At 38.6% G+C, this 576,716-nt stretch overlaps 7 protein-coding genes across 14 annotated transcripts; 2 read left to right on the top strand and 5 right to left on the bottom strand.

Annotated features, from left to right (window-relative positions):
* Nucleotides 1–139,135: 139,135 nt before the first annotated feature.
* LOC114655938 (uncharacterized protein DDB_G0272718-like) lies at nt 139,136–161,121 on the bottom strand. 3 transcript variants are annotated; one of them, XR_007935529.1, is made up of 4 exons: nt 161,032–161,121; nt 149,683–149,714; nt 143,536–143,981; nt 139,136–140,268 (listed from the first exon to the last, which is right to left on the bottom strand). XR_007935529.1 is itself a non-coding variant. In XM_028807260.2 (4 exons), exons 1-3 carry the CDS (start codon nt 152,027–152,029, stop codon nt 143,551–143,553), a joined length of 501 nt encoding a protein of 166 aa, XP_028663093.1. In that variant the 5' UTR covers nt 152,030–152,044; the 3' UTR covers nt 139,136–140,268; nt 143,536–143,550. The 3 variants fall into 3 exon arrangements, 1 of the variants encoding a protein (XP_028663093.1); XM_028807260.2 differs by lacking the exon at nt 161,032–161,121 and adding an exon at nt 151,992–152,044; XR_007935530.1 differs by lacking the exon at nt 149,683–149,714 and having other exon boundaries at nt 161,032–161,089.
* A 48,876-nt stretch (nt 161,122–209,997) lies between these two features.
* Nucleotides 209,998–240,692, bottom strand: ftcd (formimidoyltransferase cyclodeaminase). Its single transcript, XM_028807259.2, has 14 exons — nt 240,526–240,692; nt 233,737–233,920; nt 230,679–230,807; nt 230,329–230,417; nt 227,874–228,053; nt 225,443–225,580; nt 223,145–223,276; nt 221,418–221,479; nt 220,560–220,686; nt 217,382–217,543; nt 217,178–217,221; nt 216,075–216,213; nt 210,977–211,072; nt 209,998–210,153 (listed from the first exon to the last, which is right to left on the bottom strand). Exons 1-14 carry the CDS (start codon nt 240,577–240,579, stop codon nt 210,070–210,072), a joined length of 1,620 nt encoding a protein of 539 aa, XP_028663092.1. The 5' UTR covers nt 240,580–240,692; the 3' UTR covers nt 209,998–210,069.
* An 8,363-nt stretch (nt 240,693–249,055) lies between these two features.
* lss (lanosterol synthase (2,3-oxidosqualene-lanosterol cyclase)) lies at nt 249,056–298,908 on the bottom strand. 3 transcript variants are annotated; one of them, XM_028807258.2, is made up of 22 exons: nt 298,800–298,908; nt 292,495–292,663; nt 288,051–288,186; nt 284,776–284,884; nt 279,743–279,864; nt 275,214–275,310; nt 274,815–274,950; nt 271,640–271,748; nt 271,276–271,394; nt 269,113–269,210; nt 268,718–268,745; nt 268,337–268,393; nt 265,674–265,745; nt 265,184–265,234; nt 262,785–262,934; nt 262,317–262,413; nt 261,397–261,502; nt 259,898–259,963; nt 259,272–259,352; nt 255,422–255,592; nt 250,642–250,720; nt 249,056–250,178 (listed from the first exon to the last, which is right to left on the bottom strand). In XM_028807258.2, the coding sequence occupies exons 1-22, from the start codon at nt 298,811–298,813 to the stop codon at nt 250,041–250,043; spliced, it is 2,205 nt and encodes a 734-aa protein (XP_028663091.1). In that variant the 5' UTR covers nt 298,814–298,908; the 3' UTR covers nt 249,056–250,040. The 3 variants fall into 3 exon arrangements, with proteins under 3 accessions (XP_028663091.1, XP_051786560.1, XP_051786561.1); XM_051930600.1 differs by lacking the exon at nt 298,800–298,908 and adding an exon at nt 293,063–293,270; XM_051930601.1 differs by lacking the exons at nt 292,495–292,663; nt 298,800–298,908 and having other exon boundaries at nt 284,823–284,884.
* Nucleotides 298,909–306,096: 7,188 nt separating this feature from the next.
* mcm3ap (minichromosome maintenance complex component 3 associated protein) lies at nt 306,097–387,630 on the bottom strand. Of its 2 annotated transcripts, none has more exons than XM_028807254.2 (29): nt 387,469–387,630; nt 385,218–386,988; nt 381,894–382,117; nt 381,352–381,433; nt 379,034–379,166; nt 378,566–378,768; nt 377,108–377,247; nt 367,170–367,367; nt 354,738–355,006; nt 352,891–353,053; nt 350,026–350,186; nt 349,527–349,768; nt 348,834–348,970; nt 348,449–348,549; nt 348,102–348,233; nt 346,883–346,996; nt 345,670–345,822; nt 345,337–345,534; nt 337,478–337,546; nt 335,276–335,410; nt 335,030–335,156; nt 333,506–333,776; nt 323,348–323,445; nt 322,679–323,069; nt 316,668–316,895; nt 315,087–315,216; nt 314,663–314,878; nt 308,598–308,739; nt 306,097–306,545 (listed from the first exon to the last, which is right to left on the bottom strand). In XM_028807254.2, the coding sequence occupies exons 2-29, from the start codon at nt 386,860–386,862 to the stop codon at nt 306,366–306,368; spliced, it is 6,282 nt and encodes a 2,093-aa protein (XP_028663087.1). In that variant the 5' UTR covers nt 386,863–386,988; nt 387,469–387,630; the 3' UTR covers nt 306,097–306,365. The 2 variants fall into 2 exon arrangements, with proteins under 2 accessions (XP_028663087.1, XP_051786550.1); XM_051930590.1 differs by lacking the exon at nt 306,097–306,545 and adding an exon at nt 306,573–306,924 and having other exon boundaries at nt 308,546–308,739.
* Nucleotides 387,631–387,723: 93 nt separating this feature from the next.
* On the top strand, nt 387,724–402,729 carry LOC114655933 (endoribonuclease YbeY). 2 transcript variants are annotated; one of them, XM_028807253.2, is made up of 5 exons: nt 387,737–387,798; nt 391,708–391,978; nt 392,441–392,572; nt 395,725–395,793; nt 399,514–402,729. In XM_028807253.2, the coding sequence occupies exons 2-5, from the start codon at nt 391,769–391,771 to the stop codon at nt 399,601–399,603; spliced, it is 501 nt and encodes a 166-aa protein (XP_028663086.2). In that variant the 5' UTR covers nt 387,737–387,798; nt 391,708–391,768; the 3' UTR covers nt 399,604–402,729. The 2 variants fall into 2 exon arrangements, with proteins under 2 accessions (XP_051786564.1, XP_028663086.2); XM_051930604.1 differs by lacking the exon at nt 399,514–402,729 and having other exon boundaries at nt 387,724–387,798; nt 392,441–392,592; nt 395,725–395,743.
* A 191-nt stretch (nt 402,730–402,920) lies between these two features.
* On the bottom strand, nt 402,921–533,349 carry usp37 (ubiquitin specific peptidase 37). Of its 2 annotated transcripts, XM_051930598.1 has the most exons (24): nt 533,133–533,349; nt 500,792–501,017; nt 487,128–487,290; nt 470,894–470,994; nt 466,312–466,418; nt 464,027–464,104; nt 454,955–455,052; nt 450,029–450,113; nt 444,360–444,515; nt 442,713–442,841; nt 442,004–442,127; nt 440,029–440,234; nt 439,822–439,939; nt 437,922–438,001; nt 434,651–434,815; nt 430,741–430,797; nt 428,110–428,245; nt 424,578–424,812; nt 422,346–422,512; nt 421,021–421,081; nt 420,662–420,771; nt 416,358–416,427; nt 415,797–415,935; nt 402,921–403,108 (listed from the first exon to the last, which is right to left on the bottom strand). In XM_051930598.1, the coding sequence occupies exons 2-24, from the start codon at nt 500,948–500,950 to the stop codon at nt 403,057–403,059; spliced, it is 2,796 nt and encodes a 931-aa protein (XP_051786558.1). In that variant the 5' UTR covers nt 500,951–501,017; nt 533,133–533,349; the 3' UTR covers nt 402,921–403,056. The 2 variants fall into 2 exon arrangements, with proteins under 2 accessions (XP_051786558.1, XP_051786559.1); XM_051930599.1 differs by lacking the exon at nt 464,027–464,104.
* Nucleotides 533,350–539,500: 6,151 nt separating this feature from the next.
* cnot9 (CCR4-NOT transcription complex subunit 9) lies at nt 539,501–563,463 on the top strand. The gene is made up of 8 exons (XM_028807250.2): nt 539,501–539,685; nt 546,902–547,081; nt 550,048–550,163; nt 550,872–550,981; nt 556,345–556,454; nt 559,239–559,337; nt 559,755–559,846; nt 562,376–563,463. Exons 1-8 carry the CDS (start codon nt 539,668–539,670, stop codon nt 562,542–562,544), a joined length of 894 nt encoding a protein of 297 aa, XP_028663083.1. The 5' UTR covers nt 539,501–539,667; the 3' UTR covers nt 562,545–563,463.
* Nucleotides 563,464–576,716: the final 13,253 nt, after the last annotated feature.

Genomic DNA, 576,716 nt, shown 5'->3' with positions numbered 1-576,716 from the left:
ATTTCTCGTAAACCTTCTAAAGCACTTCCTCACTCTTCCTTGATTTGTTGTCTTTAGGGTAGCAAAACTTAGGTGACACACCACCTTCATAAAACTCAACAGCAAGTAAACTGAAATTTTCTTTATACGCTAAAAATTCATGCTGTTAAACTCTGGTAGTATTAGTATCTGATTGATTGTTCTCCAATAGCACTTTGTTCCCAGTTTAAAAGATCACGATATTATTGACAGTTCTCTTTCATTTGAATCTCATATTAATTCGGTATGTTAGGTTTTTTATTATCATCATATAACATTTATACATTACATTCCTCCTTATCGTATGCTTTAATTGCAATAGTGACTCATGCATTCATTTTTTCAAGATTACATTTTTTAAATGCCTTTTTGTTTCATATGCCTAACAAGCTGCTAAATAGGCCTCAGTTGATTTCCGAAAGCAGCAACCAATTTATTTAGTTATACTAAAACCTACAATCATATTTCACCTGTTCTTTATAAACATTGTTGAGTGCCAGCTGAATATCAGATTCTGTTACATACAAAGCCATCAATAACTTCTGTCTCCTTGTTCAAGTTTCTTAAGAATTATATCCCTTGTTACAAAGACGCAGTAGGAGACGATAAATCTTTGGGGCACCATGAAGGTTAACCCCATATATTCAAATAAAAGTGACATCAGAGGTGTCCTGGTTGTCAATCTTCCGTTCTGCAGAGAGAGGAAGAGAAAAGGCATTAGTTCATAGCGCCTTCTGGCGTTCTGGGGGAAGATTAACTGAGCTCTTAAACTGTCCCCTGTGCGCACGCGTGTGCACCCTTCTTGCTCACTCCATTGCTTTGATCCTGGTTTTCGTATTTTCCCATCATTCAGACTTTCCACAATGGGTGGATGAGTTTCTAACTATGCTATACCCAATCTTTGGAATTCACTTTTAAGTTTCCAGACTCAATTTTATTGTTTAAAATGTTTTTTAAGCTTGTTGTTTCTACACTTTTCTATTATTCGCATGATATTTAATAGTGTTTATTATTTGGTGTATTCTTTGATAACTTATTATGGGACCTTACATGTTTTGAAAGCCACAATTAAATATGTTATTTCTGCAGACCAAATAGGGAAATTCTGCCTGATTCAACCTTGATGACGCCAATTCCAGCTCCGGCCCCAAGAAAGACTTCACTTCCTCTTCTGAACTTAATGACATCACTTCCTTTAAAGTCTTTTAAAGCCACCATCTTTGGCTTAACTGTTCAGTTCAGTCTGAAACTCCAACTTATGTGCATCAGTGCCAATTTTCATATGTTTTTGCAGCCAGGGACATTATACAGGTGGCTGCCCCAAACCATTTTGTGTGTGTCAAGGCTGGTTCTTTCACATCCATAATGCTGAAGGGTACCTGTGCTTGAATAAGCAGCCATCCATCCTTCTAACAACAGTGTCCTTTTACTTATCCAGCAGCTTCAAATGATGTATTTGTTCTTTCATTTCTTTGCTTGAAACAATACTCTAAAGTTGGCACTTTTAGACTCTGCATTTTCCTCCAGACATGCTACTGTAGTAGTGTTTCACAAATTATTTTCCACTATCTTTAATCACTACTTGCTACTTTAGAAGGGGAATGAAATTTGATCAATCTATTAGACAACTCTTTCATAACTTAGTCTTGAATCTAACCCTACAAAAAATTGGAAACCTCTCACTGGATTATTGTCTACATATGGCACAAATTTATGTTTTTAATATTTTGGCAACTGCTGTGTTTCTTGTGTTTTGAAACTCTTCACTTCTTTAATTTTTTGCTCAGTTCATACTGTACAGAACTTTCACCAAACTGCTTTATACAGTTTATAGCATGCGTGCATAATACAATAGTTATATTGTACATACGCATATTATGTTCATGTATATTTTTGTACCATATTGTTTTTCTCTTTATATCTTCAACCACTGGTGAGATAATTACATGCAGGCCTTTTGAGCCATGCTCTTCAAAGATTAGAAAGAGCACTGCAATGGGACACAATCTTAAAATAGTTTTGTTCTTGAGGTTAGTCTCAGGCTGAATGAGCACCTGAATAGATCCCAAGTACAGCAGTGCCTCAGACTTTGAACTTAACTCATTTCAGGAGACCAAATGAACTCAAAGTCCAAATCAGTTTTCCCCATTAGAAATAATGGAAACTGAATTAATCCATTCCCAGACAGATCCTAAACAGTAACCAATTTCATAAACTTAAACAGTAAATACACATAATTAAAGGTGAAAAAAACATAATTAAATGCCTTAAATAATAAATTAAAATTTGAAACTAATAAATGAAATATGTAAATACTGTATAATAAAATGAAATGTATGGCAGCATGCGTAGAAGCAGCAGTTCGGTGCTCTTTTTTTTCTGAGCTTTCTTTGTCTTTTTGTGTACAGTATGTGTTGCTGTTCATCATAATGACATAATGACATTCTCCTAACATCTACAGCCAGCACAATCTCCTAAAAATAGGACTGTGCAGCGAGCAAACTGTTACAGTTGAGTTTCTTTACTTCCATGACATCCCAGCAGACATAGCTGGGGTGCTGGTGAGGCTGTGGCCGCCTCTTCCTTGCATTTTTCTCACCAACACACAGTACACCAGCAGGACAAGACCAGAGACTCCGGTAAGAGAAAGGGGGGAGGGGATTATGTCTGTATGTCAACAACAGCTGGTGTACTTACACTAAAACTGTGCACAATAGAAGATGTTTACACTCGCTGCATAAGCGCCATCTATTGTTCCATTTTTTTTCACTGCACATACAGTTTGAACGTAGAAGCATCATTCAAACTCTGGATCATATTTCTCTTGAATTTAGCATTCAAACTCTGAAACATTCAAAGTTAGAATCGTTTGAAGTACAAGGCACCACTGTATTTTATAAAAGGAAGCTAAAGGGTAAACTTCCCCTTGGGACATATTAAATACCATCTATCTATCGATTTGAGCGGAGTCATGGCTCTGAGGCTAGGGATTTGCACTGGCAATCGAAATGTTGCCAGTTCAAATCCCATAAATGCCAAAAGTGACTCTACTTCATTGGGCCCTTGAGCGAGGCCTGCAATTGCTCCGTCCTGGGTATGACGTTAATCTGCATCCAGCCCTGCATGTAGGCCCTCTGACCTGCAGGGAAAAACATGGGGGTTGGTGGCAGAATTGGCACTCCGGCCACCATAAAAAAACCTCACACTGGTTCCATTCTATTTGAACTTGTGTGGTGCTGAGGTGTCACCTGTTGCATGGCTGCACTCTGGTCCCAATCTGGGATCCTGAGTTGGTTCGTCATGTGGTGGGTGCGGCAATGCGCTGTATCAGCTCATGCTCCTAATCTCTCTCTCTCTCTATGTACCATAGCTATTTTCAATTTGTGTTGATATGGATTTTCTTCCAAATTAGTTGTTCTTTACCATATATACCAATTCATGCTGTGCAATGTCTTAATTCACATATCCAATGTTATTTTTTAGTTTGCTATTTGACAGCATAGTGGCTCAGCAATACCTTAGGTTACTTCTGAATGACAGGATTTGAATGGAGTATCAGCACCTTGGCTGTATACATGGTGGTTCAGATCTACCTTTGCAAATATTACATTGCATTGCATTAAAAGTTGCATAGTAAGATCTGGACCACACTATACAATAAGGGTCAGATCATCTTTATTTCTTAAGGAGGTTGAGGTAAAAACAGGTAACTCTTATATGTTTTCTCCGAGTCTGTAGTGACCATTTTATTTTTCTACAATTCTAGAGTGCTGGGATAATGACTTTTACTCATATAAAGTTTATGGACTAAATAAAGCATTTAGAAAGGCAATTTCAGTCAGGCTGAACTCACTAGAGCAAGTGGTCAAACAGAAGTAATTTAGGGAGCTTCTTACTATCCTGGATAATGACTCTCCTCCCCTCTATGAGGTCTTCGCTAAGTAGAGGAGTTCATTCAATAAGAGACAACTGCATTGTTCCAAGAAGTGCTATTTGAGGATGTTTCAACCCTTTGCCATTAGGCTCTATAACGAATCACCTTTGAACGATGCTAAATTGTTCCCAGTGGACTGAATGGTATTGAGCTGGTCTTGCAGAAATCTTAACAGACAATGATACCATGTGCAATATGCTGTGCCAATGACATCCTATACTTGGAAATGGTACATGTGCCATTATAATGACTTTACACTTAGCAAATACTGTACCTATCCATCCATCCATTTTCCAACCCGCTGAATCCGAACACAGGGTCACGGGGGTCTGCTGGAGCCAATCCCAGCCAACACAGGGCACAAGGCAGGAAACAATCCTGGGCAGGGTGCCAACCCACAGACACACACAAACACACTCACACACCAAGCACACACTAGGGCCAATTTGAATCGCCAATCCACCTAACCTGCATGTCTTTGGACTGTGGGAGGAAACCAGAGTGCCCGGAGGAAACCCACGCAGACACGGGGAGAACATGCAAACTCCACGCAGGGAGGACCCGGGAATCGAACCCAGGTCCCCAGATCTCCCAACTGCGAGGCAGCAGCGCTACCCACTGCGCCACCGTGCCGCCCCATACTGTACCTACACTTTGTTAATTTACTTACAGATAATTCTTGTTGTGAGTTTATTTTTATCTTGTTAGCTTGCTTAAGATTATTATAATTCAATGGGAGCAGTCGAAAAAAGAAGTTCTATGTATATCTCTGCCTTTTTTGTTGGCTGCTGTACCCTTCCATCTCCTTCAGGATTAATAGTTTCTATCTATCTATCTATCTATCTATCTATCTATCTATCTATCTATCTATCTATCTAATATACTCGTGTTTAAGTTCTCACACAAATAAGTCGGGGCTTGATATTATAATGTTGGTCGTATAAGTCGAATGTGGAAAACTTATGCTATTGGTCCAATAGATTATGATATGCTAACACCCACCTGAGAGAGTAACCACGGAGCACACTGCCTTTTTTTTTCTACGTATTGTGCCTACGTGACCATATGGTAATACACAAACTATTCCGAAGCAACGTTTGCGCTGATTTGTGTTTTTTGTATCTCACACCCTCATACACCTTTATCGTAAGAGCATCCCTTATTTACGATGGAGCATTCGATCAGAAGAAAATATGAAGCTGGTTTTAAATTAAAAGTTGTTGAAGTAGCAAAAGAATTGGTAACTGCGCTGCTGTAACAACATTCAATGTGTCTGAGAAACTGGTGCAAGATCAGAGGGTGCAAGAAGATTAAATTAAGTGTCGCATTTTTGAATGGGAGTATAAGTCGGGATCTGATTTTATGATCAATTTTTTGGGTTTGAAGATCCGACTTATACGTGAGTATGTACGCTAATTGGTTAACTATGATTGAGTGGTCTGCAGTGGGCACTCATTTACCACTCTTAAATGAAATACAGCTTATAAAATGGATAGATGGATAGTATGCTATTATTTCCATACTATACTAATGTACTGATGTAATTGTAGTGACTTTTTATTTATTTATTTCTTATTTACAGTGATTGGAACATTTGATATTCAGTTTTGATTTTTTTTGTTAGAAATAACCTCAGTATTATGAAATGTTAAAAGAAGTATACATTTTTCTTCATTGACTTGCTGGCATTTGAAAAATGTTATAGTTGTTTCCTTAAGAGGCATTAGCTCTCTGTAAATGTGTTCTTTTGAATTGCGGCATTTTAATTAACCTGAATTTAAATAATTATAAATAAAAAAGGTATTATCCCCACCCCTCATGCAATATGACGGTTACAAGATTACACGAGAAGCATAAAGGATAATCTAGCTTTTTATTGACGGGTTCACGCGGTATTACAAACGGGAAGCTTATGACAGACATATCAAGCATGTGGGTATCTTGATCTACTCAGTCTTGCCATCTTTCGTTTGCCACGCTGAAAGGATTTTAACCAGACGGAAGACATAATCTTCCGCCCGGCCTCAGACGTAAGACATAATCTTCCGCCCGGCAGCTTCAAAGTGTGTTGGCCATAGGTCCATTCTTATATACTGGTTGCTCCATGTGCAGGATCTTGGCTCCGGATCCAAACAAGGACAGCGAAAGGACTCAACCCCCACCTTCAAAAATACAGGAATAGCACAATGCCTACCTACAGTTCTCATTCTCCCAACAAGGAAAGTGTGCTGACAGAGGACAGAAATATACTAGTCTGTCTTTAGGCTGACTATTCAATTCTCCAGTTGTCTTTTGGCTCTCTAGTCCTGTGCTTGGCTCGGCCATTCTAAATGAAGATGCTGTGCCCCTGTGTACCATACTTGGTCAGCCTGTATGAATGAGTCCATAACAGTGGGCACAGAGAACAGTGACATTAAACTTAAATAACAAAACATAGTATAACAATAGTCCATGGTGATTCAATTGGAGTCCAAGATTCAATTGGAGAGCCTGTACTTCAGAATTCAAAGCAGAGGCAAGGCACCTACTGCTAACCTTATTACGAGATAATCCTAGCACTTCATAGGTGTTACCCCATGATATACGTCATTGCAGGCACAGGCAGTGCTAAATCTACATGGTGGGTTTTGAAGCACTCCTAGAATTGCCATGTAACTGTAAAAATCTTTCAAAATGGAAGCAAAAGTTAAAATTGAAAACATCAAAATAAAGACAATTAAAATGGTGATATAAAACTTTTTATATTTGCATGCTTCTGATGAACATGCTTGTCTCTGTGTATGCTGTAAGGGAAAGCAGGATAGCAGTGCAAACTGTATTACACATCCTGGGATAAGATGTCTTTACCTGAATGCAATATCGAGCTAAACAGTTCTTGGCTGGGGATGTACTGTACTATAGAATAGTTCAAATCCTACAAGCCAAGCCACAAGTGAGCAGCAACAATATTTGTCTGAAATGCCCCAAATTCCCACAGAATCTCTTGGGCCATGTAGTTTTTGTAGAAGACTTTGCAGACTGAGGGGTGAACATGATATACTTCCTGAAATGGCACCAGAAGTACTCGTGGATGTAGCCTTATAAGGGCCTCCACATCCTCAGTCAGGCAAGCTTGGAATCGGAAAAGGAACATAAGCAAGATATCACCAGGCAAGGAGTAGGAGGAAGAGGAGGCCAGTGTATCAAGGAAGAAAGAAGGCTGGAAAGTAGAAAGGACTGCTTAAGCTTTACAGTTGGGTAGTCAGCTCAGAACAGGACCAGTAGTGTTTACTGAGGCCCAGAGTGGCATAGCTTTTGTGTCTGGTTTTCCATTTTTGTGTTTGTTTCATCCTTCCATTTTACCATTCCTTGTATTTATAATGTGTATGAGGTGTTTACAACATTTTTTTGCTTTACATAATTCTTTTGTTAAGTATTATTTCTTGTTTATCCTTCATTTAGAGGAACATGGTTCATCTTGGGTGGGTTAAATCCTTTATAGTTTTGATCTGAAAAGAGTTTATATTATGTAACAGCTTGTATTGGAATTGCTATGCATACCAAAATTATATGCAGCTGCATCCTGTACGTGTCTGCTAGTTATTGGAGGCATCCCTCTAGAACTTGCATTTTCTGACACTACTCTTATAATGCTTTATAACTTGGCACTTCAGACGCCTTAAAATCTGAGTTTGCAAATTTACTGAGAAAGAAAAACCTTTTATGTTACCTGTCTTATTTGATATTTTGACCCCTGTATTTATTCTTTTGTCTTTTGATTTTTAAATTATGTTCTGGCTTAGGCACTACCTGTATGTAATTGACCATGCTTTGAAGGATTTTTATCCTCCCGAGCTAGTTACTGGATTCTATTGGTGTCTGTTTGGGTACAAGGCGTGTGCTAAACCTCTTGTGTTTTGTCACAATGTACAATTGCAATATGCCATCTAAGTAGTGCTAAGCATTAAGTTACAAAGTGTTCTGTATAAAATTAGGATATACAGTCCTTTTCATGGAAACCTCAAACAGCAGCTACTCCACTAGCTTATTTGTGAATTGACAAAGTTCTATTGCATTCTATAGCACCTTTGTAGCAGAATAATATTTTATAGACCAATGACTTTATATACTTTGGCTATCTCAGTGCAACTACCATATATTCATCTTTTAAACAGGCAAGCAGAAAATTAACTTTTTCATATAAAAAAGGGAATTTTAAATCTCATTTTAAATGTTTCTCTCACTTTTCCCCATTGCAAGGGCTGAACAAATCCTACCGGGGCTTGCTATCCTAAAAAGATTTCACATTAACTTGAATAGTAATCTCCTCATTATATTAACCTCTTCAGACCTGGCTTAAGGTCCTAAAGAAATTGGAGATGTACCTCAGTCCCTCATCCTATAGAACCCCTGTCCACTTGGTGTGTGCTACTAAAACATAAGGTAGCTTCAGTGATTTGCAGAAACCAGGCATACCAAACACAAGAAGTTTGAAAAAAAAATATGAAGTGAACAATTCAAATCAAAGTCCATACAGCAAGCTTAGCATCAGATAGTTAATTTGGCTCTACAGCTGTTTCAGACTTTATCTTCTTAGTTCAGCTGAGGTGTTCCTTTAAGACCAGTTGAGATGCTTATGGGTATTGGGACGCTTCAGCAGATGGCTAATCTGACAGAGATTTCAAAGAAGTACATTCAGATTCTCTTATTTTTTAGAGTGCCTTGGTGGCTAATTATCCAAGAAATAGTGATAGCTGCATCAACCGAAATTGAACAACTGATAATTTCAACTGGTCTTGTTACTTGCCAGTGAAGCTACTTTTAGCTAAATTCAATAACATGTAGACTAAAAGGCCCCAAGCATTTTTTTTCGTACCTTCTTGTAAGTAAACCAACACTGGTTAGTTTATCTGAGCTTCAACTTAGGCCTCGTCCACACATTCCCAAGTATTTTTTAAAATGGGAGTTTTCCTCCTTTGTTTTTAAAAAAAAATTTCAAAAAGCTACGTTGTAAAAAAATACCCAGGGAAATGTGGACAGGGTCTTATACAATCTAAGAGATATAACACTTTTTAGTATGTGCTCTTACATTTGCATATCTCCTAGTATCCTTCAGTTTATTTGCATACTTCCCAATACCTCTTTCTCTTGAAAAACGTTTAATCACTCCTGTAAGCTAATTGTCATGTGCTCAATGAACCAAACTTTCTGTCAAAAAAGGCGCTTGCTTGGTAAACCCCAGCTGAAAAAACATACATAATCAAAAATAATATTAACTTCACCTTATGAGCTCCATAATACATTCTTGTTCACACATGTTTTTGCTCTTAAAAGCTGCTTCTTATGTAAATAATCCAATATTCCTAACACAAATTAAAAATTACGAGTCTTATTTAACAAATTTTAAAAAGCAACATTTTTTCTCCCAAAATAGCTTGTCTTAAATTTGTGCTAAATAAGCTTTCGACGTCAAAGTGAAAACGGGGGATTTTTTTTTCTTCATTTCATTGATTTTAGTAACAAATAACATTCCATACAAATAAGTCAAGTTTTACAAGACTTGGTTCAAAACAAATCAACCCCGACCCATGAGAAGGAGAGCTAGGCCAGCAGAGTAAAACTTCCAATTTCAAATAGTATATAACATCAGTTACCCACTGACTTAAAATAGGAGAGTTATGATTCTTTCAGTTGAGCAAGAGTAGTTTACGTGCCAATATTGTAGTAATGGCAATCACAGTTTGTTTGTCCTTCTCCACTTTAAGCCCATTTAGGAGTACACCAAACACAGCTGTTAATTGATTCGGAGGGATTGTGAGACCAAGGCTGTCTGAAAGGCATTTAAAGATTTTGGTCCAGAATGATGTTAATTTGACGCAGGCCCAAAACATGTGAGCCAGTGAGGCTGGAACTTGATTGCAACGTTCGCATGTTGGATCTTGCCCTGGAAACATTTTGGACATTTTTAAACAAGACGGATGTGCTTGATATATACTTTTAAGTTGAATAATTCTATGCTTTGCGCATATGGAGCTCGAGTGAATTCTCTGCATTGCTACCTTCCACTCCTTTTCTGAAATGTTGAGTGACAGATCCTTTTCCCATTGTACTCTTGGATCTTAGAAAGGGAGGGACTATAAAATGGTTTTATATAATTTGGAGATGCTGTCTGAGTCCTCAAGACTGATCAATATTTTTTCTGGCATAGAGGGAGGTAGGAGGTGAGGAAAATTGGGCAAGTTCTGTTTAACAAAGTTTCTAATTTGAAGGTAGTGAAAGAAATGTGTTGCAGGAAAGTTAAAGTTGGAGTGTAATTGTTCATTGGATGCAAAGATGTTGCCTATGTACAGATCTCTAAGTGATTTAATCCTGAATGTTTTCCAGACATTAAAAATTGTGTACGTTTGAGAGGTTGGAAAAAGGTGGTTCTCGTGTAGAGCTGCCACAGATAAAAGTATCTCTATTTTAAAATACTTCCTACAGGGGATTTCTTCTTCTGAATGAATGTAATCAAGATGAAAAGTAACAATAACACTAACTTTATAGCTTGTTTTTTACACAAAGTTCAGTTGTATTATAATAGAATATATAATAATAATTAATGTTAACAAGCTACTGGTGTCATTTTCATTTAGCATAATAGCTACTAATCAAAAAACCTAACCTAAAAATTTTTATGATGATTTTGTAACATAGCATACCATTCTCTTTGGTTCTCTTTTTCTCTTATTTCCTGGTTTTGTTCTTAAAAATAGTACCAGATCGCTTTGAATTTTTTTCATAATTGATTAGACACGGTTCACAGTTCAATAAATTTTTTCTAGCTATTGTAATGGATATGTCACCTAGGCTTCATCAACAAGTGATTGAACATAGGAAAAGTTCTAAATATAATGTATTATTATTATTATAATGATAACATCCTTCTGTCTTTGACCATCAAAGGTCATGAACAGCTAAAGAATAAACCAACTCAATAAGCTACAAATGTAGTTTTTGTTATTTTATTAATTAATATATTTATTTAATTTTAAATCAGGGAAAACTACTGGCTTTGTGCTGTGTATCATTTGCTGGGGAACTATCCCATATGCTCATGTGCGTTTAAAGAAAAGAACGGCACATTTGGTTAAATGTCCTTTCACTGACCTGTACAGTGAATGTGTCGTAGAAAGAGACAGTCAGAGCCACCTCTCCTTCTTCTTGGGCTTCATTCTGTTTAGTAAACAACAACAGAAGTGAGTGGAAGAGTTCAGAATAGTGAAAAAGTCCCCTGGCTGCAGCCATGAAGATGAGTGTTGTTGGAATGTGATCATACTGGGGGTGTGCTGCATTGGCAGGGGGTGTTTTTGCATCACCAATCATTTGCCACCTTGACCTTTGGCTGTACTGCCAGGCCTCTGATAGCATAGAAACATCACCAATTTTCAAATCAACACTTCTGTTTCTATTTGGTTCCTCTTAAACAATACTGCACAGGTACTTTTGTTACATTTATTGTGTAAGAATGTGTTGTGTAATGTTTCCTCTTAAATTTCTGTTAAAACACAAACTGTGTAGTAATCTGCCGATGCAAGGGTGAGTCATATTTTAATCAATGCATACAATAGCAAACTCATTTTATAGCTGTTCATATTGCATTATTGTCTACTTTTTCACTATAATTGTGCCAATTGTCTGAACCAACTATTACTACAGTAAGCCTTTTCCATTCTGTTTGTTCTTTCTTTGTCCTGCAGGTGTCGCTGGCACCATATTTACACTGTACAAGTCATCAAAACAGGCCTTTGGAAAAAGAAATCAGAGTGAATAGAGACAGTAGTATCAACAGTGACAGACCATCTTCCATTTCCACTAAAAATCATATACAAAGCCTGTTACTTTAGTGTGCTGCAGAATGTCCATAGTCAGCTCTACTTTGATTTTGTCAGCGTCAAATTAGTTTTTATTTTCCTTTATTCCTTTGCCAGTTGGGCTTTGCCTTACTTTCATTGCCAAAACAAAATGAGTGAAAGGCTATATTTATGTATGTGTAATTTTGTGTATATGCTTTATTGCATGGCGTTTCGTGTTTTGTTTAAACCCTGTTATGTTTGTTTACATTATTGATTGCTTGTCTACTAGTGCACTACATAAAATGTATTGATCTGAACAAAAACTATTGCCTAGATATGTATACTTCACCACAATTACTGTGATATGTGTATTTGAAATCATGTTGTTGCTACTATTACTAAAGTTAGTCAGAGCAGAAAATTACCTTGCAAATTATGTAATGCACTACACATTAACCAGAATCCATTGTAAAAATCAAAATGAGCACATCTTTTAAAAAAATACAGATGAAACCAGACAACTGACCATGAAACTGATCTTGGAGAAACGTACATTAATGAACTTTAAAACTGTGCTGCTGCCAGACTCAAGCACCACAGTGGGTAACGTCAATAGAAGTAATGTTTATTGTTGTCTATTTGATTTTTGTATTTGTTTTCATTTTGCACACCTATTCATTTGCCATGTAGTTTTTATGACATTCAGCCAGGGTTAAAACCCTGGCTCAAGTGTACTTTCTGTTTACAGTAATCCCTCGCTATATCGCGCTTCGCCTTTCGCAGCTTCACTCCATCACGGATTTTATATGTAAGCATATTTAAATATATATCGCGGATTTTTTGCTGGTTCGCGGATTTCTGCGGACAATGGGTCTTTTAATTTCTGGTACATGCTTCCTCAGTTGGTTTGCCCAGTTGATTTCATACAAGGGACGCTATTGGCAGATGGCTGAGAAGCTACCCAGCTTACTTTTCTCTTTCTCTTGCGCTGACTTTCTCTGATCCTGACGTAGGGGGACTGAGCAGGGGGGCTGTTCACACACCTAGACGATACGGACGCTCATCTAAAAATGCTGAAAGATTATCTTCACGTTGCTATCTTTTGTGCAGCTGCTTCCTGAAACGACATGCTGCACGGTGCTTCGCATACTTAAAAGCTCGAAGGGCACGTATTGATTTGTGCTTGAAAAACAAACTCTGTCTCTCTCTATCTCTCTCTCTCTCTCTCTCTTTGTCTGCTCCTGACGGAGGGGGTGTGAGCTGCCGCCTTCAACAGCTTTGTACCGGCGGTGCTTCGCATACTTAAGCCAAACAGCCCTATTGATTTGTTTGCTTTTCTCTATCTCTCTGACAGTCTGTGCTCCTGACACGCACTCCTTTGAAGAGGAAGATATGTTTGCATTCTTTTAATTGTGAGACGGAACTGTCATCTCTGTCTTGTCATGGAGCACAGTTTAAACTTTTGAAAAAGAGACAAATGTTTGTTTGCAGTGTTTGAATAACGTTCCTGTCTCTCTACAACCTCCTGTGTTTCTGCGCAAATCTGTGACCCAAGCATGACAATATAAAAATAACCATATAAACATATGGTTTCTACTTCGCGGATTTTCTTATTTCGCGGGTGGCTCTGGAACGCAACCCCCGCGATGGAGGAGGGATTACTGTATTTTACTTTTTTGAGGTCTTTTAAATTTTATTTTGCAAATATTTTTGATCTTGCCTGTGTTGCCTTGTTTGCTGCATGATTTGATTAATATTATTTAGATTTAGATTACAGTTTTACACAAAAAGGGCATACAGTGAAATGCAGCTCAGTGAGCAGCCTGTATTGTCCAATAAAATTAAACACTATACATTAAAAGTAAATATTAAATATTAAAACATGCAGATTAAAAATACTCAAGTAACTGTAATTGTATAACACATATACACATTAGTATTAAAATAAGTGTTAAATAATTATTAAATAATAAAAAAGTTAAACATAAATAACAGATACTGTTTTTACATTGTTGAGGAATGCCTGAAAAGATGGCTGTTTGTTATTTTTATCACCTGGGAAATTAAGCTCTTCCTTAGTCTTTCTGTTCTTCATTTGAGGCAACGTAGGCACCTGCCAGATGTTAACCATTTAAAATGACTGTAGAAAGCATTAGAGGAGTCCTTCATGATCCTGGCTGCATTGGTCCTGTAAGGGATGGTAGTAATATCCCCATGATGTTCTCAGTCACAACACTCACAGTGCTGTATGGTCTTTATTTAAGCTATTTCCATACCAGGCAGTGATGTATCCTGCTAATACGCTTTCAACGGCCAAATGATAGAAGGACTTCAGGACTGTTTTTGACATGCTAAATTTCTTCAATTGTCTGAGTTGTATTTCTCACCAGAATGTCTGTGTGTGTTGATCATATTAACTCACTCATGATGTTGACTATCAGGTTTTGAAACACTTCTTCTAATGAACAGATGTGTGTACAGTACTCAGTTCGTCACATATTGTCCTTCCTGCTGAAATCCATGATGAGTTGTTTTGTTTTGCTGACATTGATGGGCAGACTGTTTTCCTGACAATGAAAGTATAATTTTTTTGTTTATGAATAATGTTAGTTTTGTGTTGATCATTCTTATGATCTGGAGTCTCAGACATGAAGGGTTCTGAGGTCTCTTAAATGACACTAAAAGCAGGTCAGGACCTTCAGTGGCCAGCCCAGAAAGAGTCACCCCAGATATGGTGTTTCCTTAAGAGGCACTAGCTCTTTGGAAATATGTTCTTTTTAAATTGCGGCGTTTTAAGTAACCAGAAACTATATAGATATAATGCAAAAGGCGATATCCCTCCCATAGTGTTACGGAGGTACAAAATCACATGAGAAAAATAATATACCTTTAGCTTTCTTTACTGACGGTTTTACGCGGCATTACAGATGGGAAGCTTATGACAGACTCTATCAAGGCGGGAATCTTGATCTACGCAGTCTGCCATCTTTCGTCACCACTCTGAAAGGATTTTCCGGACGGATGACATAATCTTCTGTCCAACAGCTTCAAAGTGTCTTGGTAGCAGTCCAAGCCTTACAGTGCATCCGGAAAGTATTCACAGCGTGTCACTTTTTCCACATTTTGTTATGTTACAGCCTTATTCCAAAATGGATTAAATTCATTTTTTTCCTCAGAATTCTGCACACAACACCCCATAATGACAACGTGAAAAAAGTTTACTTGAGGTTTTTGCAAATTTATTAAAAATAAAAAAACTGAGAAATCACATGTACATAAGTATTCACAGCCTTTGCTCAATACTTTGTCGATGCACCTTTGGCAGCAATTACAGCCTCAAGTCTTGTTGAATATGATGCCACAAGCTTGGCACACCTATCCTTGGCCAGTTTTGCCCATTCCTCTTTGCAGCACCTCTCAAGCTCCATCAGGTTGGATGGGAAGCATCGGTGCACAGCCATTTTAAGATCTCTCCAGAGATGTTCAATCGGATTCAAGTCTGGGCTCTGGCTGGGCCACTCAAAGACATTCACAGAGTTGTCCTGAAGCCACTCCTTTGATATCTTGGCTGTGTGCTTAGGGTCGTTGTCCTGCTGAAAGATGAACCGTCGCCCAGTCTGAGGTCAAGAGCGCTCTGGAGCAGGTTTTCATCCAGGATGTCTCTGTACATTGTTGCAGTCATCTTTCCCTTTATCCGGACTAGTCTCCCAGTTCCTGCCGCTTAAAAACATCCCCACAGCATGATGCTGCCACCACCATGCTTCACTGTAGGGATGGTGCCAGGTTTTCGCCAAACGTGACACCTGGCATTCACACCAAAGAGTTCAATCTTTGTCTCATCAGACCAGAGAATTTTCTTTCTCATGGCCTGAGAGTCCTTCAGGTGCCTTTTGGCAAACTCCAGGCGGGCTGCCATGTGCCTTTTACTAAGGAGTGGCTTCCGTCTGGCCACTCTACCATACAGGCCTGATTGGTGGATTGCTGCAGAGATGCTTGTCCTTCTGCAAGGTTCTCCTCTCTCCACAGAGGACCTCTGGAGCTCTGACAGAGTGACCATCGGGTTCTTGGTCACCTCCCTGACTAAGGCCCTTCTCCCCCGATCGCTCAGTTTAGATGGCCGGCCAGCTCTAGGAAGAGTCCTGGTGGTTTCAAACTTCTTCCACTTACGGATGATGGAGGCCACTGTGCTCATTGGGACCTTCAAAGCAGCAGAAACTTTTCTGTAACCTTCCCCAGATTTGTGCCTCGAGACAATCCTGTCTCGGAGGTCTACAGACAATTCCTTTCTTTGACTTCATGCTTGGTTTGTGCTCTGACATGAACTGTCAACTGTGGGACATTATATAGACAGGTGTGTGCCTTTCCAAATCATGTCCAACCAACTGAATTTACCACAGGTGGACTCCAATTAAGCTGCAGAAACATCTCAAGGATGATCAGGGGAAACAGGATGCACCTGAGCTCAATTTCGAGCTTCATGGCAAAGGCTGTGTATACTTATGTACATGTGCATTCTCAATTTTTTTATTTTTAATAAATTTGCAAAAATCTCAAGTAAACCTTTTTCACTTTGTCATTATGGGGTGTTGTGTGTAGAATTCTGAGGAAAAAAATGAATTTAATCCATTTTGGAATAAGGCTGTAACATAACAAAATGTGGAAAAAGTGATGCGCTGTGAATACTTTCCGGATGCACTGTATATACTGGTTTCTCCACGTGGAGGCTCTTTCTCTGGTCTCCAAACAAGGACAGGAAAGGACTCAACTCCACCTCCAAAAATACAGGAATAACACAATGCCTACTTGCAGTTGTCTCATTCTCAAGGGAAAGAAGGAAAGAAGATTTTGTGCTGACAGAGGACAGATCTATACTATTCTGTCTTTTAGGCTGACTATACATTCCTGCAGCTATCTGGCTATCTAGTCCTATGTTTGGCTTGGCAATTCTAAATGCTGAGCCCCTGTGTACCATACTTGGTCTGCCTGTATGAATGAATCCATAACAGTGTGCACAGAGACAGTGACATTAAACTTAATATTATAACAAAGTTATCATAACATATGGTTAGCCCCCAACTTCTATCTGCAGGCTTCCTGTCTAGCCTAGTAGGCTCAACAATGGGAATCTGGCTTATAAAATTTAAAAAAAAAACTATCGAAAGAGTCCCGAAAAATGTTTGAAGTGCCCAGCATGGAAAAGAACCCATCAAAATTCTGGCTTGTAATCAAATGGAAATTAGGATTATTTATAAATGAATATCTATTTTCAGAAAAAAGGAAAAAATATAACAAAATTATTCAAACAAAAAAGAGTGGCCTAAAAGGCAGTCCAAAATAACAAGTCTGAATACACTTATACAATGAGAAGAATCCAAGAGCAAAGCAGAAATGATCAAAAAACTAGATTATCCAAATGGAAAACACAATACACACACATAAACCCAAATTAACACATGACACTCTTAAAGTTATGCTACATGTATTTTGAGTCTAGTGGGAGCAGGGCCACCTGATACTGTAGCTAAGGAACATGTCAGCTCATTGGCATAATATGGTGAGAGCCGCACTTGTTTTTGTTTTTTTGAGGCCTGTACATATTTTAGAGTTTTTTGAGTAGCAAGGTCACACCACAAATAACACCCCTTTCATTGTTCATGTTCACTGATCATTTTGAAGAGATGTAATATTTAAATGCTAACATGGCAATAAAGGGTGCTGACAAATTTCTGACAAGTTCATTCAAATCCTGACCTTGTACTTTGTTTTTTCACTTTGCTTTTGCTATTGTATGCCTGTTTGATTATGACTAAACTAAAGGAAAAGCTCAAACCCTATGTCTACAAACCAGAACACTAATCAATATATCTTGGTAGGGCCAGCTACTAAAATTATTATGAAGCCTCTCTCTGATTTCAGTTGGAATTTGACCAACTAAATAGATTAGGATCCTTGGGAACTAGAACATTTACAACCTGTGATGTCAGCTCAGGCATTTGGGACTTTGTTATAATATGTTTTAAGTTTAATGTCACTGTTTCTCTGTGCCCTCTGTTATGGACTCATTCATACAGGCAGACCAAGTATGGTACACAGGGGCTCAGCATCCGCATTTAGAATTGCTGAGCCAAGCACAGAACTAGAGAGCCAAAGACAACTGGAGAATTGAATAGTCAGCCTAAAGACAGACTAGTATATTTCTGTCTTCTGTCAGCACACTATCCTCTATCCTTGTTGGGAGAATGAGAACTGTATGTAGGCATTGTGCTATTCCTGTATTTTTGAAGGTGGAGTTTGAGTCCTTTCCTGTCCTTGTTTGGATCCAGAGAAGGAGCCTGCACATGGAGCAACCAGAATACAAGGATGGACCTACGGCCAACACACTTTGAAGCTGCTGGGCGGAAGATTATGTCTTCCGTCCGGTGAAAATCCTTTCAGCGTGGTGACGAAAGATGGCAGACTGCGTAGGTCAAGACCCCCACATTGCTTGATAGAGTCTGTCATAAGCTTCCCGTCTGTAATACCGCGTGAACCCGTCAGTAAAGTGAGCTAAATTATCCTTTATACTTCTTGTGTAATCTTGTAACTGTCATATTGCATGCTGGGGGGGGGGGATAATACCTTTTTTATTTATAATTATTTAAATTCAGGTTAATTAAAACGCCGCAATTGAAAAGAACACATTTCCAGAGAGCTAATGCCTCTTAAGGAAACAGACTTCTAGTTTGCATTGACAATTAATTGGACTAAACGAAATAGAGCAGCAGTTTGTTGTGTGAGAAAGAGATGTGCAAGGCAGTGGCTAAACTGCTGCTGTGGAAATTCATGATACCATTACTGTATTTACTGCTATCCCGCCCCAAAAATTAAATCCCATTTGCCAATTCAACCCAGACATTCATAGAGAATTTCTAAATCTATAGTTATCTAATTAAGAACCTAATTATTTTTTTACATATGTACCTGGGACTGTGTCCATAAATTTTTATTGGTACAAAAAAGTAAAACTCTGGAGTGTGCCACTGCCTTATTTGTTAATGGTCAGTCTTGTTGCTATTATTTAATGGAATGCTTCGGGAAATGTAGTGTAGTTTTTAAAGCTTGGCAAGCAATATACTTTAAAATCTAAAACAGAAATATAGTCTTAAATCTATTCATCACTGAAAGTTAAGAATAAATCACAAGGCTTTTACTGCAGTCTTTAGTTTAACTTTTTTATGATCGTTTTTTATTTTATTAAACAGATCCATATAACAGACTCTGATAAAATTTCACCCCATTCTTAACTATTGTTACACATGCGGGAATTGGAGACAACCTCTGCACTTGTTATAATTGATAATGTCACCCCGAGTCGAGGGCTGGCACTGCCACTTACTGTCTCAACCTTCCTTTCACCCACAGACCAGAAGATCAATGGCATGAGGACAATTGATGGCACTTTCACTAACCTTGAAACTGGCTCTTCCTGCCAGGACTTCTCAAATAGGGCATCACCACTATAAATCAGCAGTCACAAGTTTTATTTTTTCCAAACTTGTTTTGAAAAATCTTTCAATTTATTTTGGGTTCATCATTTGCCCCAACCTTTGATCTTTTGCATTTCCCTTCCTTCAATATCCACTAATAGATCAAAACAAAAATTCCAGTACAAGGCAAGTCTTCACTACTCTTCCAACCCATTCCAGTGCTATCAAATTGCAAATGAAATGATCCAAGAACTGAAATAATAATAATAATACATTTTATTTATATAGCACCTTTCCCATGCTCAAGGCACTTATAGAATATAAGAAAGAACGGCAGGGCCATTGGAGCCAAAATAACAACCTTACACCCATTTCCAAGAAAACAAAAGAAATTATTCTGGACTTCAGGAGACTGAACTACAGTGGTCACCATCCCATCAGCATTAATGGTGAGAGGGTGAAGACAGTCCAGAGTTTCAGATTCTTGGGAGTCCACATCAGCCAGGACCTGTCATGGACAAAAAACATGACAGCAATGGCCAAGAAAGGTCTTCAGAGGCTCCATTTTCTGAGGAGCCTGAAGAAAGCATAACTCCCATAACATCTGCTGGTTAACTTCTACAAGTGCACCATAGAGTCTGTACTCTGGCTGCACCTTTAAGAACAGGAAGACCCTCCAGTGTATCATCAAAATGGCTCAGAGAATTACTGGCACTCAGCTGCCATCGCTGGGAGGTATCTTCACTACCCAGGGCAGCAGAAAAGCAGAGATCCAACCCACCCCGGCCATAGACTTTTTACTCCTCTGCCCTCTGGCAGACACTTAGGAACTCTGCATGGCAACACTACCAGGCTGAAAAACAGCTTTTACATGCACAGTAATTACTGTACTTTTGTATAATAGAAACCACCACTGAGTGAACTAAACTTCTACATCAATCATGCATAGTCACACACTTATACATGACCCATGTAGAACTCATGACCATTACATTGACTGTAATCTTTCACTGTGACTTTATTTACTTGTGACTTCATTTATTATTTATGCTTACATGTTTACTGTTACTTTTCCTCTGTGTACATTTGGAACTGTTAATAGTAACGGTGCTTCTCATAGTTTAGTTTAGTGGCATCTATAGGCTTGCTCCAAACAATATTTCATTGTATTGTTCAGTGAAGATAAAAGTATCTTGCATCTAATAATAACCAAGAATAAGAAACTATAGAATTACAGGGCTTCAGGTGGCACTCTCCATGGATTGAGAGACTAAGCAGAAGTTCTATTATCTCTAGTAACTAAATGAATTGAAAAAAAGACAAATCCCAGTGTTAACAATCATCAGTTCAGTGGATTTCCATCTTATAACCACAATAATAGCTACAGAACCCAGTAAGAAAACCTTATTCTTACAATAATTAAAAAGAATATGAAAATCATTAGCAAGGAGAGAATGTCTTGCAATTTGCTAAACAGGAAAACAAATAGGAAACTGAAGGACCAGATTATGCCAAAACATTATGATACTCCCTGTATACATTGATAAAGACGCCAGAGACACCAAATGTAGGAAGAGCTTTTATAAGGAGTTAAAGGAAGAGGTTGGCATGAAGTTCAGAACTGATTAATGAGGTAAAAACTGTGGCAACAGGCTGACAATTACAAAAATATAAAAGTCACTGAAAAGGGTCACAAATTTAGCTCAAGTAAAACATTTCAGTAGTAACCATACTTCCGAGCAGGTAATCCACGTGAATCTAAGCATGTTTATGCCCCAGCCAGCACTTAGATGGGAGACCATCTAAGAAAAGCCTGGGTTGCTTCTGGAGAAGGTGTTGGTGAGGCCAGCAGGGGGCACTGTGGATCCCAATACTCCAGTGCAACAACCGGGACACTGTGCCATACAATTGGTGCCTTCCTTCAGATGACATAAAACCTGAATTTCTATGGTCATAAAAGATCTTTGAACATCCTTCAAAAAGAGTAGGGTGTACCCCAATGTCCTAGCTAAATTGCTCACCACGGCCTGATCATTCTGGCCCCTAATCTTCCACTGTCTCTTATTGTCTAAATATGCCTCTCACCCCTTCACCACCTAAGAAATAATGATTGGTGAGCATCATGGCACAAGAATAACTGCCGTCACACCATCCAGGAGGATGTTGCACATTGGTGCTGTTTGAAGTGGCTTCCCATTGTCTATGTAGAGCATATCAGGTGTCTAGAAAAGCGTTATATAAATGTAACTATATATTTCTAGTTAAGGTGATTTAAAGGTTGGATGTAACTGGGTAAAACTCAGTTAAATAATGAAGAAAAACTGCAAAGTAATGAAGAGAGTTTGTGAAGGAGCAAGCCTTTTTAGATGTAAGTATTTTGAGCCAAATCTGGAAATTCAACAATGTGAGAACATTGCTGAATGAATGTCTTAAAATTTTGAAAAACATTTACTCCCCAGATTGCTCGTATTTTTCAGTATTTAATATCTTACAGTTCAATATATATATTTCAAATTAATAATATTGGAAAGATTTACTATCTAGTAGTCACACTCAACTATGCCTAATGAAATAAAACAAATAAAAAAGGAGTGAGTATATTTAAATGTATCTAATAAAGAGTAGCAAAGCAGAAATTAGATGGTTAAAGACTCGAAAAGCCAACAGACCTTAAATAATTCAATATAGTTAATGCTATATACAGTAGTCTTAGCCATTATCTTAGAAACGCAAACAATATTATTAAATACCTCAGCCATCCTTCACTGTTGCTTTTCTTACATCTTACATCTGGCAAATGGTACAGGATCATTGGCACTTGCAGAGGTCGAGACAGTTTCCATCCACAAGCTCTAAACTTACTAAACAATTAATCATAAAATGAAAGTATTGTAAATTAAAACAACAATATGCATGTATGTATTAGAGGGTGTAAGCATATACATTATAAATTTTATATATAATAAAATATATATACACATGTGTGCATAGGAGACAATTTAAGAGCTCAGGTGATGGTAGTTCTCCACCAATCCACAGGGTACTGCTGTGTGATAAAGATCTCTATTTTCTTCCCTTTGCAGACCAGAAGACCAGGCTCTTGCTGACATGTAAAGAACGAAATATATCTACAAACCTCAATACCGTGTATCATATGTTGTTTATTGACTACTGAGAATTGTATAGAGTGAGGAAATATATATTTAACTCATAAAAGTGATTGTCAGTAAGACACTTGTCCTTAAGTATTGCCTATACAGAAAACAGATTTTCCTGCTAAGTCCATTGCTGTCTGCTCTCTACGCCCATGAATGCAGTCTACCCACTCTAATAACATCAAATCAAATCACATCATCAAATATGCCAATGACACTACAGTGGTTGGACTCATCTCAGAGGGGAACAAGTCTGCCTACAGAAAGGAGATCCTGAAATTGTCAGCTTGGAGCTCAGCAAATAACCTGACTTTGAACACCATGTAAACAAAGAAAATCATCTTTGAATTCAGGAAAAAAAAGTGTAGACCTCGTTCCCCTCCATATCAACAGGGATTGTGTGGAGAATGTTCCATCCTTCAAATTCTTGTGTACCCTCTGCCAACCTGTCTTGGACTGCAAACACCAAAGCAGTCATTATAAAGGCACAGCAGTGACTTCAATTCCTGAGATTGCTTAGGAAGAAAAATCTGGATCAAAAGCTGCTGCCGAACCTTTAGTGATCCTCATAGAGAGTGTGCTGACATACCGTATCGCAGTGTGGTACAGTAGCTGTACTGCAGCAGACAAGAGGGGGCTTCAACGTGTCATCAGTGCAGCTCAGAAGATTGTCGGCTGTTCTCTGCCCTCCCTACAAGACTTCTCACTGCCGCTCACATCCTGGTTTTCCCCTGTTTAAAACTATTGCCCTCTGGTAGGCTCTACAGGGCCATCAAATCAAGGTCAAACAGACTCAGGGACAGTTTCTTTCCTAGAGCCATAACTACATTGAATCTCAACATTAACTGAGCATCTCTCTCTCTTTTCCTCTATCTTTGTTTCTATCTCGTCTCTCTCCTTTTCTCTCCTCAACTCCCCTGCTCACCTTTTATTTAGATGTGCAGCAATCTACTTGATAGTAATCACAGTCTAGTGCAACATTACTCTATTTGTTCTATGTGCAATGTTTTACGTTATTAGTATTCTCTTGCGTAATATTCATATTATTGGTAATTCATTGTGCAATACCCACATGATCAGTAATATTTCTTTGTTTACCATAATACCATAGTTGTTGCTTAGCAATGCCACATTATCACCTATCACTTAGTATTTTTATATGTAGTTCTTTATAGTTACTGTAAAAATGTTTTGTTTTGTTTTATTGCATCTGAAGGACTAGCTCCTCTGTAATTTTGTTATACATGGTATAATGACAATAAAGCCTTCTAATTCTAATTTTAACTCCACGAAGTACAGATTTAGCACAATACAGTTTTCCCATAATCTCAAAGTAAGACCCAAAAAAAAAAACCACCCCCCCCCCCCCATCTGTTTTAGGTTTTGTAAGAAACATTTTTTCAATTTGGGTCTTTTACAGTTCTATGTAAACTATGTTAACACTGTAATTAGTTTACAATGAAGGATTTATTTATATAAATAGTTATATCCTAGAAAAAAGGTATGAAATTTTGAGCACACTTAATTATGTTTCAACTCTGTGGGGGCCATACTATGTGATGCCATATTATGCTTGCCATTCTCTTATAACAGTAACTATTGGCCTTAAGGAAGCTTGTATTTGCAGTTTACAATTGCTTTCATACTTAAATTCAGGCTCAGATAATCGCATTTGATATGTTTCTGCTAGGTTATCATCACACCCTGGATTTTCTAAATTTCAATGGAACAGACTTAAACCCTTATGAGGTACTTGAAACCTCAACTGGTCCAAGGGGACCTGAACCCCAATCTTTCACCTATGCATGCTTGTACTCAGTGACTTGAACTCCAAGCCAAGGGCTCGATCCTCATTATAAAACTGAGGACTTGAACCCCAATTCAGAAGTGACTTGAGCCCTCCTTTTCTCTGTTTATTCCCAGTTATATCCTAGAAAAAAAGGTAGGAAAATTTGAGCGCACTTAGATCATTTTAATTAACAATTATTCTATCAGTTAATATTAGAGGACTATGATTAGAGGAGATTTTTTTATTATATTCAATTTCAATAAATCTTTAAGGCTTCTTTTAATTATAACTTACATATGTAAACTAGTGGAAGAGTGTTAGAAGACAATACAGTGGTACCTTGAGATACAAGTTTAATTCATTCCGTGACCGAGCTCGTAAGTCAAAATGCTCGTATCTCAAATCAAGTTTTCCCCAGTGAAATTAACTAAAATGAGATTAATTCATGCCAGCCCCAAAGAACCACACCAATTTTTTGTTAAATGTTTTCAACATAAGAAAAATGTATTTATAATGAACAAATATTGTATACAAACAAAATAAAACCTAATACATAAAAGAGAATCTCAAGAAATGAACAGATGTTTGCGAAGCCGGTTAGCGTATTGTAATGTTTTTTTCTTTCACTTTTGCTTAACTTAATTTTCTTCTTCACTAGTTTTTTTCTTTTTGGCCATGCTTTCCTCACTTTCGTTTTCAAGGCGTTTCAATAGAAATCTATCCCAAGGAGCTTTGTATAGTCCTCCCTTTTAAAATGTTTCTGAAATGAGTTAGGCAAGTGTCATTAAATAGCGCCGCTGCACGATTAGTTGCAATTTTTTCAGGGTTTCTTTTCAATAAAGTCAAGTGTTAGTCCAGTGTCATTAAATAGCGCCGCTGCACGATCAGTTGCAACTTTTTCAGGGTATTTCTTTTCTTTAAAGTTCGAAACTTTTTCCCACATTGCAAACACTTCCTTTATCTCACTTTATGAGGTAACCTCCTCCACCTCTGCCTCCTCCGCGATACCGATCTCCTGCAGAACCTCCGTATGTTGCCTCGTCTGTAGTTCTGTCAACTCCTCCGTCGTCAGCTTCTCGGAATGTGCGGCGACAAGCTCTTCGATGGCTCGTATTTCGAATTTTGGCTCGTAACTCAAGGCAAAAGATCGACCTAGTGACGGCTCGTATCTCAAAAAACTCGTACGTTGGAGCACTCGTATCTCAAGGTACCACTTTATTTCAATTTCAGCTTTGAAGTACCACAAACCAATTATCAAGTTTTATAGTGCATGCTGAGGATATGGCAATAAGAGAACGAGTGAGGGCAATATTTTTGATCGAGTATAAAATCATTAGTAACTTTTATTTTATATTGTCTGTAGATGTTTAATAAAGTCCATGCTATGATGATTTGGATCTGAGTTATAATATATGGCAATTGTAAGTCAACATTAAATTGTTTTTAATAATGATAGTACTATGACTGAAGAACCGCTGCTAGTGCTGTCCCATGCAATATGGAATTCTGCAGGAATCTCTATGTATCCACAATCACTGTTGCAGATGGTTTCCATGGTCCGTAACTGAAGTGCCAACATTTTTGCAAATTTGTCCACGATCTTCTTCATCACATTTAGTGAAAAACTGATTGTGATTGTGACAATTTTTACTGTAATTACTATCCAGTTATCTATAGAATAGAGACAGCAATTCAGATTTGGATGGCAACATTTAATAATGTCCTGGCTTTTTCATTGTGAAAAGAATCTGCTAGAGGAAACTACATTCCCAGGAGCTGAAATGGTTGCCACGAAGCGAGACAAGCAGTATTTGTTTGAAAGAGGTGCAGCTCTTAAAAAATGTTTTTTCCTTCAAGCACATTGGTACACTGTTTTTAAATATAGTATGTCTGCCTCAATACTTTATAACACACTTGGCTTGGAAGATAGATGTAATTGGTATGTTTTAAGGCTTTTATTTTACATTTGGACTGGTGCCCTTTGAACCCCATTTTAAACTGCAGGAACATGTATTTTATTTTTAAAATAAACTAAGAAGAGTTTAACTTTGTAACAAAACTACATTTACCAAATTAATTTATACAGCACTATGATTGTGAACAAAAAATGTCAACTAAATTTAGTGTGGAATCAAGACTTTCCTCCAAATATCACCCTATCTTGGAAAAAAAATGTTAAAAATATAACACCTTTGCTTAGATATTTTATTTATCAACACACTCAATTTAAAATTGCACATCATTATACATAAACCCCTCCAAGCATCTTGCCATGGGCCTTTCTCATAATCCTTATTGTAAATGCTGCCCTTGTAAATCCCCTGGTATGTTTCTTCATAGGTTTTGCAGCTATACTCCTACTTATCTAAACAGGTCTTATGTCTTCTCTTCTCCTTCATCTGTTCTGGTAATTAATATTCTTTTTCCCCATTTTTATTTCTTATTGGACTTTTCTTCCTTCTGTCTCACCTCTGTCCATTAAACTTTATTAAATTCCATTTCACTGCACACAGTCTGCACAGCCTCAGGTGATTCAAATGCAAATTAATACATTATTTCTGTAAATGTATGTCATAGATTTAAGAGTAACTGTTGGTTCTTTATCCTCTTCATCACACATTTCTCTGTTCAATTGAAATTTTAGTCAATGCAGTCTTGCAAAATGATGGATATATGGTATTTGCCTTAGAAATCAAGGTGATACACGAGTGCACAAAACAAAATTTGAAAAATGTGGTAACACTTTAGTTTAGGTACTACCTACTGTATAATGTGTCTGTTAGTGACATACTGTTATATAATAAGATTTTAACAAAGACGTATTTTGGTCTCAATAACACTTACAAAGCATCAGTGAATTAGGAAATTATATATCTGGAGATCCAGGCACCACTGAGTCACCCTGGGATCACTGTCTTTATTAGCTGCCATCCACTGGAAGGCAGGCATGATCAGTGACCAGGGTGAATTCAGGACCCAAGAGGCAATATGTAAGTTTCATGATAGCTCATTTAATACTAAGGACTTCACATTCTACTACAGCATACCTGGCCTAACATTTTCCAACTCAGGATGCCCTACGCCATTGTTGCTCTGTTTTACCATGCTTCCCAGGACTGTTTCAAAGGTGTTAATATGTAGTATGAAAGGAAGAGAGAAGTAAGTGCAGTCAAAATAGGCACAGTAGTCAGGGTCTGCTATATGTCAGTTTAAAGCTAAGTATTTTCTTTGTCTGTCACTGACACTTTGTAATCCCTTAACAGGAAAGTCATCCTTAAATCTCTTAGTCCAGTCAGTGCAATGGTCAATTGTAAATAACTCCTATAATTTTTCAGTGATCATTATCAAAATAGCAGATTTTTATTCTATTGCAGTCCTGAATGGACATTTGCAAGTAACTGGCACTTGTCCAGTCTGTTGTTTCAACCCTATGGGGTCTATAGGCTATATACTATATGATGCCATATTACGCTTGTCATTATCTTATAACAGTAACTACTGGCCTTAAGGGAGCTTGTATTTACAGTTCACAATTGCTGTCATACTTAAATTCAGGCTCAGATATTTGCATTTGATATGTTTCTATTAGGTTATCATCATACCTTGATTTTCTAAGTTTCAATGAAAGGGATGTAAACCATTAATAGGTACGTGAAACCTCAACTGGTTCAAGGGGACCTGAACCCCAATCTTTCAGCTCTGCATGCCTGTACTTACTGACGTGAATCCCAAGCCAAGGGCTCAATCCTCATTATAAAACTGAGGACTTGAACTCCAGTTCGGAAGTGACTTGAGCCCTCCTTTTCTCTATTTATTCCCAGTTCTGCCAAATTTCTGTTATTGTCTTAAAAACTAAAGTGGACAAAGGCTCATAAGAGCCATCCTCAAACTTACACTAACCTGGAATTTCCTGCAAGGACAAAAGCATCGAGTCTTATCATGCAATTCACCTGATCCATGCACAGCCTCCATATCCCTTCCTTTATTACTTCTATGGAGTGGCCCAGTGCATGCAAATTTTTTTTCATGTAAACAACAAGTTCGATAACCAACAATTTTTGATTGTCAGTATTAGCAATGCATTTCTGTATATAGCACAAAAGCGCATCACATAAATGATTATTTACAGTATCACATATTTAATGTGAAATATTGAAAATTTAATTGAATGGATATAACAAAGTTTGAGTTTTTTTTACTCAAAATTTCACTGAATATTCAAAATGTTTCTCTTCTGACCTTTTCTGTCTTCCAAAAGTTATGAACTCTATGAACATTAACAGTCTGTCCAGAATTTTAAAAAAGTTTCATTCTCATCAAGTTTTACAAATGCTTGACATCTATATTATTTCTAATTTTTTTTTTTGTTAATTTTTTTTTTTCAACAAACCATTCGATTGATTGTTAAGCTTTGCGATATGAGATTTATGGCTTAAATTGAGATGGTCAGCTTTCTAGTTGCTCCATGCTTTCCCTGAGGTCCTCTTACTTTCAAACATATTTTGCAAATGACACCATCTGATTGCTAGTAGTTAAACATTTCTCCCAGAAGCATATGCTGCCCAGTGCTATGTGGTAAGTCCATTTAAAAAAAAAACATTCTGCAGTCAACCATTTTTCATCTTAGAGGGAACACATAGAGCCAAAGCAGCCCAGACTTTAACCGTGTCAGAGATTTTAACTCCTTCAGAGGGGACTTTATCCATTTTTATGATGTTTCTGTGCTTACCCGTTAATCTAGCCAGGATTTTGCGGTATGTTCTCCTCTACTGGGTATTATTGAAAGTGCTTTTGCAACTTTTTGGGATTTGTGTGCCCTGGAAGTCATAACAAAGGAGGTTTGCTCGCAGTGTAAACTGTCAATATCAGATTTACAAAGCCAGTCCAGGATGGGAATAATACCTTGTGGCATGCAGCTGGGGACCAAGCCCAGCCGGGACGCCCAGGAAGAGTGGAGGAGGGCTTGCACCTCCTCCAGACCATGAGGGGGCGACTGCCCTGGTTGTTTTGGGGGCCACAGGTACAGAGCTTGGAAGCTCAGCCCTGTAGGGACCCGTGGTCACCACCAGGGGGCGCCCCCATGCCTGAAGGTTCCTGGACCCCAGTACTTCCGCCACACCCAGAAGTGCTGGGGGGAAGACGAATGGGGACACCCGGAGTGCTTCCGGGTACGCAGCCGGCACTTCCGCCATACTGGGGTGTGTTCGTGGGAGATTGCCGGAACACACCTGGAGCACATCCAGGTGCTAATAAAAGGAGCCGCCTCCTTTCACAAGGAGGCTGGAGTCAGGAGAGAAGTTGGACAAGGTCTCAGGAGGAGACACGGAGGCGGCCTGAAGAGTGAGGCATAATGATTTGGCCTGGAATTTGGGGAGTCTGTGGGTTGTGTGGCATTTAATATTGTAAACAGACTTGTAAATAAACGTGTGTTGGGTGACGGAATGATGTCTACCTGTCTGTATCCGGGCTGTTCCCCACAACCTTTATTGACAAATATATGAGTCACTGCAGTACCATGAAGGAGATGACTGAATTACAGCTGATGATTACACTTATTAAATACAGAGTTAAAGACAGACATTTATGTGATTAGTGGGTACTTCCCCATGTCCTTGAAAGTTACTGATAAACAAACCCTTGGAGTCAGATTGCCTGCCACTCTGTCTTACACTGGTTTCTTATCAATACTTAACTTTTGTGAAGAATAAGACACAGAAGAAACCGATTAAGAGTTGGGGAACCATTCCCATGTAGTGTAAAGCACTCAGGCCATGAAAACAACACTGAGATGCCGGTCAGATGCATAGAGCTTGCACACGAGACAATGAATAGTTGAGATGAAGGTTTTATGGAGTTGGAACCGGAAATAATACAGATGCAGAGGGGAAATGAGGATGACGTGAACGGAGCGGGACGGAGGTGATGTCATCGTAAGGAGCCAGAAGTGAGGACATAAGCGAGGGGCCAGAAATGAAGTCATCAAGGTAGTTGATGCGGAAGTACGGAGGGCTTCATTGTTGGTAGGGCTTCTTTATATATTTTCGGGTTTTGAAGCTTTGTTTTTACTGGAGAAAAAGAGAGAGAGGCATTAATACGCTGTCTTCTTGCACCCCCATTCTGCGCCTTTTCGTGCTCTGTCCGGCCCATTGGCTGTCCCCTAATCGCGTGTGTGTGACACAGAGTAGTAGCACAGTACAGCACCGCAAGATTTTTTCAAAGATCAAAATAAAATCAAGTCAAGTCAAGTTGGGGAGCATGCACTGGTACAGTGCGTTGCTGCACCCATTACACAATGAAACAACTCGGGATCCTGGTTTGCAACCCCCCAGGCAGACATGTGGTCCAATCCCACCCTCTGGAAATGACCCTCTATCTGCCGCAGCCAGGTGTTACATGGGCGACCCCTTGCCCTGGTCCAGCCACTGAGGTCCCCAGCAATGAGGATCCTACGAGCCGGATCACCCTCAGGGAAACGCACCACATGGCAGTAGTTCCATAACTGATGCTCCCTCACAATGCAGGTAATGTGTGTCATTCTGGACTCCACGAGCAACTGCTCATTCGACACAAAGTCAAACCAATGGTACCCAAGGATTTTCCGGAGAGTCCAGTCTTCGTCTCAGGTCACTGATTAGCACCCATGTCTCGCAACCATATAGCAAGACAGGAAGCACCAGGACTCTAAAGACTTGGACCTTCATCCTTTTGTATAGATATCGGGAGCGCCACATACCCCTTTCCAGTGACCTCATGATACCCCATGCTCTCCCAATCCGTCTACTGACTTCATAGGAAGAGTCACCAGAGACATGAATGTCACTGCTTATATAAATGTAATGAATTATTATTATTATTATTAAAGTAAACCTCTCGACAAGGTCGACACTCCCTCTGCAAATAGACACACTGCTGATGGCTGTGCCCAAGAGGTCATTAAAGGCCTGGATCTTGGTTTTTATCCAGGACACTTGCAAGCCCAGACACTCAGACTCCTTGCTCAGTCTCTCGAGCGCCCCGATCAGAGCCTCCATTGACTCTGCGAAGATCACAGCATCGTCAGCAAAGTCAAGATCCGTGAATCTTTCTTCACCAACAGATGCCCCACAGCCGCTGGACCCCACAACCTTGCCCAACACCCAGTCCATACAAGCATTGAACAGAGTGGGAGCAAGAACACACCCCTGACGAACCCCAGAATCAACTGGGAAAAACGCAGAGGTTCTGCCTCCACTCTACACAGCACTCACTCACAGTACCAGTGTACAGGCCAGCCATGATATCCAGCAACCCCGAGGGGAACCCTTAGGATGTAACACAGGGCAGCTCGATCAACTGAGTCAAACACTTTCCGAAAATTGACAAAGTCTGCAAAGAAACTCTGCCGATATTTGCGTTTGCACTCCATGAGAACATTCAGTGCCAGGATGCGGTCGATGGTAGACTTCTTAGGCATAAAACCAGACTGTTCCAGTTGCTGGTAGGTGAGCAAGTGATCACGTATCCTACTGAGGATGACCCTAGCTAGGACCTTCCCCGGCACCGAGAGCAGTGTTATCCCCCTGTAGTTGCCGCAATCCAGGCGATCACCCCTTCCCTTTCCAGATAGGGACGACAAGTCCCGTTTTCCATTCAGTTGGGATGATGTCAGTTTCCCAAATGGAAGCAAAGATTGCTTGCAATGCCAGGAGGACAGCCTTTCCTCCAGCCTGGAAAAGAGTAAAGGTGTAGCACTGCCACATAAATTTATGTTCTGGTTTGTCTTTTGTCTTCCTATGTGAATCCTGTCTCCATCTGAGCACAACTATAGCATAAGATGGGTGGGTTGGATTATGTAAATAGGGAGGACCTTCGTGAGGTATGTGCTGTCATTTTGATTTCCAGGAGTGCCATGGAAACAGACACACTATTGAAAAAGGAGAGTGAAAAGGCAGGAAAAAAGAGGAAAAACACCCCAAGCCTTATGGCAGGGGGAAAAACGTGACCTATCTAAGGCCAGGAAAAGGATTGTTTCTTGTGGAGCACCAAAAGTTTGATACATTTTGGGGGTGGCCATCTCGAGAATCCCAATACACTGAGGGAAGTGGACTAGACAGTGAACGGGATCAGGATCAGAGCGAGCAATAAATAATCTTTTATTCTGGGATTGGCACGTCTCAGAATTGAAATATTGGGAGATATGATTATCTGATAAAAAGACTAAATTGAGTGGATGTTGTGGGATATTTTTGGGTACATGATTTTATGGTGTTTGTTTACTGTATATGCTTGGAGAGAGGGTAGGCGGTTTCAGAGACGTCTTATGTCTGGGGAGTTGGTGGTGTTGTATATAAGTAATTAATTACATTTTTTCTCTGCTCCTTTTCTCTGGATCATTTCTGTAAAATACACTTTTATTAGTGGATGTAATTTTTGGCACTGTGAAAAGGTGTCTGAAGATAGTTTGGGATTGACATGCAATCCGTAGTTAATTTATCACTATAAACTTAGTGAAGTGTAGCGGTTACAATCACTACAAGTTGCCTTCAAACTTTTCAGGAAAAAATATCTTCTGTTGTTCTACGTGTAATTTGCAATGTAATGTACCAGTTGGAGATTTCAAATGGAACCTCAGCCATTAAAAGCTAAAAATATAAATATGTAATTCTTTTTGAGCAGATCTTTAGCACTTTGCCCTAAATAACGGTCAAATTAAATTCTATTATGTATGGAAATGGACGAATTGTTCATTATTCCCTGAAGATCTAGGGCTTTATGTATAAACGGTGCATACACACAAAAATGTTGTGTACACCCGTTTCCACGCTCACATTGAGATGTATAAAAACTAAACTTGATGTAAAGCCAGGCACATTCTCACGCCAGCTTAAACCAATGCATACGCAAGTTTTTGGCTCGGTTTTGCAAACTGGTTGAACCCAGTGTCAAAGCACTGCTAGTGTTCCTGTGTGGTTTCCCTTTTTTTCAGATTCACACACATAGAGCACATAAAAGAACACAGAGAATACAAAGCTTTTAACGTGCCACTTTACTTACAATGGGATCTTAGAAACTCTAGTAAATTAAACATTGATTTTAAGATTAAGTTTATGACGTTCTACTTTAATGACAAAATAAACTACGAGATTGAAGTGGACATTTGACCTTTTTTTCACTGTGTCCCTATTTTGTTTCCTTTCTCTGTACCCTAATACACTTCCGAATAACACTCAGACAGTGGCCAACAACTTGAACATTTCTTTTTTATTCCAGGCTCTGTGTGACTTTCTGAACTTGAATTTTCCAGGTTTTTTCACATACTCTTCCATTGTCTTTTAACCGAACACTGAACGGAAAGGGTTATTTATATTGATTTGCATATTAAAATATGTGAAATTCTGGGAGGAGTTGGAGTGGGGCAGCAGGAATGTGCATGAATATTACTTTTCAAGCTAACCAGAATTTATGTATCGGAAGTGCTTGGAAGTTGGCTTACGCACGGTTTTGTGCATCTGAATTTTTTTGTGTGTATTGTGTCTTTTGTCCGTACGCCATGTTTTAGTGTGAATTCTACACACTGCACTATGCATGAGGCCCCTGGTCTATACAAATGCTTCACCAATTTAGATGCTTCCTCCATTTTTGCTCAGTCCTTCCATATACTTTTCTTCCATAAAAGATTGATTCTGTCTGTCTGAGAGCAATGGATATTGTGCTTTGTTGTTTTGGGGTTTTTTTTTTACAATTATGTATGCAGTGTAACTCATCATGTATTTTTTGACTATTAAATCTTTTTAAATTTTTGTTTCAAAACACTTTTACATATTGTTGATTTTCTTTATTACCACCATGACTGGTAACTTGCAACTGATCGGATGAGTATAATAATTTGATTCAGATCATAAAGAAATGAAAAATCACAGCAGTAATTTATTATCAAACCTCAGATGTAATGTTACTTGACACCACTCTGTTAACACTGCCAAATAAAACATGCATTCTATCCTGAATCTTGTTCCATTCTCCAACTATGTGATATTTATTTCTTTTGTTTTCCTTTTTCCCTTTGGAAATATTTCTTAATGAATGATGTTATTCCTACTGAAACTGGCAGTCATTAAATTTGGTTTCCATGACATTCATTCAAAGTGCTAAGTGTGGGGGTCTTGGCTTGTCTATAATCCCATAATTAACTCTCTGGACCTCCAAAAAATCTAAAAAAATCAATATTGTAGGGGTCTCTAAAATACATTTTAAAAACAAGTTATGGTGTTGTAAATGACTCTGTGTCTGTTACTGGGTTTGCAATAAAGGGCAGTAGCAGCTTGCAGTCAGCTCTTAACAGGGTTCAAAAAAGAGGTAAGAGGCTTTGAAAGGAAAAAGTATACATAGGAGTCGCAGATAGTTATCAGGCCTTGTTCTGGCCTCAGTGGCAGTAGAGGGTGATGGTGGATAGCAGAAAGTGCACGAGGATGCCGATACCAAAGGAGACTCTTCATTACAACGGGGCATTTCACAAACTGCATACTATTGTGATCTCTAATTTTCATAAATTTATTATGCCTTTTCTGATTATATTCCTGGCAATCTATATCTATATATCTGTAGTTTTCATATGCAAGGTGTGACCTGTACAAGATATAACAGTACCCCAAACCTCAGACACAATTGCCAAACAACAAGTTTTTATTAATCACAATATTTTTAAAGATTTTGTCCTCACATGTTCACAATCCCAAACCAAGCAATTCACAGATTCACAATCCCAAACCAAGTAATTGCCTTTTTTTTTTCTTCCTTTTCTTCTCCACTCCTCCCAGGTGAATTTTGTCCACCTCCTCCTGACTCTGACTCCCTTTGGAAAGAAGGGGAGGTCCTTTTCAACTTGAACCAATGAGTACTTCTGCGGCAACAAGATTACCACTTGGAAGTACTTCCTGGTCAGGCAGAATGTCTCTGTGACAGGAGAACCTGCCCGCAGCAGCTCCCCCTAGTGGCACCCAAGGACCCCAACAGGGCTACCCAACAAAACTCCTACTTCAATGCAGTTCTGCAGGTGGTTTCTTTGATAACTTTTCCCAGAATACACTGTAACATGCTTGTTTGTAACGTCAATGGTGTAATGATCATCTGCGGCAGTGCCAAGTCTGATGAAAACTCTTGTTTCACTGTGGTAAACACAGAATCTCAGCTCTTGTTTTTTGATTCCGATTTTTGTTTTTCATTTGGATTTTGATGTTCAGTCGTGTTGACATCCTGTTTTTATCTTTTGCCCATTCACCAACTATGATTCTGTCATTTTTCATTTTTATTTTACTGTCTCTTTTGAGTCAGAACACATACACTTATTGGCCACTTTATTATACATGTCTGCTCATTAATGCCAATATCACACTCCTCATCTTCTAAAGAGTTGGTCATATTTAGCATGCAGACATGGTCAAGTGGTTTAGTTATTGTTTAACAAAACATTAGAATCTACAAGGCATGTAATATCAACAACTTTGATTATGTAAATGCTTTCCTGTTTGAGTTTTATGTAAGTAAGTACAACCCCAAATCAGAAAAAGTTGCGATGGTATGGAAAATGCAAATAAAAAAAAAAACGCAGTGATTCTTAAATTTATTTTACCTTTAATTTCATTGCAGACAGTATGAACCAGTAAATATACCATGTTTTGTCTGGTCAGCTTCATTTCATTTATTAATACAGTGGAACCTCGGTTCACAAACGTCTCGGTACACGTACAAATCGGTTTACGACCAAAAAGTTCGCCAAACTTTTGCCTCAGTTCATGACCACACGCTCGGTATACGAACAAGCCAGTTTCCCTTTCGGTTTGTACATGTTCAGTCTCTCCCTGTGCATTTCCTGTGCAGCGAGCAAGAGAGAGAGAGAGCGAGAGAGCGCGACACACATACGAGAGAGAGACACACACACACAGGCAGCGCGAGAGAGAGCTGCGCACACACACAGGCAGTGCGAGAGAGAGCTGGATGCATAAGGTAGGAAGGCAGTTAAAGAATGCACTGAGCTTGATTTTGTTTTGTCGTAGCATGCATTGTTGCAATGTTACTTTTCTTGGTGGTTTATTAAATTACAGATTTTTCAAATGTTCATTTTTTTTCCCTGTGTTTAAAACTCATTAAAAAAAAAAGTGTTTTCTGCAAGCGGTTCGTAGAACTATTGCAGTGTTAGTTTTCTCTGTTGTTCAAGGTTTTCTCAGTGTTATTCAATGTTTTTACATTTAGTTTACTATTACGCTGTGCATTCTATAGTATTATTAACTATATGTGTGCTTAAAAACTTAAACAATATATATATTTACATACAGTTTGTACGGCCTGGAACGGATTAATTGTATTTACATACAATCCTATGAGGGAAATTACTTCGGTTCACGACCAAATCGAGTTACGACCAGAGTTTTGGAACGAATTATGGTTGTGAACCGAGGTTCCACTGTATACCTCTGTTCCTACATTTCAGGCCTGCAACACATTCCAAAAAAGTTAGGATGGTAAAGCATTCACCACTTTGTAATTTCGCCATTCCTTCTCACAACACTTAAAAGATGTTTTGGCACTGAGGGCACCAAGCAATGAAGCATTTCAGGTGTTATTTTGTCCCATTCTTCCTGTGGTGTGCAACATTACGGGGTCTTACTGTACTGCTTTACCATCCTAACTTTTTTTTGGTCAAACAAAAGAGGGCCCAGAACAGAACCTTGGGGCACACCACAGGACCGAGTAGCTGATATTAACAGAAAGTTATTAACAGAAACAGAGAAATTTCTGTGAGACTGGTAGGAAGAGAACCACTCCAGGGCTGATCCAGATACGCCTACACTTGTCCAGTGTTTCTCAATCAGGATACGATGTTCAACAGTGTCAAGCACGGCTATAAGATCCAGCACCACCTGAGCACAGAGTATTCACAGGCATCACTATGCCTAGAATGTAATTAGAAACTCTGAGAAGTGCTGTCTCATTAAAGTGCCTCCTACGGAACAACAACAACAACATTTTCATACAAAAAGTAGCTCAAAGTGCTTTACATAATGAAGAAAAGAAAAATAAAAGACAAAATAAGAAATTAAAATAAGACAACATTAGTTAACATAGAAAAGGAGTAAGGTCCGATGGCCAGGGTGGACAGAAAAAACAGAAAAAAAAACTCCAGAAAGCTGGAGAAAAAAATAAAATCTGTAGGGGTTCCAGGCCACGAGACCGCCCAGTCCCCTCTGGGCATTCTACCTAACATAAATGAAATAGTCCTCTTTGTAGTTAGCGTTCTCACGGAGTCACTTGATGCTGATGGTCATACAGACTTCTGGCTTTTAATCCATCCATCATTGTTGGAACATCATGGTGCTTTAGGTAGATTTGCGCCACCACCAAAAGGACACCGGAAAAGGAAACAGAAGAGAGAGTAGGGTGAGTACAGATTTTGAATGAATAGTTATTATAATGAAATGGATATACAGAGTATCAGGATTAAATTACAGTGAAGTTATGAGAAGGCCGTGTTAAAGTAATGTGTTTTCAACAGTTTTTAAAAGTGCTCCACTGTATTAGCCTGGCAAATTTCTACTTGCAGGCTATTCCAGATTTTAGGTGCATAATAGCAGAAGGCCGCCTCAGCACTTCTTTTAAGTTTTGTTCTTGGAATACTAAGGAGACACTCAGTTGAGGATCTGAGGTTGCGATTTGGAATATAAGGTGTCAGACATTCCGATATATAAGATGGGGCGAGATTATTTAAGGCTTTATAAACCATAAGCAGAATTTTAAAGTCAATTCTGAATGACACAGGTAACCAGTGTAGTGACATCAAAACTGGAGAAATGTGTTCGGATTTTCTTTTCCTGGTAAGGATTCTAGCAGCTGCATTCTGCACTAGTTGCAAACGATTTATGTCTTTTTTGGGTAGTCCTGAGAGGAGTGAGTTACAGTAATCTAGTCGACTGAAAACAAATGCGTGAACTAATTTCTCCGCATCTTTCAATGATATAAGAGGTCTAACTTTTGCTATGTTTCTTAAGTGAAAACATGCTGTCCTAGTAATCTGATTAATATGCGATTTAAAATTTAGATTACAGTCAACAGTTACCCCTAAGCTTTTTATCTCCATTTTGACTTTTAATCCTAATGCATCCAGTTTATTTCTAATAGCCTCATTGTAACCATTATTGCCAATCACTAAGATTTCGGTTTTCTCTTTATTTAATTTGAGAAAGTTACTATTCATCCATTCTGAGATACAAGTTAGACATTGTGTTAGTGAATCAAGAGATTCGGGGTCATCAGGTGCAATTGATAAATACAGCTGTGTGTCATCAGCATAGCTGTGGTAGCTCACGTTGTGCCCTGAGATAATCTGACCTAATGGAAGCATGTAGATTGAGAAGAGCAGCGGACCCTGGATAGAGCCTTGAGGAACACCATATAGGATATCATGTGTCTTTGAATTATAATTACCACAACTAACAAAGAATTTTCTCCCTGCCAGGTAGGATTCAAACCAATTTAAGACGCTGCCAGAGAGGCCCACCCATTGACTAAGGCGATTTCTAAGAATATTATGATCAATGGTGTCAAATGCGGCACTCAGATCTAAGAGGATGAGACCAGATAAATGGCCTCTGTCTGCATTTACCCGCAAGTCATTTACTACTTTAACGAGTGCAGTTTCTGTGCTGTGATTTGTTCTAAAACCTGACTGAAATTTATCAAGAATAGCATGTTTATTGAGGTGCTCATTTAACTGCATAATGACTGCTTTCTCTAGAATTTTACTTAAGAAAGACAGGTTAGAGATGGGTCTATAATTTTCAAGAGCAGAGGGGTCGAGATTATTTTTCTTAAGTAGGGGTTTAACTACAGCAGTCTTAAGACAGTCTGGGAAGACCCCGTATCTAATGACGAATTTACTATGTCAAGAACATTATCAATTAGCACGCCCGATACTTTTTTGAAAAAATTTGTTGGTATTGGGTCAAGGGCACAGGTGGAGGGTTTCATTTGAGAAATTATTTTATGTAAATCAGGTAAATCTATCCTAGTGAAAGAATTTAGTTTGTTTATAACGGAATACTGGGGTTTAGGAGGATCCTTAGTGTTGGGGAGATATACTATGTTATTTCTAATATCATTAATTTTTTGATTGAAAAATACAGCGATAGCCTCACAGGTTTTACTGGAAGTACTTAGGAGGCATTCCTTTGAGTTACCTGGGTTTAACAGACGGTCAATCGTCGAAAATAAGACTCTGGGATTACTAGCATTGTTATTTATAATCTTAGAGAAATAGCAGCGCCTCTCAAGACGGACTGTGTTATTGTATTCTGTTATTTTAACTTTTAATATTTCATAGTGGATAGTTAGTTTAGTCTTCCTCCATTTACGCTCAGCTCTACAGCATGTTCTCTTTAAATCAGACACTCTTTTTTAGTCTTCCATGGTATAACAATGCTACAAATTTTTTAACTGTCTTTTCAGGTGCAACTATGTCAACAGCAGCTCTCACCTTAGTATTAAATCTTTCCACCTTACTATTTACATTATCCTTGCTATTATAGTTGGCACTATAAACGGACTGATTGCTTAGAATGTTTGTAAGTTTTAAAGCTGCTGATGAGTCAAAGGAACGTTTTTTAACAATATGCTTCTCATGAGTGTTTTCTATCATTATTTCTATATTAAAAAGTAGAAGAAAATGGTCTGATAGACCCGTATCAATGACCTGCTTTATATCAACTTTTAGTCCTTTAGTAATTACTAAGTCTAACGTATGACCTGCTTTATGTGTAGGCTGATTAATGAGCTGTCTCAAATCAAAAGAGTCCAGGAGGTTCATAAATTCTTTTACTTTTTGGTCACACTGATTATCTATATGAAAATTAAAGTCGCCGACTATTAAGAGTGTGTCATAGTTCATAATTAAAATTGACATTAAGTCAGAGAATTCCTCAAAGAAAGACGCGTTGAATTTAGGAGGTCTATACACGGATAATACTAGAACGTGAGAATCTCCATGAATGACAATGGCAAGATACTCAAAGGACTTGAATTTACCAAAACTGGCATCTTTACATTTTAACCGGCTCGAGTAAATGTTTGCGAGTCCGCCACCTCTCTTTCCTTGGCGATCTGCACGAGTAAAACTGTAATCCGGAGGCGCAGATTCGATTAAAACAGCTGCACCATCTGAGCTAAGCCACATTTCACTTAGTGTAATAAAGTCTATTTTTTTATCGCTAATAAGATCATTGATAAAAAAGTCTTGTTAGTTAAAGCTCTAACATTTAATAGTGCCATACTTAATGTTTCGGAGGGGCAGAGATGAATACTATGTGCGTTACTGATATTTGGAAGCAGGACTGAAATGTGTCTAAAATATTGTGTTCTTCAAGGGCAGCTGTAAGTAGGTTGGCAACAATTTTTTCCAAGATCTTTGCCATGAAAGGTACTTTGGAAATAGGCCTATAGTTTTCAGTCAAATAATCATCAAGATTTGGCTTCTTTAGGAGAGGCTGAACAACGGCCTGTTTAAAGTAAGCAGAGACATAGCCAGAAATCAGGGAGTTGTTGATTATGGAAAGTGCACTAGTGAATTACATTTTTTAAATAAAGCAACAGGTAAAATGTCAAAAGGGCAGGGATATGGTATCATCCTATTTACCAATTCAGAGATCTCTTCGGGGGAAATAAAAAAAAGAAGCTCTCTAAAATTGTTGGTCAAGTTTGATAGTAGATAGGAGTGGGATTAGCTGAGGTAGGAGTACTTATACGAACATTACTAATCTTATTTATAAAAAATGAAAGGAAATAGGTACAACATGGAATGCAGAAGTGACAATCTTACTGATAGTATCAAATAAGATCTTTGGATTACGTCTACTATTAGTTTAGACAAATAAGCAGCTCTGGCATCCTTGACTAAAAGATCTTTTATGTAAAGACTGAGAACTTGAAGTTGACTGGATTTCCACAAACGCTCCACTTTCTGAGATTCCTGCTTTAAGACTCAAACACTATCATTGAACTAAGGAGTGGAACTTTTTGAGGGTGAAGATCTAGTTTTAATTGGAGCAATTTTGTCTAAAATAAAAAGACAATGTTCATTAAAAGAATAGACACAAAATCTATCTCATTTTGAGAAAAAAAGGTTGGGGCAGGGTGAAAAACTTCAGAAAACTTATCTATAGAAAAATGATTGAGGATGCAAACGCACAGTGCTGCCTCATGGTAAGGAGATCATAGGGTCGCATCCTAGGTCCTCCCTGCATGGAGAACGCTCTGAGTAGTAAGAAAAGTGCTATATAAATGTAATGAATTATTATTGTTATTAATCATATTCTAAGAAGGCATAGAGTCCGAGGAAAAATCCAATTGTGATCAGAAGTAACAACATTCTCAAAAACAATAGATTCAAGATTAATACCAAGGGTTAAACAAGATCCAACATATGTTTTTTATATGCGCAGGGTCACCAACATGTTGAGTGAGATGACAGGGTTCCATTAGATTGATACATTTGGAAGCAAAGTTATCAGAAGTATTATTCATATGAATATTCAAATCACAAATTGTTATTTCTTAGATGCCTTCTCCATTATTTCTTAGTGGCCTTCTCTATTATTTCTAGTACCTTTAACAACAAGATAACTGAGTTAGTTTACTAACGGGTGTGATCAACTCACAATTCTGCAAAATCCTCAGAGTTGTAAAGTGAGCCTTTTGGTTGACTGCATATGTTTTTACATGCTACAGTCTCTAAAGCTTATAGAGACTGATGCAGCAAGCAAAAAAACATCCAAAAAGCTGCAGTTATGCAGGGGACAACACATTGTTAATGAAAGAGGTGGGAGAAGAAAGCCAGAGAAATGTTACAAATATTCAAATAAGAGCTATTTACACTAGTGGTGTGCAAAATGGCATCTCCAGGTGGACCTCGAAGTGGGAGAGCTACAGCAGCAGAAACCCACACGGTGTTCCACTTCTATCAGCTAAGAACAGGACAATTAGGCTACACTGCAAATTTAATCAGTGAAAGTATAGTAGTAGGGTGTTGTATCGTGTTAGTCATAATGGATGCAATGAGAAGTCAGCTGCCTCGAAAGCTTGCATATTGTAATCTGTTCAGTTAGTCAATAAAAGGTGTCATTTTGCTTGACTTCGGAAAATCAAAAACTAGAACATTTTCACATAGTCTGAATATGGTATAAAAACTATGAATCTTGGAATCTGTCCTGACTTGGGTTAACAATACATGGCGATAGTGATAGTATTATGGTGAGGGGAATGATTTCCTGGTGCACATTTAGATAGATAGACTCCTCCTCCTGCCCACTCTTGATGCAGCCCACAATAGCAGTGTCATCAGCGAACGTTTGCATGTGGCAGGACTCCGAGTTGTGTTGGAAGTCCGATGTATATAGGCTGAACAGGATCGGAGAAAGTACAGTCCCTTGTGGCGCTCCTGTGTTGCTGACCACAATGTCAGATGTGCAGTTCCCAAGACGCACATACTGAGGTCTGTCTTTAAGATAGTCCACGATCCATGCTACCAGGTATGGATGGAGTGGTGGCTGTGAGGCTAGGGATCTGCACTGGCAAACGGAAGGTTGCCGGTTCGAATTCCGTAAATGCCAAAGGGGTCTCTGCTCTGTTGGGCCCTTCAGCAAGGCCCTTAACCTGCAATTGCTGAGCACTTTGAGTAAGTGAGAAAAGCGCTATATAAATGCTAATAATAATACTCCCATCTCTGTTAGCTTGTTTGTAAGCTTGTCCCTTATTTGGCCTCTTAATATCATTTAAAGATCATTTTAGTGCCACAGAGCTCCCAAGCACTGTTCCTTACTACATTCATCTCTTAATCAACACAGTATGTCCTTTCTCAATTCAATAATGCACCATGTCTTGAACATGACAGTTTTGTCCAATTGCTTACATAGTCCCCAGATCTTAATTCAGCAGAAAACCATTCAGACAAGGGGGATCACAACATAAATGCGTGACTGAGAAATCTGCATGAACTACAGGATGTTACTGGATTGACCAAAATCCCCAAGAAATATGACCAGCACATTTTTTAATCGAGTTTTGAAGAATTCAGTCTGTTCTGGAGGCAAAAGGGAGTTCTACCTCATACAAGATAGATATGAGGTGGACACTAAGTGTACTATATACTGTACATAGGGGAGGAAAGGCATAGTGGCTTAGACTGCTTGAGGGTTTTAGTTTCAAATTCTCCTCTTATTTACTGCTCTCTGTTTACTCTGGTTTTGCTCCCATATTCTAAAGAAGTACAGTTTGGGTTAAGAGACAACAATAAAATGTCCCATTGTTATTTTGTGAATGAGTGTGTCCTGTGATGGACTGGCACTCTGTCCAGAGTTGTTCTTTTTTTTTTCGAACTAGTGATTCACAAAACACGCAGTTTCAAAAAACACGTGATACTCACTGAAAAGAGTTTTTAAAGATTTTCTAGGGGAGGAAAACAATGAATACTGCTCCCTAAAGCCTTATCCACACATGCCAAAGCCTGTGTACTTTTCTCCAGCTCCATAACGCATATAATCTGTCACACACCAGTAACATCAGTTCTATTTCAGCCTCTTGCTCACATTGCTAGAGAGGAGTGAAGTGCATTTTTAAAAAAAATTAAATGCTGCATATTTTCTATAGAAATACACACTAGAACACACAGTTATGAATATATGCAGATCTTACTACTAAAATACACCTGGCAACACAACACAATGTGTACAAGTCACATTAAATGAGCCCAGTGATTTTTTTTTTGTACTGGAGATCTTTATTTAAATTTTAAATGACAGTGCATGTAAAATTAAAGCATGTAAGTGCTTCCAGAAAGGATTAAAGACATTTCTTCTAGTGTCGATGACACTAGTTTAGCTGGGAACTCAATTTCACACACTGTTTTCCAAAATAAAGCACAGAGTCTTGCTGCAAATTCATTGTTACATGAATCGATAGTTCTCACATTACATCCAAAGCTGTTAAGACTACCTTCCTGTGATCCAGAAGAAGGTGAGTTGACTACACCATGGTAGAACTGGGTCATTGTTATGGTTTGATTAATGTCTAGGATGATTGCTAGTTAACCTTCATCTTTCACTCACTGTGTGGCCCTGAGCAAATTATTTAAACTGTATGTGCTCTACAAAAAAATGAACACTGTAATGTGATACTGTATTATGATTCTAAGTGCTTTCTGATGAAGTCTTCCGCCAAATAAACAATAATAACAATATGTTAATATCATAAAAATTACATGACTTATGCCCCTCAAATTCTGTGGTTTAAGTTCATTGAGAAATAGCATGCTTGAGATTAGCTTTAAGCTCATCGTTAGTTAAGGAAAGATGAGGGCCTGATTCAATTACTTTCACTTTCTAGTTAATGGCCAAGGCTGACTAACACTCTCTGTTCATGAGCCTGAAGAGTAAATTCCAGGAAAGGTAGACTGCTATTGCTTGTTGGTTGGGATGTGAGAATCAGAATTTCACTGTACTATGTAAATGTGATGATTATTCTCGTACTACCAACAGTAATGCTAGAAAGAGAAGATTTACCTGGGCGTTAGATGTCTGAGACATTAATGACTGATTGTGCAATAGCTGCCTTTGATTTCTTATTTATAAAGTGTAAGAATAAACCTGTCCTGACTTGACAGGGAAACAGGATAACGAATTTCTGAATGAACCAGGAGAAGCGGGCAAAAAAATTTAAATAAACCCTAGCGACCAACACCCAGACAAGAAGCAAAAACAGGCAATGAGTCTAAAACCAGGCAAAACTAAAAGATTAAATAAACAATTAATCAAAAGGAAGAAAGAATGTATCTGCAGATCAAATAAGGTTCATGGCCAAGTCTGACCTTTCATGCCGGTTTCTGAGTATGTCATGGTCACAACCCCTGAGACTCCGCCCCTAGAAATGAGGGTCATGACCCTGACAACAGTACAGTAATCCCTCGCTATATCGCGCTTCGACTTTCGCAGCTTCACTCTATCGCGGATTTTATATGTAAGCATATTTAAATATATATCGCTGATTTTTTGCTGGTTCGCGGATTTCTGTGGACAATGGGTCTTTTAATTTCTGGTACATGCTTCCTCAGTTGGTTTGCCCAGTTGATTTCATACAAGGGACACTATTGGCAGATGGCTGAGAAGCTACCCAACCAGAGCGCTTATTACGTATTAAATAAATCTCCTCAAATATATTGTGAGCACGGGGGCTGTTTGCACCCCTAGAGGATACAGCTGCTCCTCAAAACACGCTGAAAGATTACCTTCACATTGCTGCCATCCTTGCTGGGCTTACATGTGGCTGCTTTGTCAAGCGATATGCTTCCTGCACGGTGCTTTGCATACTTAAAAGATCAAACAGCACGTATTGATTTTTGATTGTTTACTTTTCTCTCTCTCTCTCTCTTGCTCTGACATTCTCTGCTCCTGACAGAGGGGGTGTGAGCAGGGGGGCTGTTCGCACCCCTAGACAATACAGACGCTCGTCTAAAAATGCTGAAAGATTATCTTCACATTGCTCCCTTCCGGCTTTGTCAAGCGACATGCTTCCCACACGCTGCTTCGCATACTTCAAAGCTTGAAAGGCACGTATTGATTTTTGATTGTTTGTTTCTCTCTCTCTCTCTCTCTCTCTCTGACATTCTCTGCTCCTGATGGAGGGGGTGTGAGCAGAGGGGCTGTTCGCATACTGGCCTAGAGGATACAGACGCTCCTCTAAAAAATGCTGAAAGACTACCTTCACATTGCTCTCTTCCTTGCAGCTGCTTTATACGGCGGTGCTTCGCATACTTAAAAGCCAAACAGCCCTATTGATTTGTTTGCTTTTCTCTCTCTCTCTGACATTCTCTGCTCCTGATGCGCACTCCTTTGAAGAGGAAGATATGTTTGCATTCTTTTAATTGTGAGACGGAACTGTCATCTCTTTCTTGTCATGGAGCACAGTTTAAACTTTTGAAAAAGAGACAAATGTTTGTTTGCAGTGTTTGAATAAAGTTCCTGTCTCTCTACAACCTCCTGTGTTTCTGTGCAAATCTGTGATCCAAGCATGACAATATAAAAATAAGCATATAAACATATGGTTTCTACTTCGTGGATTTTCACCTTTCGCGGGGGGTTCTGGAATGCAACCCCCGTGATCGAGGAGGGATTACTGTACATCATATGGCATCTCTTAAAGGCAAAGCAACAATTATAAAGAGTTGGGGCACCCTAGTGAACCCCATATCTTCTATTGACTGACTCAAAGATGGCATTGGAGCCCGTTATCACTTTAGAGGACAGAAAGAGACAGTTTCAGGTGATCAAGACCCAGAAGTGAAGACATTGGTATTGCAACTGTCAATCGCTGCTTCTGCAGAGGGAGGAAGAGAAAAGGCATTAGGCAACAACACCAACCCCTGGTTAGGAGTGTAATTACATTTATATGAGCCATGAAGTTGTCTCCCATGTGCAAAAGGATCCCTTAAATTTAAATATAGCCTTATCTGGATAAGCATATGTTTTGTCTTGGTAGAGTAATATATATTGCTCTACTTTCCCCTATCGTATTAGTAAAATGTAGCCTTAGAATGCCTAATCTCACAGACTTACCACTGTTTATAAGGCACTATTGTATATAACTTATCCCCACCTTCCCTTCTATATCTATAACATCAGGCAATTAGATGTAGTAAAAAGACAAGCAGAAGTTAACTTACACATAAAATAATGTATTATTGATAATATTCATCTATACTAATAAAAGGCAAAGCCCTCACTCACTCACTCACTCACTCACTAATCACTAATTCTCCAATTTCCCGTGTAGGTGGAAGGCTGAAATTTGGCAGGCTCATTCCTTACAGCTTACTTACAAAAGTTAGGCAGGTTTCATTTCAAAATTCAAAGCGTAACGGTCATAACTGGAACCTCTTTTTTGTCCATATACAGTAATGGACTGCAGCTCGCTGGCCGTGGGAGGCGGGGTTGCTGGGGTTGCGTATCGCGTCATCACGCCTCACACGTAATCACGTGAACTGACTGTGAAGGAGAAAGGACGGCCTTATATGGCATTCGTTTATAAAACAGCGGACAGGCCGTGTAAAGGCAGCTTCACAAAAAAACAGATCCTTAACAAATTGTTATTGGTATATTTTCCCTCAATTTAAAAAGGTTTTCTTTTCTTCTTAATTAAAATTTAAAAGCAATACTTCACCGCTGCGAAGCCCCTCTAGCGCTGACGTCCGAGGTTCGATCCCCGTAACGGAGTGCAGTGAGTGTGTACGCCTGATGAGCCAAGAATTAGGGTGAAACACGTGTCGCGTACTCTTTGCATTATTTGACAGTAAACTATTTTCAACCATTCTATGATCTGCTTCTCACAACTGAAGGCACCGTGGCTGATATTAGCTGACTTGCTGGCTAACCATAAGCGTTACCTGGTAGGTAACCACCCATACAATCAGATTGTGATTCAGACTACGAATGCCGTGAATGTAATTACCCCGATCTACATGCTGTCAAATAAACGAACCACACACCGTGGCGCAATGTTAGGGGCTTCGCTTCTAGTGCTGACGTCCAAGGTTCGATTCCCGTAAGCGAGTGCAGTGAGTATGTACGCCTGATGAGCCAAGAATTAGGGCGAAACACGTGTCGCGTACTCTTTGCATTATTTGATAGTAAACTATTTTCAACCATTCTATGATCTGCTTCTCACAACTAAAGGCACCGTGGCTGATGTTAGCTGACTTGCTGGCCAACCATAAGCGTTACCTGGTAGGTAACCACCCATACAATCAGATTGTGATTCAGACTACGAATGCTGTGAATGTAATTACCCCGATCTACATGCTGTCAAATAAACGAACCACACGCCGTGGCGTAATGTTAGGGGCTTCGCCTCTAGCGCTGACGTCCGAGGTTCGATTCCCGTAAGCGAGTGCAGTGAGTGGTTATGCCTGATGAACCAAGAATTAGGGTGAAACACGTGTCGCGTACTCTTTGCATTATTTGACAGTAAACTATTTTCAACCATTCTATGATCTGCTTCTCACAACTGAAGGCACCGTGGCTGATGTTAGCTGACTTGCTGGCCAACCATAAGCGTTACCTGGTAGGGAACCACCCATACAATCAGATTGTGATTCAGACTATGAATGTAATTACTCCGATCTACATACTAGAGAAAACCTCAATGAAGAAGAAACAGTGTGTAAGCATACATATTAACACATGTGCAATTAAACGTGTGCATTTACGGGGTGATTTCTCAGGCTTAAAAGCTCGCCTTTTATTAAAAAGGTAAATGCAAACTGTTTTCATTCTGAAGGGCACAAACCAAGTTGGATTTCAGCCGTTAAACGCGCAAAAATGTCGGTACACCAGATAAATAAGTGCAACATATTATTAGTTGTATTGTATGCTTACAATACATATAGAAATGTGTTAATCGTTAACTAATAGTATGGGATGGTGTTTTTCGACTCGCGCCTTGATTTAAACGATTCCATGTCTTGGTGGGTTTGCGTAGCTTATTATCAATATCTTTACACCTGTTTTTAAGACTTATGGACTGAAACGGGCTTTCATGAAAAAAAGTTAGGGCTTTGCTACAGGATACACCCTCCACAAGTTAAGGAAGTAAAAATAAAGGTATATATTTCTGTTTTATTTAAACCTTTTAAGTTCGTATGCATAGCCCCATTTGGCTGTTTTAGTTTTTTTTTTTCTTTCTTCAGTAATATTTAATCTCCTTAAAGAAAACAACATATGCATTTTACTTTTTTTGTATATCTTTAGTAATATTTTAGTGTAAAAGGATAACCAGTATTTAAACCTTTTATGTTACTTTATAAAGTTATTTTACACAATGTTGAAAAATTAATAAGAAAGCTACATATTTTGGCAGCTGCTGCTTTAATTTTTAATGAAATGAAAAAAGCTCTCCAAGAGAAAACCTCAATGAAGAAGAAACAGTTTGCACTATCTAAAAAGGAGAAACCCTCATTTATAAAGGTTTGCTGCAGATGACTTAACTGAAATTAAATGAATAGTTCCTATGTGTATAATACATATTTATCTATTTGACTTATGCCTTTATTCCAGCAACTTGCAACATCTGAGGTACAATTTGTTACATTACTTTTGTTTTTTGCAGCACAGGCAGGGGAAGTGACTTCACCAGGGTCACACAGTGGTGTCAGTACCAGGATTTGGACTGACAAGCTCCGGGTTTGCTGAAATATTACTGAAGAAAGAAAAAAAATGAAAATGGGCAAATGGGGCTATGCATACAAATGAAACTTCTTCATCATATGTTGGTTGGTAAGAGAGAGATACTTCTACATCATCACAGGTTAGCAAGAGAGAGATTGTGAGGTTAAACACATACATTTATAGATGTTCTGTCCAACCCCTAGAGCCAATAGGACATCATAGTACTTAAAAGCTTCTGATCCAAGCCAATTCCAAACAGCCATACCTCAGACCAATAGGGGAATAGAACATCTTAACACATGCCCCCAAACCATATGTTAAAGTACACCTTAGCCTATTTGCGGGGGTAGAAATGACTTTAGCAAAGAAACACTCAGCAAACTGGTTTAAAACACATCCCTCAAATCCTGTCGTAAAATTCAGACCCATTCCTAAATGGGGGGGTGGGGGGGTATTGGGGGGGGGCTTGTAAACACTAAATTGCATTGCTTTGCCTCAGTTACAAATAAAGACATACAAAATATTCATCAAGTTATATGTAAAATCTCACATCACAACAGCATATAAGAAAATGGTTGGACAGTCAAATTTCCAATTGATATTTACAATTGCTTAACAAAACAGGCTTAATACTTTTTTGAAAGAGGGACATGGCAGAAATATTACTATCCTAGCCAAATTTCTAATTCATTGGTAGACATTTTATTTCTTTTCAGCCAATCTTGGAAAATCATTAAAAAGGATGGTGAATAGAAGTTTTTGGCCTATACATTTCTTTGTAAAACATCAAGAAAATAAGCCCAAGCTGATGAGGGTAAATCTGCATCAAACACGGATGACTGTAAAAAAAACAATCTGTAATTAAATCCAGATCAGCAGTTTATAAAGTAAGATGGGACTTAAAACACTAACATCAATCTTGTTTTAGAAATGTTCCACAGAGGTTCAGTTAGCAGATGGCTTTCATTAACTTTAAAGAAGTATGCTTCCAACTGCAACCATTTTGAAGCAAATAAAGTGTTTTTGGATAAGGCAAGGCAATCGTATGAGGATTTGTAAGTTGTGAGCATATTGTTAACAAATGCAAACCCATAATACCATATAAAATCTATGAAATTTGAAAAAATAAATCTGCTGAAAATACATGTTCTCTCCATAGAAACTATTGAATTTTAAACGGAACCTCCATAAAATATGCAGACTTCTTTGAGATGGGTTTGTTTCTAAATCTGGCTCTCCTGTGGGCTACCCATCACACGGAACAAAATACCTAAAACAGAGATTGTATTAAATGAAGGGCTTATTTAACACAATGGGGGTGGTATATGTGGGAGAAAATACTAAAACTGTAAGCATATTTCAAGAAGAAGATATAGTGCGCAAGTAGTCAGTACTTACTGTACATTGCCAAGAAATGGAGGGTCTGGCTCTGAACATTGGGTCAGTAAGAAGCAGGTATATCCAGACGAGCTAAAGCAGCTAAGCAAGCGAACCTCTGAACTATAAAGTGTTATGTTTAATGTATTAGGCTGTGTCAGGCTCTCTCTTTCAGCCTCAATCCCCAATACTTGAGGTTGTTTTTTTTTTTCAGCTAAACCTCCAAATGTCACTGAGGAAACATCTCTCTGGGTCATGCATCTCCATTTTACATACTCACATAGAGAGGCAGGGCACAAATCAGTAATCAGGTGCCTTTCCAGTTGAGCTAAAGCTTCATGGGGATTCATTTTAGTTCAACTAGATAACCTGCTGGCTTACTGAATCAGAAGATGTGAAACAGATGGAGATGGGGCCTTGAGTGAGTTTTTGCTGGTGACACCACTCCTTATCTCTTCAGGTTTAAATGGCCACTGTACCTCCTTGCCACTTATAAACTCCTCAACTCCTCTTAACTGACTTTTGAGGTCAGGAATGGACCACCATAAACACATTTGGCCTTTCCTGCAGAACTCCCTCTGGCAGACTCAGATCTCCATGCATCCCTGAGCCCCCATATTTATTAAGAGGGCCAGGCCCTGTTGTTACCCTCTGACCCCTGCTCTTTACTAGCAAACACAGGACTCCCCCTACGTTGCCATATCTAGGTGTGGAAAAACACTTCTGTTTTCCTGCTGGTTACCCAATCTTGTGCCCCTAAAGTAATTACTTCTGGGACACTTAAAGAACCTAGAAGACTTGTCTTCCTGTAGCAGATTCTACTCCATGTCGTGTTTATCATGGGATCTCCTTTGTAGTACTGGGCAACCCTCTAATTGGGCCTAAATTCCGGTTTATTTGTCAGATGCCAACCCACGTGATTATTTTAATATGTTCTATTTTAAATTTTACTACCTTCCCTCATTTTTCTTTCATATAATTGTGACACTCCTTTACAATTCAATTCAATTCAAAGTTTATTGTCGTTTGCACAGTAAGGAAACATGTTTCCCTGTACAATGAAATTCTTTCTTTGCTGTCCACACCAAATGCCAATGGTTAACAAACCAACATATAATGATAAACATAAATAATAAGTAGCAAATAAATAATAAGTAACAAAGGCAGCATAAAGTATAAAAAGCAGAATAGAAGTATAAAGTGTAATGTGCAGGTAGGTGTGTGATGAACAAGTCAAATACAGTTGTGTGAGGTAGATAGAATGAGGTGAACCATGGTTATAAACTCCAGTCAGTTATTTAGGAGTCTAATGGCCTTGGAGAAGAAAGAGTTCTTTAGTTTGGAAGTCCTGCATTTCATACTTCTATAGCTCCTTCCTGAGAGTAGAAGTGTGAACAGTTCGTGTTGGGGTGGGTGGGGTCCCTGAGGATCAAAGCAGTTCTCCTGCGGACTCTGCAGTTGTAGATGCTATGCAGAGAGGCCAGTAGAGTCCTGGTGATCTTCTCAGCAGTCTTTACCACTCTCTGCAGACATTTGCAGTCCATAGCAGTAGTGTTTCCGTACCACACGGTGATGCAGCTGGTCAAGATGCTCTCAACAATGCATCTGTAGAAGCTGCCGAGGATCTTAGTCGACATACCAAACTTCCTCAGACTCCTCAGAAAGTACAACCGCTGTTGAGCCCTCTTGACTAGCTGTGTGGTGTTAATTTTCCAAGTTAGGTCCTCACTGATGTAGACTCCCAGGTATTTAATGCTTCTCACCCTCTCCATTTCAAGCCCTCAGATGAACAGTGGCCGGTGAGGTCTCCTCTCCTTCCTCATGTCCACTATCATCTCCTTCGTCTTGTCTGTGTTGAGAGTGAGGTTGTTGTGAGCTTTACAATGCCAGTACCTAGTCACACCTCGAAAGAAAACTGTACTGTAAATAAAATAAGTATACAAGCAATAAGCATAGGTCTCCAGTGAGAAGGCTATAGCTGTCATCATTCTTTTTATTTTAAAAAAGTCCAGAGCACAAGGATTTTTTTCCTCTGTTTTCCTCCCACATACCAAAAACATACATGTGTGGTGTACTGGCAACTCTAAATTGTGTGTGATGGTTTTCTATGATTGAATGGTCTCTCATCCAGTGTGTGTTGTTTCTTTGTACCTGTGGTCACTGGGACATCCTCCTCGACCCTGTTCAAGTAAATAGATTTTGCTAAACTGCAGCTGTTTCACATCAGGTTCTAAAATCTACTTTTTTCCTTCATGAGGGGCTTTCTTTAGCATGCAGGACGATAATTGCCTAAGCGGTGGAATCACAGGGGAATTCCCCCACCCCTCATTCCAGATGACAATTGTATAAATAATTTGGATAAATCCCCCCCCTTTCCTTTGTCTGAAAACATTCATCTGCAATGTGGCTGGTTTTTAAAATCCCTGTAAGATACCCTTATGAGTCCTAGCATAGATAGACAATATGAAAAATGGAAATGCATAAAATTCAACATATCTTCATTTGTTTTAAGTATAAGGTTCCTTTTTTTAATTATCTTACGTGATTCATTCCGGGTCAGGGTGATTAGACTATGGATCTCACATGGAATCAAAGTGTTTGTATAGTGACAACTCTACTTGTCTGTTTCCATCCTTAAAAATTTGAACCAGCACATTTGAGGCTTGGAAGACTAGTTCATTGAAAGATACAGTATATAGGTCATCGGCAACAAGAGCATCACGAGTTCTCTAATGAGGACCTTGTTTCAGGAACTACCATGGGGAGAGCGAAAAAGGAGGAGTATACACTATGTCCAATAACGATTTCATTGATTTGGGACAAGTCCTGGCCTGACGCCGACTCGACGTTCACTTCCAGTGCTATGCCAACTCATCCTTTCCACTGCCAGATGAACAAAAAAGGAGACCACCTCAGGAAATCTAGAAGCCTGGAAGCAGTTATGAAAAGCGCATTTCCGACCATCCAACAGGGTGGTGGCAAGATGCCTCTACTTAAAAAACTCTTAAAATTCCACCCATTATTTTTATGCCTATTTTGTGTATCATGCACTATACGTTATCATGATTGGTATTCATTAATAATTTTTGTATGTTATTCTAAATCTGTTTTTCTCTTATTCCTTCTTTTTATGCAAATATACTTTTTTTTAGGGTCACATAATTCAGTAATCATTACTGTCTTCATTCTGGAATATTGGCCTGGAGGTGGGGCTCGATGGCGAGCGCCTGGTGGCCGGGCCTGCACCCATGGGGCTCGGCCGGGCACAGCCCGAAGAGGCAACGTGGGTCCCCCTTCCCATGGGCTCACCACCTATGGGAGGGGCCAAGGAGGTCGGGTGCAGTGTGAGTTGGGTGGTGGCCGAAGGCGGGGACCTTGGCGGTCCGATCCTCGGCTACAGAAACTGGCTCTTGGGACGTGGAATGTCACCTCTCTGAAGGGGAAGGAGCCTGAGCTAGTGTGCGAAGTTGAGAGGTTCCGGCTAGATATAGTCGGGCTCACCTCGACGCACAGCTTGGACTCTGGAACCAATCTCCTTGAGAGGGGCTGGACTTTCTACCACTCTGGAGTTGCCCCCGGTGAGAGGTGCCGAGCAGGTGTGGGTATACTTATTGCCCCCCAACTTGGAGCCTGTACATTGGGGTTTACCCCGGTGGACGAGAGGGTAGCCTCCCTTCGCCTTCGGGTGGGGGGACGGGTCCTAACTGTTGTTTGTGCGTATGCACCGAACAGCAGTTCGGAGTACCCACCCTTTTTGGAGTCCCTGGAGGGGGTGCTAGAGGGCATACCTTCTGGGGACTCCCTCGTTCTGCTGGGAGACTTCAATGCTCACGTGGGCAATGACAGTGAGACCTGGAAGGGCGTGATTGGGAGGAATGGCCCCCCTGATCTGAACCCGAGCGGTGTTTTGTTATTGGACTTCTGTGCTCGTCACGGATTGTCCATAACGAACACCATGTTCAAGCATAGGGGTGTTCATATGTGCACTTGGCACCAGGACACCCTAGGCCTCAGTTCGATGATCGACTTTGTGGTCGTGTCGTCGGACTTGCGGCCACATGTCTTGGACACTCAGGTGAAGAGAGGGGCGGAGCTGTCAACTGATCACCACCTGGTGGTGAGTTGGCTTCGATGGTGGGGGAGGATGCCGGTCAGGCGTGGTAGGCCCAAACGTGTTGTGAGGGTCTGCTGGGAACGTCTGGCAGAGCCCCCTGTCAGAAGTAGCTTCAACTCCCACCTCCGGCAGAACTTCGACCACATCCCGAGGGAGGTGGGGGACATTGAGTCCGAATGGGCCATGTTCCGTGCCTCTATTGTTGAGGCAGCTGACCGGAGCTGTGGCCGTAAGGTGGTCGGTGCCTGTCGTGGCGGCAATCCCCGAACCCGCTGGTGGACACCGGCGGTGAAGGATGCCGTCAAGCTGAAGAAGGAGTCCTACAGGACCCTTTTGTCCTGTGGGACCCCGGAGGCAGCTGATAGGTACCAGCAGGCCAAGCGGAATGCGGCTTTGGTGGTTGCTGCGGCAAAAACTCGGGCGTGGGAGGAGTTTGGGGAGGCCATGGAGAATGACTTTCGGACGGCTTCGAGGAGATTCTGGTCCACCATCCGGCGTCTCAGGAAGGGGAAGCAGTGCAGTGTCAACACTGTATATGGTGGGGATGGTGCGCTGCTGACCTCGACTTGGGACGTTGTGGGTCGGTGGGGGGAATACTTTGAAGACCTCCTCAATCCCATTAACATGCCTTCCAATGAGGAAGCAGAGCCTGGGGACTCAGAGGTGGGCTCCCCCATCTCTGGGACTGAGGTCACCGAGGTGGTCAAAAAACTCCTTGGTGGCAGGGCCCCGGGGGTGGATGAGATACGCCCAGAGTTCCTCAAGGCTCTGGATGTTGTAGGACTGTCTTGGCTGACACGCCTCTGCAACATCGCATGGACATCGGGGACAGTGCCTCTGGATTGGCAGACCGGGGTGGTGGTCCCCCTCTTTAAGAAGGGGGATCGGAGGGTGTGTTCCAACTACAGAGGGATCACACTCCTCAGCCTCCCTGGAAAAGTCTATTCAGGGGTCCTGGAGAGGAGGGTCCGTCGGATAGTCGAGCCTCGGATTCAGGAGGAACAGTGTGGTTTTCGTCCTGGTCGCGGAACAGTGGACCAGCTCTATACCCTTAGCAGGGTCCTGGAGGGTGCATGGGAGTTTGCCCAACCAGTCTACATGTGTTTTGTGGACTTAGAAAAGGCATTCGACCGTGTCCCTCGGGGAATCCTGTGCGGGGTACTCCGAGAGTATGGGGTACTGGCCCCCTGATAAGGGCTGTTCAGTCCCTGTACGATCAGTGCCAGAGCTTGGTCCGCATTGCCGGCAGTAAGTCGAACCCGTTTCCAGTGAGAGTTGGACTCCGCCAGGGCTGCCCTTTGTCACCGATTCTGTTCATAACTTTTATGGACAGAATTTCTAGGCGCAGCCAGGGTGTTGAGGGGGTCCGGTTTGGTGGGCTCAGGATTGGGTCACTGCTTTTTGCAGATGATGTTGTCCTGTTTGCTTCATCAGGCCGTGATCTTCAGCTCTCTCTGGATCGGTTCGCAGCCGAGTGTGAAGCGGCTGGGATGAGAATCAGCACCTCCAAATCCGAGACCATGGTCCTCAACCGGAAAAGGGTGGAGTGCCCTCTCAGGGTTGGTAGCGAGATCCTGCCCCAAGTGGAGGAGTTCAAGTATCTCGGGGTCTTGTTCACAAGTGAGGGAAGAATGGAGCGTGAGATCGACAGGCGGATCGGTGCGGCATCCGCAGTAATGCGGGCGTTGCATCGGTCTGTCGTGGTGAAAAAGGAGCTGAGCCACAAGGCGAAGCTCTCAATTTACCAGTCGATCTATGTTCCTACCCTCAGCTATGGTCATGAGCTATGGGTAGTGACCGAAAGAACGAGATCGCGAATACAAGCGGCTGAAATGAGTTTCCTCCGCAGGGTGTCTGGGCTTTCCCTTAAAGATAGGGTGAGAAGCTCAGTCATCCGGGAGGGGCTCAGAGTAGAGCCGCTGCTCCTCCGCATCGAGAGGAGTCAGATGAGGTGGCTCGGGCATCTGATCAGGATGCCTCCTGGACGCCTCCCTGGTGAGGTGTTCCAGGCACGTCCAACCGGGAGGAGGCCCCGGGGAAGACCCAGGACACGCTGGAGGGACTATGTCTCTCGACTGGCCTGGAAACGCCTTGGGATTCTCCCGGAAGAGCTAGAAGAAGTGGCCGGGGAGAGGGAAGTCTGGGCATCTCTGCTCAAGCTGCTGCCCCCGCGACCCGACCTCGGATAAGCGGGAGACAATGGATGGATGGATGGATGAATAATGATGAAATTTTTGTGTCTTGTTCCGATGCCATGCTGGTTTTCATGTGTGCCAACATTTTGATCAGTCCTTGCTACAACATTCAACTTCACCTCATCACTGTGACAGGATGAAAGGGGTGTGTGAATTTCCTGGTGATCTGCGATTATGGGTAATTCAAAAGAAATCTCTTTGTGGTTGTTGTTGGTGCTCATTAATAGTGAATGGTGTGACGGGTGGCCACAGCCATTACCTGGCCGGGATGCCAATGGAATGGAAGGACTGGGTGAGAGTGGATCGCTGAGGCAATACCTCCCCTGGGACACAGAAGGGCCGCCCTCCTGGACAGCTGTGGTACCACGGTCAGGTGCAGCCCTGTTGGGTTCCGTTGGGGGCTACCAAAGGGAACTGCAGAGCCCTATACTGGACTTCCACCACACCTGGGAGTGATTCCAGGTAATCATGATGAACCACCTGGAGCACTCCCTGGTGCTGAATAAGAGGAGCTGCCTCACTCCATTCGTGGAGTCAGAGTTGAGAGGTGAAAGAGAAAGCTTGCTGGAAAAGGAGTGGAGGCAGCAGAGAAAGAGAGAAGAAGAAAAAGAAGAAAAAAAAGAAGAACTGACTGAGCATTACTGCTGGTGCTTTTGTACTGTGCTCTGTATTGGGGAGCGGGGAAAAGCGCTGCCCTATGAGAAGTAAACGGAGTGTTTCCTTGGACTTGTGTCTCTGTGCCTGTCTGTGTCTGGGTTTGGGCAGCCACACGCCCTCGGTATTCCAAAATGGTTACCATCCAAATAATCAGATTGCGATTCAGACCTACAAATGTAATAATCTGATCTTCACTCTGTCAAGTACATGAACCACCTGCTGTGGCACAACGTCAGAGATTTTGCCTTACGTCCTGACATCCGAGGTTCAATCCCCATAAGGGGAAGCAAAAGTACGTACACCTGATGAGCCCCAAATAGGAGGAAACACGTGTCGTGTACTCTTTGTATTATTTGGCAGGTACTGTATCACATATATACAGTATATATGAACACAAGGTAATGAATTTAAAGATTAATTTGGTCTTTCATTGACTGGCCCTTTTAACCACATATGTCATTTTCTAAAAGCACCTTCTTGCTCTTTTCCATCATCACTAAAGTCATTATTTTCACCTTGGTTGGACGCCTCAATTAGACACTGGCAGGCAGCCAAACTGCGGTCATGTCTGCCACACTTGAGAGCTTGGAAATAACTTCTCATTTGAAATAGGGCATTTTTTGAATAGGAATGGGTTTACATTTAGTTTTAAGAAAACTTTTTTCATCCCTGAGGGAAATTTGTTGTTGCAAGAATGGAAAGACATCCTGTAAAATATTGTTTCACAGATACAACAAATAAGCCAAGGGAGAAGAAATTATTTTTACTATTAGAACACTCACACTTCAACTGGTCAATTATACTGATGTGGTCGATTCACCCACACGGTCTAGAAAGCATAGGCAAGTGGGCAGCGACATGCAATTCAGCACTGCCACGTGGTGAAAACATTTGGCCTTCGAGAAGTATGACGTGTCTTGCTTCCCACCACGATACAATTGAAGTATTATATAGTAAGAAAGAATAGAAATTTAAAAGGTTTGTGTTGCCTTACAATTGCAACATTTATCTGGAATATCTTAAATGAGGGGCGGCACGGTGGTGCAGTGGTAGCGCTGCTGCCTCGCAGTAAGGAGACCCGGGTTCGCTTCCCGGGTCCTCCCTGCGTGGAGTTTGCATGTTCTCCCCGTGTCTGCGTGGGTTTCCTCCGGGCGCTCCGTTTTCCTCCCACAGTCCAAAGACATGCAGTTTAGGTCGATTGGCGATTCTAAATTGGCCCTAGTGTGTGCTTGGTGTGGGGGTGTTTGTGTGTGTGTCCTGCGGTGGGTTGGCGCCCTGCCCAGGATTGGTTCCCTGCCTTGCGCCCTGTGTTGGCTGGGATTGGCTCCAGCAGACCCCTGTGACCCTGTGTTTGGATTCAGCGGGTTGGAAAATGGATGGATCTTAAATGAGGTGGCATTTTGAGAACATCCAAACCTTGCAGAACATGTGCTAGCAAGATGAAGGCGATCATTAGAAACAGCTGTGACTTTACAAAAACAGCCAGACAAATCTGAAACAAAGGATTTCTAAAAGTTGCGTGGTATTTAGCTTAAAATGTGGTAGTGGAAGAAGAGAGAGCTACAAAAATTAGTGTGTGTGCTTTTATAAAATGTAATTCTCTCACACATTATTGTTTTCTTTTAACTTTGTCTTCTAGAAGAAAATAAGCAAATGAATGTTTAGTAAGGACACATTTCTTATGTTAAAATTGTTTTAAAATGTCTAATAGCCCTATCATAATTAGCTGAAAGGTCTATTATGTGTAATATATGGTGGCATAAAATTTTTATTGGGTCCATTATTAGGCTTCACTTGCTGTTTCCTTGAACTTCCATCCATATATCCTTCTGTCTCTCTATTTATCCAGTACGGTGTTATAGTTGAGCTGGATTAAGCACAAGGCAGGAAACAACCTGTCATAGGACACACTTGAGTAGTCATCGATATTCACATATAGGACTAGTTTAGACTTACTAACACAGCATGCAAGGGAGGAATCACATGAACATGAGGGAAGGAAGTAAAACAAATGGAAACAGTATCTCAGTCAGCAATCAAGCTGGAGTTCCAAGACTAGGAGGCAGCATTACTAACCACTATCTGCACTCTCTTTTAAACTTGGATTTAGGAATTTCTAATTGATCACATTCTAATTGGACCCCATTTGTAATTTTCATAATATTAATTTGTATAAATATAAAGTTTTACTTTGCATGCTTTGCATGGACTCAAGGTTTTTCAGGAAACTCAGGAATTATGAGGTAAGACAGTTATATTTGCTAATCATGGCGCCAGTGACTTGTTGCATGTTCAGTAGCATATCCATGCAAGAATTTCATGGTACATTTAACAATAATGACCCTATAACCCTATTATTTATAACTAGTCATTTAGCCCGTTACAATAACGGGCGCTAGAACAGTAGTGCATAAACATTAGAAGTAACAGACTATATTAAATGGCAAGGGACATTGACCTCATTCTTTTTGTTGGTCGTATTTTTCTTTCTTTCAGCCTTTCTTTTGTTGATGTTTACTTGCTGAGCTGACCGTTCTTCGTGGGCTGCCACCGTGTATTGTGTGTCTTTAATTTTCTGTGACAGTAATACTGTCTTGTATGGCTCTATTCAATAAGGGCACGTAGATAATTTAGTTCAAATGGCTCTGGAATATGTGAAGAGCAACAGGTGCAGATCTTTATTTACGCGCGCCTTTATTTGCTGCGCCCAATTGAGGTCATCCTTTTGAGGCTCGCCTTTTTGTGCGCGCCCTTATTGAAGGATAACGTCTTGTACGTCCGCTGGCTTGTATGTCCGTAATATACGTCCGTACGTCCGTAATATACCTTTAATTTTCTCTGGCGGTAATACAGGCGTGCGCGGTAATATGCCTTTAATCTCCTCTGACAGTAATACTGGCTTGTATGTGGCTGTAATATGCGTCACTGTATTGTGTACCTTTAATTTCCTCTCGCAGTAATACTGGTTTGTATTTCCGTAAAACGCCTCTAACTTTCTCTGACAGTGATATCGCGCATAGCACCGTGCCCCGCGTATGCGCACTTCAACAGAAGACACCCACACACGGACACCTGGACGCACATAGGGATTTTATATATATAGATATGTAACATTTCTAAATGCCCAAATTTTCTTTGATGGGGTATAAAATTGTAAAGCAATTTTTAGCATGGTAACAGTGTTTTTTAGACTGAGGTTATGTTCTCATTAATATTTTCAATTTTTTATTTGATTGCTTTTTTAAATAAGAAAACATAAACATATCCACAATAAGGTAAAATGGCAATATGTTTTTGTTTCTTGAAATAAATCATATCCTTTGTGGCAGACGACCAGGGATCCTGCCCCAATGGGTCACCTGGAGCAGGGAAGGACCAGGAGAGGGGCAATATATTTGCCTGGTCGCAAGAGGGCAGCCCCCCTGGATTCCATCAGGGCCACAAATATGGAGCTAGGAAGCTCAACCCTGTGGGGGTCCGTGGCCACGATCCGTGGGGGTGCCTGGACGATCATGGAGCCCTGGAGGACAGCACTTCTTGCCACACCAGGAAGTGCTGCCGGAAGGAGAACCAAAGGCACCTGGAGTGCTTCCGGGTGCCAGTGCAGCACTTCCGCCACACCAGGAAGTACTGCAGGAGGTCCATCAGGGCGCACCTGGAGCACATCTGGGTGCAATATAAAAGGGGCCACCTCACTACATTCGGAGAGCCAGAGTTGGGTGGAAGAGGACGGAGCTTGAGATGGGAGGAGTAGAGGCGGCAGAAGAAAAGGAAGTCTAAAGGACTGTGAGCAGTATTGGGCTGAGTATTGTGTTGTGTTGTGTGCCCAGGAATAATATGTGTGTGCTTTTCGACATTAGCTGTCTTGGTGTCTGTCCGTGTCATGGCTGGTTCCCACAATGGCATCCCAGATGGGACTGTCTGCCTGCTAAAAGACAGGGACCCAGTATTAAATAATTTTGTGGGCAGCCCGACGCTGCAAGAAAAGAACAAGAAAGAAGGAAAGGCTGTGAGTGATTGGTGCACTGTACTTCATGAAATAAATAAAACGTGTTTTCTTTGGACATAAGCTGTCTTGATGTCTGTCCGTGTTGAGGCTGGTTCCCACACCTTAATTATAGTTTTGGTGCCTAGTTACATAGAAGGACACAGCTACATTTAGTTAACACTGGAGAAAATGCTTTTATGGCGCTGACATTGGCGCCATCGTCTTGGAACACCTTCTTCTATCTAACTAACCTTACTGAATCTGTATTGCAACACAATTGGCCATTAATGCAGGGTATGACACTTAACAAACAGCAGCCCCAGTGGATTACATTTGTCAAAAGCTATACTATTGAGAACACGGAGAGTGAGAAAAGTACATGCTAAAAGAACAAAAAGTAGCACATCCTACTCTTTTTGCATACTTTGGAGAGGTGAAGAGTGGATATGCCTACAGAACCATATGAAACTAGACAGCAAATATCATTAGGACCTTATTGAGTAAATGAATGGCTAGGACAGCGGTTCTCAAACTGTGGGGCCCAAGTAACAAAAAGGGGGGCGTGAATGTTGCCATATGTGCCGTGATTTCGCTATTCATAGGAAAATTTTAAACTTGTAGCAGTGTATCAGCAGCAAAAAATATAGGAATATATTTTATTAGGGTTTCAAAAAAACATTAGGGGGCGCCTTTAAAACTGTTATGAAAATTCAGGTCGTAAATACTTAAAGGTTGAAAAAAAGCTGGGCTAGGACTTAAGCTTCATGACTGCAGGTGACTCTGTTCAGATCTCTTCCTTTTTGTCCACTCTCCCCATTTCCACATGGGATTTTCACTAATTACTAGTACCTACAACATCTCCATGATGTGGACTGGTCACTCTGAACTGATCATCTGTGGCGTGTAAAGGTTTAGCATCCCATTCAGGTTGTTTTCTGCCTTATCTGTTTTCTTGCTAGATAAACTCTGCTTTCCATCACACCTGTAAATGAAAAAGTAGGATCAGAGAAGACCATTGTGTTTTTAAAAACAAGAGGCTGCTCTTTAATAAATCAAAATGGCACATGATCTAAATTTAAAAATCAATTGTTTCAATGGCGTGTCTTTATGCATTTCATAAAGGCCACAGTGTTAGCTGAGTGTCTGGTGATGATCCAAAATGTTGGTAGTGCAGGCCACACAAAGGCAAATCAAAACATACATCACCAAAATGAACAAACTACATCAAATCCTAAAAAGGAATTTAATTCAGACTGGTCAATGAAGAAAGTTATGGAAATCAAAAAACGTGAATTGAAAAAGCAGTGATATACTCTTATTGAAATACCAAAAAACACCACAAAAATCTTCTGCCAGTAAAGCAGTGCAGTGTGAAATTGAGTCCTTTTTAGGCATAATATTATTTGCCAGCTGGTGTTTTTGCTGACAGAGGTCAATAGAAGGGTTGAGGTTCATCAAGTGAATAAGACATGTTTTCCTGTCATCTTACGTTTTGTGCATTTCATTATTTCTTGGCTGTTATCAATCAAGACTTCAAGTGATGTAGACAAGGCTGGTCTGTGTCGTCTTTGTTTGCCACATCACCCCACTTTCAGAAAGAAAAAGTAAGAAGAAAACACGTAGCTTGTTGTGCTTCCACAGGTTATTGGCTCTTTACAAACAAATTGATTGTGGGGAGCACTTTGTGATCCTTATGCATGAATGTATGGCTCTGTTTTCACACGGTTCAAGGGGTAATTGGTTGAAATTCTGAGCCAAATACCGTCCATGTAGAATTTACACATTCAAAAATCTGCACAATACATTCATTCAGCATGGCTGCAGCTCAGTCTTGGAGGGCAACAATTGCTGCAAAATTTTGTTTTCCTTCAACTGCTTAATAATCCTTACCTTGTCCTTGTTTGTCTTCTTAGCACTTTCATTTCTTTATGTCAAGTCATTTTTATGCTGTAAAATTATTCTTTCTGAGGATATAATACAAATGATTTGTGGACTGAAGCAGATTTGTAATTCTCAGTCATTCCATTTACTCATCGATTTCATTCCAAATATTTTATTAAAACAGATACTTCATAAGGAACACACAGGTGTAAATGGGACCAGGTTAGAGGGTGAAGTCCTGCCTTATGTATTATTTGCTTCTCACTGTTAATTGACAGCTGATTAAAAAACAAAACTCATTTAAAATATTAAATGGAGCTGTATAAGACCAAAAGTGGCAATTACGGATTGAAAATCTTAGCAAGTAAATTCACTAACATTAACCATAAAATGAATTAATAATCACTTAAGTAGCAATAACTGGCTTCTAATTAAGCAATTAGGTTAGAACAAAGAACTGTAGCCTTTGCAGCCCTCCACAACCCTATTTGGACACTTCTGGATTAATCATTGACTCTAAACACGAAAAAGCTACAGCACAAGAGTGTGCTGACTAACTTTGTGGTGTTCTCTGTCACCTGCTCAGTCCACTTCTATGGCTCCAGAAAGTTCCACTGCTGTGGAAAACATCCTGCATTGTCCCAGTTCCAAAGAAGGAAGGTACCTCTTCACCTAATGACTACAGACCAGTGGCCTTTACATCCCACATCATGAATACCTTCAAGAGTCTGATCCTGGACTATATGAGATCTCTTGTGACCATCTGAACCCACTGCAGATTGTTTATCTGACCAAGACTTTAGTGGAGGATGCAGTTATCTGTCTGCTCTGCAAGGCTTATTCTCACTTTGATAACGATGGCAGAACTGTGAGGATTGTGTGTTTTGATTTCTCTAGTGCTTTCAATGCCATCCAGCCATTCCTGTTAAGGGGTAAACTGAGAGCTATGCAGGTGGATGAACCTATGGTGTCCTGGGTAATGGAATATCTGCTGGCTAGACCGCATTTTGTGAGTCTTAAGTACTGTGTTTCTGATGTGGATGTGAACAATGCTAGAGCACCACAAGGAACAGGTCTGTCTCCTTGTCTCTTCAATCTGTACACCTCAGACTATAGCTATAACACCAGGGGCCTCATGTATAACGCCGTGCGTAGAACTCACACTATAACATGGCGTAAGCACAAAAGCGGGAATGTGCATACGCACAGAAAAATCCAGATGCAGGAATCTGTACGTACGCAAACTTTCACGTTCTTCCACTACATAAATCCCGATCAGCGTGAAAAGTAACGTACGTGCACGCGCCTTCTGTCCCGCCCCAACTCCTCCCAGAATTATGCCTCTTTGAATATGCAAATCAATATAAATAGCCTTCTGTGAAAAGACAATGGGAAAAGCACGGGGGGAAATATAAGAATTTCAGCGAATACCAAGTGGAGGCAAAGGAAAAACGTTCTATTTGTTGGTTTAAACAGTGGTATAATCAACAAAAGGAAGTTGATCAAGTGACAGAGTGTCGGAGAAACTTGAAGGCTCAAGTTCACAAAGTTGCACAGTGCTGAAATAAAAAAGAAATCACATATCAAAGTCGCCGTGAAAAGGCGAGTCGTAGCCCACCGTCTGGGTTTCATATGAAAGCTTATTAGGGTACAGACAAAAAACATAGGCACACAGTGGGAAAAAAGCACAAAATGTCAACTTTAATCTCAAAATTTCCACTTTAATCACGTAGTTTATTTTGCCATTAAAGTAGAACATCATAAACTTCATCTTAAAATCATTTAATTTACTAGTTTCTCAAATCCCATTGTAACTTAAGTGGCACCTTAAATGCTTTGTTCTGTATTTGATCTTCTATGTGTTCTACATGTGTGAATCACTACCTGCTTCTTAAACAGGCTTTCTCTTTCTCCGACAGGACACATAATCCATTACATTCGTGATATTACAGCTCTCTGAATAATTAAAATACTGAGATGTATACGTGATATCTTTTTCATGATGATAAGAATGAAAGCATGTTATTAAACATGGGAACACGGTGGCGCAGTGCTTGTTCATGTCTCACGCAAGAGGCTTGCGGCACCATGCGCGACCTTCGATGAAATAATTTATTACAGAAGTACTGTCTCTTTCAAACGTACTAACCTCCAATTCCTGTCCTTACTTTTCTTTCTCCAAAAACCCAATCGCCACACAATCAGCTATATAGACGTGATTCCATCTGTAAGCTTAACACGCCGATTCTTCAAAACTTTTAAGGAACATTGAAATATCTTCGTAGTACATGTTTAATTATTATATCCGTCTATCCTTCCCCGTCAGCACCAGCAAGAATACAACGCAATGCAGGAACAATCCCTGAACTAGCTAGCGCTGCGGCACCGTGTCCTCACATGTTTAATTATTAACAATAAAGATTATTTAAATGAAGTTAAAGTTTTATCTGTATAATATAATCAACATATTTTGCTGCATTTCATCTTAAAAATGATATCGTCATCATATGTAAATACGCGCTTCATAAAGTGGCGCAGGTTGTGCAATATTATAACTGTAGTGCAAGTTTACAGTGAGGTGATTGTACTTATAAGTACAAACAGTTCTACAAGGAACACTTGGTGGACTGATTGAGTGCGTTTATAGTTCTTGGGATGAAACTTTTCCTAAACTGCGAAGTCCGTACAAGGAAGTCTCTGAAGCGTTTTGCCTTGGCTCAGGCAGCGTCTGCTTCATGCTGTGTACCAATAATTTTCTTTCCGATCAGCTGCTGCTGTGATTCCCCACTCAGATACAGTGATATAAATACTCCGAGTGGTGCAGTGAGAGTAATATGGAAAAAGATGATCTGCTGTGGCAACCCTTAATGGGAGCAGCTGAAAGAAGAAGAAGATGCAGTGAGAGTTACAACGCTAAAGCAGTTATGGTATTTGGAATACTATGGCTATTCCCTGGACCATTATATTGCTGCAGGTTAATTACAATCAGATGCATTACACTAATAAACAATATGCAGTTAGTTTCAGTGTATTTATAAAGCCGCGTCAGGAATGTGGGGCTAAGAAAGAAAGGGTGACCACACAGGAACAGTATCACTGCTTTGACACTGGGTGCCGCCAGTCTGCAAAACCGAGCGGAGAAATTGCGTATGCGAAGGTATGAGTTACCGTGTAAATGTGCGTGGCTTTACGCCAAGTTTAGGTTTTATACATCGCGATTTGAGCGTGGAAACGTTCGTACGCAACATTTCTGTGCGTTCGCACCGTTTATACATGAGGCCCCTCGTCATAAATCTTTTAAGAAATTCACAGATGATTTTATACTAATGGGTGTATTGAAAAGTGGAGAAGTTCATTTGTTGGTGCAGAAACATCAGTAGAACCAAGGAACTAGTAATGTGCTTTCATAACACCAAAAAGCCTCTGCTCACAGTCACTATTCAAGGAGTGGATGTGGAGATGGTGCACTCTTACAAGTATTTGGGCATCCACATCAATGGCAGTCTGGACTGGTCTAGTAACAGAGGAACTATATAAGAAAGGACAGAGCAAATCTCCTTTAATGTTGGTAATGACATTCTTTACATGTTATGTAACTGTGAAATCCAGTGAGATTTTCCATTCTGTGGTTTGCTGGGTTATAACACAATTTCGCGAGAAGCTCACCAAATCAACAAACTAATTGAAAGGGCAGGCTTAATTATAAGATGCACTCAACCCCCTGGAGGTATCAAAAGAGAGCATGAAAACAAAACTGAGTGACATTATGAACAATGCTGCCCATCCTCTCTCTGACACACTAACACTGAGGACTTTCAGCCAACGAATCATTCAGAAGAAGTGTGTGAAGAAAGGCAACCGGGGGTCCTTTATACCAACGGGAATACGCCTGCATAATGCCTCTCTATGACTGTTCTTTCTTTAGCCAGGTCAGAAGTTTTTTCTTTTATGTAATGCTTTTGTGTGTTTTGTTGCTGGGTACTGCACGTTCTTGGCTGTAAAGAGCTAAATTTACTCAAATGGGTAAATAAAATATCTATCTATCTATCTATCTATCTATCTATCTATCTATCTATCTATCTATCTATCTATCTATCTATCTATCTATCTATCTATCTATCTAACCTTTTCCAGTGTAAGCTAGAAAGAGGGTATTTTCCAAAGGACTGATGTCTTGTCCAGAATATATTTTTGCTTGCATCACTAGTATGATCACTGGATCCCACAAACATAAAAGAGAAGAGAGAGGCTCATTATGTAAATGAATGTGACTCCAGGCACTCTTTTTGGAATCTTTTTCTATCGTTATAGTATATGTCATCATTTCACCCTATTTACAAGCAGTAAAACTTCATTTTACTTACAAAGTTTACTTCACCTCATAATCGAAATCTATGCCAGCAGCACTGACCAATTGCTGGGGGAGAAACTAAATTTTCACTGGACACACTCAAACACACCCATTTTCTGCGCATATATGGAGTATTTTAGATTGTCCAGTTAACCCACCATAAACATTATAGGAATGTGATGAAAAAAGTTAAGTATCACTGAAAACCTACACAGACATGAGCATTACGTCACACTGACATTGACTGGACAGTAAAGTTCGGGATGCCGCCTGGGGCTGTTAACCTAAAGAACTAACCAGTGCGCCACATTTATGTGACAAGATAATTAGTTCTACATCTTGTAATCATGAGACTCGACCAGAAAAGGCTGTTCAAATTTTACAGTATTTTACTAAAGAAAGTTTGGCATCATTATAATAATTATTGCTACCACTTATTCAGGAAATGATTTATCCATAAATCAAAATACAGTATATCCAAAACATCTGAGTGCCTGGCAAGACAGTGCTGAGTTAAAAGGCAGACTGAGTTTAAAACCATTAGCTACAGTAAAATGGAAACCTTCAGTACAGCAGTAATGGTGAAGCCAGATGACAGTCTCGAAAAATATGAAAAACACAGCAACTTAAGCGCTGGCACGGATAGAACAGGCTTAAGAAATCCAGAGGTGAGCAGAATGTTAATAGGCATAAGCAGTGCCAAGGTGCTGTGCAAAGAGCCACGTCTTCAAGGACGCCTGAGCATCGACAAACTGCAAGTAGTTCAGACGATCAATAGCAGCCATTTCACAACTTAGGGGGAAAAACAAAGAAACTGTGTACATTTTTTTGTGTGTCTGGGGAAAGGCTTGTGCGTTCCAGTGCAGTCACGCACTGAATTTATTTATTTTATTGATAATTACTTCCTGAAGACAGATTTGCCCCTGAAGCCATGCTCTTCCATTCTAACAAGATTAAATTCACATATTTGAGAGGAAGTTGTCGTAATAAAACCTTGTTTCTTGCAGTTCATCAAATTCCGCCCTTGTAGTCTTTCAGGATTTTACAATCTAAACAGCTGTTAAAACAGCAGACTGTGAATATTAATTAAATTAGAAAACTATGAGGTGCGTCTTAGACAGTTTTCTGAATAATGTCCAAGCTTTGATGCCTTGGAAGTTGAGCTTATTACTTGCAGCAAGCCTTTCTGTTTATTCTGGAGGTGAATAATGGACATTTCCCTGTTACACCTGATTAGCCTTGTGATAGCAGCATGACGCCCATGGATTAAGGATAGACATTCAAATAACAGCTCTAAGGAACTGAGTTTAGTTCCATTCTCCTTACTGTCTATGTGGCATTTGCATGTTCTCCCAATGTTGAAGTGTTTTTCAGGTTCCCCAGTTTCATCTACCATTACTTGATTTACAGTGCTTATAAAAAGTATTCACCCTGTGGAGAATTTCACATTTTATTGTTATACAGTACTGAATCACAGTGGATTTAGTTTGCCTTTTTTGACACTGAGCAACTGAAAAAGACTCTTCAATGTAAAAGTAAATACAGATCTCTACAAAGGGTACTAAATTAATCACAAATATAAAACACAAAATAATTAATTACATTATGTTCAAGTTAGTATTTAGTAGATGTACCTTTAGCATCCATGACAGCCTTGAGTCTGTGTGCACAAACTATCAGCTGTGCACATCTGGACACTGCACTTTTTCCCCATTCTGCTCTGCTCAAACATGGAGGTCATAAGTGAACAGCCACAAACTCTCAACTGGATTGAGATGTGAACTGTAACCCGGCCACTCCAGGACATTAACATTATTGTTTTTAAACCATTTTTTGTGTAGCATTCATTTTATCCTTAGTTTAGTTGTCTTGTTGAGAAACAAATCTCCACAATTATCAGGAAATTTCATCCAGGGTTTCTTTGTTTTTTGCTGCTTTCGTTTTTCCCTCAACCCTCACAGGATTTTTAGGGCCTGCTGCAGAGAAGAATCCACATAGCATGATGATGCCAACACCATTCGTCATGGTAAGGATGATGTGTTTTTGATAATGTGCAGTGTTTGTATATGGCAATTAGTTGATGGGATGAGGCAGATCTTTAATTCAATCACATAGCATTTTGGGAATGACATCTTTCCTGTTTACTACGACGATTTTCCAGGAATTATCTGTTAATAATATTTCAGCAAAAAATGCACACAGTTTGGACATTTTGACCATATAAATGGATATCAGACATGTGGATTATGCAACACAAGTCACATGGAAATTTGTTCTCTTTTTTCCATGTAGGTTTTTCACACTATTTCCTGTTGTCCAGAACTGATCACCACTGCCAGCCATTGAGTTTGAATGTTCAATATGTGATTTCTCCATGAAAAGATGAGATTAAAAATCCTTCTTGGCCAGCACTACAAACTACATGGGGTAAGTAATATTTAAAAAATATCATTTTAGGATGGAGTATTCCTTTAACCCAGTGGATACCAAAGTGTGGGTCACGACCCCCCAGGAGGGTGCAATAAAGAGCTGGTGGGTGTCGCAACGGGATTTCAAAAATACAACAAAAAATGCCTTAAAAGTTAAATAGGGCGAGTGTCAATTTTTGTCGTCAGGACGGGTTGAGGGAAATCAGCTGTAAATGTAAAAAAAACTTGTTACAGTAATGGTAGACTCTCTTTGCTCGGAGAAATGTTAGACTTGTGCATGAGTAGCAAAGAACAAACAACGACAAAAATGGCAACAGCATCTGGCGAGAGAATGAAGCAAATGCGCAAAGCAATATACTCAGTTGGTGACGTTTTACATATTATTGCTGAATTGGACTCTGACTTGTCAGACTCTGATTTTGCTGCAAGTGATCTGGAGATAGATATCAAAAACAAAACTGTGGTACTGGCATCAGCTGATCGTTCCCCAGCTGATCATGGTGCTGAGCACGTTTGTGCAGCTGACACTCTTATGGCAAAGTGCACCTGGGAGACATCCACCTACAATGACAAACCAGTTTTTGTCACACTACAACTGCCACTGCTGGTTGTGATATTCATTGCTGTATAATCTATTTTTCTTTTTACTCTTGTCACTGCCAGACATAGAATGTTCCAATTATCTTTTTAAAAAAATTATCCATCTTTAACAAAATGGGTATAGCTTGTACTTGAATATTCAATATTGTGATCACCAGCACAGCGCACAGCTTGGAAATGATGCATCATCACACTATGCTGCTTATATAAATGAATCCAAATTGAAAATTCCAGAAGACTCCAGTGCCATCGAACAATGATGCAATGAATAAAAATAAACAGTACACGCTTTCCCGAACGTGGTGGAAAGTCCAGGAAACACAAACAAAGGGGTAGCAGATGGCACCAGTATTTCTATTATATGATAACTGTGTTACCGACAGCCAGCTGCTGTTGATTTACAAATGGGGTTGGGTATGGCAGTGGGGGGGTGTACACAAAATTTTTGCCCAAAAGTGGGTCGTAACTTAAAAAAGTTTGGGAACCACTGCTTTAACCAACAACCCTAAATGGACCAGTATATGTGAATCTTCCTCACGATGGGTATGAATTGTTCCCTGGCTTGCACTTGTTGCTGATCAGATAGCCCTTGACTCTCCAAAATTCTAAATTTGATATAGCAAGTTTAGGAAATGGATGGGAAGAGACTTAGAAGATCTATTAGACCACAGAAAATCTGGATTTTGGAAAGTATCTGAGAAAGGCACCGGCCTTTTTATTTAGTTGCCAGTGGAATACAGGGTGGCCTACTTATGACTGGATTTCTTCATTAAGACACGGATGTAAGTTAAGCCTTGTAAATAACAACTCATGACACTTGACCTTGGATCTTCTCATGATCATAGCACACCAAGATTTTCAATGCATCAGAAGCACAAAGCTCATAGCTGATAGCCATCTGTGTCACTTTCTCTATTACTCACAAGTCTGCACATCTGGTTTTATAGACAGTGGGCCTCTTTCCAGCATGGCCTTAAAAAATCGGGTAACCAACAGCCAAAATATGAAAATACAGCACACTGCACCGATTGCAGGAAGAGAATTCCCTGTTTTACTGAGAAGTGTTGAGTCAGAAGGGAAGGCTTTGGTTGCTGGGTAACACAACCACTTTCTCAAAAGCAAATTTTAATAACTAAAAAACCTGGGAGAATTCCAGTGGAAAATATGAACAAAACTTCCAGTGGAGAATATTATAAAAAACCTTTTTTCCAAGTCTTGTTCTTTATTCTTCAGTTTTGTGAGAACTGATTTTTTTTAAATAGAACAGTTTTCTCTTGAGTTTTAGGGCAAGGTTTTATGTGGAGGACAAAACTATATCAAATGTTTGTTTTTCTTAATAACAGAAATTTTCTCCATTTCCGTTTTTCTTTTAGACATGCCCATATTCCATAAAAAAGTTGTATTTTTTTCGACTTGCTTTCTTAGGGTGATACTCAGAACACTGGCAATATGAACTTCTGCTCATGTATCGAAAACTAGCTGAACTACTCTTAAATCTGTGACTAAAAGATTTCATACATTACAATAAATATAGAAACAAAGATTAAATTGAAACAAATGTGAGACGAGCCAGCAGACATAAACAGGATCCTGGTGGAGAAGGTTCAGCTGCTGGCTCTGGCTCTCACCCAATGCCTGAGCTGACTGCAGTCATTTTGTTATTAAATGTAAAAAGATAAATTGCAAATACACTTGCCTGTTCTGCACAGTATCTTCCATTTATTTGCACCTTTCTTTCAAGACTCTGAAAGTTTGCTATATATCTAATGTCATAGGATAGGCTCAATTCAAAGAATTATGTCCTGTTTTTCAAACAGTTAAATATTAACATTTTTTTCATGTGTGACTTTTAAAAACGAGATTACTCTTTGAGATTAATCTGGGTTTGCAGTGAAAAAAATGAAAGACAAAAATCTGCATCAGTTGGGTATCTGTGAAAGTAGTGTTTGGAGTTCACCATGAAAAGAAAAAATGTAATATATGCAAAGTAAATATACAAATATGAATACTATATATACAGTATGATAATTAAAGTCAACAACAAGTTGAAAAGGTTTGGGGATTTTCCCCGTATAATGTCGGGAATCCAAAATCGGTCAAAGTGAATTGAAAAATACATCAAACATTCGACCCCACCAGTGCTGTGAGCATCGTTTTTATACAGAGAAAATGGCTACAGGAAATGAGGTGGCAGGAAGTTAGCTGGGACTGGAAATGACGTCATCTGAGCTGGCCAGAAGTTATGTCATTATTGCGGGACCGGAAGTGATGTCATCGGGATTGGCCGGAAGTGACATCGTTACTGCGAGCCCGGAAGTGACGCCATTTTTGCTGGCCGGAAAGTGACATCATCATTGAGGGACCAGAAGTGACGTCATCTGCGGGAGTCGGAAGTGATGTTGATTCTGAAGGAGTTACTGTTGCAGAGCCATTTTCGAGTATTGGTATTGTTGATGGTGATTGTGTTTTATTATTTTTCCTCTTTGGTTCTGTAAAGGTAGAGAGATAGATATCAGTACCACAATTCAACTCCCCGTCGGACAATATATCGCTCACCTCCGGGGTTTGTTGACTGCCTCCTAAGCGCTTAGTCATATGAAAAAGTTTGGGAACCCCTCTTAATTCTTTGGATTTTTGTTTATCATTGGCTGAGCTTTCAAAGTAGCAACTTCCTTTTAATTTATGACATGCCTTATGGAAACAGCAGTATTTCAGCAGTGACATTAAGTTTATTGGATTAACAGAAAATATGCAATATGTATCATAACAAAATTAGACAGGTCCATAAATTTGGTCACTACAACAGAGATATTACATAAATACTTAGTTGAGCCTCCTTTTGCAAATATAACAGCCTCTAGACACCTCCTATAGCCTTTGATGAGTGTCTGGATTCTGGATGGAGGTATTTTTGACCATTCTTCCATACAAAATTTCTCCAGTACAGTTAAATTTGATGGCTGCCGAGCATGGACAGCCTGCTTCAAATCATTCCATAGATTTTCGATGATATTCAAGACAGGGGACTGCGACGGCCGTTCCAGAACATTGTACTTCTCCCTCTGCATGAATGCCTTTGTAGATTTCGATCTGTGTTTTGGGTCATTGTCTTGCTGGAATATCCAACCCCTGCGTAACTTCAACTTTGTGACTGATGCTTGAACATTATCCTGAAGAATTTGTTGATATTGGGTTGAATTCATCCAACCCCCAACTTTAACAAGGGCCCCAGTCCCTGAACTAGCCACACAGCCCCACAGCATGATGGAACCTCCACCAAATTTGACAGTAGGTAGCAGGTGTTTTTCTTGGAATGTGGTGTTCTTCTTCCGTGATGCAAAGCGCTTTTTGTTATGACCAAATAACTCAATTTTTGTCTCATCAGTCCAAAGCACTTTGTTCCAAAATTAATCTGGCTTGTCTAAATGAGCATTTGCATACATCAAGTGACTCAGTTTGTGGTGTGAGTGCAGAAAGGGCTTATTTCTCATCACCCTGCCAAACAGATGTTCTTTGTACAAATTGCGCTGAATTGTAGAACAATGTACAGATACACCATCTGCAGCAAGATGTTCTTGCAGATCTTTAGAGGTGATCTGTGGGTTGTCTGTAACCATTCTCACAATCTTGCACATATGCCACTCCTGTATTTTTCTTGGCCTGCCAGACCTGGGTTTAACAGCAACTGTGCCTGTGGCCTTCCACTTCCTGATTCCATTCCTTACAGTTGAAACTGACAGTTTAAACCTCTGAGATAGTTTTTTGTAGTCTTCCCCTAAACCATGATACTGAACAATCTTTGTTTTCAGATCTTTTGAGAGTTACTTTGAGGATCCCATGCTGTCACTCTTCAGAGGAGAGTCAAAGTGAAGCACAACTTGCAATTGACCACCTTAAATACCTTTTCTCATGATTGGACACACCTGTCTATGATGTTCAAGGGTTAACGAGCTAATCCAAACAATTTGGTGTTGCAAGTTATCAGTATTGAGCAATTACATGCATTCAAATCAGCAAAATTAGAAGGGGACCCAAATTTTTGCACAGCCAGTTTTTCACATTTGATTTAATTTCATGCAACTAAATACTGCTTCACTAAAAATCTTTATTCGGAAAACACCCCAGTACTCAGATGTTCCTAGGAAATGAAAGACATACCACTGTTATCTTTTTTGGTGAAAGTAGAGTAAATTATTATGCAGGCTGAGAGGGGTTCCCAAACTTTTTCATATGACTGTATATATATATATACTGTATATATATATATATATATATATATATATATATATATATATATATATATATATATATATATATATATATATATATGTATCCATCCATCCATTATCCAACCCACTATATCCTAACTACGGGGTCACGGGGGTCTGCTGGAGCCATATATATATATATATATATATATATATATATATATATATATATATATATATATATATTCACGGCATTCGTAGTCTGTGTCACAATCTGATTGTATGGGTAACGCTTGTGGTTGGCCAGCAATCTGCTAACATCCGCCACGGTGCCCTCTGTTTGTGAGGAGCAGATCATAGAATGGTTGAAAATAGTTTACTGTCAAATAAATGCAAAGAGTACACGACACGTGTTTCGCCCTCATTCTGGGCTCATCAGGTGTACACACTCCACTGCACTCCCTCTCGGGAATCGAACCTCGGACGTCAGCGGCGATGCCCCTAACGTTGCGCCACGGCGCGTGGTTCGTTTATTTGACAGCATGTAGATCGGGGTAATTACATTCACGCCATTCGTAGTCTGTGAGGGAGTGCAGTGGAGTGTGTACACCTGATGAGCCCAGAATGAGGGCGAAACACGTGTCGTGTACTCTTTGCATTTATTTGACAGTAAACTATTTTCAACCATATATATATATATATATATATATATATATATATATATATATATATATATATACAATATATATATATATATATATATATATATATATATATTTATATATATGCAAATACTTAATAAAACAGTGGAACACTGTCACATGCACGCGACTTGGTGTGTCTTTTATGAGGACTAATTTTAAGGGCACATCAGGGAGGGATTTAATTGCTGCATGGTCAATTGCATGATGTCCTCTTGTACACCTAGTTTTGAAGACAAAGATCAGGAAGAAGAGCCTTAACCACACCTCTAGCCCCACCTTTGACTCTACCCCTTCTCTTCCTCAAATATAAAAAACCCAAAAAAATATAAAGTTGCCATTCATTTTAGTAAAGCACTTCCTGAAGGCACTAAATAGTGGCCAGAGATGTTCTTTTATAAACTTTTCATTGTTTAAGTTATGAACAGTCTCGATTGACTATAAAAATAAGGACTCTTTTCGGTTCTTCAACCCATTTTTCGTGTTATAGTGATCTCTGTTTAACATCATCCAGTGCCAGCAAAATGAAGTGAGATTTGTTGTTTAGACTCCAGTTTCTGAAATTCAGCTGAACAATGTGTTATGATTAATCTTCAGAGGAGTCAACCAACTCATTGCTCTTAGCGCATTGGGCAGCGGCAGTTTTAAATTGAAAGGGATATCAAAATAATAATCTAAAGGTCATAACTGTGAAGAGGTGAATTTACTAAAGCTCAGTATGCAAACCCGAGAATCAAAATCAGAAAACAGAGTGAGACTTCGTAGCCACAAGAGGACATGTAACCAAAGCCAAACTGTAGTCAAGGAACAGAAGAAATTTTCATAACCAGAATGTTTTAGAAGAATCTCATAGTTCAGACAATCATGAAATGCATCACACATTGATGACAGCATACATTGCACACTTCCGGTGATCTTTGCTGGTAGAGACATAGTAACTGAAATGGCAGCTCCCATAAGAAAACAATACAGAAATGCAGAGAATGTAATTCATTTTTAACATCTTGAAAAGCGTGAAGCAATAAATAAATAAAATAAAAGGAACCAATCGCTTCTTTGCTATTTAAAACCTTGGTAACTGTGTTTAAATTTAAAAGACCAGGCCAGGCAAATCATGCCACTCATGAGTTTTGGTGGGAGTAGAAAATATGTTTCAGGTGTCATTTTAGGTTTTTTCCATTTCTTAGTTGAGCTCAGATTTGGAGATTACAAAAGCCATAGTTAGCAGATACTTTTATTCTCATACTCATCAAATTGTACATTGTCCTGGATTATGAGTACTGTCATCCTGTAACTCTTCAAGCATTTAAGAACTACAGTTACTTGAAGGTGATCAATCAAAAATTGTTACAATCCTGATAGGTCTGAAATAAAATGTAACTGTAGTTTGTGACCAGGAAACAAACACACAAAGGGTTTTGACACCATTGAGATCAAGCAACAGGCTATGATCGAAACCAAGAAATGAAAGACTCAAGTAAACAAAATCAGAGATGAAACCGCAATCATAGTTAAAGGTACATAGCATGAAGTCCTAACACTAAAATCTTCATGGAAGCACCTTTCAGCTTTCACTAAAACTAACAAGGAAAGTTGAAATGTTCTTTTAAGACAGAGAGATCCTTACACCGATACCAGGAGCTATACACATCTTTTATAGGTGGGATGTGATGACACAAGCTGCCATGTGTGTTACCTGACTGGCAATGGGAATAGCAGTCATAGACAATATATCTGTGGCCATGCAGGAACAGCCATAAAATGGCAGTGACCATTCAACAAACAAAACACAACATGGTGTCACCAGAATAATGATAAAAATATTAAATAGACAAAAAGTCTAAAAAAACATGAACATACCCAAATGTACTCATTAGTGATCAGCACTGAACCATGGCTTTTAAGAGAAACTTAGCCATGAAAATAAACTGCAATCCATTTGGATACTGACACAATAGTTTACTTCTGGACCCACATATGCATTTGTTGCTGTGTGAACTCCATAAATTTCCAACTTGCTCTGTAGACTCAAACTAAAGATTTGTACTGACTTGATTAAATAAACAGCTGTGCACCTTTAACTGAAGCATGAACATCACAGTCGAAGAACATACTGTTATACCATGCTCACAGTTAATCACAGATGATCACATTTAAAGCGACCTGGACTTGTGCACAGTGTGATGGTATGCCTGGGTAGCAAGAAAGTCTTCTGGACTCCAGTGTGGAAAGTTAAGGACCCAGACTAACTGCCTGAGATTAAAAAGCTCAGGAGGCACCAAAGGCAGAGATAGCGAGTGAGAGAGATGCTGCAGAAACAATCTCAAGGCTAACGGGGGCGGCACTTCATTCCAAAATAGTAAAGCTGGAAACATGCGGTCTAGATAAGGATGAGGCCAGGAAAGAATGGCAGGGGGCCAGTACTCACAGGCCTTACTGCTACAGGACAGCACATGTTTTCTAACAGGGAGGTATGGGATTGTGTTACCCATAAGAATATAAACAGTACAGATGCTTCATTGTAGCAGGGGCACTGGGAACGCACTAGAAAGATGTCTAGTCTGGTACCCCTATGGCCATCTTTGACACTGGGAGTTATTTGCAGGCTTGGCCCATAAGTGGTCTTGAGACTAGGGATGCACCGATACCACTTTTTTGAAAAACGAGTACGAGTACTTGCATTTCAGTACTCACCGATACCGAGTACTTAATAAAAACATGATTAGGTATACCCCATGTCTGGAGCATTTCCTCAAACACATGCGCTATAGCCTAGCTGGTGTGCGAGCCGCGGAATTGTTTCGCATGTAATATGGCTCATTGCGGCGTGAAACTCTCGTCTATCCACTGGGAGGTTAGGCTAATTAGTGACATGGGGCTAACACTGCTTGTTCAAATATCTGTGGTGAAACTAAACGCAGAGGAGGCTTGCAGTAGGCTGTGGATATGTTTTTTCACGGAGTCGTGTAGTTTAGGCAGCTCCGTGTCAGTCATGTAGCGGCGGCTTGGAACATCATATCTGGGCTCCAGAACATGGAGGAGACGCAGGAATCCCACATTTTCAACCTCCGAGAGTGGCTGGTCACTCAATGCAATGTACTCGATAATTGCCTGTGTTATTTTCACAGCACGTGGATTGTCTCTGGACATTTTCTCTCGTCTTGCAAGAGTTTGCTGCAGCGTGGGTTGTGTTGGTTTAGAAGCGTGGGTAAACTCTTTGTACTCGTTGTCGTGTTGGGATTTTAGGTGCTTGATTAAATTACTTGTGTTAAATGCGCTACCTTTTAAGCCTCCCCTGGAAAATTTCGCTGAGCACAATTTGCAGTCCGCCTTTGTTTTGTCGTCTTCATTCACTTTGAAATAGTTCCTAGGGTTACCACTTTTAATACAAAAAAATAAGGGACGCATACTGCAGCGGGGGCCACATCCCATATTACCCAATCAAAAGTAGGAAAGGAGGCATCTTCATAAAATGCGTGTGGGATGATTTGCATGAGACGCTGCTTTAAAAAAAATAATAAAAAAAATACGGGACAAAACCCGTCCCGTATTGATTCAAAATTTCATTCTCAAATACGGGACGATTCCGTATTTTAAAGGACGGGTGGCAACCCTACACACGGCTGACATGTCTCGCCTCGCCTTCTCCCCGCTCTGAGCTGCAGCCGTGGCCTGGGGGCGGGCACTCGGCGCCTGTGATTAACCCCTTACACGCCGCTCAAACATAGACATTTCTCAGACCGTGGTATCGGTCCCCGGTATCGGGGGACTTTTAACGAGTACGAGTACTTTAGAAAATGTGGTATCGAGGCCGATACAAGATACTGGTATCGGGATCGGTGCATCCCTACTTGAGACTAAGTTTAAATCTGTCTCAGAGAGAAACTGAGTCTGAGTTAGTAGGAAAGGGGACAGAGTGAAACAGAAACAGGGCATGATAAAGCATTAAACTTGGGAGATAGCTTGTTCTTATCACCCAGTTGGATAAGAACAAGAAAGTCTGTTTTCATCATTTTCTTTGGTACTTTAGGTTCTTCCCTGTTTGACTGTTTACATTGTGTTTATTTGGCTGATGCCTTTTACCAAGGTGACTTACAACATTTGAGATTTGCTTTTCCAATTGGAGCATAGGCAGGTGAAAAGACTTCCTCATTGTCCCCACAGTGTCAATAGTGGGATTTGAACACACAATTTCAGTCCAAAGAAGTTCAAAGCCTTAACCATTATGCTACAATATTCCTTCTATGTGTGAAGAAAATAAATGTATCTAATGTAAAATAATCAAACAAAGGCATGACAACGTTTAGGGTCCCAACCGTCAAAAAAACATAATTATTAGGGACGTTCAAAAAGTTTCCGCACTTTTCTTTAACTCTAGTTATTAAGAAGTTCAAAAACAAATTAAATAACTTTTGTACATAGTCACTTTGCGATGCAATTTTCCCAACTTTTTAATGCCATCAGCAAATAATTTTTCTGTTTCTGCGAATCAGTTCCATGGTTTTTTCTTCATTTCTCCATGTCGTTGCTGTAGCTGGACGTCCTGAGCGCTCTGCATCCGTCACACTAGTATGGCCATTTTCAAACATTTCAATCCACTCATAGATGACTCTACGAGACAGAACTTTATCCCTATACTGAGCACACATGCGGAGATGAATTTGTGCTCCCGGCATACCTTCTGCCCACAAAAAGCGTATGATTGAACACTGTTCCTCTTTGGTTCAATTTATAAGTATTGCAGCAATCTTCACCACAGGGTGACAACTCTTATACTAAACTGCAAGGGCAGCCGGCTTGCCAGACAGAACTAGTCACATGACACTCTCAGACATGACAATTTCAACTCCTCCCTCCTTCACCATTCCCAATGAAAATATAAAACTGTGGAAACTTTTTGAACGTCCCTCATAAAAACAGTTTGAAAAATAAGACATTCAAAGTAACAAAAACAGGAGGATCAATTGTCCACTGTTGATGCTTCTGTTCTGTAATGGTTTTATAGTTCAGGAACCAGATGAGGAGGATTCTGGAAGAAGTGGGAATGACGTTACTTGTTGTTGGATGGGATATCCATTGGCCTGAGGACGAGAATGTAAAGTACTCACCAGTCTCACATGTTTGTCACCATTGTTATATCTTATTATCTGCTTGGCATTACAATTGATGGTTTCCTTCCAGAATGTTAACAGATATGCAAGCCAAGCACAATAACAGTGTCAAAAGAGGAAAAAGAGAATACAAAACCAATAAATGTCATGTTTTGAATATGGAGGTGATCAAGCTAAAGGAGCTTGACTCCTGTCATTAAAAAACAAGAAAGTTGTATAGGTAGAGAAATTTAAACAACATACTCTAGAAAATTAAATGAAAGAAATGACCTGGAGCCTCATGCATAACGCCATGTGTAAAATTCACACTAAAACATGGTCTACGGACAAAAGCAGAAATGTGCGTAAAAATCCAGATGCATAAATCTGTGCGATCGCCAACTTCCACATTCTTCCGCTTCATAAATCCTGGTAAGCGTGAAAAGATAACGCACGTGCACGCGCCTGCTGCCAATCCCCGGCTGTCATATGAAAGCTTATTAGGGTACAGAGAAAAGAAAAAAAATAGGGACACAGTGGGAAAAAAGCACGAAATGTCAACTTTAATCTTAAAATTTCCACTTTAATCACGTAGTTTATTTTGCCATTAAAGTAGAACATCATAAACTTCATCTTAAAATTGTTTAATTTACTAGTTTCTCAAATAATCCCAGTTCTTGCTGATTCATGTACACAGAACAACAATCCCATGGATCCATCAAGCCAAATGTTAGCAATAGTGGTGCAGTTGTGAAGGATGGCTTTTCTTGGAACAAAGTAAGTGCTTTGAGATGAGTAATGAAATATGTGAATGGAATTTTTGCTTATCAAGTGCAATTCTTTATGGCAAAACAGAACCCTTCTGTGAAAGGGATTTTTCAAATGATAATGGTAAATGCCAGAAGACCAGGACTGTGCTGGATTATTTCCAAAAACAAGATAGCAGTAATAGTAATAGTAGTGTCACATGACAAGAATACACTGAAATCTTACTTACATATCTGACCAACATGCAACATGTTGCCACTCTCCAGTGTTGCCAGTCTCCAGTGCCATGATAAACAAGAATGTAACAAAGGTACAGCAAAATTCAGCAAGTGTTAATCGACATGAAACATGTTGCCACTTTCTGACATCTTGGTTAGTGAGTAGAACTTTCTTACCATTAAACATTTGTCTTCCATATTTGAAAAATCTCAAATCATACTTGTCATTGCTAATGCAAGTTAAGCGAACAAGACAACAAAACATCTAACATTGTAAAATACATAACGAACAATGATGCAACCTGCCTTCTGTCAATTCTTTCTATTTCCTGTTCTATAACACATTATTTCAGTTCTTCAGTTTCATTGGTTAGCTCGGTTAACCTGTTATTACTCTGTCATTGACCCATCTGATCCTGCTAACTACAAAGCTTTGTTATTTATTATAATAATAATAATAATAATGCATTTTATTTATAGGGGCACTTTACATTAGCAGTAAATCTCAAAGTGCAACATAAAAAGATTAAACAAAAGCAAGGCAAGATAAAAACACAGATTTAACAACAATAATTATAGCATTCTTGTTAATAAGCTTTCCTAAATAGAAATCTGCTGTGTTCTTAGGCTCTCTGGTAGGGCATTCCAGAGCCGTGGAGCAGCGGCTGCAAAGGCTCGGTCACCCATTGTATGAAGTTTGGTCACGGGGGGCGAAGGCGGTGGGTATTTGTAAAACGGACGTTTCTTGTAGTGGATTGTAATATAAGGAGTTCTTTAAGATATTGTGGAGCATTTCCATGAACTGGTGAGTAAACAAACAGAGTTTGTATTCGATGCGGAGATGGATAGGGAGCCAATGAAGTGGCCGAAGGACTGGTGAGATATGTTCATATTTCCGCACCCTCATCAGGATTAATTGCAGCACTATTTTGAATTTGTTGGAGCTTTTGAAGGCTCTTGTTGGGTATACCGATGACGAGTGCATTACAATAGTCCAGTCTGGATGCGACAAAGACATGAACCAGCTTTTCAGCATCACAGAGGGAGAGGTAGAGATGGAGTTTGGCTATGTTTCGGAGATGAAGGAATGCAATTTTACAAAGGTGATGGACATGTCTATCAAATGACAGATGGGAGTCTAACTTGACACCCAGATATGTAACAGAAGGGGAGAGGGTAATGGTACGGTCAGAAAAGGAAATACAATTTACAGAGGAATGAAGTTGATGGGGGGTGACAATTAAAAGAGTTTCAGTTTTGGTGCTGTTCAGCTTGAGGAAGTTCTTGGACATCCAGGCCTCAATCTCATCCAAGCAAGAGGAAAAAGTTGATGGAGGTGTAAGAGAAGTCGAATCCAGTCTCACATAGAGCTGCGTATCATTGGCATAGCAATGGAATGAAGCTCCATGCTTGCGGATGATGTGACCCAGAGGTAGCATATACTGTAGATATTAAAGAGGGTCGGCCCAAGGACTGATCCTTGTGGGACTCCACAGGTGACAGTGTGGGTATGAGATTTAGCATCCCCCAAGCCACATACTCGGTCCTGTCTGTAGGATAGGACTTGAACCACTCGAAAGCAATGCCAGAAAGTCCAATTGTATAGTGAAGATGATGAAGGAGAATATTATGATCTACCATATCCAATACAGCTGTAAGGTCCAGGAAGATAAGGAGTGATGGAGAACCCTAGTCAGCAGCCATCAGGATGTCATTGGTGACTCTGACCAGGGCTGTCTCTGTGCTGTGAGAAGTTCGGAAACCAGACTGAAATTTTTCAAACAGATTGAATTTTTTGAGGTGATCCTGAAGCTGAACCAAAACAACCTTTTCCAAAACCTTAGACAAAAATGGAAGGTTGGAGATTGGACAATAGTTTGCTATCACTTCAGGATCCAAAGAGGATTTATTTAAATGAGGTCTAATTTTTGCGGTTTTCAAGGCCAGTGGGACTAAGCCGCTCTGGAGAGAGTGATTAATGATGTCAGCAATAAGAGGGCTTATATCTGATATGTTAGCTTTTACCAGAGGAGTAGGAAAAGGGTCCAATGAACACGTTGAAGGTCGCATCCTCTGTATGATGTCCTCAACTTCTTTAACTGTGGTACAGAGGAACTGGGGAAGGCAGCCCATTGGCTTTGATGTAGAAACATCCAGCGATGGAGGGCTGGAGGCAGACAATGAGGAGCGGATGCTGTCCAGTTTAGAGGTGAAATATTTAATAAAATTATTGCACTGCTCCTCTGCGGAATTATTACAGGCATAGGTGTGAGGATTGAGTAAATGATTTATCACGGGAAAAAAGTTGTTTGGAATTTCCAGGACTGTTGTTGATTAAATTTGAATAGTATTGAGATCTGGCAGTGGTCAGTGCCCTGGAGTAGTTTTTTTGGTGTTCCCAATAAGCTAATTTGTGGACTGTTGAACTGGTTGCAACAAAACGCCGCTCGAGCGCTCGCCCAGCTGTTTTCATCTGTCGAAGCTCACTTGTAAACCACAGGGCAGATTTTACAAAAGAGACCACTCGTGATTTAACTGGGGCATGGGTCTCAAGGATGTTGTGGAGCCCATTGTTGTAATAATCGACTAATTCACTGACAGAAGAAAGGTGAGGAGCAATGGAGAAGATCTTAATGTCAGCATTTAAATCAGTCAAATTTATTTTTTTCAGGTTCCTGAAGCAGATACAGTGCTGTGGTTTAGAGTATAGTGAATTTGTTATATTTATAATTTTTATTTATAATATTTATAATTAATATTTGAATATTAGACAATCATCTTACCGGATGTGCTCCTTACCCCTGTTTCCATGCTACTTACTCACTGACACAGTCAGATCTGAAAATCATTTCACTAGAACTGCGAAAGTAGTCTTTTTCAGAACTTTCAACAATACTAAAGACTGACAGCTCCGTATCCTGGTGCATGTTAGTCAACAAATATAGAGTTTGTTCTACACACAGGCCTACTTTCTATGCCTTGCTCTAGTGCTCTCTTTTTGGACTTTGGTGTCTCTATAGAAGATCAGCCCCTGACATCACTGCTGAATGATCACATGAAAGCAGCACTTGCGGAAGTAACTAATTTTGGAAATAACTCATGAAGGAAATTTCTGTGAGGATGTGTGATATTCTCATGGACCCTACTGTATTTGTATTTCTGTATCGTAACAAAATGTGTTTATTTGATTATTTTCACAGAAGGTAAATACCGCTTTCAGTGTTTTATCTTGTATTATCCTTTCATTCTCCCAAAACTATGCAGCTAATAATATTGGTTTACTTGGAATAGCTAATGCTTTACTTTTTTGCTTCACTTTTTTCTCCTGTCTTAAGGGTGGCTAGCCCAGTGGCTGTGTTCCTGTTGCATCCAAATGGCCTAAAAGACCTAGAAAAGGCAATAAACTTCTGGTTCTGTCCAGCAAACACTCAATACATTTCATTGCCCTTTCAAATTCACCCATCTAAGATGAGCTGAAATCTAAACAAACAATAAAGACCTCAGTGTTTACGTTTGCACTGCACCAAGCAATGTATATGTCTCTGTTGCATGCCATTTGGTATAGGATTTATAAAAGCAGTGTTAATATTTGTGATGCAGCATCTGTTGGAATGACAAATGCAATGCACATGTCTCTGTTATATGTTATTTGGTATGGGATACATAAAAGCATTGTTAATGTTTATGATGTGCCATTATTAGTTATGACAAAGGAATTGCATTTTATTACTAAAAATGTTTGTATTGCACAATCTTTTGCAGTGACAGAGACATAGCAACTGGATGGACACAAAGACAGACAAACAGACACTTATCCTTTTATTAAGGTGGATGGTGCTACTGCCTTATGGCTTAGGTAGAAAGCCCAGTGGGGGCTGGGTGGTCTCATGGTCTCAGGACACCTGCAGATTTTGGTTTTTTTTTTTCTCCAATCCCTGGAGTTGTTTTTTGTTTGTTTTTTTTCTGTACTCCCAGCCATCAGACCTTACTTTATTCTTTGTTACTTAGTATTGCCTAATCTTAATTTTAGATTTTTCTTTTTTCTTTCTTCATCTTGTAAAGCACTTTGAGCTGCATAATTTGTATGAAAACGTGCAATATACGGTAAATAAATGTTGTTATTGTAGTGGTGTCTGAAACAGAGAAGTTTTGATTCATATTCACAAAAAATGTTTCTGGGCGGGAAGTTAAACTACCCCAAAGTTTTTTGGGGTAGAAAAGAAATATTATTGCTCTCTAAAGTTTCTAAAGTGGGGTTTTTTTCCACAGCTGCATAATCTCCTGCACACCTGTCATATCAATTCTTGTTTATGCCTTTTGTTCATCTCGCTGCAGTTCATGTCTCTGGTAACTCTTCCTATGAAGTCAGTAGATGGACTGGGAGAGCATGGGGAGTCATGAGGTCGCTGGAAAGGGGTGTGTGGCGCTCCCGATATCTATACAAAAGGATGAAGGTCCAAGTCTTTAGAGTCCTGGTGCTTCCTGTATTGCTATATGGTTGTGAGACATGGATGCTATCCAGTGACCAGAGATGAAGACTGGACTCCTTTGGTACTGTGTCTGTCCGGAAAATCCTTGGGTACCATTGGTTTTACTTTGTGTCGAATGAGCGGTTGCTCATGGAGTCCCGAATGAGGCACATTATCTGCATTGTGAGGGAGTGTCAGTTACGGCACTACGGTCATGTAGCGCATTTCCCCGAAGGTGATTTAGCTCATAAAATCCTCATTGCTGGGGACCCGAGTGGCTGGACTAGGCCAAGGGGTCGCCCACGTAACACCTGGCTGCGGCAGATAGAGGGTCATTTCCGAAGGGTGGGCCCGGACCGCGTCTCTGCCTGGGGGGTTGCCAACCAGGATCCCGAGTTGTTTCATCATGTAGTGGGTGCGGCAAAGCAGTGTACCAGTGCATGCTCGCCAACTTGACTTGACTTGACTTGCTGCAGTGCATTTTTATAAACTGAGGCATGCTGCACATTTTCCCTTACAAAGACATGCCATAAAGCATCATCATGCACATTACTGTGTTGTCTTTGTAGGAAAACTCACCACATGGAAAGCCACTTTGTTCTCCTCCCAACATTACCTAGCAGTCGCCCATTCCTGTTTCTTGATTCCTGCAGATGAGGGCTCACACGCTTAGTAGCACTTCAGTTTAATTTCTGTCCCTGATGCATCTTTAGAATTGTGACATTTAAGATTGTCATCATAATTGGCAAAGAGGGCATCCTCTTATAGGTTTAAAGCACAACACACATCTGATGTGTAAACAAAGTGTTCACACGTGACAAAAAAGAGTCTGAAGTTTGTTTTTTTTTTATTAGAGATTTTTATTTAAATACTAAATGACAGACAGACATATGCGTAATTAGTACATAAAAACACTTCCATACCAGGAAAAAAAACACCTTTCTTCTTGTGTCAATGGCACAGTTTTTGCAAGAATTGAGATGCCACATGCTTCGTAATTTTGTGTGAAGATTAAATTTTGCAAGAATTGTTTTGCTCATCAGTACGCATGGTTTTCATATTACTTACCTCTAGGTACAAGCGCTAATATTGCATGTCTGAATCCAGTTATAAACATAATGTACCTCCCCAGCTTGCCTGAGTAGTTTGTTTTGCATGGAGCATCATAATCATTTTCAACTCACATAAGTGAACACCACTTGGGTGCAACCTGGCATAACATAATTATAACTGGCTAGTATTGCTTCCTCTAGTAACAGCTATCACGGGTTGCAAGTACTGTTGAATGTCTCCATTGTGAGCTATGCTACATGTTCTAAACACTTGTGCGGAAGTATTATTACTTTGTGTCTACTAGAACCTTAATGACAGACCTCCATTGTCGTCCTCAGCCTATGTGAGCTTTGCCCTTTCACCTTGTGCTGTTCAAGGACCCAGTAAAACTAGAGGTTTATTTATAGAAAAAAGACTAAAATTACAGATACTTATTTCTGCCACTCAAAGAAAAAATGTTGTTACTTTGCAAAAGAATTGCGTTTTTTTGCTAAAGTATTGCATTATTATTCAAGGAGTATTATTGCGTCAATTGAGCACATCCTTAATATCACATCCTTAATGTCACACTACCCGTTACAGGACGTGCAGAGCACTCACATGCACAATGGGACTGACCGTGCCAGCAATATCTTTTTCATAATAACCCAATACTTTTGTGAAATAACACAATAATTATTAGGAAATAACCCACTACTTTTCTGTAATAAAGCAATACTTTTGACAAATAATACAATAATTACGGCACAATATCTGAATAGTTTCATGAAATAATGCAATTCTTTTGTGATACTTTTGCAAAATAATGCAATATTTTGTTTCAAGTGACAGGTCCGTATAAAACAGAAGAGATGACTTTAAAACCCACCTGCTTTTTCAGTTTCTTCAGACTTCCATGCAGCCTCTCTGCATAGCATCTGATGCAAGTTGGAAACATCCTTGGATGGTCTGCCAGTCCATTGCAACTCAAACATTTTACATATCCAGGTAAAGTTACAAATTCAATAAACGCGCACTTGTTAGGAAAAACTAATATAACCAGAGAAAACACAAGCCAGCACACAGAGACCATTCAAACACCACACAGAGCATTCGTGCCTGAGAATCAAATGGGCATCTCTTGAGGAGTGATGTTGCAATGCTAACCACTGGGCCTTTGTGCCACACATAAAATATATGAAGTTGTAAGTGAAAAGTACTTGTTTGTTGGCCCAGACTAAAGCCACGTGTGCTGAATTTGTATTGCTCACCACACAGTTATTTGTAAACGTTTGTTAATGCAAATGGTCTGTAAAAACAGCTGCAAGAAAAAGTAATTTAACAACTTATAAATTATCTGTTGTACTATGTCCTGGCTTTGGTCATTAAAGAAATATTTGTGATTCATGATCCTTGTCTGCCCTTTCTGTGGGAAAGCTACTTTTTACTTTTTGCTTGAACTAAGAAGAATGTGCTAAACATGAAAATGGTTTCTTCAGAGGGAATAGGCTTGATTCATTTCAGAACTTCAAAGATGCCTGTTTATCTGCAAAAAATGGTTACAAGATGTAAAAGTAACTATTGGTAAACAACAAAACTCTTCAAATTCAAGTTTCCAAAATCAAGAAACCAATATAAAGACAGCTGCTGCTGCTGGTGATCCCTCGAGAAATAAAGAGAATTTTCTCACGCTTCTTGCCACTTGGCCTTCATGTATTACAAGGTCACTGAATGCTGAAGCCGACCCTCGCAGCACTGAGTCAATGCAAGCCCTGGTTGGCATGCCTGCTCATCATAGAACATATTCATGCAAACATTCTCACTTACTCATACAAAGTCACTGATCAAGTTAATATTCACTCAGGAACCTTGGTAAAACCTACACTGAGGCAGATCTCATGAGCTTCTCATTTTCCAGGTGAGCATATGACATGACTCCGTGTGGCGTGAGACATCAAGGTAACCAACCTAATTAAAGGTGTGCTATGGCTACACATATTTTCTGACTTTGTTTAAAAAAAAAAAACAAGTTTGACAAACAAGAAGAGACTATTAAGTCCATCATGCTTGTTTTGTTAGCTAATAGCTAAATTGACCCAATGTCTCATCCAGGTATCTTTTAAACGTTGCAAGGTTTCTGCTTCAACTAGATAGATAGATAGATAGATAGATAGATAGATAGATAGATAGATAGATAGATAGATAGATAGATAGATAGATAGATAGATAGATAGATAGATAGATAGATAGATAGATAGATAGATAGATAGATAGATAGATAGATAGATAGATAGATAGATAGATAGATAGATAGATAGACGGATGGACAGTATGGTCTGAACACCCACCAGAATGACTAGAAGGAAAGCAACCAAAAGAAAGAAAACATCTGACCTGATGGGGTCAGTCATGGGTGGCATTACTCAGGTATATTGCTGATGGTATAAAGGAGCCACTGTAGGGTTTCTTGACACACTTCTGCTGAATAATTCATTGGCTGAAAGTCCTGAGTGTTTGTGTGTCAGAGAGAGGATGTGCAGCATTGTTCATAATGACCTTCAGTTTTATTTTCATTCTCTCCTTTACTACAACCTCCAGGGTGCATTTCATAACTGAGTCTGCTGTTTTAGTTAGCATATCAATACAATGGGCCTCTCCTGAAGTGATGTTACTGGCCCAGCACACATCAACGTAGAAAATCGCAGTTGTCATCACAGAGTTATAGAAGATGTGAAGGATGTCACTTCAGACATTAAAGAAACACAGTCTCCTAAAGAAGAAGAGCTTGTTCTGCCCTTTCTTATATAGTTCCTCTGTGTTCTGAGACCAGAATTATTGATGTGGACCCCCAAGTACCTGCATGAGTGTACCACCTCTATATCCACTCCCTGAATAGTGACTGGACCTAGAGGCTCTTTGGTGCAGCGAAAATCCATAAAGTCAAAACATGATTAGTATGTTCCAGATCCCCATGGCTCCTTGTATATCTAAGTGCATCTGGTTTCAGTCCTACATACACTTGTCCTTAAGTATGTGATTCATCTTTTCATTGAAAGAATTCTGATGGACCAGCTTTATGGATGCTTTTGAAAATTCTGAGGACCACAGATTTGTCCCTAAGCCTATCAGAGTAGTCCTGGGATGCACTTGATTGCTTTCCTCTGCGCAGTTTCTAGTGCTGTTATGTCTTTTTACTTTTTCTATCTGAAATGACTGCTGGAATGTATCTATATAATCAATAATGAGCAAAACAGCTGAGTTTTGTTTTACATTAATTTCTAGAAAATTGCCCTTAAAATCCGTTGTACAGGGTGTCCATAAAGTCTGTGTGCAATTTAAACTAGTTGTAACTTTGTAAGTATATGTGATAGAATGAATCTGTGAAAAGGATTAGAAAGAAGAAACACTTACATTTTTCTTGTTCTTGTTAATTTTCAACATGTCCACCATCATTACTAATATAAAGGGTAATACGATTCTGTAGTTCTCGGAAAACATTTTCAAGTTGATTTTCAGTAATAGCAGCAATCACATCAGTTATCCTAGCTTGCAAGTCTTCTAAAGATCGAGGTTTGGTTGAATAAACATTAGTTTTCACATGTCCCCATTAAAAAGAAATCCAATGGAATCAAATCTAGCGAATGTGGAGGCCAAGAAAATGGTCCACCTCTTCCAATCCATCTGTTATGGAATTTCTCATGTAGAAACTGTTTAACATGCAAAGCAAAGTGACAAGGTGCACCATCTTGCTGAAACACTGTATTCTCTATCAGTCCTAATTGTTAAAGTTGAGGAATAAAGTAATTTTGCAGCATTTCTAAATAGCTATCACTATTAACAACACGCCCTTCAAAAAAGAATGGCCATATGAGTCAATTTTTTCCCAAAGCACACCACACATTAACTTTGGGAGAATCTCTTTCATGTTCAACAGACTCATGTGGATTTTTAGTTTCCCAAATATGGCAAAAATAAAACTTATAAAGACAAAAAAAACTAGATACATCAAGCTTTCTAATCCTTTTTTACAAATTCTTTCTATCACATATACTTACAAAGTTACAACTATTTTAAACTGCACACGGACTTTATGGACGCCCTGTATATATGATTTTCCAATTTCAAAATGCATAACTCACTAAATGAGATTTAGGCTTTTTATACAGTTTTTTATTTCTTTTTGAGGTGGGAAGCAAGGAAAATTACTTCCAATGAGTTAGTCCACAGAGAAAAACAGTGTCTCCTTCCTCAGCAACCCTCCAAGACCTCCCCAATCATCTTCTTCTCCCTCCAAGTAGCTCCAAGTGCTCTGATCTGCCTCTTGCACTACCTGCCTACACACTTGTTGCTGGTTTTGCCTTGGATCACTCATCTGAGGTAACACCATCTGCACTCACTTTCCCCAACTCCAAGTCATGAACACTTTTTAGTGCTATGTTTTTTAATGATGACTTCATTTTGTATATCTTCAGATTTTTCATTTTATTTCTTTTGGAACATGTGTATTTTGGACCAGGCTCAGGAGTCCCTAAAGTGACACTGTCTGCTCTTGATAGTTTTTATTTTCCCTTTCTTTGTTTTCTGAATGTCTCATCCCCATCAAGTCTGCTTTCCATAAATTAAAAGGCTGTGGCCTGGTGTGCATTGGTGCGTTTTCAAATATTATTTCAAATGTAACCCTGATATGATCACTGTTTCTTAAATGATTAATAGCAGGTGCTTGGTGAGAAAACAGTCGCCACAGTTTCCTCTTCTTTATTTCCAAGAGAAGCTTATCAATCAATTTCTGGAAAGTTAAAATCCCCCATGATCCCCACATCTTCTTTATTGCACATACCTCAAAGTCTTATTTGCTTAAACAGTTTGTTTTAGTTCGAAATAACAGAATTTAATGACAAACTCCAGTCTCTTGGATCTGGTAAAGTTCCTTGGCAAGAGGAAAATTGCACCTCAAGTAATTTCTTTTGTTTTACAGGTCTGGTTTTGCCATTCACCCCTTCACATTTCAAGAAAATACTATTTTGAATATTTTTTTTGTCTGGAAAGATTGCAATAAGTGCGAAGAATAGATGTTTCTTGTTCATTAAAGGTCTGGAATAACTTTGGGTATGATGTGTGAAAGTACCCATCTTTAATATAAACTCTGATTTTATTCACTGTGAACGTGTGTAAGTATTAGTCAGAAAGTGCAAAATGAACATGATGGAATCGAAAATGAAGGATAGTGGTGCCTAGCTTTATGATTTGAAATGCACACTAACCTTCTGCATTGAACAACTGCTACAAACGTCAAGGTTACTGCTATCACACATGGGTGCTTGAGGATCATCTTCAGGGCTCAGACCAAGCAGGTAATACTACTTTGGGACACAAGGGGGCACTGTCGCTAACTGTTCTGTGTCTTCCTCCTCCAGTTCCGAGAAGATGCTGGGTGAGGGCACATGATGTATGCAAGAGAGTCCTTGCCCCTTTCAGTCCTGGTGTTATAAAAGTCAATAGACCACAGAAAGAGCCATCATTTCTTGGACCTGAGCCTATGAGAATGGAGCTCCCAATTCCTGACCTGCTCTTAGACAAGCCTCATTAAAGATATGGCCTTAAAAGGTGTAACTGGAAGCCAGAGATGGCATTTTTTGTTTTGCATTTTTATGTAGTGCCATCGTGCACTTCATTATTTGAGCACACAAATTAAATGAGGTTATCCAATTGGCTCTTCAACTATTTTCTGGGACGATATGAAGTTATTTGGATGATTACAGTACCCTACAAGCAAAGATAAACTAGCTGATATTCAGGACTGGGCTACACAAGTTACTGGGTCAATCCAAATAAATGAATGTTGGACTTTTTTGCTACAATAATATGAGATGCCATTTAGAAAGGCTGAGATAATGAAAGAGCTCACAAGTTACCTGATCAACGTTCATCCTTCAGTGTTAAACCTGAAAAGTTCCACGACAAAGAAAATATATTGTGTAGAGACAAAGAAGAGAGATTGTACTTGAGAATGATGGGATCTTTAGCTTTATGGACTTTTCTTCAGTGAAGTTTCCAAAGAGAGCTGCGTACAATAATATTAAGCTGAAACTGAACATGTCAAACATTCACAATTATCTGATCTACCTAGCTAAAGCGAAAGTGGTTGTTTCAGGTTCTGTGCTGTAAAAGAATGAAGACACAGATGAAGTGTTGGGGACCATGGTGGATTATTTTTTTTATAAGGTACATACAACCTAATGGTCCATTTGACATTACTTCAGCCCATAAAATTGTCTTCCAAGGATGTAGCTCCATCTCTTTTGAAGGCGGATACAATCCACTCCTTTGTTACATACCAGACAGGGTGCGATTTCCAGTGCTGAAGTGAAATTGATATCACAGGTCTTCCTGGTTTTTCTTCCACCAGTGTAGAGGCAAAGAGGGAAAGGTTGTTACCGACAGTGTCCCACTGCTCTCTACACCATTTGATCCCACCTGCTTACAGCCCTCAAAACACTACCTGGGCATGCATGCCTGACAGTATGCATGAATATTTAATATGACAGATAAAGATTGAGAAAATCAGTATATGAAGAAAACATTAATGGACTTATATGGAGCAGAGGCATGAACTATGAGGAAAGTGGATATAAATAGATTGGAAGCATTTGAACTGTGGCTATGAATAAGGATGAAAAGATCAGCTGGATGGATAAATTATCTAATGAAAAAGTGCTACAAAGGATTGGTGATGAAAGGAGCCTGCTTGATACAGTGAGAAGAAGGCAACCAAAACTGGATGGGACATGTACTAAGAGGAGATCGATTGTTGAAAATAGTGCTGGAGGGTAAATTGAAGAGAAAGAAATCAGGAGGAAGGCCAAGGCAAGCCATCTTATATTACCTGAAAGATGGAGGATTATGCCAAGAAATGAAAAGAATGGCAGATGACAGATTATGATGGCAGAAATGGTGATTGAAAGACCTGCCTTATGTCAGATACCTAAAGAAGAATAAGAAGAAGCGATTACTCTTATTATTATTACTATTATCATTATTATCATCAAAATTTTATCCTAACCCAGCTACTATCACACGGTGGGAATAGGATGTGCTATTCTGTTTAAAATTAGTTCCCTGAATGGAAGATGTAATATTTTCTATCTTCAGAATTTGGCAAGAATGTATTGGTGTTGTCCTTAAGTAATGCAGGGGGTTGTGTTAACCTCTCAGATACTTCATTATATTGGAAGGATGACTACATATTGGATTATCCAATTTTATAGCTTTCCAGGTGGTTTTGCAGATGCTGCTGAACTTGATGTGAATAAGTTCAAATATATTGGTTTACCTACAGTTCTGCTCCCTTCCTGGCCCTAAATGGAGGTGTCAAGGACCGCAATCTATTTGTGACAGGTGTCTGGTCACACTTACAGGTAATCTAACTTAGACACCATTAAAATATCCGACAACGCCACCCAGTTTTATTAAGAGACTGGGAACTCTTGAAATTTACTGATAATAGCACCCAGGGTTCTTTAAATTGGTTGGTGAGTAAACACACAATGAAAGACACAACAGTAATTTCAGAAAAAAGCAACAGTAAGTTCTATTACACAAGACAATATAAAGTACATCCATCCATCCATCCATTTTCCAACCCGCTGAATCCGAACACAGGGTCACGGGGGTCTGCTGGAGCCAATCCCAACCAACACAGGGCATAAGGCAGGAACCAATCCCGGGCAGGGTGCCAACCCACCACAGATATAAAGTACATTAAAAACATAAACGAACATAACAAAATCTAAACATATCAGAAACTAATTTCCTTTTTTTAAAAGGAAAACATTCAGTCCACACTCTAAAAGTGTGTTAAAAACAAGAATTGGAGGATACAACCTTTAGTGGTGCAGAGTGCAGTTTGCACACTGTGTTACCCCAACACTTAATCGTTCAACTGTGCACGGATGCACTCTGTTCACTGGACACTCGTTTCCCAACAGAAGTTGTGTCAAATTGTTGAATCCCTGTCAGTGTCTCTTCGTCGTTCCTTTTTTTGTCCACTCTGGGCTCCTTGTGTTGCTGTGACCTAGGCACGCCTCATTTCTCGTCTGTCAGCTTTGCTTGGTCCTTTCATGCGACTTCCCTCTCTCGCTGGACCCACAACTGGCGTCTCCTTGTGAAGCTGTCTCTTCCTCCCTGGAAGTAAGTGTTACCGTCTTTGTGCCTCACGTCGTGCCAGCCAGGTACCCTCGTCTGCCTACGAGCCCCTGTGCTCTGTCCGAGTGTCTTGGCAGTGTTCTCAGTGAACCGTTCCTGCTCTCCTTGTCCTTCTCCGCCCAGAAGTTTAAATCTCCTTCAGTCCCTGCCGTTGTCAGTCCTGGATAATCAGTTTAATCAATGGCACATCTAAATTTCCTGGGTTTAACATTTAATGAAAACACAAGTTAACAAAATGTATTGTTACAAAGCCATTAATGAGTACAGATCTGCTGATTAGAAACCAATATTGTCAAACATGTTAATTTCAGGTAAATACAGACATCCTCCAAGGAAGGAGCAGTTCTGTTATCACAACTTGGTATTGTTTGTAATCTTAACCAGCCAAAGTGACTCCTTTGCAATACGGCAAATACCTACATCCTGCAGACAGCCTTTTAACTTCTCACCCCCCAGTCCCAACAATGGGTGCCTAATGGAACCACCCAGTGCACAAAAAAATGTGCCCCTCTGACATCCCCCCAGACCTAACAATTGTCAGTCCCGGACAATTGATTTAATCTTCTTATTCACTGAAACGGGCTGGGGGTCTCCCCAAATTTTGCCTCCTTGATCTGTGCAAATCCACAGCTTCTCTGTCTGGAACATCACCATTTTCTCTAGAGGCTGGGTTTCTCATTGTCCAAAACCCATATATGGGAAGTCCAGGTGGAGATGGTTCGGCCATTAGGGTAGCTGATGCACTTAGTGGAGACAAACAACAAGGCTTTAAAGCATTACGGTGCACATTTTTCTCTCTACCTCCCCCTTCTGGTCTCACTTTATACACCACCCCAGAATCCCCTACCTGGCCCAGCACCACATAGAGTTCTTGGTTCCACCAACCTGTCAGCTTCCCTTGTCCTTGTCTACCTCTATTTCTCAGCCATACATTTTCTCCAGGAAGCAATGGAATAGCCTGAGCTTTCTTATGCCATGCTGTATTATGTTGTGCTGCCTTATCCATCCTCCCCTTAGCAGTTTGACCGGTATTTGGTAGATTCTGCTGATTTCCCTTCACCCATTCTTCCCTCGTGCCCCCTCTGGCAGGGACCCTCACACTATGGCAGAAGGCTGGTTGTACGTATCTGTTGAATCTATCATTTTCCCAGTGTGCCTTGGCATGTTGACACACAGCAGAGCTGTTAGACCCTGCTTCCTGCGTACTGGGGGCTGCTTGAGACAGTATAACTGGTGACTCTGGAGAATGAAAAACAGCATGCCAACAAGCAGAGATCACATTCATTCCAATCAGCAAAGGGCTTGTTTGGACATCATCTCGCACAATCACAACCCCTCTGGCAGGTAACTTCACTGTAGCCACCTCAAAATCCATTGTGGCATAGCCTGTATAGGGGATATCCAACCCATTGGCAGCTTTCAGTGTTAGAACACACGGGGCCTGCCCAACTTCTATCTTATCTGTAAAATGCTGCTTGAAAAGGCTCTCTTGCATCAGTGTAACATGGGATCCAGTGTCTAACAGTCCATTTAATGTTTTGCCCTCGATGGTGACCTGTACCACGGGACACTCGCCAATAAGAGGGGATATGGCCTTTCGGGTTTCACTGTCCAACCCTGCTATCTGGCCCACAGCTGCAGGGTTCACAAGTTCAAAAGTAGGGCGCCCACTAGAGAATGGACAGTTCCGTGCCAAATGACCTGCTTGCTGGCACTGATTACAAATGGGCCTAACTTGTGAATCCCAGGCATAACGGCTGTTAGTGCGAGGCCTCCTATCTGGCTGAGAGTGTGCTAGTGGCTGGGCAGCATCAACCTGTGGAACTGCTGGCCTCAGTTCCTTCAGTAGCTCCTGAGTCCATTCCTTCATCTGTGTTTTCAGGTCACCCAGGATCTCTGCCTTGAATGCTAGTCTCGAGTCTGCCTGTGAATGAGAGTTAGTTGCAGAGAACTCACCAATAGTTCCGCAAGTTGCTTCCCTGTGTCCCGTATAATTACATTCCCCTTCCAGCAGCAGAGTTGATGCACTTCCCCAAAAGTTTTATATGGATTGTGGCACACAAATGTCCGTAGTGCTTGTCGCAGTCCACAGTCATGGAGGCCCAACATCAGCTGATCTCGCAGCTGTATATCGGAGGGGGCTTGGGCTGCACTACGCTGTTGTAACCTGCAATGAAGTTCCCTCAATCTAAGAACAAAAGCCCTCAAAGGTTCATTAGTTCTTTGTAGACAACTGTAGAACTGGGACATCAGAGTAGCTAATGCCAAAATTTATGTGACAGGTGTCTAAGTTGGATCAGCCAGATAGGAGGTCTCGCACTAACAGCCGTTATGCCTGGGATTCACAAGGTAGCCCCTCTGACATATTCACATTCCCAAATGTAATACTTTAATTTTATCTTCAGCAGAGATAATAATCCCTTGATTATATCCTTCTATAAAATAATAATTGGCTGAGATGATCATTTACAGTACATGATGGTGTGTCTCTGTGTAGACATGGAAGAAAGGGATATCTGCACAGTTAACTGCACATACTGGTCTTGCCAGGAATTAAAGACGTCCCACTTGAAAGTTCTTTTTTGTGTGAAGATGCCTGTAATTTTACAGTTACATCAGTGTGGAGCTGTTACCTTCAAGTTGTGACTTCATTGGGTGGTAAATGTTATCAAGTAAGCAACTGACTGCTGAAAAAACGGTTAACACGGAAAGGCATTTTGGAATGAAATATTTCACTTGGTTTGAAAGGAGTTTGTGAAGATATTTGACTTCTTATATAAATATCTGTAACAATGTGATCTACACCGTAATACAGCAAATGGTTGATAATACCCATTCAGGTATGAAGTATTTACAGCCTCGCCTTAATAACATTAGTTAGGATTTGCATGTGCAGTCTAATCTTGAACTGGCTTGACAGGACCGGTTTTCTGAAACAGGTTCTTTTTTCATGAGTACATCATTTATAAGTTGGAGGAAGCAAATGAACAGCGTTACCATAGATTTCTTATTCATATTTAACCCCTTACAGTTAAATCCAGTCAATTTCTTTTTTGCCAGTACTAAGCAACCCTAAAGCTATCTCAGTATCTCACAAATATACGAAATGCATAAAAGAAAGCAAAACCACCTAACTAAAATGCACTTCTCTTCATTTTTATAATGATCATTCTTTCAATTTGTAATCATTTTAGGTAATATGCAGCAATTCTGTGGCTACCAGGGCTTGAATTTTATTTCTCTGCTCAGTTTCAGAAAGCCATTTTACATTTGTCAGACAGCAAGCCTGCTTAGCCTTTTCCAACGTAACATTAGGGTGTCCCAAGTCATATCTGCCACCTGGATTAACTAAAAAGTCAACACTTTGTCTTTATTGGAAAGCAATACATAAGACAGGTACAAGTATTGAGAAGACACAAGTCCTTCTTTCCCAGTATTACTCAAGCACTCTCCTGCTCAGTTCCTCCCATATATTTCCTTTTAGGAAACTTTCTTCCAATTTGCCCCCCAATCAAACCAAACTTCCAGTAGCTACTCTCAGGTCCAGGGCCATCCACAGAGCACTAGGATCTCCTGATCACAGCAGCCTCTGGAGAACCCATGACAGCTCTGTACCTGTGAGCTGAGTTAAATGGTGTACATGTCCTATTACTGTGTTGCCCGCAGTGGGAATCACCTGTACTAAGCACTAGTCCATGAAATGATAGACATACTGTAAATCCCCTTTCTGAGATCATCTTTTTCATTATAGTGTTCCTCACCCAGGCCCAGAATCAGAGTGTACTTCCTCATACTAGATCAGGTGAAAATTATCAGACTACAGTAGGTGTGTAGCGAGGCTGAGAGGCATAAAATGCTCCTTCACAGTTAGAAGCCTGATTGGCCTCTCTACCCGAGGGCATTCTCCTTTAGCTCCAGGAGATATAGGTGTTCTTCTCTATTCCAGAGGCTCAGAGTTTGATTCCCACTGCAGCACACAGGTATGAGCACAACTGGTGCCATGACTTGGATTCACTCAGAGACAGAAAGAATAGTGAGGCGGAGAGGGAGATAGCCTGCTGCTCACTGGTTGAAGCCCAATTGGCCACTTCAGTTAGGGAGGTCACTGGTGGCTCAGCTGGGTTACAAGAGTGTCTTACAGTATAATAGTGCAAGTCCTGAATGGAGACAGGCAATAGAGAAGGGGCATCGCTATGAGTGAATTCCTCAGCAGAAACAAGAACAATAAAAAAAAACAAGATTACCTGTAGACAACATGAACACAGACAGGACATGACAATTCCACCCAGACATTGGCCAAAAATTAAATCCATCTATGGAGCTGTGAGGTAACAGCATTAATCACTGGACTAAAAAGTAAAAAAAAAATAGTCTAAGCTACATTAACTTGAGTGAATCAAATCAGTAGTGCGGCATGATTTGGTAAACTGAATTAGAAGTTAAAGTGCCTCAAACTAGCACAATATTTATTACTAGCTGTGCTACCCAGCTAAGACAGTTTGAAATCTAAAGTAATCCACGTAGACCTCAGCATTAACGTTTGCAGTGCTCCATGTCTCTGTTACATGACATTTGGTATGGGACTCATAAAAGCATTGTTGTTTGTGATGCACCATCTGTTAGAATGACAGCTGCCATGCCTTTTATTACTAAAAATGTTTGTGATGTGTCGTCTGTTAGAATGACAGCTGCAAAGCATTTCTTTACTAAACATGTTTGTGATGCACCATCTTTTGGAATAACAAAGACATACAGTAGCAACTGGACAGACACACACACACTTACTGTATCTTTTATTATGCTGGATAGGTTAATAAAGAAGACAAGAAATTGTGATTCTGCTGTTATGTTTTTCTAGTTTCCTTCCCTCCCAGCAGATATCAATATCAATACTTTTTTAATGTAACCTCAATTTGATTTTATTAGGATGCATTTGTTTGCAGTTGTGTTCAGGGCGTCACTCTGTTGTATCATATTTTTTTTAAGACATTTTCCTCACTTTAGAAGAATGAAATGCACATTAAATACCTAATAATAATAAACTATGCTTCCTGCTTTTCAGCATTCTCGTGACTTTTGTTAGACGTGATGTTACATAATGTTAGTCAGTGGCTGTTTTAGAATGCAAGCTACAAACTCAAAAGCACATTACTTTGAAGTTCTCAAATGGGTGTTAAGGATTTCTTATAAGATTTCCTATACATTTTTCACATCGTCTGTTTTCACTTTGTGGTGGGCTAAGCCCTTTCTTGTAATCTGGTTTGGACTGACAGGCCATAAATTCCAGTATTCCTGTTCTTTTGTTCACTGTAGCAGCACTGTAGTCACATGATCAGAGATTGATGTCACAAAAACAAAAAACTGTCTGTGCCATATCTTCAGTCTGTGGCTCTCATTTTAGCGTGCAAGTTTAGATTAAAGTGTAGTCACCTTTGATAGACCCTTGGAAAAGATTTTGTACTGCAGAAAAATCAGGGCAGTCCACGGGCGTACACGATTAACTACTTAGTGAGCTTTGGCTGCCATTGGCAGAAAATTAAAGAGTCTGCAAGTCAATCTGGTTTAACGAACATCCCAATCAGGCAGCCGCAGAACATTCACATCATGATTACATTTACTGTATCTATTTAATGTGTAACATTTTGTTCTTTTAAATTTCACTTTTCTTTTGGCTTTGTTTCTTTCTTACAGTTTAGACTTGACTAGGTAATAACATGCTTTGTCTGTGATTTTGCATTTTAATTGCATTGATGCTCAAAATACTATGGGGCTTGGTTATTAGAGCCTCCATCTTATATAAGGCTGAGCTCCTTCCTATAAACTTTTTGTTTAGCTTGAGTAAGCTTGATCCAGTAACAGTTTTTGCTCCTGTCTGTTTATTTCCTGTAATCCATTCCTATTGCATGCTGTTTTTGGTGAAACTAGGCAGCACTTTTCCATTACTTCAAGTAATTGTGTAGCAGGGATTACATTTACAGGAGGTAAATGTTTGAAATGGTCCCTGCAGTAAAACGGTTAAACATTCATCTAAAAATGAGCTTGCTTTTGAATGCAGCAGGAGGGGCAGCACTTTCCATGGGTTTAGAAAGCACACAGCATGCAGCGCTGCTCACAGCCAAGTGAATAAATTCAAAACTGAAAATTTGAAACAGTCTCGTCTGGTATTCGTCAACCACAGTATACAGTTTTAAAATCAGGGAAGCACTGTTTTTTAATTTTCGACAAATTCACTCTCATTAACTGTGTAATAATATTTAAGAATGATTACTAATAATCAGTATGTTTCTATGAAACTAATATCTCCTGGGTAACTGGGAAAGAAGATCTTTGGCAGAATAGAGCTCACATGCTCTGTCTTTTCTACAAGCTTGATGGCCCTCTTTCCTCTTGACAGCCATGACTTGAGGTTCCTGAATGTATTTGTTTTATCATGGGATGGCTTTTGGGGATACCTTTCCTTAAAACATGAATCTCCTTGGATTAAATGCACAGATTCTTTTACTGTCGACTGTACGTTAAACCTCTTTCACTACTCATGTTTGTCTACTCATACCAACCTTTAGGGATGTACAGGTTACAGTTGCAATGCACTCACACCCAAGATTGTAGTCTACTAGCTTCAGACTTCACCCAGGTGTGACTGTCACTGTAGCTTACTTCTTACGTCCTTGATCAACCTATCTGAGAGGAGAACTCATTTTCCCAACACTTGTTGGAACAAGTAGAACAAAATGTGCAAGAAGAAAAGTAGGACAAATAAGTTTTAATGTATTATGACTAGTGCCATAAATCAAAAGCAAATGGATATGTGGCTTTCCATAGCAGTACAACCTAGATCATCCTGTAGTTCTGCAAGCAGACAAACATCAGCACGACATTCAAAATATATGTGTGCATTCCAGGTGGCCCATAACCTTAGTAGTCTTAGGTCAGGTCATCATCTGTGGTCAGCTTCTTCTGGTCAGTTCTCTCTATAGCCAGATCATGATTGTTTTTTAATGTCCTCTTATTACTGAGGCTCATAAATCTCAACCTCATCCCCCAAGCTTTCTTCATAGAGTGAAAAGGACTACTCATGAAATGTGAAATTTCCTGTCTCTGATATTCAGAGCTCCACACTTCTGACATCTCTGATGGGATATCGAGGCCATCAGAAGTGACAGCTTGTGTTCAAAACCACATTAGGTCTATTCCTAATTGGAAATTCTAATCATAAAATCCATTCTAATAGAATCTATCTTTTCATTTTTTTTTTCTAAAACTAAACGTTTTAAAATAATATGACATCCGTTTTTACAGTATATGTTTCTTGGCTTTTTATTCCTTTGCTTGATATTAAAGAAATGATTTGTAAATCCTACCCTAATCCCTCTGGAACAAATCTTGTTTAATACATATCATTTGTACATGCCTTGGCTGCATGTTAGCTATAATTACTAGGGAGTAAACTTTTTTTTGGTTTTGCAAGGTGTAACAGTTGATTAAAATAATGTACCTCAGATGTAATTCCCAGTTTCTCATTCATTGCCTCTTGACACATGCTTATCGAGCCATTCATATCATCAGCAGTAATTTTGGCTGCCTGTCTGTTAAGGTGCTGAAGATTATTTAGATTTTAATTTGTCAAGCCACTAAATGATAGAGCTGACTGGACAAGGTGGAGATGACAGAGCAATTTCACTCATTTATGCCACCATTTTGTGCTGCATTATGTTAAATGGTCCTGTTAATTTGTGAAATCACGTCTTGCTCCATATGCAGAGTGAGTTTAACCATAAGAACACGAAACAGAAGCCAGGTAGGTCGTTCATCTCCTTGTTTTGTGGCTGTGAACACTGTAGATTAACTGACAAACTGTTAATAAGCTGATCTGCATAATGGGATCCTCTTTGTTCTCCTTATCTGCTCTACAGTGAATAAACAGCGCAATGCAAATAAAACCGGAGAGAACAGAAATTGAGTGCCAATGAGTGCACAGTGGGCACTAGCTTCAAAAACGTAATATTTCTAGCATGGAAGGTAATGGTCATACTCGGCTTGTTAAATGTGAATTATGTGTGAGAACACGTTGAATATTTAGCTAATAGTCATATTTTCTCTAAAGTACAGCTAATATAATTTGTCATTTTTGGTTTTCCTTTCCCCTTGAAGAAAGTTGCTTTCATAATTCAACCTTGCATAGGAATCCATATTCCACTGCTTACATCAATGCAATGCTTCATTTATATATTAAAGTGTCAAATAATGTTAAATAATGAGCAGATATGGTTTGATTCCATTTATGCTAAGTAGTTTTGAACCACTTTGGTTTCCTGTATGTTTAAACAAAATTGTGTCTTTATGTGTAATCATTTAGTAATCTATAAAGTCTGTATCTGTATCTGGCAGGCAGTGTGGTGTAGTGGTTAAGGCTTTGGACTTCCCACCCTGGGGTTCTGGATTCAGATCCTTCTACTGACACTGTGTGACCATGACCAAGTCAATTCACCTGCTTGTGCCCTTCACTTGGAAAAATACAAAACCGATTGTATCTGTCAATTGTTATAAGTGTTCTTGGATAAAAGTGCAAGCCAAATGATTAGAAATAATTTACCTGTGAACTTGCACAAAAATATACTGAATTGAATATTAAATCAGTATCTCCTTTGTAGCTTTGATCTGCTGTAATGTCCTGACTTTTTTTAATAATTTTATTAATTTTTATTGAAATCACACAAAATTCCATACAAATAGATCAATTTTACAAGTATAGGATTGAAAACAAATCAACCCCACCCCTGAGAAAGAGCATGGGCAGCAGAAAAAAACTTAAAGCTAGTAAAAATAAGTAAATAGATAAATGAATAAGTGAATATAGATAAACAGAGAAGAAAAAGAAGCTTATTCTAAAATGTTGATTAGATCCTGCCAGGTTTTGAAAAATTTTTGCACAGATCCTCTAAGTGAGAATTTGATTTTTTCCAATTTCAAATAATATAAAACATCAGTTACCCACTGACATTAAAAGGGGAGAGTTAGGATTCTTCCAGTTTAGCAAAATAAGTGTAGTAAAGGCAATCACAGTTTGTTTGTCCTTCTCCACTTTAAGCCCATCTAGGAGTACACCAAACACAACTGTTAATGGGTTAGGAGGGATTGTGACACCAAAGCTGTCTGATAGGCATTTAAAAATTTTGGTCCAGAGTGATGTTAATTTGGTGCAGGCCCAAAACATGTGACCCAGTAAGGCTGGAACTTGATTGCAGCATTCGCAGGTTGGATCTTGCTCTGGAAACATTTTGGACAATTTTAAATGAGACAGATGTGCTCGATATATAATTTTTAGTTGAATAATTCTTTGCTTTGCGCATATGGAGCTCGAGTGAATTCTCTGCATTGCTACCTTCCAGTCATTTTCTAAGATGTTGAGTGAGAGATCCTTTTCCCAGTTACTATGGGATCTTTGAAAGGGAGGGACTGTAAAATGGTTTTATATATTGCAGAAATGTTGTCTGAGTCCTTGAAACTGAGCAATTTTTTTTCCGGCATAGAGGTAGGCGGGAGGTGAGGAAAATTGGGTAGGTTCTGTTTAACAAAGTTTCCAGTTTGAAGATAGTGAAAGAAATGTGTTGCTGGAAAGTTAAATTTAGAATGTAATTGTTCACAGGATGCAAATACGCTGTCTACGTACAGATCTCTGAGTGATTTAATCCCAAATGTTTTCCAGACATTAAAAACTGCATATTTTTGCTATTGTTGAAAAAGGTGGTTCTCGTGCTGTGGTGCCACCGATAAAAGATTCTCTATTTTAAAATGCTTCCTACATTGGTTCCATATTCTGAGTGAGTGAAGCACAATTGGGTTGTTAGTATATTGGCGATAACTTGCATTTATTGGGGCGCAAAGCAAGGAATATAAAGAAGTACTGCAGGATTTTATTTCTATTGCGGACCAAGCCTGTATATATTCATCTGTTTGTGTCCATGTCCAGGTTTTTATAGTTTTTATGCTTGCTGCCCAGTAATAAAACTGAAAGTTAGGTAGAGCCATGCCACCTTCTGCCTTATGTCTTTTTAGGGTCGCTCTTTGGATACGTGGATGTTTTGGATTCCAAAAAAATAAGGTTATGGTTGAACCTAATTTCTTAAAAAACGATTTATTGATGTATATTGGAATGTTTTGAAATAAAAAGAGAAGCTTAGGGAGGATATTCATCTTAATAATATTAATTCTGACTTTTCAAGTTAACGGCAATAGAGGATGTGGGTAAAGCTGAACTAAATTTCAAAACCAGGTAGAGCTGTAGGGCCTACTGCCCAGAAAAATGTGTGTGCATTGAGACGGAAACAAGAACTGAAATGGAATGACATTGAGACAGGTCAAAATAAACCTGGAAGTGCACTCCTTCCCATTAAGTCTCCTTCAACTTCTGATCACTCACGTAACCCCCAAAAAATTCAGCAGTCACTATGTGATGCTAACTCCCATGGGAACCAGCTATTATTACCTTGCCAACAAAGCAGCTTTACATATTTAGAGGATGAATGATATTTGCAAAATATACACACACCCAGGGGACATCCGACAACAGGGGTGGTGGAAGCAAAGTTGCATTTTTGTGCCCTCAGCAAACACCCAGAGGAAGGTTGTCTTTTTTGATTGTTTATTGCAAAGATGGCTATTGCTTTTTGCAGCAATTGCAGCATGACACAGTGGTGTGATGTGGGCAGGGCTGGATAAACCATTAAGCAAAATAAGGAATGTGATTAGGGCATCAAGGAAAGGGGGTCACCACAGAAATTTTCCATTGCTAAAATTACAATGGATTGTATGGTGCAAAACTACAGATGGATCCTCAAAAAGGGAGCTGCCACATTAAATGAAAAAATAATATTCATATAGTATATATACAATAATAAAATAGTTTTTTTTTAAATAGTACAGGTTGACAGATGAGATTAGACAGGAGTCAACTTGGACTATGATGTTTGCTAATGACATTGTGATCTGTAGTGATAGTAGGGAGCAGGTTGAGGAGACCCTGGAGAGGTGGAAATGCTCTAAAGAGGAGAGGAATGAAGGTCAGTAGGAACAAGACAGAATACATGTGTGTAAATGAGAGGGAGGTCAGTGGAATGGTGAGGATGCAGGGAGTAGAGTTGGAGAAGGTGGATGAGTTTAAATACTTGAGATCAACAGTACAGAGTAATGGGGATTGTGGAAGAGAGGTGAAAAAAGAGTGCAGTCAGGGTGGAATGGGTGGAGAAGAGTGTCAGGAGTAATTTGTGACAGACGGGTATCAGCAAGAGTAAAAGGGAAAGTCTACAGGACAGTAGTGAGACCAGCTATGTTATATGGGTTGGAGACAGTGGCACTGACCAGAAAGCAGGAGACAGAGCTGGAGGTGGCAGAGTTAAAGATGCTAAGATTTGCATTGGGTGTGACGAGGAAGGACAGGATTAGAAATGAGTACATTAGAGGGTCAGCTCAAGTTGGATGGTTGGCAGACAAAGTCAGAGAGGCGAGATTGTGTTGGTTTGGACATGTGCAGAGGAGAGATGCTGAGTATATTGGGAGAAGGATGTTAAGGATAGAGCTGCCAGGGAAGAGGAAAAGAGGAAGGCCTAAGAGAAGGTTTATGGATGTGGTGAGAGAGGACATGCATGTGATGGGAGTGACAGAGCAAGATGTAGAGGACAGTAAGATATGGAAAAAGATGATCCACTGTGGCAACCCATAACGGGAGAAGCCAAAAGAAGAAGAAGAACAAGATATCTTCTTATATAATACACTACTGTGGCTGTCCGTTTGTCTGTCCAGGATTTTAAATCACCTGTAGCTCGTAAACCGTTTGAACTATTGACCTGAAATTTGGTACACATATACTACGTAATGTCTACTATCTACTTTCAGTGTGATGATTGACCTCAAAGGTTATTCCTCTTTTAATTTTTATTTTATTTTATTGTAGAATCATCTTTAGGCCACAGCCAGCAGGGTGACTGTGCAGCGTATGTGTACGGGCACTGTTCTCATCCCTACCATCTTCGCCGTCACTTCCCCTAACTCTTCATATCTTATATCATTCTTGAGGCAGATTGAAGACTTAAGTTCCATCTTTAGTGAAAAATTAAGGAAAACATACTAAGTAATTGCAACACAAACACTGACTTAATCAGTTTTAAAACGAAACAATGCCGACGAAAGAAGAGAAGAAGTGGGCCACTAGAGTGGAGCAGCAAGCACATCAACCTCTGAGCAAAAGAATGCTAAACATACAGAGAAAGAGTATGAAACTATGAATGTTCAAGTCAAGTGTAACCCCTGTTTTAAAAAAACCTGGCTCACATCCCTTACAGCTAAAATTTTATCGCCCAATTTCTAATCTTCCATTTATGACTAAGATCTTAGAAAAAGTTGTTGCTGCTCAACTCAATGATTATTTAAATTTGTATAACTTGCTTGAGCCTTTTCAGTCTGGATTCAGAGCCCTACATAGCACTGAAACAGCTTGACTTAAGGTTGCCAATTACTTACTTATAAACGCAGATTCTGGGATGGCTGCTATTTTAGTTCTTCTTGACTTAAGCTCAGTGTTTGATACAGTTAACCATAACATTTTACTGTCCCGACTTTCAGCTATTTGTATCTCTGGTGCTGCTCTTTCTTGGTTCACATCATTACCTCAGTGATTGCCAGTATTACGTCTTCATTAGGGAATACAAATCTGCCACTACTTCACTCACACAAGGTATCCCTCAAGGGTCAGTTCTCAGTCCAATCCTCTTTAACATCTGTATGCACCCATTAGGTGAGATTATTCGTTGGTATGGTCTAAGCTTCCACTGCTATGCCGATGACACTCAACTTTATGTAAGTGTTGATGCATCTGCAACATTTTCACATGTTGCGCTAACTGACTGCATTCAGGAAATCAATCATTGGATGACAGATCATTTTTTACAACTCAATCCTGATAAAACAGAAATCTTATTAGTTGGTATCAAATCTGTCCTCTCTACCCTTCGTGGGCTAAAAATTGACATTGATGGTATCTGGGTTCAACCCTCAGCATCAGTCCATAACTTGGGTGTCATCTTTGATCAGCTTCTTACTTTTCAACCACACATTAGCTCAATAGTACAGACAGCTTTTTTCGTCTTCGCAACTTTGCTCATCTGCATTCTTTCCTAAGTGTGAAAGATACTGAAACACTCATTCACACTTTCATCACTACCCATCTGGACTATTGCAATGCTTTGTTTTATGGCCTCCCGATTAAATATATCAATAGATTACAGTATGTTCAGAATTCTGCTGCTCGTTTACTTACACACACTAAAAAATCTGCTCACATCACTCTTGTCCTCTATGATTTACAGTACATTGGTTACCGGTTTCTTCAAGAATCAAATATAAAATTATTCTTCTCACCTTTTAAAGCCCTTCACGGTTTAGCCCCTCGTTATCTGTTGGAGCTGCTGCTTCCTTACACTCCTGCCCGTGCATTACGATCATCGGACACTAAGTTACTCACTGTACCTAAATACAGTTTAGTAACTACGGGTGGCAGAGCTTTCAGAGTGATAGCCCTTAAAATTTGGAATTCTCTCCCTCTCAGCCTTTGCGAGAAAAAATCTATTATTAATTTCAAACTTCTGTTAAAAACACATCTTTTCAATTATTCTTTTTCTTTTATGTAATTTCTACTGTCTTGCGTATTGAATTGTCGCTACATAAATAAAACTTATTATTATTATTCGCTGCACGTGCAGTGTGCCATTACTGGTGCAATAATAAAAGAGTAATAATAGAGGTTAATGATAGATACAACAAAAACAGAATCTGGTATTTGCCACATGATCCACCAAGGCTCACATGATCGTTCTTGTCTTGGTCATGTGGGCTGTCCCATTCAGCTGTCCACTGAGAGTGCAGCTCATACAGGTGCTGGTCATAAAATTAGAATATCATGACAAAGTTGATTTATTTCAGTAATTCCATTCAAAAAGTGAAACTTGTATATTAGATTCATTCATTACACACAGACTGATGTATTTCAAATGTTTATTTCTTTTAATGTTGATGATTATAACTGACAACTAATGAAAGTCCCAAATTCAGTTATCTCGGTAAATTAGAATATCAATTAAGACTAATGCAAAAAAAGGATTTTTAGAAATTTTGGCCAACTGAAAGGTATGAACATGAAAAGTATGAGCATGTATAGCACTCAATATTTAGTTGGGGCTCCTTTGGCCTGGATTACTGCAGCAATGGCATGGAGTCGATCAGTCTGTGGCACTGCTCAGGTGTTATGAGAGCCTATGTTGCTCTGATAGTGGCCTTCAACTCTTCTGAATTGTTGGATCTGGCGTATTGCATCTTCCTCTTCACAATACCCCATAGATTTTCTATGGAGTTAAGGTCAGGCGAGTTTGCTTGCCAATCAAGAACAGGGATACCATGGTCCTTAAACCAGGTACTGGTAGCTTTGGCACTGTGTGCAGGTGCCAGGTCCTGTTGGAAAATGAAATCTGCATCTCCATAAAGTTCGTCAGCAGCAGGAAGCATGAAGTGTTCTAAAACTTCCTGGTAGACGGCTGCGTTGACCTTGGACCTCAGAAAACACAATGGACCAACACCAGCAGATGACATGGCACCCCAAACCATCACTGACTGTGGAAACTTTACACTGGACCTCACGCAACGTGGATTCTGTGCCTCTCCTCTCTTCCTCCAGACTCTGGGATCTTGATTTCCAAAGGAAATGCAAAATTTATTTTCATCAGAGAACATAACTTTGGACCACTCAGCAGCAGTCCAGTCCATTTTGTCTTTAGCCCAGGCGAGACGCTTTTGACGCTGTCTCTTGTTCAAGAGTGGCTTGACACAAGGAATGCGACAGCTGAAACCCATGTCCTGCATACGTCTGTGTGTGGTGGTTCTTGAAGCACTGACTCCAGCTGCAGTCCACTCTTTGTGAATCTCCCCCACATTTGTGAATGGGTTTTGCTTCACAATCCTCTCCAGGGTGCGGTTATCCCTATTGCTTGTACACTTTTTTCTACCACATCTTGTCCTTCCCTTCGCCTCTCTATTAATGTGCTTGGACACAGAGCTCTGTGAACAGCCAGCCTCTTTAGCAATGACCTTTTGTGTCTTGCCCTCCTTGTGCAAGGTGTCAATGGTCGTCTTTTGGATAACTGTCAAGTCAGCAGTCTTCCCCATGATTGTGTAGCCTACAGAACTAGACTGAGAGACCATTTAAAGGCTTTTGCAGGTGTTTTGAGTTAATTAGCTGATTAGAGTGTGGCACCAGGTGTCTTCAATATTGAACCTTTTCACAATATTCTAATTTTCCGAGATACTGAATTTGGGACTTTCATTAGTTGTCAGTTATAATCATCAAAATTAAAAGAAATAAACATTTGATTAAACATCAGTCTGTGTGTAATGAATGAATCTAATATACAAGTTTCACTTTTTGAATGGAATTACTGAAATAAATCAACTTTGTTATGATATTCTAATTTTATGACCAGAACCTGTATATATGGGGGGGGAGGTGGGGGGGCACCAAAATCTTTTATGTGCTTAGGGCCCCTAAAGGTCTTAATCCAGGCCTGGACATGGGACAATATTGACAGGTGTCATGGGGATCCTGTCTTGATTGTCTGCCAACAAAATTAAAAAACAAAAAAAACTCAAATGGATTATTTTCAAAAGTAAGTGTTAAGCGACAGAGTGGTGGCTCTGAGACTAAGGATCTGCACAAGCAATCCGAAGGTTGCTGGTTTGAATCCTGTAAAACACCAGAAGTGACTCTACTCTATTGGGCCCTTGAGCAAGGCCCTTAACCTGCAATTGCATCGTCCTGGGTATGATGTTAATCTGCATCTGTCCCTGCAAGCAGGTGCTCCACTTTACAGAGGGTTGGTGGCAGTATTGGCACTCCAGCTGCCGTAAAAAAACTTCACACTGTTCAGTGTGGTGCTGACGTGTCACCCACTGAACTGTTTCCCAGTCCAGGTGGTGCGTTGTATGGTGGGTGCGTCAATGCTCTACCTGAACATGCCTCCAACCTTCTTCTACTTCTCTAAAGTGTTAAGGTGATCTGGTTTTCTTCTTAATGCCTCTTCAGATCTACTGTTGAGTAAACTTGAGATTACCACTACAAACTAGAATACAAAATTATAAGCAAGTTTGGCTGTGCAGTTTAAGATAAACGATTAACATACAATATGAATACATGTGGATGATGAGTTTTTTGGTGATGGCTTTTCTTTGTATGTATTATTAACTTTTATTCAGTTTCCCATTACTACTGTTTTTCAATATTGTTACAGTATCAATGTATAATTTATTGGAAGTGGGTGCATGAAATGGAAGTAACGAAAATATTTTAGGCTTGAATGTACTTGTCCTCATTTATTTTTGTCCAGAAACTTGAATGACAACCGCCACTGTCCTTAAATAGTCAATGGGAAATGATGCCAAGCGTATGTGGCTGCAATTCTGCTTCATCACTACTGTAAAACCAGCTGTGACCACTAGAAAGAAACATAAATAGGTGCATGTAATCATCATAAACAAAACAAAAAATAATTATCATAATGTCAAAACAAAGTTTAAACCAAAAGTATTCCCAAGTGTTCGGAAATGTTACATTGAAACCACTAAAAAATAAAACAATGTTATTTGGGCTGCAGTTTATTCTGCCAAACACATTACAAAACAAAAGAAAATCCACAGAATTTTCATACTTAAAACTATCTAGATGGCTTTACTGTCAACTAAAAGTAAGCAGCAGAGTAAACTGAAAATGGAGACTAAACCATTATTTGTATTTACAACTTTACCACAGAGACAACAAAATCATTTATTATGCAATAAGACTTTTTACTTTGTAAAGCTTGGAGAAAATGTAGCCTCAGAGTTAACAGTTTTAATATAACAGCAAAATCTAAACATGCAAAACTTGCAAAAGTTATGTAATAATAAGCTCCTAGGCGCATCTAAAACAATTCTGTTTGGGCAATCTGTGCATTTGTTTTGCAGACAAATCTGGCTGCAATGGAATAGTCATAGCTATGCCCTGACTGAATGTTGTGCAAATTTTTTGGACAGCTCAGTAATTACAGTAATAATAACATTTTAACTGTTTTCTTCCTCTTCATCTTTTCCCACTTTGATGTTGTGTCGATGTGCCTCATCAACCTTTTTCTTCAGATCTTCTTTTACTTTATCCATGCGCCTGTACTTCAGCCTCCTTTGCTTTCTCTTCCCCTGGACTTCCATTCCCATCACTCTTTTGCCCACACATATTCATTACCTCTCCTTATCACATGTCCATACCACTTCAATCCAATCAGCTTAATAATAACATTATTAGCAAGTGCTTCCATTCCAATACATTTCTCATTTTGGAGTCTGAGAAGATGGTGATGCTAGATCTGTCAATGATAGCTCAATTGACTTGTGACTATACATTGAAGTTGTGGAAACTGAACCTCCTCTTAGCAGTAGTGTAGTGTCTAATTACAAGTGTGTGCTGGGACTCTTTCTACCTTTTTAATATACAGTGTGACCAGTAGATGGCACTGCAGCACCCCATCCTCCAGACACAACTGCACAGACACATGTCTGTTTAAATAAAAAGTTTATTAGTACAAGTACCTTTCCAAAAGGCTTTCAGTAGTGGCATAAACACAACACAATTATTCTCTTATTTCTCCTTCCACTCCTCCAGGCAAGGTCTGTCCTCTTCCACACCTCAGTGAGGTCAAGCGGATTCTTCATTCTTGGACTTGGGATTATTTTCAGTGCTAGGGCAGAGCCCATTGGAAGCACTTCTAGGCCAATCAGAAGTCCCACAAAGTAGAGATCATTAATCCCATCAACTACCCCTGGTGGCCCCCATAGAAGCCAACATGGCTGCCGCACTGGATTACAGGTCCAGTATGCAGTGTGGGTGTTCGTGTGGGAATCCTGACCCAGGGATGTTGCCATCTAGTATATCGAAGAACCCTGTCAGGACTACAGGCTATCTTCCCCTGTCCTTCCATCTCACTGGTCTCCTGGAGGGATATTGTTCTTCATTCCAACCCTGCCAGGATGCCAGCATGATCACTTCAGCTATGGCATATTCTGTCAACTTCCTGGCTAAGGGTAAGACAGAGAAAGCCCTGCCACTCTTTTTTCCTATTTGCCACCTGGGCCTTCTGACTATTGAAACAATAATACCCTAATTGTCAATCCTGTGAGAACAGCGCTCCTTTGTAGTGAAGTCAGCGTAAAATGTTTGTGCAGGTTTGTGTAACTGTCAGCTTGAGCAGCATGCTGGTTAACTACCCTACATGGTATAGACGTCTGCTCTTAATATCATACACACTTTAGAATTCAACATTATTATATGTAAGTACCAAGGTGTTTCATGCTTCCTGTCATAAAATTGTAAAAAAAATACCTTTAGAAACTAAAATGCAAATCCTAAAGAGATTACATGCTGAGGAAAAGAAATCATTGGGGTTAGCACCCAGCCATGAAAGATTGCTGGAGCAGAGCATTTAGGAGGGATGCAGAAAGACGCCACTTACCTCCATGTACTTTGGAGGCATTTCTCCTCTGCTAAACTTCTTTGGTCTGGTGAGTTTCCTTAAGGCTTGCATCTGCGCATGTAGTTGAGAAAAGTGAGGTAGATAGTGTTGCCTCTGACCCCAAGATAGTTGTGTGAGGTGGAGCCAGTAATGTGAATGTGCAGGCAGTGGAAGAGACAGATGACAGTGCATGGAGCTGCATGGACAGAGTCATGTTGGCATTGGAGATGCAGTCAAGGAAGGAGATGGAAGTTTCGGCCGTGAAAAAACAATGCACCTGAACAGCCCCGCCAAGGATGTTACAATATGTATTAATATCCTTCCTATGCTATGTCTACATCTGATAACAATGTTCTTATAACAAACTAAAGTCTGGGAATGCATCTACTTTGTTAACTGAAGTATTGGTGTAAAACAGAATTTTAAATATTCATAATTTCCCATTAGCTACTGACACAGCTTTACTTACACAAATTTTCAGATTGAATTTATTTTATTTACATAGCACAGTATCACAAGCCTCTGCATCAATATACAATACAAGTCAATACATTAAACAAAAATAATGATCTTTTTACTGGCCATTAAATGGAAAAGTAAACAGCATTGAACATTCTTTTCTCACACACTGCATCTTTCCACCCCATCCCAACATGCACTATGTGTTTCATTTTACTGAGTTATTGACACTTACCTGCCTCAGCTAGCTGGGGTGTCTTCAGTCCCCATCTTGTGCTCTTTTGGTGACAGCTAATGTACTTTGGTCAGGTATTCATTCTTTTCAGGCTTCGTGATTAAAATTAATTGTGTTGTCTTTTTGTACTTTTTTTGCACTTTTGTCTTTTTAAATTTATACTGTATATACTCACATATAAGTTGGGTCTTGAAACCTGAAAAATCGATCATAAAATCAGACCCAGACTTATATGCCCATTCAAAAATGCGACACAGTTTCTCAGACACCTCGAATTTTGTTGCAGCAGCTCAGTCACCAATTTCTTTCGCCACTTCAACAACGTTTAATTTAAAACCAGTTTCATATTTTCTTCTGATCGAATGCTTCATCGTAGATAAGGGATGCTCTTATGATAAAGTTGTATGAGGGTGTGAGATACAAAAAACACAAATCAGTGCAAATGCTGTTTTGGAATAGTTCGGGTATTACCATGTGGTCACGTAGGCACAATACAAAAAGACAGTGTGCTGCGTGGTTACTCGCTCAGGTGGGCGTTAGCATATCATAATCTCTTGGACCAATAGCGTGAGTTTTCCGCATTTGACTTATACGACGACCAACATTATAAAATACCAGAAATTATATGGTAAAATCAAGTCCCGACTTATCCACGGGAGAACTTAAACACGAGTATATACAGTATTTTGATGCTTAGGACTTAAAATTTCAGATTGTATTTTGGCTCCAGTAATTACTTCTTTACTTCCTTGGTTTATGTTTTGCTCCATACATTTACTCCTATTACTTATTATATTTAATTATTATTTTGTTTATTAATTATTCTTTTAATGATTGAAAATTGGTTTTGTTTGTTGACTTTCATATATTGAATTATTGAATGATCTAGTTAAATCATAAAAAAATTAAAATATTACTTAAGTGGTGATAGGGTTTGACAATTTTGCCCAACCCATTTGAGCTAAAACATTACACAAGAAAACCAAAGCTAGTTTAAATTGACATTCCCAGCTTATGAGTTTGAAGGCAATAGCATATCCATATTACTAACCGAGAATGCTAAACCGGATGATGGACGCAGGCACATCCGGCAATGGGCCGTAGCTGCAAAAAGACGTACTGCGCAGGTGCAAAAAGAGTCCGCGAGAGTCGGCTGAGGAGCCGAGAAAGGCAGACAAAAGAGGGCGAGAGAGGCGGACAAGACCACAGAAAACAGGGGTGAGCACAGGAGAAATTGAGAAATGAGGCGCAAAGAGCACCGAAAAAAGGAAAAGGCACATAAAAAAGTATTCAAACGCAAGTAAAGCACGAAACACATTGCACACGAAACTAGACCCAAAAAAAAAAAAAAAAAAAAAGAGGCCCGCGCACAACAGCAAGGCACCCCCCCCCCCCCCCCCCCCCCCCCCCCCTACAGGCACCGGACGGGACACACACCAAGAGGGGGATTCAACAAGCCCATGGAACACAAAAAAAAGAACACAAAACCACCCCACAGACCCTACAAGCAAGGGACGGGACACACACAAAGAGGGGGATTCAACAAGACACAGGAACACAAAAAGAAAGAAGACGCTCGCGCAACAACAATCCTCAACCCCCCCCCCCCCCCACACACACACACACATCCATAAGAAGTGACACCCAAAGCCACATATTCTAAAGTGAACATCAACACCTTCACACTAGGCAGCATAGGTGTCGGCATTGGTGGATCTCCTTACAATAAAGCACTATTAACCGTTCAACTGCAGAAAAGGCTCCATATTAACAGTGAGTGCAATACTCCTTATTACTTATCCATATTTCTAAAAGAAAAAATGTCTCGACTCCAAAAACGCAAAGCTCAACTAAAGCTTCTAACTAACGATGTACCTAAAAGTAAAAACTTTATGAACTGCCTTAGATCCTACAATAGTTCATTTGCTTTTGCATATACCGGAGTAAATATCAGGCCACCAAAAGGCAATGGACCATACTGCTTTCGCATATGTGCACAAATACTGCATCGCATTGGAACAGTGCACCCTGAAACAAATCAACAACGCAAATATGCACAAATCTACATCCTAGATCCACATTACGCAAACTATCAATCAAAGTGCTGCATCACAACAGGCACAGATTCAAAACGAAACACCTCCCGTCTCAGACATACGTTAATGGCAGCGAAGGCTACAACGGGCTTCTCACACAGCACAGGCAAATCGATTACAGCTCCAAAACAACACGTCCCAAATACTACACATGCAACAACGCGCCTCTCAAACGGCACAAGCAAAACATACACCAGGAAAATTCATTCGGATTAATGAATGTCATTTGCAATCATTGTCATTCAGTTCACTTCCCTGAAGAAACAACTGGCAATACAAGTAATACATTTAGACGTTGTTGTCAAAAGGGTCAAATTAGACTGCCTTCTTTACATTCATATCCTGAATATCTACAGAAGCTTCTAACTGACGATGTACCTGAAAGTGAAATCTTTATCAACTACATTAGATCCTACAAATCGGTATCCACTATGAACATTAACGGTGGCACTGCACGTGACATCCGTCTTGAAAAAATGTTGTTTATTGATGAATGTTCAATGGCATGAAGTCACTTACTCAACACCATTCATAAACTTCTACAAACGTTTATGAATAATAATATTCCATTTGGAGGAAAGGTACTTTTATGAGGAGGAGATTTTAGACAGTGATTAGCTATTCTTCCAGATGCCATGCACTCAGCTATTGTTCAGTGCACCTTAAAATACGCAGACAATTGGCATTGCTTTCAAAAGATACAGTTAGTAAAAAAGATGCGATGTCCAGAACCAGATCATAACAATTGCTTATTACAACTGAGAGATGGTACACTCACCAATACAGATGGACTTCAGCCACATATTATTACAATTCCTCAAGCCTTAATCTGCGACGACTTAGTTACAGAGACATTTGGAACAGCAATCTCATTAGACCAAATGCCCCTTTTAACACAACGCACTATATTATGTCCAAAAAATATTAATGTGGAAAACATTAATACCCAAGTCATTCCATTACTTCCTGGAGAGACACAACTCTTTCTAAGCTCTGACAAACTTGACTCTGATCACAACAATAACCATCTTAAATGACCTTACAAGTTCTGAGCTGGAATTACCTTTTACACTTAAACGGCGTGTACAAAGAAATTTTCAAATAAACCTTTACACTGTGCCACACACTTTATTGTTTGCTTTCTATTTGCATCATCTACACCTTCACACTATTCTATATCTCATTCATACATCGCGCTCTTTGTCATTCCCAACACCAGGGGTTGGCGAGCGAAGCGAGCAGGGGGCGGAGCCCCCTAGTAATGTTTCAAAAGAGTTAACACAACTAATGGGAGTCACAAAGCAAAATCAAAACATCAATTTGTTGTTGCCAGGTCTGCTGTTTTGTCCTGATCAGCATGCCTGTCTTTTGTGTTGGTGACTTCTCAGAGTGCTTGGCAACAGCAGTGATGCCACTCACACATAGATCATGGCTTTTATTAGATGGTTTGTTGAATTTGATAGTTGGATGTTCTGGACATTGACTTTCATTCCATTTAGGTAAGCCTTCATCTTTCTAAAAGCACCTTGTTCTGTAGTTTCCAGTCTGCCTAGATGTATCCTTTGCACTCTCGGGATCACTGCTAATGTGGCACCTAGGAGTGCATGCTTGCCACCTGTGGCTTTCTCTGGGTCTGGCAGAATGTTTCAGTTCCCGCCTGACAGCTTGTGTGCTTGTTATGCAACATCATGTTACTAAGCACCGGGATGTTGGTGTCAACAAATCTGATAAGCAACTAGTGGCCCAGGATTACTAACATTAGCGTATTACATTTGATTCTGGTTGTGCTTCATAATAGCAGAGGAAGTAAAAAGTAGGCCTATAAATGAAAACAAGGCCTTTTCTCCAGTACATGATCTGTAGATGGCTATTCTGAGCAAAGCTTATCACTCCATTAATTCCTCTTAACTCAGTACAAGGGCATAGGAAGTTACAGCTTATCTATTGGGTAAAATGGAAGACATCATGCGTAGCAAAGCCTCATCAATAGCTGTCCTACAGTTTTCAATTTTGTGGCTGGGTTACAACTCCAAAACTCACAACCATCCATTCAAAGATTTCGAGTAAAGTGTTTTTGTTCAATGCAAGTGCTTCTCATATACAGTTAGGTCCATAAATATTTGGACAGAGACAACTTTTTTCGAATTTTGGTTCTGTACATTACCACAATGAATTTTAAATGAAACAACTCAGATGCAGTTGAAGTGCAGACTTTCAGCTTTAATTCAGTGGGTTGAACAAAACAATTGCATAAAAATGTGAGGCAACTAAAGCATTTTTTAACACAATCCCTTCATTTCAGTGGCTCAAACGTAATTGGACAAATTAAATAACTGGAAATAAAATTTTCATTTCTAATAATTGGTTGAAAACCCTTTGCTGGCAATGACAGCCTGAAGTCTTGAACTCATGGACATCACCAGTTGCTGGGTTTCCTCCTTTTTAATGCTCTGCCAGGCCTTTACTGCAGCGGCTTTCAGTTGCTGTTTGTTTGTGGGCCTTTCTGTCCGAAGTTTAGTCTTCAACAAGTGAAATGCATGCTCAATTGGGTTAAGATCAGGTGACTGACTTGGCCATTATAGAATTTTCCACTTTTTTGCTTTAATAAACTCCTGGGTTGCTTTGTCTGTATGTTTTGGGTCATTGTCTCTCTGTATCATGAAACGCCGCCCAATCAATTTGACTGCATTTAGCTGGATTTGAGCAGACAGTATGTCTCTGAACACCTCAGAATTCATTTGGCTGCTTCTGTCCTGTGTCACATCATCAATAAACACTAGTGTCCCAGTGCCACTGGCAGCCATGCACACCCTAGCCATCACACTGCCTCCACCGTGTTTTACAGATGATGTGGTATGCTTTGTATAATGAGCTGTTCCACACCTTCTCCATACTTTTTTCTTGCCATCATTCTGGTAGAGGTTGATCTTGGTTTCATCTGTCCAAAGAATGTTTTTCCAGAACTGTGCTGTAGCCTTTCTATTCTTGAGGCTTATGAGTGGCTTGTACCTTGCAGTGCACCCTCTGTATTTACTTTCATGCAGCCTTCTTTTTATGGTAGACTTGGATATCGATACGCCTACCCCCTGGACAGTGTTGTTCACTTGGTTGGCTGTTGTGAAGGGGTTTCTCTTCACCATGGAAATGATTCTGCGATCATCCACCACTGTTGTCTTCTGTGGACGTCCAGGTCTTTTTGCATTGCTGAGTTCACCAGTGCTTGCTTTCTTTCTCAGGATGTACCAAACTGTAGATTTTGCCACTCGTAATATTGTAGCAATTTCTCGGAATGGGTTTTTTCAGTTATTGCAGCTTAAGGATGGCTTCTTTCACCTGCATGGAGAGCTCCTTTGACCGCATGTTGTCTGTTCACAGCAAAATCTTCCACATGCAAGCACCACACCTCAGATCAACTCCAGGCCTTTTATCTGCTTAATTGATAATGACATAACGACGGACTTGCCCACACCTGCACATGAAATAGCCTTTGAGTCAATTGTCCAATTACTTTTGCGCCCCTGAAATGAAGGGATTGTGTTAAAAAAATGCTTTAGTTGCCTCACATTTTTATGCAATCGTTTTGTTCAACCCACTGAATTAAAGCTGAAAGTCTGCACTTCAACTGCATCTGAGTTGTTTCATTTAAAATTCATTGTGGTAATGTACAGAACCAAAATTCGAAAAAAGTTGTCTCTGTCCAAATATTTATGGGCTTAACTGTACCTCCTCCACTCCTAAAAACAATGGTTCTGTAATGGCACTATATGTTTTTTTACTTGGTTGTGTGGGTTCTCATAGAACTATTGCTTGACAAATTTAGTTCTGGAAAGGGTTCTTTGCATATGAAGTTGGTTGTTTGTGCTTGAAAAACTTCCTAATATGAAGAAAAAAAAAAGAAAAACAACAAAATCTTTAATGTTTGGTAAGCTACCTAGCAGGACACTGACAGATTAAGAAAACCTGAACTTGGCCTGTGTTATTGCATGCAGGAAGAGTCAGGACTCACTGGTATTTTACAAATCTGTTACCATCTATTCATGGTTATTTATTATATGGAGCCTGTCCCAAATCTAAATAAATAAAGTGTCTTTCTGGAACCTTCGTGTGGATGGGTCTTTTGATAATCAAAAATAACATTACTCTGAAGAAGAAGCACTCTGGCCTCTTTATTTTTAAGAGAGTACTCACACATCCCACACCAGATGAGTTTAGTGTTGCCTGGTAAAGCAAAGGTAATGAGGTAGAAAATCAGAATGCCAGGAGAAAACCAAACTAAATTGAGTTGGGGAGCTCAGTTCCACCGTAGCCGTAGTGGGAGTCTAACTTCTTTCAAGTTATAAAGCCATCCATCATGACACAATGTCGTACAAACACCAAAGCAGAAACCTGAATTCCTACATCATATTTCAAAGGCCCGGTGCATTGTCATTTAATAATAAAGACTTCCTCATATGCTGTAGCTTATATCCTTCACACAAAGGGTGGCGTGACGGCTCTGTGCCTAAGGATCTGCACTGGTATCTGGAAGGTTTCCCATTCAAATCACCTTTACTGCCAGAAGGGATCCTACTTTGTTGGGCCCTTGAGCAAGGCCGTTAAACTTGAATATTACTCCAGGGCACCGTACAATGGCTAAGCCCATGCTCTGACCCCCAAAGGTCATGCAAAATGACAAATTCCCCTCAGAGAATGTATAAAAAATCTAAAATGTTTTCTCCTTCCAGCAGATAAAAAACTTTTAACTAAGAAAAAATGAGAGCGAGAGATTAGGTAATGTAATAGGTTTAAATTATTTCAGTGCTCCAGTGTTTCATGGTCAGATTTTCATCTTCCTTATACTTCACCCCCAAATTACATTTTTTTATATGTTACTTAAACCATGTAGTTTGTGGATGAACTTACGAGTGAGGGGGCCATTGTTCAGGCCCATTTAGGTGTTCAGAGGGAACCACAGAAAAAGTTACAGGTAATGTCAAAGCGTTGGAGCCACCAAGACTTGAATAACTACTACACAAGGACAACAAGCAGTGTCAAATGGCATCTGAGATTGTGAGTGATACTCAAAATAGAAAGTCAGACTACATGATGTCAAAGCTTAGAATTGTACTTGACAGCCATTAAAGCACAGTGTGGCTGGTCTATTCCAGCTGTCTGCTTTGACAGACATAGAGCAAGAGGGTGGAAAAAATATTTCAAAACATTATTTATGCACCTATTTATTTTCACAATGTCTAGTATTTCCAGCTGTTAAGGTGAAACTATGAAAAAAAAAATAAGAAGAAATAAGTTAAAATAAAATTAAAACACACCAGCTGCATTTGTCTGGTTTCCAAAATGTCCACATTTTCTGCTTTCTCATGGGGTTTAGTCAAACAGTGCGACTCAACACGAATGCAAATAATCCCATAGTTCAGGTGTCTTTGCTTTAAAAGTTTTAGTAAAAATTCACAACAAAACAGTTTACGCAAAAATAAAGAGAAAAAAAATGATAATACAAAAGGAAAGTTCTTATAGAAGATGTTTCTGGTCAAGTGTTGAATATCTTCTTTGAGTTTCTGTTGTAAGTTCTCACAGTCACGTGTTCATACATCAGTGATACATGAGCATTCGGAAAACTGTATGCTGTCGTTACCCTAATGAAAAAAGGTAAACCGAACAGTTCTGTTTCTTACAGAACTAGGGGGCTCCGCCACCTGCTCGCTTCGCTCGCCAACCCCTGGTGTTGGGAATGACAAAGAGCGTGATGTATGAATGAGATATAGAATAGTGTGAAGGTGTAGATGATGCAATAGAAAGCAAACAATAAAGTGTGTGGCACAGTGTAAAGGTTTATTGGAAAATTTCTTTGTACACGCCGTTTAAGTGTAAAAGGTAATTCCAGGTCAGAACTTGTAAGGTCAATGAAGATGGTCATTATCGTGATCAGAGTCAACTTTGTCAGAGCTTAGAAAGAGTTGTGTCTCTCCAGGAAGTAATGGAATGACTTGGGTATTTATGTTTTCCACATTAATATTTTTTGGACATAATATAGTGCGTTGTGTTAAAAGGGGCATTTGGTCTAATGAGATTGCTGTTCCAAATCTGTCTGTAACTAAGTCGTCGCAGATAAAGGCTTGAGGAATTGTAATAATATGTGGCTGAAGTCCATCTGTATTGGTGAGTGTACCATCTCTCAGTTGTAATAAGCAATTGTTATGATCTGGTTCTGGACATCGTATCTTTTTTACTAACTGTATCTTTTGAAAGCAATGCCAATTGTCTGCGTATTTTAAGGTGCACTGAACAATAGCTGAGTGCATGGCATCTGGAAGAATAGCTAATCACTATTTAAAATCTCCTCCTAATAAAAGTACCTTTCCTCCAAATCGAATATTATTATTCATAAACGTTTGTAGAAGTTTATGAATGGTGTTGAGTAAGTGACTTCATGCCATTGTACATTCATCAATGAACAACATTTTTTGAAGACGGATGTCACGTGCAGTGCCACCGTTAATGTTCATAGTGGATACCGATTTGTAGGATCTAATGCAGTTGATAAAGATTTCACTTTCAGGTACATCGTCAGTTAGAATCTTCTGTAGATATTCAGTATATGAATGTAAAGAAGGCAGTCTAATTTGACCCTTTTGACAACAACGTCTAAATGTATTACTTGTATTGCCAGTTGTTTCTTCAGGGAAGTGAACTGAATGACAATGATTGCAAAAGACATTCATTAATCGGAATGAATTTTTCCGGGGTATGTTTTGCTTGTGCCGTTTGAGAGGCGCGTTGTTGCATGTGTAGTATTTGGGACGTGTTGTTTTGGAGCTGTAATCGATTTGCCTGTGCTGTGTGAGACGCCCGTTGTAGCCTTCCTTGCCGTTAACGTATGTCTGAGACGGGAGGTGTTTCGTTTTGAATCCGTGCCTGTTGCGATGCAGCACTTTGATTGATAGTTTGCGTCATGTGGATCCAGGATGTAGATTTGTGCATATTTGCGTTGTTGATTTGTTTCAGGGTGCACTGTTCCAATGCGATGCAGTATTTGTGCACATATGGGAAAGCAGTATGGGCCATTGCCTTTTGGTGGCCTGATATTTACTAAAAGCAAATGAACTATTGTAGGATCTAACGCAGTTCATAAAGTTTTTACTTTTAGGTACATCGTTAGTTAGAAGCTGTAGTTGAGCTTTGCGTTTTTGGAGTCGAGACATTTTTTCTTTTAGAAATATGGATAAGTAATAAGAAGTATTGCACTCACTGTTAATATGGAGCCTTTTCTGCGGTTGAACGGTTAATAGTGCCTTATGGTAATTAGATCCACCTATGCTGCATAGCCGTCTATTTTGTTGTTTCTTTCATGTTCGTGTGTTTGTTCCTGTTATCCTTTCCTTTTCGTTTTGTACCCGTGACCATGTATTCATGACTTGTTTCAATATGTTTCCTTTTCTGCAGTTGAACGGTTAATAGTGCTTTATTGTAAGGAGATCCACCAATGCTGACACCTATGCTGTCTAGTGTGAAGGTGCTGACGTTCACTTTAGAATATGTGGCTTTGGGTGTGACTTCTTATGGATGTGGGGGGGGGGGGGGGGGGGTTGTTGAGGATTGTTGTTGCGCGAGCGTCTTCTTTCTTTTTGTGTTCCTGTGTCTTGTTGAATCCCCCTCTTTGTGTGTGTCCCGTCCCTCGCTTGTAGGGTCTGTGGGGTGGTTTTGTGTTCTTTTTTTTGTGTTCCATGGGCTTGTTGAATCCCCCTCTTGGTGTGTGTCCCGTCCGGTGCCTGTAGGGGGGGGGGGGTGCCTTGCTGTTGTGTGCGAGCCTTTTTTTTTTTTTTTTTTCGGGTCTAGTTTCGTGTGCAATGTGTTTCGTGCTTTTCCTGCGTTTGACTTTGCGCCTCATTTCTCCTTTTTGTATGTGCTCACTCCTTTTTTCTGTGGTCTTGTCCGCCACTCACGGCCCCTCATCCGCCTTTGTCGCCCTCTTTTCTCCGCCTTTCTCCGACTCTCGCGGACTCTTTTTGCGCCTGCGCCTCTCGCGCCCCTCATCCGCCTCTCTCGCCCTCTTTTGTCCGCCTTTCTCGGCTCCTCAGCCGACTCTCGTGGACTCTTTTTGCGCCTGCGCAGTACGTCTTTTTGCAGCTACGGCCCATGGCCGGATGTTCCTGCGTCCATCATCCGGTTTAGCATTCTCGGTTAGTAATATGGATAATAATATGGATATGCTTCCGTAGTTTCTAGCTAACTACAGACTGACTAAAATTCTATTACTGAAGTTCCGATAAAGCTGAGGAAAAAGGAAGTTCCATTACAAGTTAGCCTTAGGGGCTAAACTGAATCATCCATTATATATGTAGCTAGGAGAAACTCACATTAATCTAAACAAACCTTCATGTGCATTTTTATCATTACCTTTAAACATTCTAAGATTGGCTTTTACACACACTATCAGGTTTAGTTGTTCAGCAGTGTGCAGACTCTGGGCATTTTTATCAAACTACCAATATACTACATGTTGCTCAGTAAAATCACGGCTGACTCGGTAATTGCATGAGCTCCAGTTTGTTTGTATCACTTCATTGTCAAACGTTCTTTTTTAACAACAACAACAATCTGCTCAGGTATGTAAAGTGTGGAGAACAATTCAAATTTCAAAAAGTATTCCAGATTACTGTGCAATTATGACAACAAGTAAGTTGAAATGTTTTTTACTTGTAATCCATACTCAAGATGGTCCATAAGGCATTTTGTATAAAGATCTTGATGATCAGTACATTTCAACGTCACCCTTTTGAATTATTATATACTGTACAATAAGTGCAAAGAAAGCCAATAGCTTGTCACAACTGATGTCAGACCACAACAGCACTCTGTCGGGGGGTGTCAGAGGAGTTTTTAGAACATTAGAACATTCTAGACAAGAACAGGTCATTCAGCCCAACAAAGCTCACCAGTACTATCCACTTATTTCTTCTAAAATAACATCAAGTCGAGTTTTGAAATTCCCTAAAGTCTTACTGTCTACCACACTACTTGGTAGCTTATTCCAAGTGTCTATCGTTCTTTGTGTAAAGAAAAATTTCCTAATGTTTGTATGAAATTTACCCTTAACAAGTTTCCAACTGTGTCCCTGTGTTCTTGATGAACTCATTTTAAAATAACAGTCTGATCCACTGTACTAATTCACTTCATAATTTTAAACACTTCAATCATGTGACCTCTTAATCTTCTTTTGCTTAAACGGTATAGGCTCAGCTCTTTTAATCTTTCTTCATAATTCAACCCCTATAGCCCTGGAATCAGCCTAGTTGGACTTCTATGGACCTTTTCTAGCGCTGCTGTGTCCTTTTTGTGGCCTGGAGACCAAAACTGCACACAGTACTCAAGATGAGGCCTCACCAGTGCATAATAAAGCTTGAGCATAACCTCCTTGGACTTGTACTCCACACATCGTGCTATGAAACCTAACATTCTATTTGCCTTCTTAATGGCTTCTGAACGCTGTCTGGAAGTTAATAGCGTAGAGACTGCTACGACTCCTAAATCCTTCTCATAAGATATACCCTCTGTTTTCCGACTGCCCATTGTGTATGCAAACCTAACATTTTTACTCCCTATATATAATACCTTACATTTACTGCCACAAATCTGCCAATCCATCTATCTTGGTATCATCTGCAAACTTAACCAGCTTGTAACTTATATTCCTATCTAAATCATTTATATACTGTATATTAAAAATAACAGCGGTCCTAGCACTGACCCCTGTGAAACACCACTCTTAACATCAGCCAATTCTGATGAGGTTCCTCGCACCATCACCCTCTGCTTTCTGTGTCTGGGCCAATTCTGCACCAATCTAAAAACATAACCCTGAACTCCCACTTCTTTTAGTTTGATGCCCAACCTGTCATGTGGAAGGAACCTTATCAAATGCTTTCTGAAAGTCAACAATAATAAGATCATATGCTCCACTTTGATCATATCCTTTGGTTGCCTCCTCATAGACTTCTAGCATGTTAGTAAAACACAACCTCCCTCTTCTGAACCCATGCTGACTGTTCCTAATAACTCCTATCCTTTCTGTGTATGTCTGTTGAGCTCAGTCACAGTTGCAGCTAACATGTCGTCACTTGAAATTCTGAAAGGATCGTCTGTACATAATAAATCTGTCTTTATCTCTGGAGTGCAGTGAAAGTTACCCAAAGCTCTTGTTACACCACACATTTTCATAAGTGGTATCAGAGTTTACAGTTAATGCAAAGTCATCACTTTTATATGCTTCACTATCTCTAGAACTTGAATCGATAATGCTATCACTGGTCATTGCAGAAGAACTGTCACTCCTCTAACACAATTAATTGCTTTCTTCTTCACACACTTTCCATTCCAGCTGCCCACATTCATCTCTCCTGTTGTGGCAAATGCTGTTGAACAGCCACTCAGCATCACCACCTGCAGTTCACTTGAGACATGTAACCTCAAAAGTGACGAGGTGCATGTGGCTATTGATGGACGGGTTATCTCAGGGATAACAATAAATGGGTTAAAGAGGACTGGATCAATGAGTCTAGTGGCAGGGATATTTCTTCACAAAACAAAGAATCATTATTGTTTAATATATCTTGATTAATTTCAGGGTCCCTGTAGCCTGCAGGACCCCAGGCTATAGCTCATGTTAGTCCATGTAAAAGTCTGATTGTGTCTGTAATAAAGCCCAAAATATTTAATGTCATGTTTTCATTCAGAATAGAGATAACAAAGTTTCTGATAGAGTATGAGTCTAAGATAACAGCAAAAAATATCAAAAGGTCTCACATTGCTGGTATCACATAACCCACGTTCAGTCGTATGCTTGCAACATCCGAAACATGCATATTTTTTTACAAAAATATTGTTAGATAAACCACTTCTGAAAAATGCTCTTGTGAATATAAATATACTTCTGCCATCCATCTTTTTGCTGCTCCATGGCAGGATGGCACTGAAGAGGATACTTTCACGGGACTGGTATGAGCACGGTTTGTCATATTTAAGGCATTGAGGCATTATTTTGGGGTTGCTTCAGGTACATTTTGGTTTTATGGTTTGCTATTAAGTACAGTCATGTGCTGATTTATGGCTCCATTTGGGACCTGCCATTTTGGCCAGTTACAAAGACTACAGGTCATTGCAGTGGAGGCTATGTGGGTTTGGTGTTGGTTTCCAGTAGGTGTACTTTAACTGCTGTGATGGTGTAGCACAAACTGATCTTCAAATCTCAGCAGCCACACACCAGCTTTCTGTAAGGGTGGTTTCTCAACCACTGGGTCACGGCACCTGTGGGTCGTGGGTTGTTGTTGTTGTTCATGAGTGGGTCATGGTGGGTCACCAAACTTTGTGTTTCTGAACTACTGGGTTGCAACCTGAGTTGCTGCCGGAAGGTCACGTTTTGCCATTGTTGGTTCATAAGTGAATTACAGAGGGTTACGAATGGGTCACAGAGGGTCGCCTAAGCTATCAGTAGATCTGCAGTGTATGTTGCCACATTTCTAAGTAAGTTTGTTTAATCAAGGGGGTGGTTTCATGTAGCTGCTAGTGGGTCGTTGATGAATTTAAAAAGGTGATGAAGGACAAATGCATAAGAATTAACCACAAGAAGCAGTGATGATCAAAGCAAACCTTAAAAGGTCCTCCAAGAGTCAGAAAACATATAAGACCCCATGAAATAATAATAATAATCACTGGTCAACAAGCATTTTGCTACTGGGATTCTTTCATCTGTACTTCAACAAATTTCACTTGCTGACTCCAAATCTGAAAACCGTTTTCGTCCAGCACGTCCCATTTTTTAGTTATGATGTTCCAGGTCTTGGACAACTAGGGTGACTGGACAGTAGGGGCAATGCATTTCAGCATTTAAGAAATAAGTTTGGTCTCGAAAAAAGTGAAGCCAAAATTAAGGAAGGTGTTTTTGTTAGCCCTGAAATACGTGAACTGATGCTTGATGATGAGTTCAAAAGGAAACTGAAGCCAACTGAATCAGCACCCTCATTTGCACAGGCTGTCCAGAATTTTCTTGACAATCACAGAGCAGAGAATTATACTGAGCTTGTGGAGTATATGCTGAAAGTATATTAGCTTACGGGAGCCAGAATGTCACTGAAGATGCATTTTTTACATTCTCATCTCGACTTTTTTTCACCAAATCTAAGCGATGTCAGAGATGAGCATGGGGAAAGATTTCATCAAGATATAAAGGTGATGGAAAACTGATATCGGGGAAATTCACTCCGAGCATGATGGGTGACTACTGTTGGTTCTTGCAAAGAGAGACAGATGTGCAGTACAAATGCAAAAGCGAGTGCCTCCAACATTTTTGAGCACACTGACCTCATTTATATATTGAGGTAAATTGACATAAATATGCTTTAACGTGTCTCTGGTATCGTCTTCTGGTTTGTTTTCAGAATAAACACATCAAAACAATTTTGGTGGGACACAGTCCAAACTCCAGATATCGTGTTGATATATAATATTGATATTCAAAATTGTCAAAATTTCAAAAACCTGACGTGCTAGCTTAATTCCGATTTCATATATGAAATCAATGTAAAAAACTTAATAAAGAGAAGCTCTGAAGTTCCCCGAAGCAAACAAAAAATATTTTTTTTTGTAGACCAGTGTAATAACAATAATAGAAGATTTTATTACAACAGCTGGTTTTGGTAATTTCTAGAACATTGTTACCCTATTGTTTTCCTATGACTCTCAGCTGTAATTACGATTTGCCTCAACTCGGTTGGCCATAAATCGGTACATTACTGTAATTTGTTACACGTTAAGTAAATTTATTACTGAATACCCTTCACATTTTTCGGTCATCCCCATGTTGTTGTTATTGTTATAATATGGCTAGGGTTATAACTTACATTTTATTTAGTTCTTTCTGGGTTTTCCCTTAGCCCAAAAGAAAACCTTGTCTCCTTTTCAGTTTTTATTTTCACTGATAAATCCATTCTTTACATTTGCTTTTTGTTTACAGGCTTAGTTTAAAAGTTGCTTATTTTTCATGTCTTTTTACACATCATTTTTTTGGTAATGGGCACCTCCATTTTGTGAGGTTTGCATTGCTCACAGCTGTAGTAATCTTCCCATGATGTACTGTAATTGTGAGACAATGATATGATCTATGGCACAGTATATAAAGGTTATCTTATGCGACTACAATTCATCTGAAATTGGATAAAATGAATGATTCTTGCAACACTCTTTGTGATCCTTGGCACTTCAAATTTAGTGCTGAACTTTCCACTTTTATTTTTGGTCAGCATTCTTGTTTTGTCGACTCTTTTTTAGTCTACTGGGTTTGACTTTTGCTTTGTTTTTTGATTGGATTCTTTCTCCTGGTCCTCACTCATCATTTTTAGCGACTGCACTTTCGCAATCAGTACAGCTAGGTTTGGTATAGCAGAAGTCACGTCAGATGATATTAGCAGCACAACAGTTTAAAGGTTGGTCAACATCTTAAAGTTCCTGGTTTACAAGTTTGTGAATATTTCAAACTTTCTCTGCCATGTCAAGAGTTCTGGAGGTTCATGAGAGAGAAAGGAGTACCAGAGAAATATGTGACGATTGTCCAGGATATGTATGAGAGAATGAGGACTCAGGTTAACAGCTGTGTTGGGGTAGCTGACAATATCCCAGTTAGAGTGGGTCTGCACCAGGGATCTTCTTTAAGTCCTTGCCTCTTTGATTTGGTTATGGGCGTATTGAATCATGGGATAAAAGACCCCTTGGTGCATGTTTTTTGTTGATGACACTGTGTTGTGTGACACCAGAAAGAAGGCTATGGAAGATAGTGGGTTGAAGATAAATAGGACGAAGACAGAATATATGAGGTTTAATGATGACCAGGATTCAGAAGTTCACCTGCAGAGAGAGCTCTTGAAAAGAGTGGAAAAATTTAAATATGTAGGATCAGTGGTAGTCCAAGATGGAAAATTAGATGCTGAGATACCACATAGAGTGAAGTGTGGATACAACAATGGAAGAAGGTATCAGGAGTATTGTGTGATTGAAGAATTAAGGCAAAGGTTAAAGGTAAGGTTTTACATCAATGGTAAGACCAGCAATGATGTATGAGACATGGCCAGTAAAAGGAACACAGGAGAAGAATTTAGATGTGGCAGAAATGAGAAGGTTGAGATGGATGTTCAGAGTTACAGAAAATGACAGAATAAGAAATAAGACCATCCGAGGTACAACAAGAGTGGGAGAGATATCTAAGAAAGCACAGGAAAGTAGGTTGAAGTGGTTTGGACACGTGATGTGGAGACACAATGAATACATGGGCAATGGAGTGAGGGAAATGGAAATGCAAGGGAAGAGAAAGTGAAGGAGGCCAAGGCAGAAGTGGATGGATAAAGTAAAAGAAGATCTGAAGGAAAAGGGTCTGACTGAGGAGGAGGTGGAGGACCGAGCTGTTTAGAGAAGGTTGATCAAGCCTATCAACCCCTCATGGAAGTAGGAAAATATGAAATGGAGGAAGAAGAAATATATCCCCTAATAAAATCAAGATGGCATCTGCTTCAGATTTTCTAGTATGTGTGTCAGCTGTCTGAAAGACAATCATCCACAATCTTCAATAAATGAATTAAATAAACTTTTTAAATCTTTCCATATTAGTATAATAATAATCATGGAACTAAAGTTTACTTGTGTAAGTCACCTTGTAATTTATGCTGTAATCCAGTTACTAATGATGTTCAGTTTTACATTTTTACGCAGTATAATTTTCACAACCTGTGCCATAAAGTAGGATTGCACCACAATCCCCCCCACCCCACCCACCAAGCTGATCTTCAACGAAATCTTAATATTAGATAAAAGAGACTCTGAATGAGTCAATCATGCAACATTTTGAAACATGCTTAATGTATTTTTAAAGGAAAGTTATCTAATACCCACTGCAAAATTGGAAAACAGAAAGTATTAGCCCAAGGTCTTTCAGCAGTTCTAACGACATGAAGGCATTTCCTGTAGTTAGTCATCAGTCCGCAACAGCGTTGTCAAAACAATTTTGAACCATTCCTTCTTGCAGAAACTTTTAGTTCTTTTCAAGCACAAACTGCTTATTTCTGGTTTTGCCACAGCCTCTCAGTCAGGATTAGGTCTGGACGCTGACTAGATCAATTCAGACACATTTTTGTCATCTTTTCCAATGTTGACTTTCTTCTGTGTTCTGGATATTTTCTTTCAGCACGACCAGCTGCACTACAGATGGCCTGACAATTTCTTGAAGAATCTGGCAATATGGAACTAATGTCACGGTTCCTTCAAAGATGGCAAGCCATTCTGGCCCTATTGCAGTAAAGTATTCCTACATTTACATTTATTTATTTGGCCAGCGCCTTTATCCAAAGCGACGTAACAACATTTGAGATACAATTGGTTACATTTCTTTTCTCTTTCCAGTTGGAGCACAGGCAGGTGGAGTGACTTGCTCAAGGTCACAGTCAGGAGTCGAACCCACAACCTTAAGGTTTGAAGTCTGCCACACTTTCTAAACCATGATACTGCCATAGCCATGCTTGATCACTTTTAATTTATGTGTCCAAAGACCCTAGAGGATCATCAAGGGATAGATTAGCCAACTTAATGTGATTTAATCAGTACAGCCACTCTCGAGTGTCTGAAAAACTTGTACAATCTCTCTCTTCAGACAATGCACTTCTGATTTCAGTTTTTGTGGTGCCAATCAGTATGGCTGTGGAACTCCTTGTGAAAGACATCAGCAGAAGAGATTTCCATGAGGATTTCCTAAGAACCAAAGTTTTTGTACTGGGTAAGGGTCACCTAAATCTATTCTGATGGTTAACAAATAATTCCTAACATTCTGGGCACCCAGCTATTCAGTTCCAACCCCACTTCATGCAGTTCAGAGTTTTGGCCCAGAGTATTAAGGTTAAAATCATTGACTCCTAGTTATGTCTGAAGACAACAAGCAGTGAAGTCTCTGCATTCCGGATAAGTGGGGCACTGAGCCCCATCTCCCAGCAGGTGAAGCTTTTGTAGTAAACACCTCAATATGATTAGATATACTGTTAGATAACGTATTATTAAATGTTAACAGCAAACACAGTGTACTCCCAATAATCATCCATCCATCAATCCTTTATCCAACCCGCTATATCCTAACTACAGGGTCACGGGGGTCTGCTGGAGCCAATCCCAGCCAACACAGGGCGCAAGGCAGGGAACAAACCCCGGGCAGGGCACCAGCCCACCGCAGGGCACATGCACACACACACACGCCAAGCACACACTAGGGACAATCTAGGATCGCCAATCCACCTAACCTGCATGTCTTTGGACTGTGGGAGGAAACTGGAGCACCCGGAGGAAACCCACGCAGACACGGGGAGAACATGCAAACTCCACGCAGGGAGGACCCGGGAAGTGAACCCGGGTCTCCTAACTGCGAGGCAGCAGCGCTACCCACTGCGCCACTATGCCGCCCCCCAATAATCACATTTTTCCAATTTTCCACAATGCAATATGTCTCTGTTATAAAAAAAAATCTTGGAAGGAGACAAGGACAACGTCCTGCGAGACATCACAGTGAGACAAAAGGACAGCTGCTGTACAGGCTTTTAAATGTTCGAAGCGCTGCGCAACATGCAGATCATGCAGCACGGCAGTAGCAGCAGCAGCAGCAGCAAGCCAGCAGCTGATCCAACCGCATCTCCTTAGCGTGCGTTCAGCCCCCCTCTTCACAACGCGAGTGGCAGAGACGTGAAGTGGCTAGCGCGTATCGCCCCCATTTGGGGGTAGGGGTTGGGCGAGCAAAGCAAGCAGAGGGCAAAGCCCCCTAGTCTTACCTTGAAAAATATTTATTCCTTGTGCCTGGTGCCACTATTATGTTTTATGAATTGCTCGGCCAGGCCCCTCAGCCTAAGGTTCTCGGAATACAAGGTCTGCTGCTGCTCAGATCTTTCCTGATTCCTTCCATGCAGCACCAATGACTTTATTTTCTGCAGTGACCCCTGACTATAATATTCTTGTTGCTGGCCCCACCTTACAAAGCTCACTTGAGGTCTGATACAGCACAATCTTCATCACTTTCTGACAACCGCTCTCTCCCAGGTCCAGAATATTAGACTAGAATGTACTTGTCCAAAACACCACTGAACATGAGCGGCAAGTGAAGAATTGCAGAACGTGTCAACCAGTCTAGAAAACAGCTATGTTGTCCCTCTCATTGACTGATTGTCAGGCTTTTTGAATCTTTATAATTTCTTCAAAATTATTGATACTTTCTTCTAGGGGTTTTAGAGATCAATAAATCTCATGATTATATTTTTTGCATTGATATGTTTATAATAATGTGTAAAATAAATAACTTTTTTATTGTTTTTCTTATAGGCACTGCCTTTAAGTTCTTTAATGACAACTGCTATGGCGTTGCCTGATTAGGTTGCCTGATGAAATGTGCACCATGTGACATCACTGGGACTAAGGTATGAAGACCACCCCATGAACTTCCTGGTTGTCCAAGACTGGATTCTCCTAAAAGACTTTTGAGTTCATTCTTTGTTGTTACTGAATTCCAGTTTGCAAATATTTTTGCACCGTCTTTTGACTGTGATTTACAATTTGCAGCTGGTTGCATGTTCCTTTTTATATTTGGTTACCCAATTTTCCCATACTGTTCTCTGATTATGTTTCTTCGTAGAGACTCTGAACAATTTTTGTTTAATTTTTTGTTCTTCTGATTCTGATCCTTGCCTTGAAATGTTTGATTTACCGCTATTTTCATATTCCAGTTCCACAAAATGTTGGCTGCTATCTCATGCAGTCAGTACATATAATGAATATGGATTTCAGTCAATTGTCTGTTGGAAAATGCAGGTGCTGAGGCAATCTCAAATGCAAGACAATAGTTTCACAATAAGTCCATATGTATTGTGAATGTTCATGTTTTTTAATCTTTACCTCAGAGGTGTCAAATCTGGTTTGTTAAAGCTTTTGCCTTCTGTCCAAGACACAAAAATGATCTTTAATATAATGCAAAGGAAAACATACTGGCATAATAGACTTGATTCACATTGTCATTAAAAACATTACAAATTCTCATTGTTCTTTTATTCTTCTTTTTGATTCGCATCATATGAATATCAGTCATTATAAAGTCTTGCTAGGAGCACTTTGAAGCAGGATGAGCCCTGAAAAACAATCTAAACCAGGAGAAGGAAACACTGAGAGGGATAGGGCAAAATCTTTTCTAAGGGCTGGGCAGAACTCTGAATATGAGGAAGAATCAAATAGCAAAACTGAACGGGCAAACTTTGAGAAGAAGTTTAAAGAAGAAAAAGAATTGGAAAGATATTTTTTTAAAGAAGTCCATTGGGAGGTAAGATATTCTAAGATATGTGTGTCACTATCTTATATACGGTGCATCCGGAAAGTATTCACAGCGCATCACTTTTTCCACATTTTGTTATGTTACAGCCTTATTCCAAAATGGATTAAATTCATTTTTTTCCTCAGAATTCTACACACAACACCCCATAATGACAATGTGAAAAAAGTTAGAGATTTTTTCAAATGTATTAAAAATAAAAAAATTGAGAAAGCACATGTATATAAGTATTCACAGCCTTTGCCATGAAGCTCAAAATTGATCTCAGGTGCATCCTGTTTCCCCTGATCATCCTTGAGATGTTTCTGCAGCTTAATTGGAGTCCACCTGTGGTAAATTCAGTTGATTGGACATGATTTGGAAAGGCACACACCTGTCTATATAAGGTCCCACAGTTGACAGTTCATGTCAGAGCACAAATCAAGCATGAAGTCAAAGGAATTGTCTGTAGACCTCCAAGACAGGATTGTCTCGAGGCACAAATCTGGGGAAGGTTACAGAAAAATTTCTGCTGCTTTGAAGGTCCCAATGAGCACAATGGCCTCCATCATCCGTAAGTGGAAGAAGTTCAAAACCACCAGGACTCTTCCTAGAGCTGGCCGGCCAACTAAACTGAGCAATCGGGGGAGAAGGGCCTTAGTCAGGGAGGTGACCAAGAACCCGATGGTCACTCTGTCTGAGCTCCAGAGGTCCTCTGTGGAGAGAGGAGAACCTTCCAGAAGGACAATCATCTCTGCAGCAATCCACCAATCAGGCCTGTATGGTAGAGTGGCCAGACGGAAGCCACTCCTTAGTAAAAGGCACATGGCAGCCCACCTGGAGTTTGCCAAAAGGCACCTGAAGGACTCTCAGACCATGAGAAATAAAATTCTCTGGTCTGATGAGACAAAGATTGAACTCTTTGGTGTGAATGCCAGGTGTCACGTTTGGAGGAAACCAGGCACTGATCATCACCAGGCCAATACCATCCCTACAGTGAAGCATGGTGGGACTGGGAGACTAGTCAGGATAAAGGGAAAGATGACTGCAGCAATGTACAGAGACATCCTGGATGAAAACCTGCTCCAGAGCGATCTTGACCTCAGACTGGGGTGACGGTTCATCTTTCAGCAGGACAATGACCCTAAGCACACAGCCAAGATATCAAAGGAGTGGCTTCAGGACAACTCTGTGAATGTCCTTGAGTGGCCCAGCCAGAGCCCAGACTTGAATCCGATTGAACATCTCTGCAGAGATCTTAAAATGGCTGTGCACCGACGCTTCCCATCCAACCTGATGGAGCTTGAGAGGTGCTGCAAAGAGGAATGGGCAAAACTGGCCAAGGATAGGTGTGCCAAGCTTGTGGCATCATATTCAAAAAAGACTTGAGGCTGTAATTGCTGCCAAAGGTGCATCGACAAAGCATTGAGCAAAGGCTGTGAATACTTAAGTACAGTTTTTTTATTTTTAATAAATTTGCAAAACCCTCAAGTAAACTTTTTTCACATTGTCATTATGGGGTGTTGTGTGTAGAATTCTGAGGAAAAAAATGAAATGAATCCATTTTGGAATAAGGCTGTAACATAACAAAATGTGAAAAGAGTGATGCGCTGTGAATACTTTCCGGATGCACTGTATGTGGGTCATGATTGTAGCATGACTTATATGTCATGTGATTGGTAAGAGTATAGTAACAGTAAACAATATGGTGCCAACCATGAAAAACTAGCACAAAATGGCAACACCTAGAAAACAAGATTTCAACAAAAATATGAAAATTCACAATAATGATTAAAAGCATACAAAAACACACATGATAAACAAGAATAGGTCACAGCAGAAACAATGAACATGATGAGTAACATATAATAATCAAAAAATTGACTTGTATGTTGAAGGCTATTTCATTGTCACTGTGCCTAATACTGAGACACACTCAGACGTGTAATAACCATTTTTGGATGGTGGTCATGACAGGGAAATTCACCAATTAACAAAGGGGAAAGCTACAAACTAAGACATGGACACGGAAATTACAGCCAACTGACCATTAGATCACCAGACATATTCTACTACCAACCTTCAGCAGTGTCACATCCAGTGGAGATGTGTTCTTCTGCTCACACAACGGGAAATCCGAATATGTTATCTGGTCACTGGTTGAGGAGCGCACTTCTTCAAGAATGTCTTAATCTCTGGCCCAATTCCCACACTAGGTCATGGGTATGGCCATTTTAGCAGGCTTCGCAGTCTGCATGAATGGCTTCTGAGACAAAGCAAAAGGATGAACTTTGGTTTTACTGATAATTTTAACCTTTTCTGGGAATGTACCATGTTCTTTGAGAATAACTGGATTCATCCAAACACTCTTGGATCGTTTATGCTGTCTAATAACATCCTCCACTTTACAGTAGTCAGCACACATGTATGACTACTCACAAAAAGCATACAGTATGTGCGTCCTTAACAATTTCCCCATCCTAACTTCCCCACAGTTATGCGCAGAAGATTTATTCTATTCCTGTTTTAATTAGAAATAAACTCAACAAGCCCTCTGCTACATGATTCCACAGTCCCTTTCACCTATTTCCTCAGCTTGCCCTACTGCTGATGTGCCGCCGTCTGTCAATATGGCCTTGATTAACACTTGTTCTATTGTGAAAAAATCATTTGTGCTCAATGGTCTAATTTTGTCCGATGGGTTAGATTTTTTTACTTCTGACTGAAACATAGTTGAGGAATATGGAACTTGCCTTCCTTATTTGTGCACTGAGAATTTGCACAATTTTCAAATTTCCGTTACTTTTTGATTTACCCTCGTAATTAAAATATAGCTGGTCCTTAAAAAACTAATAGATTTATGTCATATATGCCTTAATAGCATCAATACCTCCAATGAAACCTCCAATGAAACCTGTGATCATTTCATTTATGCTGTCAGACATACGAATTCACTTTTTTTGTTCTTTTTATTCTGGTAAACAGAAAATTTATATAATGTTTGTCTGTAGAGAGAACCTCCACCTGTATTTTGGCTTCTTCTCTTAATCAGTAAAGACTAAAGCCTAAGCAAGAGCATTTCACGTCATCTACCACTGTAGGCATTTCAATAGCTTTAACAAGCTGATTAAAATGTTTCTTTCCCTAACAAGGTAAACCACCAACCTTCTAGTTTTATTTTGCTCGTGTTTCCTTATGGATGATCGGAACAATCTTGAGTAGTATTGATCATATAAATTTGCCAACGCTTTTTATTGCCTCATAGTGTTCGCTGGTGGTATCATTCATCAAATATTTTCCTGCAAATTCGCTGTGTGACTGGCTTAGACAAATATTTTTCCCCAGCCTCCTATGATGTTTTTAATTTATAATAAATTTGCAAACCTTTCAGAAAATGTCTTCAATTTGTCATTATGGATTATTGTGTGTAAATTGTTGAGCAAAAATGTCAAATTTATCCATTTAAAATTAAATCTACGACACAGTAAAGGGTGCAGAAAGTGAAGGGGTCTGAATACTTTCTAAATCCACTGTACGTCAAAGGCATTGCAATGGCCAGTGGTGGCCACCATCATTTATTTGCATTTTTAGGAGCTGACTGTTTTCTGTGGAACTCAAGGTCCAAATTTGAGAAAGACTGTCAACAATGTCGGTGGTGTGTAACAATATAGCAAAGCTTTTAGAACTAAGAACAACGAGTCAGAGACTGAGGTGATGTTCATAATCAGAACGTTTACTGAAAAGTAGTGATGCAAGAGAAAACACGCAAACACTTCATAATGGCTACACTTCCACATTTTAAATGTAATGCACCTACTAGTGAAGGTTGTAGTTAGTGCTCCTTACACCGGGCATTCTCTGTGTGAATTTTGCTCGTCCTCCTCTCGTCTGCCTGGATTTTCCTCTCACATCACCAAAGACGTGGGTTACGCTAATTGCTGATTGTCCCTTTGGGATTGAGCTCCATGATGGACTGGCATCTCATCCAGGGTTGCTGCTGCTCTGATAGTCTCTGGCTACCTACCTGTCAGCCTATACTGGATTGAGCAGGTCTGACAAGGTGAGGTGATGGTTTGTGTTGTTTCTGTTCCTCCAGGCCAAGTGAGGCAGTAATGATTTAGGATGGCACCAGAACAAAAGACATTAAACAAAAGATCCAAAATACACAATCTTCACAATGAAAACATTTGTTTGCACAAGATTCATTTGCCAAGAACTAACGAAATTCCTGTTGAACTCTTGGCGTTTTTCTCCACAAACTTGGATAATTAAGAAGTACACAGTGTGACCTTGTAATGTCTTGATGGTGTTGTCACTCAACACGCACTTATGGTTAATTTCACTAGCAATACGCTCCATAAAATGATGTCAAAAAAGATGGAAAATTAGTTCAACTGTGTAAAATGAAAAAATTTTAAGAGAATTGAAATTTATGTGTTCCAAAACCTTATATGAGCATGAAAGGCTTAAAACAGGAAAGCCAAAAAAAAGTTTAAATTGAAATCAGCTCATAATTCCTATTGACCAAAGCTCTGCAATGAGAGAAGCCGTGAATCATGTATTAGACGCATTTCAAACGGCACTGAAAAAAATATAGACATTTTACTATAAATAAACAGTTAATTGATTTTTAATAAGACATATAGGAAATCATATATATTACTGCATGTTCAAAAGAACATCAGAAAGTTTTAAATGACACAAGACTGTTACATTGTCTTGAATTTTCCCCTTAAGAAAGACCCATTTGACGCTCATCTTCATCTTTCCCCAGCATTCCACAGGAGCCTCTGGCTGCCATCACACCACATCTTCTTAATCAGAATCACTGCCTGAGCTGGAATGCTGAAAACACAGGAAGCATCACATGGTCATCTCCATTTATCTTTTTTTTATTGGAAAAAACACTTCTTGAAAACTGCAAGCACTGAAGGAAAGCTGTGTGACTATCTTATTTAAAGAAATTCAGAGAAAAATTAAAACAGTGGATTGAACAAAATTTTGATGTGCATACTCATGGGAATGGCTGGATAGAAAACGCAGGACCTAAAATCAGGGTTTGAGATCATTTGGAAAGCAAGTTCACCTCAAATGCCATTCCTGGAAACAAAAAGATGTCTGCCTACAAGTAACTGACACTGTACAGCAGAGAAATAAACACCATAAAGCAAGTGACCATTCTTCATATGAGGAACAATCAAAAAGTAAAGACATCAGGTAACTTTAAGCAGATGAACATAACCGTTCTATCAATTCTCCAGGTAAATAACCTTCTTGTACCGCTCCACTAACTTCTTCATTCCTTTTCAGCTGCACCTGAACTCAGGTCTGCACTGTTTCCATAACCTCACCATTAGAGATGAACCTACGACCACATAGAACCACTTCAAGTAGACCCAAGATATGACAGTAGCAAGGAGGATGTGAAAGATCATAAAACCGCAGCTGTTGCATTACCTCCACTGTTGCCGCTACTGCATGGGGATGTGCATTGCCATGGAGCAGCAGGACTGTTTTTGACAGCAGACAATGTAATCCATCGGTCGTCTCTGATGAAGGCATTCTCTGTGTGAGCTTGTGTGTGCAATGTTGATGGTTGACCAGATCAAGTTTTATAGGCTACACTTGTTCTTGGCACTTTGAACTTTTCTACCCATCCATAACCTTTTCATTGAGTCATGCTGTTTTCACTTCTTTACTGAGCCAACATCCTTCCGTGAATTTCGGAAGGTTTCATATTCCTCTACCCAAGGAAATCTCACTATGGCGCATTGTTCAACAATGGTGCAGTCCCAAAGCGTATCGTCCATGTTCATTTGATCTTGGCTTCAACTAGACTGATGGCAGAGCACTGCGTTATGCATTTTCAAACTATCCATATGCCATTGTGAACATGTTGCATTACATTATCTTCTACGGTATTACAACCATATAATTTTCAAATTGCCTATATGTTTTGATTTACCCTGATTTCATTAACCATACTTTACTTTTTCAACCATTAAATTTCCACACATAATAATTTTTGCTGTATTTTGTGTGTTTCAAAATGATTTTGTCATCTAAAGCTCCTTTACACCCAGTCCCCACAAATAAAACTTTGGGGCAAATAAATGGAGGTATTTGCATGGGCGGCACCCCCTCAGTCACACATCCTCACTTTTCACTTACTCTGGATGTGAACTTGTGCTACTGGTGACATTTGGGAGCTTGTTGGAGATTCACTCAGGCGAAGATGGAATATATGTAGTGAGAAGTTTGAGTGTAGCAAGTCTGAAATGAAGAAAGCACACTGTGAAAAGAGAACATCCTCTCAGTCAGAAGAATAGCTGTCCTCTCAAATGATGGCTAAGACAGCTGGACTCTACAATCTGAATCCAGGAGCCCAAGTTTATGTCTCGTTAGTTTCAAGCGAGGACATTCAACTGAATTAGGTCCAAATTTCTTTGGTCCTGGACTGGAGATAAAGAGGACAGCCAGAGTTGGAGACCATGGGAAGGACCACAGCTAAGACACAATGGGTTGCAGAAGAGAACTGGGGTATCCTTGGGTTTTACCAAAAAATCTAGTGCCTGGCATCCTCCATGATTGTATGTCATTGTGCCTGTCAGCATTTCAGCAATTTCAAGAGTAACTACTAGAGAGGCTGTACAATACGGCAGAAAAAAATAAGCAGTGGTGTATAAAGTAGCATAAGGCTAAATTCAAAGTAAGATAAGACAAATACATTTCTTCATCCTTGATATCATTTGTGTATAGGAGATGTTATATTGCTACTTAGACCTTACTGGAAATGGCTCCTGTAAGTTTTTCTTTTCATCATTTACTCTTTTTAGCTCTGTTTTACTTTACAGGTATTTTATTTGTAATATCTTTATGCTGCACTAATACAATTCATTCACTGATTATTTTAGTGATTAAAAAATACATTGTTTTGTATGTTTGCTGGCACAGGCCTTGGCTTCCTGCGGCATAATTTGCAATAACGGAGTTGAGGATGCAAGTGCTGAACGTATACGTGAATAGTATGCTATTTTTGTAGTCTAAATGATATTTAAAATATGTTTTTTGCATCCCTTTGTAGGGAACGTCATACTGTAGATGGCACCACCGCCATACAAGTCCAGCATTCTAGGTTTGGACCTCATGTCTAGACATGGTCTATGTAGAGTTTAAACATCTTCCTCAAACTTGAATCAGTTTTCTGCTTTTTATCCGCATCACTAAAGACTCAAATGTCAGATTAACTGGTAGCTCTCAATGAGTGGGAGTGCAGGGGTTTGTGAGGGGGCCTTTCAGAGGACTGATGTTTGAGTAGGAGCATGGGGGTGAATGAGAAGGCCTTGTAGTGGACTGACAGCTTACCCAAGGTGGCTTACTTTCCCCATGATCCTCAATTGTATTAAGAGGGTTTGAGATGCCTGTATGTATGAATGTATGTATGTAGAATTTCATGATTACTTTTTCCATGCATTTTCTTCAATCTGTTCCTTTTCCTGTACTGTAATTTTCCAGCAGTCCTAATCAATGTGATAATTTGGAATATTACTTTAGGTAAAATTTGAATAGATGAAAATGTATATTTTAAATTACTAAAATTACTAGTCGTTCACATTTTCAGTACATGAAAATTAACATTTGAAATTTTATTTGCCACTGCAGTGAAAGTAAAATATTTTATAATGTTCTACACTTTTATATTTGAAGTATTTCAGCTTCTACTACTGCTATACTAGTATTGACTTAGTAATATTACATGAATTATGACATTATTTGTTTCTAAAATGATTCAAAATCAGGATAAAAACTGATAATTGCATTTGACCAATAGGATGTGGTCTAATTAAATCAATGTCATGCCTATACAGGCCCTTACATCTTTACTTCTTAACTTTTTTCTTGGTGAAGAATACTTGGCGGCAGGAGGAAACATCCATGAGACATCCAAAAATACATAAAAAGATACCACTGGGATTTATAGGCAAGCTCTAAACAAACTAGAACTATTATTTTAATTATTCTAAACTATAAATTAGGCAAGAAAAGATATTTATCTCAAATTGTTTAAATGGACCACAGCAATACAAAACATAAAAAATGATGTATACATACATGATGCCTGTGATGTCAGTGATGCCCATGGTGCCCATGATGTCCATGATGCCCATGATGCCCGTGATGCCCATGATGCCCGTGATGCCCATGGTGCCCATGATGCCCATGGTGCCCAGGGTGTGTAAGTTGATGAAGAAGACCATGAAGACCATGATGACCTTTACCATGATGTTCCGTGTGGCAGCAGTTTCCAGGCGTACAACCTGGCTGAACACAGCCATGATGGTGGTGGCCACCAGATATAGGAGGACAAGGCTGAGGGTAGCCCCCAGGTCCAACAGGGTATGGCTGAGGATAGGCTCCAGGGCCAGGGGGGTATGGTTGGAAATATCCTCCAGGGCCAACGGGGCCTAGCTGAGGATAACCTCCAGGACCGGGAGGGCCTGGCTGAGGGTACCCTCCAGGGGGGCATGAAGATGGATATCCAGACTGCATTGGCACTCCTAAAAACAAGATAAAAGGTGATTAATAGCACCAGCACTTCAGAAAAAGTATCCCACCTGGAACAAATCATGTCCAGGCCTGGCCATTACTGGATGGGAGCCCATCTAGGAAAAGCTTGGCTTGCTGCTGAAAGAGGTGTTATTGAGGTGCCATCAGGAGGCACCCTGTGGTCTGTTTGTGGATCCCAGTGGCCCAGTACAGTGATGGGGACACTGTTCTATAAAAATGGTGCCATCCTTCATATGAGACATAAAACTGAAGTCCTGACTCCCTCAGCATCTTTCAAAAAGAGTAGATGTTCCACGATGTCCTGGCTAAATTGCCCACCTAGGCCTGCCCCCCCAATCATCCCCTGTCTCTAAATGTCTATTTCTCTCTCCACTTCAACACCTAATAGCTAAAGTGTGGTGAGAGAACCAGAGCAAAAACAGGTGCCATCGCATCATCCAGGTGAGTGCTACACATTGGTGGTGGTTGAAGTGGCTCACCTCTGTCTATGTGAAGCACTTTGACTATGTTAGAAAAGCACTGTGATTAATTATTACAATTATTAAATCTTGACTGATGTTAAACAAAATAATATAAATGTATGATATAGGATTCTCCTAATGCCCTTTGGAGTTTGGTGGTTGGTTCTTTGCAATTTTTCTAGTGCTGTTTTGATTTTTGGATTTTTTGACCTTTTTGCTCTGTCTGCTGACTCTGATTTCTGCATTGTGTTTTTGGGACTCGTTCACTGTGGATTAACTTTTAGGCAACTCCTTTTTTATTGCCTTTTTGTGCTCTGGAGCTTTGTGTATTTCTGAGCATTTTTCTGTTAAGAATAAATCTTTTATTTTATAAAAATTCTACATGGTCCTCTATGTTACTAGCCAGGTTTTTTGATGGGATTTCCCTCTCTAGTGGGCATTTTTTGGAACTCTTCAGCGGCATAACACCTGAACCCAAGGGTGCTACAGTATATTGCAATGTCCTGGTGATACTGGAATCTGGAAGTCAGATATACAACCATATTATGTTGTGAGCAGTGGTAATAAAAGGATAATAAAATATCAATTAATAAAAAAGAAAAATCTACTAACACTTGGAGGGCAAGGACTACCTTTATGTTAACACCAGGAGGGTCATGACAATTATAAGCATATCCTTTTTGTGATAAAATCTCCATACAAGGGTCATCCCTCAAATTAATCTCACAAAGTATCCAATTACTGCTTTCTTCAGCATAAAATTATTTGGATTGGATTCAGAGACAAAACTGAATTGTGGATTTACAAAGTCTTAAGAACAACCCTAAGCACACTATTTTGAGCTGAAACATACGAAGAGAGTGCCATAAAAATGGGTAAAATCTTGCATCTCATACTTATAGTTTGTTTCTTTTCTAGCCAAGGATTTGTTTATAAACGAAGCAGAAGTGCAGGATGTGCGTTCACTAACAGGACTCCAGCTCAGGAGGAACATCAGGGTCCTCTGAGAAGACAGCCTGCTTGGAAGGGATCAGGCATTTCTGTCCAGCTGGATGTTTAAGTCATTAACCCGTTAAGATGAAGGAAGTTATTAATGATCTGAAAAGGTTGCAGCAGCCAAGCCTGGAGGAGGAGCAATGCTGTGATTCTTGGAGATTCGCATGAGAAGTAACAATGGAGAACTCGGGCCCCCAGGGGTGTTCTCTAATATGTGTGTTCATCTGCTGCAGTCCTGCTTAGTGGGTCACCAGATTAGGGAACAGGAGACTTGCCTGAGAAGGTGGGATTCTTCAAATTAAAAGATGATGTCTGGGACGTCACATTCAAAAAGTGGATGAAAAAATGCTAATTAATGCAAACAGAACACCTCAAGGCTGCAAGTTAGTGTATGTGGGCAGTAGACAGGAGCAGGAGGTTTAGTCATAGAAACATTAGAATGGAAAGGACACCTGACGCGAGTGACTTTGACCAGAGCAGCTTTAAAACAGATGCTCTTCAGGGACTGTAAGCAGTATAGCCTCTAAAATTTACAAGCACTTACAGAATGAAACAAAAATATTCAGGAAATTGCAACTGTGGGCAGAAGAGGTCAGAGAAGAGGGCATTCAGCCATTTAGGAGGGGGAGGCTGAAGTTCTGCTGCCTCAAATTCATTTCATCTTTTTTGTAATAAAGTTTGGCAAAGTTGAATACTTTTCTTAGAAGTGTCTGATTAATATGCTGAACCACTTGGGCACAACGTATCTCAACTGTATTACAATTTTTGGTTGAATATATGAGATTGCGTGAGATTGCTGGTGTTATGGTCCGCTAGGGTTGATGCCATGGCTTATGTTTATTAGTTTATTCAATTTTGAATGTTATGTTACTAGTTCTGTTTTTAATTTTGCTCTGTATGAAGTTTATTTATTTAACCAGCCTTGCTACCTGTTCAAAAACAGGTAACAGAAAATTTTTTAAATATTTGCTGTCTCTTGCCCTACGTTTACCTTCAGTGCCTTTCCTCTGTATTCACGCCTTCTTCTCTGACACTCCCTCTCTCAAGTGCATTCCCATAAATCCTTCTTCTCTGACTTGTGGGACTGAGCCCATGATGGATAATAGAAAAGATGGATAACAGAACAGCTACTTTAAAAATTATATATAGTAGATCAGTTTAGGGAATAGTTGTATTTATTTACAAAACAAAACTATATTAACAAAATTAATTAAATCAGATAATATTGTAACCAGCAGCCTAATAAACAAATACAACTCAGAGGTACTTGAGTTTTCTGTGTTTTACTTGGAGTCTTCATTATGTAACAAATGGTGCCCTGTCTTATCTGCGTTAAAGAGCACACCTCCAAAACAAAAAAAACAGACCTTTCCCTACCAGTTAATTCATCTCCTGCCACTTACGTTCAATTTATTTCTCTATAACACAAACACTCCTGCTTATTGTCTCCTGACTCCCTAACTCAAAACTTCCTTTCATGTCACCTTCCTTTTCGTACTAACTTCTCCTGTCACTTATCTCCTAAGCCCCTTACAGCGCAGAAGCCCTTCACACAGTCCCATCACATACAGCATTCATTCCTCTCTTTCTGCTCCCGCACAGCGCATCACAAAACAGAAGAACATTAACATTAATCGACAAGTTTTTCAATTTCGTCTGCATCATGCTATATATCGGTCACTGTTGTTCTTCCTATTCCATAAATTGAAGCAATACTTGAAGCACTTTTGTCGTTTCATTCATGTTTAATAATTTCAGTTATTTTTGTGGCAATTCCAAAACCACACACCAGGTTTATTGGCCATTACAATGTACAGTAGATTAATTATAACAAAAGTGAAAAGCTATTCTGTTAAAACTGATGGTATGTAACAGACACTGTGATTTCAAAATGCAGCATGACACATGGTGCTAGGGAAGTACACTACGCTATTGCAGGAGGGAGAGTTGATCCAACGTACATAGCTCACAGTGTACCACACAGCAGCAGTAGTACAGTAATAGGTAGGCGCTGGCATGCACAATGGGTTTTTTTTGGGCCTAACGGTTAACGGAAACTGACAATTAATCCATTAAAACCAAGCAGGTTTGATTCTGTCTTCAGTTACAGAGGTGGGTTCTGTGTGCATGAGAGCTGACAAGCAATGAATACTCATCTGGAAGTACCATTCACATAATGCATTGGTGAGCAACAAGGAACACAGGTGTTTTGGATGTCACAAATAGAAGAGAAGCTCGTCTGTCTGATGTCTCATGTTTTACATATCACAATAGAAAGGAAAAAGAAAACCAAGGACAGCAATTGTGGCCGTAACTGTCACCCCTTCATGCACAACCGGCTCATTCAGACAGCACAGAACAAGGGGCAATCAAGACTGGAAGGTTGGCACTCAGTCAGTAAATTTGACAAAGGCAGTTATTTTCAGTCATTTTGATTGACATGGTCCAGAGACAAGATCAGCAACTGCAATTAGGAAGTCTGACATCCCCTATGACTAGAAGTTGCGTAATGTGACATCAGCTTAAGCAAAAAAATTTAAAATGTAAATGCGTCTAGACTCCCTACGTTGTAGTTTAGCCAGAATTTAATTTAATCTTCTTTCATATTTATTTTGCCAATTGTAAATTATGTTGCATATTTTGGTATTGGAAATATGTTTGGTCCTCTTGTGCCTTATGCTTTGAATATTATTTTGATAATTAATTTTTTAATAAGTGTGTACAGGCTGTGTAACCCTAAATGGAAATGCCTGAGACCACAAGGATTTGGGATTTTGGAATATCTGCATATACATTATGAGATACAGTATGTTGGGGACACACATTCTCAAGTAGGGAAATGCAGCCAAACCAGCAAAATGATAATTCAGAACAATTCATATCACTAAGCTGTTATTATAATGTCTATTGATGTGACAAACATATTATACCTCAAATGTGATGAATATGGTGCACAGACTGTATTACAGTTCCCTTTAAGAGGGCCAATACTGCGTAATTGCACTGAAGAATGTTTCTCACTTTTCAGGGAACAGGCCGACAGGTCAGAAATATATCACCTAGCCTTCACACCTTCATGTTCATTGTGCTGGGAGTCATTAATTTACCAACAAGGCACTACATTCAGTTTCCATATGATGTGGGTGTACATAAAACATAACAATGTTTTTGCCAACATAAAAGGTCATTTGCAGCAGGGTTGCAGCAGCCTGAGGTGAGACTTGCTTTTGGTTTCCAAATGAGGGGAGTACTCGTCTGGTTTTGGATATTTTGAAGCCTTCAACCTTTTCACAGTGGTTTTTGAGGATCTTAGAATTATTTAACACAGTGCTTCAGATGACTGGAATAAACGCGTAAGTTTCTCTGGCTGTAAGGTAGAAGGAAGAGTTTACTTGTGTGTCCCACAGATTGCATCCAGTACAGCATCATCCTCAACTTATTGCAGCTCAAGTCCATAAGCCATCTGAATAACTCTTTTTACTTCTGTGCACATCACTATTGTGCTGACTTTACTCAGTTTGCTCTGACAGAGCAAAGAAGCAGTTCAGTTTTGGCCACCATGCACCACAGTTACATCTAGGACTGCAATATGAGTTATTTTTTCAATTGCTTCATCATTATGTTCTCTGTCCAGCAACTATGAAATGTGTGTGTGTGTGGGTGTGTGTGGGTGGGTGTGTGGGTCCATACAGTTCAGAAGGGAATGCATTCAGACATTTGAAGGTGGTGAAAGACTTTTATTTTGAAATATTGAGATTTGTGGACAAAGTCCAGGAAAAAACGTTTTCAACTTCATCCATCTGGATTCTGAAAAAAGTTCTTAGTTGCGCTGTTAGTATAAAAATGATTATAAAAAATAAAAAGGCCAGATCAAAAATGCTGCCATTCAGCTGGGCCAGCCTTACTGTTTCAATGGTCTTTCCTGTCTCTGCAACTGCCATTTTGGACTTTGCACATTCTCTAATCATTTGTCTTTGCTTTTTCTGCATATATCAGCTTTCTCTCACAGTAACATTTCTCCAATTTCTCCCAGTACGAGTGACCATGCTGGATATTAGATTCTCATCCATTCCAATGCCAGTTCTGCCCTGCTCCTGATGACGACATGAGAAGCTCAGGCTGCCTCCATCTCCACATTGGGGTAAGTGGAGATAAAACATGAACAGATAGATGGCTGTTTTTCCCACACTTACATGAACAGAATTTCTCCCCTGATATTCAAAGGGTCACTTACCTGAATAGAGGTCACAGGTTGTGAAAGGAACTCTGCAACAAGAAAAAAATAAATAAATAAATACATTTTCCAGATTTTTGTTCCACATTAAACATACTGAAATATTAAAGTGAAATCAAGAGACTAAAAGTTGGAGTTCTAACATCTACTATTAGAACATGTTATCAGTTATCATATCTCACAGAGAAGGTGTATTGATGAAAAATAGGACAGAGCTTTGGTTTTGAATCCCTGCTTGTTTTAAGTTTTCTCTCCTGGCCATCTACTTTGAAAGTTGGTAGCCTTTCCTGATGTAATGTTAACAAAAAGTAGAACTAAAGTTCTACAAACAATCATAAAACATGACATTCCCAAACCCAGTTTAATATTATATATTTAATATTAAATATACTGAAATGTCAATCAGTCAGTCATTTTCCAACCCACTATATCCTAACACAAGGTCACGGGGTTTGCTGGAGCCAATCCCAGCCAGCACAGGGCGCAAGGCAGGAACAAACCCTGGGCAGGACGCCAGCCCACGCAGGGCACACGCACACACCAACACACCAAGCACACACTAGGGACAATTTAGGATCGCCAATGCACCTAACCTGCATGTCTTTGGACTGAGTAATGGAGCTCTTAAATTAGCTTACGTTGCAAGCAGATCGCTTCTGAGCAAGATGGCACAGGTTTGCCCCCAGCCACCATTGGTTACCACAGCAGAAATCTTTGAAATAAGATACTTCATTGTGTGAGTCCATGACAATTCACTTGGTGGTGAGTATGGGATTTGCAGTATGAATAGGTGGAATAGTGATGCTGTACAGAAAACATGGCAGCTGATACAGAGAGAGATCAACTGAGCTCACCAAATATGAGGTTTGAATATACCGGGTGGCGCACAAAAAACCAAACCATCTCCAACTCCAATGTCAATGTACGTTTCTTAGCCCATGCACGAAATGAAAGATATGCAATACAAAAATCCAATTGCAGTTAATTCAGCCAATAAGTTTTTCCTTGTTGTCGTCCTTCAGTTCTTGAACACAAGTCATTCAGTACGGCTTCATTTGTAGCGAGTGCAACACACGTTGACAAGACCTGTGTGAAACATTCGCTTGTTGTGCCAATTTACGTGTCGATTTCCTAGGGCTTCTGGCCATCCGTTCCTGAATATCTGCTACAACCACAGGTATACAAACGGACAGGGCCTGATTCTTTTTGCAGTTTGCAACTGACCCAGTCTTACGCCATTTCTTCACTAATTTATGAATACTGCTGGTAGGTTTATGCCATGAAACTTCTGTGTGAAAATGTCCCGTGTCTCTATCTAAGATAGATAGATAGATAGATAGATAGATAGATAGATAGATAGATAGATAGATAGATAGATAGATAGATAGATAGATAGATAGATAGATAGATAGATAGATAGATAGATAGATAGATAGATAGATAGATAGATAGATAGATAGATAGATAGATAGATAGAAACTTTATTAATCCCATTAAAGAGTAATAAAAATGTAGGTAAAAACAGACAATAACTTTGAATAATGTTAACGTTTAACCCCCCCGGGTTGAAATTGAAGAGTCGCATAGTTTGGGGGAGGAATGCTCTCCTCAATCTGTCAGTGGAGCAGGACAGTAACAGCAGTCTGTCGCTGAAGCTGCTCTTCTGTCTGGAGATGATACTGTTTAGTGGATGTAGTGGATTCTCCATAATTGATAGGAGCCTGCTGAGCGGCCGTCGCTCTGCCACGGGTGTCAAACTGTCCAGCTCCATGCGTACAATAGAGCCTGCTTTCCTCACCAGTTTGTCCAGGCGTGAGGCGTCCTTCTTCTTAATGCTGCCTCCCCAGCACACCACCGCATAGAAGAGGGCACTCGCCACAACCGTCAGATAGAACATCTGCAGCATCTTATTGCAGATGTTGAAGGATGCCAGTCTTCTAAGGAATTATAGCTGGCTCTGTCCTCTCTTGCACAGAGAATCAGTATTGGCAGTCCAGTCCAATTTATCATCCAGCTGCACTCCCAGGTATTTATAGGTCTGTACCCTCTGCACACAGTCACCTCTGATAATCACGGGGTCCAGGAGGGGCCTGGGCCTCCTAAAATCCACCACCAGCTCCTTGGTTTTGCTGGTGTTCAGGTGTAGGTGGTTTGAGTCGCACCATTTAACAAAGTCCTGGATGAGGTTCCTATATTCCTCCTCAAGCCCACTCCTGATGCAGCCCACGATAGCAGTGTCATCAGCGAACTTTTGCATGTGGCAGGACTCCGAGTTATATTATTATATAAAAAAAACAGAAGACACATACCCCTCGACTATTCCAATCCTCTGTTGCAGAGAATACATCTTCCGGATCTCTTTCACGCATGTCTGTACCCACTGGCTGACAGCTTCCTAACTAATGCACAGTTGGGGCTGCTGACCAAGTTGCAACGAGGCTCCGCGATTGCGATGGCACCTGCTTGTATAATAGTTCAAGCCAGCTGGTCAGAGACGGTTCGGTTTTTTCGTGTGCCACCCTGTACAATGAGAGGTTTAAAAGTTAAAAGTACACCTTATGAGAAGGATTTAAGAGTCATAGTGAACTAGACACTATCAACTAACTGCCAGACAGTGTTCAGAAGCCATTAAGAAGGCTAACTGAATGTTAGGTTATATATTAAGTACAAGTCCTAGGAGATTATGCTAAAGCATCATAATGCACTGGCGAGGCCTTATCTGGAGTATTGTGTACAGTTTGGTTCTCCAGGCTACAAAACAGACATAACAGCAATGGAAAAAATACAGAGAAGAGCAACTAGGTTGATTCCAAAACTGAAGCGGATGAGTTATGAGGAAAGATTTGAAGAGCGGAGCGTTTTCAGTTTAAGCAATTGAAGATTAAGAGGAGACATGATTGAAGTGTTTACAATTATGAAGGGAATTAGTCTAGTGGATTGAGACTGTTAAAATGAGTTCATCAAGAACAGAGAGACACACTTGGAAACTTGCTAAGGGTAAATTCTGCACAGACAGGATGCTTTTCTTTACACAGAGAATCATAGACACTTGGAATAAGTTACTAAGTAGTGCAATAAATGGTAGGACTTTAGGGACTTTCAAAACTCGACTTGGTGATTTTTAGAAGAATTAAGTGGATAGGACTGGCGAAACTTTGATGAGCTGAATGTCCTGTTCTTGTCTAGATTGTTCTAATGTGCTAATGTCACCAGGAAGAGCTCTGCTCATAGTGTTCAGAAGAAGTCTCTGATTAATGGAGCTTTCCATTTAACTCACACTGCAAGGAGATCACTTCTGAACAAGGTGGTGCAGGTTTGTGGGTGGCCACCAGTGGTTACCACACTATAGACTTTCAAACTGAGATGTTTCCTTTTGTGAGTCAGTGGTCATTCAGACAGCATTCTGGCCCTTCTCCTCTAGTCATGAAAGGAAGCAGAAGAAAGTCATCCATCTCTTAGAGGAAGTAACTTGCAGTTTCAAAATTTAAGTCTGTAGATTGTCTTTTTGGAAGGTGGAGCTCTGGTGTGCTTCCTTGTATGGATGAGAAGAAACGTGAGATGGCAGTTATCCTGAAACTGATGCAGCACTTTGATACCCTGTGTTTCCTTATACTGCCTGAATAAAGATGGTATTGGCACACTTTTGACCAGACTGGGTCTTATAAGAATGGGTCTTATAAGAGTGTCTTGTAAGAGTGTCTTATAAGAATGAGCTGGTGGATACCTTCTGAGGCTAATAAAAGTTCAAGGGCACTCACTGTGAATGATTCAACAAGAAAGAGCAATTATAAAGATACTGAAATGTAAAAACCAATGACATAACTTTGATTATTGGGTTTAAAGGAGATCTGTAATGAAACTTTATACATTTATGGACTGACAGTAGTTTAGCCATAAGCTTAACCTTTTTTTAAAATGGTTAATGATTTCAACAGTCAGACATAGACTGTATCCAAACTGATTTTTTCTCAAGGGAAAAGTGTTATGAGTAAGTGTGTTAACAATTTTTTATACACTTAATAGTTATTTACAATTCTGGGTTTTCTGAGGCACAAAATATGAATTTTGCATTTATTTGCATAATGGAATTTTCTTTCAGTTATTCAAAACCATCCTGCATCAGTTTGCCAACATTTTAGTATCGTACTCGTCATGAAACAACAATTGCTATGAACTATAGTCCTGGAAATTACGTGGGTGAAGTCATCAGCGTAATGCAATAATTGTAACACGAATGAAATTGATTGATTGCTCCTTTCCCGAATGAACAAAAACAGTCACTGTATTGTCCTCAGCGTGTCAGGATAATCCAGAACCCCAGAGTTCTTACAGAAATGGTGAAACCATTAAATATCCAGCGTTGAAAGCAGCAAGCAGTTAGAAAAATGCATGATCATTCGTAACAGCGTTTCCCTTTGTTTTTTTTTAATGAAGCATGTCCATATTGTAATGGCTCTCTCCTCATCTCCCTTCTCCTCTTGTTTAAATAAAAATAACCCGGCAGAAGTTGTTGTACTGACAGGAAAAATCCCACAAAGGGTCATGGTTCCACTGCGTCATCCTTCCCCCTTGTTTCCAGGGAAAAAACATTCAAACAGACACAAACAGACTATTTATAAACAGGACAACGCTATACAAGATGCGACTCAGCACAAACAGAATTAAGATGCACATTTTCATTTAGCGCTTCTAAAATTTTTATAATGTCTTTTTTTTTACGTCTTTATGAAACATATATAAATCGGGGATTAGTACAGAGTACCAAAACCAAAAACAAACCAAAAATTAAAATATTGGAGGAATAGTTTTATTTAAGCTTTATTACTTTTATCACAGCGCCATTTCTCTTTTTCAGCAGGCACCACCATGTTAGAAGTTCAGAACAATTGTGACAAGAACCGGCCATTCACCTTGTGTCATCGTTAAAGTTTCAGCAAGGTCTTAATAAAAACGGGGTCTGCAGTGTGTGAAATACCTTGCAATCAGAAGGTGGCATTAGTGCTCCTTTGTTAGCAGAACACTGAAATCTTACACCACTTCATGCCAGCCAGGTGAGACTGTTCACAATGTTACAGGACATTGTTAGATTTATGTCTTGATTTCAATACTCAGCTTTATATATAATATAAATATCTACAAACAGTAATAAAACATGACATTTCCAAACCCAATTTAATACAATTTAGCTTTGAAGTGGGTCCATACCGGCAGCCTTCCCTGCAAGGCACTATCATTTTTGGATGGAGTGGCAGCCATTACAAGGCTCCCTCAAGCACACCCTCATACAGAGTCAGTTTAGAGTCAGGGGTGTGTCCCAGAAAGCTGGATAAGTGTGTCCAGTTAAAAAAAACTTTAAATAAATTGGGCTTTGTGGAAATCAGGATAATTCTGTCCTAGAAAACCTAAATTGTTTAAACCTGCATTTCTGGGACCGATTAAGATAGACGTACATGATTTGTGAGGCCAAAATGCAGACAAATTGCTAATCCTGGTTTTTGGAACAGAATCAGCATTTGCCTGTTCCAGAAAGAAAGATTTGAACAAAATCCAAATCTGTTATTCGGGCAACCAATGCCCTGAAACTAACTTACAAATAGCAGGTGTAAAAATGGAGGATTAACTCTTTGAGGGTGCAATAATTAAGCAGCAGTGTCCAATCATAAGATCAAAAGTCCCTAAATGTCCTGTCAGAAATTCTGATCCCAGCTGCATTATTTAACAAGCCCAATGCCACTTCCTAAACAAACAATCAATGTAGAAGCACAACCTTCACCAAATTCTGCCAAGAAAAAAAAAGTAAACAGACCCCAATCAGACATTCTGGCATGTCCAGAGGAGGGTCTGCATGAATGTCACCATTTTACATCTGAGGCTTTACTATACATGAACAACCTTCTAAAACCTGACATGTTCATTGTTACGCATCATGGCTGACATTGATACAAATGGTGGACATTTCCTGTATTTTTTATTTTTTTGGCAAAGGGCAGTTTTCTTCATACCACTAGAGATGCCACACATAATGACAAAGCAGTGCTTAACTTTGAAGCGGTATCAGCTCACATATACACAAAGGTTGTTTTCCTGAGACAAAAATAAATAGCCACCATCAAAGAGTCACGTGTAGGACAATCCAATTTAAATAACTGACATTTTTGAGCAATAATAACTGATAATAGACTGGCACACCTCTGTGGAGTCCCTCACCTTTTAAAGACTCCTCCTCAGAGGATACTTGACCAAATATGCTTATTAACTCAGTTTCAGTTCAGGGTTCTATAACGGATTAAGGCAACAATATGATTTTTGCATTGCATTGTAGTTCATTTGGCTGATGGCTTTTACGAGTGAAGTGCAGGTATTTACATAGATGAAATACTTGGTACAAATATCAATGTGTCCTCTTATCCATTCTTAAAATAATACGACATGTCACACACACAAATGTTGTAAAAATGGTGAGGCCAAATATCCGAGGTCTCACGTCTGAACAGTGTAAGTTACCACAAAAAAAGTGGGCACTGTGAGTCTTCTGTTGTAGATTTGTACATGGCAGTAATTGAACTTTGGTTTCTTTCGTCATGTAATTACCCAACATAAAAGGGTTTAGTGCAGGCAGGATAATGTTTGACATCTCTCATAGTAATGACCAGAACAACTCAATGTATACTGAACAATTAATATCATGGATCCTGCACTTTTTGCTATTACTGATACATGTATTGCAAAAATGGAATATAGTACTTACTGGAGTGCATATAACTTTCAAGTAAAGCAATACCGCCTGGGGTACATTTTGCACAATTTGATAATTTACCACTCAAAGTTTACACAGATTTCACTGATTAACTGTTTTACACATTCATTCTTTCAGTGATATTCCTCCACACCATTGTCCTTTCCTTTTTTGCTGCATTTCTCCTCTGTTGTCAGATCTGCAGATAATCTTCACACACTGTCACCAGCACCTCTTGTTCTGCTGACGTGAAGGTTGTTACCTCTGTTTTTAAGACTTGTATATCAGTTAATCAACTCATAAGGGCTTGTAAAGTTTGCTGTGACCACCCATTAACCCGGATCAATGTATCCAGGATTGTGAAAGTTTATTTAGGTCTGGTGTTCCAGAACCAGCTAATGTGAAATCACGCTAAAGCAAACTGAAATTCATTCAGAAATCAGGGATTATAAAAATCGCTCTTTCTGAAGTAGACCTCAGGAGTTAGAATAGACACTGGTGTAGGATGTGAGAGGAAACACCAACACAGTTCTGGATGAACATCACATAGACCGCAACCAGATGCAGGACTCAAAAGTGATAGAAAGATAGATCTGTGAGGAAGCAGTGCTGCCCAAAGTGCCACCTACCACTCTACTAACACTATCATTTACAATTATCCAGCCATCAATCCAAGCTGTTTATTGCTTTACAAGTCCACAGGGAGAAGAGCCTCATGTGTGCCTCATTCCTGGATCCCACTTTTTCACCCTGCTTTCAGTACACTATTGTGTGGAACCAAAGGGGCAGGGGGCCTGACTGAATTGTAGGCCCACTGCTGCAAAAGATCCCAGTCTGCCTTAGTCAGCTTCAGCCTCGCTCAAAGGTGGTTTTTAATTAGGTTAGAGTAGATTAGATAAACTTTATTATTACCATGGGGAAGTTCAGAATTGTTTGGTTATTCCTGGTTTTGAACTTCACTTCTCTTTTTCTTTGTGTTTGTAATTGTATTCCCAGTATTCAGTTGATAACACATTATTATTCCATTTATATTTTGATTTTGACCTTTTCTTTTTAGGTTCAGCACTTTGGCTTTGTTTCTCATTTTTCTTTGTAAATTGAGTTTCCTGTTTTGTTTATTTCTGCTTTTCACCAATTAGTCAGCCAGTCAGTCAGTCAGTCAGTCATTATCCATCCTGCTATATCCTAACACAGGGTCACAGGGGTCTGCTGGAGCCAATCCCAGCCAGCACAGGGCACAAGGCAGGAAATAAACCCCAGGCAAGGCACCAGCCCACCGCAGGGTACACACACACACACACACACACCAAGCACACACTAGGGACAATTTAGAATTGCCAATGCACCAAACCTGCATGTCTTTGGACTGTGGGAGGAAACCGGAGCACCGGAGGAAACCCACACAGACACGAGGAGAACATGCAAACTCCACGCAGGGAGGACCTGGGAAGCAAACCCGGGTCTCCTACCTGCGAGGCTTTTCACCAATGAATTTTTTGCTTAATCACTATTTATAATTATTTATTGTCTTTCCCTGCATATTGTTTTTTTATAATTAAAATTCATTATTATTAATCATAATCATAAAAATAATCATAATAATAAATTTTATTTGTATAGCATCTCTCCAAGCTCAATTTTATTAAATAATTGATTGGTTATTTAACCCTTTGTCAAATTACATTATTTAGTGTGATTCAGGTGATGGGGTGATTTGTACTTCTCTCTTAGGGAGGAGCATGGTCACAGTGATGGAGAGCAGGATCTCATCCAGCCAGCATCATGTACAAGACAGCACACTGAACCTGAACTCATTGACAGGCGCTTTATAAAAATGAATTAAAGAAACAAATGAGTGTCTAGCTGCATTGTTACAGGTGGGCAGGAGTTTGGAAGGAGGAGGACATGGAGAGGTGGGCAGGTGAACAGAAAACTATGGCCAAATGAAAACATACATCAAACAAGGACCTTAACATGAAACCAGGCAACACCACGTAAAAGGCAGGAGAAACGTCATGGCTGAAAACAACCAAAATACAAAAGAGTCTGAGGGCAAGGAAAGAAAAAAAGGGCTGTGTCAAACTCTCACCCTGGTGGGCCTCTTTCTTAATTAGTAACCAATTGCTGCTGCTATTGGAAAAAAAAAACATCTTTTACCTTAATTTTAATTTGTTTTCTTTTTAACATTCTGACACCTGATTTGTTTTTTACTTTAATTAGTGGCCAAATAATAAAAAGTTGCAAAGCAAGCTAACAAATAAGCAGCTACCTTAATACCATTTGCACCCATGTGTCCATCACACAACATCTGTCTCAAAACATTAGGAAAAAATAAAGTCAGGGTTTGAGAAGTAAGAAATATTGATCTGCTCAGGTTCACTGAATATGTGATGGTCAACTCAGAGAAAAGGAAAAAAAATCCACAGTTTTAGAAATGTCTGGTGGGGCAGAATGAGAGCATTAACAAGCCATAGAAATAAATATGTAAACAGAGAGAGTTGGCATCTAAGGAAGGAATTGGTTGGAGAGGAAATGTTAGTCCACCAAGAAGTGAGGTTGCAACCCCTACGTTAACTGGTCCCCTGTTGGCTCACACTGCTGCTCATTATTCTCTGACTATTGGTTAAGGGAAATAAAAAATAAAGTAATAGTTCTGAATCTTCAAAAGCACAACTCCAGGAGTGCATCCAAGAATGTTTCCTACCCAGGCAGTGGAGTCACAGCATTTGACACCCAAATGACTAACAAATCCAGCAACATTCTTTTGGTTTAAGAGTGAACCATGTACTTGACGACATCAGTGGAAATTAAGGGGAAGTGCATTTAAGACTGAAGCCATCAAGCACTTGTTTATGCAAAGAGTTGTGGGGCTGTGGAACAAACTACTAAAACATGGAGTTGAAACAGAAACTTTGACAACCTTTAAGAAGAATCTGGATGAGATATTGGAAAACCTTAGTTGTTAGCTAAACAAACGGACTTGATGGACTGAATGGTCTCCTCTCGTTTGTCAAATTTCTTATGTTCTTATAAATATACCACCAAAGGGGACCCCTAACCTGATGAAACACTTGACTTCCCACAGGCTGAAATTACCAAGGGGAACCCCTGACCCGGCTCGATTAAATGAATTAGCATCAATGGGCTTAATTCACTATTTTGGTGGATCTATGAAATGACTGTGTCTCTGCAGGCATGAACTCAACAAGGAGGACAGTGCTTGATGCAATGGTCGAGTCTCAGGGTGCCATTAATATTAGGAATTACCGCACTGCATTAAATGTCTTGGATGTCCACACTCTGCATTGTTTGAAATATGATCAAGCCTCTGTTAAGGAGCTCTGTTTATCAAGTCAGCCAGGAGCCTGTGGGGATCTTAATCCAACCATGGTTACTGCACTAGGTGGCACCAAACCTGACAGCTTCTGTCCCCTGGGTCCAAGTGGTCCCATCAGACTTTTCATGACAAAAACAAATGTAATTTATTACCTAAATGCAGGACTCAAAACCTTACACTCAAATCATTTATCATTATTGCATTACTATTATAAGGAGGGAATTGTTTCTGTGCCAGAGTGAATATTAGAACTGACTAGGTAAAGAAAAACAAAATGGTGGCATCTTTGAGTCAGATAGAAATAAACAGAAAAGATCCCTGGAAGCTTCAAGTACAAAACGACCACATATCAGGAAGAAGATGAGCCTGGTGGCTTATAATTTTACCAGCATCCTAACATCCTAGAAACATCCTGGAGAACACACCCCTGGAGGTCCATCCAAAGCCCCAGATAAGGAACAAAAGCCAGCAAGTAATTAAAAAACTGCTTCATGGTTTCAAAATGGCCGTGAAGTGTCCTCCTGAAAGCAGCTTAAAGTTTAAACACACAACTGCAACACGCAGCAGCATAGCAGTAAAACTCTAATTTCTGATGTCACTTTTTCCAACACAGGGTCTCACCAAGCTGCTGCATCTCTGTACCTTCAGGCACAAGGATGGGATACCACTCTGTCTTGCCACACACATACACCAACTTGGGCAAACTCATGTTTTTGTTCACTTAAGGCACAGCTGCTGGGAAATTTGGGTAGAAAACCACAGAAAGGCCAAGCAGAAGCAAAACTTCATGCAAAGTCCACACAGACAGTGAGCTCACTGCCTGGAGCTTTCAGACTGCATTACTAACTATAATGGCACCTTCGTCCTCTAATAGGCTTTTCCCCTTATTGTATTGTACAGCCAGATCAAAATGAAGTGCAGATACCTTTGTTCAATACAATCTTTTGTTTCATTTATCATAACCTAACTAAACTAACTAAAACACTGAGGGGTAATTCTGAGCCCAGCTGTACCCATGTCCAGGGGAAGACATATCAGATTTAGAAGAGATCTTAAGTAATGCCATAAATGACACAGTACACAAAAGCAGTTAGCCATATTGGGAGGAGCCTAGTAGCAAATTTTACATAACAGGTCTGAAAATACAAATCAATAGAATTCTAATGTAAATTTCATTTCATTTCAGTAAATCAGCTGCAAAGTGAACAGACTCTACCATTAGCCCAAGAAGGTGGCTCTTTAATCTTTGGTGAAGCACCAGTAGCTGTTTGCTTACCTGCAGCGGTGTGCTCTCCTGTTTCAAACTGCGCTAACACAAACTCGTGATGTTGTTTTTTTTAACTTTTCTGTTGCTCGGCACCTTTGTGAGCCTCCCTTTGTGAGGCCACCAATGAGATATCAGCAGGAAGTTGGATGAGCGTGACAGAGAACAACAGGTCAACATAACCTAAGGGAAGCTGCAGCAGGGCACGCCTAGGTGAGCTATGTGGACAGGCAGCTTTAAAGCATTTCACTAATATAAGTCACTCAGGGCAGGTTTTCTGGAAATTCTTGAAATACTTGCTCTTAAAACAGCTGCTTATGCTCAGTGCATTAGCACATTTTATGCCAATTTTTTAACCTTTATGTTTTTTTAAGTCATGGTGGCCACCTTCTCAGATGTCTCATATTTCACAACAGTTATCTAAAACTGATTACAACATTAACAAAAGTTTACATGCCTTACATACATAACATTGTCAAATGGGCTTAATCTAATTATGTGTGGGGGCTGAGTGGAGAACAGGGTGCAAGGCAGGAAACAGCCCTGAACGGGTGGCACATCCATTGCTGGGATCACTCATGTCAATACAGGACTGGTTTGGAATTAACGTGGGAGAAAATGGGAGTACTCAGTTAAAGAAAGGAAGTGCTGTGAATGTATTGTATTGTAAATGTTTTTCATGTCCTTTTTTAAATCTTTTTTGACCCCAAATGGCTTTAAACCAAGGATTGGCGTTTCCCTTGCCCAGGAAAGGGTACCCGGGGCCCCACACTGGAGCCAGGCCCGAGGCAGGGGCTTGCTGGCAAGAGCCTGGTGGCTGGACCTTCGATTACGGGGCCCAGCCGGGCTCAGCCCAAAGGAGTAATGTGGTTCTGCTCTCTTGTGGGCCCACCATCTGCAAGAGATGCCATAGGAGTCGGATGCAATGCGAAATGGGTGGTGGCCAAAAGTGGGAACTCTGGCGTTCCGACCCTCAGTTGCCAAAACTGGCTCTTGGGACATGGAATGTTACCTCTCTGGTGGGGAAGGAGCCCGAACTGGTGTGTGAGGTTGACAGGTACCAGCTAGATATATTTGGGCTCACCTCTACGCAAAGTCTGGGCTCTGGAACCATTCCTCTTGAGAGAGGCTGGACTTTGTTCCACTCTGGAGTTGCGGTGAGTGAAAGGGGATGGGCAGGGTTGGATTTGCTTATGGCCTCCCGGGTCAAGGCCTGTACGTTGGGGTTCTCCCCATTGGACAAGAGGGTTGCTTCCCTGCGCCTTCGAATTGGGGGAAGGACTCTGACTGTTGTTTGCACTTATGCGCCGAACCACAGTTCAGAGTACCCAGCCTTCTTGGAGTCTCTGGAAGAAGCACTGTGAGGTGCAGCTCCTGGGGACTATTGTCCTGCTGGGAGACTTAAACGCTCACATTGGCAACAACAGTGAAACCTGGAGAAGTGTGATTGGGAGGAAAGGCCTCCCTGATCTAAACTTGAGTGGTGTTCAGTTGTTGGACTTCTGTGCACTTGGCGCCAGGATACCCAAGGTCGCAGCTTGATGATCGACTTTGTAATCGTGTCATCTGATCTGCGACCTTGTGTCTTGGACACGCGGATGAAGAGAGGGGCTGAGCTGTCAACTGATCACCACCTGGTGGTAAGTTGGATCAGATGGCAGGAGAGGCTGCTGGACAGACCAGGCAGACCCAAACATATAATGAGGGTCTGCTGGGAATGTCTGGTGGAGGAACCGATCAGAAAGATCTTTAACTGCCACCTCCGGCAGAACTTCAACCTTATTCCGAGGGAGGCGAAGGACATTGAGTCTGAATGAGCCATGTTCCGAGCCTCCATTGTTGAAGCAGCAGAACGGAGCTGTGGCCGCAAGGTTGTCGGTGTCTCTCATGGTGGCAATCTACGAACCCGGTGCTGGACACCTAAGGTTTGTGAAGCCGTCAAGTTGAAGAAAGAGTCCTACTGGGTGTGGTTGACCAGTCCAGAGGCAGCTGAGGGGTACCGGCGGGCCAAGCGTGTGGCAGCGTCGGCTGTTGCTGATGCAAAAACCCGGGTATGGGAGGAGTTTGGGGAAGCCATGGAAAATGACTTTCGGTCGGCACCGAGAAGGTTCTGGCAAACCGTCAGGCGCCTCAGGAGGAGAAAGTGGTGCTCCACCAACACTGTGTATAGTGGAGATGGGGCCCTGCTGACTTCAACTACAGACATTATTGACCAGTGGAAGGAATACTTTGAGGATCTTCTCGATCCCACCAGCATGTTTTCCTTAGTTTAGGCAGAGCTGGAGGACTCCGGGGAGGCCCGTCCATATCAGGGGCCAAGGTCGCTGAGGTAGTTAAAAATCTCCATGGTGGTGGGATTGGCAAACCGGGGTGGTGGTCCCCCTTTTTAAGAAGGGTGACTGGAGGATGTGCTCCAACTGTAGGGGGATCACACTCTTCAGCCTCCCCAGTAAGGTCTATTCAGGGGTGCTGGAGAAGAGAGTTCGGTCGATGGTTGAATCTCGGATTCAAGAGGAACAATGCAGATTCTGTCCCAGCTGTGGAACATTGGACCAGCTCTACACCCTGGCCAGGATCCTGGAGGGGGCATGGGAGTTTGCCCAACCAGTCCACATGTGTTTTGTGGATTTGGAGAAGGCATTCAACCATGTCTCTCAAAGCATCCTGTGGGATGTGCTCAGAGAGTACAGGGTACAAGGCTCGTTGTTACGAGCCATTCAGTCCCTTTACAGGAGGGGCAGGAGCTTGGTCCACATTGCCGGTAATAAGTTGGACACGTTTCCTGTTGAGGTTGGACTGCCCTTTGTCATCGATTCTGTTCATAAGTTTTATGGACAGAATTTCTAGGCGCAGCCAAGGAGAGGAGGGGGTCTAGTTCAGTGACCTCAGAATCTCGTCTCTGCTATTTGCGGATGACGTGGTTCTGTTGGCTTTATCGAACAGTGACCTCCGGCTCTCATTGGAGAAGTTCGCAGCCGAGTGCGAAGTGGCAGGGATGAGAGTCAGCACCTCTAAATCCGAGGCCATGGTTCTCAGCCAGAAAAGGGTGGAATGCTGTCTTCGGGTTGGGAATACATTACTGCCTCAAGTGGAGGAATTCAAGTATCTCAGGGGCTTGTTCACGAGTGAGGGAAGAATGGAGCGGGAGGTCGAAAGACGGATTGGTGTGGCATCCACAGTAATACGGGCTCTGCAACGGTCCGTCATGGTGAAGAGAGAGCTGAGCCAAAAGGTGAGGCTTTCGATTTACCAGTCAATCTACGTTCCTACCCTCACCTATGGCCATGAGCTTTGGGTAGTGACCGAAAGAGCAAGATCGCGGATACAAGCGGCGGAGTTTTCTCCACAGGATGGATGGACTTTCCCTTAGAGATAGGGTGAGGAGTTCAGTTATCCGGGAGAGACTCGGAGTAGAGTCGCTGCTTCTCTGCATTGAGAGGAGTCAGTTGAGATGGTTTGAGCATCTGGTCAGGATGCTCCCTGGATGCCTCCCTGGGGGGGGGGGGGGGGTGTTCCAGGAATGTCCCACAGGAAGAAGGCCACGGGGCAGACCCAGGACACGCTGGAGGGATTATATCTCCCGGCTGGCCTGGGAACACCTCAGGGTCCTCCCAGAGGAGATGGAGGAGGTGGCTGGGAAGAGAGAGGTCTGGGCTTCCCTGCTTAGGCTGCTGCCCCCGCGACCTGACCTCGGATAAGTGGTGGATAATGGATGGATGGATGGATTTTTAATCTTTACTTTAGTCTGTAGCAAAGTAAGATATTCTAAGATATGTGTATCATCATCTTATATAGGTGGGCCATGAGTGTAGCATGACTTGTATGTCACGTGATCAGTAAGGGCATAGTAACACTAAACAGTGTGGTGCCAGCCATGAAAAACAAGTACAAAATGGCAGCACCCAGAAAACAAGATGTCACCAAAAATGTGAAAATCCAAAATAATGATTACAAGCATACAAAGTAGACATGATTGACAAGAATACGTCACAACAGAAATAATGAGCATGATAAGTAACACATAATAATTTAAAAAATTACTGGTGTTGAAGGGTATTTCATTGTCACAGTTCCTTAGACCAAGGCACACCCACACATGTAATACTCAGGGCTTCATGTTTAGATGGTTGTCAAGTCAGGGAAGTTCACCAGTTCATCAAGGGGAAAGCAACACACTAAGACATGGACAGGGAAATTAGAGCAAACTGACCATTAGATCACCAGACATATTCTGCTACCAACCTTCACCAATGTCACATCCAGTGGAGACACATGTTCTTCTATTCACACAACCAAAGATCCCAATAGGTCATCTGGGGTCTCATGTATAAACGGTGCGTACCCACAAAAATGTTGCGTGCACCCATTTCCACACTCACATCCTGATGTATAAAAACTAAACTTGCTGTAAAGCCACGCACATTTTCATGCCAGCTCAATCCATGGCGTACGTAAGTTCTCTGCTCGGTTTTGCAAACTGGCGGCACCCAGCGTCAAAGCAGTGCTTTTGTTCCAGTGTGGTTTTCCTTTCTTTTTTAGATCCACATCCCTGACGTAGCTTTATCAAATACACTGAAATTAACCAAATATTGTTTATTAGTTTAAGGCATCTGATTGTAATTAACCTGTAACAATATAATGGTCCACGAAATGGCCAAACTATTCCAAATACCATAGCTGTATTTATCCCACTGTATCTGAGTTTGGAATCACAGCTCTACAACAGCTGATCGAAAAGAGAATTATCGGTATACAGCATCAAGCACACACTGCCTCAGCTATGCATGCAGTCTCTTTGAACTTTCCCATCTGGCAAATGCTTCAGAGCCTTTCCTTTACGGACCTCGTGGTTCAGAAACAATTTCATCCCAAGAACTATAAATGCACTCAATCAGTCCATCAAGTGCTCTTTGTAGAACTGTTTTTACTTATACAGTAAGTACAATCACCTCACTGTAAACTTGCACTACAATTATAATATTGCACAACCTGAGCCACTTTATAAAGCGCAGATTTACATATGATGACGACTGGCTTCTAAGTTGATTTAGATTTCCAAGCGCTATCTTCTTGAAGCTCTTGATATTATTTTTAAGATGAAATGCAGCAAAGCATGTTTATTACATTATACAGATAACATTTTAACATTATTTGTAACATAATCTGTATTGTTAATAATTAAACATGTGAGGACACGTTGGACAGCGGTAGTGACGAGCTGGCGCCCCGTTCAGGGATTGTTCCTGCCTCGCGCTGTATGCTTGCTGGGGCTGGTGCGAACCTGGATGGATAGATAGTTTATAAGAATCGGCATTCTCAGCTTACAGATGGCTTAACATCTGTTACAGAGCTGATTGTGTGGCGATTAGTTACTTGGAGAAAGAAAAAGAAGGACAGGAATTGGGGCTTAGTACGTTTGAAAGAGACAGTACTGCTGCAATAAATTATTTCATCGAAGGTTGTGCACAGTGCAGCAAGCATCTTGCGTGAGGCATGAACAATCACTGCACCACCGTGTTCCGTTGTTTAATACATGCTTTAATTCATATCATTATGAAAATGATATCAAGTGTAGTATTGAAATTGTTCAGCGAGCTGTGATATAATGAATGTAATGTATTCTGTGTCCTGTCGGAGTAAGAGAAAGCCCGTTTAAGAAGCACATAGTGATTCACACACATAGAGCACATAGAAGAACACATACAAAACAAAGCATTTAATGTGCTACTTTAGTTACAATGGGATTTGAGAAAGTAGTCAATTAAACAATTTTATGATGAAGTTTATGACATCCTACTTTAATGACAAAATAAGCTACGTGATTAAAGTGAAATTTTGAGATTAAAGTTGACATTTCGAGCTTTTTTCCCACTGTGTCCTTATAAGCTTCCATATGATACTCAAACGGTGGGCTATGACTCACCTTTTTACAGCGACTTTGACATCTGACAACTTCTTTTTTATTTCAGGCACTGTGCGACTTTGTGAATTTGAGCTTTCGAGTTTCTCAGTCACTCTATGTCACTCGATCAACTTCCTTTTGTTATTTATACCATTGTTTAAACCAACAAATAGTACGTTTTTCCTTGCCTCCACTTGGTATTCGGTGAAATTCTTCTAGTTTCCCTCGTGCTTTTGCCATTGTCTTTTCACAGAATGCTGAACTTAAGGGCTATTTATATTGATTTGCATATTCAAATAGGCATAATTCTGGGAGGAGTTGGGGGGGGACAGCAGGCGTGTGCACATATGTTACTTTTCACGCTGACCAGGATTTTTGGAGCGGAAGAAAGTGGAAGTTGGCGTACTCACAGATTTATGCATCTGGATTTTGTTGTGCGTACACACATTTCCGCTTTTGTCTGTACTATTTGCTTTAGTGTGAATTCTACACACAGCGTTATGCATGAGGCCCCTGGTCACTGGTTGAGGAGGGCACTTCTACCAGAATGTCTTAATCTCTGGCCTAATTCCCACACTAGGTCACAGGTATGGCCATTTTAGTTGGGTTCTCAGTCTGCACAAATGGCTTCTGAGACAAAGCAAAGGGATGAACTTTTGTTTTATTGATAATTTTAACCTTTTCTGGGAACACACTACGTTATTTAAGAATGATGGTATTCATTCAAGCACTCTTGGACCGTGCATGCTGTCTCATAACATCCTCCTTTTCACACTAGTCAGTACATATTCATGACTATTCACAAAAACCATATGTACTCACTGGTGACCTAGTTCATTAAATATATTCCTAGAAATTCACCATGTGGCTAGCTTAGAAAAACATTTTCTTTACATAGTATTGCCTCCTATGATGCTTTGTGAGGCCTAGCGTGACATCACAGAGCTGTAGCAGCTGAACGTAGAACTTTAACACATGTGTACCGTAAGCACACTTCACCTCACATTTAATACCGCTTCCCAATCTGCTTTGTGCATGTGTAATGTCACATCCTATGCACCCTGCATGTATTTAAAAAAATTTGCAGTACTTTCATTTCAGGGATACTTTAACTGACCAAAATGAGAATAGAATATTACTGCCACCAAATATATAATACTGATTCTTGTACCCTCACTAGCTCGCCACCATGTCACTTGACTAATTTTGTATGCTGACCAAATGCATGTAAAATTACTTCACTGGAGCTTATTTAGAATTATGACTTATAGGGCCTTTAGGCTGACCTCTTGGAACACCTCTGGGGTCAGGAATGTCCTCTGGAACCAATACGGCTGTCCTCTTGATGCATTTAGCTGTCCTTGCAATTTATACATGAAGGGTCTGGCAGCCTACATAAAAGAGATATCCCATAGTATAAGGAGCCTCCCTGCTGCCATCTACTGGGCTGGGGGGCTTCAGCTCTGATAAGCAATAACCACTACTGTCTTTCCATTATTTTATCATCACAAGTACACCTACTTCAGGTTATTCTTGTGTATTTTTCAGGAGAACCAATGTCCACTAAAACAGCATCTTCCTTATGTGAGTACTGCCACACACTTCAACATTGCCAGTGTTCTTCCTGATGAGGCCTCTTGTCCTTTATACTCTGAAATAAGCCACAGCCTAAGTCTCAGATGGGCCAAACTTCACAGCTTTCAATGATGCCCATTTAGTCTCCGAAGGTGGAAGTAGAGTCCTGTGGCAAAGCCTTACTGTAAGTGTGATCCTCCTAAATGTTTTAATCATTGCTCTTCTTCAACGACTTCCTGACAAAACATTGGAGATAATCATAATGAACAAAATGCAAAAAAAAATAGAAAAGGTTGCTCAGCATGGCACTCAGTTTGACAGCATCACCTGTAAAATGACTTCAACACAATGTCAGTAGCGGAGAGTGGTCTATGTGCCAACATCACAAATGATACACTTGTTGCAGTATCTCATCTTATCTTCATTTAAATTTCCATTATTTCCAAATGATCTAGTTTTATTTTCATTTTTTTAGCTTCCCATGATTAGTTTTGATGTGTTTTCCTACCCATTGTGACTTTTTCTGGGTTCCAGAATCCTCATAAAAGCAATGTCACATCTTTTTGCCTGCTATGGGTGTCACCATGTGTAGTCTGATTGTTTTTACAGCTGCCATGTGAGGACACCTATGTTTGTGTGGAGTGTGGCATCCCACTCTCTGGTTGTCCAACATTGTGGATTCTCCCAAACTCTATTGTGCACGTTTTTTTATTATTTTGAACTTCTGCTTAGCAATTCTCTATCTTGTTTTCTGACTTCAATTTAAGGTTAACATTTCGCTTGTGGTTATACGTTTACTGAGTTACTAGTAGCAAAATTCAGCTTGTTTATTATCTACATTTTATTTCCCTTATTTCAAATTTATTGACACATTATCCACTGCATGTAATACAAAAATGCCTAAAATATTTCAAAATATATAATTTACAAATGACTGAAAAGCATAACCCTGTACGCGTGGTGACAACTAGCAGTATTAAAGGCTGTCTTCCACTCATCCAAAGGAAATGAGGGCTTCAGAGTTTGGGACAATCCACAAAGTGGGGCTACCAGGAAGGGCATGATGCTGACGCAAATGCTGACCTTTATTCCATCGCAATGGTGGCATGACAAAACATGTTATTCATAATGTCAACCATTGGCATGGAAAGAAAGGCCACTTAGGAGTCATGGAATGGAACAACAAATGAATGTAAATAAGAAACTAAAGAAAGGCATATATACAATAAGTCTTGCAGAGGGCAGAGAAACCTCCACTAATGACAGCAACACGAGAGCGGCTAAACTGTGAAAACTGAAAATATTTGTTATAATCTCGTTTGCTATGAATTTTTTTTTCTCAGCTTGATATGATTTCTTTTCATGCATTTTTTTACCCATTGGGTTTTTTTGGGGGGCTGAGAATCTATTTTTATTTTAGATCTTATTCTGAAGGTGCTAAGGTAATTTCACATCTTTTTGTGGCGCAATTTGGTTTTCTATGTGTGCCATCATGTTGTGTCCTGATTGTTTAAAGTTGGTCTACATTCACTATGGCAGCAAGAACTTCATAACCACGTTTTAAAGCTCTGGATATTCAGTATGTAAAGTTAACCAAACATCATCCAGGGGATTGTGTTGATATTCACTTTTGAAGTCTCCATTCGAGGTAATCACTATTAAGTTCTCTTGCTGATTTAGTAGGAGGTGAGGAGCAGGGACGCTGGTGCAACAATTGAAAGAATTGTGAGTCCACACCATTGCAGGGTCCATCGTAGGAGAGCGCATGCAGTGTGTAACTGCACAGCTAGATGTGTGAGATGCTTTTTGATGTCCTGATTGACACAGTCTGCCAGGTCAAGTCAGTTTACAGACAACAATTCCTTCAGGAAGATTCTTTTCTACACATCAAGACTAAACTTTTTTAATCATTCACCTTAATTATACCATGCGCATCAGATATATTACTGGGTAAGCCCTGATCATGAAATAGGACCTTATATACTCACGTATAAGTCGGGTCATGAAACCATCCGTCCATCCATTATCCAACCCGCTATATCGTAACTACAGCGTCACGGGGGTCTGCTGGAGCCAATCCCAGCCAACACAGGGCGCCAGCCCACCGCAGGGGACACACACACACACACATACACACACGGGACAATTTAGGATCGCCAATGTACCTAACCTGCATGTCTTTGGACTGTGGGAGGAAACCGGAGCATCCGGAGGAAACGCACACAGACACGGGGAGAACATGCAAACTCCACACAGGGAGGACCCGGGAAGTGAACCCGGGTCTCCTAACTGCGAGGCAGCAGCGCTACCCACTGCGCCACCATGCTGCCCTGTCATGCCCGTTCAAAAATGTAACACTTATTTATTTATTTTACATCTTCTTGCCTCCTCCAATCTTGCACAAGTTTCTAAGACACATTGACTTCTGTTGCTGCAGCACAGTGACCAATTTCTCTTGTCACTTCAATGACTTTTAATTCAAAACCAGATTCATATTTTCTTCTGATCGAACACTCCATTGTAGATAAGGGATGTTCTTACGATAAAGGTGTATGAGGGTGTGAGATACAAAAAACACAAATCAGTGCAAACGTCATTTTGGAATAGTTCGGGTATTACCGTGTGATCATGTAGGCACAAAACATAGAAAAAAAAGGCAGTGTGCTCCGTGGTTACTCTCTCAGGTGGGCGTCAGCATATCATAATCTCTTGGACCAATAGCTTGAGTTTTCCACATTCGGCTTATACGATAAAATACCAGAAATTATGCGGTAAAATCAAGTCCCGACTTATCCACACGAGAACTTATCCGCAAGTATATGCAGTAAGTGGTGTGCACCAGATTGTTTCCCAGGAAAACAAAAATTACACCACGTCTCCTCAGGGTCTCCCTAGAAGGCCAATATTTAAGTAATCTAAGCAAGAAAAAAATGTCAACAAGTTAGCCTGACTGAGGGAGTCAATCGGTGTCATGTAAACAGTCTGAAAGAGGAGAATGGATGATCATAAAGGTATCCTTATGTTGTGGGTGTTTTGTTTCTAGGTGTCTCCTTAGTGGCGGTTTCATATCTTTATTGGAAAGCATCTTGCTGCTCTCCACACACTGTGTGGCGAGGATTGTCACTGCTACTGATACAAGTGAAGCCCAGCTCAATGTATTTGTCATCATATTTATGCCTCTACGTCACAGGCTGCTTTCTGGCTAGGTCGCTGGTTTTGATGATCTTTGCTGCTGTGAAATGTTGACGCAAACCAATGGGAAGCTCTCCTCAGTCCCATGTGAACCACTGGTTTCAGCTTCTGCATCAAGTTTGCTTCGCTACAGGATTTAGCTTTTGCCTACTTTAACCACCAATCCATTGTGTTTCTAAACTAGCATTTTTTTGTTTTTATTCTTTTTGCTAAACTACGCAGCTTAGTTTTAGAGCAACTTTAACACAACTTTAGTATGCCAAATGTTTTATCCTTGGAATGTTTGAAGGAAGACCAAGGTTTTGAGTATTTGCAGTTTACATTACACGCTACACACAGTAGAGGGAGTATGCACAGTGCAGCTCAACGTGTCAAAATGAGTGACAAAGGAGAGAATGGGTTTTATTTTGTAAAAGTAACCATAAAATTAACAACATTTCACATACCATTGGAGAGTCTTTACATACCCCTGGTGGAGAGGAGTGAGGAGTGTTCTGCAAGAACAAAGTAGTCTATACTGTTGTATTGTACTTCTGAGGTGAAAATGATGGATTGTCCTTCTAGCTCTATGAAGAGGATTACTTGTGTTTTGTTTTGTGTATTATATTGTATTTATCCCATTTTTGATACTTATTGCACACCCCAGCCTACCTGGAAGGGGGTCTCATTTTTTTCAGAAATGTTTTCTTGTTTTCATATTGAAGTCAGGGCTAGGGGGCTGCAGTGTTGTGCAAGTTCACACCTCACAAGGACTGGCTCAAAGTTCAATTCACACAGATTAAAATGAATAAATTCACGTTCATAGTTCACCATGTCAATTTTGAACAAGTTCATATTCAGTTCATTTTGTATTTTTTAAGGAGTGAGAATAAATGACCCATGAGTTTATTTTTTTCAATTTTGAATGCCTTATATTAGGCTATTACAGTGTTCTTGAATAAAATACAATAATTATGTAATTTTTTTATTTAAATACACTTTATTGAGTTATACCCAGCAACAAACACGTATAACCATATATGCTAATATCCATCCATTCCATCCATTTTCCAACCCACTGAATCCGAACACAGGGTCACGGGGGTCAATCCCAGCCAACACAGGGCAGGAACCAATCCCGGGCAGGGTGCCAACCAACCACAGGACACACACAAACACACCCACACACTAGGGCCAATTTAGAATCGCCAATCCACCTAACTTGCATGTCTCTGGACTGTGGGAGGAAACCGGAGCGCCCGGAGGAAACCCACGCAGACACGGGGAGAACATGCAAACTCCACGCAGGGAGGACCCGGGAAGCAAACCCAGGTCCCCAGGTCTCCCAACTGCGAGGCAGCAGCGCTACCCACTGCGCCACCATGCCGCCCTGCTAATATCCTCCCAGTCAAAAAAGAAATTAAATAGATGCAAGTGTATATATATATAAATTACCGGTCTAATTCCAACCATGTGGCACAAATGGTGACTGTGAAACCAGCATGTAGGTAAACTAACCTGTTACACTGCCGGTCAAAATTCACGTCACATATTGCATGTCCAATGGGGAAAAATATAAAGTGGCCTCGCGAAGTACAAAGTTTTCCTAAAAGTGAGAGCGGAGCTTCACCGCGTGCTTATGTCAGCAGGGGGTGCAGCTTAAGAACAAGCAGGGAGACACAGACTGTGCCTATTGGATTTTACGTTATTTTTTCCAAATACAAATAAATGGCAAAAAAATGTATACAAAATAAATATTCGTAACAATATATTATTTGTGCTTATCTGAATAACATATTATTCGGCTCCACCCCTACATTACAGTGTAAGGCAAAATGTTTAATCTGGACCTAAACTACATCCAGAATGTCATATAAAACTGAACTAGCTCACATTCAAGTTCTTCACTTGCAAATATGTTACCTTAAGTTCACCGTTCTTGGAAAAATGAATGCACTCTTTTTGAACTAGCTCATGCACAACACTGGGGGGGACTGTTAAAAAATGGGACCTTTTAAAGCCCATTGAGGCATTCCTTGTGTGATTTTGGGCTATACAAGAAATAAATAAATTGTTGTTGTTGTGCTACGTGTACAACACTTTGGGAACCACTGGTTTAGGGCATCTATAAGGCCGTTTTACAGCCTAATCCAATAAGCACTTCCTTCCTTCCTTTAATTGAGTATTCCCATTATCTCCCACATCTCAAATTTCACGTTAATTCCAAAGCAGCACTGTATTGACATGAGTGGTCCCAACAATGGACTCGCCACCTGTTCAGGGCGTTTCCTGCCTTACACCCAATTCTTCACTCAGCCCCCCAACATAATTGGATTAAACCCATTTGACAATGTTACATACAGTATATATGGCATGTAAACTTTTGGTAATATTGTGACCAGTTTTAGATAACTCTTCTGAAATGCGTGACATCTGGGAAGGCAGGCACCTCGTCTAAAAAACAAAAAGATTTAAAAATTGGCATAAAATGAGCTAATGCACTGAGCATACATGTAGAACAGTGACTATGTTCTGTTGTTTATGTACCTTGACAGCCACTGTACTTAAGGATGTAGGAGGGTGCTAGTAAGTAAGGTTTGGATGTGTGTACAGACTGACTTGGTTTTTTTTGGGGGGGGGGGGGGGGCATACAATACAATTACTTTCAAAAAGTTCTGCAAATTAACACAGACTCATAATGAATTTTATCCAAAGAAGACAGAGGATCAAACTGAGACTGTAGCAGACCCTGGCAACAGTGATGAAACATATATGTTTGATTGTCTTTCTGTGGTCAGCGAAACAATTGACACAGTGGATTCCCACTTGTCAGTAAAGAATGAAATATTTTGCACTGTATAAATTAATGGGAAAACTGCCTAGTAGAGCTTGTAGACCCCAGTAGAGCTTAAAGTAGACCCCAATAGAGCTTAAAGTAGACACTGGATCCAAATGTAATGTCATGTCAGCAAAAACTTATGCAAAAATAAAAGCTGGACAGAACCTTGACTCCACAAGGAGTACAAAGCTATTTGCTTACGGTGGCAAAGAAATTCAGACAGCTGGCACTGTAATTCTTTCTTGCCATTCTACTGATAACACCTATGATTTACAATTCTCAGTAGTCAGAAGAAATGTAAAATCATAACTAGACTTAGAAGACAACCTAAGAATGGGATTGATTTTGCTCAATAAAGAAGTTCACCATCTAAATACAAATGAAAATGATGGTTCTTCACAACATATCTTTAAAGAATATGCCAACATCTTCAAAGATGAAACTAGCAACTTCCAGTTACGTATTCGATGAAGCTGAACTAAGCCCAGTTGTTAGACCTGCACGTAAGATCCGGTAGCAATGCAAAGTTAAGTAAAAGCAGAATTAGACAGGATGGTGAATTTAGATGTTCTTACTCCTGTGGTATAGCCTACTGAATGGGTGACATTTATGGTCGTAGCCCACAAGAAAAGCTCAGATGACATTCGGAGATATGTTGATCCCAGAGACTTAAATAAAGCTCACAGTAGAGGAGATAGAAGCAATAATGCCAAATTCGACTGTTTTCTCAGATTTAGATGCCAAGAACTCCCTTTTGGCAAATCTTGCTGGATTACAGATCTTCATTATTAACAACATTCAGTACACCATTTGTGAGATTCAGGTTTTTGAGCATGCCATTTGGGATCAGTTCCTCCAGTGAGATATTCCAGTATGCCATGGAACAACTATTTGCTGGAAATCCTTGTGCCATTATAGTGGATGACATTATTGTTGGATGCAATGGAGAAAAGGAACATAACAGAAATCTCAGGAAAGTCCAAGACCATGCATGTGAGGTCAAACTCAACCTAAATCCTTTAAAATGTAAATTTAAACTCATGCATGAAATAGGGAGGAGGGTGCTTAATGGAGTGCAGTAAAGTCAGTAACAGGAATGGCACAGAATTGCAAGATTCCAAAGAGTTCTATGCCTGGCATATTACTGACTTAGCACTTACTGTACCTAAAACAAAGAAGTGCACTTAACCACCAAATGTTATTATCTTTCTTTCATGTTATTTGTTGGAGTGGAGCTGACATGAAAGGGCTATCAATTCACCATACAGTAATTGTACTGTAAAAAATAAATTAAATACTACTAAGATTTGGCTTATTAGGTCAGGTGTAACTGTTGTTATCCAGAAATATTTACTTTATTTTTTGTGTTTAAGGTATTTACGAGAAAAGAAGACACTAAAACATTCTGAATTACTCAGGTCCTCAAAACAGTTTGATGGTGCTTCATACTGTGGTTGGATGAGAGCAACAACAAGCCATGGAATTAATTAACAAATTAAATTAACAACAAAAATTGGGAGTAGTCTCCCCTAGACTTTCTTGTATACTCAGATATTAAAATGGATATTTGAGGAGTAAACCACAAGACAATGATTATAGTTTTATATTCTGTACAACCTTCACGAACAAATCAAATCAAATTAATAATATATTGAACAATTATTATAAAAGTAAAATTGAATAAATCGGACATGGCAGCTGCATGAATAAAAGGTAAAGTACCACTTCAGGTTAACGGAAAAGTTGATAGAAATCTATGTTTGGTACCTAATACTTGTATGCAAAATTTGGTTGACCTAAGTGAAATGTACTCAAGTTGTCATGTTTACATACACACATAGACAGACAGACACACAGAAATAATTCCAAAAATGGTATTTTCAGACTCAGGGAGGGTTAGGGTTAGGGTTAGCTGGTCATCCGTTGGCTCACTTCACATCTCATTTTTAGTTGACTGCCATTTAAGGAAAAAAGAAGCAATTAATAGGGTTGAGTCTTAAAACAAGCAAAGGCAATTAAAATGAAATGAAAACAAGGCAACTAATAGCCAGAATTGGCTACTGATTAGGAAAGTGGCAGGAAGGGAAACCTGCAGCCACTGCAGCCACTGCAGCCCTCCAGCGTTGGAGTTGGACACCCCGGTGCAGGAATTGTGAAAGACATTTGTGACGAGCCAAGGTCCAACATAATTCAATCAGAAGGAGTAGACTGCAACAGAAATCACAGACACAGAGTCAAAGCCACAACAGCCTGTGTGTACTAGTGATTCCTGCTCCTTGATTAATTCAACTCCAAGGAAACAGACCATCTGAAATACAAAATGATGCTTGAGTACCGAATAAACTTCTAAAGACAGTTCCTGTTTCTAATTCAAATCAAAATCTATATCTGACATGGGCAGGAAGAGTCTGCAAACCTAATCCTAAATATATACAGTGAACTGGACCTGACATTTGACAGGCAATGTTGAACTGTTGATATACTGTAATGTTTAATTCTTGAATGTGTTTAAAGAAAATTTTAAAGCAAACTTGTTCATGTATTTTGAAATAAGGAGCAAAGCTAAAGAGGAAGGATGTAGAACAGAGACTGTGATCTGTTGTATATGTACCTTGACAGCCACTGTAATTAAGGGTATGAGGGGCACCGGTATTAAGTAGAGTTAGGATGTATGTATGTGCAGATTGATACGTTTTTGGTGTACAATAAACTTCTCATAACTTTCAATAACCGTAACCACTCATCATGCAACAATAAGCATTTTGTAGATGTTTTCAGAGCAAGTATTTCAAACATTTCTAGAAAACCTGTCCTGAGTGACTAATCTTGGCGAAACGCTTTAAAGCTGCCCGTCCACATAGCTCACCTAGGCGTGCCCTGCTGTAGCTCCCTTAGGTTATGTTGATCTGTTGTTCTCTGTCGGGTTCATTCAACTTCCTGCTGATATCTCATTGGTGGCCTGACAAAAGGAGGATCACAAAGGTTCAGAGTTAAAGAAAAGTAAAAAAAAAACAACATCACGAGTTTGTGTTAGCGCAGTTTGAAACAGGAGAGCACACCGCTGCAGGTAAGCAAACAGCTTCACCAAAGATTAAAAAGCCATCATCTTGGACTAATGACAGAGTCTGGCTGGCATAGCCGGTTCAGTTTGCACCTGATTTACTGAAATGAAATGAAATTTACATTAGTCTTCTATTTAGTTGTATTTTCAGACTTGTTATGTAAAATTTGCTGCTAAGCTCCTTCCAATATGGCTAACTGCTTTTTGTGTATTGTATTATGTATGGCATTACTTAATATCTCTTCTAAATCTGACATGTCTTTAAATGGACAGCTGGGTACAGACTTACCCCTCGGTGTTTTAGTTAGGTTATGATAAATGAAGCAAAGGATTGTATTGAGTAAAAGTATCTGCACTTCATTTTGATCTGACTGTACAGTACAGTAAGGGGAAAAGCCTATTAGAGGACGAAGGTGCCATTGTGGTTAGAAATGCAGTCTGACAGCTCCAGGCAACAAGCTCACTTTGCATGAAGTTCTGCTTCTGCTTGGCCTTTCTGTGGTTTCCTACCCAAATTCCCCAGCAGCTGTGCCTCAGGTGAACAAAAACGTGAGTTTGCCCAAGTTGGTATATGTGTGTGGCAAGACAGACTGGTATCCCATCCTTGTGTCTGAAGGTTCAGAGACGCAGCAGCTCGGTGACATCAGAAATTAAAGAGTGTGGTATGCTGCTGCTGCATGTTGTAGTTGTGTGTTTAACGTCCTCTAAAAATTAAAGCTGCTTTCACGAGGACACTTCATGCACACTTTGTGACCATAAAGCAGTTTTCAAATCACTTGCTGGCTTTTGTTCCTTGTTTTGGGCTTTGGGTGGATCTCTAGAGGTGTGTGCTCCAGGATGTCTCTACTGAACTGGGCTGTGAATGCTTCCTGCTTTGCTTTCAAAATATCCTGAGGCTGTTCTTGTCAGTAAATTGGCTACTGTGGCATTCTTTATTGGCTGTCAGACCATCTAACCTGTTACAGGACTGACCCTAGATCATAAGGAGCTGCGGCAGAAATCAGGATGTTGGCAAGATTAGAATCTATCATCTTTTCCATAACACTGGCTTGGATCCACTCCCAGAGCTGTGCTTTTTAAGATTCAGAACTATTAGTTTATTCTTTTTTTCCTTAAACCAATAGTCAAAGGATAATGAGTTGTAGTGTGAGACAACAGAGGACCAGTTAACTTTGGGGTTGCAACCTCACTTCCTGGTGGGTCACCATTTCCTCTCCAACCAATTCTTTCCTTAGATGGCAATTCTCAGTGTTAATGAAACACTTTACATATTTATATCTACGGCATATTAATGCTCTCATTCTGCCCCACCAGACATTTTTAAAACCGTGGATTTTCTTTCATCCAAGACGACCATCAACATGTTTAGGGGACCTGAGCAGATCAATATTTCTCACTTCTCAGATCCTGACTTTATTGTTTTCTAATGTTTTGAGGCAGATGTTGAGTAATTGACATATGGATGCAAATGACATTAAGTTAGCTGGTTATCTGTTAGCATCTTTCTATTGTTTGGCTGCTAATTTAGAAAAAAACAAATAAGGTGTCTGAATGTTACAAAGAAAGCCAGTGAAAGCAAAAGATATTTATTCCAATAGCAGCAGCAGCAGCAATCGGTCTGAGTTTGGCACCCTCTTTTTTTCTTTCTTTGCACCTAAACTCTTGTATTTTGATTGTTTTCAGCTAAGAAGTTTCTCCTGCCTTTTGCGTGGTGTTGCCTGTTTCATGTTAAGATCTTTGTTTGATTTATGTTTTCATTTGGCCATAGTTTTCTGTTCACCTACCCACATTTCCATGTCCTCGTCCTTCTCAACTCCTGCCCACCTGTAACAATGCAGCTAGACACTCGTTTGTTTCTTTAATTCATTTTTATAAAGCGCCTGTCAATGAGTTCAGGTTCAGAGTGCTGTCTTGCACATGATGCTGGCTGCTCTCCATCGTTGTGATTCCCCCACCAAGAGAAAAGTAAAAACCATAAAAATCGCCCCAAACCTGAATCACACTAAATAATTTAATTTACCAAATGGTTAAATCGATAATTAGTTATTTAATAATATTGAGTATGGAGATGTGCTATATAAATAAAATGTTTTATAATAATTATTATTATTCATTTGAATATTATTATTATTACTATTATTAATGAACTAGACAAAGAGCCCGTTTCGACAACATAAGATGAAATGGGCACGAGTGGAATAGTAATAAGTATAAGCACCACAAACCTGATATAGGTGTATTGAATGAATGCATAATCAGGTCTCGAGCTGTAGTCGAAATCGCCTTTCAAAATTTTTGCGACCATAAATCCGCCGCCTGCCGCGATGTTGGGGTTGGATGTCGGTCGAAGTTGCCTTTCTCTTTGAATTTTTGCGACCGTAAATCTGCTGCCTGCCGCAATGTCGGTCTCGTAAGGTAAAGAAGGCGACTGTGCATTCGGCTTCGGACGGATGTGAGTGAATGAGTGAGTGAGTGAGTAGGCTGGCGAATTATATATAAGATGTTTAATTATAAAAAACAACATGCAGGGTAAGACAATGTTCTTCTTCTTCTTTTGGTTGTTCCCATTAGGGGTTGCCACAGCGGATCATCTTCTTCCATATCTTTCTGTCCTCTGCATCTTGCACCTGCATGTCCTCTCTCACTACATCCATAAACCTTCTCTTAGGCCTTCCTTGTTTCCTCTTACCTGGCAGCTCTATTCTTAACATCCTTCTCCCAATATACTCAGCATCTCTCCTCTGCACATGTTCAAACCAACGCAATCTCGCCTCTCTGACTTTGTCTCCCAACCGTCCAACTTGATAAATACAGTAATTATGAATAATGATTAAGCAAAAAGTTAAATGATGAAAAGTAGAAATAAACAAAACAGAAGACTCGATTTAACCAAACTTAAAAGAGAAATAAAGTCCTGAACTTAAAGAGAAAAGGTCAAAATCAAAGTATAATGAAATAACAAGGGGATATCCACTGTATGCTGAGAATGCAATTACAAACACAAAAGCAAAAGAGAAGTGAAGTTCAAAATCTGGAATAACTAAACAATTCTGAATCTCCCCATGATATTAATAAAGTTTATCTAATCTACTCTAACCTAATTACAAACTGTCTTTGAGTTGAGGCTGAAGCTGATTAAGGCAGACTATCAAGATCCTGAGGCAAACCGGGATCTTTTGTACCAGTAGGCCTACAATTCAGTCAGGCACCCTGCCCCTTTGGTTCCACGCAACAGTGTATTGAAAGCAGGGTGAAAAAGTGGGATCCAGGAATGAGGCACACATGAGACTCTTCCACCTGTGAGCCTGTAATGCAATAGAAAGCTTGGATTGATGGCTGGATAAGTGTAAAGGGACAGGGTTAGTAGAGTGGTGGGTGGCACTGAAGGCAGCGCTGCTACCTCACAGATCTATCTTTCTGTCCTGTTTGAGTCCCGCGTCTGGTTGTTGTCTATGTGGCATTTACACAGGTCTGTGTTGGCGTTTCCTCTCACATCCTACACAAATGTGCATTCTGACTCCTGGGGTCTGCTTCAGAAAGAGAGATTATATAAGCTGGTTTGCTTTAGCGCAGGTTCACACCCGCAAATTAGCTAGTTCTAGAACACCAGACCTGAATGAGCTCACTTCTGGATACATTGATCCTGGTTAATGGCTGTTCACAGCAAAATTTACAAGCCCTTACAAGTTGAGCGCTGAACAACCGATCAACCACGGAATACAAGTCTTAGAAACTGCCGGAACAACCTTCACGCCAGCAAAACAAGAGGTGCTGGCAGTAGTGTGTGAAGATTATTGGCACATCCGACAACAGAGGAGAAACGCAGCAACAAAGGAAAGGGCAATGGCAATGAGGAATATCACTGAAAGAATGAATGTATAAAACAGTTAATCAGTGAAAAAACAGTGAAAACAATTGTCGAATTGTGCAAAATGTACCTCAGGCAATATTACTTTACTTGAAATGCTATATGTCCTCCAGTAAGTATTAAATTCCATTTTTACAATATCAGTGATAGCAAGCAAAAAGTGTAGGACCCATAACTTTACGTTTCAGAATATTCTGAGTTGTTCTAGTCATTACTGTGAGAGATGTTGAATATTATCCTGCCTGCACTGAAACCTGTATTGTCCATTAATGACATGACAAAAGAAACCAAATTTGTGAATTTCCCCTTGGGATTAATAAAGTATCTATCTATCTATCTATCTATCTATCTATCTATCTATCTATCTATCTATCTATCTATCTATCTATCTATCTATCTATCTATCTATCTATCTATCTATCTATCTATCTATCTATCACAGAAGACTCATAGTGCCCACTCTTTTAGTGGTAACTTACCCTGTTCAGGGTATCGGATATTTGGCCTTAACATTTTTTCAGTAATTGTGTGTGTGTTATCTCATATTATTTTAAGAATGGATAAGAGAACATGTTGATGTTTGTACCAAGTATTTCATATACATACATATCTGCACTGCACTTGTAAAGCCATCAGCCAACTGAACTACAATGCATTGTTGAAGTCAAATTTTTGCCTTATTCCATTACAGAACCCTGAATCGCAACTGTGTTAATAAGCATATTAGGTCAAGTATCCTCTGAGGAGGAGAGTCTTGAGAGGTGGATCAGTGTCACTTAAAGGCCATGATGTGTGACATTGAACATGTCATGTTTTAGGAGGTTGCTCCATATATATTAAAGTCTCAGATGTAAAATGGTGACACTCATGCAGACCCTCCTAGGGTGCTTGTATGTCATTTGTTCATTCAGGAAGCAGCACGATATTCTTATCTTTTCATCAGATTTTTTGGCTTCTTAAATAGTGCAGCTGGGATCAGAATTTCTGACAGGTCATCTACAAACTTTTGATGTTATAATTGGATACTCTGCTCCTAACTTATTGTGACCTAAAAGTGTTACTTCTTCACATTACACTTGCTAGTTGCAGGTTAGTTTCAGGGCATTGGTTGCCCCAATAACTGAGCTGGATTTTGTCAAATCTTTCTTTCTGAAACAAGCAAACCCTGATCCCATTTCAAAAAGTAGCATTAGCAAGTTATCTACATCTTTGGCCTCACAAATCACATAATTCTGTCTTAGTCAGTCCCAGAAATGCAGGTTGTCTGGAGTGGAATTAGCCCAGTTTCCATGAATCCCAAGTTTAACTTGATTTCACAACTTGTCCTGCTTTCTCGGACACACCCCTGATTCTATACTGACTCCATATGAGGGTGTGCTTGTGATGACTACCCACTTTATCCAAAGATAGTTAGGGCCTTGCAAGGAATGCTGCCCGCATGGACTCTGACCCACTTCAAAGCTAAATTGTATTAAACTGAGTTTGGGAATGTCATGTTTTATGATTGTTTGTAGAACTTTAGTTCTACTTTTTGTTATTCCTTACATCAGGAAAGGCTACCAACTTTCAAGGCAGATGGCCAGGAGAGAAAACATAAAACAAGCAGGGATTCAAAACCAAAGCTCTGTCCTATCTTTAATATGTACACCTTCTCTGTGAGATATGATAACTGATAACATGTTCTAATAGTAGATGTTAGAACTCCAACTTTTAGTCTCTTGATTTGACTTTAATACTAAAACATTTCATTAATGTGTTACAAAAATATGGAAATGTATTTATTTATTTATTTGTTTGTTTGTTTTTTGCAGTTTCTTTTCACAACCTGTGACCCCTGTTCAGGTAAGTGACCCCTTGAATATCAGGAGAGAAGTTCTGTTCATGTGAGTGTGGGAAAACAGCCATCCATCTGTTCACCTTCATTTACCCCAATGCAGTGCTGGAGGCAGGCAGAGCTTTATATGTCATCATCAGTAGCAGGGTAGAACTGGCTTTGGAATGGATGAGAATCTAATATCCAGCATGGTCACTCATACTGGGAGAAACTGGATATGCCAGGTGGTAAATGTTAATGTGAGAGAAAGCTGCAGAGAAAACAAACACAAGTGAGGAGAGAATGTGCAAAGTCCAAAACAGAAATTGCAGCGATACACTGAAACGATCAGTTTGGCCTAGCTGAACAGCAGCATTTTTAAACTGATCTTTTTAATTTTTATAATCATTTTTATACTATCAGCACATCTGAAAGCTTTTTTCAGAATCCAGATGGATGAAGTTGAAAAAGTTTTCTCCTGGGTGATGTCCTTTCAAAATAAAATTCTTTCACCAGCTTCATATGATTGAATGCATTCCCTTCTTAACTGTATGGGCCCACACACACACACATTTCATAGTTTCCGGACAGAGAACATAATGATCAAGCAATTGAAAAAATAACTCATATTGCAGTAGATGTAGCTTTGGTGCATGGTGGCCAAAACTGAACTGCTTCTTAGCTCAATCGGAGCAAACTCAGTAAATTCAGCACAATAGTGATGCACACAGATGTAAAAAGAGGCATTCAGATGGCTTACGGACTTGAGCTGCAATGACTTGAGGATGATGGCGTCCTGAATGCAATCTATTGGACACACAAGGAAACTCTTCTTTCTACTTTAGAGCCAGAGAAACTTATACATTTACTCCAGTCATCTGAAGCACTGTGTTAAATAATTATCCTCAAAAATCACCATGAAAAGGTTGAAGGCCTCAAAATATCCCAAAGTATATCAGTACACCCCTCATCTGGAAACCAAAAAGCAAGTCTCACCCCAGGCAGCCAAGCAGCTGATTCAAAATGTGGGCTTCAGCTTGTACAGGTCTAAAATTCATAAATCTCACAATATATTCATAGTACTAGGGTGTTGTACCGTGTTAGCCATTATGAATGTAGAGAAAAGCCAAGCAAAATGACACCTTTTATTGGCTAACTAGAAAGATTACAATATGCAAGCTTTCGAGGCAACTCAGGCCCCTTCTTCAGATGTACATCTTGCCTGAAGAAGGGGCCTGAGTTGCCTCGAAAGCTTGCAAATTGTAATCTTTCTAGTTAGCCAATAAAAGGTGTCATTTTGCTTGGCTTTTCTCTACAATATATTCAAAAATTCCCTCTAGGAGGGAGGAAGACTGTAACACCCTGACATAATGCCACCTATTGCCCTTTTTTCACTGCTGAGCAGATGCGAACAATGTATGTGCAAATTCTGAGAGGATTTATTCTTTATAAGTAGGATAGGTCTTGTCCCCCATGATGCACTGAGTGCCGAGAAGCTACCACATATGATTGACAAACAACGTTGGTGTCCCTTGTGAAGGAGTGAGTGCCATGAAGCACCATCACTCGATCAACTATCGGGGAGGGACCCTGTGAAGCACCACAAGTGTAAGATGTCATACCAGGGGTTTCTTTTATAAAACTTTTCTTGGATTTGAGTGTGAAACTATGAGTATGCCAAAACACAGGAAAATACATACAGCAAAAAAATCTGACTTCATAAAACATGGCGTATGCTCATTTACCTTTATTAGTGCACATTTTGAGAACCAAAAAAATATTCACATGAGAATAACAGATATCTTAGTAGATGAAAATGTACTGGGATATCCATTAAATATTTAAAGTTTGGATGATTCACCAGAAGAGGAATGATAAAGTCTTTTGGGTTGGAAGGATTTCCTGTGACGTTCAGTGGAGCACTTTATGCTTGTCAGTCTACTGCTGAAAGAGCTCCTCTGTCCAACCGCAACACTATGAAGTTGGGTGATTAGCATTTTCAATAATAGACTGAAGTCTAGACAACATTCTCCAATCTGCCAGTTTCTCTTCTACCACAGAGCCAGACTTCTGAATTAGTTTCTTTAGCCTCTTAATGTCTGCCACTTTCGCCATAGAGAAAAAAAATGGCACAGGCAACCACACACTTCTAAAACGTCCGCAGCATAGTGTTGCATTGCAGACCCTAAAAGATCTGGGTTTTTGTAGGAAATACAGCATACTTTGGCCCTTCTTGTATATGGCCAGTGAGTTCTTGGACCAGTCTAGCTTACTGTTCATACTGTATACACTTCCAGATACTTGTATTTGTGAATGATCACTACAACCACACCCCTAAAAGACAGGGGAGTAACTGGAGATTGTGATTTTCTTAAATCCACCACCAGTTCTTTAGTTTCGGTACTGTTGTCCTGCAGTTGATTCACCTCACACCAGCAAACAAAACTGCCCACTACCTGCCTATATTCCATCTCGTCATCATGCCTGATACTTCCCACTACTGCAGAGTCATCAGAGAATTTCTGCAGATGGCAGCCCTCTATGTTGTAAATAATATCTGTAGTGTACAAAGCGAAAAGGAAGGGTGACAGAACTGTCCCGTGTGGAGCACCAGTGCTACACAGCATACTGACAGACACCCAGCCCTGTAGCCGCACATACTGTGGCCTTCCTGTCAGATAATTCATGATCCACGAAACTAAGGGAGCATCCACCTGCCTTGCACACTGCTTACTCCCCAGTCTGGCTGACTTGATGTTGTTAAAGGCGCAGGAGAAATTAAAGAACATAATCCTAAGAGTTCCTAAAAAAAAAAGGGAAGTACAAAATGGCAAGACAGGAAAAAAGAAAAAATAGGATTTGTTGAAAAGGCAAACCTTAAGCAAGCAAAATGAAACCAGATTTTAATAAACCAAACCTTATATCACTCCCAGGGGTGAAAAGCCAGAGATTCAAAGAATACAAGCAGCACAAATCAAAAACAGGAATCGAAATCCAAAGTGCACGGCCGAGGCTTCAGTACATCTGGATAACTGGCTGCATAATCTGAGGGCCTACCTGTTAGGAGGGACACCTTTTATGAATTTTTTTTTGTCTCCCACTCAACATACAATTAATTTTCTTCTTCTAGTTAGATTTTTCAGACACAAGAAATTCAACGGAGCACTTTATTTTGTGATCAGTGGATTTCTTGGAAGAGTTTATAAATTATGTACTTCCATTTTTGCCACCATCCTGGGGATAGTTGTGTGGTCATTGCCACTGCAATCTTTTCCATGATGCAACAACAGGTGACAACATCGAACTGACCATATAAAGATCACTGCATGCACTCATAGCTTATCTGAGATTGATTTAAATAGCGGTTTTGCAATTCTTATTATTTTGCAAATGGCAAAACAAACTAGCTTTGTACTTTTGACTTTGATTTTTGTTTAGCCATTGACTCTATTTCTCATTTCCAGTATGAACCCCTACCTGTTATTGACCCTGACTCCTGCTCATGAACTTTCTTTACTGAGTAGCTTTTTTGTTAGTACACTGCCTCCCTGGGCTCCATATAGAGGAGACAGGGCAGATAACAAAGAAAGCTAAGACATATAAATTTAACATAATCCAAAAACTAACAAATTATTTAAAAATAACACCATGTATACTGTGTAATAAAACACTAACGTCTGTGTGTCCAGTCACCCTGAGCAATCTGATTGGTCAATTTGGCTTTGGTGATGTGACGAAAGAGGAAATACGAGTGTGAAATGCATGAGGTGCACTAAATGCACATGCTGACAGAGTCACCTTCAAAGAAAGCAAGTATAAATCCAGACAGAAGGGGAGAATGGCGCCTCAAAACTAATGAGAAAACCTGAGAACACATTCTAGAAAGGGAGCGCTGGAGAAGAAACGTTCACACACAGTTGCAAACACCAATCAAAAGTACAGAAAGTAAACAGGACAAGAAACAGCAAATATTTTTACTTTTTATATTACCTGTCTTCAAAAAGGTAGCATGGCTAGTTAAATAAATAAACTTCATACAGAGCAAAACCAAAAACAGAACTAATAACATAATATTCAAAATTAAATAAACATAAGCCATGGTATCAACCCTAGCGGAACACAACACCAGCAATCTCACACAATCTCTTACATTCAACCAACAACTGTAATAGTCAAGATACTGTACATTGTGCCCAAGTGGTTCAACATATTAATCAGCCACTTCTCAAAAAATATTCAACTTATTTAAAAACATCTACTTGCCAAAATATATTACAAAATGGCCAAACGCTCTCTTCTCTGACCTCTTTTGTCCACTGAGTTGAACTTTACTGAATATTTGTTGTTCATTCTGCAAGTGCTTGTAAATTTTAGAGGCTATACTGCTTACAGTCCCTGAAGAGCGTCTGTTTTAAAGCTGCCGGAACCATCTCATCCACACTCATCAACAACCACACAACAGTCAAAGTCGGTCACGTCAGGCGTCCTTTGCTTACTAATGTTTCTATGACTAAACCTCCTGCTCTTGTCTGCTGCCCACATACACTAACTTGCAGCCTTGAGGTGTTCTGTTTGTATTTATTAGCATTTGTTTTATCCACTTTTTGAATGTGACGCCCCAGACATCATCTTTTATTTTGAAGAATCCCACCTTCTCAGGCAAGTCTCCTGTTCCCTAATCTGGTGACCCACTAAGCAGGACTGCAGCAGATCAACACACATGTTAGAGAACACCCCTAGGGTGCGAGTCCTCCATTGTTACTTCTCATTTGACTCTCCAAGAATCATAGCATTGCTCCTCCTCCAGGCTTGGCAGCTGCAACCTTTTCAGATCATTAATAACCTCCTTCATCTTTAACGACTTAAACATCCAGCTGGACAGAAATGCCTGATCCCTTCCGAGCAGGACGTCTTCTCAGAGGACCCTGATATCCCGCCTGAGCTGGAGTCCTGTCAGTGAACGCACATCCTGCACTTCTGCTTCCTTTACATACAAATCCTTGGCTAGAAAAGAAACAAATGTTGAGTATGAGTTGCCAAACTTTAGCAATGTTTATGGCACCATCTTCATGTGATTCAGCTCAAAACAGTGCACTTAGGGTTTTAAAAATTGTTCTAAAGCCCTTATACATCCACAATTCAGTTTTTTTTTTAATAGTTTCATTCAGTCTTTAAATCCAATCCAAATAATTTTGTGCTGAACAAAGCAGTAATTGGATACTTTGTGAGGTTAATTTCAGGATGATCCTTATATGGAGATTTTATCACAAAATGTGGATTGTTCCTTTTTGGCAGAAGGAAAGGATATGCTTATAATTGCCATGACCCACCAGACATTAACATAAAGGTAGTCATTTTCCTGCAAGAACTGGTAGATTTTTCATTTTTAAGAAGAAATTATTAGTTATCCTAGTTCACTAAACAAAGTTATTTGTCAAAAAAATAAAGCTAACTTCTATCAACACCAAGCCATCCAACGCATTCAGAAGGAAGTCTGAGGTCAGTGACATGTCAAGGTACAAAAGCTAAACGGACCTAAATTGGTATTCCTTTACAGAGATGTTAGCCTCAGTTATTTTCCCAAATGCCGACCAGTCCACCATTACAACCTTCAAAACTTTAATTTGAATAAAAAGGAGTGAAATAAGATGTTTTTAATTTTACCTTATGTGTCTATTCTTCTAAATTCTTCTTTAAAATGAGGTCAAAGAGTACCTAGCATTAGCATGCATTTTAGGTGACCTAATTCTGATTTGATAGGATCTGACCATGTTACAAACCAGGTGCAAAGGCATGGGCCATATTGGGAGGGAGGTAGTATTGCTGTGGACTCGCACCATGAAGCAGCCATTACACTTCACCCGTCTGCAGTGTAAATCCCATCCTCATCGTCAAGTGAATTGCAGTCAACTCACAAAACAAAGGATCTTAGCTCAAAAATTTACACTGTGTTGACCTGCCAGTGGTCAGTCATGAAATCACAACCTCTGGCTCAGAATCCATCTCCTTGCAGCAAGAGATAAAAGGAGTGTTCCATTAGTCCAGCTGCACAGAGACTGCTTCTGAACGCTGTAAGTGGAGAGCTTCCTGGTGATGTCAACTGATCTCACTGTCTCGCAGTCAGCCTCCACCTTTCCTGCATGGCGTTGACACCACAGTGAGCTGGTGAGCTTAACATACATTACAGGAAAATTAATGGAAGGAATTGTTAAGGATAAGACTGAGATGCACATGGCAACTACTGGAGTTTTACTGAACAGTCAGCATGGGCTCAGAAGAGGGAGGTCGTGTTTTCTCTCTATTATAATAAAAAATCCTGGGACGAGACGTGACTTTTTAGTCTGGGACAAGATATGACTTTTTCTAAGAGAGATACTTTCATGTCCCACGAGACAAGACTTTGTGCCAAAAGATTTAACCATGCCTGGGGCCTGAAATAAAAGACAAAGAGTAGATGACAAAGTAGAATGTCATAAAGAATTCAAAAACTTTTGCGCGATACACATGCAGAGCAGGTTAGAGATAATTAAAATACTAAAATTTGAAAGTCTCAAAAAAATAATAGTAAAGATCGCATTAGCGCAAACACGGAAATTATTACTCGGTAAAATTTCGGAACTGTGAAAAGAGATCGAATATATTGTTCAGATTTAAACTTGTAGATCGTCTAATTCGTATTCCCATCAGGGAAAGTAGTGTTTCTTCCCAATGAAGAGGCGTATCCGTGAGAATTAAAAGATTTATTGTTTGGTGAAAGTGAAATCCACATACCTGCGCGTCAGAGACGTAAAGTGGCTGGCACATAGCATAGGCCAGTGGGGTTGGCGAGCGAAGTGAGCAGGGGGCAAAGCCCCCTAGTACTAACATACTGGAATTCTATAAGAAGGCAAGAAAAGGATTTGATCAAAGTGGAGCATATGATCTTATTTATCTGGACTTTCAGAAAGCATTTGATAAGGAGCCACATGAGAGGTTGGGCATCAAATTAAAAGAAGTGGGAGTTCAGGGTGATGTTTTTAGATGGGTGCAGAATTGGCTCAGACACAGGAAGCAGAGGGTGATGGTGTGAGGAACCTCATCAGAACTGGCCGATGTTAAGAGTGGTGTTCCACAGGGGTCAGTGCTAGGGCCGCTGCTATTTTTAATATATATAAATGATTTAGATAGGAATATAAGTAACAAGTTGGTTAAGTTTGTAGATGATACCAAGATAGGTGGATTGGCAGATGATTTGGATTCTGTTAAATCATTACAGAAGGACTTGTACAGCATACAGTTTTGGTCAGATTTGTGGCAGATGAAATTTAATGTCAGTAAATGTAAAGTATTACACATAGGAAGTAAAAATGTTAGGTTTGAATACTCAATGGGCAGTCGTAAAATCGAGAGTACACCTTATGAGAAGGATTTAGGAGTCATAGTGGACTCTAAGCTATCGACTTCCTGACAGTTTTCAGAAGCCATTAAGAAGGCTAACAGAATGTTAGGCTATATACCACGATGTGTGGAGTACAAGTCCAAGGAGGTTATGCTCAACCTTTATAATGCACTGGTGAGGCCTCATCTGGAGAACTGTGTGCAGTTTTGGTATCCAGGCCACAAAAAGGACATAGCAGCGCTAGAAAATGTCCAGAGAAGAGCGACTAGGCTGATTCCAGGGTTAGAGGGGTTGAACTATGAGGAAAGATTAAAAGAGCTGACTCTATACAGTTTAAGCAAAAGAAGATTAAGAGGTGACATGATTGAAGTGTTTAAAATTATGAAGGGAATTAGTACAGTGGATCAAGACTGTTACTTTAAAATGAGTTCATCAAGAACAGGGGGTCACAGTTAGAAACTTGTTAAGGGTAAATTTCACACAAACATTAGGAAGTTTTTCTTTACACAAAGAATGATAGACACTTGGAATAAGCTACCAAGTAGTGTGGTAGACAGTAAGACGTTGGGGACTTTCAAAACTCAACTTGATGTTATTTTAGAAAAATTAAGTGGATAGGACTGGCAAGCTTTGTTGGGCTGAATGGCCTGTTCTCGTCTAGAGTGTTCTAATGTTCTAATGCACAGAGGTGCTCAGAAATTAATAGCAGCCACATATAACACATGTAAAGTATGTTTTCTGTTTGTCTACAATACCAATCTACTGTAGATGATTGCAAGGAAGGTAACATCAGATTGCTATCTGAACCTGATGCTGACACTGGAGATCCAACTAAATTATATTCAGAGACAAAACCCATGAGCAATGAAGTGTAAAGATAACCAAACTTTCTCTCTGTTTGCATTAATCAAAGATTTAAGAGAATGCTGGAGCAGGTGACATCAGTCCTGTGTGTTATTAACATGGACATCATGCATCATACAATTTGACAACCTTCTTTAGGGTGGCTGAAAGGCACTTCTAAGTAGGAGTTTTGTAAGGGTGCTTTTTTTGCCTATTTCTTTTGAATTTGTGTTTGCTTTGCGATTTGTGGTTTGTAGAGTTATCGACATTAAACCCTTGCTTGCCTCTTTCATCAGGCTTCAACCTGTTCCCATTTGTACCCACAATTTCCTGATCAGCCATAGGTGTTATCATGGTAGTCACGACATCCACTGCCCAATCCTGTACACTTGAGGTAGCCTCACTCTTCTCTGTTCATAGGCAAAGAACACCTGAATAATATGATTTTCGTAGAAATTACAGCCTAAAAGGGTTAACCGCCATTTAAATTGATACATTGGAGAACCAGCATTTTGATTCTGGCTTTTTGCCTAGCAAGCTGGGAATGGTGATGTTCAGTTACAGATGATTTTCACAAACTCTGTGATACACGTCCACTTAATTCCAGCAAAACTCCAGTTTTTCACTTGCAATAATTCTGCTTGTGGACCACTTCCTAGATTTGCTTTTTTTTAAAGATTCCAAATACATCCATAGTAAGGGCTGGGCAACATTAACTTAAATTGATATTGTGATTATTTCGACTCAGAATGCTACATTTGATATTTCTTGATATGTTCTCAATACACCTTAAAGATTGAAGATCACCACCATATAGACATGCATACTGTATACTGCATACACATTTTCTATACAGAGTACATAACCTGGTATATTATCTCACAATAATGAAGGGAAATATTAGCGAATGACAGTTTTTTTTACTCTTATAAAATAATAACGATTTCATAAATAGCTGCACCTCAAAGAAACAACTCTAACAACATGTTTTTTCCAACCATTTTTGTTCGTTATCTCCATTACTTATATTTGAGTTTCCACTGTATGTATTGCATCAGTGTCTGCCAGTCAGTACGCATAAGGCCTTTCTCTCTGAATGTTTTACATAAATAAAGACAAAGCTCCTGATTCATTGCTGTGCTAGACACTGATCATAGCACATGTAGAAATGTATCTTATACTGTTTTATGCTTTACGTGATTTGTAATGGTATGTACAGTAGAACACTGATTACTCCAAGGTAACGTGCACCGATGGTTGAAAACTCAGCACAGAGAATGTGGTGGCTGACAGCGAGAGAGAGAGATCAGCTGACATAACCGCTCACAATGGTCAGACATGGGTCTCTGCATGGCTGATGGATGGACCTCTTCATTAGGCTCATGCTGCAAAGCGCTTGCCTCTGAGCCAAAGAACGCGCGTTCACTATTCTGACCAGCAGTTCACCACAGCACTTTGAAAAGTGTTCACATAAAAATCCTGAAAGAGCGACACAGTAGAGCATGTGTACACATTTAATGCTGGTGACACACTGACAATAGCAGAGCGGGGGGTGACTGAGTAACACCCACATTCCCAGAGTCTCCAGTTCCTCAACCGCTCACTCGGTATAGTCGAGGGTTAAAAGTATAGGATTTACATGCTCGGTACAGTATGCATATTTATAGGAAGAGCAGCATATTACACTTACAGGTTCGCCTCAAATAATGCAGAACCTCCGTAAATCAGGGTGCAAATAATTGGGGTTCTATTCTGCCTCCTTTAATGCATGTGGGTATTTATTTTGTAATAATTACCAGCATCCTAAATCCTGTATTTGCAGCCTAGCAACTTGTATTTTGCAGACAGTGTTCCAGATTCAGTTTCTTGAATCCTTATTCCTCTACAGTATAGACAGGAACTTTAGAAGGTTGGTGTAAGGGAAGAATCTGAAATTCTGTGGAGGGTCGTAGAAATGGAGTAAAGCTTTACTTTTACCTTCAATTCGCAAAGAAGAATGAAGTGACATTATTAGTGTTACTATACAATCACACAGTTTTATTGTTGTATTAATTGACCAGTAGTGGCGCAGTGCATGATTACGTTCAGTGAATACACTTGACTTGAGCATTCCTAGTTCTCATCCATTTAGTATTCGTTTGCTCAGAGGTTGATGCTCTTGCTGCTTCCTGAGCAGCTCTTCTTTTCTCCACCCTAGCAGCCCGCTTCTTCTCTTCTTTCGTTGGCATCTTTTCACATTAAAACTGATTAAGTCCGTGTTTGTGTTGCAATTACTTAGTATGTTTTCTTTCATTTTTCAATTAAGCTGGCACTTAAGTCTTCAATCTGCCTCAAGAATAATTTAGGATATGAAGAGGTAGGGGAAGTGACGGCAAAGGTGGTAGGGATGAGAACAGTGCCTCACCCTGCTGGCCGCTGCCGAGATTTGGTCCTAAAATAAAATAAAATTAAAATAAAAAGTGGAATAACCTTGGAGGTCAGTCATCACCCTGAAAACGGATAGTAGACGTCACATAGTATATGTGTACTAAATTTCAGGTCAATAGGTGAAGCGGTTTGCGAGCTACCGGTGATTTAAAATCCTGGACAGACAAACTGACAGCCATGGTATCCATCCATCCATTATCCAACCCTCTATATCCTAACTACAGGGTCACGGGGGTCTGCTGGAGCCAATCACAGCCACTGTAGCATATTATAAATAAAGATATTGTATTATCCTATTATTACCACTGCTCACTATGTAATATGGCTGTATATCTGACTTCCAGTAATCTCAACAGAGTTCCAGTATCACCAGGACAATGTAATATAACGGCCCTTGGGTCTGGGTGATATGCCCCTTGAGAGTTGCGAAGCATGTAAGTCCTGTTCCAACAGTTCCAAAAAATGCTCACAAGAGAGGGAAATCCAATCAAAAAAACCCTCAGCTGTCACGTAGAATCTTAATAAAATAAAAGATTTATTCTTAACAGAAAAATTCTTTGAAATACATGAAGCTCCATAGAGCACAAATAAGGGAACAAAAAAGAAGCTGCCTAACTGTCAATCCACAGTGAATGAGTCCCAAAAAACACAACGCCGAAATCAGAAACAGTAGACAGAGCCACCAAACTCCAAAGGGCATTAGGAGAATCCTGTATCCTACAATTATACTATTTTGTTTAACATCAGTCAAGATTCAATAATTGTAATAATTAATTGCAGTGCTTTTCTAACATACCCAAAGTGCCTTACATAGACAGAGGTGAGACACTTCAACCACCACCACAGCAGCTGTTTCCTCCGGTTCTCTCACCACACTTTAGCATTAGGTGGTGAAGTACTGGCCAGACCCAAACATGCTTAGTTCCAGGTGGGTTACTTGCTCTGAAGTGCTGGTGGTATGGCTGCTGCTGCTAATAATCATCTTTTATCTTGTTTTTAGGAGTGCCAATGCAGTCTGGATATCCACCATCATGCCCCCCTGGAGGGTACCCTCAACCAGGCCCTCCTGGCCCTGGAGGGTACCCTCAGCCAGGATCGCTCGGTCCTGGAGGGTACCCTCAGCCATATCCCCTTGGACCTGGAGGTTACCCTCAGCCTTGTCCTCCAACATCTGGTGGCCACCACCAGCATGGCTGTGTTCAGCCAGGTGGTATGCCTGGAACCTGTGGTCCTAAGGAACATCATGGGCAACATGAGCATCATGGTCATCATGGGCATCATGAGCATCATGGGCATCATGAGCATCATGGTCATCATGGGCATCATGAGCATCATGGGCACCATGAGCATCATGGGCATCATGGGCATCATGAGCATCATGGGCATCATGGGCATCACTGACATCATGGACATTATGTATGTATATATCAATTTTATGTTTTTCATTTCTGTGGTTCATTTAAACAATTTGAGATTAATAGGATATCTTTTCTAAATATTTCAAGGCCTAATTTATTATTTTAGAAAAATTAAAATAATCATTCTAATTTGTTTAGAGCTTTCCTATAAATTACAGTTGCATCTTTTTATGTTTGTTTGTATGTCTCATGGATGTTTCCTGCTGCCTCCAAGTATCCTTCACCAAGAAAAACGTTAAGAAGTAAAGATGTAAGGGTCTGTATAGGCATGACATTGATTTAATTAGACCACGTGCTATTGGTCAAATGCAATTTTCAGTTTTTAATCCTAATTTTGAACAATTTTAGAAACAAATAATGTCATAATTCATGTTATCCAATATTACTCAATCAATACTAGTATAGCAACAGTGGAAGCTGAAATACTTAAAAATATAAAAGTGTGGAATATTTAAAAAATATTTTATTTTCACTGCAGGGGCAAATAGAATTTCAAATGTGAATTTTCATGCATTGGACAAGGAACTTGGAATTTTAGTAATGGAAAATATACATATTCAACTATTCAAATTTTACCTAAAATAATATTCCCAATTATCACATTGAGTAGAGCTGCTGGAAAATTACAGTAAAGGAAAAGGAACACATTGAAGGAAAAACAGAGAAAAAGTAATCATGAAGTAATCATGAAGTTCTACCTACACATTTTATATATGTAGGTGTGTATATACAGTATTTACACACACACATTTATACATCTCAAACCTTTGTAAGAATGCTAGGGGTCGCTGTCGCCCCGTTAAACTCAACAGACACGCAGACACAGGGTAAAAGCACTAAGAAGATATTTAATCTTTTTCTTCACTATAGTGCCTCCAAAGCACCACATCTACCACAACACACAACGAATAAACACAATAATTTTCCTCCTCTCCTCCCAACAGTTCTTTATATAGTCCTTGACCCGGAAGTGCTTCCACTCTTCCGTCCCTGTGACTTGCCAGCACTTCCGGGTCAGATAGAGAATCCCAAGTCTTTAATCAGCCCGGAAGTACTATGGGGCTTCCATCCTCATTGACTTCCAAGCACTTCCAGGCTGCAAGGGAAGCATGACTCCCCAGGTCCTTTCACAGCTCCTCCTGGCGGTACCCATGGTACCCAACAGGGCTGAGAAACCAGACTCCAAGTACCAGAATGCCCTGCGGGAATCCGTTGCACCACTACACTCCAGGGGAGCTGCCATCTAGCGTCTTCCCCCATCCTTCCATCACAAGGGCGTCCTGGCCAGGTTGAGCTGCTGGCCGTCCGCCACACCTTCTTGATACAACTGAGGGTGATGGGGGAAGTAAGCCGTCAGTCCACTGTGAGGCCCCCTCATTCACCGCCATGCTCCTATTCAAACATCAGTCCTCTGAAAGGCCCCCTCACAGACCCCTGCACTCCCACTCATTAAGAGCTACCAGTTAATCTGTCACTTTGAGTCTTTAGGGATGTGGATAAAAAGCGGAAAACTGATTCAAGTGTGAGGAGAGCTCCACATAGGCAACGTCTGGACAGGAGGACCAAACAAGAGTACTGAACTTGTATGGCAGTGGCGCCAACTACAGTAAGACTTTTCCTAGAATACATCTCCTCAAAGGGATGCTCAAAAAGTACTTTACAAATAACCTGAATTACAAGAATGCATACAATTCACGTATACGTTCAGTACGTGCTTCCTCAACTCTGGTAATTCCACGTAAGGGCTATTGGAGGCCAGAGTCTGTGCCAGCAAACGTACAAAACAATATATTTTTAATCACTAAAATAAAAAGGGAATTAATTGTAATAGTACATCATAAACATATCACAAATAAAATACCTGTAAAGTAAAGCAGAGCTAAAAAGAGTAAATGATGAAAAGAAAGACTTACAGGAGCCATTTCCAGTAAGGTCTAAGTAGCAATATAACATCTCCTAAACACAAATGTATTTGATTTTATCTTTGAATTCCGCCTTATGCTACTTTATACACCACTGCTGTTCCAGAAATGCTTATTTTTTTCTGATGTATTGTACAGCCACTCTAGTAATTACAATTGAAATTGCTGAAATGCCAACAGGCGCAATTAATAGAGGATGCCAGGCACTAGATTTTTCAGTAAAACCCAAGGATACCCCAATTCTCTTCTACTGCAACCCATTGTGTCTTAGCTGTGGTCCTTCCCATAGTCTCCAACTCTGGCTGTCCTCTTTATCTCCAGTCCAGGACCAAAGAAATTTGCCGCTGATTCAGTTGAATGTCCTCGCTTGAAACTACAAGACATAAATTCAGGCTCCAGCTGTCTTAGCCATCATTTGAGAGGACGGCTATTCTTCTGACTGAGAGGATGCTCTCTTTTCGCAGTGTGCTTTCTTCATTTCGGGCTTGCTACACTCAGACCTCTCACTACATATATTCCATCTTCGCCTGAGTGAATCCCCATTGATTGAGGGGGTGCCGCCCAAGCAAACACTTCCATTTATTTTCCCCAAAGCTATTTGGGGGCACTGGGTGTAAAGGAGCAAAAATCATTTTGAATAACACAAAGTACAGAAAAAAATGATTTTGTATACAAATGTAATGGTATGAAAAGTAAAATACAGTTAATGAAATGAGAGTAAATCAAACTGTAAAGGGATTATGAAAATTATATGGTAATTGCAACAGATAGAAGATGACGTAATACAACCCGCAATGGCTTATGGTGTAGTTCAACGATGCACAGTGTTAGATTAGTTGAAGCCAAGGTCAAATGAACATGGATGCTCTGCTACAGGATTGCACCATTGTTGAACAATGCACCGTGGGGTGTGAAACCTTCTGAACGTCACCAAAGGATGTTGGCTCAGTACAGAAGTGAAAACAGCATGACTCAATTAAAAGGTTTTGGATGGGTAGAAAAGTGCAAAGTGGCAAGAACAAGTGTAACTGACGAAGCTCGATCTGGTCGACTATCAGCATTGAACACACAAGCCCACATCGACATGGCGAATGCCTTCATCAGAGAAGACCGACGGATTACGTTGTCTGCTGTCCATGACAACGCACATCCCCATGCTGCGGCCATAATGGTGGAGGGCAATGCAACACCTGTGGTTTAAACATCTTCCACATCCCCCTTACACTCCTGATCTAACACCATGCAACTGCCTTCATCAGTGAACATCAACAGATGTTGATGATGCACATTTGGATATCAGCTATGGATCTGCATGTGTCATAGTGCATGATGACTTGGGGTACCATAAAGTTTGCACAAGATGGATACCCAAACAACTTATTGCTCTGCACAATGCGTGTGGAGGTTATGATCCAAAACTGTCTTGTTGCTCCATGACAACTCACGTCCCCACTCACTGCAATAGCTGTGGTTTGAAGATCTTCCACACCCTCCTTACAGCGTGATCAAACACCATGTGACTGTCGCATCTTGGGTCTACTTGAAGAGACTCTATATGGTCGCAGGTTCATCTCTAATGGTGAGGTTATGGAAACAGTGCAGACCTGAGTTCAGGAGCAGCTGAAAAGGAATGAAGAAGTTAGTGGAATGGTACGAGAAGGGCATTGACCTGGAGAAGTGATAGAACGGTTATGTTCATCTGCTTAAAGTTACCTGTTGTCTTTACTTTTTGATTCTTCCTCGTATGAAGAATGGTCACTTGCTTTATGGTGTTTATTTCTCTGCTGTACAGTGTCAGTTACTTGTAGGCAGACATCTTTTTGTTTCCAGGAATGGCATTTGGGGTGAACTTGCTTTCCAATTGATCTCAAACCCTGATTTTAGGTCCTGCGTTTTATATCCAGCCATTCCCATGAGTCTGCACATCAAAGCTTTGTTATGTACATTGTTTTAATTATTCTCTGATTATTTTTTTTAATAAGATAGTCACATGGCTTTTCCTTCCGTTCTTGCATATTGCAGGAAGTGGTGTTTTCACATAAAAAAAGATAAATTGAGATGACCATGTGATGCCTCCTGTGTTTTCAGCATTCCAGCTCAGGCAGTGATTCTGATTAAGAAGATGTGGTGTGATGGCAGCCAGAGGCTCCTGTGGAATGCTGGGGAAAGATGAAGATGAGCGTCAAATGGGTCTTTCTTAAGGGGAAAATTCAAGACAATGTAACAAAGAGTTTTGTGTCATTTAAAACTTTCTGATGTTCTTTTCAACTCACAGTGATATAGAAGATCACCTATATGTCTTATTAAAAATCAATTAACTGTTTATTTATAGTAAAATGTCTTTATTTTTTCAGTACCGTTTGAAATGCGTCTAATACATGATTCACGGCTTCTCTCACTGCAGAGCTTTGGTCAATAGGAATTATGAGTTGATTTCAATTTAAACTTTCTTTTTGGCTTTCCTGTTTTAAGCCTTTCATGCTCATATGAGGTTTTGAAACACGTAAATTTAAATTCTCTTACTGTTTTTTTCTATTTGGAGTTCATTTTACACAGTTGAACTATTTTTGCATCCTTTTTCGAAGCCATTTTCTGGAGTGTATTGCTAAGAAAGCAAAACAGAAGTGAGAACACCATCAAGACAGTAAAGAGGTCACGCTGTGCACTTCCTAATCATATGAGTTTACAGAGAAAAACGCCAAGAGTTCAGCATGCGTTCCTTTAGTTAGTGTTCTTGGCAAATAAATATCGTGCAAAAAATGTAGGTTTCATTTTGAAGATTGTGTATTTTGGTTAACGTCTTATGTTCTGGTGCCTTCCCAACTCATTTACTTGGTATGGAGGAACAGAAACAACACAAACCATCACCTCACCTTGTCAGACCTGCTCAATCCAGTATAGGCTGACAGGTAGGTAGCTAGAGACTATCAGAGCAGCAGCAACCCTGGATGAGATGCCAGTCCATCATGGAGCTCAATCTCAAAGGGACAATCAGCAATTAGCGTAACCCACGTCTTTGGTGATGTGAGAGGAAAACCCAGGCAGACGAGAGGAGGACGAGCAAAATTCACACAGAGAATGCCCAGTGTAAGGAACACTAACTACAACCTTCACTGATAGATGCGTTACATTTAAAATGTTACAGTGCAGACATTATGACGTGCTTGCGTGTTTTTTCTCGCATCACTGCTTTTCAGTAATGTAAAGTACTGATTATAAACATCACATCGGTCTCTGACTTGTTCTTAGTTCTAAAAGCTTTGCTATATTGTTACACACTAGAAACACACCGCCCGGCATTGTTGACAGTCTTTTTCAAATTTGGACCTTGAGTTCCACAGAAAACAGTCAGCTCCTAAAAATGCAAACAAATGATGATGGCCACCATTGGCCATTGCAATGCCTTTAACATACAGTGGATTTAGAAAGTATTCAGACCTCTTCACTTTCTGCACACTTTACTACATCCTAGATTTAATTTTAAATGGATAAATTTGCTAATTTTGTCCAACAATCTACACGCAATAACCCATAGCCTCAGAGTGAAGACATGTTCTCAGAAAGGTTTGCAAATTTACAAAAAATTAAAAACTGAAATCTCTAATTCATTCAAGTATTCAGACCCTTCATTCAATACTTTGCAGAAGCCCCACTGACAGCACGTTTGGCACATCTGGATTTCAGCGGTTTGCCCCATTCTTCCTGGCAGATCCTCTCAAGCTTCATTAGACTGAATAGAAAATGCCTGTAAACTGCCATCTTCAGGTCTCACCACAGATGTTTTATGGGGTTCAACTCAGAAGATTGTCCTGAAACCACTCCAGTGTTATCTTGGCTGGATGCTTCAGGTCATTGACATGCTAAATGGTGAACCATCACCCCAGTCTGGATTTCGGAGCAAATTTTCTTTGAGGACATTGCTGTAATTGGCTACTTTCATCCTCTCCTCATTTTAGACCAGACTTCCTGTCCCTTCCACTGAGAAGCACCTCCATGCCTCACTATAGGGATGGTCTTAGGTAGGTGATGAACAGATCCTGGATTTAATCTGGCATAGTAAATGGAGCTTTGCCCAAAACATTCAATTTCTGCCTCATCAGTCCAGAGAATCTTTGTCTTCATGCGAGTCCAAACAGGCTGTCATATACCTTTTACTTAAGAGTGGCTTCCATTTAGCACGATTGATGGTGTGCTGCTGAGACTGTTCATAGAGTTCCTTGGACTTCATGAATTGGTTTTTGTCCTGACATGCAGTGTGAATTGTGGGACCTCATGTACACAGATGTGCACCTTTCTAAATGATGTCCATTCAATTCATTTTGCCACAGGTGGACTCTGATCAAGTTCTAGACCCATGACAAGGATGAATAAAGCAAACAGGATGCACCTCATCACAAAGCAGACGGACACAACACAACTTATGAATACTTAGATGAAAGAGAGATCTCAGTTTTTGATAAATTTGCAGAACTTTCTGAAAACCTGATGTCACTTTGTCGTTATTGGTTATTGAGTGCAGATTGATGGGCAAACATGGCAAATGTACCCATTTAAAATGAAATCTACAACATAATAAAGTGTGCAGAAAGTACAGGGGTCTGAATACTTTTCTGAATAGAAAGCATATTTTTATGAACTGTGTTGCACCGATTTTTGCCTCTTAGGCCTTTCATCATCTTTGTGCAGTTTTTTCATACTTGCACCCTGGAGGAAGGAGAACTGGCTGCCAGATCTGTGGATTATGGTAATATACAGTAGAAGCGTTTATCGATAAAGAGGTGCTGACATCACCACGTCCCATGAAAGGAGCTGCAGCAGCTCAATCGACACCTCCAGATGAATGTGCTTTCATTTAGTGCAAAAGACGTTCTTTCCAAGAGCAAATTCTATGGAAACACTAATCACAGCATTGAGGACTACCGCTGTAGACTGTACCTCTGTGAGCGAGGCTTTTCTGCACTAAAATCAAAGTACAGACATAGTCTCCATGATGGAAAAACGTGCCAAAGTGGAGCTGAAGGTATAGATGACACTAAAGTTAGGCATCACTAAGGACAGTACTAATCCCTGCTGTGATACCACATCTTCACACAGCCTTGGCACTGCCCACTTCCCACAGCACTGATTGCCAAGGCCGAAGATGGACGAGGGCGAGTGAGTAAACTTGTGCAACATTTACTAGTCAACAGTTTATTCAAAACATGGAGGAAATAAAGTGTATTCTCAAAAGTGCAAACAGGGCACTAAATACATTTATAAATAAATAAATAATCCATAAAATCCTTCCATCATTCTAATAAAGTGCTCTTGGGTATTTAAAATCTATTAAGAAATTAAATAAAATAATCATAAATGGTCTTCTTTCCTACTTTTTCCCGTCTGGCTAGGATGTTGGATATCTCTGGGTCCACGGTTCTTGAGGCTTATCCTCTTATTAGCTGTGAACCACCCAATCTGTCTGAGATATTACAGGTGGTGAACCAGCTGAGGGTAGGGAAGGCTGTAGGGATCTGAGGTATCAGGGGTGAACTTCTCCAGGCTGGTGGTAAGGCTGTCCTCCAGGTGGTGCAATAAACTACAGGGGGATAACACTGCTCTCGGTACCAGCTAAGGTCCCAGCTAGGGTCGTCCTCGATAGGATCCATGATCACTTGCTCAGCTACATGCGACCGGATCAGTCTGGTTTTATGCCTAAGAAGTCTACCATCGAACGCATCCTGGTGCTGAGGGTTCTCATGGAGTGCAAACGCGAATATCAGCAGAGTTTCTTTGCAGCCTTTATCGATTTTCGTAAAGCATTTGACTCAGTTGCCCTGTGGGACTTCACGGGCTCCCCTCAAGGTTGCTGGATATTATGGCTGGCCTGTACACTGGTATTGTAAGTGCTGTGCAGAGTGGAGGCAGAACCTCTGCATTGTTTCCCAGTTGATTCTGGGATTTATGCCTACATGGACAGGGTGTTGGGCAAGGTCGTGGGGTCCAGTGGCTGTGGGGCATCTGTTGGCGAAAAAAGATTCACTGATCGTGACTTTGGCAATGATGCTGTGATCTTTGTGGAGTCTTTTGAGGCTCTTGACCTTCTTGAAAGGTTTACTTATCTCAGCAGTGACATTTATGTCTCTGGCGACTCTTCCTATGAAGTCAGTGGAGGGATTGGGAGAGCATGTGGGGTCATTAGGTCACTGGAAAGGGGTGTGTGGTGCTCCTGATATCTATCCAAAATTATGAAGGTCCAAGTCTTTAGAGTCCTGGTGCTTCCTGTTTTGCTATATGGTTGTGAGACATTGATGCTATCCAGTGACCTGAGACAAAGACTGGACTCCTTCAGTACTGTGTCTCTTCAGAGAATCCTTGGGTACTGCTGGTTTGACTTTGTGTTGAATGAGCGGTTGCTCATGGAGTCCCGAATGAGGCACATTACCTGCATTGTGAGGAAGCGTCAGTTACAGCACTACGGCCATGTGGTGTGATTCCCCGAGAGTGATCCAGCTAATAAGATCCTCATTGTTGGGGACCCAAGTGGCTGGACCAGGCCAAGGGGTCGCCCATGTCTGGCTGCAGCAGATAGAGGGTCATTTCTGGATGGTGGGACTGTACCACGTGTCTACCTGGGGGGTTGCCAACAGGGATCCCGAGCTGTTTTATCAAGTTGTGGGTGTGGCAATGTGCTGTACCAGTGCATGCTCCCCAACATGACCTGACCCATTTCTTTTCAAGACCCCAGGGCATCCCATGGAGGCAGCCCACTACATTCCCATCACTCTGCCACCTCAGTCTATACCCTCAGACAAGGAGCTGCCTCTTCTGTCAGTCACCACAACTCCTAGGGCTCCGCCGTATTGAGACCCCATCCCTTCTTCAGCCCTCATGGCCTCTCTACCTCTCAACAGCTCCACATCTCAGCTCGTCAGCTGTCGAGAGAGCATCCACTGTTCAGAGCTCCTCTAGCCCTCGGGCCTGCTCTTCTTATTCTAATCAGCAGTCCATATTCTGCCCTCCTTGTTTATATTTTTCAAAATAACTTCCATTAAAAAGAATTGGCAGAGGAAAACCACACACGTTTAGCATCTCCCGTGGATGCTGCTAGTACCGTGGTCTATTTTTTGCCTTACATGGAGCATCATAAAATTTCCAGAGTGTGGTGGACAAATAGTCCCAATAATGCTTAAAGTGAAGCAGTCACAAGTTTGTTTGGTTTGTATTCAAAAACTGGGATGATGCGGTGACATCAAATGCCATGCCACTGTGAGTCTCTCTCCACAACTACGTAACAGGTTAACTCGTATAAATATAAACAAAAGAGAACTTCAGAAGAAAGTGAAATCAAAATATTATTGGAATGACATAATAAAAAAGTGATACAATCAATATGAAGTTATTTAAAAATAGAAAAATAATTCCTAATAAGAAAAAGAGTTATAACCCCTGGATGGTATTAATTACCGACAACCAAGTAGACGACCTACGCCATCAAGGAGGAACGCTCCTTCCATTCCAGTCTCTAAATTAAGTGTGTCAGTGCATTAACCTCAAGAGATATTCGGTCCTTCCAGAAATAAGTGTAAGGCATACAGTATGGTGTTAATGTAAGGCAGGGCAAAACGCTGGGGTATAATATTGCTGCCTACATAAATGAGCCTGGCCAAGGCCCAAGAAGCAGCTGCACACTGTCCTGGGCTTAGTGGAATATTGTCAGAGGTTGTGCCGCAGCATTAAAACAAACTTAAATTAGAAGAAGCCACCAAATACTGTGGCATAGTCAGACATCCTGTGACTTAAAAGGTCCTAACCATTTCACCTTTATTATTGATGCCTAATTTTTCCTCTTGATTTTCCGGACTTTAGTCTGACACAGGACTAGGATTAAGCCAAGGACAGGAACACCCTGAAACGTATCTAAGCAGGGAGAAATGCAGAGAAAAGCCCTGGCTATTATATGGTTGGTTACGCAGTTATCATATTACCTCTTGGTAATTTACCATGCTGCAATACTACAAACGAAAATACATGTACAACCAGGATGGCTGTCTTAAACACAAAATAAGCAGAAGCTTAACAGAAGAATACAACTGCCAAACCACTCAGAAGTTACTCTCCATACCTTGCACTGTCGGGTACAGTCCTCTCCTTTCCCCTACTCCCATACTCAAACAACCGTCTTTTCTATCAAAACCCCACCCATAAACCCAGAGGGTTCATCACAACAGGACAACTCAGAAGCAGGCAAATGAAGTAGACTTTCCAAAAGTGCCTAAAGGCAGCAAAGTACAAATGAGTTTGGAAAGCAGTGAATTTAGAGTAGACCGTAACAAAGATTTCAAACGTGCAGGCATCCCACAATCCTTATGGGTGTCGATTTGCTTGGGACACTAGGGAAAGGAGTAGAGCTCTTCATGCCCAAGAAATCTGGTTAACATTATGTGTAAAGAACAACAAATGTCTAGGTATTTAAGTACAGAATTTCTTATACAGTAATGTCAAGCAAAATGACACATTTTATTGGCTAACTGAACAGATACGGCACTGGAAAACGTTTAAGTTATATGGAAAAACTCATGAAAAACTTCAGAAGACTTTGTTAGACAGTTGTGTTATCCAAAGATCTTGACTATATACTGTGAACCCTCGTTTATCACGGTTAATCCATTCCAGACTCTACCGCGATAAATTAATTTTCGCAAAGTAGGATTCTTTATTTATAAATAGAATATTTTCACAGTTAGAGTATAGAAAACCTGTTTACAACCTTCTAAATACGTTTTTTAACATTATTAGAGCCCTCTAGACATGAAATAACACCCTTTAGTCACCATTACACTTGTATTACCCAATATATTAGACAAAATAAGAGAAAATAAGACATATTATCTATCTATCTATCTATCTATTAGACGTTACAAATATCATATTATTATTATTGTACTGTACATTTAATTACACACACACAGTTGTTACACACAACCACTAACCTATGAAGGCACAACCTCAGTAGGAGAGTCTTCAGGTGGTGCAGTATCTTCAGCAGGTGCGTCGTTGTCTTCTTCCACTGAAGGAGTACTAGGAGTAGGCAGTGGGTGTCCGGGTGCGCGGCTGAAGAACATCGTGATAGGCAGTTGCTGGCGCTGTCTTTTCATATGCATGAGTAGGCTTTTGTAGGGTATTGCCATCTTTGATCATATATAAGAGTTTCAACCTTCACCTGGATGGTAAGCATCTTCCTCCGGCACTTAGTTTCATCGTCAGAAGGCTTTGAAAAAGCAGCACGTTTAGAAGCCATCGTGGGGCTTAGATAAAAGTTATCAGAAAGCGCATGCATAGTGACGTAAGCGTGTATGAGAAAAAATCGTGATAGAGTGAAGCCGCGAAAGTCGAACCGTGATATAGTGAGGGATCACTGTACATTGTTCTCCTCTCTTGCTACATTAATCTTAGCGTGGAGAGATCTATTAATATTTTATATCTAAGACGTCTCACTTTAAGGTTTTCCAATGTTGTATCTGTCCTGGTGTCTATATAAACACAGGGAACTCCAGTTTCTGTATTACATCTTGCCTGAAGAAGGGGCCCGAGTTGCCTCGAAAGCTTGCATATTGTTATCTGTTCAGTTAGACAATAAAAGGTGTCATTGTGCTTGACTTCTCATTACATCCATAATTGCTAATACAGTACAACACTCTGGCATTACTTATACAGTAATGGCTAATTATAGCAGCTCAAAACTGGCAGATTTAACTTCTGTTTAACTTGTACTTCTGCTTATTCTGCTGAGCACAGGAAGATCATGTGGACCACACTGTGTCTCTAGAATATCAGATAGCATGACAGGAAAGTTCCGCTAGTGATTCCATTTTTAGGATTATGGATCTGGTTTAATTTTTTCGCATTAGGAGGTGGGGTTTCAAATGTGCAGCATTCATTCTCCTGTTCATCCTATTAGGATGCCTTTCTCTTTTTCTCCCATTCTTGCCTTACTCTATCCTCTCTATCAGTCTGCGCTTTAAGCATTAGCACATGAAAGGGACTAGGAAGGGGCTTGTGAAATGCTGCTGATTATTTCTGATTGTTTGTTTTTAGATCTTTGCCCTCATTTCAACTTGTGCAAAAATAACGAATAAATTAAGAAGGCATCTGAACAGTGGTCTGGGGTGAACTAGATAAGATCTGCTCATGTAATGCAGAATGGACCAGTTCTAAGTTTACACACACATTTGTTCACCTCCAATTACAGCAAATGCAAAGAAGTGAGTGAGATGTGTAAAGGAGGGCGATACAAATATTTGTTATAACAACAGTGTCCCACAGGGATATTTAATATATACTGTAAAAATAATCTGTATAGGAATACAAGTAAAAAGCTGGATATGTTTGCAGATATCGAACTCGGACTGGCAGATAATTTGAAATCCATTAAATCATTAAAGAACTTGGACAGCATACAGTCTTGGGCAGATTTGTGGGAGAAGAAATTTGATGTAAGGAAATGTAAAATACTTCATGTAGGAAGTAAAAATGTTAGGTCTGAATACATATAAAGTGTACGTTTTATTTTTAGACCTCCCAATGAGAAGGATTTAGGAGTTACAGTGGACTCTATGTTATCAACTGCCAGGCAGTGTTCACAGGCCATCAAGATGTTAAACAGAATGTTCGGTTATATAGCACGATGTGTGGAGTACAAGTCCAAGGAGGTTATGCTCAACCTTCATAAATACGCTGGTGAGGCCTCATCTTGAGTACTGTCTGCAGTTTTGGTCTCCAGGCTACAAAAAGGACATAGCAGCACTAGAAAAGGTCCAGAGAAGAGCGACTAGGCTGATTCCAAGCCTACAGGGGATGAATTATGAGGAAAGATTAAAAGAGCTGAGCCTTTACAGTTTAAGCAAAAGAAGATTAAGAGGAGACATGACATAAAGTGTTTAAAATTATAAAAGGAATTAGTACAGTGGATCAAAACTGCTAATTTATAATGAGTTCATCAAGAACACGGGGACACAGTTGGAAACTTGTTAATGGTAGATTTCACAAAAAACATTAGGAAGTTTTTCTTTCCACAGAGAACCACAGACATTTGGAATAAGCTACCAAGTAGTGTGGTAGACAGTAGGACTTCAGGGATGTTCAAAACTAAACGATGTTATTTTGGAAGACTTAAAGGGATGGGACTGGTGAACTGGATGGCCTGTTCTTGTCTACACTGTTCTTTTGAGAAAGAACACAGTGTCTCCCCAAATGTAAAAAAATGCACACAAAATCAATACTATTTTAAAGCGAGATTCAATGAGGACACTCCCACAAATTCATTTTGACCCCAAACATAAATTTAAGAAAGGATAGAAATTTTGGCAAAAGTGTGCAATATTCTCCACACCTTGAGCTGGAATGACACTCTTGCACACCACCAAATCAGAGGCAGCAGGATCTGCAAATGAATGCGGCAGGTTTGACTGTGGTCACCTTAAGTCACTAAAATATGAAAGCATCAATTCATTTTCATTTATGGAGTAATGTCAGAATACTGAAATAACATGAAACAGCTCTGGGACACCCACAGTCTATACTCCAGTATCTCAGTCTCAACCATATTGTTTTTCTTCGCTTTAATTGCTCACTGTTTGACTATAACTTCTTTTTCTCCTTGCTTAAGTTAACAATCTCAGGTTCAGGCACATTTCATTATTTTTTTAAAGCTCTCTTTATGCACATCAGCACATGCAAAATGTGGAGCACCAGCAAGGAAATGCTCCACACCCTGTTTGACCGGGCCTGTCAGACGTCACCTTGTAATAATAACATCTGCACAATTCAGTGAAGTGAAGTATTTTATAGCAATTTGACAAGGACACTGTAGTATATTTAAAAAAAAATTCTCTATAAAGTGTACTGTAATTGGTGGAACAGAGGGGCTAACTATATTTTCAATTTCCTAAACAGTTTTCATTGTCAAATTGGCTAATTTTTTACATTGGTTTTAGTAAAATCACTAAAGGGAGTCAGCTAGGAAAACACCCAATTCCAAAGCATGGCACCAAGCCCACCCCTTCTCGTCTTCACATTATTTAACACCCTAAACTGTTCATTCTGGACTTGCAAGTGATGAAGGTACAACAATGTGACCAATGAACCAGCAGTACTTCTTTATCCCTCGAGCAACCTTCCATAAATAAGTGCACCGTAGCTGGAGAACATTGTGTCTCACTTGCGTTTCATTTAACAGAGTGCAGATATAAAGTTTTATAATATTACTAGCTGTGTAAGCCTGTGCTGTAAAAAGCCTGGGCTCCTAGAAACTATTGAAATCGTCAGGGAAAAAAAAAAAAAAAAAAATTGAAATACAGAGTCAGTGGTTTCGTTTCGTGGATGTGCTCGGCCCCCCTATCTATTAGCAGCTAAGCGAGTTTCTCTCTCTGCAGAGGTTTTGTTTTGCTGATGTGCTCACCTCGCTTGTGTATGAGCAGCTAAGCGAGTTTTTCTCACCAGTTTCACTTTAGCGATGGAGTCACTTTAACTTGTGGCCGCCTTGCTGGATCTTTGAGCTTCATGCTGTAGCCTTGCACTTCTGAGGCGGATAGACCGACACACACACTTCCACGCATAGGCATTTATAAAGAAGATTATTGGAAGTCTGAAAGTGCCCCGAGTATGTATTCAGAGAAGAGTATCATATAAAAACCGACTGAATTCACATTTTCATTATACACATGAACCTTCGATGCTGAAGGCACAATCCTTATTTTAATCTTAGAGTCAACAATTTCATATGAATTTCAAAGCTTTATTAAACAGATGTGTTGAAATTCTGAAAACATCAACGCCATCCCATTTCAGGCTGCACCTCACACTCTCTTGTCTGCTGCTTCCAGAACAGCTGAGGAATTTTCTGTTGCCTTCTTCAGAAAAGTAGAGGCCCTTTGTCGTGTCTACGGCGGGGAGGAAAAAATTCTAACTATGACAAAGAAAACAGCACCAACGGTGTAACTACTCACTCTTAATATAAACTGAAATCAAATCAAATATTTAAAGGCAATAGCCATTGCTAGGAAAAGTGTAGATTTTAAATCTGCTGTAACACATCAAAAAGACTTTTGTGAATCTGAAGAAAGGCAAAACATAATTATTAAATTTATTAAGTTTATAAGCAGTAAATACCAACATCCAGCCTTCCAACTGGCTTGAGAGAAATTCCGATTTTCTGTTCACCTGCGTCAGCTTCATTCTTTATAGAGCAACAAGGCCCCAAATTTTTCCTGGCTTTGGACAATGTCTTGTCCAGTATTGGGTATGAACCTTCTTCTGAACATTAGCTAATCATTTATCTGTTCCCTTAATTAAAAAGACTCATGCACTGTCAAATATTGGGCTACAACTCCTTTTGCATCATGCTAGAATCTCAACCCATTACTTCAGCTTTCTCTCACACAGGTAAGCACAGTAAAAAAGTCACTATCCATTATTACTGCAGGTACTCCTGCCTACATAGACATGTAGGAATGGACTCACTGCCAGTGTACACGCATGCGTTTTCTCACTAGAACCCAAATTAGGCCTTTACCACATCTTTTACAACCCTTGAGCCAGTTTTGCATGGAGATCCTCTGGTGGGATAGGAAACGGTCTGTAGAACACAGTTCGGCACAGATTTCCATCAAACTTACTACATGACAAATGGGCTTTCTGTAAAACAGCAAACAGCTACCCTGGTCTATTCAAAGGCCTTAGACACTAAGTCAACAGTACATTTACCTCCGTTTTGAAAGATTCATCCTTTATATCTTTGAGGTTGATGACAACATTGTAGTAGGCTCCAAACACGGCAGTTTCAAGGGCCTTGGCTGCCACCTGAAAAGAAAAAAACAAAAAAAAGTAGGCTAAACCCCTGTTGGTCAGGGCCCTTCAATGTTTAAGTTGTAGTGGTGCTACATGATTAATGTCGTCGCAAATGTATTTTGTGCTGAGTCCCGTCTTTCATTGTGTTGTCCTGTTTACATGGTCTGTGTCTGTGTATATAAATATCCTTCTCCCTTTTGTTTCCAGGGGAACACTGTGGAACTATGGTCCCTCATGATAATTGGTCCTGTCAATCCCATCACCTGCATCTGATCATTCACTATTTAAATGGAAGGACAGAAAGAAAAAAAAAAATCCCATTCTACTAGACCGTCAATTCGCTACAAAGACAGAAGAAAGCAACGATCCAAATCATTTGTCTACCTGCCACTTTCAACACCCGACAACAACAGCTTTGCACCGCAAAACCCCGGCGGTCTGGGTTACTCCACGTACCAAGGATAAGCATAGTGAGACTTTCTTGTTGTTTGGGAGAGGAGCAAGCCATCATTTTCATTTGTGTAATCCCCGTAGGACTATTTTTCCAGCTGAACCAAGTTCACAAACATTATCCATTAAATCTTCTGGAATTTTATATGCGTTTCATACTCTCTATTTGTCTTATTGAGTTTGTGTTCAGTGTGGGGTGAAGCGAGGGTTTGTATTGTATATTAACTTTGTGCTGCACCTTTTCTTTTTATTATTACTTTCCGCCAGACACTTCTGGGGTTGATTGGGGTAAGATTTAAATTTATATTATATATATAATATTATATATATATATATATATATATATATATATATATACACACACACACACACACACACACACACACTGTATATTAATTTATTTATTTATTTGTTAATTTCTTTAATAAATTCACTATTATTTTATATATGGTTTGTTTTTTTGGCTTATTTTTGATAGTCGATTGGAGGAAGTTTATTTGGAAGAAGTACGGCTTGTCGGTTCTAACGTCCTCAACTTGCCAGGCCAGGGGTCTTGGTGGTGTAGCTGCCAGTTTTGGCGAGTGAGTTGGCCATTACACAGTAATCTTCTGACGGGCCAGGACAACCTAATCCTCAAATTGGACAACCCATCAGTGATGTTACACCTTTATTTACAAACCTACAAATTCAAAATATCACAAAGGCTAAACCATAAAACTTTTATTATTTAAATTAATGTCACGTATACAGCTAAAAACAGTACAGTTAGTGTTAACTGCTTTTAAAAGAAGAGCATAAGAAACTAGAGGATATATCTTAAGAGAACAGAACATAGGACTCAAGAGACTGTTGAGTCTGGTCTCCTTTGCTTCTACTTATTTCTTCACAAGGTAATTTTAGTTTCATTAGTCATGTACTACAATTATTGATAGCCATGCAGACAGTTGTACTGACATGCCATCCAACACATGTAGGGTCTACACAGATGGACTTTGGTTCTCCTAGAACTATGACTAAACAGATAACCAAATTTAAATACAGCAAACCTTTTAAAATCCTTTAAATCGCAGCTCAGTATCACCAAGCCATCAAAACTCTTTCTGGCCCACTCTGAATGTAACCTTTAGAAGAGGAGGAGTTGGATCAGCATTTTTTTGACAAAATAAGAAATCTGAATTGCAAAATTTCCTACAGACACTAGCAGTGCAGATTCTATGAACATAACACCGATAAGATCCTCAGCATCAAGTGACTCCGTGAAAAACCCGAACTACAAAGAGGACTATTTCATTTATGTTAGGTAGAATGCCCAGAGGGGACTGGGCGGTCTCGTGGCCTGGAACCCCTACAGATTTTATTTTTTTCTCCAACTTTCTGGAGTTTTTTTTTTGTTTTTTCTGTCCACCCTGGCCAATCGGACCTTACTCCTTTCTATGTTAATTAATGTCTTTTATTTTTCTTCTCTTCATTATGTAAAGCACTTTGAGCTACTTTTTGTATGAAAATGTGCTATATAAATAAATGTTGTTGTTGTTGTTGTTGTTAACAGCACTAATCAGTGTTTTCTTTCTAAAATATAAATGAGAGAAACAGTGCACCAGTACAGCAACTACAACTTACTTTAACATTTTTCATCTAATGAAGGAAACGCTACAGCTATTTTATTAAAGTAGTGTGGTGTCAAAGGGTGCACTTAAATCTGTTACACATGCCTGAAGAATTATGTTGAGCTCTCTGCACTCTTTGTCTGGTTTGGCTCACACTTATCAAACTGATTTTAAAACGTGCAGAAATGAAATGCTAGTACTCTCCCATTGTGTTCTTAAGTTAGATGCGATCTCCTTTAGGGTTCAGTACTCTAACCATTTGAGTTTTTACTTCACAAGTAGCCACTGGGAGATTATGCTTTGTAACTTTATACTCTACTATGACCTTCTTTTAGGCTAAATTACAAGTCTCATATTGTGTCTTTAATTCAATCAACAAGATAAAAAAAAAAAAAATAAAAAATCTGTTGAGTGCGATGTATTTGTCTTTCAAGCTTAATAAAAACACACACACACACACACACACACACACTTGCTGATAACTGTTGGAAGTTGTTCCCAGAGTTTTGAGGGACTGTGGAGACCAAATAGTTGCTGTGTATGCGGACATCTTCAACCTGTCATTATCCCAGGCAGTAGTCCCCTGTATTTTTAAATCTTCCACCATTTTACCAGTCCCCAAAAGATCGGACACATCTACTCTAAAGGAACTTCAGGCCAGTGGCACTCACACCAGTCGCTATGAAATGTCTAGGAAAACTGGTTCTCACGCACATCAATCATATGGTCCCGGACACTGTTGACCCCCTCCAGCTTCCCTACCGCCCCAATCGATCAGTGGATGATGCGGTAGCAATAGCCCTACATCACATCCTGCAACACCTGAAAAGTAGCACATATGCCAGGATGCTTTTCCTGGACTACAGTTCTGCTTTCAATACTATTCGCCCGGGAAAACTGATCAAGAAGCTGACAGACCTCGGCGTCCCAACTCCCACCTGCAACTGGATCCTGGACTTCTTGACAGATAGACCACAGGTGGTGAGAATGGGAGGACGGGTGTCTGCTGAGCTCACAGTTAGCACAGGATCCCCACAGGGCTGTTGCCTTAGCCCCAAACTTTTCTCTCTGTACACTTATGACTGTCTCCACCCAGGACAACACCATCGTCATAAAATACGCGGATGATACAACCATCTTGGGGCTCATCGGGGGTGGGAACGGGTCAGGGCACAGGACCATGGTAAACAACATTCTTGTTTACGGAGAGGAGAATGACCTCATCCTCAACATAGATAAGACCAACAAAATAATATTGGACTTCAGGAAGAATCCTCCCCCTCTACAGCCTCTTATCATCAAAGGGACTGAGGTGGACAGCAGGTTACATCAGACCTGAGCTGGACTCTTAACACCACAGCCACAGTGAAAAAAGCCCAGCAAAGGCTATATTTTATTCGGCTGCTCAGGAAAGCCGGCCTGAACCATCGCCCTCTCACCCAGGCCTACAGAGGACTGATAGAGAGCATTCTCACCACAGGCATCACTGTCTGGTATGGGAACACCACACAGGCAGAAAGGAAGGCTTTGCAAAGAGTCATAAAAACTGCGGAGAGGACCATAGGGACAAAACTTAATTCCATGGACTTTATGTACGCACATCGTTGTCGGAAAAGAGCAGAGGGAATCATCAGGGACTCGCTCCATCCAGTTCACGCTCTGCTCAGACACAAAAACTGTACGTACAATCTGAGACACAGCAGAGCGGACAGCATCATCACTCACAGAACAAAGTTTTTCAATAGCTTTTTCCCCCGCTACAGTCAGACTGATGGCAAAACAAAATTATTGAATATGTGTAATAACCTCACTTCACTTATGTAAATGACGAGTGAAAAATGTGCAGTATTTTAACTGAGCAATACCTACAATATATTGTATTTTTTTTGTGAGTAGATATTACCACCTTTCTGTATAGTGTTGGTATAATCAACATTATTTATTATTTTGTTTTACCGTTTTTCTTTATCTTTTTTTTTTTTTTTTTTTAAATGTTTTACTATGACTCAGACAGAGCTCTGCACAAGAATTCCAATGTCCTTTAACTGTAGGTTTTATGCACAAATGGCAAATAAAAGAACCTTGAAATAATACAGACAGCATCAAGGTCCTCACACTTTGACTCACAGCACAGAATCAGACATTCTTTGTTAGCTGGAGTTTGTTTTCCTCTTCCTCATTGCCAAATCTAAACTATAATGTTAATTCATCTACTTAGTGACACCTTCTCCCAAGCCTTCTCTTTGCTCATTTCTTTAGAGTGCATTATCTTTATCAGCTTGTCCAATAAGAAAAAGTATTCAGTCAGGATTACATTCTGAGAGTACATGAGGCATCATGTCAGCTACTTGACTTTGTACCCTGATATATATATATATATATATATATAATTTTTTTTTTTACTACTCTGTGCTTATGTTTATCTTATAATGCTGACAGCTTAACAGTCATTCCCGGGTCTACTTGGGTTGGCCAAAATTGCTAAGAGGGCTTAATATTCACATGCAAGAACTCATATTGCTGTATTTTAAAATAAATAAATAAATAAAAGCAACCTCATCATTCTAAATCTTGCATTCTGCAGCCTAAAGTATAAACAGTAACTATTTGCTACATGGCCTAAAACCATAGCAGATGTACAGATATAAACACAGGCAAGTACAAATGGAATATTTCATAAACCTAAAAAGTCATGCATTTATCTTCAAACTCACTTTGTCCATTTCAGAGTTTTGGGCTACCAGAGTCTAACAGAAATCTCATGCCCAAGCCAGGAGCCAGCTGTACACACAATGCCAGTACAGTGTAGGGCACACCCATAAAACACTCATACAAAGCCTTGGCTTTTTAAACAAACCTATTTAACGTCTGTGTCAGTCTTTAAACATTTGCTGTAGAGCTTCAAATGGTGTGCCTTGCTTATGTAATCCTGTCCCATTCTCATTTTGGAATCTTACCTGGAGATCAGATTTACAGGCCACATTTCCATACAGAACCAGCTCCATCAGTACTGGCCATAATGTAGTAACCTTCTCAGCAAGAGATAAAGGAACACCTACAGCCATCTTCAAGCCTGACTCCATTGCAGCTTCCCGCCTTTAAAGTACGGAGGGGAAGAAAATATAAAGATTACACCTTACACTGCACTGTTTAGATCCATAACACTTCAAATGTTCAAAAAAAAAAAAATACCATGAACAGTAGCGATAGTTGACAAAATATTTGAAATTTGAATAATCCCAAATGAAAGCCGTCAATCACAAGAAAACAGATTCTCTTAAAATGACTGGACCTTACAAGTCATATGGAAAGATGGTACATCTAACACTAGTGGGCACGGCTCTGCCTCTCTCCTCCAGGATAACACAGCTGTGCTCCAAATGTTAAATTTCCTGATCTTTTTAAAAATGCAGTAAGTAGATATTAGTTCTGAGTGGATACTGAACTTCAAAGCAGCGATGAAATAACTATAGGATTTTAGAAGCCATAGGAATCATAATCCTGACCAAAAAGAAGCATAAACAGAGACATTTAGGCAAGAACAGGCATTTCAGGCCCGCATATAGAACCGATTCCTCTTCACCTAACATTTCACTTAAATCTACAATTCTGTGTTGTGAGGGGTGCACATTCTAATATTTGCAGGACATTTACCTTTAACCAGCTCAGGTAAAACTGTATTTTAAAGTTAAAGCGGACACCCACTTGACTGTTCAAAAAATCTAAATAAAGTGACGTGAATACCTGCAATGTTCCATCATGGCTTACATTCTGCAATTCTGAAATTAGTCTAGTAACTGTTTCTTGGACTTGTTCTAGTGATGTAATGTTCTTCTTGTATGGAGACAATATGCCCGCTTTTTAGGGCTTTTTGATCCCTCTGAGCATTTATAAGTAACCACTGTAAAATAGCTTTCCTAAGTAGATTTTGCCTATTTATCTTTCCTTTAAAAATAGCTTAAAATAGAATTTAGGGACTGTCCAAAGCCAAAACAAACCCTGCATATTACTACAGAAACAGAAGGAAGAGATTACAGAACATTTTTGCATACAATAGTACCTTTCTTTCTCTTGAGGCGTGTTTTTAGGTAATTTAAGTGCAGCCTGAAAAACATTAAAATATATCTCAGGTTTCATTCATCATACTGTGCAAACTCATACAAATTCAGTGCATGGTCTTCCTTTCTTATATTAATAACCCCTGTATTTAAAAAAAATAAAAAAAGACCACACAACAAAACAATACAAACCTAACCAAACCTACCATGTAACTGTTGAAGGCATTGGAGTCCGCATCCACCATAGAGATGAGCTCATTCATGGTCTGATGAAAGGGCAGTATCAACTTCCTCATGATATCATCCAGGTCTTCAAACTGACGTTTTCCATAGGTCATTAGGCCAACCATGGAGCCAAGAGCAGCTCCCTAAAGACAATTTTGAAACCTTCTCAGAACCATTACACGTTAAAAGACTTTAGGCCACACAAATCCTAAAACACAACAACATTAACCAATTTTGGAATGGTCAGTGCACAAAAAGCAACTGACAAATTGTGCAACCAGTTTACTGGACTGCAGCTAATGTTGATCAGTTCATTTAACTAAATATAAAAGGCGAAAATCTTAATTCACATTGTGAAATGATGAGTATTTTCTTTAAATATGTTGCAACTGAAACTTGCAAAGATCAAGACTGGCACAAATGTGGCAAAGGTAATCCATAAATTTTAAAGAATTTCTCAAAATTATTTTTACTATTTGTGCATTCACTAGCGGAACTTAATTGCATTTTTTTTAAATCAGCACAAATACAATAAACCATTGAAGTTATTGAGGTGTGAAGCTACATTTCAGCAATTTTTCTTTTCCCAGTATACACGCCAAAACCGTATGCTATTGATAAAAGCACAATTGAACATAGCCAGTGACAAAGTCTAAAACAATACGTATATGGTACTTTCTCAACAATTTAATTAAATCACCAAGTCATTTATTTTTGCACCACACAAAAAAGACCAAAAAAAAAAAAAAAAACTGAAATTCAGAACCCCATGAAACAAAAATGTTAAAAAAAAACAAAAAAAACAAAACACAACAACAATGTACAGAAGTTGCTGAAAGAAGAATGATTTCAATCTTGCCAAAATATTGCTCATGAAAAATATGTATGTTAATTTGCAATTGCAAGCATTTATAAAGCAGCATGGTAAACAGAGCAGAATCAAGTCAAAAATGATAGATTGTCAAACTTCATGAAAAATCAAAGAAGTGTTTGAGACATTTATCACATTGTTATTGGAGCCGTTCTAACTGGTGCATCTATATCCTGAAGATAAAGTTCACATCATCCGACAAATATTGTCACCATGACAAAAAAATCCCTTTCCTCAGAATAAGATACTGCATCTGCAGAGAACTCCCACAGAGAGACTGTTCACTCATTTTGTATACCATTCTTATTTTTCAGCAGATATTTAAATAGTGCAGAGCATTTCATCAGGGGGGTAAACAAAAAAAATATCGTACTGTACAGCAGGCCAGAGTTTGCATCCTGGGTCCCTTCTGTGTGCAGTTTGCATGTTCTCCCTATGTCCGAGTGGGTTTCCTCCCACAGTCCCTGGCACCCTGACCAGGGTTTGCTTCCTGCTTTGCACCCTATGCTAGCTGGGATTGGCTCCAGCATCCCCCTGCAATCCTGTTCAGGACTAAGCGGTTTAGAAAATGACGGACTTAAAATGCATGGCACCCTCAACCTTTAGGTAAAAGGGTGAATTCCATTAAAATCACTCAAAAGAATATCCAGTATTTAGCTAGTTTAAAGAGAGGTAGTGTCACACAAAGTAGGCATATTAATCTGATCATTACCAATTGACTTGATTCCATCCTGGGACTGAGGCCCTGCTATCACAGAGGTACTAAGAGAGCAACCACTGGCTAAAGCCAGAAAGACCAAGCCAGCCCAGGGCTTGGGTATGATATTTCTCAAGCCACAAGAAATTTGCTATGCTAAAGCAATTTAGAATGGTGGAGAAGAGGATTGTCCAAGGCTGGCAGTACACTTGCATGACGTTCAGTCAAAGGGTATGTGAAGCTGAATGACTGCAGTGTTCTGCATCTCTTCACCTAGGGGATGTCATATTACACAACATGGACAGCAGAAGAAGATGACAGATTACACCGGTGCCTCAAATTTCCAAAGTGTTATTGTGCTGCTGCATTTCAACAGCCAATTGATGTGCTACCCATCACCACCAGCGGGTGTATGAATACCGTATTTTCCAAATACTGTTAAACACAGTCCAGGCTTTTTCCTTTTTCAATTCTGTAGTACAACAAAAACAAGACAGACAAGCCTCTGTTCTGCTTTTGCAGCCCAAAACACCAATTGTTTTCTCCAAAACATCTTGCCACTGCAGAGCAGTTTATTTTTCATATCAGAGTTTATGACAGCGAGATGTTGGCCAAGTATGTTTCTAGAAGTTATACAACAGACCAGGATTTGCTTGCATCCACTGCGGTCAGTTGCATCATTGAATACTAATGCCATTAGAGTGTCAACAGTATGACAGTTGTTTATGGAGAAACAGTGCTTACTGGGGACTATGAAGTTAAAGTGAAAAAGAATACCATTATCTGCCAAGCATGATGCAGAACACACAAGTGGAAGTGACCATGAGAATCATCAAGGTGTCAGTACAGAAGGGCAGTATTTCAACTGTTGTACAGTACATTGGTGATGATGCAGGATCAAAACTGGATAAAGCTGTCCATTTACTGTTCTGTCACACACATCTGCTGGCTCACATCTGGTTGATGAACAAGACGACCAGATCAGAAGTACAAGTGACTGAAATGTGAACACCTACAACAGTTCCTGGACTCACTCTCCATGATAAGAAAAGGACTCTGGCAACCCAGGAGTATATAAAAAGAAAAGTCGTAGCTCAACCAAACTCAGATGAGCCAGCGGAGGCAGCCTACACATCTAGTGAGATTTTCCCCAGATAATATCCTGGGGCAGACCCAGGACTCACTAAAAATGGAATATATGGCCTGGAAATTCTCTAGGGGGAGCTGGACAAAGAATTCAGGTCTGGTCTTCTTGGCATATTGAGACAGTGAACCTCACAGGAAAGATGGCTGGAAAGCAACCAAACAGCAACATCAGGAATTTCTTAATCATTAGAGCAGGAATGCTCATTATGGTTTAAAAATGTCGGTCACAACAAGATGCACAACTCATTAAATCAGGAGGCTATCAGCAGGGCTTTATTTTAAGCAGGTCTGGTTTCAAGTGTGAAAAACACATGGATGTATGGCACCAATTAAAGGTTGATGGGCAGCTAGAGGAGAATATGTCATGTACTAACTTGAAACAAAAGTCTTACCTTTAAAATGAATACAGAAGTTTACAGTATGACAGGCTGCTGCTCAAACTTACCATAGCAGCAATTGCAGCAGATACGGACCCTCCACCTGGTGCAGCAGTCCTTGCTCCAACACTCCTAACGAACTGTCTAAGAGGCATAGAGACCAAGCCTCCATCATCAACATTTTCAACCATATACCTGCAGAAAAACAAAAAAAAAAAGACAGTTATGAATCAGCCATGTTTGGGTCAGATGGGTTCTTTTCAGAAAAGCAAGAAAGTTGGTACAAATCTGACATACTGCATTAGTTTGATCAAACAAATTACAGCAACTATTATATAAGGAGCAGAATAATAGGCAGTTTGTTAAATAAAAAATGCAAGAATTAGGCACAATCCATGAGAGAATAGATCTAATAAAGACTTTGCTTATTGTTCACAGCTATCACAGCAGTGGCTTATTAATCCATATGATAACATTTAAAGTACGGCAAGTTTATGGCAACCTTCAACATAATGAGATTGCGCTTACCACACACACACACACACACACACAGCTGTGCAATCTCTACATTGTATTTTTTAAAATATAGTGCACACTATATATTACACAATTGAAGTTAATTTTGGCTTTGTCAGTGAAATAAGAACACTTAAAACATTGCACAAAGGACTAAGATTCTCAAAATATGCATATTATTGCAACTGGAAGCTCACATTCAAGTTTTTGATTTTTTTTAAATCAAATTTTCTTGAAGCCAAAGTACATTGCATTGAATTCTCCTCCTCCAGTTTTTGAAATTCTTAGAGTAGCCATTTCGTAGTTTCAGTGAGAGAGAGCCAAGTTACTTTTACTGTTAACATGAACACAGAGTGACCTCTAGTGCACAGTAAGGATATTGACAAGGGGGGGGAAAAAAAAATTCTCACTCTATAATTCTCTCTTTGACAACAAAAGGAGTAAGCGAGTCAAGTCCCAATCTGTTGATAACCTAAAAGTAAACAAAAAGAGAAATTCATGTAAAAGTCATTTAAATAAAGCAGTGTGCAGTGCTCCCTAGGGAGGTTTTATTTATAATTAAGACAACAGTAATTCAAGTGTATATAGAACCCTGGAAGAAATAAGCCGTTTGTATTCTGGTACTTTACTACTTTAGGGGGGAGAAATTATACAATTTAACTGAACTTCCAAAACAGCTGAAAAACAAAGCTGGCAGCATTACATAAAACTCAACTTTAGTTTGAAGGTATTCAAGTCCAAAATGTTTTAGCATCCATCTAATATATAAGAAGAGTTCACCACTACAAAAAAAAAAAAAAAAAAAAGGGTTTCCAAACCATTTATAGACAAATGAGTACACGATTAATTCAAAGCACTCTTCTCCCAGTATTATAACAACATTTGTGTTATCTACTGACTGAATGGTTGCACTTTGGATGACTCACTGGGAATTTATTCTCCTGCCACTGCAAGAAATAAACAGTAGTAAATAATATTGTGCAGCATGTTTGAAATCCAACACTGACAACTTTAGCTTTGGACATAAATGCAAAAAAGAAAACTTCTATATACAGGAAACCATAAATCCTTGAGAATATTTCAAAGTGTATGTTTAGAAATTAAATCTTCTCATCCTGTGTAAAAGGTTATAACTCTTACAAAGTACTCTAATAAGACCAAAAAAAAAATAAGGGTAGGGACTGAATGTTAAATTAAATGAACTTCACCAGATGAAGTTCTTTACAATATGCCTTTAAAAAAAAGATAGAAAGGGTTAACTTTCCTTGAGGAAATTTGTATCTTTTTACACATCTGCTTTCCCACCCAAATTCCCAATCAGTTACTCCTATATTAAGCTATGAAGTCTAAATAAAAAATAAAAAACAAACAAAAAAAAACATTAAGCTACAGGCATTGAAAACTGATTAAGGTTTTCTACTACCAAGTTTTGCTTCCATATAGACAGATAGAACTTTATTTTCCTCCATGGGAAATTTGGCAATATAAACTTTGTTCCAAGAGTAGTGTTTTATTCCATACTCTTGTGCATTGCCCGTCTACACCATCCAAATAGAAGACCACTGACCTCTGCAATTAGGCAGAAAAAGTCCTTTTCGTAATTGACAGTTTTCATCAACTTTTAGAAGGCTAAATTCAATTCCAAACTTACTAGGCTAAAATTACACGTCTTACTGTAGAGGTCTGTTCTTCATTTCAAATAGTTATGCTAAGGTCAACAAGAACATTTCTATTTCCCCGAAGGTGATGTGGAAAAGCCAGACTGTGCTGCCATGGAGGGGGAGTCAGAGTGGTACTATCTGCAGTGGCTTTACCTGGCAATCACGCCAATAATCAATAATGACCCAACACTGGATGCAACAAGACTGAACAGGCAAGCCAGGGTAGACCTTACAACTAAACTAAACAGATGCTTATTAACATTGGTCTCCGTCTCCTGGGTATGAATTGCTACTTCTTCATAAAAACAATAAAGACATTGTGAATGTTCATGGCTACAAAAGAACAGAGAAGACATACAGTGAAAGTAGCACAAGTCATTAAGTAAAAGCTTTTTGACACAATTACTCATCAGAATGAAAATATGCAAAGGTACCCCAAACCTTTCAGTAAAGGAATCACACAAGCCCATTCTTACCAGTCGCACTTTATGCTCCTCTTCCAAAAGGAACAATTCCTCCTTCTGGATATAAAACTCTGCAGTTTCCAGAACAGCCTTAAGAGGTATTAGTCCTACAATCTGAGATCCCACTACAGGCAGACTTAACTCCTAACAACAACAAAAAAAAAAAATAAAATCTAAAAAACCATGGCCACTGAGCAAAGGACAGGAACTACAAGGATAGACTTCACAATCAACATAATACATAGATGAAGTATTTAGCTCCTAGTTACAGTATCTGGGGGTATTTTGTCTACCAAAATAAAACCTGGTCAAACTTCGCTTCAGGAAGATCCAGCACCCAGGTCTCCTTACAGTTCAATTTGCCTATTGAATGACCAAGAATCCCAACACTACATGTAAAGACTCAAATGAATTGCACTTTTTTTAATATAACACAATTACACTTCAGAATCGCTACATTGAAATAGAGAGCGGACTGAAATTGGTTCTATCAAAACAGCCAGTATATTGTGAAAGATTTTCATCTTGCACTAGTTTGTGCCTTATGGCAGATGCTACTGGGATACGCTTCATCTCCCTGCAACCCAAATTAGAAAGACTGATATAAAGAAATGGAGAAAAAAAAAAAAAAAAAAAAGTATCTGGCATATTATGGCAAGTACTACTACAAATGAAAAATAGTCAAAAGCTAGCAATGAGCAAAATGAAAGTGCTTTAGTTAATCACCACATGCAAGACATATGGAATAGAATTTGTGCCAAATTAAAAAGACAATTACAAAATAATTAACATCAATAAGTGCCAATATAGGACCTTTATATGACATTTTTATTATATTGAGAGAAAAACAAACATTAATAATAATTCTTTACATTAATAGAATGCTTTTCTCACTACTCAAAGCATTTCAGTGAGTGGGGAGCTACTTCAGCCACCGCTAATGTGAAGTATTCACCTGGACGATGCGACAGCAGCCATTTTTGCGACAGTGCGCTCACCACACGTTAGCTGTTAGGTAGAAAATTGGCAAGACAAATAGCCATTTAGAAACGGAGGAAGATTAGGGGGCCCGAACAACTAGGCTATGGTAGGCAATTTAGCCTGGACATCGAGCCCAGGGATATTTTATGACCAGAGTGAGAACTTTGTGTTGTAAAATCTGAATGAGATGTAAACCCGATGTTCCCAACTCTGCACTTGGGCAATGGGATCCACATTCAGAGCACATGGTAAGTGCACCCTGCTGTCTTCACCAACACCTATTCCAACAGCAACCCAAACCTTTCCTAGACATTCCCCCATCAAAGTACTGGCCATTCTGAAGTGCATGTGGTATGGCTGCTCAAACTACATATCTGCCAGTGCCAGCACTATTTCAGAATGTTTCTTTTATGGATGGCTTTGAAAGCTACCAAAACAGGATAAACAGGCTGAACCCATTCCTTCTGGCTTATTTGCTGTTGGTAATCATTTGCCCAAATCTAGACCGTAGGCTAACAAAATACTTAACACACTACTTTTCTTGCATTTATAATGGCAAAAATATGGAGGCAGTAAGGGTTAAAATAGTTATACAGGTGATATACTTTAATTCCATAATATATTGAAAATGCCCAGACAGGCAAGAAAATGTTGAAGTGGTCATTAGTAGTTAAAGACTGATTGAGCACTGTGTCTTTACAGAAGGCGAGGAAACCAGAGAGGCAGGCATTGATGTTGGGTGTCCACTGTTGTTTGAGTCTGAATTTATGATCGGCCAACAGTCTTTTTTAACTTGATTGACAGGTCATTAAACCTCCAAGAAAAGGAGACATTCTAAAGTAAATAGTGCAGGCATTACAGTATAAACCATTCAAAAAAAATGCGGCTCACAAAAGCTCAAAACCCTCAATAATTAATTGAAATTGTATAGTTAACGTTACATCATTTGGTTTCAGTATTTCATATTATTAATGGGTTTTATCAAGTATGCTTTTTTCACTAGTCAATAGCACACATTGCACTATTTCATGTATTTTAGGATTGACATTTTTATTAGCCACAAATAATCTGCCATAGGTATTCAAGTGAATTTAAGCGGCTCACTTTAGTAGGCGTATAAATTTAAATGTAGACAGGTCTACGATTTTTCAAAATTAATATTCAATTACAAAAAAAAGCTAGCAATGATTTTTAATATTAAAAGAATAAAAACTCTGAACAAGGTTCACACAGTTTAAGAAGAAACACTAGCAATGTGTTATAGATGGAAAGGAGACAGTACAGTCAGTTATTTGTTGGCCCCTGTAATATTTGACTCCAGATACATACTTTAGCAGTTTGGCAGATTTCCTCATACACAGAATGCAAAGGGGTCTCTTCAAAGTCAAGCAAGTTAGTGGACACCTGAGCAAGGTTTGCTTCATCCAGATACCAGCCCATGCCTTGCACTTTCTTCAGACGACCAGGCTAAAAGAAACAAAAAGAGCCATCAGTATTTACTACTCTTCCATATTAGTAACTGCTTGAAGTTCAGTCCGACATAGCAACTGAATAAGCACATGCATGGTGTTAATAACTAAGTACAGTACATACAGTAGTATTGTAAGCAAGTATAAAACAGAAACAGAGGCTTCACCATGAACACAGATTAGTATTTTATGGAACACTTTAATATAAAAGTAATTAAAAGAAAGCAACATCTTTATTGAAAAAAATATACCATTGTGTACCAAAAATGAAAACAGCAGTTGGGAACCGTGTACTGTATAAAACACATTGTTTCCCAGCACATGCAAGGTCAACAAGTGCATACAACTTGTTTTATGGAGATTTAATTTTACAAGACATAAATCATTCATATTGAAATTGGGGATAATGCTTTTTTTCCTGCCTCCATCCTTAAGTCCTTGGGACTTTTTGCACTTGATTTCAATGTAAACAAATGTAAAGTGATCCAAAGAAAAAAATGTTTCTTTAAAATAAAATAAATAAATAAAGGATTCATCTAATCTCCCAGAACCATCAACCAAAAAGTGCAATGATGCCATTATACCGCAACTATCGCAATATCACTTTCAATTAAGAAAAACATTTGAGATTTCCAAAAGGGAAGGTGAAAAAAAAAAAAAACCACACAACTTGATCTCCAATACCTCTAATACTATGGTGATCACCAAAGAGTGTTATTAGCATAGGATTTTCTTCAAGTAATGTATCAGCAATGCAATATTCCGGTTTGGGATGTGGTTTCTTACTTGTTTTATTCGTCTTTGTAGGAGGATGTTCCTAAACTTTAGCTGTGTACAATATTTCCCATAAGAGCTCTGAATTTGCCTGGTATGAGGGACTATGTTACATGTACAATTCTGATACTTTAAACTGTCACTGAAAGAACCATAATGAATATGTAGACCTCTCATGACAGAGTGCTGTAAGTGTCGGTGAATTGTGAACTTGAGGTTCTCTACCACCACTACAACTAGGCCATCAACATATTAAAAATTACAATTTCACCTCCAATTATTTTATTTAGGAGCATTTAGTGGCAGGTTATTTGGTTAGCACTTTCCTGTACACAAACTTCTCTAAATTTGAGTGGAATCTTAAGAATGGCATCAGCATAGTTGACACTTTTCAGAGAAGGTACATGTGAAAAGCATGTGTCCACATACAATGAAAACAGCAGGTAGTCATTTGAGTGGCTTGTATCTATCCATCATCCAACCCGCTATATCCTAACACAGGGTCATGGGGGTCTGCTGGAGCCAATCCCAGCCAACACAGGGCACAAGGCAGGAACAAACCCCGGGCAGGGCACCAGCCCGCTGCAGGGCACAAGCACACACTAAGAACAATTCAGGATCGCCAATGCACCAAACCTGCATGTGTTTGGACTGTGGGAGGAAACCCACACAGACACAGGGAGAACATGCAAACTCCACGCAGGGAGGACCCGGGAAGCGAACCACTGCCCTTTGACTCGTATCCACCTGCATTATGTCAGATGCATCCGACAGTAACATGGACTGTCACTGACGTTTAACTGAAATGATTCTTAATGTCTTATATTTTACCGCATTAAACTTCCATCACCTCCACCATTGAAAGCTCCATTTACTAGACCCAAATCCCCTCCCTCTGTCTCATGAATTGAGGTTACTTTATTTTATAAAAAGACTTTTTTTTTTATAAAAAAGTCTTGTAAAAGATGCCCTTGGAAACGGAGTCAGGGGATGACAAAAACGCAATAATCCAAACTTCCTTGAGACTCTGGCTCCATTGGCTCCATTACAGACAGCACTGTGATTTCATCATTATTCTCTTAACCACAATTGATATTTCCTACTTCACTGAATTATCCAACATTTAACTACCAGCATTTGTATGACACAGACCCTTGGAGTATTGTAAGGAAATTGTCACATCATTAAAAAGAGCTCGGTGGGAAAAACAATTGGTTGCCAAAAAAAAAAATCCTCTTAGTTAAAAATTTTATTGTAATATTATTTCCATTTAAAAAAACGGCTATTACACTAAACACACTTCAATCAACATCCTTAAAAGGATCTGTTCAAAAAGCATAAGGTTTGGAGTAGGATTATTTTTGTAAACCGTCTCTCTCTCCAAAGAGTAACAACTTCCTCCGCAGTGTGTTAAAACATGAATTAAAATTACACACCATAAGACCTCTAGGAAATTTGCTTCTCATTCCTCCTGCATTCGTTTTTAATACCAACAATAAAAACTTCCTGCGCAGTACCTGATCTTTCCCTCGTCCTTGTTCCCGGATGTCCAATGCAATACGGTGAGCCTGTTCTTTTGTGCTCAGTAGGTTCACATTGTAAGCGATGAGAAACTTGCGGGCACCAGTCACCGTAGCGCCCCATGTAGGCACAAAGCTTGCTGGTCCAAACTCTGGAGCCCACTCGGACTTCTGAAGCTAAGATAATAAATAAATAAATAAAAATAACTTACAAATGCACACTGGAGCATTAAAAAGTCATTACTTCAATTTCACACACACACACACACACACACACACACACACACACACAGGCCTTGAAGTTACAGTTCTGTTCATTTTCTGAAGAAGCATCGGACATTACACATTGTTTTTTCTTTATTGCATTGCAATTTGTATAGTATTATTTTAACAAGGTCAATACTGCCATCTAATGAAAAATGAAGACATGACTAATTCATTAATATGCTAAACTTATATGGACAACAAACTTCAAATTCTATAAAAAAAAAAAAAAAAAAAATGCTGAGTAACAATAAAACTCGCCAGATTTAACAAACATTCAAGACTATTCAAATAAGCAAGCTCTTGCCTAAATTAATCTTGAACACCAACATTTTGTAGAACTCTGTATGACATACGCATGAGAAAGAATGGATCAACAATATAAAGCACAGCATACTTGAATAATACCCTCCAGTCCCTGGAAGTCTTACACAAATAGAGGCAGACATGTTCAATGGGGAGAAGCAAATCATACTACTGACAAACAACATCCCTGTCTGGATTCATTTTGTAAATCAGAATTTATATTAATTCACAAACTGAAGCATATCTCACACATACACACACTTTGTTCTATAAAAATGTTTTGTGTATCAACATGTAGTATGACCACAGGAAGCTTGGTTGCAGCTAGGGTACGGTATATACATTAGTCTGACCACGTGACCTACCTGACAGGCAAGGTCTGCCGTTAGCAAATCCATTTGAACTTGTGAAATAGAATGAAGCACTTTCTCTGTTCTGTTAAAGTCTGGTTAGCAACTCCACACTGGTGTTCAGTAGGGAAATGTGTCTGAGGGGCAAATTCATCATCACCACCACTATCATCAGTTTAACAGCAATTTTCTAGGTTTACTGTGGTCCTGGGCATCATTTGGGGTGTGCAAGCTAAATACTAATCCCTCATATAATGTAGTTCTTATTATGATTATTTGTATTAACTGTAAACTTTTATTCAACTCAGTTTCCCTGGAAAATCTTTTTTTCAATTTGACTTTACTGGAACTCTCAGTAGATAGGATCAATGTGGCTTCTGGCGCCTACAATGACAACTTATCATTTCAGACAATTTAAGTGTGCTCGGATGTCCTCGCTGCCGTCCCATCCCCAAAATTACACCTTTATTATGATAGTGCAGTGTGGCTCCTCACCTGTTGGTCCACTCAAGCTCATCCTTTACCCTTTAAGATTTCTGATGTTCAGAGGGCTGGTCTGGGGCATTTTATTAAATATACAATTTGATTTTGGTTCTTTTGATGTGTTTTGCCCCTTTAATAAAATGCATAAAGATATCATTAAAAAAAAAAAAAAATTAAAAAAAAAAAAAAAAACCACACAGTTTTCCCTTTCAAAGAGATACCACACAAGACAGTATAGATAGTACTTGCATTTTTATTATTATTTGTATTATTATACTTTTTACACTTTGGACTTTGTATTAGTATTTTGTATATCATACAGTAGAAAGATGAGATTTAAGAAAAATAATTTTTCAAGCCAAAAACTGAAAGCTTTTAAAAAGTTTTTCAGAAAAGAAATGCAACGCTAAGTAGGTTAATCATTATGACTGATCCTCTAGTTATTCATAATTTAAATGAAATACTGGTTAAACCCAACCTTTCTTCAACTTAGGTTAATCTTTAATATTTAAATGGGACTCCAGCAAGAAGGCTAAATCTAAGATAAATGAACTAATACATTTTCCTTCTTTTCAATTTGCAATTGAGTCCATTGACATTCCAGCTAATAAAAGTTTAACGAATGATTATTCAGCCTCTGTTAGTACACTTTGTTAGCAACACAGAAGTTTTTTTTTTTAGTCTGAGATATGGAGTTATCCCAAGAAACTCTTGCTTTGTCATATTTCCATGTAGCCACTGAAAAAAGTTTCAGTCTCTGAACTGTGCTTCCACCAATTTTAAAATAACTCTGTACACAAGAAAAATGCCCACCTCATTTCCCTCCCACCCATCTTAACTTACCCTTACAAACATAACTAGGCTCCAATAAACATCAGAGTCCTCTGTGCTATTACACAATGGGGCACACCAGAAACAAACAGGTGTGGCCCCTCCTAACAATCTAATAAATGAAAAGCAATAGTACATAGTACAGCTAAAATGCCAGCAGCTGAATATAATGAATAGGGTAAATTGTCTTAGCAGTTCATCTATACGGTAAAATGTACCTTCTCAGGAAGAGCCTCATACTCTCCTGCACGAATGGCAGGTAAAGTTCTTCTGCTCTCTTTGACAGCAGCTTCTCCATAAAGGTATACTGCGGAAGTAGATAAAATTTTAGCAATGCCAACATAGCACTCCTTGACCTTTTTTGTTCAGCCTGCTGGCTGTCAATATCAAGGAATTACATAAAAAAAAAAAAAAAAAAAAAAAAAAAGAGAACAAGGTTTGGCTACAATTTATCTTAATTGATCCAAGTCAGTTCTCCATTTAGAAAATTCAGTCATGAAGACTATAAATCACCATTTGCTAATAGAATAGGGATTCCACCCAGGAAACAATGTTTACATTTACTTACCAGGGACTCCCATCTCCTCAGCCAGCCGCTGTCCAAATTGGTTAGCACAAGTCACACATTCTTCCATAGTAACATTCCGCACAGGAACAAAAGGACACACGTCCATCGCACCCATACGAGGATGTTCACCTAACAGTTGGGAGAAGGAAGAAGAAAGTCAAGGTAGTACTGCACACACATACCTAGAGATTGTGCTGGCCTTTAAACTTAAAAACAACATGTTAAATAATTTTTTTTTTTTTTTTTTTTAAAAAAACAAAACACGTAAAAAGCAGTTTACTTACTCATTTACCATGTACTTTCACAGTAGAAAAAACTCACTATTTGAAAAGGAAACAAAATTAAATGAACACAAACTGATCTTGAGCTGCTTAAGCTAAAAAACGCAGATGAATGGCTTTAATGAGAATATTAAGGTTAGATTCACGTAGCGTTCTTAGCATTGTGTTTACCCCCAGGCAAATGGGTCAAAAAAACTTTTTTTTTGTTAAAAAAAAAATATTTAAAAAGTGTGTAATAGAAACATGTAAATACTCAAATGTCAACATAATCCCAGTAAGAAGGGTCTGCCAAGTGTACTTTGTTGTACAGATCCCATTTTTTCCATGGGATATGTTTTGACACAGTCACTGTTGTCCAGCCCAGGTGTGTTTCTTTGCACACATTTATTTTTTTCTTGTTGCTTGCGCATAAGGGGGTAGAATGTCAGTACCTGACCCTCTTGACCAACACCCATTGTGTTACTGTAGGCTACCACAGTGCAAGGCTTAGTGACTTCCACATTCCTCCTGATATGAATGGCAGTTACTGCGTTATGAAAAATTAGGGAGTTAACCGGTTTCTTGTCCTTCTACCTTTTTTGCAATCAATTTGCCTTTTTGCCACAAACATACTTGCACTCCACTGCAGCATTACGTGACTGAAGTCACCTGGCATATCAGGGCAGTTCAGAAGTACCAGTTTTACTATCCAGTTCAATGTCTGATGACCAATTCACATTATCATCACTAGCACTTGATTTAACTAATGGTTAAGTTTCAGTTTGTTCTAAAACATGCTTTATAGCTTCTCATTTACAGGACATTGGCTTGTTTGTTGGCGGTTCCACCCTGCTCATGAATATTGAGGACTTACCTTAGAGTAGAAAAATGCATAAAAATATTGAGTTATTCAGGTTTAAAACTGTAAAGCAGTTTACACATCACCCTACGACTAACTCAAACTGTAATACCATTAAAGTCTGAGCCTGTACTATGCTAAGAGTTAACACCAAGGAAGGAGGTTGAAAAGAAATACACCAGGAAATACTTCTCACAATTTAGTGTGTTGTGCAGTTTATTAGGTGACTGGCATGTAACTAAATAGAGACTAGATCTAAGTCAGAGGTGTTCAACTCCGGTACTGGTGGGCCAGGTTTTCATTCTAACCATCTTCTTAATTAGTGAGCCCTTTTTGCTGCTGATTAACTTGTTTTGCCTTAGTTTTAATTGACGTGACTCAGTTGTTTCTTTATCCTTAATGAGCAGTCAAACAATGAGACACAAAACAAGCCACCACATGAGCAGCTAACCTGAAAATAAAGAAAGGTGAAGGTCTCGGTCATGCTGGACTGCTCAGGTCACCAAAACATTTTCATGGTGGTCTTAGAAAAAAAACAGAAAATCAACAGTCTGCTGTGGCAGAATGACAGCAGCAACAAGTCATGATATTCAATAACGGCTTTAATTAACAGCAAGAATTGGCTTCTCATTAAGAAACTGGTTGGAGTGAAACTGGCTGGAGTTTGACAATCCAAATTTAGCTGGTCATCTGTTGGCTCATTTCACATCTCATTTCTGTTTGGCTGCCATTTAATGAAAAAAAATCAATTCAGAGGACTGAATCCTTAAAAACAGGGCTATAAAAATGAAGGGAAAAGGAGTTAACTAGCAATGAATAGTACTCGCTGATTAGGAAAAGGGTTCGAATGAAAACCTGCAGCCACTGAGGCACACCAGGACCAGAATTGGACACCCCTGATCTAAATGAAATTCTGAAATTTGATATAAATGGACATAAATCTATGTAAAAAAATAAGATCAGTGAACTTATCACTGCAAAACACTGCGCTGTTTAATGTAAAAAGCTGATAAAAATGGAAAACCCATCATAAATAAAGGAGAATGCTACAGTTCAAAATTTGGCAAGAACATTATAATTAATCTGCATATTGAAATAAACAACAAGTTGAGGATTAGAACACTGTGGTCAATAATAGTAGCACTACATGAAACAAAAATTGACTAATATGCAATAACAACTTAAAAATTCGGTTAGAAAATTACATGCAATAAATTCTGACTTTGACACTTTTTCAAACAACAACAAAGCTTCACAGGTACAGTGCAGCTCTGTTATTTAAAGAAATTAATGTTTGAAAATGTAAACATTCACTGAATTAGAGTACAGATCGTGTGCTAGTCATGAAAAAGCAGCCTGTACCCCAACTTTAACTACATGGAACTTCTGGTCCCATTTCTGCAGGCACTTCAGTTTATTGGAAGTATATCATTCGGATGGTGTTATTTGGTTGACCTTTGTCCAATGTGACATATTTGTGATACATCACAAATGTTTACAGGTATTTATTTATTTCTACAAGTGGAACAAAGGCATGTTGAGTATCTTGGTCTGGAGTCACACTGGAATCAAACTGGCCACCTTGCAGTTAAAGGCTCAGTACCTTAGCCATACATCACATTTTATTAAAGAAAAAGAGGACTGTAAAAGTTCCATTCTTTTACGGCTGTTAGTTCAACCATATATTAACAATATATTCATTTGATATTTCCAGCCATTTTAATTGCACTGTCATCTTATAGAGATTTGGTTGCAGGGGATGTCAGGGTCTCAAATAAGATTGAAAACAGTATTTGGTTAAAAGCTTTATTTTTCCTTTTTAATTTTCATCCATTTTTCATTAATGTTCTAAAATCAGATCACTCACTATTCTTTTACATTGTACAAAACACTGTTGAGTACTGGACTTATTATACAAGTTTGTTTGCTTATGTTTTACCTTTGTGTCTTGTCATATCAATCAGCCGGAAAGCAAGTCTGGCAGCATTTAATGCCCCCTCAATCACAGCCTCAGGGGGGCCTACAAATGTGTAAACAGTGCGATTAGTAGATGGTCCGGGGTCCACATCCAAAAGACGGCATCCTTCTGTGTCAGAAATAGCACCGGCAATTGCATCAATAACCTGTAGTGAGGAAAATAACTTCCATTTTATACTTTTTCAATTTTAAGGTGCCCTATAAACATGAAACTATAATATGTATGCACACAGCAAAATCACCAGTGTTGGGAAAACATTTAGGGCATAATATGGATGAAGACAAAATTTACATTAGTTCAGTTTGAAGAGTTACATTAAGACTAAGTTAATTTAGAACTAGCAATTTTGCTATGTAGGTTCACATGTTACCATTATAAAAATTGCACCTTTCATACATTTGTACTCATATTTCCTTTTTTGTTTCTGCCATCTTTAAATCCAAGGAGCCAGCTCCCTTACTTGCACCAGTCAACTGTATTTTCCCCTTTTCTAGAATGGGTGTTATTTGACCTGGGCAGACTGTAGCACCATCACAAATCACTAGATGGCAGTAGGTGTACAGGCCAATTTACAAAACACCCACATAATCTCTAATTTGCTTTATCTGTATTTCTAACATAAATTGGTATGTTGTTTAAAACTGTATTGAAAAACACACATTCTGGGATATAAGCAATAATCTAACATCCATTAGTGCCATTTTAACTACAGTAAGTTTTTTTGAAATGCACAGTTCCAAAGCATATCTACAATGTACATTACACTGTCACTTGTAACGGGATGCAAAAAATTGTGTTTTTTAAAACCTTAAAAATTTCCAGGGCGCTGAACACATGCTGTGCACAAGTTTACCCAAACAATTATAAAAAGTCAGCAGTTGTTAACCTGTACTGTAAGAGATTGCTCAATTTGCATGGCTACTGGTCAAAGTTCATTGCAGCTATGGTACTTGGTTATTCATAGCTGCTGCATTCTGGAAGCTATGCACTCAGATTTTGCACAGGGAATTCACCATTACTAAACTTTATCACAAAAAAATTGTTGCACGACTTTTCTAAAGAAAAAAAAAAGACAAATACAAGAACTTCATCTCTTTCCTCTCCTGAAGCCATTTGATCCAACAAAGAGTTGTGAGGACACAAAGATCAGATGGATGCCCAGCAAAACCAACACTGGTTGAAAGTGCCAATCCAGCACAGGACTGTTAGGTTAACTGGAGGAGATTATAAATTAGCCCTGCAGTGATCTGGCACTCTGCCCAGGGTTGATTCCCATCTTGTACCCAGTGCAGACCTGGACCTTAATGAGCTTGTATTGGATTAATTATGGTGGCTAAGGCATTAGGCTGTAAACCCTTAAGATGACACTTCAGTCCTCATTGCATAACTATGTGTCAATTAAATGTACAACTCTGGTAGGTTCATGGGAGAGTGGGCACACATTAGGCATGAAGATGCACATTGTAGAATTAATATGAAATAAATGACTAAAAGCATAAACACCTCTTTCAAGGTGCAAAAGGTATGCAAAGGTAATCATTTTAGTTGCGCCTACATTCCCTTGGAAGTGTTTTAGAGGACAAACCCTTATTTACTGAATTCAATTATATAATCAGAATTTCAGACTTCATAAGGAAACAACTTGAAAAGCAATGGGCACAAAGAAAGAGCCAGCCTTAAATGGGGCAGCAGCCCATTGCTAGATAACACCACATTTATATAGCACTTGTCCTCTGTTCAAAGCACTTCATAGATATTAAAAATTAACAAAAAGAGAAACACTGGAAAAGAGATCAACTTCGCAACATTTGATACAAAATAAAGATAAATACAGGAAACAAATCTTTGAATTAGAACAACAGACAAATCACAGAAAAATACTACAGGAAAAACCTGAACAAATAATTTGTGATACAAATGCCAAGAGAATGGCGATGTATTACATGGATTAACATGCAAGTAAGAATTTCAGTGTACGGTGTCTGTACAATCCAAGGCAGACTCCGGTCTTGTGTAGCATAAAGCAGTTCAGAAAGACAGCAAAGCAAATCAGAGGTGTAGATTGATTAAATAAATTAATTAATGCCAAGACCTCATATGTTGCTTTTTTCCAAAATGTTAATTTTTTTTTTTTTTAAATAACTTCTGAGTAGAAGTAAACCAACTATACAGGTATGCAAGTCTTACAGTTAGGTGATACTGTGTTATGCAAATGATCGGCCACCTCTAAGCAAACTACATATTTTGTTGATTTTGGACGTTAAGTATTAATATGCAACCCCTGCAAAAGTTAGACATTCACATCTTTCATCAACTTTTATAGGAGAGTTATATTTTATTCCACAAACTTAAACATAGCAAAAAAGCTTGGGCACCCCTCTCAATTAGTATTTAGTGAATCCAAACAGGGCGGCGCAGTGGTAGCACTGCTGCCTCGTAGTTAGGAGAGCCTGGGTTCACTTCCTGGGTCCTCCCTGCGTGGAGTTTATATGTTCTCCCCGTGTCTGCGTGGGTTTCCTCTGGGCACTCCGGTTTCCTCCCACAGTCCAAAGACATGCCGGTTAGGTGGATTGGCGATTCTAAATTGTTTGTGTGTGTCCTGCGGTGGGTTGACACCCTGCCCGGGATTGGTTCCTGCCTTGTGCCCTGTATTGGCTGGGATTGGCTCCAGCAGACCCCCCGTGACCCTGTGTTCGGATTCAGCAGGTTGGACAATGGATGGATGGATGAATCCAAACAAGATCCACCGAACACTCCCATGACCCCTTTAGTAAATATTACAGCTTGCAAATGCTTTTTGTAGGAGTCTTTCTACTCTAGAGATGGAAATTCTTGCCCATTCTTCCTTGCAAATTACCCCATGTTCAGAGATATCTTGCATTTACAGCATGCTTCAGATTTACCCACAGATTTTCAATGTTCAGGTCTGGAGACTGCTAAGGCCATTCCAAAAGCTTTCAAATTTCAGCTTCGCCTACCATGCTATTTTACATTTAGAAAGATTATGCCATTAAGAATCCCACAATCAGGAATGTGATCACTGTATCTAGTCATGTTCTTACTTATTCATGCCATGGTCATGGGAAGCAAACCAATCCTGAATAGAAGGGCAGGCCATTACAGGGCACAGTCATACATGTTTGCACAGCAGGCCATTGAAACAAGGAATCCAGAGAACATTTTTGAGAGTCAGAGGAAACAAAACCAACAGAGAGAGAAGTCTTTAAGATAGACCACGCATGTCTCCCACTGGCTAGGTGTGCCACTCTGGAGCCATGAAAGAGCACCAACATGCTCCAACCTTAACACTTGGGAAGTGTCATTTATTTTGTATAGCAGACTTTGCTCTGGGCTTTAATTCGAGGATTGAAGGATTTTATTTCAGCGCATTTACATTGCGAATGTCTAAAGCACTTCACAACAGGAGCATATGAACAAATACTAACAGACAAAAGTCGGCATAAAATAAAATGACATAAAATGTAACAAGATATAAAAAATATGTAATTAATAAAAACATCTAAGAGGATTTAAAAACTTAACTAAAAAAGCATTAAGTCTGTATTTGAACATGTCTAAACATATAGAATTACTACATGCCTCATGTCCAGCAGCATTGTACGTTAACGTCGTCGCCATATTTGTGAGTGGCACTGCTGTGGAGTGAAGTAATGGATAAAGATGCCTCACGCATGTGCTGCTTGGGCTTGTACAAACTGCTGTACGCTCCTAACCAGATCACAGGGATTACATTTCATAGGTAAGGCTGAACAATTGTTTTGGTTATATTTGGCCATTAGAAAATCCTGTTTTATACTCTTAACTTTAGCTACGCCAGGCTAAGATAGCAAAGCTATGCATTTATGTGCTCAAGTGAGCCTCCAAACAACGTTTTGGATAAGCTTATTTAGTCACTAACTATGTAGATTGTTGTTAGCTGTTAACATTTCTCAAACTTTGAAAGTTTCCCAAAGACATCCACCTCAGGAAGCAGTGGGAGGTAGCCCTTAGACGGGATTTTGAGAAAGCTGTCCTGTGATGTGTGCCGTACTAGTTTGGTAACAGATGCTGCACCGGCATCATGTGATCAAAGATACCACTTGTTCACATTAAAAAAAACAAAGGAGGTTTGATGATTCCTTCTGAAGGTACAGTCAAGGTGGTCAAAGTAGCTGAGCGTGTTATCCGACAGTCGACATTAGGGCAAGCTGTCAGTGCATCTTTGATCAATCAGTTTGTTCGGGCGGAGATTGGTTCAGATGATGTGTTTTTTCTCAAGGAGCTCATTGAGGAAACACAGTTTGAAATTGACAACCATCATTTTATGCTCATGTTTTTAGTTGTGTCTGTCTTCCACAAACTAAGGCTGCGCCATATTGCCAGACTGAATACTCTCAAATTACAGAGTGGCAACACACGGAAAAGGCTATGCAAGACAGTTCTGTTTCATGGATTTTAGATCCTATACTGTATATATTTAAGTAACCACATTGTGCGTGTGTGCGTGTGTGTATGAAAGAGAGATTGAGAGAAGAATGAGTGAAATGTTTTCAGAAATTATTAAGCCAATTTGTATACAATAAAATTGTTTACTTTTGTCATTGAGTGTATCATTTCACTGTTAAAAGAAAGACAAACAAAGATAACTGGCAGTAACGGTGCAAAATTCACAATTGGTATGCCAGTTTGAAAAGATAAGTTTTGAGGGTAGTTTTAGTAGTAGTTTATTTATATAGCGCCCTTCAGACAAAAGGTTACAGAGCGCTGAACAGCAAATACAGTACAAATACAAAAGTTATAACAAAAACAATAAATAAACAAACTGGGACTATTCAGCACTGATTAAAAGCTTGTTTAAAAAGAAATTAATCTTTTAAAAAACAGCTAAAAACAACAGATTTCTTATATACAGTATAGTTTTAAAATGTGTTATTGAATCGAGCCGACGTTTATGAGAGGGAAGAGAATTCCAGAGTTGAGGAGGACTATGAGAGACGCTCGAGCTCCCATTGCACAGAGTTTACAGTTATCTATACGTGAGGTGACTCGGGCATTAACCAACTCCTCAGTACTGTGTTGCATAAGAACAGGACAAAGTCTAGAAATGTTTCGGAGATGGAAGAAGGCAGTCCGAGAAATGTTACTTATATGGGAGGAATTAATAATAATAATCATAATAATATTATTATATTGTCATTATTAGTGTATAAATGGATATAAATAATTGCATTTAAACGATTCGTCAAAATCTGTTGTATGTAAACGATACTGTTTTAAACGTTATTGTTTTTTCATCAGAAAACCCGGTTTCCACGTTTACCTTTATTAGTTTAAATGGCACTTTTGCCACTCGCAATATGGCGTACGTGCTGACGTATCGTGTCGACTGCGCAACACAGTGACTGCGGCGTCTATCTATATATGTCTATGTCTAAGCACTGCAGCTGCCTAATGCCGATTGGAAGTGAATTCCAAAGCATAGGAGCCTAACAGCTGAAAGCTCGGGCCTCAAAGGGTCTGGACCTGGAATTAGGAACCACAAGAGGATGAGTGGAGGCGGAGCGAAGAGCGCTGTTTGGCAGAAACCGGATTATCAAAATGGAGATGTGAAGGGAATTTTAGTGTTGGTTAAACTCGACACGCATTTCAATTGGAAGCGGTTTCAATTGGCATAAAACCGTGGTTATGTTTGAACGCGTCAAAAGGCGCACGGCTGAATTCTGCACCATTTAAAGATTATATACGTTTCTAGCAGATCTACTATATAAAGCATTACAATAATCAAAGCAAGAAAGGATAAAGGCATTAATTAGAATTTTAGCAGCAGCGAAACTAAGATACAGTATAGACGAATTCGAGCGATATTCCTTAAATGAAAGCATGCAGACTTGCAAGTGGCTTTTTATTTGCACGATAAAACAGTTCGCACGGAACAGCTAAAGCTGATTTTTTGTCAAATAGGGTCTTTGCGTATCTATTCGATTGTATACATAATTTTGTCCACATTTAAATGTAGATAATTTAATCTCATCCATGGGCGAATTATGTTGAAACTCTTAAAAGTTTTGCATAACAGGTGAAAGCATCCTTATTCATATAGTCATATAAATCTAAACGTCATCGGCATAAATACGGAATGGTAAACCTGCATTACGAATAATATTCCTAAAAGGTATATATAGGATTCAAATGTGGTCCTACTAGTGGTCCTTGATGTACTCCACAGCGAAAAGGTACAGTTGCAGATTTAAAACTATTTATTGCAATATACTGACCACGATTTGACAAACAAGAGGCAAACCGTTTCAGGGCGCTGCCTGATGTTCTTAGACAAGATGCCAAGCGACGTAGCAAAAATTTGATGATTAACGGTATCGGATGCTGCGGAAAAATTCGGCAATAGCTGAACAGAACAAGGTCAGGTATCACAATTCAGCATCCGAACGTTCGTTCTCTTCATTGTATTGCTCACGATTCTACCTCTCTCAAGAGCTAGCTGCATGTTAATATTGACGGAATTGCTACAATTTGCCAGAACCGATTTAGAGTAAATATCTGTCTGAACCATCAACTTTAAACATTTTTATTATTACTTTACGGCACTACATGCCAGTCTCTGTATAACGAAAATGAGCTTCTAGTCCAGCAAGCCAGTGCGCATGTCTGTGACCGAGCGCCCCAAGCAGTAGGCGCGGGGTTCGATAACAGGCGGACCCGAGACCACCGTGTGTGTTTCCAAGCCACACTCACCTCCTTACACCGTCCTTCGGAAAAGTTCGGGACGCACTCCACTAACTTCGACATGCTGCCTCGACGCGCTCACTGGCTCTGCTGCACAGAAAGGTGAGATGAAAGCGCACCCCTTGCCGAAGCGGGCTTAACAAGAAGGAGGTCGCACGGCCCGCACCTGCGGCTAATAATTAGCGAGGCAGTCGCATTGCGCGAAAGCGGGCGGGCCACGTGGGAGTCCGAGAGGGTCCGCATGCTCGTTTATTTTGCCAAGGAATGGCATGGTGCTGAAACTTAACCGGGTAGTGTCAGGGCACAAGGCACAAAGCGATGTTGGACGTGTCACCAGTTGCAGGGCACGCAAACTCGCAGGCAGACCGGGCCAATTCCGAACCCCATATTCGGCGTATATGAAATCCAAGCCAACGTGATGAAACCGTGCAAACTGAACGCAGAGAGCGACCAAGCGGGGATTCCGGACAGTGAAGCTGCAACAAAATCCTCACATTTTGATGGCAGAATGCACGAATGTATACCGTATCTTATTAACCTTTGATACATTCTTTGCGTTGATTCCTGTCATGATTTGAAAACATTTGTGATGTCACATGCAGAACCGATTTTGGTCATAGTCAGTGGACATTACACGTTCTCCCAGTGTGCATATGAGGTTTTCACTGACATCCCAAAGATGTATTACTTTAATTAATTGGTGACTCAACGTTGAGTCTCAGTGGCTTTGTGCAGGAACTGCTCAGTCCATGGACTGGTGCCCTGTCCAGGGTTGGCATCTCTGTTCCCTTGTCTTGAATTGAATTCAGTGTACAGTATCTGAAATGGTGGCTTATATCAGCGTGTATCCAGGTAATTGTAGTTGTATTCTTTAATTCTTATGGTTAAGTTCTTACATGTATATCTGACCAGCACCTCACCACTCTCCGTTGCCATGTTAAACAATAATGTAATAAAATCCAAACATTCTTTTTAATTAATGGAAAACACAAATATGTTTAACTCATGTTCTCTTTATTCTTGTTTCTATGCTTTCATTACCTAAAACCTTGTGAGAAAGACTGAATAAAATTCCAGTAACCTTTCTTGCTTCGCAACAGACAAAATGCACATCTCAGTAGGCTCAAAAATCAAATATGACATTCCCAGTTTTTAATATTCATGTTTTTTCCATGTTTCATAGTAGGCACTGATCTTGTACAAACCTGCAGTAGGATAGCTTCACTCTGTGTCTTGTTAAAATTTTCTTTCTTTTAAAAATGTTCTATTCTTTTCAGGATTGGAGTTCTTTGATTCTAACACTGTTGCAGGGAAGTAAATGAATTCATAATGTTTATTATTTGGATGACTCCTAATTAGCCTACATAGATTATGTACTGTAGATCAAAGAATATCTAAGTCAGTTGAACTTGCCTGAACGATTTTAACAAGCTTCCCTCTGTCCTATCCTATCCATATGAAGCTGTTTGTTCCCTGCGTTATTTTCACTCTGTTAGTCTTTTATGGCATTACAATAACACTAACTCTGTAGATGACATGTATAGTAACTAATTCATCTCATTAAAGTAGGCATAAGATGAACCTTCTCTACATGAACTAGTTTCTTAAAAAGTACTCATTTATTGTCTTTTACAGTCATTTCTAAAAAGTATAGAACTACTTTATACTCCTAATATCAGCAAAGGACATGGACAGAGATTAAGTGAAAGTGCACTCAAAAAGCCTGGAAGCACTTTTTACACAGGATCATGGGACTCTGGAACAGACTGCCAACTCACAGAGATGGGGCACTGATTTTGACAAGTTATAGTTATAGTATAGTAGACAGTATAGATGAGAGATTTGGAAAATTTAGCCATTAGCTAATAAAAGCAAACTTTATGGACTGAACCATTGTTTCATTTGTAGATATTTCTGTTGTATGTTTGTCATTTTAAGAAATGCATGCACTCTAGGACGCAGGATTATTGAAAAATGGGATTGATCTATTAATATCGGAAAAACTATTGGCTCGGTGGCACAGTAATCCAGGGGATGTACAGTTCTATAAAAGAAATACTAACTCAGTCATCTCCATCCAGAATCTCACACCAAAACTTTCATAACTGCTCAAGTTCCCTGTTTCAAGATAGATTTTATTTTTAGGAAACATCCATTTATATTTTTAATCTACCAGGCCTAGTGACAGTGATAGTTTGCTAGTGGCATGTTACAGTGCACCCAGAAAGTATTCACAGCGTATCACTTTTTCCACATTTTGTTATGTTACAGCCTTATTCCAAAATGGATTAAATTCATTTTTTCCTCAGAATTCTACACACAACACCCCATAATGACAATGTGAAAAAAGTTTGAGGTTTTTGCAAAATTATTAAAAATAAGAAAACTGAGAAATCACATGACATAAGTATTCACAGCCTTTGCTCAATACTTTGTCGATGCACCTTTGGCAGCAATTACAGCCTCAAGTCTTTTTGAATATGATGCCACAAGCTTGGCACACCTATCCTTGGCCAGTTTCGCCCATTCCTCTTTGCAGCACCCCTCAAGCTCCATTAGGTTGGATGGGAAGCGTCGGTGCACAGCCATTTTAAGATCTCTACAGAGATGTTCAATCGGATTCAAGTCTAGGCTCTGGCTGGGCCACTCAAGGACATTCACAGAGTTGTCCTGAAGCCACTCCTTTGATATCTTGGCTGTGTGCTTAGGGTCGTTGTCCTGCTGAAAGATGAACCGTCGCCCCAGTCTGAGGTCAAGAGCGCTCTGGAGCAGGTTTTCATTAAGGATGTCTCTGTACATTGCTGCAGTTATTTTTCCCTTTATCCTGACTAGTCTCCCAGTTCCTGCCACTGAAAAACATCCCCACAGCATGATGCTGCCACCACCGTGCTTCACTGTAGGGATGGTATTGGCCTGGTGATGAGCAGTGCCTGGTTTCCTCCAACGTGACGCCTGGCATTCACACCAGAGAGTTCAATCTTTGTCTCATCAGACCAGAGAATTTTCTCTCTCATGGTCTGAGAGTCCTTCAGGTGCCTTTTGGCAAACTCCAGGCGGGCTGTTATGTGCCTTTTACTAAGGAGTGGCTTCCGTCTGGCCACCCTACCATACAGGCCTGATTGGTGGATTGCTGCAGAGATGGTTGTCCTTCTGGAAGGTTCTCCTCTCTCCACAGAGGACCTCTGGAGCTCTGACAGAGTGACCATGGGGTTCTTGGTCACCTCCCTGACTAAGGCCCTTCTCCCCCAATCGCTCAGTTTAGATGGCCGGCCAGCTCTAGGAAGAGTCCTGGTGGTTTCGAACTTCTTACACTTACGGATGATGGAGGCCACTGTGCTCATTGGGACCTTCAAAGCAGCAGAAATTTTTCTGTAACCTTCCCCAGATTTGTGCCTCGAGACAATCCTGTCTCGGAGGTCTACAGACAACTCCTTTGACTTCATGCTTGGTTTGTGCTCTGACATGAACTGTCAACTGTGGGACCTTATATAGACAGGTGTGTGCCTTTCCAAATCATGTCCAGTCAACTGAATTTACCACAGGTGGACTCCAATTAAGCTACAGAAACATCTCAGGGATGATCAGGGGAAACAGGATGCACCTGAGCTCAATTTTGATCTTCATGGTAAAGGCTGTGAATACTTATGTATATGTGCTTTCTCAATTTTTGTATTTTTAATAAATTTGCAAAAACCTCAAGTAAACTTTTGTCACGTTGTCATTATGGGGTGTTGTGTGTAGAAATCTGAGGAAAAAAAATGAATTTAATCCATTTTGTAATAAGGCTGTAACATAACAAAATGTGGAATAAGTGATGCGCACTGTAAATGAGAGGATTAGGAATATTTGGTCTCTGGAGTCACAGTTTATAGTCTAAAGTATTTCTATTCACTTTGCCATTTATCAAAAGATAAATTGCACCTTGAAATGAGCGTGGCTCATGACTGATGTATACCTTGTCAGTGTGGTACATTATGCTGTATACGATTATCTGTTTTTTAGCAGTCCATGGTGAGGTACTGCGGTGGGTTGGCACCCTGCCCGGGATTGGTTCCTGCCTTGTGCCCTGTGTTGGCTGGGATTGGCTCCAGCAGACCCCCGTGACCCTGTGTTCGGATTCAGCAGGTTGGAAAATGGATGGATGGATGGTGAGGTATATTTTGGAACACCCCAGAGACTGAAGAGTTAAACTTGACAGAAATGATGACTGTTTTTCAAAGTAAGCATTGTACTTTGAACCTTGTGAGCACTACAAATGTCAAAGAGGTTAAACACAGCCCCCCAGACTTCGGACACATCCCACCGCCTATTTAGTTTAGTTACTCTTTTTTTTTTTGTTGACTGCCAATTTAATGTTTAATTTCTTAAGAGATTATACTACATGACATTCACTGAACTCCGTTGTTTTGGTTAATTTATAATGTTTGTTAAATGGATCTAAAACAAGTATGTGGCAGTTGCAAAAAAAGTAAAAAAAAAATACAATAAGAGCGGTGAAGCAAGTTCTTAACATGAGGCATAAACAGTTAAGCTGTGTTTCTTTGGTTAAATTATTTTTTGCTGTGTCTACAATAGCAGCAACACATATGCTATGATGAAACATACCAAACAAATTAAGATATGCGCCCATTGCAAAATTCTGTGGTGATACAGTTTACTATATAGACTGCTTACCAATTATACTTTTTCATGTTTAACTACACGTTACTGTCCCAGATTTACCTGACAAGAGGTCCTGTGTAAACTTTGAGTGGTGGCACACAGAGGTTACAACCAATGCAAGGTGAAAATCCTGGTTGATTTAGAACAGCAGAAGCAGGCTGCATCTTTACCGCATATTAGGTAACAGCAAAATAGCATCATGAATTGAAAAGTGAAATAAGTACACAAATTTGCAGCATAGGTTTCTTCCATAAGCAATGATCCTACTTCAGAAATCTTTAGAAGTGCAAATTATATAAGCATATGACATGTTATCCTGTAAATAAAAATAGCAGTTAGAGCCTAGTTCTATTTCTTCCTCCAGTGCTTTGAGTGCAGAGGTTGTGTGTTCTCATAGCAATGTCAAAAGACTTGCCAGAAGGCCAACAGGATACTTCCGTGTGTTTTGCTGTGGAGTGATAACCCCTCCAGGACTGCTCTCATCCCACTGACAGACCACAAAGAAGTGACCATTCAGTCCTTCATTACCAGTTCAGATTTGTGTTATTAAATCCAGGCTACTGCAAAGCCTCTGAAATCCTATTTGAACATCTCTGCATGGGAGACACATCTAAAGTAACCAATACAGTCACTCTGTCTTGTTTCACAGCTGAAGTTAAATGGTTTCAATTCTGCTCTACCTTTACTAATGTTAAGTTCACCTGCGATTCTTGTTTTGATTAAATAAGTTTCAACAGCAGTGTATTACTTGTATAAGCACAGCTTTGGTAATGTTATTGTAATATCAAACCAATATTGTAACCAAACACCAAGATGAGAATCTGTGGTGAGTAAAACATTTCAGTTTAGTCCTCTGTCATGTTTGGATATTTATTTTAGAACATAAAGTTTGCATGTTCTCCCCGTGTCTGCGTGGGTTTCCTCCGGGTACTCCGGTTTCATCCCACAGTCCAAAGACATGCAGGTTAGGTGCATTGGCAATTCTAAATTGTCCCTAGTGTGTGCTTGGTGTGTGTGTGCCCTGTGGTGGACTGGCGCCCTGCCTGGGGTTTATTTCCTGCCTTGCACCTTGCGTTGGCTGGGATTGGCTCCAGCAGACCCCTTTGACCATGTAGTTAGGATATAGCGGGTTGGATAATGGATGGATGGCTGGAAATAAGTGAAATGCAAACACAGCTGAGCACTCTGCCCAAGTGTCTTATAGGTAAAAAATATATTTACTTCTATTTCTATGGGAAGTAAAGAAGATTATTAATATTCTGTGTGTCACCATGGTTTTTTGTATTTATTAAGCTTTGAACCTATATAAATAGCCTGCTTATTAATTATTCTTTCATAAGCAATATTCACTGATCAGCCACAGCATTAAAACCACGGACAGGAGACAGGAATAACATTGATTATCGCATTACAAGGGGTGGATATATTGGGCAGCAAGTGAACAGTCAGTTCTTGAAGGTGATGTGTTGGAAGAAGGAAAAGTGGGTAGATGTAAGGATCTGAGTGACTTTGGCACCAGCCAAATTGTGATGCCTAGACAACTGGGTCAGAGCATCTCCAAAACAGCAGGTTTTGTGGGGGTTCTACTGGTATGCAGTGGTTAGTACCTACTAGAAATGGTCCAAGGAAGGACAACCAGCGAACTGACCATGGGGTCGTGGGCACCCAAGCCTCGTTGATGTGCATGGGGAGCAAAGGCTAGCCTGTCTGGTCCGATCCAATAGAAGTGCTACTTGTAGCACAAGTTGATGAAAAACTTAATTCTGCCCATGAGAGAAAGGTGTCAGAACATACAGTGCATCACAGTTTGATATATGGGGCTGTATAGCAGCAGACCAGTCAGAGTGCCCAAGCTAACCCTTTTCCACCACAGAAAGTGCTTACAATGAACACATAAGCATCTGAACTGGACCATGGAGCAATAATAAATGGTGGCCTGGTCTGATGAATCAGGTTTTCTTTTAGATCATGTGGACAGCCTGGTGCATTTGTGTCATTTACCTGGGGAAGAAATGGCAGCAGAATGAACTATGGGAAGAAGTGAAGCCAGCGGAGGCAATGTGATGTTCTAGGCAGTGTTCTGCTGGGAAACCTTGGGTCCTGGCATTCAAGTGGCTGTTGCTTTGACACATGCTACCTACCTAAAAATTGTTGCAGACTATGTACATCCCTTCATAGAAATGGTGTTCCCCGATTGCAGCAGCCTCTTTTAGAAGGATAATGGTGCCTGCCTACCTGAAAAAATAGTTTGGGAATGGTTTAAGGAACATGACATGGCAGTCAACATGTTGACTTAGCCTCCAAATTTCCCAGATCTTAATTTGATTGAGCATCTACGTGATGTGCTGGAACAACAAGTCCAATCCATGGAGGCTATACCTTGCAACTTGCATGACTAAAAGGTCTGCTGCCAATATCTTAGTGCCAGACACCACAAGACACCTTCAGAGGTTTTTTGGCGTCCATACCTCGTGGGGTCAAAGCTGTTCTGGCAGCATAAGGAGAACCTAACCGATATTAGGCAGGTGGTTTTAATGTTTTGGCTGACTGGTGTATGTATATGTGTACATACTAATATACTTGCATACACACACACAAGTTGTGTTACCTGGCTTCACATAAATATTGTAAGACAAATGGCCTCATATAATGTACCTTTGGTTAATCCCGTGTATCAGACGTTCTATGTAACTAACTAAGTGCTTTTCTGTATACAATATTTGTATATTTTTTACCAAAGGTTAATATCATTGACAGGCAGTGTGGTGTAGTGGTTAAGGGCCTAGGATTTCAAACCCTGAGGCTGTGGGTTCAAATCCTGCTACTTGCACTGTGTGGCCATATGCAAATCACTTTACCTGCCTGTGGTCCAATTGGAAAAACAAAAGAAATGTAACCAAGTGTACCTCAAATGTTGCAAGCCTCCTTTGATAAATGCGTCAGTCAAATAATTAGTACAGTACAACCCTGATTATCCAAGATAATAAGGACCGATGCTATAGCTATAGACTCATGAGTGGCCACCATGGTGGCAACCCTGTGCAGAGAAAGTGGAGGCTGACACAGAAAGAGGTCTGTGGAAGAGTACCACACCCACTGGTCAGAGACAGCTCTGTGTGGTTGATGGATGGACCTCTACATTTAGCTTTAGTTTATTATGCTGACAGGTGACCACTAGCCATAGACTTTGTTCCAATATATTACCACATATATTACCACAGTGTATTTAATCTCTTATATTTTGAGCATCTGCCTGGTTAGTAAGCACTTTGGGAGCCACTGTCATGTGATGTCTTCAGGTTGCCATGGTCACATCACAAGACAGCAAATCAGAAGTGGGGATAAGACAGGAGGCTAAAGACATTTTAAAGTTCTAAATACTGTAGGCCTATGTTAAGATTTATGAGCTGGGCAAACATTTTTAGTCATTCATGTAATTTTTTTAATAAAACATACAAAGAGATTAATACATTAAACTTGAAGCTCTCAATTCCTTAGTTTTGTTATATTTATTAGACAATATGAACAAAAATTTCTATTAATACTATTAATGAAATAAATTATTTTTTCTTAAATATTTTTGCTGAATTAAACTTCTAGTAGAAATTCACAGTGCTTCTTATGCTGAATTGTAATAAAACATTTACTATTGTTTTCTTCTTTTTAAGAACTATTAGTGAAGCATATTCACCCTTTATTGTATCGGACCTTTTTACACACATGTATTATTAAAAAATATTTTGGGTTGTCAGATCCTTTGATTTTAGAAGTTACTCCAATATATTAAATTTCTATATTTGAACATTTGCTTGATAGTAAATGAATATTCAAAGACCTGATAAAATTCAAAACAAAAGGAAAATAGAAATTTGTGCAATAACATGAAAAACATGGTTTGTTACTGTTCAGTAACTAAAACAGTATTCATATTTTATGCTCAAGAAAATTGTAAAGCAAAACTATAAAAAGACTGGAGTCATACATTTTACAAGTTAACTGTACCTTATACTTTCCAGATAGTTTTCAGTCCTAGAAACTTTTAAATAACGTGAATTGTTTAGTGGAGAAATAGACAATATGAGACACTAGGACAATGTGCAAAAGCATATGCCTCCCCCCTTGAAGTTTATTTGTCCAATATTAAACAAAATTTGAAGAAATAATAACATTAGTTTATAATTTGTGACCCAAAAACTGAGATACAAACTGATTTTGCGCTGAGTCATTAGGATGAAATTTAGCTTAGCTTTGTGTCTTTTTTTAAAGCCTGTGCTTCTTGCATTATTTTATCTCTTTTTAGTCCACTTTGGTCTTTTCTTCTTCTTAATAATTAAATGCCCCATGTTTCTGTCAAAGTATTTCCTGTTTCTTTTGTTTTTCTCTGTAAAGCATGTGCTGTGGTTACTAGCTGTTTAAGATAACAGATTTCATCCAGTAATTATTACAATTTCTTCAGCTTCTAGGTTTCCTGTATATTGTGTTCAGTTTGACACTGATTTGTGAGTGAAATGCTGGGAGTCGTCATCTTCTTAGAAATGCACAAGGCTAAGCAGCAAAAATAAAAGTTCTTTTGACATATAAAGCAGTCTTATCATCTTTCTCCTTTCAACTTCTTCTTCTTCTTCCGGAATATTTAAGATATTAGCAGCTCTGAATGATCAAGTTAATGATGGGTATTGTATGGCAGTATTAATACAAAGTGGTCATACAATTCAGAGAGATTTGTTTAAAAAATAAACTTGTAATTCTTGTAAAATATAACTGATTCTTCAGATTTCATTAACGTATATGAAATTGTACAAGTATTTTTTATGTATAATACATATCTGATAAGGTTGAAATCCATATAGTAGTCTCCGAAGTCACACTTTGCATTTTCCAGCCAAAGAGCTGGAAGGATAGTGCTGAGCAAAACGTCCTAGAGTCCAGATGGGAAACACATTGCGATAGGAGGTGTAGCTGATAGCACAACTCTTGTTGAATACACCAGCAATATTCTCCTGCAGAAAGGTAAAGTAAATAAGCAAAATGATTTTAAAATTATCTTTAGTATCTTAAATGTGTGTCTACTGAGTTAATTTTTTTCTCGAATTTTATTTATTTTAGAAGTGAACTGAATCACAAAAGAACTGAATTTATCTGTGGGAGAAAGTGTGCTTGAGCTCCAAGACGTCTGCCAAGATCATAGAAATACTGCAGGTGTATACAGGGTCCTAAGGTCAAGCAACAGATCTAGACACCTGATTTAACTTTCTATCTCTTAAGGGTTAAAACCATATGCCTACTAAGAAACATTGGTGCACATGCCTGTGCTATACTACAGTTCAGTAACAACCTACTTTTTTTGCCTACAAAATTCCTAAAAGGTCAATTTTGTATCAGATTAAGAATAGCAAAAGCCTTGTTTTACATAAGGAGAATAACAATAACAGTGGTGTAATACTTCAAATAAATGTTGTATACCTGAGGCCAGTCACCATTAGGTTGTTGTCTTTTTATCAAAAGTTGTATTCCTTGCTCTATTACACGAACATAAGGGTATCTGAAGAAAACATAAATGTTAAAAACAGCAGTTTAATACAATATGCAGATTCATTGTATTGAATGTAGATAAAGATTTCTAGTAATAAAGTATTACAATATTAAACTGTGTACTCTCTCTGTTTGATATAGCTACTACATGCTTCCTCACTGACGCTTATACGCATGGTTTTCTACAAAATCCCATGCACTCACTACCCACTAAAACAACCAGAAAGTCAATTGGGGCCAGGACTACTACTTGGTGTATAAATTTTTTTTTCAGTTCCATATAAATGATGATATATCATCATAAATTTCCTTGTAATTCTCATGGTAACAACATGCAGACCTCCCCATTCATAGCATCTTTCCCCAGATGGTTCTGTAAAATATCTGAGCAGTCCTAGAATAATTATGAAATATATTCCTTCTAATATATCCTCAGTCTGCCTCTTGGCAGAAGAATTATTTGTACTCAAAGGTTCTTCTGTGCTACCAAACCCTTCACAGTGTCATGGAAAGTGATCCCAGTAACCATGCATGGAACACTCATTTTGGCCACATGTACTCATGTTCTCATCTTTCAGTCATTACCCAAACCTCAAGACCACAAGTCAGGCGAAAAACTGTAAATCCACCACAGCTATTATTATACTAGTCAAAGACTAGCCTCCAAGTACACCACTAAAGTTCAGTGCAACATTTGTAAAATAGCTGCACCAATTTGGGTCACCTCTACCACACTTGTGAGTCCAGAGATTCCTCTAATTGAGCAAATACTCAAACTATACCTGAAGGTATCAGGATAGCACCATGACCTCATATCTCATCCACCCCTTGTTGTAACTGGAGTATTTTCCTAACATTATGTTATGAATATGTAAATTATAAGATTATTGTCATGAATATTTTCTGGCCATAAGAATTATGAAATGTATGTTTTGTTTGTTATTCTCATTACTTTTTCAGTTTCTTTTTTTTCTTTTTCTATATGATTGACTTATTTTTACAGTTGTTTTCATGTTGGCAGCTTGGTCTGTCCAAATCTTGCCTGTTTTAGCTAATAAGGGTTCAAAACTGGAGCAGAGGAGAACCATAAGGGAAGTTTTGACAAGCTCCAGATTAGTGTTGGATCGGTAGTAAAATTTTGACTTTGGTATTAATACCAGCTTTCAGACCTCAATACCAATACCAAAATGGTTCTGAAGCAATTAACTCATAACCATAAACATTTCCTGTCTTACTTCAGCCTCCATGGTGTGCTGTACCATCACGCTGCATTATGCACCACTTCCCTCTTGATAGCATAGAGTGTGCATCAAAGCATTAGGATGGTGGCTGGGGTTTCCCCTTTAAGTCTCAGTCCCACTGATGCAATGGCCTTTCCTCATGAGGTCTTAATCATGTTGAAGCATGTGGTTTCATAAAGTCTCCAGCCTGTCTAAGCATGTTTTTCCTATGCTAATCCACCGAGTGTGGAGGGGAGGGGGTTGTGTAAAATATGGACATTTACTTCTGTTGCCAAAAATCTCGACATGCTGGTAGCATATTGTTTTTAAATTTTGAGTTTTTCTGTACTTTTCCCAGTACCAGTACCCACACAACCCTATTCCAGATTTCATAAAGCATATTCTTCTTTCTTTCAGGAATGAATAGAGATGGTCAGCATTTGAAAAAATGGGATGTGTCTGAACTCTGACAGGTCCTATGAAATATGCATGTGTGGCAAATGATTTTACTTTATCCATACTGTGAGTTTTAAAAAGTAAAACTGATCTAAAAGACTGGCAATTCATGTGGCTACTTTTCATCTTACTGAGAAAACACACACACACATATATATATATATATATATATATATATATATATATATATATATATATATATATATAAACAGTGTATATATATATATATATATAGATATATATATATATATAGATATATATATATATATATATATATAGATATATATATATATATATATATATATACAGTGTATATGTATATATATATATAGAGATATATATATATATAAATGCCAGCACACAATGTTTTAGATATCTAGTTTCCCCATCATTCTGAATCCTCAGAAAGAACCATCTTCCCAAAAATCTGCTCCTTGCATTTTATCACTGTTCCATCGAGAGTGTGCTCACGTACGGACTGTGTGTGTGGTAAGGCAGCTGCACTTTCTCAGAAAGGAAAGCACTCCACAGGGTCGTCAGGACAGTGGAGAGAACAATTGGTTGTACCATCCCCACTCTGGAACAAATCTACACCTCCCAATGCCACAAAAAAGCAATAGACATTTCACAGGATTCATCAAATCCCGGTCATTGACTCTTCCAGCTTTTGCCATCGGGCAAGAGATACAGAGCAATGAAAACCAGGACAAACCGCCTTAAAAACAGCTTTTATCCAAAAGCAATCATGGCTCTGAACTCAGAATAAAACTGCTCCATATCATTCTCCCAATGTGCAATATAGACCCTAAGTCAACCAGTGCAATTTGTACATTTAACCAGTGCAATTTGTACATTTAACCAGTGCAATTTGTACATTTAACCAGTGCAATTTGTACATTTTGTTAAGTACTTTTATTACTATTCGGTTTGTTATTATTTTCTCTCTTCTTGTCTGTTTAACTCTTATGCATCACACTGAGTCGACTGCACCTTCAATTTCGTTGTTCCTTTGTAAAATTGACAATGACAGTAAAGATCTATCTATCTATCTAAACTTAAAAATTATTAGCTCTAATATTGGTTGTCTAAGTTATCGAACTGTCTCATTGTCTGCACCTGGTTATTTTTCACTGCAAAGATTCTATCTTGGCACCGTTTTCAAATATTGAAAGACAGAGTAGGTACTGCCTATTCTGCTAGGCTTCTTAGTGACAGACGAGGCCTTTTAAGACAGCAGACTTAACAGAGAAGCAGACATTCAGCTTCAACTTCCCCCAACCTACATTCCAGAAAGTGCCTGAGCTCTTCATAGCAGTACCAACCTGTACGTCATATGATAACAAAGGTGTAAATCAGATTTGAACTGACAGCTTTGCATAGGCCCAGAAAGCGCCAAATAGACACCAAGCCCAAAGAGCTATAATTCAACAGTGACAATTCTAATGGACAATATAATGTGCCTGAGAGAACTGGAAGTGACCTTAATCCAATCACGAGAGAGTACATACACCTTTATTCAAAAACTAGCTGAAATCTACTGTCTGGGGGAAGGCTCTGCTCTCACACTCCAAAATGAACTCTTGCATTCTCTGAAACCTGTCTCCTCTCTGAAGCCCAAAAGCTGATGAGAAGCTCCGTCTCTTTGGGAGCTGAAAGCTGACAATCGTTTCTCTTTGTGGACTTGAAAGCGGAGACCCACTCTGCCAAGCCAAGTCCTCTGCCTATGCACTGAAAAGTAAACATTACTTCAAGAAGGGAACGTCAGCTTCTAAACCATTGTGCCAGAAAAAGTCATTCTTACCCCTATGAAGTTGCAGGGGACACAGCAAAAAGCCTAGCTAAGAAAAGCGCACAACACCACAAAGAACATGTTGCAAAGATGAAAAGTGCACTCCAACACAGGAAGAAATATCCAGTTAAACCCAGAGCAGCAAAAACAGCAACAACTCCACACAACAACACACATCATCCTTAAAGAATTTGTATTGTAACAATGTTTATTTATCTATGCCATGATAAACTAGAACTCTAAATAGAAAGTAAACAGCCAGCCTTTTCTCTATTTTCCATCCTGACTCATATGTACAGTACATGTAGTTATCATATTATAATCCTTGTGTTCATCAATAAACTGTATTATTTTGCTTCTTAAAACAAGTGTGCTTCAGTTACATTGATATAAGTCTAATGGCCAAAGTCCGCATCCTAAAACAGAAAGGGAAGTAAATAAAGCAGGGACCTTACCAAATTATTTAATTAACTACCAGTATTGTCAAAGACAAAACTGATAATTAACAAATTTTAATCTCTCCATATTTGTACAATATGTGTAGGTGATTCAATCAGATAAAATATAACTGCAAAATTTTTAAATAATTATTGTAAAGTGTTCAGGAAATTTCTTCTGCATTTTTCTTATTAGAATTTTTATTATTAATATCTTCATTATTCTAATAATGCTATCTTTGCTACAGGTTTTTATGCATTGGGCATTTAGTTATCTGGAAAATCCATCCATTTCACTGGCTTTTCTATACCAATCACCTGTTAAAACTGTAGGATAAAAGCAACAAATACATGCTTACCGAGAATAGTCTTAGGAGCTTTAGTAAGTGCCTTAGAGTTTCATTTCACAAAAAAGGTTCTGTTTTGTATGTCCACAAATGTAGGCAGAATGGTTAAGTGCTGCTGACTTTAGAGCGGTGTGTTCAGTTTTCAGCCTGGTCACAGCAGAAGTGGAGTTCCAGATTTTTCTATTGTCTCTGTGGGTCTCCTCGACCTGCTCCAGTTTGTTCTCAAGTCATTAACACACTCATGTTAGCTTAACTGGCAGGTCTAAATTTTCCCAGTGTGAATGAACATGGATGTACGCATGGGTACCTTAAAACAGCCTAGCTTCCCATGTAAGACCGAATCATGCATTGCCGCCTATACTGTTGGACTCCAGCTCTCAAAAACTATGTGCCAGATAAAGAGGTTAAGAAAATGGATGAATAAATGTCAGAAAATATTTTCATGCGCAGACATGTTCTTACCTGACGGCCATTAGCCCCAGAAGTGCCCAACAGGTATTGTGTATCTGAGACTGGTCACTTTGAATATATTTTCTCTGTTCACAAGATTCAAAGTCTTCCCCCCATCCACCATCCTCCATTTGTTTAGATAGCAGGAAATCACATGCAGCCGTGACTTCCTGACAGGCAGAACTTAAAGTACCAACAAAAAGTAAAAGTCAGTCTACAGAAAATACTATCAAGCACTTTTCATATTTGCATTATTACATACAGAAGGGTTTAAGATAGGGCTGCACGATTAATCTTTTTTTTCTCATGATAACAATATTTATGACCCACGATCAGTTAATAAATATCGTCGCGATTTTACAGTATAAAGACCAAACTGTTTTTTATGGGCTGAGTTTACGGATTGGACTGCGTCACTATGACGTTACTGCGTCTAGATTGCAAGCGCTTTCTGAAGCAGTAGAAGTCAATAGCAGTCAGAATAAACCTATGATGGCGGAGCAACGTGAGGAAGGTGCAGAAGTGCGATTGTTAGTTCCTAAAAAGGGGTCATACTCAGTTGTCTGGAACTATTTCGGTTTCGAGGAATGTGATGTTGATCAGGTACGAGTCTTGTGCAAACTTTGCTCCTGTTCCGTCCAAACGTCCCAAGGTAACACAACAAACCTCATCAACCACCTTAAAAGCCACCACAAAGTACACTATCAAGAATTTCAACGACTGAAGGCACAAACAGCAACAACAAAAAATTACCAGCCATCCACAACACAGACAACAATATCAGGGACATTGTTCAACGCAATACCATATCTGCCTAGCTAGCAAAGACACCGGGAAATAACAGAGGCGATCACGTACCATATAGCCAAGGATATGTGTCCAATAACCACCGTGAGCAGTGAGGGGTTTAAAAAAAATGATCGCAACACTTGATAAAAGATATAGCATTCCCTCACGCAACCATTTTTCCAATGTTGCGCTGCCCTCGCTGTATGCGAAATGCCGAAAAGAAATAGAAAGAGAAATTCTCAGGCTCAGCCTTGAATATTTTTGCTGCCACGACCGACTTATGGTCAAGCAGAACTGCGGAACCGTATTTGAGCTTGACAGTTCATTTTATTGACAGCGAGTTTGAGATGAAAAGCAAGCTTTTGCAAACTTCGTTTTTCCCACAAGACCATACAGCGGAGTTTATTGCAGTGGGCCTCAAAGAAGCGATGTCCGCTTGGGGCTTGGTGGAAGAAAGACTTGTGTGCATCACAACGGACAACGCAGCTAATATGTATGTTTTTTTTCCCAGATATATTGAAACAATTTGACAATTTAAAAATATTAATTGTTGTTGTTGTTTTAGTGATATTATAATCAGGGGTGCACATAACTGGTACGCAAGTACACATGCGTGGCAAAAACGATGAACGCGTAACGTCATTTTGTTACTACAGCGCTTTCGCGTACAAAACAGAAGAGCTCTTGACTGTGACCGTTTTTTGACAGCGTGCGATTAAAATTTCACCTTCACCATTTGTTTTATGTCCTTTCGGTTTAGGTACTGCTTTTATGTTCGAAAAGTGTTTCTTCCTCTGACTCAGGACCCTATTCTGCACCGGCGGAAAGCACCATACAAAGTGGTTTCGTTTTGACATAAAATAATTTTGCGTGTTTTCCGCTTGTGGCAGTGGAAATTTTTAAATGAGGCGCAGCTGTGCGCATTTTCGGCTACTTTAAGACAGCCAAATGACAGTGCGCTCTTCACCAACAGTCTTTAGTCAGTGACGTTATTTATTAAACGATATTTAAGCGCCACGCACTCACGTGATATTAGATACGTACTCAAATGGCATTTTATTTTATTTTATTTCGGTTTTATCACAAAAGAACAACGGATTCTTTCATAATGAAACGCAATACATTTGTTTAATGCATATTACACTCAAGACGCAACCTTGTGTTCTGTCAAGTTGCACAATGACGATAAAAACCACAAAACCTTAAGGGAGCGATCTGCACTTATTAAGACCTCGCTGCGGAGTGCATACCAAACACCAGCTCCTGCAACTCACCTGAGGAACACACTCAAAAAGTTATGTGCACCCCTGATTATAATGACACATTATAATGACAATGAGTCATATGTCTACAGTATAATAATCATCATTTTTATTCTGCTAATATATCAAATTAGATACATTTAAAAGTTAAAAAATATTTGATTAGTCAAATACTATTATGTTAATGTTTGTGAACCCAGATGAGTTTAGAATAAGTGAGTGTTTATTATTTATTAATAAATGTTTGATAATTGTCTTATGTAGGTGTATATAATTAGTTTTTTTTTTATTTCTGATCAAAAGTTGCATAAACAACAAGAGTCTTCCTGTGTCTTATTGTTTTTTTTTTTTGATCATGTTTATTTCCTGAAGAGAATGCCATGAAGGATCCAAGAATTGACTGGGCTGTGGGGCTCTGTAAAAAGTTGGTGAGCTCCTTCTCTTACAGCTGGAAGCGTAAGAGAGAGTTTTTAGCTGCACAAAAGGAGATGAAACTCCCAGAGCACTCACTGAAAACAGAGTGTCCAACAAGGTGGGGATCACATCAGGCCATGATAGAGAGAATCATCGAGCAGCAAAAGGCCATTGCACATGTCCTGTCCTCTGACAAGAAGTCTTGTCATCTTATCCCAACATGGCAGGACATGGATGTACTAGAGGCAATCAACAAATCCTTGCACCCTCTAGTTAATTTTACAGATGCACTGTCTGGCGAGAAGTACGTCAGCGTGTCATTTGTTAAGCCAGTTCTTCATCTTTTCAACGCATCAATCTTGAAAGTTAAGGATGATGATACTGACCTGTCAAGAGCAATCAAGTCTAAAATTTTGGAGTACCTAAACGAAAAATACAGCGACCCAGACATCCAAGCTCTATTGGACATGGCATCTACGGTGGATTCACGATTTAAGATGAGATACACGGCTGAGGACAACAAAACAATTCAATCCAGACTCAAAGCTGAGATGCAGACTTTGGCAATGATGATAATAAAAATGAGCTGCACTGAGATCTATATTAGTGTTTTGAGTCTCAATTAGTTAAAGTTGTTCTAAATGCCTTTTTCTGTGTTTAGGTGCCACCCCAAGAAACAACACAAGAGACCAGCGAGGAGGATGCTGAAGCTGGATGTGCCCCAAAGAAAAAGATGACTTTAGGAAGCTACTTTAAAACTGCTGAACAAGCCTTGCCACCTAACAACCAGAAATCCAGTGTAGCCTGTGAGCTGGAATATTACTTGCAGTCAAGCTACCTGGATAGTGAGGGGGACCCATTAAAATGGTGGAAAGAACATGAAAAGATCTACCCAAGGCTTTCAAAAGTGGCAAAAAAATACTTGTGCATACCAGCCACAAGCTCTCCTTCAGAGAGGGCTTTTAGTTCCGGAGGAAATGTAGTTACTTGCTTGCGGTCTTCCCTAAAGCCCGATCAAGTTGACAGGCTTGTGTTCTTAGCCAAAAATCTGTAACATGTTGTAAAAATGTTTTATTCTTATTTGATTTTATTACAAGTTGATGTAAAAGAGGCAGTTTAATTTTATTTATTTACCACAGCTAAGAAAAACTCTCCATTCTAAACATGTTTGGTTTGTTTATTTTTCTTTATTTATGGCTGTAAAGTGCAATAAGAATACACAAGTGAATAAAAGTTCATTACCAAAGGAATAATCGTCATTATTAATCGTGATAAAAAGTTTGAGCAAAATAATCGTGATAATCATTTTTTCTGTTATCGTGCAGCCCTAGTTTAAGAACTTAAAACCAATAGGACGTGCCCATTCCACCCATTGTAGTCAGAGTATATGTACTTACCCATTCTGATAGATGTGACCCATGCAAGCAAATGCTTCTAGACCAAACCAGGTTCCATATGTAAAGCATACTCCCCAACTCCTATAAAATAAAATTAAAAAAACAAAAATGTTCTAAGAGAGTATTTCTTATTTTTTTCTGAAGAATAATAAAGACAAACAACTTCACTTAAGTCCAAGTGAAGTTCAAGAAATCAAAAGCTTAACCACTTCTGCAATATCCAAGCATCTAGACATGCTTCTTAAATGTTGCTTCTGTTCCTATTATAGCCAGATGAAGTGTTTTCAGATTTTATGCTTAACTTGTGTTGATCTAATAAAAGTTCAAACCTACAAAGCACTGGTAAAGACCTCACAGTTGGATGGACTTCCAATAAAAAAAAAAGATTCTTTTATAGGAATTTGTTAGAAATGTTCAAAATTAAATTTCAGTTAATCCCAATGAATGAATCATATTTTTTATGTTACAAATTAGCTATTATGTTTCATTACATTAGTCAACCTGTGACCTATAATAGGTGAGACAATAAAAATAGATTGAGGTGTACTATAATCAGTTTTATGAAATAGCCACATGCACACTGGATTAACTCGTACCCCACCAATGGATATTAATAGTTTTGTTACCCTTCCCACGAGCCATCATTTTTCTGTGAGTTTCTGCAGTACTCCAGACCCCTTTGCAATGTGCTCCTGTTACAAAAAAGACATCTTATTAGAGTCTGCCCTAATTATTCGAGTACCAACTCATAAACCTGCCCCTAAGAGTCTTCAGTACCAGTTTTCCTTTTCATACATTTAATAACAACAGGCCAAATATTGGCATCATTAAGCCAGAATCCAAAAGTCATACATTTTAATTGTTTTAGAAACTCCACAATTATGTATGTTCACCTGAACACAAAGCTCTAATTTGTTTCGATTTCACTGTACTCTAAAACAAAACTGTTGCATGCAGATTAAAAGGACACTAAATCAGTAGGGATGCACTGTTACTTAGAACCTGACCTCATTTTTGATATTTGGCACTCAAATAAAATAAAAACCCCTGCAGATGACTGAACAAAATCTACTGAAATTAATTTAAATGTAACAAGAGGCCAGAACATTTATGAAATCAAAAACATAATGGTAATGACGAAAATTGTTCACATATTATTTGACAAGGTTTTAAGAACTGAGTGGAAAGGGGTTATAGTATTTTTGCTTGTTAAAGTAAACCTTTTTCAAAGCATTATACCTTTTATTTAGATGTAGTGATAATAAGTGATTCAAATACCATTCGAATTGTGAGCCGAAACTTCAAAAAGGTCAAAGCCTGTCATTTAAACCAAAGATCACTTCTTAACTAAGTCTCAACAGACACAATCACAAAAAGCTTACTGCAGTTGTTACTATGACTTTGGGAGTCTTTCTGTCACTATCTAGCATACCACCTTATAAAGGCTGCATGACCAGCTCAGACAACAGAAGATGATCTGAGCAATAAAAAGGAAAGAAAGTGAACAGCATGTCTATGGAGACAAACACCAAACAGGGTTTTTGCTTAATTTTGTTCAGTTTTTAACATTAAGCAACTTTTTAACTGTGGATTTAACTTAAAAATTACACATCAGTTTTTAGAACAATTAAATAGTGTTTCAGTGAACAGTATAAGAAATTCAAAAAGTAAGAGAATACAAAGAAAAAATGGAAAAGTTTCAGAATGAAAGAAAACAAAGGTGTAAAACAGTAATTATGCCCTTTTATTTGTTTTTAACTCACTTTTTCTATCATACACTACATATACACAGTATTTATGTGCTTGTAGGTAAACATCTCATATTTGAAAGTTGAGAAGAATCAATATTCTGTAAAACTATAACAAACCCATAGCAGTGTAATGACTTAAATACTTTTTATTACTTTCAGTATTTCTGTTAAAAGTATGCACTTTAATGATATAAAAATTATTTCAATACTTTGCATTCTTATGACTTTGGAAGTCAAACAAGCACATAGGCAAAGCAACATATAATAAAATATCAAAGCCTTCACAGTGCATGTTTATGATAAAACAGTACTTCTGATCTTCTGCTGCAAATAATTCAAATTCTGCTGCAGAATTCTGCTGAAATTTGACTTACTTGATTTCTTGTGTTCTGTGTTGAGGTAACTTCTCTTGAAAGTGCCGGAGAGCTTGCACCACTGCAGACGTGCATTCTACATATGTGTAGTCTATCATGATGTTACCTGCCGCACACACCAACATTAAAAAGTTAGTTTCTGTTTTGAAGTACTGGCCTGTACAGCAGATTTTATTTTGTGTTGAACAGCTGAAGTCTTGATTATGGAACCAGTTCTTTATTTGGCTTTAAAATAAAAGCCAAGTATTTTGTGGACATTTTCAGAATAATTTCAGTGGCCTTTATCTACATGGCAGTGATGTTTGACTTTTTAGTGGCAAAGTTAGGAATGACCTAACAGCAATTGCAGCTTTCTTCTAAATAAAAAGCACACACATTCATCTTTGTATCCTCATTGCGTGTCACATGCCACACTATTGACATTGTGCATTTGTAGTTTAATTTTATGAAAGTGATCAGGTACGGTTCAAACCTACTGCAATTTACTTAAACACTTGATTTGTTCAAAATAAAAATATGTTTTGTACATGACATATTTATGCACATTGAAAAGCCAAATATTATACTTTTGTGGTAGAAAATAACGAGAAGTAAAAAGTAACAAAGAGAACAAAAATTATTTGACTGTGAAGTAAAACGGGCAACGCAGGATGCAGTTTTATTTAATGCTATTGAAGTGATTTACTAATGCTGGTATTAAAATGCTGTACATTATTGCAGATTTTCTGGAAAAGCAATTAAACAATGTAATAAACTACAGTAGGGTGACAGCAAAATCCTCATACAAGACATCTAGAAAATGGTGAAATAAAATTAGTGTTCAGTTTGGACTGGAAATGGCACAGACTCCTCAATCTGTCCCAAGAGACTACAAATGGTGGGGGAAAAGGAGCTAGACATCTTGTGCAAGATTAACTTACCAAACACTTCTGATGGATTTAAAAGCTCCAATAGTCTGCCACCCCGTTTAGTCTCATAAGTAGCAAAACCACCATCAGAGTTTCTCATGCTTAGCAGCTGTTTGGTGAAAGGTAAAAATATTTTAAAAGGTGACCATTTACTGATAAAATTATTATCATTGACTGATTTAACATAATTATTTCAGAAAAACTAAAAAACTAATGAGTTTATAAATGTCTAATGAGAAGTATTCTATAAAAAAGCAACAAATCATAAAAAGTTGCCAGAAAATACAAAGCAGTGAGATTCAACTATGGCGGAAAAAAGGAGAAAACAGAAAAAAAAAATGGAAAAGACAAACGTAAGATGAAGAGAGAGCTGAAAGGAAGCCTGGCAGGAGAGGCAAAGGGGAAAGTTTAAAGCAAAATTATACCTGTTTCTAAATATTATGTATTTTATTTCAGTATTTTGTATTCTTTATTCCTTACCACATTGACAGCATCATACAACCGTTCCTGGGAAATGTGGTTTGTGATGAAAGGGCATTTTTCCTGAAGCAGCATCACAGATTTCAGCCCTTCAGCTGTGCAGTCAGCAACAATCCACCCACAGTCCCGGGTGCTAAAGGGAAAGCCTCCCTGTAATAAAGGGAATCATGAGGAACAGCTCTGACAGTCGTACTGCCTACATATAAAGTTTTCATTGGAAAAGCTCCTCTTTATATTTAAAAGAAAGCCTTCATGTCTTTCTTTTTCATTGCTTTGCTTCCAGTGTAATTTGGTAACAGTGTTCACTTTCTTTTACTTTCTCTGCAAATCAGATAGAGGATCCTTATTCGTCCCCAAGGGGAAATTAAAACTTTACAGGAGCTTAAAAAATATAAATGTTATAACAAACAACATACCCCCAAACACAAATAAGAACACCTGGTTTGGATGATTTAAAGATGTAATAGTTACAGAATGTTTAAATGGCAAAACTGGAAATTACAGGGTAAGCAAACTATTGGAGTATTTATCCGTTGTGACATATCATTGATATAACTAGGATAGGTATCAGGAATTTTGGGGTGGGTTTGGACTATTTTCTTTTTTATGATATCTATAGATAAAGAAATCTATGTGGCAGTGGTAAAATTGCCAGTGCACTATCCATGGGAATACAGAAGGAATATGTTTTGTACTTGTATAACCACATACATTCTACATTCCAAAAGATGTCATACCACAAATTCCTATACCAAGTATTCTGTCCATAATTAAAATGAATGTTTAGGTTTATTTCCTTTTCACTGAGTTATCTTAAAGAGAATAATGGATAAACATGCAGTTTCCAAGCATTACCAGTAAGTGCTCCAACCGTACTACGAAATGTAATGTTTTATCAACTTCAGCTGACCACAGCGATTGAGGATGAATTACACGGGATGTAGAATTCTCCACACACACAAGCTTATGCCACCAAAGAGAAGGATGGAAAGCAAGAGACCTCAGCTAAAACTGTCAGCTGATTCAACAGCAGTGTTCACAGGCTCCTGATAAGACTATCTGTTCCTATCCTGCTCGGGCAAAGTTCTTGTCTGCATCATCTATGCTCCATGAGCAAAAGAAAATGTACGGTAATGTTCTTAAAATAGGGCGGCACGGTGGTGCAGTGGTAGCGCTGCTGCCTCGCAATAAGGAGACCCGGGTTTGCTTCCCGGGTCCTCCCTGCGTGGAGTTTGCATGTTCTCCCCGTGTCTGCTCCGGTTTCCTCCCACAGTCCAAAGACATGCAGGTTAGATTGATTGGCGATTCTAAATTGACCCTAGTGTGTGCTTGGTGTGTATGTGTGTCCTGCGGTGGGTTGGCGCTCTGCCCGGGATTGGTTCCCTGCCTTGTGCCCTGTGTTGGCTGGGATTGGCTCCAGCAGACCCCTGTGATCCTGTGTTCAGTTTCGGCGGGTTGGAAAATGGATGGACGGATGTTCTTAAAATAAAAAACAAGGGGATATAAATCCTCTGTGGATGGTTTCACTCCTACGGTTAGTCAGCATGGAACTGTGATACATATTTAAGAACTGTTCGACATATTTTGCCTGTGTATGAAAATAATAAAGTGTTCTAATCTGTAATTATTGGTTGACTGAGCTACTACAAACAAGTGCTTTTTTCAAGTCCTCACTCAGACCTAAATTCACATAATGCACTGAATACGTGGGTTACATAAATTGCCTTTTAGTGATATTAATTCATCTTTAATGTAAATTAAACAGAATAGAAATGATACACTGTAATACAAAGTTAAATTGCATTACTTAAAATATGTAAAGATTAGCAGATTTATTGTGCAGGATAATACTGCATTGTGAGGTCCCTGGTAGTTCTTATCACTACTAAAAACAGTTAAGTTTATCAGCTTTCAATGAACTGGCCAATACAAGTTTGAGTGTTTTAATTTGAATATTTTTTCTTTAAAAAAATTATATATTGGGTGTTATTCGATGTTTTAGGATTGTTTCTTGATATAAGTAATTTAGATAGGTACTTTTAGTTACATGCCCTATTTAAAAAAATATTATTAGATCTTTTGAAAATTCTTATTTGTTCATTGGCCCAGTTAACTAAATTTGAGGCGTTATTTATTTTAAGCATTGCATTACAATTAATATATTCACATCTATAATATCTACAGTGCTGCATCTTATTCAGTTAAACTGATTAATAAGTTACAAGTCTAGGCCTCAGACCATTATATAATACCCTGACAGATGACTAGTTAATATGGAAGTTGAAAAAATAAATCATTAATAACACATTGAAATCAGTCTGTTTAAAATTGCACAGTTAAACACTTTATATCAAAATGAAATGCACCATGGAACAGTTTAGCAAGTGCAGACTGCTTACCTTATTCATTTGACGATAATACTTTACATAGTTTGGTGGATTTTCAGGTATCTAACAAAAAAAAAAAAAAAAAAAAAAAAAAAAAAAAGAAATGTATACTCTGGGAAGTGCTACATGACACCTAAAAGATTTGTTATTATTTTTGGTAAATAAAACTGCCTTCTTTTATCTATTTATAATGGTTAGCTAAGCTAGAATACAAACAATCTTTGGAGCTCTTTGGAAATGTTTGCTATGTTCTCTCTCAAGTGGATGTTTCTGGGCATTGCTGCCTTGGTTGTGCCCTTGCTGTCTAAAATATATGGAGTCGATTTTATATAAAAGGTGCAACAACACAATGCCAATTGTATTATAAACATTAAGATGAACTACACTTAAAAAAAGAAAAACATCTAAGCTAGAGTTGTGGGATGAAGTGTGTCAGTAAGAAAATGTAAACTGAAAGACTGAGCCTATGAACAGTATAGCTATAAACCTCTTTAAAATTTACCTGGGAAATTCTTAAAAACTCATGGGCATGTTTGAGAGTATCTACAAATTCAGATTTGTCCTGAGCTCCTGCCTGAAAGGGAAAAATGGACCAGTTATTACAGTTTAACTTGTAAAACGTCACAATTATCCATCTATTCACCCTTCATGTTTGCCTCCTCCTAGTCACAGTCACAAGCAAATGGAATCTGTTGTAGCAGCAAAGGACAAAACAATGGGTGATACTGTATGTCAGGGCAGCTTAGCATCGACACAGTCATGCCTACACCACACTGATTTAGCATTTCCAGTTAACTTGGTACTGTGTCTAGAATGAAATCAGAAGTCCAGAGGAAACACAGGAACAACATGAAAACTCCATACAAAGGACACTCAAGCTGTATCCTGATGGTAATGCCATTTTTTTCACTTTACAAACTTTCACTAATAATTCTTCATGACAGTTTTATTTTACTTGCTGGACAAAAATGACATATTTAAACTTAAACATTTACTAGTGTAATTTCCCAGTGTTTGTAATTATGAAGGCAACAAAAATGATAAATAAAATGACTATTAATTTTGTTTTCTACTCACAAATGATTAAATAACAAAGATCAGTAACTCAATCCTGGTAGGACATGTTGGAAGACTTGCTTGGCATAGGCTTTCACATTTTAATTTTGTATGGGTAATTTTTCTATTTCATATAGTAATTACACAACTGTAATTTTTAAATCAGCAACTATTTTTAAAGAAAAATATGAGATATGTAAACAATAAATTCCATGGATGTGTAAATTGTAATCTTTTTGTACAGCATAAAACACGATACCTGATTTACTGTGAGGAAAAAAAAGAGGTTTTAAATGAATAGGAATCTCCAAAGACGAACCTCGCAAACAAGTTTTGGGGACAAAAATGTGTTCAAAAGAATAAAGCGCAATTGAGCCCCAACTAAAATCAACATAAATTTACAGAACAAAGTTTTGTTACTCAATTTACTTAAAGACTAGGATTGTAAACATACCAGGTTCCCAGCTTTAATAATTGATTGGTGATGATGTCATGCATCGCACTGACATTGATCACATGACAACAGGCAACCATACTAACCAATACAACAATATGGTCAATTGCATACAGGAAAAAAGAAAAGCACAAAAGAACAGCAACAAAGATTCTGAAGATTATATCAGAATGACATCACCATCATAATGTGAAAAATGTACAAATAATGTAGAACTAAAGTAATGTTTGTGTAAACACTGTACAAACTACATTGCTTTATTTTGCACTTTACTAGTTAAGGAAGACTATGAACTAGTTTAATGCAGTGAATGCATTAATGCAGCCGGTTATACTTCCTGAGAAGGGTGGCATCCTTCAACATCTGCAATAAGATGCTGCAGATGTTCTATCAGACGGTTGTGGCGAGCGCCCTCTTCTACGTGGTGGTGTGCTAGGGAGGCAGCATTAAGAAGAAAGACACCTCACGCCTGGACAAACTGGTGAGGAAGGCAGGCTCTATTGTTGGCATGGAGCTGGACAGTGTGACATCCGTGGCAGAGGGACGGGTGCTCAGCAGGCTCCTATCAATTATGGAGAATCCACTGCATCCACTAAACAGTGTCATCTCCAGATAGAAGAGCTGCTTCAGCGACAGACTGCTGTCACTGTCCTGCTCCACTGACAGACTGAGAAGATCGTTCCTCCCCCAAACTATGCGACTTTTCAATTCCACCCGGGGTTGGGGGTAAACGTTAACATTATACAAAGTTATTGTCTGTTTTTACCTGCATTGTTATCAATCTTTAATTTAATATTGTTTTTTGTATCAGTATGCTGCTGCTGGAGTATGTGAATTTCCCCCTGGGATTAATAAAGTATTTATCTATCTATCTGAAATGCTAGCGTAGAAGGCACTCCGAACTACAGCAGTATGAATCTGAAACTCTGTTTTAATGTTTTACGTGTTCTTTCTTTTAAGATAGAATTTTGATTATCCTCTGCCAAGTTTTTCTAGCATGTCTGCATAGAGTAAAACTAACCATGGTAAACCAGTAACTACAAAAGATCTACACAGTGTTACTTTTGAAAGGTACATTTAAGTATAGTAACATAAAATAATTCCAAATACATTAATTAAATTGTGCAACACTGGAAACCACCATTAAAAAGATAAGGAAATATGAAATCACTAAGGCAATACAGAGATCAGGATGACCAATGAAGGAAAAAGCTAAATAGTAGGGCTACCATAAGGCTAACTTCAACCTTAATGGTGCAGCAGAAATGTATATTAGAGGTCAGTCATAATTGGTCCTGATTTAGGCCTTTACCCTACACTCTGTCTAACGACCACTGAAAGAAGCCAACCCAAAGACAGGATGAATACCAACTTCAGATGGAAGGCGTCCCAGCTGAATATCTTCCTGACACTGAAGCACTGATAGGTGGTAACACTACTTACTGTAAAACACATATCTTCCAAAAGAAAAAAACTATGGTAAAGAAAATTAAAGTTGCCCTTATTTAGTGTCACATTTTCCTAGCAGACCTTTTATTTTATTATCACATCCTTTCATAACATCTTTTTTCGTAGATTTAATTTTGCACTTCACATTATACATAAATCAAATTTAGCCAGAGTTACTAATTGCAGATAATATGGGTCCCAAGTACCTCAAGAAAAGCTTGTACAGCAAAGGCGGTATCCCAGAGCTGAGAGCCATTGGTTCCCTGTAAAATACAATAAAATAAAAACTAAAGTACATCCATTTAATTTCTGTACCCAGTAATACTGCACTTGGCAAGGGGGTGGGGAGGAGTACTGAGTTACTTGCAGATGACCTTTACTGCTAAAAAGAAAACTTTAAGAATGGCCAACAGTTTGAGGCATACTAAACTCTCAGTCCTCTGTCGCCAACTTCATTAAATGTAAGCAGCAGTGGAAGATGACAGGATTCATGATGGACATTGTACTCCTTTTATTTAGAAAGTTAAACCTGTAACCCCAGTGCACAATGATGCCATTTACACTGTTTAGGGAGTGTGATAGCTCACCTGCATTTTCATGCCATCAAGGCCCATCCTGTTAAAGAGCCATTAAAAATAAAACATGGTTAAGGGCTGCATTTTAAAGATAACATAATACTCAAAAACATTAAAACACAGCCAGAAGCTTAAAGAGAGAAATTCAACAAGTGTGTGAACACTAGGAGCTACCAGTAACTATGAAAGACATCTATAAATTAGATCATATGCATCATTTTTATATCACAATATACAGCACTTAGGACTTAATAAATGGCAGTATGTAAACTTTACTACATCCTATTACTAAACTGTAACATTTTCTTTTTTTTTTTTTTTTTTTAACAAGAACTACATTTACATCCCTAAACTCACTCACTACTGAATAAATACACTTGAAAAAGAAAAAGATGTGGGACACTTACCACAGATAGTCAGAGATTGTAGAGACGTGCTCCTGAAATATAGGAGATGTGGGACCATCTGCATACCAGCGTACTAACATGTTAATTGTTTTGGAAACCTATAGAATAGAAAATTAGATTATTTCAAGTCAAACATTAAAATTATGTCACTAGACTGGTGCAGAACGAAGTTTGAGTTTCCTATCAAAATTTGTTTGGAGAGGTAAGCATAGCCCTGAAAGATATAAACAGTTTCCCTATAGATATATTGTAAATTCAAGTAATACTCGAGTAATAAGAGCTTAAAAAACTAATTACATCAGCATAAATGTGAAAATTTTAGAAATGTTTATGAACCTAGACTTCAGGTTGCTAACCTTTGTTTTCATCTTTATGGAATGATATTATCTTCATGTGTAGATTGTTACATTTCTCGGAATAGTACAGACATAGCCCTAGCAAGAAACAAAATGAACCCCCCTGCAGAAAGACTGCCTAGCTGTATACATCTGAGATCCAGAAAACTGACCTGGGCATCAATATTCGCACATTACTGTATATCTGAAAATATAAATCAGCAATGGAAAATAATACCTTAAATGTTAGGCTATAGGTTGTAATCAGTTCAGTGCATCTGACCTAAGTACAGTTCAAGCTCCGCCCTCAAGATGAATCTTACAGGCTTGTTTACTTGAGTCTGACCATCACATCCTTTAAGGTGGTAATGATGTGTGGTGCAGCTCAAGACAAGGAGTTTTGGCTATAAAGTAAAATTTGGAGCAGTGATGTCTTTTGTGTCTAATAAGGATTCCACCATAAATGTAAGTGAGGGGGGGGTCTCAGTTTTTGCTAAACTTGCTAATTTTCTTGTTCGTCATACATGTGTCCTGCAGTATGCTTGGCTGAACTTCTTCAGCTGACATTACAAGCAGTAATACATAATAGACATAACTAGTTAATTCAGAGCTGGGAGAAAAGATTTGTAAATTAGATGCCCGAGGGTAAACCCAAAAAACAGACTGGTACGGATTGTTTAAATTATTTGGCCATCTCTAAATCTGTTTCATGCCCCCACTGTATTCAGTAAATTGACACAATCAGCAGCAGCAATGGTACCATTCTGGCCAAAGAATACATTTGGTTACAACTAGAATAGTCTTGCAGAGCCAGACATATAGTATATATGGGTGGAGACAACCATAAGAGAATGTCTAAACCAATCCAACAATTCAATTTAGATGATACTGATTTTGAACTTCAAAGATTAGAGGTGTTCTCGCTAATTTGATCATCCAGAGAGCAAGCTTCTGTTTACGATGAACCCTTTACAGTTGAATAATCTCCTAAAAAGAACGGTGCTAAATGTAAAAATGTGTGTTTCCTGTGTGAGGACAGCAAATTATATATATATATATATATATATATATATATATATATATATATATATATATATATATATATATATATATATATATTTAACAGTCAGATGTAGTTATAAATAAAACTAAATATGTATCTATCATTTCATTAACCGCATAGATCACAGATCACTTATAATCACTTTTAATATAGAAAAACTGTAAATTCTTTTAGCATGTGCTACTAAGAGATTAAATTTTACTCTGGTTGAATGTAGAGAAAAGCCAAGCAAAATGACACCTTTTATTGGCTAACTAGAAAGATTACAATATGCAAGCTTTTGAGGCAACTCAGGCCCCTTCTTCAGGCAAGATGTAACATCCTGCCTGAAGAAGGGGCCTGAGTTGCCTCGAAAGCTTGCATATTGTAATCTTTCTAGTTAGCCAATAAAAGGTGTCATTTTGCTTGGCTTTTCTCTACATTCATAATGGCTAACATGGTACAACACCCTAGTACTACTCTGGTTGAACTAAGACAACATTTCAGGTTACCTCTGGCACTAAGCTAGCCTATCCCACATTAACACCTACTTCCATCAGCGCAGAAATACTGCAAAGGTTGCTAAATAATTGATTTCAAGCAGACTTCATCACTGTAATTCTTCACTGTCACATTTTTCAAATTGTTGAATTAGTGCCGTACAGTCAATTCAAAATATACCAGCAAGAATCATAACTTAAACTAGGGAGTATAAATCTGTTACTCCAGTTGAGACACTTAAAACTCGATGGATACAAGTGTATAAATCAGCCTTGTTTTCCTTACCGGCCCAATGCTGATGCATTTGGTGAATCTGTCGTCAGCCTTGATATGCTCATAAAGTTCATCAATAGCCTTTTTCCTTAGGGATGTGCTGTGATATTTCTCATATATGTTGAGAATGACTGCATAAACATATTAAAAGCCATTTAAAGTATTTTCTTGTTAAGTTCAAGACACAATTCCTTTATTTTACACTTACTGATCAGCAAAATTCTACTAATTTGAGAATCGAGCAGGGTGAAAAAATTGTGCCAGCAAATCAAGTTCTTTGCAGCTTCTAGCATAGCATTACAAACTGCATTCACAAGTGTTCTTTTTTTTTTTTTTTTTTTTTAAACTACAATGTAAATAATTATAAATAGCTTACTGTACGCCAATGACAGCAGTCCACTGTGAGGAGTATATATGTCACAAGGAGCAATATTATTTCTCTGTGATGGCCAATCGATGGTTGAGTAGTCTTGGACATACAGCTCCTGAAAAGAGAGAAGTCATGAAATCACTGCTGGTGATACACAGACAGATGCAGCCATCACAAACTTCACTCATCAGAATTATTTTTCCTTTAATAAACATGACAAGAAATAATTGTATGAAAAAGGTGTAAGAAATGCACAGAATGCAAGTTGCTCACATGGCAGATATGAAAGAATCATAGTTCGATTCAACAACCTGCATGAAGCTGGAGATAAGGGTAATGGTCATGAACTGTAGCATGGATAGTCTGAGACCACCAATAACAGTAAAGTATTGTGAGGTTTATTAATATTTAATATTTTGGAAATTGTTAAATGTCATTTAAGAACTAATTGGAGACTTAAAAAAAAAATAGTTCTCTTTAAATAGGTCATGGTGAACGCCCTAAAAGTTTTAGGAATGCTATTCCTTTTTGCCAAGTGCTGCTTTGGATGTAATAGGGGGTTTGGGGACATTCATCAATCTATTAGCAACCAGTTTTACAAGGACATTCTATGAACCACCCCAGCTAGGAAGGTCATAAAATGGCTATCTAGAATAGAAATAGAATGGAGTCTGAAACAAGACGTGGTATGAAGCAGGTAGTCAGCTTCTGGATTATGGCTGTTTAGGACTGGATCAACCAAGGGAGTTGTCTTTTTTGTCCAAGAAGGTAAATCAAAGAATATAAAGACATCCTGAAGACAGCCAACAAGAAAAATCGAGTATAACTACAAGTGTATTTGCTACATGAAACTACACATCTACCATTATCATGTTGTATGGCATGGGTTGCCAACACCCACATTTGCACTTTTTTTAATATCTTGGGTATATCACCTATAATACATAATAACTATAAGCGTAACTCTTTATCCTGCTTGTTCTTTTACTGTAATCGCCTGAAGTTACAGATGTAAGTAGATGGGAAGAAGTTCTGAAGTACAGTACCTGACAGTGCGGTAAGTGTATGGGATTTGAGACATTTTCTTAAAGTCTACATAATAAAATGAAGATACCACAACACAATATTGTCTCTAAAACTAATTACTGTTGCATTTTCTTTGGAATTAGCCCTTTGCTGGCATCATAAATATATTAGTACACACTTTTAGTTAGATTTTTTTAAATCAGTAGAGACAGAAACTCTGTCCTGGCAGGTGACTACAAACCATGAATAGCTCTAACTTTACTGAAATGCAAAATTACACTACTGATTGATTAGTTTTGCTGCACATAATTTGTACCTGCTTTTAAACTGCTCATAACAGACACGATGTTTTATTTTGTTCATTTCAAACTTAATGGCTCAGCTAGCAGCTCCGCATTTACATTTATCCTCCTTCATAAAGTGGCACTTTACACAATATTTCAATGCCTCAATATTTGCCTCAAGTTAGCAGTGTTTAGGATTGCTCGAGTGCATCATACTTGGAGTCTGATGTATTCCTGCTGTCCCTAATGGTCCAAGGACATGGTTTTAGGTCAGGAGTGTCAAACTCCAGGCCTGGAGGGCCGCAGTGGCTGCAGGTTTTTTATTCTAACCCTTTTCCTATTAGTCTGCAAGGTTTCAATGCTAATTAACTTCTTTTCCCTTCATTTTTTATAGCCCTGTTTTTAAGGATTCAGTCCTCTGAATTGATTATTTTCTTCATTAAGTGAGCGGCAAACAGAAATAAGATGTGAAACGAGCCGACAGATGACCAGCTAAATTGGAACGTCAAACTCCAACCAATTTCACTCCAACCAGTTTCTTAATGAGAAGCCAATTCATGCTGTTAAATAAACCCATTATTTAATTACAATGCTTGTTGCTGCTGTCATTCTGCCACAGTAGACATTTCCAAAACTGTTGATTTTGTGTTTTTTTTTTCTTTCTAATAATATCATCAAAAGGTTGACTTGAGAGATCAACCTTACTGAGACCTTCACCTTTCTTTATTTTCAGATATTATGTGACGGGCAGAGGTGAGCTGGTCATGTGGCAGTTTGTTTTGTGTCTCATTATTGCTTGGCTGCTAATTAAGGAAAAAGAAACAACTAAGAGGCCTGAGTCAAGTTAATTAAGACTAATTCAAAATAAGTTCATCAGAAGCAAAAACAGGTCACTAATTAAGAAGATGGTTAGAATCAAAACCTGCAGCCACTGCAGACTTCCAGGTCCAGAGTTCAATACCCGTTTTAAGTGACAGCTCCACGCTGGTCCACTCTGAGCTGTGTTTGCTCATCCAAGTGACTATGCTATTGTATGTGATGGATTTAGCTGTGTTGTCTGTATAGGCCCCAGCAGATCTTTAGATTTAATCAACCCAAGAAGACAAAATTAGTGCACAAATAAATACATTAAGTGACTGAATAATGATTTAACTGATAAAGTTACCATATCAGCAACAGTCTTGACCAGGCACACATGTGCAGGATGTGTTATGAATGATCACCGTGGATATTACTGTGCTCCTTTGCCACATTTCACATTATTCAAGTAGTTACAGGACTATAACTATAATTACTGCAACAATCACTAGTGTAGCTGTTTTTGCTGTGAAATGTTAAAAGGGAAAACCCATGTCCATAATCATATTTATTATAAATTCTCAACTATCAACAGCCTAGCCCCATTTTAGAAATAAAACACTACAAAGAGTCGCACCAAGGCCCTTCCTTACACATACCATCATAGTCATAGCTTCACTCTGAATTTCAAACTTTAAACACATTAAACCAACTCCAGTTTCCATATTGTCACAAGTGGTCTGCAGAGGATCCCTTTTCTCTTACACTTCATACCATCCTGGCTTACCTGGATCATAAAAGCTCCTTTTTCAGAGCCCTGGTTATAGACATATAACACATAAATGTTATAGATAAATTAAATGTTATAGCATTTAACACATTGTTGTACTATCAAAGCTGGTCACCAAGCCCCTGAATTTGAGATTTTGTACCACCCTCTGTAACTGGATTTTGGACTTACTAATTGTCCCCCAGTGATAACTTCATTGTACTTTACACAAATGTCAGTAAACTTGGACTTGAATAATAGCACTGTGAATATGGATAACGTGTATGCTGCGATAAAACTGTACCTGTCTTAAGCTAAGGATAAGCTCATCCTCTTCAGCTGTAAGTCGTACAGCATAGCAGTAACTCATGGGAAGGTAGACCTGCCTGCAGTGGCACCATAGGGTTGAGGGATGTGCTGGCATCCAGGGAGGGACCAGCCTAAATACAACAGTTCAGATTGTAAACTGGGTTGAGGTCACACAATAATGTAGTGTTTCACACAGCTCACAATCTGCATATCCACAATTTGTACTGTGATTATTCTCTGCAACTCTTCAGGCTAGTACTAGTAATAATAATAATAATACATTTTTATTTGTAGGCGCCTTTCTAAACACTCAAGGACACCGAACAATAGATAAAATCACGTAATCACGTGAGGCTTGTATTAAATGAAAATGTATCTATTTTCTCAAACATACCACATTTCTGGGAAAAGAGTGTTCATTCCATCCCAACTATAAACATTCAGGATTGCCAGCCAAAATTTACCCCATGAAGGAATTCCGACAGCTCCTCCTAGGAAACAAAGCAGGATAAATATTACAAAATTACACTTCCTGGGAAATAGCACCACCTTAAAGTCATCAAATTAAAAAAATGCATTAATCAATTAACTTTTTACACACACAAAATTGGAAGAAACTGGAGAAACAAAACACAGCTCCGACCCCCAAATTCCTAATTCTGTGAGAGACTGCAAATTAGTTCTCGCTATAAAGGACTCCAATTTCTGATGTGAGATATAGCAGTGGACCAAATTTTTATATTTGTTTTAGAAGATCCATTGATTCTCATCCCAGAAACTTCAAGAAACACATGTTAATTAATGAAGGATCTTCAAAGACTTGAGAATAAAGAATCAGACTCTCCTTGACAAGAAGCAAGGGACAATTTGGCAGGTTTAGAGCCAAAAGAACAGATGTTCTGCGGAGAGTGGGGAAGAAAGGTCGAGTGAAAGATAAATAGGAGTGAAAAGAGGTAATTGTAGCCAAACTTCAGAAAATAGACACAAGATACACAAGACCAGTGCTGCAAACAGAAAGACAGCTTCAAAGCATAATTTAAACTGATAATGACAAAGCATGGATTAATGATCAAGAACAGAAAGTTCATAAAATAGACTGCTTCATTTTAAATTAAAAGATTATGTGATTTGAGATTATTTTTAGCTTTTATTTTTTTTTTTGTTTATTTGTTTTTTGTTATCAATATTTTACTAATTGGATAGCAAATACAAGTCAGAGTATATCAAATACAACCATGAAAACATTACAAAATAAAAATTAATCCAGCAGCACCGACCATACCTCCCCAAACAGCAGAAGTTTGGATGGATGAGACAAGGCACAGCTGCACATAGAAAAAAAAATAAGTGGTCATTATGTAAAACTCCCATTTAGGCGACGCTGGTCAAATTGCATATATGATGGTCAATTTATAAATTCTGAGCCAGTCAAACCATTGATTTTACCAACTAAAAGCTCAAGGAACAGAAGTAAAAGGATAGACAGTCATGAGATTTCCTAACTTTGTAGTGATTGCACCCAAACTGGACAGTCTCCAATGAAAAGACAAAGAGAAAAAAAGATCCAAAAGAAGGAAAACCTCAGGAGTAAATTAGATATTATAGGAGTGAACAGAAGAATGAAACTATGACACGGCTTGCCAAAAAAGCTGAAACTTTAGGACATTCCCAGTACTTATGTAAAAAAGTACCAGAGGGTTTGAGATGAGCAAAGAGAAAAAAACAGGATCATTAGAAAGGCCCACAGCAAACTATTTACGGGGAATGATATACAGGTGATGCACAGATTTGAACTATGTGTGCTGATGATTGGGAATTCTGGAGGTAAAAGTGGTATTCTTTAAAAATAGCCCCAATCCAGAGGAACAGAGAGTGACAGATCACATTCCAAACTGACTGTACAGACATTAACTTGAAGACAGCCTTATGGAAAAAAGGCACAAGTAGCAGAGATAACTTCTTCTCATTCTCTGTCCGCTGGAGAAAAACTAAGAGGATGTGTGAAGAACAGAAAAAAGAAAAGAATGGCACAAGACCTCATAACTGACTGGAGTTGGAGATAAAAATGAAGATGATGGAATAGAAAATGTGGACCTCAGCAACCGAAAAGTTCTGAGCTCTGACCTATAAAAAATATCAGCAAGGATGACAATGCCACTCTCTGTCCAGACTGGGAACTGGATACAATTACCTCTTATATGGAGAATGAGGTTATCAGAAATGCATATTTGGGGAGGGGCCTACATATTTAACTGCTCTGCACCAAACTAAGAAATGAATGGACCTAATTTTAAGGGATGGTTGTTTTATATTTACGGAAGGAATGGGAATTGAAAAGCTGGACAGGGAAGCTTCCAGGACACACCAGCCAGCTCCAAATGGATCTCAAGATGAATGCCCAGTGGCTTAATTCCAAATCAGGTAGGGCAACCGTACCAGCAGACCTGTCATGCCTCAAGATGAAGTGTGATGGATGGTCTTTGCCTTCCCACAGGAATCAAGAATAGAGATATTTAACTTCTCCCTGATATTTTATGGGGGGGAGGAAGGGGAGCATAGCACTAATGAAATAAAACCGAAAAACAATATTCATTTTAATAAGAGCCAGCCTAGAATGGAAGGAGAGGACGCATTTGAGACCAGGAGGCTAAAAAGTCTTTAGCACTCTTAAAAATGCGTTAGAATTGATAAGAGGAAGAGATTTTGATCCCTAGATGCTTGATGCTGTTTGCAAAAGGGATAGCAAGAGAGGAAAATGATTCAGTACCAGGATGCTTGACAGAAAGAAGTGCAGACTTAGTTTTTATACCCAGAAAGAACTGAACACGCAGATAATATGAAGAAGGTCAGAGGGGCCGTTTCCAATAAACAACAAAATGGCATCAGCATAGAGAGAGATGTTGTGGAGGGTATTGTGTACAGTAATGGGAGAAATGAACTCCTAAGTTACAAGTGGCAACTGCTAGAGGCTTCAGAGACAAATCAAACAGGAGGGGAGAAAGTAGACAACCCTGTCTGGCACCTTTAAAAATCTGAAAGTGTTGAGATATTATCGAAATAGTAATAACAGAGAAGATGAATAAAGCATTTTAATCATATTAATGTAACATGTGCCAAAACCAATCTGATGGAAAACTTGACATAGAAATTTCCCATTCATACAGTCAAATGCCTTTTTGCCATTTCGAGAAAGCAGAGCAGAAGTCTGTGGAAGATAAAAGGCAGCATCAATAATGTGCAGGGGATGCCTTACATTGCCTGCCCCTTGACAAAAGTGAATGAAGCCTTTCTTATTTGGGTGAATTAATTTGGGGATTACAAGTTCAAGGTGTTTTGCCAGAAGCTTAAGCAACAAGTTTGCATCTGAATTCATCAGAGAAAGTGGGCAATACCTTGAACAATCATTGGGCACTTCGTCTTGTTTATGCAATAAGATGATCATAGCTATGATATAGTTCAGGGGGTTAGTTTAGATAAAAAGAAATCAATTTCATTTGGGGATGGACTGGAGTGTTCAGAAAATAAATTTGGGTTATTAGTGAGATGCCTGGCTTTAATCTGAATGGATGATTATGTTGGCAAATGAATCATACTTATGTAGACTAAGAGCCAGCAACTGACAAAGCCTAGCTCTGATAATATAGTGCCTGGCTCACATGTCCTCTGCAAAAGTATGAAGTTTAGTTCTGTCCTCAAATTATAAATCAAAAGTTCATAAATAGGATCAATCACACAAGGTCAGGTACCCTCAAGCGCAGCGAGATGAGACTCCAGGTCTGTAGTCTTTTTCGCAGAATTTTGCAAGAAAAATCACAAATTGCCCCTTTGATTGCCAACAAGATAAAAGCAGGGTCCGCCACAGAGACAGAATTGATTTTAATAAACTCTTCCAGAAGGGAAGATCATTTCTGACAAAATACAGGATCACAAAGCAGGGATGAGTTAAATCACTGGCGAGCTGCAAAGGATGGTAAAGGAGAATTAAAGTTTGGTCAAGGCACATTTGTGGTCTGTAAGAGATGTTGAGGCCAGCCATGTGTTAGAAAAAGATGAGGCAAGTGAGAAAGAAAGAAAAATAGTCTTGTCTTGAGTGAGAGTAATGAAAGACAGAGTAAAATGAGAATTCTGTCAAATTTAAGTTGGATACAGATTTACAAAGTGAGTGGGTGAAATGAGGGTATGTGAAGTAGTGGAGGGAGCAGTTTATCTAATAATGAATAAGCTCATATCTGTCAAAGCTTAAGAGTTGTTTAGTTACAGATGGAAAAAAGGCTGAAAAGGAGAGGAACTACAGCTAGCCCAAAGAGCAATTTTCCTTCCACCACTTTTTATCTCAACATAGCAAAATAAACCCTTTCCATTTTAATTGGGAGGATGCATCACAAGAGGGTGGCCATCCCACTTTTTTGAACTGGAAAATATAGCTTTAGTTTTTAACATTTTTACTACAGTAAATTCCAGGAACAGAATATTTCTTTCCACACCAAATCCATGTCCCCATTGTATCCCATAGGAACTGGTACCTGCTATAAAAGTAGAGGTATTCATGCATTATAGGTTTTGTTCCATATTTAAACGTAATACCTTTATTTTCTGGTGAAAATAAAAAAAATAATTGTCCCTTTATTAGTCTGGGACATATTTTTTGGGAATATATGTGAGAATTACTTTCATCTTTCTCCTAGAATCCCCCCCCACCATCCAATATCTTACCACCGATGATGATGAGACTACACTATTGTTATATTCCAAGGCACTAGTGTGAATTGCAACAACCAAAGACACTTCTAGCTGAATAATACAGCACACTGTAACCTTTTATTGATTTATTGTAAATTACTCATGCTGACCGATACCGACATACTGTAACAAGAATTAAGTTTATTTTCAATATATATACAGTAGATAAACTTAACATTATACCTTTCTTGTGAAGATTGGATCTGGCACGTATAAGGTCAGGATCATCAGGCTCAACTCCTAAAATCCTCAGAGCAGTGTAATTTAAGGCTGTGCCAAACACTGTGGACTTGTCTTCAATATGCCTATAGACAACAAAAAGAAAACAAGCAAACTGTGTTACTCAAATGTAGTAATCATATTGTTGATTTTTGGGTCTGATCTGGGACACAAACTGTAAACTGTTTTTTGACCTGTATAAATAAAGTGCCTTCCATAATATTTGGGACAAAGACACATTTTTAATGTCCCAAATTTATCTATTTATTTGAGATTACTTACATTACTGATCTATTTTTGAAATACAAAAATGCATCTATTTAAAAAAAAATATCTTTCCACAAAAAATAAATTATCCTTGCATTAATTTTCATTAGTATTAGTTAATTTAAAATAGGACTGAGGTTAGGCTAATATTTAAAAACTGAATGTGCGCAGCCACACATTTAATCCATAAACATCAAATCTTTTGTTTTTGACAGTAACAGATAGAGAAAGAGAATTTCATGTATTTTCTAAGTGGTGAAGGACATGGCTCCTGTAAAAACAAGAGATCTTCTTTCACTTTACTCTTGTGCCTTTACAGTTAAGGCCCATGATATGACTAAAGAAATGAAGTTCCATTTTCAGGTTCATGTACTTTTAAATGTAACCTGAAAATCCCTCCTGATCACTTCATTTGAGCCTACAGTATGTCTTAAGATGGTTGTAAACCTACACTACTGCACAATACTGAAACTCAATTTGTCATTTATATTTCCTCTGCATGATGGAACTCTTTTAGATCAACTGTTACTTTTTCAAAATGAACAGTTATGGGCCATAATCATATGGTTTGAAATGTCAACTAACTTGACTTTGTCTATATTGTTTTGCAATTTTATCCATTATTCAATTGCTTTGTTACTTTATTTCAATTAAATCTTGATAAATTGTTGGCTGCTCAGAGGAGGGTTCTCAAAGAAAGATCAGGTCACACTGAATCACAATCAACTATCAGCAGAAATAAATCCTGCCTTTTGTGCTAAAGAATATTACATTTACTCACTGAGCACCTCCTAGACACGTGATTTCTGTATTAAATGGAAGTTGTGTTAGTCATTATTGTTGCCATCTGGTACACAACATATACAAAAAGACCCTAACCCCTCCCTAGCCTCCAGCCTGCATTCTGGGGGACTGAGCACTATACTGGATATTTGTGAGACTTCTTATGTTTTAAAAAATAAGTTTGCCATTTTTCAAGTCAAAAGTTATTTCTTCACATTGCGGTATATATTCGTTTCCACATGAAACTACCTTGTAAAGTGAAGAATATTTTATAAATTTTGAAAAATACCTAGCCCATTCTTGTCTTTTATAATGGAACCAAGGGGTCCCTTTGTAAAGTCTTAAAACTTACCAAATATGTCCACTTGGAAGTAGCAAAGGACGTGCCTTCTGCATTTTTGAGGCATGCTTGTGACAGCAAAAGTAAACTGAAAATAATACAATTTATCACAGATTTTTAGCACTATTTTCTCAAGGTAAGGACATGTTTCTTACTCATTTGTCTTCTTGCAGTGGCCGTCATGGGTGGAGTTATGACAGTGTCCCAAGGGGAGCGATGGACGCATAGTGAAAAGAGCAAATATGAGTTTCATTGTACTTTGTACACATAGCAATAGATTTGAATTGCATTGTATTTTTAATAAAAGCCTTAGATTTTTGAAAGAGCCCAGCTACCTTTTCTTTGGCGAAAAGCATGAAAAAAAAAATACATAAATAAAAAAATAAAAAAGGCAGAGGGTGCCATGGAGCAGAATAAAGTGCCGCAAACCAAGTGTTGATTATTTTTTTTAATGCATAATGATATGGTAATAAAAAATATTTGCCATAATGTTTTGATTGAGTAAATTCACTGACCTTGATGCTAATCAATCTGTAAATTTATTATTATTAGTATTATTATTATTATTAATAATTAATGTATTATTGTTAAATGCATGCAGACTCCATGTAGAGCCTGGCATTCAGCAATGGCAGCTCACTCTGCCTATGTTAAAGCATCAGTACAGAACTTCTAAACTTCAGTCTGATTAAACTTAGTGGAACTGCCATTGCTAAAGTGGCCAAAGTGTGTGGGTGTTCACCTGTGATGGACTGGAACTCTATACATGCTGGGTTCGGTTCCAGCTGTCCCATGATCCTGCCCTGGATAAGCAGTTTGGGAAGACAGATAGATGGATTATTTTATATGAATATTATATGACCTACAGCAGAGAAAAATATATGAACAGATTAATGTATGGAAGATAATGAGAAAAACAGTTAACAGTAATAGGGTGGCAACATGATGCAGTGGTAGGGCCTGCTGTCTCACGATTTAGGAGACCTTGGTTTGCATGTTCTCCTCAGGTGCTCTGGTTTCCTCCCACAGTACAAACACATGCAGGTTAGCTGGATCGTTATTGCTAAAGTGGCCCGTGTTTGTGTGTGAGTGCATGTGTGTGCGATGGAATGGTAACCTGTCCAGAGATTGTTCCTGCCTTGCATCCAGTGCTTTCTGGCATAGTCTCACAGCTATGACCCTGCCATGGATAAGCAGATTAGGAAGACAAATGGATACCTATAAAGTCTGTTCAGTTCTTATGACTTGATTGGGTGCTACACGTGTGCTCACTATTTTCTTTCACCGAAACACAGGTGTGTAGGAACAATCTAGAAGCAGCAGGCAATATTTTGTGAACTAGAGAAGCATCCATACAGGGAATGAATATAAGCAATCATAAGTGTGCCTTTTATAGTTATTATTGTCTAGTTCTCTGTAGAACAAAAAGAGCAATTAACATCTGGGCATAAACATTTAATATCAATAACAGTACTTTGCTGGGACTTTTGAAGGTGAATCCATGACCGTGGGACTGTAGGGTGCCCAGAGGAAGATGAACAGGATAGTTAGAAAGCTTAAATGCACAATTGTTCTCCTTTTAGGATAGCCAAACCTCACAACAATGGTTTGCTTTTTCTACTTCTTAAAGCAACATGGGATTGCACACATATTGCAAAACAGTGTATCTAAGACACAGATCAATACTCAATAACATTTTTGACTTGAGAAATGGATGTATTCAGTAAGTTTTATGGCTTTTCTTTATAATGGGACCCATAAGCTCCATTATAAAACACCAGAGCAGACTGGTTATTTTTTTTAAATGTATAAAATATGCTTTACATTAGAACGCAATTTCATTTGGCAAACTATGATATGCAGTGATACAGAAGATTTAACTTTGACATGAAAAATACCAAACTTATCCTTTAAGAGAAAAACTCTTTTCACAATTTTAGTAATCCACATTTATTGGTAATGTTCCCATTATGCTTAAGTAAGTGGATGAATTACTTAGAATCAGACAGCATGTGAAATAATGCCATCATAATCAGTAGTTCTCATTAATGCTCCATTGTTGGTTCACACTAAAACATTACTCTGGGACTATGAAATAAACAACAAATTAAGTATGTAGAATGCTAACATTTAAGAAGATTAATGCTATCTTAAGCAGATTAATCACATACATAGATACACAACCGATACACAAAAGTCAAGCTACTACCTTGTACTTCTGACCAACAGCACAGAGAGCGGCCACATTTTATGACACATACACACTTAGACGCTATATGTCAACTACTAAAATAGCTATTTCATTTTGTGGAATAAAGCGATATGTGCTGTGAAGCAATTTTCCACAGAAGCACCTTGCCATTAACAGGCACTGTAGCTTCAGCTAGTTATGGACAGAGGAGACAGGGTTGTGTGTCATGTTATCTACAATCTCACTCTTCTGCATCTCAAAAACCAAGATAAGACCTTATGGCCACCTGGGACTCCTTTTTCTCCTTTCCTCTGGAAGGCTTCTCTCTCTTTCTCAAATCCTCTCAAGGCTTATCAAAAGATGTTCCTCCTTGCCAGATGGACTGCAGCCACTCAAGCATCTGGCACTGACCAGCTCATAGACAGCTGCCTGCTAGGTGCTAGAATGACCTTCTCATAAAGCAGCATTAAGTGACTTGTAAACCGTAACATTTTAAAAATGTTTTTTCAGGGTACCCAACTCAACCCCCCATAACTACAAATTTAATTATGAGGCTTCCAGAAGAATGAAGGGATTAATTAGGTGGTCCCCGACAAAGGACTGTAATTTGCATCCTGGAATCTGATGGAAACGTGTAAAGCAGCTAAAGGATATGAGATTACAGTCATTTCAGGTGTTGTTTAGATTGCATTCCTCTACCTGTTATCAGCCTTGGATTTTGGTGCCACTGAGCCAATTTGGCCTAAATTTTACTTATTTTCTCCTTTGTATTTTTTGTATTATATTGCTTTGTTCATGATAGCACTGAGACCATTGGGGCGCGGGCTGGAGGGAGCTGATCTGAGCTTGAGTTTCTTTGCTATGGCCATCTTCTATACAGTAATGACTTCCATTGTCAGTCATGTATTTGTGTGGAGTTGAACTCATGACGTCATTATGCAAATAGTATTTAAGATGGTGATATGGTAGGGCCAAACATCCATGCTTTGAATTCAAAATAAAATAAAAAACCAAAAACTTTTGTTATCATTTAGATAAAGAATATTAGGTAGCCAGGAACCTTGCTCTGTACTTTTTTGTGTGATGTGTTAAAATTATAAAGCCATTATTTTGACCCTTTGTGATTCCTCAGACTACTCTTTGGTTTCCTGGCATTTTTCTCTCCTGTTCTGTTCTTAATAAGCTTTTCCATTAGACATGCAACATTACCTTCATTTCTCTTCAGAACTGCTTAATTAAATAGCCTCATTGTATTTACACTTAAGTATTCAACTCTTAATTTTTTTGTAGTTTTGTATTAGTGGAACATAATGCCGTCAAAATATTCAACTAAATATAATCAACTGTGAAATGTAACCGCTGAGAAAGAATAACATTTAACAGTACTATTGTATTGGTTCACTGTTCCATGCTTACAGGCCCCAGCCTCCATCCGGGAGTTGGACAGAGCGCAGATAGCGCACCATCTCGGCCTTCCAGGCTTCAGGCAGTGGAATCTTCGCAACATGGCAGGTAATCAGTAGACCTGTAAAGCATGATGTAAAGTAATTATCTACAAAATGGCAGAAAACACATCAAGAATGCAACTGACTAGAACATAGATTTACTCTCTGTGGGTTAAATGTTGTGATTTTATGCTATTTATATTAAAAAACACAGTATGTTCCTAATATTTACTTAAAGATATTTCCCAAAGCCTAATGGAAGAAAGCATTCAACAACTCCCGATTGCATAATTGCGAGTTACTGCCTCATATATTAAAATGGCTTTTTTTGTTAATATAACAACAAAAATACATTAATGGTAGTTAAAAGTTCCAAATATTGTACATATCTTTATTAGTATTATAAAAATAAAAAATTGAATATGTTAAATGTGTCTAAACATAGAACTCAATACACCGATGAATTACAACACAATAAATGCACAAATGTTGCAGCAAATTCAGTGATGAAGAAAGGTGCTGTATACAGTCTGTTATAATTTAATAAGAAGCTTACTTTTAAAAATCTCTGGATGGATGGATGCCCTTAACTCATTCATTTTACAGTCACATACCACTAGGTGTCATAAGTAAAGGCGTAAAGATAAAAGTAGTGTTAACAATGATATATAGGAGAAAATAATGCAAGCCCCAGCAGGGCAAGTGTACCACACATAAATGAGGGTGTACATTCATTAAATTTGCATTATTTTGAACACATACAGTAGTACATACAATCAGTGCCTAAAATTTCAACATGCTTCTCAAGCCTTAATAAGAGAATAGCAGTGGTCACTGATGTCAAAAGGTGTGCTTATGTCAAGAAACTGAAATGCAGCATTTCCTACAGCAGAAGATATTACAACACTTTACAGTAAACAGCAAGTGTTAAGGTTATCCAGGGTACTGTATATTCATCAGAGTAAAACAAATGTTAAAAAGTTTAAACAGATGGAGTGCATAAAACTGAAAAGTAGTAGCACAAGCATTAATGGCTTGCATGCACAAACTATAAGTGATAGCATGTTGGTGTGCATGAAAAGGGTAGGTATAAGTACCAAACAGGGGATTTAATTTTTTTTCCTATTTGTTTTGTTGGGCGTGTTGCATTTGTCTTACAATTTATCCAGTACTGTGCAAAAGTTTTAGGCAGGTGTGAAAAAATGCTGTAAACAAAGAATGCTTTCAAAAATGGAAATGTTAATCATTTATTTTCATCAATCAACAAAATGCAGTGAATGAACAAAAGAGAAATCTAAATCAAATCAATATTTGGTGTTACCACCCTTAGCCTTCAAAACAGCATCAATTCTTCTAGGTACACTTGCACACAGTTTTTGAAGGAACTCGGCTGGTAGGTTGTTCCAAACATCTTGGAGAACTAACCACAGATCTGTGGATGTAGGCTTCCTCACATCCTTCTGTCTCTTCATGTAATCCCGGACACACTCGATGATGTTGAGATCAGGGCTCTGTGGGGGCCATACCATCACTTCCAGGACTTCTTGTTCTTCTTTACACTGAAGATAGTTCTTGATGACTTTGGCTGTATGTTTGGGGTCATTGTCCTGCTGCAGAATAAATTTGGGGCCAATCATACGCCTCCCTGATGGTATTGCATGATGGATAAGTATCTGCCTGTATTTCTCAGCATTGAGAACACCATTAATCCTGACCAAATCTCCAACTCCATTTGCAGAAATGCAGCCCCAAACGTTCAAGGAACCTCCACCATGCTTCACTGTTGCCTGCAGACACTCATTATTGTACCGCTCTCCAGCCCTTCGATGAACAAACTGCCTTCTGCTACAGCCAAATATTTCAAATTTTGACTCATCAATCCAGAGCACGTGCTGCCATTTTTCTGCAACCCAGTTCCTATGTTTTTGTGCATACTTGAGTCGCTTGGCCTTGTTTACACGTCGGAGGTATGGCTTTTTGGCTGCAACTCTTCCATGAAGACCACTTCTGGCCAGACGTCTCCGGACAGTAGATGGGTGTACCTGGGTTCCACTGGTTTCTGCCAGTTCTGAGCTGATGGCACTGCTGGACATCTTTCGATTTCGAAGGGTAATAGGCTTCATGTGTCTTTCATCTGCTGCACTAAGTTTCCTTGGCTAATCACTGCGTCTACGATCCTCAACGTTGCCCGTTTCTTTGTGCTTCTTCAAAAGAGCTTGAACAGCACATCTTGAAACCCCAGTCTGCTTTGAAATCTTTGTCTGGGAGAGACCTTGCTGATACAGTATAACTACCTTGTGTCTTGTTGCTGTGCTCAATCTTGCCATGACATGAAACTGTCTTCCACAACCTCACCTTGGTAGCAGAGTTTGGCTGTTCCTCACCCAGTTTTAAGCCTCCTACACAGCTGTTCATGTTTCAGTTAATGACTGTGTTTCAACCTACGTGTGATATTGATGATCATTTGCACCTGTTTGGTATAATTGGTTGATCATACACCTGACTATAATCCTACAAAATCCCTGACTTTGTGCAAGTGTACCTATAAGACTTGATGCTGGTTTGAAGGCAAAAGGTAGTAACACCAAATATTGATTTGATTTACATTTTTCTTTTGTTCGCTCACTTTGCATTTTGTAAATTGATAACAATAAACAATCATTATTTATATTTCTGAAAGCATTCTTTGTTTACAGCATTTTTTCACACCTGCCTAAAACCTTTGCACAGTACTGTACCTACGTAAAAAGTTTGTTCAAGTCTTTTGTGAACCATTTTGAAAGGAACACAAGGAATGATTTAAAAGTACACCGCAGCTCACACATTTGTCTTTAGTTTCTAAGGCACGGAGGACATGACCCAGAAGAAAGTCTATGGACCAGTCTCAAACCCTCTACCAACTTCACGTCTTTCAGTGTCCAGGCTGAATAGCCCAGAAAATCCAACAAAAAGCCATGAGTTGAGATCTATCCCTGGAGACGGCAAAGAAGTATGACTTGACTAATCAACACTTCAATTTTTTCATTAATTTCTTTTCCCTTGTCAAAAAGTAACGTACAGAGAGTCTGTTGTGGATTAAACACCACTTTTTATGCCTTCTAAAGTGGTCTTTAACGTTGTACATTATATATTTTGTATTTACAAGTTATGTAAAAACTTTGAACTACTACATGCAAGATATTTGTGGCTTCCTGTATTTATTATCACAAAAAATCAAGTTAGTTTATAATACAGTCTTGTCGTTACCTGGAAGTAAAAACAGTGGACCTCCGTAGTCACCAGTCCAGTGTCCATCTTCGGCTTGTATGATACTGTAAAACATCATGCCATTGAAGGCTGCTTCTTGTGCGTTACTAGCAGGTTGATAATTTGGAAATTTCTTCTAAAAATGAACAACATGGGATTTATAAAGTAAAAGGAAAACTGTTCAAGCAGTCTACCCATTAGAAATCTACTCTACCCAAAATGTGCTAACCTGATTTCTCTCACAGTTTTATTGCTTGTTTAACCCAATTTAATTTTCCAGTGCCTTACAGTGTAAAAATATTTAACTGAATAACAGGACACTGTTTTATAAATTATCTGTACTTAAAACTTAGTAGGAAAATGTGCAAATATATTACTAAGTAAATGGTAACACTTTATATATTTACCTTCATTGCTAAACCTTTACAGTAGGTGAATAGTTTTAACTTTACATTAGGTACTATAAAGAAGACCTACAACTAACGAATAAATGATTTATAAGGATGTAAAGAAGCTTTATGTAATGCTTTAATGACTTATTAATGAATGTTATTATGAAGTGCTACACCACTGTACCACACTAACTTGAATAAGTGGTCTATTCAGGAGCTCTTTGACAGAACTATTAGCTAGAAGCTATTTTTGCACTCTAATGATGATGATGATGATGATAGCTAAAAAAACAAGAATTCTTTCAGAAGAACAAGGCTGGAATATATAGTGTGCAATCTATAAAGAGTACAAGCGGAACTCTACGTGCATCTGGGCATCTTCATTGAAAAGGCCATCAAGACCTATGACACATGGATTTTACGAACACCTGATATGTGAATAAAGTCAAATGTGACCCTATGCTAATGCCAGCAATACTGTAGTATGTAATAAGTCTCTTTACGAACATCGGACAAGCTGAAGATAAGCACTCATAAAAATAGCAGTCATTAATATTCAAATAACTTTTTTTTATTATACTGTAATTTATATTATTGGTCTAAAATGTCTTATGTTAACTTTCTGCTTCATTAATAATTTTTGAGCACAGTGTGAGATTACAGTAAATGAAAAATGCAATCACATATCATTATAGGTGTCCTAAAAGCACTTTTTGCAACCTTGTGATAGTTACCAGGGAAACCAGTGAAATAGATCAATTACATTTATAAACAGCTTTTCTAGCTACTCAAAACACTTAAATGATAACTTCCACTTTATTTGGAACTAACTGTGTTACCTAGCCTCACCCTAAGTAAATTCCCTAAGACAAAGGCCCTTGGTTACAGTGGCGTTGATTAATCGGATGTATCAGAAGTGCTACGTAACAGAGTACTTTTCACTATATGATATGTGATATTTGTTTAACAGGGGCTAATACTAATTCACTGGGTTCCTTACTCTTGAACATGCTATGTATAATTGCACATTACTGAAATATTCCCGCCATAGATCAATTCCTACTTTTCTGCTGACCAACTTTGTCTTTTGTTGATGGTCACTACATATTACAGTTTTTACAGGAAACTGCAATCTTTTAAATTCAATCAGGTAATCAGTGTAATAATGTGAATTTTGGGTGAAAATATAATTTCACCTGTAGCACAATTTTTGAAAATAGCAGCTTCAGATCATGTTGCATTCAAATGTGACTGGAGTCTTGTACCATTAAAAAGTTTTGGAGGGTTTACATCAATAGCATTATACACTGAATTGTGGTTTACTTTATCTTACTACTTACACCACTGACATTTATAGGCTACCTATTTAAGTGGCCCATGAAATGAACTGAACGTTATTATTTCTTTTCACCTTTTCTTATCTATACAGTACTTATATGTTGAATTATGACCATCTCCTCTATGTTAAGTCCCTTTTAGTAAGCTGTGCAAACTTTTAAACAGACCAAGGCAGGCCGTCGCTCCTGGCTTGTGTTGCACATTGGGCTTGAAGAGGGCTGGTGTGCTGTACCAGCAGTTGCCGGTTTCAGATTTTCAAACCAGAGCGTAGCAGCACACCTCAGTCTTACCTCCAAAAGGGACATCTTAGTTCTCAGCATTACTACATGTATTTTACAACCAAGGCCTGCCTGTCCCCCATTCTTCAGAGTATTTGTACAATATATAAGTAAATTTAACAACCCTGGGGTCAAACAGGGCCCCATTCAAATGTGTATGTATTTTAGATAGTATTACAATGAGTAAGAAGAAGCTGCCAGAATAGAGAATACTGTGTGTACCCAGGAACGCAACTTGCTAACGACTTCTTCCTTGAGCTTTGCTGACCTTTTGTCCATCCACCTTGCTTCTAGTAGTGACCTTCACTTGCATAAAGTGCCAACCATTATTTCTGCAAGTACAGAATCTTTGATTACAGCCTCACCTTGGTCACTGGCGCGGTTATGCTGGTGGCATTCATTTGTATGAAGTGCAAGCCTCATTTTTCCACATGATCACTTCTCAGTGCTGAGCTGAAAAAAGGATGTGGTGCCCAAGAATAGCCCCCTCACTGACAAATATTGTCAAACAAAAAAAAAACGTGTGTTGGCTCATTTTCTCTTTTCAATAACATCACTAAATTTCAATCAAATCAATCAAAGTCGTTCTGAAGTTTTAGGGTATTTTGTTTTTCTGTTTTTACCTCTGAATATTGATATATCAAGATGTCCCTTCTTAGTGAGTACTTACTGGCCTAGATGTGCCATCCTGCCAAATTTTTCAAAAGCTTGTCAACTAAAAAGGAAAGAGTGGTTTTGTTGATGGGTGAATGAATGAGTCTGTTAACTTTGACCTCTTTTTATATATACAGTAATCCCTCCTCCATCGCGGGGGTTGCGTTCCAGAGCCACCCGCGAAATAGGAAAATCCGCGAAGTAGAAACCATATGTTTATATGGTTATTTTTAGAATGTCATGCTTGGGTCACAGATTTGCGCAGAAACACAGGAGGTTGTAGAGAGACAGGAACGTTATTCAAACACTGCAAACAAACATTTGTCTCTTTTTCAAAAGTTTAAACTGTGCTCCATGACAAGACAGAGATGACAGTTCTGTCTCACAATTAAAAGAATGCAAACATATCTTCCTTTTCAAAGGAGTGCAAAGCAAGCAGTCAAAAAAAAAATCAATAGGGCTTTGTGGCTTTTAAGTATGCGAAGCACCGCCGGTACAAAGCTGTTGAAGGCGGCAGCTCACACCCCCTCTGTCAGGAGCAGGAAGAGACAGAGAGAGAGAGAGATAGAGAGAGATAGCGAGAGACAGATAAAAAAAATCAATACGTGCCCTTTGAGCTTTTAAGTATGAGAAGCTCCGTGCAGCATGTCCTTCAGGAAGCAGCTGCACACAGCCCCCCTGCTCACACACCCCTACGTCAGCGCAAGAGAGAGAGAGAGAGAGAGAAAGTAAGCTGGGTAGCTTCTCAGCCATCTGCCAATAGCGTCCCTTGTATGAAATCAACTGGGCAAACCAACTGAGGAAGCATGTACCAGAAATTAAAAGACCTATTGTCCGCAGAAACCCGCGAAGCAGCGAAAAATCCGCGATATATATTTAAATATGCTTACATATAAAATCCGCGATGGAGTGAAGCCGCGAAAGGCGAAGCGCGATATAGCGAGGGATCACTGTACACATATATTATCCATTTTCTTGCCTCACTTCTCCAGAGAAGGGTGCTGGGGCAGCTGGAGCCTATCAAAGCGATCATTGAACTGGGAAGATGAGCTTACCTGCATGAACTTACTGTGAATCATATTTCCCTAAACATAAGAAATTTGACAAACAAGAGACCATTCAATCCATCAAGCTCATTTGTTTAAATCCCAGGACAGGGCGTTAGTGAATTGCATTGTAAACACACACACACAAGGGGCCGATTTAGCAATGCCAGTTTCTCTAACTTGCAGGTCTTTGGACAGTAGAAGGAATCCAGAGCACCTGGATGAAACACCCACATGGACACTGAGTGAACATGCAAACTCCATGCAGGGTGCACCCAGGATGTGAACCCTGGTCAACATAACAGTGCTACCACTTACACCACCATGACACCCTTTAAGGGCTTTCATCATTTGAATTATTTTAGAGATATACATCACCCCAGCATTTAGGACATCTGCCTCACATATCCAGAAGCCTGCATTTGATTTCCTGCACAAGTCTAAGTAGCCTTTGAGTGCTCTCGCTGACTCCAAAATAGAAGATGTGGGGATGTAAAGGAATGAATTATTATTTGTAATAAAAGGTAGAAAATAAATGTACACATTTTTCCAATTTCTGAGATGATTATCATACATGTTTAAGTATATTACTTCTCCAAAATCATATCGATAGTGAAAAGGTTTTGCTATAACTCTGAAATACCAAGATGCATTTCTTCTTTAAAGTATACAAACTGCACAAAACAGGTCATGTAAACAATAACCAGAATAGTGGCCTGGCTGGGTGAATACTTACATTATCGCTTCCCAAGCAGTGCACTTCCAACAAAGTCTGTTCTCGCTGTGCAGAGGCCCGGTCATCTTCAAAGGTCCAGCACTGTCTCCCTTCCACATTGGAAAGCCTCCAGTGCCTCAGGTCTGTAGCTGGCTTGGTTTTATAGGGGCCACCTCGCCTTCTTAAATAACTGTGGATTATTAATAACATAGTGAGTGCCCAAAGACAACACTAGCATGAGGGCCTCCAAATGTGATTGAGAGGTACCAACTGGCCAAGTAGGCAGCGGCCACAGCAGCAGACAAAGAGTGAAAGTCCATGTGTGTGAAGTGCTGTGACTAAGGAACAAATAATGGCAGTCTTATTTTTACAGAGAATGGAACAGGAGATGAAAAATAAACATAAACCAGAAACAGGTCTGATCACAAATAAAGAAATCTGGGAAATGCCGGAGAACAATATGGTAAACAATGATAAAGATTAAAAAAAAAAGATTCCTGATTACCAAAAAAGGTCTTTAAAGCTAATTTCCAATTACAAAGAGTTTTGAATTCATCAACAAACTTGCATACAGCTACTAGTACATCACCGTCTTGTATACCAGCAGTGAATGATTTAACATGTCCCCTCTTCTGGTCATCAATGGATAGTAATGAGAGCCAGAACAAACTCAAAATGCTGGTGCCCAAATTAAAACGACAATGTACAAAATGATGCTGTGAAAAGAAGTATGATGATACAAACTACAGCCTTTTCCATATAGCAAGATAAACAAAACATTAGCCTGAAAATGGAAATAACACATCCATCCATACAAACTCGCTTATCCAGATCAGGGTCATGAAAATCTGGAGCCTATGCCAATAAGCATCAAACAGAAATAATTGCTGGAGGGTGCCAGCCCATCATAGGGTGAACACACACACAAGAGGCCAAACCATATAACCTGCATTTCTTTGGACTACACGAGGAAACCAGATCACCCAGAACAAACCCACATGGACGTGAGGAGAACATGAAAACTAAGTTAAAAAAATAAGCTCAATAATGTTGCTAACTACCACTTTATTAAGAATTATCCATTCATTTTCTTAACTAGGGATTGTGGGACAGCTGCAACTTGTTTACCATCACCAATCCACCTAACTTGCATGTCTTTTGACTGTGATAGGAAACTGAAGCTCCCACAGGAAATCCACATAAACACAAGGAGAACATGCAATCTGCACACAGTGATGCCCAGTACCCACCACATATTTCACAACAGTCTAACCAGGGAGTATCTAGTAGTTGTACCAAGGATAAACCAGGTGAGTGAGAAAGAGACACACACATCAGACAAAACGATACAAATATAAACAACTCATTACAAACAAGCGGACTTCAACAAAATCTCAATAGTATTAAATGTTGAAGTTAAGTGGAAATAAAAAATCACATAAGCATGTCCATTAACTCGCTGTTCCCATATGCTTGAATAAATATGACAGGGAATAAAAGAAAAAAATCCCACAAACAGACAAAAACACAAAAACTCCTGTCCTTTTCCCTCCACACTTCTTTTGGCTGCTCAAAAGGAACCAAGGGTTTCCTAAAAAATAAAATCACAACACTCGCTTTATCAGGCTGCTCAAGGGACCCGAGAACTTCTTCAAACAAAGGAAAAATGAATCACACAAAACTAATAAGCCAGCTCACCTCATTCTCCTCACTTCTCAGTGCTCAAGGGGATATCCTTGTTCAGGCTGCTCAGGAGTACCGTGATGAACACGCTCCAATAACGACAGACTCAATGCAACTCACCAAAGACCGTCTCTGATGTCCATCTTCCCGTGCTCCCAGAATCCCTTTCTCTAATCCCCCGTCCAGCCCCCTCCAATTATTTAACACGCTTTCACATACAGTAGTCGGCTCTATGTGCCATAACCCAGAAAGAAGCCTTCAAATTAGTGGTCCCCACTCCAATCTCGACTACTCTCCGGTAAGTGCCTGTGTCTCTCTGTGTTGATTCCTTTACTCATACTGAAACAGCTTTACTAACTTTTCCTCACAGCTCAGTACCTCATGTCGGGATGCCTCCTCTTGTTCAGGTTTGGAAGACTAATGTAGCACTCGAAGAGCTCACCCTGCACTGCCCTGCCATTTCCTTCACTGGGACTCTCATCAGCACCACCTTCAGCTCCTCAAGGTAAGCAACTCATAAAGCCATTTAAACAAAAAGAAAACTCTATAAATACTTGCACACAACACAAGTAAACTCTATCTCCATACCACAACTCACCAAACACAGGGGGACAACCTGGAACTTCAACCTCAGTCTTTTGCAAGGCACAGCACTACCACCATGCCACTGTGCCACCTGGACTTTACGCAAGGAAAAAAAAAAACAATGTATGTAGAGTTTGGTGGCAGAATAACTTATTGCCGGTCTGAAAGAGATAAACGTTGAGATCAACTGATACATCTGACAGGTAAAGGGAGCAATTTAACCTGATTGATATGCCCTCCTCAAGGAGGCTGTGCTGAAAGAACTGTTTGAAACTTGGGCTGTAGTAAAGATGTCACCTGTAACATACCACAATGTAATTTTCAAACCTGCTTAATCCTGAGCAGGGTTGCGGGAGGCTGCAGTCTATCCCAGCAAGCATAGGGCACAAAGCCTTGGACAGTTCGCCAGTCCAATGCATGACAAACACACACAAAAAGGGCCAATTTAGTATCACTATTTCACCTAACCTGCAGGTCTTTGGACTGTGTGAGAAAGCTGGAGCCCCCTGAAAGAAAGCAAGTATGGGGAGAACATGCAAACTCCACACAGGAAGGACATCTTGTAAATGGGGGGTATGCAAACACACCTCAAATCCCGCCCAGTTGTGACCCTGAAATAACACTAAACAGACTATGCTAATCAGCCTCATACATATGCAATCAGGAAATCGCACAACTTCATTGTCCGGTAGAGAAGCCTCTCATCTGCTGCATCGAGACACTGGCACCCACATTTGAGGAGTCAATGTCAATTTATTTATATAGCACATTTAAAACAACATAGTAATGCTGTGGCCAAAGTGCTTTACAATAATAGAATAAAAGAAAAACAAAACAAATTAACATAAAACATAAATAGAAATAAAATATATGAACATAAAATAAAATACATAATAAATAGAAGTAATATTATATACAGTAATCCCTCGCTACTTCGCGGTTCACTTTTCGCGGATTCACAACTTCGCGGATTTTATATGTAAGCATATCTAAATATATAACGCGGATTTTTCGCTGCTTCGCGGGTTTGTGCGGACAATGCGTCTTTTTACTTCTGGTACTTGCTATCTCAGTTGGTTTGCCCAGTTGATTTCATACAAGAGATGCTATTGGCGGATGGCTGAGAAGCTACCCAATCAGAGCACGCAGTTAAGTTCCTGTGTGCTGCTGATTGGCTCAGCGACGGAGTGTTGCATTAACCAGGAAGTCTCATCTCACTCATTCAGCATTAACGTGCTACTGATTCAGGGGCCGTGTCCAAGCACCAACAGAAGATGCAAATGATTGCAGAAAAGGTAAATGTTTTGGATATGTTGAAGGAAGGGAACAGCTACACCATTACAGCATCAATGAGTCCACGATTCTTTTTATTTAAAAAGGAGGAAAAGCATATAAGATTTACGGCCGCAGTATCCTTTAACCAGGGCGCAAAACGAGTTGCAAGTGGACGTGATAAGGCAGTAGTCTGGATGGAATCTGCTTTAGGAATCTTTGCAACAAGGTCGACGACGTCATGACCGCCTACAAGCTGCTACGTGTACTTCGCTATACAGTAAGTGTAAACTTATCTACCGATTTCATATTGCTTAGCAGTTGTCCCTGTTATTAACAGAGTAAAGGGTGGGTTGTAAACAATACAGGGAGGGTTTAAAAACGTCCAAATACACGTTAAATAATTAAATAAATATGGTGTCCCTACTTCGCGGAAATTCAGTTATCGCGGTCGGCCTTGGAACCTATCTCCCGCGATAAGTGAGGGATTACTGTAATCACAAAGAGGAAACCATCAGTATTACTGAAAGTCATGGAATGCAAGTGAATAGAAATGAGTCTTTAATCTTGTTTTGAACAGTTCAATTGTAGACGACTCCTTTATGTGATGCGGTAAAGCGTTCCACAGGCGAGGCGCAGCAGCTGCAAAAGCCCTGTCCCCCTTGGTTTTACACTTGGTACGAGGGACAACCAGAGACAGCTGACCAGAAGATCTAAGCACTCTAGATGGCTGATGTAAAACACACAGTTCAGATAAATAGGCAGGAGCAAGCCCATGTAAAGATTTAAAAACTAGCAGCAAGGTTTTAAAATCAATTCGAAAACTGACAGGCAGCCAGTGTAAAGAAGCTAATATTGGAGAAACAGAGTCATACTTTCTTGCCCCAACCAGAAAACGAGCGGCAGCATTTTGGACCAGCTGTAACCTATGTATCAGGGATTTGTTAATCCCAGAATACAGCGAGTTGCAGTAATCGAGGCAAGTCCTACAGTGGGCTCTACAGCTCAGGACACCAGAAGAATGTGTGGTATGGTGGCACCTCTTCTTCGTGCTGTGGGAATCAGGGAATTGTGAGGCACCAACTTCTAAACAGGTAGCCACTCTCAACAGGTATATTTAATGAAACAATTGCTGTTACAGTGAATAGTATAGGCCATATGAAAAACTGAAGGTTATGTTACCAACTGGCCAGCCATCACATACAGCACCATCAGCAAATCATCTGCCAAAATACTAATTTTCCTCAAAATAAAATAATTGGGAGTTGACCCAGGCCACTGAGGCATAATGTATGTCTCTCATCTTGGCATCCTTTGTACATTAAAGGAATGTGCACATCATTCTCACATATGCAAATATGACCATTTGCATAGTCTTCAAGTGAAGCCAACAAGCCTTGTTGTGTAAAACCATTAAGGCTATGAAAACGCAGTAGGACATCAGATTCAGAGCTTTCTGTAAGCTGGGAGTGAATCACACCTTGGTTTTTACTTAATCCAATAATTGCACTGGTTCCTAATCTTCAGAAGTAACAAAAGGCAGTCAATATAAATTAAGGAAAAACCCAAGTAAGTCCTTCAGTGCAAATACACAGCATTGGCCCTCTTTAAAGTCAATTAAAACAGAGGGTATACATAGCTGCTTTTCCTGCATTCCCTGCTTCAAGGGTGTTGTCGTACACAGGTCAGATCTGCCATAAACATACACAACTTCTCCCATCAATTTTTTCTTTAATAAATCCTAACTTCTGCGTGAAACGTTTTATAAATCTCAACAGTGGTTCTTGAGCAGTATAATACAAATAGCAATTCTGAAAAAAAAAAAAAAAGTGCTTTTACCAGAACTGAGTTACTAAGCTGGACAGAGGTGGCTTATACCTGAATCTGAAATCTCGGTAATACTTTCATATTAATTGACAAATAGAAAATATATTTTATATATATATATATATATCTTCATCTTCCTGGGAAGTATTTTTGAGAAAAATGTGATTCCAGTAAAACATTTTATATTCTCTTACTGTCTAAATGTGATGGTCATGCCAAGTGAAGAAAAACAAAAACAAAAAGTAAGTCACCATGAAAAATGGAAAAGTTAAACTGTTTCTAGATGTAAGACAGAATAGTCTTCTTAACGTCCATTTAATTTCTCATACTGGAATAACTATCATATTTTTCTTCGGACACAGCAGTATTATCACGTTATAATTACGTATTTGCGAGAGGGTCATCCCAAAAATGACAGGACCTCAGGTCTCAAGGCTGAATTTAACTCGTGATGTTTTTTACAGACCTTCTACATCACCTATAAAATGCCACATCTAATAAGAGGACCGCAACGTTATTGCATGCGACCTGTATAAAGCCTTTGACTAACGCATCTTTACAAGCCACCGAACGAAAACGTATCACACGAATAGCGCTATATAAAAAGAAAACAATGCCGAAAACTGAAAAGAATGCTTTCTGGATGAAGATTATAAGTCTTTACCTAAGTACATCACCTACAACTATAAAGAGGTGTTAACTAAGCATACCTCCTAATATTAATATCAGTCAATTACAATGGTTCTGCTTAATTAGAATGTGGAATGAACGCGTGTAAACAAAACACCTGCAAAGCAGCTACATGTCAGAAAAGGTAGGGTGGTTTAACATCAATCAATATGCGTCTTCAGCAGACATTCTTAACACTTTCAAGTCCAGAAAAATACATACATTATATATGCAAGTGAACAATATTATTCAACCAATTATCCAAGAAGAACAACAAAAAAGATACTCACGTTCCTTCTGTCATTTTACAAATTCAGTTGAAATGGAAGAGTAAGGCTGCTACCCACAGTCGAAGAAGAAAATTTGTTTAGCGCGCCAGAAATCCCGCCCCCTTTTTTCTGGGGCACTTGGGAAATGTAGTTCATAATAATGTCGTACAGGCAAGCTCGCCCTCCCAGTCAATGTTAACAATACTGTCGTACCAAAATGCAACACGCAAGGGGTGGCTATAGAAAGACATGAGCCCACAAGCGCTGAACCAATGGTTTTACAGCGCACCACGAGAACGTCAAGTCAGTGATTTTCATCGACAGACGCGATTGGCCAGCAGTCAATTGGGCGGTTACGCACGTGGCTGATAAACATGTCCACCTACTCTGGCAGTAGAAAACGTATGAATGTTTCATGCGAGGAACGTTACGTTTGTTTGTTTGAAATTATCTCAACGAATAAAGTAATTTTGGGTTGCTTGACTACTTGCTCAAACGTGTATTAAAAAGGAAATGTTTAAAAAACGGCACACGTGGTGCAATACCCCTGTCACGGGAAGGAATCAAGCAACCCCTTTTCATTCCTAATTCCGCGTTCAAAGTGAATGAAAACACCATCCACGGATCTGCCAGTTAAAGCCGTGTCGGTTGAGAATAAACATTGTCGGGGTGGAGACAGCAACGGTCCGTAATCACTTTCAAAAAGTGGGCAACTTGAGCAGGGAGAATGGACAGATACCTTCCAATCTATTTACACCACCAAAATCTGCCTGTCTGTGCACACTGCTCTCCATAATATTTAGTGCCTGATGTGGATCTTATAATATTATTGCCAGACGTCCGGCAAAAGGAGGATGGGTCTCATGTCCTCTGTCCGATAGGCATTGCTAAAAACCTGGAAAATGTCCAGCTTTTGCATCATTCTATTAAAGAAGGTTGAGGACAGCACTACATGGTTTAGCACCAACACTTCATTTTCCCAATGAGAATGAATAATCCGTCAATCAGCACGCGCCCACTGGGATTTAGATCTGGCCACTTCAGAACCCTCCAGTATTTTGTCTTAAACCATTTGTGGGTGCTTTTTGACGTATGCTTTAAGTGATTGTCCTGCTAAAAGACACATGACCTTTGATTGTGACCCCACTTTCCGACACTGAGCCCTAGAGTACGCTTCAAAACTCTTCGGTAATCTTCAGATTTCATGATGCCATACGCACAGTCAAGGTATCCAGTGCTAGAAGCAACAAGGCAACCCCAAAATATCTGTGAACCCCCACGTTTAGCTGGAGGTACCATGTTCTTTTCTTTGAAGGGCCCACTTTATTTTCTGTAAAAAGGGCAAAAAGCTCTGTTTTGGTCTCATCTGTCCACAGGATGTTCTCCTAGAAGGATGCTGGTTTCTTCAGGTACGTTTCCTCCTCTCTGTATTTTTTAAGTCTCTGTATCAGCAGTGGAGTTTCCTACCATAGCGTTCCATTTCATTCAGATGTGTGACAAACAGCGCGTGTTGACGCTATTGTAGCCTGTGTCTGCAAGTCAGTTGGAATCTGTTTGGAAGTTGATTGAGTTTCTTTATCCACCATGCAAACAATCCTTCATTACAATCTTCCATCAGTTTTTATTTTCTGTCCATGTCAAGGGAGGTTAGCTAAAGTGCCATGGGCTATAGACTTCTTACAGCGCTGTGCACAGTGGAACATTTAAGATGTCTCTCGGGATGGGCTTGTAACCTAGAGATATTCCATGCTTTTCCACAATTTTGGTTCTCAGATCCTCAGACAATTCTTTGCTCTTTTCTCGATGTTCAGTGTGGTACACACAGGAACAAAGATTGACTCAATGTTTCTCCATTTAAGCTGGTTGCAAGTGGGATTTCTATATTGCCAGCACCCGATACCTTCCATAGGTAAGTTTAAATACAAATTAAAGAAACATCACATGATTGGAACCCAGTTATTTCATACAATTCTAAAATGGTGCCAATAATTTGGTCCAGTCAATTTCTGGAGGTCAGTGTGAAATGAGATCACATTCGACTTTTTTCCTTTTCTTTTTTTTTGTGTTCCAATGCAACAAAAGAAATAAACATGTGAAACATTTGTAATTGCAACAGTTTTCTGGAAGAAGTGCAGGGGTCCCAATAGTTTTGGCCTTTCTATGTACCTTGCTGTTTGTCTTTTGTATTTTTAAATTTGTAGGAGAATGCTGACTCTTCCTTTACTGAAAAACACTATGTTGTGCAAGTATGAACTGAACTAAACAAGAGGGAAAAAAGGAAGAAAAGAAAAACCTTGGATGCCTGTCTCTGTTCTAAATGCAAACTCCTCTTATTCAGAATTTATACCCACTGTTTGATAACAGTGATGGATAAGTTTTGGAATCAGACATTGACAGCGGCAGGCGATTTTAGAATGACTTTTGATCCAGGGTAAGTGTTAATTGTGACCTCCACAGACAGAAAAAAAATGGCAGTGATGATACAGTGAAGCTCCACTTTCCACCGTAATAAAAGGATAAGTATCTGTGTTTGCATCTGGTTGCTATTTCTGTTCAATTCCAACATATGTCACATCTCAAATGTATTGAATTTGTCATTCCACTAGATGGAACATCCCAAACATTAACACTACTGTACTTACAGGAATCCAAAACCAATCCAATACAGCATGAAAACACAGATTAATCCTGCCTTGTATCAACAGTTCAGGCTGCTGCTGGTGGTGTAATAGTGTTGGGGATATTTTCTTGAGGCCCTTAGTACCAAATGAGCACCGTTTAAATGCCTCAGCCTGCCCGAGTATTGTTGCTGACCATCTCCATCTGTCTATGACTGCAGTGTTACCCATGTTTTGATGGCTACTTCCAGCAGGATAATGTGTCATGACACATAGTACAGATCATCTCAAACTGGTTTCTTGAATATGACAATAAGTTCACTGTACTCAAATGGCCTCCACAGTCACCAGATCTCAATCCAATAGAGCATCTTTGGGATGTGGTGGAAGGGGAGATTCGCATCATGGATGTGCAGTCAATAAATCTACACAAACTGTGTGGTGCTGTCACAACAATGTGGACCAAAATCCCTGAGGAATGTTTTGAACATCTTGTTGAATTTATACCACGAAGAATTACAGCACGTGTGAAGGCACAAGTGGGTGAAACCCAGTACTAGCAAGGTGTACCTAATAAAGTGCCCGGGTAGTGTGTGTTGGCTAAAGAATGAAGGAAAAAACAAAGCAGAAGAGGAGATGTGGGAAACCAGTTTGGTTAAATATTGATGAATTTTGAAACTATTTAAAATTTTAGGCTTCTGTTTACAATTATCTTCCCTTGTTTAATTCTGTTCAATTAATATGTATGAGAGACAAGTTTAAATGTCACCAAATTTCAGCATTTATACTTAAATATCTTCACAAAGCTTGATAATTTCAATCTCGACATAACTTTTCAAAGGTTTCCACACATGTATTAGAAGAAAAGGGAAAAAAAAGAACCCTTACCTGTCCGCAGATGATTTTTTCTTTTTTTTTTTTTATTTGACTATTTGGTGTTAAAATCCATCCATAAAGAAAAAACAACATTTTCCAAATTATCCAAATCTGTACGATAAAGCAGTCCTTCTATGCTTCTGCTTGTACTGTAGAACAGAATACTTTCATTAAATGTCCTTTGGTTTGTACAAGATAAATTGTAGTGAACCCCAACTTCTTGCAGGTGCCAAGGATGCCAACAGATTTTTGTAGTGTTGATGCTTATAAAATGAGGAAAATATAGAATTAGTCCCAACACTTGAACCCCACGATATTTTCCATCTCAATACTAAATACAGTAATCCCTCACTATATCGCGCTTCGACTTTCGCGGCTTCACTTTATCGCGGATTTTATATGTAAGCATATTTAAATATATATCGCAGATTTTTTGCTGGTTCGCGGATTTCTGCGGACAATGGGTCTTTTAATTTCTGGTACATGCTTCCTCAGTTGGTTTGCCCAGTTGATTTCATACAGGGGACGCTATTGGCAGATGGCTGAGAAGCTACCCAACCAGAGCGTGTATTACGTATTAAATAAAACTCCTCAAATATATTGTGAGCACGGGGGCTCTTCGCACCCCTAGAGGATACGGCCGCTCCTCAAAAAACGCTGAAAGATTACCTTCACATTGCTCTCTTCTTTGCTGGGCTTACATATGGCTGCTTTATCAAGCGATATGCTTCCTGCACGGTGCTTCGCATACTTAAAAGATCAAACAGCACGTATTGATTTTTGATTTTTACTTTTCTCTCTCTCTCGCTCTGACATTCTCTGCTTCCGACGGAGGGGGTGTGAGCAGGGGGGCTGTTCGCACACCTAGACGATACGGACACTCATCTAAAAATGCTGAAAGATTACCTTCACGTTGCTCCCTTCTGTGCAGCTGCTTCATGAAGCGACATGCTGCACGGTGCTTCGCATACTTAAAAGCTTGAAGGGCACATATTGATTTTTGATTGTTTGTTTTTATCTGTCTCTCTCTCTCTGACATTCTGTGCTCCTGACGGAGGGGGTGTGAGCTGCTGCCTTTCTTGCAACTGCTTTGTGCCGCGCGGTGCTTCGCATACTTAAAAGCCAAACAGCCCTATTGATTTGTTTGCTTTCCTCTCTCTTTCTGACATTCTCTGCTCCTGATGCGCACTCCTTTGAAGAGGAAGATATGTTTGCATTCTCTTAATTGTGAGACGGAACTGTCATCTCTGTCTTGTCATGGAGCACAGTTTAAACTTTTGAAAAAGAGACAAATGTTTGTTTGCAGTGTTTGAATAACGTTCCTGTCTCTCTACAACCTCCTGTGTTTCTGTGCAAATCTGTGACCCAAGCATGACAATATAAAAATAACCATATAAACATATGGTTTCTACTTCGCGGATTTTCACCTTTCGCGGGGGGTTCTGGAACGCAACCCCCGCGATTGAGGAGGGATTACTATATTAACAAAACACACCAGAAAAATAAATATATTAACCACCAATTAAGCATATAACTATTTACAAACACAGCAAAGAAAGTAAACAACAAACACATAAAATGAACGCCACAAATAATCATCCCCCCGCCAGATGACATAAGTATACGGTCCTGTAAAGTCTTTCCTGTAAGAGATGGGTGTGGATCCTGAAGTGCAAACAACAGTTAACAGAAGGAAACATGGTGGGGAATAACAATCTTTTCTGAACTGCTTCCCGGAAAAATGGATAAAGAACATAATCCTACCATCAGAGTTCAGAAGGTGAATGATCTTCTGAGGTAAACCTCTTCCACAAATAGCAAATGCACACAGGAATGGGGAAAAAAATACCCACCTCCATTCCCTACACCCAATGGTCATGCAAAATCCTCCGCTGTTGTAAATATCAGGTTCATAAAGGGTTTATGGGTGATGCCGATGATCCAGCTAATGGAAAATGGACAGGTCAAAAAATTCTCGCCACAGCCTTCTCATCTGGTTTTATACATACAGTGCTTACAACTACACACTAAAATTCCCATAAGCCCCTCTGCATCCATGCAAACTTGTTTAAAGACACAGACCACATACTTATATTTTAGTATCAATACTTGTGGCATAGATACAACAATCACCAAACAGGACATACTAAACAAAAAGGAACAAACCCAAAACGCTACAATATAGCATAGTGCGAATATATACAAATAGATTAAATGTTTACGCAAACGTGCTACTGACTTTTAAACAAATTCATTAAACTCGCCACACAAATTAGATGTCATTCATTTATTTGAAATACCAGCTCCTTCAAATCATGTTGCAAACCTTGACTATTCCTAGAATGAACAGAAAGCAAACCTTTTGTTTGCCTGTTTGACTCTGGGAGCTACATATCATACTTACTGTAATTTAACAGTCCTATAGCCAGTTTTTTCGAATTTAGCCAGTTTCTAAATTTAACATTTATGAATGATGTTGTTGAATAGAAAAAAAAAACTCTTACCTAAACAAGTGTGATTTTGCGAGTGATCCAAATCCGATAGGAGTGTTTACATTTATCTATCCTAACTGATTAAAAACAAGATGACCTCTAAAGGTAGATGCTGGTTGCTGCACTACTCCACATCATTTCTCTGCAGTATGTCTGCGAATTTGTCAGCTAATGATAGCAAGGAACAGAAAGACGACAACCTGTAGCTGCTGCTTTGAATGCAGTTATGACTTATGTATCTGCATGTACAAATCTGTGAACACAAGAGATGAACCTGAGCTGGGATAAGTGAGATCTGGAGGCTTTGGATACAAAACACTGGATATGAAATGAGATTTCATGTGATTTATTGTTAAATTACATTTCTCTACAAAAATCAAACTGAGCTGCAGTGTGAACATTGGCATATTTTGTTTTTGGTCAAATGCAAAGTTCTGCGTGATGAAAAGTGCTGCATTTGGGCTTGAGGCTCAAATACAAAATTAACAAAACAATGAATATTCACAGCTTTATCGCACTTTTTATTGTGAATAATTATTTTTCTTATTGTTATGTAATTTCTGTTATATTTGTTTCTGAATTACTACATATGTATTGTGCCTTTAAATGTTTCTCTATTCTGTGTGTTCTGCAGGGTTCCATCCTAATGTCACTGCTGCTGGGACCTCCACCTGGCTATAGACGAAGCCTGAGAGAAGATCTCGGCAGCAGATTATTGAGTTTGCAATGGGAGTCGTGAGAACTGCTTTTTTGGATTTACAGTATTTGTTGTAGTTTAAGTTTGCTTATGTCCTTGGATTTGCCTGCAATTCAGTGTATGTTTGCTTCAGATTTCCTTTTAAGGCAACTTCTTTTTTGCTCTTTGAGCATTTCATATCCTATGATCCCAATTTTTATCCTTATGTCAATAAATATCTTCAAAGATTATTTGTTGGGACTTGTGTCCCTGAACCATTGGTATTAATGGTTCCTCTCCCTCAACAGATATTTTTGTCTATTATAAAGTTTTAATGCCAGCTTCCCATTTTTAGGCCTCTTGGGCCACAACCTGCAGGTAGCTGTTGGGAGGCTGGGTGACTTAACATGAGCCTTCTCAAGCTGGTGAAGGTCCTTACACCATCTTTCACCTTGTCTGTGTCACCATTTCATAACCCTACTGTTTTTCTGATGTATTATATGCAAGCAGTTTACTATTTAACAAACACTGGACAGTTAATGTTAACTGTTTTGTAATGTGATTTGTAGTTTTGTTGCACCAGTGATATTTTGCTTTTCCTAAATTGTACTTAATTTTAACCATCTGGTAATAAAATATACAATCTGACTTACGATTTTGAAGTTTTTTTTTATTTAAAGTCATTATACAACAGAAAAAAAAATATATATATACACATTTATTTAATTTTTGCTTTCAGTCTGGTTCATCACTCCTCAAACTGTTGATATGTTTGCTCTTTGAAGTTCACTCAATTAGAGTCCCAGAAATAGTCGTTTTTTTAAGTCCAAAAGACTACAACAACACAACAATCTATGAAAATATCAGTAGAAAAATACCAGCACTGCTTTTCTTTATTTTTCTTAATAACAAGACAGTTCAATCCTCAGATATTCACTATATCTAAAAGATTAGACAGATGAATCCGAAAGGCCTCATCTTCTTCTTGGCTGGCTTTTATACGTCTTTTCAGCTCTTCCAACCGACTATCAATGGAAACTGGAGCCGTAGCCAGCAAGCCAGAACTCTCGGTGTTCAAAGCTTTCGGTGCACCACTAGGGCTCTCCTGGAAACAAATTGTCAGTTAAATACTGTATATGTGCCTTTCAAGCAAATGTTGGGTCTGAAACACTACAAGAGAATTTCTCTAGATCTTATTTGATATGGCTCCCATTTCTACCTTTTTTCATAAAACATAGGAGAATTAAAATAATATTTGCATCAGCTTAATTGTTGCCTTTATAATAAGGATCCACATTTTTACTCTAGTTAACTGTACTTTAATTATGCAAGAAAAGAAGATTTTTAGTATTTATAAACAGACATTTCTGAAACTGTAAAGGGTAAAACACATCAGGCCACTGTGAAACATCTAGCAAGCTGACACACTGAAATACAAATACTGTATATTGATTAGTCATATTCCTAAGACATGTTTAGACTAACTATATACAGTGGTGTGAAAAACTATTTGCCCCCTTCCTGATTTCTTATTCTTTTGCATGTTTGTCACACAAAATGTTTCTGATCATCAAACACATTTAACCATTAGTCAAATATAACACAAGTAAACACAAAATGCAGTTTTTAAATGATGGTTTTTATTATTTAGGGAGAAAAAAAAATCCAAACCTACATGGCCCTGTGTGAAAAAGTAATTGCCCCCTTGTTAAAAAATAACCTAACTGTGGTGTATCACACCTGAGTTCAATTTCCGTAGCCACCCCCAGGCCTGATTACTGCCACACCTGTTTCAATCAAGAAATCACTTAAATAGGAGCTGCCTGACACAGAGAAGTAGACCAAAAGCACCTCAAAAGCTAGACATCATGCCAAGATCCAAAGAAATTCAGGAACAAATGAGAACAGAAGTAATTGAGATCTATCAGTCTGGTAAAGGTTATAAAGCCATTTCTAAAGCTTTGGGACTCCAGCGAACCACAGTGAGAGCCATTATCCACAAATGGCAAAAACATGGAACAGTGGTGAACCTTCCCAGGAGTGGCCGGCCGACCAAAATTACCCCAAGAGCGCAGAGACGACTCATCCGAGAGGTCACAAAAGACCCCAGGACAACGTCTAAAGAACTGCAGGCCTCACTTGCCTCAATTAAGGTCAGTGTTCACGACTCCACCATAAGAAAGAGACTGGGCAAAAACGGCCTGCATGGCAGATTTCCAAGATGCAAACCACTGTTAAGCAAAAAGAACATTAGGGCTCGTCTCAATTTTGCTAAGAAACATCTCAATGATTGCCAAGACTTTTGGGAAAATACCTTGTGGACTGATGAGACAAAAGTTGAACTTTTTGGAAGGCAAATGTCCCGTTACATCTGGCGTAAAAGGAACACAGCATTTCAGAAAAAGAACATCATACCAACAGTAAAATATGGTGATGGTAGTGTGATGGTCTGGGGTTGTTTTGCTGCTTCAGGACCTGGAAGGCTTGCTGTGATAGATGGAACCATGAATTCTAATGTCTACCAAAAAATCCTGAAGGAGAATGTCCGGCCATCTGTTCGTCAACTCAAGCTGAAGCGATCTTGGGTGCTGCAACAGGACAATGACCCAAAACACACCAGCAAATCCACCTCTGAATGGCTGAAGAAAAACAAAATGAAGACTTTGGAGTGGCCTAGTCAAAGTCCTGACCTGAATCCAATTGAGATGCTATGGCATGACCTTAAAAAGGCGGTTCATGCTAGAAAACCCTCAAATAAAGCTGAATTACAACAATTTTGCAAAGATGAGTGGGCCAAAATTCCTCCAGAGCGCTGTAATAGACTCATTGCAAGTTATCGCAAACGCTTGATTGCAGTTATTGCTGCTAAGGGTGGCCCAACCAGTTATTAGGTTCAGGGGGCAATTACTTTTTCACACAGGGCCATGTAGGTTTGGATTTTTTTTCCCCTCTAAATAATAAAAACCACCATTTACAAACTGCATTTTGTGTTTACTTGTGTTATATTTGACTAATGGTTAAATGTGTTTGATGATCAGAAACATTTTGTGTGACAAACATGCAAAAGAATAAGAAATCAGGAAGGGGGCAAATAGTTTTTCACACCACTGTATTTTCCACTGTTTCTGACTACTGTATGCTTTTTACATCCTCTTACCTTTGTCACAAGTGGTCCGGGTGATGGACTGGAAAACTGAATCATTTCTGGTGTAGTTATGAGGCTATGAGGAATATAGAGAGGCATAGGAAAAGAATCCACAGGGTCCACCTCCTGTAGTTTATGCAAATATTCCTCAAACCTTCAAAATAAAATCATGTTGACTGGTTAATAAAAGTCTTCTTAAATGATATATTGTATACAATTGTTTCTCTTAGGAAATTGCTCAATTTTACATGGTGAGAAGTGAATCACCATCACCATTATTGTCTTTCTTCAGCAGCACCCTCTCCATCTCACCATGTCTAAAACCTAACTTACTTGATACATACTGTAGTCATCTGGACTACACCAAAGCGGTTTTGTCACTTCCACCATTAGAACACATTTAAGTCAGTTTAGTAATTTAATAAGTGGAAGAAACCCTGCTAGACAAATCTGCCAGCTAGTTGCATGCTTACATGGATGTATGGATCAGCAGGCAGGTAGATAGTGTCCTCTAATACAAATTCATTCTTTTTCATTGTGCAGCCTGGGACGTCATACTGCATATATTCAGACATAGTCCATTTTAATGCCATAAAATTAAGAAAATCTAGTAATCCTCATTTGTATTGAAAATGACAGCTCGTCTAATTGTATCAGATTTGCCAAATACCTTTCGTCCTAATATGCTAGCAGTGCTGTCTGCATGGACTTGGCATCTTCTTCAACTGTCTATATGGAATCTGCGCCAGCTACTATAGGTATCATCTAAAAATCTGAAGACATGTATATTAGGCCAACTGGCGGTTCAAAATGAGCTTAGTGAGTGGGCCCAACAATTAACTGGCATTCCATCTACTACCATCCAGTGATGCTATCTGCTTTGCATTCAATGCTGCAGGGTGGACCACAGCAGTCCTGAGACTGAATAACATGGGCTCAGAAAATGAAGGAATGCATTGGCATTAGCGATGATTATATTAGATTACTTTAATAAGAATTGTTGTTATTGTTTACATCCCTCCTTGGGCGGACGTGGAGATAGCAGATGACATCATCCATTCTGCTGTTGCTAAACTGCAAACGCAGCACCCCGAAGGTCTTGTGCTAATCGCTGGAGACTTCAACCATGTAACGCTGGACAAAACATTGCCTGCCTTCTCCCAGTATGTGGACTGCAACACCCGGGGAAATAGGACTATTAACCTACTGTATGCAAATGTTAAAGAAGCATACAGCTCCACCCCGCTGCCTGCGCTTGGGAAAGCAGATCATAACCTGGTTCTGCTTCAGCCTCACTACAAACCAAGAGTGAGGGAGCTACCTACAACCACGCGCTCATTCAGGAAGTGGTCCCCTGAGGCAGAGCAGGCTCTGAGAGACTGCTTTGGAACTACTGACTGGGATATCCTGCAGGGATCTTATAGTGAGAACATTGAGGAGGTTGTTGACTGCACTACTGACTACATCAACTTCTGTATGGACATTGTAGTTCCGGTAAGAACAGTACGCTGCTATGCTAACCACAAGCCATGGATTACAAGTGACATCAAGGGGCCTTTTGAACCAGAAGAAAAGGGCTTTTAAAGGCGGTGATCAGCATGAGCTTAAGCGCGTGCAGAAGGAACTCCGAGTCCAGCTCAGGGCGGCAAAGGAGCAGTACAGGAGAAAGCTGGAGCAGAAGTTGCAGAATAACAGCATGAAGGCAGTGTGGGATGGGATGAAGATCATCACTGGCTGCAGCTCGAAGCGGGGTGCCACTATCGAGAGAGATGTGGAGAGAGCAAACCAGATGAACAACTTCTTTAACAGGTTTGACCACGCTAACCCACTCTCACCTCAGAGTACTGCACCCTCCACCCATCCTTCTGCTGATACCAGCATAGGACAGAGTTTCCCCCAACCCACAATTACAGCAGTCCAAGTAAGCAGAGAGCTGAGGAGACTTTGTGCCAGCAAAGCAGCGGGTCCAGATGGAGTATCGCCACGACTGCTGAAGGCCTGTGCGTTGGGAGCTGGGGAGTCTTATACAGCGCATCTTCAACCTGAGCCTGGAACAGGGGAGAGTCCCGAGGCTTTGGAAAACATCTTGTATCACCCCAGTCCCAAAAGGTATCACGTCCTAGTGAGCTGAATGACTTCTGGCCTGTCTCTCTGACGTCGCATGTGATGAAAACCATGGAGCGGCTGCTGCTTCACCACCTGAGGCCACAAGTCCGCCACGCCCTCGACCCTCTGCAGTTCACATACCAGGAGAAGGTGGGAGCAGAGGATGCCATCATCTATATGCTACACCGATCCCTCTCCCACTTGGACAGAGGCAGTGGTGCTGTAAGAATTATGTTTCTGGACTTCTCTAGTACCTTCAACACCATCCAACCTCCTTAGGGACAAGCGGACAGAGATGGGAGTAGATTCATACCTGGTGGCATGGATTGTGGACTATCTTAAAGACAGACCTCAGTATGTGCGTCTCGGGAACTGCAGGTCTGACATTGTGGTCAGCAACAAAGGAGCGCCGCAGGGGACTGTACTTTCTCCGGTCCTGTTCAGCCTATATACATCGGACTTCCAATACAACTCGGAGTCCTGCCACGTGCAAAAGTTTGCTGATGACACTGCTATTGTGAGCTGCATCAGGTGTGGGCAGGAGGAGGAGTATAGGAACCTCATCAAGGACTTTGTTAAAATGGTGCGACTCAAACCACCTACACCTGAACACCAGCAAAACCAAGGAGCTGGTGGTGGATTTTAGGAGGCCCAGGCCCCTCAAGGACCCCGTGATCATCAGAGGTGACTGTGTGCAGACCTATAAATACCTGGGAGTGCAGCTAGATGATAAATTGGACTGGACTGCCAATACTGATGCTCTTTGTAAGAAAGGACAGAGCCGACTATACGCGGTGGTGTGCTGGGGAGGCAGCATAAAGTAGAGGAACGCCTCACACCTGGACAAACTGGTGAGGAAGGCAGGCTCTATAGTAGGCACAGAGATGGACAGCTTGACATCCATGGCAGAGCGACGGGCACTGAGCCGGCTCCTGTCAATCATGGAGAATCCACTGCATCTACTGAACAGTATCATCTCCAGACAGAGGAGCAGCTTCAGCGACAGACTGCTGTCACTTTCCTGCTCCACTGACAGACTGAGGAGATCGTTCCTCCCCCACACTATGCGACTCTTCAATTCCACCCGGGGGGGTAAACGTTAACATTATACAAAGTTATTGTCTGTCTGTATACCTGCATTGTTATCACTCTTTAATATTTTCTTTATCAGTATGCTGCTGCTGGAGTATGTGAATTTCCCCTTGGGATTAATAAAGTATCTATCTATCTATCTATCTATCTAAGAAAGATCACAGCTTTAAGGCTGCAGATCACGGAATAGGCTTCCAGATCTGATAGTAATGGAATTGAGGATAATACCTCGATTGCCATTGCAGGGTCAGAAAATCAAAGCATAGAAATGGCAAGTATATTCTCCAATACAAGCCCTGGCTCCATTACAGTATAAATCCACCAAAAAAAAAAATACAGTGACGTTCTCTTTAGTATTCTCAGATGACATGAACCTTAGTTATGTTCTTCATATTTTAACTATTTATATAAATTTCTGCTTAGGTTGGGTTTGCTTTTCCAAAATAATTCAACACCTTCAATTTTTCTCTACATTCAATAACAGGTATAACATTACACTCAAAGGTAATACACTTACAGGTATAAGCACACAAACAGATTCTATAACTTAAGCATAATCTCTCTTTAGCTTTAGTTCAGATATAGTTTTTGATCAGTGCCGACTATAGATTTAGTTCAGTGCAGACTAATTCAGCATTCTATTAGCCTTTTTGGTCTTTTCTATACACTGAAGATGGGCATTAAGGCATACTTGTTAATTCCAAACTTCCATTGTTTAATTAGATATAAAATTTTTGCTTCTCTAACTGGGACTGTTAGGCTTCATCTTCCCTGTGACCCTGCCCTGGAAAGGCAGGTTTAGAAAATGCATGGATTTTTGATTCTTATGTGTAAAATACTACAGTGCATTTATTTACATTAATCTTCACTTTCACATAGTAACCCAAAGGTATGGTATAAGGGGAGAAGATTAAATATGTAGGTAAGTAAGTGTAATTTCCACAGGTCTCACTGTTAGAATTTTGCTCACTGGTAGTTTTGATTAACTATTTGTCTAATTTAGTATCATCTGCAAATGTAACCATATCTTTTTTAAGTGCAAATCTTTATATTAAATTACCCATCCTAAAACTGACCACTGTGAAACACAATTTCTAATAAATTTAGAAAATCACTATATTTGTGATTTTTTTTATTTAAAGCAATAATACACATAGTCACACAATGCTCTGAATCCTTGCATTGTGTAGTTTATATGAGTGTAAATCAAAAAAAGTAAAGATAATTTGGAAATTATGCGGTCACTGCAATGAATAGAAGCTGACGCAATACAACATGTTCATGATGGCTTATACTGTAGGTAGTTTGAACACGCATAGAGCAGCATCTTGCTATTAGTCACATTTAAAGCAAGGTCAAATGACCATGGATGTGTTGTTGCAGGATTGCACCATTGTTGGACTATGGGCCATAGTGAGATTTCTTTAGGCAGAGGGAGTGAAATCTGCTGAAATGCACTGAAGGATGTTTGCTTGTACAGATCAGCAAGTTGTTTGGGTGCCCATCTTGTGTAAACTTTACAGTACTATCATGGCATGTGCAGATCCATAGTTGATATCCAAATATGCAGCAAGAGCAGACAAAGTAATCAGTCGGTCTTCTCTGATGAAGGAATTTCCATGTTGATGTGAGACTTATGTGTGCGATATTCATGGTCAAACAGATCAAGCTTTATTGGTTATACTTGTTCTTCCCACTTCAAACATTTCTACCCATTCAAAAAACTTTTTGTTCAGCCATTCTGTTTCCACATCTGTATGCAGCTTACATGCTTCAGTGAATTTCCGCAGGTTTTGCTCCGTCTGTCAAAGAAATCTCGCTACAGCATGTTGTTTAACAATAGAGCAGTGGAGCGTCCATGTTCCTTGAATTTGGCTAGACTAATGGCAGAGTGCTGCACTGGGCATGTTCGAACTACCCATAAGCCATTGAGAACATGTTGTATTAAACTAGTTTCCATCCACTGCGGTCATTGCACATTTTTTCAAATTGCCTCTACTTTTCATTTACCCTGGTATTATGCAGTGCCTTATGAAGATGTTCAGACCTTTGACAAGCTCTCAAATTTTATTGAACAAATCCTACATTAAAACTTTAAATTATTTTATTTAATGTAACATTGTGATATTTAACAAAAAACCTTAGAAAAAAAGGTTATAAATATTATGTTTGCATACATTTTCAGTCCCCACACTTCAACATTTTCTAGAACCACCTTTTGCAGCATTAACAGCTGCGAGTGTTTTGGGATTATATTGGTCAAGGATCTAAACACTTTTGCAAAGCACTGTAACTTGAGGAAAAGCCTAATAGATCTTATTATACACTCTCCAGCAACTGAAAGTGATAGTGTGTAAACACACCGTGTAGCAAGTCATCAGGGTGCCAATGTGGTCTGGGTTTTGTTATTCGACTTGATTAGTGTCACAGTACCACCAACTTTTCTGCCCTATACCTTAACCGCTAGACCATACTTCCTAGATTCATAACAAAATATAAGTGTGTGGCCCATTTCCTTTCACCACAGATAAAATGTAAAGAGAGATATTCTGCACACTTCATTAAAAAAAAATCATTAGCTTTTTATTTTCATTGTATGAATGCCAAGCATCTATGTTAGCTAAGTGTCTATGTGCTGAATCATAAACCTATTTCTTTTCTCCGTCCTCTAAAATTGTGAAGATAATTATTATAAAAATGTTAACGGGAATTTTGAAGGAACTACTTGAGGGGAAAACTTGTGAAATACATCTTTACAGTCTCTCTAAATTATATAGGACAAACATTGCCAATTGCCATTTTTCTTTAGAGCAGGAAAACATGTTTGAAGCTGCTCATTAAAATGGTTATGAACAAGTCAGCTCAAAGTGAATGCTCACCTCTGACTCTTGATTTTCTCATCTTCCAACATGCAAAGCAGCTTGTCTTTGTCAAAAAGTGTCTCCTGAGCCGAAAAGTCATGAGGCAGTCCTTCTGTGGAGGACAATCTGCTGCTGTCTTCTAAATGGACGGAGGACTGGGAACAACTTTCAGAGTTTCTTAAATGCTCATTTGAGAATTGGTTTGCCGATGATAATGTGGAACGGTGTGTTGCTCTGGAAATGGTGAGTGGAAAATATAAAAATGTGAAAAAAATAACCACATAGAACACATTAGAAATTAAAGAGAGAAAAATATATAACTTTATAATGTAATACTTCACAAAAATGTTTCCAGGTTATTTCAAAAACAAGATCCACATTTTAAAATTCCTCTCCTAATTACTGAGCTACAAAATTATTGGTTTATAAAACTGCCACTTACTCTGTAGATATTTGTAATGCTTCCCTGTGTGTTTTTAAGATAGCAGATTCCCAGATGCAAGGGGGGGTATACTTATGTAAATCTTCCTTGATATAATACACCATGATCTGTCCATCTTCAGATACAGCCTCTATGACATCAAGACAAAAATGGTAACCACACTTTCATCAACCATCCTGGATGCATTATTTAGGGTGAAAATAAGTGTGCTCCTTTAATGCACTGTCCAGTTTGGTTACAAATCATTTTCAAGGAAATGAACACACATTTGCAATACACTTTGATTAAGACATCTTGAGGCTTAAAATGAAAACATTTTGCCAAAAATATAAAATTAAAAACTGTATAACCTTCTAGATAAAAGAAAAAAAAGTGGACATTCACTGACTGACCATTCAATTATATACACCTAAACTTTTCTTTAGTGATAGTGTTGCATTTGAATACAATGCTACAATAAGGGGCAGAACCAAAAACTGAAAACTAAATATTTAAGTGGCTTGAAAATGACACGGTAGTGGGTGCCAAACAGGCCTGCATATTGGGAACTACACCCCTTTGTTTCCATCCATAATTTTTTCATGAGTTAACCAGGAATAGGCCAGTACTAGAAAAGCATCGAGCCAGCAAATCTGTAGGTAAGGAGAAGACAATTGATATAATGGGTCAACAGTAACTGACACAACTTATGCAGAGTGTCAGGCAGCCTACAGTTAGACAACCCATTATTACACATAAAATGATTCTAAAAATGACATATCAGAACCTACACTTCTTGTCATGGATGGGTTATGGCAGCTAAAGACTCAAGTGATTTCCAATCCAGTATTATCATTGTGTAACAAAAATGTGTGGCTGCTGTGGGCTAAGGAAATCAATACCAGAGGTATAGAACAACCTTATCAGTTTGATGAATCTGTACTAAAAAAAGAATAAGATCTGGCAAACCCAAGTCCTTGGCTCTATAGATCACAGTGCAGGCTAGTGGTGATGGTCTATTTGGCAAAATCAAAGACCCTTGATAGAAGTGTGGAAACATTTGAAAGAAACAGACAATATAAACACTGTTGCTGATCACGGCATACCTCCTCAATGTAGAAGTGTACCTATACATAAATATGCTTTCTCTGCATAATAGCTTTATGCCACAAAAACAGGAAAATCCTGTAAGGGCTTTAGAAAAATTTTAGCAAATCCAGACAATGGTAGCGGCCCTCACAAATCAGGAGACCTCTATCCAATCAAACATTTAAGTGATGAAAGTTAGCTATTCTAAATAGATATCCACACCAAACTAACCACTATGGGACAAACTAAAGTCAACACTGGCTAGTATGCCTGTGCTTGATTTCAAAGACCTTCTTACATAGTGTTCCGAGGACAAAACACTCACCTCCCATTAGGTAAGTATTATCTAATAAAATGACCATCCTGTGACAACAGTGGTTAAAAACGTGCAGCTATTTGGCAACTTAAGAAAAACTTTTTTTTACATTAAATACATCATGATTTTATAGCTGGTATGTACATGATTTAAAACCTCTGCTCTGCAGCAAAACAAGCAGTATCTTAATTCAATACCTTGGTTAACAGGTAAACCAGGAGATTTCCAGTCACTTAAGCAGTGGTCTATGCAAAGAAGAATGAAATCATCCCAAGGGGCCTGATCAGGTAGCTGCATCTCTGATCCTGTCTCCAGCATACACAGATTATGATGAAGATGCTTCACCTTTGACAGTAGTACTGCCTGTGTCTCTGTGCATGTAGGAATCTGTGATGCATACTGTAAGAACTGTGAAAGCAAGGAATCTGAAATAAAATCAAACAATCACTCATGTTATTCAGAGGAAGAATGGAGATCATTCTTTTTTTAATTTATCATTCACATTTGATTTACTCCTTTGTTCATTCACTTTTCTTTGTAGATATATTATTCTAGCTGCTGTTGCAGGAAGCGAGAACTTATCTTTGTAGTAAGTGAGATATGAGAGGAAGCTATAATAAACACTGCATGGCAAAAACACAAACAAAACTATATGTACACATCATGGATTAGAAACCGTTTAACTTTTAAGTCTTTTTCAATGTGTCAGAAAGCATCATAGGAAATACCTTAATAAACAGAGTGTTCATAAAAATTCCACAAAGAAGGCATTCCAGCCCAGATATGAACCTGAAATTCGAACTGTCTCGCTGCATCAATCTACATCAGCTTTTTAAGTGGGCATATGTTTGAAGGTCACTGGGCTGAGTCATCTGGAGAGGTACCATATAAGAAATCAAAGGAATCTCTTGAAAGTTTAAAGAACCATGTTCAATCACTTAACATTATCAAAAAGATAATGCATTTTATTGGAGTATAGCAATCAGAATTTTAGCAGAAAGTAACATATATATATATTCATCCAGATACCTAGTGGCAGTCAAGGTGCTGTTGTCTAGCCTGTAGAGGTCTGTGCATCCCTCCATAGATATGCCTTCTCAGACCATCACTGACCCACCACTAAACCGGTCATGCTGAACGATGTTACAGGCAGCATAATGTTCTAAATGGCTTCTCCAGACTCTTTCACGTCTGTCACATGTGCTCATGTGCACAGGGCAAATGCCAATAGAGCTCCACGGTGCCGGACAGTAAGCACAGGGCCAACTAGAGGACGTTGGGCCCTCAGGCCACCCTCATGAAGTCTATTTCACCAGTGGCATGCTGCAGGTCATTTTTTGGGGCTCTGGCAGTGCTCATCCTGTTCATCCTTGCCCAAAGGAGCAGATACTGATCCTGCTTATGGGTTAAGGACATACTTCCAATAGTGACACTGACCGCAGCCAAATGCAAAACTACTGAAAAACAGTCAGAAAAGATGAGGAGGGAAAAATGTCAGTGGCCTCCACCTGTTAAACCATTCCTGTTTTGGGAGTCGTCTCATTGTTGCCCCTCTTGTGCACCTGTCGTTAATTTCATTAACACCAAAGCAGCTGAAACTGATTAACAACCCCCTCTGCTACTTAACTGACTAGATCAACATCCCAGAAGTTTCACTGACTTGATGCTATACTCTGATTAAAAAGTGTTCCTTTAATTTTTTTTGTGCAGTATACAGTATTATATTATACAGTAATATATATATCTCTTCTGGTTCGTCCTGCTTCCTCTTCAAAATTAGTCCCTCCCACACGCAGCCGACACAGCATTTCTCGATTGCTATTCGTCATCTTCCAAACCCTTCCCCACGTTGCCTGCGGCTCCTCTTCAAAACTGGTCCCGCACACATGCAGCCGACACGACATTTCTCAATTCCTATTCCTGCTCTTCCAAACCCTTCTCCACGCTGCCTGAGGCCTCCCATACACCCCTACGCCGCTTTTCTCGATTCCTATTCCTCCTTCGGACTACCGTGTTCCCCGCTCCTCTCTCATGACCCCATTGGTGTCACGTCACCGCCCTATATCTAGCCTGACCGCGTGACCTTTCACTTCAGCCATGTGTGCGCCTGGGAGTCTTTTCCGCAGCCTGCTACAGGAAGGTACTCTGTCGACCATTACCATTGGTTTCGCTCCTTGCTATTCGTTTCGTTCCTTCCTATTTTCGTTATACTGCGATGGTTGCTTCCTAAGCTTTTGTTATAAAATAAATGATAGTATCCCTAATTTCCGCCAAATGCTGCCTGTTATCTTCTGCAGTTCTCGAGCCCTCACCGTTGCCTCTTCCATCAACAAACACAGGCTGTGGAACAAAATGAAAGTCCTAAAACTCACAAAAAATATGACAGTTCACAAAAGTGAAACTCAATTTGTTCAATGGCTTCTTCAAGTTCGGGAAAGTAAAACTAGAGACACGGCAGAACTACCTTCTCAATGTTTACCACAACAACAAGACCCAGTTGCTCAACTTTACGGTGATATTCATTTCTGGACTGTGACTCCCCAAGAACTTGCTACAAGACCAATACTGAAAGTCACAAACAGCGATTCTCTACATATTAACAACAAAGTTCTTGATCTTATACAGGGTGAAAAAATGACCTTCAAGAGTGTAGATAGAGTAGTCAGTGACAATCCTAATGATCAACTAACGTACCCACAGGAGTTTTTACACACCTTCACACCAACTAGCATGCCTCCCCATATCCTTCATCTGAAGGTGGGAGCTGTAGTTATGCTCTTCCGAAATATTATGCGATCAAAAGGTCTCTGCAACTGAGCAAGACTCATCGTTACCCGAATACATACAAATATTAAGTGCAAACTGATCGCTATCCAAAATTCTCAAGCAATCTTCATTCCCTGAATCTCTCTCCTTCCTTCCGACACCAATCTCCCTTTTAAATTTAAATACACAATTCCCACTCAGACTCACCTTCTCCATGACTATCAACAACCCCCAAGGACAAACGTATTCAAAGATTTGCATCAATCTACAACAACCAGTCTCCAGCCACGGTCAGTTGTACATGGCTTTTTCTAGGGTTAGATCTTTCGACTCATTATCTGTTGTCTCCACCAAAACACCTATTCACAACTCCGTCTTTCAAAAAGTATTTATTTCTTCTTGATTACTGAATTCCTTTCTCACCGTTTTCCGTTCCTATTCTTACACCGCCGTATGCTACAGTGGGCATCGGCTAGTATATTATATATATATATATATATATATATATATATATATATATATATATATATATATATATATATATATATATAGTTGAAATAGTTTACTGTCAAATAAATGCAAAGAGTACGCGACACGTGTTTCGCCCTTATTCTGGGCTCCACTGCACTCCCTCTCGGGAATCGAACCTCGGACGTCAGCGCCAGAGGCGATGCCCCTAACGTTGCGCCACGGCGTGTGGTTCGTTTATTTGACAACATGTAGATGAGCCCAGAATAAGGGCGAAACACGTGTCGCGTACTCTTTGCATTTATTTGACAGTAAACTATTTCAACCATTCTATGATCTGCTCCTCACAAACTGAGGGCACCGTGGCGGATGTTAGCAGATTGCTGGCCAACCACAAGCGTTACCTGGTAGGTAACCACCCATACAATCAGATTGTGACACAGACTACGAATGCCGTGAATATATATATATAGCTTTGCAGTTATTTCCACCTTTCCAGTATAATTTAACTTTGAACACAATTTAATATATTTTACATTTTCTATGGATGAATATCTAGAAAAAAATAAAAACTGAGACAACCTCAGTAAAAGTTGCCATTTTCGCTGGACTTGTGAAGCTTTACAACATGATATTAATGTGGATTTTACTTCAAAAACAATTAGAAACAATTGTGTAACAAAACAACCCCAATTTCAGGTGTTTATGTCAACAATAATTACAGAATATTTTTTAAAAATTGAGCAGGTTGAAAAAGAACTAAATGTTGATGTTTGCTCTTCAAAGGTAGATGGTATCAAAAATCTGTTCCCCCTTTATTGAATGCTCATTTTATGACAAACAAAAATGATCACATTCAATTTTTGTCTAGGGCAAGTAACAAGCAAACAAATAACCCACCTGTGACAAGATCTGTGCTTTGCAAATAGCAAAGACACAAACTCAGCTATTACTGAAGGCTGATTTAAGTTTTAACAGTTTTACAGTTTAGCATGGCTTTTGGCACTAACTGGACACTCTGCATTTCCTGCTCCTTGATAAAAAGGACTACTTTGGTATTGCTTTAGTAACTTTCTCCTATCATTTCCACTGTGCTCAATTCATACTTTTCAATTGCTGCCAATACATAACCATATCGTCTCTTTCTAATTACGTTTCTGTTTTTGGCCATTAGGAAAAATTAAACTATTAAAAGATGTCAAACAAGGAAAAATGTAGACATCTCACATTACTGACTTTGATTTACACAAAGCCATTAGCACTTCTTATTTCTCACAGTGCTGGAACAATTTCTTAATGTCCAATTAAACCCAGTGACTCAACTAAAAGAGGGGTACATGAAAGAGAGAAATGAGACCTGGAGTGAGGTCATGTATGCAACAGTTCTGCTTTCAACATGTCAGTATTTGGCAAAGGCTGATTTGATAAATGAGCGACAAAATTGGCTGGCAATTTCCTTTCTTTCAATTTCCTTTTTATCAGTTAGATCATGCTATACATTTAAGAAATTAATTTGTTCTACTATATAAGCTCAGATCACTAATGTGTGTAACTTACAGTATTTCCAACCAGTTGCCTCTACACATCACCATTATGTACAAACCTGACAAAAAATGCTAAAAAAATTAGAAAAGTTTACTATAGACGTGTGACTGACCACAGTTTGTGCAGCTTAAGGACTGTATACGACACATGTTCATGAGAAGCACAGGGGTGCTGCACATGGAACTGTACGGCTTCCTTACCCTGTACACCTTAGACTCTAGATACAATATTGAATCATGTCATCAGCAGAAAGTTTTCGATGATACAGCTTCAGTTGGTAAGAAAAATTAATACAGGGCACTAGTGAAGGACTTTGAATTGTGCAAACTGAATCACTTGCAACTCCACATCAACAAGACATAGAACAGAATCAGAGTTCTGAAGATGTGAAGGTGGTGAGGAAATACAGTAGAAGTACCTCAGGGTACATATGAATAACATGCCTTAGTGGAGGTCCAACACAGAAGATGTACAAAAGAAGGTCATATTCCTCTTCATTCTCTTAGGACGTTGAAGTTATTTGGTGTATGTAGGCTACTCTTAAATGTTTTCAAGCAGTCTATAGTGCCCATTGTAATTTTCTAAGCAGTAGTGTGGAAATAGCATTAGTGCAAGCAATGCCAACAATCTAAATAAAGTGATTAAAAAGTCAAACTTGGGAGTCTGGCTGGACTCGCTGGAGGAAGTGGTAGAAGAGAGGTCACTCAGGAAGCTACTAAGTATCCAGAACATGACCTGCTGTGTGAGGTCTTGGCAAAACAGAGGAACACATATAGTAACAGTCTTCCAAAACTATGTTGCTCCAGGAAGCACTACCTTCAGCCATCAGGCTCTATAATAAGTCACCCCACAACTGAGCTGGTATTCTTCCCAGTGTGTTGGAATGATACTGAGCTGGTCTATCAGACATCTTAATAGAGAAAATGACACTATAATGTTAATGGCTGACATGCTGTACTGTGAAATTGTAACTGTTCAATTATAATCATGTTACGCTTAGTAAATAAGTACATATACTTTGTTACAAATTTGTATTGATATTTCTTGTTATATGTGGATTTGTACCTTGTTAATATACTAAAGATTATGATACTTTTCTTTATATGTACATTTTGGCCTTTATATGTCTGCTGCTGAAACACTATGCTTTCCTTTTGGATTATTACGTTTTCTATCTATATCTTTTTGTATCTTAAATGCTAAAATGGACTCCTAATTCAGATATAACATTATTAACATATTACATCTAAGATAATTTGACTGCGCTGGTCTCCTGTCCAATATTCAATACAGTCCTCTTAAAAACAATGTTAATTATAAACTTGTGGATTTGAACAACATACATCTGGGTAACTGTTACAAAGACCCAGTGATTAATCTATATTTTGTTAATCACAAAAAGGGGTTTAAAAAATTAAATTACTGCTACCTTGTGCTCTTGAGTATTTCATCTCAGGCAGCTGAAGGTTAAGCACTGCTTTCTTAAGCCAGACAAGATGCTCTGATGTGTTCCAATCCTTATGTGGTAATACTGAAGGAGATGCTAGAGTGGTAAATTCCTTTGCAGGCCAGGAAATCTCAGACAGCTGCTCACAAGAAATCAGTTCTGCCAGGAAATGAACTACACTGTTATACAGTTCAATAATGGAAACAGGGTCCTGGGAGTGAAGTCCCAACGACTTTCTTATAGTCTTGTCATGATAAAATCTTTTGCCAAATTCTCTACAAAAACCATCTTCAATGAAATGCATCAGGGTCTGAGACTGAAGCTGTATAGTAGGAGGGCACTGAGAAGCCAACCACTTTACTGAACTGCATACCTGGAAAAATCATAAGGGTGAAATTAAAAAAGAAACATACCACACACCCACTCATGTTACCATCTACTATATGGATTTACCAATGTAAGTATTCTACTTCTCATTCATATTAATTTTCCTTCAATATGTGCATATTACAAGAACATTTGTTATGATATACATTTCACAGGTGTGTAACAAATTAAAAAAAATGTGTCCTAAAGAAATCTACTTAAAAAATATGTATACATATACATAAATATACACATATATATTATATATATATGTATTTATTTTACCATTTTTGAACCTCGGAGATCATTTGTTGATTCTGGGATGTAAACAAAGATGTAGTCGGAAATTAGCTGTGCATCCACCATATCTTGAAGCATCAAACCTTAAAAAAATAATAATAGATATATATAATAACTGCATTAAATCAATTAAATAATCTTAAAGTGGAAATTTCAAAATTTCACAAAGAGGCCTCAAAAAATAAACTTCTCAAGAAATACTGCATAAGATATGAGTGCAACCTGAAGACCTTTAATCTCAGAACTGTTGCCACACATAGCAAAAAATGAATTATACTAGCATCTACTGGTACAGTCATGGACGAAATTATTGGCACTCCTGGAATTTTCCCAGAAAATGCACCATTTCTCCCAGAAAATTGTTGCAATTACAAATGTTTTGGTATACATATGTTTATTTCCTTTATGTGCATTGAAACAACACAAAAAACTGATAAAAAAAAGCCAAATATGACATAATTTCACACAAAACTCAAAAACCGGACTGGACAAAATTATTGGCACCCTCAACTTAATATTTGGTTGCACGCCCTTTGGAAAAAATAACTGAAATCAAGCGCTTCCTATAACCATCAACAAGCTTGTTACACCTCTCAACCGGAATTTCCAACCAGCAATTCCCTGTGCTTAAAACTCATTAAAAAAAAGTGTTTATAGCGATCGGTTTGTAAGGCTTTAGCGTGAACTCCTGCAATGTTACTTCTCTTGGTTGTTTATGGTTAGTTTTTGTATAAATTACAGATTTTTCAAATGTTCATTTTTTTCCCTGTGCTTAAAACTCATTAAAAAAAGTGTTTACAGAGAGCGGTTCATAAGGCTGTAGCGTGAACTCTTGCAATGTTAGTTTTCTCTGTTCAAGGTTTTCTCAGTGTTATTCAATGTTTTTACATTTAGTTTACTATTACATTGTGCATTCTATGGTATAATTAACTACTTTTGTGCTTAAAAATCTTTTAAAAAAATATATTTACATACAGCTCGTAGGTCCAGAACGGATTAATTGTATTTACATACAATCCTATAGGGGAAATTACTTCAGGTCACGACCAAATCAGGTTGCGACCGAGTTTTGGAACGAATTACGGTCGTGACCAGAGGTTCCACTGTACCTGGTTAGAGGAAAAAGTGAAATGGCTCAAAGCAAATAATAGCACAGAATGGAACCAGCCACATTAGGACCTTAACAGAATCCAAGGAGCCTATTTGGCTGGTACAGCTGAGAGGAAAATTGACATCATGACAGCAATAGTCCTCAACTCGACCAGTGTGTGCTTCAGCAAACAGGAGAAGAAAGGATTAAGCAGAACAACTGGAAGACAACCAAACGAGAAAGAGAGATCTTGCATCTGAAAAAGGAAGACTCTAAATAAGCGTTTTAAAAGTGCAAGTGCTGATGAAAAGGAGGGCATTAAATATCTGATTAGTGGACTTTGAGATTAACTGTGTAGACCAGGGGTGGGCAAAGTCATTCCTAGAGGGCCGCAGTGGCTGCAGATTTTTGTTCCAACCCCATTGCTTAATAAGAAGCACTTATTGCTCTAGAAACACTTCTGCTTCATTTTAGTTATCTCCCTCATTAAGATTTTGAACCCTTATTGCTTATTTAAATCTTAAACAGCTGCATTCTTGGTTTTTAATTGCTCCTTATTAACAATAAAATGCAAATGACAAAAGAAACCAGCAGTTATCCATTTTGCTTGTTACCCTTTACACATGTGTGTATTTATCGTGCACTATTTGGTTTAATTAAATACTTGGAAGGAAAGAGAAGAGAAAAAAGTGAAGGATTGAGAATTACCCATCCGTTTTACACTTCAAAGTATTTGGATGATATCCTTAGAATGGACAAAAAAATCTAGAATATGAGAATGACTTGACATAGCAGAGTTAAAGCACTAACAAGCCATGAAATGTAATTATTGGCAAGGATTGTTTTCTAATTAAGCAACTGGGTTGGAACAAAAACCCGTGGCCACTGCGGCCCTCCAGGAATGACTTTACCCACCACTGGTGTAGACAGAAAAAGGCAGAATGGTCTCAAAAACGGAGAAAAGAAAAGGCGGCCAGGTGGGCTCAAATAATAAAGGATATACACAGGTTTACTAAAACACTGCTGGAGGAAGCAAGATCTGGGAGACTGACCAACCCTAAGGTAGTAGTGGAGGAATTCCTCAGAGAAAGCCACAGTGACACCCCTTTAAGGATCAGGTTTTAAGTATACATCCAGAGGTTAGAGGAATTGAAATGCCAGATGACGAGCTTGACACCAGGGAACTAACTTGTAGAGAAATCTAGGACACTGAACAGAATGTCCAATCAGTATGTATCCCGGGACCAAGCAATGTAACCTATAAAGTGTATAGCAGGTGCCCGATGCTACTCCGCAGGCTATGGAAACTGCTGTGGAGGGTACGGATGAAAAGGATTATCACAGAGTCATGGAAAATATCTAACAGCTGTTTCAAACCAAAGGAAAAGGACTCCTCTGGGATTTACCACTTTTGGACAATCTCACTACTGAGCGTCACTTCTTCTCTGTCCTGGCTAAAAGATCAACTATCTAGTAAAGAACAAATATGTTCATACATCAGTCCAGAAGGGGGGCATTCCAAGCTTTTTGGGGTGTTTGGAATACAGAGGTGTCTTCAACTAGCTGACTCAGGATAACAGTTGTCTGGCTCGATTTAACCAACAGAATTTAATCAATTATCCAAAACCTATTCAGGGTATTCTTGGAGTGCTGTCATATCCCTTACCACATCAGAAGAATGATTTAGGAGAAATTAAATTACAGTCCAGGACAGCTCATTTGTCAACTCAGTGGCAGAATCTGGAGAAGTAAACCATTACTGGCTGTACTGTTTCTCCCATCTCATTCTTCATGGGAATTAGTCTGCTCACAATAGCTAAAGTGAAAAAAATCCTGAGGGCTGAAAACAGAGTATGGCATCTGTCAACCTCCAACCTGAGGCCTTATGGATGACTGGACTATAATGACTGCATCCCATGTACAAGCAAGGTGGATTCTGAAGGCACTTGGAAATGTGGCAACAAAGGGCACAAATAAAGTTCAAGCCCAGAAAGTCAAAAAGCAGGATTTTCAGAAACGGGAAAGTGACCAGCAAGTTCCAGCTCCAAATCCAAACATTAACATGCACATCCATAGATATACACATACATACAGACCCTAACCACATAAGTGGCGTATGAATGATGCATGCATTGCCCATCACTCAGAGCACTCTAAGAGACTTACTTATCATTGGCATAAACAATGCACAATGTCTTAGATACATCACAGACCTAAATATTGCTTTGGTCTCCAAGAATATATTTAAACATGCAAAGGCCCAACATCCTAGGCTAGAGGCCAATTATCAACCAATGACATCTTATTTTACCATACTGTTCCTACTATTGGATGGAACTCCCCTCCTCAGACGGATAAACCTCACAGATTGGAGCATGCAGCAAACTCTCTTAATATTTCCTTTATTACTTCAATCAGTCAATATAAAGACAAAGTATAGACATGTAAAAGCAACATGGCATTTAATAAAGATTAATAGTAGAAGAAAGTATAAAAGAAAATAATGATAGCAAATTCTGGTGGCTCTGAGGTTAGGGATCTGTACTGGCAATCGGAAAACGCCAGAATTGACTACACTCCATTGGGCCCCTGAGCAAGGCCCTTAACGTGCAATTGCTTCGTCCTGGGTATGACGTTAACCTGCATCCAGCCCTGCAAGTAGGACCTCCAACTTGCAGGGAAAACCTGGGGGTTGGTGTCAGGATTGGCTCTCTAGCCACTGTATAAAAAAAAACAAAAAAAAAAACTGTTCAGTGTGGTGTTGAGGTGTCACCTGTTGCACAGCTGCACTTGGATCTCAATCTAGGTGGTTTGCCATGTGGTGGGTGTGGCAACACGCTGTAATGAGCGCATGCTCCCAACCTCTATTATATAAAAAGCATACAAAGAATGTCAAGGATTGGAAGTTTGTCCTGGAGAGGCTTTTGATCTAATAATCTGTGTTATTCATGAAATGCTTTAGCCGACGATCAGATAAAATGGTTGCTCGTCTCACAGTATCTTTTTCTGACATTGCCTTCGCCTTCTTCTGCTTTCGTCCCTCGGAGAAGCCATATTTATTTTAAAATTCCACGTGAGGCTTCAGAGACATGTGTTATTATACAAACTTGATTGGATGGCTGTCAATACTGTATAATGGATGCCCTCGCTCAAACTCTTGATCTTTTTAGTACCTCCGCACTCCGTGTTCAATACGGCCAAGGCATCACAGCCATTTCCTGAGCTTCTGCTTCATTTACACAGATGTTTTAAAGTGATTGATTACTGTTGCAACATAGGAAGAGAAGATGCTTTGATGTCCTTGTACAATTCAAGAAAAGATGATGCTTTTATGTTACTTGCTGTGCGAGTGTCTGGTATTTCAGTTCGTCTTGTTTGAGCAAAAAATAAAATATAAGCATCTATATTTTAAAATACTACACCATCAATTGGGGAAAACCCAATAAAATGCATAGGGAAGTCATACTATGACTATCTCACTGATAAAAGAAACATATCCATGACAGAGAAACAGGAAGATGAATCGCTGAGAAATACTAATGGTTCAGGTTTACCAAGAAAGTTAAAAGCATGGCTCTTCCAACATGGTCTGCTACCTAGGCTCATATGGCTGCTAATGATTAACAAAGTGCCTATGATATCAGTGGAAGGAGTCGTGAGGCAAGTGAGCAAACAACTCTGCAGGTGGCTTGGAATTCTACTAAGCTTCACATCAGTAGGGCTATATACCTTAGATATGGTCAGTTAAAACTACCCATACCATCAGTGACGAGGGAGTTCAAGGTGGCAAAGTGCACGGCCATGATGATGTTCTGAGATTCGAATGATGAACTGGCTAGAGGTGCTGGTGCCACCATATGATCTGGATGTAACTGGGCAACTGAGAAAGCAGGCAGAAAGCAGGCTTAAGTTCAAGGATATCATTTGGAATCCATGCACAAGCAGACAAGGACTTGAAACCAACCATTCCCATAATGGGTGAAAGCATATCTAAAATAGAAGAAAGATCTGATCTAAGCTGATACAAAGATTACAAAGCATTACTTTCCTGCTCTGATCAATGTATGCCACCATTCCAACACCAGGAAACCTGCATAGATGGGGAGTGAGAGACGACCCACCATGCAAGTTATGTTGAAGGTGAGGAGGTTGGTGTACCTAGTGATAGGATGCAAGAGTGCTCTTATCCAGGAAAGATACAGATGACAAAATGATAAGGTCCACAGAGCACTGGCAGACACCTGAAAGCAGTAGAGAACGAAAAAGATAGGAGAAGCTACCACTTTCCAAGAAAACCCAAGAACAGCCTCCTGCAGAATTGCATAATCAAGGAATATGAGGGTGGTTGTGGGTATGAAATTATTTTTCCCACAGGTCATCTAGACAATGTGGTTATATGGTCTGAGGAGGCAAAGAGGATCTCCCATAACTGTCTTATGGGAAGACAGCTGCCAAAAGGTCTCAGAAAAGAAAGCCACCAAGTACCAAGATCTGTTCCAAAAATGCAGGGACTAACAGTGGCAGGTCTGGTTGTTCTCCGTCAAGGTTGGCTTCAGGGGTTTCCTGGCATATTCTGGGCAGGAAAATGCTCACAGTTCTAGGTCTAATGGGAAGAGAGAGGAGGACAGGTATTTGCAGGATGGGTGAAGCAGCAGAAAGAGCCTCTTGTTTGCTTTGGGACAGGCAAGTGGAGTTGAGCTGGAAGTCAGGAGAAGATGAGCAGTGTCTGGCCATCACTGCTGACCTGCCAACTGGAAGATATGTTGGTTAAAAGGTTGAAATGTCAGAGGGAAGTCATCGGATGACAGCATCTTCTGGTAGAAATCTTCAGCCTTGAGTGAGTAACTGACAGTCACAGCATGCACATGTATTTAATAATTAAAAGGTAACTAAAACTGTACTGTTATTACTTACAGAAAAATAAGTAAGGCTACTATAAATGACAACCATCCAATTGCCTTGTTCTAGAATTTAGATTTTTTTTTTAATTACAGTAATCCCTCCTCCATCGCGGGGGTTGCGTTCCAGAGCCACCCGCGAAATAAGAAAATCCGCGAAGTAGAAACCATATGTTTATATGGTTATTTTTATATTGTCATGCTTGAGTCACAGATTTGCGCAGAAACACAGGAGGTTGTAGAGAGACAGGAACATTATTCAAACACTGCAAACAAACATTTGTCTCTTTTTCAAAAGTTTAAACTGTGCTCCATGACAAGACAGAGATGACAGTTCCGTCTCACAATTAAAAGAATGCAAACATATCTTCCTCTTCAAAGGAAACAGAGAGGAAAGCAAACAAATCAATAGGGCTGTTTGGCTTTTAAGTATGCGAAGCACCGCCGGCACAAAGCTGTTGAAGGCGGCAGCTCACACCCCCCTCCGTCAGGAGCAGGGAGGGAGAGAGAGAGAGACAGAGAAAAACAAAGTCAAAAATCAATACGTGCCCTTTGAGCTTTTAAGTATGCGAAGCACCGTGCAGCATGTCGCTTCACGAAGCAGCTGCACACAGAAGGTAACAACGTGAAAATAATCTTTCAGCATTTTTAGACGAGCGTCCCTATCGTCTAGGTGTGCGAACAGCCCCCCTGATCACACCCCCTACGTCAGGATCAGAGAAAGTCAGCGCGAGAGAGAGAGAGAGAGAAAGTAAGTTGGGTAGCTTCTCAGCCATCTGCCAATAGCGTTCCTTGTATGAAATCAACTGGGCAAACCAACTGAGGAAGCATGTACCAGAAATTAAAAGACCCATTGTCCTCAGAAATCCGCGAACCAGCAAAAAATCCGCGATATATATTTAAATATGCTTACATATAAAATCCGCGATAGAGTGAAGCCGTGAAAGGCGAAGCGCGATATAGCGAGGGATCACTGTATTGTGTTATTTGGCTGATCCCTTTAACCAAAGAAACTTGCAACATTAGGATACAGTTATTATTTCTTTATTCATTTACTGAACACACCTGTATGGATGGATGGATGGATGGATAGATGGATGGATGGATGGATGGATGGATGGATGGATGGATGGATGGATGGATAGGCTGATTAAGTCACTTATTCAAGGGTACATAATGAGTTAGAGGTAAACTAAACCTTTGTATTTAATGTTCCTGCTTTAGCCACCATACCACACAGCATTAATCCATTCTTTGATCTTTTAAATTTTACATAATCTACAAAAGTGCACCCTTTACTATCATTTATAATTTTACTAGCAAAATACCCGCGCTTCGCAGCGGAGAAGTAGTGTGTTAAAGAGGTTATGAAAAAGTAAAGGAAACATTTTAAAAATAACGTAACATGATTGTCAATGTAATTGTGTTGTCATTGTTATGAGTGTTGCTGTCATATATATATACATATACACAGATACACACACATATACAGATATATTATATATATATATACACATATATATATATATACACACACATATATATATATACACACACACATATATATATACACACACACATATATATATATATATATATATATATATATATATATATATATATATATATATATATATATATATATATATATATACATACATACATATACACACATAGATGCACTTACAATAACATAGAAATCAATATAAACAACATTAACATCATTATCATATGAGAATATGAAGTAATATATAAGAAGCACATTTCATATAAATATAAATAATGAAACAGTAAAATCTTCTTGTATAATTTGCTACCGTGGCTTTTCATTGGTCTGTCCAGGATTTTAAATCACCTGTAGCTTGCAAACTGTTTCACCTATTGACTTGAAATCTGGTACACATATAATACGTCACGTCTGCTATCCGCTTTATGGGTGATGATTGTATTACTGTTTTTATGTTTATTTTATTTTAGAATCAACTCCTATCTGCGCACACCAGGGCGGCCGTGGGCAGATGCGTATGGTGTATTCACTCCATGTTATCGTGCATTGCGCTGTCACTGGTATTTTGATAAAAGAATTTGAACAATATATAAGAAGCGTATAAATTATTAAACAGTAAAACATTAACATTTAAGAAGTAAAGTTACATTGAGTACTACTGCAGTGCCTTCGGGTATACCTCATTTTTTCTTTGCCCATTACATGCTTAAATGTATACATTTTTTGGTGTACCTACCCGAGAACACGCGACATATAACCGACCGTGGGAGAAGCATGGATTTTAAAGAAGCGTTGAGTTCATCTGCTGGTCTCCCTCGTGGAATAACTGGTAATGTTTCACTAAAATCTACAGCGAGTAAAACGACATTACCTCCTTTTTTTTTTGTACGATCTCTGAGATGTTGCTTTTTTCGGTTCAAGGCTTCATAAGCTCTTTTATGTTCCATGGTGTACTTAATAAGTACTAATTATCCCAAACCATCATCTTTGAATGTTGCAAGACTTTCGCCTTGTATGTAGATCGGGGTAATTACATTCATTGCATTCCTAGTCTGAATCACAATCTGATTGTATGGGTGGTTACCTGGCACTGTAGGGTTGCCACCCGTCCTTTAAAATACGGAATCGTGCCGCGTTTGACAATGAAATTGCGCGTCCCGTTTTGAATCAATACTGGACGGGATTTATCCCGTATTTTTTTAATCATTTTTTTTTAAAGCAGAGTCTCATGCAAATCATCCCACACGCATTTTATGAAGATGCCTCCTTTCCTACTTTTGATTGGGTAATACTTGATGTCATCGTTAGTTTGATTGGTGTTTTTAACTGTCCAGTGAGGAGGGCGTGTCTTTTAAGTACAGTCTGCAAAGTGTTGGCACTGAGATGTGGCGTCAGCGCCATACTTGAAGCCCCTAACGTTGCGGTCAGCAAGTCGGCTAACATCCGCCATGTGCCGTCTTTCAGTTGCGAGAAGCAGATCATAGAATGGTTGAAACTGTTGCCCCTAACGTTGCGCCACGGCGTGTGGTTCGTTTATACCTCGTGTCTTCTCATTAAACTTTTATCTCGCGAATATGTTATTGCAATCCGCAGCGGGAGCGTTTCTATAAACTTTATTTAAACTTACGTTTTACACCGTGGTTTGTTTCCCTTATGAACATGCTTGTATGCTTAACTTGCTCCGTTCTCAATTGTTTAATTAATTTTTTGCTCTTCGCTGTTTGCGGCTGTTCCTCCATTTCCCCCTACTTCGTTCTTTTATCTCGCGAATATGTTATTGCAATCCTTAACGGGAGCGTTTCAATAAACTGATTGAAAATAGTTTTGCATTTACCTTTTTAGTAAAAGGCGAGCTTTTAAGCCTGAGAAATCACCCCGTAAATGCACACGTTTAATTGGACATGTGTTAATATGTATGGTTACACAGTATTAAAAGACAGTGAACAACGTCAGTTACCTTTGTTCCCGCGTTTGATAAAAGGTGAGCTTTTAAGCCTGAGAAATCACCCCGTAAATGCACACGTTTAATTGCACATGTGTTAATATGTATGCTTACACAGTATTAAAAGACAGTCAAAAATTAACGTCATTTACCTTCGTTCCCGCGTGCGACTCGTGCTGTAAATCTCTTCCTTGTTTTTAGTTCACGTGATTACGTAGGAGGCGTGATGACGCAATACGTGACTCCGCCTCCTCCATTACAGTGTATGGACAAAAAATATGTTCCAGTTATGACCATTACGCTTTGAATTTCGAAATGAAACCTGCCTAACTTTTGTAAGTAAGCTGTAAGGAATGAGCCTGCCAAATTTCAGCCTTCTACCTACACGGGAAGTTGGAGAATTAGTGATGAGTGAGTCAGTGAGTGAGTGAGTCAGTCAGTGAGGGCTTTGCCTTTTATTAGTATAGATTACAAGCTTGTTTTGCATTAGATTGCTATTACTTGCTTCCACAATTTTATTAAGCCTAGAAATATTTAAAAGCAAAGTTCTTGGAAACAGAAAAAAAGACAAAAACACACCTCAGACACTTGTGCTATGTGTGGTATATTTGTATATAAAAAACAGTTAAGAGATGGGATAATGTAAACTACATTCTGCTAAGCAAAAGTAGAGATCAATGCAAATTTAACAAAGTGTGTTCCATACCTTCTTTCAGTAGTTCATCACTGTCTACTCCTTCACCATCCTGAGGAACCATGACTACTAAAGGCAATGCTGGCTGGAAAGGTTTGGCCTGAAGAACCTGCTTGAGTTGAAGCAAAGCAGAAAGCCAATAGACATCATCTTCCTCCTCTGTATGATTTGACTCTATGCTCTGTAAACTAGGCAATAACATTAGAATGGCACTGGTTCCAAGAAGTTCCTTCTGACTCTCTACTTCATTGAGTGTAGAATCACTCAGCGGCCCATGGATGCTCTGTAATAAAGTATTATTACATAAAATAAATATGGTGTCAGTAGTTCAACCCCAGCAAATCATTTTAGAGATTTTAAATTGAAACATTGCAAAGAAAAAATAATTCTAAATATTACAAAAAAGAAAATATTTTCTTTAGCAAAGCACAAATTGGTCACAATCGTTGTTCTAAATATATCCAAATATGTGACAGAAAACACACTGTCAACATCATGTAGGAAAAGATAAGGAAGCAAAAAATGCCTTCTACTGCATATATAAAAAACAAAACACCGGCAAATAACATTAGTATAAAGTGCTTTAAATCTCCTGAATGAAGGAACAGAAAGAAAATTGACCAAGTATTGATAATTTATACAACTATATACAAATATATACAATCAATGTAAGTTATTGTTTTTTTAATACAATAAAAAAGGAACATTTTAAAAATGTAACAATTTTTTCAATAATCCAGCATTTAACACCTTCACATTAAGAGTTTTCTAAATAGTTTCCTGCTGTACTGTATGTAAAATATAAAGAAAACAGTAAATGCAGTAGACAACTCAAAATATGTATTTCATTGAAGTGCTATTAATTGAAATGGGCAATAATCATCAATTATGCATTTTGAGGTCATCATGCTTTTCTAAATTCCACCACTTCCTCTAAAGTGTGCATATTCAACCGGTGATTAAATGAGTGTTTAGTCTGTGAACTCTGTTTCTCCTCTCACACTTCTAAGGCTGGGTTAATTGCTCACATTAAAAAGGCCCAGCGTGTATATGTGCCCTGTGGTGAACTACACTGGTGTTTTGTGCCTAATGGTGCCAGAATAAGGACTAGAATGCTTTTAACTCTAAAAGAGGACGAAAAGCATCAGGAAACAAGTAGATTGATCACTGCAAGAGAACTTTTGTTTCAGTAAATTTCAGACTGAAATACAAGATTCATGGTTCTGTTTCTTACTTAGGACATGTTTTGGTTATTTCAGTATACCTGAAGGTAAACATAACTTAATTAAATGTAACCTATTTAGTGGCATAATAGGAATTCATAAATTTTGAATGGAAAAAAATCAATAACTTAAGTATTCTAAATGGTAATTAAAAGTGCATTAAATGAATACATTCAGTACTAATTCACAAATGTTGCTGGTGTTTTGACATATTTTGCAATCTTTCCCACAATTTTGATTTATAATAATGTCACATAAAGGGTTTAATTTACATGCAGAATATAATGGAAACTGCAAGTTCAACATGGCTTACCTTAATACAAATATGGACCTTAGAATTACTACACAATGACAGTGTCTGGATTTCATCTTCATGTTTTTCATAATAATTTTGCTTGTCCCCACTGCTAAATTTTGACTTTAGCCAGTCACTTAAAATTCTGTTAAAAAATAAAAATGTGACTTATTACAATAGAAATAAAGTTAATACTTTAGACAAAATAAGTTTAGGCCAATTATGTTAATATTTATTTCTTTTAATAAAAATATAATTTCCAACCTATTGGTAATATTCTTTTGGCAGTCCTCAATACTGGGTAACAGGATGATAGCCTTCCAGAAGATCAGCTCCTGGTAATCTAACATACTGCCAACAATCAGTGCTGGAAGGTCTAAAGGTGTCCATGAAGCCTCACTAATATGGACAAAAATGTGGTGAACCAAACAAAACAAAAAACACAAACATATATAAACATGCCAACAATAAGCAATGTACCAATACATGATTACATTTTGTTTTTAATGTGCTCCTAAGTTAATAAGCCATAATATTTTAAAGTTATAAAAAAAATCTAGAATTGTGATTTGAAGACTAACCAAAAAGGTGCCAGTTTCCTATTTACATCCAAGGAAAATAAAGTAATATTACCCTAATACTAATATTTTCAAATTTTCCAAATCCCCGAATTAAATATGCAGAAGCCAAAAAATGCCTGTGCACAGGAATTGGTATAAAAGATACTGAACTATACATACATACAGTACATACATGCATACACTCAAGACTGGTCAAAAGTTTTAGAACACCTCAGATTTTTCCAGTTATTCTTCAAATTTAATCAGCTGAAATGCAATGAACACGTGATAGGCACCTCACAGCACAACAGCTTCAAAGCACAGCTTAACAGCGGTCGAAAAAAGCAAGTCTCCGTTTCTACTTTGAAGAGGGGACTGTCCAGTTCGCAGTAGTCCACAACTGGTACTTCAAGGCCCTATTTTGTCATTTAAGGGATGGCTTTCTTACTGCCACTCACCCTGTCAAACCTGCGGTAGAAACTGAGACTTGATTTTTTCAACCACTGTTAAGCTGTGCTTGAAGCTGTTGTGCTGTGAGGCGCCTATCACACAAGCTGGTGACCCTCAGAAACTTGCTTTCTGATTGAGCTGTAACTTTGGGTCTGCCAGATCTCTTCCAATCAGGGTTTCCAATTGCCTTTGGATTGTATAGGACACCATATCCACTGACACTATGATTTTTTTTTTCCTGCAATTCTCTAAATGAAAGGCCTACACTTCTAAGGGTAATAAATCCTCTGTCTCATTTAACACTAGAATTACCAAAGCCTACGAAAAACTCATAAATCCGGCCCACCTTAAATCCGTTCGCACCTCACCATAAGCGTCTTTTGTCCTGTAAATGTGCCGATAAAGACAAGCAGCCTGCTATTCCATCCCCCAACCACTGCAAAACGTGCACAAAGTTGCACATGCCTTGATTATCTGGGAGTAAAGTGCTGGAGTTTTAGAGTGGAAATAATAGATCGTTATTTAGAACACATGCATTTCATGTGTGTTCTGTTTCTACAATAATCTGTGTAAACACATTGTTAAAATAGAAACATTTTTCATATTTTAGTAATAAATGACAAAATGTAGGCATAAACTATATAATGTGTGACGCCTGAAGTCCAAAGATCAAAGAGCTGGGAGAACTTAGTGCATGTTCTGCGGCAGTGGGGGGGGATGGAATAGCAGGCTGCTTGCTGCTTGTCTTTATCGGCACATTTACAGGACAAAAGACGCTGACGGAGAGGTGCAAACGGATTTAAGGTGGGCCGGATTTACAAGTTTTTTCGTAGGCTTTGGTAATTCTAGTGTTAATTTGTTAATTGCACCTTTCTTGCCATTATCACTGGAATTTACAACTTTCTACAGTATAATATTGTCCAAGTAGTAACATAGTCTGCTCCAACTTTACTTCAAGAGAGTTTTTAAGTAATTAACAGAAGCTGGGACACCTGTGCAAATTGTTTGCTTCAAATTGCAAGGTTTCATTTACTTTAATTGCTGCAGAACATCTGTAGGTTGTAACCTATTAGTTGTTCCCTAAAGAACGCCTATTTGTAATATTCTAAAATTTCCTTTTTTCAATTTTTACTAACCTAAACTTTACATTTTGATTTTTAAAACTGGAAAAACTGAGGTGTTCTAAAAATTTTGACCAATAGTGTACATACTTTAAAGACCCCACAAACCTACCCACAAGCACAAGTTGGACAGTATGACAGCATCACAAATCACACTTTGGCTTTAACTGAAACCTTAGCTCTGCTTAATTTAACTCATACATGAATCAGTAAGCAACAAGCTATTGTAAGGGGTTCACTTACAATGTTAACTACAAAATTTCTTTGACTTTGTTAAATTGAAAAGTTTTATACATTAAGACATTTTATAAAATATTCCCAGGTGTAACACATACCTTACTAACTCCTGGTAATAATGTAGAACTCTCATTTGATGAGCGGATTTCTCTCTCAACTGCATTAACCTTTGTCAAAACAGATAAGAATCTGTGGTTACATCTTTTACACAAGAATGATCTGTTAAATATTATCCATTACAGATTTAAGCACTCTTCAGATGATGCATCATATTTAGGATAAAACAGAGACTTAAAGCAGATCAAGTAAAATGGTGTAGATAATATGGTATGACACTGGATTAGCCTACAATTGAACAAATATGTAAATAAGCTACTAACACATTTGTTATTTGCAGGGTGTTAGGACAGACTGGCATTACCCATTTTGGCTTAGCAAGCTGCTGCCAGATACTCTTATTGCAAGCTCAAAAGATTCAGTTTGGCTGACTGGGCATCCTTTTGGAATACAGCCACTGTAGCATTAGATAACATAAGATAATTAAAACCAGACCATTTAACAGCCAGGGACATTTCTCTCGGTGCAAACTGCATACTCAAGTTCTGAACAAAGAACCACAAATCAAGAATGAGTGACACTGATGGACAGAACTTTGCACTAATGGTCAATCAAGAGGATGGGCTTATGTACATTCAAGGGGACAATGACGTCTATGTAACATCTTAAATAACTGTTCTTTCTCTTAAATGTATAGCTCAACCTGGCCAGTTTTGGCTGCCCATATCCAGTACATATATCTGATAGGGTGTGGCCACAACAGAGGTTGATGCAATCCCTTTTACTCAAAAAGGACAACTGTGCTGGACTGGAAGAGTAGAACACTTGTCTTTACTGGAGTTTGGCCAAAATTGACAATATTCCAACTTTCCTGATTTATGCCAAGCGAATAGCAAAAGAAAGAGACCATACATAAATTCTGTGTGTTCCATCTTGCTGGATCATCAACAGACTGATCACCAGTTGCCCTGAAGATGTAATTGTATTAGCAACCGAAGATGTTGTGTTAAACCCTTGTAGAGAAACTGAAGTAACACCCGAAACCAAAATAAAAACAAAAGAAAGAAGGCACATTTAAGAGTCCTGCATTTGTCTGAAGAAAGTTGACCAAGAAACAAACAAGCACCTTATAAGTATGACTTTAATTTCAACAACTATTAATTGCAATTTAATTGAATAAAGCCAGCTAATGCGTTAAGATATTCGTGTAACTGTAACTAAGGATAATAACCTTGTAAAATATAACTTCTAGCAAGGTGTTAGTCATTTCTTCCTAATTCCAGTGAGAAAGTGCAGAACAGTACCTCACACATTCTCACACACAGAAAAAGAGAGAGAGAGAGACAGATCTCCGAATGGGAATTGGTGGTGAGCCATTGCAAAGTCTAGCTGCTGTGAGCAAATGAATGCCATTTGCAGACAACAGAAGCTTTGTAACCAGCCAAAGAACTTACTCATCTTAAACACAAGAACTGAAAAAAATCAAAGTTCATAAGTTATGTGCCTTTTCCTATGGGAGTGAATAAAATTCAACTAAGCTTTTGTAATTTTATGTTTTGCATGCTTTGTTATTGTCTTTCATCAGTATGTATCTATACATATACACTTGCATATATCCATCTTCTTTTAGCCTTATGTTATAAATAAACAATATCATTATTAATAATAATAATTCATTACATTTATATAGCACTTCTCAGTACTCAAAGCGCTATCCACACAGGGAGGAACCAGGAAGCGAACCCACAATCTTCCACAGTCTCCTTACTGCAAAGCAGCAGCACTACCACTGCGCCACCTGTTGTTTATTTCAATAAGCATGTCTGGGTTATTTGTGAAAGCAATTCTTCATAAACACTGCAAACCACAGAGAAAGTGAACGTGTTAGTGTTAATGTAGACTTTCACCAATTTTTTGTTCAGAAATTATAAAAATCTCGTGCATTTCAGAGAGAAGCTGAAACAGAAATTCTATACCGCTTTTCCTCAATTAATTTGCTCTCCCTGGGGTGGACAAGTTAAAAATCACTCTCTCTTAACTACAATAGTAAACTAGTTTGAATGAATGTGCTGATTAAATAAATAAATATAAAGGCATAGACAAACACACATTGAAATATTTGCAGATGATAATGTTCTGTTGGCCTCATCAGATTGCGATCTTGGATGCATGAGCTTAAACTCTGCTTCTGTAAAGACTGCAATACAGATTCAAAATTCAGGTGCCATATGTTGAAAGAAAGCCAGCTCTATGAAAAGTCAATATTAAATATACCTGTTCTTTTGCTAGAAACCATGTGACAAAATTGAAAACCTTATGAAATAAAATGTTGTGGTTTAATAAGACTAAAGTTGAGCATGAGTAACAGAAACATGGATAACTTGGTTCAGTCAGTTATTTCCATTTAGACAGGGCATTAAGATTAATTTTTCTGCTTGGAAATGACCCAAAGTACTTAATACAAATGAATAAATATTTTCTTTTTAGGGGTTAGGGAAGTTACAGGTTAAGAAAGAAAGGTTAGTATTCGGGGAAAGCAAAGCCAGCACCCATCTGTGGTATGACCCGAGAATTACTGCTAACCAACATTTCCCATTTAAATCAGGAATTGATGCAGCTAATTTACATTGAAAAAAAGTTGAAATTCCAAAATCAAAAACATGCAAATCTATATCGACATACTGCTATTATTCTATTTGTGTAATTTTGTCATTTCTGCTAAAGGGATATATAAAAAGTACTGATTTGGAAAAGCAAATAATTTTATATATGAAAAATATGACTGACCTAGGAGCAGAGAGATCTTTAAGAGGATGAGAAGTTTCTCAAGCTTATTAAATGTGTAGACCACAACTTATCAGACCCCTGGAGGTTTCTTAACCCAAACTCAAGAACATATTCGTTCTACTCACCAGTGCATCATAGCTACTCAAGAATTGATTATTTTTTTTATAGATAATAATTTCCTGCCTATGATTAAATCGTGCAAATACGACACCATTGTTATCTCCAACCATGCCCCTCTAGTCTTGGAGCTAAAATCATTAAGCCCCTCACACTCACCTCGTAGATGGCGTCTTAACCCTCTTCTATTAGCAGAATTTATATCCAAACAAATCCGCTTCTTCCTAGAGACAAACACGCCCACAGAGGTTTCTGCAGGAACACTCTGGGAAACTCTAAAGGCCTTCTTAAGAGGACAGATTATTTCATATCTTTCCCACAGAAATAAATTAGAAACCAAGAAAGTGTCAGAGCTAAGAAGCGAAATTGCTAGAATAGATGAAGAACAAGCCAGACGTCCAAGTGAAGCTCTTCACAGGAAAAGGCAGGCCCTGCATAGAGAACTCAACATCTTAACAACTAAAGAAACTGAACAACTTATTTATAAGTCAAGACATCATTACTATGAACACGGAGAAAAAGCTAATAAGCTTTTAGCTCAACAAATTCACAAACAAGAAGTTTGCAATGCAATACCAGTAATCACCAACAGAAAAAACACTGTGCCTGCAGTTTTAACAGCACTCACAGAATTTCAAAAGATATCTGGTCTCAGAATTAATCTGAATAAAAGTATACTCTTTCCAGTGAATTCACAAGCATATAATATTAGATTGGACACCCTACTTTTTACCATAGCAGATCAGTTTAACCCTTTAACCGCCAACTCCCTAAATATTCCCCAAGCCAGGCGAAATCTGAACAATTTTTGTTTTTTTACTTTTTTACATTTTTTTTACATTTTTTACATTTATTCAAGCAGTATTGACCACTAAATGTTGTGCAAGTTGCCAGTGTATACACGAAATCTATAAATGTAACCTGAATTCTCAGCTAAGCAAAACATCTTGATACCAAACCGTGCCCTTTTCAATGGTAAAAACTGTCGAAACTGTAAGCGGCCCTTCCACGACAATAAACTTTCATCAACTGCAACTGACGGTCCTGGCATGTAGGGCAACTGAAATGCTTCAAATAAATGATCAATCAAAGGACGTAGCTTGAACAAGTGGTTGCGGTTTGGATCTTTCTTATCTGGCTCGTTTCTGTTGTCATTCAAATGAAAGAATTTCAGCAGCAAAGAGAATCGGTTACGTGTCATGACAGCTGCAAAAATAGGTGTTGCATACATAGGATCTGTAGACCAGTACATCTCAATATCTGGTTTTCTGATTATTCCCATCAACATCAAAATCCCAATGAATTTTTTCATTTCGTTTTCATCAGTGTCAAACCAAGCACGAACACGGGAATGTGGAGGTAAATTGGGATTTTTCTCAATAAACTGTGCTGCATACAGATTTGTCTGATGAACAAAATGTCTGATCAAATCAGGTGACACAAACAGCTCATAAAACTGCTCAGCAGTGTAATTGTTTACATCAACAATAAAGCCACACGTTCCCTGAAACGAATGCAGAAAAGGTAGTTCACCACGGGCAGCAGCCCAGCTGAGATGCTGGGGATACACCCACTCAGCGCCGTCATCCGATGCGTCTTCATTCACAATATCATGCAGCGCACGTTGCTGCTCATCACTGTCACTAAAATCTTCTTCAGAACTGCTACAATCATGATCAGAACTGTCCAAAATCGCCTACAAAGCCTCACTTGAAGTCAGTTTACGTTTCGCCATATTCACAGCTGTTACATGCGAATCACGTCACATGACCGGCCAAAACAACCACAGACTTGTCGAAATACAACGTAGTAATAATACCCACGCCAAGTAGTAGTTATACTACTTGCCAGGCATTCATATAACCACAGGCAAATGTGCCGGATAATTCCGGCAGTATGGCGTTAGCATTAAAACAGCGCTGCCGGATATATCCGGCAGAGGGCGGTGAAGGGGTTAAATACCTAGGGGTAAATATCACAAGTAAACATAAAGCTCTTTATCAACAAAATTTTGCCGTCTGTATGGAAAAAATTAAGCAAGACTTGCATAGATGGTCAACCCTTCATCTCACTCTAGCCGGAAGAATTAACGTTGTTAAGATGAATATCCTTCCTAAACTTCTCTTTTTATTTCAAAACATTCCAATATATATCAATAAATCATTTTTTAAGCAATTAGATTCAACAATAACCTCATTCATTTGGAACTCAAAACACCCACGTATCTGCAGAGCGACCCTACAAAGACCTCAGGCAGAAGGTGGCATGGCTTTAGCTAATTTTCAGTTTTATTACTGGGCAGCAAACATACAAGCCATAAAAACCTGGACACAAAAAAATGAACATACACAGGCTTGGTTCGCAATAGAAATAAAATCCTGTAGTACTTCTTTATACTCCCTGCTCTGCGCTCCAATAAATGCAAGTTATCGCAAATATACTAATAACCCAATTGTGCTTTACTCACTCAGAATATGGAACCAACTTAGAAAGCATTTTAAGATGGAAAATCTTTTATCCGTGGCACCTCTGCAAGAGAATCACCTCTTTCAACCCTCGCAAACATATCTAGTTTTTAATACCTGGAAAAGTTTTGGGATTAAAATGCTCAGAGATCTTTATACAGACAACATATTTGCATCTTTTGAACAATTACGTTCCAAATTCAACCTCCCAGCTACACATTTCTTTCATTATCTTCAAATTAGAAATTTTGTTAAACAGAAACTGCCCAATTTTCCTCACCTCGTACCCTCCACCATGCTGGAAAAAATACTGCTCAATTTCAAGGAATTAAACACCATTTCCGCATTACAGTAATCCCTCACCTATCGCGGGGGTTACGTTCCAGAGCCCCCCGCGATAGGTGAAAATCCGCGAAGTAGCGACCTATATTTATTTTATTATTTATACATATTTTAAGGCTTTATAAACCCTTCCCACACTCTTATAAACCTTTCTCACTCTCTTGTTAACCTTTCCCACGCTCATATAAACACTTCCTATGCTCTTAAACACTTTCTACATTCTTAAACACCTCAGACCAACACTGCACACTGCACGCAGCGATCAGACGTCAATGTGTCTGCACTCGCTTTGTGAAGGGGGGCAGCTGAACTCACGCTGAGCAGAAATGGACTTTGTGCTGCTTCTGCCAAAATGCCTGCTTGTCGCTCTGCGCGAGGAGTGTGTGTGTGTGTGTGTGTGTGTGTGTGTGGGTGTGTGAGAGCTGAACACACCTTCGCTCAAACCCCCCCTCCCCGGAAGCGCAGTACGCTCCTGCCACTTCGCATTGTCAAGGGGGTGGGGAGCTGAATGAACGCTAAGGAGAAGTGGACTTTGTGCTGGCTTTGTGCTGCTTGTCGCTCTGCGTGTCAATAATTTAAAAGCCTGTACATCACCAATTTTCCTGTCTAACTGTCTTGTCTTGCGTGAAGTTAAAATGTTTTATAATAGTGAGATGTTACTCATATCCTTAGCCCGACATCCACATATCATATGTGTTAACAAAGTGTGTTTTATAAGTTTACATGTGTTTAAAGCATGTGGGATGGGTATTTTAAGGCTTAAACTATAAAAATGTTTATTTATATGGTCTTTCTATATCGCGTATTTTCTCCTGTTGCTGATGGGTCTGGAACATAACTTCCGCGATAGGCGGGCAATCACTTGTATTTAAAAACCCGCGAAGTCGTGAATCCGCGAAAAGTGAACCGCGAAGTAGCGAGGGATTACTGTATATAAAATCTTATTAGAGTCCCTACCTTTCAAAGACCCAAGAGGACAATGGGAAGAAGATCTCTTAATCAATATATCAGAAAAGGAGTGGAAGGTAGCAAAGCAGAGAATTCACTCGAGCTCCATATGCGCAAAGCATAGAATTATTCAACTAAAAATTATATATCGAGCTCATCTGTCTTGCTTAAAACTGTCCAAAATGTTTCCAAGGCAAGATCTAACCTGTGAACGCTGCAACCAAGCTCCTGCCTCACTGGGTCACATGTTTTGGGTCTGCACCAAACTAACATCATTTTGGACCAAAATTTTTAAGTGCCTTTCAGACAGCCTTGGGGTCATAATCCCTCCTAACCCATTAACAGCTGTGTTCGGTGTTCTTCCAGACGGACTTGAAGTGGAGAAGGACAAGCAAACTGTGATTGCATTCACTACACTTTTGGCACGCAGACTTATTTTGTTAAATTGGAAGAATCCTAACTCTCCTCTGATAAGTTAGCGGAAAACCGATGTTTTATATTATTTGAAATTGGAAAAAATCAAATTCTCAGTTAGAGGATCTGTACAATAAAATTAATAAATAAAATTTAAAAAAAAAATGTGTAGCCACTGTAGGGTATGTCCCAGAACACATTTAGTAGGATGGATTGGGGTGGGGGTGGGGATGGGGTTTGACTTGGTTTTCATGGGGAGGCAAATGCACAATTAAAATACAACTTGTAGCATTTTTGACTTGCCTGAAAGTGCATTTGCAACAGACTATAATTAACAAAACTTCATCTGACACAACACAATGCTGCAGATTTGCACTGTTACTTAATCTCAAAGTTAAGCTAAGGATGTACGTTTAAAACATTTACAAGATAGCACCTGTTGACACTCAGGCTCACACACATATAGAAAACCCAACACAGACCACTGAATATACCATTCAGTGCCACGGAAAATCATGAAACAATTGTTTGTAAATAAAAAGAAAATGAACACTTCTATTAAAATTCAACAATGTCACTTCAATAGCAGCTACCCATAGCATGCAGTTAACAAGGCTACTAATATATGCCTTTAATACACTATCAATTTAATATTTAACAATCAACTCACTTCACCACAAAGTAAAACTGTGTCAAGGCTGATATATGATATTCTTACTTTAAAACATGCATATACAAAGAGAAGTTAAAATATTACACACAAAAAACAAACAGTTAAACAATGTAATGAGAATACAATACATCACAAAAACATTGCAGCACAGTACCTTGTACAGGATACTGAGATATTCCCTGCATTCCCCAGGTTTATCAAGCCCTTAGCAAGGGATTCAGCTGTAGAAGGAAACTGAGCACTTGGAGAGAATGCCTTCAGTTTGTTTCTGGGGTCAACACAGCAGGGAGCAGCTGGAAATCCCCTCATCTGCCTCTTGAGCTGTCTCCTAACTGCTACTACATCTCTCCACCTATTGAAAAAGCATTTGTGTTATTGAAATACATCTATTTCAGTTGAGAAAATATTAGCAGAATATTTAGCAAAAACAGCATCCATAAGGCAAGTGTAAGTTTTACGAGAGAAACAGTATGAATGGTGAGTTTACCTCTTCATATACATGCGAACACACTGCACCTTTTTCTGCAGCGTCTCTTTGGCGAGTTGGTGTATTTCCTTGCTTAAAGTTTCTTCAATCAAGCCAGAGCAGACTTCTTCTGTGCAACGAGAAATGCATGCAGCCTTTTCCTGTTTGGCTTGACTAGAGAGAGGGGGGGAAAAAAAAAAAAAAAACACACACTACTGTATATTTATACTTATTAAAAAATCCTTGCTGCACAAAAGTAGTTTACAACAGCAGCATTTACATAAGGTTAAATACAGGCAGCCCAGGGAAATCTGCGCTGTATAACATGGTTATCGAAAAAATACTGACATAGCATTGGCCAAAACTTAGCAACACACACCACATAAAAAGTGAATGGTATTCACACCTATGAAATGAATACAACTAATAAATTATTTTGGTACACTGTATTAATCCCTCAAGGGAAATTCATCTTTTTGTATCCATGCTTATTCACTTTTAAGCAATTTTAACTCTCATTTAGGTTTACTAAAGCAGCTCATGAAATACACTACAGATCTTAAAAGAGAATGTCAAGTTGTATAATCACACTGAGATAACAGAATAATACGTTTCTCATAATATGGAATGAAAACAATTTCAGATAGTTAAGGTTTTCACCAGAAAGCCCTTGGGAGAAAAAGTTGAATTAAGCAACTGATAATCCAGAGGTACTAATCCACAGTTTAACTCATCTCTAAAGGTCAGAAATTATTTATATGACTTAATTGTTAAAAAACACAAAAACAAAAAAAAAACAAAAAGTTGAGCAGCACACATCCAATAAAGGAAAAACCTGTATGCAAAAGGGCACCTTAACAGGAATATCTCCTAAAAAAAAAAAAAAAAACAACTGAAAACTAGTTATATTAAAAACCCTGACAGGGTATCAGGGATGGAACAAAAATGAAGTCTGGCTCACCTGAACTTCACCAAAACACAAGCACATGAAAACTATTTTTTGCATTAAGTATTCCAACAGAACAAACAAACAAAGCATGGCCTGTTTCTTTTTATTGCATTAACTTTTAAACCCTCTATTAAGATCAGATAGAGAGATACTAATTTTACAAATTCTTTCCAAGAAAACAAAAATGTATTTATAATTTCGTCACGAGGAAGGGGCAGTTTCAAATAAGTTCACAGTACTAGCACATGTTGTCTCTTAACTGTGAAATAAAATAACAAGACTAACCTGATTTCTGAAGCTGCTATCTCTTTGATGCTCTGCATTAAAACATCTTCTGTGAGTTCAGCGCAGAGAGCCTGGCTAAACAGAGTAATGAAAAGCTCCTTCTCTTGCTTTAATCTGAAAACAACACAGAGAAATGCATCTTAATCATTTTTGATGCTGGTTTTATATAAAATATGTGGCAAATCTACTCTCTGGTTTTAATGTCTCTTTCAGTGAATTAGTACAAAAGAAGAAAATGTGTTTTCCATTTCTGGGTTAATAACTTTGAGCATAACAGTGATATTTTTCACTGAATCAGTAACACTTACTTACTCCTAAGTTACAATATAATTAAAATGTTCAGCAAAGTTTGAACAATACTATATATATAGGTTTACAATTGTTCATATGGAAAAAGACATGTAGGTTATGATTATTACAACAATAGCTTTATTAACTTTATTATGGAATGTCACAATACCACAGTGCACTTAGGTGCAATCTGAAATTGCTGGCCTTCATTATTTACACATTCCTGTAGTCTACTTGCTACATTCAAGCACACTTTACTAATAATAAGACAAATAATACAATAATTAATTAATAAATAATACAAAAACTGTTTTTCGTACTCATAACTTTAAACCTACATTTGCCAATGCCTGTATGTATATGTATGTGATAAATAAATATATCTATCTATATACAGTATCTATCTCTATATCTATCTATACAGAAATATATAGAAACAGATATATATCTCAAATCTGGAGAAATATATCAGGTGAGTTTCACGACTAGGCTAAATGCAGTTAATTTAACATTATTCAAGTAAAATTTTCAAAATTCACTAAAAAATTTTTATAGTACATAGCATCTTCAGACAGAGCACCACTACAATCGTACAAAAACAACTTTGAACAGCAACAACAAAGATTAAGGATATTAAAAGAGTCTCATTCGTGTATTTATTAGTAGTGCTGCTAGCTAGCACACACGACAATTGATTCCATTTAGTGAAATCAATAAGCCAGTTTTTTGTGTGAGTAACTGATTTAGTTGGAGTGTAAAGGATAAGAATCCATAAAAAACATTCAAGAAAAAAATTAAAAATGTAGTAATTTAAGACATATTATCCCCTTTGTAATGACAGGGCTTTACATTTACATTGAATTAAATGTATTTGTTACTAACTACTACAATTTTTGTTTGCTATGTATAAAAGAAATTAAAAGATAACCTTGCTTCTTCAATCCGACGCTTCTCTTCTGCAATTCTTTGTTTTTCTTCATTTATTTCTTCAGTTGAAGTCAGAAGAACTAACTGATCCACAACATCACTTACTAAATCACATAGCGTAGTTTCTGAAGCTCTGAATATAAGAACAAGTCTTAACTTGAGATGGTTGTGTGCAAATGTTACACTAAGACACAAACAACATCATCAGTTTCTACAATAATAAATTTTCAAAGGAAGACAATAACCAAGTAGTTTTGGCAGATGTTGAAGGAAAATAAATAAGAAAATAACAGTCAAATTAAATATTAATATAAGAATACTATATAAAATGCAGACACCGATACTTACTTAAGTGCAGCTCTCGCATACTCAACCACTTGATTGGACAGCTCCATGCATTCTGCTTTAACAACATCATCTACAAGACTTAAAACCACATCTGCTATATCCTGCAAAAAGAATGGTAAATTCAGTTGAAGAAAGTGGTGGTGGTAAGCATATTTATAGCTTCATTTTTACTTCTGACAAAACAAGTGATAATAGGTCAGTCTCTTACTGTGGCAATTCCACAAAAATTTTTAATAGCAACAAATGCGTTACTATTTTGATTTATGTTGATTATTCCTAAAGCTACCTGGAACAATCAATATCAGCAACTTTAGTGAAAATCTCCAACTACTGAATATGAGTCTAATGAGTTTACTGTTTATATGTAACCATTTAGCAGCTTTACCTGATCAGTGTATATAGGCTGGGGTTTAGCAGCTGGCAGAGAAGATAATGTAGGCTGAATATCAGACTGTACAACTGACCGTATCAAAGAGTTTGAAGGAGTACATAACACAGGCATTGGCTCTGGTTTTATTATCGCTACAAGATAAAAGGAAACCCAATGTGACAGTTAGAAATCATAAGGCATCAGATTACTACAAAAATGAGTAAATAATGCATTAAATAAAGCGAAAACTAAGAAACAACCTGTATGACAATTGTGTGATTTTCCTATGACAGCTCTTCAAATTACAAAAATGTGTAGAATCAATAAATATATCTCAAAAGCGAGGAAATAGTAAAAGAAATATACCAGTTTTAATATTCAGGAATACATGAACTGTCACACTATTTATGTACAAAAAAAAAAGTGTGTCAATTTTGTAAACAAATTCTAAAAAAAGCATCTTATACGATAAATGCATTACTAATGTATCAATTCAATGCCAGATAGAAAACTCATGCAGAGAAACTGAAGATCTTTAATATTCAAAACAAGATTAAGGAAATAGAGGTAAAACTAATAGAAGGAAATAATTTGATACTTTATAGACAATCTATATATTACATGCACCTAATTAAAGCGTGTAATAGGTCAAATGTAAACACAGCCAGTCAGAACATGTCAAAACAGCAACTGAAAAGTACTACACACCTGTTGCTTCAAATGGAGCTTTCACAACAGACGTAGACGGCTTAGTGGTTACCATGTCTCCTATGTATTTATTCCTGGCATCAAAGCTGGACATTGGTGTATGCTTTGGGGCAGTTGGTAAGTGGCCACCATTTACCACCTCTCCAATCAACATGGTCCTCTTTTGCAAAATATCTGCCGATTTCTTGGAATGCATAGGAACTTCAGGCTCCTGGTAACCAAGTCGGCTTAACTCCACCATCCTACAGCAAGATTAAACCTTGCTATTACTAAACTAATAAAAAGTTTACTAAACAAAGGGCAGATAACAAAAATTATGACCACCATCAGCAAAGTAAAACTTTCCTACTACATTGCAAAAAATAACCAGCCATCTACTAGAATGTTCTTATTTACAATTCTCCATATAATAATGTGTCTTTACTAAAAATGTATTCTTCTCCCATCCATTCATTATCAATTATGAAAAGAAGCTTTATGATAAGTAGTTTCCACTCACCCATCAGTCGCTACCAGCCCATGCTGTACAACAAACTCAGTTGCTTCATCTGCATCTTGAAACATCAGCATTTGAATAAGGCCATCAATTGGAAACGCTGTTGACCTCTGGGGGCTTACAGTATATGCAATGTTTAGGGCTTTCAAAGCACTCTGCCGCACCTAATAAGAGAGTTTTATAGGTCAGTTCTCGTAAGCATTATTCTCTAGGTTTGCTATTGTACTTATTGGTCTAATATGATGATGTGTCTACAGTCCTAAACATTACTGGCACTCTTGCTTTTAAGTATGTCATAACAATATCCCCAGGAAGAAAAAAAAAAAAAAAACAGCTTTGGTCTGCATTCATTTGTTTGATACAGACCAGTACATGATCAAACAGTAACAATTTAAAAAGAAAATGTGTAGAAATTGTATAAAAACTAAAAAATTGTAATGAAACAATCATTTGCACCATTTTAAATAGTTTTCATCAATTTGATTGGAAGAACTAAGTTCTCATTCCAATGAAATTAGAGTAACATACAAAAATTGCCAGCATTCCATGTTCCTTACTGACAATGACGAAAACAAGAGAGCTGTCTGAGGTCATCAAAAAAAACAATTATCACCAAAAATAAAAATGTAAAATGCTATAAAAGGATATTCCTGCTTCCACCATTTATTAAGAAGTAGAATACTGCTCATGAAAAACTCACAGGACTTGGTATGAAGAAGAAAATTGATCAAAGTCTGCAAAGGTTCAGATAAACTGTTAAATGAACACCACATAATACAAAGAGCTTAAAGCTGTGCTGAAGTAAAAGTTTTAACATACACTATTTACTAAATCTTAGAAAACCTGTGTTGACAATGGCCAAGGAGGACCCCTATGTTGAAAGGCAAACGTGAAAAGACACAACTGATGCTTGTCCAAATCTACTGGTAAAAGGAATATTGCAAACATTTAAGGGCCAGAAAAACTGAAGAGTAGGAAAAATTAGCAGCAGAAAAGGTGCACAAAATACTTGAGACTGCAATCATTTCCAAGGCTTGTGTAATCACGTATTAGGGAACGATAAGATCTCATTTTAATTTTCTTCTGTGGAAAAAAAGCAAATTAATCAGATATCTTTTTTGTTGTAAAACTTTGGACATACTATTAAGGTACTCCAAAAATTAGTAAATTTTCAAATATTACTGAAGATATTTTACATGATATACCCAAATAGAAGGATGCTAAATATAACTGACTAATATCAAAGTAACTGAGATAAGTAATGATTTATGCATTTTAAGTGTTTTATTTTAAAATACTGCACAACGGCATAAGCACTGGCTAGAGTGTTAACCCCCTTTAATGGGAAGCTTGTCTTTAGAAGCAATGTTCCACATTATGCTGCTCCATACTTCCCGCGAATACCACACGCAACTGGAGTACTAAGTGAAAAATGGAAAATTTGTACATAGCATAAATAAATCTACAAATAAAAAAAACTAGCATGAAATTAGCTTATTGTTACATTGTTGCTGACAAAAACTGTTTAAGTAATTTTGTTTGTAGTTTTAAATTGTTGGAAGAAACAAAATTGTACTCGCATGTCAATTAGATAATATTCTAGCAAAATTCAACCATTTTTATCAACAGAAAAAAAAACCCACCAGGAAGTGACTACTGAAAAAAGGACCCCCATTAAATCCACTTGCATTTCTTTAAATGTTACATTATTTACTATAAGATACTTGTAAAATCAAAACTAGTCTTTACAGTTCTAAAAGAAAAAAGATGTCCACAAATGCATTACATATTTAAGGAAATGATACATGTAACAGAAGAAGAAATAGATACAAAAAAAAAAATCTCATATTAAAAAGTCGATCACATTGCTCATTAGTTCACTCAACAACAGAACCTGTATCAATGAAATTCATGATACCCTCACACATATAATAGGTTAAATACTAAAAAAACTAAATAGGTTAGTATAATACTTTGTTTTAGCAGGATGTTGTATGTTAAATACTGAAAAGTCTGGAGGGGTTTGTGAAAACCATAGGAAATATTTTTTAAAAAGCCATAACAAAATTTATGCAATTTTTTCAAAAAAAATTCTTTAATCCTTTGTTATAGATGTTGAAGGTTGTTTCTACTTAATGGACTGAAACTGTTTTTTTACAGATTTTTTTGAGGACTGTAAGCCTATGAATGAAAACCCATATATGTTATAAATTTAAGACATCTACTGATATAAATTGTAAACCTTTGCTTATTTTACCCCCAGATGATCCAGAATTTTGCCAGGACCAATAAAAGAATATTGTTAGATATGTACTGGTCTAGTGAACTTGATTACAGTATATCTGCTGCTACTGTGTTATTATTTAAAAATTCTTTAAAACAAATTAATTACCACAATGCTAAGCATTTTTGCTGCTGTCATAACTCCTCAAGGAAATACTACCACTTACTGAATAAACAGGTTTATTTACTTTTACATGTGAGCTGCCTTTCAATTAGCTATCATTTTTAACTGCACGTAACAATTTATTCAAAAAATATTTTGCGAATATCACCATTTCTTTTAGAAAATAAGGTCTGATGTTAATTAAAGAATGATTCCAAAATAAAAATGAAACACTAAAATGAAGTACATTACAGATTCTCAAACTTTCAAGCAGCACTGTATAAAAAATAATGTTACCAGTAAGTTGAGCCTTTCTGCAACTAATGTCTAATACGACAGCTTTAGGTTGTTGAGATATACAAGAAGTAAAATTACATCAAAAATACTTTGTCATACTGCCATCCAAAGCTCTGATCAAGGAGAAATAATCAACATATCTGAGCACTACAAAATATACACCAAAGTGGCTGCATATCACTCACCTGTTTGAAATATCTATGCAGAATGCAGCTGCTAAGATAAGAAGCACGTCTGACAAGTTTGAAGAATCTCACAAAATTGTTGCTATTCAAAGCAGCAAACACCTGGACAGCATATTTAACCTCTGGAGAATTTCTTATTTCTGCACGAAACTGTTGCACCTCTCTTCAAAAAAAAACAAATAAAATAAATAAATAAAAAATAAATAAAATAAATAAAAAAAAAATCATTTTAAATTAGATATAGCAGTACATAGTTCAATGAAGTGAAAGTAACACTATTCATGAATCCTTGGGCAAGTAATTCATTTAACAAATACAACAGTTTTACACTTTCAACTTTAAGACATAGTTTCTATTAGAAAGAGAAGACAACTGGAGATACAAATGACCCCAGCAGGGAGTTAATGTTGCCCCATACACCCTAGAATTTGGGGTTAAGCCTCAAGTGGAGGAATGATGAAGGATTAGATTAGAGTGAAACAGTGAGAAGGGTAAAGCTTAGTGCTACTTCTGTAGGCAAGTGGATGAATCATCCCACCTGACAGACAAGGAGCAGCATTAGTTTAAATAATGACGAACCTAGAGTTTTGTTGTTTTGTTGATCTTCACACATTAATTCCGCTACATTGTTTAACTTGTTTATATATTTTTACAGATGCAAAAAAATACATAAGGAAGTAAACATATAGTGAAATGGAGAAAAGGAGTGGTCTCAGTAAGTGAGCAGTTGGGCTAAATATAATAGGAACTTTATGGACATGGTTAAAATTCATACTGTAAACAAAGATTACCAAATGGAAAAAAACTACTCACAGCAGTTGAATATATTCATATGGGGGCATAGTCTCAAAGAGATGAGAGAATAAATGAAAACACTTCCCTAAAAGTAGTACCATAAATTTAACATATACAGTGGAACCTCGGTTCACGACCATAATTCATTCCAAAACTCTGGCCGTAAACCGATTTGGTCGTGAACAGAAGCAATTACCCCCATAGGATTGTATGTAAATACAATTAATCTGTTCCAGACCATACGAACTGTATGTAAATATATATTTTTTTTTTTAAGTTTTTAAGCACAATGAAAGTTAATTAAACCACAGAATGCACAGCGAATAGTAAACTAAATGTAAAAACATTGAATAACACTAAGAAAACCTTGAACAACAGAGAAAACTAACACTGCAATAGTTCGCGCTATAGCGATACCAACCGCTGGCTAAAAACACTTTTTGTTTTTTGTTTTTTTTAAAGCACAGGGAAAAAAAATGAACATTTGAAAAAATCTGTAATTTAATAAACCATCAAGAAAAGTAACATTGCAACAATGCACGCTCCCTGTAAATAGAAGTGAAAACAAAATCAAGCCCAGTGCATTCTTTAAGCTGTCTTCCTACCTTATGTGTCTCTCTCTTGGGCTGCCCGTGTGTGTGCGCGGCTCTCTCTCTCTCGCGCTGCCTGTGTGTGTGTCGCGCTGTCTTGCTCTCTCTCTTGCTCGCTGCACAGGAAATGCACAGGGAGAGACTGAACATGTACAAACCGAAACGGAAACTGGCTTCTTCGTATACAGAGTGTGTGGTCGTGAACCGAGGCAAAAGTTTGGTGAACTTTTTGGTCGTAAACCAATTTGTATGTGCACCGAGACGTTCGTGAACCGAGGTTCCACTGTACTGTATTTATGGTTTCTATTATTTACCATATTGAGAATGGGCTTACTATATACAGGTGCATTATAAAGAAAATCTGTTCTAGAAAACCAGGCTTAAAAAAGGGTACAAATAAAGTCATCAACAGTAAAATTTACAATTGCTAAAAAAAGAGGTAGAATAGAGATAAGGGCACACCTGAGTATATCCCCTTCATTAAGTTTGACCAGAATCATATATTGCCGGAACTCTGGTTCTCCTTGACAATGAATGCCCTTATTTGCTAAATCTTGATACATTTCCTTCAGGCTTTGCAAGCATTTAGTCATATTTTCATTGTTGATCTTTGCATCAAATGACATCATAGGCTCTTCACATAGATGATGAGCACAATGAATATGAAAGCGTGCACATTTTTCAATTAATGACACAGTGAGAGGGTCACAAAGGTGCTGCTGAGTAATATCCTAAAGTATGTAAAAAAGAAAAAAAAAATGTAAATACAAATTGTAATTATTTTATTAATTCATATTAGACTCCACTGTATCTAGTCATTTAAACATGAATGACAAGATCGGTCAGACATTAACATTTAGATGCTTCCTTTCCCTGTAGGAGTTTTCTTACAGTACTATTTTTTCTAGTTTATTATGATAAAGAATATAAACTCTGCCATTGCTATGTATTAAAATTAAAAAATACAGAATCACATGACACTTACAAGCATATACCTGAGCACCTCCATCCCATCTAAAATTTATACTTTTAAATACTAGAGGTCTTGATTAATTCCCTGTATAAAGACTAAGGACTATAATTCTTAAAAGAAAAAAAATCATTCAATATACAGCACTGATGCACTGGTCTCTAAAAATGTGAACCGTTGAATTCCTCAGTGTCAAAGATATTATGCAGATACTGAGAGTATTCATTATGCTCCACAGGATTATTTCAATGTTGTTTTTTGTTAGATTCTTTGCCACATCAGTTCAGACACTATATAAAGAAGAATGTCTTTCAGTTTTTATCCAAAAGACCAGTATGGCTATTTTCTATATGAAAGCATCTTTTCCTCTTAGAGAGAAATATAAAGATTGTATATACCATCTAACTTTACTACTACAAACTCTAATTGCGATTGCAGATTTGGTATTATTTTGCCTTTATAGTGTTTTATTTATCTTCTTTTGTGCTCTTTGAAACGTAACTTTGTACATTTACAAATAAAACAGTGGAAATTTTACTTCAATATAGCACTCCATGCACAAAGCAAACAGAAAATGCCTCCTCTTAACTCTAAACTACTGTTTTACTTGAAGCTAAAAAAAATATGTATGCTGGTATGTAATTTCATAATAATTATGTTGTTAGATTTAAGCATAGCATTTGACACCCCTGACCACTTTATTTTATTACGCAGGCTGAAAAATTGCATTGGGCTCACAGGCATTGTGCTTGCCTGATTTAGTTCTTATTTATCAAATCGATTCCAGTATGTACAGAAATGTGCTGACAGTACTCCATCATTATATTCAGAAGTTAAATATGGTGTATGACAGGGTACAGTATTGGGACTTGTACTGTTTTCACTTTACATGCTCTTATTTGGATCTATTATTAGAAAACATAACTTTGTATATTATCTGCATATGAGTGAAAACTAATTACAGGGAGTCGTCGACTTACAACCCATGCATCCAAATGTGGTTATAAGCTGATGACTACCTGTATACCTTTTTTTTTTTTTAAGATCAAATGACACCCTTAATTAATTGTCAGTGAGTTAAAGGAGTGGATGGATAAGAACTACTTGGAATACAGAAAAAGCACAAATGTTAGTTTTTAGAGGGAATGATGCTGACTGCACCAACAGTCTGTCACTTTTTAACTCTGTTTGGAATCACCATTAATTGAATCAGCATGCATCTTATTATCTTACATCTTGTTATCTTAGACACTAGTGTGTAATTAGGAACACACATTGCAAAACTATCCAAAACATGTTTTTTCCATCTTAAAAATGTTGGAAGATTAAGACATTTTCTATATATGAAGGATACTAGTAGGAATGATTACTGCAAATCTCCTGATGTATTTCGAAAGTATACAGCCAATGGTTAAATGGCGATTGCAAAGAGCAAAAGTGATAAGGGGCATCTTTGTCAAGTACCATGTTCTAGTTTGAAGTTATCTGAAATAATTAAGTTAATACAAACTGAGGCTTCTGGACTAGTATAAAGTAGATTGATCCATGCACATATGTTTGGGCAGAACCCAAATTTGTGCAATGTGGTGAATAGATAGTCCCATTCAAACATATCAAATGCTTTTTCTACATCTAAAGATAATAAGATCTCAAGTGTTATATATAATGGCCGTCTATATTTTATTAAACAAACGTCGAAGTTTAGAAGTATCCATCTTTAATAAATCCAGTTTGGTCTTATGATATTACCGAAGGAAGCACGGTCTCAAACCTTCTGGCTTGAACTTTGGAGAGTATCTTAACATCGTAATTCAGAAGAGAGATTGGTCTGTATGATGCACATTGTAGTAGGTCCTTATACTTCTTAGGAAAGATGGTAATTAATGATTGGTGAAAAGTCTGAGGTAGAATTTTTTGTCTATAGCTTCTATAAACATTGCTAATAATAGTGCAGCTAATTTATTTGAGAATTTTATTTGTAGAATTCCACTGAGTAGCCATCAGAGCCAGCTGCTTCCCACTTTGAAGTGAGTTTATATAGCATCTAGTAATTCTGAAAGAGTCAGCGGTTTGTCTAGTTCCATAGCATTAAGAGTATCTAGCTGTGGTACCGCTAGTGAATCAAGAAACTCATTAGATTGTGTTTCATCTTCTTTAAACTGAGAGGAATTTAAGGACATGTAGTACTCTCTAAATGTGTCAGTTACATTTTTATGGTCAATAATTTTATCTGTGTGTTGTTAATTGCTGTTATTTCATTATGGACTTCCTGCGTATGGATTTGTTGGGCTAAGATCTTATTGGCCTTTTCTCCACGTTCATAATAATGTTAAATTTAAAGATAAGCTGTTCTGTTCTTTAGTAGTCAAGAGATTAAATTGTGATTGCAAAACCTGTCTTTTCTTATAGAGTGCCTCATTTGGTGACCTGGCATATTCTAGATCTATTCTGGTAATTTCACTGATTAACTCAGATGTCTTCTTGGTTTACTGTTTATTTTTGTGAGAAAGATATGAAATAATCTGTCCTCTTATAATGCCTTCAGTGTTTCCCAGAGTATACCTGCTGAGACCTTTGAAGATGCATTTGTCTCAAGAAAATAATCAATTTCCCTGGATGATGAATTCTATGAAGAATCCCACCCCACCACTCTTAAGTAAGTGGGAATCAAATGTTCTGTACTACTTGAAATTGGGAAAAAAATTCTCACTTGGAGGATCTATTCAATTTTTTTTTTTTTATATATAAATATGGCAGAATCTAAATCAAAAACATTTTAGAATAAGCTTCCATTTCAAGGAGAAGTACACTCTTCTTTTCTTGCTCCTTATATTGAGTAGCTTCAGCTGCTGGCTCCTCCCTCTCTCTCTTGGGTGGGGGTCAAGTTTTGCTTTGATTTGTTAAATTTGAGTTGGCTGCATGGAATGTTATTCCTTTATAATTAAGATCAATAAAAATATATATAAAAAAAAGGAATGACAATTGTAATGTGTTATTCACTGGCTGTTCTAATTGTTCTTTATGCAGCTTTCATTTAATTCAAGCATATCCTGACTAGAGCTGCCGATTAGCTGTGTGTACTGCATTTCTATTTGTTAGTCCTTTGTCAGAAATATAAGTATAGTAACACACCGCTTAACGCTGCCCTGTTTAACACTGTTTCGGTATTACGCATTTTTTTTCGAATTCTAATTTTTCATTGATTCACTTTGTAGTCTCATAAAAGCGCAGTTTTCATTTTCACCATAATCGCATGACTTGATTAGATACTCGCATGCAGTCTCATGGTGCATTTGATATCAGTGCAGCACAGTACATTACGTATGCCTGCTGCGTCACTGTTCATTTATGATTGGTCATCAACGTAATTGTATAAGGATATAAATACAACATTTTATTTTACTGTGAAAAAATAATTATCCCTTTTTAGTTTTAAAATGAGTGCTGCAAAGAAAAAAAGTGACAAGAAAAAGCATTTCACTAGAAACTAAAATGCAGGTGCTCAGACAATTAGATGCAGGTGAACGCAAAATTAGAGAAATTAGTGTTTCTGAAGATAAGGAACAAAAAGAACTTAACGGATTTTCTTAAAAAAAAGTTTAGCCACTATTACAGAAATTATGGATCAGTTTATACCAAACAATCCAAATTTTGCTAGAAGTTCAAAGGCAAGAGAAAGTGTCATTGATGCGATGTCTTGCTATCGATAATTGCTTGCTGAACGACAGAGACAAGGCAAATGACGTTAGATGACTTCTTCACCAAAAAAAAAAAAAGTGTTAACCTTCCTCATCACAAACATTAATTATGTATTTACTCGAATATTTTTGATTTTCATGAATAATTTATGACTAAAAATCGATATTTGAGCAATAAAAAATTCTATAATGTAAAAAAATGTAGTATTCCTATTACAAAATAAAACAAAAAAAAAAAAAAAACTTTTTATTCTCTGTCCTGTTTCGCCTATCCCCATTATTTACGTGTTAAGATGACCTTGTTTAATGCTGTTAATGCTGTTTCACTTAGCACTGGGATTTCTTGGAACGTATCCGCAGGGTCTTACTGTAATAAAATTATATATATATATATATATATTCTATAATAATAAAAGGCAAAGCCCTCACTGACTGATTCACTCACTCACTGACTGACTGACTCACTCATCACTAATTGTCCAACTTCCCGTGTAGGTGGAAGGCTGAAATTTGGCAGGCTCATTCCTTACAGCTTACTTACAAAAGTTAGGCAGGTTTCATTTCAAAATTATACGCGTAATGGTCATAACTGGAACCTCTTTTTTGTCCATATACTGTAATGGAAGGCAGCAAGATGGCCATAGGAGACTGAGTTGCGTGTCGCGTCATCACGCCTCCCACGTTATCACGTGAACTGACTGTGAACTCAGTACGTAGAAAAGAAGGAGGAGCCCCAAAGAGCGCTGAAGAAAACATTCATTATACAATTGACAAGGCAGCGAAACAATAAGAAGCGAGTGAGTGACGCATACAAGCATAAGACATGACTGTGAACTCAGTACGTAGAAAAGAAGGAGGAGCCCCAAAGAGCGCTGAAGAAAACATTCATTATACAATTGACAAGGCAGCGAAACAATAAGAAGCGAGTGAGTGACGCATACAAGCATCTTCATAAGACACGAGGTATAAAAAAAGCACGGTGTAAACCGTAAGTCTAAATTAACTTTATAGAAACGCTCCCGCTGCCGTTTGCAATACCATATTCGCAAGATACAAGTTTAATGAGAAGACACGAGGTATAAAAAAGCACGGTGTAAACCGTAACCTTAAATTTAATTTATAGAAACGCTCCCGCTGCCGTTTGCAATGCCATATTCGCGAGATACAAGTTTAATGAGAAGACACGAGGTATAAACGACAGTTTGCATCACTTTGTAACAGAGTTAAAATTGCTGTAGCGAGAAACTTTTAACTGCCGGGTCTTAGCTAACATTAAATAAACCCGTGGACATCGCAACATCACACAAGAGAGCGGCTCACGTGAAGTGACTGAACGCAGCAGGAGTGATCACTTCCATGAATCAAACCTGTTCAAAAAACACATTACACAATTGATAAGGTAGGAAAAGAATATGAAACAAAGCACGGTATAAACCGTAACTTTAAATTAAGTTTATAGAAACGCTGCCGTTTGCCATACCATATTCGCCCCTGCGAAGCGCGGTGATTTTGCTATATATATTAAACTATTTCAACCATTGTATAATCTGCTTCTCGCAACTGAAAGAGGGCACCGTGGCAGAAGTTAGCCGACTTGCTCACCAACCACAAGCGTTACCTGGTAGGTAACCACCCATACAATCAGATTGTGAATCAGACTACGAATGCCTGCAATGTAATTACCCCGATCTACATGCTGTCAAATGAACGAACCACACGCCGTGGCACAACGTTAGGGGCTTCGCCTCTACGTTCGAGGATCGATTCCCGTAAGGGAGTGCAGTGACTGTGTACTCCTGATGAGCCCACAATTACGGCGAAACACGTGTCGCATACTATGCATCTTCAAAGCACGGTGTAAACAGTAAGTTTAAATTGAGTTTATAGAAACGCTCCCGCTGCCGTTTGCAATACCATATTAGATGACTTTGTAACAGAGTTAAAATTGCTGGAGCGATAAATTTTTAACTGCCAGGTCATGTCGCGTGTTCTTGGGTAGGTACACCAAAAAATGTATACATTTATGCATGTAATGGGCAAACAAAAAATGTACTATACCCGAAAGCACTACAGTAGTACTAGATGTATCTTTACTTCTTAAATGTTAATGTTTTACTGTTTAATAATTTATACGCTTCTTATATGTTATTCAGATTCTTTTATCAAAATACCAGTAACCGCGCACTGCACGATAACGTGGAGTGAATACACTTGACATGACCATTCATAGTATTTATCCTCTTTCTCTGTACGTTTACCATTCGTTTGCTCAGAGGTTGATGCGCTTGCTGCTTAATGAGCAGCTCTTCACCCTAGCGTCTCGCTGCTTCTCTTCTTTCGTCGGCATCTTTTCCCGTTAAAACTGATTTTTTTTAAAACTTAGTATGTTTTCTTTAATTTTTCAGTTAAGCTGGCACTTAAGTCTTCAATCTGCCTCAAGAATGATTAGTGAAGGTGGTAGAGAATGAAAACGTCAGCCGTACGCATCCGCCACGCACGCACTGGTGCGCGCAGCTGTGAGTTGATTCTACAATAAAATAAAATAAAGATAAAAAGAGTAATAACTTGTAGCACCGCTATTCAATTACACTTGCCTAACGCCTCTCCTAAGGGGAAATACTGTGGGATCTGGGCATCCATCAAAGCAGCAATCACAAGCCCGATTAGAAAGCGGGAAGCTGTGATTTGTCGTCTCCCTCCCATGTAACAATCACAGCCCGTGTTGCAACGCACTATGTATGTATATATGTGTGTATATGTATGTGTGTGTATATATATATATATATATATATATATATATATATATATATATATATGTTCATATGTGTGGGAAAGCGAATAGTAGACGTGACGTAGTATATGTGTACCAAATTTCAAGTCAATAGGTGAAACGGTTTGCGAGCTACAGCTGATTTAAAATCCTGGACAGACAAACGAATAGCCACGGTAGCGTATTATAGAAGAACATTTTACTGTTTAATAATTTATATTTATATGCAATGTGCTTCTTATATATTACTTCATATTCTCATATGATAATGATGTTAATGTTGTTTATATTGATTTCTATGTTATTGTAAGTGCTCTTTATTTGTGGAAAAATAAATTTGGCAATTAAACTTATTTTATACATTTCATTTTTTTCTCTTGCACTCAGTGAGCGAATCCACTGGGTAATCAGCTATATATATATATATATATATATATATATATATATATATAGATATATATATATAGATATAGATATAGATAGATAGATAGATATAGATAGATGTGTATGTATGTAGATATACAAATATGTATATGTATATATATGTATATATGTGTATATATGTAGATATACAAATATGTATATGTATATATGTATATATGTGTATATATATGTAGATATACAAATATGTATATGTATATATGTATATATGTGTATATATATGTAGATATACAAATATGTATATGTATATATGTGTATATATATGTAGATATATACATATATACATATACATATTTGTATATCTACATATATATACACATATATACATATATACATATACATATTTGTATATGTGTATATATATGTAGATATACAAATATGTATATGTATATATGTGTATATATATGTAGATATACAAATATGTATATGTATATATGTGTGTATATATGTAGATATACAAATATGTATATATATGTGTGTATGTATGTATGTGTGTATATATATGTTGATATATGTATATATATGTGGATGTGTATATGTATATATATATGTATATATGTTTATGTATATATATGTTTACATAACCTCTTTAACACACTACTTCTCTGCTGCGAAGCGCGGGTATTTTGCTAGTCTCGGATAAAGGAGCACTGGAATCACTGGATGGAAAGATTCTCCCATCAAATTGGACAGCCCAGCACAGACTCCACCACAGAATACCCAGGAATGAAGGTAGCCCACTAGTTGAACAAGGTCTACATGACTGTGGCTGTGTCTGACTTTGTTATCGACTTCTGCTTTTACAATTTTAATCTCCTCTGTTGTCAACTGGCCATAGTTCTTCAGTTAATTCATGGACAGATTATTTCCATTTATATTTAATCAGTTTCTACCTTGTTTCCCATGTGTTTTAACAAATCTGTATGTTTGTCTGTACTAGTTCTGTAATTATTTAGTACAATCTATACTTGTACTATTATTGTGAATTGTTCACAGCACCCTACGCCTACACTAGTGAAGAGCACTATACAAAAATAAGTTGCAATTGTAATTGAATGCTTGTGTCTTACATTTGTTTGACATTGAATGGGTGCTGCTCATAAACATTGTACAGGTGCTGGTCATAAAATTAGAATATCATGACAAAGTTGATTTATTTCAGTACAGTGATCCCTCGCTATATCGCGCTTCGCCTTTCGCGGCTTCACTCTATCGCGGATTTTAATTTATGGTACATGCTTCCTCAGTTGGTTTGCCCAGTTGATTTCATACAAGGGACGCTATTGGCAGATGGCTAAGAAGCTACCCAACTTACTTTTCTCAATCTCTCTCTTGCGCTGACTTTCTCTGATCCTGACGTAGGGGGTGTGAGCAGGGGGGCTGTTCACACACCTAGACGATACGGACGCTCGTCTAAAAATGCTGAAAGATTATCTTCACGTTGCTACCTTCTGTGTGCAGCTGCTTCCTGAAGCGACATGCTGCACGGTGCTTCGCATACTTAAAAGCTCAAAGGGCACGTATTGATTTTTGACTTTGTTTTTCTCTGTCTCTCTCTCTCTGCTCCTGACGGAGGGGGTGTGAGCTGCCGCCTTCAACAGCTTTGTACCGGCGGTGCTTCGCATACTTAAAAGCCAAACAGCCCTATTGATTTGTTTGCTTTCCTCTCTTGCCTGAAAAAGGGACCTGAGTTGCCTCGAAAGCTTGCATATTGTAATCTTTTTAGTTAGCCAATAAAAGGTGTCATTTTGCTTGGCTTTTCTCTACTCTCTGTTTCTGACAGTCTGTGCTCCTGACGCGCACTCCTTTGAAGAGGAAGATATGTTTGCATTCTTTTAATTGTGAGACTGAACTGTCATCTCTGTCTTGTCATGGAGCACAGTTTAAACTTTTGAAAAAGAGACAAATGTTTGTTTGCAGTGTTTGAATAACGTTCCTGTCTCTCTACAACCTCCTGTGTTTCTGCGCAAATCTGTGACCCAAGCATGACAATATAAAAATAAACCATATAAACATATGGTTTCTACTTCGCGGATTTTCTTATTTCGCGGGTGGCTCTGGAACGCAACCCCCGCGATGGAGGAGGGATTACTGTAATTCCATTCAAAAAGTGAAACTTGTATATTAGATTCATTCATTACACACAGACGTGTGTATTTCAAATGTTTATTTCTTTTAATGTTTATTTCTTTTAATGTTGATTATAACTGACAACTAATGAAAGTCCCAAATTCAGTATCTCGGAAAATTAGAATATTGTGAAAAGGTTCAATATTGAAGACACCTGGTGCCACACTCTAATCAGCTAATTAACTCAAAACACCTGAAAAAGCCTTTAAATGGTCTCTCAGTCTAGTTCTGTAGGCTACACAATCATGGAGAAGACTGCTGACTTGACAGTTGCCCAAAAGATGACCATTGACACCTTGCACAAGGAGGGCAAGACACAAAAGGTCATTGCTAAAGAGGCTGGCTGTTCACAGAGCTCTGTGTCCAAGAACATTAATAGAGAGGCGAAGGGAAGGACAAGATGTGGTAGAAAAAAGTGTACAAGCAATAGGGATAACCGCACCCTGGAGAGGATTGTGAAACAAAACCCATTCAAAAATGTGGGGGAGATTCACAAAGAGTGGACTGCAGCTGGAGTCAGTGCTTCAAGAACCACCACGTACAGACGTATGCAAGACATGGGTTTCAGCTGTCGCATTCCTTGTGTCAAGCCACTCTTGAACAAGAGACAGCGTCAGAAGCGTCTCACCTGGGCTAAAGACAAAATGGACTGGACTGCTGCTGAGTGGTCCAAAGTTATGTTCTCTGATGAAAATAAATTTTGCATTTCCTTTGGAAATCAAGATCCCAGAGTCTGGAGGAAGAGAGGAGAGGCACAGAATCCACGTTGCGTGAGGTCCAGTGTAAAGTTTCCACAGTCAGTGATGGTTTGGGGTGCCATGTCATCTGCTGGTGTTGGTCCATTTTGTTTTCTGAGGTCCAAGGTCAACGTAGCCGTCTACCAGGAAGTTTTAGAGCACTTCATGCTTCCTGCTGCTGACGAACTTTATGGAGATGCAGATTTCATTTTCCAACAGGACCTGGCACCTGCACACAGTGCCAAAGCTACCAGTACCTGATTTAAGGACCATGGTATCCCTGTTCTTGATTGGCAAGCAAACTCGCCTGACCTTAACCCCATAGAAAATCTATGGGGTATTGTGAACAGGAAGATACCATACGCCAGACCCAACAATTCAGAAGAGCTGAAGGCCACTATCAGAGCAACGTGGGCTCTCATAACACCTGAGCAGTGCCACAGACTGATCAGCTCCATGCCAAGCCGCATTGCTGCAGTAATCCAGGCCAAAGGAGCCCCAACTAAATACTGAGTGCTGTAAATGCTCATACTTTTCATGTTTATACCTTTCAGTTGGCCAACATTTCTAAAAATCCTTTTTTTGCATTGGTCTTAATTGATATTCTAATTTACCGAGATAACTGAATTTGGGACTTTCATTAGTTGTCAGTTATAATCATCAACATTAAAAGAAATAAACATTTGAAATACATCAGTCTGTGTGTAATGAATGAATCTAATATACAAGTTTCACTTTTTGAATGGAATTACTGAAATAAATCAACTTTGTCATGATATTCTAATTTTATGACCAGCACCTGTATATCATTTTTGCAGGTAATCAAAGTGTTATGCTCAACTTTGTAAAGTCACAAGCACCACAATAATGCAAAGTGATAAGCTTCAATTTCCCATTGTGTGAATGTTGTCTTCACAACTTTTTTCTTTGTTGTTGGATTCCTGTATGGTAGACTAATGCTACAATATAATTTGAATTTGTATTTTACTTGAGAACATGTCACAGCACTCTGCACATGTACTCCATGAACAGTAGTATACAAAAATAAACTGAAGTGAATTTAATGTTTTTGGGATTTGGGAGGAACCTCAGTACCCTGAAAGAATCCATGGAGATAAGTCAGAAAATGCCTTCATGTTATGTCTTTGTTAAACTCCACATACAGAGTGGATGCCCGAGTACGAGTAAGGCAGCGGTATTAAACAAAGTGTCATCATACATTTCTGGAGCTCTCTACAGCAAGTTTAAAATTAAGTCCTCTTTCACCACTGCTAAACATGACAATTAATTCTTAATATGCCCACCATGCCACCAAGTTTTTTGTTGTTTTTGGCTTAGTGGGTGAATGGTATTAATCTTAATGTTATTTATTTTTTAATTGCTCAAATTCATTGTTTAATTCAGGGAAGGTGATGGAACAGTTTACTTTTGTGATTCTTTAAGATAAAAAGTGAATACTGTAAACTGCTTTTGTTACCTTAGGCTTAATGGAGAAGTAAGAGATAAATGTAATTCTAAGTGCGTTCTTATAGCTTGTATTATGTACTGGTCACGAAAAACTAGCATATTGTGTGCGTCTCTCTAAAAGAAATTGGAACTAAGAATAGTGTCACATGTCTTAGTAGTTCTTGCAGCTCTAGATTTCCAAGTCAATATTTCAAGGTTGGGCAGTATCTTAGGAGAGTTTGTACATTTACCCCATATCTGTAGTAGCTTTCTGGTCATATCCCAAAGATGTGTATATAGGGTAACAGGTGACTCTAAATTGAGAGTAAGTGTATCTCCCTGCATGATTATAGCTCTGCTCCCAATGCTGCTAAGATAGACTTCATCCGTTTCCAACTGTGGGGAGATGGATACATTTTAACAATGGGTTTTATCATGTTAATTTAAGTTATAGGTCTCTCTTGTTTATTACTCATGATCTTTTTTAAGAATAAAGCAACCATTTTCCCTTTTCCATCTTGCATATTCTTTTTCTCACACTAAGCAGGCTGATTCAACCAGGTGTAAACCTGTAATACTTGGAAAAGCAATGTAATAATACAATCAGATCATGGTTTATAATATTCATTAAGAATCACCAACAACCAAAACTCAACAGGTCTAGTGGATTTGAAAACACAGCAATGAATAAAAAGCTATTACCTTTCTAATGCCACGGGTCCTATTCCACACAAAGTCATACCAGTCTCTGTAGTTTCCCTCCCCTTGGTCCATGATTCGAGTCACTAGGTAGTCCATTGTCATGCTCAGAACAGCCGGAGGTCGCAATTCATGGGAGAGTGGCTCCTCTTGATCAGCAGAAGACCTGCTATATTCCTTAACTGCAGCAGCATGATCTACCTGTATTAAGTTTGAAGAGGAAAAAAAAAAAGTCATAACACACCAACCATCTTCTTCTTTCGGCTGCTCCTGTTAGGGGTTGCCACAGTGGATCATCCAAAATTGCTGTCCGCATATCAATTCGGCAAAATTTTACACTGGATGCCCTTCCTGACGTAACCCTCCCCATTTATCCGGTGTTAAATAATGGCTTACTTCCCACTCTGAAATAATTTCATGTTACACATGATGCATTAAGTGAATCATGGAAATAGCGTAATATCACAGAAAGACAAAACAGTATTGTGGAAATACAAAATGGTTTGTAATTTTTTTTTTTTAATGCATAAACCTCACTAACAATGTGTAAACATATGTCCTCTATTACACCATACTTTTCATTGTAATTAATGTACCTTGAGGAAGCTTTCATTCACAAATGTTAGTAGGGAAAAAGTGACAAATCACAAAATTTGCCAAGAATTACAAAAAAAATAAATATAAATAAACAAAATAATCTAAACAAGCTTCCTGCTCTATTTTCACATCTACACCAGATGTGAAGTATTCATTTATATTTTTCAAATGAATGAATGTTATTTTGTGGGCCCTGTCCTATAGCCATATTTATTATGTCTAGTAACTGTAAAAAAAAAAAAAAAAAAAAAAAAAGACATACTGAAATTCAGAATCATGCATGAATATTCCATTTAGTGAGAGACACTGTACTAAATATATAAAAGTCAATGTGTGTATGTATGTATGTATGTATGTATGCATGCATGTTCCAGCATCACGTCCGAATGGCTGGACCGATTTTCATGAATCTTGGTACACGTTTCACAATGGTCGACTAAAAATACTGTAGGGTGAAATCAGCCCTAACCCACCCCCTTCTGGGTAGGGTGGGGGGTGATCTTGCGGTCTTGTATGCATGTTATCATCCAGTTGACACTCAGAACGACCACTGGAGGGCATAATGGAGGTGACGGCCAGCATTCTTTATGTTTGAGCACCACCGCACCCCTGTTGCTTTTTAAATTAAATAGAGTTCTACACGTGCAAGTGTGTGTGTGTCTGTCCGGCCCGGAAGTAAAGGTACAGTCAGGGTAAGGACTCCAGCTCCGAGGATACGCAAGCGAGGCCAGCACACTGGCAAAAGGAAACCTCCTAAGAAAGACAGTCGCTTAGCTGCTAACACACAAACGATGCGAGCACGTCAGCAAAACGAATCTTCATAGCAGAGAGATGCCCAGAGTAGTTCTGATGATTTCAATACTTTCTAGGATCGGCTTACACAGTTAGTATATAGTAGGCGACTGCCAGCATTCTTTATGTTTGAGCACCACAGCGCCCCTGTTGCTTTTCAAATTAAATAGAGTTGGCTAGTTCCGAACATCAACTGGATGATAACATACATACAAGACCGAAAGACAAGGACATTAGTGAGTCTTATTGTTTGTTAATTTATTTTTATTTTTAGTTGTGTTTTTTTAAATTATGTTTTTCTCAAAAAAAAAAAAAAAAAAAAAACTATTTTTCCACCAAGGCAACGCTGGGTATTTCAGCTAGTATATTTATTATATATACAGTACTGTGCAAAAGTTTTAGGCAGGTGTGAAAAAATGCTGTAAACAAAGAATGCTTTCAAAAATGGAAGTGTTAATCATTTATTTTCATCAATCAACAAAATGCAGTAAATGAACAAAAGAGAAATCTAAATCAAATCAATATTTGGTGTGACCACCCTTAGCCTTCAAAACAGCATCAATTCTTCTAGGTACATTTGCACACAGTTTTTGAAGGAACTCGGCTGGTAGGTTGTTCCAAACATCTTGGAGAACTAATCACAGATCTTCTGTCTCTTCATGTAATCCCAGACACACTCGATGATGTTGAGATCAGGGCTCTGTGGGGGCCATACCATCACTTCCAGGACTTCTTGTTCTTCTTTACGCTGAAGATAGTTCTTAATGATTTTGGCTGTATGTTTGGGGTCGTTGTCCTGCTGCAGAATAAATTTGGGGCCAATCATACGCCTCCCTGATGGTATTGCATGATGGAGAAGTATCTGCCTGTATTTCTCAGCATTGAGAACACCATTAATCCTGACCAAATCTCCAACTCCATTTGCAGAAATGCAGCCCCAAACGTTCAAGGAACCTCCAGCATGCTTCACTGTTGCCTGCAGACACTCATTATTGTACCGCTATCCAGCCCTTCGATGAACAAACTGCCTTCTGCTACAGCCAAATATTTTAAATTTTGACTCATCAGTCCAGAGCACCTGCTGCATTTTTCTGCAACCCAGTTCCTATGTGTTCGTGCATACTTGAGTCGCTTGGCCTTGTTTCCACGTCGGAGGTATGGCTTTTTGGCTGCAACTCTTCCATAAAGACCACTTCTGGCCAGACTTCTCCAGACAGTAGATGGGTATACCTGGGTCCCACTGGTTTCTGCCAGTTCTGAGCTGATGGCACTGCTGGACATCTTTCGATTTCGAAGGGTAATAAGCTTGATGTGTCCTTCATCTGCTGCACTATGTTTCCTTGGCCGACCACTGCGTCTACGATCCTCAACGTTGCCCGTTTCTTTGTGCTTCTTCAAAAGAGCTTGAACAGCACTTCTTGAAACCCCAGTCTGCTTTGAAATCTTTGTCTGGGAGAGACCTTGCTGATGCAGTATAACTACCTTGTGTCTTGTTGCTGTGCTCAATCTTGCCATGACATGAAACTGTCTTCCACAACCTCACCTTGGTAGCAGAGTTTGGCTGTTTCTCACCCAGTTTTAAGCCTCCTACACAGCTGTTTCTGTTTCAGTTAATGACTGTGTTTCAACCTACATGTGACATTGATGATCATTAGCACCTGTTTGGTAGAATTGGTTGATCATACACCTGACTATAATCCTACAAAATCCCTGACTTTGTTCAAGTGTACCTATAAGAATTGATGCTGATTTGAAGGCAAAAGGTAGTAATACCAAATATTGCTTTGATTTAGATTTTTCTTTTGTTCGCTCACTTTGCATTTTGTATATTGATAACAATAAACAATCATTATTTATATTTCTGAAAGCATTCTTTGTTTACAGCATTTTTTCACACCTGCCTAAAACTTTTGCACAGTACTGTATATTATATATATATATATATATATATATATATATATATATATATATATATATATATATATATATATATATATATATACACATATATATACACACTTATATACTGCGGTGGGTTGGCACCCTGCCCGGGATTGGTTCCCTGCCTTGTGCCCTGTGTTGGCTGGGATTGGCTCCAGCAGACCCCCGTGACCCTGTGTTCGGATTCAGCGGGTTAGAAAATGGATGGATGGATGGATATATATATATATATATATTATATATATATACACACACACAGTGCATCTGTTAAGTATTCACAGCGCATCACTTTTTCCACATTTTGTTATGTTACAGCCTTATTCCAAAATAGATTAAATTCATTTTTTTTCCTCAGAATTCTACACACAACACCCCATAATGACAACATGAAAAATGATTACTTGAGATTTTTGCAAATTTATTAAAAATAAAAAAACTGAGAAAGCACATGTACATAAGTATTCACAGCCTTTGCCATGAAGCTCAATATTGAGCTCAGGTGCATCCTGTTTCCCCTGATCATCCTTGAGATGTTTCTGCAGCTTAATTGGAGTCCACCTGTGGTAAATTCAGTTGATTGGACATGATTTGGAAAGGCACACACCTGTCTATAGAAGGTCCCACAGTTGACAGTTCATGTCAGAGCACAAACCAAGCATGAAGTCAAAGGAATTGTCTGTAGACCTACGACAGGATTGTCTTGAGGCACAAATCTGGGGAAGGTTACAGAAAAATTTCTGCTGCTTTGAAGGTCCCAATGAGCACAGTGGCCTCCATCATCCGTAAGTGTAAGAAGTTCAAAACCACCAGGACTCTTCCTAGAGCTGGCCGGCCATCTAAACTGAGCGATAGGGGGAGAAGGGCCTTAGTCAGGGAGGGGACCAAGAACCTGATGGTCACTCTGTCAGAGCTCCAAAGGTCCTCTGTGGAGAGAGGAGAACCTTCCAGAAGGACAACCATCTCTGCAGCAATCCACCAATCAGGCCTGTATGGTAGAGTGGCCAGACGGAAGCCACTCCTTAGTAAAAGGCACATGGCAGCCTGTCTGGAGTTTGCCAAAAGGCACCTGAAGGACTCTCAGACCATGAGAAAGAAAATTCTCTGGTCTGATGAGATAAAGATTGAACTCTTTGGTGTGAATGCCAGGCGTCACGTTTGGAGGAAACCAGGCACCGCTAATCACCAGGCCTATACCATACCTACAGTGAAGCATGGTGGTGGCAGCATCATGCTGTGGGGATGTTTTTCAACGGCAGGAACTGGGAGACTAGTCAGGATAAAGGGAAAGATGACTGCAGCAATGTACAGAGACATTCTGGATGAAAACCTGCTCCAGAACGCTCTTGACCTCAGACTGGGGCGACGGTTCATCTTTCAGCAGGACAACGACCCTAAGCACACAGCCAAGATATCAAAGGAGTGGCTTCAGGACAACTCTGTGAATGTCCTTGAGTGGCCCAGCCAGAGCCCAGACTTGAATCTGGTTGAACATCTCTGGAGAGATCTTAAAATGGCTGTGCACCGACGCTTCCCATCCAACCTGATGGAGCTTGAGAGGTGCTGCAAAGAGGAATGGATGAAACTGGCCAAGGATTGGTGTGCCAAGCTTGTGGCATCATATTCAAAAAGACTTGAGGCTGTAATTGCTGCCAAAGGTGCATCGACAAAGTATTGAGCAAAGGCTGTGAATACTTATGTCATGTGATTTCTCAGTTTATTTTTAATAAATTTGCAAAAATCTCAAGTAAACTTTTTTCACGTTGTCATTATGGGGTGTTGTGTGTAGAATTCTGAGGAAAAAATGAATTTACAGTAATCCCTCACCTATCGCGGGGGTTACGTTCCAGAGCCCCCCGCGATAGGTGAAAATCCGCGAAGTAGCGACCTATATTTATTTTATTATTTATACATATTTTAAGGCTTTATAAACCCTTCCCACACTCTTATAAACCTTTCTCACTCTCTTGTTAACCTTTCCCACTCTCTTATAAACACTTCCTATGCTCTTAAACACTTTCTACATTCTTAAACACCGCAAACCAACACTGCACACTGCACGCAGCGATCAGACGTCAATGTGTCTGCACTTGCTTTGTGAAGGGGGGCAGCTGAACTCACGCTGAGCAGAAATGGACTTTGTGCTGCTTCTGCCAAAATGCCTGCTTGTCGCTCTGCGCGTTCGGAAGGAGGAGGAGTGTGTGTGTGGTTTTGTGAGGGCTGAACGCAAGTTCGCTCAAACCCGCCTCCCCGGAGGCGCAGTTCGCATTGTCAAGGGGGTGGGGAGCTGAATGAAGGCTAAGGAGAAGTGGACTTTGTGCTGCTTGTCGCTCTGCCTGTCAATAATTTAAAAGCCTGTACATCACCAATTTTCCTGTCTCACTATCTTGTCTTGCGTGAAGTTAAAATGTTTTATAATAGTGAGATGTTACTCATACCCTTAGCCCGACATCCACATATCATATGTGTTAACAAAGTGTGTTTTATAAGTTTACATGTGTTTAAAGCATGTGGGATGGGTATTTTAAGGCTTAAACTATAAAAATGTTTATTTATATGGTCTTTCTATATCGCGGATTTTCTCCTGTTGCTGATGGGTCTGGAACATAACTTCCGCGATAGGCGGGCAATCACTTGTATTTAAAAACCCGCGAAGTCGTGAATCCGCGAAAAGTGAACCGCGAAGTAGCGAGGGATTACTGTAATCCATTCTGGAATAAGGCTGTAACATAACAAAATGTGGAAAAAGTGATGCGCTGTGAATACCTTCCGGATGCACTGTAGACTATATATATATATATATTATATACACATATATATATATATATATATATATATATATATATACACACATATATACATACACATACAAGGGGGCTTCGCCCCCTACTCGCTTCGCTCACTTACCCCCGGCGTTTTGAACCCGTGTCCGCTGGGCAGCCAGGTGTGAGGATGACGCACGTTTAATATGGAGCGCTCGCCCGTGTCACTGTGGGGCCCTCCACTGGTAATACGGAGTCCCGTCCGTACCATTTATGACGTTTTACTTTGCTTTCCACTCTGTCTTTCATTTAAGACCTTGCTTTATTCTGTTTTTGTTATAATGACACCTGGTCCATGGCGATTTTATTTTCCCTTTTTCGAGTAATAATTTTCATTTGTTTGCGATACTGTGATGTTTATCGCACTGTTAATAATGCATCACTGTAATGTGGTTCACCTATGCCGTATAGTTTGGACGTGTGAGGATGACGTATGTTTAATACGGAGTGTTCGCCCGTGTCACTGTGGGTCTCTCCAGTGTTAATACGAAGCTCTTTCCGAACTATTATGCGGTGCATTGTGGAGCCCTGCGGAGTCTGTAGTGTTTCCAGTTTCACTTCGTATATCGTCTAGTCGAGCTCTTTCTTTTTGGAGGAGTCTCTGCCTGGTTTGCATCATTTCAGACGCACGTTGTCGGCACTTGCGTTCATTAATTATATCCAGGAAGTCGCGTGTTTGTATCTCGGTCACTCGAGCTGTGTCGTGTTGAACCCGTGCCTGCTTTGCTTATGCAGTTTGAGACGCGCGTTGTAGGTGTCCACGTTCATTAGTTCTACGCATTAGTGCCACTCACAATATGGCGGCGACGCCTACGCCTTCTGTATTATGTCGGTTCTTACCATGCTGTGCAGGTGCCTTTGGCTTTTGTACTTCACTGCGCGTTCTGACGGCTGATGTAGGCGCCTGAACCTTCAGGGTCTGCCTCCGCTGTGTGTTGTGGACGTTTAACTGTCGTTGTTTCTTCTTTTATATTCTGTATCTCGGTCTGCATGTGTTTAGTGCCCAGGTTTGTTTGTAGCTGTTGCATTCCAGTTTTCATCATCTATAACCCGCTGTTCATGTGTTCGTCCCCGTTGTTTAATCCCTTTATGAAGTTTTACTTCGTTTAACTACTCTCATGTTTTATTTCTGAGGGCTTTGTTTTGTAACCTGCTCTCTATGTGTTTGTCCCTGTTCTTTAACCTCTTTATGACGTTTTACTTTGTTTCCTACTGTGACGGTTCGTAGTCTCTCCCGTTTTGCTCTGGTGCGGGGGCTTTGTGTGGTGTCTGCGCACGCGCGTAGTCTCTCCTGTTTCACTGGGGGGGTGCTTTGTTTCTTTAATCCCTTTATGGGGCTTTGTTCTGTAACCTGCTCTTCATGTGTTTGTCCCTGTTCTTTATCCTCTTTATGACGTTGTATTTTGTTTCCCACTCTGACAGTTCGTAGTTTCTCCCGTTTTGCTCTGGTGCGGGGGGGGGGGGGGGGGGGGGGGGGGTGGGGGGGGGAGGGGGGGGCTGGTGGCTTTGTGTGGCGCTTAGTAATATGGATATATATGGTTGAAATAGTTTACTGTCAAATAATGCAAAGAGTACGCCACACGTGTTTCGCCCTAACACGTGTCACGTACTCTTTGCATTATTTGACAGTAAACTATTTCAACCATTCTATGATCTGCTTCTCGCAACTGAAATGAGGGCACCGTGGCGGATGTTAGCTGACTTGCTGACCAACCACAAGTGTTACCTGGTAGGTAACTACCCATACAATCAGATTGTGACACAGACTACGAATGCAATGAATATGAATATGAATATATATATATATACATATATATATATATATATATATATATATTATAGTCAACGTGTGTATGTATGTTCCAGCATCATTTCCGAACGGCTGGAGCAATGTTCATGAAATTTGGTACACAAGTCTCTCATTGGTCGACTTAAAATACTGTAGGGTGAAATCAACCCTAACCCACCCCTTCTGGGTAGGGTGAGGGGTAATCTTGCAGTCTTGTATGCATGTTATCATCCATTTGACACTCAGAATGACCACCAGAGGGCGAACTGGAGGTGATTACCACCATTCTTTATGTCTGAGCACCACCGCGCCCCTATTGCTTTTCAAATTAAATAGAATTGGCCAGTTCCAAGCATCAACTGGATGATAACGTACATACAAGACCACAAGACAAGCACATTAGTGAGTCTTCATTGTTTGTTAATTTATTTTTGTTTAAGTTGTGTTTTTTTAATTATATTTTTCTCAAACAATAAAAAAAACACTTATTCCTCCCAGGCAATGCTGGGTGTTTCAGCAAGTTGTACTAAATAAATAAAAAGCTAAAGGTAAAAGTACAGAATCTGTTACATAACCAGGTATTTGATAATTTTTTAAGATGTAAAGTACTGAGTAAATGCATTTTCTGGAGTAATGTATGAATACAATATTTAAATATGAGTAGCTAGCACAACCTCCAGCTTTCAGTGATAATGGGTTAATATCAGACAGGAATCTGATCTGTACTGCTATTGAGTCTTTGGAACTTTCATCAACACCAAAGCTCCACTGACACAAGTGAAGAGAATTTAGCAATAGGCAATAACGTGCTTGCGTTTCCATTTCTTGAGCTGGACAAAATATCTTGGTTTTGAATATGACCATGTACAACTTGTTTCTACAAACCTTTGTATGTGTAAAGACACAATAGCATTAAAATTAAACTAAATACTATTTTTCTGCAATGCTCCAGTGCCTCATCCTCCTGTCGTGAAACACTGTTCAATACAAAAGAAATAAAAACACAAGATAGGTTCACACTATTCATAATTCTATAGCTGATGAGGCCCATTCTGCAGTATAAATCATAAAAAAAAAAAAAAAAAAAAAAAAAATCAGATTTTTAAGTCATGTCCTTGCACTTGCTGAAATATTCTGAAAGTCATGCAGAGTCTGTCAAAACAATTTTAACTGTAAAATCTTTTTGATTAAATTAAATGAACAACTTTATTCTATTAAAAAAAGAATGACAGGGGAAATCTGCCATCCCTTCTCCAAAAATTTTAGTCTGACAAACATAAAATTCTAGATAAGAACAAATTTTCAGTTTATCAATTTAAGGCCTGGAGACAGCTTTAGTTATTTTTTTTCAAAACTTCTGCTGAAGGCTCTAGCACAATATTTAAGCATTTCTGCATAAACCTCTTAAACACTAACTTGAATATTTTTTATCTGCAGATATTATATACTTTTGCATGCTTCCTCGTGTATATGCACAAATGTATACATACAAATTAACTATATAGATTGAATATTTACTTTGCTGGGCATACCTATCAAGTAAAAAGATGATCACATAAAGGAGCTTGAATTTTTCAGGGTATAGACTAACTTTGTGACTACCTAAATTTAACAGCACAATCTGCTTAAATGTCAATATAGTGGATGCCTAAGTTGAACTTAATATAGCATCTCTCAGTATACTTTACATACACAATGTCAGCATTCATACTGTAGGAATGATGCAGACACTTTCAGATATGGAAATATTTAAATACTATGTAAGGGCTAAATTAAACTCATCTTATAAATGATATTTTCCTACTTCAATTCCATGTTTAAGAAAGCAAAGGAACATTAAATTTAAAATAACTTTTTTTTTATTTTTAAAAAATTATGCATTGCAGCTATTTCCTGTTTGGACTACATTTTACAATTTTGAAAGATTTTCACTTTACAAATCTTAAACACTGAATAAACATTGGTAAATCACTGTAAGGAAACAAAAATGCAAAACGTCTTACTTTCTCTGTGCCAGGAAGTACTTCAAAAATGCTCAACTGATTCCTAGTTTCTCTCATATAGCGCTCTTTCTCGGGACACATGTCAGGGCATGTCCCCACAAAGACCTTTGACAAGTCTAGCTCTGTTCTCGTCAATCTGCCTATAATGAAATTGACAGATAAAAAAAAATGAAGACAATATTTTAAATAATGGCATGATGAATTGGGCAAACTGCACCAAGTCTTAGCACACATCCTTAAACAATAGCGCACAGGTAATTAGTAGGACTTGTCACACACGTGTACATGGGAGGCAGCTAAAGGGCCTGAAAGAGTAATTCCATGCCAGACCAGGGGGTGGTGGAGTGCACAAACTCTTTCTCTCACTTCTCTGCAGACCAGTTACAGGAAATCCCGCCTGGCCCCGATGATGTCACTTCCTCTGCTCGCCCTTAAAGCCACCATCTTTGTGCTATCGAGTCAGTTCTGTTGTGGACTCCAGTCTGTAAACTTCCGTACATTATTAATATCCATTTTGCAGCCAGGAACAATATACAGGTGGCTGCCCCAAACCTATTTGTGGCTCTTTTTGTCTTGTATACAACAGACTGTATGAAGTTAATTATTAAACTGTACATGAGAACTGATCCTATTAAGCGACATTATTTGCTGTGATTGTTTCTGGTGGTAATAAGTTACCATTGAATTCTGAAGTGCACTCAAAACACTGGTAGTCTGTCAGTATGAGAAAGAAGTGACACAAACAGTATGGTTTATATATGGTATTGTTATTCTTTTCAGAAAGCTAAACAAATAGTAATAAGTCCTAGAAACTTTAGGTCCAAGACACAGATAACTGTTACATGTTTAAGCTAATGCATGTATGTACACAGCAGGCTATCAAAAGCAAAATCAGAAAACAGTAATGATTGCATTTTATTTATCAAAAGATAAGACTGATTAAAACGGTGTACAGCAAAGGTGTTAAAAAATGACCAACACTCAGGATGAGAGAAGTCATCGCCTCCTGCAATTATTCTTCCAAAGTTACATTGGCCTTACATTATTCAAAATGTCAGACAAAATCAAAATGGATCTGAAACACGTGTCTCTTTATGCAACCACGACTGACTTGAGTAGAACTAGGACTATGGAAGCATGCCATAACATAATGGTTCATTATATTCTTAAGGAATATACATTTGTGCTCATACCCTGGCAGAATTTGTGAAATATTGTTCATTGTTTGGAAAATATAAGTAATCATGCAGAAAGCTTTCCTTTTAAGTAGAGCGTGTGCACAGGGAAAGTAATATATTATTACAGAATTGTGTGTGTCCTTTTTAAAATCATAATGATAACTGAAATCACCCAAATGGGCCTGATCAGAGTTTACATACCATTGAATGTTGGGGCAGAATCCCCTTCCCTCTCAAGAAGATGTATTTGAATTTTATTTCTAAGATAAAATAATCTTACCTTGCCGCATTATCTTGTCTCTTTGCTCCAGCAGCTGGTATCTGTCTTCAGAAGTCTCTGCTACTTTGCCAAACAAAACACTCACAGAGGCTGGTAATGTGCCTGCAACACGGTCCAAACCCTGATCCTCTGCACCTGAATCATGCCGAGGCTCAGACTCAAATAGCAAAGACTTGGTAACAGAAGATTTTTTAATTGGAGATCTACGTAAGAAAGTTTTAAAAAAAAAAATTATACAAATAAATTTGTATACAGTATATGGTAATTTCTATTCCATTTAATTTCTATTCTATGCTCTCTATTATAATGTGAAATACCATTACTGTAGTGTATTTTTCCCAGAAGAAACTAACAATTTAGGCATCAGTAGATATTTGCTGCTCTAAGTGGAAATTGACATGAATATTAACAAATCGGACATATAAATAGAGGTTTATTGTATCAAGTGTTAACATCTACAGTTGTTACCCTTTATTGACACCACTACTGCTTGCTGCAGAGGTCCACACATGCACTTTCCGAACAGGAGAACTCTGGAAGGACCCTCTTCTATCATCAACCTGCTCTGTCCTTGGTGCCTGTTCCAAATTAACTTTAGGACCTGATGTAAATAATAAATGTCAGATGAAGATTATTTAAAGCAAAACACAAAAAATACAGCACATGTATCAAGTATAACAGTATCTATAAATATATATTTTACTGACCCAAGTTACAGAATAGAAGAATTGCTTCAAGCAATAAATGACTTAAAGAACTTTAAATTAGTACAGACAACAAGTTCAAAATTTAATATATCAAAGTAAAAAAGTTTTGCCTTATTTTAAAAAAGGTCATGCGTTCTTCCATGTTGGACAAAATGGTTAAGGTGCTGGACTGTAAATCTCAATGCTCTAAGAAAGAACCCTACCACAGACTTTATTCAAGTTCTTGAGCAAGTCTCTGTAGCAGTCAGGGCTTCAAATGTACCATGCATTTGTTATTCATATTTTGCCTAAATACAATCACTGAATAGTTAAAAAATGAAAAAGGTCACCACCTTCCACTGAATCATTGTCCACTCCTTTCCCTGGGTTTTAGTCAGGTTTATATTTTTACTCACTTATATTGTATTAGTTAGGTAAAATCATGACAAGTACAATCTTTTACTTAAAAACAGAAAATATCTTTCCATCATACTTAGTGTCAACAAGATCAATAATTTACATTTGAAGTTTTCTGAAACACTTCACAACTACTATGACATTCTACTTACTGCTCCATGTTTTTTCCATTGATTTATTAAATTAAGTGAATTTACATTTCATATGGTTTATATAATGTGCACGAGCTATCAGGTAAAACACAATGAAATCCTTGAATTATTTGAATATTTAGAATAGTTTTAAAATATTTCTCAATATGCTTGCATAAAACAAAATGTGCCATTACATCTCTCATAAAAGTAGCATTACAGTGATCCCTCGCTATATCGCGCTTCGCCTTTCGCGGCTTTACTCTATCGCGGATTTTTTATGTAAGCATATTTAAATATATATCGCGGATTTTTTGCTGGTTCGCGGATTTCTGCGGACCCATTTCTGGTACATGCTTCCTCAGTTGGTTTGCCCAGTTGATTTCATACAAGGGACGCTATTGGCAGATGGCTGAGAAGCTACCCAGCTTACTTTTCTCTCTCTCTCTCTCTCTTGCGCTGACTTTTTCTGATCCTGACGTAGGGGGATTGAGCAGGGGGGCTGTTCGCACACCTAGACGATACGGACGCTTGTCTAAAAATGCTGAAAGATTATCTTCACGTTGGCGATCTTCTGTGCAGCTGCTTCGTGAAGGCGACATGCTGCACGGTGCTTCGCATACTTAAAAGCACGAAGGGCACGTATTGATTTTTTTATCTGTCTCTCTCTCTCTCTCTGCTCCTGACGGAGGGGGTGTGAGCTGCCACCTTCAACAGCTTTGTGCCGCGGTGCTTCGCATACTTAAAAGCCAAACAGCACTATTGATTTGTTTGCTCCTTTGAAGAGGAAGATATGTTTGCATTCTTTTAATTGTGAGACTGAACTGTCATCTCTGTCTTGTCATGGAGCACAGTTTAAACTTTTGAAAAAGAGACAAATGTTTGTTTGCAGTGTTTGAATAACGTTCCTGTCTCTCTACAACCTCCTGTGTTTCTGCGCAAATCTGTGACCCAAGCATGACAATATAAAAATAACCATATAAACATATGGTTTCTACTTCGCGGATTTTCTTATTTCGCGGGTTGCTCTGGAACGCAACCCCCGCGATGGAGGAGGGATTACTGTATATCAAAGGAAAATAACCCAAATTTACATATATACTAAAGAAGAAGCTGTAAAATAATAACTATCATAGATAAAGTGATACTAACAGTCCAAGGTGGAGTTTAAAATCAGTTCTCAGCAGTTGGACAGGGGGTGATAGAGGCTCCGGCTTTTTCTGAAGCTATTTTTCAAATCTGTTTTTTGTGGGATTGGGTCAATCTATTGCACATAACCAGAAGGTGCCGGATCAAACAAGGAATATCTAGCAGGTTGAGTCTGGTAATGCTACTACTACTCGCCATCTACTTCAGTCAGCTAACACGTCATCTGTTGTGTCATGAAAACTGAAGGTGTCTTTAATGTAAACCTAATGTGTCTGTTCTTCTCAGGACCAATAATCTAAATAATGTTCATATCCAATTATATAGTACTATATATACACATTTTAAAATAATTGTAAAATTCAAAACCTGTTATTAAAATAGTACTGATAAAAGCCATTCTTACTTAATTTCTTCTTATGCCAAAATATAGCAATTTCTTGTCTGTGGAAAGATTTTCCTTTCTTCTTAGCTTTAGATGCAGAAGCCTAAACATAAGGAAAAAAAGTATAACAACTGTGAAAAGGCCACATTTGTGTATATATAACATATGTTAGATAATGACCATGAGAGTTTCCCCTTTTATCTTTCAGGTTTCTAATTTATTTAGCATTTCAGCATATCACAACACCAAGTCAAATTGTTTACAAGATTCTAATATATCACACTATTGCTTTTTTGTTTAGAAACTGAAGCATATCAGGTATTTTCAAGAAGGTGAAGCAGATAAAGATTAAAGTAAAAATTAAGAAACAAAGCTGATGTTTTAAAGTGACCAGGGAAATACATAGATTTTCGATTTACTGTGGTACACCTTTGATAAACTGTTCTAAGATGCACTAGAAAAGGTGCTAACTACTAATGAATTTAAGAAAATTTAACAACAAGACTACAAATTAATGCACAAGAGATACAATACCATATAATATAAAAACTAGCAATACTTACATGGTCATGGAAATGAACAATAGCCAAGTTTTTTTGAGGTCTGCAGTAAATCTTCTGCACTCTGCCAAAGCGACTGAAATGCTTTTCTATTATTTCTCTTTTATTTAAGTTTGACGGGATATTTTTACATGCAATTGATGTAAATTCACTGGAAGACAGACCTCCTAGGCTGTCAGTGCTCTGTGAGCGGCAAACACGTCGAGAAGGAGTCTTGCTGTCTGATGCTGAGAAAAAAAAAAACCATTAACTATCAACCACCACTTGTTTAACCTTTTATCTGGTAATCTATAATCTTAAAAACATAGAAAAAAGTATTATGAGATTCATCTACATCTATGTAGCTCATAGCAACACAAGGTCACCTGCAAAGAAACAAATGATAAATACAAGTAGTATTGTTATCGTGGAATTTTCTTGTATTACATGAATAAAATAAACTAAATTTTAATAACCTGAATCAACAGCAGTCTAACTAGTTCAGCAAAATCTAATCTATTAAACTCCTACATCAACCTTACACGCTAAAAATCTGTTACCTGGAATTCACTTAGAACAGCTGTAATGGTACTAAAATCTATTCTTTATTCAAGCATCATCATTCTGAGGAGCCAGTGAGGAACACAATGTAGGTGTTATAATATTATTCAACTAAAGTGATTTTGAACTCATATTTGCCACACTAGAAATATATTTGAACATTAACAGTTAAAATCATTAAATTCTTCAAAAAATGCCCCAAACCATAATTCACCAGAAGGATGCCATCTTTGCACTGTGCATTTTTTCCATTGAGAGATGATATCCAGTGTCACAGACAGCTGGGGTTCTGACTTAGCTGGGACGCCTTTAAGGACCGGAAAGTGGCCTTTATATCTTCCGGGTCACGAGGGGACAACCACCCAGGGTTAGGAGAGGACCACGGGAAAGGAACAAGGAGATTCCAACCCATTGGAACACGTGGCCACCGCCAGGGGGCACCTTAAGCCTCAGGGAACCCGGAAAACAATTACTTCCACAACACCCGGGAAAATGGAGGAAGACCCTTCCAGGGACGCCCGGAGTGCTGCCGGGGCAAAGGGCAGCACTTCCGCCACGCCAGGAAGTGCTGCTGGAAGGACGTCATCGGACACCTGGAGCACATCCAGGTGGGAATAAAAGGGGCCGCCTTCCTACAATCGGGGAGCTGGAGTCGGGAGTAGGAGCAGGACAAAGCTCCCGTGAGGAGAGGAAAGGCGGCCACGGACTGTGAAAAGAAGCCCAAAATAGAGGTGATTGGTGCTGGTAGCACTGTGTGTTGTGCGGGACTGTGTTATTTGTGCATAAAATAAACGTGTGATTTTATAAAGATGTGGTTTCCAAATGGTGATGTCCGGGCAAGTCTCACACCATCTAGCGGAGAATGTTAGCACTATGTACCTTTAACGAAATGACAGTGAAAAAACAATATCAGGTCAACTGCCCTAATACAGAAGGTAGAATTCACACGTTCATGTGTGTAGGGCACTGCGACAAGAAAGCAGGTATTAATTTATTCTGAATTTAGGAGCAATAGCTCACTTTGCATTTACCAGTTCTTTATGACTTGCATCATCAAATGCACACTTTTTTCGGTTTACATAAAAAATGTGGTATTGTTTCAGATTAGGGATGCACCGATACCGAAACGGGTATCTGGTATCGGCCTCGATACCACATTTTCTAAAGTACTCGTTAAAAGTCCCCCGATACCGGGGACCGATACCACGGTCTGAGAAATGTCTATGTTTGAGCGGCGTGTAAGGGGTTAATCACAGGCGCCGAGTGCCCGCCCCCAGGCCCCGGCTGCAGCTCAGAGCGGGGAGAAGGCGAGGCGAGACATGTCAGCCGTGTGGAACTACTGTATTTCAAAGTGAATGAAGACGACAAAACAAAGGCGGACTGCAAATTGTGCTCAGCGAAATTGTCCAGAGGAGGCTCAAAAGGTAGCGCATTTAACACAAGTAATTTAATCAAGCACCTAAAATCCCAACACGACAACGAGTACAAAGAGTTTACCCACGCTTCTAAACCAACACAACCCACGCTGCAGCAAACTCTTGCAAGACGAGAGAAAATGTCCAGAGACAATCCACGTGCTGTGAAAATAACACAGGCAATTATCGAGTACATTGCATTGAGTGACCAGCCACTCTCGGAGGTAGAAAATGTGGGATTCCTGCGTCTCCTCCATGTTCTGGAGCCCAGATATGATGTCCCAAGCCGCCGCTACATGACTGACACGGAGCTGCCTAAACTACACGACTCCGTGAAAAAACATATCCACAGCCTACTGCAAGCCTCCTCTGCGTTTAGTTTCACCACGGATATTTGGACAAGCAGTGTTAGCCCCGTGTCGCTAATTAGCCTAACCTCCCAGTGGATAGACGAGAGTTTCTTGTTTTTTTTGTTAAATTATATGACTAAAGCTGTTACCTGTAAATTTAAATCATGTTTTTATTAAGTACTCGGTATCGGCGAGTACTGAAATGCAAGTACTCGTACTCGTTTTACAAAAAAGTGGTATCGGTGCATCCCTATTTCAGATTACAAGCTTAAGTGTTACTACTCCAAATCATTTCTTTTTGCTATCTAATTGGTTAAGATGATATGGGGCCATGGAACATTTCAATCAAACAGATGAAAAATATATTCTGGTGGGTACCTAATTGTTATTCTCAGACTGTTAATGGAATGAGAGTTTAAGAATCATAAATGTAGACAGAGACTTTGTGTCCCCTTTAAATCTACATAAAGAGAATGTACAAACTGCTCAGCCAAGAAGTTGTGAAAATATTCTTTAAAATGCCATCTTGTTTTTTACGTTTTCTTTGCCACTCATCTGATGTACAGCCTGCCAAGTGTATTTACCCTGCTTTTTGGGTTTCACACAGATGATTTTTGCTCGCTGCTCACCACAATCCACAGTAGTGACAGCCCCATTCAGGTGAGATATTTATAGCAAATGTCCTCACCCATTACTAGCAGTGGAATTTAAGGTTCTTTAACATGGTAGTGATTAGAACACTGACTGGCTGCTTTATGCGGTATGTCGGTTTTCCCAGGTTTTGAAAAACATAAAACCACACCAAAAGCCTGAGATGCAAATTAAAAAGGAAAAAAATCCATTCAATTAGGAAGACGTACCAGCTTTCAATCAAAGCAAATGCTAAAACTTATTTAAACTCAAGCACCTAATATACTAATAGATGAAAGATAGGGAAAAAGTAATTTATGCAAACCAAATAATATATTTTGCATTGCAAAAGTAAAAATAACCATGCCCAAGCCAGTAAAAGTTAAACTTACAGTCATCAGAGTGCTCCTTTGGCTTCTCAGCAGCTCCTCTGGGAAGTGGAGCAGAAGGCCTATGAGGGGACCGTGTCAAGTGCACTGCTTGAGAGGTTTTCTCCGTCTCTCCCCGTTCCTGGTGTCGCACCTCAGCTTTTTTTGGGTCATGATGGCTCGAGGCTTTCAGCAAGCCACTAAGAGCATTGCGAAAAAGACCTCCAGTTGGGCCTTGCAATTTCACAAGCGATCGTTTTGGAGGAAGTTGTGTTCCACTGCTAGCTCCTTTACTGCCATCTTCTTGATCATCCTGCATCTGGTGTGGCCCTCGATCATCAAACTCATCTTTTCTTTTAAGACCCTTTGAGACACCGTAGGAAACTCCTTGTGCTTGACTGTCATCAGGCTTCACAAGTTCGTCAGTCTGTTTATTTTTTGAACTAAATGATGCTGAGCTCATTGGTTGGTTCACTCCAGTCCCAGACACAGCAAAGGCAGATTTAGGAGTCAATGCTGTGTCTGTGTTTTTGTCAGAAAAGCTAAAGCTGGGTAAACTACCTACACTGGTGGCAGCTTGTGAAAGAGTCATACTACTGTTGTTTGTAGATGGGGTTACAGAATTTGAAAAATTAAACTGCAAGTCTCTACCACTTTCCTGTGAAACACTAGTAACTCCACTACTACCAGATGATGAAAACACTGGTGGAGGAAAGCTAAACTTTGATACCTCTCCTGAAGTTGCAGCTGAAAGAGAAAAAACAGAATTGTTACTGGTACTGCTGCTACCACTAGTGGAAGGCTGATTTGAGCCAAAAGGGGCACTTTGCTGCTGTTGACTGGAAGTACCTGGGCTTGCAAAAATAGGTCTAAAGCTAAACTCTGACTTGCCAAAGCCATGGGGTGGTGCATCTATACCACCAAAGCCTGAAGATGATGCTGAAAAAATGCTTGCACTGGAAGGAGGAGGAAGTGAGAAAGTAACAATCTTGGTGGCTGGAGTTTTCACTTCACTGGCAGATGTTGCCAAAGGCAGAGTAAAGGAAGGGGTGGGTTGACCAAAACTTGGTGTATCTGATTTTGTGAACCCCATATTTTGGCTTGAACCTGTTGATGTAGAAGATGAGTTTTGGAAAAGAGGTAGGGAGATCCCAGAAGGATTAGAGAAAGCAGATGGCTGCTGGCCCAAGCCCTGGGTTTGTCCAAATGCTGGGCTTTGACCCATCATATTTGACTGAGAGTATGCAGGAGGTGGGCCAAAGCCAACAGCTGCTTGTCCCAGTCCAGACGACTGCCCAAATGAAAAAGATTGTGTGTAAGGAGGTGGCTGTCCTGTCCCAGAAGCCTGACTGGATACTTGTGAAAGTGCAGGACTTTGGTTTGAACCCAAGCCTTGGCCAAAAGCTGAACCTTGCCCAAGCACTTGAGATTGCCCAAAGGGAGAAGACTGACCAAAACGCAATGGCTGCCCTAAAGATCCAAATGCTCCCGATTGACTAAAAGCAGATTGCTGCCCAAAAGCAGATGTTTGCCCAAATAAAGGATTCTGTCCAGTGTTCCCAAAACCTTGCTGTCCAAAAGGTGACTGGGAACCAAATATTCCACTAGGCACATTACTCTGGAAGGGGCTTTGTTGCTGTTGACTGCCAAAAGGATTATTTGTATTCATGGTGAAGGGAAAAAAAAATCACTGCCTACTAAAATAATGACGTATTCACAGCAACCTCAGCGAGTTACTTTAATTAAAATGACACTGCGCCATGAGACACCCGATTGATCTTCTTTAGTAGGGTACCTGCAAAGAAGAATAAAAAAATGTTTTTAATCATCTGACTGCCCATAAAAGTAAAGCAGAATATGCTTTTCAAATACCCTCTGGATGTGTTCTCCACAAACCTGAATGTTACAACGTATGGTGTCTCGTTATTTTGAATGTACGGGGTATTCTAATTAAGCCGAGTGAAGTCTCAAAATAAACCTGATAAAGGTAAAGGAGAAGGAGTGTGACCTGGGATCAACTGCCTTCTCCGACAGAGTGTAGTTCCATTTCTGGAAAGGCTCGGACCCTCGACGACTGCAGATTCGGAAAATGGATAAAGCGAGAGTACTCAGTTCTGATCATTCCAACCAGGTGAACGTAAGAAAGCTTTTGCTGTTAAACTAAAAAGCGACTCGTTTCCCCATATTATAAATAATACTAACCACACTAAAGAAAAATGAACACGAATAAAAGGTATTATCCCTCATCTCAGTACTATCACTTTTAAAGAATTACCTCATGAATATAAATAGGACGAAAAAAAAAACTATGCAGGACAGCTAAAACGCTCTCACATAATTTCCGAGTATTTTCCGTATTTGTTCTCCTCTGCTGGCTTATCCGATACCGATTTCGGTTTATAAATAGAAAACGTTTCAAACCCAAACAGCAAATGTCTGCAAGTCTTCCTCCTCCGCCTCCGGTGCAGCCAATTGCAAGCAAAAAGCCAATACACTAAACCGGAAGCACAGTGAACGTCGAGTGTCACTAAATATATTGTTCGGGTGTTTACCTCTTTCGACAAAAACACTGGCCCGACCGTTCGGTATGCTACATCTCGCCAAGGTAAGAACGTTAATGTACATTTACGAATGTTTTTTCGGAAGACATTTAACAATCAACAAAAATCTGAATTATCGTAAGCCGTCCTAGGTCGGTACGTTAATAAGAAATGCAATGATCTATTTTATGAGGTATAAGTATATAATAAACAAGAAAGGTTGCGCCAATTAAACATAGCATTATGCTCGTAATCACAGACCTTAAAATAATCTAAAACGAAACTCTGCGTGCTTATGTTTGAAACGTGTCATTTCTAACCTCATTAGTGTTGTACTATGAGGGCCAGGGCCACTGGTAAAGAATCGGATATTAAAAATGTTATCACATTGGTGATCAGCAACCTTACAATAGCCTAAAACAACATTCCACGTGCTTGTATTACTAATTCCCATGTTTGTGAATAGGGTTAACTTTAACCCCTGGCGTGCACAACTTCCAAGTCCTTCTGATCATTTTTACTGAAGACATCTATTGGTTTACTCTTTGTCATAAAGGGGTAATTTCCATCAAAATATGGGCCAAAGATGGCCTAAAATGTTGTTTTTCGGGTATTAGAGGGCAAAAAATAGGAAGGAACCCCGAAAAGCTTGAAGTCTTGCATAACAAAACATCAAACTGACTCGAACAACATATCACACGGGGGCTGGGTTGGGAATCATACCGGTGAGTATCTGCTTAAAAAAACTGAAGTGATTTCAAAGCATTCAGAAGTAATTTTTATGAACACAAAAAGTTTCTGTAGTCATTGTTGATTAAAAGGCTACCTTGTCACCTGAGCTGTGAATGCATGTGTTGTTCTATCAAGATTTGTCAATGAGTGAGTTTCATTTGTTTATATTTGGATGCCGTATAATAACACCGCAGCATTAGCTCAGCCTCATTAACAGTTATACAGTAAAACCTGCTAATGTGACCACCCGTGTAAGGTGACCACTTTTCCTTGGTCCCTTCAGAAATAGTGTGTTTTATATGGCAAAATGTTTGTACATAGTGACCTCCTCTCCTTGATCCCTAGGAAGAAAATCATCTTGGCTATAGTGACCAGATAAAAAAAAAAAAATATTTTGGGAAAACATAAAAATGTGGTCCCTTTATTCTCTGTAGGTGTAATAAATCATGTTAGAGCTTCTGGAAGGGATAGGCCTATTCCAGCAGTTTCCTGAAAGCCTAACTCTCCACCCCTCTTCTTACTTTCGTTTATTCATGGAATTCTTGTCAACACATGACTCTGTTGCTTCTGTGGATTACTCTTTTCTTTCAGATTTCTTTGAATCTCCCTCTTTGCGCAACTGAATTTTGTAACCATCTCCTCAGATTTAAAACGAGACAGTTCTGTGCTTCACCTCAAAATGTCTAAGAGAGTATAAAGAGCTTAGTCTGCGCCAGAAGTGCGAATTGTTACGCTTTTTGGACTTCCCTGCTGCAAGCTTCCTAGAATGTGGCACACCAGGACCATATTTTTCCTGGATAATGTCATCAGAGGCTTCTACAATTTGATTTTGTTTGAATGTTTATTTAAAAAAAAAAATTCAAATTGATTTTTTTTTTTGCGGCTAATATTTAATGTTTTTAATAATTAACATTACAACCAGTCACATACATATTGTATTCATTCTACATAAGATTTGTTCAATACAGTTTCTTGAAATTTTTCACTGCAAAAATGGAAAATTCCCATTTTTTCTTCAGTATTAGTACTTTTTTTGTTTTTCCTTGTTAGTAGTAAATAATGTTTTCATGCTTCCCTTTGAATTTTTATTCCGTAGAGCACAGGTGTCGGACTCCGGGCCTGGAGGGCCGCAGTGGCTGTAGGTTTTCATTCTAACCATCTTCTTCATTAGTGAGCAGTTTTTACTGCTAATTAACTTCTTTTGCTTAAGTTTTAATTAACTTGACTCAGACCCCTTAGTTGTCTCTTTTTCCTTAATTAGTAACCAAACAATAAGGAGACACAAAACAAGCCACCACATGACCAGCTCACCTGTGCCCATCACACAATATCTGAAATTAAAGAAAGATGAAGGTCTCAGTAAGGTTGGTCTCTCAGGTCACCAAAACATTTTGACATTGGTGTCCTTAGAAACAACAGAAAAATCGACAAATTTGGAAATGTCTGCTGTGGCAGAATGAGAGCAGCAACAAGCCATTGAATTAAATAACGGGCGTAATTAACAGCAAGAATCGGTTTCTCATTAAGAGACTGTTTGGAGTGAAATTGGTTGGAGTTTGAAATCTGAAATCTTGAAATGAAATTAGCTGGTCATCTGTTGGCTCGTTTCACATCTCATTTCTATTTGGCTGCCATTTAATGAAGAAAGGAATAAATACAGAGGACTGAATCCTTAAAAACAGGGCTATTGAAATGAAGGGAAAAGGAGTTAATTAGCAGTGAAAATGGGTCACTGATTAGGAAAAGGGTCAGAATGAAAACCTGTAGCCACTGCGGCCCTCCAGGCCCGGAGTTTGACACGCCTGCCGTAGAATCTTGATTTTTTCTTCCATATGTCCTTCTTTGGTTAAAGTGACCATTTTAGGTCGGTCCCTTGAGTGGTCACTATAAGCAGGTTTTACTGTATTTGGAGAACAAAACCATTAAGCAGTGTTACATGGGTGCCCAGTTCAACTGATCCTGTTAGGTTCCTTATGTCATATCTGTCATTTTGTGTATTGTTTGGATTTACGTTTTCATATATGGAGAAAATAGCAAACAGCCGTTAGGAAAAGAACCAGTTAGAAGAATGAAGCCTTGTAGATACGAATGAAAAGACTTTTGTAATTGTACACATCAATTAATACATTATTAAGTTGAATACTCTAACAACCCAAGGTACGGTAGAGGAAGGATTGACACAGAGACCCAAGCAGCTGTTTATTGGTCCTTGAAAGGACCTTTTATTGTCCCTTTAAGAAGGGACCCTAATCATTTGCTGCTGCTAGCCCCTGGAGATTGGCTGTAGTAATTATTAAATCTGTTCCAGAAAACTTCCAATGAGCCTGTGCCATTGAAACAGCCAACCTTCAACCTTGTCCATCTTATGTGGGTCAGGTTCCCTCTTGCTTGCTTGTGGGATTCAAACTCCAGCAAATTACATGTTATCCAGGGCTTCCACCAGATCTTTGTCTACTGACGCCATCTTGCCTCCATTGCATGCATTGCTGAAATCTGTTAAGTCTCCCATCAGCATAGGTTCAAGGTCTGTGACCGGAGTGCATGGAGAAATCAAGCTGGCCAGTGTTCATTCAGAGATCATCCTCCATCATGGGTTGTTGGGTGATTTAATCCCACAACTGCCACCAATACAACAACTCTACATACAGCGTAGAAAGGACTGACACACAGACACAAGCAGGTGTTTAATGTCTCTTTAAGAAAGGTCCTAATCAACTCCTACTACTAGCCCCGGAAGCTGCTGCTTTTTATATTCAAGGGGTATCACTGTCCTTGCAAGCCTTCACACCCACAGCAGCCATATTCCTTCCTTAAATGGGTCTGACCTGCTGCAGTGTTCATCAGGCCTCCTTTTATGCTCCTGCAGCATTGCATGATTCCAGCCTCTTGCCTGCCCCTGCATCTCACAGGTCAAGGAACTATATTATGAAATGTGCATTAGAACATATTTTTAGCTAAAGTAGCATTTTTAGTTGAAATAGAGTGTTATGACATTGTATTTCATGGTTGTTGCCTGTGATCTGAAGACTAGGATGGAGAATTCCAACTTAAAATTTAAATTGATATTTCAGATTAGAAATAAGAGTTTAGAGTTCAGGCTTGTTTTGTTGCTACCAACACTGTAGTCTTTTGTATTTCTTTTATACTGTGTTTTAGTTGTTTGTACATAATAGACAATTCTCCTTAAACTAAACTTTACCATTTTTATGTAGCAAAGAATAACTTACTTTTTTCTGTTTAAGAATTTGAAACTGTTGAGTCCTCCGTGACATCATCTAAAGGAATGTAGAACGACTGAATACAATGAGTATTGCTCTGCGCAACCTCCAGAGAGTGGTGCCCTTACGCAGGGCCAGGCTGAGGAAGGATGTGGAAACTCTTCGGCAGATTATGGGAATCCAAAAATTTGATTTGGGTTTCATTTGTGTAGACAACCAAAGGATAAAACACATTAACAAGAAATATAGGCATATGTCCATTCCCACAGATGTGCTGTCTTTTCCCTTTTATGAGGTATGTTTATAGCATTTTTTTTTAAATCACACCAAGAACTTTTTTACTCTGATTTTCAAAAGATCATCACAGAAACTACAACTATGAATCTCTAGCTTGATTGATTTGCTACTAGCTAAGTTGTCTCAATATCACATTCAGTGACATGGTGGAAGTGACTTTCCAACAAATTAATTTTCTAGCTTCTCAGTTGAAAATGTATTGTTTGTTCACTTAAAGTAGTAATCTAACAGTATCTAATTGCCATGCTATGTCGCTGGGAAGGCTTTTTTATGGTAGTTTCAAAATATAGGGTCCTTGTGACTTAACAGAATGAGAGTGAAAGGAAAAATATTCTATATGAACAGGTTATATCAAAAGCAGCCATGAAAGTACAATCAAAATGTATTTTATTGATAACATGAACCAAAGTAAAGACTTGAAAGCTTGTACTACAATGCATTAATTTTTATGTGTTTGGAGGATCTTAAGGCAGGAGACCTTCCAAATGCTACCCATCAGGATGAATGTAACCTGGGAGACATATTCTTAGGAGTGGAATTCATCTATAGGCAATGCCAAGTGCAGACTGAAGACTTTTATGAAACTCTGACAGTGAGTATTTTTCCCCTCCGGTCATTTTATTTATTTCTTAATGTACTGTATTTAGTATATTTATTACCACTTATATGGTTTGTTATGAATATACAAATTTGGAAATTTTAGTAATGTCATCTAACAGAATAAGGCAATTTTCTATGCATTGCTTTTAGGGTACTGAGAAACCATAAGCACATATCTGAGGGGACAAATATCCTGTGTCTCCCACAAACACAGTGTGGTGTTATGGGTCCACAGCTCTTCCAACAAAGACCGTTTTGTTTTAAATAAATAATCGCCGCGCTCGCAGCTTAGTGAGGGGGCGTGGTAACTGTAGCGAGCCGCAGGGCGATCTGCGGTGTGGGCGTTTCTCACCTAAGTGCACAGGTGAGAGACTGCCCACATCCGTGATCGTTCCTGTGGCTAATGGGCTGCAGCTGCCATGTCCTCTCCGCCTATATAGAGAAGCACAAGCCAGTTAAAGGGGAAGAAAAAGGAAAAGAAGTAGAAGAGAAAAGGAAAGAAACGGAGGTTGCAGGAGGAGGCAGGAAGCAGTAGAGAGAGAGAGAGAAAGTAAGTCGGTGCGGGAGAGCAAGCGAGTGCAGGCGAGTGCAGCAGCTGTACAGGTAGCTTGGGTGTTAGGCCGACACCCGAGGAGTAGCAGTAGTGGTTGCTCCCACAGAGTTGATTTTGAAGGGCGGGAGTGACCGGAAGATAGATGACTCTCCACATAAGGCCGCAGACGGCAGCGGGAGTTAAGACTTGGGGTGTGTATTCCCCAGTGTGGGCGCCCCGGTCGCTGAGGAACCCAAGTCGCTGTCTGGAAGAGCCTACCAGAGCCAGGGGTCGGTGAGGCGATCCAAACAGCTGAAGCAGGCAGAGAGAAGGTCAGCTGCATGTAGGGCGACTCTCCGGTAGAACAGCCCAGATGGGTGTAGCAGGGGAGCCGCCAGGCTAAACGGAAGACATCGGGCTCTTTGATTTTAACACATTGCTTCCTGTGCTATTTTACCTCGTGGTTTTTTAGAAGAGTTTTTTCTATTGGTTTTAACCTCCATTTCACAACTGTTTTATGGATTATTTATTTATTGAATGAACTGCACAGCACTTTACTTTGAACACTGTTTTGGATTTGTTGTAAATAAAAGCACTTAGCACTTTTAAACCATCCCCTTGCTCATTGGTATTGCCTCACTGTCTAGCTCATCGGTGACATTACCGACGGTGTTGGGTTCAAGGGCTCCCTAACAGCCGATGGCAGCATGGAGCAGAACCCGCGTCGTCACACACAGACAAAAATGAAAACAACAAGGATAACCATGTTGAAAACAATATTTGCAGTAACGTATTGAAAATACATAATTTCTAAAGAATATTACACGGAGGCTTTGTTTATTGGAATGTAACATAACAGATGCTCTAATTAAATTGTTTTAATAATATAGCAATTCAAGTTTAGATATCATGCGTAAATGAAATCGATTAGCTTTTAACATTCGCAAAAGTAGTTAAAACCCAAAAAGCAAAGGATGTGCAGGCCCAGATAATTAACCAGCAAAACTTTTTATTAAGGAAGAGAAGGAAAAAAGGGGGCAGTGGTGGAGACTTGTTAAATTACTTCTGTGTTCGTCAAAGCCAGACAGCAAAAGCTACTACCTAAAACATTACACCAAGCACCAATCTATGTTTTCCCAAGAAAAATATACTGTTTACAATGCATATCCTTGACATCAATTTCACTACTAAATGCTGCTTCTAAAATTCTGAGCAAAGTTCTAATGAATTTGAAATAGTGATTCCTTCTAATATTTCATATGATCAAACCTCCTTTTTAAACATGCTGTACTATCCCTGCCACCCCTCACTTAGTAGGAGGTAACTAGTTGGCATATCTCACACCCTATCTTCCTTTACCATTCTTTCTTGGGCAGAGCCTTGCAGATTATAGGCCTTTGGAACTTAATAGGGCTTTCAAGTGGGCACCCCACCCCATTTGGTGTTTTGTCAACTAGCCTTTAACAGCGGAACCAGCGTCCTGGTACCACCTCTTCCATCCTTCAGGTCTAACTGTTGCTCAGCTCTGCCCTTTCTTTCCTCCACCACCCTGGTTGCACCAATGTTTACTCCTGTTAAGCTACAGCCACCTGGATGTTGTTTCTTCCAGCCTTGAGATGTCTGCCATAAACTTTTTATGACTTGGACCTCTGATTCCAAGGATCCCCAACACTCCTACACCTAACCTCTATTGGGAGGTTCCAGACTCTCCATCCCATCAGCTGGCTCTCCTGGAAAATGGACTGGTATTTCCCAAGCTCTGACTTGTTAGTCTCATCGATCATTTCCTTCCAGGATACTGTTAACTCCACCAGGGCAGCCTGCTTTGTTGCTCTTTGCAAAATGATTAGATTGGGCCAGGGACATTTCCTGGCAATCCCTACTTAGAATTTTAGTCCTTTCATAATCATTTGCAGATCCTTGTAACTCCAGCCTCCTTACTTGCTTTCTCCCCTAGCCTTAGAAAATGGATGAAGTGGGGGCCCTCGTCTCCTCTCCTTACCCTGACCCTTGGTCTGTTGGGCCAAAACCTGGTCATTGCATAATCTATACCTTCTGTCCACCAAACTTGCTTGGCATGATGACAAAACGCGGTCCAGATTGGCTAGTCTCCACCTGTGAAAGTTTCTTGGCATTGGTATTACATTTATAAACCGAGAACAGTAAGAAACTGACACTGTGCCCCTTCATATTCCAAATGTCCTTGCAGTTCAGAAACTTCCCCCACGCACTGTCCCACCATGTCCAGCATTCCTGTTGTCTCTTGGCTACAGGTATGATTTATCTGTCCTCCACCATACCATGCTATAATGCTCTTTTGGGTTTGCATTCTTCCGGCTAGCTTTAGTAGTGCAACTAGACCAAGACTTCATATGGTTGGTGGCAGATAAAGCCTTTGAAAGATGTATTCATTTACTGCCCTATGTAAAGAGAGGTTTGGTTCAATAGATCTGCATAAATATTATAATATTCTTGCCCAAAAATGTGTTTATTTAAATAACACACTTTTTTGTACATAAAGAGAACAAGTTGCTTTCAACATGTTTGGCTTTGTGGTCTAAGCGGTTTATTTTGATACAAATACATGCTCTGTTTTGTTCACACTTTCACAGGTAGTAGCAGCTCATGGAATTTGCCACCTACTGGGATACAGACATAGAACAGAGCAAGAATGGAAACAGGTATAGTAATAAAAAAAAAGCTAGTTAACAATTACCTACAGTGACTTCCTTCTTGAATACAGCAAATTAGAATTTAATGGCATATAATTGCCTAATCTTCATCTTTGTTTTTTTTCTGGCCCACACTAAAAAGTACAGTGATCCCTCGCTATATCGCGCTTCGCCTTTCGCGGCTTCACTCTATCGCGGATTTTATATATAAGCATATTTAAATATATATCGCGGATTTTTTGCTGGTTCGCGGATTTCTGAGGACAATGGGTCTTTTAATTTCTGGTACATGCTTCCTCAGTTGGTTTGCCCGGTTGATTTCATACAAGGGATGCTATTGGCAGATGGCGGAGAAGCTACCCAACTTACTTTCTCTCTCTCTCTCTCTTGCGCTGACTTTCTCTGATCCTGACGTAGGGGGTGTGAGCAGGGGGGCTGTTCGCACACCTAGACGCTCGTCTAAAAATGCTGAAAGATTATCTTCACGTTGCTACCTTCTGTGTGCAGCTGCTTCCTGAAGCGACATGCTGCACGGTGCTTCGCATACTTAAAAGCTCAAAGGGCACGTATTGATTTTTGACTCTCTTTTTCTCTCTCCCTGCTCCTGACGGAGGGGGTGTGAGCTGCCGCCTTCAACAGCTTTGTACCGGCGGTGCTTCGCATACTTAAAAGCCAAACAGCCCTATTGATTTTGTTTGCTTTCCTCTCTGTTTCCTTTGAAGAGAAGATATGTTTGCATCCTTTTAATTGTGAGACAGAACTGTCATCTCTGTCTTGTCATGGAGCACAGTTTAAACTTTTGAAAAAGAGACAAATGTTTGTTTGCAGTGTTTGAATAACGTTCCTGTCTCTCTACAACCTCCTGTGTTTCTGCGCAAATCTGTGACCCAAGCATGACAATATAAAAATAACCATATAAACATATGGTTTCTACTTCGCGGATTTTCTTATTTCGCGGGTGGCTCTGGAACGCAACCCCCGCGATGGAGGAGGGATTACTGTACAATCAAAATTTTCTGCATTGTGCACACTCCAAAGTACAGGATTAAGTTAGCATATAATCATCAGCCATTTAATTATTTTTTCAGGTTTACCCAGTTGCCCCCAGAATAATTTCCCCTACTTTGCACAGTTCTGGGCATCCTTTTGTCATGTTCACAAACACTTTTAACCATGTCATCTTCAGCCTCATCCTTGGCCTTAATCCCCTTTGCCTCTACATCCAATCATCCTACTCCTTTCCATCCATGCCTTTCTTTTATCTTAGCGTTAATAATCCATTCATTCCACACATCCACCTGATAATTCTCAGTTTTTTGCTTCTTGTTTAAAATTCATTGGTTATGTCTCGCTTTTGTATAGCACACTACTTCCCATGAAGCTTTCAAAAATTTTTCACTTCAAAGGAAAAGATTCAAACTTTCACTGCTAAAGGAGTGACAGTGCCTATAATTTTTTCCCCATACACCTCTAATTCTTGCTATTACCACCAAGCCTACATGTGGCTGTGCTCAACATGTCAACTAGGGTAGTAGAACATCACTATGTTTTTCTCTCTCACTTGGACAGAGGCAGTGGTGCTGTAAGAATTATGTTTCTAGACTTCTCTAGCGCCTTCAACACAATCCAACCTCTGCTATCGTGGGCTGTATCAGGAATGGGCTGGAGGAGGAGTATAGGGACCTAATCAATGACTTTGTTAAATGGTGCGACTCAAACCACCTACACCTGAACACCAGCAAAACCAAGGAGCTGGTGGTGGATTTTAGGAGGCCCAGACCCCTCATAGACCCAGTGATCATCAAAGGTGACTGTGTGCAGATGGTGCAGACCTATAAATATCTGGTAGTGCAGCTGGATGATAAATTAGACTGGACTGCCAATACTGATGCGCTGTGCAAGAAAGGACAGAGCCGGTTATATTTCCTTAGAAGGCTGGCTTCCTTCAACATCTGCAATAAGATGCTGCAGATGTTCTATCAAACAGTTGTGGCGAGCGCCCTCTTCTACGCAGTGGTGTGCTGGGGAGGCACCATTAAGAGGAAAGACTCCTCACGCCTGGACAAACTAGTGAGGAAGGCAGGCTCTATTGTTGGCATGGAGCTGGACAGTTTAACATCTGTGGCAGAGCGAAGGGCACTCAGCAGGCTCCTATCAATTATGGAAAATCCACTGCATCCACTAAATAGTATCATCTCCAGACAGAAGAGCAGCTTCAGCGACAGACTGCTGTCACTGTCCTGCTCCACAGACAGATTGAGGAGATCGTTCCTCCCCAAACTATGCGACTCTTTAATTCCACCCGGGGGGGGTAAACGTTAATATTTAACATTATACATAGTTATTGTCTGTTTTTTCACCTGCATTATTATCATTCTTTAATTTAATATTATTTATTGTATCAGTATGCTGCTGCTGAAGAATGTGAATTTCCCATTGGGATTAATAAAGTATCTATCTATCTAAAACAACTCTACTGACAATATCTTAATTTACTCTTACTGCATAAGCATTTTCCATCCCTCTTGCAGACTTTCTACAAAGGTCACAGTCAACACCTGTAGCCCAGCCTTTACACTATACCTCTTATGCATATTCCTCCAAAAACCTGTGCTTTAGACCACATTTTTTCCCCCACAAACACCTCTATGTACAGCACACACTGCATGGTCATGCCCCTTTGCATCCAATCCAAGTCTTTACTGCATTTACTTTGTGGGCTTTCATTTCCAGGATCTTTTTCAATTCTGCTTCAATTTTCAGCATCAACACGTGATAACTGGTGTACAAGATCATTGCAACCCTTCACAAACTTCTCTGGTCACTGCCTTCAACACCATTACAAAAAAAGCATCAGATTCAAGATTACTTGATCACTTGAAAATTTTTTCACTGTCCCCATGTGCCATCCTGACCATTGTATGTTTCTTCATATATCAACATCACGCTATCCATTTGACTATAAACGTTTTTTGATAGCTACTTGTTAGGAGTCACTCGGTCAGTCCTCTAACTGTTGTCTGTCTCACTTTCTCGTCATCCTTTCAGAAATGCAAACACAAACCACTGGAATCTGGGACATCATGTCTATTGATTCAACCAAGGAAGATCGGTTGACGAGTTGTAGATCTTGCTGTCTTAAGCTGAGGGAACTTTCCTGCACAAAGGCTCTTTTCATCCTGGCTGCACACTTCACTCGTTACATCATCAATCCACCTTTGGCGAAACCATGTCAAATACATGTAATTTTTTTCCTCCATTTGCCTGACAGAAAATACTGAAAGCTAACTTCCACCAGTCCCATGATTGTTTTGTCTAGCACTTATTTAACAACCCTCAATACCTTCTCAAAGCTTAGGTATTATAAACATGACAGTCTTGCACATATTTAGTGCAGTTCATGGTTTCATAGTTCGCACAGGGTTAAGACAAGAAACCACCCTGGAATGAACCTTAACACTTAAAAGTGTTGTAATTTAGAATCACCCTTTGGAATAACTTGTTTTTCTCCAGGCACACTGATTTTCATCCCATGCAGATACAAAGACCTTGCAAATTCTATGCAGACAACACCCAGGCTCAAGGTATGAACCCTGGATGTGGGATCTGTGAGGCCACCATGCTAACCTGTATAAATGTTCCTGCTTTTGCCATTTTTGAGAACGGAGGTTTACTTTTTATAACGTATCTTATTTCTTGCATATCACTATTCTTTTCCTTTTAAAACAGATGTTCCAGAAGGAGAGCCAAGTCCTTGAAGAGTACAACAGATGTACCGGACTCAAACTCCAGCCACTTACAAAAAATCATTTTTCTTAACTTGAACCCAGGAGAAAACAATGAATGTTTTAATATTCAGCTGAACTTTTCACTAAAAAAGGGAACACAATCTGTTTGTTGTTGTAAAGATATGCTTTATGTGAAAAAGGAGCTTCCTTAATGCTTGCAAATTTGACACACTTCAAACACACAAAATATCTAAAATTATTTTCACAATTTAATGCAGTGCGATACATTAGTACTGAAGTAGTGCTTTGAATTTCATGAGATGTTAAAGGTCAGGTTACAATGGACTTTTGAAAAAAATGCAGAGTAATTGCCAAATATTAGCTATATTGGGTTGAGCTAATCCCCAGGAAGTCCAACCACCTCTCATATCCTACACACACACACACACACACACAATGTTAGGTTACATGCCGTACATTTGTGTTTAAAAATGTACTGAGGTATTGCAAGGAAAACATTAATAGTGGAATGACTAACTGGCACCCTGCCCGGGGTTTGTTTACTGCCTTGCACCCTGTGTTGGCTGGGATTGGCTCCAGCAGACCCCCGTGCCCCTGTAGTTAGGATATAGCGGGTTGGATAATGGATGGATGACTAATTGTCATTGACTTGAATTGGGGAGGGAGCTGGGGACCATGGACGCTATTGGAGGATTTTGCACATTTGGTTGTGGTTCTTTCAACAGCAAACATTTTCCATTTTTCTAAACAAAATGTAAATAGGTATATTTAAATCATTTTTACAAAACAATCCAGTCTTTAAAAGCACAAAAACATGTTAAAATTTACCAATAAAACTGTATTACAAATTGTTTTAGATTAAATGAATGGGCTTAAATACCACCTGCATTTTCTCCTTTCACAGGAAGTTCTGTAAATATTTACGTTTGTAAAAAAATAAAAAATTCTATAGTAGTAGGAAATTAGTTAGGGTGCTTCATATATAAAACGTTCCTTGGATTGCATACTAACATTTTGCTTATGCTCTCAAAGGCAAAAATGGCATATGCACAAAAAAATGGTTTTATAAAACCGTATGTATGTAACATGCCATGCCAAGTTCCTTTGTAAATCTCAAATCAACTTAGAACTATGCAAGCCACCTTGCAACAACATTAATCAGACACATTTAGGAATCACATTTTACTTGTATATTAACTGAGTGAAGGTGCTTTCTGTTTATATCATTTACAAAAGCAGGTTCATTCATTGATTGTACAATTTATCATAATATCTGTGCATTGATTACAATAGAAAATACAATTGCTTCAAATTGTCTTTTAATCTTGGCTTGCTCACCCTGACCATGAGGAGACTAGATATAGCTGGGTAGCATCTTAATTTTACCATTCCATACAGATGATGCAACACAGCTGGGGGATGGCTGCAAGATACCCTGCCAGTTAGTGGCCACTTCATGCTGAAAAGCTTTTATCGCCAAATACCCTACAGCTGTTAAAACCTGTGATGGAACAGGGATTACATGATTTCTGCATGTCAGTCTCTTGTAATGTAGGCACAATTCAACACACAACTCGGACTCTAGGAAGTCTAAATTGTCTTATAACCCAGTCATAATTATATGCCAAAAAAATTACTGTGATCCCTGAAGACTCGAGTCTTTGTATAGCTTGCCATTGGCAATATATTTGTGAATTTCCCCTTGGGATTAATTATCTATCTATCTATATCCTCCAAAATAGACAACAATGCCATTGCCAGCTATGTCATATAACACCGTGCACACATTTTTCATAAACAAATCAGATAAGCCATACACTAATGCAATTAACATTAAGCTTATTCATTAGGAGTTATTACCAACACTGAAGACAGGTGTACTGAGAGAGCATGTTAATTAACCGTGATATAATTAGTTCAGTAACATTGTGATGTGATGACTCTCACGTCATTGAAATAAAACAAGATTTTCAGTCCACTTCATTGTCCTGCCGCCTAGGGTCGCTAAGATGCCATCATTGTGGAAATTTGTCCTAACATTAAGCCAATTTTCACACTAACTTTTTGTTATAAATCTCAGCCTTTGCATAAGAAAAGGCTGGCACACATTTCCAACTCTGACCTCCTTTTACACATGAGGCCCCAGATGTTTTGCATTATTATTTGATTGGTTTTGTGAATATTCTGTCAAGTACACTAACAAAATCAAATTAGTTTATGTATGTCAGTAGCAAAAACAAATAACCTTTTTAAAATTAAAAAAATAATGTTTCACTTTATCTTTTATTCTTACATTAATCTCAAGTATATTTTGCTTATTATACACATTTCCTGAGAGATTATATTTCAAATGTATTATTTACTAGGCTGGATAACTGTTTCAAGTTTAAAAAATTCCAGTATAAGATGGTATTTCCAATACTTAATCAGAATGGTGACAGCCGTACTTCATCTAAAAGCTCTTAGGAGAGCATTTCTAAAGGAAAATGTGCTAGCAAAAGCCGGCAAATAAGGGAGAACCCATCCTTCAAACAGCTTCAGAAAGGATTTGAGCTGACACTTGACTGTTCTTACTAATTAATAATGTCTGAGGCTAGGAAGGACTGAATTCAAATTAAACCTTTGATTCCTCTGACCTACATCTGTACTTGGTTACAACCATTTTCAGAAGATAAGCATTTCTAAGTGTTAAAATTTGTAATATACCTTACATAGATGGAACTTTATTTGTCTGTAGGGTAAATTTGGCAATGCTGTCTAACTGTTGTTACTGAGAAGATGTAAAGTGGAAATAATTTTAAAGAAAAAAAATTATGAAATAGATAAATGGAAACTATAAAATTTGAGTCATAACAATGGCTGCACTTTAATAAAATCCAGTTTTGTCTGATATTCTTAACAACAGGAATTGTTAAAGTTACATATGTACAAACCTACAAGATTGTTTAGTAAACTCTAGAAGCAAGCTCATACTTTTATTTAATCCCACCAACCCAGGGCAACTATTTACACACCAACTTTTTAAAGCATACTGAATTGATGATATATGTTGATGCTATAAATTGCAACAACATTGCTGAAAAGTTACAACTGTAGCACACCATTCCCCTTTTAACGGAAAAAGGGACATCAATAAATATAACCTCTTTATTAAGAACAGGGAGAGCAAAACACACACACACATAAAACCACACACTCTCAATGCATTTAAATTGCCTGGAGTTTTTAATCCAGGATTAAACACAGAAAAATAATTGCAAAATACAATCTTGTGGAAATTACCACTTTTATAGTACATTAACAGAACTAGATATACAGCTGCACGAGAGACTGGTTATTAGCAAAGATTTTAAACCAAAGCTGTTTGAAGATGATCACTTTACTGTAAAAAAAAAAAAAAAAAAAAACCTCTCCGGGAGTCAAAGGGAGAATAATTATCAGTAGTTCTCTTAAACATATTCATATTAGTTCATATTCAGCAACCAAATAAGCATTTTTGTAGGACGTCTTTTGACCTTCATCTCTATCTTCCACTTGAAATCTTCTCTGCCTCTAGCAGCTCCTCAAATATATCTCTGAAAAATAAATTTGAAGAAAAATTGTTACAGCAACTTCCTCTTTATTACCATATAATTATATAATGTGTAACATAGTAAGTGTTAGTTTTCAAATGTTAAGAAAGCCAAGTTCTATAATTACAAAAATTTAGTATGAGGTGAGATATCAGACCAGATCTGAGAAATAGACTGATAAATTCAATCACTACATATACATGAGACACAGATAACACTGAAGGCTTTCTGACTTTTAAATATAAATTATAATACAAAATAAAAGGTTATATTTACATACTGCATAAATAAAATCACAGTTCCAATTTTTCTGTTTAGATATAATCTTCTCTTGACTCTAACACTTATATTTGCATATAAACTATTCATATTTCCCTCATTTACACGATCAGCATTTTAAAATTACTAGTCTGTGTAAATGAGTAACAGCCTAGGTATGTAACATTACAGTAATATTTGGTTTAAACATACAGTAGAGAAATGCTTTAACAATTAAGTTGTTACTAAATCTTTTGCTGATTTTGAAAAAACTAAAATGTTGCACATTTTTCTACACCTCAGCTTATGCCTATTAAGGTTTTGAAAGAAGGCAGTTATTTATAGTAAAGAAGAAAGATATTTTGAAGTAAGGTAGGTTATACTCAATAATCATAGTGACGTATTGCATGCTGATCAGCACATTCAAGAATTTCACTGTAGAAGTGACAATAATGACTTGATAAACCAATAATGTCATGCAACACTTAATCACTTAATCAACCAATAAACCAAATGTAAATAATGGGTTAAATTAGACTAAACACACCTAAGCTTAAATGCTGCCAGCCCAATCTAAACATCACTTGAATAGCAATGTGAGGTTGGCTAAAAGATCTCAACAAGCAGCACACCATGTGCAATCTAAAGAAATTCTAGAAAACCTGAGAAAGAAAGTTACTGACACATACAAGTCGGAAATGGGTTACAAAGCAATATCTAAAACCCTGGGCAGCTAGTGAACCACCGTGAAAGCCGTGTTCTCCAAAGGGAGAAAATTTGGAACAGTGATCAATCTGCCCAGGAGTTACTGGCCTAGCAAAATTACTCTTTAAGAGTACACAGAAAACTCATGCAGGAAATCACAGATGAATCTAGATGAACATCTAAGGAACTGCAGGCTTCTCTCAGCTCAGTTAATGCCACCATTAGAAAGACACTTGGCAAAAATGGTATCCTTGGGAGAGTTGCAAGGTGAAAAACACTGCTAAACAAGAGGAGCATAAAGGCTTGTCTACCATTTGCCAAAAAAAAAAAAAAAAAACACCTCACTTACCCTCAAAACATTTAGGATAATGTTCTGTGGACTGAAGAGTCAAAAGTGTAAGTTTCTGGAACGCATGGGCCCTGTTACATATGGCATAAAGATAATACAGCTTTCCAAAATAAGAACATCACGCCCATAGTCAAATATGGTGATGGTGTGATGATGCTTTCCTGCTTCAGGAATGGACAACTTGCCATCACTGAAGGAAGCATAAATTCACATCTCTACCAGAAAGTACTGAAGGACAATATCCGGTCATTAGTCCGTGATCTGAAGCTCAAGTGCAATTGGGTTATGCAGCAGGACAATGATCCAAAGCACAAGTGCAAGTCCACTTTGGAATGCTGGAAAAAAAAATTAAGGCTTTGGAGTGAATCGCACTGAGATTTTGATGCGGCATCTTAAATTGGCAGCTCATAGTTGAAAACCATCCAGTGTGGCTGAATTAAAATAATTCTGTTGAGAAGAGTGGGAAAAAATTCTTCCACAACAATGACAAAGACTGATCTACTGTTTCCAGAAGCATTTGATTGCAGATTTTGCTGCTAATGTTAGCACAACCAAGTTACTTCGTCACATAGATGACTAAGTTGCTGATTAACTTTTTTCCTTCAATTCATCAAATGACTTTAAAAACTGTATTCTGTTTACTCAGGTTGTCTGTTATGTTCATTTTTTTGGAGATCAGAACCAATTAAGTGTTAAGAATATGCAAAAACTAGCCAACCCGCGGCGTAACATACGCCAGATAATTATGTATTGATGGGTGAACACTTCCTGAACGACACAGTTGTCCAAATGGGGTGGGTTTGTGGATACCACTGTGAGTGAATGAAAAGATGGACCTCTGGAGAGAGCAACATACAATTGTCCGTGACTGAAATCGAGATCGTCTGTGACGATAGAAGCCATGCTGGTGAAAGTTACTTTGTCGGTAGGGATAAGTTTCAGCACTTGCGTTTTGCGGCATTTTGCGGATAAAAGGCAAATTATCCGTGACAAACAAACTGTTTTACACACTGCATACCAACCCGCGGCATAGTATACACTGCATAATCACGACGCTTTTTTAATGTTTTTTAAGCAGAGGGAAAAAAATGAACATTTTCAAAATCCATAACGCTGCTTTCAGTAAGTACAATGCACACGCGTTTAATTTGTCGACCAGTTTTTGCCAACCGTCTTTTCTGGTTTGGGCTGCTTTTGCAGTGTTACCGCTTGTGCATATTAAATCTTGAAATCCTTCAAGTAACTAATTAACTAACTAACACCCACCCACCCACACACACACACAGCTTGTGTGAAAAAAATGCACCCGTACTTTCATAATTTTGTTGCAGCCTATCAAAGACTTGCTGATCATGTTTTCTAGACTCAATATACATTGGCTTTTCACTCAGCGCGGGGGGGCACATTCATCTCGGATTATTACATCCAGCTAGTCTGCTAGACTAATCTGCTACACGGCTGCGTTCGAAAAACCGACTTATCCCAGATGAGTTTCACCGGCATTAATGATTAGGAATCTGGTTGGAACAAAACCCTGCAGCCACAGGGGTTCACCAGGACCGAGTTTGGGAAACACTGCTGAACACAGACGAAACCGACTCAGGTGAGGAGTTGGGGCGGGCAAAGTAGTTGCAGCTATTGATTATTCAGTGTTGTTTGCCTGGGTGTCTGATCTGCTCAATGGGATCAGAAATAAAAGGAAAACAATGTGAAGGCAATGTCACAGGTGATCCTGTGGTATAGCGGGTCCACAGCTCCCCTTCAAAAGGCCATTTTTAAATAAATAATCATCGCACTCACAGCGTAGCGAGGGGCGTGGAAGTGTGGCTGAAACGGTTTCCGGGTGGAGTTGTGTTGCGGGCATTTCTCCCCTGTGCAGTGTGCGAGCGAGTGAGGAGAGAGAGAAAGCCGGTACGTTACAAGTGAGCGAGAGCAGGCTCGAAGGCGATGTCACAGGTGTTCCTGTGGTATAGTGGGTCCATAGCTTCCCTTCAAAAGGCCATTTTTAAATATGTCTGATCTGCTCGAACAGGATCAGAAATAAAAGGAAAACAATGTGAATACAATGTGTCAGGTGTTCCTGTAGTATAGCGGGTCTACAGCTCCCCTTCAAAAGGCCATTTTTAAATAAATAATCACCGCGCTCACAGCGTAGCGAGGGGTGTGGAAGTGTGGCTGAAGCAGTTTCCGGGTGGAGTCGTGCTGCGGGCGTTTCTCCCCTGTGCAGTGTGCGAGCGAATGAGGAGAGAGAGAAAGCCAGTACGTTAAGAGTGAGCGAGAGCAGGCTCGAAGGCAATGTGTTCCTGTGGTATAGCGGGTCCATAGCTCCCCTTCAAAAGGCCATTTTTAATCAGACGATTGACAGTAGTGGAGTCAGGCACAGAGAAGGTCAGCTGCTGAGAGAGCGTCTCGACTGTTGCAGGGCCTGCATCGGTGAAGCAGGTGAGATGCTAATGAAAAAGAGGCACAGGGCTTACTGGTTTTTAAAGACTGCTTCCTTCATTGTGTTTTAACCTCAGTTTTAAAGTATTGTTTTAAGGATCCCATGCGATACCCCTCGCAAACTGTTTTAGACGCCGCATACAGTGATTCACATCCGCGAGAAACATGCCTCTATGAACAGTCAACGTGGCTCAGAGGTGCATGTGGACTCTAGCACAGACGAACATAAATGACGCCATATTTTCCAAGTCGTCGCGTCCGAGTTGGTGGGTGTGGCTCTGCGAGTTGTCGTCATATCCAATGGTCTTATGGTTGGTGGGCGTGGCTCCGTCCTGCGTGTGCCATGGGTGTCTTACTTGTCGGCGGCTTAGTGAATTATATATATAGATGGAGGACATCAGGAAGTTAACAGCTACTTTGTTATGGCACTATAATTACTCTATAATATCTAACCTAAAAGAATATTTAACCACTCACCCATGCTACACACCACCATCAAAAAATCCTTCACTTTGTTCCTTTTACAAAATAATGCTGACATTTTTACTACTATGATAAATTTGTCTCTGGAGCTTCCAAACATGAGCTTTTCAAGCTTTTTTCTCTACCTAGTTTCCATAATCTTCAACTGGCTTCTCATTACATGCTTCTCCTGCTTGACTTTATTAAACAACTAGTCATTAAGCCCGTTACAATAACGGGCGCTTGAACAGTAGTGCATAAACATTAGTAGGAACAGTCTATATTAAATGGCAAGGTACCTTGACTTCATTCTGTTTGTTGGTCGTATTTTTCTTTGTCTTTCAGCCTTTCTTTTGTTGATGTTTAGTTGCTGAGCTGACTGTTCTTCGTGGGCTGCCGCCGTGTATTGTGTGTCTTTAATTTACTGTGACAGTAATACTGTCTTGTACGTCCATAATGTACCTTTAATTTTCTCTGGCGGTAATACAGGCGTGCGCGTCGGTAATATGCCTTTAATTTTCTCTGACAGTAATACTGGCTTGTATGTGGCTGTAATATGCGTCACTGTATTGTGTACCTTTAATTTCCTTTCGCAGTAATACTGGTTTGTATTTCCGCAAAATGGCTGTAATTTTCTCTGACAGTAATATCGCACGGTGACACGCGCATGCGCACTTCACCAGAAGACACACACACACGGACACCTGGACGCACACAGGGATTTTATTAAAGAGGATGACTGTCAACTGTAGAGACAAGAAGGGAAGCAGCCTTCATTTAAAGTGACTGCTTATTTTCTCATCTATATTGTCACGGATGAGCAGGGACACTGCCCGGCCGGGACGCCTGGATAGTCCCCAAGTTGGACAATACTTCTCCTCGGCCACGGGAGGGCAGCCGCCCGGGCCTAATTTGGGGCCACAGGAATGGAGCCAGGATACTCACCACTGTGAGAAGACGTGGCCACTGCCAGGGGGCGCCCGGACAGTTAGGGAGTCCTGGATGGCAGCACTTCCGCCACACCAGGAAGTGCTGCCGGAAGTAATCCCAAAGGCACCCGGTGTACTTCCAGGTGCTCTCCTGACACTTCCGCCACACCAGGAAGGGATGTCATAGGGAGCACCTGGGGCTCATCCGGGTCGTAATAAAAGGGGCCGCCTCCCTCCACTAAGAGAGCCAGAGTTGGGAGGAAGAAGACAAAGCTTGTGAGGAGGGCAAGAGGAGGTCGAAGGTGAAAGAGAAGAAGAAGAAGAAGAAGAGACAGAGAAGAAAAGAAGAAGAGAGAAAGAGAGAGAAGGTTGAAGGTGAGAAGAGAAGAAAAGAGAAAGAGAAGAAGAAAGGGTTGGTGAAGGAAGGCATTGTGGTGCTGTAGGAAAATAAAGAAGTGTGTTTTGGACATTCTGGTGTCTGTCTGTCTGTGTCTGGGGGTATGCTTTCCACAATGGCGCCCAACGTGGGGCCCTCCTCCTGCTAAAAGGAGGGGACCCCGTTTTCAAAAAAAAAAAAAAAAAAAAAAAATTTTTGTGGAGGCTGCCCGCACAGCGGACGAAGACACACGTTTATTGTGGCACGCAGTCCTGCGCCAACGTCCCAGAAAACGCTCGCCAAAGACCACGCTTGACGGACGTTTAGCAGTATGGGGAAGAAGAAGGGCAAACGCGCCCCTAAGATAGCGACGCCTCTGCCCAACGGCGTCTTTCCGGACGCATGGGTTAACAGCTCAGCAGAAGAGGCCACCCAGCAGCAGTATGCTCAAGAAGACGGGAACCGGGAGGTAAGTCTCGCGTGTGACGGCGATACGCTTGGCGGGGCTTACCCTGTTGTCTCCTGGTCTTGCTTTTTAGCAGGAGACTGCCCGAATCCGCGTCTGTGGCCGAAGCACGCTAACCCCTGGAGTGATGGCGAGACGGAGACGGAAGACGAGGAAGAATCGCTACTGGTTGCAGAAGGGCTGCGGGGCGGAAGCTGCCCGGAAGACTCTTCCCCAATCGAGTCCGCTCATAGGATGGAGGGAGCGTCGAAAGACCGGAAGTTCCTCCCAGCGACAAGCACAGGATTGGACGGGGTCTGTTGTATACCCGCCGGTGAAGACTTGAAGGCGGGACCAACGAACGTCAATCCTGAAACGCTCAAAGACCCAACGGAGCATGCGCAGGGGCTCCACGGCTCCCAGCCGGTAGGTGAGTACAGAGAAGGCATGAATTCACCGCCGGCTGATGTTAGTGAATTGTTGTTGGCTGTATGGGACTTGGAGAAAGTCTTTCGTCCTATACAGCCTCTTCTACAGATGCTGAGTGAGGTAAAGGGCGTAATTAAGACACTGGAAGAGACTGCGGACGCGCCCCTGAGAACCGTACTGAGATGGTTGAGGCGGCGCGACGTGGGATTCTCCTGCCAGTCCGATGTCGGGGTACAGGTAAGTGATACTGGTACCAAATATAATAATGGAAACCCTAGCGAAAAGGACCCGGATGTAACGGAAGGGATCCAAGTAGCAAGGGTTCCGACAGTAGATCAGGGGACGAGTACTGAGCCTGCAGTACGAGCAGAGATGCGGGGGCGGTGCCGGCTTGTTTGTGTCGGTACCCAGACCACCCCGCGCAAGGAAACTGCGGCGCTCATAACCCGTTCGAGAGGTGTGCAAACAGCACAGGGTCCCTCTTTGTCCCATAAGGGGATCCAGGCTGTTACAGCACCCCAGAGGAACGGGAGGCCCCGGAGGAAAACGGAAGGGTCTCCCAGGGCGAAACAAGACCACGAGAGCTCGCGTGCGGTGAGAGAGCTCTCTCCAAGGCAGTGGAGAGTTGCCCCAAGCCAAGCTGAAGAGATACAGGCACGGGCGTTCCCGTCCTGTTTTCAGGCCTGGAGGGCACCGGAAAGACAAGGGGTGCGCCGGTGTTACATCTGCCATGGAGTCGGGCATCTGTGGAGACGTTGTCCCTATGCCTTGAGCAGAGATGCCGTTAGGCGGCGTCGGGACGACGTCTCCGCGTCTGTTTCTTATTTTACAGGTCTGGACCGTGGAAGATGGTATTCCAGGACCCCGCCTTGGGACATTTCTATCCCTCGCGGGACGGGCCGCTTTGCCAGATGGGCTTCAGCTGGTGAGGGGGCACTGTCACGGATGAGCAGGGACACTGCCCGGCCGGGACGCCTGGATAGTCCCCAAGTTGGACAATACTTCTCCTCGGCCACGGGAGGGCAGCCGCCCGGGCCTAATTTGGGGCCACAGGAATGGAGCCAGGATACTCACCACTGTGAGAAGACGTGGCCACTGCCAGGGGGGCGCCCGGACAGTTAGGGAGTCCTGGATGGCAGCACTTCCGCCACACCAGGAAGTGCTGCCGGAAGTAATCCCAAAGGCACCCGGTGTACTTCCAGGTGCTCTCCTGACACTTCCGCCACACCAGGAAGGGATGTCATGGGGAGCACCTGGGGCTCATCCGGGTCGTAATAAAAGGGGCCGCCTCCCTCCACTAAGAGAGCCAGAGTTGGGAGGAAGAAGACAAAGCTTGTGAGGAGGGCGAGAGGAGGTCGAAGGTGAAAGAGAAGAAGAAGAAGAGACAGAGAAGAAAAGAAGAAGAGAGAAAGAGAGAGAAGGTTGAAGGTGAGAAGAGAAGAAAAGAGAAAGAGAAGAAGAAAGGGTTGGTGAAGGAAGGCATTGTGGTGCTGTAGGAAAATAAAGAAGTGTGTTTTGGACATTCTGGTGTCTGTCTGTCTGTGTCTGGGGGTATGCTTTCCACAATATTAAATGAAAATGGTATTATCTTCAAGGTCTTCAGTGTTAAAGTATACGCCAAACAATACTTCACGTTGTAGTATGCTACAGGACAATACATTTTTAGCCTCCTGATGACTTTCTGATCATGGCTCAGACACTAACTAGTTGTAGTGCCACAGAAAGTAGCAAATTGTGTCGTGATATGAAGATAAGCTTCAGCTCTTGTTATTATTTAAAAAAAAAAGTTGTTTATCACAATATAGTCTTAATTGCTTTGTGATGTTCTACATTGCTTATATAATAGTTCATAAATTAATTTAGTTCACAGTAAGGTTGTATGCTAAAACTGCTCATGAGAATCTTGAGTAATTACTTCACAAATGTAATCGACTTTTTTATCCGATATAAATGGTTAGCTACAGTAGATGTGTACTTGTTAAGTTAATGCCACTGCACCAAAGGACAGCTAGGCATGCTAGTCACAGATAACGTTCCTCTGTGTCAGTATAAAGATTGCAAAGCAATAACAATTTGAACTATGTGACAAAATGCCATGAAGCTAATATTGATTAACACTAGAATTACCAAAGCCTACGAAAAAATTCATAAACCCGTCCCACCTTAAATCCCTTCGCACTTCTCCATCAGCGTCTTTTGTCTTGTAAATGTGTCGACCAACACAAGCAGCAATCAGCCTGCTATACCATCCCCCTACCACCACCGCAGAAAGGGCTCAAGCCTTGATTATCTGAGAGTGAAATGCTGGAGTTTTAGAGGGGAAGTAGATAGTTATTTGGAACACATGCATTTCATGTGTGTTCCGTGTCTACAACAAAAAACAAACGTTTTTCATGTTTTAGCAATAAATGACAAAATGTCGACATGAACTGTATAATGTGTGAAGGCTGAAGTCCAAATATCAAATAAGCACTTTCATTAATGGTACAAGGATAATACGACAGCTTCCGTGATGCAGCAGTAAAAACTGCTGACTTGTAATCAAGAGGCCGCGGGTTTGATCCTGGGTGCCATACAAATTTACCATTTTGAGAAGTGAGCTGCTCTGATTGTTTGTTAATATTATACAATAAAAACATATTTGATTTGAGTCTGTAACAGCCAGTGTCCTTGAGTACAAAAGAAACACCACCATGCACCAAAATGTGGAGATTGGGCAAGATCGGGGGTAAAAAAAAAACCACGGTCACTGATTACAACTGCAAGAAGGTATGCAAATGAATAAGAATAATGTTGCATCAGTGCCACAATGTTTTCCGAAATGTACTATACAAATATACCTATGTCTCTGTTTTTTTTGTCAGTGCGGCTTTGACATCATGGACCATAAGGTGCATACTAATTCAGTGTGAGCAGGAACACTCAATAAAACTGGAATAAAAAAAAAATTCAAGTGACAATGAGATACGAAGAAGTCATGATACACCAGCATTTGTATGTCAGCTTTTATCCCTCCCGATCAGACAATTTCCAGTTCCATTGTCTCAAAACACCACTCACATCTATTGTTATTCCCAGTTTCAAATAAAAAATAACAGCATCAGGTCTCAGTGGGGTATGGGGGGGCTGTATCGTGATCGTGACTGAGAGAATAAGAGTGAAAAAGAAAACACTAACTTTTACAAGTACTATAAATTTACACCAGCTGTTACAGACTCTAATCAAATGTATGTTTTTATTGTATAATATTAATAATAAGTGCGGATCCAGGATCAATCCGGCGGCCTTTTAATTACAAATCAGCAGTTCTTACCGCTGCACCACGGAAGCTGACATATTGCACTTGCGCCTTTTGTGAAAGTGTTTATTTGTATTTGGCCTTCAGCTTTTACACATTATACAGTTCATGTCAACATTTTGTTATTTCTGTTTTAATGATGTGTTTACATAGATTGTTGTAGACACGGAACACACATGAAATGCATGTGTTCCAAATAACGATCTATTATTTCCACTCTAAAACTTCAGCACTTCACTCCAAGATAATCAAGGCTTGAGTTGGGAGAACCTCTTGCCCTTTCTGTGGCAGTTGGGGGGATGGTATAGCAGGCTGCTTGCTGCTTGTGTTGGTCGACACATTTACAACAGTGGTCCCCAACCTTTTTGACAGCAAGGACCACTTTATTAGATGCAAATTTTTCCACGGACTGGTCGGGGGGGGCAGTTTTATACACAATTTACATAACATTTCTATTATTATTAAGTTATTAAGCAGTTGGCATACGTTTACAACCCGAGATTTTTCTTCTTTTTTTGCATATAACAAAGACATATGCTTTGCATTTGCCATTCCAACAGATTGCACATCACAAACATTAACACTGTTATCGTTTTTATCGTGTCTGCCGTTTCTATAGGAGGGTGACAATGAGTTAAATTCCAATGGATGTTTTTCAAATGTTGACAAGCAATAAGCAAAAGGTATCACTGAAAACCACAGAAAACAAAAACATCAAAAAAAAAAAAATAAAAAAAACAGTACGAGGAAAGTTCGAAGAAAGAATTTTTTTTTTTTTTACAATATTTCTGTTTGGGGATCGTTGTGTAAATGTGTACAACTGAGCTGCGACCACAGATCTAACTGCTCTGTGGATGATTCATTCAAGCATTTCAAGGTCACTTCGTTGTAATGAAAGCATCTGCTGAATGTACTTCGTAGTAACGAGTTTTCTATAGTCTCGTGTCATATGGGGAAACTGTCGGGACCATAAAAATACTTTGTTGTAATACTCCCTCACCTTGGTCTCTCTCCTCTCTCTGTGCCGCTGCAAAGCCCCGCCCGCCAAGCGTTCCAAAAAGTCTGAGTGAGTCTCCGTTGCCGGCAGTTCTCTCGCGGCCCGGCTCTCAGACGGCTGCAGCCCGGTAGTGGGTCGCGGACCGGTGGTTGGGGACCCCTGATTTACAAGACAAAAGACGCTGATGGAGAGGTGCAAAGGGATTTAAGGTGGGCCAGGTTTACGAGTTTTTTCGTCTGCTTTGGTAATTCTAGTGTAAAACAGCCAGCAATCAGGACAACTATCATATTGATTAACAGACAGCTTGGCTCCAACTACTGATATGACTGCTGTGTATTGATTTAAACAAGGGGTGTCCAACTCCAATCCTGGAGGGCCACAGTGGCTGCAGGTTTCCCTTCCTACTGCTTTCTTAATCAGTAGCCAATTTGTGCTATTAATTGCCGCCTTTTCATTTCATTTTAATTGCCAATCCTCTGAATTGCTTCTTTTTTCCTTAAATGGCAGCCAAATAAAAACGAGACATGAAGTGAGTTAATGGATAGCCAGCTAAGTTAGGGGCCTCAAACTCTAGCCAAATTCACTCCAACCAGTTTCTTAATTAGAAGATGATCCTTATTGTTAATTTAATTTGACGCTTAATTCCATGGCTTCTTGTTGCTCTCAGTTGACCACAGCAGGAAGCACCATCAAACTGTTTTGTGGGCCCGAGTAGCTCAACACTACTGAGACCTTCACATTTTGTTATTTTCTGGTATTGTATGATGGACACAGATTAGCTGGTCATTTGTTGGATTTTTTTGTATTTCGTTATTTTTTTGTCTTGTAATTAACAAATAAAAAAACAGTTCGAGTCTTAAATAGTAAGTCAATTAAAATGAAGGGAAAAATAATTAAAAAATAGCAAGTCAATTAAAATTGAGGGAAAACTAAATTACCAGCAAAAACAGGTCACTAATTAAGAAAATGGTTAGAATGAAAACATGCAGCCGCTGCGTCCTTCCAGGATTAGAGTTGGACACTGCCGATTTAAACCACTATCTGTACAGATTTGAACCCTGTATTTTTTTAGAATCCTAAAAAAACATATTGCTAAACATATATTTTTGGAATTTATAAGTTTGGGGTAATTAATATCAGAATTGACAAATCAGCCTGTTTTTAAGATTATTGATTATTCATGTATTCATTGTTAAATCTACATGAAATAAGCCCTTTTAAGCTCTGGGATGCTTTCTGCAAAGAGGAAGAACAGCAGAGGAGAGAAGATGGTCACCCAGACAAAACATCTGCATTCCCAAAGATAAGGTAAGGTAAAGTCCTCTGTAGACTGAACAAAAATCTGAAGTAGCTATGCAACCAGACTTGGGGATTCATCATCATCATCATCTCTATCCTTGTAGAAGTATCTTTAAATAGCACTACTTTAATACATTTCCTACTTTTTGCTACTATTGGTTTTACTGTGTCTTATTAATTTGCCTTTACAGTAATATTAACTTAGTATCTGACTGGTCAGGGTATATTGTGTAAGAGGCCCTTGTGTGGGTGACTTGCTTATACTGAGCTAGTAAGTATCTTTGGTTGAAGCAGCTGTCCTTGCACGCAAGGCACTATAAAGCAGCAATATTAAAGTACAGGTAAAATTTAAATGATAATACATTGACATTCTTGATTTCAATAATTTAAATTATATAAAATTTACCACATCTTTTGATTTATTGGTGCTATAGACTCACCCACACATTTTAATAACATATTTTCACCATTTCCATTGAATTCTATGGAATTTTATAGTCTACTGGTTTAAAAAAACATATCCACACCATGTTTGAAACAAAAACAGAACTAATGTCACCAGAATTCATTTTTCAAAAGGCAAATCTTACTTCTGCATGTAGAGAAAATATAGCCACTTTTGTCTCTGTCCCTTGGAAACATGTTTGAAACAAAAACACAACTTGTGCCAAAAGAATTCATTTTTCCAAAGTCAAATCTTACTTGTGCATGTAGAAGAAAATGTAGCCGCTTCTGTCTCTGTCCCTTTGAACAGAAGATACTTGGGTTTTTGTTACATCTAGATCATTATATGTCAGCCAACTTTGCTTCTTTATATCATAAACATCACTGATGTAATGACCTAAAAGAAAGAAACTGTTTCTTAATAGCATAATACAATGAAGCAGTAATTCCAAAGAAACCCAGAAAATTTAGTTTTACTAATGAAGATTTCAAAAAAGTTTGACCATGTACCCCCAATCCTATTGGAAAAAGTAACATTTGTTGAAAGTTTTTTGTTTGTTTATTCTATCCATCTGTTTATGAGGAAAATGAAGAAATAATGCATCTTTATATGAAAGGTGGGTTTTCCTAGACTTAATTACTTAACTGCACTCTAAATCTGTAATTCTTACTATGCTTACACCCCTTCTAAATGGATTTGGCATATAAAGATTTAGTGGTACTATTTCTTGTTATGGCATTTTAATAATAGTTTGCCTGTCTCTATAAGCTGACTTGATAAACTATACTTAGATCTGCCAAGTTTATCACTTTTCTTACCAGAAGAAGAACTGCTTCCAATGTGACTGACCACACTGACAAGTCTGAAGGAATTTGGCAAGTCTCCAGTCTTTTTTTTTTTTTTTTAACATAAAAGAGAGAGAGAGAGAGAATGCCACATCAGTATACTGTTTAATGTGTATGTTGAAAATTACTGACAATTCTAAAAATATCAATTTTTACTTTAACAACTACAGACACAAATTATTTTAAGAAGAGTGAACAGTTATTCTTGAAAAAATAACTACAGTGATCGTAACCAGTTTTACAACCTAAATTTGTAATTTTTAATAAAAATTGAAAACATCTCCAAATCCTTCTTTATCAAATGCATATCAGAGTCACAGCTGAGTCAACAGGAATGCTTATACTATTCACACTATACCGGATCAAGAATACCAGCTAATGAATGAAGTTGCAGTAATCTTAATAAGCCAAGCTGTTTCCACTACTTTAAGACAGCTGCAAAGCCAGACCTTGATATAATCAGTGATACATTAATAGTCTAGTTACTAGTAGTGTTTCGTATCTCGTTAAATAAAACACATGTAGACTCAAGAACATTTATTCTACATTTAAACACATTCAAACAAATACACTTTTCTAAAATTAAACAAGCTACTTTCAATTATTAGTTCAAGTGAAATCCCTTAAATAACTTTTCTTCAATAATAGTTTTTGATGCACCACTATCTGTTAAACGTCTAGGCATTGCTGCTATATGCACAATTTTTCTGGTATTAGCCATGTGAGATGTTAACTCCTTTAGAACTGTCAGTAGATTTTAACTCACTTTAGAAAGAATGGATGGATAGATAGATACTTTATTAATCCCAAGGGGAAATTCACAAAAAAAAAGAACACAAGACAAGTACTTGAACAGACGAGTCTCGGCGTGTAAAAATCCATGCCCACGTTGTAAAAGTAAGTGTGTCCAGGGAACGAATCCACATAAAATAAAGTGATAGGAGTGATCAATAAAAAAAGAAAAATAAAAGTTGAAAAGTAAAGTCGTACACGGAGCTGCTGAAAAGGCTGCCACTCTCGGCGGCGCCTGAGTCATACAGACACACAGTTGTGAAGCACTTTTATAAGATTGAAAATCCATCCATCCATTATCCAACCTACTATATCCTAACTACAGGGTCACGGGGGCCTGCTGGAGCCAATCCCAGCCAACACAGGGCACAAGGCAGGAAACAAGCCCCGGGCAGGGTGCCAGCCCACCGCAGGGCACACACACACCCATACACCAAGCACACACTAGGGATAATTTAGGATCACCAATGCACCTAACCTGCATATCTTTGGACTGTGGGAGGAAACCGGAGCACCGGGAGGAAACCCACGCAGACACGGGGAGAACATGCAAACTCCACGCAGGGAGGACCCAGGAAGTGAACCCTGGTCTCCTAACTGCACAGCAGCAGCGCTACCACTGCTCCAACGTGCTGCTAAGATTGAAAATACCACAGTAAATCCAATGCTTATAAATTTGCCCCAGTTGGGGTTTTTGAATAAAGTGACTCAAGGCTAGTTTTGATTGCTATCCAGTACATCTTTCTTTGAATATTTAGTGTCACAAGGTAAAATAATCAAATTTGGCACTCTCCACACTCTAAGTTCCTGAGAAATCCCTTACCTACATCACAGTGAACCTCATTCAACAAACTGTAACTAAAGACAAACGTGTATAACATATTTAGCTATATTTAGTTATGGAAAGGAGTGAATACTTATGTTTAATAGCACTGCCAGGACTTTGAATTACATTTCATATTGTATACTTAGCATGTATTTTACGCTATAGTTCAGTTTTAAACAAAATAAACACCAAAATCTACATTACTCTTTTGAGTCAATCTTAATAAACATGACAGAATATCACTTAAAACAGGTTTGAACTGTGTTCTCTGCAGGTCTGTAGTCAAAATTACTTAAATCTACAACATCAATATAACCACGAAAGCAGCAGAGCAATGTACAGGTTAGCCAACTGAATTGGACTTGCTAGTTCTAAACAAGCAAACATAGTATTCATCAGATTTAGTGACAGCACTGTTTTTTTTTTGTTCTTTGTTTCGCCTTATACAATTTCTTGTATTAGGAATTTGTTAGTTTTCTCATACCCCTTGGGGTCACAGCGCAGGGTCAGCCATTGTACAGCGCCCCTGGGGCAATTACAGGTTAAGGGTCTTGCTCAAGGGCCCAGCAGAGTAGGATCTCTTTTGGCAGTGACGGGGATTCGAACTGGATTTTTTATCTGCCAGAAAACGCTATCACAGTAGGTGGACATTAAATAGAGAAGGGGACAAAGTCAACATATAACCTTAAAAATGTATATTTATAAATATGACATCAATTATTTTTCTTTCTGATTTAAAAATGCATTAAGGAACAACAATAAATCACATCAATGTAAAACAGAGCATTATCATCATATCATGATTACAAAACGTATATACTGTACCTGTTAATATTAAGGAAACAACTAAAACTTGTTTAAATATTAATTCTTGTAAACATCTGTATGTTAACTGTTACATTAGATGAGTACTAAAATGGCAAAGTTCAAATACTCAGGCAAATTGCTAAGAATCTCATATATATTTCTCTTTTGGTTCATCCTGCTTCCTCTTCAAAACTGGTCCCGCCCACATGCAGCCAACACAGCATTTCTCGATTCCTATTCCTGCTCTTCCAAACCCTTCTCCACGCTGCCTGAGGCCTCCCATAAACCCCCACGCCGCTTTTCTCGACTCCTATTCTTCCTTCGAACTACCGCGTTCCCCGCTCCTCTCTCATGACCCCATTGGTGTCATGTCACTGCCCTATATCTAGCCTGACCTTTCACTTCAGCCATGTGTGCGCCTGGGAGTCTTTTCTGTAGCCTGCTACAGGAAGGTACTCTGTCGACCATTGGCATTGGTTTTGCTCCTTCCTATTTTCGTTATACTGCGACGGTTGTTTCATAAACCTTCGTTATAAAATGAATGACAGTATCCCTAATTTCCGCCAAATACTGCCCGTTATCTTCCGCGGTTCTCGAGCCCTCACCGTTGCCTCTTCCATCAACAAACACAGGCTGTGGAACAAAATGAAAGTCACAAAAAATATGACAGCTCTCGAAAGTGAAACTCAATTTGTTCAATGGCTTTTTCAAGTTGGGGAAGGTAAAACTAGAGACACGGCAGAACTACCTTCTCAATGTTTACCACAACAAGACCCAGTTGCTCAACTTTACGGTGATATTAATTTCTCGACTGTGACTCCCCAAGAACTTGCTGCAAGACCAATACTGAGTGTCACAAATGACGATTCTCTACATATTAACAACAAAGTTCTTAATCTTATACAGGGTGAAAGAGTGACCTTCAAGAGTGTAGATACAGTAGTTAGCGACAATCCTAATGATCAACTAACATACTCACAGGAGTTTTTACATACCCTCTCACCAACTGCCATGCCTCCCCATATCCTTCATCTGAAGATGGGAGCTGTAGTTATGCTCCTCCGAAATATTATGCCATCAAAAGGTTTTTGCAACGGAGCAAGACTCATTGTTACCCGAATACATACAAATATTATTTAGTGCAAACTGATCGCTATCCAAAATTCTGAAACAATCTTCATTCCCAGAATCTCTCTCCTTTCTTCCAACACCAATCTCCCTTTTAAATTTAGACACACAATTCCCACTCAGACTCACCTTCTCCATGACTATCGACAAGTCCGAAGGACAAACATTTGCAAAGATTTGCGTTAATCTACAACAACCAGTCTTCAGCCACGGTCAGTTGTACATGTTTTTTTCTAGGGTTACATCTTTCTACTTATCTGTCGTCTCCACCAAAACACCTATTCACATCTCCGTCTTTCAAGAAGTATTTATTTCTTCTTGATTTCTGAATTCCTTTCTCACCATGATCCGTTCCTATTCTTACACTGCCGTATGCTACGGCGGGCGTCGGCTAGTATCTTTTAATACACATTTTTAATCAAGCTTCTAAAAATGCCAGAACTGTATTTTAAAGCATCTTATATTTTTAAAACCAGTCAAATGCCCAATTAACAAAGATTTTAATTTTGGATATAGGAAGAAACTTAATTTTACCACAACTATCTTCATCATTCTATGACTTTTCAGGAATCGATAACGGGATTCAAGAATTAGCTGTTATTTGCTTACATAAGAATAAACTAACTAGTATGCTCCGTATGTCAGCAGACACTATGATGCCATTCAAAGGAGGCTACCAAAGCAGGAAAAATAATCTAAATAGATACTTAAAGCTTGAACAAACCTCAGCATTTCTCTTCAGCTCTTCCGCTTCAGCCACAGTATAGTCCATATCCAGGATATCCTCATTCCCAGAGTCTTCATCTGAACATTCATGCATGGAATTGTTAAATTCTGCAAATTCAAAGACCCACAATGCAAAGATTTACATATTGCAAATTTACTACAAATTCTGATCCTCTAATTTTCAGCCTTAAGTTCAGAAAAGTCTATCAATTTGTGTATTCAGCTTAATTGGATTGTCAACTTTTCGATTTTATACAGCTATAACTAAGAAAAGCAAAAACAGGGAAAAAAATCAGAAGTTATATTATTTGTATACTTATTTTGTTCCTGCGCAATTTTATACCAAGGCCTTGTTACCTTGAAGGCTCAACTCAGTGGCTCGAATTAAATCATCTTCTTCTTTCATTTCCCGTGCTTCCTTCAAAGAGAAAGAAGACAGGAATTAATTCAATCAGAAAAAAAGCATTCTAAATTGTAAGAAATACAGTTCAAGCATATATCTTTCCAATTTATTTTCTTTATAAATGAGAAAAACTCATCATTTTTACATACCCTAATGAAAACTGCAGACAACACCAAATATCACTCTTTTCAGTTTAAATGAAGTTATGCCAAAATTATATAATAATATTTTATTACCACTTATTTTGGACTTGAGTTTAATGTAGATGAAAGAAAGTAAGTAAAAAAAAAAACCAAAAAAAACAAAATGACTAATAACAATCACATAATTATTGGCCTAAGCTAATGGACAAGCCTAAAATTTAACTGCAAGAATCAACTCAAGAATTTTCATTACTTTTTGCTTTAAGAATATGTTACTCTCCATTCACTATGTAGATGGTGAGGCTGGGAGTATGTGCCGACACAACACGCTGCTGCACCCTCCATACAACAAACCACCTCAGTATCCCAAATTAGGACCCGAGTGCAGCCATGCAATAGGCGACACCTCAGCTTATCTATTATACAACACTAAGATTTGTGTGTGTCCAGACTCTCTGATCAATCTGATTGGTCAGTTTTGCTTTAGTGACGTGACCGAAAGAGTAAGTGCGACTGTGGGACGCACAATTAGGAGAAAAAGGCGTACAAGGCACACAAAGCATCACCTTCACAGACACAAAACCAGACAGAAGGTGAGAAAGGCACCTCGAAAAGAATGACACTGTCTGAGAAGCAGGCTTTACAGATACATGCTCGAGAGAGGAAGTGCTAGTGAAAAGACATTTACACACATTTAAATACAAAGGAAAGGCACTGAAGGTACACATAAAATAAGATATAATATTTTAAAAATGTTTGTTGGTACCTTTCAAAGGTTCAGGTAATATGGCTAATTATTATAAACGAGCACACTCTAAAAAAGTTGGTATATAAAATAAAAGATATCGATTAATTACATCATGCATCCTATATATATAGCATTAGGAGATAACATGGAATTTCTAAATAAAATTACAGAAAAATAAATAGGAAAACAGTTAATTAAAGCCTCTGTAGGAGATAAAGGACTGTGAAAAGACCATCAGAATTTTGCACATAGCATTTTATTAATTTGTTTATTTTTAATACACTGGGCAACATTTTATGATCTACTGCACATCGTACACGGAGTATTTATCAACAACTGGGCAAAATTAAAGTTACAGCAGTCAACCACCAAAAGAAAGGTTCCTTACTTGATCCTGCAAGCTTTGGGCTAATGCTTGCTGCAATTCCTGTTCCTCCCGATCTTGTTCAAGGTTGTATTGCTGCACCCAGTCAAATTCTCCCTGGGCTTCCTCAGGAGTCTGGTTCTCTTTGTTTTCATCTAAATCTTTCGCAAGGTTGATCAAGTTTGAAACTTCTACAAAGAAAAATTCATAAATACTTCTTAAGTTCAGCTTAAAAGTATATATTAACAAATATGTAACTGCCATTAACTCCTTGAGTAATATTTTCAAGTTTCAGGTGCAATTTCCATCTAAGAATTCCAGCACAAATTAGTTAAATACATTCTTTAACAGTTGTAAATATTTAAATAGTAACTATAAGCATCCCAAATGAAAAGACACCATGCCCAAGATTATCTCATTGTGGTGCTGTGGCAGTACTGTATTGTGTTGCATGCATTTAGAAAATTACATTAAAGACCTGTTAGTCTGCCCTACACCATTTATTAAATTACCAGTACTAATGCAATTAGTTATGTACAAACGAGAAAAAAATATTTGTTGCTGCCAGTTTACATCAGCCTTGTGGACCTCCTATATGTTAATAAAAGTACTTTTAAATTAACACCAAAGCAATTTACTGGTTTGTAAAGAGCTTTCTTCTAGTTCCAAAGATCAACATAACAAATGTACATCTCAGGAGAGCTGATAGAAGATGCAGAGCATAAGCATGTGTCTGTTTATCGTTCTTATGTGGGACCTGCTTCTTCTTTCCTTGGCCCTCTGTCTCTGTGACATCAGCATCAAATATATACTTGACAGATAATTTTACAATCTACTTACCATTAATACTAAGAAACAAAATGATTAATAATAATAAAAAATACATTTTATTTATTTGTAGGCTCCTTTCTAAACAATCAATGACACTGAACAATAAATAAACACAGATTATAAACAAAACTAAAATACAAAAATTAAAATCAGACAGAGCAATTGTATTCAAAGAGAAAAAGCAGTCAAACAAATTGAGTTTTAAGTTTTGATTTGAAAAGTGAAAATGATTCAATATTTGTAAGCTCAGATGGTAGTGAGTTCCAGAACTGGGCACACTGAGAGCATCACCTTCTTAGTGGTAAGACGGACAAAGGGGACAGTCAAGTGGATGGAAGATGAGGATCTAAGGGTACAGGAGGGAATGGCAACATGGAGGAGGTCAGACAGATATGAAAGGGCAAGGTTGTGGATAGCCTTAAAAGTTAACAGAATTTTGAATTGAATGTGGAACTTAACTGGAAGCCAATGAAGCTGCTGCAAAACAGGAGTGATATGGTGAACAGAGGGGGTTCTAGTAATGATGTAGGCAGCTGAATTCTGGACCAGTTGAAGCTTATAAAGAGATATGCGAGAAAGGCCAAAGAAAAGGGAATTGCAATAATCCAGACGTGAAGTGACAAGGCTATGAACATGGATAGCAGTGGTGTGGGGTGTGAGGGAGGGGCAAATACAATTAATGTTGCGCAAGTGGAAATATGCAGACTGGGAGATGTTATTGATGTGGGACTGAAAGGATAAAGTACTGTCAAGGATGACACCCTGACTGTTAACCTGTGGGAAAGGGGAGACAGAGGAATTATCAATAACAAAGGAAAAATGACCAGTTTTGGATAATGTTGATTTTGTACCAATGAGGAGAACCTCAGTTTTGTTACTATTTAATTTAAGAAAATTTGAAGAAAACCAGGATTTGATTTCTGCTATGCAATCAATAAGTGAGGGGGGTGGAAAGGAAGCAGTAGGTTTGCTAGTGAGATCGAGCTGGGTGTCATCAACATAACAGTGGAAGCCAATGTCATATTTACAAAAGATATTACCGAGGGGAAGGAGGTAAATAATGAAAAGGAGGGGCCCCAGGACAAAGCCCTGGGGCACACCTGAAGTAACAGCGGTGGGTTGGGATGTGAAAGTTTTTAGCTGAACAAACTGAGTGCAGCCTGCGAGGTAGGATCTGAACCAATCTAGTGGAGTGTGGGTAATGCCAATCGAAGATAATCTATTGAAAAGAATAGTGTGACAAATAGTGTCAAAGGCTGCACTCAGATCAAGGAGGATGAGAATTGTAATTAAATTAATTTCTAGTATGTAGACATCTATGCCATTTTTGCACATCCCACAGAAAAACTCTAAAAAAAAATTAAATAACAAAAGGAAACCTTAAAATATCTAGCATGAGTCACACAAAAGGAAGATAAATTGTACCTTCAGCTGTGGGCCCATCTGTATCAAATGAATCCCCTTGTTTCAAGAAATCATTTCCATCTACATCTCCAAATCCTGTGTCAGGGCTGCTAGTTGGCTCACCCACTCCAAGTCCTGATGTAGTAGATGGAACATTTTCCTGTTGGCTCATCTCAAGTACAGCCGCAAGCATCTCCTCATCATTTATTCCTTCATAACTAGTCTCACTGTTTTCAATTGTAATACTTTGTTGAGACTGCCAAAGCAACACAATTTAGAAAACCTATTAAATTAACCATTATGTTCTGCACTACTAAAATAAAGCTCTGAGTTACACAAGCTAGTGTAATCCTGAAAAGGTATTAACAGTCTATTTTCCACAAAAGGAAATGTTTAAGTAGTAAGTACCAGAGATGTATTGCAACAAGACTAAATGGAACTTTATGACTTAGTAAGTGGCATGTTTGCTTTTTAGCAGCAGGGACTGGCAATCTGGTCAAGACTGATATGAAGATGAATGCTGCACAATACTGAGAAATCCTGAAGGAAAACCTGCTGTCCTCTGTTAAAAAGCATACAATGGGGAATAACTCTGTCCTTCATGTGGACAAATGACCCAAACCATATTGCCAGGGAAACAATGGACACTAAATGAAGAAAACAGATGTCCTTGAGTGGTCCAGTCTGAGTAATGACCTTAATACTAATAATACATTTTATTTATATAGCGCCTTTCCCATGCTCAAGGCATTTCACAGAACTCTTCAAATATCTGTAACAGCACTTAAATATTGGTGTTCTCCATAATTCCCCAACTAACCTGGCAAAGTTTGGCTAATTTTTCAAACAACATTAACAAAGACTTTTCCATCCAAAAAGTTGACCTTTGTAACATCTCCTTGTGGAAGTTCAATCAAGTACTGTGTGGTTTTGGGGAATGGTGATAAATACTGCTGACATTTTATTTTTTGTAATTAAAATTTTTAACGGTTTAAAATCTTTTTATACTAATGTTTGGAACAAAATATATGTTTCCTTGTTTTACTCCCCTTCTGCACAGAGGGGATAATCAAATATTGTCATTTCTACATGGTGTGACTGAAATGTATGCAAGTACCCTAAAATATATTCTGTAATGCGCACTTTAATCATGTCTGAAACTGTCCTTAGCGGGTACTACTGTGATCAACACCACCTGTTTTATCTTATAGTAAGAGCAGTTCATCTGAAGATGAAACAAGCGAAGATTCCAAGCAAGTATAAAAGTAATGTGGAAAGGACTCAGAACTGGACTGGATCCATAAATGTGGAATGGTCAATCGCTTTAAAATCTGCTGGATGAATATGTACATATCATGGCAAGTCACATAGAATTCAGTTACTGTGGCTTTTGTTTATTGCAGAAAACCAATTTAAACTTATTATATCAGATGCTATATTAATACTGGATTGGTTTCATCTGACACAATCAGATGGAGTGGAAGAGGCAAAAGTGGAACTAGAAATGACCGAGTAATGGTTTAAAACAAGTACTTACAATTAAAACAAAAATGTATTATCCAATCACTGAAATGCTAACTGAATTCATCCAAGTAACTGCCTAAGGAGACAAGTCACATCATCCTGGTTAATGTTTATTAACTTTTTATTCTATGAACCCATCACCAGGAACAAAACCTAGACTTAAAGCAAGTTTGAGAAGGAAGTTTATGACCTAATTACCATTGTATCCTTTATTTCTTGTTTGTCTGAAATTGGAGAGGATTCCTACATGGACGAACAAAGCATGTGCTGGACTAGATGACTGAGCTATGGCTAAACAGGACTGGTCATAAAATCAAGAGAATTGCACTGCTCCACGACACCCCATTGGTGTATGAGGTGTTACAGGAAACCAAAGGACTGACATTAAGTTTGGTCTCTCTCTCTCTGCCGTTTTCCATCCTCGGGAGAGGTTATAGCTCAGTTTCTCTGTTTATAGCACAGATTTGGGAAATTTTGTTCAGGTCTATGAAATAAGGAGTCTAAAAGGGAAAATAAGCTTACACTAGGACTGTACCTTTTCAAAAAATCTTCCAGCATTGGATACAGCGATTCTTCAATTTATGATTTAACATTCTAGGCACCAAATGAGCATAAATGTTTCTCATACTTAATCTGACTCAAAACTAATCCCTATAGTGTCTGCTATATCATGTACTATTACTCTTTGATTTCCAATTAGTATTTGAACCAAAGAGGCAACCCAGCCTCATCTCAGGTCACCTTAGAGAGACCTCCATCCATGATGAAATTTTGCAGCTGTTCTGTTGACTATGTACAAGTTGACAAGACAGTAATGAATCACTATTTTCTAGCATTAGAAATTTAGCAATAGCACAATACTTGATTTTTTAGTTTTTAGCCACTTGTAATACGACTTTTGATACAAATAATTTCATATTTAAGCACTAATGCAAATACTTGACCTTTCCAAAATAATGTTATTTTTACACACATTAATTATGTAGGACAAAGTAAGCATTGTCCTTTTTGCTATGCCTTAGGGGTACACAAAGCTTGTTATGGTTACAGATTTAGAAGACCTCGAGCTGCACAAAACCATCAACTTAGATTCCCAAGCTACATTCCAAAAAGTGGCTGAACTCTTCATACTAGGACCTGGCTGTACTTCAACTGATACCAAAGGTGTAACTCTGAGTTGACCCGACATCTTTGCTGAGGCACTTTCTTTAGTAAAAGAGCGCGAGAAGACAACCAGGATGGACAGAATAACTCAGCTATTAGAAGACCTATGAGTCTGTAACTGAAAGTGACTTTAATATAACCAAGAGAAGGTTTTACCTTCCTTTATAAACTAGCTGCACCCTACAGGATTTGCAGAGAATGGCAAGTTAAGAGAAGTTCAGTAATTCTCTCAGGACACACACTCTGAAATCCCGGATGGGTTCTGAGAGAGCTTGGGGATTTTTCTCAGGGGCACTCTGTTCACATTCTCCAAAATGACATTCAAAATCCTTCTTTTAAAAATTAACAACCTGTGAGCGGCTTTCTCCCTGAACAGCTGGAAAGGTGATCCAACTTCTCTTTTGTGGACATGAAAGCAGAGATCCAGTGTGCCAATCAAAGCACTGAGCTCTTTCTGCTGAGGAGCAGCCATTACTTCAAGAAGGGAACATCATAAAACTAATTATCAGTGCCAAGATAAATTAGAACCCAAAATAACCAGTAAACAGCCACCCTGTGTTATATGTTTGTCTGTCTAGTCCATCTGCGTCCAGTCTTACATGCAATTATCATACCTCTGATATCCTTGTTTATTAAAAAATTCTAGTATTTTGTTCCTTAAAATGAACATGCCTCAGTTATTTTGATAGATACATTTAAAGGTCAGACAACTGCTTCCTACAACAGAGAAATGTAAATAAAGTAGGAGGCTTACCAAAGTAATGATTAATTACCAGTATTGCCAGAGGTAAAACTGAGGATTAATTAATCAACATAAAATTCACTCAGTTCCTACATTTATTAACCACAAGGAAAATACACACACCTTTTCTAATCTGTCTTCCTCTGGTAAAGATTCACTGCGACGATGGCTACGGCAAGCAGCTTTTCTAGTCACTTCTTCATCACTATCAGAGTCAAAAATGACAAAACCAGGGCTCATCTGTTTCATACTGTATTTCCTGAAAAGGAATAAAACATCTAAGAACACATCAAGACTTTATTGTGTTGTAGTTTTTATTTTAAATTGATAAATTTTCCATTTTTGTCCATTAATGGACACTCAAAATTACCAAAAGTTGAACTCAACATTGACAATAGTGAGCCTATAAAAATAAAGACACCACATCTACACAAATGAGTTTGAGTTATTTTCCTTTTTTGTGACCTGAAGTAATATGTAACTTGAATTATTTTTCTATTTCTTCTGATCTGGATTCACATGTAACTGTACAATTTTTGTTAATTAAAAATATAGAAAATTTAAACTCTCTAAATTATATTCCTTATTTAATCATACAACTGTTCTTATATTAAAAATAATTTAAAAGACATTTAGTGTACATAAGAAAAACTAAGGCATATAATACCACACACAGGAAAAAAGTGTAATATATTACAGGTGGGGTGGGAGCTAAGGAATCTCACTTTTTAAGAACTCGGTAGTTATCAATTTAAGACTAAAGAAAATGAAGGTACAGTGGAACCTCGGTTCACGACCATAATTCGTTCCAAAACTCTGGTCATAAACCGATTTGGTTGTGAACCGAAGCAATTTCCCCCATAGGATTGTATGTAAATACAATTAATCCGTTCCAGACCATATGAACTGTATGTAAATACATATATATTTTTTTTTAAGTTTTTAAGCACAATAATAGTTAATCAAACCATAGAATGCACAGCGTAATCGTAAACTAAATGTAAAAACATTGAATAACACTGAGAAAACCTTGAACAACAGAGAAAACTAACACTGCAATATTTCGCACTATAGCGCTACCAACCACTGGCTAAAAACACTTTTTTTTAAGCACAGGGGGAAAAAAATGAACATTTGAAAAAATCCGTAATTTAATAAACCACCAAGAAAAGTAACATTACAACAATGCACGCTACGAACCGATTGCTGTAAACAGAAGTGAAAACAAAATCAAGCCCAGTGCATTCTTTAACTGCCTTCCTACCTTATGCGTCCAGCTCTCTCTCTCGCGCTGCCTGTGTGTGTGCGTCTCTCTCTCTCTCTCTCGCTGCCTGTGTGCGTGTGTCTCTCTCTCGTGCTGCCTGTGTGCGTGCGTCTCTCTCGCGCTGCCTGTGTGTGTGCGTGTGTGTGTGTGTCTCTCTCGTGTGTGTGTGTCGCGCTCTCTCGCTCTTGCTCGCTGCACAGGGAGAGACTGAACATGTACAAACTGAAAGGGAAACTGGCTTGTTCGTAAACCAAGTGTGTGGTTGTAAACTGAGGCAAAAGTTTGGCAAACTTTTTGGTCATAAACCGATTTGTACGTGTACCGAGACGTTCGTGAACCGAGGTTCCACTGTACTTCAAAATATTTCAATTCCCTGATGGCTCAAAGGACAATTGTTGAAACTTGTAAACTTACAACAGGTAATTTTAAATATCGCAGTAGTACAACATCTTTGGTTTAACACTTAAGAGCAAGAAATGCACGATATCGTGGTTACAAACTGTTAGACTAAAAAAATTTGTGACAGACTACAATCTATGGATGTACAACCTGACTTATGTCCATGAATTAAACAAAATATAAAGCATTAACTACCAATATTTATTGCACAATGGATTTTATTAGACTGTAGACGTCTAAAAATAACTTAAGATACAGGGCTGAGAGATATCACTCACTTTGGTCTGACAATTCTTACACATTACCTTTACATAGTGCAATAGTGTCAAATATCAAGGATTTATATGAAAGGCACAAATCTTCACAGTTTGAGCAGCCAAGTTAAACAGCAGTCATATTCACTGGGGACTACTAGACACTGTTGTTTAACCAAGGTAGTTCAATAATAATTAATCAAAATTACACTCACTGGCCACTTTATTAGGTACACCTGTTCCATTGCTTGTTAACACAAAAATGTCTGATCAGCCAATCACATGGCAGCAACTCAATACATTTAGGCATGTAGACATGGTCACAACAACCTGCTGATATTCAAACCAAGCATCAGAATGAGGAAAAAATGTGTTTTAAGTGACTTTGAATGTGGCATGGTTGTTGATGCAAGATGGACTGGTCAGAATATTTCAGACACTGTTGATCTACTGAGATTTTCATGCACAACTATCTCCAGGGTTTACAGAGACAAATATGAAAAAGAGCAATTAGTCAGGTCATTGGGGAAACACCCTACTCTTTTCAAAAGATGCCCAAACATCTTTTATGGCCACAGCCAGTCTGGACCTCTGATTTATGTCTCATCCAAAGGATATTATCAATGTTTACAGCACAGTGACCCTGTCATTGCACTGGGGCATTGGGATCAATTAAAATAAGACATTAATATTTATATAATATTTAGGCAATAAAACTGAAGTTTTTGCAATATATAAAATTCTTAGAATGTACCGCATAGGACAACGTATTTGAACAATGTAAACAAAACTAATTATATAATTAAATACATATAATTACTAGTGATAAGTACTTACCGAATTTGGTTAAATGCATTAGAATTCAGGGCTTGTGACGTTTTCAGTGTTCGATACCTAGAAAAAAGGAGAAATTACACAGAAGAAATTGATTGCTATTGCTGCATATGTTTGTAGTGCAGTTTTTATTTGTTATATGAAATCTGAAAAATGTAGTACAATCATTAGTCTTCAACTAATGAAAAATTATCATGGTTATGGGATATATCATTGTATTTGCATACTTCTGCTGGCTCAGTTTCGTAGGTTATTAATGGGTAGTTCTATTATGATTCTTCTATTTATAGGGACCATTTTAATCAACTGTAGTAATTCCAAAATATACAGTGCATCACTTTTTCCACGTTTTGTTATGTTACAGCCTTATTCCAAAATGGATTAAATTATTTTTTTTCCTCAGAATTCTACACACAACACCCCATAATGACAACACGAAAAAAGTTTACTTGAGATTTTTGCAAATTTATTAAAAATAAAAAAACTGAGAAAGCACATGTACATAAGTATTCACAGCCTTTGCCATGAAGCTCAAAATTGAGCCCCGGTGCATCCTGTTTCCCCTGATCATCCTTGAGATGTTTCTACAGCTTAAATTCAGTTGATTGGACATGATTTGGAAAGGCACACACCTGTCTATATAAGGTCCCACAGTTGACAGTTCATGTCAGCCAAGCATGAAGTCAAAGGAATTGTCTGTAGACCTCCAAGACAGGATTGTCTCAAGGCACATATCTGGGGAAGGTTACAGAAAAATTTCTGCTGCTTTGAAGGTCCCAATGAGCACAGTGGCCTCCATCTTCCGTAAGTGGAAGAAGTTCGAAACCACCAGGATTCTTCCTAGAGCTGGCTGGCCATCTAAACTGAGCGATCGGGGGAGAAGGGCCTTAGTCAGGGAGGTGACCAAGAACCCGATGGTCACTCTGTCAGTGCTCCAGAAGTCCTCTGTGGAGAGAGGAGAACCTTCCAGAAGGACAACCATCTGTGCAGCAATCCACCAATCAGGCCTGTATGGCAAAGTGGCCAGACGGAAGCCACTCCTTAGTAAAAGGCACATGGCAGCCCGCCTGGAGTTTGCCAAAAGGTACCTGAAGGACTCTCAGACCATGAGAAAGAAAATTCTCTGGTCTGATGAGACAAAGATTGAACTCTTTGGTGTGAATGCCAGGCGTCACGTTTGGAGAAAACCAGGCACCGCTCATCACCAGGCCAATACCATCCCTACAGTGAAGCATGGTGGTGGCAGCATCATGCTGTGGGGATGTTTTTCAGCAGCAGGGACTGGGAGACTAGTCAGGATAAAGGGAAAGATGACTGCATCAATGTACAGACACATCCTGGATGAAAACCCGCTCCAGAGTGCTCCTGACCTCAGACTGGGACGACAGTTCATCTTTCAGCAGGACAACGACACTAAGCACACAGCCAAGATATCAAAGGAGTGGCTTCAGGACAACTCTGTGAATGTCCTTGTGTGGCCCAGCCACAGCCCAGACTTGAATCCGATTGAACATCTCTGGAGAGATCTTAAAATGGCTGTGCACCGACGCTTCCCATCCAACCTGATGGAGCTTGAGAGGTGCTGCAAAGAGGAATGGGTGAAACTGGCCAAGGATAGGTGTGCCAAGCTTATGGCATCATATTCAACAAGATTTGAGGCTGTAATTGCTGCAAAAGGTCCATCGACAAAGTATTGAGCAAAGGCTGTGAATACTTATGTACATGTGATTTCTCAGTTTTTTTATTTTTAATAAATTTGCAAAAACCTCAAGTAAACTTTTTTCACATTGTCATTATGGGGTGTTGTGTGTAGAATTCTGAGGAAAAAAATGAATTTAATCCATTTTGGAATAAGGCTGTAACATAACAAAAGGTGGAAAAAGTGATACGCTGTGAATACTTTCCGGATCCACCGTATGTTTTGTGCAAAATAATAAATTAAGAACTATATGCATATATTGCACATAATTTTGAACTTCCTTAGATTTAGATCCAAGCGTCACTCAGGTTGTAAAAACAGTTCTAAAAGCGTTAGTCCCGAGTGTCACCTGGGCAACTGTATAAATGTGTCTCATGTAAGCGTTACACATGAGGATTACTCTGGCTATAAAAGTTCCAACAGCATTAGTGCTGAGCAATGCTCAGGAAATAATATAGGCATGTCTTGTGTAAGCGACAGGCCTGAGTGCTACCCCAGCAACGGTGCAGACATGTCTTCGCCCAGCCTCATAATAGTGTCTCGTAAGAAACATTTCTCAGCAACCCAGGTTTTGCATCCTCTTCATAGCAACATGAGCAGTGATTACAAAGTGAATCTCTCTTCATGCAGTGGAAGTGAAACAGACAGTGAAATCGAAAGCAATTCTGATGAATGTGAAAGTGACATTCGTGTCAATCACACATGTTCAGCGTATGCTGTTCAAAAGAAAATCCGCAAGGAACCACGCTACTATTGTTATGACTGTGACAATGGATTGTGTATTTCACTGTGCTTCAAGATATACCACACAAATTAAACATTTTAACAGTATATACAGTATTATCATTTTTATTGTTCATTTTATTATTTGTATCATTATTATACCTTCTACACTTCTGACTTTGTAGTTTTAGTGTTGTGCCCGTTTTACAGTAGAAAGAGGAGATTTAACAAATATGTCATTTTTCAAGCCAAAACATGCAATGCTTTTTATATGTTTTCCTGAGAAAAATGCTAAGAAGGTTAAGAAACAGAATCTTGGAAAAAGTGTACTGTATAAACTATACAGTAAAAAATGTAACAAGACGGACAATAAAAAAGTAGGTATTTAAAAAGCTATTCTCAATTCATCTGGTTCCCCATTGAACAAAAACAAGCAGGCTTAACTAGAATATTGACTTTCATAACTTTTGTGAACATGAAGAAAAATTATATAAGAAGAATCCAAAGAAAATGTACATCTATATTGAGAAAATACTGCCTCATTAGAGGCTATCAAACCAAGCTCTACATGTCAGAAGGACAAGTAACAAAGGAGGTTTCCCAATGTATGATAAAACTATGGTAACAACGACACACAAAAATTTTCCCCGGGATATACCGCAAACATTTTATCTAAATGTGTTTCAACCTTGTTAAGTACTGCAAAATCAAGATAACCAGGACAATAGTAAAGCTATCTGACAGACTGATTAAAGACCAAAAAGATCTTAGGTTTAGAATAAAGCAAAAGTTTACTTTATGTTTATCCTTTAGTATTTTTCATTTAAATATATTTTCACAATCTTGTTAAGTATTTATTTGTCCTAATAACTATTATTGTTAAACATATGAATTGAAAAAATAAATGACATGTGATTTACAGCATCATTCAACAACATCCCTTTAGAGAAAACAGAAGTTTTTATAATAAATTTAGTACATTGAATCTGGTATAATTGCAAATATTTGCACAGGCGAGGTTGGTATATGGACAATGGGCATACCAAATCAATTAAAAATCATGCTGTATATATGACAGATGTAAAAGGCATAGTTAAACAAACATTAAATCTAACAGCAAAAAAAATGTAAAAAAAAGGTAAATGACAACAATAAAAAGGTTGCAATGCCTAAATACAGATCTAAGCTTAACCACCATTTTTGTCAGCTGTAGCAGCTTAGAAAAAGTGTAACTATTGCATATTTTTTAAATGAAATAACACTGTCCAATGAAAAAATAAAAATAAAAAAACTGCACCTATGTAGAATACAGAAACTTCATAAGCATTTCTTCTGTGAAATTTAAATGTTTCCAAATAGATCCTGCAATCATAATGTAAGTACAGGGTAAAAATAAATTCTGTATTTTGCAGCTCAAATCAGAAAGCAGAAGGATGCATTTTGAGCCAACAGTGAAAGTGTAATATGTCAGGTTCCCAAACAAAGACTTACACTGCATTTTGTGCACTCCATCCAATACCAAGAGGAGGTCTAGTAGATTCTGTACAGTGCGAGAGTAAGGTCAGGTACTTAGGAATAAGGACTTGTTGACCTAACTTGCTATTAAGCGAAAGGTGCGCATTGTAACTATATCGCTTTAAATGAAGAATGAGAATTCTGGAAAAAAGAGAAAGGGAAAAATATTGGCTAAATGTAAAAACCACCATATCAATTAACTTTATAACTCTTAGCTGTAACATTTACCACATAACTTCAAATTAAAACCAATAAAAAGATAATGCAGAATATACATTATTACTTATAAAAATATAATGCCCAACATTACTTAAGTTAAAAATACAACTTATTTTGCATTAAGTCTGCATCATCAATTTTAATTTCATATAAATCTGATGTTTAAAACAAGATCCTCACATAAATGAGACTACTACTGAGAAAAAGATAGTGACAAATACAAACTCCATAGACAAAGAAGCAAATGTTAAAACTCCATCTTCATTCTCAGCCGTACATTGAGCTTTGTTAAAAACTATGTCTGACGGCAAATGTACAAAAAATTGTTCACTTTCTGTATTCACTCAAGTATAAATCTCTGAATGTAATAAAAACTAAGAAAGGTTAATTTAATTTGATAACGAAGTGAAAAGGTATTTGTTTCCTGTCTGATTTTATGCAATAATACCAACTGCATTTTTAGTTATTTTTTTCTACATTCTTTTATTTTTTTCCTTATATTTTCCTATGTTGTCTTTATCAGTTATATTACTACTGTGAAAAAGGCGCTATATAGGCGCCCAACCCGACACAGACTGGACACGGAGGCACACGTAAAATAAACAAAAACATTTATTTTTTCTTCGCCTGTGGGAGCACGTCTTCCCCGTGTCCCACAGGCAGTACACAGTCCCAAGCACAAACACCAAATAAAAGGCAAAATAAAGCACTCTTTTTCTTCCTCCACCATTCCTCACAGGCAACCTCGTCCTCCTCCCGATTCTGGCTCCCGGAGTGGTGGCTGCTGGCCCCTTTTATAGTGCTCCAGGTTCTTGATTGCAGAGTTCTGTCTACACTTCCAGGTCTGATGAATACACTGCCCATACGGGCTCAGGAGTCCCAGCTGCAGCACCCCCTGGTGGTGCCGGCGGGACCCAACAGGGCTGCCCCCAACTCCAATTCCCATGGAGCCCTGCGGGAAACCGAGGCACCGCTCCAACCTGGGGGGCAGCCATCTAGCGTCCAGGGGGAGTTATTGCACCGTCCATGGCTGCTCCCCCTGAATATAGAGTGCAGGGGCGTCCCGGCCTGGCATAGACCCCAGCCGCCTGCCACACTACATTAACAGAAAAAACTGAAAGAAAAAAATCCTTCAAGTTTGGTTCTTCTTTAACTTTTTTTGTAATAAAACATGCAAACTTCAAATATCAAAAGGTTATTGCTTCCTTAACCCAACTGATAAGATATTCAGGGTCAACTTTTTGAACTCTCTGCTTAATAATATTTGAGTTGTATGTCAACCCAAGCCAATATCAAGCCAACTAATTTTGGGCCTTACTATAAGCTAAAAGCTAGCTCAGATTGCTTTACAAGATGTCATAGAGAAAGTTGCAAGAAAAAAAAAACGAGATTAGCTAAGACTATGGACTAATGGATAAGCAACAAAGAAGAAGTAAATAAATCTATACAATCTTATCAAACATAGATATCTAATTAGTTAAAGGGTCGCATTCTTGTATACAATATCATAATGCAAGACTTTAAAGACGAGTCCAGTGATAAGGTCAGTTGGCCATGAGTAAAAAAACAAACATATCAGGACATCATATTTATTAAACAAAAAAAAAAACAACATCTGGTCCTTACCAGGTTCTAAAATTATTTAAATCTATCCTCAGGTATAAAACAACACAAAACAGATTCCACTGTTGCATTATTTATTTAACAAAAATAAAAACAAAATGAAGAAGCCATGTGTGAAAAACTAAGGACACCCCATGATTCAATAGCTTGCAGAACAACCTTTAGCAGCAATAACTTGAAATAATCATTTTCTGTATGACTTTATCAGTCTCTCACATTGTTGTGGGGGGAATTTTGGCCCACTCTTCTTTACAATGTTGCTTCAGTTCATTGAGGTTTGCGGACATTTGTTTATGCACAGCTCTCATAAAGTCCTGTCAGAGCATTTCAATCAGGTTGAGGTCTGAACTTTGACTGGGCTATTGCAACACCTTGATTCTTTTCCTTTTCAGCCATTGTGTTGTAGATTTGCTGGTGTGCTTGGGATCAATGTCCTGTTGCATAACCCGATTTCAGCCAAGCTGTAGTTGTCATGCTAACTGCGGCTTGTACACTCTGAGATATAGCTGTTGTTTTTTTTGCTATTTCTCTGAGCACTGCACAGTCTGACCTTGGGGTGACTGGGACGCTCACTCCTGGGAAGATTGTCAACTGCCTTAAATGTTTTCTACTTGTTAATTTTTCTCACTGTAGAATAATGGACTTCAAATAGTTTGGAAATTGCCTTTCAAACCTTCCCAGATTAATGGGCAGCAACAATTGTTTCACCAAGATAATTGCGGATGTCTTTCCTCCTCTGCATTTTTATAACACACAACTGAATACTCCAGACCAGCAAACTGCCAATAAATCTGCTTTTCTAGAGGTGGTCACACTTGCACTTCATTAATAGATCATCAGCATTTGATTAGCAGCACCTGGCTGCTACTTACCCCTTTTAATTTGTAAAGGGGTTCTTGATTATTCACACGCTGCTTCTGCATTTTGGCTTAGTTTTTGTTAAATAAATAATGACACAGTGTAATATGCCATCTCGAGTTGTATTTACCTAACTAAGACCTGCTGAGGACCAGATGCTTTTTTTTTTTTTATTATGTCCTGATACGCAAAACCGAAGAACTGTAAGAAGGTGTACCTTTTTTCATACGACTGTAAATAGCATATAACAATACAACAGAAGTATGGAGTTCAACAGATTGTAAAGTCAGTATGCTATGTTAATATATTTGTGAACAAGTACAGTATTGAAAATTGTTAGTTTTGGACCTTGAAGACCTAGGCAGTTTAACAGTTGGAAGATAGAGGCCAGGGTGTTACATAATCTTTACAACTTTATATTTCAGACCAACTGAAAAACTAGTTACAGTCTGAAATCATGAATTTCACATAGTCTTAAGAAGTGACCTTGTTCTGACCAGCAAAACAACTCAAATATTTTACCATAAAACTCAAGAGAATTATATACCTGGGAAGTTTGCTGAACTTATGAGAAACAGATGCAGATTTTCCACTGCATTTTTCACATGAATACTCAATCTCCTCCATCTAAAGACAAAAAATAGTAAAAAAAGATGACTCTTGGTGTTGTGAGGGTAGTTTATAAAGTGGATTATAGATCCTAATATCCATACCATCTTTCAGATACTGAGGCTCACTAGTGACATGACATTTATTTATTCTTATTAGCCTATGAGTGGTACAAACAAGTGAGATACAGTAATCCCTCCTCGATCGCGGAGGTTGCATTCCAGAACACCCCGCGAAAGGTGAAAATCCGCGAAGTAGAAACCATATGTTTATATGGTTATTTTTATATTGTCATGCTTGGGTCACAGATTTGCACAGAAACACAGGAGGTTGTAGAGAGACAGGAACTTTATTCAAACACTGCAAACAAACATTTGTCTCTTTTTCAAAAGTTTAAACTGTGCTCCATGACAAGACAGATGACAGTTCCGTCTCACAATTAAAAGAATGCAAACATATCTTCCTCTTCAAAGGAGTGCGCATCAGGAGCAGAGAATGTCACAGAGAGAGAGAAAAGAGCAAACAAAAATCAATAGGGCTCTTTGGCTTTTAAGTATGCGAGTTGCAAGGAAGGCAGCAGCTCACACCCCCTCCGTCAGGAGCAGAGAGTGTCAGAGAGAGAGACAAAGAAAAACAATCAAAAATCAATACGTGCCCTTCGAGCTTTTAAGTATGCGAAGCACCGTGGGGGAAGCATGTCACTTCACAAAGCTGCTGCACAGAAGGGAGCAACGTGAAAGTAATCTTTCAGCATTTTTAGACGAGCGTCCGTATCATCTAGGTGTGCGAACAGCCCCCCTGCTCACACACCCTCCATCAGGAGCAGAGAATGTCAGAGCAAGAGAGAGAGAGAGGGAGGAAAGCAAACAATCAAAAATCAATACGTGCTGTTTGATCTTTTAAGTATGCGAAGCACCATGCAGGAAGCATATCGCTTGACAAAGCAGCCACATTTAAGCCCAGCAAAGAAGACAGCAATGTGACGGTAATCTTTCAGTGTTTTTTTGAGGAGCGGCCGTATCCTCTAGGGGTGCGAACAGGCCCCCGTGCTCACAATATATTTGAGGAGTTTTATTTAATAGGTAATACGTGCTCTGGTTGGGTAGCTTCTCAGCCATCTGCCAATAGCGTCCCTTGTATGAAATCAACTGGGCAAACCAACTGAGGAAGCATGAACCAGAAATTAAAAGACCCATTGTCCGCAGAAATCTGTGAACCAGCAAAAAATATATATATATCAATATATATAGCATATTTAAATATGCTTACATATAAAATCCGCGATAGAGTGAATCCGCGAAAGTCGATATAGCGAGGGATTACTGTACTATTGTTCCCAGTATGACTCACAATCTACCGGTGATGACAGATTTCCTGCTGTCCCACTAACCGAGTTGTTTTAAATATTTGAAACAATGGCAAAACTATATAATCTCCATCTTTCTTTTGTGACCCAGTTGTGGAGTTCACAATTAATCCTACATGCCACATGACTGCTAGGTGTTACTATAAATTACCCAAAGCTGTTATTGAGTAAAAACTTGTATCAGCTTTGTCCACCTTGTTGTCCAATATTAACATGTATCATGTGCAACAAAGTGCAAGTAAACAAGCACCAAATTGAATGTGGCAGCACAGGATTATTATTTTAACACTAATTTAATAAGAAAGTATTCTTAACAACAAGCACCAAGTACAGTAAAGGAAACTCATTACTTCTAATGATAATCGGCCCACTCACTGCATGACAGACGCACTTTTGCATTTATTAGTGAACCATCCCCCAACACCCTCCCCTTAGCCTATGACAAATGCCACACAAATAAATGGATACACACCCTAAAAAAAAGGTCAAGGGAATCCTGAATGGATCTCAGTGGAAGAGTTTGTTTTCGACGAGGCAGATCAATTGACAAATCATTAAATTGTTCCCTCTTTGTAACAGTTTCTCCACAGCTAAAATTAGAAGAAGAAAAAAGGTTACAAAAGAAGTTTCTAAAGACCAACAAAAAAGATCTCTAACAGTTATCAGAAGCATTTCTTACACTTTGCAGGTAATGTTGTGCTGGACCTCAAATTCCACATTGGCAACAACAGGGCAAGTATAAATTCGTGATGCAGCCACTTCTTCTCCTGGTCGACCCATTTGTACTTCTTCCAAAGGCTGGAAATCACTTTTACAGCTTTTATTGACTTTTTCAACATCTTCCTTGAGCTGATCTAAGCACTGACTTAGGAATTCATGAGCATCCTACAAAATATTTTAAAAATTACTTGGAGTTTTAAGATTAAGGTAAGAATTAAAACATATAGGTACTGACTACTCTAGCCTCTCTACTTCTTAAGTGGTATGTATGTTTTTAAATAATCTAGAACTGTGATAGCAACCAAGGGTAGTCAGCACATACAGTATACCGTGGTACCTTGGTATAAGTCTGCTTTGGAATAAGTCCAACTTGGTATAAGTTCTGTTTGGACGCGAAAAATTTTGCTTGGTATACAACCTTTGTTTGGAATACAACTCGCATGCTAGAACACTGCGTGCTACCCTTGTTTACCTCTCTCGAGACAAAGCCAAGACTGCCTGTGGTATTGCGGGTCCGCGGCTCCAAAAAAAAGGGCCAGGTTTTAAATCCGTATAGCCGTGTCATTCTCCGTGGGCGTGATTGCATGACCGTGGAGAGTTAATGAGGCAGTTGGAGCGAGTCGCACCTGCACGTGTGGGTGCGATCATTCTGAATTGCTTCATTGGCTTCCTGCGGCATGTGATTAAGGCGCTGCGCCCACGGAGGCAAGGGTGGATGTATATATACGGTTTGGCACCAGGAACGGGGGAGATAGATGGATCGAGGAAAAGAGTAAGATAAAGGAGGTTAAAAGACGGGAAAGAGCAGTCTTAGCAGGCACTCGACTCTTCTCAGCAAGGTAAAGTGAAGTTAAATTTTCATTTATTTCATCTAATTGCTTTTATATTTATGTATTTTAGTATTAAGCAGTGTTTAAATAATTTTATTCAACCCCATCAATGTATAATATGCCAATAACAATAGGATTTTTTTTCATGGGAACTGATTAATCATTTTCCCTTTATTTCTCATGGGAAAAATTCACTTGGTATAAGTCCTGTTTGGTATAAATCCAAGGATCTGGAACGGATTAAGGACGTATACCGAGGTACCACTGTATTTGACTTCGTCCTGCACCTGCCAGTTGCTTGCCAGGGGAAAAAAAAAAAAACACACGGTATTGACAGTTTTGAGGAGTGAGGACATCAGCCCATCACCCCCAAATTTCTTGCTTAAATAAGTCCCCTAAAGCTAAAGTCAGATGGCCAGATAACAAAAAATATTTATCCAAGTAGGCATAACACATTCTGTCATCAATTGTTGTTATGTAATTATTCAATAGTCTTCTTCACCCAGTGCCAGTTAAATTATATTGGTAAACCAAATCTTGCATGCCACAGGGTCTTTTAAACTTAGTAAGTTAATATTTAGTATTGTCTTACTAAGACAATATTTACTTGCTACACTCCAATAATCAAAAAAATCTAGGAAGGTAACTTTTGCTTTACACACCTTTAAGAAAAAAAAGGAAAACAAAAAGTGGTTAGACTGAAAGTCAATCCATTTCCATTCACTTTTTGGTTGCAGTTTCCTAAGTCTATCTTGACTGTGCAGGGCAGGAATCAACCCAGACAGGGCCCCAGATACTCACAGGACGACTGTACAAACACCCACATTCATTTTCTTCCAAAAATCAATCTGCCTGCACTCCAAAAAAAAATGACAAAGCCAGTAAAAAAAAAAAAACAAAAAAAAAAACAATCTATTTGGGAGTAAATATCGATTTTCATAGCTTTTACTGAAGCAAAAATACAAAAACATCCATCACAAAGCATAAAAATTAAAATAGCACTGGGACATTTCTGTAAAAGACAATAATAGGCTCCTCTCATGACAAAAAGACTAAAGGCAGAGTTTTCAAATGCATGATGGCATTTCAGCAAACTATACTTACATTTTGCATGTAGCCAGAAAATCTCTCAGCTGTAGTGGAAATTGCACTTTTTACTTTCTTTAAGAGCTCCTTCTTAACGTCTGGGCTACATAAATCTTTTTTGGCAAGGAGGTGAGAAAAACGCCTGCCAAAATGAACATTTATTAAATAAGCAGTTCATCAGGTACTCAAATCAAGAATTCACAAAAAGTTCAAGATGTAAGCTATTTGCTTTCCTGTTCTATCAAATTTAGAAGGTAGTGTTTCCCAGGGCACATTTTTGATCTGTGTTATTTTAATTTATTAGGATGCAATTTTATTATTAAGTCTGCCTGCCAACTTCAGATAAAAGGCGTAGGCAAGGTAGAGGTGCATAAAGTACTAGTTTGTAAAAGTGACTTAGAAAGAAGTACATGAGTTCAGTTGTTCATTTTATCAAACTATTTTGATGACCATATACATAAGCATAAACCTAAAAAATTATGTATAATAAATACAGTATCTTAGCAAGATACAGTAAATGTAGTTTTTGAAGTTAGTTACAACTTTAGCAGTAAACATTAAAATGATGAGTTCAACACACTACGTAAATATCTTACATGTGGTACAAAGTTAAGTAGCTTTAAAAGTTTACAAATAAAACCATAACTTTCACACACAAGAAGGCAAATGTCAGACCTCCTCTCCTGCGAAGCTTAAAGAAATATCAATAACATCAGCACATTAGTACCTGAGTAGTGAATTTGGTGGAACCCTTTTCCATGGAATCCCTTTTAGTAAGTCATTTGAAAATGACTGGAGACAAAAAAGGGATTGTAGAATTGCATTCATGTAGCATGTATTCCCCAAATTAGAAAACCTATATGCAAAGAAAAAATGCTTGAACACTTAAATGCTGCATTTTACATAATTAATCATGACACACATATTGGATACACACAAGAATGAGGTTAAGCGATGCATCTTGCTCATGATTTTCAATATGTGCGAAATTTTCTCAGCAGTATTGAATTTTTGGTTTCTTTTTAATGTTTGGCACGGTTCAGTTTAGATCTCAATATTTTCCCTACATACATCACTATTATATTGTACAAGAACAAAGGATTTACTTTCTCCTTATACTGAATGAAGTACTCAAACCTACTAATTTAAAACAACTTATATTATCCTTAAATATCTAGAAACAAACTTACAATACTACAAACTAAAGATCCTAACATTGTAACCTTTAGCTAATCTACTTAAAACACAGTTATCTTTCACAGATCTAAGGCACTCTCTCATAAATACAAACTATGTACAGTGGAACCTCGGTTCACGACCATAATTCGTTCCAAAACTCTGGTCGTAAACCGAGTTGGTCGTGAACCGAAGCAATTTCTCCCATAGGATTGTATGTAAATACAATTAATCCGTTCCAGACTGTACGAACTGTATGTAAATATATATATTTTTTAGTTTTTAAGCACAAATATAGTTAATTATACCATAGAATGCACAGCGTAATGGTAAACTAAATGTAAAAACATTGAATAACACTGAGAAAACCTTGAACAACAGAGAAAACTAACACTGCAATAGTTCGCGCTATAGTGCTAGGAACTGCTCGCTAAAAACACTTTTTTTAATGAGTTTTAAGCACAGGGGAAAAAATGAACATTTGAAAAATCCGTAATTTAATAAACGACCAAGAAAAGTAACATTGCAACAATGCAGGATACGAACCGATCACTGTAAAAAGAAATGAAAACAAAAACAAGCCTTCTCTACCTTATGCGTCCCTCGCTCACTCTCTCTCGCGCCTGTGTGTGTGTGTGTGCGTGCGTCTCTCTTTTGCGAGCCTGGAGCACCTGTGTGTGTGTCTCCCTAGCACGCTCCTGTGTGTGTGCGCGCCTCTCTCCCGCGCCTGTGTGTGTGTGTGCGTGCGTCTCTCTTTTGCGAGCCTGGAGCGCCTGTGTGTGTGCGCACCTCTCTCATGTGTGTGTGTGTGTGTGTGTCACGCTCTCTCGCTCTCTCTCTTGCTCGCTGCACAGAAAATGCACAGGGAGAGACTGAACATGTACAAACCGAAAGGGAACCTGGCTTGTTCGTATACCGAGTGTGTGGTCGTGAACCGAGGCAAAAGTTTGGCAAACTTTTTGGTCGTAAACCGAGTTGTACGTGTACCGAGACGTTCGTGAACCGAGGTTCCACTGTATTCTTCTTGAGATTTTGAGGGGTGGAGGGGCACAAATTTTAAATTTAAATTAGCATGGCTTTGGAGAAGAAATATCAGAGACAACAAAATCTCAGTACAGTATTTGTTATGCAGACTATTTATGGGGTCTAAATATTTTATATGGCACTGCATACTCAAATAAATAAATAAAAATCTTACCCTTGAAGCTGAGGCTGGGACTGCACAAGAGAAGAATTTTTTGGTTTGGTCCATCCTGTGTAATCATGACTTAATTTCACTTTTTTAAATGGAACAGACTGGGTCACGAAACCCAAACTCCTTTTAGTTGACTGAACCTGACTTCCATTAACAGACCTTCCAAAACAAAAAAAAAAAAAAAAAAAAGGATAATTTGTTCTATAAACATGAAAGTATTAGTGATACTTAGACAACTTATTGTACAGAATAAAAATATGCAAAAATTCCACAACTAAACCGAATTCACAGCATATGTAAAAAGAAAAGTTAAAGAGAATATGTTGATGCAAAAGAAAGCACCTCAAAACAACAAATTAAACATTCCACATTCTGTTATACCGCTATATGGTTCACACAGAACCTGTGCTGCTGGAGTACATATTCCAGACTTACTGTACATGTTCCCTAATGTTCTGTCCATGACTCTACACTTGGTGAGAAAGTATAATGCAGTTTTTCATTTAGAAGAGTTTATTTACTCATTTAGTAAATCATTCTTTAAAACATGGTGTACAAACTGAGAGCTTGGCAGGAATGTGCAAGAAAAGTGCCTTTTTTTTAATTTTTATTTTACTTACTTTAATTTGTCAATTAATTTATGTAATTATTTTAATTTTAATATACAAAATACATCATATAAAGTAATTTAGTCTTTGTTTGGCCCCAGGTGTTCAATAATTTAACTTGTGGTTTGTTATTTGAAAAGCTTTTTGAGTTGATAAATATATACTGGCATATATCATCTTGGTGCATTCATTTATCCCATAATTTGCTTTTAGTTTTGAAGCTGCAATGCAAAATTGTAATTTCCATACTTGCATATTGCAGCAGTTTAAAATCACGTTTTCACAAAATGATTTTTTGATTAAATTGTGCAGATTTTCCAATCAAATATATGTTTGCTTAAGAAACTTCAAGGGCACATTAAAATTATGTTTAAAATTTCAATTTATTCCTCAAGTGTTAACTAGTTTTCCCTTTAAACACATTTTCTAATTTGAAACTTCTACAACAATGCTAGTTGTGATTCACATGTGATGTGTTACATCTGTGTTATTTCTAATTGCTATTAATTATAAAGGCATGTTGTTGTGTTTCCTCATTTGTCAAGCAATGATGGATTTTGCATTTTTACTTGCAAGATGAAATGCATTCTTGCTTCTTTTTTAAAGCACCCTATGATGATGTGCTGTATGAAGGGTGTTACTGTATATAAAATTAACATGGACTATATGTGTTTTTTTCTAACCTGATTGAAAATTTTGTCAAATCAGCTGTACTTGTGTATGAATTTTAACTACTAACAATGTGTTTTTTCTTTTGGTTTATCTAAAAGCAGTCTGTCATTCTAGATGCAGTACACATGTTGAGAACAACTCAAGCTCCTTTTTGGTTTGATTTCCTGCACTTATAAACACCTTTTCATTTTTATCCCCACATGTCCCCAAACCTAGTCCAATCATATATTTTTTCAGATTTACTTACTCCTCTTATTGATGCATTGTTCACTATTCCAGGGTGCTATGCAGGTAGCAGCTTTTTACAGAAGCTCAGTGTCCTCCAATTGTTTTGCTTTTTTGTTTTTGAAGTTATTTTACTAGTTATATTGCCCTTTGTAATGTTTGGGACAAAGACAAAATTTTCCTTTATTTACCCCCTCTGCTCCACAGTTTAAACTTACAAATCAAACAATTCAGACATGATTAAACTGCAAATTGCAGACTTTAAGGGTATTTGCATACATTTCAGTCACATCATGTAGAAATGATAACACATTTTCTATATGGTCCGCCCATTTCAGGGCACCATAAAGTTTGGGACAGAGATGGCAGCTATAATAGAGCAGTCATATTTATTACTTTGTATATTCCTTGCATGCAATGACTGCTTGAAGTCTATGATTCATAGACATCACAAGGTGCTGAAGACCTTCCCTGGTGATGCTCTGCCAAGCCTCTTCAGGTCCAGCTTGCTTCACATCTAGCCCCCTCCGGTTGTCTCTTCAGAGTATGGAAGGCAAGCGCGACTGGATTTAAATCGCATGACTACTGTCTTGGCCATTCAAGAAATTTTCCATTTTTTTAGTGTTGAAAAATTCCTGTTTTGCCTTAGAAGTACGTTTGGGACCACGATTTTGTTGTAGGATGAAGCACCATCCAATGAACTTGAAGGCATTTACTGGAACTTGAGCAGATGTTTCTATGTACCTCAGAATTCTTTGTGTGACAGCCATCAGCACTTATTTCATCAATGAAGATAAGCGTGCCAGTACCTGCGGCAGCCATACATACCCAAAGCCATAACAGCCCTACCACCATGTTTAACAGATGAGATGGTATGCACTGGATCTTGGGCAGTTCCTTTCTGCCTCTACACTATGCTCTTGCCATCGCTTCGATACAGGTTCATCTTTGTCTCGTCTGTCCACAACAACTTTTTCCAGAATTCTGCAGGCTCTTTTAAATGCTTTTTCACAAACTGGCCATCCTGTTTTTGTGGATAATTATACGTTTGCATTTTTCAGCGTGGACTCTATATTTCTGTTCATGAAGTCTTCTCCAGATAGTAGTCTCTCACATATACACATCTGCCTCCTGAAAACTGTTTTAGATCTGTCAAACAGGCATTTGGGGCTTTTTCTTTACCATAATGAGGATTCATCTCTCATCAGCAGTGGAGGTCTTCCTTGGCCTACCAGTCCTTTTGTGATGAGTGAACTCACCAGGGTGTTCTTTCTTCTTAATGATATTCCAGGTAGTTGATTTAGGTAATCCTAAAATTTTACTAATGTCTCCGATGGTTTCATTCTTGTTTTTCAGACTCATTATGCTTTCTTTGACTTTCATTGGCACAGCTTTTTGTCCTCATATTGAACAATAGCAACTACAAACTCCAAAGGGTAGAGGCAAGCCTAGGTACCTTATGGTTGCACTAATGAAGCAATATAAAAACCTGTGACACCAATTGTCCCAAACATTACGGTGCCTTGAAATAAGGGGACAATATATTAAAAAGTGCTGTCATTTCTACATGGTGTGACTGCAATGTACATTTTAATCACATCTTAATTGTTTGATTTATAGTTTTAAACTGTGGAGCAGAAGGGGGAAAATGTGTCTTTGTCCCAAACATTATGGAGGGCACTGCATTAGTATTTATTTTTTGGATTAAATTTGATGCGGCTTCTGGCTTGTCACTGAAAGTAGCCACCAAAAATCAAATAGATTTTAAATTTACAAATGATCTGATGTTGCCATCATAGTGCTGGTTCACCTCAACTGGATTTCATGCAAGTTCTAACTTGAGAAAAGTCACAGGGAGCACAAAGAAAAACCTGAGAGCTATCCTTCATCTTCAATATCTTAAAACACTAGGGGGCTGTGTTCCCTGCTCGATTCTCTCGCCCACCCCCGGCAGGCACTATTCTCTAGCCATTTTGCAGCTCTGCCGCTCGTGTATGGGGAAGAGGATGTAAAATTTAAACAGATTGTCATTTTCATGTGTTACATATGCATAATAGAGCTAACTATTTTACATTACAGCGAGTAATTACCCATAGTAAAAAATAGTAAAATGTAATAAATTGAAAGAAAATTGTTTCATGTTGCGTTGCGTTACATGTTTTTGTTCTGTTTGGCTTTGAAATTAACACGCAAATACAATATTTGGAATTAAATTTTGTTCAATATCGCATTGAATTTTGATTTTGAGTTTGGACAATGCAACGTATTACTGCCCATGAGTGAATATCGTTTCTTTCTCTCTATTAAATAAACCGACTTTTTCGAATGTTTGTCTCTGTGATTTGTTAATTGTCAAAAGCTATTCTAACTGGAAACTGTAAATTTTTTAATACGAATGGCATATCAAGATCTCCTTTGGTATCTAATGTTTTCGGTGGACTACACTACTATATTGCCTTTCTTGTTGCCCGTTAAAAATTTACATGTCAGAATTGTTTGACCAATTTTGAATACAATTAATCTTGGCCTATTGCATAACCCATCATTCATACATAAATTATGCAACAACATTATAATACATCCTTCTTTCAACAGTAATTCGGCCAGTGGAAGACTGGACAGTGTTAACGTTTGTAGATATTTTATGGGATATTGTAAGCTGATGTTTTCATCATCCACACCATCACCACCAACTTTTTCAGCATAGTCTATTGATACGCATTTAACCAATTTGCCCTGTAACCAATCGATAATTTTCACATTAATTCGTTTGACTTCATCATTTCTCTGTGCTAGGATTGACCCTGTACTCATTTCTTCTGTTGATAACCCTTCGGGGAAACATTCTTCAATAAGATTTGGACATAATAAGTCTTCTTTTATTGGGAACTTAAAGTTAGGAATACTTAAATTTATAAGAGCTGAGAGCGCAAGAACTGTATCTGACAAAAGCATTCACACGACTGAGACGTGAGAGAACCGTGGCCATGGGCCATTAACCGGAAATGGTTGAGAGGCAATTTGAATCTCTTGGCAGTAGTCTCATCTTGTCTCAAGATTTTCTTTTACAATAGACAGATAAGATACACTGAAAAAAGAATGTGTTAAATAGTATCATAATCAGCTGCTAGCATTGTGATCCCAACAGGCTAAGCAGTTCCTCCTGCCAAAGGAGCTATTTACCCAAAGATGGAAGGGACAAAGAGCTGGAGCGAGAATAAAAGCTAGGCGGATTCAGAACTGGTCTGCCATACATTATAATGGGTAATGCTGGATTGCTCCCAAATAAGATGAATGAAAGGTCTGTTCTGACAGCAGGTTACAGCATAGTTGGGTACTATGGCATTTTGTGCATTATGCTTAATCCTGATACACCTGACCCTATTTTATTGGTGATTCAAGCAGACAGAGATCCAATGCAGTGTAGAAAAATGGTAGGGGTTTGTCTGTCTGTCTCTCTTTATCCTATGGTCCCACATTCCAGATGCATCATTTTAAATTTAGCTTAATTTGTGCTCATATTGTCCTTGTGAAAAAATAACTTCCCACAGCCTTCATTATTAATACATACTACATTATTAATACCCATGTGCTTTCCACGCCTGGTGTCTGTAAGCCTTGCAATATATTTCAAGTGTTATTCTCACAAGGGCTTGTACAACAATGAAAAACTCCTATGACAGAAGTATTTCAGTCAGCCAGAAGTACAGAAAAGACAAATTAATGAGTTCACCTCCCATGCACATTTACCATTATCAGACTGGTATGCTGCATTTCCAGGACAACAATCTCAAATGTGCTTTATCTAAGTCAGGACTATGGGATGCCAGAATTTATCATGGCAGGAACCAGCACCAGGGATGGGTGCCAGTTCATGGTAGGGATTACTCATGCAGACCCCCATATTTGCTCTTTACAACAAGACCAAAATTTAAATCACCACTCAACTTAACATTAACATCTTTAAGAATTTGTTAGGAAAACCCAGATAGACAAAGTAAAAACATGCAAAACCAACATGATTAACTACTTGTAGCAGACTTTGAACCAAAGACACTCGATCCATTATACACAACACAACTTGTGCTGATCTACATTATTCTAGTTAACATATTTGATACCAACTAAAGCAAAGTAAACATAATATAATTCAGTAGCTATTATTACCGTTCTAACATGGAATTGCCCTGACAGTAGTCCTTTGAAATCACTCTGCTGCTATAAAAAGATGAAGTTTGCAATGGCATTGCTCCTAAAACAAAAATGGAAAAATGTTAACAAACTGAATTAAAGTTCAATTAGCAGAAATTTACTTAGGTACATAATTTCATATTAGTACAGCAAAGCGTTCATGCAATAATTACAAAGAATAATTTAAGTAAAAGGAACTTCCCTTAGGTGTGGCGGAGTGATGGAAAAGAGAAATAAAACAAAAAACAAAAGCAACACAGATCAGATCAGACAATAGTGTCCTTGATGCTATAAAGCAAAATGAGGTTCCTGGTGTTTATTAGAAAATGGTAGAGCTGGACTAGGCTCCAATGGACTATTCCCACAACTGACATAACTACTTTAAAATCTGTACAAATTAACCCCACTGCAGCCTGTAAATTATGTAAATGTAATAAATTCCATGATAATAAACATTTATTGATTATTTAAAAACTTGCACAGCAATCATGAAATTACAGTACTACCTATTTTAACAATTATACCAAAACTTTCCCATAACAATGTGGTAAATGGCTAGAACATCTTATTTTAAACATACAAAATACACACAGCTATAGGATACACAAGAAATATTTCAAACTTTTTATTTTCATTATTTAACAAATTTTAAAAATGGCAGTCGTGGATTCACAAAAATATCCTTTTGAAAACTTTTAGCATTTTTACATGTTCCTGCTTGGTACTGATTTATTTTTATACATCTTTCCTATATGATGAAATAAAACAATTGAAAAATCATAGACATGCATATTTCTTTTTTATAATAATTGTCTGAACTTGCTGGCATAGGCTTCAGCTGCCCTGTGTCCCAGCTCTGGATAAGCAGGTTAGGAACATGGATGGTTACCATCATTATTTCTGCATCTACAGCAGAGAAAAATACATGAAGAGATTAATCTAAGTATTTCTCCTGCATTGATGCGGGGTCTGCTTTCTGGCCCATTGCTTTCCAATTGTTCCAATCCAGGGCACATTCAGAGCAGTGTTGACTTTGCACATATCATTCCCCAACTAATCAATTCAGGAGTTCTTTGGACACCCACTTAGCCTTTTTCCTCGTGGGCTAGGAAGCAAGGCTGTCTTTGTCATAGACTGATCTTCACTGCAGATTAAGTGTTCGTATCATCTGAAGCATGCCATTCTATTTTAATAATGTAATTGACTGTATATGTATGTGTACTTTTCTACTTTTATTTTTCTATTTTTATTTATTGATCACTCCTACCACTTTTTTGTGAATTTCCCATTGGGATTAATAAAGTATCTATCTATCTATCTATCTATCTATCTATCTATCTATCTATCTATCTATCTATCTATCTAATGGATGAATGATATTGAGGACAGCAATTAATAAGGTGGAACAGTGGTAGCGTTTCTTTCTCACAGTGATTGAGACTGTGGTTCAAGTGTTAATGAAGTTTGCATCTTCTCCCCCAGTTGCTCCAATTTCCTCAAACGGTAAAAAAAAACACATGCACATTAGGTGGATTGGCATTTCTGAAGTGGCCCATGTTTATATGTGTGATTGTCCTGTGATGAATTGGCACCCTCATCCAGAGATTGTTCCTGCCTTACATCACATGATTGCTTGGATAGGCTGCAGTTATCCTGCAACACTGCCTTGGATAATTTGGCAAAGATGATGGGTGGATGGATAGATGCCTATCTGTACAATTTGTGTCACTTGATTACATACTCTGCGGTGGGTCAGTGCCCTGCCCGGGATATGTTCCTGCCTTGCGCTCTGTGTTGGCTGGGATTGGCTCCAGCAGAACCCCATGACCCTGTGTTAGGATATAGCAGGTTGGACAATGACTGACTGACTGATTGACTGCATACTACATGCCTGCTCAATATTCTTTCTCACTGAAGCACACGTGTGAAATATCAAACTAGCGGCAGTAGACAATCTTAATGACATAAAGAAATAAGCTTTCATCAATTGAAAGAATAAAAGAGATCATAAGTGTGCATTTTACAATTATGACTCTCTAATTGTCTACAGATATCAATTCACATCTGCAAATCAACATTCAATAATGTCAATAATGGCCACTTGAAGACTAATCTTACAAGGAGAATCCTGGGGCCAAATACTTCCTCCACATTCAGCGAACTACAGCAAAGACAGTCACCCTGGGATAGATATATAGCTAAGTGACATGCACAGCTGGTCTCTTTTGAAAAAGGCTAAATCTCACAGTGAAAGTTTTCTTTCTGCTTTTTTACCTTCTCAAAAAAGCATGTTTTGCAATATGCATGTAATCTCCAGACACAGATCAATACTCAGCAATGTATTTGGTAAGTTTTAAGTCGTTTACATTCACAACATACTGTTTCGCCCCACTGTATGGTGCAAGCACAGAAAAGGTATTTTTAAAGTTTTAAAAAAAAAAAAAAAAGTTTCACTTTATTATGCAATTTTTTGTGTCAAATGAATATACTGTATGCCATGATTGTGAAGAAATAACTGACTTGAAAAATATACCAAACTTATCCTTTAATAAACCTTAGTGGTTGATTATGTGTCAGATATCATAGCTTTTAGTGTACAATAATGTTAATTAAAACCAGTTTAACATTATTTTCACACTGAAACAGAGTACAGTAAAATATGTAGATGTGCGTGTTAAGAAAAAAAAAACAGTACCGTGGGATAAAATGACTGTACTTTAAAAATCTATTCAATCAATCATCACAGTTTCACTGTCTTTTAAGACTATATCTTTTACAATTTCACTATCTGCACCAATAACGACGACAAAGAAAATATGTGCATTCTCCTCACATTCTTGAGCAATTAATATAAACAGTAGCCTATAGAACAAGCAGTATATTGTACTTCTTTCTGGCTAAACAAATGGTGCTTTTTTTTTTTAATTAACATTGTAAGTGTACATTTGAACAAACACTTCAGTGCAAATGGTTGACTATTAAGAATAAATAACTAAATAAAATACCTTTACAAGTTGTAACTTCTAATAAAAAAATGAATGAATCATATCAAAACAGAATACTGTACAGGCATTTTATAAAACAAATGACATGACGCATGTTCCATCCCACAATGACTGGCATAGAGTATTAACTTAGTTTGGCTTGAATGAGAATCAGTCTGTAATGGCATAGTTCCCAGCTATATGAACATACATTCAGATGGAGTACAGGTTGTGAAAGCATCCTTTTTTTTTTTTCTTTTTTTTGAAACTTTTATTGAGAGCATAGAAGGACTATTTCTGTTTGTCTTCCACCCAAGATGGGAGTCCACTGTCGTATTCAGTAACCACTCCTGTAAATATTTCAGAGTTTCATTTCTTGTAAAAACTCTCATTGGTAGTGCAGTTGAAATCTGGGGTGCTCTTCTCTTCATGAGCAAACTGAGAAAAAAATCATTTATGAGAACAGCGAATTGCGAGAGCAGGTGCGGCTGATGCGACTTACTCATCTTTGTTTTGTGTAAAATAATTTCCCTTTTCCATGCAACCCTTTTTTAATATTCTTAACTAAGGTCACTAACGGAGCACTGCCTCAATCCACCCCCCTCTGTAGTTGCACCAAAAATACTGCAACTGTAACAAAGGACACAAGCTACTAATCACAAGAATGTTATCTAATGATATTGATTTTCAAACATTTAGAAGTTTACAGAGCAGAGAATGAGCAAAAAGTCTTTGATTCTCCCAACATAGCATTGGCAGTGCCTATTGGATGTATAGTGCTGTATGTAATATTTAGCAGTCATGTGTTACTTATACTCCGCCTTATTTTTTAAATTAACATTTTAATTACTGGTAAACGATGTGCTGACTCACACATAACTGGTATTAATTATAAGTTAGGAACCACAAGCAACCATCATTCAATATCCACGAGAGATGCTCTGACCAAGAATAGTTCTGTTGTTTCAGGACAGAATGTTGTAATAATATTTATGTACTGCACAGCAAAGTAGGCATCTGCACTCTTTATCACATGCTGCAAACAATATGAATTTTTCAGTTAAATTTTAGCTTGCGATTTTTGCAACGAGAAAGCAAGAACTCCACAACATTTTGCCTGGCAACCCTAAATAACCATTTCAGCAGTTTTAATCATCAATCCTTACAGATAAACAGGTCTTTGTTTTGAATGAATTGTAATGTTCATTTATGAGTCTCTTATATTTTGCCTTATTACATTTTAATGAGGAAATGGATATGGAAATAGAAATAGTAGATTATACTTTGTTTATGATTTATGAGTCTAAGACTTCAAAATAGAAGTACAAAAGAACAGTGAGTATTTCTTTATAAGGGACAGAAGTTTAAATTAAAAAAAAAAAAAAAAGTTTTAGCAAATACAATTACAAAAAGCAATCTGAAAACAACAAAGGCCTGTACACTTTCAGTGTAAAAACAAGGTGGTGAAAAGGGCCAGTCAATCAGCCTATGATAAGCAAAAAATTTGTATAGTTAAAAGCACCACCTTTTATCACTTACAATCATGAAAATCCAAGCCAACCCCTAAAATATTTTGAACATCTCTCAAAATTATTTAGATATCATTTGAATATTTAATTACTAAATACTATAGAAAAAAAATGACCTTATTTTATATGACAACAAAGTTTCATGATGAATCTTGGTTTATGATCTTTGCAATGCATTAATACATACACTGAAAAGTTTACCAAACAATTTCTCTACTTAGAAGGAAATAAACTGTTACAAGAAGAAGACTATTAGAAATAGTAAAAAAGTAAAACATTAACATAGTGTTCAATAATATGAAATACATGAAGCAAAGTAATTAAAATGTAGTGATATAAAACTATTAGAACAGGTATACATCAGCTTCATAAATATATCAATTGCAAACCTGATATCCTGTTTTCCTCAGCCTGTTTCAAGTTTTGTTGTTTTTCTTTACAACTTGCAAGAAACTTGCGTGAAGAATCTGACGTGGTCTTGTTGTTACTGCAGAAACAATATACTTCAACATTAACGGACTAATAAAAATCACTAATAACAAAGATAATAAATACAATGTAAGCACCATAAAACAAGATGCTTTGGCTTCAGAAAGGCAAGCATATCTCACATATAATTGAGAAAATTAACATAAAACAACTATACATAATTTTACAGTAACATGAAAAAGAATCAGTAAAACAACACCAGCATCTACGGCTTTGAGATATGACATGCAATTAAAATAAGCTGCATCTTGCATGCCAGAAAAGAATTAGTACAAATGGCATCACTGATGTTTTTCACACAGACAACTGTCCAAAAAGCAATTCTTTTTAAATACACTTGCTGTCAACTCATCGTACATTTAAAACTGGGTTTGAAGATACAATAGTTTCTAGAATTTTTATTTGTGTGTACTGCAAAAAACACTAAACATTATTTTCATTTTTTTATTACTTCATACTTTTATCCGCAATACTACACTGGAAAATGGATTCCTACTACTGTTACTTCATACATTTTGAAAAGGTAGAATACATATATCAAATGAAAGGTAAGTTACTGGCCACGTTATCCTGATATTACAGAACATGAAAATTAAAAACATACTATTTACTGTATCTCATATATTACCTTGAATACAAACTTTAAAAAAAACTATTAAAAAAATGGAGAAAAAATAGCTAAGAACTGTGAGTACCTTATATTTTGGTGCTCCTGTTGGTGCATTTGTGATGAATTTTTAAAAATATTTGTAAGTTTCAGAGTTGCCGAAACACATGCCTCCAAAATTTAATATCTCCATTACTTAGTAAAAAGCTACTGGGGCAACTGAAAAAACAACAGGACAAAACCTGTCATATCAAAAAAACTTTTAATTCAAGTTTTAATCGCCCAATTCCAATTCAGGTCTGCTTTTCAATAAGAATAAACAAAGCTCAAAGCTTATAATTGTGCCATTTCAAAAAGGGAAATAAAAATATTAATTTCAGCTATACTCTGGCATTATCAGTCTCTAACAGCAATAAATAAATGTATACGTAAAACTGCTTTGTGCAGAAAAATTAGGGAAAACATTAGTAGCAGAACAGGTGTCACTGGAAGATAAGTAATGTGAATGGAGCACAGCTCACTAACATAAAACACATAAAAATTGCTTGATTGCTCAAAAACGTTATACAGAAAAATAGACCTGCAAATTGTGGACAACAGATTTGCTGTGTGGGATCCTGCCATGCTTTATATTTCTCAGTGAGCTTTCATAATTTTCATGCAAGAGTTGAATTTGAATCCTGGTCCAATGTGAACCTAGCATGTGTCTGAGTCTCATATCCTTCTGAGCTTATGCTTAAAAATGGACGCTGTTATGTTATTATTCACTATGATAAATGTATTTCTTGTTATTTTATATAACCGCTTAAGAGAAAATGTTATATTTATGGCATAACCGTTCTTCTATAGTACTAAGTGTCCTGTTTTTATACCCTTCTGGATCATAAAAAAAATTTTTTAGACCATTGTTCTTTTAAACCATGAGAAACAGGATGAACGTGGAGAAACTCACACGTCTCCTAAAATAAGAATAAAAATAATACATTTAAAATGTCACATACATCCTAAGCAAACAGGACTATCAAGCAAATTGTGGTAATTTAAGGTATCAATATTTGCCATGTCCCATTAGCAACTAGGTGTAACCAATCATGTTAAAAGTTTTTTGATTATGAAATGAATTGTTTTTTTTTTTGTTTTGTTTTTTTTGAGTATTAACCTAATCAATGGATTGTATAAATATAGCGCAGACAACACTTTTTTCTTTGGAACACTTACTAATATGACAATTTGTATGCCTCTTGCAAGATTTAGATAAAGAATAATGATTGACGCTTTCTCCTGCCTGTGTTTAATTGCTTAAAATCGGGTCGTTCCAGTGGGGTGCGTCTGTATTTAAAATTTTTTTCCACAGTCACTATTAGTCACTAACTCTAGACCTTTCATTAAAAAAATGTAAATGTAAAAATGACCTTTTATCTTCTACTCCCCTTCTAAAATGTAGCTATTGTATGTAAATACACTGGCCAATTATGCTTTGGTGTCATCATACGGAATTTCAGAAGACCTTGGTGGAGTGGATATGGAAAAAAAATTCATAAAGCACCAAATTGGATTATATATACAGCTCAAGAGAAAATGCAGCTACTATGGCATCATTTTAGTGAGTGGCATTATCAGTTGTAATGATGCTCCAATCGATTGGCCACCAAGCTACTGTATATTGACTGATTTTTCTCCAAAAAGACTCAATGATCTGAAATCTGGTAGATCGCAAAAAACATAGCACTGCTTTTCTAAGCTTTATGGTTATTTAGGTATAGTGCTCCTTTACGCAAGGTATTACAGTAACTGAGTGAGGGCCTGTCTCTTGCTATAGACTTCCTGCAAACAGACAGCAGGGAACAGCAAGACTTTAATAGAGAGAGAGAGACCAGAACATTTAACTCTATTAAAGAAAGCAGAGTAATAAACTGAGAAAAAGAAATCGGAAGAATCATCCTGTGCAATTAGACAAACATTAATAAAAGCTACTTTAATTCAAAACTTTTACATTTGTTCTTAAACTAAAACAAAAACAGCTTGTCTGAGTTTGGACAGTAAGCAAGCGTGTGTTAAATACAGAAGCTTACATTTTCAATTAAAAAAGAGATACAGAACAATTTGAAATTTTTGCTTAGGGTTTTCAGCTTCATAGCAAAATATTTATTTTTAACTTGTAAACTTGTTAAACAAGTTAGTTAGTATTGTATCTTCCTGATAAACAACTTATGAACATTTGATAGATTTGTAAAGGTTTACACTGTGTGTCTATTATTTGTTAGTGTGTATTGTGTGAGAATCTAGAGGTAACAGTAAAGTATTTTGGTTTTCAATGCACACTGAAATATATAATCATTTGTTTTAGAATGGTCATGAAGAGGCTGTTGAAATGGTCAAGTAAACAAGCATAATGTTCTGGAGGGATGGTTCAAGAAACTGGCTGATGTGTTCTATCAATGTACCTAGTAAGACTTGCTAGTTGGAATATATAAAATTTTCATAACAGAATAAAAGTTGAATTCAAGAGATACTGAAGAACAAGGATATAATGGAGAAAGACTTATTTTAGGCTGGCTGTGCTCTATGCTAAAGCACCTCAAGTCTTTTAACCAATGAGAGTATGAGTAAGTAGTAAGTAAGTAAAATTTATTTATAAAGCGCTTTTCTCAGATAGGTGTCACGAAGTGCTGTACAATAAAATAAAAGAACAAAGAAGTTATAATAAAAACAAAGTAAATATATACTACCCAAAAGATAGTGTAAAAAGGTAAGTATTAAGGTAAGATAAGTCTTACCTTAAATAAGTCTTTAAACTGTTCAACCGACTGCACCAATCTGAGTGCAAGAGAAAGACTGTTCCACAGTCAGGGAGCAACAGATTGAAATGTTTAATCCTCACACGCCTTCAGCCTGGAGTGGGGTACAGAAAAAAGGCCCTGTTGGCTGGATCTCAGGGTTTGACTAGTGGTGTAACGATGCAGGAGATCCACAATGTATTGAGGAGCCTGACCATGTAGGACTCTATAAGTAAGAAGTTTATATTGTATCCTGAATTCTACTGGAAGCCAATGTAAAGAGAATAAGAAAGGAATAATATAAATCCACTTATGGGAGGGTGTTAAAAGCCTGGCAGCTGTGTTTAGAACAGTCTGAAGGTGAGATTTGCTAGACAGTTATAAAGAGAAGAGGTATAAAGAGACAGGAATAAAGGGAAATCAAATTGTGATGAGATAAAAGCATGAATAAGCATTTTGGCCTTAGACATAACAGTCCTTAACTCTTTTAGGGCTAATTTTTTTTTTGTTTCTTTTCTCCCAGGGCTGAATATTTTTCCAAAAACTAACATTTTTTAAAAAAGAACACAAAGCAATTGTTTAACATATCAAATCAACAATATTTACTTTTGACAAATGTTACTGTATTGCATGTTGTATGAGCCTGAATTCTCTATGTGTTGTTTTGATGCCTATTTTTCAATTGTCTGTTGCTGCATTTTCTCACATATATTGTTAGTGTGTACTGTAGAGAGACAAGTCACCCATTTGCCATCGTGCCATGCCACTGCCACCAAGTTTTCTGCCTGCATGAAAACCGTATTGTCACCTCTTTTCATCTTCTGAAACTTTATGAACTTTATGTATGGCATTATAGCCTGGCTCACCCCATGGGATTTGCTTCTGTTTATTACAGAAGTGAATAAAACTTTGCAGCAGCACGTACCTAAGCCACCAGGGGACAAAACACGTTTGGACCAATGCTCCCTGAAGTTATCTCACCAGTTCTGTCCCATCTCTATTTGTAATGCCACAGCGCACTTCATCTCGTCTTTCGTTGTGGGTTTCCACTTTGAATAACGAGAATGCGATGCAAAGGCAGCCCGCGATTCAAAAAAAATCTCTGCCTACCTGTTTGTCTCGTCTGACAGTAGCTGAAAAGCAGCATCAGGAGAGAGCAGCCTGAAGTACAGTAGCTGGTGATCTGTCGTGTCCAAAAACAAGCCATGCCGTCTTGTAAACTCCGGTAGCCATATCGGCTCTCAACGGATCAATGTATGTGTATTTATCCCATGCGAACCTTGCCGTACATGCATCGGCTGCGCGAAGGCACTCAACTGGCAGCAGATCCGCTCGCGCGGCATCGGCTGGTGTCTGATCAGCTGATGCCTGCTTCCAACTCTCTTGCTCGATCTCCTGATCACTGCCAATAAAGTCCGATTCTGAAAAATCAAGAGTCCGACTCCGCGATAATGCGCAAAACAACGTCTGCCAAGTGTTTTCTTTTCTGCACTTGCTTCGCTGCCTTTTCACATGTCGGTGCCATCTTGCCATTGTTTACATTTCGCAACTCACGCACACGCAATGTTTATTTGCCGAGTCAACGAGTCTAGCATTCCTCCAAGCACAGAGGGAATGCCTGTGACGTGACAGTGAGATTTGTCGCCATTAACAGCTGATTGTCGCCCTTTATCCCTGGATGTCGACTTTTGTCGACATTCGCCTTCAACCCCTCCTGTCGACAAAAGTCGACATCCGCCCTAAAAGAGCTACTTTGGATAAGATTCTCAAATGAAAAAAGCAGGAGCAACTAACGGACCTCACATGGACATCAAAATTCAAGGGTTTATTAAAAACAACACCTAAGTTGCGTAGGGAGACCCGATAGAAGATAGAAAGTGGCTAATTTGCTTTGTATAGGTCAGGAGGGGCAAAAACTAGAAGCTAAAAGCCAGACAATTAATCTCCGTCAGACAATCAACAAGAAAAGCAAACTTGTATAGATGTTGGCTCTCAAAAGAACAGTAGAGCTGGATGTCATCGGCATAGAAATGATAAGAAACATCCTTAAAAGAACTGATAATATGAAACAACTGTAGCATATTTAATGAATGAATAAAGTATAGGTCCAAGGACAGAACCCTGAGGAACCACACAAGACAGCAAAGCACTGACTGACGTGAACTCGCCCACATGAACTGAAAAACTCCTATCAGCTAAATAGGATGAAAACCAGGCTAAAGCTGAACCAATGATACCTACAGAATGTGACAACTTCTCTAAAAGGATCTTATTTCTGGTAAACAATATCAGAAGCTGAACCAAGATCAAGCATTACCAGTACAGAGCACTTACTAATGGCTGCAGATGCTGGTAAGTCATTTGAAACTTTCAGTAGGGCTGTCTCTGTGGAATGATTCTTTTAAAGACCCGATTGAAAAGGGTCCAAGATCTTATTTGTCTCAAGAAAGGCAGCCAGTATGACAGGTAAACATTAATTAAGCACTGTTATGCAAATTCAGCTGTTTATAAGACAGACCTCTACGCTTACTTTTTTGATCATTCTATAACAGACTACTGTGATGACTACTGATGAATGCTCCATCTTCAGCATTTGCTGATGAGATAATTAAAGATGCAATGAATGGGTTTCCTTCTGCCTGGTTTCTGACTCAAACTTGTTTAATCAAACTTCATCTTTACTTAAAATGTTGATTTCCTCCACAGTTTCACACAGCATAAGTTATAGTAAGAAAGCAGTACTGCATAATTAGCAATACAGAAAAAAAGCTGTAGTGCAATTTATGATTTAAAATGATTAAAACCTTTAAGTGCATGTATATTTACATTTAAGCACTGTTTAACTGAATTAAAAGAATTGATGTGTGAGAATATATATTTTTTTTAGACAAATGTTGAAAACTACTTGTTTTAAACTAAATTTGTTTCAGATAAGTACATTACAGTGGAAATTAAACATCATGACAGTGTGTAATTACTGAAAGCACTTTATTTTCTTTACTTCCACATGTATTCTGTACATATTTTATTAGTTAAAAATGTATGTATTTTAAGGACATTTTATTTATTTTACTATTTCGAGGTTCACTGAACAATATGCCTACAGAATTTAATTTGTTAACAAAAAGTGAACACCTGTGGACTATAGTTTAATTATAAAAATACCACAATTAACACTTTAATATATAAAAATTGATTCTATTTTTCTGGTAATGCAAGAGCTTAGTGTAAAGGTTTTTCAAAGAGATAAAGAAAAAAAAAATCTGAATTGGTATCAGCCAATCCAGTAACACGATATCAGTGAACAGTTTTTAACATGAGCTTGATTTCTCAGTTTTTAATAAATAATTGCAGTTGTTTAGGTTAATAGCTGTTTCTTACATATATTTTAATTAGGTTTCTTGCCTTAAATAAAAAAATCAATAAGTTTCAATTAATGCAAATTTTTCTCAGATTTTTAGACAGTATGGTATATAAGTGTCTGTGCAAAAAAGTAACACCTAATTTTTATGTGGATTCAGAACTAAAATCCAGGCTTGTAGAACTAAGAATTGTTAATAAACTCTACCTAATTATAAAATGATAAGTAAAATACTACTTCCCAAAACACATACCCAATAATAGTAAGGAAATATGTAATTTTCACTCATCCCTTCTCTCATCTCTCTAATGTAGTTAATTATACTACTGAAGTAAGTATTCCTGAATGAGCTGTGCCTCAAAATCTTCTATCTAGAAAGCAAAATATAAGTGATGAATTGGAGCACCTTACACTGGCAAACTGTAACCAAGCAGTCCATTCATCCATTATCTAACCCGCTATATCCGAACTACAGGGTCACGGGGGTCTGCTGGAGCCCATCCCAGCCAACGCAGGCAGGAAACAAACCCCAGGCAGGGCGCCAGCCCACCGCAGGGCACTCACACACACACACCCAGCACACACTAGGGACAATTTATGATCGCCAATGCACCTAACCTGCATGTCTTTGGACTGTGGGAGGAAACCAGAGCCCCCAGAGGAAACCCACGCAGACACATGAAGAACATGCAAACTCCACGCAGGGAGGTCCCGGGAAGCGAACCCTGGTCTCCTAACTGCGAAGCAGCAGCGCTTCCGCTGCGCCACCATGCCGCCCATAACAAAGCAGTATTGATTAAAATATTAGTTTGATAAACAAACAGTAGTATAAACAATGCACATGTAACAATATAATGAACACTACTACACTAAACATAATATACAGATCTAACATGGCACTAAACATACCGTACTGTAGGTGTGACCAAAATTACATGGCATGAACAGTCAGAACCAAAGTTCTGCCCATACTCTGCAAGCTTTTCAAAGCTCCAAAATTGTATTTCCTTTGAAAATGTTCTACTGGACATTTTCTGTACGTACTTGTAGTGAATTAGGAAACAAATGCCTTATATAAAAAAGATGCCAACCAATTAGTGACCATAGTGACTTAGTGTTCTAACCATTCACTTTTCCTCCTAAAAAGTAGGCCAGTGCACTTCCAGAAAGAAAAGTACTTTAAACTTCCAAAGCACTCGTTTGATAGAACCTAAACAAAAATATACTTCCTGAGCTGTCACCAAAAAAAAGTCAGTATATGGCTGGGAACATTGAGATTCACATTAAATTTAGCAACACAAAGTAAATGCTAGCCTTACTGACAAAAATAGTTAATCACAAACCTTACATTTTTTAAATGTCACATTGTACTTTTTAGGATTCATTTTAATAAGTAGTTACAATTAGCAACATTTTATTTATTTGTTAATTATGAGAGCTACCATAAGGTGAGGTATTTGTTTAGATGTAAATTTGTAGTTGCACAAATTAAAATAAATACATGTGCAATTTTAAAATTAAAATACATTTAAAAGGGATGTACATGGCGGAGAAAGATTAGCCACAACAACTTCTAATAATAATGCCCAATGGACAAAACCAGTGTAACTCTCAACCATCTGTACCATTATGCCCTAAGCTGCTTGAATAAGCTCTGGTCTATCATATTAAGTGAGTTTTATAATGAACAGATGGGGAAACCCATGTGCAACAAGTATAAACAGGTTGATAGGGTCATTACAGTGAAATTATTTGCACATACTAAACATGAAACAAGTCACTCCTATCCAGAATCACAATTAATAGGTATAATTAGTTGGTGGTTTGGGGGTTATGTATCTGTTGTGATTTTTCATCAGTAGCTGTGAGGTTAAAAGTATACATTTACAAAAGAACCTTTAAGAATGTAATCAATGTGGTATTTTTTTTTAACAAGCAACAATCACACAGGTCTTAAAATGGACTGGAGACCTATTTTATGACCTGCAACCGAGTGTCACTGAGATAGGCTCCAGCCCTCAATGATTCTGAATTGAGAATGAATGTATGTATATATGTATAATGATTTTATTCATATTTACGAACAATTTACAGCATAATAATAATAATAATAATGCATTTTACTTATAGGGGCACTTTACATACAGCATAAGTCTTAAGCCTACTTAGAACCTTTTAAAAAAACAACAAAAGACCAATGTGACCAAAAAAAGCAAAGAACTCAGACCTTGAAGAATCATTTTCCTTGGGGTAATCCTCATTCAGTTCACCATCAGGAGGCCGCATGCGTTTTCTTTTTTCAGTCCTGAAGATTGCCAAAATAAATTAACATTTTTTTTTTTTTTTACTATAAATCATTTGTACCTGTCTCTCTATACCCCAAACTTTATTGTTTATGTCCTTAACCATGGCAAAAAATAAACCTCCAATACCGGGAGATGGGGGAATCAAAAGTGTAACTTAAATTACTAACTTTCCAAAGCTCATCAAAATGAAATCGAATGAAAGTGAGACTCAACATCCTTTGCACAATAACAACATTGTTTCTTTTATTTAAATTGCCTTCATAACAACAAATGACTTCTCTTGCAAGAACAGTATGATCTTTTTATATATATTTTTTTTAATTTTCAATGAAATTAGAGTACAATTTGCTTATTCAAAGAAAAAAAAACTTGTAATCAAACGGTGGCTTACTTTAGCTGTCAATGTAATTACCTTCAAAACAGTATGCCACAGCACTGTGAGATTTTCAGGGTGTCATTTCTTATTCACAGATGACTTTCAAGGACAGAATATTCCTATTTTTAGGTTCACATTATCAGCATTAAAACTGGCAAATCTGCTGTCCAAGAAGACAGGAGTAAAGAAGCCAGAAAGGGCATGGCTGTTTAAACACCTTCTATCAAAAATGTCTGAAAACTGATTTAAACTTCACGTAGGGAATAATTTCAGACTTTCCCTGCATATATAAGCTGACACAATCAGAGAGAAAAGAAGAGGCACAATTCATGCCATGTATTTCTTCTTCAGACCAGTTGGGGAATTTTTAGAAGATAACAATTTGGCAAAAATCATAATGATAGGTAAAGCATGCAATATACAGTCACATATCTGGGTGCCACCATGGCTGAAACATATAATGTTAACAATACAGTATTTTATATAAACTGGGGCACTTTTATTAAATGTTTCATAAATGTTACAACTAAATACACTGAATGCAGAAATGTAATGATCAGTGAATGGTTCATCAACATTTAGCAGACACTTTCATATAGTGTGATTAAAAAAATATCAATATAAAGTACATACAAAAAAATTGAGTGTTTGGCAGCTGATAAAGTTCAACGAAACTGTAGATTTAGCAGAGGAGTAGAAAGACTGAACAGACAATATTCTTTATGAAGAGGTAAATGTTTAATAAATGCTTGTTAAATGGATTAAAATACATCTTTCAAGATATAACACATGAACTTTGGCTAAAGTTATGTAATCTGAGAGATGACTAAATAGAGCACAACAAATGAAAATAACACTGACCACCAAAAAAAAAATATATATATATATATACACACACACACACACTGTTTAAGGTTGTCTGTGGATTTGTCGGCTCATGAAGGTAAGGGTAGAAAAAAAAAAGAAATATTAGTAGCTGAGTACAATAGCCATGGGCATCTCTCTTGTGGACATCAGAGAGGTACTAGGACTACTAGCTAAGGTTTTGATGGTATAACAATTTCAGAATACTCAAGTGCTTATGTAAATATTTCCCTGGTCATATTCAAACTTCCCCCTCAGAAAAATAAAGAAATTGTGACTAACTGGATGGCAATGGGTAGAAAGTACCACAAACTGTCCAAACCTATTGGTGTTGGCAATTTAACAGTGTGTATGATTGTCCACTCACCATGCAAGAACGTGCACTAAAATTGCACTAACAGGCTGTCTGAAGGAGGTGACCTCAATTACATCCTAGAAATTTGAAACATTTTACATATTTCTACAGAGTGCAGTTGCCACTGATGGTAGTCATATTCCTATCACTACTTCACATAACCACCTCCACCAGAGCATACCACTGCTTTGGATATAAACCATTTGGATAGTATTTCAGCTTAATAAACAAAAAGTTGAGATTCAAGCATACAGATGCGTGTGTATATCAGATTTAGTATAAGATACTAAAATGGTCAGTTTTATCCCATACAGACATATTTCATGTGTTTATAATATATTTTACATAATATTAATTTAATCTCCAATTTTTGACTTATGTGAAAGCCATCAAGTTAAAGTGTCTCATTTTTCCATTATACAGGAATAGCCCAGAACACAAACTTTCAAAGAATTAGGGTGTGTTGCAAATAAACCCTAGGACAATAAATTATTTTAGTTTTACATCATGCTTTTTGAAAAATAAACAAAACATTTACATATAATGTTCAGTGAATTAATACAATCTAAAAAAGACTGCAGACTGTAGAACAAACCTGAACACCATAATACCTGTTTTCAGATAGGCCTGTCCGGACTGGAGTGCTTGATCCCCGATTAGGGCTTGTCAGATGCTTCCTCAGCGAAGTCTCATCTAAGCTTAATCTCCTAGGAGGAGTCTTAAAATATGAAATAAAAATTATAATAATAAAACAAATAGGAATAATTATTTTATGAAAAAAACTACAAAAAAGCCAAAAAAGAAATGGTGACATTAACATGATAATCCTTATGCAGTCTTAAAATTAACAAAAACTTGCAAAAACTGGGATGGGATTGGGGTTGGGAGAGACAGATGCATTTAAAATCATATTAAGTAACATTAAGCAAGTGAAGTTAACTTTGCTCTTAGAAAGTTAGGATAATTAAAATCAAAGCAATATATAGAGGCATTTAACCTCAGACAAGCTAATCTTTGACAAAATTGCTTATGCTCCATAAGTAATGCCATGCTCAGGAAGGATTCCTTTTTCTTAAAAATTGAGAGACATTACAAGTTCATAGGGTTATCATTGTCACATGTACAGAGAAAGACAGCCAACAAGTTTCATTTTCCAGCACCATGATTAATTAGTATAACAACCTTGTATCAAAACTTCCTAAATGAAGTGCTTCCTTGCATAATTATCTATACTGCCATGAAACAAGTCATTATGTTTGACCATTAGCCACAAGTCACTCAATGCATTAACTAGTTCTTTAATAAACAAGTTATTCACAGAAACCTGGTTTCTAAAATGTCATGAAAACCTTTATTTTGGTTAGAGAAACCAGGTTAATGGTCTCCGAGAAACCTGGTTAAAAGATATAGGTTTCCCTGCGAGTAATCCAATTATTTGGCCATGTAAAGCCTTAACTGAGTTAAGGATTCTGTAGTCTGTGCATGTCCATTGCACACTGTTAGCCTAATTAGTTTTGAACACTCTTCCATTCCAACAGTCACAACTGGCAAATGCTCAGGCAATCACATTATTCCTTCTCCTGGCTGAAATAATCTGTCTACATATTCAAGAAATTGATCAATTTATGCTGAAGAGTTGAACATGTGGTGCTAAGGTCAGCAGCACAATTTCGTAAGCAAAAGGGTAACGCGTAAAAGGTAATGTGCGTTAAGTAGTACAAGTACTTTTTAAAGTAACAAGTAACTCAATGCAATACTTATTTTATTAAAGTAAAAATTCCTGTTATATTATCATCACAGCAGCACCGGGTGTAATGCAGGAAGGACATGTACCGGTGTGCCACTCCTATGCAGAGCACAATCGCATAGCTAAGCTGAAGAGTACCCTACCCAGTAAAATGAGATATTAATGAAGTGCCAATTTAGTTTTAATGGAGTTATTTGCTACAGGTATGTTGAAACAGTGTGATTGGGTGACATAGTGACAAGTGTTCATATTGTGAATCAACAGGGGCTCAGGTCTAGAATGTGAAAAGGGGATGAATGTTATTTACCTCAGACCATATGAAGGATTAAACATTTTATAAAACAAGTGAAAATTATCACAAGCTTCATGCTTGTTTCTCAGTTCACAGTGGCAAATGATGGCATTTAAATTGAAAAGAGAGTTAATGATGTTGGATAGTTTTGCCAAATGACAACTCCAGAAACATAATTGTGCATGTAAATGCATATTTTTAAGAAACCTGATTTCTGGCCTTCTTTCTACTAAAAGAGGCTTGATTAAATGTATGGATTAAGCCTGCATTTATTTGGATAGTAATATTAACCAGATATCACACTACTGCTAATTGCATGCAAACTACTTTGGGTTATTTAAAGTACTCATTAAGGTCTGATAAACTGCATATACCAATTGCTTTAATAAGTATAAGGCATGTTTAACATAGAACTTAAATGCTAGGTTCTAACCAAGTCTGAAAGTGAACTGGGATGGTACCAACATTGAGGTTGCTTGAAATGGTTTGAGAATTATACAAACAACTTGGAACAGCAGAGGTACAAGCAACATAAACTTGAAAGTCACCCTCTGAGTTTAAATATAATACTAATTAATATACAATTTGAGATCTCAACAACTATGGTTGTGGTTATCAGGCCTCCACACCCCTAAACACAGTAAAGAGCATCACTATACTTAAGGTACAAAATCTGCCTCTACTTTACTGAAGACTTCAGAATTGAATGCTCAGTTTTTAGATTATTGTTTGATTCTTAACTTTTATTATTTTGTATTTATGAACAATGAATACATTTACAGTGAGAAATTATTGTTTACACTATCCATACAGCCTGAGTATCCCTTATCCAAAAAGCCTTGGACCAGAAGTATTTTCAGATTTTGGAATATTTGAATATACATAATGAGATGAGTTACTGGTGAAAAGACCCACATTGGCAAATAAGGTCAGGTGTGGAATTTTCTACTTCTGGCATCACGTTGGCATTCAAAAAGTTTCAAAATTTGGAGCTCTCCGGATGTAGGAATTTCAGATTAAGAATACCCAACCTGTATTAACAAATTGGAAGAATTTATACTTTTTTATTTTTAAACAAAACAAAACCTGTTAAAGTAGTGACTATAAAATGTCACATTATAAGCAAGTTTGTGTGTTTGAATGTGGTATTTGATGAACTGGTGTCCTATCCAGTGCCATGTACCATCTTGCATGTTATGCTGCTGGAGCAGGAATCAGCTCCTGCCACTTAGAGCTGAATAAGTGGTTGTCAAAAAAGTAAAGCAGTTTTTGCACAGATGTTGCAAATAAAAACATATTGATGTGTAAGTTATACATGTCAAATATTAAAACATTACAAAAACTGTGACAAGAACAGGCCATTCAGCCCAATATCTCGCTACTGAGACTTGCACACTTTTGCTCCTTTCAGTTCTGTTCATTATTCAAGTCTGCTGACCTCTGTACTGGCCAGTGCCAAAAACAAATGTGTTTTCACCCGCTTAAACCAATACATGTGCCACTTCACAGCTGAAGCACTATGCTTTGCCTGAAAGCAGTGCTTGAAATGAAACCAAATTACTGGCTGTACTCTGTTTAGCCAGCATCATCTTCGTCTTACCAATTCATTACTATGTGTCAGGGGACTCATTATGTAAACAGCAAGAAACTACGGACATTCTAATTCTGCGAGCACCAGAGCAGCGTGGTGCAACAAATATACCTGTGCTCTTCCTATTTAAACTTTTTTTCCCCTCAATTACATCACACTCCTGCTAAACTAACTAATCATGGGACTCTCATAAGCCCCCACAAGTTTGCCACTTTGAGGAAATTTTCACAAATGTTTGGAGCCAATTCATGATATTTATTTACCTTGAGGATGTGTCCAGTCAATCGTTGATGCATAAGATCGTCAATCATCAGCTCAGCCCTATCTTTAATCCCTGCAAGGATTAAACCCTTGCCATCCTGTAGTTTATAACCGACCTCAAACAAGGAGTACCCGAGATGCACTTACATATTCCGAGGTGCAAAAACAGTAGGTGTCCTTTTCACTACAGCAAATGCTCATAGAAACAATCAAAACTCAGTGTCATGCACTTGTATTAATCACAGTCAAATAGCTATGATACACAAAAATGAATAAAGGAAAAAAAAGAAAAATAAGGACAATAAAAATATTTACATCTGTGCCTTTATTAGGCTATGCAGTGCAGTAAAAATAAAAGGTTTTCCTCTTCCAAAGAATATTAAAAGCAGTCCAGGAAATTCTTTCCAAAAAAAAAAAAAAAAAAAAAAAGGTTTCTCTCCCACCCACTTCCTAGTGGCTTTCTTAACTACTCTCAAGCCTCTTCTTTCCATGCTGGCAACCCTTTAAGAAATTCAGTAATTCACTGCAGCTGCAAAAACACTGTCATGGTATAAATTTTTAAATTTACTGTGTAAAAATGTACGAAGTTTCCTAAAAATTTCAGCTTCAATGATCAATGACACTTGAATACACAAATCTACTCAAAATGTACACCATATACATAGTGAGTATAGTGATATATATAATATATGAGTGTATCATTGTAATCAGATGCCTGGAAAAAAAAACTACAAAATACGCAAATTACAAGTTCTTCAGCGAGAACTTCAAAATATATAATAAATTGGAGCTTAAAATGAGCCAAGCATTCTGCATGAAGTGACTGTAATATGTTCAAGGAGCCACTTCTTTGAATTTAAGTTTTAAACGACAGTTTCAATTAATAAAACAAATGTCTCAAGTAGCCCACATTTTTAATGATCCTTCCAATCTTAAATATACAAAACTTGGCATTAAGTGCAACCTATAGTTTGAGTCAGGTAGCACATTTGTTTAATAAACATAAAGGAAGACCATAGTAGTTTAAATATAGGATAGCCCCAATCTACTACATACATCCCAGATAAATAATCACATGAACAAATTAAAAGAAGAAAACACTTTCCTTCTATTAATCATTTTATAAATCTTATGTTCTAAAACCATGACAATCATCAGTAAATTAAATGAATTTAACAAATACAGCACAACAGTAATAAAACTTGTGTATGTGCTAATTCCATATTTTGATATATTCAATAGTGAAATAAAGTGAAAAAAACAAATGAAAACATCATATTTCAAATTTTATACAATTCATACCTGTCGTTCAATACTTTGTATCTGTTGACTAGATTCATTCTGTATAGCTCGGTTTCCAAGCACACCTCCGAAGCTTACAGACCCCTGGGATTGTTTCAATGCTAAATTAAAATAAGATTTAAAAGTAGTAAGCACAAAGAAGTATATTTTAAATCATATTTGATCATTTTATATAGGCTTTATTTATTGAATGTCGAAAAAGCATGTACATTTGTTTTTTTTAACTCAACATTTTCTTCCTTTTGGTGGGTTTAAATATACAAGCTAACATGATCTAAAACCCTGAACATAGAACAAATTGAATTAACTGCTGATTTTATTTAGTCCAACATTTAAGCTCTTCTGAACGCTTAAGGTTACTCATTATTAAGGAAGCCTAACTGAAGCAAAAACACTACAGTGTAAGACTAAAAACAGGAAAATCTGTATCATAATTTTGAAATTATCTGCATGTTTGTAACAGCCTGAAAATTGAGAAATGAAGTTTTCAGATCCCACCACAAAGTTTTGTATTACTCAAGTCAGATCTATGTATCTTTATGGGATTTTTCAGCTTGCCAACTACTTTACTCTTATTATACATTTTTTGAATAAACTTTTCATTTTTATTATATAAATTATATTGTCATTAAAAAGGACAGATCGATATTCAATTAGAAATAGCAGTCAATCCATTTCAAGATGCAGGTTGCCCTAAGCATGAAAGTTATGTGAATTTTCCGATCCACTGGTGGATCAATAAACTATAACAATGCTTCTCCAGGCTACCAAGATAAACACACTTGGTCATTCTTCATATAGAAGTGAACTTTAATTGACAAACCTATAAATCTTTTTTTCTGGTGATCAAGATTTTTTAGTGAAATAACCATAACTATCATGACAGAAAAGTACATGATATTATGACAATAAATCACCAACCCTATGGTGCCCAAATCCTCCCATGAGATCCCAGAGACACCTTGCCATTTATGAACAGGAATAGCACTGGAGTGAAAAACACAGCGATGTTGGGTTGAGGGGACCAAAATCAACATGGACAAGCTGCACAGAGGACTATCAATTTCAATTAAAAGTGCTGGACACATCATTAATCCATACCACAGATAATTCCAACAAGATTTACAAAAAAAAAAGCCTTTCTGAAACGCAATTGTGTTGAGAGAATAACCGTTAGTGCAAAGAAAAAAGTGAAGTGAGAAAGAGATTTTTTTTAAGACAGAACAGATGAGAAAAAACTTTACACTAGAAAACTACAACTGTGGGGCAGTCCCAGAACATGTGCAGGAAGGTACATAGGGACTTAGAGGAACAAAGAGGATAGGTGCATTTCTCCTACACCCTGCCCAGTCTGCACAGTTGAAAATGAAAACAGGAAAATAAGGACCCATCATGTACTTTGTTTGGTTTTCTTATCTACTCATTCAGCAAATAAATAATAAATATAAATATGCACAGCCAGAAGGATAAACATGCAACTGAACCCCTGACATCCAGCAACTAATCAGATAACAAGATAGTGGCAGGGCTGTTATCCCACAAATTATATTAAAAATATAACATACAATAAGAAAAAGAAAGAAAAAACACAATGTGAACATATACACAAACCATCTGCACACTTCAAACCATCTACATACAAAAAAAACAAGTTAAAGTAACTTATTAAGCCAGTGTATAGTTTCTATGAGTGCTTCTGCCTTCAAGCACAGTGGATCATGGGAATAAAAAAGGTGGAAAGCACCCACACTATTTTTAGTTAAACTATTAAAAAGATTCTGATAATGTTCCAGGCTCACAAGAGAAGTTACAGTAAGTAGATTTTCATCAATATCTTGCTTGGCCTGATTCGAGTCATCAAAGGTGAAGCTCCTTGAAGCGCAAGACAAATGAAAGACAAGGTGAATAAAGTAGTAATGGTTGTGGCCCAGCTGTGTGACCACTCCAAACAGCAGGCTACATTGCCTTCCTTGAGGCTGCTAATGAGTTTGAATAGTCGGCAAATGGGTATTACACGGTAACCTTCATTTTAAAGGTTTAAAATTCCTTGCTTGTTGATGGACCATTTGCCAATCATTATAATTCAAGAGCTGTAATAACAGCAGCCTTAGGTGAGACGTATGCTGGCACAAGTCAATTATTTGAGTTGGGCCAGATAAAGGAGGAAAGGCTGCAAAAACTCAACTGCCTTGCCACTTTACAAATTCTGCTTTATTCAAATGACACACATGGGGAGGCACCTGTTTCGTTCCTCCAGTTCACCGAGTTTTGCAGTTAGGGCTCATTTATACTTCACGCTCAGAACGCATATACGTCCGCATCATGGCCGCCATGCGTTCTGAGCGTTCATTTGATGCGTCCTCTGAGCAGGTCCTCAGACATTAACGCGACGTGTGCACGAGTTACAGTACCAGCAAAAAGTCGGGGGGCGCAGTGTGCTAAAAGTTGGAATGTGTCGTCAGAGTCTCTGTTTACTATCTACATGTGACAGAAAGCCGCTTTGCAGATCCTACGAGATCGGTGTGCACGCTTCAATGTTTGATAAATGGTTCGATGTGGTGAAGCAAAATGCCGACATACAGATGCATTCAAGCGTCGCATATTCCCAATCGTAATGACACGATACGTTTTAAAATTCTCACATACCGTCTTCTGTGCCATCTTTTTTTCAAGGGCTTCCTCTGCTCCTGACAGCAGCGAATTGCCAGCAATAGATTGCCACACTGAGCACATTAAATGTATGATATTCCAACTCTCTGCACATTTAGAATCCTTAGATTTATACTTGATATCACTTTCATGATGAAAAGCATTAAAGTATGTATATTACATTTTACAGATAAATCAGTAATTTCATTTAAATAATGAATACTGTTAATAATTACACACATGGGGTGACACAGTGGTGGAGCATTACCGCTGCTGTCTTGCAGGGAGTCATGTCGCTGATATTCCCTGCCTGGAGTTTACACGTTTTCCTGCTGGGTTTCCTCAGTGTGCTCCAGTTTCCTTCCAAAGATATGCAGATTTGGGGATTTGGTGCCGCTAAAATGACGCTAGTGTATGTGTGTGCTTGTATTCACCTAGCTATGAGCCGAGGCATCATCCAGGGATTGTTTCTCACTCATGCCCAATGCTTGCTGGAATGGACACATCCCTGGATTTAATCAATAAACATCCTTTTCAGAGATATTGCGGTAAGGTGTCATCGGACTTTAATGGGTGTTCTAGGCAATTCACAACACAGAGAAGCCGAACATGTTCTCACCGTGATAATATCTCGCACTGCCACCTGGCGGATTCCTCCAGATTTACGTAAAGTACGCACGCAAGTATAAACACTTCAACACTTGCGTAGCAGGAGCGTCCGCTGCAGCATGCGTCGCGTGAAGTATATCTCCGGCCGAAGACACACAACCTGAACCTCCAATGATCAGATCTGTTTAACTCTGATGGTCCAGGATATTTATAAATTTGCAGACTTCTTGTGAAAGTTTTACCTGCTCAGCTTTCAATGCTGCCTATTCCCTCTGAAGACTGCCAACCACTGCTTTAAATCTTTGTTGAAGAAAGGCCACATTGCAGTGAGCTGTTCATATACAAATTACTTTATAGTTTCACATAAGTCCGCTATCATTGTTGCATTGACTTATGTAGATTATGCAGACTTTGCATGGAATACTTTCTTTACTGACTAACAGGTTCACGCTGTGATTTTGCAGGATCCAATTAACATGTTCAGAGTGTGGGGAAGCTACAGATTACTTTGTAATAACAGTAATGTAGTATGAGACGCTCTGGTAGAAGACAATGGGTGCGTGGGGGGTACAGATGGCATAGAGAAGCAACTACATCAGTACTCCATACTGTATCTTATTTATACACTAAAAACAGTACACACAGGATTGTACAGTTACTGAAAAAATGTTTCAGCTAAATATTCAGAAATATTAAAAATTATAATACCATTTTAGTCTGCAATGCTATGAAAATAACCTGACCCCTTGCTAATACCCTCTGTTTCTGCACATTTTACACACTGAATGACCTCACACCTTTAGACAGGGTAGGTTTCAGGGTATAGGAGGCTAAATTCTACAAAGGCAAAAAAAAAAAAAAAAAACCAACAAGCACAATAGTACTAAAAATAGTACAAGGAAAATAAAATGTTTAACCTAATTAAATTGTGGGTGCAGCAACTCACTGTATTAGTGGATGTTCCCAACCCCCATTATTCAACTTAATAAATGTTGGTAAATAAACACTTATTCTAAATGTAATCCCTGCAACATACTCCAAAAAAGTCAAGAGTGTGTTTAACATTCAATAATCATTTGAGAACTTTAGATACAAATTGTTGGAAGTGGGATTCCCCCAAATCTATCTTGAGCTTTAGCCCAAAGAAATCACTGGCATTTTAGGATGTATAACCTCTGCTTTGCATAATATATTTTTAACTTCCTCTTGTAGATGCTACAACAGACCATGTTTACCGACAACAATTACTCCTGAACCTTATGCATTTACATTCATTACAGGCAAATGTCCTTTTTTTTGTGGTGCTTTGAGGTCTTGAAAATCATGGGTATTCAGTAGTGGTTTGTGACCTTGACATTTATGCACACTGATTTTTCCCAGATTCTATGACTCTTTTAATCATGTTATGAACTGCAGACAGTGAGATCTCTAAATTCATTGAAATCATACATTGAGAAATGTAGTTTCTAAACTGTTCAACTGTTTGTGCATGCAGTTTATTACAAAGAGACGCACCTCGATCCATCCTTGCTTGTAAATGAGTCTTTCAGGGATGCTCCTTTTATACCCAATAATGACAGCATAACATGTTACTTAAAACATTATTTACCTGTTGCAGGTTGCAAATAGGGTTTCATTTATTTAATTTTTTTAATACATTCCACAGGTAAATAAGTTTCTTTTCCCACTTTTGTGGAACACATTCAACATCAAAATTGGAATTAGCTTATATTTATAGATTTATTTAAATTTTACATGGTATATATCTTGTCTTTGAATTATTTTCAGTATTAGTAAAAGAGCATTTACAAATCATGGATTTCGATTTTAATTTGTAATGTATATACTGTCCCAACTTTTTTGGAAATGGGTGGTATCCATATTGCTAACCGAGAATGGTAAACCGGAAGGCACGGACCCAGGTATACGGCGATGGACGCAGGAGACAAAGTGCGCAGGCGCCTACAGCACACAGAAAAGAGGATTCTGCACTGCACCCCAGAGTCAAACGGAAGACACTATGGGGTCCACAAATGTCCACAAAGATAGTACGGAAGGCGTGAGAAAGTACGAAAGGCGCATGCGCCTACAACGCACTTCTGAACTAAATGTCCACACTACACAACATGGTCCGGATAATAAGAATAAACAAACTCTCCGTATTAAACGTTCGGCATCCTCACACATCCAAACCATATAGCATATATGAATCACATTACAGTGATGCATTATTAATAGTACAACTACAGAAAACGCTCCGCATTAACAGTAAGTGCAATTATTCATATTACTAACGGTAGACAACGGATAACTAATGGAGTCACAGTCACGGCTCCAAAACGATCCAGCTCAACTAACGGAGCTACAAAAACGAACCCGCATAGATAAAATCATTAAACTTGGGTGCCTACAACGCGCGTCTGAAACCTTCGAAGCAAAACTGTCTCGGCTCCAAAACCAAACAGCTCGACTAACGGAGCTACAAACACGAGCCCGCATGGACAAATACAATGAACATAGACGCCTACAACGCGCATCTGAAACTGCAGAAGCAAAGCAGGCACGGGTTCAAAACGAAACACCACAACTGACGGAGATACACACACGAGCCCGCCTGGATAAAAACAATGAACGCAGGCGCCTACAACGCGCTTCTCAAACAACGCAACCAAAGAAGTCATGGCTCCAAAACGAAACATCTCAACTGACAGACATACACAAACGAGCCTGCCTGAATACAATTAATGAACGCAGGCGCCTACAACGTGACTCTCAAACAGAAGAGGCAATACATAAACGGCAAAGAAAGGAACAACAAACAGCCGCTAAACAAATCCGCCAATTAGCTGACAACGCATTCTGTAATGAGTCCACTATTAATGAACATTCATTAGGATTAATGAATATCATTTGCTGTCATTGTCATTCACTTAACTTCCCTGAAGAAACAACTGGCACTACAACTAATGAGTTTGCACGTTGTTGTCAAAAGGATCAGGTTAGACTGCCTCCTTTAGATAACTTTCCTGAATATCTACGGAAGCTTCTAACTAACAATGTACCCGAAAGTAAAAACTTTATGGACTGCATTGGATCCTACAATAGTTCATTTCCTTTTGCATCTACCGGGGTAAATATCAGGCCACCAGCTGGCAATGGCAGACCCTTCCTGAAAACAAGCAATACACAGAGCTGATAATGAGAAACGTCGCTGAAGTCATAAACAGTCACCCATTAGCTAAGTCTACAAAAGTACTTACAGGATCACATTCTAACAATACTGTTTTGATTCCTACAGTTGACGTTCCAAGTTCTTACCTGGAATTACCTTTTACACTTAAACGACGCCAATTTCCCATTAAACCTGCATTTGCCATGACGATCAACAAATCCTAAGGACAAACCATGGACAGAGTTGGCATATACCTCTCTGAGCCTGTACTTGGACATGGACAACTTTATGTGGCCTTCTCAAGAGTTCGGCGTTCATCTGACATTAAAGTTAAAAGTTGTGGATACTCCATACCAAGGAAAACTCATTCAAGGACAACACACCATCTTTACTACAAATGTTGTGCATAAAGAAATATTCCAATATATCTATCTAATGTACCATGCTATGGGTTCTTTACTTCCTTTGTTCGTCATCTACACCTTTACACTCCAATATATCTCATACATACATCAATGTATTTCGGGTTACCCAACACCAGGGGTTGGCGAGCGAAGCGAGCAGGGGGCGAAGCCCCCTAGTACTTAATAATCCATAACAAAGTGAAAACATGCTTTCAGAATGTTTTGCAAATTTATTAAAAAATCAAAACCTGAAATCTCATTTATAGAAGACGCATTTAAAACGTTTGCCTTGAAACTCCAGTTTGTGGTCAGATGTATCCCATTTGCTTTAATTATCTTAGAGACGTGTATAGAATCTGACTGGAATGCACCTGTTGCAAACTGAATAGATTGGACATATTTTAGAAAGACACACACCCGATTATATGATTTACCACAATTCACGCAGCACGTCAGGACAAAAACCAAGTTGTGAAGTTCTAGGAACTCTGTACAACACCATGATCAAGCTGTAGTAAGGCACCGATCAGAGTAAAGAAATTAAACCATTTCTAAAGGGTTGAGGGCTCTCAGTAGCACAGAGGTCTCAATAATTTTGAAATGGAAGAAATTTGGAACCAACAGGACTTTTCTGTCCAGCCAAAATGACTAACCAGGCAAGAAAGGCTTTGGATAATGAGGTTGCCAAGAACCTAATGCTCACTCTAACAGAGCTTCATTTCATGGATGTTCACCTAGCTGGTGTTCTGCTTACTTTTTAAAATGTTTGAAACTTTGTTTATTCATTCGTATAGATATGTGATGGCCAAAAATAAATTTAAAAATTTACCACTCTGCTGTTTCCTGGTAGCTCATTTCAACAATAGTGGTCCTTACTATTCTTGGCATTTGGAAGCTTTTGCAAGATGCCACCACAGTTCTTAGCATTTGTAAGCCTTTGCAAGATGTCAAACACCTCATGATATAATAAAGAAATTTAAATGATTAGTATGACTGTTTCTCAGGGTAAAGTGGGGAGTTCTTTACACTTATATGTTCTGGAATCAATCATGCTCTTTACTCTATAGCAGGAATGCAACAATACCATTTTTCTCAGACTAAGTACAACTACTGAGACTTATTTTTTAGTATATGTCGATACCATTGTAGTGAGGCTGGAAGATAGTGTTACTTTATGTCCATCAACTGTCAACTTCACTAATTTGGAATAAAATAATTCAAAATTGAACAAATAACTCAAAGTAGGGTACATTACAAAGATTAGTTTATAATATTATTTTTGAAATTGCTCAAATTTCAGAAAAAAAATTAAAAATCACATACAATTAATGTATGTAAACCAAACCAACATTATTTCAAGTCTTTTAACATGAGATGCAATGGTACAACACAGGAATTTGGCTAAACACAACAAGAAAATTTATCTTGCTGGTATCCCATTTTTTAAGATAGATGCTCAGTGGCATTAAGTTATACAGGTCAAAAATCACTGGCTAACACCTGCCACTGGACAGGTGTACGATTCTTTTGGAAAAATTAAGTGGAAGATTCCTTTTGATGAACAGGAGTATCTCTGCATGTTCAGGTGTAAGCTTGTTTCTGGTATCATTAACAATATGTGACAGTGTACAAAATAATCTCTCACTCCCTACACTACTGCATGGGGCTGAAAGGTATTTTATTGACATCTGAGACAAAGTGAGGAACAACACTTTGTTAACTGACAAGTACTTAAGTGCTCTGTCTGAACAAGAAACTGTGGTCTCTCCCAGGTATGTTTCAGGTTGTATGGCAGCAGCTACTGGAACATAGTGCATTGATGCCTCTGCATGTTCATCAATGATCGCATTAAACATACGCTTTATACTACTACTACTACTACTACTACTACTACTACTACTACTACTACTACTACTACTACTACTACTACTACTACTACTACTACTACTACCCTGATCCTTCTAGGGATTTTTTGGAAGGCGGTTCTGCATCATCCTATCCAATTGCCTCTAGGCCCCACAATTCCGGCTTGGCTAATAGATATTTGAAAAGAACTGATCCTTCTGTTTTTGCAGCCTGAAGGGGGCACACAAGATCCCCAAACTCGATACAGCCAGACACACTCACAAGTTCAGCAACACACACAGGCTTTTAATTTTGCTCTGAGAAATGCTTCCCAAGCATTTCCTACCACCAAAGCACAGTACAATAAGCATTCAAAGCACACAGCCCTTGCCTTCTCTACTCTTTCTATCTGCCTCCACTACTCCCAGCAAGCATTGTCTTCCTCCTCCCAACTCAGGCTCCAGGAATGAAGGCAGCAAGCTTGTTTAATGCTGCACCCGGGAGTACTTCCTATGTTCTGAAAGCATGGTCTGAAAGCACTTCTTGGTGAGGTGGAAGCCTGACTAAGTAAGGTTCCCCAAAACTGCAGCACATCCTTGCAGCACCCTTGCAATTCAACAGGGCTGTGTCAACAAACTCAAAGTCCCAGTGTGCCCTAAGTGAAGCCGGGGTGTTGTAACAACCTAGGGGGGTGTCATCTAGCGATCCAAGGGAGACAATCTCTGTGCACGCTCTCTCCCTCAGTCCTTCCATCACCAAAGCCAGGTAAAGGTACCAGCCCAACCACTACAGTCTACAAGAGGAAACATTTTATTATATGCATGCCAGTTTTACATCAAATCAATACACAATTATTTATACTTAAAAGATATTTTGTGTAAGTAATTGAAGAGATGGTTCCAAAATGCTACATATTTATTTTAAGAAATTTTGGAAAGTAAGGATTTTTTTAATTAGCCACCCTAGGGAAGTAATTAACAATAAATTCTTCAAATTTATGTACACAGTCATATTTATGACACAAATTTGTGAAAATCAATTGCTAACACATGCCATTTCAAAAGACTATCTATCTATATATCTATCTGAGTTAGAATAACATATTCCATTAAACAACGTTTAATACTGTGCAAATGGAACATTAAAATAATGAATTGGCATAGAAATGTTACCTTTCTTAGACAAAAGCCAAAAATAAACATTTCTCCAGTAAAACAAATCAATTTGAAAGCAGAGTTGTCAATATTGATGCAGACACACAAACCAATAAAACCAACATGCAAATTTTATATTCGGTGTGTGTTTGCAGTGTTATACAGTAAACAGCAAAACTTCACAGAGTATAATACCTTACATTATGAAGCAATGACTAAGAACAGCACAGATTCAATTCCGTCATGTTTCGTCAGAAAATAGATGCATCAGATACTGCGTTTTGCCAAAAAAAAAAAAAAACACTCTTCATGTCTATAAAAAAACATTTACTTGTAATATGAACCACCAAGTACATATATTATGTGACCTTTGAGTGTTTCGTTACATTGATTAAAACACAAAGTGACAACCAGGCATTTCTCATGTCTGAAACAAACTAATTACATAAAGCTTAGAAAGTAAACAAATGTTTCCAAATAAATAAAATACGTGAAAAATAGGTGGTGTAATTTAGATAGTACATTTTGTTTTTTGTTTTTTTTTTATTTAAAAGTAAGCCATCTCAGCATTTACCTTTTAGTTTCCCCATTAAACAGTGTCCACAAACAGTGTTTAACATCCGCATACACTACTTTTAACTGAAGTGCATCTCATAGCCTATTAAATGCAGATATCTTGAATCGAGTAGAATAGAGATGCTGATTGCCCTCTATGCGAGAGTATGCTAAGGCAGAATGCTTAAAATGGCCAACTATTTTATCCCCAACTGTCAAAACATCTGCAACACTTCACTGTGCAAAGAGTGTATGAGCAAATCAGGAAAAGCTTGGGACTGCAGCATCATCAATGCCTTTAATCATATGTTTTTGTGATTGTCATGGACCACAACATGCACACAACTTTTTGGGAATGGCCCAAATGCCAAACATTTACTGAAATGCATAACCAATTGCGTGGTCTGTAATGGGAACCTCCAACTGCTTTGAATACAGCATAACCCACTGGAGAGCGCCGTGCAGTTAAGCTGAGGATAGAAAATGGACAAACACTGCTGCTCCAAATGTCAGTGACGAAGCGGACAGCTAACAGCCATGCTTTTTAACAAACTTGTGCATTCTTGGTAAGACGATCTCTGCGATGTGAGCATGAGTTAGAATGTTGTACTTGGGTTCTAACACATTCAGAAGGTGCCGAAATGCCACATTATGAACCACCGACAGTGGTTGAGACCAAGCACATACTGAGCGAGCACTTCTGTTTTTGTCACTGCCCATGGGTTATCGTTTCACTTTTTTTTTTTTTTTTTTTTTTACTCTGCTGTGCTCATTGTTATGGTGGTGGTCATTGTTAATTATAAAATAACTTCCACATCACAGACATTTTGTGTTCTCTTTTTTGTCTCCTTAAGGTTCACACAATCACGCATACTTGTTAATAGTATCTGTTACAGGCATCAGAGCATTTTTATGAGTACGAGTACAGGTACAGGAGAACTTTATCAGACCAAAACCCGTTATCAGTATTGGCTTTGTTGCATCCCTACTTTATAGCCGTTTAAAAACTGATACCGATTTTCACTAACTATGGGATTTTCTTTTTTTAGTAGCACAAAAACACATTCTGTAGAGACCTTGTTACAATAAAATAAAAAATAAAAAAATTCTGAAAACAGTTACTTCTTCATGGGTTCTCGCACCTCCAAATTTGAGAAAATTCTAATTTTTGCGGTCCTGTATCGCTGAAGGGGCAAGATGCAAAAATCTTATTTTTTGTGTGTGTAACACTACGTATGTGATAGTAGTCCACCCAAAAAAAAGTGGTTATTGTGTTCAGCCTACATTTTGAGATATAGGGCATGATAGTTCAGAGAAAACATAAATTTTTCGTAAATATAAACAGGTATAATCCCATCCATCCATCCATCCATTCTCTTCCGCTTATCCGAGGTCGGGTCGCGGGGGCAGCAGCTTGAGCAGAGATGCCCAGACTTCCCTCTCCCCGGCCACTTCTTCTAGCTCTTCCGGGAGAATCCCGAGGCGTTCCCAGGCCAGCCGGGAGACATAGTCCCTCCAGCGTGTCCTGGGTCTTCCCCCGGGGCCTCCTCCCGGTTGGACGTGCCCGGAACACCTCCCCAGGGAGGCGTCCAGGAGGCATCCTGATCAGATGCCCGAGCCACCTCATCTGACTCCTCTCGATGTGGAGGAGCAGCGGCTCTACTCTGAGCCCCTCCCGGAAGACTGAGCTTCTCACCCTATCTTTAAGGGAGAGCCCAGACACCCTGCGGAGGAAACTCATTTCAGCTGCTTGTATTCGCGATCTCGTTCTTTCGGTCACTACCCATAGCTCATGACCATAGGTGAGGGTAGGAACATAGATTGACCGGTAAATTGAGAGCTTTGCCTTATGGCTCAGCTCCATTTTCACCACGACAGACCGATGCAGGGCCCGCATCACTGCGGACGCTGCACCGATCCGCCTGTCGATCTCACGCTCCATTCTTCCCTCACTCGTGAACAAGACCCCGAGATACTTGAACTCCTCCACTTGAGGCAGGATCTCGCTCCCAACCCTGAGAGGGCACTCCACCCTTCTCCGGCTGAGGACCATGGTCTCGGATTTGGAGGTGCTGATTCCCATCCCAGCCGCTTCACACTCAGCTGCGAACCGATCCAGAGAGAGCTGAAGATCACGGCCTGATGAAGCAAACAGGACAACATCATCTGCAAAAAGCAGTGACCCAATCCTGAGTCCACCAAGCCAGACCCCCTCAACACCCTGGCTGCGCCTAGAAATTCTATCCATAAAAGTTATGAACAGAATCGGTGACAAAGGGCAGCCCTGGCGGAGTCCAACTCTCACTGGAAACGGGTTCGACTTACTGCCGGCAATGCGGACCAAGCTCTGACACCGGTTGTACAGGGACCGAACAGCCCTTATCAGGGGGTCTGGTACTCCATACTCCCGGAGCACCCCCCACAGGATCCCCCGAGGAACACGGTCGAACGCCTTTTCCAAGTCCACAAAACACATGTAGACTGGTTGGGCGAACTCCCATGCACCCTCCAGGACTCTGCTAAGGGTGTAGAGCTGGTCCACTGTTCCGCGACCAGGACGAAAACCACACTGTTCCTCCTGAATCCGAGGTTCGACTATCCGACGGACCCTCCTCTCCAGAACCCCGGAATAGACTTTTCCAGGGAGGCTGAGGAGTGTGATCCCTCTGTAGTTGGAACACACCCTCCGGTCCCCCTTCTTAAAGAGGGGGACCACCACCCCGGTCTGCCAATCCAGAGGCACTGTCCCTGATGTCCATGCGATGTTGTAGAGACGTGTCAACCAAGACAGCCCTACAACATCCAGAGCCTTGAGGAACTCCGGGCGTATCTCATCCACCCCCGGGGCCCTGCCACCAAGGAGTTTTTTGATCACCTCGGTGACCTCAGTCCCAGAGATGGGGAAGCCCACCTCTGAGTCCCCAGGCTCTGCTTCCTCATTGGAAGGCATGTTATTGGGATTGAGGAGGTCTTCGAAGTACTCCCCCCACCGACTCACAACGTCCCAAGTCGAGGTCAGCAGCGCACCATCACCACCATATACAGTGTTGACACTGCACTGCTTCCCCCTCCTGAGACGCCGGACGGTGGACCAGAATCTCCTCGAAGCCGTCCGAAAGTCGTTCTCCATGGCCTCCCCAAACTCCTCCCATGCCCGAGTTTTTGCCTCAGCAACCACCGAAGCTGCATTCCGCTTGGCCTGCCGGTACCTATCAGCTGCCTCCAGAGTCCCACAGGACAAAAGGGACCGGTAGGACTCCTTCTTCAGCTTGACGGCATCCCTCACCGCCGGTGTCCACCAACGGGTTCGGGGATTGCCGCCACGACAGGCACCGACCACCTTACGGCCACAGCTCCGGTCAGCCGCCTCAACAATAGAAATTAAATTCATGAGACCATAAAAATATTTCGTTATAACGGAAATTTCTTTATAACAAATATGGGAAAAATAGGTATTCAGCGATCTGCCATCTTTTTCAGCTGCAGCACAAGGACAGCTCCTTAGCTGCTCTGCTGTGCCTGGTAAACAGTAAACCAAGAGCAAAACAGTTGGTTGTCCTCTGTAGGATCAGGCTTACCACGTAACATGCTTTTCACACAATGTTTACAACATTCAACACCAGGTTCTCACCTGCTCTTCCTCGCACTCACCTGGTCTGTCACAGCAGTGATTCCAAGCTGCTGGTGTTCTTGTAATCTGAAGATGGGAGCTAAAACAGGACGACTGCCCATGTGTCATGGCTCCTATCAAGTGTGCTTGAGTACTGAAGTAACAGCTCCTATTTTGAATGAAGTCTTGCGACTGTACCTGCCTTCTCTATACAGTAATAAAGTGCTTATATTTTCCTTGGAAACCTGGACTCACGTTACTGTCTTTCATGCAAGTCTGTGACCCAAGTTTGACGATACCTGTATAAAAAAACAGCACTTCTTAAACTGCAAAAATTTTATTTGAAAATGAGACGTTAGAGGAAACTTTTTTTTTTTTTAAAATGGAAATACAGGTATGAATACTAAATGAAAATCTGACACTAGATATAACTTTTTTTCCAGCATAAACTGACGCCATTTCTCACTTTTTTGTTTATCACAAAGAAAACTTTGAGAAGCGCTATGAAACTTGAACAGTACAGTACACACAACACAACTATCAGAATTCAGCTATACCTATATCATGCCATGCCTACACCGGAGACAGAAAACTTTACAACAGACTGTTACTTTCTTATGGCCTAACAAGAAAGATGCAGCCTGTTGCAAGGTTCCCATGACTCAGCAAAACTATAGGCATGGCATTAAGTATTTCTCGCATCGCAATATTATCCTCGGTGGTCATTTTTGGTCAAAGTAATGTTCGTTATACTGAAATTTTCATTTCATTAAAATGAAATCCGTTAAACACTGTTGTATGAATGTTTGTCCAGGTCAACAAAAAGTATCTGTTATTCTGAAAATGTAATTACTTCAGTATTATCTATAACGGGATTTGACCTGTACTAATATTTAAAACAGTTTTAATATAAATTTTTCATATATACTCATCACTGCTTAAAAAAAATAACAATATTATCCATAAAATACACCAAGAAAACAAACTTTGTTTATATGCCTTACAATGTCAAAGTATTTGGACTGATGAGGGAAGAGAAGGGACATATCATTCTTAAAATTTTTATCTATTTTGTATACTTTGCGAGCAACTGAAATACACAACTCGAAAGGTGACAATATCAAAAGGATTTTGCTGTGTGAGATCCAAGAAGAATTTCTTTCACCATTTGATGGTACGAAGGATGTGGTAGGAGCAGGAGGATTATAAAACCATGTCTCTTGTGCCCTGTGCATGTCCAACACACTAGTTAGAACCACAGATGCAGGCAACATTATCCTTTTGTTTTGGAGTCAGAACAGATGGTATGGATTTCACCCCATGCTTTTTTTTTTTTATTTTATTTTTTTAAATAAATTTTGGCCATCACTCACCACACAAATGAATAAACAAAGTTTAACATTTTTTTTTAAACTTTACCCCCAACAAAAATGGGTAAATCTTATATAGAAAGCCCATGCTCACAATGTTGTTATTGGTTGCTGAGTGTATACTGTTGGGCAAAAATGGCAAATTTACCATTTAAAATTAAATCTAGCACAATGAGATGTGCAGAAAGTGAATGGGTCTGAATACTTTCTGAATCCACTGTACATTCTTGAATTTCTTTAGTAAAATTGAACAAATTATAATGGTTTCACATTCATTACATTCTGGCATGATGTAAATACAAGTGCAAAATCTGCAAAGCATTAGATTCCTGCAACAATGAACTTTGTTACTAGAATTTTTTTTTTTTTTAAAAAAACTTACCTCCTCAAAATATTGAATTGCCAATAATACTTATTTTCTACTTTGGTTAATAAAGCACAACAATATCGGCTATCAAATGTACATTCCCATATGTTATCAGCTGAAGTTTTTTGGTAATGAAAAACAAGCAAATCTAATTAGACTTAAATGATGGGCCCTTTCAATTTAAATCTCAATTTATTTAGCCAGCAATATATACCAAATTCTGCACTGGCAAAATCAAAAGCCAAAAATATACCGAAAGTGCTAGGACTGACTGGACAACACCTCAGTATTTTCTCTTCAACAATCATCACCACTGAAATGCAATCTTCTCTTCTTGATTAGATACAATGGGAAGTGCTTCTAGATGGAGAATCTTGAGTCAAAACCTAATAAGCCTATCCAGGGAGTTAGTAAACTTTGAACAAATTACATGAAATAAAATGAAAGCAATTCACAAGAAAAACTCAGTTTTCTAATCCATGTTTAAAGTTAAACCAACCTGTTTGTTTGCCCATTCTTAGCTTCTCCAAATAGTCCTTGAACTTCTGAGCCATCACCAAAGGTGCTTTATCTATGAAAATGTTTGCATCTTTTAGGATTACCTGAAGTCGGCATTGATGCTGTTTTGGACCCAAATTCACTTTCTTTACATTTTGGTTCAGCTGGTGAAAAAGGGGGGAAAATGGTTGATGAGGTTTAAACTCTCTCTATGCAATTTATTTCAAACAGTTTAGTTTCTTTTTATTCTCTATTATTTTTATTCTATTTTATTCTTTATTATTAGTAGCAGACAGAAACACTTTTTTTTAGTAAAATGAAACCATTTACAGCTGTTTCACATTCATTATATTATTACAAACAATGTTAATACAAGTACACAAACTGTAATTCACTAAAATCTAAGAACAAGCTTTGATAACAAAAAAAAATTACCTAATCTATTTAAAATGTTGAACTTTAAATAAGTATGCTTGTAATAATTTTCTACTCTGGTTTCCATAAGAAAGAAATTTAAGATCACCTATCAAGGATACATTTTTTAAGTTGACAAAGGAATATCAACGAAATAATAAAAAAATACACAAAAACTACCACCATATTGTGTGGTTCATTTATCCTTTTGATGGTCGACCTATTTAAAAATTATATTGGTGCCACCTTACCGGTACAGCAAGGTATGAGTTACTTGTTTTATGTGTGGGCTTTCCTTCCACATCCCTTAAGACAAGCTAGTTTCAAATTGAACCTGTGTGAGTGTAAATTAATTGTGCAATGGACTGGTACACACTCCAGTGCAGTTTCCTACCTCCCTGACCCTGAAATAAATCAAGCAGGAGTGCAATTCTCAAAGACTATCAATCTTTGCAAATAACAAACAAGATAATGTTTACATAGGTAAAGAATGAGTGAGTTTTACAAGCATTTCCCGAAACCCTTCATTATTCAGCATTTAACAAACAAGTTCAAAGTATTTCTTTGTTGGGCTCATCTACGTCAGAAAAGCAGTCCAGTATTTTACAATGTACAGTATTTTAGTTGTCAACTTTGTATTATATTGTTACACCAGATGTGTAAATGTAAAAAGAAAAAAAATAAAACAGAGAATTCAATTAACACACAAAAAGCACAAAATAAAGAAATACAAATTTTGTATTAAAAGGTAAAATTTATTTAGCTTATTAGTCGAAAAATGAATGAAAAGGGCTCAAAACATGACATGGTCTCCTTGCAAAAAAGAAAATGCAGCAATTAGATAAAAAAAAGAAAAGAAACATTTCACAAAAGAGAAGTTAAAACAACTTATACAGGAGACAGCAAAAATTGAGAAGTGTTGGTTTTCCAAGGCTTGTACAGGACTTGTACAGGCACCAGAATCATATCTTTCACATTCCTAGAGTACACTCTGCAACAGTGCGTATATTTTTGTGTGTGGCATTATACCTCCCCTCATAGACGGTTTGGCGATTCAACAATGGCATTCACAAAAAGGATACCCACTGTAATCAGCCATCAGCAAACACACCATCCCTTGCCATATGACACACTACACAGTTGGACCAGATATGATCGTCATGTGTACTCCCAGTCTGACCACGGACTTCTTGTTGCTAATCTTAAGATTCATCTTAGGTTCAGTAGGCTACCACCTACAGTAGAACCTCTGGTCACGAACGTTACCGGACACGTACAAATCAGGTTAGGATCAAAAAGTTTGCATCTGTTCATGACCACACGCTCTGGTGGCGAACAAAAACACTGGTGGCCAGTTTCCCTACGTGCGTTCATATGTGCCAATGATTTCCCATTCTCTTTTGTTTGCGTATACACAGCCTAACAAAGCAGCTGATGTTACAAAAGGAGTTATAATGTTAACCAAGCAGAGGCCTCAAGAGCTGGAAGAGGTGGAAAAACTGTTGCTAGTGTGGTTGAACGAGAAGCAACTTGCAGGGGATAGCCTAAGCGAGGTGATCATATGCGCGAAAGCCAGGAAGATTCATGGCGATTTGCTGAAAAAAAAAAAATCCTTCTTTGAGTGGCGAAGGTAAGGAATTTAAAGCCAGTAGAGGATGGTTTGAAAAGTTTCGCAAGAGAAGCGGCGTTTAATTTTTTTTCCCTCTGCTTAAAACTCATAAAAAAAGCTTACAGCAAGCGGTTCGTAAGGGTCTAGCGCGAACTCTTACAATGTTAGCTTTCTCTGTTGTTCAAGGTTTTCTCAGTGTTATTCAATGTTTTTACATTTAGTTTACTATTACACTGTTCATTCTATGGTACAATTAACTATTTTTGTGCTTAAAAAAATATATATATTGTGGAGGATTGCCGGCTTTCCAGTCCGGCCCTCACCCCCAGGCCGCTAGGAGGAGCCCTCCGGACAGCATATTGGTGCCCCGAGTTCCAGCAGGGCCTCATGGACTTTGTAGTTTCTATACACAGCCCTCCTGGATACCTTGGGGGCCGCCAGGAGTCGCTGTGAAGGGGCTAGTGGACTCTTGTATGCCCTATAACCCGGGAGTGCATGTCAGTCACGTGACTCGAGGAAGTGACGTGCTCCCGGGATGAAGAGGAGGACTGTTTGCCCTGACCCGGAAGGAAATGGACTTGTGGGTTGTGCTTAGAACCACTTCCGGGTCAGGAGCTATAAAAGGACTAAGGAAAGCCCAGAACGTTGAGCTGAGCTGGGAGGTAGGAGGGCGAAGTGTCTGGGAGTGGAGAGAGTATTGTTTATTGAATAGTGTATTGTAGTTAATGAGTGTGGTGAGGAAAGTGCTTGGTGCACTGTATTATAATAAAAAGAATTATTATTATACTTTCACCTGGTCATCAGAGTGGTACCTGAGGGTTCGAGAGGTGGACAAGCGCTATATCTGCTACAATATTTACATATAGTTCGTACGGTCTGGAACGGATTAATTGTATTTACATACAATCTTATGGGGAAATTACATTCGGGTCACGACCAAATCGGGTTGCGTCCAGAGGTACCACTGTACTAGGAAAATGAGGCTGGACCTGGCCGCACTCCAAGATCAGGCTGTTTCTAACGAGTTTGCATGCATTTTGTGTGAGGGACTTACAGGCTTGGGTGCAACTGCTGATCCTAATGTGACATGGCTTTCGTGACAAGACCCTCAAGGTTGCTAAGGGTGGTGTTGGAGTTACCAGTATTCCTAGAAGGTGTTGTTTCATCTCGCAGGACACCCAGGATAATCATCTAGAGTAGTCACACAGCTTGATGGCAACTCTGGTCTGTACCTGGAACTGAGAAGGATGGCTACAAGGGCTCTGAGGCAGATAGGGAGGCGTTTGTTAGAGGAATATGTGAGCAAGTGACACACCATCTTTGGTCCAGTAACCCACATCCTGCTTTACAGAGGAATCAAAGCATTATGCACATCCAAATCTATTCCTCAGAGAGTCACAGTCAAGGCGGCTGATGGAACGGTTCTTATGGATGACACTGCAGTTGTGATCCACTGAGCTGGCTACTTTGAGCAGCTGATCCTGCATATAGGAAGTTGGATATCTCTGGGTCCTCGGTTCTTCAGGCTGATCCTCCAATTGGCTGTGAACCACCCAGTCTGACTGAGATTGCACAGGTGGTGAACCAGCTGAGGTTGGGTAAGGCTGCAGGCATCCGTGGTATCCATGGTGAAGTTGTCCAGGCTGGTGGTAAGCCTGTCCTCCAGGCATTGCAAGCAATGTTTGTTTCCATTTGCGAGACAGGCATCATCTAAAGTGAGTGGAACACGGAAGTTGTCGTTCCTATCTGGAATGGATGGATGGATGGATGGATGGATGGATGGATGGATGGATGGATGGATGGATGGATGGATGGATAGTATAGTCTATCTATCTCCATCAACTGTCAACTTCAATGTTAATATCAAATATCGTGTGAATCCTAATTTGGAATAAAGTAATTAAAAATTCAACAACTAACTCAAAGTAGGGGACATTGCACAGAATAGATGACAGCATTTTTAAAAGTGTCAGATTGCTTTCGATGAACAAAAGTATTTCAACATGTTGAGCTGTAAGCTTTTGGTTTCATTAACAATATGCGACAGTGCACTACAGTAAATAGTCTCATTCTCTACACTAGTTCATGGAAATATTTCCTTGACATCTGACCCATACTTAAGTGGTTTTTCTGAACAAAATCTATGGTATCTCCCAGGCATATTTCCAGCTATACGGCAGCAGCTACTGGAAAACAGCTTATTGATGCTGTTGCATGTTTATCTACAATCACATTAAACATGCACTCCAACTTACTACTCGGTTGGTCCTTCCAGGGACTTTTGGCACACAGTGCCGCATAATCCTATCCAGCTGCCTCTAGGCCTCACAATTCCTGAAGCTCCAGCAATACCATCTCTTTGGCCTCCATTTTTATACCAAGGTTTGAAAAGAACCAATCCTTATATCTATAACATGAAACATGTTTTTTCTCATGATATGCATGACCATTTTATACCCAATCAATGCACAATTTTTGATACTTAAAAAGGTAGTGCTGGGAGGTATACCAGTTCATACCGAAAATTGTTTTTTATTTTTGTTATGATATGGATTTTTCTTATACCGCAACATCGGTTTAAATAACCTAAGCCATGTTCAGAACGTGGCGCAGCAGGAAACTGTTTAAGTGGGGGACCTTTTTCACTGCTACACCACTAAACACGCATGCAACGGAGAACATTCTGAAACTGAAGCTGTAGCAGACAATAAAGTTGAACATGATGACACAAAAAGAACTTCTGCCGAAAAAAGGAGCCGTGTTTGTTGTCTGGAGATACTTTGGTTTTAAAAGGTCGGATGTGGACCAAACAATTATTTACTGCAAATGCTGTCACGCTAAAGTTGCAACACAAGCAATTTCCTGCACCACCTTAGCCGCAAACATGCTTTGGAGTACCAGTGCTTTGGACACAGGCTTCACACAGCCATAAGTATGTAATAGTTATTAAAATAATAAACTATTTTAAGTAATGGTAGTAAAAACATACCATACTAATAAGAAATGTACAATGAATGTGTGTATAATCAGTTTTCTGTTATCCCTATTATCAGTCAGCACAGGTAGTCCCCTACTTATGATGGTTCAACTTAGATTTTTCGAACTTACGATGTCAAAAGCAAGATAATTTATATAAAATTGTGTAAAATATAAATTTTCAAGTTGGCACGGCAACCAAATGTTTCTGTGGGCCGAGCGATGCAGTACGCTACGTTGCCGGAAACTCCCACGTTGTGAGATGCCTCAGTCTAGCTAGCGATTGACAGAGATCAGTGATCTTGTTGTTACAGCACTTTTCGATATGCTTTTGCTACAAGAAAAGTTAGCTTTGTTGATTTAACCTAGATTCCCTGTGCTTACGTGAGTAGCGAAGAGCAAACAGCTTCTAAAATGGCATGTGGAATGATACCAAAATGAATGCTCAAAGCAAAATAATCCATGGTTGACATTTTTGCGTATTATCGCTGAATCGGACTCTGACTTGTCGGTCTCCGATATTGATGCAAGTGATCTGGAGATGAAGATCAAAAACGAAAGTGAGGTACCGGGAACAGCTGATCAGTCCCCAGTTGATCATGGTGCTAAACACATTCCTGTAGCTGATGCACCCATGGCAACGTTCGCCTGGGATGACAGACACGATGACACAAGGTACAAACCATATTGCGTCTCACTGCAATGGTCACCCCTCCATACCTGTCTCACAAAGACAGCCAGGTAGCCAGCCCACCGTGCATTCCTGCTGTCCTAGCTTGAAAGAAGGCCTATATTAATGCAATTTGCCTTAATGATGGTTCAGTTGGTAAAGATGCCTTCACCAAGTTGCACTTGTTTTATTTTATTTTTATTTGGTGAATACTATGTAATGTACCTGGGCATGAAGCCTTGAAGTAATAGTATTATTACTGGAAGTTGCACTATTATTTATTTTACTGTTATTATTTACTAGTTTAAATATTATGCAGATTAAATGATGGTAAAGTTGTTTAAAAAGTCACTTTAACGTGTCAGTGGACAGAGATTGTTAACATTAACAGAAAGTGTAGTTGGTTTACAAAAATATTTACTATTTATTCCTTTTCTAAGACATGTTCAGTACAATACAAATTTTGACAAGCACCTCTGGATATTTTACCAAGTCTAAATGCCTTTTTGGATGGTTGAAAATATGTTGTCAAAATGATAGTTTAAGTTGTTTGCAAAATTTGTTCAATAAAAAGGTTCTATATTTTGACTGCAACTATCATGCAATGTGATTCCTTCTCTTCATTAGTGCCACCCTCTTGAAAACTATCATTTTATGAGGCCATGCAAACCTGTATTAATACTTGTGTGCACATTAAAATGTTTTTTGTACAATGTACAATTCTCATGACAGTGGAATAGGTTCTTCTTAGCCAGACTACTGCAGTAAGTGCAGTGGAAAATGTGGTTAACATCCACTCATGCATGGGAAAAAAAATACCGTTGAATACCATGAAACCGGTATAATTTTGAAAAACACTGTGATATAGAATTTTGGTCATACCACCCAGCACTACTTTAAGGCATGTTATCTATCTATCTATGTGATTGAAGACATTGTTCCAAGATGCATTTTAAGAAAGTTTGTCAATTAAGGATTTTTTTTTAAAATTAGCCATCCTAGAGATAGATCTCTATATCTCTCTATATATCAATATAAATGAAGACACACAAACCAATAAAAGTAACACAGTACACATTATGCAGCAACAATGAAGCAAAGCGCGGAGTCTATTCTTTTGGATTCCATCAGAAAACAGATGCATCAGAAACCATGTTTTGCAAAGAAACATACTCTTCATGTCTATTAAAAAAACAAGATTATAATACTGTAATATGATCACCCAAAATGTATATTAAGTGACCCGTAAGCTCTTCATTTCACTGAAAGTTACAACCAGGAGTTTATCGAGTCTGAAACAAACTCTTCAATTACAAAAAGCTAAGAAAGTTAGAGTATGTTTCCAAATTAATAAAATATATGAAAAATATGTAGTTTAGTTTAAATATTGAAGGTAATTTTTTCTTCAAATTTTAAGTAAGTCAACTTAGCATTTACCATTTAGTTTCCCTGTTTAAAATAGAGTATGTGACCTAGAAAAACCAAACAGTGGTACATCCACACATGCTGCTTTTAACTGAAGTGCATCACATACCCTGTTAAATGGACATACCTTGGATCGAGCAAAGGGCCGATGCTTAATGTCACCTAAGTGGAAGCACACTAAAGCGGAATGCTTAAAATACCCAACTACTGGATTATTTTACACCAGACTGCCACAGCATCTTCACTGTACAAAAATGCTCTCTGCCACTGACAGCTGGAGTATATGAGCAACACAATAAAGGCTTGGGACTCCAGAGTAATCAATGCCTTTTAACATATTTTTGCCATTGTTGAGGACCACAATGGGCATACAATATTTAGGGAATGGCCCAAGTGCCAAGCATTTACTGAAATGCATCTGCTATTGCTTGGACTGTATGGGAGCCTTGAAACTGCTTTGCATGCCACATAATCCACTGGAGAGTAAAATTCTCATCTATTCACTGGGTAGTTAAGCGGATGATAGACGTGCTTTTTAACAAATTTGTGCATTTTGGTAAGACAATCTCTGTGACGTGGGCATGACTTGGAATGTTGAGTTCTATCACATTCAGGAGGCACTGAAATCCCACGTTATCAACTACTGACAGTGTTTGACTGTCTATAATACGCTGATTGATGATGCGAACCACCAGAAGCAATTTCGCCGTGCTCATTCTTTACATTTATTTTTGAGATGTTTAATTAGGTTACTCATGTGTATTAACTAGTTTTCATACCTCTTGTTGATATTTTAGCAGAGCATTGTTTACAGTCTGCTATCAGCTTTGGTTTGATTAATTAATTATAAAGGATTTTCACACTGTATTTTGTGTTCAGTTTTTTTCTTCTCCTTAACGTTTACATAATCATGTTAATAGTATTGGTTATAGGCATAGGTGTATTTTTACAAGTACAAGTACATGAGCATTGTACATGACCAAAACCAGTTGTATTCCTACTCTTAATCTAACAAGTCTATTGTTTATTAAGCAGTGAGGGCAAATTCTACTTTATCTGTTCTTTATCTAATTAAAAAAGTGAATTTGTGTACTAAACACAAGATTGCTCACAGTCCTCACTCCGCTTTAATAAAAAAAATAATGAAAACATCCCAACTCATTCTCTTATAACTTCTGCCAAAGAAGCGCCTCTCTTTCCTTAAACTCAGGAAGGCTTTTAGCCCTACTTGACTTTATTACCCTTCTCTCAGTTTACCTCTCTGTCAAGTTGCTAATGTAACCTGTGTGTGTGTGTGCGAGACCATCAATTATGTTGTCTGTTTTATTCTCAGAATTTACTGTCTTAATCTTCTTTTTTTATTTATCTGGTTTGTACAATACTATATACTGTATATTCCGCCGTTCTTTATTTATTCTGTAAGTGCCTTGAGCATGGGAAAGGCGCTATATAAATAAAATGTATTATTATTTATTATTAACTCTGCCGTTTCTCTCCATGTAAATAATGACTCCTCAGATGACCTTTTTCACTTTAAAACTCCACTTCTTTAATGTAAATGCCAATATTCCTGCCTTCTTTCCTAAAGTCTGTCTATTGTCTCTAGTCTTTACAGGAAGATGCAGCAAAATGACACCTGCAATTCTTCAAGTACCATAATACTTTGCATAAAGGAGAACAACAACTAAATTATCATAGAGCTTATAAAAGTAGGTTCTGGGGGGAAAAAAAAAAGTTTTTTTGAGATCAGCTAATTTTATCACTCCCTGATCAAGTCACTTGGTGTTTTAAAAAAAAAAAAAAATCTGCCAATACTATCGTTCTCACTTTACCAATTAGTATGACTGTTGTTTGGCAAACAGTATCCACGGAATCAAAATGACAAAACAATGAGCAAAAGTACAAGTGCAAAAAGATAAGAAACAATTACGCTTTAACATTTCTACAATAAATTTAGAAAGGCGCATTGAATTCCACAGGGCTTCAATAGCTTTATAATAACCCATTCTGACTTGTCTTTATATATCACTTTATACACACACAGAAAATCCCATTTTCCATAGCTTTGCTTTTAAGTTTGAAGGCTGCTGTTCACACTTGCATTCACTCTTGTTAAACAAATTGCTCATGAGTAGTGATAAGTGAACACAGCAGAGTTCATTTTGCTGTGAGTTCGTCAAAATCGTGGAAATGTTCCGAAACTTCAATGGAGAAGAAGGAAACAAACTAATTTTGAGTGGGCTTTAATTGTGCAATAATCTTTTAAGCATCTCGGAAGGTTAGGAAATAGTATCTAAACTATGCTAGATTAATTATTATGGCTAAAATGTGACTTGGGCTGAGAGGTAACCGCACCAAAAAAAACTCAAGAGTTCCAATCTTCAGGGCGCACACACTGGCCATGCCACAAAGAAGCAACAGGAAACTGGCTCATTGCACTGTTTGAAGCTGAAGGTCCACACAGTTGGATTCACTTTTTTATTACTTACAGCACTCTATGTAAGTTTGAAGATAAGCATTTGGCACTATTTGAGTGTCTGTTTTTTAAACTGAAATGCACGTTGTTATTTGGTCCGATTATTTTTTTTAAATGCCCAGTCTCTCAACTTTTGTAAAAAAAAAAAAAAAAAAAAGGCATAGAGACTTGCTTCTACCAGTTGCTTTATAAGAGAACTAGCCAACCCGTGGCGTAGCATACGCCACATAATTATTTATTGATGGGTGAACACTTCCTGAATGACACAGTTGTCCAAATGGGGTGGGTTTGAGGATACGACTGAGTGAATGAAAAGATGCAACTCTGAAGAGAGCAACATACAATTGTCCGTGACTGAAAACTGGGTTTGGCAGATACAGGCATATCGTTTTGAAAGTTTGTCCCTGTGCCTTATTAATTGTCATTGCAAAGGCCAATCTAACATGAAATTGTCTGCGTGTAAAAGTAAAAGGCAAATTTGAATCTGATGGGGTCAGTGATATCCAGGGAATAAGGACAGTTTGTGAGGTAGGAGCTGCGATAGTTTTACACTCCAGTACATTGCGGTGAATGCTGGTAACAGTCAGTCTAGTGCCATCACAGAGACTTCTCGCTGGCATGAGATTTCTGAGAAGCATAATGACTGAAACAATTTTAATTTTGAATTTATGCGGAGGCATGCCAGTGGGAGTAAGACTGTTAAGAAATTCTTCAGGGAATGAAACTTGTCAACGCTGGTGAAAGTTACTTCATCGGTAGGGATAAGTTTCAGTACTTGTTCATTAAGGTGTAGCGAGTCTTCGTTGGTGATGCTTAATATAGCTTGCGTACTGATTTGTTCCGGAGTCACAGTTGAGAAGTCGATGTCGCCATATAGTTGTTGAATGGGATCAGAAATAAAAGGAAAACAATGTGAAGGTAATGGATGTGGGAGGAGTGTTAGAGTTGGTGGGCGGGGCTCTGTCGTGCTATCCCATGACGCGGGAGGAGGGTTAGAGTTGGCGGGCGGGGCTCTGTTGTGCATATCCCATGGTCTCTGTCTTGCGTGCCATGGTCGGCTGCTTAGTGAATTGTTGGTGGGTGGGGCTCTGTGAGATGGCGGGCATGACTCTGTCTTGCTTGTCATGGACTTAGTGAATTTTATTTATATATATATATATATATATTGCCCTGAACAATTAAGGCAACTGGCTGTGCTTTCTCCAATAAGGCAATGAAAAGTCTTCTGCAATAAAAACAGCCCTCACATTAATCCGGAGTAAACAGAACACTGTTTTCTTTGCAAATGAGTGTTTCCAAGCAGCTTTGCTGTCTCTGAATTTAGTTGAACTTTTCAAATGAATCAGAATTTCATCATACGCATCAAAGAAATCTTCTTATATTATACATTCTTACAAAGCAGAGATGTTTTACTTGTACACAGAGCTCACACCCTTTGCTTATTATGTTCTCCTTATGGACCCTAATATTTGCTAAAATCAACCTCTGCAGGCTGCAAAGGCTGTATGTTTTTTTGTTTTTAAAGCATTAAGAGAAGCGGCGGTGGAGCTGCAGAGGTAGAACTCTCTCAGTTGTCTTCCTTACTGTAATGGTGCTGCAACCAGCAAATGGCCACAAACTAAGGAAAAAAATTATTTCACTCAATAAGTTCCAATATTCAAGGCTCTCATTGGCGAAGACATGCAGTACTTATTTGAAGTCATGCTTCACATAACACATTTGTTTCTGATCTGTACAGATGGTTTGCACTTTTATCCATCAAGAAGGTAGAAATGTCTTGTAAGTAGTACGGTACAGCACTCTATTAGCCAGGGAAAGTGCTATGAAGAAGCTGTCTGTTGTTACGGTTCTGCCTTTGTCCAGAAATGGCTCCATAAGCTTTATGACCACAGTCTCAGAAAGTCTTCATTCCGTGGGATGACTGGGATCTTTTTGTAAATAAAGAGTGGGATTGCACATGTAGTTTTTCTCCAAATCTGCTGCAATCCAAAACTTTATGCCAAATTTGTCAGGCTTGGTTGGGATGTATTGCAAGAAAGGACAACAGACCATGGTTGGAAATAGTTGCTCATCAACAGTGATATGTTGACATGGGTTGTAACTCAAAACACAGTTCTGAACAAAACATTGCCAGATGGCAGAAATGAAAGCAAATCTGTTGCTTTTCAAACGGTCTGCACAGGTGTCTTTGTTGTCAAAGAGCAAATACCGATGATAGCCTGATAGCAGTCACGGGGCATCATATCTTTGATTGCCAGTAGAACAAATAGTTCTGAGTGGGCATCAACCACAACCTGTAGTCATTGCTGCTCGTGAAAAGAATGGAGATAAACGGCATCAACTCAGAGAAGGAGAGGCAAGTTTGTTGTACCACGTGAACGTCACTGACAGAATAAAACTGAAAAATAAAAAATAAAGTGCTAACTTTTACACCGGGTGTTACAGACTCAAATCAAATGTATGTTTTTATTATCAAGTCAAGGTGGGTAGCATGCAATGGTACAGTGCGTTGCTGCACCCACTACACAATGAAACAACTCTGGATCCTGGTTTGCAACCCCCCAGGCAGACAGGCGGTCCCAGTCCCACCCTCCAGAAATGACCCTCTATCTGCCGCAGCCAGGTGTTACGTGGGAAACCCCGTGGCCTGGTCCAGCCACTCGGGTCCCCAACAATGAGGATCTTACAAGCCGGATCACCCTCGGGGAAACGCGCTACATGGCCATAGTGCCGTAACTGACACCCCCTCACAATGCAAGTAATGTGCCTCATTCAGGACTCCATGGGCAACCGCTCATTCAACACAAAGTCAAACCAACGGTACCCAAGGATTTTCCGGAGAGATACAATACCAAAGCAGTCCAGTCTTCATCTCAGGTCACTGGTGACCTGACCCGTTTTTATTATATTATAGTAATAAAAATAGCAGCTCACTACTCAAAATGAAGAGCACCTGGACTTGAACATGCAACAGTTCATACCTCAGCACCATCAAGAAGACGTATCAACTTTCTGTCGAACTGACATTTGAGCTTGGGTTTTAAACTCATTGAGAGCAACATGTAAATTGAATGATTTTTCTTCTTTGGTTATATTCTTGAATAAAAGTGCATGTGTTTATTTCATATTTGGACTGAAGTCTTCATACATTATATACTTCACCTCATTATTACTAAAACATGGAAAAGGTTTCTGTTTTAGGTATGTGTTCAGCATTTCTTGTCATCCTACATTTACCCATATTGATGTAGACAAGGAACACACATGAAATGTATGTATTCCAAATAACGATACTGTATATTATTTACCCTATACAACTCCAGGCACCTCACACCCAGATAAAGAGACTTGAGCTGGGAGAACTTCAGCTGCATTGGTGGGGGATGGGATAGCAGGCTGCTTCTACTGACTGACACATTTGCAAAACAAAGAGGCTGATGGAGAGGTGCAAAGGAATTTAAAGTGGCCCAGGATTACGACTTTTTTCATAGGCTTCAGGGATTCTAGTGTTAAAGCCAGCAATAACAAGCACAACTCTTTTTTCCATCACCACAATCTTAATTACTCTGCTGGGACATTGTAGTGTCCAAAAACTGTTATCCACTGACTAGGAGACTATACACACTGATCAAATGAGCCAAAAGTAGTATGAATGTGTTTTGGTTACTAATCGTGTCCATGTGTGGGCCTATATATAAACCCACATGCTCAGTCCCATAAGGCAAACTTAAAACTGAAAATTAACCAAACAAGAGAATTTAAAATGAATAATAAGAAGGCAACTTTTTCAATTTAAACATTAAAGTCAAATTTTAGTAAAGGAAAAATCTAAAAATAAATAAATAAAAACCCAACAACCTCTATGTGACTAAGGCTTCTAATTTATTAAACATTTATATAAGTTTGCAAAAATGAAAAACACTAAGTCTTCAAAAGTAAGAAAAATGTTAATGTTTATTTTTTTTGTTATACTGTTTTTTGTTAAATTTGAAAAATTATATAAAAATAAGACTACTCTTCCCATCCTTTTGGTCTACCTCCCTGGACTGCCACAAAGGATGAATGTTTGTATAATCAACTTGAAAGTGATTTTACCTGAAAAGTCTTTGGTAGACCTCCACTAGTGAACCACACCAACAGACTGACTTTGTTTTCTTTTTCATTGATCTCAAATCCGCCTTCCCTCCATTTTGTAGTTCCCAGCTGTAAGCTAGATATCCTTACACTGCCAGACAGTTTCAGGACTGATGCCATAGCCTAAGCTGATGGGAAAATCCAGTCAAAGTTTGACAAGGCACACTTGTGACAAACTTTTATAGCTCTATAAAAAGGAGAAAGAAAATAAAAAGAATGAACTCAAAGATGTCCCCAGAATGTACACTATTTTCATTCATTACCTGTAGATCATTGCAGTATAATTCACATGATTAGAAATAATGCAGTTTACAGCTGAAACACAAAAATAATACTATAACTGCATTAGGCACAGTTTGTGATTAAATATAGTGTTAACCTTAAACTTTTTAAAAACAGAGAAAACCTGCTGGTAAAATAAGAAAATCCTAATTCACACTAACATTAAAAGTATAAAATTGTTTAATCTTTTCTCTTAAAAATATACAGCATAGATAACAGAGCTTGAATATAAGCATGAGATTGCAGGAATCATAGCTATTATTTAAAAATTCTGTATGGTTTATCTTAGCTGTGTTTTCAAGGTAATAAAGCTTTTATCATCACCATTTTTATCCCATTACGGAATTAATCAAGAAATGTAAAAAAAACACCACACAATTTGTGTATGCTTTGACACTGCAATGATCCAAACAATTAATCACCTGTGTCAATTGTTTCAACTTGTAGTGTTGTGCATTTGAACAAAAAAGATCAAAAATTGACTATTCTCCTCAGCATTTCTAATATAACATTATTTATCTCATTACAATGAATAAGGTTGCAGTAGTTTATCAAATCATCTGTCCACTGGCTTATTCGGTTTAGTTATGCAGGGAATGAGGCATATCCTAGGTACACTGGGCATTAGGGCTCAAATGATTTGGGGAAAGTAACTGATTTTTTCTGACTGATATTGTAATTAAGATTTGATTTGCGATATAACTTTTTAAAGTTTCAGTTCAATATTGATTGTGTAAGATACATGTAAAACATGATAGGGTATTACCATGAGATACCATCAAAATATTAACTGCTTTATATTTTAACGGAAGGATGGCGTTTTTATTAAATTCTTTAATTGGCATAGAACAAAGAAATAGTTATCATAAAATTTGTGGCTTGTGGCTCAGAAGTAGAATCTAAATATTGCACAATCAATACAATATCATTTAATGATATCCAGGATTTAGCTTATAAATTGACAAACCACACAATAATTATCAAAAAAGTGATAACTAAATATTATAATAAAAACAGAATATAAATGTCACACAAAATATCTAAATACTGCACATTCAAATAAATGCTGGTTATCTGCAGATAACCAGCATTTACCTTTTGAACTCCCCCCACCCCCACAAAGGCTGCCACCATAGAATACACCACAGAACAAATAAAATTTCTAAATTACTGCAAACAGAATCCTTACATAATACTTGTTTCCCTGACATCTCCTCTTCTTCTTAACACTTACTACAGTCTTTACAGATTTTTTGTCAAGAACTCCAGCATGTCATCTTTTGCTGGTTTGAGACATGAACGGCAACATGTGACTACACTGCCTCCGGCATTAAACAGTCTCTCTGATAGTAAACATGGGACAGGAAAGTACAGGAATTCGTAAGCTAGTTTGTTCAGCATTGAAAAGTTAACAAATTAGCTATAAAATAAGGTTTGAATATTAAAGATAAATATTCAAATATATTCAAAGTTAGATTAACAATGCTGGATTACATTAATGTCGTACTTGCTTTACCATACTTTACTATTATGGTAATGGCCACAGCAGCGGCAGAGCAAGAACAAACACCAAATAAAAAAAAATCCTACCAGTAGTCATGTAACTGTTGTTTAAAAATAAGAGCCATCAAAATCCCAACCAGCTACACCACTACTGACAGCTAAATGTTTAAGTTTAAACCACACAGGCTGTTTGGCATGAAAGCCAAACCTTACCCTTCACCCCAATCGCTCAACTCTTCCTACAGACGTGTCCTATATCCTCCCAAAAAGTACAGTACTTTTTTCTGGGCTCCACCACAACCACTCTTCATTCTTCACATCTGTCCATGTACCAACAAGACATGTTGCAGTACGTTTGTAGCACAGGACACCAGCTAGGCTCTACAAACCTATACCCAAGTTGCAAATGTGTAGGTCTGACCTCGTATGGCACAAACGTACAATGGAGATGCACAAACATTTAAACAGGAAACATACTATTACAGGTTCTGTGCTGAAGAAAGACTTGCCGTCATCCCAGTAAGTTGAATGTTACTTCGGTGTTATGTGATAAAGATACATAACACAGTGTTTGCTAGGCTAGACATAATGACATGACTTTCAGTTTGTAGTGAGAAATAATTCAAGGCATAGTTCAACCCCCTATAATGCGAATAAAACACTAGAATATACGCCAAAGTTTTATGATAGGAGACTAAAACTTGTTCAGCCTCCTACAATGCGAATAAAACACTAGCATATATGACAAAGTCTTATGACGGGCGACTAAAAATTATGTGTCATTACCCAATAACTAATATAACTCTACGATTTTTCACTTGCCATATTTGTTTTTTTTGGATGTGGTCACTCCATTACACGTGGCATTACATGCTTGCATGCATGCATGTGTAACGTTAGCATGTATGTATTTACAACAATTGTTGCAAAAAAATGTTAAGTACCTGTCAGAGCAGAAAACCTTTTTTCAGTCTCATATGCAAAGGAAATCAAAAACTCAGCGACAGCACAGCAGTGAATCCTGCACATCAACCGCAACTAAAAGGCATATTGCTCATTCAGAGTAAAAAGGCAGAAGCAAGGTAGAAAAGAAAAAGTTCCAGACTAGTTGGTTATCAGAACTCAAATGACTTTTATACAATATGAAGGAAAACAATAAATTGTTGCTGCAACAAGCCTAGTGTAGTCAGTAAAACAGATTTTGTCTCAGGATCCCACAGTTTTAAAACGTGAAAATCTAAGAGCACAGTCACTGTCAAACTATTAAAGTCATGATCTTGCAACAGATTCTTCAGTGGTGGAATATTTACATTATACTTTCTTTGCCAGTAAACCTTTTTTTTCATGAAACTGAGGAAGAAAAAAAAAAAAAAAAAAAACCTAAATTACATGTTTAATTTTGAAGTGTGTTCACTGTGATTCTGAATACTTAAGCCAAATTATGAGTTTACTCAATTTATTAAAAACTATTGTTTTTAAGGAAAGAGCGTGAGTTCATAGCACAACCAAAGTCACAAGTGCTACTGTTTTATTTCAATTTATGATTATTTATTTTTAATGTGGTAGGATATAAATGTTGTATAAAAACCCGGTCGAGCAGCAGAAATGGCAATATTTTAAGAATTATGATTCATGCTGAAGCAGCAGGGTACATTTCATTCACAAAAAAAGCTGGCTGGAACCTATGGACTCGCCCAGAAATGCACGATAGGCATGATATTAAGGCAGGGTACTTTTTCTCCTTTACAGCAGTAGCAATATTTTAATAAAGGTGCCCTGAATATTTTCAATTTAATTTCATTGTTTTAGGCATTATGTCAAACCAGCAGCAAGGTAAGACTGAGACCTGCTGCGTGACATGGCATGTTACCTAACATGAGGCTCATTAAAGTGTGGATTTTAAAGCACCATAATAAAAGTAAAATCAAAATTATGACTTATTTTTCATTTGCTTTAACAAGAAGGTTATAAGAGCACACAACAGTTAGAGATCTTCCATTTAAAAGCCAATGGATTGACTGTAAAATGATACTTTTACATTACTGTAGAATGTTTAGAAAACCTGCTCGGAGTACAGTTGGGGCAGACCCGCCACCCAGACAAGGCTAGGAGGCATTTTGTTTTTATGTGGGCAGGAATTAGCGGATATGATAAAAAATGAATGAATGGCCCTAGTGGTCTAATTGGACAGGGATACACAGTCTGACTTAAGCATTTAAGAGCACAGCAGTTGAGCAGAAAGAAAGGCATCCTCTTTAATAAAATCCCTGTGTGCGTCCATGTGTCCGTGTGTTTGTCTTCTGGTGAAGTGCGCATGCGCGGGGGGCGGTGCCACGCTTGCCGCCTGACGCGTCACACAAGACAGAGTGGGCGGGACCTATAAAATATCGCGCGGCCAATCCAATCGGATTTCGGTAAATGAGGTAACACCTAAAACATAAGGCACGAAAAATCCAATCGGGTACTGAGACGCGGAGACCAGCTTCCCCAAAGAGGTGGGATTAGTGTTTGTTGTTGTGCAAGTGTTCACTCAGAGGATGTCAGATTTGCGATTAAGAAACTTGGCCCAGTAAGTGTAAAGTATCAGTCGCTGGAGGGGTTTTCCTAAATATACGAATGTTCATGATATTACAATAGGATGACTTTTAAAAGTAGATTTATTTTCGCGCACATAAAATAATCAGCTTAAAATACTTGCTGGGGAACTGCACAGTACTTTCTGGAGAGACGCCACAGCCAGCTAAAATAAAGAGGCAGGATAGGAAATCTTCAAACGGAAACAACTTATTAATCAACAGCCACAGAGGAGAGGATAAATGTAATATTAATTATACTTACTGTATTGTCATATACGTTTCTATTTTATTTTTATTATTACTTTAATTAAAGTTCTTGCAAAAATATTTTTGACAAAAAAAAAATTAAGACAAGAAACAGAATGAGGTTAAGGTCCCATGCCATTTAATATAGACTGTTCCTACTAATGTTTGTGCACTACTGTTCTAGTGCCCGTTATTGTAATGGGCTTAATGTCTAGTCTAGATATGTTTTACTAATGAAAAAACAAGGAAACCATTCAAAATTACAAAAAATGACTGATTGTGGAGCTGAATTGCAAAAACAGATCTGCAAAATACTGCACCTTTGTATCTGGAGTAACTCGATGCCAAAATTAATCTATACTAATAAAAGGCAAAGCCCTCACTGACTGACTCACTGACTGACTGACTCACTCACTCACTCATCACTAATTCTCCAACTTCCCGTGTAGGTAAAAGGCTGAAATTTGGCAGGCTCATTCCTTACAGCTTACTTACAAAAGTTAGGCAGGTTTCATTTCGAAATTCTACGCGTAATGGTCATAACTGGAACCTGTTTTTTGTCCATATACTCTAATGGAGGAGGCGGAGTCACGTATCGCGTCATCACGCCTCCTACGTAATCACGTGAACTAAAAACAAAGAAGAGATTTACAGCACGAGTCAAACGCGGGAACGAAGGTAAATGACATTAATTGTTGAGTGTCTTTTAATACCGTGTAAGCATACATATTAACACGTGCAATTAAACGTGTGCATTTACGGGGTGATTTCTCAGGCTTAAAAGCTCGCCTTTTATCAAACGCGGGGAACAAAGGTAAATGACGTTGTTGAGTGTCTTTTAATATTGTGTAAGCATACATATTAACACATGTGCAATTAAACGTGTGCATTTACGAGGTGATTTCTCAGGCTTAAAAGCTCGCCTTTTATTAAAAAGGTAAATGCTAACTGTTTTCATTCTGAAGGGCACAAACCACGTTAGATTTCAGCCGTTAAATGCGCAAAAATGTCGTACACCAGATAAATAAGCACAACATATTATCAGTTGTACTGTATGCTTACAATACATATAGAAATGTGTTAATCGTTAACTAATATTATGGGATGGTGTTTTTCGACTCGCGCCTTGATTTAAACGATTGCATGTCTTGGTGGGTTTGCGTAGCTTATTGTCAATATCTTTACAGCTCTTTTTAAGACTTAATTTAAAAAGGTTTTCTTTTCTTCTTAATAAAAATTTAAAAGCAGTACTTCGCCGGTGCGAAGCACTCACTTCACTCCCTTACGGGAATCTAACCTCGGACGTCAGCGCTAGAGGCGAAGCCCCTAAAATTGCGCCACGGCGTGTGGTTCGTTTATTTGACAGCATGTAGATCGGAGAAATTACATTCACGGCATTCGTAGTCTGATTCACAATCTGATTGTATGGGTGGTTACCTACCAGGTAACGCTTATGGTTAGCCAGCAAGTCAGCTCGAAGTGATCACTCGAGTAAAGGCAGCTTCACAAAAAAACAGATCCTTAACAAATTGTTATTAGTATATTTTCTCTCAATTTAAAAAGGTTTTCTTTTCTTCTTAATAAAAATTTAAAAGCAGTACTTCGCCGGTGCGAAGCGCGGGGATTTGAGCGACTGACACATACAGACATATTCATGAGTGCAAGTACTTCGGAAAGAAAGCACCGTGTAAACCTAAAGTTTAAATTAAGTTCATAGACCTACAAAAGGTTGCCATTGATTTCAGGCAAGATTGCTTTTCTCCTGTACAACTATACGTTGCATTCTCAAGAGTGTGCTTGCACGACTTGGTCATATTACAACCGGAGTGCTGAACTGACAACGTGCTATACAAACAGAACTATAACAATCGTAAAAAAAGAAAAAAAAAAAAGCGAAGAACCCTTGCATTTAATAAAAAGGCTCCTTCCTTGGCGTTCGTTTATAAAACAGCGGAAAAGCTGTGTTAAGGCTGCTTCACAAAAAAAACTGATCCTTAATATAGATATATATATATATAGATGTAGATATATGTATGTAAGCTTATAAGTACTGCCTTACTTCTCTTTAAGAAAGGAAGATGTAATGATACTTGATTTAAACGATTCCATGTCTTGGTGGGTTTGCGTAGCTTATTGTCAATATCTTTACACCTGTTTTTAAGACTTATTGACTGAAACGGGCTTTCACGAAAAAAGTTAGGGCTTCGCTACAGGATACACCCTCCACAAGTTAAGGAAGTAAAAATAAAAGTATATTTTTCTGTTTTATTTAAACCTTTTAAGTTCGTATGCATAGCCCCATTTGGCTGTTTTAGTTTTTTTTTTTTTCTTTCTTCAGTAATATTTAATCTCCTTAAAGAAAAAGAACATATGTATTTTACTTTTTTTGTATCTCTTTAGTAATATTTTAGTGTAAAAGGATAACCAGTATTTAAACCTTTTATATTACTTTATAAAGTTATTTTACACAATGTTGAAAAATTAATAAGAAAGCTACATATTTTGGCAGCTGCTGCTTTAATTTTCAATGAAATGAAAAAAGCTCTCCAAGAGAAAAACCTCAATGAAGAAGAAAGTTTGCACTATCTAAAAAGGAGAAACCCTCATTTATAAAGGTTTGCTGCAGATGACTTAACTGAAAATAAATGAATAGTTCCTATGTGTATAATACATATTTACCTATTTTACTTATGCCTTTATTCCAGCAACTTGCAACATCTGAGGTACAATTTGTTACATTACTTTTGTTTTTTGCAGCACAGGCAGGTGAAGGGACTTCCTCAGGGTCACACAATGGTGTCAGTACCAGGATTTGAACTGACAAGCTCTGGGTTTGCTGAAATATTACTGAAGAAAGAAAAAACACGAAAACAGGCAAATAGGGCTATGCATACAAATGTCCATCCATCCATTATCCAACCCGCTATATCCTAAATACAGGAGCCAATCCCTGCCAACACAGGCCACAAGGCAGGAAACAACCCCCGGGCAAGGTGCCAGCCCACCGCAGGGCGCACACACCCACACACCATGGACAATTTAGAATCGCCAATGCACCTAACCTGCATGTCTTTGGACTGTGGCCTCTTTAACACACTACTTCTCCACTGCGAAGCGCGGGTATTTTGCTAGTGTAAAATAAACAACAATTAGAATAAAACAAACAACCATTCATACACAATTAAATGACAGCCTTTGCCTCTGAATAAGACAAAAGCTTTTTTTTTTTTTTTTAAAGTCAATTTGAACTCACCCAAATAGCAACATTTGATCTGACAGCCATATTGGTCAGAGATGCTGCATAACATATACAGTATCCTAAATCGCAGACTTTGCAATTTGCTAATTGCATTGTTTCATATCAGGCTTTAAATCATTCAGCCCTACTGGTATATCCATCAAGAAGTTACCTATCACTTAAGTAAACTAGTATTGGCATCCGTAAAATCAATATACAATGTGACGCTTGAATTTTAATGTGTGGCAGATAACGAAATCCATATTGTAGGTTTATAATCTTGGAAGTACTTCACCATAGTGTTTCTAAAGAATTATATATCATGAACTACCCTGTTTATTCTAGCATATGCACATTCTATAAATAAGTTTTATAAATAAAACTACTGCTTAAAATATTTTATTCTTTTTCTAGCTGCTCCCGTTAGGTGTCACCACAGTGGATCATCTGTTTCCATATCTTCCTGTCCTCTGCAACTTGCTCTGTCACACACACCACCTGCGTCTCCTCCCTCACCAAATCCATAAATTTCCTCTTAGGCCTTCCTCATTTCCTCTTGCCTGGCAGCTCCATCCCTAACATCCTTCTCCCAATATATCCAGCATATATCCTCTGTATATGTCCAAATGAATGCAATGTTGCCTCTCTGGCTTTGTCTCCAAACCGTTCAACCTGAGCTAACCCTCTAATGTACTAATCCTGTCCATCCTTGTCACACCCAATGCAAATCTTAACATCTTTATCTCTGCCACCTGTGGCTCTGTCACTTGTCTTTTTGTCAGTGCCACCAACCTATATAACATAGCTGGTCTCACTACCATCTTTAAGACATTCCCTATCACTCTTGCTGGTACCCATCTGACAAATCACTCCCGACAATCTTCTCCAACCACTTCACTCTGCCTGTATGCTCTTCTTCACCCCTCTTCCACACTCCTCACTACTCTGTGTACTGTTGATCCCAAGTATTTAACTCTTTTAGGGCGGATGTCGACTTTTGTCGACAGAAGGGGTTGAAGGCGAATGTCGACAAAAGTCGACATCCAGGGATAGGGGGCGACAACCAGCTGTTAATGGCGACAAATCTCACGGTCACGTCACAGGCATTCCCTCTGTGCTTGGAGGAATGCTAGACTCGTTGACTCGGCAACTAAACCTTGCGTGTGCATGAGTTGCGAAATGTAAACAATGGCAAGATGGCATCGACATGTGAAAAGGGAGCGAAGCAAGTGCAGAAAAGAAAACACTCGGCAGACAATGTTTTGCGCATTATCGCGGAGTCGGACTCTTGATTTTTCAGAATTGGATTTTATTGGCAGTGATCAGGAGATCGAGCAAGAGAGTGAGAAGCAGGCATCAGCTGATCAGACACCAGCCGATGCCGCGCCAGCGGATCTGCTGCCAGTTGAGTGCCTTCGCGCAGCCGATGCATTTACGGCAAGGTTCGCATGGGATAAATACACAGACATTGATCCATTGAGAGCCGATCTGGCTACCGGAGTTTACAAGACGGCATGGCTTGCTGTTGGACACGACAGATCACCAGCTGCTGTACTTCAGGCTGCTCTCTCCTGATGCTGCTTTTCAGCTACTGTCAGACGAGACAGACATGTAGGCAGAGATTTTTTTTGAATCGCGGGCTGCGTTTGCATCGCATTCTCGTTTTTCAAAGTGGAAACCCACAACGAAAGACGAGGTGAAGCGCGCTGTGACATTACAAATAGAGATGGGACAGAACTGGTGATATAACTTCAGGGAGCATTGGTCCAAACGTGTTTTGTCCCCTGGTGGCTTAGGTACGTGCTGCTGCAAAGTTTTGTTCACTTCTGTAATAAACAGAAGCAAATCCCATGGGGTGAGCCAGGCTATAATGCCATACATAAAGTTTCAGAAGATGAAAAGAGGTGACAATACGGTTTTCATGCAGGCAGAAAACTTGGTGGCAGTGGCATGGCACAATGGCAAATGGGTGACTTGTCTCTCTACAGTACACACTAACAATATATGTGAGAAAGTGCAGCAACAGACAATTGAAAAATAGGCACCAAAGCAACACATGTTGTAAGGAGTGCAATGTGGCAATGACTCAAATTGGCTGCTCTGAGCGAGATCAGACTTTGCTGTGTAAAATGTATGTGATATGTATGTGAAATCATAGAGTATGCAGGCTCATACAACATGCAAGACAGTAACATTTGTCAAAAGTAAATATTTTTTGTTGATTTGATATGTTAAACAATTGCTTTGTGTTCTTTTTTAAAAAATGTTAGTTTTTGGAAAAATATTCAGCCCTGGGAGAAAACAAACAAAAAAAAAAATTAGCCCTAAAAGAGTTAAACTCATCCACCTTTGCCAACTCTACTCCCTGTATCCTCATCATTCCTCTGACCTTCCTCTCAGTCATATGTATAGTCTGTCTTGGTCCTGCGGACCTTCATTGCTCTCCTCTCTAGCAGGGACATGTGGTTAGGGGAGGCAGGTGATCTACAGCCTCACCCGTCATCAAGAAAAGTGTTTAAAAAAAAATAATAATAATAATGATAACATAAATGTGTCCACTGGTCTGGGCTATAAATTTGTTTTCTGTACGATTCCAAAAATTTTGATCATTTTTATAGTCAGAATCACTGAATTGCCATTTTTCCTTTTCAAACACGGTAGAAACCCGAAGTGCGGCAGCAACGAGAAGCGAGAGCCTCACCTCAGACTGCACTATCCCTCACACAATGGGTTGATACATGCAATTGGTGCTTTCCTGTTGCTGTCTCTTTGTATGTTACCAATATAATGTTTGCAGACACATTTATTGTACACCCTGACTTTCCACAGTATGGTTAAGATCTTTAATGAATGTGTGACATATTTAGTCTTGCTAATCAGACATAAAACCGCAGTGAAAAGGCACAAGGTGAGGCAGACAGTACCGTGCCACTCCAAAGGGGGCAGCTGTGAGCCAAACAGGTGCTTGCTGCTGCTGTTCTTCTACGCAGAGGCTCTAGGCGCCAATAAGTAAATCGATATTAGAAAGTCAAGTGCACTGCAGCTAGTGCTGGGTGGTATGACCAAAATTCTATATCACAGTATTTTTCAAAATTATACTGGTTTCCGGAATTCAACGGTATTTTTTTTCCCCATGCATGAGTGGATGTTAACCACATTTTCCACTGCAATTACTGGCTAAGAATAACCTATTCCACTGTCATGAGAATTGCACATTGTACAAAAAAAAAACATTTTTATGCGCACACAAGTATTAATACAGGTTTGGATGACCCATAAAGTGATAGTTTTCAAGGGGGTGGCACTAATGAAGAGAAGGAATCACATTGCATAAAGTCAAAATATAGAACCTTTTTATTGAACACTGTTTGCAAACAATTTAAACAAACATTTTGACAACATATTTTCAACCATCCAAAGAGGCATTTAGACTTAGTAAAATATCCAGAGGTGCTTGTCAAAAGTTGTATTGCACTGAACATGTCTTAGAAAAGGAATAGTAAATATTTTTTGTAAACCAAATACACTTTGTTAATGTTAACAATCTCTGTCCACTGACACGTTAAAGTGACTTTTTAAACAACTTTACCATCATTAAACTGCATAATATTTAAACTAATAAATAATAATAAAAAAATAGTATTATTACTGGAAGTTGCACTATTATTACTTCCAAGACTTCAAGCCCAGGTGCATTACACAGTATTCATCAAATTAAAATAAAATAAAACAAGTGCAACTTGGTGATGACATCTTTACTAACTGAACCATCATTAAGGCAAACTGCATTAATATGGACCTTGCTTCAAGCTAAGCTATATACATAAATAATAAAACTGCAACTTGCATTTATAATGCTATTTGTGGTATAGCCCTACAGAAGCGTATTAGGGCCACGGTAAAGAAAAAAAAAATACGGACACTGTGAAGAAAAAAAAAAAAATGTTGAGATTAAAGTCGACATTTCCACTTTATTCTCGTAGTTTATTTTGTCATTAAAGTAGAATGTCGTAAACTAAACTTCATCCTAAAATCAATGTTTAATTCACTAGATTTTCTCAAACCCCGTCATAAGTTAATGTAGCACATTTAACACAAAGCATTTAGTGTTCCCTACGTGTTACGCACTTCTTAAACTAACTTCCTCTTGCATTAAGAGGCCGCGATCGCCGCACAGAATCCATTCACTTCATGATATCCCTGCTCTCTGAAAATGTAGAATGCTAAGATAATTTTTCATGATGAAATGCATTAAAGCAGGTATTAAACATGCGCAGTAGTGCTGTTCCCTCGCAGTAAGGGGTCCCCAGGTGTACGTTAAGTGTAAAGAACTTTATGGCAGGTGTGACGAGGCTCCAAAAAACTGGATGTATGAATGGGTATCACACAGGTTTAACTTAAATATTGTGTAAATATTGGGTTTGTGATCTGGTGGTCGAAGACACGAACACAGAATTCAATGGATGTTCTTCTGAGTGGGCTTTCTTTACTGCATGCGTGCTGTCTCTTTCTGACGTATTAAACCCCCAGTTCCTATCCTTCCTTTTTCTTTCTCCACATAACCAATCGCCACACGATAAATGTCCTTGTTAAATTAAAACTAGTTATAAACTTAGACCACACAGTGTCCAGAACTTTAAAAAAAAATCTTCGTTATACATGTTTAATTATGCCGTCCATTCAGGGTTGCACCCATCCCAGCAAGCACTGTGTGCAAGGCAGGAGGAAATCCTGAACGTGGCGCCAGCACATCACAGGGTGAATACGAGCAACACATACACTAGCAGGGTTAATATAGGATAACAAAACCCGCCATCCTACATGACTTTGAAAGGAAACTGAAGCACGCCGAGTAAACCCACCAGAAAAACATGCAAATTCAAAGCAGGGAACACCCAGGACCCCATTGCTGCAAGGCAGCAATGCAACCTCCACGCCACCGTGTCCCCACATAATTAATACATGATTTAATGCATTTCATCATGAAAATTATATCAAGTATTTATCTTAGCATTCTAAATGTTCAGGGATCAGGAATATCATGAAATTAATGTATTCTGTTAGCTGCCAGCGCCTCCTCTTAGTGCAAGAGGAAGTCAGTTTAAGAAGCAGTAGCGATTAACATGGCTCCGGGAACACTTAAAGCATTTAATGTGCTACATAACTTATACCGGGTTTGACAAAATCTAGTAAATTAAATATTAATTTTAAGATGAAGTTTAGGTTACGATGTTCTACTTTAATAACAAATTACGAGAATAAAGTCAACATGTCAACTTTAATCTAGACAAACGGCAAGAATAAAGTAGAAATGTCGACTTTATTCTCGTCATAAGCGTCGAGATTAAAGTGGAAACGTCGAGAATAAAGTCAACATGTTGTCACACTATTACACAGTACCCAGGTACATTACACAGTATTGAAAAAAATAAAACAAGTACAACTTGGCTTGCAGTATTATCCAGTAGTATAGAAACAGTATTTACACATTTGAACATAATGGTCCACATCTGACCTATTAAATCTAAAGCATCTCCAGACAACACATGTGACTCGTTTCTCCAGCAAAAGTTGTGTGTCACCATGTTCAACTTTATCGTCTGCTACAGCTTCAGTTTTGGAATGTTCTCTGTCCATTTTCACCGCGTAATGCATGTACTCCACTGTATGCTTGTTTAGATAGATAGATACTTTATTAATCCCAAGGGGAAATTCACCTACTCCACTAGCAGCATACTGATAAAGAAAACATTAAATTAAAGAGTGATAACAATGCAGGTATACAGACAGTCAATAACTTTGAATAATGTTAACGTTTACCCCACCCAGGTGGAATTGAAGAGTCGCATAGTGTGGGGGAGGAACGATCTCCTCAGTCTGTCAGTGGAGCAGGACAGTGACAACAGTCTGTTGCTGAAGCTGCTCCTCTGTCTGGAGATGACACTGTTTAGTGGATGCAGTGGATTCTCCATTATTGACAGAAGCCTGCTCAGTGCCCGTCCCTCTGCCACGGATGTCAAACTGTCCAGCTCCGTGCCTACAATAGTGCCTGCCTTCCTCACCAGTTTGTCCAGGTGTGAGGCGTCTCTCTTCTTTATGCTGCCTTCCCAGCACACCACCCGCGTAGAAGAGGGCGCTCGCCACAACCGTCTGATAGAACATCTGCAGCATCTTATTGCAGATGTTGAAGGACGCCAACCTTCTAAGGAAGTATAGTCGGCTCTGTCCTTTCTTACACAGAGCATCAGTATTGGCAGTCCAGTCCAATTTATCATACAGCTGCACTCCCAGGTATTTATACGTCTGCACCCTCTGCACACAGTCACCTCTGCTGATCACGGGGTCCAGGAGGGGCCTGGGCCTCCTAAAATCCACTACCAGCTCCTTGGTTTTGCTGGTGTTCAGGTGTAGGTGGCTTGAGTCGCACCATTTAACAAAGTCCTTGATTAGATCCCTATACTCTTCTTGCCCACTCCTGATGTAGCCTACGATAGCAGTGTCATCAGCAAACTTTTGCACGTGGCAGGACTCCGAGTTGTATTGGAAGTCCGATGTATATAGGCTGAACAGGACCGGAGAAAGTACAGTCCCCTGCGACGCTCCTGTGTTGCTGACCACAATGTCAGACCTGCAGTTCCCGAGACACACATACTGAGGTCTGTCTTTAAGATAGTTTAGCGGTGTAGCAGTGAAAAAGTGCCCTCGCGCAACACTTCCAACTAACACATGTACTCCATTAAACTGTTTCCCGCTGCTCCACGTTCCGAATGTTGTTTAGGCAATTTAAACCGGTGTTGTGGTATTAGAAAAATCCATATCATAACAAAAATATAAAACGGTTTTCGGTATGAACAGGTATACCGCCCAGCACTAACTGCAGCGGTCCATTTATTTTTATTCCAACTGACTTCCAAAACGGAAGATTAAGATTTTTAAAACTAAAGGAAAATAAGGAGGACTTTTACAAGAAAGTGACGGAGAATTTCGTGGGGAAGGATACGTTCGTGGACTTCATTTACAAATATAGGTAAGACCATAAACGGTTTTCAACTTTATAAAAAGATGGAATCAGACTAAGAATAAAACAATCCAATATTTAAAAACTAAATTTTGACCTTAAATAAAATATTCTTTTGTTTTTCTTGTTATCCTTTTGTTGAACAGTCTGTATTAAAATTGATTAAAGCATCAGAATTAAAAGCTTTTAAAAACAACTAAATATTTCAATTAAGGTCAAAACTGAAATCCATTTTTTGTACACTACTCAATACTTCCATAATTCATACTCATTCAATACAAATGGAATTGCAACTGCAAATTTAGAACACATGGAGGGTGCAGAGCAAATGCGCTCTCTCCCAGAGCTAAAAATGTAACATTCTTTCTTAGCCAAATATGTACCTTACAAATATTTCTTAGCCAAATATGTATGTGTAAAGAATGCTGATGAGATATGAAACATAACCAGCAGTCAATGTGCATGCTGCCAGTTGAATAGTTAATAAGCTACTCTTTTGGGTTCATATACAGTGGAACCTCGAGATACGATCACCTCTGTATACGAGAAATTCAAAATACGAGGAAAGTATGAGTGAAAAATTCAGATCTAAATACGAGCATTGGCTCGCGTAACGAGCCAGGCTGTGGGTATAGCTCGCGACTTAGCAAGGGGGCGTGGTAGCAGTTGCGAGCCGCGATCTGCGGTGTCTGCGTTTCTCACTTAAGTGCACAGGTGGGAAACTGCCCACATCCATGATTGTTCCTGTGGCTGATGGGCTGCAGCTGCCATGTCCTCCCCGCATATATAGAGAAGCGCGAGAAAAAGTAAAAGGAGAAAAAGTAAAAGGAGAGAGAGAGAGAGAGCGTCCAGGCAGGCGGGCAAGTGAGTGCAGGCTCGCGTGTAGCTGAACAGTGAGCTGAACAGGCGAGCCAAACAGCTGAAGCAGGACGGTGTAGACAAGGTCAGCTGCATTAAGAGTGTCTCGCCTGTTGCAGAGCCTGCAGATTGTCATCTGTTTTTTAAAGACGGCATCCTTTTGACGTTTTAACCTCGTGTTAAAGGATTGTTATTCTTGTGTATTTTAAACCTCCACTTCACAACTGTTTTAAGGATTATTTATTTAAAGATTTATTGAATGCTCTACTGCACTTTGGACACCTGTTTTGATTCTTTTAATAATCAGTTATATTATTTACCAGTGTTATTTATTAAAGGTAGACTACAGTATATATAATTTATCAGTGTTATTTGTTAGGAAAATTGATTTTTATGTTAATATATTTGGGGTGCAGAACGGATTAACTGGATTTCCATTATTTTCAATGGGGAAGTTTGTTCTAGATACGAGAAATTCGCTATACAAGCTCAGTGCTGGAATGAATTAAACTCGTATCTAGAGGTTCCACTGTATTAGTAAATCAGACTCTGAAGTAGTCAGTGCATCACCAGCCATGAACCTCACCGCATGTCACTGCTCTCTAGACCATATCTCTACCTCTCTAGGGTCTCCTCAACTTCCGCCCTACTCTCGTTACAGATAACAATGTCATATGCAAACATCATAGTCCACGGGGACTCCTGTCTAATCTCCTCTCTCAACCTGTTCATCACCATTGCAAATAAGAAGGGGCTCAGAACTGATCCCCGAAGTAATCCCACCTTCACTCTGAACGCATCCACTACTCCTACCGCAGTTCTCACCACTGTCACACTTCCCTTGTACCTATTATGTACCACTCACATATTTTTGTGCCACTTCCATCTTCCTCATATAATACCACAACTCCTCTCTAGGCACCCTATCATATGCTTTCTCTAGGTCCACAAAGACACAATGCAACTCTTTTTGGGCTTCTCTATACTTCAACAATACTCTCAGAGCAAACCTCACCTCTATAGTACTCTATCCCAACATGAAACCCATACTGCTAATCATCACCTATTTTCTTAACCTAGATTCCACAACTCTTTCCCATACAGTTATGTTGTGACTGATAAGTTTATACCTCTGTAGTTGCTACAGTTCTGCACATCACCCTTATTCTTAAAAATCAGTACCAGTACACTTCTCAACTCCTCAGGCATCCCTTTATTTTCCACAACTGCATTAAACAATCTGGTTAAAAACTCCACTGCCATCTCAACTAAACACATCAATGCTTCTATAGGTACAGCAGTCACCCGGACAAACAACCTTAACATTCTTCATTCTCTTCATACCATAAAACTACTGCTTACAATCCATATTAAAAATAAAAATGAAAACATTACAGGTATATATGTACTGCTGGGATTAGTAAATAATTCTGGATATTTCCATTTAAACTCTTTAAAGCTGTTTTCGTAACAACATTCTTTTAAAATCTGGTTTATCAGTGAAACAATCAGGTTTGTAATATTTGCTATTGTAACATTTATATTTGCATCATGAGCTGGTTAGAAAATATTACTAAACGGTAATATTTTAAGGTTTAGTCAAATTAATTCAAATGTCAAGAACCTCACTGCACTTTTTTTCCTACATCTGTTTCTCCATTTTTTATATATATATATATATATATATATATATATATATATATATATTATATATATATAAAAAAAACAACACAGCTGTCCCAACTTCCTGTGTGAAATCAAACTCGTCTGTGTTACATTAATCCTTTATTTTAGAACTGTAAAACAGCCTTTGTTTTGTAGTTTTCAAGAGTTCCAATGTGTTCCAAACATTGTTATTTCTTATACCTGCGTACAAATACAGTACAAACGTTAAATTTTATTTTGATTTTAACAAATGAAGCAACTCAGGTCATTGCTGGTGAAGACAAGCCAAATAGTCACTTCATCTGAATGTTGCCCGAATATTTTCTAGCTACAACTGTTGCCTGTGCTGGCAGTCCTCTCACATGTCGCAGTCCTATATGTTGTATAGCAGGGGTCCCCAACCACTGGTCCGCGACCCACTACCGGGCCGCAGCCGTCTGACAGCCGGGCCATGAGAGAACTGCCGGCAACGGAGACTCACTCAGACTTTTCAGAACGCTTGGCGGGCTTTGCAGCGGCGCAGAGAGAGGAGAGAGACCGAGGTGAGAGACTATTACAACCAAGTATTTTTATGGTCCCGACAGTTTCCCCATATGACGCGAGTCTATAGAAATCGCGTTACTACGAAGTACATTCAGCAGATGCTTTCATTACAACGAAGTGACCTTGAAATGCTTGAACGAATCATCTACAGAGCAGTTAGATCTGTCCTCACAGCTCAGTTGTGCACGTTTGCACAACGATCCCCAAACAGAAACATTGTAAAAAAAATCTCTTTCTTCGAACTTTCCTCGTACTGTTTTTTTTTTTTTTTTTTTGCTGTTTTTGTTTTCTGTGGTTTTCAGTGATACCTTTTGCTTATTGCTTGTCAACATTTGAAAAACATCCATTGGAATTTAACTCATTGTCACCCTCCTATAGAAACGGCAGACACGTAAAAAAGATAGCAGTGTTAATGTTTGTGATGCGCAATCTGTTGGAATGGCAAATGCAAAGCAAATGTCTTTGTTATATGCAAAAAAAGAAGAAAAATTTCGGGTTGCAAACGTATGCGAACTGCTTAATAACTTAATAATAGAAATGTTATGTAAATTGTGTATAAAACTGCAGCCCCCCCCCACCCGGTCCATGGAAAAATTTGCATCTAATAAAGTGGTCCTTGCTGTCAAAAAGGTTGGGGACCACTGTTGTAGAGGACGGCCAGGGTCCATGCCCGGCCAGGACGTCCCTTCTACTTGTATTCCGGGGGAGCAGCCACGGACTCCTCAATACCTCCCCCGGGACGCTTGGTGGCAGCCTCCCTGGTAAATGATGATGCCTCAGTTTCCCACAGGGTTTCATGGGAGATGGAGTTCTTCCCAACCATGTGGGGACCTGGGATGGCCGCCAGGGGGCGAGGCGGAGATAGTTAAGCCCAGCTGGTGTAATCATTGGGCCCACACGGTAGTGCAATTGGGAACAGGTGAGCAAGCACCAGGAGCACTCCTGGGAGGGCCATAAAAGAAGCTAGCAACCACCACTCAGGGCCAGAATTGGGAGGAAGTGGACGAGGTGCCCGAGGGGAGTGGTGGTGCCAACGGAAGGATTGCTGTCTTGAGAAAGAGGTACTTTGGGACTGTGTTATACCTGTGGGGTTCACGGGGAAGACGTGCCCCACAGGTGAAGAAAAAGATTTATTTGTGTTTATTGCATTAAGTGCTTGTGGGACTGTGTTGGGCCTGTGGGACACAGGGAAGACGTACCCCACGGCTGAAGAGAAAATAAAATGATTTGTGTTCAATTTATACGTGCCTCAGTATGAATCTGTGCCGGGTCGGACGATTATATAGCACCTTATTCACAATGTGTAATTGGGGATGCATGCAAGCTTCAACCCAGCAGGACCCTAAACTGTACACATCATTTAAACATAATGGACAGATGCTTGGACTGATGGACATCTGTAGAAGTGCTCACTGTAATCACCATTTAAAAGCAATTAAACTTGTTACCTTTTCATCTCCTCTTCCAAATACATGACAAGTTTAACAATTGCACCTCATTTGACTGGTAATGTAATTTCGCTCTGAAAGCACACCCAAATCCGTTTCTGAATTAATTCCGTAATTGGATAAAAGTTTTTATAGCACAAGACCTGTGTGTGTTTTTTTTTTTTTTTTTTTTTAAATAACAATTACGAGTTGCCCACTTAAATTTTCTTGCACAAACACAAAAGCATTTCCAGACATGACCTCTGCAGATTTTCTTTTTGACATGTGTCGATGCAGTACTGTATCATAAATACCATTGTATATGTAGTTTCTCACACTTTTTTATGTATTATTGTGCCTTCCAGAGTAACTTGTCTATTTACAGTAAAACATAAGTGCAGTACCAACTTTCTTGGTACCAACGATAAAGTAAAAAAGCTGGCACTGTTACATTTTTCAGAACTTTACACTGAATCAGTACCTAAAATATCAGTTCTTGTGACATTGCTATTCCTATCCACATGCAACAATCAAGTTGGATCACATTAAAAGACGAAACAGTATATAAAAAGTAAAACCAGTCAAGACATTTACAAAAGAGTGGACAGCCCTGTCACCACTGCAGCATATTAAAAAAAGAGAGTAGAGTAGCAGCCGCATGTGTTGAGCTACATCTCATTCATGAAACTATCATGTATTTGGCACCATACTAAAATACTAAAGTTTTTTTTTTTATGAAAGAATGTTATGTCACCATCTTTTCTAGTTTTCTTATTAGGAAGTCAGTTTCCTTTCTAGCTACAGTTTAGTTAATGCAGTGTACAGTATTACACAGAGAAACTTAAGACAACGGAGGCAAATAATGATAGAAAGTAAATTATTTTTGGACAAAAATTATATATGAAACACAAGTTATAAATATTGATCCTTGTGTCTGTAATTCAAAAAAAAATTGTAGATTGACTCCAAACATTAGCACTTTGAGGAAATTTCTGCAAAACTGCAGTCATCATTTTTTATTTTTTTATTTTATTTTTTTAAATCTTGCACGCTTTACAAAAAAAAAAAGATGCCAAGCACTCATTAGGCATTTTTGCACTCAGTCCATTTACTCTGTCCCGAATCCAGGAATGATTTGTTACTTTGTTTCAGTTTCCAGTTATTTCAATTGGGCTTCACCACTGCAAACTTTCAAAACAAACTACACATCAACAAATACCCTGTGGCCACGTCATGAACTTCTTTCATCAGGCACAAACATTTTTTCAGGGAAATATCATGGGGAGCCAACAACAAATGTGTTTGTGCACCACTGCATTTTTCTATTTGTTTCATTTACCAGACACAGCTGTTTAAGCAAAATGCCTATTACCGAACAAGTGGAAGACTTACAAATTATGCGCCAATACATTTGGTACAAAAAGGACACATTTGAAATAGGCAAGTTGTGATGATGCAGGTTCTGCTCCACGCTCCCATCTTGCATCCAGGAGCCCTTGAACCCGACACCGTCAGTAATGTCAACGATGAGCTTGGCAGTGAGGCATAACAAATGGAGCAAGGGGATGGCGTAAGCAAGTGCCAAGTGCTTTTATTAAGAACAACAACAAAACAAATGTTCAAAATAAATAACTGCAGTGTCTCAAATATCCATAAAGAAATAATTCATAAAAACGAGTGATGAGTGAAGGTTAAAATAAACACAACAGAAAAAATCTTTAAAAAAACAACGAGGTTAAAACAACTGCTGGAAGCTGTCCTTTTTTTTTTTAAAAAAAAAAGCCTGATGCCTTCTCCATTCAACGGGCAGCTCCCCTGCTTCTCCCATACGGGCCCTGCAACAGAGGAGTCACCGTATTAGTTACTATTAATTACTTCTGTCCGGTTGCCTTCTGTCCCCTGGCTCCGTACAGCTACCTTACCAGACCGAGACTTGGGTTCCCCAACGGTCAGGGCACTCACACTGAGGCTCACCCTCCCAAGTCTCCTCGACTCCCGTTGCCTTCCGCGGGGAGTCATCCATACTGCTGGTCACTCCAGCTCCTAGAAACCGTTCAGCTGGAGCGACTACTTCCAACTGCCCCTCCTCTAGTGTCGGCCACACACTGCTCGTGAGGGGCTCTCCATTACAGCTGCCTGCATTTACCAGCAAACCTGCTCTCTTGCTCGCTCCTGCACCGGCTTTCAATGCCTCCACCCTTCTTCTTCCCTTAACCCCCATCCATTTCTTTCCTGTTACTTTTTTCCTCCCTACTACCTGCCTCATGCTTCTATATATTACGGGGACGTGGATCAGCTGTGGCAATCAGCAGCTCCCGGGAACAATTACGGATGCGGACGACTCCTCACCTGTGCACTTAAGTGAGAATTGCCCGCATCACGAATTCCCCCGAGAACCACTCGGCCGCACACCACCACGCTCCCTCACTAAGCCACAAGTGCGGCGATTATTTATTTTAAAAACTGGCCCTTTTGACATGAGCTGTGGACCCACTATACCACACAAGAGCACAAAATAAAGTCAGATCTTCTGATGGCGTGCGCTTCAGTTTTATGACAATAGACATAGCAGGCAAGTTTCATTTAAATTAATGATGATCCGTATTTACTTTCCAGTAGCTACCATATGAACATAACCTCCATTTAGTTTACCTCAAATCATATGTCTACTGTCTTACTTCTTGCATATATTTGTTAATGAAATTAATTTCGTATTGTTTGATTAACATTTACAACATATGTCAAAGTAAGTGTTCGCATTGAGAGGATGGCCCACCTCATCTGCGCACATCACTTAGTGCAAGATTAGGGAGTTTGCTTGTCAGTTTCATAGGGTACTGCTGCTTGTTTCTTCCCACATCTGTTATGTGTTTTGACTGAGCCAATCGCAAGTGAATTTACAATATTGCTGGCTAATATTGTGTGTGTGAGAAGCATTTCGCCTGATCAGGCCCTTGGTTTACTCTGACTGGTAATTGCATTATTTATTTTACACAAATTTTGTTATGTTTTTATTTGTACTTTTTTATTGTTCTAATACTTCTTAACCCTCAGCTCATTATGCTATGAATCAGACTCCCAATTACCAACAGCAGAGGCTTAGCATAACTACCACAGCATACACAATTTCACCCATAATGCACATTATTTAAAGTAGTTAGGTTCTGTGTCTCATTGGCACCAAGACCACCTTGTTTTAGTCTGTCCTGGCCTACCTACGCGAACCAGACTTTCTTCAGGCACCAAAGTTTTTACAAAAAAAAAGTTCAAACTAACTTGTTGTAAAAATGTCTATATTCACAGTAGGAACAATGTAAATTAAAAACATTATACGCAGCACATAGGTATAGTAGATAATTATTTGCAATTCATAAGCATCTCTCCCCTATCCCAATCACCAACTGCGGATATTTTGTAATAACGATGATGTGAGCTTTTAATACATCACACAGCCCTAGTATGCAATGATAACACAATCTTAAATGTATTACTAAATATGTAGTGCAATATATCTTTGCTTTAGTTCCTTAACAACTGACGTTTTCCTGGAACATGATACATTTAGTATATCTTTAATCTTTTTTATCCACCTTACTTTAACAAGACAGACATTTAATAGTGGTTGCAGGTTATTGAGGGATTTTTAAGCCCTTCACGTTTGTCTCCTGGTTGGATTTGGGTCATCCTAATTACAAGACAGGGATGTTACTTTAGAGGTAAAGCAGACTTAAATTTTCCTTTTGGGGCTCACACACTCTTTTACAGCAGTCAGTTGTTACACTTTTTTAAGTTGCTTTATCCTCCTAAAGGAAAGCCAAGAAGTGCAGTAACTACACCGATTACTAACGCTGGACAACGGCAAAATAAATCAAAGATCATTAAAAAATCATCCAGTCCGAATTATTTACACACTAGACATACTGATCTTTTGTATTTTTCCTCCTCCTAGATATCTTTTTGGTCTTTGGGTCCAGAAGACATAAATTCATTGTCTGCCTCTCAATTTAATATAAACTGGGGCAAAGCAAGTGTATTTGTGTTGCACAATTAATTGTATTTAAAAAAAATAATTTGAACCTGTGCAATTACTAAATTTAAAATAGCTGTAATTGTCTACTAGTATTATACACATCTTGCCATCATTCACCAGAGCACATTTGTATGGAGTTTTGCTTCCAGTCCACTGAACATGAACTATGCACATGTGGCACTCAATCAGTCCCCACTGCCATTTGTTTTGGACTAGTGGACTACTGGTGGGTATGCTTTTGGGACCAAAAAATAAGCTAATGTGTAGTTTATCCTGCCAGTATTAGTACAACAGAGCAAAGTCCAACTTGGTGCCAAAAAAGAAAAAAAAAAAACATTTCTGTCATTTGGGAAAACTTTGAATTCTACCTCAGAGACATTAATAGGACAATTATCAATCAAATGGACAGTGCACAACGTGCAAAGCTGAAGTTGCTACGAGGCATAAACCAAACTAATTTATACGAGAATCACAGACAACACATAGAACTGTATAATAACCGCACTACAAAAAAAGTAATATTGCCAAAGCCAAAACCCCAGCTGAACCAAAGCAAGCAACATCTGTGCATTTGCTAGTGGTATATTTACTGCACAGTGCTTACACATTATTATTATCATTATTAATCATCATGTACTTATTAATCTAGAAGGGCTTCTTTGCCTGTTTATTAGATGATTCTTTAAAAGATGATGCAAACTGAGAGTGCAGCGGAAATGCGCAACAAAACACTGGTCTACTTTTTTTATTTTACTTCTTTAATAAGCTAATTCATTTATGCATTTACCATAGAAAGTAATTTCGTTCTTGTCTGGTCCTGGGTATTCAATAATTTAAGAAGCTGTTTGTTATTTGAAAATTTTTTTAGTTGACATACACAGAAAAATAAAAATAAAAAAAAGCATTTTTGGTGGAAGATAAACAGAGTGTGCAGATCCAATTTGAGAAGTTGGCAGCACATGGTACAAGTCAAGTGCTGGGGTAGGAGTAGTCAAGAAGTAACATACAGGATTAAACTAAACAGGGTCCTATCACCCCCTCTATAGATTTAGTAAAAATAGAATAACCATATCCTTAATACTTTTATTTTACAAATAGTGTCAAGCCAACAGCCTTCCAAGGACACGTATTGGTTGAGGTAGCTAAATGACACTAAAAATGCTTTTTAAATGCTTTTTAAAAACTGATTGTCCTTTGATTACTATAAAAACATAAAAATCAGAAATATGGCACTTATTTCTTCAGAAACCAGCTTTTGTTTGCTGCAATGTGGAAGACTGTCATCCTGACACCAGTTTGACAGACTCTCTACTTCATTCAGGTAAACCTGCTCATTGTTTTTAGATATCAGACCTACCTCAGCTGTGCAATCAGCAAACTTAACAAGAATGTTAGAGCAGCTGTGCAGTCATACATGTAGAGGAGTACAGCAGTGGACACAGGACACAGCCCTGTGGAGTGACTGTTTTGAGAGTGTGGGATGATGAGGTTTGGCCACCAACTCAAACTATCTGGAGACTGCCTGTCAGGAAGTTAAAAATCCACCTGCACAATGAAGTGTACAGCTGAAGGTCCCCGAGTTTGGTGATGAGATTTGAGGGGTTTATATTGCTAAATGAAGAAATATGGTCTATAAATATCAATTGCATATTCTTTTGCTGACCAGGTGGGCCAGTGCTGTATGAAGGATCATGTGATAGTATTCTCTGTGGATATACTAGAGCGATATGCGAATCATAATGGATCCAGTTCTTTTGGCAGAGAAGAGCATGTGATTTTTGACTAGCCTCTCAAAGCACTTCGTTGCTACAGGCATTTGTTGCAACAGGACAATACTCTTTCAGGCAGGTACTGTAACAACGCCGGACCTTTTTGAGCTCACTGGTATGATACACTGGGTTAAGGAGATATTAAATATTTCCACGAACAGTAGACCAAGCTGATCCTCATAAATCTTGAGAACATGTCCTAGAATCCTGCCGGGACACGCTGCTTTCCTGGGTTCACTTTCTTACAAGCTCTCCTCACGTCAAGTTCTAACAAAATGAGTGCTGTTTCCTCACTGTGCAGTTCTCTCACCGTAGACGTGTCGGACCGCTGGCTGCCGTTAGCAGGATTCACATCAAAGCACACGCAGAAATTATTAAGCTCGTGTGCCAGAGAGGTGTCAGCACTCACTATGCTGGGAGTAGTTGCTTTCTAGTCCATTACTGTCCACAGACAGATCGGACTGTTTAAGTAGCCCTTTCACTTTCTCCCCATATTGCTGCTTTAGCAGCTTTCACTGAAATCTTTAAATTGGAAGAGGTGACTTTGTAATTGTCCATATTTGCAGACACAAGCCCTGAGTTATACGCAGCATTGCAAGTGTTTAGTTCATCACAAATGGTTTTGTCCACCAAAGGTTTCTGGTTTGGGTCAGTCCTGATAATGACTTTTAGTGCAACTTCATTTGTGAGAAATCCAATATAACTAGTTGCAGCTTCTGTAAACACAGAGCTGCGCCTAAACATTTTCCCGTCAGGAACACTCAGCACATCCTAAAGAATGGCCTCTGATTGGTCTGTCCAATGCTCAACTTCATGCATGACTGGAGCTTCCTGCCTTAACCATTGTTTGTATCTGGGCATTTGGGGGATAATTAAAAAAAAAAAAAAAAACAACAAATGGTGGTATGGTTAGATTACCTTTTTGAGAGTTGCCTGGTTGAAATCACCAGCCACATTGATGGCAGCATCCAGATTATCATTCTGGTGGAGACTAAGGGTTTCATCAAATGTCAGCTTTTGTCTTGGAATAAGAATATTTTCGTTATACATTTGAATTATATCTGAATAATGACATTTAACCAAACAGCTCAAGAACACACCAATATCTAGGACAGAATCACCAAACACGTCATTGATGTTCCCATATATATCAGTGTAAAACAAAATTGACAAAATATATTGTTTCAAACAGCAACATTGTTTCTAAGTCTATCACAGGGGTTCCCAACTCTGGTGCTGGAGGGCCCCAGTAGCTGCAGGTTGTTATTCTAACCCTTTTTTTTAATTAGTGCACTGTGTTTGCTGCTAATTAATTTCTTTTGAATTCATTTTAATAGACTTGTTTTTTTTAACTATTTGTTCCCCTGAATTTCTTCATTATTCCTCTGAACTGCTTCATTTCTTTCATTAAATGGCATCCATCCAAACAAATGAAATGTGAAGTGAGTGAGCCAACTGAAGACCAATCATGTCAAGGCATCAAACACTAACCAATTCCATTCCAACCAGTTGCTTAATTAGGCGCGGATTGTTATTGTTATGTAAACCCGATCTTTAATTCCATGGCTTGTTGCTGCTCTCATTGTGTAATAGTAGACATTTCTGAAATTGTCGATTTTCTCATTTCTATGAGCACGGTTAAAATGTTTTGGGGCTCTGAATATATCAACATTCCTGAAACCTTCATCTTTCTTTATGTTCAGATATTGTATGATTGACAGAGTTTGCTGGTCATGTTTTGATTCATTTTGTATGTCATTATTGTTTGGATCGTAATAACAGAAAAAGAAAAATTAGAGACTGAGTCTTCAAGAGCAAGTTAAATAAAGTTAATTCAAAAGAAGTTAATTAGGAGCAGAAACAAGTCACTTATTAAAAAAGGGTTAGAATGAAAACCTGTAGCTACTGGGGCTCTCCAGGACCGGAGTTGGGGACCCCTGCTCTATAATGTTTAGCCTTGCATCAACAGGTGAATAGACATCCATCTGTATTTTAATGACGACTTGTGTGACTTTTTTTAACACGACAATATACACAACACTTAGAATATATAGCTTAATATTAACAGTTGAATGCAAAAACAGTTACTTTCAACGTTCACTTATTTATGGCTGACAGTGAAAAATTACAGTTGCTCAAAAGACCCAAAATGGATAAGAAAACATGAACTGAAATAATTTCAATTGATTTTTCCATAGCAGTTATTAAAAAACAGTTAAAAATGTGAATGTTTTCATATAACCTAACCTGTGACACTATGGCAAGCAGTCATTTGTAAAAGTACAAATTCAATTTGTACAAAGAAATTAAATTAGCATGGTGGTGATGTGGTGTAATAACCAATTCTTCATAACTGTACCTTTCCAGTACTGTATGTGATGCTTTTTCATAAGTATTTGAACTAGTACATTTCTTGTGTTTTTCCTTGCCGTTTTATATGTTGTTGGGACATTACAAGATGAAGTACCTGACCACTAATTTCCATTAAAGAATGCTGAAATGCTCATGAAAGTGGTGGCACAATAGTTAAATCAAATGTAAAATGCTGAACATATTGGCGTGCCTTTCTCTACTCATGTTTCACATAAGCAACCTTATGAGGTTGTGTTTTCCAAAGACTTACAAACTTATGTACAAAATGATTAACAAGCAACTGAAAGAAAACATGCATATACGTTTGCAACGAATTAAATAATGTTTCCTTTGTAATTTGTTTTTTCAATATTTGATTTCATTTGTGATTTTTTCCCCTCAATTCAATGGGTTCCTAATAGGCACAATCAGTAACAAATACATTCCTTTGCTGAATTTTGATTTGCCTTCTCTGGCTGTACATCTGACCTTGGCAGGTGAAATTTAACTGTAGGTAGTGTGACATTCTTGAAGGGTTCACACTAGTACAAGAAGAATTCAGACATGTGTTAAACCTTCCAATATCCTCAACACATATCTCTGGTGCGAAAGGAAAAGCTAGGTCCTCACAGAATCACTTCAAAAGCAGAACATGAAAATTTCACACCACCACCAACAACCAGGCAATAGGACTTGAACCCAGTATACAGCACTAGCTATTGTGTCAATATTATGTATGGTCCATAACAAAATATGATGTACTATACAAAAAAACTGAATAAATGAACACAGAATTAAAACCTTGCATAATTAGTGAATTAAACAGATAATTTTTAAGTACATGAATCAGAGTATGTAATTAATGCTTGCTAAGAATTCAAGCAAATATACAACAATCATGAAACTGTGCATTTTAAGAACATTCATTTGCTGCCAACTAGATCAATTTGTCACCGTCTCCAAATTAAGTTTTCCTTTTTTGGTACATATTGGAAATAAAGATGTTAAACAAAAACTTGTGAATCAACCCGTTTCTTACATACATTGACATGATAGCATAGTGGTTAGTAGTGGTGCTGCTGCTGCACAACTGCACAAGACTAGGTTGAATCCAGTCCCAGGCTGGCTGCCTAGCCGCTAAGCACATACATCAGTTTATTGGTAACTCTAAACATGAGTGTATTGTAGGTCCCCAAAGCTGCCAGTACATACTAAAGTTTCCAATGACAAAGGGTTTGAATCAATGCTTTTCACATACACTAACTATGCAGACAGCTAGAAGCTGTTTCATAGTAACAGCATGGCCGATTACATTATTTGTTTATTACATTTACATATTTATTAATCTTTTGTAAAAAGCTAACATGTCCCTTTAGAAAGCAGAAAAAACATTACTAACTAATGATTATAAGTATCCATCTATTATCCAACCTGCTATCTCCTAACTGCAGGTTTGCGGGGTTCTGCTGGAGCCAATCCCAGCCAACACAGGGCGCAAGGCAGGAAGCAGACCCCAGGCAGGGGCTGGCCCACCGCAGATGAGTATAAGTATTTAACTCACAAAATACCAATGACTGTATTTTGTATTAATCATGCTGCAGAGAACTATATGATTTTATACTTCTATATGATTTGATCTGCATTTAGGTAGGAAAGTAATTATGTTTATGCACAGAATATGAGACTGATTTAATTCTTCTATGTGAAAGTGCTAACCTCTTGATATTAACAGAACACCCTGTGATATTATGAATCAATGCGATTGTTTTCTTCACTCTTGCTTAAAAATATAAGACAAAATTGTCATTTATGAATTCATAAATAAGGACTATTAAACTAATCAAAGAAATATAATTTAATGAAGATATTAAAGTTCTATGAATGTAATCTCTTTATAACTAATGCAATGAACTTTAAGAAAACTGCTTAAAATGGGTTTGTGTGTGTACTGGGAAGGTCACAGTCTTTAGACAATGTAGGCGCCTGGTACTGCTTTGTTTTTCTGTACTCCTATGTCATAAATTAAGATGTAACCCTAATCTATGTATGACCTCAAAATTAACTGTTATGTTTTTTTTCTGTTCTCTCTTTGGCTAATGAACAAGCTAGGTGATAAAAGGGTGAACAGTTTTTTCTTTTTCCAGTCTGCCCAGAACTCAAATCAGTTAGCTGAGCTGGGGGGGTTGGTGGGGGTGGTGCTGGGCAGTCTCACAATCTAACTCACCAAGAATAAAGAATAAAGAAATTGCTTTTAATTTTAAATTGGTGTTTATCTCGCCATTTCCCCGACTTCAGCGCTCACACCCCCTTGGGACAAATAAATTAATTAATACTATTAATCTATTAAGGCCCATCCAAAAAAACTCCATCCTATTACTTATGATATGCATTACAGTCGAAAGTAACTTTGCAGAAATTGCCAAATTTTTCATGAAATTATTTTAAAAAACTAAAAATCTAAAACTTTCATGATCAAATTTACATCACTTTTAATCATGAAAAGTCAAACAGAAAAATGTAAATAATTCAACATAATCCTATATTACTTACAATTATGAATACAGTAATCCCTCGCTATATCGCGCTTTGCCTTTCGCGGCTTCACTCCATCGCGGATTTTATATGTAAGCATATTTAAATATATATCGTGGATTTTTCGTTGCTTCGCGGGTTTCTGCGGACAATGGGTCTTTTAATTTCTGGTACATGCTTCCTCAGTTGGTTTGCCCAGTTGATTTCATACAAGGGACGCTATTGGCAGATGGCTGAGAAGCTACCCAGCTTACATTTCTCTTTCTCTTGCGCGGACTTTCTCTGATCCTGACGTAGGGGGATTGAGCAGGGGGGCTGTTCGCACACCTAGACGATACGGACGCTTGTCTAAAAATGCTGAAAGATTATCTTCACGTTGGCTACCTTCTGTGCAGCTGCTTCCTGAAACGACATGCTGCACGGAGCTTCGCATACTTAAAAGCTCGAAGGGCACGTATTGATTTTTGATTGAAAAACAAACTCTGTCTCACTTTGTCTGCTCCTGACGGAGGGGGTGTGAGCCGCCGCCTTCAACAGCTTTGTGCCGCGGTGCTTCACATACTTAAAAGAAAAACAGCCCTATTGATCTGTTTGCTTTTCTCTCTATCTCTGTGACAGTCACTGCTCCTGACAAGCACTCCTTTGAAGAGGAAGATATGTTTGCATTCTTTTAATTGTGAGACGGAACTGTCATCTCTGTCTTGTCATGGAGCACAGTTTAAACTTTTGAAAAAGAGACAAATGTTTGTTTGCAGTGTTTGAATAAAGTTCATGTCCCTCTACAACCTCCTGTGTTTCTGCGCAAATCTGTGACCCAAGCATGACAATATAAAAATAACCATATAAATATATGGTTTCTACTTCGCAGATTTTCTTATTTCACGGGTGGCTCTGGAACGCAACCCCCGCGATGGAGGAGGGATTACTGTACACAATTTCTTCTTTTTCCATTCAGTTTTGAAGAAAATGAATTCATAGTCTGTATATGTTGCCCATACAAACACCCAAAACTATGCAGCAAAAAGGAAACATTTCAATAACTAAACACTGCACAGCACTTATAGCTTAGTAATGAAATTATTAATACATGGATGATATGAACTTTGATCTAATGTATTTAATCTAAACTCGTAATTTGTTTTAATATTTCACTTTTGTTTCATATCATTTTCCTGCAAGACCTGTAACGTGTTTTTTTTAGAATGTCCTATGCTTGCTGGTATAGACTCCAAATACCCAGCAACCCTGTTCAGGATAAAGTGCCTTTATTGGGCACTCTTGTGCAAGCTCCAAAAGCTTATTTTACCACAAAATATTTTTAATATTTGACAGTACACAAATTTAACTTACCTATCTGGAAGGTAATGACAATCTTGTCACACACACATGCAGTAGCTTAGTTTTTATATGGCCTTCTACATGTAATGCTTATGAATGTTTGTAACCATGCCACATCAAAAGTTTTTAAACTGTAGACTCTGTTCGGTAACCGCGATAATGATTTACACGTTTTCATTTTAAGAAAACAGATTTTTTACATTTTTCAATACCTACATTAACATTGTTTTCTATTTATGGCAACCGGTTTACAGCTACAGCATTAGTTCAGAAAGAAACACCATAAAAAAGATGCAGATGTTCTTTGAAAATGTATTCGCTATGCATTTATGTCTGGGATGCTATTAAGCACACCATGCAACCATGTAACACATAAACGAGGAACTAAAATCCCAACGTAACAATGTATGTGCACTTACACGTAAACAGAATCTCTTACCTAACACGTGCAACATTTATTTGCAAGAATCGGTTATTGATCCCGACAGTTAAATTTTGGAACCTTATCCCTAAAGTTATATGGGTATCTCCATCTTCGGCTTTTGTGTACGAACCAGATTTACTTTAAAACAGCTTCGGGCCAGGACACGCAGAAGTCAGGCGCTGAAAACGATTCTTCGTAAGAGTTGCACAAGAAATGTGACGATTTGAAAAGGGTTTTCTTACAAAGTTAAATGCATGCAATATATCTTCCAATTATTTCTGAAACGTTAGCACCATCACGTACTATATATGAAGAACGTCTACCACTGTCTTATGTAAACAGCATTATTATACTTACCGTAACTAAAGAACCTACTGAACACTACTGTAACCAATAATGTTTTTTAACATAAATGACTTGTTGCGACTCCCGTCAGTCTGGCACTGCCAGCGAACAAATACGTAACCATGCTTTAAAAAATAAATAAAAAAAACAACTTACCTTAAACTCTGCTTAGCATGCCCGGTCTCCTCAATTACATACACCTTTCTGTTATCATAGATACTTCTCCAGAATAACAAAAAATAAATGTCCGGTCTTACAATCCCATCGGTTTAATGTTGTTTCTACTATTGATACAGCGAATGCTCCCAGTAACACCATATGATGGCGGGAATGTGACCAAACGTGGAAGCGGTGGCGCAAGCCGCGCTTGCATTATCGCGAGATTCCGATGCGAACACACGTGTCTGTCTGGTCGTTTCTGCTGATAGGTTTGCTGATCCTAAAAAGCGTGCGTGCTTGCGTAAATGTTTATGTCTAGAACGGCGCACATTTGTAGTTAAGAGCCACGCCTCCAATATTTTTTGTGTAAAAAAAACAAAATCGCTGACACAGGAAATGTCCGATCTTGCAGTTTGCACCTTTGCATTCGCTATCAAACTTGGAAAGCGTTTCTAAAAGTAGAAGAATACTTAACATTCTCAATCGGCATAATCCAATTCAGGGATGTGCAGCACCAGATAACAAAGCAGGACCCACGTCAAATTTTGACACTCCAGTTAAATCACTTTGGGGATGTGGTTGCGAAAACTCATACAAACCCAGACAAAACGTACACACAGAGCGCGTCAGGTGCGGATTCGATCCCAGGAAAACAGATCGTGCGTCAGCAGCGCTAACCTCAAAACCACCCGTTCATACATAAGGCAAAAATCCTACAAATAGCTTGTTATCTCACTGTGACAAATTTTAATTCTTCCATTGGTCATAATATGAGGAAAATTCTTGTTTTTAATCAAAACCTTAGTTTAACATTTGATTATAATATGCTTTGGACTGTGTTCATCTTAAAAAATGTCAAGTCAAGTTGGGGAGCATGCACTGGTACAGTGCATTGCCGCACCTACTACTCAATAAAAACAACTCAGGATCCTAGTTGGCAACCCCCCAGGAAGACGCGTGGTCCAGTCCCACCCTCCAGAAATGACCCTCTATCTGCTGCAGCCAGGTGTTACGTGGGACCCCAACAATGAGGGTCTTACAAGCCGGATCACCCTTGGGGAAACGCGCCATATGGCCGTAGTGCGGTAACTAACGCTCCCTCACAATCAAGGTAATGTGCCTCATTCAGGATTCCATGAGCAACTATTCATTGGACACAAAGTCAAACCAACAGTACCCAAGGATTTTCCGGAGAGACACAGTACCAAAGGAGTCCAGCCTTCATCTCAGGTCACTGGATAGCGTCCATGTCTTGCAACCATATAGCAAGACAGGAAGCACCAAGACTCTAAAGACTTGCACCTTCATCCTTTTACATAGATATCGGGAGCGCCACACACCTCTTTCCAGCAACTTCATGACCCCCAACACCCTACTAACTTCATAGGAAGAGTCACCAGAGACATGAATGTCACTGCCAAGGTAAGTAAACCTCTCGACAAAGTCAACACTCTCTCCGCGATCAGACACACTGCTGATGGCTGTGCTCAAAAGGTCATTAAAGGCCTGGATCTTGGTTTTTATCCAGGACACTCACAAGCCCAGACACTCAGATTCCTTGCTCAGTCTCTCAAAAGCCCCGATCAGAGCCTCCATTGACTCCACAAAGATCACAGCATCATCAGCAAAGTCAAGATCCGTGAATCTTTCTTCACCAACAGATGCCCCACAGCCACTGGACCCCACGACCTTGCCCAGCACCCGGTCCATACAAGCATTGAACAGAGTAGGAGCAAGAACACACCCCTGACGAACCCCAGAATCAACTGGGAAAAACGTAGAGGTCCTGCCTCCACTCTGCACAGCACTCACAGTACCAGTGTACAGGATCCTGCAAACCCTCAGGATGTCCCATAGGGCAGCTCGATGCCTCACTCAAAAATGAATATAAATTTAATATTAATCCATTTTCCATAATTGATTTTTCATAACTGAGTTGATGACAGCTTTAATCCATATCCCAGACAGGCATCGTCTCTGATTGGGGCTCCAGTCTATAAATGAGCACAGTTAGTGCAACCCTGGGTCTGGAGCTGTGAGGGACATGCTCTTTGCAAGGCTGGCTATCATAGGGGAGTGGGAATATCTGGAGAAGCCAACTGTATAACCAACCCCATAAACAGCATGCGTGCAAACATGGAACTGTGAGAATTTGTTTTATCCTGCATCTTTCTGATGATTAGGACTATCAGGCCATCACCAAGCCTCACATGTAGACCCTGGACTTGGGTTGGCTCACAGAACAAGGGGATAGTGCAGCAGTCAGGTTGCATCTGACCCTAGATACACAGAGTGAGGTGGAGCTGGTGGCGTGTGCAGGCCAACAAGAAGAAGCAACTCAGAGTACAGGGTGCCACAAATAACCGGCTGCATGGTGGAGACATCACTGAAAAAGCCAAAGGTCCTTTTTAGGTCCACAACAGTGGTCTGGCGTAACATGGCTGAATACATTCTTCCATCTCTGACACACCCCTCGGTTATTACAACATATTAGCAATTAGTCATACTGAGCTTATTAGCTTAACATGCATATTTTTCTCATACTTGAGAAAAATCCAAAAGGAGTGCAAAAATTTGCCGATGTACATATGCAGTGAATGCCAGGAAAAAAAAAACATTGGCAGTAATTATTGTGTAATAGTAAAGCCCTTAATAATATATTGGCTTTGACAAGTTGCATCAATCTGTGGTTGAGTCACCTGCACAATAAGCTGGCATTCCATCATGCAAGTGAGTAGCTTCAGTGCCAGCCGCAAGGGACCCTATAAAAATGGCAAACCTGCCAAAGTTACACATGAATTCCAAACAGCACAGCAAGTAGTCTTTTTAAGGATAGCACACTGCCTAAAAGTACAATGTAAACAGTGAGAATCCTTTGGCATTCGGCACAGGTACTACGATAAAATTTGTAACAGTGAAACAGAGGTGAACTGAACTTCTGCAGTCAGGCTGTTGTGCTTGTGGAAAACTTTTCAGATTGCTTTTGGCTAATATCCATATTGTGAAATTACTGATGGTTTATGTACCTCATACTCTATATTCCAAGTACAAAACAATTGCTAGCTCCCATCCATTGTTTAAAATTGGTGATTTTTCAAATTTTAATTTGACAAAAGGCACACTGGTTTTCCAGGTTAAAACACAGTAACTACATGGGAAGTTTAGATTCTCTTCAGCCAAATGGATGATGTTCAACAGGTGATTGTAATCATGGTTTGGTATAAAGGCTGCATACACGAATTACCTAGTCTTATAGGAGTGAAGATAGATCATGGATCGCCAATTTTCCCATAAATATGTGAGAAAATCATTAAAAAAAGTGCAATGTTTTTCAAAGACAGATCAGATGGAATTTGGATATTTCACACATAACAGTGTATAATATAATTAAAAGATTCAAGGAATCTGGAGAAATGTTGGTATGTAAAAGTCAAAGGTGCAAGCCTAAGCTGATTGCTTTGATCTCCAGTCCCTATGATGGCACTGCATCAGAAACCATCATTCATCAATACAGTGATATAACCACAGGGGCTCAGCAGTACTTTGGCAAAACTTTATTAAATAACACAATACATACTATAGTTACATCCACAGATATTAAGTGTGAGGAGGCCCCATGTTAACAGTGTCCAAATGCATAGCCAAATTCTTTGGGGTCAGAGGCTTTTGGGGTGGGCCAAGACATAGTGGAAAGTTGTATTGTGGTCAGACTAATTAATTTTTCAGTTCTTTTTTGGAAGAAATGCATGTTGTGTCCCCCGGACTAAAGTAGAAAGGACCAACCAGACTGTTACCAGCTACAAGTCCAGAAGCTAGCATCTGTGATGGTATAGAGTTTTGTGTCTTCAGTACCTAAACATTTACTAAGTGTTGTAAGAAGGAAAGGCAATTTTATGAAGTGGTAAATTCTTTACTGTACAAACATTTCTGGACTTTGTTACAAGTATCAAAATCAAAATAAGTGTTAAACTTCTCAAAAAAAGTTAGCTGCAATATCAAATAATGGGCTGTTATATTGTTTCCCACCACTTGTTTGTCATTTTATTGTACTGAGGTGGCTTGTACATTGCTGTGATAATGGCACTGGTATTCTAAATACTAGTAGGGTCACCCATGGTGGACAGATTCCAGTGGAATTTCCAGACTACGAACAGACTAGAAAGAAGGATGTGGCAATTCGCTTCCAAAACACAAGCCACTGAAAACCCTACGAGCAATGGTAAGATAATGTCTGATACAGTGTCAGAAGATAAGCCCCTCAGGTTGGAAGACACTCAAGGCGCGACTAGGGAAGAGCTGCCTCCTTAAAATAGAGTTGATCATAATGATGGAAGTGGAGTAAAACCAGATGCTTCAAGACCTTCATTTCCTGAAATGAGAAGAAACAGCTGCAAACATAAATTAATAATCGGAACTTGGAATGCAAGAAGCATGAATTTGGGTAAACTGGAAGTTCTCATGAAATGGAACATATGATGATTGACATTCTAGGCATAAGTGAGCTGAGATGGACTGGTTTTCGCCATTTCATATGATCTACTATGCTGGGAATGGAGAATTGAAGAGGAATTGTGTAGCATTCATCATCAAAAAGAACATCTAAAGATTTTTTCTAAAGTATAACAGAATCAATGACAGGATTATATTCATATGTCAACAAGGAAGACCAGTTAAAACACCAATATTATAGAAATCTATGCAACAACCACTAAAGCCAAAGATGAGGGAACTGAAGATTTCTACCAACTTCTCCAGACAGAAACTGATCAAACTTGCAGTCAGGATGTATTGATAACTACTGGTGGTTGGACTGCAAAGGTTGGAGACAAAGAAGAAGAATCAGTAGTTGGAAAATATGGCCTTGGAGAAAGCAATGATGTTGGAGATTGCATGAAAGAATTTTGCAAAACAAATGACTTATTCATTGTAAACATCCTTTTCAACAACATGAACGGCAACTATACGCATGGATTTAACCGAGTGTGGGGCACAAAAATCAGAATGACTACATATGTGGAAAGAAATGAAGGAGAATCTCAGTATCAAAAGTCAGAATAAGGGTAGGTGCCAATTGTGGAACAGACTATCAACTGCTCATATCCAAGTTCAAGTTAAAATTGAAAAAAATAAAACAAATCCACGAGAGCCAAAGTATGACCTTGGGCATAAACAACCTGAATTTAGAGATAATGTTAAAAATAGCATTGATGTGTTATGCACAAGCAATCGAAGACCAGATGAGTTATGAAATGACACCAAGGACATCATATATGAAGAAAGCAAAAAGTTATTAAAAAGAAAGGGAAGAAAGAAAAGAGCAAAGTGGATGCCAGAGGAGACCTTAAAAATTGCTCCTTAACACAGAGAGGCTAAAGTGGAAGAAAGAAAGGAGAAAGTTAAAGACCTGAACAGAAAATTTAAAAGAGTATCTCGAGAAGACAAAGTAAGGTATTACAACGAAATGAGTAAAGAAATGGAGTTGGAAAACCAAAAAGGAAGAACACACTTGTCATTTCACAAGCTGAAAGAAATTAAAAAGAAATTCATATCTCAAGTTGTAATAGTGAAGGATTCCACCGGTGAAATAATAAATGACACAGAAGGCATCAAAAGAAGATGGAAAGCATATACAGAGTCATTATGCCAAAAAGAATTGGCTGATGTTCATCCATTTCAGGAAGCTGAATATGATTACAAGCCGATGGTACTGAAAGACAAACTTCAACCTACACTGACGACATTGGTGAAAAACAAGGCTACAGGTATCGATGGGATATCAATCAAATTTGCCAAACAACTATCTGCCCTACTGACCAAAAGAGATTCATATTTGTGCCCATTCTAAAGGAAGGTGATCCAACAGAATTTGAGAATTATTGAACAATATTACTAATATCACATACAAATAAAATCTTGCTGAAGATAATTCAAAAATGGTTGCTGCCAGAGGTCCAGGCCTGTTTCAGAAGAGGCTGTGGAACGAGGTGAGTTTGTATTTCTAAAACTATCAGACAAATTAGTTTTGATCGTACACTCAAAACGCAGTGTGAGGAAATGGTACAATGGCCAATACATTGACGCTATCCATAAATATGGTGACATACGCATACTGTATGCAAGTTATGCGTATATATTAAGTGATTAATACATTGAAACGCAAGGTTAAACTAACACTTCGTCAGACCGATTGTTTTCACAGTCTACTTCAAAATGTCTTGTTGATATCAAACCAAAAAAATTAGCTGCACATATCTCTCAAGTACTGTATACTTTCAATGCTATCGTTTCGTCCGTCAGCGCGAGAAATACATTGACGTCATAACGGCACCGGATTTGAAAAGCAGAAAAGCCCGAGTTCGAGCAAGGAAAGATATGGCAGAAGTACTTCCGGGTTCATTTAAATGAGCGGTTTAGTCTATTTTGAAACAATTTTTCATTGCCTATGTAGAGCTTATATGTTATCCTTTCTATTTTAAAGTGGACATTAATCACAAAGTAAACGATTAGGGAGGAAAATTACACACAGCAAATAATGCTGCCGACGGGAGCGGTAAGTCAATTTCAGATTTATTTTCAAAGCCCAAAGGCTTTGACTGCGCTGAAGTCTCGAAGGTGGCGGGGCCTGTAGATCTGATTTCATAGTAGAAGCTCATTACCGCTGAGACGTAAAAATGCACGGGTCAAGAAAAAAAAATAGTAATAGAAATGTTACTCGGTTAGCATTTGTTATTTTATTCATTGCCTTTTGAATGCTGAACTTAAAATCTATTTAAAGTCGACGTTGCGCGGTGTTGATTTTAAGTATGTAGCAATATATATATATATATATATATTGTGCAAAGATTTCAAATAAGTATGAATAAAACTTCACAGCCACTAGCTCAATGGTAACGGTAATTCTTAATTGGTTTTATTTTTGTGTACCCGTGGAATCCTGCCCCATTTTAAGCCCCCTTTTATAATTTGTATATTGATTGGATTCACATCCTTTCTTTACTCACAATCATTTGCTTTTCACACTTGAACGAACATGCACAACAGATATCATGTGGAGTAAGTGAACGTCATTGGAGTATAAATTGTGCAGTGCAAAAACAAAAAAAAAAAAAAAACATTAGCTCTGCGTCTTACCGTGGTTTGTACCTCGCTTTGGTCATGGGTTAGAGTTCAGCATATGTGACAGCCCAAAGTCACAGATGAGCTAATTTAAAAAAGATGCCCCCAAAGTTCGGACTCCGCTTTTATGGTATGTGATGATTTTAGGTTTTTGTAAACTGTTCAGGCGAGCCATCCTCAGATTAATGCGTCTGCCCCATTTTTGTTGTTTTATTGAGAGTTTGGAACGATTGAACAGCTTGAATTAATCCCAGTATGTGTGTATGTATATGTGTGTGTACACACACTGTAAAGTGGAAAGGTTGTAACAATCCTGAAATCCAATTCAGTGGTGTTTGTGGACTTGTTGCTCCAATTATTCCACAATAGACATAAGAATTATGGGGAATTCTAAATTCTATGTTCAGAATGAACGGGATTAATAAAAAAACAGATTATATAGTATATATGTGGCTGTAATTTTATTAAGGGTGTATCTGTTCATCACCACCATGGACTCAACAACCATCAGTTTAAAGTTATTAATGTGAAAATACTTTAGCCTCAGTTTTGTTGTTGTGCTTAAGGCTTTTAGATTTCAAACCTGGGTTTGCGAGTTTAAATTCCAGTACTTAAACTGTGTGACCAAAAGACAGTCACTTCACTTGCCTGTGTTCCAATTGGAAACAAAAAAAAAAAAAAGAAATATAACCAATTGTATCTCAAATGTTGCAAGTCAGCTTGGATAAAGGCATCAGCCAAATAAGTAAATGTAGATGTATGTGGAGTTGTGATGCTTAGGTAAGCATGCCAGTGTGTGTGCCTATAGATGCATACACACACGTTTAATAACACAACTTTAGTTTTTCATATTTTCCTAAGGTACATATTTTTATTTATATATATATGTGCTTTTAGCAAAGTTGCTATAAAAAATTGAAACTGAAAAGGTGTATGGATCAAGGTTATTAAATGACTAGCATATAAATTATTTGTTGTTTACATCTCCTTTTAAGTTGTATGAAAGCTATGATCATATGGTATAAGAAGACATCTCCTGGTGCTAGTTTCTTTCAATAACACTTTTACGGCTTCCATGGAAAAAAAAAAAATATCAGTTTAATTCATTCACTAGTCGCCCAACCTGTACTAGAATGTCAGGATTAGTACAGTTCTTTTAAGACGGCAAGTTATATTAGTTGGCTATAAAGATATCCATTGCTGGCACATCATGTGCCTTTGGTTTTTAATAATGTTTTAGATGCAAAATTAGTAAATGCTTCTGGTGGTTATTGTATATTTGACTGAGTTTTATCTTGGACAACTTGGATGTTCAGTATACAATTGTTTGCTTGAATTTTACTATGTTTGAGTATTAAGGTTAGGAATCTTGCACAGGGTCACAAAGTGGATTGAAGGCAGCAGTTTAACTGGCAGTTTTGTGGTTTTGTGCCTTGGTCACTGCACCACAATTGGTCACTGCCATATTTTCATAGCATGCCATGTCTAGAGTCTAGGAGTTTCATTCAGAAAATGATGATTTGTAATTTGACTTGGGATTTCCAGTTGTACCTAAGACACTATGTTCCACTTACTGTATATACTAACAGACCATATCAGGCAATCAGGAATGTTAGCAAGTTTTTATCATTAATATTAATGATTACAAAAAAGATATTTGATAAAAGAAAAAAAAAAAAACTTCAAGTTATCTGCCTGTTTTTGATTTGGGCATTAGCTGCTAAAATGGTAGAAAGTGTTTTTGGATACAAAGAACAACAAAATAACAGGGGAAAAAATGATTACAGTACTGTACTTAAAAAGGTTTTTAAGTTTTATTCTGAGAATCTGAGTTCTAAGCTATGAGACTAATTAAACGTAACTAATCTAAATTTGTATGTTAAATATGCTTTATATAAAGTACTTCCGTTTAGAACAAATGTCATTGCAGTGAAAACAGATTCACTATGTTTTAACAATACCGCAGACTTTTGTAAATAACAAGCAGAAAAATATGATTGCGACTGGAGAAAGTATATAATGGGTTTAACAGTATGTGTTTACTTAAAATGTAATCGGTCTAAGTAAGTGCTCTTCAAAGCCCATGGGATAATGAGATGAATTGGTTTACTATTGTATCCTACACAGTCCCAACAACTGAGAAGAGGTTTTACGTTCATTCTCTGATTGTAATGAGCACATTTGTCCATTTTGCAATGGACGTACTGTATACAGTTCAGGGCTATGGAGAAGAACCTTGCATGCATCCTCAGTTACTACACTGGGGTATTTCCCATCTTTGCCACACATTAAATTCAAAACTTGTATTGTATTTTGATATTTATGGATGCCAATATTTGTTTACCTGAATGATATTTGGGTAACTACTTGATAGATATCAGTGTTTTAAAGTTGTTGTTGTGTTAGTATTAATATATATTTTGTATTGTATTGCAGAAAACGGCACAATGTTGTTCACTTCAGTAGCGGAAGTACCTTTTTTTTTTTTTTTTTTTTTTTTTTTAAATTAAGAGTGAATGGGATTTCTATTTTGCCCTGGTATCAAAAGGAAAGGTATCGAATATCATAGCATTTCCTTGTATTGGTGTTGATTACAAAAATTCTGGTATCTTGACATCCCAAGTTGAACATTGTGAGTAACAGTGATAGATCTTTTCTAACATCAAAATGTTATGCTGATGTGCACTTTAGTGTGTAAAATGAAGGGAGAGGAAGGGATTATCAGCTTTAATTTGAAAAACCTCAAATTTTTGAGCCCACTTAAGACAAGCATTTTATAATTCTGAGTTGATGCAGTTATGGTCTTCCTGCCAGCATCATAATAAGTCAAGTTAGTCTTAACCTGACCGCTTGTGTGCCTGAAAGAAAGTTTAAAAAAAAAAAAAAAAACTGAACCACACGTCCCTGATATTGTTCGTAAGATTAATGAAGTGTTAAGATGACTTCAACACTGTAGATAGACTATCAGCAGGGCTATAAACCCCTAGTTCTTTTTAATTTTATATATTAATCAAAAACAGGTTACTGTAGGTAAGTGAAGCTTTTTGCAAAGGTTATAAATGGGTTTCATTTTGGTTTGTGCTACGTAGTGCGGGAATACATTAGAAGATCGTTTCTCCCCCAAACTATGCGACTCTTCAATTCCACCCGGGGGGGGGGGGGGTAAACGTTAACATTATAAAAAGTTATTGTCTGTTTTTACCTGCATTATTATCAATCTTTAACATATTTTTTTTTTGTATTTCCCCTTGGGATTAATAGATAGATCGATACTTTATTAATCCCAAGGGGAAATTCACATACTCCAGCAGCATACTGATAAAGAAACAAAATTAAATTAAAGAGTTATAAAAAATGCAGGTAAAAACAGACAATAACTTTGTATAATGTTTACCCCCCCGGGTGGAATTGAAGAGTCGCATAGTGTGGGGGAGGAACGATCTCCTCAGTCTGTCAGTGGAGCAGGACATTGACAGCAGTCTGTCGCTGAAGCTGCTTCTCTGTCTGGAGATGACACTGTTTAGTGGATTCTCCATGATTGACAGGAGCCTGCTCAGTGCCCGTCGCTCTGCCACAGATGTCAAACTGTCCAGCTCCATGCCTACAATTTGGCCTGCCTTCCTCACCAGTTTGTCCAGGTGTGAGGCGTCCTTCTTTATGCTGCCTCCCCTGCACACCACTGCGTAGAAGAGGGCACTCGCCACAACCGTCTGATAGAACATCTGCAGCATCTTATTGCAGATGTTGAAGGACGCAAGCCTTCTAAGGAAGTATAGTCGGCTCTGTCCTCTCTTGCACAGAGCATCAGTATTAGCAGTCCAGTCTAATTTATCATCCAGCTGCACTCCTAGGTATTTATAGGTCTGCACCCTCTGCACACAGTCACCTCTGATGATCACAGGGTCCAGGAGGGGCCTGGGCCTCCCAAAATCCACCATCAGCTCCTTGGTTTTGCTGGTGTTCAGGTGTAGGTAGTTTGAGTCGCACCATTTAACAAAGTCCTTAATTAGGTCCCTATACTCCTGATGCAGCCCACGATAGCAGTGTTGTCGGCGAACTTTTGCACATGGCAGGACTCCAAGTTGTACTGGAAGTCCGATGTATATAGGCCGAACAGGACCGGTGAAAGTACAGTCCCCTGCAGCGTTCCTGTGTTGCTGACCACAATGTCAGACCTGCAGTTCCTGAGACGCACATACTGAGGTCTGTCTGTAAGATAGTCCATGATTCATGCCACGAGGTATGAATCTATTGCCATCTCTGTCAGCTTGTCCCTAAGGAGCAGAGTTTGGATGGTGTTGAAGGCGCTAGAGAAGTCCAGAAACATAATTCTTACTGCACCACTGCCTTTGTCCAAGTGGGAGAGGGATCAGTGTAGCACGTAGATGATGGCATCCTCCTCTCCCACCTTCTCCTGGTATGCGAACTGCAGAGGGTCGAGGGTGTGGCAGATCTGTGGCCTCATGTGGTGAAGCAGCAGCCGCTCCATGGTCTTCATCACATGTGACGTCAGAGCGACAGGCCGGAAGTCATTCAGCTCACTAGGATGTGATACCTTTGGGACTGGGGTGATGCAAGATGTTTTCCAAAGCCTCGGGACTCTCCCCTGTTCCAGGCTTAGGTTGACGATGTGCTGTAGAGGACTCCCCAGCTCCAACGCACAGGCTTTCAGCAGTCATGGTCATCTGGACCCTCTGCTTTGCTGGCACGAAGTCTCCTCAGCTCTCTGCTTACCTGGGCTGCTGTAATTATGGGTGGGGGGGGAACTCTCTCCTATGCTGGTGTCAGCAGAAGGATGAGTGGAGGGTGCAGTACTCCGAGGTGAGAGTGGGTTAGGGTGGTCAAACCTGTTAAAGAAGTTGTTCATGTAGTTTGCTCTCTACATGTCTCTCTCGATGGTGGCACCCTGCTTTGAGCTGCGGCCAGTGATGATCTTCATCTCATCCCTGTTGTTCTGTAACTTCTGCTCCTTCGCCACCCTGAGCTGAACTCGGAGTTCCTTCTGCATGCGCTTGAGCTCATGCTGATCACTGCCTTTAAAAGCCCTTTTCTTCTGGTTCAAAAGGCCCTTGATGTCACTTGTAATCCATGGCTTGTTGTTAGCATAGCAGCGTACTGTTCTTACCGGAACTACAATGTCCATACAGAAGATGATGTAGTCAGTAGTGCTGTCAGCAACCTCCTCAATGTTCTCACTATATGATCCCTGCCGGATATCCCAGTCTGTAGTTCCAAAGCAGTCTCTCAGGGCCTGCTTTGCCTCAGGGGACCACTTCTTGAATGAGCATGTGATTGTAGGTAGCTCCCTCACATTGGTTTGTAGTGAGGCTGAAGCAGAACCAGGTTATGATCTGCTTTCCCAAGTGCAGCCAGCGGGGTGGCGCTGTATGCGCCTTTAACGTTTACATACAGTAGGTCAATAGTCCTATTTCCCCGATGTGTTACCTGCCTTCTCCCAGTATGTGGATTGTAATGTTTTATCCAGTGTCGCATGGTTAAAGTCTCCAGCGATTAGCACAAGCGCCTAGGGGTGCTGCGTTTGCAGTTTAGCAACAGCAGAATGGATGATGTCACTCGCTATCTCCACGTCCGCCCGAGGAGGGATGTATACAATAACAACAATGACGTGTCCAAACTCTCTGGCCAAGTAATAGGGACGCAAACTTACAGCCAACAGTTCGATGTCCCTGCAGCAAGTGGAGATTTTAACGTTACATGTCCAGAGTTGCACCACCTTGTATTCACATAGAGAGCGAGTCCTCCTCCTTTCCGCTTTCTGCAGGTACAGGGTGAGGCAGAAAGGATGGACGTCTTTGAAATGGCTAGAACTCACCACTAGGTGGAGTGACAGATGTGCGGTAGGTGGTGTTAGGTTCGCAAAGTCTTAGCATTTTTTTTTTATTTTCTTTTTAGTTGAAGCAATGGAGCCGAGAACGATAGAACACCGCATTTTTGCGTACGACTGTTTTGTCAAGAACAACCAATCTATTACCGCAGTTCAGCGTGAGTTTCGTTGCCATTTCAATATCCACAGAAATAAAGCTGTTCCTGCTCATAACACTATCCTACATTGGGTTAAAGCATTTCGTACACGAGGTACACTAATGAACAAAAGACCCCTGGGGGCTACACGAACGGCACCTACCCCTGAAAATGTGGAAAGCGTATGACTAGCCCTGCTACGCAGTCCAAGTTGATCTGCTCGGAAGCATTCTTCTGAACTTGGCCTCAGTAATCGTTCGGAGCACTATATCAAGATGATAAACAACTTCTTTTTTACTTGAATTACGACGAAAACGTATTCCCATTCGGCATGTGTGGTTTCAACAGGATGAACAGTGATCAGTTAAATAGATAAATTATCTAAAAAGATAGAAAGGTAAAGTCGTACACGGAGCTGCTGGAAAGGCTGCCACTCGTGGCGTTGCCTGAGTCATAGGATGCATCAAATATGCACCTCTCTTGTTGTATGTAAAGCAGTTTTTCTTTAAGAAAAATCTTTGATTACATTGATTTCTTGCTTAATTTATTCCAAATATTTGTTGTTATAAAATAAAAATGTATTTGTTTGGGTTACGGCTAGTAATCTTACTTCAAAAGTCTGTATTCTGGTCAAAATAAGTAAAACCAAATCATTTTGTTTTCTTTAGGCTGTAACCACAGCTTTGGCACAAGTTGACCGGGAGAAAATTTATCAGTGGATTAATGAGTTGTCTAGTCCTGAGACACGTGAAAATGCATTACTGGAACTTAGTAAGAAGAGGGAGTCTGTCCCTGATCTGGCACCTATGCTTTGGCACTCCTGTGGCACCATAGCAGCTCTGTTACAGGTACAGTATATTTTACAAGTATATAAAAGTAATACTTTTACATAACTACATTTTTTTTATTCTTTGGGAAATATTTGCATTGTTCTTTGAAACTAATTATGTGGTAGGGATTTGTTTGGTCAAGTATTTTTATATTATTTCATTTTGTTTTGTATTTTAAGTTGTTATTGCATTTTACAATAATGAAAGTTACTATTACTTGACTTTTTTGCCCCAAACAAAAAATGTGGATGATATTTTTTACCAGGAATTATATTTTATATCGTTCCACTTTTATTTGCAAGATGATATATTGATTTAAAAGTGAAGTTGACCTTTTATGGCATGTGGGCTAATTTTTACACTTTACAGGACAAACATTTTTACCTGTTTATGTTAGAAGATTTCATGTAAATAGAATGTACTTTAATACATTTAAACTTCAAAGCCTGTCCTCCATCACTCCAATGGATCATCCTGAAATCAGTCTTCCTTCTTCAAAATAACTCTTCTAAAGAAACCACTAAAGAAAATCATACAATATAATGTGTGTTATTAACAGGAAAAAATGAATTAATTTGCCCCATTCTCGCACATCTTTCCTCCTCTTGTTCTCAAACCTGTTGTCGTGTTCTGATAGGACTGTTTACAGGGTAGGAAACTGCCTCATAGGGGATGCCAGGTCTGTTGCAGTGTCTAGTCATACTCCTACCCATGCTACCACAGGACCATTTTGGAGTTGTCAGTTAACCTAACCTGCACATCTTTGGAGGTATAGAAAGGAAATTGGATTACTTATATAGATATGGGATGACGCTCGAGTTGCCCAAATTGAGCTGCAGCGATAGGGAGACGGGATAGCATACTGCTTGCTGCTTGTTCTGATCGACACATTTACAAAAAAAAAGATGCTAATGGAGAGGTGTGAAGGAATTTAAGGTGGCCCGGGATTGCAATTTTTTTCATAGGCTTCAGGGATTCTAGTGTTAATAGTGTCTGCATTGGAAAGTTCTGACAAATAGTTTTAATCACTTACTGCAGTGTTTTTGCTATTAAGTAAAATTAAGTTATGTTACCAGGTAGAAATACAAAATAGTTAAGTTCTGAATTCTCTTCCATTTAAATTTTCACTTGTGTGAACCATGGAAATGAATGAGAATTTTATGAAGGAATACATGGAATAATATTTCTATCATAGGAATTTACTAGTAAATTCCAAGATGGAGTGATATCTGACAACTTCCCAGTTCAAGAGGTTAATTTATACAGAGCTTGTCTTGTGAAAATCGAGATTAGTGCAGTTTTGTGAAAGAGCCGAAATACAGTAACATATGGTTTGTTTGTTTTTTTTTTTTCTGGTCCATAGCTGTATTTGACTACCCTGTATAAAAGCTATAGTCAGGGTCCTGAACTTATTGTTTCCATTTCTGGATCACTCCCTCACTGCTTGGAGCAAAACTTCCAAGATCGAATAGTACTTGCAAATTACCAGGACACCTATTTATGTGTGAACAATTTCACTGAATTTCTAAAATGGTAATTAGGGAGTTTCCTGGGCTGCAAGCGTACATGAAAGGGGTTTAAGTCTTCAACTACAGGTTGTCGATCATGGGTTCCTTCAGTTTGTGCTTTTCACACATTACCTCAGTTGTTTACTGTTAAATTCCTAGGACAGCTAGCCGCCTTTGCTTTTTTTGGTGCATTACTTGGTCATCTATAACGTCCTGCATTACTGTGAAGTCCTCTCAAATAATGAGCACCTTATATTTTCAGGTTTTCAGCATGTGTAGAGATTGTGAAGGAAAAAAAAATGAATAGTCAAGTTTTCTTGTGTTAAGCTGTTTTCTTAAATTTGTGAGAGTGGCTAAAAAAATAGGACTCTTAAATAAAAAGACTACAAGTTTATTCCCAGCTTCTAGCTCTGTGTACATCTGTTAGTAATTCAACTGTACAGGGCCCATAAAAAGTATTCACTCACATTGGACTTTAATATTTTACTATTTAACAAGATTGCACCATAATGGTTTATAGTAGGCCTTTTTCACTTTGATCATTAGGAAAATAATCATAATTGTCAAAGTGGAAATAAAAAATAGAAACTGATTTATATTTATTATAATTATTGAATACAAGTTACCAGATGAGTATGTATTCTCTCCTTTCACTGTGACACTCCTAAATCATCACTGCTACAGCCAGTTGATCTTAGACATATTTTGTTAAATGGAGATCAGATGTTTCAAATGATTGTACTAGAAATTCAGTAGTATCTGGAAGGTCCAACTGCTGATGAGTTGAGTTTCTTGTAAAAACTAGAGGAAGAAAACAAAAATTCAATGACAAGGTTACTTACTGAAAGGTACCAGTTGTTAGACTGATCCAAGAAAATGTTCAAGTCACTGAATATCCCTTGGAATCCAGTTAAGCCAATCATTACAAAATGGCACAAAAAAATGGCAAAAATGAAGTGACCTTTCAAAGAGTGCACTAGTGAGAATGGCCACCAAAAGTTTCATGACAACTCTGCAGGTGTTAAAATCTTCTATAGCTGAAATGGGAGAGACATACAAAACCTGTTGCCCAGATGCTTCACTTTTTGTAGCTTTGTGGAACAGTTTTAAAGAGAAAGCCAATGCTAAACAAGTCTCTTGTGAAATCTGCCATCCTGGCTGTACATATAAGCATGCATTTCACTAAAGCTTTGCATTTATAAAAGACCTTGATGTGGTTTTGCTATAGAAACGCACATATTTATTGAAGAGATGTTTGCAGTTACTTTTATAAAACTTGTTTGTCTTGGGTTATTTGATTTCTTTTGCAATGTACTTAAGTGTCTGGTTTTTAATGTGATGATTAAAAATTTCCCTCTATGCAAAACAATGGTTTGTATGTGTGTGTATATTATATATTATTATATATATATTTTATATATATTATTATATAAATTTTGATTCAAATAACTGATAAAATTTGTTTTTACTTTATAGGAAATTGTTAATATCTATCCTTCTATAAACCCACCAACTTTAACAGCACATCAGTCCAACAGAGTATGCAATGCCCTGGCACTTCTGCAGTGTGTAGCATCTCATCCAGAAACAAGGTAACTTTCATTATCCATGTCCATGATTGTGTTTTATACATTAACTATGTAGCTGTCATTTTGGCAGTGGTCTTTGTAGGTTAAATGTAATAGGGAAATGCCAAAACAAAAAGTATGATTTTGTTAATACCATTTGACGGGAATTTTAGAATTTAGTACATGCGATATAAGTCTGTAGTTCATGCTACTGATCCTGGAATAATGTTGGATCGGTACCAAAAGTTTGACTTCAGTATTGATACCAGCTTTCTGACCTTAGTACTAGTACAAAATGGTTCTGAAGCAAATAATGGATAACTTCAGAACTTCTAGTCGCCACATTACTCATCACTTCCCTTTTGATAGCTTTGATGTCCTAATTGTATCTAAGCATTAAAGAGTTTGCCCAATCTTCCCTCACTCCCCCAAAGTTCCGATTGTGTTGAAGCGTATAGTTTCATCAAATCAACAGAATGGAAGTTTTTCAACAACTGCAATGTAGAGTGTTGGTGGCTGAAAGATTATGAGGAAAGCTGACAATTACTTCAGCCCCCCCCTGTACTTTTCTGGTATCAATATACTGCAAAACCCTATCCTGGAATGTTTCCTTGTTTCGATTTTTGATTGTTAACTTGGCATTTCTTTTAACTGGAAACATTTTGACACTTTTTATTTATGTACACTTTAATGAATTTAACTTTCTACCTTTATTCCAATCTTATTTTTCAGGTCTGCATTTCTAGCTGCTCACATTCCACTTTTCCTTTATCCTTTTCTACACACAGTTAGCAAAACACGCCCCTTTGAATATTTACGACTTACCAGTCTTGGTGTGATAGGTAGGTGATTTGTTTGTTTATTTATTTGTTTGTTTATTTCTTTATTGAAGATATCTGTGGATAGTTAAATGCAGAACATTTTGGAATAGTTTTCAGAAACTATAAGGAGAGAGTGGAATGGATTTTGCATGTCAAATACTGCATCAACAATCTTATTCGGTGTGTTTACATGGATAAAGAGTATTTACATGAATACAAGTACGCTTCTGGAGTTTGCCTTCAGCAAAACACTCCAATATCATTAAATTTGCAAAAAAAAAAAAAAAAAGTTAAAACATTCTCCTCATTGGCCACTGTGAATCCTATAATTTATTTACTTGTGTTTTATAAATACATGTAGTCCTTCTTGTTCTGTGAAGTAAACAGCAACCATTCCCTTTTTAACACTAGAATTACCAGAGCCTACGAAAAAACTCGTAAATCCGTCCCACCTTAAATCGCGTCTTAAATCCGTTTGCACCTCTCCGCCAGAGTCCTTTGTCATCTAAATGTGCTGATAAACAAAAGCTACTAGCAGCCAGCTATTCCATCCCCCCACCGACTTAGAATGAACTTCTCCTAGCTCAAGCCTTGCCTTGATTTGATTACCTGGGATTGAAGTGGAGTTTTACAGTGGAAATAATTCTAGCGTTATTTGGAATACACGCATTTCATGTGTGTTCCATTTCTATAGTAGGCTCTGCAAACACATTTTTAAAACAGAAACGTTTTTCATATTCTAATAGTATAAATGACAAAATGTAGGCATAAACTATTTAACGTATGAAGCCTGAAGTCCATATATCAAAGAAACACTTTCACAAAAGGTACAAATAAGAGAACACGTGCGCTTTCATTCAAAAAATTTAAAAAAAAAAAAGCCGCATTAGCATGCCACATTGACATTCTTACTACAACCGCCGCGGTGGCGTAATGGTATCAGCCCCTGACTGGGAATCAGAGGGTTGCGAGTTCGATCCCGCACGGCTCCACTTCGAGAAATGAACTGCTCTTATTCTTACAATTTTAGAATAACAACATAAATTTGATTTCAGTCTGTAACAGCCGGTGTAACTTATGATACTGGTAAAGGTTAGCTTTTTTTTTTTTTTTTTTTAATTCACTTTTCATTCTCGCAGTCGCATTCAGAATCAATCCATACAACCCCATCTGACACAGCTGGTTTCACATAAATAAAAGTGCACTTTTATTCAAGACTATAACCGAAGAATAAAGAAAGCAAGTTACAGTTGGTGGTTGATACGACAGCTTGCGTGGTGCAATGTTAAGAACTGCTGATTTCCGATCCGTGCTATATAAAATCATCACATTCAAATATTAACAGTTCCCACACACCCAAGGTCCGCCATTCCTACATTTACGACATGTGTACTTGTTGCAGTGTGCACACCTCTCTGTGCTATGGTTCCTATTACAGTGAATGAGCACCTGACACTGTTCTTTCTTCCCTGGGGGAAGCTGAGGTCTTAGAACGGAAGTTTGTTGATGCTGTATCATCTTTTCTTTTTCCATCGCCTTTTCCTGTAAGAAGCGACGACGAAGTTCCTCTGCAAGGTGAGCCATGAACACTCTTCTTTTCTCAGTGGACCCCGTGCATGCCTTATACAGTACATGTGCGTTCATCGCTGCTAGGTCAAGGATGTTGTAGAACACAGCAACCGGCCACCTGCGTGTTCCTGTTCGCACTGAACAAGCACGCGCCTTCTGGTCCATGATGTCAACGCCACGCTGGGGAAAAAAGAAAGACAAATATATGTGACATTTTGAAGAAATCATTTTATCACCAGAATAGCACCAGAATACTTCGTCACACTAATATTTTTTTCATTAGCATACCTTCATGTGGTTGTAGTCTGTGACCGTGTTTGTTTTTTTTTTTTTTTATCTTGCCCAATCTCCACATCATGGTGCATTATGCTGAGAATGCAGACAGACTTCATCTTTTTGGGCACATACACTGTCAGCATGGCACTGGGAGATCTAAACACCAGCGTGGAGAATTGTTCGTGTACTGAACTGACTTTAGCTGCAGGTGGAAGTTCCCGTCGCACTTTATTCATGGTGCCAAGCAGAGTTGTATTGCGGTGCAGCAGTCTATTAGCCAGCGAAAGTGACGTGAAGAAGTTGTCTGTTGTTACGGTTCTGCCTTTTTGGATTGCGGCAGATTTGGAGACAAAGTACATGTGCAATGCCACTCCTTATTTAGGAAAAGATCCCAGTTGTCCCACGGGAGAAAGACTTTCCGAGTCTGTGGTCATAAAGCTTATGGAGCCATTTCTGGACAAAGGCAGAACCGTAACAACAGACAACTTCTTCACGTCACTTTCGCTGGCTAATAGACTGCTGCACCGCAATACAACTCTGCTTGGCACCATGAATAAAGTGCGACAGGAACTTCCACCTGCAGCTAAAGTCAGTTCAGTACACGAACAATTCTCCACGCTGGTGTTTAGATCTCCCAGTGCCATGCTGACAGTGTATGTGCCCAAAAAGATGAAGTCTGTCTGCATTCTCAGCACAATGCACCATGATGTGGAGATTGGGCAAGATAAAAAAAAAAAACAACAAACACGGTCACAGACTACAACCACATGAAGGTATGCTAATGAAAAAAATATTAGTGTGACGGAGTATTCTGGTGCTATTCTGGTGATAAAATGATTTCTTCAAAATGTCACATATATTTGTCTTTCTTTTTTCCTCAGCGTGGCGTTGACATCATGGACCAGAAGGCTCGTGCTTGTTCAGTGCGAACAGGAACACGCAGGTGGCCGGTTGCTGTGTTCTACAACATCCTTGACCTAGCAGCGATGAACGCACACGTACTGTATAAGGCATGCACGGGGTCCACTGAGAAAAGAAGAGTGTTCATGGCTCACCTTGCAGAGGAACTTCGTCGTCGCTTCTTACAGGAAAAGGCGATGGAAAAAGAAAAGATGATACAGCATCAACAAACTTCCGTTCTAAGACCTCAGCTTCCCCCAGGGAAGAAAGAACAGTGTCAGGTGCTCATTCACTGTAATAGGAACCATAGCACAGAGAGGTGTGTACACTGCAACAAGTACACATGTCGTAAATGTAGGAATGGCGGACCTTGGGTGTGGGAACTGTTAATATTTGAATGTGATGATTTTATATAGCACGGATCGGAAATCAGCAGTTCTTAACATTGCACCATGCAAGCTGTCGTATCAACCACCAACTGTAACTTGCTTTCTTTATTCTTCGGTTATAGTCTTGAATAAAAGTGCAATTTTATTTATGTGAAACCAGCTGTGTCAGATGGGGTTGTATGGATTGATTCTGAATGCGACTGCGAGAATGAAAAGTGAATTAAAAAAAAAAAAAAAAAAAAAAAAAGCTAACCTTTACCAGTATCATAAGTTACACCGGCTGTTACAGACTGAAATCAAATTTATGTTGTTATTCTAAAATTGTAAGAATAAGAGCAGTTCATTTCTCGAAGTGGAGCCGTGCGGGATCGAACTCGCAACCCTCTGATTCCCAGTCAGGGGCTGATACCATTACGCCACCGCGGCGGTTGTAGTAAGAATGTCAATGTGGCATGCTAACGCGGCTTTTTTTTTTTAATTTTTTGAATGAAAGCGCACGTGTTCTCTTACTTGTACCTTTTGTGAAAGTGTTTCTTTGATATATGGACTTCAGGCTTCATACGTTATATAGTTTATGCCTACATTTTGTCATTTATACTATTAGAATATGAAAAACGTTTCTGTTTTAAAAATGTGTTTGCAGAGCCTACTATAGAAATGGAACACACATGAAATGCGTGTATTCCAAATAACGCTAGAATTATTTCCACTGTAAAACTCCACTTCAATCCCAGGTAATCAAATCAAGGCAAGGCTTGAGCTAGGAGAAGTTCATTCTAAGTCGATGGGGGGATGGAATAGCTGGCTGCTAGTAGCTTTGTTTATCAGCACATTTAGATGACAAAGGACTCTGGCGGAGAGGTGCAAACGGATTTAAGACGCGATTTAAGGTGGGACGGATTTACGAGTTTTTTCGTAGGCTCTGGTAATTCTAGTGTTAAATCTTCAACCTGAGCTGCAAATGATTCACGGTGTGGACACTGGCTTCTTTATCACCTCATCCCACTGTTTCAACATATCTATAGCAAATAGCTGATGACAACTAAACTAATACTTTATTTATAGGTTTCTGTTACTAGATTGCATGCAGCACACTCTTTTCTGCTTGGCTGTGTGAATTCTTTTTCGCTGTGCAAAGGACCCAGTACATGTGCTTCTTGCCTTACACCCAGCACTACTGGGATGGTATTGGCGTAGGTATTTTTTGTAAAAAAATGAGAAACCTAGAGCAATGCTTGTTACAGTGAGATGTAATCAAACTACGTAATGCTCATTACTTTTAACACTTAGCACTGTATGTTAGAGTTCATCAACATAATATGTCAATATTGCAGAAATATCTAAATTTATTTAAACCAAGAAAAGGAATAATGTAATCGCCCAAGCATTTAGCTCAGGAAGTTTATCTTGTCAATGCTTCTTCCTGTGGCTGTTTAAAGTATGTGTGAAGTGTGAGATTTGCCTGGACACCACCAGTCGGAAACCACATCTTTATCAAATCCACATGTTTATTATTCATAAATAAAGACAGTTCCAAAACGCCACACAATCCACACAGCAATATTCGCCCTAATTCAGTCCTTTCTCAGTCCTTAGCCACCTCTAATCTCCTCCTGGGAGCTTTGTCCTGCTCCCACTCCTGACTCTGGCTCCCAGACTGTAGGAAGGCGGCGCCTTTTATCCCTGTCCGGATGTGCTCCAGGTGTCTGATGACGTCCATCCGGCAGCATTTCCTGGTGTGGCGGAAGTGCTGCCCTTTGCCCCGGAAACACTCCGGGCGTCCCTGGCAGGTTCCTCCGCCATCTTGCCGAGTGTGGCGGAAGTAACTATTTCCATGTCCTTTGAGGCTTGAGGCGCCCCCTGGTGGTGGCCACGGGTCCCAACAGGCCAGAAGCTCTTTGATCTTCTCCCGTGGTCCTCTCCTGCTCCAGGGCGGTTGCCCCCTCGTGGCCCAGAAGCTATTCCTGCCACTTTCCGGTCTTTGTAGGCATCCCGGCCAGGTAATGACCCCGGCAATCTGCCACAGAAGCTAACACATGCACAGCCAAATGGAGTGCAACAGATATATGCAAACTACAAAATCTTTACATAACTGGATTTTTTTGTGGAGAAAATCTGTGTGTTTTAACCAGGTTTCCCTAACCAATATAAGTGTTTACACTTACAACAAGGGGTTGCATTTAAGTGCACTTCACTGCTGGTTTTGCATTTTAAATATGTTTTTTTTTTTTTTTCTTCTTCTTCTTCAAGGTGCTCTAGTTAAGACTGATGAGCAAGAAGTGATCAACTTTTTACTTACAACAGAGATCATTCCCCTTTGTTTGCGGATCATGGAATCAGGAAGTGAACTATCAAAAACGGTTAGTCCCTTATTCCTGTCTTTAAATTTAAAAGAATAATTACTTTGGCAATTTAAACTTAAACAAAATGTTCACTAAAAAGTTGTATAAAGAAAACTGTCAATTCTTGTTGGAGGTTTCACTACACGGTTCTAAAAAAAAAAAATCCCTAATGCCATTGAAATCCAAACTGTAACTATTTTTCTTCCAATGTAAATGTTCTTGACCATATACAGTATGTTTCCAACTTTACAAGATTCTTCCTTGCCAGTGCTATTGCATATTTTTGTTTATAAACTGTTACTAGTTTTGATAAGTTGGAGGATTGATTCTGGTGCAGACATCCCAATCCATATGTAATCGAATAATATTAATGCATATGTATTTAAAGAATATTTCCGTTCTTATCTGGCTGCTTAACGGTAATGTCATATTTGTCCTAAAGTGTACATAAAGTTCTTTATAGTAGTTAATCCATTCTGAAATGATATAAGATAGAGTATGTTTAGTAAGATCAGGATATTTCTAAAACTGTATGTAAAATAAATTATTTAAATAGTATGTTAACTATGCCTCAATCCATAGAGCCATGTAAAAAATAAAATTGTCAAGGTTCTACCTAACTTTCAGTTTTATTACTGGGCAGCAAACATACAAGCTATAAAAACCTGGACACAAATAGATGAACATACACAGGCTTGGTCCGCAATAGAAATAAAATCCTGCAGTACTTCTTTATATTCCCTGCTTTGTGCCCCAATTAATGCAAGTTATCGCCAATATACTGACAATCCAATTGTGCTTCACTCACTCAGAATATGGAACCAATGTAGAAAGCATTTTAAAATGGAGAATCTTTTATCTGTGGCACCTCTGCATGAGAACCACCTTTTTCAACCCTCGCAAACATATGCAGTTTTTATTATCTGTAAAGCATTTGGGATTAAATTGCTTAGAGATCTTTATATAGACAACATCTTTGCATCCTATGAACAATTACATTCCAAATTTAACTTTCCAGCAACACATTTCTTTCACTATCTTCAAATTAGAAACTTTGTTAAACAGAACCTGCCCGATTTTTCCTCATCTCGCACCCTCCTCTATGCTGGAAAAAATATTGCTCAGTTTCGAGGACTCAGACAGCATTTCTACAATATATAAAATTATTTTACAGTCCCTGCTTTTCAAAGATCCAAGAGGACAATGGGGGGAAAAAGATCTCTCACTCAACATATCAGAAAAGGAGTGGAAGATAGTAATGCAGAGAATTCACTTGAGCTCCATATGCGCAAAGCATACAATTATTCAACTCAAAATTATATATTGAGCACATCTGTCTCTCTTAAAATTGTCCAAAATGTTTCCAGGGCAAGATCCAACCTGCGAACGCTGCAATCAAGTCACAGCCTCGCTGGGTCACATGTTTTGGGCCTGCACCAAATTAACATCATTCTTGATTTTTAAGTGCCATTCAGACAGCCTTCACAATCCCTCCTAATCCACTAACAGCTGTGTTTGGTGTACTACCAGATGGGCTTAAAGTGGAGAAGGACAAGCAAATTGTGATTGCCTTCACTACACTATTGGCATGCAGACTTATTTTGCTAAACTGGAAAAATCCTAACTCTCCTCTTTTAAGTCAGTGGGTAACTGATGTTTTATACTATTTGAAATTGGAAAAAATCAAATGCTCAGTCAGAGGATCTGTGCAGAACTTTTTCAAAACCTGGCAGGATCTAATCAATAATATTTTAGAATAAGCTCTTAAAGCACTGAGGAAGTAACTCTCTTCCCATTTCTTTTTCTTCTCCATTTATTGTTATCCGCCTATTAAACTCATCAATTTATGTATTTTTACAAGCTTTGTTTTATTCCATTGGCCATGCTCTCTTTCTCAGGGGTAGGGGTTGATTTGTTTTCTATCCTATTATTTTTTGTAAAAATGTATCTGTTTATATGGAATGATTACAATAAAATCAATAAAATTATAAATAAAAAAAAAAAAAGAATGGAATTGGACTGTAAGCGAATATAAATCTATACATTGTCTTATACTACCAAAATCTTTTAAAATGGTCATAGTTTGCATCTACAGATATATTTTTAGGCAGTCACTAGAATATTTTTTAAAAACATTCAATTCTTGAGTAGATTAAATTGCAGTTTTCAATTTGCTGCACTACCCTTCTAGCTATACAATTTTAGTTAGCTATTTGTAAAATATATTAAAGTATTACATTTTAAAATTTGATAAAGGCAAATGTATATATTTAAGTAGTTATTACTAAAGCCTTATATATTTAAAGTAAAAAGCTTATACTGCCTCAATAATGATAAAAAAAAAAAAAGGGGTGCCTGCCCCTTTCCCCTCACTTTTTTTGAAGCCCACTTAATACGTTATGAACTGTAGAGTGGCTAGAGCTGACATATGTAGCATTTGATGCAAAATAAAGATTAAACCTTTCAGTACATCAGTGTACCATCACTCAGGCAATTTGGAGCCGTCGGCCGACCTTGTATGCAGATTTTCGAGATATGGGTGGAACAATGGAAGACTTGAAGATTAGAATATGCAAGCATGAAAAGAACTTTTAAATGACAGAGTACCTTGGCTGAGACTAAAGCGAAAACTATGTGAGACCACATTTCCTACCTTTGTGTCACCACGTTACCCATAAATTACATCTGACTTACCTCTGTATTTAGAATGAATCTATAAACAGTAGTGTGTGTGTTTACTAAATTATGACTGTGATTTTTTTTTTTTTTTTTTTTTTCCCCTTTTTTTATATAAACTCGCAGGTTGCTACTTTCATACTTCAGAAAATTCTTCTTGATGACACAGGGTTGGCATATATTTGCCAGACCTATGAGCGCTTTTCTCACGTTGCTATGATATTGGTAAGATAAGCATTTAAAAATAAATGATAGAATCATTACAGTATTGCACCTAAGAGGAGCTCAGTCTCTCTCTCTCTCTCTCTCTCTCTGAACATTTTTATATTTGTTAGATATACAGTAGCAAGAGAGAGAACAAGCACTGTAAAATTAGTAATGATTGACGTTGGCTTTTTTTCTTGTGGAGTCAAGTTTATCACAATGACAACTTTTGAGAACACAATTTGTATATAGTCTGGGTGGCATTCCTTTCAACCAATTGTTGCTCTGATTTGTTGCGGATAGTATCATGGGGATTTATTACTACTAGTTTTCATTTGATTTAATGATCATATTACTCATGTTTTGTATATGCAATGTTTTTAAATTATCTAGACCATTGGGGTAAAAATTGTTTATCGCAGACTGTATTCTCAACAGGGTAAAATGGTCCTGCAACTATCTAAAGAACCTTCTGCTCGTCTTTTGAAACATGTGGTTCGTTGTTATCTTCGCTTGTCTGACAACCCAAGGTATGTGATGTGATTTTATTGAGTAGTCCTAGGTGTATTCTAGTAGAGGACTTCGGATTTCTTGGATTTGTCTACACAGACTTCCTTTACTTTTGCCTAGAAAATAATATTCTTGGAGTATATATTTTCTGTATTATGTTCAGAATAAATAAAAGGTGTGCATGCTCTAAAATGCATGTTTATGTAGTAATGTTGAGAAATTAGTTTTTGCACTGAACATTTATTGTAAATTTGTTATAGAGTTAGGACATTTTTCAGAAACTGTTTAAAAGCAATCTTTCCTGTGATATTTTGAAGGAAGTCGAATAATGTCTTGCAAACTGAAAGAGTGAGCTAACAAAACAAAGTAGTATCTTCCTGTATTCACTCCTAAAAGCAGTTTGTACTATATGCCAGAATTTTAAAATGCTCCTTAGCTCCAAGATCATTCCCTTTTAATTGCTGTAAGAGCAATAGAGTCTAGCGGAGGCAAAAAATTAAGAAATGAAGATCAGTAAAATAATAATGTAGCAAATGTGCTCACATCATTAGCTTACTTTGTGGATACAAATGTAAACAGTCCACTTGTCTAATTGCCTTTTAACTGTTGTACATTTAAAAAGCATAGCAAATGAAACTCAGTTCTTGTAGATAGTTTCCTGCATACAACATGGCTATTGCACCATCTACTGTAGAATGTACAGCTAGCTTTCACAGTAAAGACTACAGTGTAACCTATGTTCTATTTTGTCCTAATATATTTAGTTTTGGAGAATTAATAGACATTATTTTAAACATTGCCTACATAAGCTTATAGTGTAAATAGTGATTTCTATATCTACTGATGTTCATAGGCAGATTTCTGTTGTAACAAAGAAAAATGACAAGAGACCAAATATATCCTGCCAAAAGTTGTATATTTTAACCAGTTAAAGTTGTATTACTGATGACATTACCAGTGAATACTGTCTTCTTGCTGAATAACTGACTTTGCAGTCTCTGGTTTGTTCATGACTAGTGACTAATAAGGTTATGCAGAAATGACACAATTCCTTCTATGACTGATAATTATTGGATTGAGAAAGTTTGACAGTATTACATCATGTAAATGACACCAGGTGTGTCATTCATGCTAAATTAAGCTTAATCTATGCATTGTGAGGGTCCCTGGCTTCCAGGGGTATCAATAGTATGGGACAGCACAGGTATTCCTTCTACCAAAATCATCTGCATTAGAGTGTGCTACACAGGCAGGTGGAAAGACCCTTCAAATGCTAATATGAGAATGCAGTGGCTGAATGGTCCTATATACCATATATATGTCATTGTTGCACAAGAATGGCATCAGAATGTGGCTACTACCACAGAAACCCAGGAGCAGAAGAAAAAGCGCAAAAGGAGCAGGAGACTCGGCTTCTGCCAGTGGTACATCACCACTTTGAATAGAGAACTAACCCTATAGGGCACCAGTGGTGACCTCCAAAGGAGACAACACCTCCTGGCCACTAGAGGGCTAATGGTCATATATGGGACCATGCTGCCTTTCAGTAAGGACAGCAAGGATTCAAGACCGCTTTAGTCAGGCCTGGAGAGGCATTAGGTTGTTTGTTTTAGCCTTTGGTTCAGCACAGTAATGTAGTAGCTGACACTGCTGCTTCACAGATGCATCATTCTGGGTTGTTTACATGTTAGAGTTTGAAAGTTTTCTCCGTGTCTGTGTTGGGCTTCTCCCATATCTCTAAAGATTTGCATTGTAGTTTAATAGCCAGTTACACCAGTGGGTATGTATGTATGTGTATGTGTGTGTGTGTGTGAGAGCCCTTGAAGTGAACAATTTCCTTCTATGTACCCAGAGCTGCTGAAATAATGTGACACTGAATTAGCAGGTTTGACAAGATTTTGTTGTCACATTTGAACTCTCCTTTGTTTATTCCTACGTATGTTTGTTTTTTTAAGTAAAGTAGGTATATTTTTGCATCTTTTGGCTCCTTGGATTTTTATTCTACATGTAGGGGGCTTCTGCAAGGACCTTTTATCATTTGCTACAAACAGCATCTAGCTTTACATACCAGTAATTGTTATGCTGACTGCTAAAAACAATTCTAAAAATGTGAGTGTATTGCAGATTTATATATTGTTTTTACTGATTAACAACACACATCTTCTCTTGAATTCTCAATACTGTATAGTATTATTTGTGTTGCTTTTTTATTAGTACCTTGTATCCTAAAATGCTAAAAAAAAAAAGGCTTTTGTTAGATTATATCAGTTTTTTTTTCCTTTTATAAACTCCATGGGGTAAGGAACACTTAAAAATATTTTTTGAGTGGAGAATTCCTTTAAGTGTATTGTAGAATGTGCAATGTAAAGTACTGGCATTTTCAGTTTTGTCCTAAAATTACAGTTGATTGCTTAAACAAAAATCTGCAATACTATTAGTTTACCGTTGTTGTTGTTTTTTTAATTTTCCCTCTCACATTCGGGTATACTTGCGTGTAGTAAATTTACTGGCCTTTTACTTTACTGTTTACTGTTTTTTTTATTTTCAAGGGCAAGGGAAGCTCTACGGCAATGCCTGCCTGATCAACTCAAAGACACAACTTTTGCTCAAGTCTTGAAAGATGATACTACAACCAAACGATGGTTGGCCCAGCTAGTGAAGAATCTACAAGAAGGTCCAGTTACAGACCCAAGAGGAATACCTCTTCCACCCCAGTAGTGTTGCTACTAAGAATCATTAAGAACATTATTGTGATAAAGATGGACAACCAAGTTATCCATTTTGAGTGGAGAAATGGTACAAAGTTGATACTGTTTGCTTAAAATACTGAAACTCTGCAGGTGCTGAATTATAGTAGAAACATTAAGCATCTTTGAATGCTTCCCTGTGCAAAATCAGGAGAAAATTAGAAGAAAACTCTTCAGCTCCAGGATTTTTTCCCCTTGTTAATAAACAAAGAAGACTGTACACATTTGTTTCACTAGTTTTTCTAGTAAACTTTTCATTAAGTATTTTTGCCCTCCTACACATGGTACCAGTGTTACGGATAAGAGTTCTGATCTCTGTATTTATTTCAGCTGGTTGAGCCTCCTTGAAGCCTTGTGCACATTTTGTGAATTATCTTCTAATGAATGGATTACATTTTGAAAGCTCCATATCCTTCAGAAATTAAACTGTTAGTTAAAACAAAGAGATGAACTAACAAAGATCCACATGTCCACAATATAATTAATACAGATTTAATAGGAAGTCAGTTGTGTCAGCTATGGAAATAGAAATACTTTTTAATATACAGTGACTGGCTGATTAATGTACTGTAACTATAGTAATTTTCTCTGGAATTACAATATATAATACAGACTTTGACAAGTCTGGAAAGATGTGAAAATCTGTTGCAGAGTATTCAAAATAGATGTCAAATTTTATATTGAAGATACTATTATAGTTCAGTAAAAGAGCAGGTCATGCTTTTAATGCTCAGTTGGACTTGTTTTGTTATACCTGTCATGCCATCTGCTCCGCAGTGCCTTCCTTTTAATAAAAGCAGCTTTCCCCAAAAGAAAACACCAGCTAATCCAGTGTTTTATTATAATAAATCCTGATAGAAATTATTTAATGAAACCAACAAGGAAAATCAGTTGCAGGTATGCACTGGAACTGAAAAACACATGAAATGAACCTTTGGTCAGCTGGTGTTTGAAGCTCTCAGTACAATGCATTCCAGTGCTATTTGGCTTTGTAAACAGCATTACTTTAAAAAAAAAAAAAGTGAAAATAAATTGTACAGGATTATACAGCCATTCAGATCGATACACACTAATGTATTGTATGATATATATGTATAATATAGAGATGATATTGATGTTCTGTTAAGCAGTGGGTTAAAAAAAAAAAGTTTGCATCAAGAAATTACTGGAGTTATTTTAGTCTTGACTGTTGCACACCTAATGCACACTTCTAAAAGCATTATAAGTTGTGTGTGTGTGTGTGTTTTTTAAATTGCAATTTAAAAGCCATAGGAATCCACATTTGGGATTTCATAGGTAGGGTATTACTATTATTATTTTTTTTTTGTAAAGTTCTTTAGAAATATTAGAATGACTTTGCATTTCTTCTATCCTATTCCTTTACAGTTTACATATATTTAATCTTTAATGTGAAACTTTGAAACAGATCATCTTATAACTGAATGAATTCATAGATAATTAGGTAGCCTGTTTTAGCCTTATTGATTTCTTGTTTAGTACTTATACAGCAAAGTAGCAAGTGCTGACCCATTATGGGTCTTGTGCAGTTGGTTTTCTCATAAGCACCAAATCCATTTTTATATATACTTTTTTTTTGTTTCGAATACTGTTTTGTCTGAACCTTTAAAGGAGTATTCCTCGCTGCTAGTAATCAAAGGGACCATAGGGGTCCCACCTTTTTGAAGATATTTCAGAGTAAGATTATTACTGACTATCTAGGATTCTAGTGGCTTTTTATCTCTTCCTGGTGCGATATTCTTACTGTTCATTGTGGTCTTGTGCTTTTCATCCGCTTGCTTTTGCTATTACAAGAACCTTTCAATTAGGGATGTGTTCTGAAAAAATAAGCACAGATTTCTACAGTTAAGAGTTGTTTTTCTTTTCAGAGGCCAGAAATTAATTGTTAGGACCATAAAATTCAGGCATGAGTGACAATTTACCTTAATATACATGGTATTAACACCAAATAATAAGCATAAAGCTGAAGAAATTTAATACAGGCCAATAGTTTAAAATGGTTAAACCAATAAAAATGATTCATATTTTTTCCTGCAATGTTAATCTTGCACGGCCATACATTTATTGTTTGTTTACTCTTTTTATAAATAATTTAGCAAGGAGTTAATTTATGGTCCTAAGTAAGCTCCTCTATAAAAATAATGGTACTGTAAGCACCTTGAAAATATTCAGCTAGAGTGCCTGTTTCAACAGTGTTTGGCCATTGCTGATTTGAAGAGCTTGTGAATGTACCTCAGTTACATTATGTTACCATCAAGTAGTACAAATGAATTTCATTCTGAGAAATATACCATTGAATCGTAATTTATGTTTTGTGCATTTTACTAGGATTTTTGGCAGTTGCCATCATTCATGTCATGCAAATTATTTTTTGTTGGAGATCAAATGCTAATGTCTTTAAAAGAAAGTTACCTTTTTAATCCAACTTTAAGTTGCACTTGACAAAGACTACCCTGAATGTGCCTCTCTGAATTTTCACTGCTACCTTTTTACATGAAGTTGTTACTGTATTTTTTTAATATAAAAAGTAGACATTATACCTGTAAAGCATAATCCTCCTTTCAATTTTATTATAATGCTTTTTTGGGGGGGGGGGGGGGGTGCGCAGGGCAGGACAGGACACTCAGTTACAAAGATTTAAATTGCCTACATTTTGCTGAATTTTTATTAGCAATTGGCAGATGTGTATGTTGTATATGTTTTTCTTTCTTTTAAGGAATTGGTGAGCAAGACGGTTCAATGCTACTAAAAGACTCCAGCCATCCGGCAGCTATACACCCCTTTGCCAGAATTAATGTAAAAGTATGGTATGTCTTTACTGAAGTCTTTCTGGGTACTCTAAGTACCGTTATACACCTGGTGGACAGAACATTCTACTGGTATATTGCTCAAGTGCAGGCACTTGTGTATGTTTTTTTTTAAATACACAGAAGACTTAACTCTTTAATTGAGCATGCTGTTTGTAAAGCATACAGTTGAGATGAGCATTGTTTGTGGACATTACTACAGAATGTACAATTAAGTGTAATCAAATTTGAATAAACTATTAAGAAAATCAACTAATGGCATAAGATTTGGCATTCATGTTTGGATTATGCTTACTGTTTAGTAGTTGCTATTTTGCTTTTAACTTTAGGAAGGCTTAAAGAAAAGATACCTCAGGCTGATGGAAAGATGTGCAGAATATGTTCATGACATTCTTTTTTTTTTATTTAAGTAAAACTGTCTTAAAATGAGAACAATGCAGAAAATAAAGCCATAGAATCTACAAAATGCAGAAAATAAAGCCATAGAATCTACATAGGTAAATAATTTCAGAGCTTAAGTTTAATAGTTTAATTTTTCTGGAACAAGACATTAAACCAGTTCTCTTGAGAAACTGAGACTGTTATCTGCAGTTAGATCATTTTTAAGTCTCATTTTTGACTCTTAAAGGGATTCCATATAATTTAGGCTTTAAAAAGTTATAAGTTGGAGTAAAAATGGGAGAATACCATTTTCCAAAATAAAATTGAAACTGTAACCTTGTTAAAATGATCTGTGCTGTTTTAATTGTGGCTGACTTTTGAAAGTATATAAACAATCGTGGTAGTTGTTTAATCACTGCCTGTAAACCAATTAGGGTTTATATACATATTTATATTTGTAGGATGCTTTATGATTACAGAGAGAATGAACTCCTGACTCAATTGCACCATTTTGTTTGGTATTTTAACACATTTTTTTTAAATATACAAAGTAGTCATTTTAATGTTGCTGTTGATCAGGATTAGACAAGCACCATGAAATGCACATCTTCAGTACACCTGTTCATTATGTAAATGTACCTTGTACGGTATTATCATAGCACTGAATAAAAAAGTAACTGACAACTTTTATTCTGCTTCGCATACCAAATGTCACAAGACAGAGTGTATGACTACACAGTTCTTGTGGACAGTACTTTTTAAAAATAAATAGCGTTTTGGGTTTTAAGATTAAACAATTTTGAAATACAAGTATATATATATATATATATATAAAAAAAAAAAATAAAATACAAAATTGCAGATAATTCCAAAAAGGCATACTGCATTTGAAAAATGTAAAATGGACACACCAGGGCGATGGTAGAAAGCATTTAAATTGAGAATCAAGATATTTTTTCCCCCCTGCTTTTTTCAGGAGAGGAACAGTTAACAGTGGGTTCTAAAAAAACTGGGCAAAATGCATATGCTACACAGATATACTTGTGTTGTTCAGTCAGATTTTACAATGTTTTCTTTTGACTTTCTTGGAGCAACAGAACATGGTAATTGTGAATGATAGGTCCAGATGATAATAACACAAATTTTACAGGTCACCGGTGATCTGAGCAATCCAAGTAGTATTCCTCATCTGGAGAGCCCTTTTCCTGTCATATAAGTGGAATCGGTAGCAGTACTTGTGGCCAGGGAGCCTTAAAAATGACTACTTCCCATTTAGGACATCATGGGCATGGATCTAGAGTAGGGGGTGCAGTTCCATGTTAAGTTGTTGTCTATATGTTTTTTGCTCAGGGTAACATGGATTTCCTCCTAATTCCTCCAACACATGCAGGTTATGTTAAGTAGCCATTTTAAGCTGCCAAAATCTTAATTGTTTTTGTTTCTCAAAAATTAGCAAATTGCCAGTCTGTAAGTTTACATTCACCTCCCCGAAAAGCTTAAAAGTAAAAGGCTTTATTTTTTGATGCACAACGTTGCAGAAAAAGTGGTTCTTTAGTGCTGCTAGCCTTTGTCCAGTTATACTAATTCTAGCAGGGTAAATTAAATCACTGCAGAGTCGAGTCGGAGAGGAATAGTAGTTTTGAAGTACGTTTGGGATTAATCCATTTGTATTACTGCTACTTTACACCCTTTAGTTCATCTAGCAATAACTGTACAGTATATACTAATAAATATAACATACAGTGAATGAAATGAATGTAATGATGAGTAATAGTAATAGCAGTAGGCAGTGAAATTAACATAATAAAAACCCAAATCCATCAACCATGATTTGCAACACCAGACTTGGAGTTGGCTGGCAGGAGTGGATAGGGTTTGTGTCCCTTGGTTGGTGTTGAGTAAACTGAAGGGAAGACTGTTTATTGTTCCTTCTGAAAAGGCACATCCAATGCATCAACATTTTTATCTCTGCAATTACAAATTACCAGATGTTCAGTACCTGAATCCACGTATTAATCAGAGTAGGAAAAGACAAAACAAAACCTAGTGAAGACATGTTTTTAGACTTTTTACCAAGAGAATAGCCGATAGGTAGCTGCTGTACTGTATATGACACATTGAAATTGGGTATAACATTTGGACCTTTCCTTGGAATGCTTCTCTATTATATAATAGTATCACTCACATTAAATATTCACACAAAGAACAAAGAATTTTATTGTCATCTTTTCGGGGTGCTTCCCTAAGGCTGTTTACTATGTAGGCAGGCAAGGACTCCTCAGTGTGTGGTCTTTGCTTGCAGATTTCCCAATTGCTTAATTTTTGCTATTCAAATCAAATTAAATGAAAGTCTTGTCAGAATTTAATTTATATCTTGTATTAGGATTTTTAACAATTTTTTATGGATTCTACATGCCGTAGAGAATGAATGTAAAGTTTTCCATCATGTAACAAAGCATTATGAGATTACAACATGGAGAATATGACCTGAAATTCCTTATTGGTTGCTTCGACAATAATTGACTTTTTTTTTTTCTACCTTTACTGCTACGGTATATAGAAAGCTGTATCTGTAACACTTGACCCGTACACATTATGATATTTATCATTACGTTTCTACATCAAACTGAGGTAGATCAGCACATGCAATACATTTAAAATACACTGAAGATAAAATACAAGAGAAAAAAATCCTTTTTCTGAACCCACATTTTACAATGTATGGTCAGGGGAAGTCAGTCTACAATTCGGCTAAAAAAACACATTGGGCAGGACAACTGTCAGTCCTAGGCACACATACTCGCTCACCTAGCTAATTTTAACAGTGTCATCTCCAGACAGAGGAGCAGCTTCAGTGACAGACTGCTGTCACTGTCCTGCTCCACTGACAGACTGAGGAGATCGTTCCTCCCCGAACTATGCGACTCTTCAATTCCACCTGGGGGGGGGGGGGGGGGAAACGTTAACATTATTCAAAGTTATTGTCTGTTTTTACCTGCATTTTTATTACTCTTTAATATTGTTTTTTGTATCAGTATGCTGCTGCTGCTGGAGTATGTGAATTTCCCCTTGGGATTAATAAAGTATCTATCTATCTAATTTTATTATTATTATTATGAAATATTCCCTGCAAGAATGGACATCAGGCAGAAACTATGCATGGACTGGCTTTTAGTTTATCAAAGTCTTAGTTTCTGATGGCATGAAATACTTCCATGCTGTGATGGACTAAATTTATCACTAATATTGCTGATAGCAGGTTGTGAATTGAGTTTTTGTTTTAGCGTTAGTAAAATGTAATTGGGGTGGACAGAAATTAGATGGTTTTTTTTTCCTTCTTAATCTGGTTCTAAAGCCCCCATGAGTCAAATTAAAATATTTCTGTTACGGGAGCCAGGTAGATTGGTGGTTTAAGCTGTTTGTTTTAAGGACTTTTTATTTTTCCATTAGTAAATTAAGCAGTTATGTTAGACGAAGTGAAAGTTGTTTATATGGTTTTAATGAACACACAAGACTGACATGAATTGTTAAGTATTATAGGGAAGTTTTTTTTTTCCTTTTTGTTTTTTTTTGTCTAAACAGTTCATCATTTTACTTTGGCAGATGTGGGATAAGTACTTCAGGCCTTCCATTATTTAAAAAGTTAGGGGAAGCTTTTTTTTTTTTTATTTTATTGGATTGTGTCTGTAAAGAAATTAAAAGGAACATATTGTGACATTGGCAGTTATGTTTTCAAGCAGAATGATGATTGCCTATTTAAATCTCTCTCATATTCATCATCAAACAAGTGAAACATGAAAGTGCATCAGGCATGCCCAAGGATGGATCGGTTGCTGAAGTGGTAACTCAAGGTGAGGATGTTACCTTATTGAGGAAAATGTTACAAGATTTTATGTGAATACAGCCGATAAATGAAGAACAAAGGAATGCTGAAGCCAAACCTTAGGAACAGAGGTGGTGTTTCTTGCATTGTAATTTTTGGGTTGCAACAGGTAGAGGTTTATCAGTCAAGGTCAACAGATGTTGGTTGAGATTAGAGGTTATCCTCGAAGGATAATATTGTGTGTCTCAAACAATGTGTTTAATGTGACTGCTTAGGTTCAAGAATGCCATGTTTCATTGAACACTATATATCTACTTTTAATGTGTTGTTTACCAAAAGAGGATTGGGTTTTGCAGTGGGTGCTTATGTTGAGATGGATATTAAAGATTTTAACAACTATGGTAAATTAAAAGCAGCCATTTTGCAAATGTTACAGCTCAAGTTTGAAATGATCGAATTTGATTCCAGTCAACTCAGATGAGTGATGGAGAAACTTGTAGAGGAAGAAATGAATTAAACCTAAGGAGTGAATTTGTGACTGGTTTGTTCTAGAACTTTTTTTTTTTTTTTTTTAAATTCTTTATAGGATCATTATTATTATTATCATTATTATTATTCTTACTTGCACAGGCATGTGCTATGATTAGGATTCACTAGGCTGGAAGTTGATTAAAACTTATAGATTTCATATTTGATATATTTGCTGCATATTATGCATAGTGGTTTGGTTTGTTTTGATTTGGCTTCATCTTACAATTGTATAGTATGCCTGAATTAGTATTGTCCCTGGGAGGCAGTTTATCCACCTGGCCATTAACGTCTTAAATACGTAGTAGGGAAATGATAAATGGTGAAAAATCAAAATGGTTAAATATGACAGTTTTTTTTTTTTGCTCATGATATATTGCTTTCAGAGTGGGGATATGTTTTGGTATTTTTTACATCATTTTTATATCATATGGGTATGAAAGTCTGTGCTGCAGTGCTTCATCTGTTGAAGTGAAAAAGCAATGCATTTTATTAGTACACACGACAACAAGTAGTACTGCATGCCCAAACCCACTCAATTTTATGTTTTTAATAACCAATTAAAAATGCATACGTTAGGAATGCAAATATTTTTTTTTTGTTATCTAAAGAAAATGTTATGTAGATTTTTGAGAATGATGGAGGTAGGTTGTTTTTGTTTTCTGAAAATGGTTCATTTTAATGCACTGGGTTTACTGTCAGTGGCTGACTTTAGTGATGGATTGTATGAAGGGAAGTGACTAACCTAGAAAAACAACTTTGTTCCAGGAACACAAGAAAGCTGATGGTAGCAGATTGGCTGGCGATGCCTTATGTGGTGACTTGAACAACTACCCTGAGAAGTGGAGCAATTCCTCCTTTGATATGGCTAGTTAAGCTGGGCATGGGTTTACAAGTAGATCTGGGCTTCATCAATTTATTGATCTGTTGACCTATAATATATGAAACCCTGTAGTCACTAATTCATACTGATCTGCTACGTGGTGACTTTGTGGTGAAGACCACCCCACATATCTGAAATCCAGGCCATTGTGGTGTATCAGCTTCTCCAGACAGCACAACAGATTATGACAGTATTTTGGCTATAGTCAAGCTGACTGGCACAGATTGCCCTATTAAGTTGAATGTATTGACTGGAGTAATCTGTCCACAGTATTCTGGTCTTGTGTTATTAATTCCATTAGACAATTAATTCTATTTTAGATGGTTAGGCCTCCTATTTACTTTGGAACAAAGTGTAGACATACAAAGTTCACCCTTGGTGTCATTGGCAACAAGCATGTAAAAAAAATACCCTCACTGTTTATTGTGTAGCCTGTGGACATGCTTGTTCTACTTAAAGCCTGTTTAAGCTACCAGCGTTTAGTTGCTGGTGAGAATGAAGTTAGTTCCAGCTAGCCCAAGTGTTACAGGTGTGCGGTCAAGGTTGCAACAGACAAGCTTGACTGTCCTCCTACTGTATACCCAACACTCTTGGTGGGCAGTGAGCCAATGTCCTTGGCAAGGGTAAAGCTGAGCTGCTGGATGGCTGCCCTTGACAACAGCGGACTGGATCCTCTATATTTGGAAGGTCTTACGAATGCCTGCCTTCAACAGCAAGAGCCATGAGGTCCTGCAAATACTCGGAGAAAAGAAAAAAATTTTGAAGAGTGTCTCTAAAGCTTGTATCACACGCGCATGACTGGGATACAGCCAAATGGCCCGATTGCACGTGAAACCACAAGAAATGGGGATTTGGAATGCGGCACTAATGCCTTCAGCTTCCTCCAGACATCATCTCCAACCATTCTCCAACCCCCGTCATTTCCATCAGCCGATTTCCTGTTTTCATTAAGCCGCCTCGATAAAAGCTCCAAGAACCCTTACTCTGTTGTCAAGTGTGTATTTATTGTGCAACTTCGACTGTGGCAACCTTGAACTGGAACCTATGGCCAGTATATGGGGAGACTCCCCAGCTGTTTACCTGTCTTATGTCTCTTGATTTATTACGCTTGTTAAGCAGCTTCCTTATCAATCCACAACAGTCAGTCGTTATATCTGGGCAGAAGTCAATAACTTGTTCCATGGATGCCAGTGTCCATTCAAGGTAGTATCTTAGACCCACACTCTTTCTGGCATTTGTAGGTGAACTTATACATCAAGTAAAATGTCAGCATGATCTTCTTACGGACAACCCCGCCTTTCCTCATGTGATTCGGTCAAGTACGCTATGTGCTATATACACATGACTGTTGGCTTGAATCAAGACATCTATAAAATGATTATATTGGCTGAATCTTGGTGATAAACTTTTATCTTTCCTGTATTCAATAAAACACACTATCAGCCATGCCCAAGATACAGAGACATCCTATCCTGACTTTATTTGCAAGATCACAAACCAGTTGAGCAAACTGGTCTAATGCTTGTTGGTGTCCGCGTCAAACATTGCCTCATTTAGGAAAGTACCTTGACTATTTCTTCCAAACAAAATGAGTGTGACTTCCTTCCACCATGCATATAAAACCATCAGTGAGAAACTATAAAGTACTGCCCTGTTGTGTGGGCTGTTGGACCCTCCACTAACTTGCACCTGCTTGATTTCATTCAAAGAAGAGTGTTCCTTAAATCCAAATGACCCTGATGTTTTGTCTTGCTGTACCTTAGTTGTTCTCCCGTTATCTAATGCAACAACCTTCCAAACTGGTTACTTGAAACAAAGTTCTCATCCCATTTAGGCGTACTTCAGTTGTTTAAAACTGTAGTAAAATGTCTGAATCACCAGCAGATGTCATAGCTGCATACAAAACCGAAACAGTCATACCTTCTCCTGTTGTTGTTGTAGTTCTTTCCCATGAAAAAGAAATGTTTATTCCACACTAACTTTGTTTGGATATCACAATGTTAAAACAAAGAGAGAGCTTAATGAAACATGGTATATCCACAGTGAAATAAACACTCTGGTAAGCTACAAACTCGTACAGTCTCTTAAACTCCAGCTATGTGGAGCACTTGAGGGTTGATTTATACTAAATTTACAATTCAGAAGTGAATATAACGAAATAAAAAGTGGGGGCGCAAAGAAAGACTGCTGAATGGCTCCATATATTCACCTGCTCCTTTGGACACATTGTGTCCTTCTGTCCTCGGTGGCTAAAGTTCATCATGTAAGCTGCAACAATTTGAGCTAATGAAAAAATGGCTAATATCCTAAAATAAAAAGAAAACTTTTATAAGTACCTTAAAGCTTAATATTGTCCAACACATCATGCCTGTTGTATAAGAATGTAATACAGTAATTTACTGAGAAAATAGCAAGTTAATGGTCTATATATACTATGTGGCCCCTGGAAACATAAAACCACATTTACATATTGTATTTTAAAGACATATTTTCAATATAACATATCCTAATGTTAATTACTGGTTGATAACCCTGCTATAAACATATGGGTTCATTTCACAAGGAGTCACCAAGGTGAAAAGTTCAGAATCATTGTGTGTGTATTAGGTACCGTAACTTAATATTTTTAGTCTTTCTGTGAAGAATTCTGAGTTGCCTGAAATCGATTTTCACTGTTAAGAAACTTACCTGTTAAGGACTAAGACACGGGTTTATCTGATTAGTTCTAACAGATTAACACTTTCTGATATAGAGATATGATTTCAACTTAAGCAGTCTTAAAAAGGGGACAAATTGCAGTGCAGAAGCAAAACCACAGTTGCATTATCATAGCGTAAATGTTGGGATGATATATTTTGGAGTTTCTGTTAATTTGAAGTCCTAGCAGTTAGTATAAAATGAGCTAAAAAAGACAAATGTTTTACATCTCGATGCTATTAAGACTCAATTCTGCAAAAGAAAAATCTATCAAAAATTCAAAGTGATTCAATAAATGGATACTGTGAGTAGTTAAGAGGAATGTGTTCAAATTTTAACACTGTAAAGATTAGCACAGTATGGTTGCATTTTGAAAATTTTAATTGCTTGGTACTCTCAGGAGGAATACCCTTTTTAATGAGAGGAAGAAAGCTCCTAAGTTCATCTCAGGCCTGTCCAAGTTGAAAACTAACCCGAGACGCAAAGTCTTTGTTTTAAATATTTAATGAAGAGAAACCTGAGCAAGACACACAGGGAAAACACCAAAAACAAAAAAAAGTATAATAACTAAACCAATGTGAGAGTCCCCTCATTATAAGCTGCTTTTTTTTTTTTTTTTTCAAATATTGGAATACAACCAAGGATCGCTTTAAGTGATGCCACCAAAGCTAACAAGGAATTTAATTAGGCTAATGCTTTTCATTTTTCTTGTGTGAGCTGCTTTCTGTTGCATTAGTTGGTTGACTGAAATGATAAATGTTTCATTCTGTCGTCTCAGTAATATAAGAAGGGGCTGTCACTAAGTGCTGAGGTTTTGAGCCTCGGTGAGTCAGCTGCTGTTACATGAGTTTGTTCAGGTGCTGGGCCAGAGGTGGCTTGGTTAACAAGTAGCTGTCTGGCAAGGTAGCTGTTTGCTTCTCAGGCTTAAAATATATATATATAATAAATATAATAAATATGTAATTTGTATATATAGAAAATTCTGTTGTTAGTGGAAAAATGCATCTGTTTTGTTAACACACTTTTTCCATTCCAGGTCACTTCTAGCCTGTGTATGCTATGGTAGGGTCCAGTATATGACAGAAGATCAAATGGACATGTTGCCAAGTAATTGCCCTCTATGCAATTGCATGGGGTTCTTCATAGTCCATCAAAGCCAAGCATGGTTGCAAATAGTTTCTTTTTGTCAATTTGTTTTCATAAAACTTGCTGATGACTTTTGGACCTTTTAAAAGATAAATTATGCCATGTCAATTAAACCTTCTATGTTTGTGATTTATTGAAAAATACTTCCTTTTATAAAAGAAGACCAAATATTACTTGGCCCAATATAACCATTTCTAAAGAGATGTGTGAATTCCCAGTGCATGGTACTTTTCTTCAACTAGAGCGCATGCAGACTAATTCAGAGAAATGCAAATCATCAGTTGTAATAAGGGCTCTTAAGGTGCTGGAACTTACTCTTTCAGTATTAAATACAAGGTAGGAACTGAACTTAGATGGTGCCAGTCAAACAAATGGCACCTTTACACATATTCACTCAGGGTCAATTTAGAGTGGCAGTCAATCTAAACAGCACATCTTTAAGATGTGGGAGGAATTTTCAGAACATGGGAAAATATGTAAATTCACCCAGATGGTGCCTGTCCTAAATCTGAAGCCAGGCCTGGGTGGTAAAATAAGTAAATAGCTGTGCCACTTTGAAACAACACAATACGGCTTTGTTAATCCATTCATTTCCAGTACGTGGTGGTCAAGAAAGGCAGGCTATGCTGGCTCAATGGAAGACCCAACATGCAGTAAGGTAATTTACTGAAAGCTACAATACAAAGTACAGTGAATACTTCAGTCAAGACAGAAATTAGGAGAACTACAAAATCACAAACTGTAATATTATAAGTCATACATACTGTATATCTTGAAAAACTGATAGCAGCTGAAATAGCAGTCTAGGTAGCACAGTTATGTCATTCAGCCAGAATATGAGGACCTCTATTAAAGTTTTACTCGCTAGGTGGGTACCCATAAGAACAAACAAAGATCTGTGCTTATTGAAAGGAACAGGTCATGTTTAACATCGCTGATTGGGATTGCTCCAGCAACCTTGTACGTTACGCTCTATACAATCACGCGATTAAAGCTCTTAAAAACAATAGTAGAATTGATTTAAAGAAATCCTCATCTTTACCAGGACGGTACTCGGCCATCTTCACTTTGCTACACCCTGTCCTTAAATCACTGTGTGTCAATGACACTTGCATGCATTTCTTTCTGACATCACAGTGAATATGTAACCCGTGTCCATCTTTTGATGTACTAGGAAAAGCTTTTCAAAGGCAAGATCAACCTTTCTTGTCAGATCTTCTCTCTAACATACACAACATGTTGTAGTTTTGTTTCTATTTTGAGAAAAGAAATAATTAATAAACCTACCATTAATCAAATAACTTTTTTATTTTAACCTACCATATAGTCCCACCTGTAGCCACCTGCATATGCCCCTCTACTGTAGACATTAGTCCTTGCCATTAACATTAATTCTTCCTTGCCCACCAACCCACCTTCACCTTGCATTATAACCTCCATCCATCCGTTATCCAACCGCTATTTCCTAACTACAGGGTCACGGGGGTCTCATGTATTGAAATTTCTTTTGCATGGCTGAAGAGTTTTTAATCGATTTTTTTGAAAATGAAAAAGTCAATCAAGTTACTGAAAAATGAAGGCACATCCTTTCTAATAAATTAAAAACTGGAATAAAAACAGAAAATGTAAACAAATTAGCATAAACCTTATAATAATAATATGGAATGCTTAACCAACCAGAACAATGCAAAATATGTGCAGTATATGATAGCAAACATATAAGAGGCAAGGTGAATAAAACAAACTCAACATCCACTGTTTAATGCATATACCATAAACCCATTTTTTAACTTTGGCACAAAAAGAAAAACTAGGACATAACAGTATGATTTATCTAAAGTAAGAGTGCAGTTAAAATAA

Source organism: Erpetoichthys calabaricus, chromosome 8, assembly GCF_900747795.2.
Source record: "Erpetoichthys calabaricus chromosome 8, fErpCal1.3, whole genome shotgun sequence".
Taxonomy (NCBI): domain Eukaryota; kingdom Metazoa; phylum Chordata; class Cladistia; order Polypteriformes; family Polypteridae; genus Erpetoichthys; species Erpetoichthys calabaricus.
Note: the sequence above shows the minus strand (reverse complement) of the source record. Positions and strands in the feature narration are given on the sequence as shown.

What these genes read in the sequence shown, in the direction of transcription:
- LOC114655933 (XM_028807253.2), top strand. Translation starts at nt 391,769, where the DNA reads ATGAGTATTGCTCTGCGCAACCTCCAGAGAGTGGTGCCCTTACGCAGG. An exon ending in TGTCTTTTCCCTTTTATGAG is followed by an intron (nt 391,979 to 392,440) that starts GTATGTTTATAG and finishes ATGTGTTTGGAG; the next exon opens with GATCTTAAGGCAGGAGACCT. An exon ending in ACTTTTATGAAACTCTGACA is followed by an intron (nt 392,573 to 395,724) that starts GTGAGTATTTTT and finishes ACACTTTCACAG; the next exon opens with GTAGTAGCAGCTCATGGAAT.
- lss (XM_028807258.2), bottom strand. An exon ending in ACTGCTTGGGAAGCGATAAT is followed by an intron (nt 288,187 to 292,494) that starts GTAAGTATTCAC and finishes GTTCATTTTTAG; the next exon opens with AAGAAATTTCCAAATTATCA. An exon ending in CCGGATGGAGGCTGGGGCCT is followed by an intron (nt 279,865 to 284,775) that starts GTAAGCATGGAA and finishes TGTTGTCTATAG; the next exon opens with GCATATTGAAGACAAGTCCA.
- ftcd (XM_028807259.2), bottom strand. Translation starts at nt 240,579, where the DNA reads ATGTCGAAGTTAGTGGAGTGCGTCCCGAACTTTTCCGAAGGACGGTGT. An exon ending in AAGGACGAGGGAAAGATCAG is followed by an intron (nt 225,581 to 227,873) that starts GTACTGCGCAGG and finishes TGTTTCTTTTAG; the next exon opens with CCTGGTCGTCTGAAGAAAGT. An exon ending in AAATCTGCCAAACTGCTAAA is followed by an intron (nt 223,277 to 225,442) that starts GTATGTATCTGG and finishes TGTTGTTGTTAG; the next exon opens with GAGTTAAGTCTGCCTGTAGT.
- mcm3ap (XM_028807254.2), bottom strand. Translation starts at nt 386,862, where the DNA reads ATGAATACAAATAATCCTTTTGGCAGTCAACAGCAACAAAGCCCCTTC. An exon ending in TTGTTCATTTCCATGACCAT is followed by an intron (nt 381,434 to 381,893) that starts GTAAGTATTGCT and finishes CCTTATGTTTAG; the next exon opens with GCTTCTGCATCTAAAGCTAA. An exon ending in CCGGACCACTTGTGACAAAG is followed by an intron (nt 306,546 to 308,597) that starts GTAAGAGGATGT and finishes ATTTGTTTCCAG; the next exon opens with GAGAGCCCTAGTGGTGCACC.
- cnot9 (XM_028807250.2), top strand. An exon ending in CTCACGTTGCTATGATATTG is followed by an intron (nt 559,338 to 559,754) that starts GTAAGATAAGCA and finishes TATTCTCAACAG; the next exon opens with GGTAAAATGGTCCTGCAACT. An exon ending in CGCTTGTCTGACAACCCAAG is followed by an intron (nt 559,847 to 562,375) that starts GTATGTGATGTG and finishes TTTATTTTCAAG; the next exon opens with GGCAAGGGAAGCTCTACGGC.
- LOC114655938 (XM_028807260.2), bottom strand. Translation starts at nt 152,029, where the DNA reads ATGTATTCTCTGCAACAGAGGATTGGAATAGTCGAGGG. An exon ending in AGGATTGGAATAGTCGAGGG is followed by an intron (nt 149,715 to 151,991) that starts GTATGTGTCTTC and finishes TTCTTGTTGCAG; the next exon opens with AGTTCCTTTCACAACCTGTG. An exon ending in AACCTGTGACCTCTATTCAG is followed by an intron (nt 143,982 to 149,682) that starts GTAAGTGACCCT and finishes TCTTGTTTTTAG; the next exon opens with GAGTGCCAATGCAGTCTGGA.
- usp37 (XM_051930598.1), bottom strand. Translation starts at nt 500,950, where the DNA reads ATGGCATCAGTCCTGAAACTGTCTGGCAGTGTAAGGATATCTAGCTTA. An exon ending in AAGAATGGGCAAACAAACAG is followed by an intron (nt 470,995 to 487,127) that starts GTTGGTTTAACT and finishes ATTTTAATTTAG; the next exon opens with CATTGAAACAATCCCAGGGG. An exon ending in TGAGGAAAACAGGATATCAG is followed by an intron (nt 450,114 to 454,954) that starts GTTTGCAATTGA and finishes TTTTTGTTTTAG; the next exon opens with GAGCAATGCCATTGCAAACT.